The 469965-nt window shown below is 40.6% G+C and overlaps 1 protein-coding gene across 1 annotated transcript; it reads left to right on the forward strand.

The window, feature by feature from the left end:
* Positions 1–144380: 144380 nt before the first annotated feature.
* On the forward strand, positions 144381–410393 carry cdh13 (cadherin 13, H-cadherin (heart)). The gene is made up of 13 exons (XM_080475644.1): positions 144381–144495; positions 175121–175332; positions 192196–192309; positions 206358–206510; positions 232408–232552; positions 277558–277736; positions 319713–319853; positions 339088–339270; positions 339359–339612; positions 366092–366234; positions 391200–391433; positions 394461–394679; positions 409335–410393. Exons 1-13 carry the CDS (start codon positions 144489–144491, stop codon positions 409340–409342), a joined length of 1992 nt encoding a protein of 663 aa, XP_080331770.1. The 5' UTR covers positions 144381–144488; the 3' UTR covers positions 409343–410393.
* Positions 410394–469965: the final 59572 nt, after the last annotated feature.

Consider the following 469965-nt stretch of genomic DNA (forward strand, 5'->3'; position numbering starts at 1 on the left):
GAGCCACTAGTGGGTGCTGTTTGTTTTTGTACAGAAACCACTTGCGTGCAGAGAACAATATGCTGTAAACTATGGTAAGTACATGGACATTCATGTACAGGTGATAAAGATGGATTGCTATTCCTATAACTGTATAACTGTCAACTATAAAACCACCAAGTCTCATGAGAATATAGACTGGGAGTCATAACCCTGTGGTGGCCGCCATTGATGTTATTGCCCACCTTGTTAATGTCTAGAGTTTCAGAAAAGTTGTGTTTTCCTCCATTAAGAGAGAGACGGCGCCAAAAAGTAGCATATCCCCCCATTTCCACGGAGAGGAATTCTGAGTATTTTAAGTAAATTCTACCTTGGGAGCTGTTTTCAAAAAGTCGCATTTTTGTTCTGTTTTTACTTGTGTAAACGGTGCCTAAAAGTAGAACATGAATTACAGGAACACCAGCAACCACAAGCAAAAAAAAAAAGAAAAAGCAGAGAAATCCATAAAAGAATGAACCGAACACTGAAAACCTTGGTGAAGACAGAAACTCGGTAAGATTTTGCCAATAATTTCTACTTCTAAGTTTGTGAAAAAGGCAATGAAATAAAAAATTTTTTTTTTTAATGACTATTCAAACTTTTCACTCAACAACAACAAACTACACTGTTCCACATATGGCGATATTTCTATTTTTGAAGGTAGATACTCTATGTGGATCACAAACTGGCTCAATGTTTGTGGTAATAAGGGCACACAACCCCCCCCCCCCAAAAAAAAAAAAACCTCAGACATTGAGAGAGAAAGTGTTTGGACCTGCTTTTCCTGGAAGGAGGACCAGGTGGAGGTAAACGAGGTAACAACCCACAGGCTCACTTCAGGTTGGGTCTTCAATACAGTTTAAGGCTGATTTTATTACAGTTTCAATATTAGGAATACCAGAAGCTAGGTGAACAATGTTGTGTCGAGCCATGTTTGCACAATACATATTTATTTTTCCCTCTCAGAATTAGCAACAAAAACACACACAGGGAGTGGGAAATTAAAAAGACACAGGTGGCAACAATCAAGGATCTCACACGAGGGGATTTAGAGACGAGAGAGGAAACGTTGACTCAAACAAAAAAGATGGCGAATGGAGGGTAAAAAGTAAATGCTTTCTCTAATGTGCTTTGCAGGTGTTTTGATCAGAGCAGTTTGTAAACAAGAGGCGTAGAACTCTGTTGTGATAATAATAGTTTCTTTTGCGGAGGTGGTGACAGTGATTCTTTTCATCATGGAGGCAACATGAAGCATCGACAGAATTTTCTGAAGCATATCTTTAATGGCTCAGTATGTACAAACAATTAAATGCACCTGTTGTGTATAGAAGCAGCAAACACAATTTACTTCACAGACTCAACCTTTTATCCACGGTAGAAAAGATTTATTACCAGCTTTGACAGTCCGGCAGTAGTTGAAATCACTGGTTTATAAAATTGCAGTTAGTTCCAACAAACATCCTTTCATCCATTTTTTCTATTTCTACAAGTTTTCTTGGGTTTAAACTGAACTTCTCAATCATAAATGTGAATTGGTTTAAAAACATGGGCCATCTCAAACTGCAGGAAGTGACACCACATTACAGAAGGTGTTTTAAAACTCTTCTAACCTTCATGTGTTCAAGGAGTAAACAATTTATGCAGTATTGTTTGGACTGGTTGTCTTACAAAGAGATGCACTTCAAGAAGTTTGTCTCACCTTGACTTCACTGTACTCGGCTCTGACTCACCTTGTTAAGCCTGTGTACTGGATGCGCCATCGTCTTCGAGGACAAACCTTTGTATTTTGATACCAACAGAAATCATCAGTTCTCTCCATGCGGTGGAAAAAGGTTGTCCACATTCCAGTTTCACCAACAAATGCAAATGTGTGGCATCCCAGGATTTCTGGGGGGAGGGATCACAGCATTAAACCATAGCCTTTGGTCGTGAAGCATCATTTTGTGATTACCTCCAGATGCTTGCAGATGGAGCCGGTGACGGACGATGCATATTTCTCTGTCTGTACATCCTGTACTCGTGCAGCCTCCATGAACTTGTTCCAGTTGGTCTGATCAAAGCAGCCGGAGAGCATTAAAAGGACACCATTGGTCAGGCTTGAATCAGAACATTTAATGAACAAAAATGTAAAATATTTCCACTCCAAACACTTTATGTATGGGACCTCGAAGCACTCTTTGTTCCACCTTTCATAGTAATTGCTGTAAATACAATATGACCCACCCAGGTGCACGAGGATCACTCAGTCTGAAGTGCAGATGCTTCACTAAAATGTTGTCTTTTCATACAAGAATAATCCTATTTGTAAAATCCGTTTAAAAAAACAACAACATTATAATAGACGTATTCTGATGTAATTTCGAAGACATTTTAGATGACATGCTTTGTAGCTCCTATTTTCAAACGTTCAGTTTGTAGTAAGCTGTACTGTATGTAACTATTTGTTTAGTAGTGAGAAGACAATGTCTCTACTACTCACCTGCAAAAGTCAGGAAAAAGTTGAAATGTTGTACAACCACAATCTGATTCACCGAGATGTGTTAACTTATCAATAAAGTCATCAAAATCACATTTTAGGCACCAGATGATTTTTTAGTAAATTAAAAATATGCTTGTCCACAGATATAGGTTCAAATGGTCATGTTTGGTCAGGTTAAATTGAATGATGCCGCCCAAAACCTGATGTCCTCAAAACACTCCGTGCAGTTAGATATAAATTTGATTGGAGTCAGAGAGCTGTGAGAAAAATCTATATTACAGACTGTCACTTTTCATTTCAATCATGCGAAAATGAGTAATTCTTGCTTCTCTCTCGGGGAGGGGGGGGGTTCCACCACAATTATCAGTCATACATTGTTTTGCATTTGGTGCTGCACACTGCTTGGCTATGGAAGCTTTGTTCATCACAACAGCAGTCCAGAATGTAGACGTTAGTGTGGACATGAAGCAGGCCAGAAGTCAGCGCTGATTTTTATTCTATTAGTTTTAACTCTGCTCCAGACCACAGACACTCGTCTCCTGTGTAAACGCGACCTCGGTCTACCTGGACGTGCACCAGCAGACCTACTGTGATTTTGGCATTGCTGAAGCTATGCTGGTAGAATAGATCCAACTCCCAAAGAAATACTCTGGTCTGGTAACAGTGCTGCATAGAAAATGGAAGAAAAAAAAAAAGTCACTTACCAGTTGACTTTATTAAAAATGGTAAGAGATATTCAACAAAATTATTATGTGGCCATGTACCCACTGTGTCTATTAAGTTTGGAAATACAAGTTTGATTAACTGTAATCTTAATTAAGTTTGGACTGACACACAAACTAATGTGATCTCTGTGACATTAAATGTGGACACTACAGGGAAAAATTTCCACAATTGTATTCAGCACAATGCCCAATCAACGAACAAAGGGAAAATGGGGGAAAAGAAACTCTAATTAGAGAATGTTTAACATCCGAGCCGGCCTGCTGTTTGGAGAGAAGGTATGTTTTGTGGAGGAAGACCGCTGTGAGCGGAAACGCATTGTGCAGCCATTGTCTCTGCTTGGCAGTGGCCCCACACCACAGAGGGATGATAAGATTGTTGAAAAAATGTGTTGGTCTTTTTTCTTTGTGCCATTCTCATGCATACTTAACAGTATGTATTCAAGTTTTGATTACTTCAGCAGGTTTGCTGGGTACTAGAAGCAAAAACACACACACGCACAAAAACAAAACGTCAGGTATGCATTTGTTTGCGCCGGTCGCTGTCATTGCTGTGATCACATACTGTAGATACCCCAGCACGCTGCCTGTTCATTTAACTTTCTCTTCTACATGAAAACAAAGAACAAAGCAAGCAGGGGCATGTACGCAAATTCAGCGGGGATAGAAAATACATGCAAACACTCTTTGTAATGCTCTACTTTTGAGACCTTTCACTGATTCATTGAGCTTCTATCCCACCGGTATCTCATTTTGCACTTCACCCTAAATCTTAATCCTGAACTGAGCAGAGGGACTCTAATTAATAAGGTCCAGACAATTTACGGTTGAGCACAAAATTGTTATGTAAATGAAAATAAACAAGTGGAGTGCTAACTTAATTGACGTCTGGCCTGGCTCTTTTCCACAATATAATGAATGACCTTGCACAATTTAAATTGGAGAAGCTTACCCTCTAACACTTTTTCTCAGTGAAGATATTAATCTATCGAGCAAGAAATACAGTGCAGAGATGAAACTTCTTCCAAAGTAGCTCTTAAAACACCTTTATCTGCAGTGTATTCTTGTTTTAATCAGTGCCATCAAATACTTTGTGACTTTAATATTTATTCCCTGTTTTAATCTTGCCTGGTCAAAATGCTAATGTACAGAGTTTATTGTATATTTGGTTCCAGCATTGTTTGTTTTATTGTCACTTGGTTCCCGAGGAACAGCCTGAGCTGACCTAATGATTACTCTTAACTATTTGAATAAATCCAAAGTTTGACAGTAACAACAAATATTGCCCTGAAAAGCGACCCCATGAAAAAGGGGAAGCTTTTGTGGGGATTTGGCAAATGACCTCAACACAGACAATTGGGAAAGAATACGAGACACACACAAAAACTTGCAGTGCCGTCTTTAATGTGTGGGACGCACACGACCCCATTCTGTCCTCTATGTGAACCTTGAGTTGAATTCCTTGAATGGCGACGCAACAAATAAGGTGTACTAACAACGTTTGAACTCCATACCAACGGCAATTATTCCCTAAATATTATGAAACTCGGGGCCTGTTTACACAACGTCTCAAGTGAAAATGCCTCGTTATTATGTTTTCGTTTCAGAAAAGTTTCACGTTTACATTGCAAAGTTCTGAAAACCATGTCCGTCTACACAGTAATGGCACAAATGCTGAAAAAGATGTAGTTTCCATGTTGGGCCACTAGTGGGTGGTGTTGGTTTGTTTTTGTAATGAAACCACACGCACATGCAAGAAAAATACCCTATAAACATCAACACAGGGAGCACACCGGCATTTGTATGGACAGACCAGACATACACATGCAGCAGCAGCATTTCCGCCTTCTCCAAGGTGACAGGCCCCGAGTGTGTCGTTATCAATCCATCTGCGTAGAAACGGAGTCAGAGCATTTTCATAAAGTTCCACCATGGGAACCGTTTCCAAAAACGGACGTATTCCGTGGCTCTGAGCACCGCTGTCGTGTAAACAGACACCCGGAACACAATGAATGTTTCGCCTTTTCACTTGAAATGGTTTCCGTGTAAACAGGCCCTTACTGCATATTAGGATAGAAATGATCAAACGCAGCCAATTTGATTCACTAGTTATCTACGTAGTCAACCCGTTACATGATATTAATAGGTTTTTTTGGGGTTTCTTTTTCGGAGTCTTTTACAATGGCTTCTGCAAAACTTTTCTTCCCATTAAGAGTTTCTCCGTTCCGCATCGCCTGTGTTTGTAGAACTGTTGGGTTTTTCTCTCTAAAAGTACCTTGAGACGACTGTGTCATATTTGATGACAAAAAAAAAAAATTAAATCAGTAGTCAAGATGTAATTCTAGTGGTCCACATCATGATCAAAGTTCCAACATTGCTCTACTATTAATTATTTCTACTAAAAGCCCACACGCAGCTCCAGAGTATCTTCACCCATAGAATACATTTTTCCTCTGTTTTGGACTTTGGCTATTATACTGTAAAAAACACATCTTCAACATAGGTCAGTCATTTCAGGACACCAAGACTTCACCTCAGTCTGGATGCCGTGCCAACCATACCAATAGCATGGCATTGTCATGGAGTAAAAGAAAAACAGATTGGAATTCTCCTAGTTAAATCCTCTGGTCTTTGGTGAACAGTTGATAAATCAGGAACGATATGAAGTTTTGATGTCCCTAATTGTACTGACCTGAGTTGGAGAACAGTCTATATAACTTACCTGCTGTGTCATTACTTGGCATGTTGTGCTTCAGCCTGTGACATCTGAGGGTAAACAGCAGTTTACTGTGTATGATGATCCAATCAAAAGACGTTTGTTATGCCAGGGTGAAGATGATGCTTTGGTGAGGACATCCAGGGCTGCGATTTGCGTGGATAGTGTCTTGCTTTAATCGAACTGGAACCCAAATCTTAATCCCACATCTTCATCTTCAAAAACATGGATGGTGTATTGTTGATGTCACAAAGAGGGAAATACCACACACGCAGAGACATAAAGCACCAAGGCTTCTCTTCCTCATAGCCACGGTCCATTTGGCTGCTGGAGAGGCCTGAACTTGAGGAATTGATGTGGGAGTCGGAGCTGTTGGTTGCTGCCTGCCTCTGCCATTATAAGCTGCCAGATTAACACGCTGCTGGACAGCTCCGCGGACACCTACAGTCCATATGGCCCCCTACATCTTCTCCCTTTCACACACACAGTCACACGCCCCCATAGACACAAGCACACACACTCACTCATTTTTTTATTAATTGCCCAGTTTTCTTCCATCCCGCCTCTCGTAATTACCGTGTATTTTGTTGTCAACAATAAGTAGCCTTTTAACCACTTTTGTGTACCTGAAGCCAAAGCCTGCCGGGTCCAGCGCAACCGTTTACCCGTTGCTGGGAAACATACTGTTCAAATTGGATTCTGTGAATTCATTATGGTGATTATTGAATATGGTGGATCCCAGAATTTAATCCCTGCTTGTATTGTGCAGCTGTTAAATGGGTGCCCATTTGGACAATGGCAAAGGTGGTACGATGGCTAAGAGGGAAGCCGAGAGAGCGAATGAGGAAAATGGGAGTTGGAATTTGTCCCAGAAATACTTGTGCCACCATGTCAGCATGTGACAGTGCAACGTATGGCAGTAGTTAACGTTTCATTTAGGTCCAAATTCAACACATGTATCCTTAGCCTTATGAGCTACGAGTCTCTCCATCTTCCTCTCCCTCTTCACTGAATCCATTGCATCCATTAGAGACACAGTACATGGATATCAGTGAGCGAACACAGTGCTGAGAGCAAAGGTAGACGAGGCCATTCAGGGATGGAGATGTGCGGTGAATACTTATCCAATCATCCTGCCTCCTGGATTTGAAAAACAGGCAGAGTGCTGAGCTGCTTTCAATATATTCCCCCTGCCTTCTAAAGAGGAAGAAAACCACAGAGAACCTGCAGCTTTTTTTTCCCCTAATAGGTCCTGATAGAGATGAAAACAAACATTGTCAGAGAGTCTCAAGCAGAGCACATAAATCAGTCAATATTTTTGGTTGATCCAGCGTGAGCAGAATGCCTAAAGAAATCAACTGCATGTGGGTATTTTCGCTTAAGTTTGACAGTCTGTGTATCAATGAGTCAAGCCTCTCGGAAATTGTGAGCGTGTGTGTGATTTTTTTTTTTTATGGATTGTAAAAATGTGGGTGGTGGTGGAGTCATGATAACGCCCCACCCTCCAGCCCCCGGGAAAAAAAAATGGACAGAAATGGAATTTCGATTCAAGATGCGGCACTGATGATAGAAAGTTGGCCTTTGTGCAGCTTCTGCTTCGCTGATTCATGTCCAGGATGAAAATAAGTTGGGAGCTAACGTGTAGCACTTGTGTAATATTCATAAAGATTAAGAGCTGCATTTGAGTCAATGTCCAGAAATGCAATAAAACAACATTTTCACCATGACGTAGAGGAAATTAATAAGTATATTTAAAACAACTGGAACTTTCAAGCAGAATGTGAAAATCACAAAATGTTGACATTACTACTTATTTTTCTTACGAGCCAGTTTTTATGTCATTCTACACTCACTGCACATATTTCTTTAAAGACACTTTTTCAATGCTTTGTAATCCTACTCAAGCACATTTGCTTCCGAAGGAAGAACTGAAAATGTTTCACAGTGGCTGTGCAGAACGAGATTGCCTGATCAACAAAACACTGTCATGTTGAAATCAATTAATCAACCAATCCATCAATAAATCAATCAGTCAAAGTTTATTTGTATAGCCCTTTCAACAACACAGTAACTTAAAAAGTAGACAGCAATAAAGGATACAGGGGGGGTGTTTTTAAAAAAAAAAAAAAAAAAGAAGAGGGATAGACCTTAATTGGTGTATTCTAATGCATTCTGGACTACTAAATACTACGTAGTGACATGTAGAGTTTGCTTCTTTACTGTAATATATTTCCTTTTCTCTTTGACATGTTTGCTGATGCAGCCAATATATTTTCCTGCTTTGTAAAAAAGTTGTCTTTTTTCTTTTAAGGTTAAGGGGTTTTCATTGGTGATGGTTTTCACTTGTACCTGTACTTGTACCTGTTCCTGTACCTGAACCTGTACCCGACTCACTTCACTCCAAACTTCACTACATGTACTTGTTTATTCGCCCTGTAGTTGACACATTGCTTCTATTTGCACCCCTAAACTGAGCACATGTAGAGTCTGAACTTTGAAATAGTTTCTATTATCCTCTTATTTATTTATTTATTTATTTATTTATTTAGCCAAATTCTGATTTCTATGTTTGATACCATCTTCCACCAACTAGTCTGTCCTCATGGTATCACATTTCCTATTGGCCTTGGACACAGTACTTTCTATCAGATCTTCTTGCACGTGATGTCATTCTTCATAACTTGATGCATTCAAAACATGTGATGATATTCTTTTCAACTCATCCGCAAAACGCACACAAACTCAACGTGTAACTTTTTTGAATGAGGCCGCAATTTAGCACACTTTATGGAGGGTCTTGGTAAACCACCCCTCAAGTTTTTATGACGACTGCAGTTTTCAGATTTTCCACAATGACATTATTAGTCCTTGCCGATGATGGTTAAATGTATACGTCGTCCAAAAATCTCTTCCGCCGCTGAGTTTTCGAGAGATCATGTGGAGGTTTCCACTGCTTGTCTACAATCTTACTGGCTGCCGTCCGACCTGCCAACCAGGTTTTTCATGAATCAAATGGTTCTTCCAATTCGACCTGAAACGGTACAGACTACGGTCCAGATGTCTGATATTCTAGGACATTCCCATACTACATGCATTAGTGGGGCCAAGACTTTCATGGGGGCAAAAAGAACAATACGTGTGTGGGACCAGTTCTATTTCATGTCTAATATATTGATGATTTGGGTTTTTTGCGGCACCAAACCACATCCCATTCCAGTTTTTGTCCCTCCTCAGCTCTGTCTATCACCCACGCCCTCATACCTGCTGGTTGCATGTTTTTTTTTATTGAGTTGAATATATTAGAGATGTATGATGCCATTTGTCTTGGAGCACATTTCCTGTGCCATCTTGAATTCTATGTGATCCTACGGGATAATTTTTATCTCAAACTTGCAATTGTGCACCTTGGTTGTGTTCACAGTTCACCATATCTGAGTCCTACTGGAGTCATACTGAGGCGACATCTTCAGGCCAGTCTTGATGCTGCTGTTTAGATTCATTCCAGGTTCCCAGGAGCTTGTTCATACATTCCATGTTCCAAACCTAACTAATTCGACTTAAAAAAAAAGGTGTGGAAGCATCCTAAGACTTCAAGCTTTCCTAGTTAGCTCATCTGGAACATATACTACACGTAAAGAAGCATTAATAGTTCAATATATTTTACAAGTATGAAAGACATGCCATGTCCTATGTAGTAATACTCAGCAATACATATTTCAAGTTTAGTGGTGCCCTCTTCAAAAAATCCTACCTTCTTTACTTTGATTATGTCTTGAGTTATAAAAACTGTTTATTTAGTGGACATTTTTACTGGAAAATGATGTGTTTTGATTGTTATGTGAAATATATAGTCATGAAATGAAGCACGATTGAAACAGCGTGCCTTTAATCAAAATGAAAGCAAATGGCTAACAGTATGGATCACGTCGATTTCATAGTGGTTTTGTAATTAAACACTTAAAACTGCACTTCACACTGAGCCTATCACTTCCCTGCAGCGGTCTGATGCCGGATTGTCTTTTCTGTTTCACCCCCACACTCATGTGAGTACACGCGGACACTGGCTTAAAAGTCCTCAACACTGGTCCTCTTAATTAGGTGTGAAATGTAACTTGCCCCCTGCTGCGAATGTGGATTAGCTGGGCTGAAAAACAAGCGCGTGTGTGGGCACTTGCTCTCTTACCGCGCGGACATTTTGTGTGAATGTACTAAATGTGCAGTTTACTTTTTGTGTGTTAAACGTTAATGTCGACATCTCTATTTCTTAACACCCACTGACCTCTAAATGTACTCTCATTGATATATTTTTTTTCTCAAAACTCATTAACCCCACGGTGAAGCCAATGAGGCAATTGGAATATTCTTCTTCTTTTTTTTCCCCCCCATCCTCTCTCAGATCCACATGCAAACACAGCTTCACTCAAAAGACAAAAGCTGTGTGTAAAGTGAACCAAATCTAAACACTGTGTCACGGATTGCATTGCAGTCATCTGTTATAAAATGTGAGTCAGGACAGTAATGAATGTAAACTAAAGATTGCATGTCATGTTCTTTTCAAGTGTTCTACTGGCTTGAATTAAGATGGGGGGGATATTAAACTTGACGAATGGAATGCGGCTTTCTTACTTTTACAGAGTTTTCGAGAACCTATGGCTCTAACCTTCACTCCGAGGTGAGGACGACCTAGGTAGATACTTTAACTGTGTCACACGGACACACGTGATATCAAACGTTTCACTTCGATGTGCAGAGTTTGCACAAGATGCTCTTATACATATGCATTGATGCTCTGTTATTGTTGTAATATGAGCAGTGATAGGGAGCGAGCGAGAGCAAAGGCTTATGGGAAAAATTACAGTTTATAGAACAGGTGGCTTGTCCAATACCTTACAGTAAATAGAAATCAGTTATGGGAGATTTCTACAGTCAAAAAGTACATGTGCAGATATTTTAATTTCGAGCAAAGTGGCCAACTTCTTCTTCACAGTTTCACAGTTTCATTTTTATCTTCTAAAAAACAAATGTCTGAACTCACTTTGGACAAATTAGAATATCGCTTTAATTAATTTTATGGATCTAGTATTGTTTGGATATTTTTTGCTATAACGTGTTGCTTGTCTTTGTTGAGAGTAGTGACACACAGAGAGGCAGCAGCCACTTTAAACAAGATTTGCTGCTCCTGCAGTGATTATCTGATCTCAGTGAAGTCTAATGCACTTTCCACCTCCAGGGACAATTACAGCTTTTCTGATGCTACACTGCATTGGATATTGCAAAACCCTCTTTTCCTTGCCTATATCCTCTATTTTCTTTTTTTCATTCTAATTTGAGTGACATATTTTGTCTACTGCCTTTTGGTTCAGTTGCACTGATTACTTTGACATGTTTTTTTTTATTTTTTTACCATCTGATTTCTCCATCTATCCTCATTGACAAAAAGCAGGTTAGGATCTCCATCTCAGACAAAATAACTATTTTTGTTTGAATGCTTTTTTTTAAGTGTCTGTGGGAAAAACAAGAACCTCAAACATCTTTTTGTAATGATTTTTATTCAAAATATCGAGTAATTATTTACATACTGTCTGTAGCAGTTGAGTTTTTACACTCATGGAATTGTGCTAAAGATCAGCTTGAAATAGTTTTACATTCCATTTTATTATTTAAAGTATTTTATGAAGGAAAAAAGGAATCCAGTGAAAATCAGTTCCTGTGACCCAGGGATCTGATGCTGCATGACATAATCACACTTGTAACAGATCTCCGATATAACCCGAGTGTTTACGTCACGTCATCCGTCAGCAATGTCAGCAGCAGGTTGACCAGAGAGGAAGAGCAATGTCGGCCGTTTGGAGATTCTTTACTATTACGGAGAATGACGGAAGTAAGAGAGACTGTAAATCAAGTTCTGCCAAAATATCAAGAAGAGGCGAAAGATAGTTCATACATAGTTTAACAGCGAGCTCGGCCCCTCGGTCTACAGTCTACAGTAGAGCAGTGAGTACACGCTACGCACTGCTCTAAGTGTACCGTAGACGCAGTAATATACTGGAGCTTTGAAGGCTGATGAGCTGCGCTTAGCATCGACGCAGAGGTGATCCGTTCCAACGCAGCCCCTTCGCATATCTTTTCCATATGTAGTATGAATAACATCTAATAAATACTCATATTGGTACTCGGTATCAGCAAGTAGCTGAAGGTTATTACCCATACTTATCCACACATTTCTCCTGTTCTTTATTGTCATGGAGTGGTGAGCACGCTCATCTCAGAGTGGGAGAGTTAATCCGCTCGCTTCTTTTCTGTTTGGAATTGGCATGTTTTCCCTGAGCATGCAGTTTTCCTTCCAAAGTGTTCTAAAAAAAACAACAACGTGGATTGACGGCCCATCTATAAATTGCAGGTCGAATGCGTGTTTCATTGTGTCTCTGAGTTTGACCTGTGATGTACTTACAACCTCTCCGGTGTGTCCCGGGCTTTCTACCATCTAGCTGGAATTTGCTCCAGGACCCAACGACCCTGAAATGGATAAAATGATATAAGATGGATGGAAAGACTGTAAGCCAGGGTGGGATCAGTCAGTGGTGACTTCACACATGCAGAATTAATTTGCAGTCTGGACCTGGAGACTTGAACTTCTCCTCCTCTGACTGCTGGGAGGGAGTGATGTAAAAGTCTGAGCTGCATGTTAGTGCTTTGGAACCAGGAGGGGCCCACTGCAACCTGGGCTTTCTGATTGAAAACGGTTAAGAACAAGAGTCTGCTCACAAACACACACATACACACAAGTCAGTTTTGAAAGAGATTTGCTGGAGGTGTCCGAAAACTTATTCAGCGACAGTGTGGATCTTTGCCCACTACCTACATTAAACACACCCAGTCCTTTACATTTCTATCCAACACCATCACACCTGATTCCCCTGATATGAACTTGCTGCAGGTACAAGAGGGAAATCTCTGTCAATATTTATTCTGGTTTATCTTTGCATGCTGCCACGACCCTGGTACTACCAGCCTGTGTGCCTGGCTGCTGCTGGTGGTGGTGGTGGTTAATTTATTAAGCACATTGACAAAAAAAAAAAAATACAATAAAACACATCTGTTTGACATTAAACTTAAGTTCTCCAGGCTGACGAACGAGGGGTCCTGAGAGCCCGCCGAGTTCAGAGAAGTGTGTGATTCACTTCCTCGACAGTCACCTGCGTGTCCCAGATTTTGACATTTCTCGTCATCGCACAGGCAAGTCTCCCCACACGTCGGCTTTTTGCAGCACCTGCTATAATTCCTCCAGGTACCGACAATAAAAGTGGCTTTCTCAACTGATGAATTTATTGAACCCATTTTGGAATAAAAGTACTTCTATAAGATAAACGCAGACAAAAGTAATACCTCGTTGACTGAGTACCGAGAGAGGAATTAGCCTTGGTTTCCTTCTTTCTCCTTACTTGTCAGATTTTTTTTTCTTAAAACATTTGCTTGGTGACCAAGCTTTTAATCATACTTCCTACTCAATTCAGATCGCTTCTTCATGTGATTAACCTCTACTCTGCATGCAAAAGCCTACTTCTACGCCACTGCGCCCTCTGGTGGCGCAACAAAAAAGAAAAACAACAAAAAAATACACAGAAAATAGATGGAAATGAAAATGTGGCAGTTACACCTGCACTGCTTGTTTTGGAAAACCAGTGTGGCATCTGTTAAGTAAAGTTTATATGGGTTAACAGAATTTCATAATAAGTAAATTAGAAATAAAAACATGTTTTGCATTTCATACAGATTCCATCTATTGTATACATATGTTTACTGCTAGTGTCTTGTGTTTCAAGACGTATTTCACACATAGGATGGCTTTGCTTTCAGAAATAGACTTGCTGGAGACAGGTGTCGAAGGAATGCACTGGTAAGGGGTTAGAAACAGACTGGATTTAGCCATCTTGTCTTAAAGGTTGTGGTTATTTACAGAAAGTCCAAAAGCTTTTATTTTGAACATGAGACAAGCGCCATCTCACCGCGTATGGAATGTCAGGAGAACATAGAACACGTTTGTCTGTCTGTATCATGATCTGACTTGGGCTTATGTGTGATGTGTGAGAATAAACTGTTTTGCATCAGGCTCTGCATATCTCTTGAGTATCTGTTTTCCAACTCTACTGTCTGTTGACCTTTTGGAGAAATAAAAGGGAAAATTATGGTCCAGTGATACTATTTTGTCCAGGTCAGGACTCCCAGTTTTTGACACAACACATCTTATGGCAATAACGACCCGCACCAAGCTGAGAATCTTTGGGTCAAACAGGAAAACGGTGGTCCTGTACAGTTCGGAAACCTCGACGCAGACTAAGGGATTGAAGCTGAAATTGCAGGCATCCGAGAGCCTGAGGAGCATCCTGCAGAGTTGGTGGCCAAGAAGAATCTCTAATGAGGAGCTTTTAATGAGGGAGGCGTCCGAGGAGGAGGCGGAGATAAAACCACGAGTGTAGGCTTGGATTGGCCACACGCTAAGGAGGCCAGATGGACAGAGCGTGAGATAGGGAAACCCTCGAGACGCCTGTAGACACATGAGAATGTCAGAGTTGGAGGAGAGAGGTCTTACGTGGCGTGAGAAAAGATTCTACGCAAAATAGTTACCATGGTCCATCAGGATGGAGGACATGATGATAGATATCTTACCTGTCAACAATGTAAAAAGTTTGGCCCTGTTCAATGTAATAAAGCCTATATTGTAATAGTTTGCCAATATGAAATATTTGATTCATTATTGTCATAAAAATGTTTTGAAAATAATAGAAGTTATTACATGATTGAAATAGTGTTAAAAAATCACTTACAAATGTAATAACTGCAGCCAATAATGTAACATATGAATAGGGCTGCTTTCCTTTGAAATAAAAGATTCTTTGGGAGGATTTTTAATAGTCATAAAATAGTCATCATATAGTCAATGATTCAGTCATTGAGGATGTATACAATTCTAACCACGGTTGTGAATGATTTTAATATTTTATTACATAATTGGCAAATTATAATGATATTGACTCTATTAGAGAATGTAAGATATTCTCATTGTTATATGTTTTTTTTTTATTATTGCTAATGTTATTGTTTTTAATACATATTATAGTTCATAATCTTTTGCCTCTCCTTTTCCACTTGCTGCTGCAACATTGTACATTCCCCCATTGTCGGACAAATAAAACCTCAGCTCAGCTCATCGCATCTGAATTAACATAATTAATGTTATTGGAAGTCATTGCATTATTGGCCAATATTACATCAATGGGTGTTACATATGTGAATTATACATTGGCAATAGAATTACTGAATGAACAAAATAAAGATCATTTAATAGGTTCATGCACAGTTTAAAAAAGTTGATTAAAATAACGCTCTTGAGGGGAATTTGACTTTTCAGATCACACTGAGAATCAGCTCCAGTGGTAATAATTCACCTGTGAAAAAAAAGCAATAATTAAAGAGTATTTTCTCCAGCATATACAGTTGTGCTGGGATTTTCACTTTGTGCCAGCTCGGCTTATCCAAGCGATGTTGTTTGCTGCGCGGATTGCGCTGTCTCATAGCGCTGGTGCATATTTTTGGTTGCCGTGGCCTGAGGGCAGCTGTTCAGCTGAAAATAGTTCAGCACCATGGAGAGATCCGGCTCAGCTCATTCTTTCCATCTTGAGAGAGATCAAAAGGCAACAGAACGCCTGTAAGTGGACGAAGCCAAGGAAAAGCATCCAGCTGTAGCAAGCAGAGCATATTATATAAGTCACACTTTGTGGTATTGGATGTCTTGTCTCCAAAAGTGTTGTGGTACTCATGTGTCAGAAAGAGAATTTTATTTTTATTTTTTTATTTTTTTTAAAGCTCAGAATCTTAAACTATAATATTCTTGTCTTCAGCCTTGAGGAGACCTAGGAGTCTCTTGATTGCCACAAGGTGTTTAAAGATGGCCATCTTTTTCTCCAACTCTTCAAAACCACTTCCATACAACTTTATCTCATCAGACGACATGTCGATGCAATGTGGTTCAAATAAAATGCAGATATTCAAATATTGGCGGAAATGAGACCGGTTACTACGAAATGTTCAGACGTTGCTACCTGTAAGTCCTGAGATTGTCTTCACAGGGAATGGGTGCAAATGAAACGGCTGATTTTCAGTTTCAGAGCATGATAATCAGGCTGTTAGTTGCGATCTTCACATTAGAATTGAATAGGATCGTTCTCATCTCCGACCGGGGAAATCCTGTGTTCTGAGCCTGTGTGAGCACTTACGGACGGAACGGCCGTGGAGGCTCGTGACTGTGTGCGTTATCCACAAATGAAACCATATTAAGATGCCCTTCAATCAGCACAATGCGAGCTGCAGGTTCACTTGGTCCCTTCATTTCACATCCTGAAAAGAAGCTTTTGTGAGTTGATTCTTCCTGCATCTGATTACCCACTGGCTTAATTGATCTAATTATTGAACTCTGCTTGTGGGTGCTTTGTGTTTATCCAGTCAGCCGAAGTCTTTAAGATAAGGATATTCCTCTTATCGTTTACTTCCTTTTATTTTTTTTACCGTGAACTGTTAAGTCGTTGCATCCTATTATCGGTTTAATTGTACTATTCTAAAGATACTGCAGTGGCTGTACTGTACTGCCAGTGTGAAGTAAGTTAATTGCAACCTTACTAATCTGCACCGAATGGCATGATTACTGTTCAAACACCGCCATACTGACATTCTCAAAGACGCTTGCAGCAAAAGGTGTTCTGCAACATATTTTCCAAACAACAGGACAGCTGCTGAAGAATATGTGGGAAGTGTGAATGTGCAAAGGGAATTCACAATACTGTAGGTGAGCGCTGTAGTGCGACAAGTTAGATTCCTCCTGGATTACATTTTCTACACGAGCCAGAATGCAGTATTTTACCGAAGGCATTCACACTATTGTGCGAATTCGTAAAGAAAAGAAAAGAAAAGAAGAATCCCTCTTTCTTGTGTGCATATATTTATCCCCAATGCAACTCCTGGATCCTTTGTGTGTAATACCTGTACATCGACTCCCCTTCTATGTTCTCTGCAGTGCATTTTCAAGCAGCCCTTTGCTGTAAAGGATCTGAGGAACACAGTGAAGAACAAAATCTCAGCGGGCGATGTGCAGTGCTGCTCATCTCACTAATATTGTAAATCCAGAATAAAGATCAGAAAACAAATGAAACAACTTGAATTTCAATGGAAGGAAGAAATGAAGCCGGTGCTATCCTTGTATTTTGATAGGATTTGAGTAAACAAACTAAAGACAATACCTTTACCAAAGATTTTCCATCCGTCTGGTTCTGATTATTAGTGTGAACGCCTGGTATCACATCAGGTGCCTGATCGCACTCTCAACTACCACTTTATAAAAATTCATCTTCTATCCATTATTTTGCAGTGGGGTGATAATGACTCAAAGGGTATGATTCATAAACCCATTTATAACCTTTAAGTACAGCATTAGTGCACATTTTTGATCAATCTCCTCTCTTCCTTTTTTTGTCCCTCGCTATTGATTTGTGCCGGCTTTTATTTCTCGCTGTCAATCATTTCTATATCTCCCAGGAGAAGTCATTTCTATTAGTGCCGCCGTCCATTCATCACCACTTCTCTCATCTTAAGTATGACTTCATTGTATCGTCGTTATCTCAGACTGGATTATTGCGCTGCATTGTTTTCCACTTCACGTGGATTTTGACCAACTTGAAGATGTGTGTGTGTGTGTGTGTGGGTGTGTGTGTTTAGTTGGGGTGGAGGTGGGGGGTGGGGTTGGGGGTGTGTGTGTGTGTGGGGGGGGGGTTAACAGTCCTCCTCCCTGCATCAGCAATCGTACTGAAAATAGACTGTAGTGATGGATAACTCGTATATGGGAAAATTTTGTAATGTAGTTCAATCTACATACAGAATAACATGTTACTATGACAACCAATTGGCATAGCCAAAAAACCCCATTAGGCTCTATTTCCATTAATGATATAGTGACAAAAAGATCATGTATTTACAGGGATGTCTTATCAGAACACATTGTAACATTTTTATACCCAGTGCAAATGAGAAAACAAAACTTTATATCCTGATTCAAAAAGACAATATTGCAACTACGACTGTAAAAGGAGAACTTTTCCATACAATTCATGTTCTTGCACGAGAGCACGGGTCTGCAACCTGCGGCTCTGGAGCCACATGTGGCTCTTTAGCTCCCTGAACCTTTCACAAAATTACACCGAAAATCAACATTTTGTCTTGTTTTAGTGTGACTTATGCACACAAAATCATTTTCAAAAGGACCTTCAACGCTGTGTTAAAAAGGGCTTTGCAGAAAATGGCTAAAATAAAGAAAAACGAAAGAAATTGTTGCTAAAAAATCCAAAATGTTTGTAACAGCTAATAATTAAAAAGAATGTCTGAAACATGCCATAAAAAGAAGGTTGAAACTTCAACAATAAGGTGCAAAAACAGCTGAAAATGTTTTTAAATGTTTACCATCCCAAATCAGAATTGAAACTTCAAAAATGCAACATAAGACACAATTTAGGTTCACATATCAAAACAAAGCCCACCCCTGCACTCTTGGATCTGACTCGACATCAGCCAGTGTGACCCCTCACATCCTCAGGTATGACTCTGATCACAGTCCCACCATGAATAATTGAGTTCTTTGGTGATGCTTCCAAAATTTAAACCAGAACTTAAAGCCTCCCTCTTCAGCTTTCATCCATATTAAAACATCATACCAGCTGAGCATTGTGCAAAAGCAGAAGTTAACACAGTCACCTTCACATCTACAGTCAACTTAGACGTAGTAATCCACCTTAAATGAATTCCTCTGTGGGAGCAAATCAGAGTAAATGGAATAAAACGATGCAGGCACACAGGAAGTACACGCAAACATTAAAAGTGACACCAAGCCCAGAATTAAACAAGGGATGGTTTCCACCCTGGTTTACATGGTTTCTCATCAAACAGTTTCCATCCATATTTTCTTATGAAATATATTTCTAATCTAGTTGTATTTTAAATCATGTAAACTTCCTGTTTTGTCTTTCTTCCCTTGTATTTGCTGTTTTCTTGTCTTTTCCAGTCAATCATCTGTGAAACAATTTGAATTCTACCAGCCAACATCAGACGTGCCCTACGCAATACAGTTTAATTGGTCGGTTAATTGATTAATGGGCCATTAAGCGCGCTGTAAAGAAGTATTTGTCTTTGCTTCATTCACCGCTTTTCAACCACACTGGAAAACGATACGGTGGAGGATGAGAAGGACACGCTTCAAGCTCCATATCCCATTCAGACAGCTGAAATCAAAGAAGCAGAGACAGTGAGGACAGACATGAAATGGGATAAAAGCATAATGTTGGCTTTTGAGGCTATTATTTCAGGGCTGTGTGGAGCTCGGTTCTCTGTGTTCCCTCCTCGTTGTATTGCGGCCATCTTTGAACATCCACCTGTCGCTGTGGAATCAATGGAAACAGAAGTGTCTATACCTACAGAAGATGTAGTAAGGGTGGAGAAGAATGACGGAAATTAGATTAAAAAAAGCAAGAAAAAGAAAAGACATTGTAGTCAGACGGAGTGTGAGCTGTTGTTTTTCTTTTTTTTCTTTTTGATCCAGCAGTCTCGTCACAATAGATGAACAGCAGCCGAGGCGGGATGACAGCTGGGTATATTAGTTCCCAAAGCTTCGCCCTCTCCTCTCAACCTCACTGCATCTGTATACACCCCGACTTCACACACATGTGCACAAAATAGATGTACTTGCAGTATACACACATACATTAATTTAGAGAGGCCCTGCATCAAAGTGAAAGGCCATTTAGGAAAAAGGTGTTTCAATCGATTAGTCCCAGTATATCCCTCTACATCTCTATATTCGTTCCCCTTCATGTCACTGACTATTGGATTGCAGGAATCTTTACCGTGTAGCCCACCTATGGTAGAAAAAATCCTTCTGTCTCTTCAGTGTGTTCTGCCAAATGTCACCTTTGATTGACACTGCTGGAAATAATGCATTAACAGCTTTTTTGAATGTCTGGTGTCACCATGTAACTGCTCTGACTCACTTTATTCTGCTCTGGTGGATGGATGTTTCCTCGCAGTAAGAATTTTTATAAACGTAATCCTTTTTTCCTCTCTTATGTAATGAAGGAGCTTTGATAACAACATATGATTGTGTTTACCTTTAAAATTATTTAGATTTTACCTCCATGTTTGCAGGATAGAGCTCCATATAACCCCGGGGGGATTGTAAACACCTTAGTTCAGGGGTGGGCCGGAATGGAGCGTCTTGTGGGCCGGTTTTGGCGAAATATTCTGTTCTGAGCCACTTTGGCTGACCAAGTCGCCCCTTTATTTGAACACAACTCCTTCTTCGCCGTGGCCGTAGTGTAACGGCTTGAAGAAAAGCTTTTACTGGAATTCCAGATCACCCAGATCTCACTGAGTCAAGCTGAAAGTGTGATTGGCAGTGGCTCCATTTTGGAGTTTACAGACCTTTACAATATCTGCCGCAGTCATCGTGGTAATCCGTCGGGGATCTTCCCCCCCCATACCTTTGTGGGTCCTAGATATTTTGGAGGCATGTGGGATATTAGCTGAGTAATCATAGCGTGCATTATCTCAGACTGAAATGCTGCCGTGCTTGATGTTTTTTACTGGAATGTCATTTCTTTTAGTTTCGGAGAGCAGCACACAGAGGTGGGCACATGGAGCAAATGAAGCCCTCAGATGAAGCCTGTTGATCCACTACATCATAATACCCACTTACCCACAAATGTTTCACACGTGAAAACATTTCCTCCTCAGATGCTTCAGATAGATTTGAGCATTGAAGCGTTTCCGGGAATTTCACGCATGTACAAAATCAATCTCAGTGCATAGAAAATCGGATCAGGCACTGACCTCACCATCGTCTGATGAAATAGACGGCACCAGATGTAGCGAAGCTGTTGTGTCTGTTTTTTTTTTTGTTTTTTTTTTAAATAAATCAAATCAGAGGCAAAATGACCACGGATGAGGTCATTTGTGTTCAGTTTGTGTTGGTTATTTGAAATGATACTGTTCGTAAGTTGATTGTTAGATGTCAGGCCTTCAAATGACTGACTTTATAACATGGATGCTTTCATTTCTCTTTACTTGTATTCCAATGATGTCATGAGAAAAGCCGAGCAGGACCATGGGAAAACCCATGCATAAGGAGAACATGCAAACTCCACTCTAAAAGGCCTGAAAGCCCCAAAGCCCAGACTTAATCCGGGGATATAATCACTAAAGTGAGAGTGATAGCAACCACTGAATCACCAAAAGGATTCGACAAAAGGTTATGCATGAGGGATTCGAACCTCAGTCACCATGATGGATGAGGTAATTCCCACCATACTAATGAAAAAAAGATATGATATTTACAGGCTGTGACTTTCAAGATTTTATTTCTGTGCTTGTATGATCTTCTTTCTTTGTTGTAATCTTTGTCACATGTTACATTTAGAGTATTTGTCTGGGTGCATTAAAGGTTACATGATGATGGTTTATTACATAAATATTTACTGAAAGTCTTTACCTACATGCACGGAATATTGTTCTCATCCTTGGGTTTCTCACTCAAACATTTCCCTTCATCAGACATGACTGCGTTGCAATAAGTTGTTGGACGAAGGAGACAAATGTGCTTCTTACGAGAAACATTTCTAACTGAATTGTTTAAGTAATGTTCACTTACAGAGTGCTGGATAGAATTTCTGAGATATTAAAGACGACATGAAAGACATGTTTGATATGAATCGGTAGAAACAGGGTAGAAATAGGTTTTTGCTATACTGGATTGCCTGTTCAGTGTTAAATTACAATGCAATATTGCATATATGTTGTCTGGATTTAGTTTTTATCCAGAGAAAGTTTGTGTCTGTGTGTTTCTCACTTGACCATTTCACTTTTATGTTCCCTTCTCTGGGCTTTTTTTTTTTTTTTTTACAATGGCAGCCTTTCTATCTAATAAAATCTTTTAGGAGAGGCTTTACTTGATTTTATCTCATCTCTCAGCAGAGGTGTATGTGAAGGGGAAAAAACAAAACCCCACAAGGCAGCATGGCACAACACCAAGTCTCACATTTTCCGATTTGACACCCCTGTTTAATAACAAGACCAAGAGATCTTTATTAATTTCTTGGTTAGGACAATTGATCTTTCTACCCCGCTGCTCTCAATGACAATCCACTCAGTAAATGAGCAGCCTTCTCCCCACAGACTTCGGGGTTGATGGAGGCAAACATGTCACACCCAGGATGCCATTACATTTTGGATAATTTGTCAATCACATCGGAGGTCACTTTCAACTTTGCTACTTCATAGCGGAGAGAAGAAGGGCCGAGGAGGGCTGTCACACAATTCGTTCTGTTATTTAATTGAATGAAAATCACATTTCACCTGAATTCCAATGTGCTCATTAGTTTTGGGTCGGTGTCATATTTTACTTGGAAATGAGGGCAAGAAAGAATTTCAAAATGTCACAAGCTGAAGCCACTGAATGGTTTTAGACAAAAACACCCTGATATTATGAGAGCATTTCACATCTCTGAACCATCATTTAACTGCAGTTGCGAATACGTAAGCATGATAACGTTCCTATAATTATTGGGTGGGCAGAAACACCTTATAGCAGAGGTGTGAAATCAGCGAAACCACCAAGCGAATTGTCAAAATTGTTGATGGATCTTTTACGAGTATGCCGTGCAGTATTAATATTGGTATTGATATCGGTGCATCCCTCATCTAGGCAGGTCCTCTTTGATAGAAGAAGATATTCCAAAGCTTGGGGGCAGCAACAGTGAAAAATCAACCCCCACATATTTTCTCTAACTTGTACCTTGACTCGTATCGGCGCAGCTTCACTGACTGACCCATTAAGAGCTCAGTAAAATGGTGCATCACCCTTTAAACATTTGAAGTAAACTCTTGATCTGAAATCTTAAACGGACCAGAATGCAGATAAATAAAAAGGCCACTCGTGTTGCTTCAGGTAGCTACATGCATATGACTGAGTGAGGAATGGAAGGGCCATCTAGTTTATGTAGGACTATATGTATATATATATATATATATATATTTTTTTTTTATATTTAATTTTATTCATTTTATATATCTAATTTTTATATATTTTACCCATTTGCACCACGAAAACACAATGAACTGAACGTAAAGACTGAAAAAAGAAAAGAAAAAAGTCTCTTAATGCTCTAATCACTTATGGAACGGCATATATTTATACCTCGAATACATATTTCAGGGAGACAACAAAGAAATTAGAAAATATGTGATTAACGGTTGCTACATTTCAGCTCATTAGATCCTCTTAAGTGTGAATGTGATTATGCCCAAGTGCAGAAATGGCTTTATATCTTCCAGCCAGGCAGAAAATAGAGGAGGTGTTGGTGATTTCATATTTAAGTCATTGAACTGTCAAATATATATGGGAACAAGTAACTGCATCTAAAAAAAAAAACATTTGAAAAGTGGTGCTGGCATGTTCAGTTTAGCTGCTTGTCTGTCAAATTACAGATCTGGCTGTCTAATGTCTGCACCAGAAAATCCCATATTAACATCATACACATCACATATTTCTCTCTTGTTTCGCGTTTCTGTTTCATATAATATTTTCTCGATGAATGTTAAGTGCCTGGGATGTGAGAAAGAAAAAAAATAATAAAAATCTTGGCGAGCAGACATCGTTAGAAACGTTGTTTCTTGCAGACTTTCTGTCTCGTTTCTGAGGATTGACAGAGTAATCCTCTGCGTTCACGTCCATCAATTGCTATAGCTGAAGTGCCTGCAGGAAAACTGCACCGGCGTACGGCAGCATGAGCATCCAGCAGGTGTGGTTCATGTGTAGGACTGGACTTCTCAAGCTAAAAAGACAAAGATAAATAAATAAATTGCCTCGACACTTCACAATAGTCACGAAGCAGTGTGCAAGGATCAAGTTTAAAAAAACATGCCGCAACTCGACTCATTTCATCTCATCATTTTTTCATCTGGGACTGCAGCTCAGAGTGCTTATTCAGGCACTTGAAAATGAATACAAAATTATCTGACTGGAGTGTTGTTGATTGTGGAGTCACTGATGTTTGTAACTGTGAGATCTGTTACGGGAAAGCGCGGGAGTAAACAAAGAGTTGTGTCCATGCATGTAAAAATCCACAAGTGACAATTTATGAATGGTTGTCCAATCATCCCGTGCACTGATTTATTCCACCTATTCGCGATGCTTTATGGTAATAAACCTAATTTATCTGAGACTATAACAATAGTTTATTGCAATGAGGCTATGCTCAGTCACTCGTTGGCTACTTACCATCTGCTCCGACTCCCCTAGCCAGCTCGGGATCAATGGTAGTAAATATCTTCAGGCGAGTGAAGGGAGTAGTTTTTATTCCAGGTTGCGGTTTAGGAATATAAAAGCTAAATCTGTCCGAGCGAACACAGTCTTCCCAAATAAGATGTTTACAACACTTGGCTTCTTCAACACTATGCTGGTACCAATCTTTGGGATGCAAAGCAATAAATTGATTGACACCAAGGTTGATTTTATTTAAAGAAGCCATCAACTGAAAATAAATGAGTGTACTTTGCAATTTATCATCATTATTGGAGCAGCCGAAAAACAAAGAAGATAGTGAGAAAGTATTGGCTTCACATATCAGCTAACACTGGATCCATAATAAATGAAACAGATTTTACTAGCGTTTTTTTTTTCCACACAGCAAGGTGCGAAAGTTTATTGGACAAACGCAAAGTAAATGTGCATGTGCATTAAACTCCTTCCATAACAGCCTGCACTCTTCTGGATGAAACATCACAGAGCAGACCTGAGGTCGACCAGGGATGCTGAGTTATTGCACCGGCTCGCAGCTGAGTTTCCATTCATCGTCCAGGGGTCGAGCGGGGTTGATATCAGAAGCTCGTCCAAGCCTGTCTTGCAGATATATAGATTATATGCCAGTGATTTGTTTGGCCAGACATGTTTTTAACAAAATGGAATTGCTGCTCGCAAATATGTTCAACTTACCAGGCAATAATGTGGGACGTTTTTGAATTAGACATAAGGGCAGCTGAGGTTGATGGTGATCTTATAAATTGCAGGACTCTTTTTACATCATGATGACTACATCTCCATTTAGAAAGCAATGCTTTGGGAGTAATATTCATCAATCTACTGACATTTCTAATGAAACTGAATCTTTGTCTACACAAAACAGAAAGCGTTCCTCACAGCAGCAAGGCATGTCACTGAAGAATGTGTGAATAATGAATAATAATCAACATGAAAATATGCTGAGCTGTGCTTGTCGGCACAGCTTCATCCAACTTAGGGTGAAGGAGTCTGTCCCATCCCATATATATATATATATATATATATATATATATATATATATTTCCAAGTGGAAACGCAAAACCTTTTGTTGCGTTTTGGGTGTTTGTTCATTTATCAGACAACGGTGCTTAGAGCCACTGAAAATGCAACCTTTTGAGAACTGCTGTCAAGGTAGAACTTTTTGAAAACACACAGACTCAGTCACATTGGAAAGACTTTCCTGAAATGCTGCTACTGCACATGTGCATCACAGCCGTAGTAAATAGTTCTTGCGTGAGTTTCCAGAGTGTCTGACTCCCAGTCCATATTCTCCTGGAACTTGGTCGTTTTATAGTTGAGAGTCACCATTATAATAAACCAACTTGGTCGTCTGTCCATATGAGTGTCAATGTTTATAGTGTAATGTCCTCTGCAAGTATGTGTATGTGTATGTGTATTCATTACAAAAAGAAAACCAACAGCGCCAACCTCTGGCTTGGCATGCTGACTGCATTGTTTTCTGCAGTTTGTTTGTACATGGAGGTTTTCAAAATGTTGCTGAGTAAACGCAAAGCAGTCTTGAAAAGGAAAATGCAAAATCGATGCATTTTCACTTGACGTGTCAAAGGGGTCGGAATTAGAAAGGTTTAGTCAAGGTTGTTCCTCATGCCTCCACACTAATTCCTATTCCTGGTTTGAGTTTGACTTGTGAGTTTTTCATTGAGGAGTCTGTGTGTTCACTCAAAAATCGCCCATTGCTGGTGCTGGTATGTTTGCCCTGTGACGGAGTGGTGACCTTCCCAGGATATATACCCTGCCTTTGTCAATAAACCGCTGGGATCCATCCTTCCATCCATCCATCCATCCATCCATCCATCCATCCATCTTTAAGCTGAATAAAGCAATATAGAAGCTGGATGAGTGAACTAAAGTGTAAAATAAAAGAGGCTTCTTAAAGAGACCCGTTTCCCGTCGCTGCCATTTTCGTTTCTTCAACTCCTGTGTACCCGAAACCGATTCAATCAGCTGTACGTGTAGGTGGACCTGATGCACCAATCAGAGAGCCAGGCTGACGCACACCTTGAGAAAAAACACTTCCAATCAGATTGTGTGAACACATGAAGACTGATATTCTTATTTGTGATTAATTTATTTCTGGATGTAACAAAATACACACGATTTCTTGGGTTGTAAAAGACTTGGAGCGTGTGGTTTCAAACCCTGTTTTTTTACAGACAAAAGGAAAAAAAAAACTTTTTGCTGTGTTGCATCCAAATGTCATTTTTGGTGTTTCCAGCTGTGTTCCTCTCAGAACGACACAGTGTCGAACTCACAGTCTTTTGTGAGTCTCGTCTGTTGCATGTGGAGGGAGACAGAAAGTGAATGAAAAGGGGGAAAGATGCACAATGAATATCCTCTGATCTGTGGTTTGATCTTCAGGGAAGTTGTTGGGTTCCTGGCGTGGGCCTCTGGAGAGAGAAAAGAGCTCAGGCCTGAGGCTCTTTACTGAGGTTTCCCACTTGAGGAAGTTGTTTGTATGAGAAGAAGACCCACTTCTTTAACACTGAAATCAAAGAGGCAATGGGGCCTGCTCAAGCCCACAAGCAAAGGTTTTTTCCGCACCGTTCAAGTCACCTGATATTTGCATATGCAGGATACATACCAGTATGAACATAAGTTTATTTCAAGTTACAGTAAAGTATACGTCGTATTTTGACCTACCCTGAATTCAGATTCTCCAGATAGAAAAATTATCACTCTGGTCTGCACACTTCTACCCCATCTAGTGGCAATATTTCCTGGAGTGTCAGGTCATTAAAACAGAAATGAAATAAAAAATAAATAAATAAATTGAATAACATACATACATTGGCTCGAACAGAAATACAGAAACCATTTTAGAGAGAGAGAGAGAGAGAGAGAGAGAGAGAGAGAGAGAGAGAGAGAATCCAGGGAGGGGGAGACCCTGCTTTGTGGCTTAAATCAGATAAATGGAGCTAATTGCTTCTCTGTGTCCCCTGTGTGTTCATGTTGTTGTTACGGATGATTAGCCCAATGAATCTGAATAATTGGAAACGTGTATACATGGTTATACTGCAGTACAGTTCAAGGTTTCAGTACCACTGAGGATTTGTATTGTGTAGGGGATGTAGTGGGAATGTCTAGTAATCAATATGTTTTGGGCAGTTCATTATATATTACAGAAATGGCCATTATTGTTCCCCTTTGTTATCGTTTAACCCAAATATATGTTTGATATTGGATTTTTTTATTTATTTTTTTAACATACATATAGCCACAGATCAGCCATCTCCTCTGTGTATTTGCAGTTCAGTTTGTTTTGCATTGGTAAATTAGGTTAAGCTCAGTCAAATGAAAGCCAAGAATATGCATCATATCTGTTTACTTTCTACTATTGCTTAATAGGTTCATATGTACACCGACGCCCCCAAAAAAGAAAAAAAAAACCAACAGATTTTCCAAACCTAATGAAAAGCACATCTAGTGGAGTCATAGCCTATGCAACAAGTCTGGGGAAGGTCAAAGAGTTTTGTGTGTCCTGCAAGGTTAAAGCCGGGGATGTACAAACCCACCCAACATTCATAGGAATTCACTTTGAAATGTTCCTGGAATCACTGTACAACTTCATTTTATTGTGCCTCAGCTACATTTAAAGAACCACAGGATGGTACGGACCTTGCTATCGCTCATATTTGTTTGAATTCTGAGGTCGTCTGTGTCTCTGTTTGACAGGGTGAACTCTGTTTTTGCTTTTACTTCCCTCCATGGAATCACCTCCATTAACCCTCTGAACTGCATATACAAGGTCAATGAATGGATGTGTTCTAGATTTTCCCTGAGCTCATTCCTTTTATTATCATTTTTATTAAAAAAAAACCCAAAAAAACATACCATTCTGCATAATAGAAAAAATAAAGCAGTCTAAAATGAAGATGTATCAGCTGGACTCTGAACCAATTCATCATCATAATAGAGGTTGAGAAACCTAATTATTTTATACGGAAAACGTTATATGTTTATCAGACTGGTTAGTTTCAATGGATCACATTATGTTGTTGTTAATGCTTTCTAACGTCACAGAAAGGAAATGATACGGACAGATAGCAGTGACAGAGCTCAATGCTGGCCGGTAATACTGCTGGATCATAATATTTATTTTTATCAAACTTCCATTTCAGTGGAAAACAAAAAAATATGAGGCCACTTGCTTTATGATTTGATCATTTTCTTGCTGCCATACATAATTAGTCACCATTTTTCTTCCAATATTGCTACACAGCCATGAAAAAAACCCCAAAACAGCAGTGACTGAGAGCCAAACTTTACGTGCTACCAAATATATTTTCTTTTAATAAGTCAGTGATTTGGCAGCTCGGTGTGTGAATGGCAGAAATATCTCAGAGGGAATCGAAACAAGCCGGTTTTTATAAAAATGAACAAAGACATACTATCAAGTTCAATTCAGAGAGGTTTTTTTTTTTTTTGTGTGTGTGTGTGTGGACGTCCATAGATATCTAAAATATAGCACTTTGAATTCCCTCTGTTTCTGTGTTTACAAAACTGAGTCATGAGCATTTTAGATTAATGAAGTTGAGTCTGAAAGCTGTCAGGCTGATTGAGTTAAATCCTCACTTTCTCTGCCACCGAACAGACGTTTCAGTCATGATCTGTTGATTCCTCTCAGCCGTGGCTCACAAACCGAACATGACTTCCCTTCTGTAACCCCCCCCCCCCCCCCGAAAAAAAATCTAAATTATCTGGAGCTGATTTGGATATGTCTGACAGGGGGAGTTAAGACGCTGTTTGACATTTTATTCTGAGTCCAGTCATTTGAATTGATTATTTCAATCATCTCCCTTCGTTAGGAACGTGCGCCGGTTTGCTTTGGACCAGCCAGTCACAGCTGATATGTCCTGAATGCCGTTTCTTTACTGATAAATGTATATGGCAGAAAAACTGTCTCGGGAAACCAATTCCTCAGGCGTCACAACAATTCCTGCCCTCATTTTTCACATCCATTGAAAAAGGAGAGGAGAAATTTTGACTGCTATTTTTTTTTTCTTCTCTTATTTTTTTTTTTTGCACAGAGAGATAGCGAGACCCTCACCTTGCTTTCCCGCGATGCTAACCTTTCTCCTTCTGCATCGTCAAGATGGATATACATAGAAATCTGTCATCACATTATATGCAGCCCTACGAAAGTGTTTGTTGGCGCGAGAAACAGACAGACGGTGCCGAGAGGGAGGAAAACAGCTTTTGAGTGTTTCCATTATCTGAGGGTTCAGTTGCTTCTTTGAACAGCGGACTCGTCTGTCTGTTTCGCTCGCGATGATTCGTCTGTGTGCTGGAGGTTAAGGGTACTTTGCATGAAGATTAAGTGTGCTCCATGACAGCTCTGCCCCTTAGCAAAGACTGATGGGCTACTTTTATAGACGTCTGACCTTTGGGCCCAGAACGAGGGGAGAAAAAAAAAAAAAAAAAAAAAGTTTGGTGCTTACTGAATGAAAAACACATTTGGCTAATCTGTAAATCACAACACATCTATATCAGCTCAAAATATTTCAAGTTAAAGAGGAAAAACATGCAAAAGCTGTTATTACCCAGCTTCCAGCACTTTTTTTTGTGACAACTTGTCCATCACCTGCGAAAACTTTGCAAAGACTAAAGGCAATCTGCACGACAGTATGCTTTATGCTATTAGGACTAATCGGTTACAGTGCTGAATCCAAATGAGCCATCCCCCACTTTAATAATTACGTGGTAGTTAATTGATTATTCCCAGCCGGAAACTCAGATGACACAGTCAGTTACACAACAGCGTTACTCAAGGACACCTGAGCGAGGGGGCTTGTCTTTGAAACTAAAAGAAAGGTGTTGAAGTCTGTCTGACTTCCTATCACATCTTTTTTTTTTTCAAAGGTTCCCAATTGGTTGAAATGTAACTGATGATCTATAATATTCCTATTCTACTCTCTTGATCCACTGACAGCCTTCCTGGAGAATACTGATAATGAAGTCTCTTTGGCTACTCTTTTTTTATTTCTTTTTTTAATGGCGGTCGCTATAGGAAATCGTTGCAACCTGCATTACAGACTTGACTGGTTTTTACATCAGAGGATTCAAATGAGGGGTGACCCAAGCTCAAAAATTAACCCGATGTACCCCGGATGATACTGCAAATATTGAATGCAGTACCAATGTTCACATTTGACCTAAAAAATAAAACAATTTTTTTGAAAAAGGTAAAATATTGATTTATTGAAATTCTAGTCGGGCATGATTTTGATCTTGTTCTATTGTGTTCAGCACAACAAAGGATATCTTTAGAGTATTACAGCATTAAGTCACTGGCTTTTACAGTGCAGCTGACAATCAAGGCAAGGTCATATAATCTATGTACACTCTGGATGAGCCTAACTGGTCGTTTGACACAGGTTCTCTGCATGATGCCTTCAGACATCTGAAAAAGTCATTGTTTACATTTTTGCCATCTCACTCTGGTCACTTAATTCTAAATCGTTGCAGAGACCACTGATGTTGGTGAGGAACGTGCCTTTGTCTTGCCAGTTCTATTTGTAATATGCACTTAATTGTAACCTTTTTTCACTCTTACCAACCAGAGAGAGAAAACATCTGGCTGCGTAGAATCACCCATGAGACCGGTGCATTTGTCAGAATAACACAAGATTTCTCCTGAATAAGAATAGAATGAAAATCTGTTGCATACTCACACTGACAATGCCTCAATGGCTTTACAAAACCAAGAAACATAAAAACATATCCAACTCCAGTGTGTTAAGACTGAGATATTTAACTTCAAATCTTAACATTTAGGATGAACACAATAGAGATAATGTGACATGGACCCCCCCCCCCCCCCCCCCCCCCCCCCCCCCCCCCCATTAGGCAGAGCTGCGTGCTCACTGCCTCTTCCTCTGACAAACAACCAAAGAAAAACAAGTGAGAGAACAAAAAACAAAAACAAAAATCCCCACTCAAATTAAGAATTCATTAAGAGGAAGAACTGTATGACAGTGAAAAATGGGGGCTGTAAAATATTAAACTCAGGGCAACTTCAGAATCTTGTGCTCGTCATGTTTAAACGGCAATTTCATTTAGACAGAACTTATACAAAGTTATACTTTCACCGGAATATTAAAGAACCTGAAACGTATCATTTACTGGAGGATCTTTCTCTCAGGGTGCCCTGCAGGCATCTCTGCAAATGTGCGCGCTCACAGGAGGGACGCGCTGGCGATAATAGAGTCTTCCCGAGCGCCCTCTCACTTTGATTGAATATAAGATAACTGTAACAGTAAATCATCTTCAAAATGGCACAGATCAGACGGTGGAGGGTTGAGAATTGAAAAAAAAAAAAAAAAACCGGCTAAATTCGTGTGGCGGGGATGAAACCAGGTGCACCTGCAAAAATCATTCACAATTCCCAGCAATTAACCGTGCGTTAAAAAAAATCCAGACCTGGAACCAAAGTGGGAACGCCGACCCTCCACTCCACCAGCCTCCTCTCCCCCATCACCACTCCCCTCACACATCTCTCTCTCTCTCTGGTCGTGGTCTCGCCTTCACTATCCAGCGCTTTGCTGATCCGACTGCAGTTGTATTTGGAGGAAGTTGGCAGCTGGAGGCTCACGGAGAAAAGCTTTCCTCTCTCTCCCCGGCGGTTGGACAGTGGAATTATGAGCAGAGCTGACCCAGCCTCTATCACCCTGTCTTGAATCCGTTTGTGTTTCATCCCACAGAGAAGAAAAGAAAAAAAAATACCCCCCCCCCCTAAAAAAAAAGAAAGGAAAAAAAAAAAGAATTGAACCGACCATGGAGATTGGAGCCCGCATCCTCTTGGCTTTCCTCTTCCACCAGGTAAGACACCGAGGATGTGTGACAAGAGTGAGTGTGACAAGGGATTTCATCCTGATGCGATCCGACTCTCTCTTTGGACCTCGCTAGAGCTTGTCAAGTTTGTCCGGACTCAGTGTGCACCACCACCACCACCACACACAGAACGCGCAGCCCGGATCAGTCCGCGCCGCCTCGGAGCAAGTTTCCGCCGCTGCGTCCGTCCCTCGGCGCGCACGGCTGCCTCTCATTTATGGCACCGAGTTCGGGGAAGAGGGTGTCGGGTCTGGGAATCTGCAGTGCTCGTTCACTTTGGGAATGCCTTTCACAATGTTGTTTGTGGGGTAAAGAAGGCAGGGGGAGGAATGAAAAAAAAGAAAAAAGAGAGAGAATGGATGGAGGAGACGAGAGGAGCTGATTTGGAATGAGAGGGTGTGTGTGTGTGTGTGTGTGTGTGTGTGTGTGTGTGTGTGTGTGTGTGTGTGTGTGTGTGTGTGTGTGTGTGTGTGTGTGTGTGTGTGTGTGTGTGTGTGTGTGTGTGTGTGTGTGTGTGTGTGTGCGTGCGCGTCCCGATGTCTATGTGCAAATCACGGCACCGGCTCTTGTCTCCAGTCGCATCTATATTCCGCTCAGCCACCAACTTGAGCGTTTCTTTGGGCTCGTGCGTGCGGTCGCGCGCGTGCGTCTGTGTGGGAAGCACACATGAGCACGGAGGAGTGGAGGAGAGGAGAGGAGAGGAGGACAAGTCGGCGGGGGTGTCACAAGGACGGAAAGAAATAAAGAAAGAGTGAGAGGAGAGTAAGGGAAGGAGAGAAGTAAGTTGGCCACTCCGCTGTGTGATCTGTGGCGTCTTTGTGGATATTTTACTCAGTTTATTGACCTCCGTAGACGTGGACTCTCTTGAGATATTTAATAAAAGGCTTAATTCCCTCTGTGACAGAGCCACTCGCCCGTTTGATTTGACTTTAATATGTGGAGAGAGTGAGGTAACTGGGAACAGCTGTTTCTGCCAATCAAGACTTTGGAGGACTCTTTAAATTACGCTCAGCAGCAAGGCTGTGGAAATCTATGCCATCTCTTCACAGGCTTTTGTGTCTTAAATCACAGTGTGTGTGTGTGTGTGTGTGTGTGTGTGTGTGTGTGTGTGTGTGTGTGTGTGTGTGTGTGTGTGTGTGTGTGTGTGTGTGTGTGTGTGTGTGTGTGTGTGTGTGTGTGTGTGTGTGTGTGTGTGTGTGTGTGTGTGTGTGTGTGTGAGAGAGAAGTTCCACCTGCCCTCCCCTCAGTGGCTCTTCAGACTGGAGGAATCCAGCTGCAGGGGTGAATCCAGCTGCAGGGATGCTTGTTCTGGCTTATAGCCTCTGACCGCCTCACACTGACTAGATAACCCCACGCCCCCCATGAACATCATCACAAATTACCACTGAAGTATTCACTGTGTATAGTTACAGTAATGACTGTCTCTTCGGGTGGCACGCGGCAAAGCTAATTTTAAAACAACCTAGCTGAGACTATTTCTAAACAGAGCAACAATGGGAGAGCCCCGAAGCGTGGCAGGCAAACAGCTCATTTGGGAAAGTCTGTGTTGTTGTGCTGCTCCTCACTCCTCTCATCCTCCCGCTCTCTTCCTCTCTCATCCGCTTGTATTGGGAGGCGGCAGACAGCAGAGCTCATTTGGTATTTTCCTCTTTCTTTCTTTTGTTTAACCTGTGTGGGTTTTTTCGGTGCACCCTCCCCGCTGTACATTAGTCAATTTTAATTGGAGAAGCCATTAGGTCCTTTTCACACTGTAGCTCCATCCTCTGATTCACAGCAGCGATCATGATTCAGGCTAATAGAGCCTGCGAAGAAATTATTTAACTGCTCTTTCATTGATTAGCACCTGTCTTCTCCTGTATTACACACATACCCACACACTCTCCATTGACTAGACTGGGGGATTTAAAGAAAAAGACTTCTAAAATATATTTAAAGCAAAGTGATTGAAAAAAAAAGTTTCATCGAGGTTCACCGAGTACACACCTGCTAACTCACAATGCCGTTTTCTGGAAGGTTAGACATGATTCTGTGTGTCCTTTGGCATGTTGCCTGAGTTACAGGCGGCTGACTGTGCACCGTGGGGGAGTCCATATCCTTTCGCTATCACGTCATAATCGGCAGTCTATTCAAAAAATGGGAATCAACTCTGACTTTTTGAAATCACTGACACAAAACAAAGCGTTGCTGTTCTTCTCATTTGATCTGCTTTGCAGCCTGATCAGAAACGCACTCATTTTCCCATGCACCCATGGTACGCAGGGTGCGACGCATGCTTATTCTCCCTGACTCATCATCGACAAAACACCCTGCAAACCTGCCGTTTCCTCCTCCAGAATCACGAGAACCTCCATTCTCCTCCACCGCATCACGGTGTGTGTGGGCTTAAAGGAGGTGCTCTGGTTTCTACATGTTCGGGTGGGGAGCCAAGTTCCTCTCCATACCTACCTCCCTCTCACCACCTACACTACACTACACTACACACACACACACACACACACACACACACACACACACACACACACACACACACACACACACACACACACACACACACACACACACACACACACACACACACACACACACACACACACACACACACACACACACACACACACACACACACACACACACCTCTAGCAGGCCCCTCCTTGGTAATAAATCCCTGTTTTCCAAATGGAACGCTAAGCAGCCTCTCCAGGTGGAGCAATGATTCAGAATAAGCACAGCTGGGAGCTGCAGGTGCAAAGATGTTTCTTCCCCCCATTCTTCTTCTCCCTTTCCCTACTTTGAGTCGTCCTACCTGTCGTTGTCCTTCTTTGTGTTTGTGTCTCCTTTTCGGTTTTCTTTTTGGGGGGGGGGGGTTCTTTTTGTCCCTTTTCATTATGGTGCCTGTCCTCCCCACCCTGCGAAACCCCTTTGTTTACCAGAATTAACGTGACTCCCCAAACTTAATCCACCATTTATTCTCTCAAAATGCTTTGCCCTGGTGTCTCTCTGTCGCCGCGGGAGGATGACAGTTTGCGCCCACAGTTTAAATTCTGGGCTGGTACATGGGCGTTCCTGCGGGAAGATTTGCTGTCATGGACGTTTATAGGTGCGGTGACCAACGAGCTGCTAAAGTTCCTATTTAAGGCGGCGCAGGTACATGGAGAGACAGACGGGGAGAAGGAGGAGGTCACCGTCTCTGAGAGGAAAAATGTTTGACATGTGGCACTGAAAGACAAACTGTTACCATGGTGTCCTGTTACTCACAGACAGTACTGACCTTCGCTGTAACACACACACACACACACACAAACACACACACACACACACACCTGATTTGGGCAGCCACATTTTATCCTTTTTTCCTTCTCTTTGACTCGCCCTCTGTTCTCTCTCTTACACACACACACACACACACTTCCAGTCCTGGAGGCAGTTCATTGATCTTGTATTATCAAAAAGAGGGGACATGGCCATTCCTGGTATAACTGGCAATATATTATTTAGGAGTGCAGCGACAGGTGTGAGATCTGAGGCCACACAAACACACACTATAGCTGCACACACTGTGTTCACCCGTAACCTTTATCACATCCCTCTTTTTTTGTTTTGTTCGTAAAGTCCTCATGTTTCCACATGCAGATTGAACATTCCTCATTATTCCCCGAACGAGATGTTTGCCACACTCTTTCCTGTGCTTTCCTCTTCATGATCTGTGAAGATGAGGCCTTGTCAGGTCCAGAAGTAGCGACAATCAGTCACCCTTTCAATCACAGGCCACCAGCAAACCTCTTGTTTTTCCCCCGTCAAGAAGGTTTGTGGGTGCAGAGCGTCCTTTCAGACCTGCCATCCCTCCCGCAACCCAGCACTGCCTCGATCATGGACTTTTTTTTTTTTTAGAGGTGTCTAGTTAAAGAGTGACAGCATGACAAGCCACAAAGTCTAATGATGACACTAATGCAGAATGCCAGTCATTAAGATAGGGGTCTTCTTCCGCCCCCCACCCCCCCGTTTCCACTCTTCACTTCCCTCTTCGTTCTAACTTCATCTCTTCTCTGTGCAAGCTGTGCTTTTTCATCTCCTACAGTCTAGCTGCCAAAATAAAGGTTTAGAGTTTAAAGAAATTGCAGAGAAGTTTGCAATTTTAACAGCCTGCAGAGGCACACAAACACCGAGAATAAAAGAAGCATGAAATGGCTCAAGTAAAAGCAGCCCAATTCCAATCTAGACTGCTGTCTAAATGTACCCGGGTGTTACTGTGGTTCTAACAATCGGCTGGCAAATAGGCTTTCTTGTATGGAGCTTTAAGGTTTCAGTCTCATTCACATCCTCTGTGCTATTTCCTGTGAGAAGCACACAGCCAACATCAGTCTCTGGCGGTAGAGTGCTCTTTGGACCCCCTTTTTTTTTTCTTCCCTTTTTTCTTGGGAAGTGTGTGCACTTTTTCTGATGTTGCCATCTAAACTTCAGAAGCTTCCTTCAGCTGAAAAACACACATGTGATTGCCCACCTGACCAGAACACACAAGGGCAAAAGTTTTAACTGAGGCGGACGCATACACCTGTGCACTGTTTCTTCGCCTGTAACCCCCCCCCCCCCCCCTTGTTCCCTGGTGACCGTGGTAGAGCAGCACTGCGCTGTAATGGGCAATAAGGTCAAACGCTATCTTAACTCCACTGAGAGAGGCTGTGACCTTTGAGGGAAACACAGTCTTCTTCAATCTTCTTTCCCTTGACGTCGCCAATACACTCTCCAGAGGAAGGGAGTGGATGAGAGGAGGATGAAGTGAAGAAGGATGAGGTATAGAGATAGCGAGAGTAGTAATTAAAGTAAATATGTCCCCTTAGCGCTCCATTAGAATCTGGCTGCATTTGATATAAGTGGCCTAATTATGCAAAACGCCAATGGACATTGCGTGGTTTAATCATGAAATGTGCCAAGTGGAAAAAAAAAAAAAGAAAAGAAAAAGCCTTCGTCCTAGGAGAGTGGATTAATGGCTTATTTGTGAGTGACGAGACAAACACACACACACACATGCACGCACACAAACACACACACAAAAGGCCTCAGTACCCATGTGTGAAGGACACAGCGGTACAATACGATGCTGTCCCTCCAGTTGATCACACTTTCATCTCAGTTGGTGCGGTTCTCGTCAGTTTTGTGGTCATAGAAGCAGATCAACAAGCCTGCACACGAAATAAGTGCCAGACAAAGAGTCGTGTTGATGTTCTGGTTGAGAAAAGCTGCCGCCACATACAGGATCTAAAGCAAGCGAGATGTGCTTCACACCTTTACTGTGTGTGTGTGTGTGTGTGTGTGTGTGTGTGTGTGTGTGTGTGTGTGTGTGTGTGTGTGTGTGTGTGTGTGTGTGTGTGTGTGTGTGTGTGTGTGTGTGTGTGTGTGTGTGTGTGTGTGTGTGTGTGTGTGTGTGTGTGTGTGTGTGTGTGTGTGTGTGTCATTTTCCCCGGCCCTCTGCCCATGCATGCATCCACCACCAGCTCAACAAACACATTCCAGATATTCATGAGGCATTCACCTACTCAGTTTGTCTGTCTCTTTCCCACTCTTGCACAAAACCCCCCCAAAAAAACAAACCCAGACGTGTCTTCCCATCTCTTTTTCCGTCACACATAAACACACACTCAGTAACATGAGACTGTGAGGCAGAGGCGAAGGAGTTTCTTTTTCAGCACGATTGCAATGACTCTTCTCGATTGCCACGGAGTATGTGAAGCCGCCAGCAACACAGTGGGAGTATTCATGTAAAAGGCTGGTACTGCAGGGTCCCGTTTCTTCCACAAGAGTAGTTTCACTGACATAGTTGAAGGCGATAATACTCTCAGTTGCATTAATCTGTCAGCGAGTAGTGCTCAGCTGGTGGTGGAACGCACCTTTTTTTTTTGTAACATAGTTAAGGTAATGGATGTGTTGCAGACCATTCTTGAATCATGAATAAGAACCGCTCAGCACCGATCACTAAATAGCCAGCTCTTCATCACCGACTGCATTGTTAATTGTAGCCGCGGGGTCAAAATTGTTGATGGAGATTTCTGCCAGCTGTGCTTGATGTATTTTTTATGAGAGTATTGGTGGGTAAGTCGGTCCCCGGTGGTGTTTCTGCCGATAGACGGGCCCTGCCATGCATCACTGGCCACTACGGGTGAGACATTGCGATGAAACAGATACAAATCAAACATGCCGACTTGGTATTCTTTCTGCATATTCTGGAGGAGGAGAATAACCTGAACACAAGCATGCTCCGTGTCCTGCCCTGATATTTACTTGTACCTATCAAACTAAGTGGAGCAGTGGGGAGGAAAATTCACAATCGTAACTTTTATCCACAGTGCTGCAATAAGCACCGTGGGGTGGGAATACATCATTAGATTTTAAGCTGATCTAGTCCCCTTTAGGCTTTACTCCAAAATTTAGATGAACACCTAAGAGAACACTTGTCTGTCTTAAGAAGTCTTACTTTCAATAAGATTTTGAGAGGTGGGATTACAGTTTAATGGGGTCTAAAAAAAATCTCTGAGGGACTGTCTGAATACTCAACTGTGTGTATTTGATTCATGGCCTGCTGTGTGCTTACGTTGCACTGTTCGCTATGGATGAGCCTACTTCTGGCACAGCGATGTAGAGTGTTCCCTTGTTCAATATGAGCAGGTTAGAAAACGCACCTCGGCTTGCTTTAACCTCTGAGGTGCTTTAAAAACATTTTTAAAGCTTGGTTGTGCTCAGATTGGTGGAGCAGGTTTCCATGGCAAAATCGCAATCGAGAAAGACCATGCACGCCAAGTTCTGAGTGTTTGTGAACAGGTATTCGCCGCCACCATTATTGTCTGAGTATAGGTGTGTGGAAGAGAGGGCAATATTGTAAAGCACTTTGTCGAGTGCTATGGTAAAAAGCACTACATGTAAGCGCCCTTCTTTTACAGTAAACAGCGAGTCATACAGTGAGCCTGATAATCACCTGCCATTCCCCCTAAAGCAGTTATTGGAGCTTGTGTATTGAAATACCAGTCATTAGTTTGAATGCAATGCTGTTTATAAATACAGTTATAAATGAATAAATGAATAAAAAAATATATATAGAATGTTGGTGTGCAAGAGAAAAAGACAGTTGCAAGGGTCGCAAACTGATTAGAAGATTAGATGGTGGCAAAGAATTGCATCATGCTAATTAATCATGAATGTTGTTTGAGCTGTGTTCTTTAAACGCACGCACGCACGCACTTCGGGCACCTTTACATTGACTTACATTAATTTTCTACAAAGCTTAACTAATGACCTGCCCAACCAAATTAGTAACCCAAACATTACTCTCACATTAACTTAAGCTGCCGTCACCTGAAACATTTCACATAAACACGCAGTGACCGTGTTTCTCTGATTCCCAATATCTCCCTTTTTATTCCAGTGACTGAGTCTTTTCACCATTATATTCTGATGATGACACTTGTTTTGAATGAGTCATTTACTGCTCGATTTGGAACTAATCTCAAGGTTAGTTTAGAAAAATCCATCCAAAGACAAACACACCTGTGCCTGAGCTGCGAATATCAAGGCAGGCGAGAACGTTACACACGCTCTCAAATCTGGATAATCATACAAGATACAGCATCACCTTGACTTTCTTAACACTCTGCTGGAAACGGATTCTCTGATGTGCCACTTTACTTTCGAAGCATGTGATGTGATTGTTTGAAGGCATCAGCCCTACTTTTTCCTGATTTCCCAACATGACTCCAGGGTTTTCGCCCTCACTCAGTGTTTAGCACGAGTCTTTGAAGTAATCAAATCCCTTTCTGGTGTAAAATGGAACTGATAGCTGAGAAGGTCTTCTTGACTTTTACCAGCTCACTCACTTTATCCTCCTTTTTCTTTTTTTTTTTTGGTCTTCACTGCTCCACAGCATTTCCTTACCTAATTTTCTTCTCATCAGCCCCACTTCCCTTTCTTCTCCTTCCCTGTTCATATTCTTCTCTTTATACAGAGGGTATGGTAGATGAGGCAGCACGATGCTTTCTGAATGTAATTCTGTTCTGTACTTTTCCCTTATGCTCTATTGTCCCCGTTTTACTGTACTGAGGGACATGTAGAGGAAGGTGGGGTTCTTGGCGGCCCCTGTACATGCAGTACCACCCCAGCTGCCTAGATGGCGACAAACTGCCAGATATCCTTTTGAGGGCTGTCAGTGATAATTGCCACTCATATCCACTCTGTTTTAAATCTGTGGGCGTGCGTGCGTGTTTGTGTGTGTGTGTGTGTGTGTGTGTGTGTAGGCGTGTAAGTATGTACATGGGGTTTTGCTTGTGTGAGCATGCCAGTATGGTTTCTGATTGGAGTGTTTTTGTAAAGGTGCTTTGTAACGTGAGAGTGGCCATTTAAACTCCTGAACTGGACTGTCAAGAAATACACAGGGATTGGAGGACTTATTTGAAGTGAGCAGACAAAGCAGTATATTGGAGCCTATGCAGGCAGGTCGCTTCAAGGCAATTAGAATAGCTCTTTCCACTTATTGCTTTTGATGTCAGCATGTGGGGGGATGAGCAAGCCAACATTTGCCCGCCACTGACAGAGGGGGCTGCCACTTCAGTGGAATTCCTTTAGACGCAATTAATGCCGCTCTCCATTCAGAGGGTTATCCCATATCAATGCAAGCAGGTCTAATGCTTTGAGCTTACAAATGAATTATAGGACAGGGCAAAAGAATTAAATGGAATGAAAAGGCAGGGGTGAAATGCGACTGGACTGTAATGACCTGGGCCTTGACAGCTTGATGTTTTGCTTTAGCTGTGTTTGGGTGAGGTTTGAACTCTCTTTGAGTCATGTCCTTCTGATTCTCACTTTGATGTTAAACTTATGCAATATTTATGGGAGGAAACAATGTGGTGCTGGAATAATTGACACTCTCAATGCATTTCCTTTATACACAGTGCTTTCTCCATTTCAAAGCATTGTCTTCTCGAAAGCCACGTTTCCTCGCTGCTTGGATCCTGTAGACAAAAGGCCTACTTGAACAGCATCTTAGTCATTAAAAGGCCATTTGCGGTTTCTTGAGGAAAATGGAATATTGTTGGAGCTTGAAAGGCAAACGTGAAGGTTTCTGAGTCAAGAAGTCTCTTTGATCGCTCTGTTCTTTCACTTTTTATCTTTCATTAATCTTATTGACACAAGCAGCACTGCATCTACAAGTACTGTACCTTACATGTCTAAGTAAAGCTGGGTTAACAATACACAAGACAAAGTTTTGTGTCAAAGTGAGACTGAATTGCTGGTTCATTGTTTGCCATGTTTACCGTTTGCATGTGTAGAGAGCAAGGAACAATCAACTGCTCAACTCCAATGAACTGTATTCTCGCCCAGGTAAAGAAGAGTTTGAGGCTGAATCCTTAATCTTTGAATTATTTGAGTTATGGACCTGCATACTGTGGTAAACACATTCAAAGTAGGCAGAAAATCAAGCCCCCGTTTACACGTTTCAAGTACAAATGCAGTTTTTGCATGTTTGTTTCAGAAAAGCGTTGTGCTTATACAGCAACGTTTTGAAGATGATGTCCATTTACACGGAATTGCCAGAAACACCGACAACGATATAGTTTTCCTGTGGCGCCACTAGTAGGTGCTGTAAGCCATTGCAAGCTGGGATTGGCTCCAGTGACCTGCGAACCCAAACTTGGATGAAGCTGTATAGAAAATGGATGAATGGGTGTCTGAGTGCATAGAATTTCAATAATATTAGTTTAATACATTTCTGCATTGTTGGCAATGCGAAGCCTTTCCTCGTTAAATCCATCTCCCAAAATGAAAATTGTGCTTTCCTGATGATTTTTTAGTAAGTGCTGAAATTGTTTTAAGAGAAGTGGAAGGGGCTAGTTCAACCAACAAGAGATATAAACGGGGAAGTGAAATTTGCTCATTACGACCAGTACGTTACCAATGAACAGAGTTGTTCAAATGCAGACAAGTAATCTCTGGAAGTTAATCAAGAAAGGAACCTCTGTTTCCAATATTCCTGTATCAAATCTTAATCCAGCCCTGTTGCTCTGACTTGATCTTCGTTCATCAAAGAGCTCGTGCAGCCCTGAGGTCAGAGAAGCGAGTTCAGAGTTGAGTTTGGAGGTTCACAGGGTTGCATCGCACCACCAACCGGGGTGCCTGAGCAAGAGCCTTGGTCTCTTGCAACTCTCGAGAGTGCAGCATAGTAGCCGATCAATGATCCCTGTTTGTGCAGTTAAGTATGAATGAACTATGAATCGGATGTTCTGTTATAGTTAAAATACTTCTTCACTTAATTTTCAGCTGCCAAACAGATCTGCCTCCTCCTGAACTGGCGTCTCAGTGGTTATAAATCCTGACATTTTTTCAATGAGTTTCTTTCCCTCCAAAAGTGTAGATTGCCCTGTATCCGACATGTTCTGCGAGTAATTCAGGACCTTTCTTTGTTTCATGCACTCATGACACTGGAGTATTCCCTCTGGACCATAGTACTCATACCAGCCTGATGGATGTTTGCCAAATATCTTTATCAATGCTATTCAGTCCAGTGTGTGTATTATATTTTTTGAAATGGTCTTAAGTTGTACTTGTTTGCCTCATTTCTCCAATGATGAAACACGTTTTTACTGTTTTTATTGTGGTTTGCAAACAACTTTGGCCAGCGTCACTAACACCCACTGGTTTACTCAATAGTAACGGCCAGCTTAAATTTCTTGTGGTGCGAGGCCTGTTTCTTTGCTGCAAACATAGTCAATACTCAATGTCTCCCACCATTTCTGCATCTACAGCCTCGCTGATACAGGACAGAAGCTACCTAAATAAGTTTTGCTTTGAGTCACCCGCGCAAGAATTTGTCCTGCAGACCTGAAGTAATTAAAACAAAGAGTTGGGACACTTGGCAATCCATCCGCATAAGTGCATGCTTGGCAATTTGCAAGTACACTTAAGGGCTTTTGGTGAAGTTGGTAATGCTGTGATTCTCCTGGGAAGGCTGAGGCAGCAGTAATGACGGTAAAGATGAGACTCTGGATGAACTCTTGCAAGGTGAATGCAGAGATTTTCTATATAGATGCAGCGTCCACCCCTTCAAACATATGCTGTGGCTAATTCAGGCGGGTTAAAAAAAAAAAAAAAAAATACATTGTCGTGATTAGAGACAAGGCCACAGGGGAGAAAAAAAGAAGATGCTGAGGTTTCCCTTGACATCAGTGTCATTCACCCACGTTATGGAGGTGCCCTCCTCCCCTCTCATTATTTCAGCCTCACCTTGGTTATCAACTCTACGGGGGAGATGCAGCTGGGCTTCAGGCTTCCTGCTGCAAAGATTGTGCGAGAAGCAAGCTGACTGGATTTGATTTTCATTAGGATTGCATGTCTTCACTGTCACATCCTCTCCCCACCTTGCACGCTTTACTGGACACAATTTTCCGCTGCGGTGGTCCCCATACTGACGGCTTGGTTTTTCACGCGGCAGTAGAGTCACACCGGGTGGCCGGTTATCAGTGCATTCACCATTCCAGTCCCCCCCCCCCCCCCCCCGTGGTTGACCTGCTCAAAGAGGGCTTCTCTCCCTTTCCCAGAGTCCCGCTGGAGGACACGCTCTGCTGCCACCCCGGGACAAGCCACATACAGAATTACAAGAACTGTAGCAGGCTGTCACAAGTTGAGTGGTGTCTTCCACAGACCTGGGATGTGCAGGTCACACACATTAGCACACACACACACATTCACTTTTGAAAGACAATTGAAGGCTGACACAGCATAGACGAGTTACTGCACCGCGGAACCAAGGAACTGGAAGATCAATTGGAGATAATTATTTCTAATGGAGCCAGAAGAGGAGGGTGCATGTCCTTTTCAGCGAGTTAGAGTGTGTGTACACATGACACCTAGAGTATTTAGTGAAGAGGTTTTTTTGGGTTTTTTTTGGTCTTTGTCATTAAATTAACCACGAATGAATAAACTGGCCACTTCTGCTGTTGAGCACTTCTACATTATCAGGTCCCAAAGTGGCCCCTTGGAATCTTAAGAGCTCAGAGACTAAATTGCATGTTTTGCAAACAATATGCAAAACACTGTGATTGCGGGACATTTCTCATTTCAATTTTCAGAAACAGATTATTTTTTTTACTTTTATATCTGGTGTTAGTGACTGCAGTATTTGATAAATGCATGAAGTGTTGGGGTTGAACTTGCAAATCAAAAATATATCAACTGGAAAGCTTTAAAATTCATGAAAGATTGTTAAAAAATTTAAAGGGAAAAAAGAAAAGACAGTGGACGATATTTGGATTTTTAGTTGGTGCTGTGCTGTGCTTTGCTTTCCGTGGCAGCGTCTCCAGAGATTCACACTGTCTCAAAGTATATTTGGGTTTTCAGGACAAGAACATTCACTACAGGTGCTGTGTGTTCCCACCAACAGAGCACATGGGCTTAAATTAACACGGTCCCATCGTGTGATTTATGACAGTCTGCCTTTATATAGTCTGGCTCATCTGATGAAACCCAAGCTTGCAGATACTGTGAAACACAGATCATCATGTTCTTTCGTCAGAAACATCACCTTCATTGCATACAAGCTGTTTTCGACATTTCTAGCGAAATTGTTTTGATGGCCCCTGATAAAGCGGCATTCAAGCTCGAACAACAGTCACTGCATAATTGGATAAAACAAAACACTTCAGTGGAGGAAGAGTGGGCACAGTGCATTGTTCAGAGCTGTGTGTACAAATAGACACCATATTATATCGCATGGGAGAACCCAAAATGTTAGACATTGATGTTATGAATTGCAATTCAGATATTTCAGAGGAAAACGAGATATTTTGTGAATTATTTTTCTTCCCTCTCACTTGCAGATCCGCTGGTTTAATCTTTACTATAAAAATCTGAACCTATCTGTTAAAAATAGCCATCCATCTATCTTCTATCCTGCTTGATCCCACTTCGGGTTGCAGGGGGTTGGACCTGATCAAATCTGACTATAGGCAAACAACAGTCATACTCCACCAGTGATACAATAACCTCAAATTAATGTTTGTAGATTTTGAGAGGAAAATGCGAGTACCGCAACCCCCCCCCCCCCCCGAAAAAAAACCCCCATATCTCTACAAGAAGAACAAGAAAACTTTGCATCGAAAATCCACCAAAGCCCCTGAACCAATAATCTTCACACTGTGAAGAGCATGAACCACGACTGCATTGCTCTGCTTCTTTTGTTTGTGCTAAGATAGGCTAATGATCACATGTCAGCAGTCACAGCCTCGTCCCTGTTAACACACTCCACTATACAAATACTAAGTAGATTTCAATAATTGTTAGTGTTTCTGTATAAACATTTTGGAAAGTGTCAGAAGGCGCCGTGATCTAAACATACGTCAAGTTATAGTCAGTTTAAAGGCACATAATAAAAGACCAAGGCAAAAGAGTTTGTGCTTGTTAAGATGTGACTACTCGTCATTCAGGGCGGCTCGCAGTGGCAATGATCAACTCATTTAGCCTTGATCCAAATTGCCAACTTAGGGCCTGCTTACGCAACAACATGTCAAGCGACAAGCGATGTCCGTTTAGACAGCAATAGCATGGGAATTTATGTTGGGCCACTAGTGGATGAAATCACAATGAAATCACACATGCATGCAGAAAACAATGTGCTATAAACAATAGCAAGTACGCGGTCATTCATACGGACAGACGATGAACAATGATTGCTATTATGGTGACTCTCAACTATAAAACTACCAAGTCCCGGGAGAATATGGACTGTGAGTCATGCCACTCTAGAGGCAAACATTGTTGTTATTGTAAATCTACTTGTGCATGTGCATAGGTACAATATACTACGCCCGTGGTTCAAATAGTTGCATTTACCCCCCGTTTACATGGAAACGGAGTCGAGGCGTTTTTTTAAAATGTCCATTTTCAGTGACTCCGAGCACCGTTGTCGTTTAAAACAGACACCCCAAACGCAACAAAAGTTCTGTTTTCAGTGTAAACAAGGCCTTACACTGGACTGCCCATATGCTATTGCTGACATAAGGGAAGGGTACACCAGCAACTAAATTAGCCATATTTTTATATTGTTTTTGCAAAAGCTTTCACGGCGCTTCATTTCAAGGAATACTATCTCTCACACTGACAACAGCCCATCATACAAGTGAGGACTTAAACCAATCATATGTTGGGATATATTGATGACTGGATACATCTACTTGCTGCTAAAACCAAAAACTGCTTGCAAAAGTAAAGGTCTTGTGAGCAGGATGCAGTGACAGCAGCTGTGTGCGTGCTCGGAGCAGGACTTTCTCCCCCGCAGGCCACATTATTTCTCGTGCGAGCACAGAGATATCCTGCACGTATCTGCAGTGTAAGCTCTCGTAAAAATAATATGCACATGCATTACGGCTCCCTGATACCCATGTGTGGGCCTCTGTGCCTCCTGATTTTGGCACCAATAGGTGAAAGGCAGGGAATCTTCCTGAACATCCAGAGTTGCTAATCACTAAAACTTTCTTTAGGTTGTGTGAAGAAGCTGGACAAAACCCAAGTGAATGCAGGGAGAATGTGCAATGTGTCCCACTTCTCACCGTGAGGCGACAGTGCTAACCACTACCCCACTGTGTCACCCTGAGTCACGTCAGACATTTTATTCTCTTTCTTACTGGGAAAAGCCACGACGCAACACAAACCAAACATTGTCCTTCGACTCCACTCTCAGAGACAGCGGAGTCAGTCATGTTTGTCCTGAAAGCTTGTTTTTTTTCCATTTTCTTTATAATTGGACTCCAGTACTCACCACTAATACAAACTTTTATTGTCAACGTTCATAAACCAAAACACTTTGCAAAACAAATGCAGATGTCAAGTATTTGACTCTGCCGCAGGTGTTCCTTGATAACTATCTACATCAAAAGCACTGAGAATTTATTCTCTGCCAGTCTGAATGTGAAGAGGCTCGAGCACTTAACTTTGCAGTGGGTGGGTGAAAGCTGCTTCAGCTGTAATATGCTCAAGTTACAAAGTAACATTACTTAGGCAAGAAGCGAGAACTGTTGTGTAGGAGAGCAGGGTTTTAAATTATGAAGTGAAACAGCATGTATAATGTAAGCTGTGGCCTCTGTTCATGTCGGTGTGTTTTAGAATATTTTGGTACAATTAGAAACTCTTGAATTAGAATTTGTTTTTTAGTGTGTTTTTTTTATTTTTTTTTATGTTTTCGCTTTAGACAATGTATACACAGCGGTGTAGTGGTTAGCGGACTCGCCAAATAGTGAGAACATCGGGTCGAGTTCAGACTTGAGGGCCTCTCCAGGTGGAATATGCATGTTTGTGCTTGGGATTACTTTTTTTTTGTTGTTGTTGATTGCCTGCGTGTGCGTGTGCGTGTGCGTGTGCGTGTGCGTGTACGTGTGCGTGTGCGTGTGCGTGTGTGTGTGTGTGTGTGTGTTTGGACTGGTGACCCCTCAGGGACCCTCCCTGACTTTGCCAGTATAGCTGGGATCAGCTTCACCCCACTTGACCCTACATTGGCTCAAGCTACATAGAAGACGGATAAATGATTGGCAGTTGTTAAATTGCGCTTGCAAAGGCGACAAGAAAAATAACTTTACTGCATATGTTTTTCTTGTATTTCCCTTCCTTCTGTTTCACTATTTAGAAATAATTGGACATATGAATCGGAATCTGTGACGCAGTCCATTGGAAATGGTAATTTCCATCAAAGCATCCCTGTGAAGTAGTGTATTTATAATTAACAGTTGATTTTTTTTTGAGAGTATTTCCAATTTAGATATCGTCAATTATTTTTTAACAAGTGTTCTAAGCTTCTACTTGTAACCAGACAAGTTTTTACAGAATTGCGGATTTTAAGACGTTTCCATTTTTTAAATAGTTGATCACACTATTCACTATTTTGATAATAAAAAAAAAAAATAAAAATTCTGGACCCAAAATGGTAACGGGGAGTTTTTTGCAGTCGCTGGAGTATTTTGCAGCACAGTAGATGAATTTATTGAAGCAAAGTAAAATGAATATCACACCACAATAAAGCCCTTCATGCATGTCATCATGTTCTATTTTTATTATTGCTCATGTGAAGCAGATTATCCAAAGTTTTCATTTACAGATCTGACATTCAAAAGGTGAAAAGAAAATGACATATTATCGATGATGAGAAAGTATTATTAGTTTGTGGAAGAAAACTGTGAAGTTTAAGGGAGCTACAGACTTAGGAGGTGACCCGGATGTGAATCAGCATCAAAGAATACTGTTTTAAAATCGAATTAATGCCTGTGACGGCCAGTAATTCAAATATACAATATGTGGGTAATTTTGAAGTGTGAATGTCGATAATTTCAGGTTGTTTTCAGGTAGTCGATACAGTGCAAAAGTGCTTTTAAGTGTTTGGAGTATTTACAATCTCATCATGTTGTTAGAAATTCATGCGGCCGGGAATTTAAAAGAGACCAGATGGGAAATTCCTACTTCCAAAGGTTGGGGAATATTGATGGGTCAACAACAAACAGCTCCCAGTTCGTCTTCCCACATGACGTGAAATGTGTGGACCTGTCAGAAAAAGTCAACAAATAACCAATTTTGTCCTTGCCCCGATAAGCTGAAACATGGATGGAGGTGTATATTATTTATGGTATTATTTGTAAATATTCTTGTTTTTATGGGTTAACAAACAAATCCCGTTCTGATGAAGTCTGTCAACTCAAGAAAGCTGGGCTTATGGAAAAATACTGGTATTTTCTCAAGTAGATGTACAACTATGGAAGTGTGATGTGACGTCAGAGCTTTCTAAAACGTGTCACTTTTCCAGTTCAGGTGTATTTTGTTCCATTTGGAATTTGGAATATTCCCACTTCCCAGTTAGTCATGAATGAGCCGTGAGTTGGACTGCTGTACTTCGTCATGGTGGGATCTTGGAAGACACTCTCCTCAGCAGAGAGCAAGTCGACTTTTTAAACATGCAGGGCAGCATCTCCCTATGGGATCAGAGTCTTTTTTATCTGCAGTGACTCCTCTAAGTACTGCTATGCAGCTTTTGCAAATACAAATCTTTGTCCACCTGCGTGTGGCTCTCCTTGTAATCCACTGTGACTTGGGCTTTGACATTGATACAGAGGCTTTAATGCAGAGATTTGAGCCTTTAATACTCGTGAACATTGTTAATTGAACACACTGAAATATTACATTTGGGATTTATGTGTCATCCTGGATGTGTATTTGTTTGAGTGTGTCCATCTGGATCCATCATCATGTTTAATTGCCCCCACAGAGGCCTAACAGGATTTACAGGATTCTGTAACTTCTACATTTGGGTCACAGACACGCGCAGATATTTTTTTTTTCCCTCATTTGTTCTCATTCCACTCTCGCCAACGTGAGAACATGTACACACTTAACATATGCAGCCGCTCGCCTGGTCTGTCTGCGATGCACACGCACATGCTCACCTCTGTAGAAAGTGCTAATGAGTGTCTCAGGATGAATGCTGTCCTTCTGTGATGTTCTCCTGCTCCATTCTGGGAACTGACAGCTGGTGGAAACTTGTGTTTCAGCTGCGCAGCTCGAGATAATAATTCAAGCACTTTTATATACGTTTTACTATGTTGTATCGGTCAGTCTCCCCTTTTTAAATACCCCATGGCTCATATTTGGAGAAAGGATTTTATAAATCTTTTCTAATATAGGCATAATTAAACCCATGGAATTAAACAGCTTTTGTTTTAAATACCGGTAACAGAACAAAATCATGAATGTGCTGTGTGCTTCCCAGTGCCAGTTTTCAGATGTTTTCTGGTTTCATAATGCTAAATATAGTCTACAGCATTGGTGTCAAACACATTTTACTTCAGGGACCCAATTACATCTTGAATGGGCCGGAGCGGTGAAATAGTGCCATAATAACCTTTAAATTTGAACTTTAGTTAAGTTACGTTTGTCTTTGTTGTGGCACAGATTATACATGATGGAAATGTCTAGATTTTCTCAAAAGCCGAATAATTACTATAGAAAATGTCTACAATCTCAACATAAAACCAATTTTGAATGAAACCTTCTGCTGCAACATTCAGTGAAATTTCCTAAAAATAAAAAGCCTTCTCCTCTAGCTGTTGCATTATGCTGACAGCGTGACTGAGGCTTGTTTAATAACAATGAGGTAGCGATCTCTCGTGACTGCATCACTGATCTCTCAACTCGGGTCTCAGTTTCATCGAATATAATCGCTAAGTACCCGATGGCCGCACGGTGGCGCAGTGGTTAGTGCTCTCGCCTCACAGCAAGAAGGCTGTGGGTTTAAATATGGCCCGGGTTTCCTCTGGGTACTGCGGTAAAAGATTGAATGTCAAGTGTCAGATCCAGTATGTCTCTTGTTTCTGACGCCTCCATGCTGTTCTTAAGCAGAACACCCAACCCCACTTTTTGCAAGAAACCCCCCCAAAACTTAGTCCTGCATTTGAAATAGAACATTCATACATATGTTCTTTTGAATCTTTTACTTTCTCCATCAAAGTTTAATTAGATTCCAGGAGTTAATGCTTTATCATGAGTCCTTGTTGGATTAATGTGTGACAAAGTCCCAGAAAAACCTCACGTAGGTACAGTCACATGTGAAGCGTCACAAAAATACAATATTTTAAACCAATTAAGTACAAAACCTTGGGGGGGAAAAAGCACTGAACAATTGTTGTCTATACAAGAACTTTTCAAAAGTTTGGCCTCCTGTTTAGAGTCACACTGGCTCTTAACCCCAAACAATTCTAACCTAATGTGAAACTGAGTTGAAAACATTAAAACAGTTTAGAAGCTACGAAATGGATTTAAAAATAAATAAAACAACAAAAAAAAACAATGTTTTTTTTTTTATCTTTCATATTCCATTATTTAGAAACGTTAAAAAAGATAAAATAAATAATTAAATTCCGTCCTTCCTTCCCATGGTCAAATAATGTGGTCACATGACATTGAATCATCCACAGCCAAGCTGCAGCACCATTTAAACAGGTGATTTCAAGCTGCCTCAGGTTGGTTGAGAAAGACCATGAACAGACGTCGACGCAGGTAAGAGAAAAACATGCACATTAAAATTCCTTGGGCCACATCCAGACACGAGGCGCGGTGAAGGTGGTGGAGCCCTGTGTGTGAACGTAAGTGAATGAGCAGAGTAGGCATGTGCATGCTGGTTTGCTCTCTGTTTTCTGCAGCAGTCCAATAAGTATAATGACATCTTGAGTATTAGGGATGTCCCGATCCGATCGGTAGATATCGGATCGGAGCCGATATTAGTGATTTGTGAGTGATCGGGGATCGGCAAATCCAGCCGATCACCCCGCCGATCTAAAAAAATAAAATAAGAATGCGGTCCGCAACGTCACCTGATAACCACAACAATCACGGAAACAAGCTCCGGTCGAGCTGCAGAAGCTAGAAGCAGGCGGAGCGGGGCCATAGACCTATAAAACTAGATTTACATTTAGTGGTTTATGTGTTTGGGTGTAGAAGTCTACTTCTAAACTTCTATGTGGTCTGTCTTCTTCTGCTTTTTTATTGTGTTTGTTGAGTCACAGCGCCCCTAAAGGCCTGGCATGTGTACTACATGCCCTGAAGCCTCGTGTTGAGCCGTGTTCAGTGAGGCGTGGACGGTTTGTTGGGAGAAGGCCAGGGAGGAAAAATATCGTTTTTTCATCGTGTGGATGTACCCTCAGTTTACAACAACAACTAAAGAGAAAGAGAAGAATTTTGATTCAACAAGTGAGTTTTACAATAAAAAAAAACAGTGTGATCGGGACATCCCTATTGAGTATATTTAGTCTTTGCTATTTGGTGTTTTGCTTACAGGGGAGGACTTTGATTTCATGAGAAATGTCAATAGCTCCATTTGTTTTTGTCAAGTTTGGTGAGTTTGTGTGTGTTAGTTCCTTTCATTATTTTAAAAGCGGTTGGATCTGTGCAAATAGAAGTTTTGGATGACTTTAGATATGTTTGGTTATTGCCACCTGCTCCTTATCCTGAATCAGCCAATCAGAGACCTGATCTGTACTTCGATCCTGCAAGACTGTCCTGGTTACTCGTTCATGTGAGACCTCCGAGTTGGGAGTGTGTATAAAATATTTGAAAGTTGAATCTTCTCCTTTGTCACATCTGATTGGAAAAACTGCGGTGACGTTGTCATATTGCCCCGACAACCTGCAAATACGGACTTTAATTTGGCAGTGATTAAGGATGATTTGATGGCTTCCTTGCAAAAAGACACACGCATAAAAAAAAAATGTTCGTCATAAAGTGTTCAGATAAACAGCTGACAGTGAAAACAAGAAATCAACTGGACAGGAGGAAATTATATTGCGCAAGTGGGAGGAAAATGTTCATCTGGCAGTACACAACAAGCATTATCACATTGATGTTAAGCTAAGCAGCATTATTTTTATCCTTCGCCAGTTTAATGTCTACGATGGCATATGATATCAGCTACATAAGGTATCCCTGCAGAAAGTCCTAATGTCTCTAATCAGGAATCAGCCGTAACCTGCGGGCTGAATCTTTACAGCTCTCGACTGAATAAATATATCTACTTCATTAGGATTAGACTCACCAGTATGTCTCGACAACTCGGCATCAAAAATCAGAAAGAAAATACAATTCTGCAAAACTCTTATTGTCATATAGACACAGAACTTCTTCCTCAGATACGACTGTTCTGTAGCTAAATTAAAATACTGTACATTTCAGTAGAAACCCATCCCTATGGTTCGAAGCCCATAAGTTAATTTCTCATTTCTCATTAGCTGCTCTAATTCTTGCAGTAGAGCAGGGGTGTCAAATAAAAGGCCCGTGGGCAGAAAACTGGCCTGCAAGAAGAAGAATGGATAGAAAACTTGGTTTCTTGGACATTTCACTGTATTTTGACCAGAAGGTATTGATTAAAAATTGGCTTTACATTGCAATTGTAGTCATTTTAATTGTTGTCTTTTGTGAAAATGTAGACATTTTCATCACAGGTACTCTGCACCGCAACAAAGAAAAGTTTCAATTGAAATGTTTTTGACACCGCTGCATTTAGAGCAACCATCTCAATATTGGCTGCAACCGTTTAACATGGGGACGTACAGGGATGTTGCAGCCGAATTCTGTGCACGTTAACAAAGTGAAATATGCACCATCACATAGTTTGTTCAACACGTTAAGAATGCCTTTTAGTCAATGAGTCAATGTCACAATTTTGTCACAATAATTGGGATGTCAAACGGTTATTATTCCACATAAAAACTGTCACTCATGCCATGTCGATATCAAAGTGATGGAAGTGAAACTATGACAGTCTGGAGGCTGTAACTATTATTTAAATGTGACAGATACAAAGAAACTGAGGATCTTCCATTGATTGGGGGTTTAGCATGAGCCAAAAGTTTGTGTTTATTTGTATTTCTGGATAACCATTCAAGAAATAATATAATTTCAAGACGTTGTTTTCTTTTGATTCCTGATTCCTTTGTGGGTTCGGAGTTTATTTTCAACATTTGTAACTTTGGCACAGACGTTGACTCTAACCGACTGACTCTAACCTCTGACTGATCCCCCTACAGTCATCTCAGTCTTTTCTTTTTTCCCCGTCTGTCTCCGACAGCTGTTCTTTTTGCTCCACTCATCTTTGTCTTATTTCCTCTTTCGTTCTTTTTTTTTTTTTTTTTTTTTTCCTCTCCGCCTTCTTTAGCCTCTAATCCCATCTGTGCAACAGACGTAAGGAATGATGGCGCTCGACATTCAGCTCTCGAGTCTGTCCAGCGGCTTCTAGTCTGACTGCGGTTGTAGATGCAGAGTGGTAAAGAGAACGAGGCTGAGGGAGACTGCTTCGTGGAGGTAATGATGGTGGAATGGGAGCCCGTGTGAGGCGGGTGGAGAATGCACAAGAAGGGAACTTATGGTTTGGAGAAAGAGAAGAGATTGAGGAATTTGCAGAAGATGGAGCGCCGCTGCTCGTGCCTGTGTGCGGACCGTGGGTGGACAGGGTCGCCGAGGCTCTGAAATGGGTCCTGACAGAGTCATTCCTCACGTGGAGATTTAGCCGGGGCTTTTTCGGTGGTGGGAGGACGATACCGAACGACCCTTTCCACTTGTCATGAATATTTATTCAGTGAGAGCATTCGCCGGCTGTGGCGAAGAATGACAAATTGTAGCTTCTGCAGCAACTACCTGTTTTCTGTTCCCATCTATTGCTTCACCCTTTCCCCACCTGCGAGTGTCTCTCGCCTAATCCGTGCTCCTGTTTTCACCTGCCTGCTTAATGTGTGCGCTCCATCAGCTGGAGCATGTGGACGGAGGATGCACTCAGAACAGCTGCTTTAAATGCATATTTCAGAACCAAAACTCTCGTAAGTGCATGAGGGGTTATGATCTTACTGAGACAACGCGCTACTTCGCACACTTTGCATACTTTGTCTCATCTGCATGAAATTCTTCAGTGAGTTGTTTTCTGTATGCAAATCACCACATTTCCACTTTCACGATTTAAAAAAACAATCTGGATTGAAACCTTACCAGGAGAAGTTGTTTGTTTATTCCTATCAAACGGGAGGGATATCAAGTCAAATGCAGAAATGATAAATATAATGGATCACTGATGACAGAAATTACTTAAAAACATCTGTAAATCTATACATATTTAGAATGTTGAACATTAACAGACTGATGTAAAGGTACTGGAAGGCAACTGAGGGGCAGATATTATAAGAGTGATCTTCTCTTCTGCTCCTTTTCATTCAAAAATGTGTTGAATGACAAGTTTTGTTGCTGAGACTTTGTTTTTATTATATTTTTTACTTTAGAATGAAATTAAGAACTACAAACAAACAAAGTATACTTCAGTGTGTATGCAAGGCACAGAAAATCTCAACGATTTTACTTAATCAACCATCACAATCATTGAAAATGGTATCAGTCTGACACATTGGGGAAAAAGGCTTTCCTTTTCATCAGATATTGGCCTTTTCCAATGATGTGAATGTCATGAAGTTGTGGATAAATCTGAGTCTACTGCAGTCATTAGCACTTTTTGTCAGACGATGGTGGTTCAGAAACTGTGAAGAGTCAAAACAAAAACAGTCCAAAGACACATTTGTTGGGTTTGTTAATGGCTCTAAATTGCTTTAGGTGTATGGTAGTGTATGTAATTGTTGGTGTTTGCTCTGTGATGGACTGGCATCAGGTCCGTTGGGATTAGTTCCAGCTTTCTGTAATTAACGACAGAAATAATGAGATCAATTATCTGAGTTCTTCTCCCCTTTGGCAGTATAACTCCTCAGGAAATATTGTCGCTTTTTAGCAGATAGATGCTCTACTTTGTCCAGAAGATCTTTATTTATTAAGTCTGTTTGCTGTTTGGTGCTCGGGAGGAATCGTACGAGTGCTTTTTGGCTAAAGACGCCAGTTGCAGCTTTAACAAGGCTGATTAGTCAAAAACAGTAAAGGCGCCAGCAGTAAAGCACAAAATGCTTGTTCAATCCACACTGGTACCACTGGTTTGCAGCTTTTAACTTTGCTTTAATCTCATCTGTTCTCTTATATGCAAGCCCTCACTGATAATATCCTGGTTCTCGTAACACAATGGCTTTTAATATGCGAGTAAACTCCATCCCAAAATGAAATTGTCTCGTTTGCAAGTTGTGGCTTTTCCTCTACGACCCGTCCAAAACTGTAAATGTCGTAATAAAAATCTCTCGTGCGTGACTTTGGTGTACTAATGTGGCTCTGTTGCAGAAGTTCAAACATTTCCCTCCGTCATTAGCCCCGTCTCAGTTGTGTTCTTCAAGCTACCATTCAGTCCCCTAAACAGCCCCTTTATTATCGTATTATCAGCTGCGGCTGAAACGATATGAAGAGACACTTGGATTTGGGCTGGATCAATCTGTCTCGATACAAGCAATAACCAGGGCGTTGCCAGCTTAGTGAACACAAGCTGAAGTGTCGCGGGCAAAACTTCCAGCGAGTAATCAAAAAAGAAGCCAGTTTGACTCATTATTTCGATACTCTCACTGGCTCAGATTTATTTGTTTCTTTATAGTTTAATTTCTTTACATTCATCTTTGGCATTGATACGCCCATTCGTCTTCTACTATCCATAGTGCGTACGGGTATATGGACCCCTATAAAAGCCATTAGTGTGAGCTTGATGGGGGGAAAAAAAGAATACATTGATGATATTTTGGCAAAGGAAACACTTGAAGGATAATATGTCTGTCAAACCAAACGCCATTAGCCACAATGATTCACTCATTAGGGGAGACACTTGAAGTGTTATTAAGTGGTTGTCGTCAGCGGACCTGAAGAAGAGTTAATGTATTCTTCTCATGCAAGTCTCTGTTGCACGTCCTCCACAGGAGCTACCTGATGTCTTCCTCTATTATTCCCAAGGGGGGAAGTAAAAGGTAAAATGGATTTGCAAGAGAGGCGCGTGGATGCTATTTTAGTTTTAAGCGGGTGGTAAACAACGGTGGCAAGATCTCAATAACTTTAAAAGAGAAGGGAGAAATAAATACCACACAAAGTCCCATAATTTAATTTTCACTTTTTTGTCTTTTCCCAACAGGGTAAACAAGGAATAGTATGAATACTGACAAACAATGAAGTAGCGCTTGTATGTGTCTTTAAGGGTGTTTGTGGGCTCTGACTGCTCTCTTTTTACAGATGGCTGTGTGTGTGTTGCTGCGAGTGTGGAGAGAGAATGTTTTCGGGCAATCTTTTTTCTTTCTTCTTTTTTTTTATTTTTTTTATCCTGCTGAATCTCTCTGGGTGGAGAGATTGGGCTTTGTAGTTGTGATTGGAGGGAATTAGGGCCTGGCTTTGGTGGCTGGCAATAGCAGACATCTGGGAAACAGGTTTAGTCTGCAAGTGTGTTTTTTGTGGCTGTGTATATCTGTGCGTGAGTTTGTGGAAAAAAAGAGTGGGAGATTAAGTCGTTAAAAAAAAAAAAAAAGAAACATAATTCTGTAGCTCTAGAGTCATCTCATATGTACTTGTCAATTACATTAGGATGTTTTTGTAATATGAAATACTGAGTACCTGCCATACACCATGATAAAGGCATTTGTTATGTTGAATGCATATTGCATAATGCAGCTGTGTTATCATAGCATTGATGCTGAGTGTAACAGCTGAGTCGTCTCAGCAAGGAATTAACAGAAATATTTGCAAAAACTCGTTCCTCTTTTCAATAATTATTAAGCCATTCTTATCTTGCCTCGTTTAGCAGAAATAATTTTTTTTAATAGTAATGAAACACTTAAAAAAATTACAGCCTTTACAAACACCAGTACGGATTCCGTCAAACACATTCAACATACAGTATATGGCTCTTTTGTTGGTGTTTTTCCAGATTTATTGAAAGTATTTTGTACTGTTTACCATAAAAGGCTCCAACTCAAATGTGGTTTTCAGGATGTTATGAAATGACCCAATGACTTCCTAAGAAATATGGAGCACTATGTAGCTATAAATGGTTTTAATTCTCACAGATCAAAGATCAAATATGGTGTGCCACAAGGATCAATATTAGGGCCTCTAATCTTTGTCATTTTAATAAATGATTTGGCCATGCACTCTGATTCAACCTCCCCTATCTTATTTGCAGACGTCACCAATTCTGTCACAGACACACTCTGACTTTGCTTCCCTTATAAGAAGTGCCAATAACACTCTGGCATATGCAACAAAATGGTTTCACATTGAATATCAATAAATCTAATTTTTTTATATATATATATGAATAAATAATGTATTTTAAACTGACCAAAAACTGCTAATCAGTGATTTTGAATCAGCGATATCAAATTCAGTGTTTTTGTTGATGAGAAACCTTCATGAGAAAACCCCTATCCATTATGTACTCGTTGGGACACAAACAGTCATGATCTTGGCTTTGACTGTATTTCCAGCTAAAAATAGTCCGACATGTTCCTGTAGGATTCTGCACCAAACACTGTTTAATAAGTTTGTTAAAAGTGAATTATGAGGCTGCAGTAGCTTCATAACTCACAGATAACAGAAACAGACAAAGGACAAAGAGCAAACATTGACTGAAATTAAACTATGTCTGACATCTGACCTTGTATGAACAAAGACCTTGGAATTTGAATGTGAATCAGAATGTGAACACTTTACAAAGTAACCCATAGATAACGCCGGTTATTGGCAGTATTTAATAAACTCTGCACACTTCTTTCTTTGGGGAGAATTGCGAGACTATTATGGATAGGAAAGCTCGCACACTATTTCATTTGCATGCATCACAGTGGAGCTCTTCAAGGACTAACACAATTAACAAAGATGTAAACTTGCTGTTTTTCATATGCCATGAGATTGTAAATACAATTGCATTTTTGACAACATTGATTGAAAATGTGATTGTGGGCTTTTTGGACTTACTTTTTTTACATTATTCAGTTGCGTTGGAACAATAATGAGGAGCAGAGCTAAAATAAGAAGCTATGACACTGACAGAAAACTGGGGGTTTGTACCGGGTCCATGAGGTGGCTGTGGCTCAGATGGTCGAGTGGATTTCACTCCAATCACATGATCAGTAGTTTGTTCCCAGTGTCTTTCTGACCATGTGTCAAAAGTGTCCCTGGACGAGACATCAGCAAATTGCACCCAGGCCCACCTCTGTCACGCGGTTCCACCACAGAAAGTCCGGATAAAATGTAGGCGGGGTTGTGAACGACGCAGGGACGTGTCGGGCTTCACCTGACCGCAGCCCCGCGGCCGTCTGAGTAAAAGCCTTGAGCCTCGTTCTCTGTAACGCAGCATCAACTTTCTCATCGTAAACAGCAGCGTCCAACTCCTGCCGACTCTCCTCCTCTCCTGTCAGAGGAGCGTCTGCACCTCGTTGAAAGACTGCGATGTTGTGTCACGTGCCAACGTTTCAATAAACCCAGTTCACGAAACAACCGGTGAGCGCAAAGCGACGTATGTCAACAACAGTGGGAGGGTTTATGGTCGATGAAATATTTAAAACCGAGAGTGGCGATCGTCACTACCAATCAGCAGACGGCTGCGTTGTAGCTCCACCTTATGAGACCTGTTCCTCAGTGCGAGGCACTTCAACAAAGGTGTGAGGGAAAATTGTATTCGGTGGTCGCGTTTTACCATCCACAACTTTTTCAATGTGACCATGCGGAAACACGTCCCGCCCCGCCCCGGCACAAAAAGTGTGGTGGGACCGCATCTTCTCACAGGGTTTTAAACTCTCACTCTGGGGTGTCAAACACATTTTAGTTCAGCGGCCACATTCAGCTCAATATGCTGTTAAATGTGCCGGCCTGGTCAAATAATACCTAAATAACTTTTCAATTTAAAGTTTTTAAAGTCTTTGTTGTGGCACAGAGTATACGTGATGAACATGTCTATATTTTTGGTAAATCAAAAAGTTCCAATCAAATATTACTACAATCTCAACATAAAGCCAATTTTAACGATGCTTTCTGATCCAAAATACAGTGAAATGGCCCCCCAAAAAAAATTTCCTACAGCGTTCAGAAAGACTGAAGTACCTTTTTGCTTCCAATATGATCCAGGTTGAGAGAAATGTGAACTGGGCTTTGCTTCACTGTAGGTCTGTTTGGACGATGCACGGTCGGTTGATAGTCCAGACCAGCCCATCCCTACATATTGTTCTTCTTACTTCTTATTTTGTCACAACAACTCTGACTGTCTGATAACAGGCTATGCCACTGGGAATAACAAATCACACTTGGTTTAAAACCACATCCACAAAAACAAGAAGGAGCAAGAAGGAAAAAGGCTTGATGGTGCATTCAAAGAGTGGGAAATAATGGGTTGCATTTGGGAATGTGGCAGGAAACCAGAACGAAGCTTTGGTTCACCGTGCCATGTATCTTCATTCTCTTGTTTGTGTCTTTCCGTTGCCACAGACAACTCTCATTGACTGAAGAAAGTGTCCCCTCGCCCCTATGTCCCCCTTTTTCCAGCCTTTTCTGAAGATAAAAAAGCACGTTTTGATTTTTATTTTTTTTTGCTGGATAAGACTGAGGTAGACTGAGTCTCAAGGCCTTTTTCAGACTGCACACTGCCATAATGAAGTGCATGCTAGTCGAAAGAAAAAAATGTTGTCTTTGACTATTCAGACCAAATACCAGGAACCGAGACAAAGATGAGCATGAGGCACTGATTCTCCCAGGAGCGGAGGTATTCGTGCATCTGTGACTGCGTGCGTGCGTGCGTGCGTGTGTATTGCAAGATTGTACGTCTACATTTAAGTTTGTGCGGACCCTGTTAAGCAGACAGCCGAGGGAGGAGGACGCAAGCGCTACTCATCACTGGCCTCCAGGCCAGCAACTCGAGACTGACTCTCAACCAACAGACATTACACAAACATGCACACACTTGTCCTCAGATGGGTGAGGCGATTTAATGCACAGGAGCGGATTGCTGAAAAATAAAGACCGGCACAGAGGGACTGTGCAATGATGGTGCGTGATGCGTCTGTATTTCTCTGGGGTGTCTTCTTCAGTCTCCCACGGCGTCTTTGAGAAGGTCTTCTGAGGTGAGGGAAGCGGCTAAGTGCTGGCGATGATGGGAAAAGTAAGTTTAGGAGCATGAAGCAATGGGTAAAGTTAAGATGTGATGATTAAAAAAAAAAAAGCTCATGAAATTGGAGAGAGGCTAGAGAACATTAAATAATGCTTGAAACTTAAGGCGGCTGCAGCTGCTCGACTGGTGGGGTCTGAGACAGAGAAATAAAACGAGATGGATGCTGTCAGAAAATCGCATAAGAGGAAGGAAGAGATGAAAAGCAGAAAGGCAAGGGGGGAAAGTGAAAAGTGACTCCATGAAAGCAAATACTTTGGGTTATTTTCGGGGACACAACTCATTATATTAGGGATGTAATATCACCTTCAAGTAGCAAATAACAAAGAATCAACACTCATGCAGGTAAGATGAGAGCATTGCAATAATGGAACGTCTATAACGAAGTAAAGCAAGAACAGCAGTAGGACAGCTTCTTGTAGGAGAATTAAAAAAAAAAACCCCAATGATTATACTGCATCAGGAAAGATGACAGGAAAACATGAAATGACAAATAACTCTTATCCATGTTTTACCCAATGATAAAAAAAAACCCTTTCATTCCCGACCCTGTTCATTAACTCTGGTCCTGGCTTTCGTTTCTTTCCTCCCCATTTCATCAGCGCCCCTCTATTATAATCATTACTTTCCTCTTGTGGAACTGCAGCCACAGAGCTGGTAAACATTTCCTTCCTTCACAAAGGTCTTCTGGGATGATGAGACTATATGATGCTGCTGAAGGTTTTTTTTTTTTCTGAGCACAGAGGAAGGCAGAAAATTACAGCAGGGTTGAAATGAACCTCTCAAACCAGGATGGATTTTGAAGCCTCGTCATCACACCTCTCCCTGTGTAGCTCACATTCATTACTCCTTTTTTTTTTTATTTCTGGCCAGTAAAACCAATCCCAGCTGGCACCTCTAACGGCTTCAGCAGTGCTGTTTCTGCAGACCGTCTTCCATGTATTTCTTTTTTGGCATTAGCACATGCCATTATTGAGGCACCGCAGCTTCGACCCTCCCAGCGCCATGGTAGTACATGTAATACCATGGCGCTGGGAGGGTCGAAGCGCCATGGTATTACATGTACTACCATGGCGCTGGGAGGGTCGAAGCTGCGGTGCCATGGTAGTACATGTAATACACCTAGCAACCCACTAGATTACTATTTAAATCTGAAAAAGGTTAAGGTTACTCTACAGGTATCTTTGCCCGCTGAAGTTTAAACACATAAAGCAATGAGATGATTTGTATTAGTTAGGGTGGTAAATATCAATATCACAATGAGTTTGCCCCAATGAACTGAAAAGAAAAAATAACCTCTCTTTCTCCATGTATATGGATAGAAAAGTGTAGATTGACACCCAAACAAACTATAAATAGGGCCACGTGACTCAGGAAGTTCGGTCCAACTCTTTACTATTGTGATATTTTGAAAAAGAAGTGAAAGTTAGAATGAAAAGAAAAACTAATCTAATGCATTATTGTCATAAATACAAGCAACAGTTTGAACTGAAGTAAGACAATCTAATAATAATATAACACCTGGCACTGCATACAAATACATACACTTTAGTATAGAGTTGAGCCTCTTATGCTGCTCTAACAACTTTCAGTCTTTGTGTCCGTCCATTCTGTGGCACGTTTATGTGGTCAAACCCTGAAGTTGGTGACAGTGTTGAGGCTCCTGTGAGCCCACTTCACTTCTTCCACTCATTAAACCATGCTTTTATGCACTTTGGGTTGTGCCTATGTCTTTCAGGCTAATGCTCGTTTGCTATCTTTCGAGGCCGCATCACCAATATCTCAGTTTGGGTCTCATTTTTGTATTGCGTCAATAACAAATCAACGTTTTATTTTGAAGTTTTTACAATTTGCTTGGTGGTTTGGCCAGATTGGAGCCTCTTGCAGGCCAGTTTTGGCCCAAGGGGCTTTTGTTTGACAGCCTTGGGCTAATGCATTTAAGCATATGACATCCATCCATTCTCTATACTGCCTCATCCAGCCTTTAGGTACACGTAATTGAGTCACAAAGATCAAATTTATGTTTATGGCCAGTGGGAGGAAGTGTGGAATGCCTACATGCAGATAAGGAGAACTCTACACAGAAAACGCCTCGAATCGAACCAGAAGTTCTTGCTATGAGCAGGAAGTTCTGTGACATAAAAATCTAACCTTTTTTTGATGTATCTTTTTTTGTTTTTGCACACAGTGCCCGAAACGGAGCATTTATACATTTATAGTCCCTGGAGTACGATCAATGGGCTGAGCCAAAGTTTCTACTTCAGAGACTTTAATGAGTGAAGCACTGGCTCAATACCAAAAATTCGCCACAGTGAGGGTGTATTTGCAGTTTATTTTGCATGAACAAGATCAGGACGGCGAGTTATCTTTTCTATCATGTGTTTTTAAATAGTTACTGTGCAACTCAATATTCCTAACATTCATAACGAGCTGAACAAATGTAAAGAAGTTCACTGGGTTTTCCATCCAAGACACGTTGTATTTGACATATGTTGACATGGCATTCTTTATATGTCATGACATGCATACTTTATAATAGAATCCAACAATTACTTTTTATTTTTGCTCTTGCTCATTAGTTCTTTCGATGGGGAAAAATACACCCCTTCTTTACTGTATGTGCCATTTGCCATAAAAATAGTGTTAATTACCCTTTTTTTAAGTTTTATATGTGTAGTGCTATTGATGAAACTGTTTTTCACTAATTTTCTCAGATTGGCTTGTTTCAATCATATATCATAAAATATAGTAATAATGTAGAATAATAGAGAACACAAGAACCATCTATTAGCAGATTAAGGGGAATGGTTTAACTGTGTTTTCAGTATCTATCATCCATTTATGATGGTTAATTTGGAAGAAAGGTTTGGCTGATATAGAGGCTTTGGCCAACAGAGTGGGTCATCTTCCAAACCAGAGGACGGCGGTTCGATTCCACCATCTTCTTAGACAAAGCAATGAATCTAAATCTGCTCTCAAATAGGGTCCCAGGGAAAGCACATCGCATGGCAGTCATAGCTGTTGGTGTGTGATTGCATATATGTATGAATGAATGTACATAATTTAGCATAAATGCATGGATGAGACCGACTATATCAAGTGTTTTGAGCCTGCTGGATAAGTAAAGTCCCTTTACTATTTGTCTGATGAAGGGTTGAATATCCTGTTTACCAAACTAATTAGGTTAGACTGTTTACAGTACACGAGCCTCAGCCCATGTTCAATATTGTATCTATCCCCCCCCCCCGGCCTCAGCTTACACTTTCCCCACACGACAATAAAACACTAATTACCATGCTTGCTCGTTGGCACAGCATTTGTATCTGTGATGACATAGCCTCCCGTCCTTCCCTTCTCGCATTCTGTAGCCTCGCGTCGTGCTTCTTGCTCCGCACCAAGCCGGTCCCTCTCTTAAATGGATTAACGCTCTGATGGAAGTGGCTGGGCCTGGGTGAGGGTGTATGGGAGGCTTGTGACTGATGGAATTAACCATCACAGCGACGGGGTGAGAGGGGGTTGAATGTGGGTGTTGAGCAGTGACGGATGGAGCAGTCCTTTGCTTGAGGGAAAGAATAGATGTGAAAATGTGATTGATAAGGCAAACACTTGGCATCAAGGCTGCAAATAACGGTGATGTAAGAGGTGGATGGCGCAAGCGTTGGCTGTGGTCAGAGGAGCGAGTGAAACAAGGTGGTGAGAAAACAGCAACTAAGAAATCTGAGAAAAAGTTAGAGAACAGGCAGGGAAAAAGTTGATAGAAGAAATAATTGATATGGAAAAAAGAACAGCATACAGTCAGTGAGAGGCCAGTCATTGTTAACGGGGGAGAGGGGAGTCGCTGGAGGCTGTCAGATTTTTCACGCCGTGCTATGATTTGCAGTGGAAGGCCACAGCAGCGCTGTGATGAATGGCGTCATTGTAAGGGTCCAGGGCACATTCGCGCAGATGAGTTTGACTATGCACCGGATAGATAGATGGGTGCAAAATTCTTTTATCCATTCAAACGGAGTGACAAAAGTACAAACATACCCTCCTTCAGTGGAATTACACATACTGGCAACTAAAACTGTGGTGATGAATGGGAGAAATGTATCTATACTGGTAGAAGTATGATTTGTTAAACTTTGTTTAGCCTAATATCTAAACAATAGGAGTAACACACATCACTGAACATGTCTGACAGAAGAGTAAAGATATATATTTTGATGAAGGCCACTATTTTAAACCATTCCATATTTTAAACCAAGTATTTAAGCGGAATGAAGGCAAGTTAAAAGCTATAAAGAAAAACCTATAATGTCAATTTGCAAGTACATATGAAAGCCTTTAGATTAGCCATGATGAAGTTCCCTCTAATGTGTTGAGATTTTCACACAGTTTATATCAATATCTTTTAGTCCACTATATTCAGGATTTTTACGCTGTATCACAAACTGTACACTTATCCAGTGGTGTAGTCCAGTCAGTCAGTATTGCGTACACCCACTTCCAAATCCCCCATGATGCACCATTCGCAGTATCTATGAGCCAGATTGCCTTGCAGATGTCTCTTCATTAAGATGACAAAGCCATGACCCGCCCCACTCTGCCTCTGATTGGCTAGTACTCACTGCATTCACTGATTTGATTGGTTAATGTCTATGTTTACTGTACAGCATGAGGGCTAAAGAGCCAATGGGGGTGGGTCATGATCAGGCAACGAAACAATAAACTAATAACCGATACTTTCTAACCGATAGATGACACCAAAGTTATGTGACACTGAGCATATATGGACAGATATACAGTAGTCTTACATGCCACAGTTCCCCCCCAAAAAGGGAAAAGAATCTGTATTTTGATGCATACAAATTCCATCTGTCTTATGAACAGCAGAAAGACGTGTTTGGTTAAATTCCCTCCTAAGAGAAGCATCAGAAGCATTCAGCAGCATGCTGCCATCAATTTCTATGGTTCTCTCCAGCCAAACACCAAATCAGCAGGTAGAGCCTAATGAGCTGGAGTGAAACAATCCTCTATCTAATTCATTAAGTTTGGTATTGTTAGTATTCTTATATAGATTTGCTGCTGCTTCATTGAGTTTTCCATTTTCCAACACCTTGAGGGTTCCACATTTGTGCAGGCATGTAGCTAGGGCTGAGTGAAACAGACAAGATGAATTGAAGAAACGGGGTGCATTAGCTGTGACTGACAGATGAATACTCTGCTTGTTTATGACGGAAAAATGCAAGCCAGCACTGTGTGTTATCGTTTCTCTCCATGTTTGTATTTTTCTCACCAGAAGAGCCTGAGATTTTGTGTTTTAGGCAATATAAGCTGCAACAGGAATGAGATTAAGGCTTCTGTCGGGAAATTCTCTTCAGATAGCTTGCGTATCACTCGACTGACTTTATTGTCCCTGTGGTGATATAATCCCAGTGCACATCAGCAAACATGTGCACACTTGAACGCTCACTTGCACACATGCATGCGCACCCACCCACATACAAACATAAACCTTCTTATTGCCCTAACTGAGTGAGCTCAAGCTGTCCCTTATCTTTATTTCTGTTGCTTGTTTAGAATTCAGCTTGCAGACAAAGCTTGATCCAGCTCTGTTCTGTTGGGGTGTTTAAATCCTGCATCTCACACGTCTAACCTCGGGGTACACTTCAACTCAATTTCACACTTGCCAGCTGGTGAAACGTCCTAATTCAATTTGCCCTGTTTAAGGAAGCGGAGGCATGCTCTCTAAGGAAAGTTTAGAACGCAACAAGAGCAATGGCCTTGTCAGCCCTGGTCAGAGGAGCTCCAGCTGCAGTGCTCCCTGAACAGATAGTGCACCCCTTTGGGTTTAAGGACATGCACTCGAATGCACCTTGTGATTTCTTGATTGCAACCACAGCAGGCATACTTGAGGTCGATATATGGGTTTATGTATGAATGGGAACAATTCAAACAACACTTGAGCTGCTCTTGACTATTGTATAATGTAAGGTAGTGGTGCACAGGAGCAGGTAGGTTCTTATTCATAGTGACCTACCTGACCTACCTTACTTGATATTCGTCTACTATTCATCTTTTATGCCTTATTTTTTAGGACACCAGGTAGCTGGATCTCATCCTTGCAGACATCAGGCGGATGGGAGGGAACATAATGGACGAGTTGCCAGTCGATCACCATGCTAACTTAAAGAGACACACAAACCCACCCAGCAAGAAAAGGTCACCTCTTGGCCTAATACGCATGTCTTTGGCTTCAATTCCCAATCCAGAGTATCAGGAACAAACTCATTCATGTACAAATATATCACTAAAAGCACAAGTGCTAAACCGAACCAGAGTCTCCCTGGTGTTGAGGAAGGCAGACAAACACAACCCCAAAAAACTGAAACAGCAGATTTTGGCAAGAAATTTAAAAAAAGTATTAAGTTGTTCCTTCTCTCTTGTATACTTTACTTATGAATGACTGCCTTTGAATAGTTGTTGCAAGAAAGAGTTCACCCAGCTTTGATAGCATTTGCACTATGAGCTGAAATACTGTAGGTCAACATAAATAGTTTATATTTATCCTCTTCCAGAAATTGAGGCCACCCTGCTAGTATGACCACTCATGAACAGATTCACGAGGATGGACAATTCGCTCTGAATGTTAAAATGTTCTTAAACTTTAAAGGGGAAATGACCTGAAATAAGATTTTATAATTACATATACCAGAATCAATGCTTGTTTTGAAATCTTTTATGGCAGACTTATCAGCTCTCCTTCATAGTTATCTCCAGTTTGAGTCTGGACTTGGGTGCTTTTTTGTGCAGAGCGTTGTTTTTCAGTTTTTTTTCTGGGTACTCGGGTTTCCTCCCACAGTCCAAGAACATTTGTTTGAGGTTGGTGATTTCAAATTACCAGTGTGTGTGAAAGTCAGTGTGTGTGATCGTCTCTGTGTGTTTGCATTGTGATGGACTGGCAACCTACACATGGTGAACCCTCCTTTCTGCCATTTTCAGCTGCAATTCTCACCCACAGTCCAGTTAGATAAACCAATAGGGAAGATGAATGGATGGATGGACTGACTTATGCTCCTGATGGCTGCTTTTGGGGTTTTTGCAAAGCAGGAATAACGTCTCCGTTCTTCTCCCTGTTCATTTTGGAAATGTTGTTTCGGAAATTAGATTTCCTCCGTCTTGCAAAGTTAATTTCATTTGAATCACGAAAAGCGTCTACAAAAAAAAAATTAGCTTTCATAGTAACAGGGTGTTTCCCCCAAGCTTTCTGTTAGACCAAACATCGTCAATGAATATGAACTTATTCTGCCCACTAACCAGCACACTGCCGACTGGCGAGCCTCGCATAACCTTTACTGTCATCCACCCAGAACACTGTGGACTGTGAAAGCAGAGGCAACATGGAGAGTTTGTCTGGCCTTGCTGAACGTCTGAAGTCTGTTAAGTGCTTTGCTGAAGGTTCATTGCAGCTTCCTGCATTAGTATTCCTTCTCTGCAACCCTGAAGAATCTGAGGCAACTTTGTAAATAGGAACTCTCTTGCTGGATTCGATGCAATGACAAAGTGCACTCACAGAATCAAGCCGGTGAGTCTCGCACACCATAGGAACAGAGATGTAAACAAACACCTTCAGTATCTTCACCACAATAACAAAGTTTATAGTTTATGACTGAAACCAAAATAGATTATTTGAATGAGGTGAAGGCTTGCTGGATGCTGCGTTTTGAGGGCAAGGGGGTTCGTGGGATTCTGTGCCGAGGGCAAGAGAGCCATATTACTAGATGGGAAGGCTATAAAACATGCAATAAAAAAACCAACTACCAAATGGAAATGACAGTGTGGAATGGATTATCCATAGACATCACTAGTTGAGTGCCCTGGGGCATCAGGCAATGGGAGTTGGCAAATGATTAAGAAAAGGACGAGATGTGTCATGTTTGTCATATATTCTATATGTGGTATTTACTGGAAGAGACCCAGACTTGTTCAAAGTTAATTGTTGAGAATGAGAGCGACACATAAATCTGAAAATGGAGGAACGAGGAAGACAGACATTTCTCTGCTAATTATGTTTCCTATTCACCAAACATTTTTTTTATGCAAGTTTTTTCGAGTGAATTTGAAACTTGTGTGACAGTTTTGAAGCCATTGATCAGTTGTTGTGGTCTGAAGAGTCCATGCGTCTGTCTTTTGTCATGGCTCCGGGCACAGTGTGACCGGTGGCATTAATGACAGCTCGCTCTGCGTGTGCAAAGAGCAGCACTCGTGTTAAATACATCAGGAGACTGGAACTGAAAAGTGAATTGGGTTCAGCAATATTAATGAAACGCACCCGTTTCAAGCTCATTTTTAAGATTTGACGGATCGATCACATTTGTTAAAACTTCTTTTAACTTCCAATTCAGAACTTTACCCAGCGATGTTTTGTGAGTGGCTTTGTTGTTTTTCCTTTTGTTGACAGAGTTCTCCATATCCTACAGTATGTTCCTATACCTGATAAACCTTTTGGGGTTTTTAGCATTGAATTAATGCAACTTATACATGGTGTGAAAACTCTTTGTACCACAATGAGGTAATGTTCTGTATCGAGAATTTTAGATGTCCCACAGAAATAGGAATAAGGACATTTTCTGAAGCAGGAAAAATAATTATGCTTGAAGCAGTTCAAATTAATAATTGTTGTGGCTTTGTTGATTTTGGTAAATTAGATGAAATTCTCTTCCCAGTCTCACAAGCATAACTGCAGGTCTTATTCTTGATTAGGCTTTGGAGCAGTGGCGGAAAAAAAACAACATTTTGACTCTGTTGAAATGTTTGAAACGTGTTTTAATTTGAGGATTGTTTCAGCCTTGGCCTTCAAGCATTTCACCACAATAGAAATTACAGTCTTAGGCTTGGCTTACAGGCTCACAGATGCAAGGTGAGCAAACCATCCAAACGTTCATCGAATGCCCCTGCCAAAGAGACATTTGCCTAACTGTGGAGCGGTGGTGTGCTCTGCTGACATTTCCTCGGTGATGGCGAGCCAAACCAACATGTCACTGGCTCTGGATGTCTCGTCGCTCCTCCTTCACCTCCATTGTGAATGTGTCCATTGCCTCACTCAGGATGGCAGGTGTTGGCAGGATGGGGACAGGTTCTCAAATATTTGTGCTCTTTCAGTGAAAGCAGATGTTCTCACTGCGCCGGTTTCGTGGACGCGCACTCACACATGCATGCACTGTGGAAATCCAGAGTCTGGGGAGTTTGCCCGTGGCTCTGTTGTCGGTCGTTTGTTATCAGCTGAAAACAGGGAGGGCGAAATATTTAGTTTGGAATGTCTTCAAGGGTTTAGAGTCGGCGGTTTTGTAAACAGGTTTGCCTCAACCTTTGAGTCACGTTAATAGTTGATACTGTATATACAGTTGGTTCAAAGCCAGATCGCATGTTGGTTCATTTGCATTGCTTTAAGGCTGCTCCCGGCCCTGCCCTCCATCAAACAATGGATTGTGAAGTGTTGACCCTTAGCTGTTGCCAGAGTTGATTATTCAAATTGTCTTTAAGCCATGGCTTTCAACTCATTGATTTACTTTCTTATGAAACTGCCCCATATTAATCAATGAGTAAAATCAAAGTGAGCTTTATTTTCCATTCTGCTGCACATACAAGACACACAGTGGAATTGAAATTTTGTCTCGCTGGCCCTCCTAAGGTGTATACATATATCACCCAAAATAAAAATAGAAATGGGAAATCTGCTACTCAAAATACCGTAATTTCCGGACTGTAAGCCGCTACTTTTTTCACAAGCTTTGAACCCTGCGGCTTAAACAATTACATGGCAAATTTCTGGGTTTTTACGGGTTGAAGAGCTTCATGCCGCCGACACAAGGGTAAAGCGTTCAAGTGCGTCATGTAACGCAGACCTTTCTTTTTCTTTTCTGTTTTTTATTTAGTGGGTGCGTCTTATATTCCGGAAGTCCAGAAATAACGGTAAAATAAAGATAAGAAAATATGGACCAGAGATACAGTGCAACTTGATTTTAAAATACGAATTGAAAAAAGGAGAAATGTGCAATGTCCAAAATCAGATACCCCTGAATGTGAAATATATAATACAATAGATACCCTGAAACATGTGCAATGTACAATACAGATATGCAATATACAATACAGGTAGCCTCAGAATGAGCTGGAATTGGAAATGAAATGTATATGAAATGTACGGACAACCTCACTGAGGTCAGACCAGTGGGACTTGAAACTGTGTCTATTGTAGTAGTAGAAGATATTCTGTTGTCTTATCCTATTTTACATTTTAAAATATATACTATATGTTCATTCAGCTGATTTTTGTATAAGGTTCAGTCGCAAAAAAAAAGAAGCTGATTAATGCTCTGTAAATTAAGCCGGTAATGTATAATTTAAAGCACACATGCTATGTGAGTCCACAGCAAGGGAAAAAAAAAAGATTTTAATTAAATTCAAGGTTAGAATACCACAACACGGAAAGTGGTCAGGAGCTCTGACCCTCTCATAATTCTTTGTCTGTAGTTCAATTACTCTAGTGAATTTATTTTATTTTTGCTTGGATTAGCCTTCTACATCAGACAGCAGCTCATCACACATCCGTTACTATTATAACACTTAGAAATGTGAGATATGACCCCTCATGAGTATGTGATTGTGTGTGTGTGTGTGTGTGTGTGTGTGTAACAGAGTTTGTGAGAGAGAGGGAAAAAAAAAACCCCTCTGTGTGTGTGTGTTGTGTGTTGTGTGCGTGTGTGTGTGTGCGTGTGTATTTGTGGGTCCGCCTGATGGATTTTCAATTTCATTTCCTATGTACACGCTCCGTCCACCAGGGCAGTAGATGAGATTGAGCTTTTACCGCAGGTTCTGAAATTGGGCCGGTCCTGCTGGACTCACAGCTCCATTTAAATGCATTAAAGCACCGGGAAAGTGGCTCGTACATCAAGGTGTTTTGACGTGTGTCGGTGAGACAGCCCGTGGCTCTGAGGACGATTGACGTTTGACACACTGGGATCTAAGGAACATCCATTACCAGCCGTTACATATAAGCTAAATGACTAGGTCAGGCCTTAGATTAACAATATGAAAAGGGTACGTTGCTGTGGCCAAGGGCTTGTTTGATTCTTAACGAGCAACTGTCATTCTCCGCCGTTATGCGAGCTGAAACTGTGACAGGTAGTTATCGATCTTTATCGCTTGACAAGTGCCTTAGGCCTGAATTTAGCTGTTGCTATCTCCTGCCATGGGTGATGTCAAAAAAGGGTCTTGAAGTTGATAATGCGTGATGGGTAGCTGGATTGATTGCACGGCATGTTGTGGTGGTAATGGCAGTACAGAAATATATTTTGGGGGGAAAAAAAAGTCTATGCCTAATACACTCTGTGACGCATGAGCAAGAGGTATGTTGCAGAAAGGGCAAAAATTTGATCCGCAGGTTTTTTGCAAAGGTTAGAATACTTGATTTGAACGCAGTACAAACCCCAAAAATGCCAACGCGGAGCAAACCAGTTCTTCTTGTGTCTTGCAAGATGTATCTCAAACAATATTTTATGACTTCATGAATAGTTGATTATGCATGTGGAGGAAAGAATGTCTATTCACACTTGGATTTCTTGGCCTTTAGTGCAGTGGTCTTTAGTATTTATTTCCCCTGAGTCCCCCCCCCCCCCCCCCCAGATTCCATTTTCAACAGACTGCGGACCCCATTTCTGATTTCTGTGAAGCTGAAGACTGGCTGGCACCCCCACTCTAACAAACTCTAGTAGTTTTGTCATCGAGCCCCCCCACCCCCTGTGAACTCCACCCCCAAAGAGAATCCTGGACCCCAGTTTAGGCATTGGTGCGCTATTGGAGGGACCCAAACTTTTACCATCGTAAACCCAGGCAACCCCCCACCATACTCTGTACAATTACAAAAAAAGTAGAAGAATCCTCATTGCACACAATATATGAAATACAGTTTCTCTGTTATACAACAATGAGTTCCTTTTCTGTGAGGATAAACTCTCGGTGTTTGGTGGACTGGTGTTGCTTCAGCTTGCGCCGTTTCAAACTGTGCCATTCGCCAGTTTGTCAGGACAAAAGATGCATTCAGCTCTAATTGTGTTCATTGCTTCTATGAAGCCATATTCTGTGTAACGTTCTTGGTCCACTCTTTTTTTTTCTTCTATTTTTTCTTTTTTTGGACTGATTCTTAAAAATGACACTACTCCTGCTTACACTTGTAATGTAACTGCTTAAACTTTGTAGTTTTCGGACATATATTAATTAAATGATGACTCACCTATTTTTAAGTCGCTTAAATAAAAAATAAAAAAAAAGGGTCAGCGCCAGGGGTGCCTGATCTGATTCACTGTTCCCTGCTCAAACACAATGTGAAACCCATCCACCTCAATAAAAACCAGCCCAGATCTCAATCTCCATAGGAATCATGTTCAAATCGTAAAACTATTATATGTGTAATAAAGAACACGTCGTAGACACACAACTGCACAAACTAAACAAAGAAAAATGGTACGAGAATTTTACTCGCCAATTGGGGAAAGTCCTGCCCAATCTGGCAACTCAAGTCAGCATTTTGAAGTGGTTGTGCAATCGGAGCCGACAAAATCGAGACAGATTGTGGGAAAAAAGAAAAAGAAATAGAGCACAGCTTTTAACATTTTGGCAATGCCGCTTCCTCTGGTACATATTTGTCACGTCAGTCACATGTCAATGACGTGGAAGTCGCATAGTTGCAACTGGATCATTCAGACGGCGGTCGCATTGAAGGATATCGGATACCGTGGCAGACCTGGCTGGTTTTCCGCCCTGGGCGAGCTTTGTGAAACTCATCCTGAAAGCTTGCTCGCAAAAGTCACAAGAATCAGTGTGAACATTGTGGCAAACTCGTATCTTGTGCATTTCAACACCAGTGGAAGAGAAACTAAATTGCTCGACTGAAGTACGATTTCTCAGTGAATGTGGCAGTGCATGAAAACTGTGTGCCAAGAAATGACATGGTGACACGTTGCAGAAACAACGGGATTGAGAGAAGGTGACTGTGTGTGTGTGAGTGTGTGAGAGAGACAGGGAGAAATGAGCTGGGATTCAAGTTGGAATTTGCCTTTAGGCAGAAAAACAGGGTTATTCATCACATGAAGAGCAGGAAAAAAAAGAGGCACTGTCTTTGGCACTTTGGAAAATTTTGACCAACTGTCGCTGGAAACAGGAAGTTAATGTTTTTTTATATATTTTTTTTTAATTCGTCGAATAACTGCTGATGTGTGACCTCACACATGAATGTTTGTCATTGTCTCGATGGTAATCCCCAGGGCAGAATAAAACAATCTTTGGAGTTATGAGTGTTTTTCAGGGTTTCGACTATGAGTAAGGCTTTTTTTTTTTTTTTTTTTTTGAAACACTGAACTTCATGTAGCACAGTTGGGTTCTTGTTGCTGATATTCTGACAATAAGTTTCTGTCTTAGCTTTTTTTTCTTTTCTTCAGAATGTCAAAAAAACAACAACAACAAAGCAGTGCAGTATTGAAATCGGATATAAAGAAAACATGTGGATACAAACAGAAGAACCGCGGGATGCGACAATTCAACACAACAAATAACATGTTTACTCTGTTATTCCAATTTTGCACATCACTCCACATGCAAAGAAACAAACCTCAGTGAGACAAGCTCGAACATCTGCCAATGTAGCTATTATCTAGTGTATTTCTCTCCGTACTTACTTTTCTGCAATACACATCTCAATTCCTTCAAATGTCATGCATTTTGTATTTCGCCACATAAAATGGCTTGTGTAGTATAAAGCTTTGTGCGAATGATCACCAGCATATTTGAACTATGACGAGGGAAAATGTCGTTATTTCAACTCTTGAAGCTGGCTTTGATCATGGTGCCATTTCTTTTTCCACTTCCATATATTTCCCCGTGTGTGTACTGTTCATTGTTTGCAGCAGGCAGCGTGTAGACTGAAGACAACTCAATTTTTGTAGCCACTCAGTTGTAAAAGCATAATAGCATTTGATGAGGCAACATTTCATTCCTCCTAGAATGTTTTTGTGGGTCGCACACATTTTCTAGCTCCGAAACGTCGCTGCTTTTGGTGACCCTACATCAGCTATATGTTGTGCGTTTGTGATTCAATATACACTGATTAACACCAACATTTAAACAACGTATCTGATACTGTTGCAGCCTCCCAATTTTTTCTTCTAGAACAACCCTAAACCATCAAGACATCGCCTTGATAAGACCCCTAAAGAGACCCCTTCTTTGGATTCTGGCACCAAAACGTTGACAGCAAATCCTTTAATACCACGTGAAGCCCAATGTCATCTTGAGTGGATTTGACCGGTACAATATTGCCATGATAACCTATAGATTTAAACTTTAAAGGTTTTCTTTGTTGTGGCGCAGAGTATACATGATGATAATGTCTATATTTTTTGACAAAAATGAAACAATCACTACCCACAATTACTACAATCTGAACATAAAGCCAATTTTAATGAAACCTTCTGGTGCAAAATCAAGTGAAATGTCCAAAAAAGCTGTTGCATGCACTATGTTTTTACAAACTCACATTGATAGCATTGTTTTTGAGGCTAATGCTAGTTCACTGGCAATGTTCTCAGATTCTCAGTGTTGTTTTTTATCCAATACATGCTTTTTTAAAATTATTATTACAATCTGGCTTAGTCATTTCCTGGGCCAGATTTGAGCCTCTTGCGGGCCAGTTATTACCCACGGGCCTTATGTTTGACAGTCCTGGCTTCGAGGGGAGTGGGGGCCTAGAGGTGAGAGAAACAGATTCCAATGGGAAGTTTGCATTTCCCAGTGCTGACAGGTTATCACTGTGGGTCCTTGTGCAGGACCCTTTACCCCAGCTGCTCCCCAGGGGGTGGTCCTGTGACAGCTCATTGCTCCAAGCACATACTGTATAGTTAAGGTTAACTGTGAGTAGGATGGGTTAAATGGAAATAAGTAATTCCCCCAAGGGGATCAAACTGTGTTTCCTTTCTTAAATCTTGAAAGTTGCTGTGTGGGACACACACATCCATAATAACATCAATAACCATGGCCACCCGTTAGCCTCTTGCATGTTCACTTACCTTTCTTGGGCCACATCATATATATTTTAGTAAATTCAATCAGATCGTTGGCATTTTATTTTTAGATTGCTCCGCGATCATTGTTTCCGTTTACTCAGTAAACTGAGCATGATTTGCGACAGGCCGTCCGCCAAACCCACTGTAGCAGCACTGGCAACAAAGCGGCTAACATGTCAGCTGTGTGGGAAAGAAAAAAACAGTCCAATGGCCACTTGTAATATCTGCAATACCTGTGTAAAAAATAAACATGCAGTGGTGTACGAAGGATTCACGAATTATACATTTGCAGCGGCGTGTATGCCACAAGTTTGAGCTGCAAAGGCTCCTTGACCAACAACGCAGATAACTTTATCAACGCACAGCTGTTGACAACACATAAAAAATGATGATGTTAATCTGTGTTCCGTAAATGGTGAGGGGCTTTAATCACTCGATATAAAAATCCACATAAAGGAGGGTGCTTTTAATGGTATTGAATCCTTGGTAGGTGCTGCCGTCTTTACGTTGTATTTCAGGCCCCGCCATACCGGGAATGCACAGGAAAGTACGTGACAACATACAAGGTCATTTAAAACAGGATGTGACCAATGTTGGTTTTACTACAAACATCTGGAGCTTCAGCGTTCGGCCCGTGACATGGAGCGAACGCATATCTTGTGGCTTACTTGTTTTTTGGGTTGAAATTTTGGTGTTTCTCGCTATTAAAAGCACGTAGAAATGCCTGTGTTGTATGTGGTGCTATATCAATAAAGTTGAAATAAATTGAAATTGCTACTCGCTACTTAATGTATCCTACTCAGTAACTGGTGAAGTATATATTACCGATAGTTTTTCTCCAATATGGTTGTCATGTTATGTTCTGGCCGATTGTTTGCCCTCCATTGTTACAAAGCTGATTATAGAGGGACATCTCTGGGTAAAAAAAAAATAAAAATAAACAATGTCACTGGCTTCTGAACAGGTGCTGTTGTTTTGTTCTGTGGAACAAAATGCTTGGCTTCCTGGGCTGAATGTCTGTGGAGAATATGAGCAACCTGTAGGGACCGTGCACGAGGAAAATGCCATGAATGTGGGCGGACTTCACAGCCAAGACAAAACCCAGCCTCACATGAGCAGAACAGTGGAATATTGAACCATTACACACTCGTTTAATGTTGCCTCCTTCTCAATCTCTCCGCTTGTCTCCTTGCCCATTCGGCCAGATGGTGCGTCTACCACCTCACGGCAGAGGGTCTCTCTCTGTCTCTCTGTCCGTCTCTGTGTTGCGGAGAGAAACAGTGGAGGTCAGACGAAAAGTGCAGAGTGGAGAGCCCTTGCAGTCTCCTAATCTCTTGAGTTGCCCGTGGCGTCTTCTGGGAGAATACCAAATTGTTCTCTTTAGAGTTCATTCAGCGAACGTCCCAGAGCGATTCATGTCCCGGCACTGCCATTTACAAACAGGTCTGCTGGTACAATTGGCACTGATATCCTCAACCAATATGCAATTTTTCTTTTCATCCCTGGTGAATAATGCCTGAGACCTGCTAGGCAAAGTAAAGATTTATTTTGAGTGTTACTTCTCTTTCTTTATATATATATTTTTTCACTTTTAACCGAGCCACCTGGAGACAAATCTTTTATTCGTACACAGGTGTGCATTTCATTTGATGTCTCAAGCACACAAAGCCAATTAATTAGCCTTAAGACAAAAGAGCAAATTTCTGTGTATAAAATAAATTGGTGCAGCTTGAAGCAACCACTTAGTTTTGTTTTTAGCTCAATGAATTGGCTCCCAAGGTTAACGCTCAGGGCTCTGATCTTAGATCCACATTAATGCCATTGTCACTGAATACAGGGGGCGGTTAGTGATGCCTTCTTAGTGCAGGAAATGTTGATACGAGCTCAACTGCACTGAAATTAGATCTTCGTAAGATGTCGTTCACGTCAATGTCGCAGCAGATGTTTTAATTTTAGCGGTTTTCCATTACAAAAAGGTTGGGGCGCCGTAAAATGTAATTTAAAAACAACAGTTAATGATACTCTCATCTAACCAACCCAAATTTTCAAATTTGTTTGCCACAATGTGTCTAAAAAAAAAAAAAACGGCCATGATTCCCATTGTTACCATAGCTGTTGAATAGTCATTGGCATGAATTTCACATTTATAATTTATATTGGTAAAAAAAAATGCACATAAGACATTAAATCTGTGTTCCTTGTGATCTGCTGCATTAGGATTACAATACATTCTATATAATTGCACCTGTAAATTCATCTCATCCTATTATAAAACATTAAGCTTGTGAATAGTTGTTTCTGAGCTCCCTGACACATGAACATCAGTTGTCCTAAAAACTGGGCTCCTCGATTCCCGTTCAGCTCGGATTGAATCGTGCTATAAATACAGTATACTGTAGCAAACTGTTACTGATGCTGGGTCTTGTTGGATTCCTCAGCTAATCTTTTTCCCCACAAAGTGCACTCGCTGTATGCAAAAGCTATGCCAGGTAATAAACATTTTCTAACAAGGCCATTGCAGCTCTGGTAATACTTCACCTGCAGCATTATATGCTTAAGGAAGGTCAGGCGATCGCTGATATTATGTCGTTTGTTAAGTGGATTAGCTGCTTACTGTCCAGCCAGAGGCAGGCAAGGTTAGAGCATCACTTTGTCAGACCGTCTTGCGCTGCAGTGTTTTGCATGAAGACATGCAGGATTGTTGGTAAGACAGAGAAAAGGAGTATCCGTCATGCGGACGTAGAACCGCCTGGTGCTATTGGAAAACTGCTTGTGTCCCGAGCCGGGGTGGGGTGGGGGGGCTAGCTCGCACGGCGACACGCGTGTTGGGTCACCCGCATGTCCACGAACCTCTGCGTCACCGTCTACCGCTGGTCTTGTGGGTGTTGCTCCGTCAGTCTGCATGAAGGGCAGACCTGAGCGTGCTTGGATCAATCATTCCTCAGGACACGCTGCCAGTGTAAACCTTTGATAAAGAGTGTCGTTTACGGCGAAACCCCGTCAAGGACTTATTAAAGGCCTGACACCGTGTGATTAACGAGAGCACTGGCGCCGCCAAGCTGGGCCGCTGCGGGGCTCAGATGCAAGGGGGTAAAAAGATGAGAGAGGAGCACAATACTGTACAGGAGACAGATGGAGATATCGTCCTCGCTTAAACCAGCGTATATGCAACACGGTCAAAAAATATGGATTGACACATATGTAAAAAAAATTTAAGTCAGACAATCCTGGCAATAAAATGTGACAAAGTGCATCCGGCTTCCTCGAGTGTCCCCTTGTCACTGCAGATGTTAAAAACCTCGGCAGAATCCGTTGCTGTCCTGGTGAACGTCGTTTAACCGCATTCCCATTAAAGTTTGAAGTATCGCAGTATCGTTTGTCTTATTTTAACATCAGCTGCTACTAACGGCTGGTGGCAGAAGTCACCAGTTAACTGGGGCACCAGTGAAACCGAAACACCCGACAGTGACGCAGGATTGTAACAATCCTCATTTTGTAATATTATTGCTAAATATATAAAAAATATATACTATTTAATTTATTATTTGAGCTGATATCTAATTGACGTTCGCTCCGCATCCTATCGGGCGTGATTACTTGTGCACAACGGGGAAAACTCCACCCACGTATGATTGTACTATATTGTAATGGAAAACGAGCGAGGCTGAGTCAAGTAGAGGCAAGGCAAATCAAGTTGAGTAAGGCTGAGTAGGAGCTCGAGGAAAAGCGCCATTAGCTACAAGAAGTCATTAAAGGAGCGAGGCTGCTCGCTTTCCTTGCTCTCAAAAGTTGACTGTTTAATCTATGTTAACACTGCGGCAGTACAACACATAGTACAGTACCAACTGACATTCTTGGCCAAAGTTCCGCAAGTAGCAAGGACCCGTTCAAGGCTGCTCGCAGCTTTAATTGTGATATTATTTTTAATTAAATTTTTATTTTTAAAGAATCGGTTAGAGAACACGATAGAATGTATCTCAAATAGAAATTAAACACACACAAAAAGAAGATGGGACAAAATAAACAGACACAGATCCATTCATGAAAGGACAAGATCACAACATACAATGTTGAGATGAGTTTAAAGTCACAGTGGTCACATTTTGCAGCCCAGTTCAGATCTTCTGAACGTTGGATTAAGCTTGGAGGTTTGAAACAGCATCACCAAATGTTTTTATTCTGCTTTAAGGGAACAGCGAGAAGCGAAGAGCCGGAGCATCTGTGGAGCCATCAAGGTTCAATAAGCCAAAACATTTCGGTCTAGTGTGGTGCAAGACCATGCAGTGCTTCACGATCTCATAAAATTGGCTTAATATCAATACAGCCATTGTAGAGAGAGAGAAACAATATGGTATTATTCAAACCAAACAAGTCATCACACTCAGAATTCAAAGGATAATATCCAAACTCACCTTTTACCTTACATAAAATTTGTCCTCCCAGTAAAAAGTAATGATGCAATCGACTCAGTCTCTTTTGATTCAGGATGAATTATTAAAGACGCCTCAGTCTGAATCATCTCGCTGGGCTCAGTAGAGTCCTGTAGGTTAGCTGAGCGGCAAATTCTGTCTGCTCCAGAGAGTTTTGATGCTTGAAACTTACAAAAAAAGTAAATAAATAAAAAGCAACGTATAACGCTCTGCCAGCAGTACAAAAAGAAAGAGCCACTTAACCAGCAAGCAGACAAGTCAGAGAGGGTCCTAAGGACACCAGAAACGTAGTGACAGACACACAAACACTGCTGTAGCGCACTTAAGTATAATAACTGTGTCCTCTGTAGCGCCGGGTACTGATGACAAGCAGGAGCAGAGAGAGAGAAAAAAAATAAACCATCCATGAAGGAGGCAAGCCAGGACTTGATCTCTCACTTTGTGCTCGGTGAAATTTAAAAATAGTGTAAAGGAATCCGAGAGATGAGATGATTGAGAGAGATGGGAGCCAAATCAGGAGAGAAATTAGAAATGTGACGGCGAGGAGGGATTAGCCGTAGGAAAGAGTGGTTGGGTGTGAAAGGAAAGAGATAGGAAAGCTTGAAACAGATGGACGGATTGATGGTTCAGTGAGCTCCATTACTGAGCGAATCTGTCAGAGTGAGGATGCTCGCATATAATTTACACCCACCTATTAGCCAGAATACTGGCTGACGACATGTACGTACGGCCGGCGCTGGGAAAGTGATGGGAAATTACACTTTGTGTAATTGTTTGTGACAAATAATGGACTTGCCTTGAAATGAGCCATTCAGTTGACTAATTACTTCTTGCTGCAAGTAGTTCTGTTACTTTTAACTTTAATTAGTATAATGAAACTGAAATAATACGTAAAATAATAAAACGTTTTAATTGAAATTGTTAATGGGAAAATCCTACTTTTTTAAACCTTTTCCCCTTTTTTTTTATTGTCATTTTTGAATACCTGAAACAAAGCAACAGTGCACTTTTCTGAGAGTATGAAATATTCAATATGCTTACAGACTCTCTGACACTAAAACTGAACTTTAGTCATATTCAGTGAATCAATACATCATTTCCAATATATGAATAACAACTGAGGCTTGTTACATTAACTTATCCCAGCATCACTCAATTCAAAAGCTAGATAATGTGATGATCTTCTAACGATGGGAGAAGAAATTATAAAGTGAATTCCACCTTGTTTTGCATGGGACTTCTGACGTTTTGCATCACATGTTATTGGACGACTGGCCTTGTCCCCAAGCCCTCTAGATTCATCACTGTAGACAGTAATGAATAGATGTAATTTTGTTTTGGCCCAAAACAGGAAAGGTTAACGGTCAGTACACAGCTTGAGAAATCTGCATGTAATTACAGACTCAGAACTGAAATTCAACAACCACAATAAGACAATAATAAAATCAGCTTAATATCGTATGAAGAATATTGCTGATCAGAGAAACTTGTTCCTGCATTTATTTTCAGTAGGTTGCATTATTGCAATGGTGCATGTATGGGTCTCATTAAAAAAAAAAAAAAATCCAGATATCCAGAGTGCTCACCAGCACAAAGAGGGTGGGACACATTATGCCGGAGCTTCAATCTCTGCACTGGCTACCTGTGTGTCAAATGATCATCTTCAAAAGTCAAACTAAAACTAAATACATCTCAGATTTACTTAAAATAGGAAACATCCAGACCCCTCAGGTCCTCAGGAAAAGGTGTTCCCAGAGTCAGAAGAAACCAGGTGAACCAGCTTTTAATTCCTACGCTCTTCACCTGAGGAACAAACGTCCTGAACACCTGAGGACTGCTGACACACTCACTTCCTTTAAATCAGGCCTTAAGACATTTTGCTCAAGGCCTTCCATTAAACAATAGATTCTACTTTATTGACAGCTCTCATTTCAGTTTTTGACAAATATTGTTTCATTTGAGTTACATTAACCACACCCACTAAAGTGTCTGCTCAATTTACGTACTATTGTATTTATTTGTTGAGAGTAATTATAATGCCGCTTCTGAAAAGTAAAACGTAGCAAATTATATCACTTATTGCCAAAAATGAGTAATGCCGTTCTTCCCAACACTGTATACAGCTGCATTCTATGTTAAAGTTAAGGTATGCACAACACAAGAAGTCCTTTGACAGGAAAGTGTTCCTCTTGGCTTTCTTTTTCCCCTTCAGGAAAAACTCCCATACAGACAAGACATCTTAAAAAAGAAAGAATCTGAGCTCCAGAAACCCAGCTGCATCTGTGTCATCCACCTTCCAAAAGTTTCAGGGGTCTGATCAGTGCTGCTACATTAGGAGCTGTGAGCTGCTCCGGGCTGCTGTGAGCGCGTGTTGGCGGAAGCCTGTGTACCAACATGGCTTCTGGTCGTCGCAGCCTGTCATCCCTGTCGGCCTCTCGGCGAGTTCGTGGCTTTTTCCTCCCTCCTCTGAACGTATGAGACGTGACAGGACCGGCATCGTTATCCGCACTCTTCTCTTCGGTATTATGATGTAAAGCAGGTGGCGTGGACTGAATTTGTGGCGAGGAGCCAGAGTACCAATGAATTTGTACGTTTTTTTTTTTTTTTTCCCCCACACACTCTTGCATGCATGCAAACATACATTCATGAACACGCATGCTTATTTATTCTGTTTTGAGGTCTCTGTGTGTGTGTGTGTGTAGATTATGTATTTTTAACAAGTCCTCCGCAGGGCTGTATTGTTTCATGCAGACGGAGCCAGAAGGTTTGTTTGCAAGTCGGGTGAAATGAGCGGCTTTATGTGTTATTGATGAAGCAGCCTTTGCATGAAGGTGCCATTCAGTGCAAGAAAGGCTGAAGGGCTGACCGCTCACTGCAAATGCAGCAACGCCAGGAATGATGTCAACACTGCCGGGTGTTGTGTGTAAAACATTCAAGACAAGCTACGAGTGCATCTCAAATGTGTTTTGATTTTATGTTGTATGTCACAAATACTTTCTTCACCGAGATAACTTCTGAACTATACAGAGACCCATTAAAATTCCACAAATTGTTTCATTACAAATTAGATTAATTGCAGAAATCATGGAACTCTAAATATGGAGAGCAGTCCAGAGGTGCTGCGTCTCAAAAAAGCCAATTATTAAAATTGTGCAATGTAACTACCGTGTTAATTTTCTGCTTGATCTACTCAAAGAGGATTTTGACAATGATCTACTTCTCATCTGAGCTGTACAGGAGTGATTTCATACTTTATTCTTTGTTGCTCAGCATTAAACCCCAATGCTTTTGTGAGTGCAGTGTATTCATTAGCTAATAAAAAAGAAATAAAAAGCAGTTTCTTCTAGAGTTACATTTGCAAGTCTGAGACTGCACAATTACACAGTAGAGCGGTTTTGAATTATTAGAATGAAAGGGGATAAACAGGTCAAGTAAACAGATCGTGTAGATTTTGGGAGCTTGTATTATGTACACAAACTTCCCCGCTTCACTCTTTTTTTTGTTTAATTCTTGAAAGTATTTCCATTCCTACATTAGAAAGCGCACGAACAGTGACTTACTTTTACATTTTCTTAATTTTATGTGAAAATATTGATCTTGAGATCATTTTGTGGCGTGTGGAACTTTTTCATGGATTCATAGCGGCTTGTTAACGTCGACATACATATCGTTGGAGTAACTCGGTCGTTTTTCTTCATCTTTCTCTGCAACAAATAAGACGTCGAGGGTCCTTGTCGTTCTGATTGATCCAAACAACGACTCAAATATCCTCGCGTAGTTTTCATCTTGACACCTGAAGCCGCTTTTGAAAAGAGACGATTGTATCCTGTTTTTACGTTCGTCTGAGCGGCTTCTCGTACGGAGTGTTCTGGTGATTGACTGACGGCTGCTTTGTCTGGGCGTGTGTGTGTGTGCGCGTGCCGTTAGGTGAATGTTTTGAAGCAGCCTGGCCGAATGCTCGGATGCAGTGATCCAGGAAGGCAGAAAATTTGCAACAGCACACTGAGCTCTCGGTGTCTGGGATTTTCTTTTGCTCGTTTGTACTCTGTTCTGCAGCTCTGGTTTTTGCCGTTATTGAGTTCAATGTTCTGGGAGAAACCGGGATGGAAAGTCTTGCGTTCTGTAGAGGTTGTCAGAGAGTGTCCCAGACATAAGTGATCACAGCGGATCTATCGTCGCCGTCGAGTGGTAGAACTCTGCAGGTAGGAAAGTGTAGAGAGCGAATGACTGAGCACAGGTCAGGCTGAGAGGATTATTGGATCAGGCAGTGATTCTGTTGCAGCGTATCAAAGAAAAAGAAAAATATTTCTCCACACAAAACAGACCAGCCAAATGAGAAGAGGAACTTTGCCTCGGCAATTATGTAGAATAAAAAAATCTCACTGTTTGAGTCCTGATTTTCCTTCATACATCCATCAGAAGATAAAACACAGAGATGGGCAATTACACACATTTAGTACGTGAAACAGAAATCAACTTTTTAGTCTACAACAAGTTTGGCTGATTTTGAAAGTGGATATTCTCCATTCAACACAAGCTGAAACTGAATAGAAAAGTCTCTAAAGACTTTTAAGAGCCAAGACAGCAACCCCACTGCAATTGTCAGCCTTTCCATGTGTGAGCCGTTGATTCAGCCCCAACGATGATGATGTCCTTGACTTGTGAAAATTCTCTCGCCATTCTTCAGCAACAATACGCTTGATTTTTAAAGTTGTCCCACTGGCCAGATGTCAACGTGGGTCTCGTCCTAAACGTGTGGCAGTACTGTGAAGGTTTTTGCGTTGGCAGTGTTGGTGGTACACACAAACTAATATATCTGGAGGTAATTTGGACCACTCTATTCATCGGTGTTGTGAGTAAAAAAACAAACAACAGACTTTTTGAAGAAAGTTTCAGTTAGTGATGTTTAAGCCTTTATATTTTTACCAAATACATAATCTTGCAAAATCTCGAGCAGGGGTGTCAAACGCATTTTAGTTCAGGGGTCACATAAAGCCCAATTTCACCTTGAATGAGCCGGATCAGTAAAATGGTGGCTTGATAACCTTTAAATTCAAACTTTAAAGTTTTTCTTTGTTGTGGAGCAGAGTATATGTGTTGAAAATGTCTCTATTTTCATAAAACCAAACAATTATTATCCAGAATGACTACATTCTCAGCATGAAGTCAATTTTAATTAATGATTTCTTGGAAATGTTTACAACTTCCTTTGTGGTGTGGCGGGACAGATGGGAGCCTCTTGCAGGTTGTAAGCACCGTTTTTCAATGTGCATCCAAACCCGGTAACCACATAATTTTCAAAAGGAATTCCACTCAGAAATTTGCATTTTCAACGATGCAAAATGCTGCTTGCATTATTGCACCACTGTTGGCCTCCACAAAGAAGCTATTATTATCTGCTGGTTTTGGGGAATTCAGTTTTGTTTGCGAATTTTGAGTGAAAGACTGCACCTCATAACTCTGGGATATATGCAGAGAACAAAAGGGCTGAGAGATGAGAGGATGCTTGTTTCTCACAGTGCGTACTGTACGTGTTGCAAAGGAGATCGCCCTACTGTATGCATGCTTACAGCTTCTGTTGTATGTTTGTGTTCTTTTCAAGTTTGGTGCCGAAAGGCTCTCGGTCCTCATCTCTACAATTCCTCTCTTTGTACATGTCAGTGTCTGTTCAGTCAGTCCGTCAGCTGTCTTAGCTTTGTATCGCATTCTGTTAAGACAGTACAGACAGCACTTGTCATGCCTCTCAATTGCTCTGACAAAATAATTGTCTCCCTTCTGCTCAAGCTCAATATTCTCACACAGTCGCATTGTTATCCACTGATATTCAGTTAACTTGGCAGGGAATAATTACCTGCCATTTCCCGGCCTATTTGTGTTGGATATCGGATACCTTGTTTAAAAATGCCTATAGCAATTTTGTTAATTAAGCCGTGCATTATTACATTAATTGGTTCTGATTAAGTAGTTAATTAATGGATGCCACACTAGTCAAGCGCATCCACACAAGAGGGAGGAGTCATTGTGAGAGCGTGCAGATGCAAATGGAGACATCAAGAAAATTCGAATAAATGAGTTTGTTTGCAAGACTGAGGAAGAAAACACAAGGGCGGCCAAGCATTAAATTCAATTGAGTAGAGCCTGTCGATAGCAGGGCAGGGGGCTATTTATTCCAGTACCCTCATATAGGATCTTTGTCACACTGAACGTGATGAATGAGAGGCTGAGAGATGAAGACAGAGGGAACATGAGAAAACAAAGATTACAGGAAGAGAAAAAGAGTTTGAGAAGAGAGAAAAAGTGATTTCAAGATACATTTCATCAGTTGTCTCTCAAGACTTTGCACAATGGGCTTTGAGTCATTTTTATCCTGTCGGCTACAAAAACCTGATATGTACAAATGTGGGAGTGGTGGCATTTATTCAAGCATCTTGTATGTGGAAGGTTCCTGGTTTGACTCCCATTTTTGGGGGTTCTTCAGCAAAGCCATCACTCCACAACTGGATATATTTTGAACCCAGAAACAAACATGTGATGACGACATCGGTCAGATTTGGATATCTATTTGGGTTAGAAATGTGAGGATGACCTTGATAGTGAACTCCTATCTTCTATATTGATTCATAGATGGATGGCCAGTCCATCACGGGGCATACACAGACAGTCACACACACACTCATCAATAATTATGGACAATTCTATCGTCACCGATTAGCTTCAATGCATGGTTTTGGGCTGTGGGAGGCAGAAACTCCCCGACACAAAGGAAGAATATGCAAACAATCTGATGAAACGAGATTGCTGACCACTGCAACTCAGCAGCCAAGCCCTTTTCCCAACATTTTCCATATGAACGAGCATAGGAAAAGAAAGAAACTTGTATTTTCTTGTAAAGGAGAGAAGGGTTTCAGCCCTCTAAACCTATCGCAGCTTATTTAGAAAATGGTCAAGGGATGCCGCATGCTTGTGACGGTTTTATCCTTGCGTAATCACGTTGAGTCGGCGCCGATTCGGCTCGTACAGTCTGCAAAAACAATTATTTATATTCGTACAGGCGTGAACGGCTTTGACGACCCCCGACAGCAGAAAACCACGCTGGTTGTGGGAGCCTTTAGCCTCCCTTACTGAGTCTGAACCTCTTTCAATTTTAATTTTAAGAAACTCTAGGAACCTCCCGTAAGCCAGCAGCCCGAGAACAAATTGTTCTGGTGAGATAATATGGGACTTATAGCTCTTTAAGATACAATGGTGCCTGGTTGTTCAAAGCTTTATACGTTACATACTTCATAGGTTTTGTTTCCCATAATGCTGCATGGACAGATTTCGGCGTCATGTGGGGTTGTTTTCACTTGTATGTCACATAAATCGCTGTGTACAAACCAACACCCTCGCAGTATCTGCTGCAACATTTGAAGCCTGCTTGTCTGCACGGTTGGCAGAGCAATACATGCCATCGTAAGCCTTCATCTTCATAGTTATGTGGCAGCATTCAGATGGTTTACCACACCAACTATAATCCGTCTTAATCTTCTGCTACTTAGCACGTTTTATTCCCTGTTGTCTGATTGACTGCAGGGCAGCTGAGACTGCTATCGAGGAGCAGAGTGTAGCTCAGCTACATAGTATGACACTCCTGCATAGGGATTATATCCTCCTCGGGCCTATTGAAATGTCAAATAACATGATCAGTGATTTCAATGTAATGAAATCAGCTTTTGATAAAGCGTCATTCTACTCAAACCACTGAAGCAAGCATTTCCATTCAGCAGACGGATGTCTGTATACAGTATGAAATGCACCATTTTAATCCGGTGCCTGTGAACGAATAAGCCATGTATTGTCACTTCCTAGCAGGGATCTCCGGGAAGCTGGCAGCTGCGGAAAAGTTATCTTTTGTCTCAACCAAACCAAACTTATCAGTATTTTATCTTTCAGTTGTCCCTCACACTCCATGAGTTATTCTGTTCCTTTTCAGTCAAATTTGTTGCCTTCGCCAAATTTGTTTTGTGCTTTCCTTGTTTTCCACATTTTTATTTTGACTACTTTCATGTTTAAACTTGTCTTTCAGAGTCCCCGAGCCACACTGTGGATAACACTACTTAAAATAATCAAACACAATAAATCATGACAACATTTTTCTCAAGAAACGTTATTCACACATTGGGAAGATCATTAAATTGAAAATTGTCCTTTTTTGCAAATAATTGTTTTTTTCTAGACATGATGCACAATGGTAGAGAATGAACTGATTATAAAGAATACGGGATACAAGAATCTGATGATACGAACATGATGATGAGGCAGCTTTATTGTCCGAATGCCATTAGTACACGTCCGCTGTCTTGACTTTGCCTCTGTGGTTCAAAGACGGTGAGAGCCTGAGACGCAGTGATATCTGACCGAAGTCGGAGACGATGCAGAGACGGAGAGAAACAAGGATGAAGTAGCAAAGCTGAGACGGAGACCCAACTGCAGATTCTTAGATTTGTCTACCGAAAAGAAGAATGTCTCATAACTACGGCGTTACTCATACTAGGAGTGTGAGACGGTGCAGAAAAAGGTAGCGATTTAGGTGAGCGATGAGGAGATATGACGAGAACAAGCTGGAGAGGTTTGTTGAAATGACAACAGCAATAATATTTTGTTCGACAAAAAACCCAGACTCTTTGATAAACCATTTTTATATAACGCTTCTCGCTCTTCCCATAATTTGCTCATTTTTGAGTTTCTCCATCTTGTTGCTGCGCAAAGCTTTATCACCAAGTACTTCATTTGACCTGACACTATCACAAGATGTGGAGCGATTCACAGTATCTCCCTAAAAAAAAAAATAAAGCTTCAATACAGGCACCATCTGGGAGACTATTGTGCTGCAACAAGAAGCAATATTGCCCACTGGCTTTCCAATAACAAATATTCACAGGTATGATCAGTTGTGGCATTTTAAGGGAGTGTCACCCTGTTTGATGTGTGAAAAAGTTGTTGTAGCCTGTAAAAATTGCCTGCAATGTGAAGCTGAAGTCCATGATGGATGCACTTGTACGATGCGGCCGGATTGACAACCCATGTATGTGTTAAAATGTAGGATCCTCTGAGGCGGACAAAAGTTGAGTCGTGCGAGTCACGCAGGTATGTGCTGCTTTGATCGTTGTGCCACGCTGAGCACCAGAAAGTCTGCAAAAAGAAAAAGTATGACGGGTAAAATAGGCACGTTTGCTGTTGCTCAGACTTGACCGGTCCAGCCTCCGCGCTTTCTGTTACCAACAGGCACCGTGTAGCCACGCTCCCTCTGTTTACCACTTCACATAGGTCCAGGGAGAAAACAGCAGAGGAGTTTCGGGTAATTGAGTTGTGGCACTGCTTCAACTATGTGAGAGCGGCGCGACAGCCGACCAAAATAATCAGGCATGTTGATCAGCTGCCGCGAAGCTCCCCACCGTATGCCCAGGGCAGTGAATCAGACTTTCACTCAACCCTGTACAATGAACGGCTAATGATGCCTGACCAAACTAAAATCTGGGTGGAAAAAAAAAAACGTACAGCAAATGTCGGATTTAGCTATACTATGAGGAGTAGTTGAGCTCGGGTTTGATCGGGAAGCAATTTGCTGCTCCTGCTAATCATTTATGTTTCACTAGCAGATTGATTGAAATATGTCTGCTGCGTCCAAACTCCTTATTCTAACTCTAATCCAGGGATATCAAACACATTTTAGTTCTTTATGTAATTTCATCTTGAGTGTGGTAAAATTGTGCTAAAATAGTGCCATAACGACCTTCAAATTTAAACTTTACATTTTTTCCTTGTGGTGCAGAGTGAATGATGGTGCATGATGAAAATCTCTATTTTCACACAAAACTACCTCTACATATACTACATTTATTTTCACTAAAACAAGATATTATCAACAGGTTGTGAAGCCTTGAGTTTTGACATTTGATGTGATTGCTCAGTTATCTTTCCTATGAAAACTCCTAACATGTAAAATTTGTCACCTTTGGCTTTTAAATTGTATTTCCATGTTATAAATAAAATAAAAAAGTAGTATTTAGTCCCCTTCTCAAAAAAGTTTATTTTTCTTTGCATTAGGAGATGTTGAGCTTAAAGAGAAAATACTATCCGTCTATTGCTTTGTAAAAGTACAAACCTGAAGACTTGTCAGGAAATTCTCTAAACTTTAAGTGTACCTTCTGCTTTCAATATGGGGTCCCCGAATGAACCAGCAATCTGAAACCCCGGTTCCGGAGAGTGTAATGTGAAGGTCCCACCCAGATGTCGCTGCTCTGTTATTTCCCTCTCTTCCACCATCTGCTTGCCTCTCCCAACTTCATTTGTTTACTTTTAACTGGAGGAGCATCCTCACAACGCAAACTCTGCATTCTCTTTTAAGTTTCAGCCGCCACTGTTTTCCGCTCCCAATAGACCTTCAACAGGCTTCATTATACGGCATTATTGATGGCAAGTTTGCTCATCTACGCAATGCCATTAAACTGTCGTCTTTTTTTTGTAACACAATGTATTAACGGCTTAATGTCCCCCCATAAATTACCTGACAAAGACTGTGACACAAATAACCATGCGGCAGGGTTCTGGAGGAAAAGACATTCTCAAGTACAGATGGATCCATCAGCAGTGCAGTAATAGGCTAAAAGTCATTAACATAACATTAATTCCTTTATTAGGGATACTGGAAACAAATAGCTTTTCAGAAAGATTCTGACTCGGAGCCAATCCAGTGCGATACGTGAGAAAGAAAATCAGCTTACACCCAAGTATAATGCTTGTCGAAGGCTTAGGAGTAATGAAGCCTCCACTGTCACTTCTTCTCCTGTTTTACTTTGTTTTTCGTGTTCATCTTTCCCTTTAAATGTGTCCTCCGAGCCGTTTCTTGCCAGTTGCTGCCTTTTGCACAAATTCATACCGTCCTCTGTCTGTCTGTCTGTCAGGACACGATGGATCTGTGAAGGTCTGAAACTATGTCTGTGTAATTAGGTGTCTGAATGAAGGGCAAGTTAATGAGAATAACTTCGGCTGGCAGAAAGTAGAATTGTTTGGATGTATATGTCTGTGTGTGTCACGTTAACCCAATGCTTCCCCCACACTTGCAGGCTTTTACTGTATATGAAGCTACTTTTAAAAGTAGTCTCCCGTAAATGCAGCAACTGACTTTGTGCCTTATTTGCGGCATACTTTCCAGGTTAAGTTGACCTGCAAACACGCAAATATATTTAAATTTACCTCGCTATATATATGGTCATCTGTAAGGCCATCTGTGTAAAGTTTCCTCTGGCTATCGCTTTCTCTGCTGGTTAGAAAATCTATATTAATTTGGAAAGCTATTGCGTTTTCACATTTTGGATTGATGCCCATTCATAATTCATAATTCATTTACCCATATCTATATTCAATTCAGTCAGCCTGATGTGCTCCGGAGCTTCACAGGTGAGAGACCTTGATCAGAGGGTAAACCCTCCCAGCGGCTTGTTTAGACGGATGGCTCGTGCATGGCTGCCTGCAGTCAGATAGATAATTTGATGAAATGCAGAGTCTTCACATATGGCAGTTTGATACCAGGTTCAAATCTCATCAGGCTCAAATGCAAGCTATATTTTGAGGGCTTTTATGAGCTTTATAAGCTCCAAAATTCCATTAAAGCATTTAGTTTTGTTTGAGTTTTTCTCTGTTCCGTATTGATTTTGGCACACCATCACCCCTACGTCTGCCAAATCTTTCAAGTAGTTTGTACAGCACTTAAATTAAATTCTGAATCTTCACCTTCATATCTGTTCATTCATTTCTATTATCTCCATATGAATATTAAAGCACTATAAGTTGCAGCATAGATTGTTGCATTGATAGCAATTTTATCTTTAGGAATATTCAACTTTATCATACAAGGAAATATTCAGTACAGCCTGTATCTGAATTTAGAAGTGTAGACATTTTTACTGAACACAATATAACAAAGAAAGACAAAAAAAGAACCCTTTTTATCCTTGTTAGGATGGTTGTTTTAATGCAAAATTATTTGTACTTTCTGGTCTTTTCCAGTCTACAATATAATTCTTTTTGTGTTTCATCTTTTGAATTATAGAAAGTGGTTGTTCATATGTTTATTGTGTTATCATTTCACGCCACTTTGAACTCCTGTTGTTTTTGAATGTCTTACATGGAAAATAATCACCTCTGTAAAATCAGATTTATACAGAGTCATCACTGAAAACAACAGGACTCTTTCTCTTCTCGCTAATTTCTATCTGTTGTGACTGAGCCGTGGTTTTTATTTTCTTGTTATTTTCTGTCACATGTGTGTTTCTGCTGCTTCAGAGGAACAGTTTATTGACTTTGTTGTTTCTGGTCATTTTTCCTTATTTACTTGTGCTTTGAGCTTCTTGTCCATATATCATATAATGAGTGCTGTCAATCGCTTAGAAATCGCACCGTCTTTTGTCAAATTCTTCTTTGATATTTAATATCTTGTCACTTTGAATTTGCAGAACATGGATGCACAGTAGGATGAAAACAACAGTCAATCTCTTGCTATATATGCATATTGCTATTATACGCAGTATCGCGTTTCCCTTCACTGAAGGTGTCTGCTCAGTGTGCAGACCACACACACTTAGCCAGAGTTTGACGGCTGTTGCGACTTGTACTGTTTGGAGGACGGTTCTTTTCCACTGCGCTTCATGAACTGGCACACCGTTGATGCATGTCTCCCTGTCAGAGAGGTCGCTAATCATCATTGTCACGGCGGCGTCGAGCTGCGGAGAGTCCTGCTGTGTGGCTGATGTTGTGGGAATGACTTGAAGGTGTGATTGAATGAGACGCACAGGACTGTGACTGTCCTACTTTCTGCTTGTGTGTATTCAGTGGATCTTTTTTTATCAAACAGCAGGTCTTGATTTTTTCTTTTCTTTTTGTCCCCCCTCAGTGTTTCTCTTCTTTACTGGGGAAAATAGCTCTGTGGTTTAACATCGGGAGAGGAAAAATCAAACTGCCCCTCCTGACAAAAGCGTTATTGTCATGAATCTGTGTGCATGAGTGTGTGTTGCTTGACTTTATTATGCCTAGATGAATAGATTACTCATGTTGTTCAGATGGTGCAGCCTGTCCAGACTGATGCCACGGGGTGCTGCCATACTCCAGTTGGAATGGACACCATGGCAGAAGCTGGACATCAGTATACCCTCTCGCAGCACTGAGGGTCTTTAAACACCATCTGTCTTCAGTGCAGCATCCTCCCCATTCTCCACCCTCCAATGTCCCCTACTCCACAAATCCACTTTATTGATTTCAAGCGTCCTCCTGTTTTCCTCACACCCTCACCTCCAGGCCGGCGTTTTTTCCCCCCACAAACTATCAAGTCTAGTTGATATCCTCCTCGCCTGGCCAACGCCACTACAAGCTGCTTCCTACGACCTTCACTAAATGTCAACCCATCCAAATGATTGCTTCCAAGTCATCATCACACACCCACTCCTCTCTCAACGTAACTCTGCCACTTCACTGTGCCTACTTCTTGCGAGAAAGCCTCACTTTCTTGATCAATTTCACCCCACTAAAGGAGGTCAATTAAAAGACTCGGCCTTGAATTTTAATGTTTCGCATCCCACTGGAAATATGTGAAAACATGCTGAAAACATGGCCTAATTTGCTGTAATATATTGAACTATGGCCACACACAGAACTCTTTTGTAAATATTGTATTTACTTGCAGTCCTTTCATGCAGATGTACTCTTCCCGCACAAATTTCTTCCTGCATAACTCAAGACTAAACTTTAAATCCAAATAAAACAATGTTTAAGAGGATTGTCATGCAGCTCGTGGTATATCCATGTTTTGGACTTAAGGTTTTCAAAATGTTTCATTTTTCTGACAAACATAACAAATGAATATATACAACAGCCCCCAATAATCGTCCCCATACCTGGGAATGACGCCCCAGAAGTGAAGAAAGTCTGTCCTCTCTCTCCCTGGCTCGTTTCAACCTTAAAAAGTGTGTTGCTCCAACGAACGAATCAGAAATCAAACCCTAAATGGGGTCATCGGGAGTTTAGCCAATCACAATCAAGGTACGCCCTCCCTTCGACCCTCCCACAATTAGGCAGCTTTGCTTTGGCACATGACATCACGTGAGGAAGTACTTCCTCGTCTTCCCAAGATGGGCATGTGTGGGCAGAGCCAGTCCAGCTCACACAGGCACAGGAATGGAGGAAAATCAAGAAATAGCTGGATTTGGGGCAATAAAGTTTGAAGACAACGTTTTTCGATCAACGAGACCCATATGAAAGTGTATATAACCTGTATAATATGACCCCTTTAAGCCAACATCTGCAGCTGCTGTTAATACACAGAGATGCATTTGCAGTACTATTGAATATCGAATTAGTGAACACTTTTCAGTTCTGTTTTACAAGAAAAGCCAAGCAGGAAGTTTGATCAATAATGTTTTTGGGGTAATTTTCACTGCAGCTAAACAGATAAATGACCAATAACCTTCTAGACTCAAGCTAAAAATGTAGAACAATGTCACAGGGGACCAATAAAACATGGATTTATCTCAAGATGTAGTGATTCTTCTACAGGCTAGGCTTAATTTCTGTCCCTACAATGTGAAAGTGTGAGCAGATTTCAGCTTCTGCTAATTTTATCAATGTTATAGGGATTTCCAAAATAGTAAAAATGCCTGCCAATAGAATGCAATCCAGCTCATCACCACTGAAAACTACAAATCAACAAAGCATTTGGTATTTAAACATAAAACAATTTTTACAGAGCAGAACTACACTCTGTTACATTTACAAGGGCATTATCCATGACAAAACCAGTGTTCTGAAACACATTAGATTGGCTGTAGTGTCTCCAATGAAGTGTTGGGTGAGTGTATATCTCTCTGCACATTCCTTCTCACTTTCCTATACTCGTTTTCGGTTCTTGATGTCCTCCCCCTGTTCTCTTCCCGCCGTCCTCGTACTTTCCTCCCCCCTCGACTCACCCATCTTTTTGAACACAAACGTTTCCCGGAAACTCGCGGCAGCGGCTTTGAAGGAGTGGAGCCATTAGTGGACGCTCTACCACCATGAGGCACCTGGGATGAGCCTGCTGCAGAGAGCTAGATAACAACTTAAAGCACCCAGCGCATCAAACTTTGAAGTGTGTGTGTGATTGTGTGTGTCTGCATCTGAATATGGATGGTTCTCCTGGTTGCTGAAACAGATTAACACTGTTGTGGATTGTTTGGACCTTTGATGTTATAAGACCCTCTGAAAACTTTTGTTTCCTGGAGAGTTACTTTGTTGAAACTCTTTTTCGAAAATTCAAGGGTGTGTGAACACATTTTTTTGTGTGTTTTGAATGCTTGTGATTTCCCACTTGCAGCAAGTTAGATTGTTGATCCACGAACCCTCCTGAATTGAAGTGATCCAATTAATGAAATTAGAAATGTTAAGCCTCTTGCTTTTTCACTTGGCTAGTGCTGATTGTCCCTCACCTGAGTGAACTCTACTCTCCCATCATCATCTTTTCCCTTGGTTCACCTGCTTTTTGCATTACTCAAGATAGTGTGCTTTTTGATCTGCAGGCCTCCTCTCTGACTGTAATTTTTGCACTCTTGCCATTTTCATCCTCTTAACACCTGCACTGCAGATTCAACTCGTCCCCCTGTGTGTGGATGTGGATGATGGCAGTCACACTTCATATTCCTAACACTGAATTTGAAAAAAAATGGGCCTGCTTGAGCTCGCTCATTCGTTTTCTGCGCTCGTTTAATCCTTGTCAGGGTCAAATGGGAGTTCGGTGCTTATAACGGCACACAATAGGAATCAGGCAAGTAGGCAAACAGCTTGGCCCTTCATAGCATGGCACACTTCAAATTATATGGACGTTTCATACTCTTCAGTTCACCTCATTTCTGTGTGGTAAACTGGAAAAGCTGTTCAAGTAGTGCAAAAGTATGTCTCAAGACCTTTGGAAACACAAGACTAACTTTATTGTTTGGATTCCTGTTTGCTGATGTATCTGTGATGATAATCTAAAATACAGCATGATTCAATCACAGCGTTTCCTGTTGAGACGAATGCTTTTCACTAATTGAAATGTTAGAAATGGGTTTTTTTTCCATGGTAATTCAGCATTAGCGTAACAATAACCACTTTTTCCAAAGCACTTGACAGTGGTGTACCATAATGGCAAAAGTGGCAGTTCATAGAATAACTATCCATGCAGAAATAAAAGTCACACAGGACAATTGATATTGAGCTCACGGCTTCCTTGTTGAGGGCAGCTTTATGGCTCGTGGTGAGCTGGAGACAGGGACGTACCTGTCTGCCGCCAGCCGCTGGTAAATTTGAACAAATTGCCCTGTGTGGACTGATATAAACGGAGAAGTAGCAGTGGTCTGAGTCATAGCTTGTGGACTGTGTCACAGTCCCACAGCAGAGCAAACAGAGCAGCGCTGTGTTTTCCAAGGAAGTGCATATGGAGGGAGATTCACTTTGTCTGCCAGCAGCTGTGGCTCTATTAAGAGTTTGGCTGAATGGATGTGTGGCCATCTGCTCTGGACCAAGATAGAGGGAGCGGAACTCTGCAGCGCCAATATCTGTAATGTCTGTCTGGATCTGACTTTACATGCTCTTCACGCTGACAACAAATGCTGTTTTCAGCACACACACACACACACACACACACACACACACACACACACACACACACACACACACACACACACACACACACACACACACACACACACACACACACACACACACACACACACACACACACACACACACACACACACACACACACACACACACACACACACACACACACACACACACACACACACACACAGTTATGGGCAGGTACATAGGGCCCTGTGCTGCTCAGGCACATGCGTTTTAGATGACTTGATCATATGGATAGGTCTCAATGCTCTTAATTCACACATATTCATTCTTCTTCTCAAATAAATAAATATTATATTTCTGTCAAGCAGGTGGCAGGACATCACTCCGACTTTTTTGTGCAGACGGCTTGTTGTGTAGATAAAAACTGCAGTCGTTCCATCATCATGATTGTAATTCCTGGCTCGGATGTTGTTAATAGTGAAGAATATAATTTGTTGTCTGTGCTGGTCCTGTTTTTCCTCCTCTACATTTACATTCAGCGTGTTTATCTTCCCATTGATTTATCATTAGGCACCATCACTGTGAGGAAAACGAAAAAAGAATGTAAAAGAGCCCTACTCATGCAAACATCAGTAGATTAATGATCAGTCACCAATCGGTTCGGCTGGAATTTTTCCACATCAGAACATTTTTAGGCAAGACTTGTTTAATTCAAGCTCAAAATCCTGTGAACCACCGTGTGATCAGACAATACAAGATGGCTTGTGAGTAGTTGAATTTAAATTTTTCATACCACACTAACAGCTATTGGTCCAAAAAAACCTTTGGCGAGAAAGAAATAGGAAGATAGGATGCCAGCAAAAGCAGGCCGTAAAAAAACAAAACAACAAGTCAACTCTACCCTGAGGTATAGAACAGTTATTTTTTTTTAACAGGCCCTTGTATTTCCTTACATTATGAGCAAGTTCTGTCAATGCATGGCGCAAGCCAGCTTGGATTAACATACTGTAGCACACAGTGGCACTGAGGTGCTTTCCTGAGCAAGAGGACAGTCTGCCCCGTCTGTCTGTGGAGCTCCTGCGGCAGTCTGTTCCTTCTCTCCTCATGGGGCTTTTCAACACGTAAAATATAGTTTGGAGGGTGCAAACAGATGCACATTTGCTACATGCTGAGGTTGGATCACCAGCATGCTCTGCCCTTATTGAATATGCTTTTATCATAGCTCGTAATGATACTTATTTGATTTGAGATGGAGACCGTGGATACATGGGGCATGCATACACACCATATGGCCAATCAGATGAGGCACCAGATAATCATGACTGGTGTCAGTCTGAGGGTGACTGAGAGTTAAGCCAGTTTGCTGATTGAGAAAAATGAACTCCTGGAATGTAAAAATAACACAGCATCGGTATCATTAAATCTACATTTGCAAATGTCTTGACTAAGAACTTGAAATGCAATAGGGCGCACTGAATCTAGATAGACTGCAGCCTGTTATTGGATTGTGGAAAACGGACATTGTGAGCAGGGACGCACCAATACCAGTATCACGTATTAGGTCGGAGTGTTACGAGATGCCATGCGTCAGCAACGTTGCACCAGAGAGCATGGGCGATGTCTGCAGTTTGGCGATTCTATTTTCTGCGAGAATCAAGAGGGGGCGAAATATTGTTCATATAGAACCAGCAGCTAAATCACCAGAGACATTTGTACCAGTAGAGTTAGCCCGATGTCGCTCATTAGTGTAACCGTGCTACATGCTACATGCTAAAGGGTTTTGGGGCTCACACACCAACGATGCTACATGATTATAGCATGACTGATAAGCTCATTGACATTGAGCTCGAACATATGCGCAGCATGTGGCGAGCTCCGTCCCTCGGTCTACAGTAGGACAGTTCGTAGATTAAGACTCACTGCCGTAAGCGTACTGTAGACTGTAAGGCTGTTGGAGGTGTGCGTAGCATCGACGCAGTGGCTGTTTGGAGGAGCTTCACGGCAACGCACAGCAATCGCTTATTGTTTGTGTGTTGAGTTGGGATTATGCTTAATGGCATTTAATTCAAGCACTTGTATTGGTTCTCTGCATCGGCAAGTAGCTAAAGGTTAGTAGTTGTTTTTGTACTCGCAGTTTTTCAAAAAAACTGGTGCATCCCTAATTGTGACCTTTTTTGATCATTTTTGGTGTGATTCTTCTATACACATGAAAAAAAGTTTGAAAAAAATTTAGACGAAAGAAATGTTAGAAGAGAAGGGAACTACATACAGTATCTGTGTACTCCAAAGGTGTTTTCAGAGCCACAAGCCTGAACTGAGCAGACAGATTTACTCCACATCATATTTTTTTTTATTCTGCTATAAAAAGTCACAGAAGATGGTACGTTTTATGTGAATTGACACTCAAAGTGTCATTCAATTAAAAACCCAATTACAGCTGAAGTGGAAATGAAGCATGTATGTCGCTGTGTGTGCTTCCGCGTGTCAGGCTCTCTGACGGAGTGCTGTCCTGTGTGACTTTACATGCAAAACCCCCATTTTTGCATGTAGCAGAAGATGTGCTCCCCCATTAGCGTGAGGCAGTCGGTCTAAATGAATTAAATTTCCCTCGGCTTGACTCGGTATGTGCTGCACCATTTCGGAGGACAGAATGAATATTTGACCCAGTCAAATGAGCAGAGAATTGACCTGAATACTTTTTTTTCCTACCGTATTCATTTCTTTTTCATTTGAAAACACTGTCCACTTGCAGCTGAGATTTTCTCTGTGTGTGTGTGTGTGTGTGTGTGTGTGTGTGTGTGTGTGTGTGTGTGTGTGTGTGTGTGTGTGTGTGTGTGTGTGTGTGTGTGTGTGTGTGTGTGTGTGTGTGTGTGTGTGTGTGTGTGTGTGTGTGTGTGTGTGTGTGTGTGTGTGTGTGTGTGTACATGAATGTCTTTTCAGCTGTCTTTCCATGCTTAAATGCCAATGTGTGTAATTACAAGGATTTTGAGTGATTTCTGTATTATAATTTCAATCCTACTCCATTGAGAGGATGACCGATCCAATTCTCACTGCCACAGAGGACAGTTTGTGTTTTATGCCAATTTCCTGTATAAAATGCCTCGTTGGTACAGTACCAGCCACAACGCTACACGTTATCCCTTTCTCTCCTTGTAAATTGTCCACAAAGTATACTAGTTCATCATCTTGTCATAATTTTGCATAAATGCTGCCGCAAAATTGGCTTTCAATGCAAATTAACGTTACACTTCAGACTGTTTTGCTCGTATAACTTCTGCTTAAAAACGTCAGTCATCATCATAGAATGTGAAGGAGAGACAATCGGGGGTTAGTCCAAAGGGTAAATTGGATCAAAAGGAGCATCACTGAAAATGAGAGACAAAAAATTGTAACGAATCTCTCACCTGTAATTTCACAGTTGAAAAATGGTGCCTCATGTCACATCTCAAAATTAGAATTAGGCTTTACTAAAAAAACAGGAATTATAACCCCCCCCCCCCTTTACTTTGAAACTTGGGCCAACAAGCCAAGTGAAAACACAACGTATAGCCTCTTCAGCGGTGTCTGCGCTTCCGAGTTTGATGGATGAATGAACAAACACACCGCCAGACTCATGATGGATTCATCCGTGGCGTCTCCATAACTTTGGTTTTTTGGTAAAGAACAAAACAAGCAAATGTAGCGTAGCCTCAATTGCACTCCACAGACTGAGTAAAAGGTCTCAATCACGGGCTTACGACATACAGCAGCCTCACAAAGCCTTACACAGATGAAGGAAAAGTGTAGTGTTGACTGTGTATACACGCACTCTGCATGCATTGTGGGCACAGCTTGGCAGCACTATTGTGCATGCTGTGTGTGTTTTGGGTACAGTCCATTCTGTCTGTGTGTGTGTGTGTGTGTGTGTGTGTGTGTGTGTGTGTGTGTGTGTGTGTATACACGGCTCAGTGATCGTCGGTGCTTTCCAGACCTTCTGGGCCCGTTACTCCCCTGCCACCGTGCCAACCTGTCAGCTCCATGTCCCTCCGCCACCTCCTCGGCCCCTCTCACCGGCTCTTTTTCTCACTGTGAGCTGATGAATGGTCCCCAGGTGACGAGGTGACAGTGGCTGGAACCACTCAGTCTCTATTTCTCTCTCTAGGAATTTGAAAAGTGCTTTATTTTACCAAAACAAAGGTGCAACCCTTCAGAGGATATCTCTTTAGGTCAAGGCTGGTAAATCTTTTATCCTAATTTAACACGGACAACACTCCTAAATTTCAATTACACCTTGCCGGCTTGTGGAAAGCGGCGAGAGGCAGACTGCTCTGCTTTAAGTGATTTATGGGCACTGATGCAAAGACTTGGTTAACGTTTACAATCTGTTAGCAGGCTACCTTTGTAGGATATTTTGCCTCCCTCTGATTCCCTGAAAGATTCAAGATCAGATAATTTTTCTCTGCATCTCAGTACATAACAAGAATATTATGGAGGATAAAACCTTGTATTCCAGCTTGTAGTGATGCCATGCAATGGATTAATTGGGTAATTAATTTGATCACATAATACTTGAATAAAATGGCACGTCTACTACGAATACTGAATAAAAGTTGTGATTCATAGATACACACAATGCCACAGAGAAGATCAAATTTTGAGAAAAAAAAATCACTAATGATAAAAGAGGAATATGATTTACACATATTTCTACAATCAAAAGAGTGAAATCTGTGTGGAGTGTAACACTCTAAAGCATTGCAACATTTTCTGCTAAGAAGAAGGAAAACCGTCAAGTCCCATTACGTTACCATTTTGGCCTCTAGGTGGCATTGCTGCAGCCATTTCTTCTAAGGATAAAGTAAATGAGGAGAATTCGAGCCAGGCTGTGCTTCTAGACTCAGGGAAACGAAACTTTCAGTGCGTTTTGGGTGTTTGGAGCCACTGAAAATACAACTTTTTGGAAATGGCTTACAAGGTGGATTTTTAGAAACATTTTTTGGGGAAACCCTCTGACGACATCTTTTTGGAAATTGGGGAAGATTACATTTACATTACAAAACCGTTATAGTTGAGAATCACCGTAGCAAGCCAACTTGACCGTTTGTCCGTACCAATGTCCGGGAACTCGCCAATGTTTATGTTTGCAGCGTATTGTTCTCTGCCAGCATGTGTGTGGTTCCATTATTCCGACTACAGCACCCACTCGTGACCCAACATGAAAACTACAATGTTTTCAGCGTTTCTGCCATTCCATCTGAACAGACATCGTTTTCAAAAAGTTCCTGTGTAAACGCAAAACTTCTGAAATGAAAATGCAAAAACTATTCACTTGAAACGTTGTTGTGTAAATGGGATAATGCTCAACGGCTAATTGAATATGAATATGAACGATAAATTACAATTTTCAATTCGAAGTTGTTCATCCATTTCATATTTAATTATTAATGCCATATGTGCACTCTCACCTCACAGTCGGGCCTTTCGGTGTGGAGTTTGCTCCGGCTACTTGTTATTCTTCCCACGGTCCAAAAACATGCATTCGAGGTTAAATAGTGACTCTAAATTTACCCGAGGTGTTTGCTCTTTGATGGACGCTTGACCTGTCCTGGTGTGTTCTGCCCTCGACTATAAGTGAGCTGGGATCACCATCCCACGACATAGAACAGGATTAAGCAGTATAGAAGATGGATGGATCTGTGTCACCACGACATGTCATCAAAATCTCACCAGAGCACACCAAAAACGGACTATTGTGACAGCAGCAGACCAGACACTTTGTGTTCTGCTTTGTGAAATCCTCATTTCTATCCAAGAGGTCCACTGTCCTTGAGGACAGAAGAGTCGTATAACTGCATAAGTTTCCGGTTGGAAAATGCTGTCTGACAGAAGATAAGGCAGTGAAAATATTCCAAAAAACCCCCCAGCAAACACTCAAATGGTTATTGATTTTTAAAGTGAGCCTGTTTTTAGGTGAATAAAAAAAGGTTTTGCCGCTGACCCTGTCCGCAGTATAACGATGGAGTCACCTTCAAACGGAAGAAGTGCCGAAACCTACCTCATGCAACCCCTCTTAGAATAAATGCACACCCTATCATTTTGCAGTTTTTCTTTTTTTATTCTCATAGAATGAAAACAAATTGTCCACTCATAAATTTGGCTGTTAAGGTGAAAGCATTTCAAAGCACAGACTCGTGAACTTTTAAGCTCTGTTGAATGAAAACAAGCCTGTCATGCAATTTAAGTGCAGGAATGTAAAAAGTGTATATATATATATTCTTTGCTAAATGGTAAATTTGAATGACATAAAATGAGCAGAGCTCAGTCTGAACTTTATATGTGAACCAATAACATGCGAGTAGAGAATTAGGCTCTTGGAAAGTAAAATAAAACAAACTACAAAAGATTATTCATTAGATCAATCAATCCATCTTGTATTCCTGCTTTTTTATAATTTAGGCCCTGTTCATGAAATGTTTTCTTATGATAACGCAAAAATCGCATTTTGGCAATTCGTTTTATACGAAAACAGAAACTGCTCCTAAGGTGGAACTTTTCAAAACCACTTTGTCTCCGTGGAATCGTGGGAAATGCAACTTTTCTTAAACCCTGCTACTGCGCATGCTCACCACTGCCGTAGTGAACAGTAGATGGATTTCACTTATACAACACTTTTCTACTGCTTTACATTGTTAATCACGTTCACCCATTCACACATGCATTCACACACCAATGGAGTTGGCTGCTGTGCAAGGCGCTCAATCCTTCCATCGGGAGCAATTTGGGGTTCAGTTTCTTGCTCAAGGACCCTTTGTCATGTGGACAAGTGGAGGTGGGGAATCGTGCCTGCAACCTTCCGCACAATACCCAACAATAGTAGAGTTTCATGACTCCATATTCTCCTGGGACTTGGTGGTCTGTCCATATGAATGTCCGTGTTCTCCCATTGTTAATGTTTATGGCGTATTGTTCTCGGTGCACATGTATGTGTGGTGTCATTACAAAAATGAATGAAACCACCAACTCGCCTGGCCTGGCGCGGTAACGTTTTCAGCGTCTCTGCTGTTTCTGTGTTGCTGCGTAAAAGCGGAACCCGTTGTCACTGAGAACTGCTAATGGGGGAGTCACCAGTTCACCACAGTGCCAACAGAGAGGCACTTTTACACCTACAGGCACCCTAAACCGGATAAAGTGGTATTGAAGATGGATGGATTGTAATTTTGTCTTTGGCTCATTCAAGGAAGCCAGAATATCCATGCACACACGGACAGAACACATATTCCACCAACAGCTCTTCGGTGCAACAGGCTTGTTCTTCAGCTCTGTCGATAATATTTTTGCATCCCATTATGTAATGACCCCAAGAAGTCACAGTGCAAACCAAACCTTTGGTACAGAAGTACTACTAATTGCTATGTATAAATAATTAGCACATATCTTTGCCTTTCTCAAACAGTAAATGTCAGCCCTGAAAAGAACACGGTGCCTGTTATCGATCATGCCAATACGCTTCGCAGTCCTTTGTCCCACTGATTCTCACCGAGGGAGCCATTATGTTATTTATAGCCCCGTTAAGTCCGTTTCACACACATAGGAAGGAGTGAAGAAGACACACTGGAAAGAAGAATCAAAAAACTGTTTTTCCATTAACAAATATCATCACACGCAAAAAAAATGACTTCACGGGCCTTAAAAATGAGCCGCTCGGTTTGACGTCAGTTATAACCTGTGATTACACAGTAATTCATCTCAGCAGTGCACGTTTAATTTTCTGTATTGCCGCCGCTCTTATCGGGAATAGCAGTGTAAGGCTGCAGTATAATTATGATTTATGTCAACAATGAGGCTGTTTTTTTTACCTTTTGATTGCTTGTTCACTGAAGTGCTCACACCTAAATTTGCCCTCACCAGAATAAACAAATAGCTGCTCCACCGTTAGTCTTTCTTTGCTACCACAGTATATCATTACATTTTTTTAGCTCTTGAATCATTGGCAATTCTCATCTCTGCCATCCAGTTTATCTAATTGAGCCGGTTTATTGTCGATGACTTGCAGCAGCATCATCAGAGGGATTCCCACTTCCTCTTCCCGTGCCTCCGTGAGAGGTTGATACTTTCATCCTGAGTGAAAACACAGCAGCGTGACATGATATTCCACTTTTTCAACCGATAGCTAAATGTTCATTGCCTCGGATTGATGACCGCACGCACAGTGAGAGTTAATGTGTTTTAGTAGCTCTAAATGTGCGCGCATGTGTATACTCTGCTCGGAAGAAGCTTGTGCTAATCAACAAATATCCATCAATAACAGGAGTCCGGTCGAAATGTTGGCATCAGATCAGACTGGCGTCTCCCGGACGTTGCCCAGTTGAGTGTTTGATTGAGCTTGCCAGCAGAACCAGATTAATGAAATCTATATGCGTGCCAAGTAAGACCAATGAATCACGGGAATAACTGATAACAGAATAACTGACTTAAAAGCCTTCCAGACAGTAATTTGACCCATGTCTCCTCCACTTATTTGAGTATGTATTTACGTCCATTCGTCCCATGGGTGATTGACTTTCACAGAGGCTCGATCATCTCTGGTAAGGCTTTTCAGATGATGTCATGGGTCTCCAGGTGGTGGATTTTTCATTATAAAACCATCACTCATCATTTTTGTCATGATAGTGGAGTTTTTAATGTGGGCACCTTCATGCAGGAAATCTGTCTCTTGATTTGCAACCCCACCCCACCCCCCACACAACCTTTCCTAAAAAATAAAAATTGATATACGAGCCATTTCTATGAAGTCAGTGAGAGCCTTCAAGCTCGCTGTGGGCCTGGGAAAGATGATTCAAAGACGACGAAGGTGTGTCTTGTCCATGAATTGTCAGTCAGCTTTGTTTTAGTGGCTGTGTGTATTTATCACCACCCTTAAGTGCTCTCCCAGAGTGCCTTAGCGGCAATAACTCTGACTAATGGAAAACAAAGACCTGGCCAAGTCGAGCAGGACACTGCATCTCTCCTTGTAGCACATCAATCTACATCGTTTTCACTTGAATCTTCATGTCGGGCTTAAAAATTTCCCATACAGTGTTAAATTTTTATTTTTATTTTTTATTTGGAGCCGTAAACGCACCTAAAAGCTCTTGGCATGGTTTTAAGAGACTCACTTGCGGCATCGCATTAACGGTGCCATATTAGGTTAGAGCCCCTCAAACGGAGACGTGCCAGCAGGGTTTGCTGTTTATGTAAAAGATGCCAGGTTGAGCTTATCAGAAAGTGTATCGATTGTCTTGTCCACGGAACGTCTCGCATTGGACGCGACGTTTAATAGATTAGTGTAACGCAAAGAGACGGTGGGTAAGATGATGGGTTTGTTAGATGGAGTGATTGAAGGACAGTGCGGATGAGGGAGGTGGAGGAAACAGTGATTCATGAATAAACGCGTATCCCAGTACTCTTGGCCTTCATTGTCGAGATAAACTCATTTGACCTTCGAGTCGACTCAGGAAAGTGAAAGTAGATATAAAAACAGAAAAATAGCACAAAGAGCTGCTGAAGCACCAGTCAATCAGCCGCGGGGCGCGGCTGTCCAGATATGATTTTTAAACTTTCCATCTCTCTCCCCTCGTCTGCGATGTCGCCTGCTCTTAAAAACGAAATGGGCAGAATGACACAATACGTTACAATATCTGTCAGCTGGTGATGCTATCTGATTGCATTTTGTCAGCCTTCATGTACTGGCTCTCATTGAAATGCATTTAATATTTATTTCACTTTTTCCAGGGTTATTTCAAAGTACAAATGGATACATTGTTCCTTCTTTTTATCCTTTAAAAAATAAAACTACAGAAAAGATTTGAACGAAAGTTGGAATTGTGACGAGGTTTTCAGGTATGTGTACCGACAGATTACAGAAAGTTGCAGTGAAATAATCAAAGTAGCCGGGAACTGAATCCGATTACATCAATAATTGCTGATGACAACACTTCCTGTTTCAAAAGATTAGAAAGTCCTGACAAATTTAAGTTTTTTAAGTGGAATCCATAATGTTTCATGTAAAATCCAAGGAAGGTTATATATTGTTTAATTATAAATGAACTAAATTCATCATTGAATCAAAAGTACTTTGATATGTATGTAATAATAATTAACATTAATATGACTAAAGGCTTATAAACTCACTATGTATTTATAAAGTTGCGGCTTGGATTATATCATGTCACTGTTGATTTTGAGAAAAAGCTCTGCTGAAGAAAGACCGTGACAGATGGAATAATCGTTGATTGATTTTCTTTAGGAAATTTTGAATATGAACATTTTCACAATATACTATTACTCTTAATTTTTAGGTTATAATGCTATTTTATTGTAATTTTTCTCTCTTTTTTTTAGTTTTTGTTTATTGCTTTTTTTTTTTTTTTTTTACGTGGTCCTTAATGACCTTATTTCCTGTGTTTAATTGAGTGTTTCCTCTTCGTTCTGCCTCACTTTTTGCCCAAATTCACATTTTCAAACCAGAGTACACATCAGCGTGTAAAATATGAAAGGATGGAGCAACTTTATGCATAGTCACTTGTGAGTGAATGTATGGTTAAGTGGAGGGAATGACTTTTTCAGTCTCTGCCCTCGTGCACAGGTTTCTAGATTATTACATTTTAGTATTTTCTTCAAAGTGAGCAATTTTTCTCTTGTTCAGGCTTACTGTCTTTTACCCTTCTGGTGCTGACAATCAACTATTTCAGTCTCACGGTGTATCAATTGTTTTCTGTTTGTTTCCTGTCTGGTATTTATGGCAGCTGCATTTTAACTGAACAATACTGAGGAAAAAAATGCTAATAGTTTGCTTTAAGCTTTCTTTTCAATTTAAAGATTTTACAAAAAAAAAAATACATAAACAAAAATGAACCAGCTATTATGAGATCTGCACATAGCTAAAAGCATTATTGCTCCACTTTTCTATATTTGTGGGCAGTTGCAAGAATTCTCTCCCTAAATCCTCTCATGTCCTGTTTTCAGTTTATAAAAATATCTTCAGTCTGTGCTGTGATCAGACATAAATTGACTCACACCAGTTTGTTTGGAAGTGAACCTCTTTTTGAAACGGCTCTGCTCGTTTGCTGGAGTAAAAGCATCAAATGTACTGCAGTCGCAGCTCAATCATGGCTTATTTTCAAACGGAATAAACTTTGACAAATGTGAACACATGAACAAAACTGGGAAGAAAAACTTTTATTGAAGTGAGTCGATCATTGATTATAAAAAAGAAAGAAAAAAAGAAACAGCGGCATCATTAAATCCTAAAATGATGATATAGCTTGTTTCTTTCTCCTGGGAAAATGAGACATGCTCCACTGAAAGTGCTCAGAATAAAACTGAAAGTAATATTCACGGCCAGTTCAAAAGCTTGAATGAGATGAGGGAACTGCTATTTAAGTTTGAAATATACGCAAACACAATATAAATAAAAGCAAATCCTATAGTGATTCCAGGGCAAATACTGCTGACCAAAGTGTGATGAAACAATATCACGACTAATATTCACAACGCTGATGCAAGTTAGAAAAACTACCTTTTGTGAAGTAATCACTACAGAAGTCTGTATAGATCAGGGGTGTCAAACATAAGGCCCACGGGCCAAAACCGGCCCACAGGAGGCTTCAATCCGGCCCGCTGGATATTTGTCTCTCGGGTTAGAGTTCGATAGTAATTGTTAGATTTTTGTGAAAATATAGACATTTTCATCATGTAGACTCTGCGTCGCCACAAAGAAAAACTTTAAAGTTTGAATTTAAAGGTTATTCTGGCACTATGACAAACCCCCTCTGGCGATGACTTTTTTTTTTTTGTTTGTTTGTTTGTTTGAAGTGATCTCAGAAACAGAAAAGTTGCTCTTCAACTTTGTGTGGTTTTTGCGAGAAACGCACCGCACACACTCCACCATCAATACCTGCCAAATGACTTTTGGGTGTCTGGTGGCAGAATGCGCAGTTTGATGGTTGTTGTGATTTATTTGGCCGTGCAGGTAAATAAATCAATCCCCCCCCCCCCCCCCCCCGCCCCCCTTCTGAAAGCTGTGCTAATGGACTTGGAGTCGGCTGTAGGACTTTGATGTCACCGGGTGACACGGGATTATCTATTTGTGTGTCCTGCTATTATGCAGCCGGGCCGTCTTTGTGTGTTTATGTCTGTCGCGCTGGTCGAAGGATCGGAGGTTCAGACGGCGCGGTGTCCATATATATATATGGACAGCGATTTTCTGCCATTTATTTGTCAGAGGACAGAAAAGGTCTTTTGAAAAGGCCAAAACTTTGGGCTCCCATCACACACGCTCTGAGAAGAGCACGTAGTACATGCGCTGACTCTTGCTCAGTCACAGAGAGAAATCTTGTCGAGGAGCGTGACTATTTTTCTAACTATGCTGCCGGAGAATGAAGCGTTCACAGCACCCGTTCCTGCCTCCCTGCTGTATTTGCACTGCTGCTCATACACGTGTAGAGTTTTAAAGGTCATCAGGGGAAAGATCGCCAAGATCAGTCCATGAAATTAAGCAGTATTGTATACGATGGACCTAATCCAGTGTTTTTGACATACAAATCCAGAACCAAGAGGTCTGTATTTTGTTTCAGGTTTGGTTTTGTAGGAGTAGTAGAGAAGTATTTAGAAATGTGTGTATTATCAGGAATCCATACACTAATGATGTTGGAATACAAAGGTCATTGGTCAGACAGTGCGGATGTGTTAGTGGTTTTCAAAGAGAAGCACATTTAAAAATATATATATATGTGTATATATATATCCATTTTAGATAGCATCACAGGAGGTGTGATGGAGTTACATCCAACAGGATATGTATTTTAAAACATTGCATGATTTGTTGTTAAATGCTGGAAAACCCATGAAAGAGTTTAAAAACAGGGTTTTGGCATCAATTTAAGAGGCTTGTTTATTAGTCCTGAGAATAATCTGTCACTGGGGTTTTAACCATCATGTTGATATCACTGATGTCATCATTTTGTGTTGTGGTTAATCCCCTTGTTTCACATATGTATATCCATTTTGTCCATATTTCTGTTCATTTCCTGGAAGCTTACCGATGAGGACCAAGAGATGACTCTCATCTTTAGCTATCGGAGAAGTGCTGATTTTTGTAGAAAATAACACATGTCAGAAGAGTTTGAAAAGCAGATGTCTGTGTTTGATGGCCTCACTGTCACAATGCTGCCTCCACTGGCTCAAAGTCAACATTGTTGTTTATCACCATCATAGTTATCGTTAACTTTGTAATATTTGTCATGGTAGTGGGCCAATACATCACAATGTTTCAACTGAAAACGCATCATTTTTGCATTTTCATTTCAGAAAAAGTTTACAAGGCAATGTTTCAGTATTTACCGTGGTGCGCATGCATAGCGTTACAGAAAGTTAGCATTTTCTGCCTTTTACACATAAATAGTCAGAGCGTTTTCCAAAAGTTCCACCATGGGAGCTGTTTTCAAAAAGTTGTGTTTTCAGTGGCTCCGGGCACCATTTGCATGTAAACGGACACCTAAAATGCAACTCAAGTTTTACATTTTTCATGTGAAAACTTTGTTGCGTAAACGTGGCCTAAGTGGTTCCCCTTGGTGCACTGAATGTCAAATGTTCATTCCAGCGGCCTCATTGCAGTATAAAGGCAGTGGCAGTGGCACATTTCTGTTTTTGTACATACATAAAGCATAAATGAGCCTTTGCTGAGAAAATACAGGCTTTTTTCTTTATAGAGTTCTCATCATCTTCCTGTAGCAAAGTAGGTCCCCAACATGAACTCTGATCATGATCTCCTTGGATCTCCTTCATGAGCTGCCTCTCCCATTCCCTTTGTATGGGACGGTTTTTTTTGCAGTTTTTGGGGGATTTATTCGGAAACGGTTAGCCGTTAACATCACAGAATCTAATCAATTTCATGCAATTTTACCAAACAGTTTTTGCAGAGGTTGGTAAAATACATACATACAAACTGATAAATAAGTAAATAAATACACGCAGACAAAAACACAACCTTCTCGGCCAACTTTCGTTGGCAAAGATAATAATTGATGCCTCTTGGCAGTCTGTGGCTGCGTGTGCATGAACTGTTTTTTCTGTATTCGTAAATAAATGGTTTGGTGATCCGTCTAGTTTGATGGAGCAACCTTTTCTTTTTATTGTTAAACTTTAATTTTTTATTTTATTTTTTTTCATTTTGTGCAATGAATGGAAGCAAAATGACACAGACGTTCTAGGCTGCTACTACTTCAACTGAAATTCTTATGAATTCCTGATATTTTTTGTCATGAGAACTACCGCATAAGAACACTTAACAATCGCGTTTATGTCTGTCTGAAATACCTTTGATTGATTTGCTCTTCTCAGCTGTACAGGGTTGGTAACAACCGCAGCCAGACATCCAGAACTCGAGCCCTGGCCCTGGAGATTTACCGGGTGACTCATCATGTTGTTCTGGCTCTTCTGAGTGATGGGTCAAGTTTCCAAGACAGAGATTTCAGACTCTTCTCCCAAAATATCTGACTATGTCTGGACAACTGAGCGACTGCTCGAATGAAGAAATCAAGTTCACACACGCTCATCTTACAAGTTTAAATTGTTCCAGAGGAAGTATGGTAAATCACCTTGTATGCATTCAATAGTTACAAAACAGTCCTCGAGGGACAGGGGATGATTCACAATTAGGCATTGTGCTCTTTTCCTGGCCCTCGGGGACTTGTATGCAACTTTCTTTTTTACCCTTTTATTGGACATTTTCTCCTCTGACCTTTTTCTTTACAGAGAACAGTGAATAGGCTGTTCCATCACTGATCCTCTTGTTCCCTCTCTCTTCGGTTAAATAATGTCATAGCTTGCAGGTTTTTAATATCTAATTGACCCCTTTATGATTTTTCATTTTTCCTCCAGTCAAAACACATGTGTACAGTTTCAGCTCACGCACTCACAGCAACATATGCACGTCATTTTTAACCGTTCTCCGCCGTCAATCGCTGTGAAGGTCACTACAGTCACTGGTGATAGATGAGCAAAATCACTTTGTCCCTCCACTCCTCCACTCCTCCAATCAAAGTCCCCTCCCATTGCTGTGGAAACCCTTTAATTACAGTCCCCACTTCAACAATGTGAGCTTGTTAATGATGTTCCACATTTTGTACTCACTGGCGCGCCCTCTAATTACGTCCCCACCCTTCAATAACATGGTTATCAGTGGAGCAAGTGCCAGAGGTTCCCCCGTGAATCACTGCACACCCCCACTGGAGCTATCTGAGGGCCGGGTTATGGTCTGTCAGAACTAGTTCTTAAGATGTACTGTCTGACCATATCGGAAATCAAATGCGTTTATAGTCATTCTGTACCAGCACACTGGAAGGCAGTGTAAAAAAAAAAAAAAAGAAATCTGCCATCAAGGGAAAAGTAGGAGCATTCAGTATAATTAAAAAAAAGAAAAGAAAAAAAGAACAGTAGATAATGGTTAATATTTTCAGACAGTCTCTTCAGGCACACATTGACGTGTTTTACTGGCTTGTACATATGAGAAACGCCTCAAGCGAGTCAAGGCTCGGATCTTGTGCGACGCCCAATCCAGTCACACATGATCATCAACAGGGAGAGCCTATGAAGTTTTACAAAGTCGTAGTTATTGGGTCAGTGGGATTCTGGTGCTTTGTGGCCATCAGACATGCAGTTTGGATAGAACGTACATTGGACAGTGTCTGTCATGACTACAGCCTTTGCAATGTACGAATGATGGTATCTGGGGATTTAGCACTGCCCGCCGCGCCCCTAGGCAGAAAAGCAATTGTTTATAAGATGCAAGGCTGATATGGTAGTTGTGTTCTAGTGTTGTTCTTCCCTGCTATAACGTATCCCAGGACCATGACCCCCTCAGCTGCAAGGATTGGTATCAATACATCTGTTGTTATCTCTGGTTTGACCGTATTAACCTTTTGGACAAAACTCACTTCGAACCTGTTTTGAGTTAATGCTATCATTTTTTTGTTGCAAAAAGAAACAACAAAAAAACATTTCATATTCACATTTCCTAAATGTATGACTTTATTTATATATTTATTGGTCGAGCTGGTTCACGTCGTGCATGCTCATGCTCCCATCTGCATAAACAACTGTGATGACGTTTTTCTTCATGGATTCGGTAAATGGATGTCACTTATATAATGCTTTTGCACTAATTTGGCAGCCCGTGAAGCACTCCCCGACTCGTGATGTGATAAGCCTGGAGGTGGTTAGGAGGATGTGAGGTTCGAAGTTCAAAGAATTTATTTGTATCGTGCAATTTCCATAAATAGTACCAAATATTCAAAAAAGCATTCACTCCCAGCTTAACAGCCAGCCAGCCGACACGATTCCATCCTCACTTTTTCAGATGTGTCAGAATGAGGCACTCTTTAAAAAAGCTCAGCCCGAAACCTAAATTGGTCCAGTCAGGACAGAACAGGCTGAACCAAACACTCAAGGGTTCTAAATACATTAAATTAACGTTCATCAAATGTTACAAAAATAAATGCACACAACCAAAAAGAAAATGATCTCTAAATCCTAAAGAAATATACAATATATTTCCCGAAATATTAATGCAACCGAATATTGACTCGGCGCACCTGTACAGACGACAGGGATAATAATAGTGTACCGGATGTTTTTTAATTTTTTCATAACTGCTGCGTGATAAAACGTGCAGAGATGGGCTCTGTAACTCCCGACACAAACTCCCATTCTCCATAAGCACAATCCCCCCTGACACCATATATTCCCATGAAGTATCAACTTCTCACATACTAACAAGTGAGTGTGTTGCTCAAGGACACGTTGGCCGCCTTTACACAGTCAGTGTAATGTGACCCAATTCCGATTTGTTTTGCTCTTATGTGGCACAGATCGGCTCTGTAAGCAGGAAAAAGTTTCACGCTGTCAAATATTTTGTGATCGTATACAGGCTTCATTTGTATGGGGAGATAAATCTGGTGTGGATTGGATTATTAACATTGCGTCTAAATGTCATGAAATGTGCGACCATCCAGCATATTTTGACGCATAAATGGTTAGGAAATGGGAAGCATGAAGCAAGGAGGTCAGAAAATCCAACATAGTGGTCAGTTGAGGAGAGAATTGCAGCATACTGTAGCTTCGGCTGTGGGACGCCGGGGACGAGGCAATGGTGATGTGTTTGGGTTCACGTTAATAAAGTCTGAATTCTATGTTCCAATCCTGGTGGTGTTTGGCGAACCTTTTAGGCACTGTGACATTATCATCAACTTATGTCCTCAACCATGGCTTCGCAGTTGGCGCTTAGTTCTGAAGTGAGCCTGAAGTTTGTAAACGCTACAAGTATGCGTGCACGTTGTAGTCATGTGTTATCACGAGAATCGGATAAACTTGTTAAAATACGTGGAACCGCACAGTGAAAACAAAATCGAATTTAGGCAGGAAATCCGATCCCAGTATCAAGACTTGCAGTGTAAATGCAGCCTTTGTCATGTGGAGAGTGGAAGATGGGGAATCAAACCCACAGCCTTCCAATAGAACAATGACCCACTTTATCAACCAAGCATCAGCTGCCCACTTCATTCATCCATCATTTTTAATCCTTTTAACATTTCTCCTCCTCCACACTTTAACCCTCCATCTCAGCACTGCAGCTCGCTCTCTGCTTCTGCTCTCCCTCCCTGCTGACTTTTCCTCCCCACCTATTTTCCTTCTTTGTGTCCGATCTCTCTTACTTCGCTTCTTCAGGGGTATCTGTGTTATGGCAGGCGGTGCAGTCTCCTGAGACGTCTGGCGGAATGGTGCTTGACCCCGCTTCAACCTCCGCCGCTGTCCCGCTCGCTAAGCGTTTATCTTCAGCCGGGCAGCGCCGAGCCATTTCTTGTTAGATTAGGCTACACTGATTTCAGAATCAAACAACATCGTAGCATGTTAGCGTGCGAGAGTGAGCACAGTAATGGTTTCTCTACCTCTCGTGCACACACACACACACACACACACACACACACACACACACACACACACACACACACACACACACACACACACACACACACACACACACACACACACACACACACACACACACACACACACACACACACACACACACACACACAGCTGGTTCAGCAATGAAGCTCAAACCTGATAATCTTCCTCACAGTGTTGTAACCTGAACTACATGACTGACCAGAATCAATTTGACATATCGGCTGTAATTATTGCCGGGACGTCCGAGATTTAGTGGGAAGTGTCGTAACCTTGCCTACAAAGAAGCATCAAGCACCTTGCAGGAGGTGCAGTGGCAGCGGGAAGAATAAACGGTGTGGGCTATTTTGGGACGCTTTGAAAATGCAAAGTGGAATAATATATATATATATATATATATATATATATATATATATATATATGTGAAGAGTGGAGAGATAATGTGCATGTACTGGCAAAGTCTTATTAAATGTAAAACTGACTGTGTGATTATTCTTTCCAAAAAGTGCAGCACGATTTGAATAATGAGACACGCTCCTCACGAAATAACACGGTAAAACTTTATCATTTTTTCATCCAACAGATTAAAAGATAGCTTTTTATTTAGAAATAATGATTTGCTCTGAGAGAAAAAAGAAACAGCATCTATGCTTATGTAATTTTTTTTAATATCACGTTTTTTCTCAAACCAAGGGCGTTTGTAAAACTCTGCCTCTAAAATGTTTGTGACATCATGTATGCAGCTGAAATTGTATATCATTATATTTTTGCTTTCATTTATAAATACAGAATCTTCAAGCATGTCAATACGATTAATTACACTTCACTTCATTAACATGTTTTATGCCTCTTCTCACATATACACAATTTATTATTTTGAATCACCTACAAAAAACCCCCCACATAATTACTATTTTTAACCCCTTTAACGAACAAATAACATATTTGGTAATTAAGGCATTTCGTCCTGTTTCCTCCAAACTAATTATGTTGATATTGATAGGATACATGATTAAAAGCTTTGAGATTCTTTTTGCAGGCGTTCTAGAGTTTGAAAGTTAAGTCCTCAATGATAACTTCACTTCTGCTTTTCAAATTGCCAGGATACCACAAATGCAGCTGCTTCGGCTCATAGTTTAATGACGACCAGTCAGCTCTCACCACACATTGGAACACCATGGTTAATCAATTCCCATGCAAACATTGTCCAAGTGCTCATGAAAGGATGTCAGTTTATGTTGTAATGCCAGGTCATCTAATCAGTCACATTTTTGGCATCCTCACATTATATTATACGATGGTACTACTCAAAGCAAGAGTACATAACATTTACGATGAGACGTTTATACCATTTAAACAAAATCTGAGAATAAATAGTGAGAAATGTTTGCTTTTCCAATACTTCGCTTTCATACAATAAAATTGTGTTTATTCATACTTTGTTTAATAAGTAAAAAAAAAAGTGAAAAGGAAATTAGTTTGTCAATTTTTTTAAAAGGCGTTCAGTAACACAATTTGGTTGAAAATTTAAGTTTTTCATTGAAAGCACTGAGAGCCCTGTGAACAGTTGAACTGTACCAAGGGTGTCAAATACAACTTAGTTCAAAAGTCGCATAAAACCCAATTTCATCTTGAGTGGGCCAGATCCATAAAAAAGTACCATAATAACCTCTAAATGTAAAAAGTTTTTTAATACATTTTTTTGGCACAGGGTATACGTGATGAAAATGTCTGATTTCACAAGTCCATACGATTACTGCCGAAAATGTCTACAATCTCAACATAAAGCTGATTTCAATGAAACCTTCTGCTCCATAATACAGTGAAATGTCAAAAAAATATATAAAAATTTCTATAGCTGTTGCACTGTGCATGGTTTTACAAACTGGCCCTGACGCCATGGCTTTGAGGCTACTTTGTGAGCAACAAGGTAACGATCTTTCATGTTGGTATCAACGGTTTCTCAGCTCAGGCTGTTCTCGACTTGTAAGAAATTAGTTTCTTAAAAAATCAATTGTTTTCCTTAAAATTTTGACCATTTCCTTGGTGCTTTGGCTGGATTGGAGCCTCTTGCGGGCCGGTTTTGTTCCATGTTTGATTCCCCTGCTGTCCTCTGACCTTTTATCTGGAACATAATGTTTCCTGCTTTGAGTTTACTTCTCCTCTTATGTCGACATAGGGCGCACGTGTGATTGACGTGTTTTGAAGCAGACTTGAAGAAGTTGAGTCGATGTTTCCCACATGTGAATCTGATTAAACTGTGGTTGAACCAAGTCCAAGGTGCCTTTGTTACGGTGCATAATGTAAGAAGGACCAGGCCTGTGAAGCTTTAACAAACTTCTGAGCCTTTGTCCTGTGATTAAGGATGTATTCTTCTCAGGTCTGTTTTTATTTTTTGTTTCACACGATACAAACTATATGTATATTCCACTCCCCTTTTAACAACTGTCTACATTAACCTTTTTATACCCAGATTTACAAATTTTCGCTTCTCTAATTTCTGATCCATCTTAATCCAGTTCTGTTTGGCATTTCTGTGAAAAAGACAAATCTGGCAGTGTTCTTGAATGGTGTTTCGCATGATTGGTCACAGATTTTGGTAGATGTTGGGAGCTAAGTTAGAGATGAGAATTTTTAATTCAACGAGAAGAACAAAATTTAATGAAAGTGAATTGGATAAAAACAGCTACACCCGCTCATCTTTCTTTACATTTTCTTTCTTTTATGCATTCAGCCGGCACAGAACCAGAATCAGGCTTCTACTTCACCATATTTGACTTTATAGGGCTCATCATCTGGCTGAGTTCTCAACAATTTAAAAGGTTTTCATACCATTCCTTCATCCACATTAAGCTTATGAAGTGACCCAAACCCAAGGGACATCAAGTGAGTCACACCTAACTACGCACCCATTGACCTGTGTATAGTGTCGTACATTGACAAGTGGCGGCCGCCTCGAGGCACGCTGACCTCACATCTGCAATGTGTCATATCATCAAAAATAGAGCTGACGAGCTGGACGCTAGCCAGCCGATGTAACTCTGTCTGAGTGGCCATAATGAGGAAGGGACATGCGGTCAAGCACAGACACTCTGCTGTCATGGAACAGGGGGTGAGGTTTGTGAACAAGCCACATTTTTTTTATCCGTAATGACAAGGACTGGCAAATGTACAGGGCCGATGTGAGTGAACATAATGAGCAAAGGCAGACGAGTGATTAGGCACCGCTGGTGAACTGCAGAGAAATACTAAAGAGATGGCCTTGGACATTTTTTTTTTCCCCAACTATTGATTAGGGCTTTTTGATGTACAGCAACTGTCTGGACGGGTATAATGTGAATGGTGAAACATTCATACTGGACCGATAAGATGTAAAAGGACTCGATCAATATTGGAATTTAGGCTTTCTAGACTGGTAAAGTAATACACCATTTTGCATACTTTTGACAGAATGGATTGAATCTCATCGATTATATGTACTCTCATGTAATCATATGGATGTAAAAACTTAGTTCAACAATTGTTTCACAGTTGGCTGTGGCTCATTTGGAGGACCAACAGGAATTACCCACGAGTTCTGTATTGTGCCTCACTTGTATGGGAAGGATGATGTTTACTTTCAGTTCAAACGCGGGGAACGATGAAACACTTTTATCCGACTTTCACTTTTCAGATTTCCACAATGAGTCTTTTGCAGTGATGACATGCCGATCAACATAAACATTATAACCCCCGTCTCATCACAAGAGTCCATTGGAGCCACTGAAAACGCAACTTTTTGAAAACAGCTCCCAAAGTTTAACTTTCTGACAACGCTCCAACTCCGTCTCCATGGAAACGGGGGGGAAAATACCCTTTTTAAAAATGCGTGGACTGCTTTCCCTTTTCGACGGCAGAGGCGCTGCTACTGGCGAAGGCGCACCTTGGCTGTAGAAAATATTTTTTCTTCACATGCGCGAGCAGATGGACAGTAATAACATTGTTCGCCTCCGAGTGTCATGACTCCCAGTCCATTCTCCCGGGACTTGGTGGATTTAAAGTTGAGTCACTTGCAATAGCAATCCAATTCGGTCATCCGTCCATACGGATGTCCGTCTACTTGTCATCGTGTTAGTAGTGTGTATTGTTCTCTGTACGTATGTGTGTGTGTGTGTGGTTTCATTACAAAATGAAACGAAACCCACTTGTGGCCCAACATGAAAAGTGCAGTGTAAACGCCAAAACTCTTTTGAGACGAAAATGCAAAAACAAAGTCGTTCACTTCACCTGTCCGTGTTCATAATGTAATGGCTCACTGGTATCTATTAAATACTTTTATCCGAGATTTTAGTGCTGCTGTGAGCCCACGCTTTAAGTAAATCTGTTTTCAGTGATGGGAGTTAATAACAGTTGTTTATGTCTATCCTCCTCTCTCCAAAACACGGCGAGCCGCTCATTCTGCATCACCTACGAGTAAATCTTCCAAGCACGTAATGTATTATGAAGCTCTGGATTTTAAGCAGCGGCGTAAAACTCTCACGAGTGTTTTTCCGATGGCAGCGATTAGCAGTGGTCGCATCCCAGCTGCGTACGACTCTTTGACAAGCTGGCTGCAGGGAGTTCGACACTGGTACTACGAGTTACAACACACTTTAAACCAGTGGTGGAGCTCGTTATTTCACAGGCCTTTAAGCTTCTGGACCTGCCGAAGCAGAGCGGCTTTTTACAGTATAAGCTACTTTACCCTCCGAGTGGGTGTTGCATTGCTATGTGTTGATTAAAACTGGCTGCAGCAGCTGTGTCCTTGTGCTGGCACCACTGTGGACTGCCGATACCGGTCGGCGGATAGCTGTGGCTCCCCGGCTCCCAAACGTCTCTATTAGGTACTGTTTGTGCATGTACAGCTTTATTATTCTGATTTAATACAACAATGCCCCCAATATCCCATTCCGCTTCCTCTCCTTTCACTTTTTATTTATCCCCCTCCGCCTTGCCTGCCTCCCTCACGCGATTTCTTCTCCGTTTCGCTCTCCGCACCCATGCACGACCTGCAGCACAATGGATATTAAATCAGATTTATTGTGAAGCAATAGAATAGCGTATGACCCACAGAAATGTTGCCAAACTACACCCCCCCCCGGAGCTATGCCCCATCATCTCCTACACTTGCCCTCACTCTGTCCGTCACTCTGACGTGACCGCCTGGACAACCCCTCCCCCTTGGCGACAATTGATAGCCCCCGAATTTGCACCCTGGAATTGGTTATATTCAGTTTGGAAATGAGACCGGAGCAATGTGGGAAAAGGTCACTGCGATGGAATAACTATAGAATGGGCAGGACACTTACAGTATAGTGGCGAAAGCTCAGCATGGCTATTTGGCCATTCTTCACCCTTCGCCTTGTCATTGGGATATGAATTTTAAGAGGAAATTTGAGGCAATTGCTAGACTGAAATACGGGATGCAGATGGTGACTAAAGGCATTAAACCATAAACCGAGCCATAAACCACTGGCAGGAGAAATGATATAAGAAAGAGAAATAATAGGGTGCTGTGGAGGTTTATTTCTTGAGCTGCTACAAAATAGATTATAGTTGACAGAAAATGCCAGACAGAGACATATCTTTTCCATTTTCAATAAAATATAGACCTCTCACCAAATAATCTTTCTTATATTATTGATGTTAGGACTGTTGAGAGGACAATCTTCTTAAGATGTTTGAGATACTCTGAAGTGGTGGAGAGAAGAAAAAAAAAGCCACTTGCTCCTTAATGAGACATTTGGCATGGATGAAAAGTACCAATGTGGATCTATTGTCACCGAAATGCAACATAATACCTTCAAGGTTTTTGAAAGTTTTGCTTACTTAAAGACTGACTGTATTTTCCAGATTGCTTTCTGACTCGTGTGATTGTGTGCTTCTCATGTTCTAAAGTCCTGGCAGATCTCTTTCATAGACTTTTCACAGCAGTTTGTTCAGATTTATATATAATGCATTATGTGGGAATTGCTTTCCTGGACTTTGATAATGAAGGAATCAGTCATTTATAGTTGTAGCACCTTCAGTTATGATCTAACAATTGGGGTTGGATGGCCTTTCTGGTCGTATCCCCCATTTCTGCGAAATTAAGTTTATTTCCATTGCAGAGTGAAAAAAGCTTCTTGACCAGCAGACTGCAGCAGAAAATTAAATAAAAAGCAGAATAAATTCCATTTAAAATGTAATACCAGAGCTGCCACCACTGAGTGCCAAACAAATCCTCAAACTCGTACAAGTCCCATAGTACAGAGTAAATTTTCATTGAAGTCAAGGTGTCTGGTGTTTTTGAATAAAATAATATTTTTAACCACTGACCCATGAGCAATACATATTTGATGACTGGTTTTCATTCTGAAAGCAGACACTTTAGGAAGTCTCTGCAAATTTACTATTGTAATACCATTACATTTATTATATCTTTTTTTTTTTTTTTTTTTACTAAAATTTGAAGTTGTAAAGCAAAATATGACTTGTACTGGTAATATTCTTATTGCTCTTATGTCAGATTTCTATAGCTTCTATCGCAGGGGTGTCAAACATAAGGCCTGTGGGACAAAACCAACATGTAAGATGTTCTAATCTGGCCAAACCACGATTTAAAGGGTGGAAATTTCACAGAAAAATATAGATTGTTTTTTGGGACAAATTTCTTAAGAGTAGCAGACACAACAAAGCATTGAGACCCAGAGAGATTGGTGATGCTGCCATGAAATCTAGTTACTTATTTGCTATAAAATTATCCTCAAAGCCATGTTATCAGGGTGAGTTTTTAAAAACGGGTATATTGCAACAGCTATAGGATCATTTTTTATTACATTTTTTTTGCACCAGAAAGTATGAATAATATTGGCTTCATGTTGAGATGATCATTTTCCATAGTAATTGTTTTTTAATATTGACATTTTCATCACATATACTGTAGTTTTTCCCCCCACACTGTCCAAAAAACAAGCCCCACAGGTGTAAACATGAGTGTGTGTGAGTGTCTTTGTGTGTTTGCCGTGTGACGCACAGCTATGAAACGGTGTAGAAGTGTGGATAAAAGGATTTACAACAGTGGTAAGGCAGAGGAACGTCCACCTGTCATTTGCAATAACTTTAAATAGTTGCAAGCCGAACTCGGAGGGAAAATCTAACAAATAATTAGACTTGAGGAACCTGTTGTGCGAACCCCCGCCTGATGTCCATCACCTGATATCATGATATCATCCTGGACTCCTAACGCGTCGCAGAAGGTGGGTAACGACTGCCGTCTGACTGTCAGACAGCAAATTGCTGAAGATTAGGTGCATTAGGGTAGAGGAACTTTCCTTAGAGTTTAACAAGCTTCACTCCAGGTTTATATCATGATTGATTCTGTGCTCAGAGCTTTTTTATCAATCCATTAGAGCACAGGCTGCAGCATGGCAGCCATCCAGGCACAGACATTAACATCCCATCTCAGGGCCAGAGACACTGGGAAGGTCAGCAGGGTAGGAGGGGGCAGGGGAAACATTTACTACACTCTTACAATTATTTCCATACACCAGCACTGCAGTATACCCAGCATATTCAATATTTAGTGTGATATAAGTGGACAGCGAATGGCTGTGCTATTTATTGCTTTGTTGTTTTTCTTTTAAAAATAGAGTAGGAATGTTGTAAAAACGTTGCTATTTTCGTTTGAATGTTCCCGGTATCGCTGTATTAACACAGCGGCGTTGGGACGGAAATAACATTTACTATTTGCTTGGTGAGTGAGGCCGTAATGATTATCCAGTACATTACACAGAAGCCAAAGAATTATCGGAAAAGAAAACTCCTCGTTGCTTTTGTGGGATTTTTATGGAAATGTGTTATGAGCGATTGAGAATGAGTAGAAGTCAGACTACCTGCCTTGTCACGCTAATTTGGGCCTGCAAAGCGCACATACCAGAACACACCTGGTTGCGAGATGGCGATGTTACTCTCCTTAAAAGATGGAGCAACGTGTACAATTTCTCTGTTTGGTTTCCATTAGTTGTGGCTCATTACGAAGTTTTCTCTTTGCAAAAAAGGACAAAGTAGCACATCGCATTATGCAGGACACACATTTTTAATTAGTTGCGCATTCATCATACTTAAATGCAACATATTTGGTCGCAAATTATAGGATAAGTGGGTGACACTCCACGAACTCTTCAATAATAAACTACAGTATTCATGAATGCGCAGTCATATTTATTGGCATCACTCAGCCATCAGCAAAGTCTGAAAAGCTCATGAGTTGTCATTAAATCAGACACTTGCAGATTATTCATTAAAACGTAGCAAATGGAGGATGTTTAGGAAGTGCTACATTTTTGCAAGTCAATTTCAACACAACTTTGTGGGCACTCATGAAGCTCTGGGAGTGAATGGAACTTGAGGTAGGTTTATTTTATTGATGGTAATATCGTGACGGTGCAACTGATGGCAAATTTCTTAAAGCAAATGCCCTCGCCTCAAGTTTTGTCCCAATCAATTATGGATATATTGAATTGAAGATTTGATGGGTGAAATATCTTTGTTTGGTTTGTGTGCGCTGTTGATTGTGATATTTGAATTTGAGCATGTTCGAAATAGAAAAAAAATGTAAATAAAAAAGAAAGATGCATAACAAATCTGGAGATACAACTAGACTGCACTCAACCTCAAGTGGAAGTTCAAGTAGACAAAGTCTGTGAAGACAACACGTTATCTTCATTTTACATCCACATACGCTAACGAAATTTCACATGTGAAAATTTTCATTGTTTTGCTTCAAGGATGATTACATAATCTAGTCATCTGTATATCCGTGTCTGCTGCGACATCTAATTGGCTTTGAGTGCTTTTGAAATCAAAAGAGAACATAATAGAAAAAGATGTTGTAGCAGACTCCCTCCTGTGTGCTGAGGATATTTCTGTTCAATACGCTGTCTGATTAAAGACGGTCATCACACCAGAGAGGACGAACTAACAAGCAATTATTGCAGCCTAATGACACAGAGAACGGATTCTAAAATACATCAGTCTGAAATATATCGTCACCGTGACATTAACACCCGTCAAAAAAACAAGTTTAGATTATTATATGTATATGCACACATGGTGGAGTGATCCAATCCGTCCTTCCTTCCCTCCCCATCCATCCATCTTTCCATCTAAGGCTTAGAGAAAGACCCCAATAGAGATGAATTTATGGAGAAGCAGAAGTAACTAACCACTGTCCGGCAGAAAGGACGTCCGAAAAGTGACAGTGCGTAAAAGGGATGAATGTTTTGAATTAACTTTCTTGACTTCAAGACATCTGCTGTTGTCACTGAGGTGAGATCAATGGCTGCAGGTTGTGACGATACCGGTCAGCTGTGTGATGAAAACCCGGGACGAGGCTGGAGACTAGCGCTCCTCTCATCTCTTCAGAAGGAAAGCAAAGCTAAAAACAAAAACAAACAAACCTGCTGTATAACACTCTTGGCACAATATATCTCCCTTGATTGAGAAGGGCATGAGTCTGTGCTTCAATGCTCACGCAGCATATGCACCCTACAGATGGGATGCTATTGGGAATGTTTACAATGCAATATAAAAGTTTTCAAACTTTGTTATATAACGCTGTGATATGCAACACATAAGAAAATAGATTTTGCGTACATATAAAAATCACACAACAATAAAGTGTTTTGTTTTGTTTTTTTCACTGAATTGAGTCAAATCTGTCTCAATTCTTAAGTGTAATAGGAATCAGGTGGTATTGATGGAGACATTAAACCCAATAATACATATTTGATCAGGTTTATTCAATGTCTCCAAGAGCAATAGGCTGTTGCATGCTTGAGAATAATTCATCCACTTCGTCATTGAGCCCACAGCTGGGAAACAGGCTGGAATACCATTCCCAATTTCGAGTGTCCTTTTGTCAAGATCAAATAGGATCGGATGTACATTTGAATTTGAAAATGTATTTTTCTATGCCTCTTCAAATCCGGTTAGGATTTCCTCTTTGACGTTCCATCAAATGAATCAAATTCCACCTCTGGGAAACATTTTAAATTAACTTTCTGAAAGCAGAATGTCCGTTGTTGTAGCGCTTAAGAGTCCTGAAACCTCACAATGTATTGTTTTTAAAAGGAAATAGATTATAGGGCAATTTTCTGTTTTACAGGTGCAGCTTTGCAGTCGTGCTGTATTTTTTTATTTATTTTTTTGTTGCCGAGGCTCAAAATAGGAAGATGTACACAAATCCCATCTGGATGTGTCTGCACTTTAACTTAAATGGTCTGTGTTTTTCCATTTGGGCTCTGTGAAGCGTGCTGTGTAGCGCCGCTGCTGGAGTTTTCTTGTTTTTTGTGCTGATAATTAAACCAGATTGTGTCTTACCTTTTTTTTTTTTTTTTTGGTGTGCAAGCAAAGAGAATATTATTTAGATCATATAATTAAATTGCTTTTGGAAACTAGGAAAAAGTGTGGGTTTTTTTGTTGTTTTTTTGTAAATGTACCCATTGACTTTTTGGACCGTTATCAGGTGATGTGTTTTAAAGGTTTGAGCAAAGAAATCACAGAGCCTTTTTATCTACAGCCTTAATTTGAATGATTATGTAACCTAGAGAATATGCAGGTAATGTTTTTTTTTTGTTTTTTTTTAGGTCATTCCAAACTTTTAAAACAACTGTCAGCATTTTGTTCTTTCTTCTTCTTTCTGCATCTCCCTGCACAGCGAATTATCCACCCAATCCACTCTTTCGTTTGCATGCATGAACCTCCTCACTGCCCCTTTTTTTCCCCTGGCAGCTTCATCTTAGGCCCTGTTTGACACGAGATCACATTTGCAAGTGAAAACACCAAACTTTGGATGCTTTTCGGATGCCAGGTTGCACAACGAAAATTGCTCGGGGTCACTGAAAACGCAACGTTTTTTTTGAAAGCGGCTCCCAAAGAGGATTTAATGGGCGCTGCCATTACGAACAATGCCAGTAGTCGGTAATTCCTTTGCACATGCACAAGTAAATCGACAAAAAGAACGATGTTTCCTCCAGAGTGTCATGACTCCGAGGTGTGGATTGCCTGCTGCATGTCCCACCTTCCAGACGTCCGTGGAAAAAAACAACAACACACATTTGTTTGTTTATTTGTTTATTTTTCAGGGACGTTGTACAAAAAACATAAATCTTAAAGAAAATATGTTTTTTACCAGATTTAGCCATGGTCACATCATGACATTAGGCAAATTAACGTCACAGACATGCACACAAAGCTCCCGACTTCAGAAAATAACAAGATGAAGTTTTTAAACGGATCAATATCCGGACTACACCACCTCCTCCGATCCAATCAAACTTTCAATTGGATGGCGCAAATACAATTAGATTGAAGAATTTATATGGTGCAAATCGAGTTAATTTGGGTCCATGTAACCAAGAACAATGTTTGTTTAGTCCATATTCTCCTGGGACTTGGTAGTTTTATAGCTGAGAGGCACCAATTCGACTTTGTATTTTCTCTGTGCATTTTTGCTTGTGTCATTTCTGAAATATTTCACGTTCACACAGCAAAGTTTTGAAGACAATCTGATCCTTCAATCTGAAAGAATTCAATCCGATTGACTAAAAGGCGTCCATCTACTTGCCGTATGTTCGGAAGAACTATTTACGATGGCCACGGCGCGCATGCTCAGTAGCAGCACTAATGCTCTTCTCAAAAGTTGCGTTTTCACTTGAAATCATCGCTATGTAAATGGCCCTAAACCATAAAACCCAGTTGGTTTCCTCAGTATTCCTCTATCCCTCTCCTCACTGCTTTTAAAAGTTAATCCAACGTCATGACACTTTTCAACATGCATCTTATCTGCATTCTCCTTTTCACCATCCTCCCTCGCATTCACACAACTTAACTCTGTTTTTAACAAACCCTAAACTTTTCTAATGCAAAACTGACCCTGTAATCCGTTTGGAATGAGGTTATTGACATTACATTCCACGCATCCATTTTTTTTTTTTCGTTTTATAACAATCAATTCATCCAAACTTTTTCAATTACTTAATCACAAAAACTTTTCTGCTGTTTTCCCTATTCTCAGTTTATACAATTTAAATGGGACTACCGAAAACATGATCAAGATACCTTTGGGCTTGTCGAGTGTAATTTGTTTCGGTGAAATAAGTGAAGCAGAAATATATGTACAAACACCTAAATTCTCAATTTATGCAATCCCTGAAGACTTTCTTCTGAGTGAGAAAATGAGGCTGCAACGCAGGAGAGGAACTGATTTTCAAGACGGATAGAAAAGAAAAATCTTAGGAGTGTAATGGTACGGTACAACTATGAAAGAGATCATAGAGAAGCAAAGGAAAGGCATGTTATGGAGCAGGAATCAAGTAAACAGATAAATGTGATTCATAATAAATGTCTCTTATCATCGTGCGACACAATGTTTGTGTTCTTTCCTATTGGCTTTGAGTTTGCAGCATTCATACTGGTTATAATCGGAGTACTTTGCTGCTTCCATCAGTGTTGACGGAAGGTCAAGAATACGGTCCAATAACAATATCACATGGACATCATAAAGACATGCAGCCGAGACGACGTCTTTCAAATAGAGTTGAGTCTCAGCAGCTCCTCTTTTGCAATCAAAAACAGTTTTCATTGGAGGTTCTGATGAACCTGGTTGGTCTCTTGTTTGCAGGTGTGATCTGGAAGCTGTGGAGATCAAATGCATGTTATATAAGATTTTCCTCTGATTTCAGTGCTTGGCTATGTGGAGACTGTCAATCCTCCTGGCCTTTTTTTTTTTTTTTTTTGATATTTCACTGTATTTTCCATCAGGTTTCATCATTTTTGATAGTGATTTAGTTTTATGAACATATCAATATTTTCATCACTTATACTCTGCGCCACAACAACACAAAAAAAGGAAAAGTTCAAATTTAAAGGATATTATTTGACTTTAGTTTACCGGTCCAACCAACTAAAGATGACATTGGGCTGCATGTGGCCCCTGTTCATTTCCATGCATGTTATTTTTCTTAGTTTTGAATTAATTATCTAAAAAATGCATACATACTGACAATTGCAATATATTTGGATGTGCATGTATTTTAAGACACATTAGAAAGCAGTGTAATAAATCACTATTGGTGGAAGATGGGGGTGAAACTTTAAAGCAGGTAATATCAGAGACAAATTTCAGGAGAAGAAGAAAAAAACAACAACAATGCTTGGTCTGTGAGAAAAGGGAGGGGGGAACGCTTAGGTCAGTTCAAGGTGTCGCCGGGGAAGTTCAAAGAAGGAGTATCAGGATCTCCTTGTTACTTTTGATGAATGGAGGTCAGCTTGCGAGGAGAAAGGTAAGCTGATAACGACAGATAAACCAGAAGAGGAAACAAACACAAATCTCAGCTCTTTACTTCTAATGACCACCCCGACAAAAACCTGAGTGCAGCCCACCGGCTGCCCAATAAAAGCTTTAAACACAGGCCGAGTGATAACACAGGATTCGTAAATCTGCATCTGTACACTTTCCCATTCGTTATCTCTGCTTCTTCACCCCGGTGCATCACAGACTGATGCCGCCCCCTGATAAGATTGTACTGAAAGGTGAGTTCCTGATTGGAGACGCCTCAAACTTGAATTGTATTGCAATTTGCAGTGTTTGAGAACAAAGTGCGATAGCATCAGCATTCTCAACCGGGCTCTTCCTGACAACACCTGAAAAGGTGTAACTCCCCCCCCCCCCCCCCCCCCCCCCCCCCCCCCCCCCCAGGTCAATGTGGCGCCATTTTATTTTCGGCGGCGTCTGTACTGCATTGGGTTTCCATCTGTCACTGCCGTGGCCTGGAGGTGTATCGGACAAACTTCGCTGACTGTTGTTAAAGCGCAACAAACTCAAACAAAGAGGAGAGAAAGTCACTTGTATATTTATGAAACTCCTCTTTGAAGTTTACATGTGGAGGCGATTAGACAAAACGCCTCTTTCAAGGTGAATGAACGTGCCATTGAGATGAAGCTGGAAGTGCTCAGATTGACATGGCAAATCCCAACAGGGGGAGAAAAAAAAAAATATAAAGTGCATTCAAATGAATTCTGCTGGATAGCAGCTGGTGCCTGCAGCTGACGCTCTTGTTGTTTTTCAGTCTCACTTCACACCTCTCTCCCTGATGCTGTGCGGTGAAGTGTGCGTGTGTGCGTGTGTGTGTGTGTGCGAGGTGAAAGTATTGACAAGCTTGCCAACTAGAAAAGGGATTTGAGCAGACTGACTGTGAGGAAATGATACTGTCGGGGTTACGCCAGCTCACTTACCACGCACCTCTAACCCCCCCCCCCCCCCCCCCCCCAATCCCCCCACCCCCCGGGGATGTTGGATTTGCATCGCAATGGGACCCGCCTGCCTGAATAAGGCGAAACACTAAAAGTTTCAAAGTCGAATCACTTTCACGGCGGTGCAGGAAAAAGGTCCTCATTACACGATGTGATGACCAGTGCCAAGAAGCTCTTTTGGACACTTTGAATGAGTCATCAGGACAATTCCACCATTGTCCTCTGCTTTTCATGAGGCCCAGCTTCTGATGTGCCGGGGAAATGTGCTCTCTCCATGTCGGCCATCTATGAATAGATGGAGTTTGACAAATACGCACTTGGCTTTTATGCTTTTATTTCTCACAACCACAGTTTTCAAGATATTTTTACTCGTGTTTTTTTTTTTTCCCTTTTTTTTTTTTTTTTCATATATACTTTTTATTTCCTTTTTGAGCAAAAACATTGGTAAATTTCTCTTGGCTAGTAATGGTAAAAAGTTTCTTTTACACATGAGGCTTGGAAATGGGTTTATTATTTGGTAAAAAGCCATATCAGTGGAGTCATACTGCTCTGTCACAGCCACAAAGTTCAGCGTCTGTGATTCGACCCAAAATGAAGCAAAAGGCAATTTAAGAAATCGTTTTATGTGAGTAGGTTGATATCAGGGTGGCATGGCACTGTGATGGGTGACTCATCCTGCAGCAGCGGTCCTGAACTACTTCAGTTCCAAATTCATCCACCTTTTTCTAGAGATGTAGCTGAGTTAAACTTCTTATCCATTTCAGTGATTGTTTTAACTTGTTTAGTTGTTTTAGCTCTTTTATGTAGCCTCAAGAGCCATTTTGTCACATGTGCAGTTATTTTATTCTTTATCTTTTTTAAGGTTTAGGCCCTGTTTGCACGTTCTCAAGTGAAAAAAGAAAAGTTTTGTTGTGTTTTGGTGTCCATTTACAAAACAACGGTGCTCGGAGCCACTGAACATGCTAATTTTTTCAACATGGCTTCTGAGGTGTAACTTTTGTGAAATGCTTGGACTATGAAAGTCACATTTTTCGAAAACAATCCGACTCCGGCTCCGTGCAGACGTTGGAACTTTTCTGAAATGCTGCTACTGCACATGACGGCCATAGTAAATAATTCCTCCGCACATCCGCCGATAGTTCGACAATAACCAAAATGGTGCGTTCCAGTGTGTCGTGACCCCCAGTCTATATTCCCCTAATACTCGTCAGTTTTATGGTTTAGAGTCGCCAGCAATCCCACTTCATCGTCTCTCCTTAAAAATGTCTGTATTCTTGGCCATTGTTAATGTTGTAGCATACTGTTCTCTGTGTGTATGTGGTTTCCTTCCCGGAACAATCAATAGCACTCACTAGCACTCACTTTACACGCAAAGGGCAGAAAAGCTGAAAACTGACATTGCTCTCAACACATTGCGATGTAAATGCAAAACTTCCCTGAAAGGAAAATGCAGAAATGGTGCGTTCCCACTTTGCCATCGCCATTTCTAGAAATTTTAGCTGCTTTTATTTTTCAGTATTCTGTGTGATTTCTTTGGGATGCATTAACGAATGTTAAGCTTCTTTAAAGCTGTTTTAGCTATTTTATCAATTTAATCTGTTTCTAGTCTTTTGTCCTGTTTTAGCCGGGTAACAAGAGTCCTTTTCCAAATGAGTCTGTCGAGCAAATAGAATGAAATAAGATGTCTATTTGAATCCCAAGCTTTAGGGAGCCAATATAGGTGGACTAAATAGCCACAGATTGCAGAACCATACAATCAACAAAGATTGTGGTCTTTGTAAAGAGCTTGTCCATGAGTGGGTCTCCATTTGGATACTTGGCTGTGTATTTGACTGCAATACTTAAGTTTTTCTTAGCTGTCAATATAACTGCCAGAGGTTTTTAGCCCAACGGTATTATTGAATGTTCTGTTATTTCCTTCAACATTTAGATGCTATTTCTCTCTTTCTCCGCCTTCACTCTGGTTTTCAGCTTGTGAAAGGTTGTTCACTTGAATTAAAATCAAGTAATTCATCAGTCAATCATCTGAAAAACCTCTTGGCTCTCTTTGTCCAGATTGCTGTCCTGTTGAATGACAATGATGAAGTTGTTAAATGAATTTGGCTGAATCTGAGCAGGCACAATGCTCCTGTATGCCTCAGCATTTAGCCCGTCGCTTTTGTCAGCAGTACACTCATCGATGAACACCAGTGATCCAGTTCCAATGGCAGCCATATATATATATATATATATATATATATATCGCCTATAAAAACATAAAAACTCAGTTTTTTGTTTTGATTGTAGATTGCGTCTATTGTCCAGACCACTGTCAGTTTCATATTTATATTTTGTGTGTGATTTTTTTTTTACCAGGATGTGGCATGTTGATGGTGAATCCATCAAGGTAATTTTATCTATTGTCCCCGTGTGCTCCCTAAAGTCCTGTTCAATCAGAAAAAAACATTTCTCCTCATAATGTACAGATGCTTATTTACAAAATATTTTTTCCAATCTGTATATTTACTCCTTCAACCCTTCTAATATCATTATATCACCATATTCTGGCTCTGCTTCTCTGCTTTCTCCTTTATATCTACCTGTTCATCATAAACAATCAACCAGTAGCAAAGATTTTCTTCTTCTTTTTTTCTTTCCCCTCTTGTGTGTCTCTTCGGTTGGCTGCTCCTCGTCCGCGGCGTGCCTGTGTGTTTACTGCTCCAGTGCTGTTTTACAGGCCCAGCAGGTGTGGCCAAGGTTCGGCAGCCTGGGCCGGGAACCAGATGGTTTCATGACTCAGGTACTCCATGCCCGGCTAACCTGCCAGCTGCAGGTGTCTAAAGCCCATTCTGATTGATTCTCCCTCTTGCACAAGCTTTTTTGGCTTCTTCTTGGGCTCCGGGTGTAGTCAGACCTGGATGGGTCAGCCAGACCCGTACTGAGGTGTGTGCACTGACATTTACCTTGATGGAGAGAGAGGCCTTGCAAGATTGAGGGGGGGAAAAAGTGAAATGTAGGGTGGAGAAGATGAGACGGTGGCTGGATGAAATGTCAGGGTACTGGCAGGCTTTCTGGGTGTAATGTTGGCAAACGGTCCACCGTGAACCCAGAGAAACAAGCGACACGCTAACACACATTTGTTTTCATGCTTTTTAGGAACAGTGCGATGCCTTGCATTCAATTAGAAGCCGACTTACTATGAACTCTGACTTGTTATTGATGCATTCAGTGTAAAATGCTAGTTTAAATGGGTTTTTGGGACTATTTCAATGACTTGTACACACCGTTCTTTTATAGCGTTGATGTGAGCATAACATTATATATTTTTACTTGGAAAGAGTTGAAACAAGAATGCATTTGTCATGTTTTCTGAATTATATAATAGTGGTTTTTACATGGTAACTTTGTCCGTCTATCAATCATCAATTGAGGGATCAGATTGTCCCATTTACCTGAGCTTTGAATAAAGTGATCAGACTTTTGCTGCTTTATATGAATATCATCCCAATCGATGGATTAATTCCATAATGCTTTTTATGTTAATGTTTATAGCATATTGTTTTCTGCACATGTGCGTGAACAAACAGTGCCCACTAGTGGCCCTACATGGTAACTTCATTGTTTTCAGCATTTGTGCTGTAAACGGACATTGTTTTCAAAACTTTGCCGTGTCAACACGAAACGCAAAAATTATTGATCTTGTAAATGAGGCATTCGTTCGCATCATAAACATGGTGACACCACCTTCCCTGATCTGATTGGATAGAAGGGTTTTCATGTTTCTATTGTTAACTAAATTGGCGAATGGCGATTATTTTACAGATGAGTAGATGTGAGATGGTCGAGAGGTATCTTCAGCTGTAAATGGCAAGTTTTCAAACTAACGTTGTGTTTACTGTATAAAATGATAGCAGATTAACTAGACAACACCAGTCTTTAGTTACAAAAGGAAGCCAAATAGTTGATCCATCAGTGTGTGTATTAAAATCCTCAGGCATTTCACTCCCTGCTACGAACAAACAATCTCACAGACATCACTCTGAAAAGGCAAAGTAAGCAAGTGGAAACATTTCTGTTGAGCCTGTGTCTTTGTAATTCAATCAGCTTTTTTTTTCTTCTTTCCGTCTTAATAGTATTTATACACATGTGTACTACACATTCACATACACTATCACCTCTCCAAGGACCCCCCCCCGCCCGATATCATCTTCAGCAAATATCAGGCATCGTGGCCCTCTCCATCTCTATCTATTGATGCACTGTGGGTTCTTGAGGCAGTATTGATTTCCACCCGAGGTGACATTTACTGTGTGCTCTCCCAAGCCATTGCCTTAATCACCTGACTGGTCCTTCACACTTGAACTGAATCACATGTCAAGCTCTCAAGCAATTCGCTGACCTGCCGTTGCTCCTCCCACATGAATACGATCCGACCCCCGCATCATGACTCCAACAGAGACAAGACGACCCTCAGACACTAGACCTCTCGTCATTCTTCTTTCTCGTTTTAATCAATATCACTACATCCTCACTTCTGTACAGCCAGTTGTTCAACTTTTTTCTTCATTTGCAAAACACTGACCTTGTGTTAGTAGTGTACATTTGATTTCTGAAAGTCTTTGCACTTTTCAACCTATTTGGACTGGACCTCATAGACGGCATGATCTAAATGCCGGAGAGGAAGCAGATGGATCTCTTTTTCCGATTGAGCTTTCTTTGGCTGTGCTGTAGCGTTAACATAAACCTAGAGACTTGCACTCCAAGTATTTGTCAATCGATAGACTTATTTATTCCTCCCCAATGAACTTGAGCTATGTATAACAATCTAGGCCCCCCCTTTTTTTTTTAGTCTCTTGCCTTCAGCGGTTCTTTCAATTCTCAGGCCTTTTGTTGACTTTTGCACATTGCAGAGGTATCTAAAGTTAATACTTGCTTAGTTTTGCTTAACTCCAGAGTGCGATCGTGATCAATACTGATGTTCACATCACTTCCCACTAAATGATTTAGATGAAGATGTTGCATTTCAGTGTTTTACTCAGAAATATTCCCAGTGACTCATGTGAATTGTACACATATCTACTGTATGTATTCACATTGCTTCTTTTTGATTGATCTTGTATTATTGTTCCTTCCAGAGGTCATGGAGTGGTCAGATGTTTGGCTTGCTCCAAAGAAATAAAACTTAGATTTGCACATGTCAAATAAAAGTATGTAGATATTTTGTAGAATTAGTAGCACATTTTGGTTTTATTTGAAAGGTTTTTGAGCTTCAGGGACTGTAAGAACACTTAAAAAAAATGCCACCAAAATGGCAAAAGAAATGCCTTCATTTATTATTCATAACACCACACTTCTTGAGAGTTTGAACAAGCAATTTTTTTTTATCAGCATAGACAAACTCACATTACCAAGTTATTTGCTCTCAAACAACCTCAAATCGGTTCACTCTCACCTTCGGTTGACGTGGTCTGTCAGTCCTGGTCAGATCTTTTTTTTTTTTTTTTTTGTCTTTTTGTTTACTGACAAAGCTTAATCCTTAAGTGGTTTCAGTTTTGTTGAATACAATGTTCTCTTCATAGTCTTTGGAAACACTATCACAAATGTTCAAGTGAACTTGTACTGTCTGTCCGTTTTTCAATGCAATGATGTATAATGCAGTTCCCTTTTGTTCAGGAGGGCTTCAGTGCTTTCTGTACCTGGTACTTTAGTTCTATCTTTAACGTCTAACCACTTCTGTTCAGCACTTTGACAATGTGGAGTAGTGCATTAAACAAAAAGGAAGCTTTGATGTTTTTCGGTTTTCTTATGTGTTTAGAGATGTTTTCCATTTTCTATCATCTATAGGGGCTTCAGTAGACACACGAAAGTTGATATCTGTGTGAGATAAATGTCCAGTTTTTTTCAGCTGGTTAGAATTAAAATATGACAGACGACAAGGGTATTGGTTGAAAAAACAAACAAAAAAAAACAACACATTATGTTGTCAGCATCTTTTCCCTGGATTATAGCAAACTGAAAGTAGCTGAAAATGAAAGCAAAGAAAGGACCCTTATTTGTATTTATGAAGTTATATATTCAAAGATGACAAGACTCCAAACTCCCTCGATCATCATGTGAAGGGATGCTACATTCAATATGAAGAGAGGTGTGAGGTTTTCCAGGATATTTTTCATTCTGTTGCTACGCTTTTTGTTTTTCATCGCTAAGACATCACATTTAAAAAAAAAAAAAAAATATATATATATATATATATATATATATATATATATATATATATCGTCTTCAGACGCTACACTACATCTCCCTCACGATTCAACGTCTGCTCAGGAGATTTTTTCTGCATCTGCTTCTTTGGATTCACGCTGTTAGCTTGTGACTACCCATTAGCCGCGAGCTAATTAGCCCCTTTTAGCCACCACCCGGCTACAGAGACGGGGTTTTTGCGTTTGTTCCGGACCAATCAATGAGCCGTGTTTCTTCTTTGTCATGCTGTATTTCCTCTCTGGTCAGTGTTTGTTCCGGGGGATAGCGCCCTCAAACGTTCTCAAAAGAGCAGTGTGAAAGCAAAGGAGCATCACAATATCTCAGCTCGTGTCTCGTTGTTGTGTTGTGCCTGCCACTGTTAAGAAATGTTTTCCCATTCACAGGTTTTTTTTGAAATTCTTACCATATGCTTGGTTATGTGGCAGGCCTGACTGAAGCTATTTGTGAGATGGTTTTGGCCCACGAGGCTTATGTGTGAATAATGAAGTGACATTTCTTAATATTGCACACATTTGTTTTGAACAGGAACCTAAAGCAGTTTTTAAAACTACACGAATGAGCCATACAGCCCTTTTTGTTTTTGTCCGTCAACTTTAAAGGTGTTGATTAGTTGAATACAATACTTCTGATCTGATCCAAATTGTTGAAATGTTACCACCTTCTCAAATATTCTTTGTTATAGAGCTGTTTACGGCTTACATAACCGCTATCTCTCTCCAACTTGGCCCATGCGTCTCACTCAATGCCTGCGGATGTGTTTATCTCCTTGGGTCTGTGTCGATCTTCTCGTTAAACCGATACATAATGCAGGGTGTTTTGCGGGGTCCAGTCTTGCTTAGGCATTATAATTGGTCCTGTAGGATGCAATGTTATTTTCATACACCCAAGACTCTTTGTTTATTCGATGCCCGACCATGGCACAACCCCTCTGTGTAAGCGCTCGTACTGAGGCAATGACTGCCCAATGTCTTCACCAGCACATCAAACGGACGAGATACTGGCGATGAGAATTTCAAAAATCCATTATTTTCCAGCAGTGGACTTCTCAGGAGAAGACGTATATCATAGTGTGCTTCAATCTTGATGCATGTATGTGTTTTTGACATCAACTTTGTCTTTTATATAATCTCTCTAGAATATTAGACCTGTCTTTTTTGTTTCTGCAGTAGTATCTTGAAATGACTAAGGACATTTATTTCTGAAGAACTTGGAGGCCTTTCATCTCAAAGATTACAGCTTGTATGAAGTGATTTAAAAAAAATAAAAAAAAATAAAATGATATTCTCTGCAAGAAGTGAGTTTCATTGGACAATTCATTACTCCTGAACTCAAAGATATTATGGGACCAAACAATCTTATTACCATGACTCACAATGCTTTGTAATTTATGACTTTTGTCAGTAACCCTGGAAATGATAATAGGACTAAAAGCAGAGTGAAAAGAAAGGTCACGTGGAGAAAATCCTCATAAGGGAGAGATCACTTCATGGGCCAAAGGAACAATGAGCAAAATGAAAGGTTTTTCCTTTTTCAAATTGATCAGAATCATTTTAAATTCGTAGTTGTTACGAACCACGATTGCATTGTTGTTGTAGTAACCATGACAACAACTGCTAAACTAAGTCCATCATTTATCTCAAACATACATTTCCATCATCCAGATCAGTAGTTCTTTTTGCATAAATCACAAAACCACAATTCATGCTTTTTTGTTTAGAAATCTTTAATGTTTTGTTTTTTTCCTCTTTTAAACTGAGTCAAGCACTTAGTCCTGCAACCTTCATTTGATTACTCTTTACATTATTTTTGAGAGCCAAATTTTTGTCATCTATATTCAACAACATCTTCAACAAACGTTTTTGATGTTGTTTTAAACTGTATCTAAACTTGGATCCTCTTCCTTAAAACCTCATCATCAATCTCAGCATCATTCATGATATGTGCCTGGATAATAGAAACTGTACCACCTAATCAATAAAACTTATAATAGAAATTTGGAGTTAAAGGTCCTACAATTGTTTTGAAATGTAGGATGAATTTACACCACAAAGTAAATTTAGAATTATAGGAATTCAATAGATAACAAAATATGCTCAAGTGGTTTTAATTTACCAGCTAATTTTTTAGAAGTAAACGTAGATATTTGAATTGTTGCATTTTTATGAGATGTTTTGCAAGTACTTCTGTTATTTCATATACCTCCTGCATGCGAGAGAGAACTTCTGGCTTTCACCTGTTTCACCAGCCATTAAAATAACCAGAGAGCGTAAGCACACAGGAGATCAGATTGTTTCACGTGCTTGACAAACGCCTCAGACATGAAAGCAACATGTGCGTAAAACGACACACGTGCGGACATTAAAACTCATTAAAACAATCTTCAAAACATCCCCGTTATGCTGTGGATGCCTTTGAGTATATTGATGTCCTTCGCTTTCACTGCATCCTTTCACATGTTTGTTTAAGCATTTATCTTTTTCAAAAAGCATCTTGCCATGAAAACAAATGGACACTAATGGTAGAAAGCTTCAATCCATCCTGCTACGATTGAATAATATAACCTTCGCATGTGGAGTACATTCTTAAATGGTTTCCTGATGGAGAATATTGCACACAATAATAGTCCCCTTTGCTAACCACATTCCCATTAACATTGCATTGCTTTTAATGCTTTTTCTGTCCTACTGTGAGTTGCTGGATTGGGGCTGGATTGTAATATTTCCCCCTTAATGGACATTAGAATGTGTGTGAGTCCTGCTGAGAGATGGGTGTACTGTGTGGTGACTTTTCAGGTATTCACTTACTGTGGATGTCAACGTGAGGTAGTGCATATGGTAATGTCTGCATTTGCATGTGTATCCCATGTAACCTTGCTGTGCAGGCAGGCCTTAGGCCCTTTAGTCAACCTCACTGAGTTTATGGACCAACAAGCGTCGTATCCCAGCTTGTCAGGAAGCCTTGTGACAGGAGCAAATTAACATTTTGAACCATGCAGGGAAAGCACCAAGTCCCCTGGGTGCAGTGATTACTTTCCTGGGACATTACGTGTAATGACCTCCATGGCTGAATGTCTGCCAAAGCTTGTTCATCATGCAGGCAGATCTCCATAGACGGCTTCAAGTGATAACTTACATGATGCTTCATCCACTAAAATACTTTACACTGTCTGAGTTTATTCCACTTAAGTTGCTGCTCAGTTCATAATTTGAGTTCAAACAAAAAGGCCTTGTTAAATTGCCAGAACTGGTTAAGATGAAGTGAACTGAAAGGAAGGACTTCTATGTCTTACTTTGCAGATTATGGCAATCGCAGACTACGGCAGCTCAGGTGGATTGGCAAGAATATACTCATGTCATTGTTCTCTATAAATGTCTCCTTAAGGCTTTTTCAGAGTGAGAAGTATATAAATAAGGCCCTGTTTACCCCTTCGTCATGAAAACTTACAATTAATTGTCAGTATGACAACAAAACATTCAAATTGTTGTGATAACTCGAGGTGTCATGTTTATGTTGCATTTCCACATGGAAAGTTTTCAAGCTTAGAAAAACAATTCCTTTAAAATTAGGAACGGCAGTCAAAACATACAAATGAAAGTACAACTTAACTATCGTCAAGTTCTGAAAACTTATAAATGACAATCCAACTGAACTACTAAAATGTATTTGTTTTGAATAGTTCTGAAGTTGCTTCAAATTATTTTCTCAAATTAAGTCAAATTGAAATTTGAAGGCAGCCTGGACACTAATCTTATTTAAGTTACAGTGTGTTTGAGTGACAATGAAAAAACTTTTGTTGCGCTTTGGGTGTCTGTTTAAATGACAACATTGCTCGGAGCCACTGAAAATGTAACTTTCGGTTGGGTTTTCTCTGTAAACTTGCACTCAAATGACTTTGTTGTATTTGGTGCTATATAAATAAAGTTGAATACAATAATATATTCTTCTGCAAATGTGCAGTAGATGGACAATAACACCGATGGTGGCCTCCAGAGTGTCATGACTCCGAGTCCATATTCCCCCCAGACTTGGTAGTTTTATAGACAGTCGCCGTAATGAGTATCCAAATTCGTCATCCGTCCATACGAATGTCCGTGTACTTGCCAATGTTAATGTTTATAGCATATTTTTCTCTGCTGGTATGTGTGTGTGGTTTCATTACAAAAAACAACCAACAGCTCCAACTTGTGGCCTGACATGCGAACTACATCGTTTTCATCAGTTCTGTGTAAGCAGAAATTGCTTTCAAAACTTTGTCATGTAAGCGTAAAACTTTTATGAAGCAAAAATGCAAAAATGAGGTAAATTCACATGAAGCCTAAACTACAATTTCAGTAACGGACCAAAATGTTGGGTGGGAAAATTACATCTGAACGCTGTTATACTGGTAACTTCCCACAAGGAAAATGGGAAACTTCGAGAGAGGATGAGTCATGTTTACTTGAAAATGCTCAAATGCTGTTATCTAGACTAATGTTGCATGAGCTTCCCTAAGCTCTATGGCTGCTCTATGAAGTTTGGGTTTCATTTCCATGTGTGTGAAAGTAACACTTTTTGATTATATTGATCGTATAAGAAGTGGGAATATTCCACCTTTTGGTGTGTTTGAATGCGCCATACCATGCAGCAGTGCTGCTTCCATTTACATGTTTTGAAGTGCAGTTAAACACTCTACATGCAGTCTAAACCTCATTTAAATCCAACATACGAATCACACTCCCGTACATATATGCATGCCACTACACACAGCAACGGAGTATCCAAAGATATGATGACACTTTTCATGGGATTCAGAAGGGATGGAGCACTGCGGCTTTCCTTGAACTGAAAACAACTTATACTTCAAGAAAAATGGTACTGATAGACTGACTCCCTCACAAAGTCAGGTGACTAGGAATAAAACCACATTTTGAACAGAAGTTATTACCCGTCCCCATTTGTCATGCGTCTTTTAATCACGATGAGAATCATTTGTTACTGATATGCAGCAGACTAGTGGTCTCGGTAAGATGGAAAAAATGCTATTCTCTTATCTGGAAATGGTTTCTGCTGCTCTTTCACTTTATTTCTTATTCAAGAAATGTCAGCAACAGTCCACTTGTATGATGAAATCTAAAGTTATGTTATAGCTCTGCTATGAGCTGCGTCCAATCCATCATTTCTTGGTTGAAGTACTCTTAATGGATGCTTTCCTCCTTCAGTCTAAAGCCATGCGTGGTTAAGTTAATCGACGACTCTTCATTTAGGTGGGAATATGAAGATGATTTGTTGTCTTTGGTTCATCAGTGATCCTTCCAGGTTGTACCTAACTTCTTATATAGCAGGTTTGGAGTGGGTTTAACCATTCATGAGGGAAAGAAAAAGGTAATGATTGGTGAATATCTCGAGGAAGAGGCAAGCAGTATGGGGATAATCCGGGAGGATGTCACCGGGACACAATAGTGACAGATGCCTTTGTTAGGTAGATGTGTACAGTGGTTGCTGTGCTATAAACTGTGTCTAATTACCACCCACTGTGAGGATAATCCAGTGGTATTCAGATCGTATTGTGTATTTTGCAAAAATAGTGTCTTTTTTTTTCTTTCTTTTTAATCCTTTCATCAAAATATGGTATTTTTTTCTCAAGAAAATTACATTTTATACCGAGATCTCGAGAGGTAGGAGGGAAAAAACTAAATGATTATGACTTCAGGTATATATCCTTCATCCTCTCTATTATCAAAGCATGTATGAAAACCACCTTCCCGTGGGCTCACCACCTGCAGGAAGGTTCTTAATCGGTGCATTGTGACCTGGGTGGCTGTTCTCAGACTGTCACCCCCGCGACCCGGAAACGGATAAGCGGAAGAAAATGAATGAATGAATGAATGAATGAATGAATGTATGAAAACCTTGGTATGAGATTGGCTGGCTCTATTACTGACCGATGCATGTCCTTTTCTTTCTCTCCGACTCTCTACAGTGTGCCACCAAGCATTTCTCAGCATACAATGCTAAGCTGACCTACATCCTGTAGGGATGGGAAAATGATTACAGTAAATCATTTCAAGTAGTTTTGTTTGCTACAATAATCAAGCGTCCCTGTTTCCACGGCACAACATCTCTACTTTCTTTGTACCTGACAGGCAATTCCATCACTTGTGTGGTTCTTTGAATTATATGATTAATAGAAAAAGGAGCCAATACAGAAAGTGCTTGTGTTTGCTTATCTCTTGACCTCTTTCCTCTGACAACGCGCATAGAGCTTCTTAGTATGGGCAGCTGCCTTCTCGGATACCTCTTCATCATTACTTCAGCCAGAATTGGCTGGCAGTTATGAAGCATGTGTTAAAGCTATGGCTACTCACCTCACTATAAACAGGATTGATGTTGTGCTTCTCATTATGCGAGATAAGGCCGTGTGTCCTTTGCTTTATGCAAGAAGCTTTCTTCCAAACATTCACTGCAGTGAGTTATACAATGACTAAAGTGTTGTTAGGACAGTAGGTGTCAACCTGAGAGGTCCAGCTTTTCACAAGAGGCACGCTTCACGTCCGTTTTCAGCAGGGCAATAACAGCCCTGATATAAAACTTAATGATAGTGTGGCTTAATTACACACGTCTATTCATTCATCCATTGCGATGCTATTTCTGCTTTTAGCTGTCTTCACGCTGGACAGTTTCAGTTTAACAAAGAGTTCTGAAAGACATGTCTGAAGAAAACACATGTACAGAGAAGGGAAAACATGCAAACGGAAAGGCCTTGAGCCGAAGACCCTGTTTACGCGACAAGTGAAAGTGAAAACGCATTGCCTTGCGTTTTCGTTTCGGAAAAGCTTCGTCTTTACACGTTTACACGGCAACAGCAGAAATGCTGAAAAACGGTGTAGTTCTCGTTTTGGGTCATTAGTGGGTGCTGTTGGTTGTTTTTGTAATGGAACAACAATGGACAACAATACGCAGTAATTGTCAACAATTGCGTGTACACCGACATTCGTATGGCTGGATGATTAATTTGAATTGCTATTACAGGTGACCCACAACTGCAATTCTACCAAGTCCCAGGAGAAGATGTACTGGGAGTTGTGACACTCTGGAGGCCGCAATTATTGTTATTGTCAATCTACTCACCTGAGCATTTTTGAGAAAGTTGAGTTTTCGTCCATTTCCATGGAGACGGAGCGTTTTCAAAAAGAGGCACCCTGGGAGCCGTTTAAAAAAAAAAAAAGATTGCATTTTCAGTCATTCCTGGCACTGTTGTCGTGTAATTTCTGTATTTTAAGCGGGGCCTAAAATGTAACTGAGACAAGCACTAACCACTCCATCACTATCCAGCCCATAATTTCACTCCCCTAAACAATTTATCCCAGCAGGTAAAGTCAGCCATTTTAAACTTTCTTGCCTTTCTTTCTGTGTGTATGAATGTATATTGATCACTCTTATTGACCTACATCCGTTTTCTTGAGCTATAGAGACATTAAGTGGACGATTTAAGGTCCATGGTTATGGTTTGGCATGTAGTAGACATATCGCTCTAATACATAGAAATTCTGAATGAAACAAATGCAATGTAACGAAAAGGTATAAAAAAACGAACAAAACAACAACAAAAAACTCAATGTGTGTAGATGGGAATGGGTGCATTCATGAGAGGTAATATCTACATACTGACATAATTCAATTTGTCAAATGCATCAGACTAATAACTGTGCACTTTCTTTCTATTGCACACATTTTTGTCTTTTTTTTTTTTTAAACTTCAATTTCTACGTCAGTTTAGGAATGCAACTTCTGACCTGTAATTAATCGGACTTTGTAAGTTTTCCATCGCAACACATTTTACAATGTGCTTGGAATTTTCCACAGTGAATGGAGTCATTCTTTGTGTCTGTACAAGGTGAACCTCGAACTTTGTATTTTGAAGGAACAACCTATAAACATTTATTTTCACTCGCTCATGCATTGGATGTGACTCGTTAAAGCCGAGTTTTGAAGGTATCGTTGTTGCAAATGGGTCAATGCAGAAGCTAATTCAATGTGAAATGGTAACTAAAAACATAATCAGGGAAGAACAGCATGAGGCCCGTGTTTGAAATTATGCCTCACATACCTTCGTGCAACTCTCAGATATTTATACTCCGATGTGTATCTGTTGCTACCTAAAGGATGTTTTTGATCTTTAACTGAAAATCTGCTGAAGCGCACCACTTAACGGTCTGTTTCCATGGGAACCCCTACCCTTTTTAAAGGAGAGTTGTTTTGCAAAAAATAAGTTTTATATATATATATACATATATATATATATATATATATATTTTTTTTTTTACCTCTGCATAACTTTGATAATAACGAATAAATGGGATTTTTAGAGAAAATTGGAGAATAAAAAGTCAAGACCGTGTTGTAGACTTTTTAGTGCGCTCACATTTGAATTGCAAAATTTGAAATAACAAGAAAATGACATGTTGACCTTCAAAATGAAGAAAAATGTTAGCTTCGTCAAACCGCTGCCTGACGAATGAATAAAGCCCGGGGAATACGTTTAGTGACTTTGTGGCTTCCTGTGATTTGAATGCAGGAGCCTGGTTTTGCTGTAAAGGAATGAAAAGAGCATTTGATATTTCAGTTTTATTGCATGGATCATCATCCTCATTGAAGAGACTTTGGTTAAAATCCTTGCAGTCTTACAAGTCTGAGAAAGTCCTCGCAAGGAATGAGGATAGGTTATTTGCTTTGTTTGCCATCATCCCGCCATCCGTCTGTTTCCTATCCATCCGTAATGAAGACAACTTATTCACCGACATGTTTTTCCTGCCTTTGCCTGTCAGGTTTACCTGCACATCTGTTAATGTTTGCCGTTCTGACCGTTGCTTTGTTTTCTGTGTTGCAGATTGCACATGTTGGTGGCCAAGAGGATGGAGGTTATGAGGGCTGTGTGCCCGGCTTCCAGGTCAAAAACTACCAGGTGGCGTACAACGGACCTTTCAGGAAAGGCCAGCCGCTTATGCAAGGTCAGTGCCACAATATTGGCCAGGTTGGGGGGGGGTCTTAAACTGCTTTCAAGTTCATTCTGTTTCGCCGTCTATCTGCATTTGCTCATGTACGCCCACATACACATTGAGACTGTTTGTCCCCTGAGGATTAGAACAACGTCATTGTTATGTAATCTGAGCCCAGCAAGGAGATTCTCCGCAGGTCAAGGTGATTGCGTATGAGCACTGTTTTGTTTTTCCATGAGTATTAGATATGATGTGAATCCTTGCTATAAACAAGGTATTTGGTTGTATCTCTGCTCCACCACGACAACAACAACAACAATATAATTTGTGTCTGCAAATAAATTATTCTCCTTGATTGGATGATATTTACAAAAACTATTTTTTTCCCCCTTTTCATCGCCCCCCCCCGCCACCCCCTTTCCTTCCCCTGAAGACAGCTTCAGGCTGCATAGTTAACGCTGTATTTGTTAACTCTGTATTATAAGCCTTTGCCTTGTAACTATCTTGCTCAGTCCCACTACACCAGTTACCATGCTCGAGTCAGCTTGGCATTCTGCAAAACTGAAGACTCCAACAGCCTCTTGAGTTGTATTTTCCCATGTACACAGCAGCGTGTGCTTGATCTCAGCAGGTTCATAATCAAAACATTTAAGATTTCAGAGGAAGTTGGGAGATCGGTTGCGAAGTTCAAAGCAGAGAAGGCAATGTCATGGAGGCTCAGTTCCATCAGTTCCCAGCCAAGAGTCGGCCTCTTCATGTCGCTGCAGTGACTCGTCAGCCTCCCCACAGCCTCCCGTGATTGTCAAACTTCTTATTGCTGCCACCACTTACCAGTCCAGTCTGCTCCTCTGGGTTACTCTGGCAGTGCCTATCTGTGCCGCTCCAGTTTGCTTCCACAGAAATCTGAGAAAAAACTGCCAGTTTTCTCCTCTGAGCCGCTGGCACGACTTTCCACTAAACTCTACAAGGTGCTGTCAGCTACCAATAGTGTTACAACAGCGCTGAGGGAGTTTTAACTAATTCATTCGGTGAATAATTTATTCACTTTTCCACTCGGTTGTTGTTTTATTTGCACAATGTGATGAAATATAATAGAAATGCGTTCATTTAAATGGGAATAATTTATAGGCTTTTAAATGCATTCTGTCATTTATTGGGGAACATGTTTTCATTCCTGTTTCATTATTCAGCCTCTTCTTTGTTAATTTCACAATTACTTCACACCTTTCACCAATTGTTCCCGACATTGCGAGGCTGTACTGTTTACACAACAGAAGTTTCAGGTCAAAAGGCATTGTTTTTGATTCAGAAAAGCTTTGCGTTTACACGGCAACATTTAAGGCAGTCTCTGTTTACATGGCAACAGAAATGCTAGAAAGAAAAATGTCGTTTTCCGGTATGGCCACTCGTGTGTGCTTTTGTTGGTTTTTTGTAACGAAACCACACATGTGCAGAGAACAACACGCCATAAACATTAACAAAGGCAAGTACACAGACTGTTTAGCACCAATCCTACCAGAACAAATTCCTTGTATTGTGAAAACTATACCTGGCAATAAATCAATTTTTGATTCTGATTTGTATGGCTAGACAATAAAGTTGGATTACTATTGTGGGTGGCTCTCAACTACAAAGCGACCAAAAAAAACGGAGATGGAGCAGTTCCAGAACGTTACGTTTATTGTCGACAGAGAAAGAGCATTTTCACAAAGTTGCATTTTCAAAAATTTCCAGGGAGACAAAAAGTTCCACATTCAGAGCCATTTTCCAAATGTAGCAATTTCAGTGGCTCCAAGCACTGTTGTCTTGTAAACAAACAATCAAAATGCAACAATAGCTTTCAGTTTTCACTTGTAAACGGGGCCTTGGGATGTTCCCATGCATCAGTCACATGCACATGATGTGCTGGATCTATATACACATAGGACCCACACACTCCTGTCTCTTTGTGGTTGAAGTATCCTGCAGTGCTTTTCGAGGGGTTCCCTCACAGAGGAAACTTTTATCATGTGGGGACTCAATTGATTGACAGCTTTTCCAATTGAAAATACATACTTTCCTACCAAGACAGCAAAATATGACGCATCTTGAGAATTTGGCCTTCAATCTTCCGTCTTCTATTTCAGCTTTATTGTGTTTGATTTGGTCAGCCACTGAGGCATTTTGCCATCTGGAGGTTCAGTGGTGCGTGTAGTAGGAGACAGAACTCAGTTCTGCTTTAGTACCCTGCACTGGGACAACAGAGTGGTTCCATTACCTTGAATATGCTTGTGTCAGCAGAAAACACCTTTCACTGTGGGGGGTCCCCACTGCTTACTGCTGCTCACGGACGGAACGTAAAGGCATGGTAGTGGCCACACGCATGCCTCCGTGTTCAGAGCACATAGGAAATTGTAGCCTATAGTGGATCTTTAGGAAGAAAAAAAAAAACCTAAACACAGGACGGATGCTTACTTTGCTTTCTGATTACATCTGATTTCTTACAGCTCCACTCTATATGGTGGTTTTCATCATTTCAAGTGTTTCTAAAATGTTCAAAGCACTTACACAAACAGTGCTTGTGCAGGTACTGGAGCTGAACAGCTTACAGAAAAAGAAACAACAATAAGACCATGATGAAAATACGTGAAACATAGGAAACTACAAAGGAAACAAATAGCGATTTGATTTCAGTATTCAGCTTTTCCCCTCCCCAAAAGAAATGTGTAATTGGTATCGACTGTATGATTATGCTAATGACTCCTCTGTAATACTTGGATGAATCAACCTGCTTCAAGAATATTGTCTTTATGACTGCGATCAAAGCAAAACAACAGAATGCAGCGTGTGTGTGTCTCATGTGGAAGCAGAATGAAAGAGAAAGCACCAATAATTAGACGTATTCACCAGTATGTATGGATCTCAGTGAGCGCTGCTACCTTCCCACTGCCCATTTTTCTTTCTGCTAAATTTGAAGGAATCATCTGCTGAGTGTGAGTGGGATTCACAGAGTGCCAGAGGCTGCAGCCAGGCCCAGTGACACATGCAGATTTATGCTAATTCTGCTCAGCCTGGTGCCACCTGCTGTAGACCTCCCTGTGTAATTACCAGCAGAGGGGCGGTCTGTTAGTGAGAGATACCTGTTGGCGCAGACCCGGGTTCAAGGACATCCATCTCGGCTAATGGCCATATCTGAGAAACAAATGCAGTGACATACAGAGTGCGAACAGTCAGTATTTTCTCTGTCTCCCGTGTTCTCGGCAACCTTGCTGTTTTTGTGTTTGTGTGTGTTTTTCCGCTGACTTCATTACCTCAGCAGTACAGTTCCCGCTCACATTATCTGCCTGCTTCTTTTTGGGCCTGATGCAATTTGACTTCATTCCTTTCTTTTTACCTATTTAGTCATAACTAATGCAAGTGAAAATGAAAGTTTATGAGAAAAATATTTTTTTTTTCTCCCCGTTTGCTTGACCTTATCCACTTCTGATTCTAGTCTCCTTGTTTTTATGAAATCTGTTCATTTGCTTAGCTGCTCTAAGAGCAATCACATAGACTGCACACCAAATGTCCTATGTATGTCACAAGTTGGAGCTCCATTAACTTCATGAGCAATGCAGATCCACATCATTCAAGAATGGTAATGTATGCCTTGTTCAGTGTGCTGCTATGTCTAACTACGAAGCATGAATGCAAAAGCAAACAATCAGTCGTGATGGAAGCTTAACGTTTGACACGAGTAGGGCCGTGTATATTTATAATTAAACCAGTGCAGAAAATGAAAAAACTGATTGTAGGACTAAAACAGTATGCCATGATGTATGGGTTAAAACATGTTAATTGTCTGAGTAGGATTTATTTCCCAGAGAATTTCTTGTTGACACGTCTCATACGCTCACTTTCAGCACTGCTGTGCTAAAATTAAATACAAGCCCTCCATGTGTCTACTGCCACCTGTTTTATGGGTGCTGTGATTAACCCTATTATCAGTGTTTCTCACGTATTATCACCTTTTATCACTCAGACTAGCTTGTGCAACAACAGGGCAAAAGATGCTCCTTTGTGCCAAAGGGGCGCAGCATGTCTGTGTTTCCATGTGACTTATTAGAAATGTGAAGTAGGAATGTCATGCTCTATTTTTAACACAGATATTCAAATTCATTCATTTCATAACCACCTCACACTTTGACCAGTTGTTTCCAACATTGCAAGGCTGTGCTGTTAAGCCCCGTTTACACAACGTTTCAATTGAAAATACATCAGTTTTATTGCATTCTCCATGTGCAGAAGAACCATTTACTACAGCTGTGAAGCTTGTGCAGGAGACGGGGTTGGAGCATTTTGAAAAAGTTGCATTACCAGTGGCTCCAAGCACCATTGTCGTGTGAACAAATTCCAAAAACGGCACTTAAGTTTTCTGTTTTCGCTTTGAAAACGTTGTCGTGTAAACAGGATCTAATTTTCCATGTTTCCCCAACAAACTTATTTTCTCTCCTGTAGGTTTGATGAAACAGAATGAAAATAGTGAGCAAGAGCAATACGGTTGATTCCTTAATAAAGAGTAAATACATATTTAGATTCAGCAGTTTGACAGAAAGGTTATTTTAGCAAAGAATTAGGGCTTTCCGATACAGCAGTAGGTTGAGTGAAATGAATCACTTTACAAGTCCATTGGATAATGACCCCTGGCTTCACATTTAAGCCACATCATTATTTCTCTGAAAAGAAGTGCCACGTGTCTTTAGAGTGTTTACCAACTAACTCTCTCTGCAGATGCATTAAGCAGACTCGGCAGCGAATGACATTTACTGATGGATAAATTAGGTTCTGAGTTGTGAGAAGTTGCTTTGATAGTTTTATTTCTTTATTTTTTTCCTCACCCGTCAGTTCTGCCACAATGTGGAGAAATACAGCAATGAGATTTATTGATTTTAAGACGATGTTATAGCCCACCTTAGTTTTCCGAGCTTGTTTGTTTCTTGCCTTCTCGCCACCCTCCCAGAGATGGCATTGAAACTGATGGAGTTTGCTGTCACTAAGCTGGCAGGCTGTCAGAAATAATGGAGCTTCATAGTCGCAGTAATGTTATTACTGTGCAAAAAAAAATTGGACTTCATAACATTTAAAGGTAGGAGTCTGTTTTTTTTGTTTTGTTTTGTTTTTTTTGTCTCTGTGCAGGAGGCCTTCATAAGATGTCAATGCGTCGTGGTAATTTATGTAAACGCTTGAAAGAAATAGAGTTTGGATTTTATGGTGTGCTGGGAAGCTATAGGGCATTCCGCGTTGACGGCTGATAAAATGTGGAGAAGAAATGAGGAGAGCCACCTTATCTGGTTCCTGCAGAGCAAGACCATGGCTCTGTAAAGGCTTTCTACAATCCCTCCACCAAATATGATTACTCCCCAAAACATGACAGCCCTTAGCATTTCTCCATAGCATCACTCACATTCTTTAATTAAGCATTTCCTAAGACTTGACTTTAAGAAGAAGAAGAAAAAAAAAAAAAAGATTACCTTGAGGAGATGGTCTTCTCCAGGCTTTGGCGTTACTTGTGGTAAACCCTCCACTTTATGTTCGGCAGCAGCCTGCGGACACGGAGCTCTCCTGGCTGGCACAAGGCCCACGGCGTATTAACTGCACTGAGCTTCACAGATCTCTTCACTGGCACGATTCTTGTCTCTCGCTTGTATTCCTTCCGACTGTATCAATGAGGCAATTTAAAAGTACTTGAATTCTGACATAGCCTAGTGGTTTTAGATGAATTGGACACATGCAACCGCTCTCCCATCCATTTATTTTATTTTTTTCCCCCCGTCCTCCTTGACTCTGTTTTGGAGGTTTGGGTGATTAAGTTTTTCGTCCTTTTTATGTTTGGCTATATTGTGTGAATTATTTGTTTCCCAGCAAACATTGCACATATAAAGAGACGGACCTTCGTGGATTTATCTCGCCTCATGCAGTCCATCATGCTGCATATCAAAGATGAGTTTTGTGATCTATTTGCGACGTTGACGGTTGCTTCCTTTCTCAGCTGTGATTCATTCAAATGTCTCTCTGCTCATCCAGGACATCGCCGTAGCATATTCGCTTTTCCTTGATAGAAAGAACACGGAATCCATTCCAAAGTGACTTATGCTGCACGACGCAGCACATCCATTCACATTATATACGTGGAGTTATTGAAAAACTCCTTGCTCCTCTCATAATTTAGACAAATGACAGTTACATTTTTCTCTGTCAATTAGAGAGCCGGGATTGTAAGTTATCTGCTTACCACGTTGTATTGTGTCGCCGTATTCATCCACCCATCTTCTAGGGCACTTTATCCAATTCAAGGCTTTAGAAAAAAAAAAAAAAAAAGGAGCCCAACAAAAACATTTGAGCACAGGGAGAACGGGCAATCTCCAAACAGAAAGCCCCCTGAAATAGACTCAAACCAGAGATCTATTCATTGATAAGGCAGTGCATTACCCACTCCAGCCTAACCATATTCATATTATGTTGATTGGAGTTCTTCATTGCCCGCAACCAAATGCTCCATTCTGGGTTCATGAAGTCAGTTCTAAAAAAAGATCAACTGCTTGGATACAGTATGACTGAAACAGTCTTCATCTTTACAATTGATTTAAATAAGGGGTGTCAAAGATACAACCCGTCTGCCAAAACCGGCTCGCCAAACCACCAAGGAAATTGGGAAAAAAAAATTAAAAAGAATCTGTTTTCAAACACATTCCTTATGTGCAGAGAACTGAGACCTGAGCTCAGATTTCAGTGACACTGACATGAAAGCAAGCAAACTTGCATTAGCCTCAAAGCCATGCTGTTAAAGTGAGTTTGTAAAAAGATGCAGAATGCAACAACTTTAAGATATTTATAAAAAAATTTTTTTATGACATTTCACTGTATTTTACACAATAAGGTATCCTTAAGATTGGCTATATGTTGCGGTTGTCATAATTTTTTGTTAGTAATTGTTTGTTTTTGTGAAAATATACATATTTTCATCATGTATTCTCGACACCACAACAAAGACAATTTTCCCAGTTTAAATTCAAAGGTTGTTATGGCACTATTTTACCAGTCCGACCCACTCAAGATAAAATGAGACTGTTTGTGGCACCTGAACTAAAATGTGTTTGACACCCTTGATTTGAATGTCTGTTATTTTTGCTTTAAGTTCTAATTTTAGATGAGCTCATGTTATTCTCCTTTCGACCTGCATGGATTGATGTTCGCACTCATTTCACCCCGCGTGGCAGGTTTCATATCCGGATCATGCCACTCTCATGCCCGTAATGGAACAGCATTAATCACCTCCTGTAGCCAGAGTTACCAGGACCAGCAGCTTCTTTTCCGGTGTATTTTTAATTTAACCATAAATCAAGGTGGGCTTTTGACAAATGACTGTAATTACAGAAAAGGCCATTACAAGCATGGGTATGCAAGTGTGTGTACCGGTGTGAGAGTGTGTGCGAGGGGGTGTTTCTTTATACAATATGTTTGTAAATTTAGTTTTTGTATGTACACTATGTGTATCTCGGGCTTGCCGCGTTTCTAAATATTGATTCTGTGTGTAAGGACTGAAAGAAATTCATGCAGCTCCCTGGAGTTCTTCCCTAACCCTTCAGTTAAATTCATCCATAAATGGGTCAGCTTGTGACTTGAGGCTGCTTGTAGATGGTAGTTAGAAAGAATGGGGCAGAACGGGGGGGGCGCAGGGAGTGGTGGAAAGTAAATGGTGGAGGCTGCAGAGAGGAGATCGAGTGGAATGTAAAGCTAAAGTGGCAGCAGGTCTTTTTATGGTATATCGCAAATCATCAGTGACAATGTAAAACGCCATGAGAATTCCTGACTTCATCCTACTTAATAGACACTATATGATCTGTTAAGACATGAATTATGGTGGCGTGCAGCAGAATTGAATAATTAGCGATGTTATGACACAAATATAGATGGAGAGCAATTGTGAAAATGTGTTTGCTAAAATGCAATCAATCAATAAATCCATTTTGTGTACATACAAGTTCACTGTTGATAGATATGCATGTTAAAAACGCGTTATATACTAATTTTGGCGTTGGGATTTAAAGTGGAGCTACAGCTAGTCCATTAAAGAGTGTTCTGGCTTACTCGTGTTTATTGCGAACATAAGGGAACGTTTGCTTACATGAATAAAAATAAATAAAAGGTTGCATAGAAAAGAAGCGGAGAGACAATTCTAAAGTACTGTGAAGACGTTTCAGGCAGAAATATTTAATGTACTTCAGATTTATAGTAAAGGTTTGCTCACTTTGGAATTTAAAGATGCCAAACAAATGTGATCAATAGACATACAATGCAGTAAAATACAATAAATAAACAATCTTTTGTACTCTTTTATAATTTATAATAAAAAAGGAAAAAAACAAGTTCTTGAAGCGATTTAAACATGCTAAATACATTTTTCCTGGGAAGTACCCTGTGGCACAGTTATTGACACAATTTGCCAATTCATTTCAGTGTGTGTGTGTGTGCTTATTAACTGAAGCCTACGACGTTGTGTACTTCTGGTTGCGATAATCCCGCATATTAACCTTCATCATCTAAGGGGCAGTGGAAACAAGCTGTGAACATTTCCCTGACACACATTTTGTGACGTGGCCCACTTGTTCGTCAGTCATCTAATTACACATCCGGGAGACAACGTAATATTAGCATTCAATTTAAAAACATGTTTGGCTTTTTGATGGATACAAATCGTACATTCAATTACCCTTTAGCTCTTGAGGTGAGCCATATATAGACTCTTGATGATAGATGGTCGTAATAATATTTCACATGCAGACGATGGTATTACCTGTTGTTACGCTCTTTGTGATAAAGTGAGAAGTTCAAACATCTGGGTGAGAAGTCGCTCCTTCATATTGAGGGGCCGTTTGAGGTCATTTGAGTCTTTCATTAGGATGGCCTCTGATCACCTCCTTTTGGAGATCAACCAGACAAGTCCAACTTGGAAGCCCCCGGCTTGGCCCAACACCTCATTATATGTCTGGATCAGTCGTGGAGCAGTGTGTGGTCCACCCAGAAGAGCTTGAGATGATAGTGCGGGAGACGGATGTCTGGGTTTATTTGCTCTCCATTCTCCTAATGTGACCTCATGTGCAGCGCATGGAGAGAGATCGGTGAAGTGGTGGGTCTAGATCCTCTTGGAGGGGGCCAGGTGTGGCTGAGGCTCGGTCTTCTCTGAGGACTTTAGAAATTAGATCTGCTCCTGCCAAGGAAAATCATAATGAGATGCTTCCTATAATTGGAAAACTGCTTTCATTTTGAAAGCTCCTACTTAAGTACGTCGATGAGAGGAGGTTTATTCACCTGCATTTGACGTCTCTGCGATATTATCGTGAATCAGAAACTCGAGAGACCATGAGGCAGGGCTCAAAGGAAAGAATAACACGATACCCAAGAAAAATCACAATTGTTTCAGTTTCAATAGTTTTTCCATTATTTGTGCTAAAATGTTTTTGATTGGATTATCTTGGCAGTGTTAATTCTCATCTTGTGTGACATTCAGATAGATATCTCACCTTTCTGTCATCACACCTGCTCCTGGCACACAGATTGGCCTCACCAGCCCTGAGAGGCAGCCTGTAGAGGCTGCTATCACGGGGCATCGGGGGCAAAGGGACAGCAGTGCCAAGACCTGATCTGCAATAATAGTGCAGCTGGCAACCAAATGATATACTATCAGTCTAAGCCTGTCCTCGGTCTCTCTCACTTTTGCTTTTCCTTCCTACACCCTGAGGAGGATCTCGCTTCCTTCCTATACTCATGTGTCAACTGCCTAACCTATATATCAGAAAGGAAATTTACATTTCTGATGCAAATAGCAGTTCATCCTCTTGTAGGTCAAACAAACATTCATGGCACTCCTGGAATGGGGGAAAAAAAAAAAATCAACCCTGCATGTTTAATTCAATACAAGCTGTTCACTAAGAGGCTGTTCATCAATTAGTAACATGATGTCTTTAATTGCAGCTTGGAGGGAATTTAGGGAGCCGATTTTGGCAAGCAAATATAAACTGTCAAGATTAATTTTACATTTGTCTGACCAGAGTCGGTCCATCTTGAATCTGATAGGAAGGCGATGGCCTGAAATGTTCAGAGATTGCAGTCAGTCTGAAGGATTTGCAGCAGCTGCTTGAAACCATCCTGTAGGTGCCTTGTTTACAATTGGAGCTTCTTTTGAAGATGCATTGTAGCGTGAATTCTCTTATTTATACAAAAAATAAAAGACTATCAAGTTGGAAGTATGGAAGGATGTTTCCTCCCTACTTAAATATATGATTTGCAATCAGCTTAACTGGCATATATGGGATGGTAAAGATCTAACATCACAGGCGTTGGAGAAAAAGTCTATATGTACAGTAGTACAGCATGCCAGAGGAGTGTGGCAGCTATTGTGCTCTTGCACACGGTTTAGTTTATATCCGCAGTTATGGATTTGAAAGTGTGCTATACTACAGCTAATGGAATCCAATGGACTTTGTTCTCATACTTGAAATATTTGACTTTGTGGACGATCTGGCAGTCATATCGGCCACCCATCGCCATCTCCAGGAGAAATGTGATCGGCTAAGCAATTTTCCAAAGCAAACTGGCCTGTATATTAACCAGTAAAAGACCTGGGCAATGTACATCAATGCCCCAAGAGCACCCCCAATTACCATCGATGGAGAGGAACTAGAGTGCGTTGAAGATTTCACATACATTGGAAGCCTTATACAGTAAGTAGTGACAACACTGCAAATAAAGACATCAAGGCACGCCTTAATAAAGCTCAGGACCAGGTTGGGTGGCAAAGTATTATTTCAGCCTTATGTCATAATCATTCGCTTGGGTACAATTTGGCTGGAAGCATTCAATCTTTCACTGGCTATGCTCTCCATTACCCAATTAAAATGCTTTTGACATCATCTTCCTTTTATTTTCTGAATACATAGATGGCCTCTGTTACTTAAATTATAGTCGATTTTATTTCCGAGCTGGTTCTCCACTCGCATTATATCCACAGAGAGCAGAAAGATTCCCACTAACAGCTTCACCTGAGACTGTCAGTTCACTGATATCGCGCTCATATTTTTAGTGCTCCATTCCAACTTCTGTCTCAATATTGGCCTTATCCATTGTAAGCCGGCAGACAGGCAGCTTTGCACAGTCTGACCGATATTGATTTCTTAAGTGGAACATACTTCGAAGTGTCCCATGTTTCTTCTCCTTTCTTTTTAACATTTTTCAACCACTTCAGCGTGTGGTCAAATGGAAAAAGACAAGAAGCAATGAAAGTCACTGATACGTCAGACAGGTCTGATATTTCTGTTAACTGTCTCAGATAAAAATGATGTTTTTTTTTTTTTTATGAAATGAAAGAAATTGGAATAACAAGGTTCAGAAACCAAAGTCCTTACAGACGGGCACGGTACCTTTATGATTCCTCCATAAGTACATACACGATCACCAAGGGAATTATAACCACTGACAGATGAAGTGAATAACGGTAATTATCTTAGAGAAACTAGAATAATAAGAGATTTGTTCAAGGAAGAAACTGTGCAGGTTAGTAACTGGTGCGAGCATCACTAAAACGGCAGCCCCTGTAGGGTTTGTCAGTTTCTATTCAGTATCTAAAATGGTGAATGGAAGGAAGTTTGATGAACTGCAGACGGTATCATGGGCTGCTAAGTCTTGTCTCACATTTCCAACATTTTTCTTGACTGACTCTGATTTTTATCATCGCAAACCTGAGTGACCCCACCCCTCCCACACTCTGTACAATCACAAAAAAAGTTCAAGGAACCTCATAACCCACTATACGTGAAACAGTTTCTTTGTTGAATTCTGTAACGATGCGTATCTTAACTTCCTTTTAGCTCTTTGGGTTTTCTTACCGTCTCAGAATGTTTGGTGGACTGATGCTGATTCAGCTTGCTGTTTCAAACTTTCATTCAACAGTTTTTCCATTACGAAAGAAGAACTTCCTCTCGTGGTGCCATGTGCCAGAGCAGAGTTGCCTAATTGCGGGAGGGTCAAAGGGAGGGCCTACCTTGACTGGGATTGGCTAAACCCTGATGACCCTATATAGGGTTTGATTCCTTATTGGCTCGTTGGAGCAAAACAAGCCAGAGAGAGAGAAGACAGACATTCTTCAATTCTGGGGCATCATTCCAGGTATGGAGATGCGTATTACTGTGAGAACATGACCCCTTTAAAAAAAGAAAATAGATACATGATACACTTTTAATGTAAACACATAATCTGAGTAGTTTTCTGACCTAAATGGATTAAATGTTGCCTCACCAATTTTAAGACAAAAAATGTTACACCCCTTAAAATGACCAGGGCTTCGCAACACCCCAAGATTAGTCTAGTGGGTATTGATGGCCTACAGGTTGGGGAAGCGGATTTGGTATCAAAAGTTTGCAGGTTTGAATCCCACAGCATTTAAGTCACGACTGTGGGTCTCTGGACCAGAACGTTGACCCCCATTGTTCTCCAGCAATGCACCAAGTATTTACAGTTCTGGTTAACTATGAATAAGATGAGTTAAACGTAGGGATCGAATTTTCTCAAGGGGATCAATAAAGTACTTTCATGCGCAATTGCGTGTTGTCCAAAACATGACAAGTGACGGCTGTTTTGGCATTGAAGCATAGGGATTGGACTGTTGATCACAATGTCGCCGGATGGGGATGCATTGTATACATCACCATAAGAGGTTGGCTGTAATCTGAGCTCACAGCAGGGGAAAAAAGCAGAGTAGACCATGGACAGGTCTCAAGTACATCACAGATCCAACACAAAGACACAATCATACACTTCCATCTTATTCACTGATTCATCAACACACAGGACAATACTTCTCACACAAAGGCCCCAAGCTCAGATTAGAACAGGGCTATTCTCAATTTGAGAACACTTTCAAGAGTGCCGACTAACACACCACCACTTTCCGTATTCAGTTAAATGTAATGTTTTCTGTCCTTGACCTAAACAAGTGGAGAACTGAGCATTTCGGAGCGGAATGCTATTTGGAGACAAACAAACATAAGCCGCAGAAGCAGAAAACAAGGTTAATGTGTGTCAGATTTGCCTGGAGGAAACTGAACTTGATTTTGATCATATGCTGAACATCCTAAAGCTTTATGTGTTAAACAAACTCAAAACAACATGAACAAAAACAAAGTGACTTTTTAGAGTAAAACTTTTAAGTCTGTTTCCTTGGATTTACAGTCTGCTGTGGATTTGTGTGTCATTGCAGTTATAAAGCTAAATATGTGTGTGTGTGTTTGTGTCTTTGCATACATTTGTTCCCTCCATTGCAATTCATCTCTTGTTCTTATACTCAGCCATCAAACGAACCCCGGATTTCTCAACTTGTTACTGTCGCAAACAAACCTTCCACACAAGTATATCTGCTCCTCATTATTTTATAACCTCCTCTCGGCGCAGTGCTTACGTACCTATTTATATTCATGCACATTACAGAAAGGATTACGCTAATTATGAGGAGAAAAGTTCCTCTTTAGCAACAAGACATGGGCACCTGTTTGATGTTATTTTAGAAAAACCTGGTCCTTCATGATAAAAACCACCAGCATTTAAAGCCAGCCCATTACTCCAGCATTTAGTTTTCAAAGAGAATGAAGGTGTCAGTCAGAATTGAAACGGCTGTCTGGGCTTCTTTATATTTTCACACCTCATGTTCGGGTCAAACCTAAAATTAACTGCTTAATATTCCTACATAAGAGCGAAAGACGGCATAATAAGTTTCACATGCTTTCGGGGTGTTTACTTTCTCCTTGTAAACTGGTGGGTGTACACACCAATGGTGCCTCCGATGGTGACACTTTTTTCCATATATATATATATCTTGTGTGTTACTATTGACTTTTATGTATATATTGATTATAAGAATTTTAAAAAAAAGCAGCGGTTGTTTGTAGTTGGAGAAAATAGCGTCAATGAAGAGGCTGTGCGGAGGTGGTTCGTGGCAACGCATTGCCTTTCTGTGTCGTCTGTGCTTAGAGTGTGAATTAGGCTTTATGATATATATTAAGTACTCATATCCATACTCGTCAAGTAGCTCAAGGAAAGTTCTCGTAGTTTTACACTTGTCCTTTAAAAAGTGGTATCGGTGCATCTCTAGAAAATATTGTATCTAATACCATAAAATCCATGGATTTCCCCCTTCTTTTTGTAATTAGACTGGCTTCCGTCGTACTGACATTAGATTAGACTATTGTCTCACAACATGTGATGTGTGTTGTTTTCCAGTTGAAAAGACTTGCTTGAGTATTAACTTTCCAGTACATAGTTCATAGCCTTTCAGTTGTTCCGTTTACTTGCGCTGAAATTAAAAAAAAAACCTCTTCCCGCGAGCAGTAAAATAAGTTTCCAGTCCTTCCGTGTCTTTTCTCTTTCAGTCTCTCCTTCAAGTACAACACAATTGGCATCGATTTACTGGAAATTTCGCTGTGGTGTTTTTCACTTAAAAAAGATCAAAATAATAAATGTTCATTAGAATGTATTCTGAAAATGTATTGCTTTTCAATTCGGGTTTGGTTTGTTTTCTTCTAATGAGACATTTGTTTATAAGAACTCAAATGATCATTTATTCTGTTTGGAGTCATAACCACAGAGATCTGTATCATATTAAAACAAGATAACAAACAAAACATGAAACTGTGCAGGAAACAGCTTCACTGTGCAGCAAACAATGCAGCCAATCCAGATGGACGACATGAAAAAGAGACTTTGCTCGCCCCCCGAAGACCTTGACTGTACACTTCTGACTCAACCAACAAAAGCTCCTCATCAACAAGACCTTCAGCCAGACATTTCAAATGAACTATGCACTCACTAAAGAGGTAATGATGCCCGCTGCCACTTTCAGAATTATTGTCGAAAGTTTTGTTCTCGCCTGTATGCTACTTTCCTATCTTTGGCTGTTGGCCCGCAGCCCGGTAAGGCTTCTCTTGAGTGGCCAGGGAAAGTGCTGAGTAACTTGGCCGGCGCCTCGGGGGGCTCAACCTGGGTGTTACTGGCCTCGTGAAAGCCCATCGATCTGCCTGACTGCGTTGCTGGGTGCTCGTGCATTGAACTCGTGCGGAGTAATGCCCGCTCGTGGTTTTGCCTGTGTGGGATTCAGTGTGAGCTTCTGTGCTTCCATCCATGGTTGCTTCTCAGGCAGTTTGTATCCTGGGAGTGAGGTGAAGCAAAATCAAACACATTGGTGCCATCTGCCATTTCTTATGTACGTGAAAATGCACAAACATATGCACACTTAGAAATGTTCTTTTTTCTTTTTACTCTTTATGTAAGAAGTAACTGAGAAAAAAAAATCATTATTCTCTTTTGTTTTTTCTTCCATTGACTTGTATGTCACCTTTACCCTTTGCTTTTCTGAGCAAGTCACAAAAACAAACCCAACTTACTGGGTGTACTCACTTCTCAAAAAAGTTCTCATTGTGTATTGTACAATATATTTTTTTATGTTGTTTTTCTTTATTTTGACTTCATAGTTTTGACATCAAAACTATGAAATGTTGGTAAATCCCTCCAGCAAAATGTAGACTTGAGGAAAGTGTGCATAAAAGGCTGTAAATGTCCACGAGGCACCCCTCAAGCTCTTTCATTGCACCAGTCAAAGTCTCAGAGGCAAGCTGGAATCTTTAAGTGTGGCAGCTGTGGCTCAGCTGGCAGAGAAGAGCGGGTTGTTGAAACATGATGTGTTGGTGGTTCGATCCCTGAATGCTCCTGTCCGGTGTCAGAGCCTTGCATGGCAGCTCTGTCACCAACAAATCGGTAAAGTAGAAACTATTGAAATGCATCAGCCATGCACATGACCATCAGCTTTAAGCCCTGTTTTCATGACAATTTTTTCCAATGAAAATTGAAAGCTTTTGTTGCATTTTGGGAGTCTGTCTACAGGGGAACAGTCCTCTGAGCCACTGAAAGTACAACTTTTTGAAAACAGCTCCGAAGGTGGAACTTTTTGAAAACTCAGCCTCCATGGAAACGTGGGAAAACGCAACTTTCTGAAATACTACTATTGCGCACCACAGCCATCGTGAATAGTTCTTCTGCACATGCACACGTAGATGGACAACAACGTTTATGCTTTGTTCTATTTTATAGATTTCTTTTTCTTTTCTTTTCTTTTTTTTTTCTTTTTACAATGAATGGAATAAATAAGGTAAACTAAAACTAAACGTGAGATGAAAAAGCAAAGACGGTCCGTTTTCACTTGAAATGTTTTCCTGTAAATGGGGACTTAGTCCAGGTATGACCTTCTGACATGATTGTATCTGTTACCAGTCAGGAAGGCAAAACAATCCATCCATAGCTTAAAAGAAATCCACAGAAACTTCCTTTTTCAGAACCGTATACCGCTGGACACTATTTTCATCTCCTGTTGCTCTTGTAAGAGCAGATGGTCAGTCAGTTGGAATCACATGTTTCACAGCACATGGGAGGACTTTTGAGAATTCAATTTGGCATTGGGTTCAAAGTAATTATCTTTGGGTTGATTATCACAGTGTGACAAGTAGCTCCCCTTTCTTTAACTTCAAACTGCTGTCACAATGAGCATTTCACTTTACGTGAAACAGGTCACGAGAGCTATTGTCCAATATACAGTATTTACAATCCTTTCATGTCCACCATTGACTGCTAGTTTGACGATACATTAAGTTTGAGTCACTTTGAGAAGACTGGTAGCCTGACATTGTACTTTGTGCTATCTGCTCAGTAGTGCAGAGTAATGACTGGCACAATCCTTTATTTTCAGATTTGCTGACATGCTAATGTGGTACCAGCTGCACTGAATATCTTTTAATGTCAGGTTTGGCCAAGGTGCTGGTCTGTTAATGATGCAGAGATGTACTGCTACCACTGTGTGCTGGAACTGATTGACCATTTGATGTGTCTGTATATGATGTGATATATGACTCTCGCAATGATTCTGTGCGCCTCGCTCTGCCAGGCTTATCTGACTATGATCACCTGGCATCCAGCCCTGCTGCATCCCTCTTTGATGAAATGCTTTGCCCTGCCACAGACAAACAAACACGGGCTGATTGAAGTTTGTTATGGTGCTGGAATAAACCTCACTTACTCCCCTCAGATCTGTGGCTGTGGTTAACCTTGTCAAGCTCGGCTTCAGGGCATCTCAATCGCTTAGATACGCCGGTACATTTTCATTTATATTTTCACATAAAAACCGAGTGAGGGGAGCAATTATGGGTTTTGAAATAGGAATTTAAATGAATTCATATTTAAGCAGGTGTGACCTTGAAACAGGCAACTTCAAAGCCCGAGCCTGTAGGCCTAAACATTCCCAGCTTGTGCGCAGACACCAAGATGTTTACTCCCGCTGTCATGGGTACATACTGCACGTACTGTGGGAATAAAACCTTAAGGAGTGTACATATTTTCACTCATGGGCAGACATGCTCACAGTTCAGCATAATTGAATGCATTCAAGTGAATGGTGTTTGCTCATGTTCACCTTCCTCTTGGTTTTACACCAGTCACTAAGATACACTAACAGCGTTCGCTTATGTAAATTGCACATAGGAAGAGATGCAACAAATTTAATAAAAAAAGATATAAGACATATGCTTCTCCATTCAGTCATTAGAGAGAGGTGATCTGCTTCTCCTATGTGTATCTGAACCTTCTATGAAGTACCAGTGCTAATAATTAAAGCCGGGCTTTGTGGGTTTTCCTTCCGTTCAAGTGTGTGACTCTCAGAGAACAACCGAGAGGAGAGTGTGTGACTTTGTTTGCATCCTGATGAAGGCGAGTGATTATAAACAAAAGTGCTGCAGCCCGTTGGGAGAAATACACACTGCAATTATGGCAGAGAAAAGATGCTCACAAAACCTTGTTAAAATCAAATAAGCCTAAGGTCCTTTGTTGTTTTGCTTGTTTTGCCAAGAAGGCTGAATTCTGCAAATATACAAATTAAATAAAACTGGAAAGACAATAGACAGATTGATGGACAGATGTTAACGAGAATTTTCTGTTGCCCTCATTTGGGGCTATGATTTACACTGCTGTAATTTGATGCAGTTTAAAGTTAAAGAACACTTATCTCTGGAGCCTGTAAAATGTTTAATGTTCAGAAATGACTAACAACAGTGAAGCATGACCCGGCTCTGGCAGGGGAGCTGCAGCATTTGGAACTACAATGTTCCAGCAGCCCTGCTGTTGTGTCACAGCTGCAAATTCATCCGTGCTGCTCAGGCGTCAGACGATGAGCCAAAACTACGACGCAGATCGGAATCATATAAAAGACATTGGTGACTACTGTCCACTTGGATATTTCTATTTGTTGGGATTATGGAGTCGTCTGGATATCTATAAATGTTTTTCTAGTGCGTGGCCTCAGGAAGAGGAATGCCAATCAGTTCAATGCTTTTATCATGTGTGAAACATCTCCATTGATTATCAGATGTATTTAGAGACATTTATGTCCACAGAGGATTAATCCGTCTGCCCTTCCTTTTCCTTTGATCACAGTGAAGTTGACTTTTTTCCTTTTGGCCGTGAAATGTCTCAATCGTGGGCATGGCAGTTGGCCCTGATGTTCAGCCCACGTATGTCTGATCAAGCCAAAGATTCCCCTGCAAGAGCGTGCTATAGACTTATCAGATACAGGTGTATCTGATGTGAGAGTATTGGAATGTAATGGAAGTTGATTTTCTCTCTCTCCACATGCACACACCTCTCCCTTTCCATAGGTCGAAGTGCCCTTGAGCTGAACCCCCATTTTGCCCAATAGATGGATTGAGCATTTTCATGTCAGCCATCATCATTGGTGTGTGTTTCTGAATGTGACTAAGATGTTGTTAACATGTAAAGTATGAAGAAGTTTGCTTTAGGGCTTCGGTGTCAAACACATTATAGTTCAGGGGCTATGTACAGCCCCATTCTATCTTGAGTGAGCCGGACCGGTGAACTAGTGCCATAATAACCTTCAAATGTAAACTCTAAAGTTTTCCTTTGTTATGGCGCAGAGTATATGTGGTAAAAATGTCTATATGTTTTCAAAACCAAACCATTACTATAGAAAATGACTCCAATCTGAACATAAAGTAAATTTTAAGTTCAAAATACATTGAAATGTCCCCAAAACGTTTCCTATAGCTGTTGCATTATGCATGTCTTTACAGCCTCACCCTGACAGCACGGCTTCGAGGCTCGTTTTCTAGCAACAAATTAGCTATCTTTTATGGCAGCATCACCGATCTCTCAGCCCGGGTCTCAGGATTGGGTTGTGTTTGCAATTCTTAAGAGATTTGTTAGAAAAATAAAAACAAAAAATAAAAAAATCAATGTTTTCCATGAAATTTTTCAGATTTAATTGGTGGTTTGGCAGGCTGGACCGGAGCCTCTTGCAGGCCAGTTGGACACCCTTGGATTAAAGACTTCTGAAGCAGTGAAAATGTGCCATATGAGTGAAATCTTTTTACCATTTGCATTCATGGTTGTGTACTCAGCTGCCATTAGCCTGATTTACATGTCGTATTGCAGATGGTTGAATGGACTACCATTCAATGTTTTACTTGACAAAACTTCTCTTTGGGACTATAAAGATTTGGTCTGTTTTAGGGTATAGCTGATCATCTTCGCATAAAAAGTCTGTTGTTTTGAATACCATCTCTGCCTGTCTCTCTGTCGGTTGTCTTTGGACAGTACACAGAACCTAAAGTTTCCGAAAGTCCAAATTGTCCCTGAAATTTGTACGTGACGATACTTGTCTGTGACAGCCATGTGAACTGCAGTGAGCAGTAAAATGAACGGTATAAGTAATGTTCATCTGCGGCGTTAGGAGGGATGCCGTTTCAGCACTGGAACAGCAATAACTGGACTAACTGTTGCACCGTGTTGTTGCCATCACTCAATTTACGTTGTGCTGACTGAGCATGGATGGCGCCAAGTAGGACCTCTGGTTCACTTTAAATTAGACTCAAATGAATTAGTATAAGACCGGAATGAAGTTCATTACTCTGTACAAATTGCGTGGCTCTGTGTGTGTTTGCCTGCCGACAGCATCCTGGAATCCCTGGTCTTGTAAGGTGTACGGGTTGTAACTCAGGCCGATAACAAGCAGAGGATCACCCTCAGCCCCCAGCCAGAGTGCACAGACCTGGACCTTGTTATCGCGCCATAATTACTCTTTCTTTCTCAGTCTTGATTCCACTGATTTGCACTATAGTATCAGACAAATGTTTGATTCTGTATATTCAAAGTGTTTTTGGGTGAAGACGCACACAACAAATGGTTGTGTGTGGGTGTGGGTTCAATATTTGATTGATAGTTTGAGTAGTCAATTGTGCAACATAAGCGTGACATGCACAGGAATCTGAAGCTGCTGTTGACGCAGTAGACACAAGCACATGCTTTTTTTTTATTTGTTGTAGAATAACAAACCACCCTCAAGTTCAGGATGGAAAATGAATTTTACCCGTATAACAGTTTTTCATAGCTTCAATAGTCCCTTAAGCACATTGAATTATTAGACACATTTGCTTATTCTCACACACACTCGCACTCTGTCTCACACAGTGCAGACACACAGCAGGAATATGTCATGAAATTAAGAATCGCAGGTTGCAATGGCTTGTTCATCCCCTAAGAATGCCCTGTGATAGAATACCCAAAGGTTGCCATGAGCTGGACTCCAACTGAAGGGAGAAAAAGAGGCCCCCAACCACCCGGTGAATGACTGTAATGAAAGAGCTCGAGAAGATGGGTCTACCATGGGGCGAAGCTCAGGACAGGGTTGGGTGGAAAAGTATTATTCCAGCCCCGTGCCCCCGACGGGATGAAGAGGATGAGGGAGAGCGAAAGTCACAACCACCCGACAATGAGTAATCAGACATTTGACACTTTTTCACAAGCAGAGAAGAAGGGATTTCGACCTAAAATTACTTAATGATTTTGTTTGACCATTATTTGGTACAGACCACGAGATGAATGAAAATTAGCAATCAACATTTGGAGAAATCGTCTGTATTCTTTATAGTTTATTATTTAATAGTCTTATTTGAAAGGTTTGTAAATCAGTTCATGGATAGTAATGAGTGCAGATATATATAGACAACTGTTATAACTGCAATAAGGCACCATGTCTTGGGTTCATGATATTAAAAACAAGCATCTGTGGTTGCATTAACAACAGAACTCATGACCTTGTACAGTGGCAGACACCGAGCATGAAAAAAAGCTTCCCGTACATGGTGAAAGACTGCAATCCTGAACCAAACGAGGTTGCTGTGGCCTCAGATAGCTTCGGCTCGGCACAGCTTGTAGAATGACTTTAACTTCCCTCCTAAGCTGTTTGTGACTGATCTATTTTGTAAGTGCCAGCTTATCATAATCAGCTTTCGCACATTTTCTAAGCTCGTGATTCAACATCTCTGAAACTCAAGTAAATAATTTTAAGAATGTCATTCCTGCACAGCACAACTCCTTCACTGTTTTGACAGATGTTTTTGTAGCTTAAACTATTAAAAAAATAAATAAAACACTGACAAAGAAGTGTTTTACAAATGCTGACAGTGACCCCCCCCCCTGTTATTTGGAACAATATATTGTATTAATGTTCCAAGTCATTTGACTTATGTGTGTTAAGTGTTTGCAGAACATTAGAGAAAGCAGTGACACTAAAAATAAGTTTTTGTCCTTACATCAAAGGTTGAATGTGCAAATTATCCTTAAAAGCTTTCTTTCATAAATTCTGAAATGAAAGAATTGGCCTTTGCATAGACAATACCATCAGAGGTGATTTAAAAAAAGCTCCTATTCTGCAAAGCAAACAAGAGCGATTTGAGTGTGGCACTGTAATTAACCCTCTCTCCAATAGCTTATTGGGTGAGAACAATACAAGTGTCCGTCTGCTTTTTGTGAGATCCAACGTGCCCTCATGCCGGAGGCTTTTGTGTTGGATGAACAGGGTGAAGCGACATTGTCTCCTGGAAATTATGCCTATTTATGTTGTGCTTAATTGTTCTGCCATTTAAGTTTTGTTGGGAAAGTGTAATAGCCTTTTTGTTTTTTTTCTGTTAAAGAAGGAGATGTCAGCTTTTTTCTTTATTGTCCAATTGTCGTCATTTGTGTCGCTTCATTAAGTGAATGAGTTACACAAAGTTGAAAAGATTGTCAACGACTTCTCTCAAAGTTTGAGTTTTGGGCTCCATTCAAGTTTGTCCTGATTTCAGTATACTGCTATTTAAGCAGCCGAGCCGAAGAAACTACAATATTTTTTAGATTGTGCTTTTCACTACATCTGTGTCGGGGAAGTTTACGTGAATTGTACTTTTTCCTCTTCATTTGCATTTAGTGGTGAAGTTTACGTGATCAGCACTACTGTTAAGGGCCAAGTCATAGGTTGACTTGAGTTTTGCTCAATAAGTTTTATAAATAAGTTTCTTTATAAAAAGTAATTTTTAACCCAATTTTATGAGGTATCGTTGCTCTTTGTCACATCTTCTGAGTCCCACTCTTTGATAACTATATTTTGTCATTAACCATCTAATCTTTTTTTTTTCCCCATGGGGAAACACTAATTTTACGAGGTAACAATTGCTCGCCCTGTTCGCCAAGGTGCGAGACACAGCCAATAATGTATTAGTGGCCAATTACGAGAACAGTGTCACCATTTTTAGATGTGATAGAGCCATTAATAACAGTAATTTTCAATTGATTCAAGATTTCTCAATGACACCCTGAGGGGCCGGTCAAGCAGAGCTAAAGGTCAACATATGGCCCCTGGGCCTTATGGCTCCCAGGTCCGGGTTAGATGTCATTCTGTACAACTATTATTAATGAAAATATGCCAGACAGCAAGTACTCATGAGCCAAGAACTGAAAGTAAACTTGGATTTCTGTATAAGTCCACCATTGTTCAACTTGCTGTTTGCTTGAAGAATGCTTCTTCTTCTGATAGTCATATTTAATAATGTTACTGTAAATTCAGTTGGTACATAGTTGTTTTGCAGGATTTACCATTTTCCTGTGTTGTCCTACTGTCAGTTTCTTCCTGTCTCCTCTCCTTCCCACCACTGGCAAGATGTAAGAGTCGCGTCAACGCTAATATTGAGTCATTGTGTAAATAAAAGGGAGGCAACATGGAAGGAAGTTTCATCGACCAGACCATTAAAAAAAAGTTGTTCTGCATAATTATATATGTGGGTTCCTGTATTTCTATCTTTTGCACGGTCTGATCTACCTGGCGGGGCATATATGCAAGGCCTCGTCCAGGTTTACCTGGGGTTGGGGTTAAAAATGTTCAGGTCAGTGGTCAAAGGAAAGCATCGCATCAGTGGGAAGACTAGATCCACGTAAGGACATGTATCATGAGTCTACATTCGATTCACACAGACACACATTCAGGACTTGGCTCACTTAATTCGATAAAAGTGGATTCCCCTAAAAAAATTAATTTTTAATTAAAAGGGTTTGCGTCAGGCAAGTGATAGTCACACCTAAGTGAAGATTGAGTCTGCAAGAAATAAGTGTCAAGGCAAAATCCTTGTAAGATAAAAAAAAATGTGTGTGGGTTCCTGAGTGTGTAAATGGTTGTCAGTCCACTTGATTGCCAGTTGTGTGTCCAAACTCTAAAGTTCACACACATCACCCTTGCATATCATCTCACCTGTTCAGTCAGAATCATCGGTTTTATAATCCTTTTTAATTAAAACATGCCGCATGCCGGGAAGAATTTGCTCTTATGAATGTCAATACATGTTTTTTTTTTTTTTTATCTGGTGTACTGTATATATACAATCTCTTACACTTCTAACAAAAATGATACTTACACATAAGCTGCAGCGTGTACGTAGATCATCCACGATTGCAAAAAGGAATCAGAGGTAGGGTTATATCTGCTGTGGGGGATAAAAACCCTTAACCAGGTAGTTGGTATGCTTGGCTGACCTTTAACAGTCCACATGAGAACTCTTTGATGCTGCTTCAGAACAGAAAGCAACTGTACTTTAATTGGCTTTAGTTACTATTGCATTGGACAGGGCCATACATCAAAGTAGGATCAAGGGCCTGAGAACAAGTTTATATACATAAAGCACACACACACACACACACACACACACACACACACACACACACACACACACACACACACACACACACACACACACACACACACACACACGCGCACTATGCCTATGTTAAGGAGTGTGATGGATATGTTTACCCTACTGTGAGGGATGTGGTGGGGGGGACGTAGTTTGTGGAACACTCTGTTCAACCGTACCTGATGAGTAGCAGTCCTGGATCTGACATGATGGGAACAGTCGGAGTGGCAGAAAAGGTGGTAGTGGGGGGTCTTAATCATCCGCTAAACCCAAGATGAAAGATTTTTGTCATCAGGACCCCCCAGGTTGGCGAAATCCTTTCTTGATGAAAAGCTCAGGTCTTGTTAAGATTGAATCCCAGTAATGGGTCTTTCCACAATACTCTCCGATAAGAAACTCTGGGGTAAAATGCAATTCAAGGTGTAAATACATTTTCAAAAGCAGCCCCTTCTCTAATGCCGGGTGATTATTTGAGAATGGTGTTCTCCAGAGGCTTTTCATAAGGCCGTGTGTCGTCTGTCTGGTTGGACACGGTAGCTATCAGCTCAAACACACCCATGCTGCCACCTTTGAGATTACTCCTCTGATTCTCATCTTTCACATCATGGAGACTTGACATTTAGTTACAAGACAGAAAATTGTCTTCAAAACACCTCAAAGGGAAACTTTAGTGCCTGACACGAGAGTAGAGGAAAAAAAAAAAATCCAATTTATATGGCTGACAAAAGAGTGGCGCCAATGTAAATGTTTGATGTCAACATTATCCCAAGTTCATTTTCCTTCTGTCATCACAGAGAGAACAGATGATTAAATGTTTTGTCTGCATTATTTGAGAAATCATGTGCAAGTATGTCAAAATACAAATTTTCTTAAGGTAGATAATTATTCATCACTTTACTGATGATATTTTATTTCCACCCTTCATTTGAATAAGTAGCAAACTTCTATCATCGTTGAATTTTAATTCCTTGTTTCTTGAAAAATCTCTCTTCATATGATACTTTGTGGACTGTTCTGACTGCTGGAAATTAAACGTTGAGGCAGCACATCATATAAACTGCAGTGCTATTTGCAATATAAACAGATACACGTCAGATAAAAGAGCTACAGAAATTATATGAAGATGATGAAAACACTAGGCTTTTCAACTTTATTACAACTGCATGTTTCTAGTAAAACAACAACTGACAAATAAGTAATGCATATAAATCAACCCATAATACCATTTTAAATTTAATACCATTGTAAATGTTGTTTGCTGTATTTTTGAGAAATACCACCTTCTTAATATTATTTTGGATTTAATGGCAGTTGGTGAAATACCACCATAATAACTTAATAACGAGATTTTACTTTCAAAGTATAGGGCTTTAGTTAGTAAACACATGTCATTTATTGAATCGGTAAACCTGCCGTTTGTCATAAATCTTTTGATTTTAAATCACAGCAAGTCAATGATTCAACCAAACTTTAGAATAGTGCGTGCTCGGCCGTTCATTTGAACAGACAACAAAGTTGGATTGCTATTGTGATGACTCTCAAGTATTAAACTACCAAGTCCCAGGATAATGTGGACTGGGAGTCATGACAATCAGATCGCTTTCAGTGATTTCGAGCACCTTTGCCCATGTAAACGGGTCTTGTGCGTGAGTTTCAGGTTATTCATGTGCGTTTCACTCTCAGTGCAGGAGAAGTGTTTGCTCAGCTTTACTGAGGTGGTAAAATCTTTTTTTTTTTTTTATGTGTGTTTTGATTGTGAAGTAGTTTTAATCACATTGCGGGGGTGGTGTGTTTTATCCAATTAAAAAGATAAATCGGAAGCGGCGCACAGAAAATGACACCCTGGCTTCAGGTCAACTACAAATTTCCACACTTTTCTATTGTTAGAACGTATGGTTTCCTGTGGTTTTTCAAAGTGTTATCACACTGATTTACAGTTGACCAAAGACTTTGCGAAATTACATGGAATACATTTATTAGGGGTTTTGACTTCAGTTCAGTTATATCTTCCCTCAAGAGGTGCAGTATATTTAATTTTCTTACCAAACGCCTGCTTCATGACTTAAAAGTGGTGCTTCTGTTGCCAAAAAAAAGTTGATGGAATAGATGATCAAGCCTTAAGTAACCCCGGCTCTCGGCGACTGAGCCCTTGGAACATTTGCCATTCACGGGCTCCACAGGAGGTTTCGCCTTGAAAGAAACTTGAATGTCAAACTCGAGGAAAAAAGTAGAAACCTCACCCCCACACCCTGCTTCTCCTCTTGAGTCATCACTGAGGGATTTTGGTGACCCTAATCCATGTTGTGCACAGTTATTTCAACCCTGAGCCAGGAAGAAAGTGGTGTGTGGTTGTGGTGGTAGTGCTGAGCAGGGTAAGTTGCGTTCTGTCATTGTTGCCCGACTTCAAAGCCGGCAGCTCACCATGCTCTCTTCTGAAATCCCCCAAAACCTGACAATATTAGAATACCATCAAACACTCTCTGGCTGCCTTTGAAATGCCACTGACACTGTTTGGCGCTGCAATTTGCAGGCTCTAAAGAGCGCGCCCATGTTATTGAAATAAATCTGAGGCTTGTAATGGGAATGGAAATGAACACATCTTTCATGCTTTGGCTTAGAAGTGAGAGTTGAATGTTGAGACGGGGCCTTGTTTCCCTGGAGAGTAGGTTGGTGACTTTCTAGCTCTCCCTCATTGTCCATTGTAGCCTCTCCACTTCCATCACTTTTTTTTTCTCTTTCATTTCACTTTTCCATTCTTCCTCTGTCTTCTCCTTTCCTTCACTCCGGCACTCTCGTCCTCCGCTCACCCAGATGGCGGAAAATGATTCTGTCCAGAGGGAAGACTTTAAAATGTCTGCAGTGCAAGAGATAAAGGAAGCCAGACTAAACAGTCACTAAGGTTAAGTGTATGAAATAAATTGCTTTGATGGACTTCAGTCTATCGATTTTATAGTCAGACAGTATTAAACATGGCTCCTTCCAATCTCAGTTGGTGCTTGAAATATGAGATCAAATTTCATGAGTTAGAATTTTATGCAGTTTCCGTATGCTGAATGGTTAAATGATGCAATAGTATGGGGAGGAAAGATGAAAACCTCAAAATACATGTACTGTAATCTTTTTATCGGTTGTTTCAATTTCCAACGGCATTGTGTTTCAGTATATTAATAAATATGATTAGTAGAAATTGCAGATCTGTCCATGGTTGAACAAGATGCAAGTGTTTCCATACTGTCTCCTAATCGGTGTGCATTAGGTTTGTCAATAAAGGCTGCCTGATTCCTGAAAGTGAGGGGTTCGATACAGGAATAAATATCCCTATCTCTATGTAAGGGCGGCTTTTCATATAGCTGGGTATATGAATGACATTCAGAAGATAATAGAGAACAAGTCATTGGCTTTGAGCGAGGAGGTATACAGCTTTCATTAACACATCCACAGTTTGAGTTTCAGTGATGTGTTGTGTTCAGTATTCGATTTTAAAAGTAAAAACTTGGCAACAAGTCAATGTTTTCTTTGTCATTTTTTCAAATTGCTGTCATTTCCTGGCCCATATTGTGGCCTCTTGCGGGCCAGTTTTGGCCCACAGACCATATGTTTAACCACCCTGCTTTAGCCTCTACTAGTATAAGGTGACTGTTTGGCATGTGTGTGTGTGTTTCACCCATTGTTAGCTGGGATTAACTTCAGCCCCCCAACAACCCTAACTTCGTCCTGAAGGTGGATCATAAAATTAGGAACGTTGCATCCACTCTGGGTTTTTTTCCCTATTCGATTTCATGAATGAAGCAAACACACAAAAACTTTGATTGGATATGATATTCATCTAATAAATATCGGTTATTATTTTCTGACTCTAATCATTAAGAATTCAGCCACTTCCTTCAGATTCTGTAGGCGGCAAACCCTGATGAGCTGTCAGAAATACTACTGATTCTATTTATCGGTATAGAAAGCATCCATCTCAAATTATGTTTTGTGAAAGAACTCAGCGAAAGTTTATTTTTTATTTTCATTTTTTCCAAGGGTCTCTTCCTCTACAACTCACTTCTCGAGCTCTTTTCTACACGATGGCACGGAGTGAAGTTTGTTACCTTGACGGAGAGTTGTCGCCTGTAGCCCTTTATCTTAAAGCTCACTGTGGCTGCACCGTCTTGTTTTTCTGCTCCATGCACTACTAAAATCTTCTGTCAAAAATGCTTTAATGCCTTGTTTTAGAGATCTATTTCTGATGAATGATCCCTGTCAGTGATGCCCTCCATGAAAAAAATCCTTCATATTTCATGTGGCTCCTTTTTGAAAAAGAAGCAGCTTCCCGGTGCCGTTCCAATTAAAGCAGCAGGGAGTATTCAGTTTGCGTTAAAAATAACTTCGCATAGCCTCCGTACTGTAGAAATAGGTAAACAATAAACAAAGAACCTGATGCTGGTGAGGATGCTCGACAATGCTTCTCATCAGCATGCAGGGACTCTGGTATTCACATCTGCCATATTTCTATGTTTCTATGTTTCTACGTGGAAATGGGTTCAACATCATGTTAGAAAAGTTCCACCTTGGGAGCCGTTTTCAAAAAGTTGCATTTTCGGTGACTCCGAGCACCGTGGCCGTGTGAACGGACACCGAAACCAAAAGCCTCTATGTGAAACCAAAAGCTCAACAGTACATTTCTTTCTTTTAATTTGAAAAGTTTTTGGTTTTGTTGCCTCAGTCAGTGACTGATCCACAAGAATTGAATTACATGTTTGATACTCCTTCATACCCATCTCATTGTTGTAGCATGTTTAGTTTGTTATAGCAGTTACTGTGTCTGGATGCTGGCGCTCTAAGCTGCTACTTGTTTAGATCTGGATGTCAGAATACCCATAAGATCTTCATCCTCTGTACAAAGTCCTCTTCCCCCGGAGTTATTTGGATCGTAGATTTCCACCAATTCCTTATTACGCTCCGTTATATATGAATGGCCATTAACGATGCCAAACTTGTCACTAAGCATCAAGGCCTTGTAGCATATTAGTGACAACTTTTAATGAGCTGGCTCAGCGGAGGAGTCTTGGAACCGCAAGGTTTTTGCACTGAGCACCCGAAAGCCCTGCTTTATCTTCAGAGAGATGCTACTGATCCACAAGCTGCTCTGAGAAACCCAATAAATATGGGCCTAAATCTAAACCCATTTCTATCTCAGAAAGACAGCCTCAGCGTCCCCAGTGTGAGCAGATCTTAGACGAGAGAAAACAGAGAAGAGAGACTCAGATCTTTTGTGAAGGACTTCCTTCTGCTCGTCACAAGCTACTGCCGTTGTTTTTGTGACTTGTGAAGCTAAACATTGCATTCATAATTGATGAATCATGGAGGACGTCGTCTTGACAGCCAAGCATCGGCTCTCTGTCCCTGGTTTATTTGATGGGGCAAAAAAATAACAAAAAACATCTCCGTACTTTATCATTAACATTTTTCCAAGTGCTTTTTTTTGGGGTGGGTGGGGGGCTATTGTGATAAACATCAGACTTGTACATGTGGTTTTATTAAAAATGATAATCATATGGAATATCTGGTGTTTCTAATTGTGGCCGACTCCAGATCTCAAACGGAATCGCAAAGAAAGAGATAATGAAGGTTTATATAAGCCACCATATGTGGGGAAACTTGAAAACTTGAAATGTTCTCGCTGAGAGTTGCACCGTGCCGCACAATTCCTGTTGTGCCCGCCTCTCTTTAATCAACACGTGTACACATCCGCACATGCAGACTTCCTGTGGGACTCTTTATTTCCTCCCCGCTTCACAACAGGAATCACCACGGGAGGCCAAGGTAAAGAGGAGGTGAAGGATGAGGGAGGGGAGGACTGTCAGGGCTGAGGGTGGGGGAGGACATGGGGATCATGTCGCAACACCGGGGGGAGTGTGTGAGGCAGATAAAGAGAGGATGAACATGATCAGAAGGGATAAAGCTCGGTAGAGTCCTTGGCGGTATCTCCCTCAGTCAGACAAGACAAGCCCATATGTGCACGCGACACGTGGACATAACTCAGAGGTGACACTTCTCTTCTCCCCGACCTTAAATCCTTCTTGTTGTTTTTTTTTTCTCTCTCTCCCTCAGCTTCGCTAGACGCCACCACATTTTCAAGAGAAATAAATAACAGCCCCGCAAAAGCAAGGCAGACGCATTAATAAGTTTACAATGCATACCACGTTACGCAATGGCTCTTAAATATTGCAACAGCATTACGATCACTGATGTTTATTGTAGCCTCGCTCGCGAAGCTTTTCTGAACATCCCACTCTTTCTTCAGGTTATTTGTTTATCTTCAGGGCATCTGTTTGTTTCTGAGAAATACTTCTTTTTTGTGTTTCTGTTTTATGAATACTTTGACAGCCCTTCGTGTTTGATTTTTCCAATGCTCGGGATTATCTCGGTTGCTGTACTTTCATGGGGCGGATCTTCTTTCACATTTCTTGTCATTTGTTTTGAGTGATGTCAAAATGTGTCATTTTTTTTTCAAAATGTTTTCTTCTTTCCCCCAGTTGAGTTTGACGACTGTGCGGGGAATGAGGACGTGACATTTGACGTGTCGGATCCCAGTTTCCATGTGGACGGGGATCTGAATCTGGTTCCTCGGCGCGATGTTGCGTACACCGGGCCGGTGGTGTACATCCACGGGTCGAGCGCACATGCAGACGACGTGGCACAGGTGGACGTCACTGGACTGCCGCTCCAGTCGGCTCGTACTCTCAGGGTGAGTTCAACTTGCAGTCTGTATGTATCTAGTTCTCTAGTGTTCCTAAATTAGAACTGAAAAGGTTGCGCCTCATTAAATTTTGAAAAGGTTACCGTAATGCAGCGAAACTGGCACTATCTAACAGTGATTAAACATCAATGTCCCTGGGAAAGTAAGATGAGTTGGAACTTATAAATAATGTTTATTTATGTTTTGTCACAGTCTCGCAAAAATATTGAAAGAAGAAGGTTGCTACAACTATAACCTGAATTACTTGGATTATTATTTACACGGGATCCCAGAAACATCTATCCTGGCTGTTTGAGATATACTGAAATACACATAACTGCACTTTTAAAGCGAACCACAAATGAATACTGTTTGTCTGTTTTCCCAGAGCGTAAGTTAAAGTACAAACAGGACATGACTGCACTGTTCGGGCAACTTATCATCAATTCACCTTATATGGTTAATGAGTGACCTTTAGATGTACTCATAGGTCTGGACTTTGTGTTTCTTTGGTAAAACAAAGCAGGAAACAAGTCTCGAGTCTTTTGTTGTAACTGAACTAACTGCTGGCTCTAGAAAATATTATAGTAGTTGTGAACGTGGCGGTTATTCACAGATTTCTGCACCATGATGTCGTTTATTACTAATTCTGATGTAAACTATGCTTATTTCGAGCATGAATGATATGAAAAAAAGGCATGCTGGAGTTAGGAAAAACAGCTTTGAATTCCATCAAATCACTTGTCATAATATTTAACTTTTCCAAGTTTAAACAGCACATAATATGTGAAAGAAACTTTGTCAAATTTTTAATGGGAGGAACCCAAATACGAGGCTCTGCTGCTCATCCCCCAAATGCAAGTTCCTTACAATTTAGATAGTACGGCTTCACATCAGTGTTTAAACCATCACCGGTGCCATCAAAGAGATAATCTACCAAAGACAAATGTTGTAATTGTTATGCTATGTTCAGCAATATACAATAGTTCATTCTCGACAATGGACGAAGCAGAGAGCAAAGTTTTCACAAAGCTATAAACCCAAGCTGCCTTTCACAAACTCATTCACCCATCAGTGATCGTAATTGAAAATTAGAAACATTAAAAACAGAATCCATCATTTGTTACGAGGCGTCTGTTGTCAGTCACTTTCATGCCTTTTGCTTTGGAATACAAATGACTTCATGTAAATATGAAGCACGCGAACATGACTTAAAGGAGACATATCATGCTTTTAAATCCTTCCTTTTTACATATAAATCATACAGTTGTGGTCTATATAAAGCGGAACTGCAATGCTTGGGTCTGAATTCCTCATTATTATAGCTCCACAGGCCCCTTTTCAACCCCTTTTCTGATGTGCTTCTGAGAGCAACTCGTTTTGGGGCGGTCTCTTCAAATGCAAATGACACACTTCATACCCCGCCTCCTCTCCAGGTTGCAGAGGTCACACTCGGTTCAACGTCACCCTGTTCGGCCATCTTTGTAGTTTGATAGAACAGATACAATTATCTAGCGGCGCAGAAACTTTATATTCACACATTATTTACAAAATGTCAACAACAGAAGATTTGTCCATCCAGCCATACATGTTGGAGCCAGAGTCGGACCCGGCGGAGCGAGATGAAAATGACGATGATGCACCTACAGAACAACGTCTTCATATGGATGTAACGCAATGGTGTGTTACTATATTTACACTAACTTCTCCATCCATGCCCACTACTACAATACTGCCTGTATTACAACGACTATTTAACACAGAAGTTACATTATAATCTAAAACGAGCACACAGCGCTAACATATGAAGACGGTGCAACTGCTAATGCTAACAAAACAATGACAGGGACGTCTTATCATCACACTTTTTAGCGTTATATACAGCTTACCGAAGTGCTCTGTTCGTCGTCTCCATAGATAGAAGGAACTGACCGCTCAATCAGACCAAGTCTTTCGGCAAATCCTTCTTTATACTGGCGGAGGTTGCTGAAGCAGTCGTCCTTAAAGTGCTTCGCGCACACAAAAATGACTTTACCCACAGATGTGGGTACATTTCTGTGAAAAATAAAACTCAACCAGGCACTTCGAAAAGGTTCTGATGCTGGGAGACGGTGTAACGAAGCTTGTGGGTTACTACATCCAACAACCGAACATTTCGACTTATCCTCTCGTAACTTCGGCACCCTTAGGTTGGACTACAAAATCGCAGCGAGAAACAAAAATGGCGGATTGCTCGAAGTGTCGATGTCCTAATTTGGCAGTTCCGCCGGGAATACTGTGACGTAATAGTTCAAAAAACGTAATAGAGAATAGAAAAATCGAAACGGATCGCAAAATATGACCAAAACAGAATATAAAGATATCAACGGAGCACCTGAAGAGACTACTTTGAACTTTTCTGTACTTCTAAACACTCTAAATATACAACAACATGCATTTAAGGGCTAAAAAAGTGGATTTAGCATGATATGTCCCCTTTAATGCCACATTAGGCCATCAGGTTACACCCACTTATACAGTTTTCAAAACATATAGAATTTTATCCAAGTAGAAAGTGTCTGAAGTAACACAACTTTTCTGAAATAGCCTTCTGTTCTCAAACCAGAAACGAGGACATACAAAGGCAAAAGGCTGAGATGGTGACTGCTGTTACATCTGGAAAGGAAATCGTGCAAACGGCTAACGGAGAAAAGAAAATCGACTAGAGACACGTGCATGTTGTTAGATGTCGCTGGAGAGGCTCTATTACATTTAGAAACGCTGTTTCAACCAGAGGGGTTTCAGTTTCTTCTATTCTTGCATACTGCAGCAATACCCCAACTACTCTGATAAACTTCACGTAGGACGACAATTAAGGTTATTTATGTTGTTTATACAAACCTTTCCCTCTTGTGAAAATGATAAACACATTGGAGTGAGCAGCCAACTGGAGGTTTCGCATATGCTTTGCACATGCTGCTCCTGCAAAGAAAATCCTGCATTTATGAATATATCTGAACCGTAAAAGTTTGATGAAAACCCATGTGTACTCATTCCTCTCTGCCCGTGCCTTGTAATCATTAGATGTGCTAGAGGTCAAATAGTGAGGAAAGTAAAAGGAGGCCCTTTTCTACATGGCAAAGCAGCAGTAATATTTTTGCACCAACATTCACTGCTTGAAAAATGACAGTGGCCATTCCCAATTATATGAGGATTTGTCCAGTCAGACTGGTGCGCATTGTTTCTCTGCAAATGTGTCCCTTTGTTTGTTTAATCTACACAAATTTGCAGCCTGCAAATCGACTGCTCACTAAAAACTCATCGCACCTGAAAAACCACCATTGTCAGTCATTCTGCCCGTCCTCAACCCCCCCAACAACCCCCCCCCCCCCCCCCCCCCAGGTTTCCCTATGTTTTGCCAAAATACACAAAGTTCATTAGGAAAAGTTTCCAGAAACTGCAGGTACAGTTGGTGTTCCCTACCCCTCTCAGAGATCATCTGTCTTTCTGGTGCAGTGCTCGGTGTCCCGCTGCTAAGATTCCCTCCAGCACTGCGCTTAATGAATGTCTCTATTCCTTTCAGCATGATGAGGCTCTCATTTGTTTGTGTCAGACACCATCGTTTATTTGGTTAGGTAGTTCATGGGTGTTACCTTGGCAAGTCATTGAGAATATAAGTGAATTAGTCTCTGGCAAGTTATTTGTGGGAAGGAAGGTTCCTTGTGACTAATGTGACCATATGGTCTGTCCTCTGCATCACTGAATGTGTGCAACGCATTTGCTTCCAGTGAAGCATTTTGTTTGTTAAATCTCCTCAACAGGAAATTTCATTTTTTATCATTTGGGTAATTTTAGCAGAACTGAAGTTTATTCAAGATATTACTGTTAATGGCGTGTTTATCTAGTTTAGATCAGTGGTGTCAAACACATTTTAATTTAGGGGCCATATACAGCCCAGTTTTGTCTCGTGTGAGCCAAGCTGGTAATATTATCATCATATTATCATATTATTGTCATAATATCCTTTAAATTTAAATTCTGACATTTAAAGTCTTTGTTGTGGTGCTGAGTATATACATGTGATACAAATGTCTACCGTATGTTTTCACAATTACTGTGGACGATTACTATAATCTCAACATAAAGCCATTTGTAATGATGCATTCTGGTATAAAATGCAGTGAATTGTTAATTGAGAATATGTGGAGTGAGGTTGTGGAATGGATTGGAGGTGAAGCAAAGGCAGTGCCCAATCATGACCCAATTCAAAAAACAATACAAAAAAAAAGTTTTTTTACTAAGTACAGGGAGAAGGATGAGCTGTGACACAGGTGTGAAAATAATTAATTCATTTATTTTTATTATTTAAACATTACTCATTTACAATTTTTCTTGTTTTTATTTTAAAAAAAATCTCTCTCTCTCTCTCTCTCTCTCTCTCTCTCTCTATATATATATACCGTATATATATAGATTTTTATTTTTTTTTTTCCTGTAAATATTAACACAACCAAAGAGAAATAACATGATTAATTGTCGAGCTGGAGAATGGGTAGGAGTAAATAAGCTTAGGCTTCATCCTACTCCTTTTCGGATATGTTTGGACATTATTTATTTAATTATTTACTTAATTACTTATTTTTGGCTTTGCTTTGCTCTGGTATGTTTCTTTGTTTTGTGTGCTTTTATTTAATGTTGTTGCTATTGTTTTGATTAATCTCATTTGTTGCCCACATGTCCGAAAAAAACCCCCAACAAAAAAAAAACTTTTAATGCATTCATTCATTCACACAAATCCTCTGCTATAGCTGTTGCATTATGCATGTTTTTACAAACTCACCCTGACAGCATGGCTTTGAGGATAGTTATCTAGTAACAAGTTAAACAGCTTTCTTGCCACTGTCTTTGTTGTTAAGATAGTGGCCAAGCTAAGATAACAGTTTGTCTTGGCTTTAGACTTTGTGATGTGTTGTGTCCTCTACTCTTAAGAAATGTGTCTAAAAAAATGTTCTTTGAACTTTTTGTAATTTGCTTAGTGATTTTATGGGCTGCTTTGGAGTCTCCCGTGGGCTACTTTTGGCCCACAAGCCTTATGTTTGGCACCCCTGCTTTATATGGATACTCTTGTTTTCAAATGAGTCTTGAACATGTGCAGATACATTCTAATACAACATAGGACACACAGTGTTCAAAAAGGATTTCGTATTGTGTCCTGTCCACCTCGCCAACCAACCAAGCCTCAACTCCAGAATGATAACCACTGAAAAGTCCTTCCGTCCATCCATCCATCCATCCATCCATCCATCCATCCATCCATCCATCCATCCATCCATCCATCTTTGCACAGTGCACGGAAACCCATTTAAACACAGGTTGAACACAAACTCCTAGACTATGGAACAAATAGTACCTAACTACTACACCACTATGTCGCACACAAAAAAGGTAAATATGACTTCTGTATACAAGACATACTGTACCTAAACTTCAAGGGATTGAAAGGAATTAATGTAATAGTTAAAAACAATCGCACAATGTCTGTAGCACCATTAATGAAATCCTGAAGAAATGCATATAATCGACTTGACAGAAATTGGCAAGTCGTTCTAATCTGAACAAGCAACAGTACTTTCTGTGGGAATGGAGACATGATGGTCTTTAAGATGCTAAACATTATTTTAGAACTGAAGCTTCATTTGGAAACACTTGGAAAACAATATCTTCTGATGTTAAGTGGTAACTAAATTAGCTTTAAGTGTTGCGTTAATTAGACCTTAATAAAACACTACACATACGATTTTAAGCAACATTAAGATAATGAAGATATTTTTCAGATCAGATTTGATAGCCTATATTGGCATAAATAATTACGGGTAACGTCAGTTGTGGAGCAATTATTTTCTGTAATTTATCAAACAATATAATTCACTTAGATTAAAATTATTATTTGTGATGGCCTCAGTGTGAGGTTTGAATATAAGCATGAAGACAATCCATTGGTTAGCACAGTCCCATGCTTCAAAACACTTTTCTTTAGATTTATATTGCTGCATTTATTTGAACCAAGATGATAGATTTAAGTCTTTAAGAAGAAGGAGACACTAATTTGAAAGGCTCATCATAATGCTTGTTATGTGCATATCCTCCTCGGGATCATTTGTAATTAACACAAACAAAAGTATCTTAAATTCTAAACTAAGTCCTTCTATAACTTCTAGTTTTATAGTAAATAACTACTTTTATAGTTGAGATTCTCCTCTGAAATTCCATTTATCATCTGTCCATTTGAATTTCAAGTTCTCTCGATTTTGTTAACGTTTATAGTCAATTGTTCTCTACACACCTGTCTGTGTGGTTTCATTACAAAAACCAAAAAAACAACAGCGCCTCTTCGTGACCCGGCATCCTAACTCCAGCTTTGTCATGCGTGTTAACAGACGAGGTGTTGTCACTTGAAGCGGTGTCGTGTCAACGGGGCATAACTCACTATGCTCCCACTGTGGTAGAAAAGTTAAAACAACCTGGGATGGTTGGAGGATCAGACCAGTGTTAACAAGAAAATGTTTTTGTATTACCGATGAAGGATGGATCACAAAACTAAGGTAGAACTCAGGTTTGTATTTAACCAGATGAGTCTTCTGAGAGGTGATAGAAAAAAACATTGCTTTGAGAAAACACAGAAAAGAAAAGAAAAAATTATCAGATGGAACAAACTGTACAATACTGCACAGTTCTTATCATTCAGTTCCTCTGTTTTTGTCTTTCTTCTACATTTCTACTCAATCGTATCAGGGAGGCTTGATATATCCAATTAAGTATTTTATCTTTCCTGTGGGTAAATGCTTTAATGTCTCTGTCTATCATAAAGTCGACTTTCTCAGCTGCTAATTGCAGAGCACACATCATCGAGAAGTGCGGTATTTGGCAGAGGATGGGGAAACAAAGATAGGGAGGAAAAAAAGAAAAAAAAACTAGTGGAGAGAGAGTTCTTTGGTGAGACAGAGTGGTTAAAAGCTCTCATTATTTCACTATCAATTAATCTGCTGAAGCTCCTCGAGCTCCGGGACTCATATCATCCGAAAATCTATTGTTCCTCTCTCTGTCCATATCCACACTCCCCGCCTCGTACCTCGGTATAGTCTCAAGTGGCCCATCAAACACGTGTGCAGTGCATCAGCAGCTTCTAAAGAATCTGTAACTAACTTATAACATATTTAAAAGCTTGTTTCAATAAGCCGGGGGTTTGACTTGTAGAATGACTCGAACGACAAAACCGAATGTGGATGGTCGGCTTTAAATCTCCAATCAAAAGCCATACTCTGATTCCTGCTACATGTTTCAGTTATTTTACGACACTGTCGTCTCACATTGTTATAATGAAATATCCCATAATGCTACTCTCTGAGTTGAATTGTGCATGCTCCCAAACCCTTTGTTTCCCGCGTAAGGCAGAGTAGAAACATACCAAGGTGAATTTATTGGCATAACCAATGGCATCGTGGCATAAAAATATTGCGTGATGATAACTGATAAGTGCTCAGGGCGAAGGTGGAGAGAATCACTTTTTAATTCCTCTGCGAGAGCTGCAAGTGCGCTGTAACACGGGCCCAGAGGGAGAGAAGAGGCTGATGAATGATTCCTATTATGAGCCAAAGTCTGAATTCAATGAGTAATTTATTCCCTTTTTTTGCAAACCGATCAATATGTGAATTAATGGAAGAATGCATTTCAATTTAACAAATGCGTGCTCCAAGACAGGGACTTTTTGTGTGTGTTATTTCTTGTTGTTTTGGTGGTGTTGTGCAGAGCAACAATTATGCAGAACATTTTCTTGCCTTCAGGGGCCATAAACAGGCACCATTCAAATGTAACAACTGATAAGAAGCAAAATAATCCAGTCCAAAAGCCTATTTATTTCGCTTTTGTTATGTTTCATCCATTTCCGTGCACCGAATGAAATGTAATATTGCATCCTGGGCAAAATCCTCATCCTGCAACAGCAAATAGATTTTCTCTAACCAAGCTTTCACTGTTCCATACGGCTTTCTGAGGATGACTAAGATGTGACATCTTGCAACCACAGCAGATCAGCTCACATTATACAGCACAACACAAATACTCTTCCTCTTTCTGTCTGCATCCCACTCATGCTGTCTTCTTTGCCTGTTCGGTAGCTGTCATTTGTTAATTCTGTTTACTGCCTTTGTCTGTTGTCGGTCTCTTCAAAAAGCTCAAAACCGTTCCAATCATAAGTATTTAGTAAGCCTTAACTTTTAGACTTATACTAATACTAATAGGACTTTCTGGATAAGACAGCCGCTTTCAACCAACGATGTAAATAAGTGAAATATTTCAGAATAATTTGCAAGCAAGCCCACCCATAATGCCGCGCTTGTGAAAGGGCCATTTATTCAAATCCACTTCTATGAAGGCAACTGATAGGTGATGGCAAATCCATCCATCCATCCATCCATCCATCCATCCATCCATGCATCCATCCATCCATGCAGACTAATTGAGAGATGTCGGGCCTAATTTACTCAGATCCTCTATGAAGCATGCTATCTTGCAAACTCACACAAATAGACTGTGTTTTTGGTTTGCAGGCCTTTTCTAGGTGATCAGCTCTCAACAGTATGATTAGTGACATCACAAGCAAATAGTTTTTGCTTGAATCCACCCTGAAGGGATTGGCTAAAATGCTGTTGCCCAGAAGGCCAACATGAAATACCGTTGAGCCTGAGTGGGAACGTTGATCTGGAATGATCTGTCATAAAGTCAAAGCTATAAAAAATTTTTTAAAAAAAAGCAATGGAAGAGTTTTATAAGCGATTATATCACAGACGAAGAAAATAAAACATAATTAAGTCCGTAAATGAACGTCATCCTGGGCCAGTTAAGGAAATTCCTCTCTGCACTATAACACAACATATCTGCTGAGTTGATTTGCACCTCATTTGTAAACATGTTAAACACAGATACAAAGACAAATTGCACAATGTTTCACAATGTGCGTTGTACAGTACTTTGTTGGTATAAACTCCATTTTTTTGCACATTTGGTTTCAAGGTAAACAAACTAAACTCATTATTATGCGTTATTTCACACACGAGTGAGCTGCGATCCTCCCTCCAGCAGATCGGCTTCCACATTCATGTGCATAGTGTCAAGTTTGTGCCTGTTTTCATAGAAACCCACCTCCAGTAGATCCAAACTCTAATCTCTCCAGCATAATCTCTCTAATCTTATCCATGTCCGTACACCCCTTCCGGGAGCCGACCTGCTGGCATCTTCATCAGATGCCCAAACCACCTCAACTGGCTTCTCTCGGTGAGGAGGAGTAGCAGCTGTAATCTCAATCCCTCCCGGATTGTCGAGCTCCTCACTCAAAGGGAGGTTGAGAAGACTTATTTCAGCTGCTTGCGTCTGCAGTCTCATTCTTTCGGTCACGACCCAACGTTCCGGTACATTGACCGAGCTGAAACCTATGGCCGATTTCACAGTGATGCAAATGACCTATGTGTGTTTGCCTTTAGCGATCTATTTGTTGTTGTTGTATGAATCCAAGGATGCTAAATGAGATTTAAGATAATGGGTCTCATAGGAGAGAGGCAAATGAGATAAAAACAACTCTTTTAAAAATTGTGCCTGGAAAGGTGTGTGCAGGTGGAAAGGTTCCAAACTACAATATAGCAGTCCCGAAGGTCAGGGACATCATTTGGTAATTGTTAAATTCCTGGAATAAATCCTAAAATTAGGTGACAGCTTGAGTAGAGAAGCAGAAATTGTATTATGGAAATGGCAGACAGGTCTCTTAGATTTAGTTAAAAGCCTTCTTCCAGGGTTCTGCAGCAAGTGCAGATGACAGAAATCTGACTGTGACAGATGTTTGGAGAAACAGATCATCGCACAAATTACTTTTTTTCCTGGTCAAAGTCTGAGTTTTCAGAAGGATAACAAAGACACTATTTAAGAAATAAGCTTTCATGAAGACAAAATGAGAAAAGGTTGCTAATTGAAACAGACAATACTTTGTTTGTTTTTTAGTGAGGGCGAAAAAATCAAGGTTAATAAATGGAGAAAAGAAGGTTAATTAAACTACGTTGATGTTCAATGCACATTTGATCTCACTACATTTAAAAATAAAACTGAAAGTATTGGACTTTGCTCACAGCATGTAGAAATTTTGTGTCATTGATTTCACCTTCTCTTTAAATCGAGAAGCTATTTGCATATTTCTTTGAAGCATCTCTGCGTAATTCCTAATGTACGCTGTTTGTCGATGACACACACATCCACTCTCTCACAGCAATAATGTAGTTGGCTAATTAACTGGTGAAACAGACATCTATCAACATACAACTACATTCTGCCTGGCCAAGGTGAAAAGTGTCTGCTGTATTGATTATGCTGATATGGAATATTAAATGTTTGACTGTCAACAGTCAAGAGGAGGAACATGCTATCAGGCAATGTGTATATACATTTCTGCTGACACCGGCATAAGTGAGCTCAACTGCCCATTAGGGTGACTGACTGATTGCCTGACCCGCCTGCATATCCAAGAGTTTATTCCACATTGAATAGCTGTACAGTCCTGTCACCACTGGCCGATGCTGGCCTTGATATTATCCATTTCTCACCAGGCCTGCAACACATTGTCAAAAATGAGTAATGACACTTCTCAATATAGCATTGAGAGTGAAAATGGCAGAATGGACAAGGACGTGACTTTCCTGCCACAGTAACTCCCAGCTGAAATGACAGTGACAAAGTCTCTCTCTCTCTCTCTCTCTCTCTCTCTCTCTCTCTCTCTCTCTCTCTCTCTCTCTCTCTCTCTCTCTCTCTCTCTCTCTCTCTCGCTCTCTCACACACACACTCACTTGCACTGTACATCCCTGTAAACACTGCAGGCATGTCCCAGGTTTTACGACAGGCAGATTGACAGTCTTGGTAATTATACAAGCTGAAATAGGTAAAAGTAGATTATGGCGTGCCATGTCTTGAATATTTTATGTCAATAACCCATTTTGGTATCCTACCAAGAGACTTACTTTAATTTAAGAATTATCAATACACCACTTTCATTGTTGTTTTAACAACATTTCCAAGGAAACAATGCTCGACTGCATCCAAAGCTGAGGTGCAAATTGGCTGTGCTTGAGGCTGTGTTATCATTGTTTGCTTTGATTGTTTGCAATGGAAATCGCTCATGTGCTACAGTATGTCTCCAACCGAGCTGCCTTATTGTAAGTGTAATGAGAAAAAAAAAAAGAGAGAGAAAGAAATATTGATGATACATAAATCCCAGGTGGTTTGAGCTGACTGGTTAGTGAGTTTTGTGCTTGTGTGCATTCTTACTCTAAGTAAAGAAAATAAAAATCAATACTGCACAATATTGCAATGTTTTACGTGTCAATATTGCCGCACATTAGATGTGAAATGTCAATATGCTGTAATGTGACTTGCAAATAAAAAACAACGTTTTTAATGTGACAATGACATTAAAATCAATTAACAAGATGACGCTGCTGATTTGTTTGAGATGACAATCAGTGATATACGTTGGTCTTGAAAGGAGGCTTTCAAGGAAGAAAATGCAACCGTTTAACTTGCATGTAATATAAACTTATTTTGGAGTGCTCAGATGGAAACCATAATGTTAAAAAAAATAATGGATCAAAACAATTGACGATGACTGCAAAGCCCGTGCTTAAATCTGCCCAGCCTGCAAAAAAGGCCGCCAGCTCCAGACACTCTTTACTTGGCAAAGCTACCAGCCTATTCAGCGTGAGCAAGGAACACTTCACGATCCATCACCGACTTGATTTTCAAAGAACATTTGGGAAGAACAAAGGCTTTTGTTCCTTGCACAAAACACTGGTATTTCTTGTGCAGTTAAACTTCAGAGTGAAGTGAAGCCGAAAGTCGAAGAACTTAGTTGGCACGTTAAGAGTTGTATTAAATGTTGAAGCATAAATTTCCATTGTATTAGATTCCTCAGGGTTTTTTTGTTTTATGTGAACTGAAGATTGGGACATCTGTGGCAATGAGAAGGTACTGCTCTTAAGTTTTTGTTAAAGTGCTTTCATTATTCAAATAGCACATGGTATTTTGGCCGGGTCCTTTCTCTATGGAGTTTGCATGTTGTCACTCACCTTTGCCCGGGTTTGCTGCTATTCCTCAGACCTCCTCTCATAATCCAGAAGCATGGACCAACTGGACCATGTTTGAATACATTTCTGTATATGAATTCCTTGACTTTATGTTGGACTGGTTACCTGTTCAGGATCTTTCCTTGCCGTTCAATCAACATTATCTTGGTTTGACTCCAGTGCCTGGAAATTGAAATGGTAAATTAGTGCATTTTCTCGCTTGAGCAGTCTCAACGTGAACTTTCAAATCACACACACCCACACACACACACACACACACACACACACACACACACACACACACACACACACACACACACACACACACCAAATGATGACAGCTGCTACGCAAGGTGGCCGCAACTGGGAGCAACTTTGGAGCTCAGTGTATTGTGCCAGGAGACTTTAACACATGGACAGGACGACATGGAGGGCTTTGAACCTCCAACACTGGGACTGGAAGACAGCCTGTCCTACCAACTGATCCACAGCGCACCCCTGTGAACCTAAGTCGGAGAAATCTTTGCAACTTTGCATCGTTATCAGTTGCTGGAATTATCTATGTTGCTCTTTTTGGCACCATTCACAGGAAGGATAGAAAAATTGTGTTTATTGCGTACAACATATCTATTCCATATACATTTTGTACTTCTAATAGTATCTGCGTGTGTCACCAAAACAGAGGCAGTTTACTGTTTTGTAAGCGACAGAGGTATCATCAATATTAACCAAATCGCAGCATGGTGAGAATTTGGGAAAATATCTGACCAAATATGTTGTCGGGTGTTTGTTTTTCATTCCAGACAGGAGATCGATCGCGTTTGTTACACAACTATCACCAACAACTATCTAAATTTGTATCTGTATAATAAAGCATCTTAAACCATCACACTTATTAAAGATTGGAACTCCTATAAAATCTAAAAAAAAAAAATTAAATTTGGAAATATTTCAATGAGCAAAGGTTTAAAACTTTCCCTTTTTACTAAACTGGTCTATGTATCTTGGTCTATTTTGAGGCTGTGAAAGAAGCATGCAAGCTGGAAAAAAGGATTCCTGTGAAAGTAATTTTTCTTTTCCAACAATAAAATCACCTTTAACCGTACAGGATAACTCACTGCAAGTTAATTGAAACGTGTGAACTGTAATGCAAACAGTTAAATTTGTCAGGTGCATGCAACATTTACAACAAAGTTTTATGGTGCTGGACAGCCGGTCTGGTCGAGACACATTACACGACAATAAAAGTGATTGAAGTGGCATGAAAACAATATCTCACTCCATAAAACAAATGTGGGGATTTTTATTTAATTTTTTTCATTATTCATAGATTTAAAAAAGCCACCAAACTGTTGTAATATTGCAATGGTGCAGTATTGTGACAGACGTGTTGTCATAATATTGCATATTGGATTACTGGTGATTTTCCCCCTTGTTGCCCTTAGCTGATAAAGTGTATTTTACTTTTACTTTTTTTTTTTTGTGATGGCACAGTGAAAGGTCTCAATGATCATTAATCATTTAGAAGACAGAGACACAGAGAGAAGCAAATGTTTTAAGGCTGGATCGTGGCTGATGGTGCAGCAGTAATTTATGAACAGAACACATTAAAGATTCATGTCTCTCCTCTCTTATGGTGTCACCAAACTGTAAGAACATTATTCATCACGCATGCAAACTGCAAAGAAAGTGAGAAGAGAGGCTGTTCCTAAGTGAAATAAGAAAATGATTCAGAGCTGCAAAGGTGGCAGAGGGGTAATAGGGCTACAAGAATACCCTGTGGTGGGCCAGTCTGTACCCAGGTAAACATACTTTAGTCCGTGCGGTCCACCATCTTGATCCGCCGGCGGAACGCCGAGAGGTTTCCCAGCGCTGTCACCCCCCTCTCCATATCCACTCTATCTCAGACAAGGGAAGATGTGGATTTGACAGAACGATTCATCTTACCCCCCCAACTCCTCTCACTACCCTCTAAAAATACCTCATGGAGCCTGTTTGCCTCCCATTTCCACTTACCCCCTTTACTAATACCATACAGCTGAGACCGCTGTATGATGGGATTGATGTGCTCATCCCTGGGCTTTACACTCAGGCCAGATTTTTACAGGCAGTGCCTCAAAGTCCATAAACTTGCTTACGGACTGGTCACATAAATATACACACATCGCTGCCTGTGCTCTTTAGACACAAAATAGGTCTCATAATCTTTCATAGTATTGTGCGCACAGCTTCAGGTCCAGTTCTGGATTTCTGTTTTTGACATTTCAAAGGTCATCCCCCAGTGGCTTTGATAAGAGTGGCCATTTCAGACACCGCTTGGTGTGTCTTTGCTTGGTTCTGGTCGGGTTGTGTTTGTGATTACTGTTTCATTGTGTTCCCTCTGAACTTTGTAGCTGGGGTGGGGGTAGGGGTTCGTGGGGGGGTGGGGGGTTGTTCAGTTGTTATTGGTGCGAGTGTTTCGGAGGACAAACCTCCAGATGACAAATGGCTCAGTTATTCCCTCTTACCTGTTCTCTGTCTGTCACGCTGACAGGGGTGAGAGCGGTGCCAGAGTCCTTGTCAGGCAAGAACAGCAGTGTGAACGGTAAACATGCAAACAGCCCGCTGCATTCGCACGGCCACATCAGTGTGTGCCACACACTGTCAATAAAGCGTCGCACAGTAGGCTCTAAAAGATGAAGGACAAAAGAGGCTATTTGCATTGCAAATGAAACCACAGAAAAGAACCAAAAAAAACTCGGCTTGGTATTTTCCCTTTTGCGCTGAAAATCATGTTGTCATTGTCAGCGGAGCTCAATGGCTTTACTTGTTGGCTTATTGTTTCTGTCGTTGTCATTTTGCGTAACATTTTGCCCAAGCAGAATGCCCACTGTCATCCTCACAATAGGCTGTGGGAGACTGGCATTGGGGAGGTTAAATTACGTTTTGTTTTGTTTTTTTATCACAATTTTAGAGGTCAGAATAGTATTAAAGCAAGTAATGTATGTTTTTGAAAAAAAGGTGTCGGGATGTTTGATTGACAGCTGCTTGCCTGCTGACCCATGGCACAAGAAGAAAAAAAGACATAAAATAACAAAACATAAGCCAAAGGTGGAGACAGACAGTTTTCTTCACTGTGGCACATTAGCATTTGAAAAGGACTTGAATATTGTTCTGGGAGTGTCTATTGAACGTCAGTTGTTCAAATTAATTAATATGCGAGTTGCTGATCAAACCAATAAGCCAACGAGCATGCAAAACGAAGGTAAGAAATACAATTTGGTTGATGTTTGTCCTGAGACAGCAAGCTATGGCAATGAAAAGATATTCTGAAAAGTTAATTTCACATGTAAGGAAGCTATGGTGTGAAAACATGAAACCGCGTGGAGTTGTTGCTGTCCTTGGGTTGCCAAGAAGCAGGTGGGAGATTAGCTCTCGCGACAGGTAATTGCTTTCCCTCTGACCTGACTTATGATTATTTTGGGGGGGGGTTGCAGCATGGCTCATTGAACCGTGCTCCTCTGCTTGGAAATAATTGTAAAGTCCAGGATCTGCTTTCCAAATAAACAAATGCATGAATAAGGAGACATAACACCCTCCCAGATATATAAATGATCAAATGAGGATGGAAAAGAAGCAAACATCAGTTAACAGTTTGATATTTGAGGAGGTTTGGGTGTCCGTTTGAATGACAACAACTGTTGCTGAGCATGAGGACCACGACCATAGTAAACAATTCTTCTGCACATGCTGGAGTCCATTGAGAAGAACGCCAACGTTTGCCTCAGAAAACCCTGATACAGTAGTCCTCTTCGCCGTGGCTTTCATAGACATTTAATTTGGATAAAGTATTTTGCACACGCTTAGGGTGTATTTCTGGGTGTGAATGCTCTTCGGCTTCTGTCCATGTAGGTGGACTATCAACAGATTGTGTTTCCCTCGATGTCGGCAGCCTCGATTTTCATCCTTGACGTTCACGGCGTTAGTGACGGGCATTCATTTTGTGAACATCCAAGCAGAAAGAGCCAAACTGGGATTTCAGTGGACGGCCGGAGGGGGGGGGGGTATTTTTCACTGTATTACACTGTGAAATAAAACATTTTTGTTCACAACAGCAATAGGGAGGAAGATGAAATTAGATTATGCTTTTGTGTTCTCAAGAGCAAAAACTGCATCACAGAATGGGTCCTTCGGCCTGAAAAATGCAATTGCTTCGCCAAAACCTTGTCATCTCTCGTTTCTTCATTTTTGCCATTTCTTTTGTTTGCCTTTGTTTTGTTTTTTTTTCTTCACTTCTATATCCTCCCTTTATTTAACAGCCTGGGTAAAGAAAAAGAAAAAATAGAAAAGAAAAGAAAATACATTAAATTGCAGGAACAGCAGCCCAGACACTTATTTCTTGTTTGCCGGGAGAATTTTCCCTTTGCCCTCCTCATCTACACAAGCGTGTGAAGCATATGGTGTTTCTTGCCCGCTTGCAGGTGTTCTGCCAATTTGCATTATATTGTTTATATGGATCACTCCTCTTTGAAAGAAAAAAGATAAAATGGGAATCTTTCCAAGAGTTTGTGTCAACACTTTTACACTGACTTTCAATGCATACTTGACAGCTCAGTGTGTGTGCGTGCTTGTGTGTATTGCTCTGTGGTTGGTAGGCTTAACGATAATTGCTGGAAGTAGAAAAGTGCTAACAAGTAATTTAGGAATAGTTAGAATTGTACGCTTCCTTGTCAAACTTTTTTTCACCTTTGTGTTTCAGCATATCCTCAGTGTTGGCCAGAAGTCGTCACACAGAGCCAAGAGATCTCTGCTGGTCCCGCCAATGATTGTAACTGAGAACCTGAGACGTCCCTTCCCCAGGGTCATTGGCAAGGTAAGAAATACATTGTCTGACTATACAATGCAGTTTTATTTCTTTTCTTTTATTTATTTATTTATTTTTAACGAACTTTATGTCTCGAAGCAGGCCATAAAAATTGATTTGGATGGTTGTAAATTTAAGGCAGAAGGAAACCACCCAGGTTCCAGAACCAAATATTGATTCTCAATATTGCATTATTTAATAAATCTTTAGGACTTTTAATGTGACCCCCTTGGTTTGATTTGGATATTTATGATTTTAGTCACACTAAAAAAAGTAAATAAAGAACATAATCTGGATATATACATACTTTTCTATTAGCACAGAGAAGCAACAACACACAATTAATACACCATTTGAGGAAAACATTGCAAGTAATAACTACAATCTATGATGCTGAAACTCACTCAGTTGGTGTTTTTTATTTCAATATGTCATTGGTCATGAAATGTTTTATACATGAAGCTATTTTAATCAAAAACGACTTTCTTATCTTATATATCCTGCATGATAATCAGGATCTTTCCAGGTTTCCATATACAGTATAACCTTGAGTCATTAAACATTTCCGTGAGTATTTCAAGGCAATTTTTCCACATTTAAGGTTTGATTTTCCCTCTTCCATCGATATAATATGCCCCGTTCTTCATTCATGGCTTAATTGCAATGAGTAGAGAATTAGCACTACCAGCTGTTTACCCCGAGGCGATCAACTCCTAATATTTAATCAACCACATTTCAGAGACCATACACATATGGCAGAAAATCAACATGGAGACATTCCTCAGAGATCTCAGTCCATATAGACATGATAACTACATGCGATTGCCGCAGATTCGTCAGCTGCGCATTCGAGATTTGATCTCCTGTTCCCCTACAGCCCAAAGGGCCTCTGCTGGATTTAGATCTGGAACTGGCGGAGACCGTTTGAGTGCAGTGAACTCAATCTCGTGTTCAAGAAACCACTCTTGAGATGATTGTGGCACGGCGCGTTATCCCGCTGAAAGTAGCTATAAGAAGATGGGCACACTGCAGCGTTTAAATGTCAATTTCTGCCAACAGAATATCCCAACCCTCCCACCCTCTCACCACCAGCAGTAGCCTGAACTATCGATATGAGGATTGATTCGTGCTTTCATGTTGTTTATGTCAAATACTGACCACATGAGCCAAATGTTGCAGGAGATATTTTGAGTTGGCACACCAGCCAATGTTTTCCCACCACTCGATTATCCATGTGTGTAAGGCTGTGTGAGTTGGAGCCTGACTTTCCAGCTCCTCGCTGCCTTCTGCACCAAATTTACCTCAGAGTTCACGTGCTGTCTTTTCTGATGTCTTTTTGTTTTTTTGTGTGTGTTCTCTGTGATTGCAAACGTGTGGTTAATTAAGTTACCTTTACTTTCCATTTCATCATTTCAAACCTGCTTGTCTGTCCTCTACTGACATTGCATGTTCCTTCAAAGAACAGACACTTCGTGGGTATTTTTCTTTTTTCGACCCTCCTCTCTGAACCTGAGAGAAGGTTGTGTACATGGAAATCTTAGTAGATCAGCAGTTTATGAAACACTCTGCAGAGCCTCTCTATAGCAACGGAGCTCGGATCCACTGAAAATTCTACTTTTTGAAAACGGCTTCAAAGGTTTAGCTTTTCGTAAACAGTCCTGCTCTATCCTATTATCAGTGGGTCTAAATGTTCTAATTCATAGGGGTTTATTGCATGAACCTAGTTCAAAAGCCAAACTTAACTGCAGTGTCTTTTACAGCAAATAATCAATCACACTTTTTGGTATCACATTGAACTTCCAACTGAAATCTTGTCTCTGTCTCAGTCTTGTACTAAAGAAGTTCCAAACTTGGGGTTTAAAACTCATTGGGGGTGTCAGAGATAATGATGGGAAGCCAACACTTTTCCTGATCTCGAGTTATCAAAGTTACATTTGCATAATTTATATAAAAGCATAAAGATCTTTCCATAATTTAAATTAATCCAAGAAAACTGCAACATTTTTTGTAATATTTTATTTGGCGCGTTCGGAATTTGATATGTTTATTAGAGTGGGTGTTTCTGCCGGCATTTGGCTGATGTTTTGGAAAATTTGAGATTGGAGATGGGGTCCTTAGCCATTCTTAGGCTACGTTCACACCGCAGGTCTTGATGCTCAATTCCGATTTTTTTTTGCGTGATCATTTCAAACGCGGCCTTCCGTGTGAACGTGATTGGATCGGATGTTTTCGGGCCCCAGAGTGCAGAAGACGACGTGAAGTCACTCCAAGCACGCAATTTACGCATGGCATGCCGGTCAGCGCCAGGGTTGCCAGATGTGACTCACTGTTTCCAGGCCAAACAATGTAAAACCCACACGCCTCAATAAAAACCGGCCCAAATCTCAGCCTGTGTAGGAATCATGTTAAAACCATAAAACTATTATATGTGTAATAAAGAACACACAAATGCACGAAATACACACAGTTCAAAGGTAAGAGAGTTTGGCTCCCCTATTGGGGGATACCCGTCATATCTGGCAACACCGATCAACCCGTGTAGGTTCATTTTCCAGTGGTTGTTAAATACGAGCCGACAAAATTTTGACAATGTGACGAGTGAAAGAAGGAGAGTAAGGTGAAAAGAGAGCACAGCTTTAACAGTGTTTGAAATTTTGTCAGAGCTGCTTCCTCCGGTGCTTCTCCGTGACGTCAGACACACGTCGAGTGACGAAGCAGTCGCATGTAGAAAAATATCCAAATTGGTACCACATAAGAAAGAGGCCTGGGTCTGGTGTGAAAAAAAAAAATTGGAATGGCGCTTTCCCACAGCCACAAACAGGTCAGATATGGGTCACTTGTGAACCAAAAATCAGAATTGGGTCACATTTCCCTGCAATGTGAACAAGACCCTAGAGTTTAACTCAGGAAAACATTGGCAGCCGTTCTGTTGTAGTGGACATTTTCCCTTATAGCTACCCGAGTTTTCATCGAAGATTTAATTTTGTTGAATTCATCCATTCTCAACTTATGCACCTATTACAGACCACCATACACCGTGTTTAATTGAAACTAATTGGTAGTTATAAGGTTCTGTCATGAACTCGCAGGATCAATCAACCACAGCTGTCCGTGCTTTCCATTTTTCATTTCCGCCCTTGTTAGCAGCACAGGTCTTCTGTGACGCAGCATTTATACTCATGTCAAAACATCCGGAGCAAACTCCTGAGGCGCTCTCCCTTCAAGAAAAGTTCATCGCTTGTAGCTGCTGGTCAAATTATTTGGAAAATACTGTTCTGAGCCACATTGAGGTTGTTCAAGTGAGCTCTTTCTGTGTAATGTCATCTGACTAAAGAAAGGTGTTTAAATGAATGTAAGACTTTGTCATCACAGCATCACAGCTTGGTCGAGAAAACCCTGATATATGCTGATGAAGGCTGAGTGTTCATGTAAAGAAAACAGTGACTCGCTTGCTCTGGCACATCTAAGTGTGAATATTAATCCTATCTTTTCTGTTTGTTTCTTACTTGTGTTATATTGCATCCACGGTTTAAAGCGTTTTTGACTGATCTCTGTGCAATGTCTTTCCAGCTCGTGAAGTTCAGCAGCCTTTGTCTGATAATCTCAGCTTATTAACGCTGTTGAGCTAACATTCCACGACTTCACTGCCTTTCATGATCTCACAACATAAGGAGCATTTTTTATTTATTTATTTTTTGTTTTACGTTTTTACAGTTTAATCAATGGAAAAACAACTCCTAAAATTGATTTCTCTCATAGTGATAAATCAGTTATAACCATGCCCACCAACCCTGCTGCTTCTTTTTTTTTTTCAAATTCTTTTTTATGCTATGTAATTTTGTTTTATAGGCAGCAATAATAAAGTCTGTTTCAGTCTCTCCTCTTCTAAAAGCCCTAAAGCTGTCTTTGGGTCTGACAGATTTCAATGATAAGTGTATCATTCTCAAATCATATATCAGACCAACACACGTTCAGCTTCAACGCAGTTATTGCTTTCTTGAAATGGATAAGTAAAGTTATTGATTTGTTCATTTTTGATCAAAAAAAGACTGCCATGTTATTCAACAACATTCCTCCTTTTTGAATTATTATTATTATTATTATTATTATTATTATTTAGAACACACTTTACATTCAAACAATCTCAAAATGCTAGTTTTTTGTTTTTCTTTGCAGATTTCTGCTCTTCAGAAACAGTTTTACTTCTAGTTTCTATTACATCTACTATCGATACTCTGCCTTTGATACTATTGATTACAGTATCATGATTAATAGGCTTAAGGATTTGTTTGGGATTATTGTTTTCTTTTCATGGTTTACAGCCTTCAGTGTTTATCTGAATGGAGCAACGTCTGATACAGCAAGCCACCATGGATCTATTCTGGATGTCTTATTGCTGTAAATATTTCTTCTTGGCCAAAATATTAGACACTACAATGCTATTTGTTATCATCTTTATGCTGATGACATCCAGGTATATTATTCTTTCAAACCATATGAATTTTATAATGCCTATTTAAAAACAAATGCCTGACAGAAATCAAGCAAGTAATAGTTAAACAACAATTTCAGTCAGTTAAACAATGAAATCACCTCATGACGACACCCCTGATGTATGCCAGTCCTGACTGACGACAAGTAGTTGTTCTGGTGATTTATTGTGACAAGCAGAAAGCTGACTGTGATAACTGCAGTTTGAATTAAAGTTTAAATCAAGCAATATTTGTGTGGCAATATATTACATAGACTGCCAAATAAGTAAGCTGTATTTCATAATTATTTCCTCCCGGATTAGGGATTTAATTTGACCAGTTACACCCAATTGAAAAGGCCAACAAAGATAAATCAAGCCGGATTATTTTCCTGGCAGATTATAAATTGTGTGTCATTGCATATCACTTGGGACTCCTCCTGTTTTTCTTTCATTTATTTTCTTTTGAAACATCCTATACCAAACAGTTGGTCAAAATACTCACCTCGTAAGGCCTTTGGAAGACTTTACTGTCTTTCCCTTCATTATAACAGCTTGATCTGTCTCTGCATGTCGGTCAGCTTTGTTCTTGCAAATATTGGACACTGAGAGATCATCCACATCTCTTAATGCCTGCTGAGACTAACATGAATAGATATTCCAGACTGAGCAGTGCGTCTAATAGATAATTGTACCCCAGAGAGCATGACCACGGCACAAAGCCCGTGCCTCCAGCTCACACTATAACTATACCCAGTGTGGTTCCTGTAAAGCTGCTTGAAGAACTGGAGATACCAAGGTAGTGGTAGTGGAGGAGAGGAGAGTAAATATGGTGACTGTGCAATTGTCAGACTTTCCGCTGATATGTTTGGCGGACAACTAATGAACAGGAGGTTATGCTCACGTACAGCTTGGCGAGCTATACGTGTCACCATTAATCCAACTCTTGTCTTCTGTCCATAAGAATGTCTGTGTACTCGACCTCGTTAATGTTTATAACGCCGTTTCATTACAGAAACATCCAGCAACTCGTGGCTTGTCATGCTAACTACTTCGTTTTCAGCATTTCTGCCGTTTCTGTTGCTGTGTAAACGTAAAACTTTTCTCATACAAAAATGATCCGTTTTCACTTGAGATGTCGTTTAAACGGGGACAAAGAGAAGTGCAAGTCAGCTGACTGTGTTGATATACAATATAAAGGAAACTACTGGTTTCTGCAGTATTCTATAAGACCGGGAGTGGGATGGCACCTCTGGCAACAGCTGTGGTTCCTGCCCGATACATGAGTGTTTGGCCATGGGCGCATGGTGTTTAAGTTATGACATACAATTACTTCTTTTCCTTCCTCTTATTCCCTTAAGGAATTCATTTTATCCCCAATTCCCATGTCTCATCGCTCTCCTTTGCAAATTGTCTCCATCGTTCTTTTATCCCTCCCTTCTGTCAAGTCCGCTTGTCTTCTCCAACATTGAGCTTTGCCTGAGAACTCATGCTAATATGGACTATTATACCAAAGGGAAGCTATATATTGGTGATGTAGCGAAATTGATTTTCCACACCAATAGTTTTTCCTCTTCCTATACAACCTACCACCTCCATATGGCAGCCATCCATTTTTCATACGCCCTTCTTCTCCCAGAGAGATAAGCAGTCAGGAGCTGTGGAGAGTTGAGATTGCAACGGGCTATAATTTGACATGTATGACTGTATGTGTGTGTGTGTGTGTGTGTGTGTGTGTGTGTGTGTGTGTGTGTGTGTGTGTGTGTGTGTGTGTGTGTGTGTGTGTGTGTGTGTGTGTGTGTGTGTGTGTGTGTGTGTGTGTGTGTGTGTGTGTGTGTGTGTGTGTGTGTGTGTGTGTGTGTGTGTGTGTGTGTGTGTGTGTGTGTGTGTGTGTGTGTGTGTGTGTGTGTGTGTGTCTTGGAGAGAGAGAGCAAGAGAGGGTGGGTCGGCTGTCAGTGGGACTCACGGGGGAAGGGTAAGAACCTTGTTGTTTATGTCACACCTCCTGCTAGCTGTGGAATTGTTTTGATACAGAGGTCTCTCCCCTGCCCTCCCCTGGAGGCCCATAAACAGCTCACAACAACTCTCACAGCAGCTGGAGCATGCAATGAAACTGATATGCTTAAATGTTTCTCTTAGTACATGCCACTTCGTTTGATGCTGGTGGGATGAATTGTAAGACTTCCCAAATACTCTGGGGACGTGAAAAAAAAGCCTGCCAGGCTCAAGTAGTTTGGGTAGTTTTTTTTTTCTTTTTCCTGATAGTCGTTTGGCAAAGGAAGGGTTGGTAACCTCAGAGTTCAAGTAAAATAATTAGTTTCATACACTTCCACTGATTCCAGCAATATAGTGTTCTCTGCCTGCCTTTTTTAAATCTGTTTCCATGGATCCACATTATGAATGACACATTTTTTGCCAAAATGTCAACTGATGACCAACCAGGAACCTTTAAACAGTGTCTTTTTTCTGAAGGTACCAATTCCAAATTCCAGGAATTATGGTAAGAAAATAAACCAGAAATCCATCTTTTATACTGTTTTTTTCAGCCAGGGCATTGTTTAAATGATTTTAAGTGAAAGCACTGAACTTTTGAACTGTTCAAATTTCCATTTTATTAGAGACACATTCAAGCAGCATTTTCAGGGATCATTATCAAAAAACGCTGCTGACTTTTGTAACATTGCTGAAACAAAAACAATACCGTTCCCAGCAGATCGTTCTTGTATAAATAGGGCATAGGGTTCATTAAGTGCTGAGCCAATCATAGCTGTCTATTGGCGATATCGTGCCAACCATTGACTGGTTCCCAGGCCATCACAAGGCAAAGAGAGAGAGACACCACCAGAAACTGCACAGATTAAGCTCAAGTGCAAGTTTTTGAACTGAAGTAAGAAAACATGGTCCCATGTTCACTCACTCATGAAATAAAAAGTCAAACGGGCGCATTTTAGGCCCCGTTTACACAATGTTTCAGTGAAAATGCATTATTTTTAGCGTTTTAACTTTATACGTTTTGAAAACGATGTCTGTTTACACGGAGACGACAGAAACGCAGAAAAAAAATGTAGTTAGGATTTAGGGCCACTACTACTACTACTACTACTACTGTTACTACTGACAATTGACATTGTTTATAGTTTTTGTGTTGTTGTTTTAAGTTGTTTTTTTTCAACTAGTATTAAATGGTTGTTCAAACAAACTTCAGCAGGAAATGCCACTGTTAGTATATTGGGGCTCATTTCCTCAGCTGGCTCCACGCAACTATTGTTTGTGTCAAATTCATATTTATTTGCTTTAATCCTCCGTTATGTTCGATATCTTACCCCACCAACACGTGCTCCATCCCATCACCCAAAAAATTGCGGACATGATATCATTTCCAGCAGATCCTCCTCAGGTAAACTGGGGCTGAAGCTTTTCAGAACCTTTTATTTTTTTTTAAACCACTCCTCTTTGTGTTTGATGTCCGTGATGGTATTTTGTCTCCTGCGAAGAGCATGCAGACCAAAAGTGCGCTTCATGAACGATCTCAGTAAATCAGATCCTCAGTCCCCTGTACCTCCTTTTAGGGAAAAAAACAAACAAAAAAGACATATGAGTTCAGTGTCTCGACTGATTGGAAAAAAAAAACTTAAAACAACCTTTTTGTGTGTGTGTGTGTGTGTGTGTGTGTGTGTGTGTGTGTGTGTGTGTGTGTGTGTGTGTGTGTGTGTGTGTGTGTGTGTGTGTGTGTGTGTGTGTGTGTGTGTGTGTGTGTGTGTGTGTGTGTGTGTGTGTGTGTGTGTGTGTGTGTGTGTGTGTGTGTGTGTGTGTGTGTGTGTGTGTCTTTTGGGTTTCTGTTCAGATGCACACTGTAGCAACAAAGCACTCCGAGGGAGCTTCATTAAACAGAACAAAAGTTTCTGATGTGTCAACAGAAAGTCTCAAATGTTTTAATCTGTGAAGCTATCTTCGCTTTCTGTGCCGCGTCGACGCTGTCAGTTATTCAACCTGTGCTTGTACTTCCTTACCTCGGGGTCCAGCTCACAAATCAATGCAACTTGTCTGACTTGAGGTGACAGCTCCAATAAAGCATGCGCGGTGAGAGGAATGAGGGCCTGGCTTGGTTTGTAGCCTCAGCTAATATTGTACGGAGAATAGATGTGTCTCGCACCTCCGTTTCGTTGGTTCAGTGCACAGTGCATCCTGATTTGCTGTCTGTCAGTCTGAATGCTTTGTGTGTTTGCCCTCTATGTAGCGGCTCTCATCTTAAAACGTGTTTTTCCTTTCCTCTCTTTCATGTACTGCTTTGTGGTTTTATTTTACATATTCCCTCCCACTTGCTCTGTCTTTGTCTTTTTATTTTCTACTCTCGTAATGGAAAGCCATTCAATACCAGCACTCCGTCTGAGCTTCCAAGTAGTTAGTGAGTAAGATCTGTTGTGACATGTTACAACATTAGCAAAAGCAGGCAGCCTCCGGGCCTTGTCATTTAGTCTAATTGATTCCCTTAATTGTCTTAGGAAGACCAGAAAGTTCCTGCCTTTTTCTTCCGGTGTGTCTTTCAGCATGTTAATCATGCCCGTTTGTGGTGGATACACGCTGGCGGTGAGCTAAAGCCGCCTGATGCAAATTTCAAATCAAGCTTGGACCCCAAGACACACCGGGCAGATGTGAAATCCATTTTGATGAGAGCAGCTTAAAAAAAAGGGAGGAAAAGCAATAAAAAACAGATTTGTCGGGTGTGAACTGCCGAAAAGATGTTGTCCTTGTGTGAGCTTAAGCAAGACTTGAGTGATGGCTCATCCGCCTGGTCACAAACACAAGTCAGCCGAAACTGTTCTCAACCAATGCGAGCATTCAATTTAAATTGAACTCTGCTTTAGATATATTGCAGCTTCCATTCAACTGTGTGTGTGTCATCTTTAAAGGTTTCTCTGATCGACTCTTGAAATATAGAGCTTCAATAGTGACTGCATGGATGTTTTTCAGTCAAACCACGCCTGTTGCCAATAAACAAGCTCACATATAGGATCACAAGGACACACTGCACTGTTTTCAAGTGCAGAATTTCCTGTTGTAGCGTCTCCAGCTGACTCTCTTAACGCAGTCTCGACGCTTGATAACGCTCTCGTCGAGCTTTTTTTTTTATTTTTTCACCCTAAAAGAGTCCCCCTTGATTGTTGCTCTTCGCTGGCTTGTTTTGATTGGCCCAGCATGTGGGGGCTGATGGGTAATGATTAGCAGGGCCCTGGCTAACCAATCAAAGGGCATTAATTAGTCCCATTGTTTTCCCATTGCCCTGCATCGAGGACTCGCACGCCACTACCCATGCGTGTCTTCACTGGGCTATCCACCTCATCCCGTCCCTCTCATTAACAGACAAGAGTGGCAAGCCAATCAGGCCGAGCACTGGTTCTCGTCTGGCATGCTTATATACACACACACACGCATGCAAGCAAGCAGGCATGAGTACACACTCTCTGGCCTGATCCCAGGAGTCCTTTCATGGCCAGTGATTGTCATTCGCATCTGGCTATATGACCTTGATAGGGAGAACAGAAGCACCACCGAGAGATGTTCCCACATATTCTCTCTCAGAAACGCACAATGCAGACATGCTGCTTTTGAAATCCGGCCTCATTCGCCGTCGAGTGTGTTTGCATCCATACAGGCGATGCATTTGCATGAGACCTATTACATTTTTTGAGGGGGATTGACTCTTACAATTTCTTTGCCGCACTTTGCTTTGCACACCAGATTTTCTCGAGAGTTTTTATGAGTTTTATTGTGTGCCCTCGTGACACTTGATCGACACACAAACAATGGGAGGCACTATTAAGGTTTTAATACACACAAACACTGTTGCGTAAAACACACACACACACACACACACACACACACACACACACACACACACACACACACACACACACACACACACACACACACACACACACACACACTCTGCTGCCGATCCATTCTTTTGGCACTCGACCTCTCTCTCTCTCTCTCGCTCTCGCTCTTTCTCTCTCTCTCTCTGAGCTCCGAGGAGGTTTGGCGTTATAGAGCAGCACCACACCTCCTGTCATCTTCTTGCAATATCACGAGCCCCCAAGTCTTTCATATCTGTACAGCTGGTAATGAGAGCTGATAGAAAGAGGTGAGATTCTCCCATCAGTCCTCCCACACACACACGCAGAGGGAGACAGACTCAGTAGAGACAAAACCACTGGGTGCACATTTCTCCACGATGGATGTACATCAGTGTGTGTGTGTGTGTGTGTGTGTGTGTGTGTGTGTGTGTGTGTGTGTGTGTGTGTGTGTGTGTGTGTGTGTGTGTGTGTGTGTGTGTGTGTGTGTGTGTGTGTGTGTGTGTGTGTGTGTGTGTGTGTGTGTGTGTGTGTGTGTGTGTGTGTGTGTGTGTGTGTGTGTGTGTGTGTGTGTGTGTGTGTGTGTGTGTGTGTGTGTGTGTGTAATCACACTTCTACCCCACAGAGGGTTTTTCTAATCAGTCTAAACTTCTCCTGACACTTCGGTTACTCTTCAGCTGGAGTTACCGTGTCTTTATCAGTGTCTCTCTTTCTCTCTCGCTCACATTCTTTGCTTCCTCCTCTCTCACTCCCCCATCCATCCTTCTCGTGCGTCCATTTCTGTTCCTCCGCTACCCCCGCATCTATGAAAGTTTGATGCTGAGCCATCTGTGAATCCAACTGGTGCAGCACCTCATTGTATTTCATTTTGTTTTTTGTTTTCTTTATGTGACCCAGTTTGCCAGTCTCTGCAGGTGCTTTCTGAAAGTCTGATGAAAGATGAAAAATATCTCTGAACCTCATGACAACAGTGCCACCTGTGTGAGTGTGGGCAGAGATGACTGTTCTTAGCATTTAGGTGCTGACAGGAGTGGAAAGACTAGGAACATGCACTATGATGAACTAAATGTTTGATGTTGGTTTCACACACAAACGAGATGTGGAACAACGACTCCAGCTCTTTTCTGCAACAAATGTAGTAAAGCTTGTGTATTAAAAGACCTTGGAAACAAAAGTATAGCAGATTTAAAAAAAAATGTACATAGGTGTTCAGTGTGTGGGTATGCCCACAGTTATGCACACAAGTAAACATATGAATAACGACTATTATTTAGATTTCAGTCATATCATGCTTTTTTTCCACTGCGTCAACAATCCTGAAATGCTTTACATGGTCTGTTATATTCACCCATCTGCTCACAAACCTATGGTTAGGTTACCTCCATTGGGAACAAAGTGACGCTCAGGCCTCATGAACAAGTGAAAACACATTGTTTTTTCCATTTTCACTTTAGAAAAGTTTTGTTTTGAAAACGATGTCCGTTTACCCGGAAATAGCAGAAACGCTGAAAACAATGTAGTTAGGGGCAAAGGAAGCTTCGCTCAATTTGGAAACAAGGAATGAAGTAAAGAGCAGGAAGGATCAGATCTATTTTATTGTGTGCGTGCGTGCGTGCGTGCGTGCGTGCGTGCGTGCGTGCGTGCGTGCGTGCGTGCGTGCGTGCGTGCGTGCGTGCGTGCGTGCGTGCGTGTTTATTGATGTCTACTGCTGTGGTTTTTATTTTTCAACTTTCAGGTTTTACCTGCAGTCATCACTTTGTATAGCAAACAAGACGCACAGAGTGAGTAAGCACAAAACCTTTGCTGAAGAGTAGAGAGTGGTGAATGGAAGCGTCTCCAAAAAAGCAAGTCTGGACATTTTCTAGAGTGACAAGGAACAAGGAAAAGACGAAGCGAGATATCCATAAAAATGGTGGAGAGTTCCAGAGAGGCCATACGCATTCGTGCTTTGTCTATCATGGCCTTATGTCCAATGCTCTTTCAAGTAGGAAGTGGAAAGGCTTTCATTTTAACTGGCGACCCATTGAAGGGCTTTCTCATTAAAAGGAACCTCATAGCACCTCTCTGATCACTCGAGGAATCACAAGGGAGCCGTTTACTTTCATGACTTTCAGGGACAGTGCAGATGCCCAGTGGGGTGTTGACCCAGGTACAACACTGTGTGTTCTTGCAGATGTCACGGATACTGGCGTAACAATGGGAATGATGAAAACCCAACGTTCTCATTTAACAATTTATCACGTTCTCTTTAAAGCTCATTAGCATACTCCAAAGATTCCAAGAGTGAAACAGAGTCATCGTAATTGGAAAGCACAACTTTTTTTTTTCTCCTGAACCTACAAAACCATGATCAAATAAAAGAGAACAAAGTCATTTCTTGGAGGCTCCAACTTCATCCAGTCACTTGGTGTTGAATGCAGACAAACATTTATGGTAACAGTACAATTTCAAGAAGATTAAAATGGGGCCTGATGCATGAGCGCTGGGAACCAACGCACAGGAAGGGAGAACATGCAAACTCCCACGAGAAAGGCCATAAAGCTTGGATTCCAACATGAGATATGTGTCCCACCTTTATCTTAAGCTGTTAGAATCTTGTTATTATGTATTTGGTAGATGAAAGATATGAGAATTATACTTTTTGTGTTATGTACATGATTAAAATGGAAATGTTCACTTTGAAAAGTGACCAGTAGAAAAGCATATTTTCAGGTCTCTTTGGAAGATATTTGTCTTCTGGCTTAGGTTATGTCCTGGACATGAGCCTTCCTGTCAAACTTTCAATATCAAATACAAGCTGACCTGAGGGGGGGGGGGGGGGGGCGAGTCTTGCTTTTCTCTTAAATAATACATATTTTGTCGTTGATCAATCTAATTTTCTACTAATATTCTGGCACATTGTGCATCCTCTGTTTTTCTTTGTGCTTGTGTACAAACCTTTGAAGTTCTTCTCTGCTCCAAATATTGGCAAATGTGTCTCATTTTATCATATTTCTCTCTCAACCATCTGCCCTGATCTCGAGGTCATTGGCTTCGGTTTCAGTTTCAGCTGCGATACGAGACTCTAACATGCTTTGTTTTCTGTTTTCTTTTCAAAACCTGCCTGTTCCTGTTGCTGGGGTGCCCGTGGACGCCGCTGCCTCCGGCAGTCTCATGTGAGTGCATCTATCCAAAAAGTCCCTGGGTCAGATCAGTCCTGCCTGAGAGATTACAATTTTCAGCCAAGTTACTTGGCAGCGTGCTACTTCATCACGACTGTATGAAGCCATGTTTGGTTTAAAGTCTTTTTACCCTGGCCTAACAACAAAAATCATAATCAACATAACATTAGCATTTAGTTATTGAAAGTTGTTGTTTTTTTGGTTTTTTTTCTTTATAAATATTTACTTAACTGCTCCACTTTCTTCATTTAAGACATAATCCTACGCCGCATGAGCGAGTAGTCACAGCAGGCATCCACTGCTGAGGGAGATGATACCAACGTTCATGTTTTACATGTGTTACTTTTACCAACTGCTGAAATCAAATCAAAGTCTTTTCTCATCCAACATTTTTAATTGGATGTTATCAAGCATTTGCATCACCATTCAAGGCACAGTGTGTTCCTTTTCCTCAAATGTCAACTTATTTTAATAGGGAGTATTTGTTGTTGGTATGCTATACTTTAATAGGTCAAATAATTTTTTATTATGTTAAATCTGAAATGCTGGTGATTTCTGTGTGTGCGTGTCCAGGTGATTTCAATGGAGAGGTCTCGGATGCATATCTTCCGACTGACAGGTCCCGGTGCTGATCAGGATCCCATCGGTCTCTTCACCATCAACACAGAGACGGGAGACGTGTCAGTCAGCCGCTCGCTGGACCGGGAGGACATTGACAGCTACCAGGTCAGCATATGTGACACATACCAGTGCACGCCCTTGTGCTCATTGTGATTGTGTTTCTTTTTTTTCCCCCGTCTACCCACCTGGGGACACTTTGTCCCTTTGAGTTGTTGACACATTTTCAGTTTTCCTCGGCAGTGTTCTGATCAGAGGTTTCCTGTATTGTCCAAAAAAAAATAACAGTTGAAATAAAGACCTCTGAAGTTATTGGAACACACGATGTAATTAAGGATGCACTGATAACTACTTTTAGGAGTACAAGTACTAACCTTGAGCTGCTTGTTGATACTGAGTACCAATACAAGGACTGAGCAAATGTTGTTATAGAATGTCTAAACCACTGACATTGCCCATCCTCTATTGTCTACCTGCGGCCAGCGTTGCTGACAGATGACATCACATTACAATTGCCGGGTACCACCAGGAGTATCAGACCCAGTACAGTGCTATCAGTGCATCCCTAATTATGAGAACTTTATCGACTCGCTATAAATTTCACTTTTTGTCAAAAAAGCTTTTAACTCGCCCCCGTCAACAAATATCATTTACTTCTTTTGGATCTGTGGTTGACACTTTTTTTCTGAGTATAGAACATTTCCAATTGAACCAAAATATACAGTTTGATGGGTGGTAGGAGGTGTGTGGCATCCGCGTGAGTTTCGAGTTAATCCTATTAGTTTGACTTAAGAGGTGAGAGGTTAACGCTATGCTTTACTTTACTTTACACAGTGGGGATATGACTCCCCTCACCCCCACTATGGCTTTATGTAGAACAAATGTGCCATGTTGAGGAATCTATTTTTAGTGGGTGTATGCCTTAGTATTAAAAGTGGCGTTGAAATTAGTTGAGAAAAAGATTGCTTCGATCTTTGAAACAGCTTGACTGTTATTGATTGTGTATTTAAGCAAAGATTGCATCTTTTTTTAGAAGTGAGTGGTCTCCTCAGCGTTCTAGGATTTTTAATGCCGTCAGGAGTGTCTCACTATATAAACCATTTTCCCCAAAAAAGACCGAAAGAAAGGGGTGCTCAGTTAGTCCTTTGATCTCATCCTTTTTTGCTGAAATCAAACTACTTGAGAGTGCAAGCTGTTGATAAGCTTGCTGGATTTTGTAAAAATTGAGAAATAAATCACTCTGTAAATAACAACAGATGTGAGAGAGCAAGCAAGGGAAGCGCGGAGAGACAGAATGACATGCAAAAACATATTCATCTAATTTCTTTTGTCTCCTAAAGCGGAGGCAGAGCAACAAGGACGACGCCTTTCAGGGGTTACAGCCTGATTCAGGTTGTTTACAAGCCGCTTTGACACCAAGTAACTGAGCTGCAACAAGAAATATGACACAATATCAGGCACATGAACAATGTAGTGACTCAAATATGGAAAGAAGTGATCTTGCGGTGAAAGCGGTTTCATATTATTTTCTGGCACTCTTCAGGGACTCTACAAGACAGACAGTAAGTTAACTCCAGAGCTTCTGCTTGTGACTGGGTGATCAGGGCAATTCTAACATATGGTTCTGGAATAGCAGGACTTGCAGTGAGTTAACAGTCTGGCTTACATACAGATATTTTCAGCTTCATGAGCTCTCCACCTCAAATCTGTAAAAAGCTTTGCTCTCATGTACAGTGAACACTCCTGCCATTTACCCTTCAGGCCCTGGAATTATCCATTAAAGAAAGTGTAGGAGTTATTTATAAAACGCGTTTGAATTACCATTCTAAAAGCTCTGTTATAACCCAACAAATGCACAAAACTGTATATGATGATATAGTGAAAGTCTGACATGACTCCAGAGACATATGTCCACCCCCCATTCGTCGTCCTGCCATGAGGGCTATGCCTGAGAGCACAAACTGCAAGTAATGGAAGACAGGGCTTAATGGTCTATACAGTGAAAACAGTTGTACTGCTGAAGGCCCTGCACACCCACACAGCTGTTTTCAATTTTGCTGGCTGATTAAACCCAGAGGTGGGTAAAGTAGTCACAAAACTGTACTCATGGAAAAGTGCTGTTCATAAAAAACAATGAGCAACGGTGATGATCATCATATTTTGAATAAGTAATCATCCCCACATAAACCGTGATGCTATTCCCAGTTTGAAACTCCATGGTGTCATAAAAGAAAAGGGGTGGGGGAGTGGGGGGGGGGGGGGGGGGTCCCACACTTAAATTAGAGCGATGTTCAAAGGGGAATCCTGAAAGACTTTTTATCACTCTAGTTGCTGCTTCAATTTGACATAAATACAACTACCAACACCCGTCTTGAGACATGGTGGCCTGGAGGTTAGAGAAGCAGGCTTTGGGATCGGAAGTTCACAGGCTGTGACTCCCTGAGCAAGACTTTTGACCCCAACTGCTACCCGAGCATCGCACCATGGTCGCATGTGTAGTTAAAGCTACAATATAAAGAAGTAATTTCCATGAAGGGGATCAATACAGCATGCTTTCTCTCTTTATTCAAGCTTGGGTTTGATGATTAAAATTCCAGCCGACTCACAGGTAACGAAAGAGAACACAGAGGGTGTGGAAGCATTAGTATCCATACAAAACCCATGCATCTACAAGGAGACTATCTCAAAACAATTGAGGCTGCGTTGGGTTGAATCCTACCAGGGCGAATGATATTATGCATAGACACAAGGTAAACAGGTATGAGCTGAGACGACCAACAGATGCACACCCACAATGCTGCACTCTGTATTAAATGTGACATTATTGCCATGGTCGGCTGGAGCTCTGTTGTTGTTCTTTTTGTTTTCTCTGACATGGTTGAAAAATAAATTATCCTCTCTCACTTAGCTTTCTATCTCAAGAGCTGCCTTCAGTTGGTGCATGTCCTCTCTCGGGGAGTTCTTATAGAGTGTCTTTGAATTGGAGAAGTGTCAACCAACCCTCAAGGGTCCTTCCAGGGTCAGTACTTGGTCCCCTGTGTGTGTCAGGAGAAGCAGTCCAGCTCGGTGCAGCCATCCGCTCCCATGATTCCTTCTTGCACTGCTTAGATGATGGCACCTGCCTCTTGCTATCTTTTCCACCAGATGAGCTGTCACTCTTGGTATGGATCCATTTGTAATTCGTATTTTGCCACGTTCAGCTCATCCTACCTGTGACTGAGCTTCTAGTCATCCAAGCCAAATCCAGCATACAAACACAGATAAATATCTAGCGCGTGTCAAGCCGAATCACTCCCACAAGACCTGTTCGGAATTTGGATGCTGTGATGGATGACCAGCTCACCTTCAAGGTTCACATGGCATTAGATACCTGGCCTTGTCATGCCAATTTGTGCTGTACAACGGCACCAAAATCAAACTCTGTCTTTCTGAGCATGCAGCACAGCTCTTGTTGCACTCTCTCATCACACATCACATACTGCAGCTCCCTTCATGCAGGTTTTCCTACCTGCTTAGTCAGAGCTCTGGCAATGATCCAGAACACAGCCAGACATTTAGTCTTCCAGCAGTCAAAAAGAGCACATGTCGTCCCCAAATCCAAAGCCGTGGTGTTGACGTTCACAGAAGCAAAAACTAATGCCCCATTTACACGACATTTCATGCGAAAGCACATTGGTTTTTGTGTTTTCGTTTCATAAAACAAGTGTGCTTACAAGGTATTTAGAAAACGATGTCCACTTCACTGTAGTTACTCAGCGTGAGAAGGAGCTACCAAACTCTTCAATATTTCGACTCTGAAAAATCTATAGATGCTCCTCTTGTTGTTTAACATCAAACTGTACGAATAATTACAAGAAATACTTTGATTGTCTCTAAGCACTGTCCATCAAGACATACGGCATGCCATAGCCTTGCAGTTTTTGTGTATTATGACATTACAGTCTGATAATGCTGAAGACAACGGATGACATGTTAGACACTGAAAACTTATGCAAAACTCCTCCACTAAATTCATAATAATGATGTTATCAGCTCATCACAGCCACAGCAAGTGACATATTACTTCATATCACCACTGAAAAGAACACTCATGACATTGGAATCAGCAGACTCGACAGCTGTAGTCAGCAGAAGTTCATTTAGTATCGTTTTATAAATTCATTCTATTGTTTTTTTGCTTTTTATGGTACAAGAACTGAATATCCAATTTTAAGGACCGTGATTGTGGCCATCTGCAAATTTTAATTATTTTCTTGTTTCTTCCTTTTCCTTTGTCATCATCATCATTCGACTTCCATCGTTGTAGAGATACTTCTTAAATCCAATGAGACACAAGAGGCTCCCAATTACTTAAAAATGACAATGTATTTAATTCAATTTGTTGTTCATTTTGCCACCCAGAAACAAAGTGAAAACTTAGATTTTTTTTTTCATGTTTGATTTAAACTCACCCACAATTAAACTTATGGAGTCTGTCAGACAGGAGACAAGTGAGCTATGTGCAGAGTAGGGCTGCCACGATTAGTCGACTAGTCACGATTATGTCGACTATTAAAATCGTCGACAACTAATTTAATAGTCGACACGTCGATTTTCTATTTTTTTTTTATCTTTGTTTTTCTCTCAAAACTGCTGCAGCACCTTCCACTGCCGCGTCTGCCTTTCTGTCCTTGACACACATGCGCAATAGTGGTAATCGGGGTCAGCCGTGATGTCACCGGAAGTTATACCAGACCCGGGTGAGTCAGTGAGACCGAAACTTTAATAACTCCTTAGTTACAGGTGCCTACCTCATTGTTGCTGTTTGATGCCAAAGGCAAATTAAGGAAAGTAAAAACCTAAAAAATAAACCTGAAGTATTTATTTTTGTGTTGTTTAGGCAAGTGCCTTTTCCTTATTTTACTCCGCTGTTTGCACTTTGTGCTACATGGTTAAACTAGTTGTTACAAGCATATATAAGAGCAGCTTCATGCTGGTGCGATGAGCTGTATGTTTTACATTCAATTTATATATGATCCGATCCGTCGACTAATCGAAAAAATAATCGGTGATTAGTCGACTAGGAAAATAATCGTTTGTGGCAGCCCTAGTGCAGAGAGCTTGATTTAATTTAGCTTGTCTCAACATCTAACAGCAATCCACTATGTTAATAAAATGACATTAAATCAGTGAAAACAAGCTGTGGATTCAGCTTCTCCCACTCTTAATGCCTTTAACTTGATTATGCATCTGACAGCCGACCCTCAATGGGAATTATTCTGCTAAGGCAAAAAAAAAAAAAAAAGAATTCACTATCTGATCGTTAAAGCAAGATATTCCGTGGCTAAATATTTCCATTACAATGAGAAAAAAAAACAGAACAAGCCTACAATGCCATTATTTCAAAAGCATCGAATGAATTAACTTCTAACGTCAATTATGCCATTCAGTGTATCTGGGCCATCACTAATGATGATTGTTATTTCCAACCTGATGGCTGTTATCCCAGAAGGCAGAGCTGTTATGTCTGGCTGTGCACATACTGTACATGTACTTGTGTGCTTGCCTTACACTCTGGCTGCATGCCTGCTGTGTTTTTCTTTCCTTCATCTTATCGCAAAAAGGTATGAGCCGGAAAGTCTTTTCAGAGTTCTTTTTTTTTTTTTTTCCTTCAGTGATTGAACTCTGTTATGGACTGTATCGCTTTTAATGTACCCAGTGGTCCTCACACATTTATCCCGACGTTCCACTGTCCAATCTTCAAACACGTTTTTGGCAACAGCAAATTCATCGCCAGTTTAAGTGTCAGTCTTTGCCTCATTGCGTTGATCCAACCAGGCATTAACATCTTGTACCTCTGCTTCCAGTCGGGTACAGTGGCAATGCTATTGTCAGTTTTCGTAATATGCAGGTTGTACGGGAGCGGGTTATTAGCCCCATCCGGAGGACCAGAGAATCACTCTTCATCTGTTCGCTACCAGTCGACCTGTTTCAGTATGGGCGGCCCGACCAGGAGTATACTACTACTACTCAAGCTGACGTGGCTCGAGAGGTCCTAGAGACACACAAAACTATCCCACCATGGTAAGGCAGGGATCCCATCGGAATAGCCTCAAACACTGTCCCAGTAACATTTATTATTAGAGTCTGATTTAGTGTTGGGATGAAACATGAACTCTTCAGATGTAGAATCAAATCATTGCTACTTGAAATATATTTCACAAGCCTTTTTTTTTTTTTTTTTTTTTTTTTAGACGTCACATGAACACGCCAGATAAGTTTGTTTCATATTTACATTGCTTCTCATGACTAATTTTATGTGAAAGGGGTTGCTTGTAAAAGCAAAGTCTTTTGTGCTACTCACAGCACTATAGAGCTTTTCAGCATCTTTCAGCTTTGGTTGTTCAGCTCACACCTGTCATTTTGGTTCAGTTTCTCCACTTTCATCAGACTTGTTTTCAGCTGCGGCCGACAATTGTTTTCAGCTCCAAGAACCATTTCAGTTCAAACCGCAGACAGACAAATTTAACATTAAACTGGTGAATGTAGTGGCCCATTTAGCAAGACTAAATGGGAAGGAATTATCAAGTGGAGGCACACAATTTCAAGCAGTGTTGTTCTGTGTCTGCCGGTCGTCTTAATAGGTGAATGTCTGCTCACTTGAACAATTGTGATAATATGTCACTCTTTTGTTTACACTTTGTTTCTGTTCCTGCCGGATGGTTAAACAACCTGTTATTAGTTTGAAAATCCAGCTTTTATCTTTTGTTCCTGCCTTTTCTGGTCTTTGTGTTTCATCATTCGAATAGAAAATGACTAATTCTTCAAATTATATGCATTGATATCTGAACCAGCCTTCTCAGTTAGTCAACAATTGCCCTGATTAGTCACATTGAGACGCAATCATGTTTCATTATCTTGATACATATATCTACTTTAAGTGATATTTAAAGGCAAATGTCAGTTAAGGCCAAGTCTATTATCCATCAAGAAACATAAAACAACACCATCCTGCTCCTTCTTCAAGCATCCCTTTATTTATATAGTATACAGTGGATATTCTACTGAATATTGAACTCATCTTCCACTCATTTGAGAGCAGCTCCTGTCAATTCCATGTGAATTGTCAATATAGAGACTTCGGTAGTTTGCTGAATGTCTTTACCTAACTTGCCTGATATATTTGAGAGAGGACTGTTGCACCATGGGTACTATCCATCCACCCATCCACCTTGACAGGGTCAATTGAAGGAAATATCAAAATACAGGAAACGTAATTTTTTAGTAAGGGCATAGGTTCTTATTATTGTAGTGTTTCTCAATATTGGCATAAATACCACAGTGTTCAGCAAAGCATCTCCTATTCCCAGCTCGTGCTCTTGATCGATGTATTTACATTAGACACACAAAGAAAATGTTCTTGAATATCAGCACTCTACACAGAAAACAAGTGGCAATTGTCTAAATCCTGTAAGTCATGTTTATTTTAATAATAGGAGACACTTAAAAAAGGCTAAAGTTAGAGAATGTCTTCTGATTTTATGATTGACATATAATGGTTCATCCCTGTACCGATTATAAGGTGTTGACGTTTGTAAATACTATTTATCGAACTCCAATAGTCAATTTTTTTCAGATTACACATATTTCAGTGACTTTCTTACAAAATGTTCTACAGAGAGAAATGACTTTGTAGAAATTCAAATGTAGATGTACAATAAAATTAAACTCGAAAATACAATTTCCTCATTTTCTTTTCCTTCGTCCTTACTGCTTCCTATATTACAATATGATGATGATTGATTACAGCTGGCAGGAGACCCACTACTTGCCCCACAAGGTCATTGTACATCAAAATAATATTGCCACTGGCTTAAGAAAAATTAAATAGCTCAAGCTGACTGGCTCAGTATCTAAATGCAGCATTCAGAGATTTAGAGGTTGAGCTCAGAATTTGTGGACGCCGACATCACTGCGAAGGAAAACCACAAACCAAGCAAAACTTGTGAAACACATTGAAGGGAAGCGCAGCTCCAACTTCAGCAGAACAACAGCAAGGGGTCAGATTTAAACAGATGGGAACTGGGAATTCTAAGTGGGCTATTACGGGAACCACAGAACCAAGCAAGGCAAACAAACAAAGCCCTGACGAAGTAAAACATTTGCTGTGGAAGAACAAACAGACGCAGCGATCAGCTGGGCCACATGTTCACAAGGATTTAATGTCAAACATTATTTTCTTATTAAGCTCAATTAGGGGGAAAATGAATGTTAATGAGATGGAAAACGGAGGGGAAGTAAAGAAGGGTGCAGGGAGGAGTGTGGGGCTTCTGACAAGCCTGGGTCGGGTTAAGGGCTGGCGCAGGGAAGAACTGTAATTGGCTTAGAACAGAGGAAGGATAGAACGTGGAGCGATAAATAACAGTCTTGTTTACACAGACAGAAGGATGACCCTCAGCAATGCAGGTCATCGCAATCATGACTGTGTTGAGTCTTTAGTACGTGCTTGCCTTGAAGATAGTGAAATTTGAGGTAGGCAACAAACCTACAGCTTAATGCAATGCTCTAGCCATTTTGTTATGTACACACGATGAAAATCGTCAGCAATTTCATAGATGATGACCGACATTATACCTTATATAATTTAATTATGTCTCCAGCCAGACTCATAACAACAGCAGAAAATTGTCTCTTCAAGATATATACCAGCATAAAATGAAGAAACCCATTAATGAATAAGATTTGTTCATGTCTGGTGAGGTTTCAGCTTCACCTGCTTTAGACTGTGTTCCTCAGACTTGCAGCCTTTTCTACCTTGTAGAAAAAATGCCATCCATTCCTATGATGTGCTTTGACAGCAGATCTGAAAGGCACCATACTCTGCCTGCTCCCTATATTCTGTCTGTCAGGCCACAGCACACTTCGACAAAGGAAGGTCCAAGTTAAAAAAAAAAAAAAAAAAGCCTATATAGATCTATCTTTAGACAGTGAAAGGCAGAGCTCTGAATTGACAGCTGTTTTGAAATTTAGATTTTCAAATATCTCAGCTTTCTAAAACTGTTCAAAGCGGTCCTCAAAACGGTTTTGTTTGGTTGTCAAACTGTATATATAAAGCAAGACACTTTTTAAAAACTCATATTTACCTATATTGGAATATTACACCGTCAAATAGAGGCATTTTTTTGACAGATTCTTTCAGTGAAAATGATTCCATTTGAAATCCTCAAAACTCTTCATCCAAACCATTCTTTTTATACAACACTTTAAACAATCACATAGACAAAAAGGGCTGTACATAAATAACACACACACACACACACACACACACACAAAAAATAAATAAAACTTGAACAGACAAAAATAAAATACCTTCTAACCCCAACATAAAGTGCAGTAATCCAGCGGAGTGGTAACAAAAGCATGGATTACTGCTACAAAGTGCTGCCTATCAAGAATGGGCTTTATTTTGGCCAACTGCCTGAGCTGAAAAAAGCTCGTTGATGTGACTGTCAAGCTTAATGCTCGAATCAAGTTTGACATCTAGGTTTTTTATGGTGGGCTTGACATATTGAGCCAGAGAACAAAGTTCTACCGGGTAGTCACAGTGGTACCACCAAAAACCATTACCTCTGTCTTGTTGCCATTTAGATTTGAACAGTTTCAAGCCATCCAGGTCTGAATATCATCAAGACAGTGAAGCAGTGGCTTTGTAATATACCAACAGACATTTTAAGAGGCACATATATCTGGTTTTCATCTGCATAGCAGTAGAAATAAATACTGTGTTTTCTAAGTATGGATCCAAGGTGTAATAAATAGAGAGAACAAGAGAGGACCCAAAAATGAACCTTGTGGAACACCACAAGAGATGAAAGCAGTGACAGATGCACATTTGCCAACATAGAAGTCTTGATCTGGTAGATAGAATAGAATATAAATATTTTAATATCACAGAGGGAAATTCATTTCAGCATTACTCCACACAGAATATAACAAGATTTGAACAATCCCAGGGCCTTACAAATGACCCTGACCCACGTCTCCAAACCAGAGATGAGGATGTCTTGTTCCACAGTATTAAAGGCAGCAGTTAACTCTAATAGCACCAAGACAACACAGTTGCCAGAGTTGGTATCCAAAGGAATATAATTAAAACCCTTACAAATGCTGATTAGGTGCTGGACAGAGTTTTAAAACTGGATAGTAAAACCTCAAGATTGTTCATTTACAAATTCCATTAGTTGCCTCGAGCTTTTGGCTCGAGGATTAAAATAAGAGTTTTGAAATAAGTCTAATATTTGCTAAAACTGTAAGGTTTTAATTAAAAGCTGAACAACTGCATGTTTCAGAATTAGACAGACCACACCTGTGGACAACTGCTGTTGATTATGTTCAGTGCCACGGGCCCGACTGTGAGAGAAACATCTTTAAATAATCGTGGAGGGACAACATCATTTTGAGAACCCGAAGCATTATCTAATGAAATAGGAAGAGTCACAGGCTCAAAAAGCATGATGTACATTTGAGGAGGAACAGAGAGGGAGGGGTCAGAATCACCCGATGAAATGAGTGCCCTAGTAGGGATAACTTTATAAAAAAAAAAAAATGAAGAAAGCCGTCACAGACAGCAGGGAGTCTGTGGTAGATTTAAGGCCCTGTTTACACGACAATGTTTCAAGTGAAAATGCATCTTTTTTTTCTCCATGTCAGACAAGTTTCACACTCATTTGGCAACGTTTTGGAAACGATGTCTGTTTACACAGAAATAGCAGAAATGCTGAAACTTGAAGTAGATTTCATGGAGGCCCACTTGTGGATGCGTTCGGTTGTTTTTGTAATGAAACCACACACGCACAGCACACAATAGTGAACAATAGACTATAAACATTAACTATGGCTAGAGAACACGGACATTCGGAGATAGACGAAGAAGTTGGATTACTATTCCGGGTGACTCGACGAGAAAACTACCAAGTTCCAGGAGAATATGAACTGGGAATCATGACACTCTAGAGGTCGCCGTTATTGTTTTTGTCCATCTTCTCACGCGTGTGTAGAAGAACTATTTATAACGGCTGCTGTGCACTGTAGCCCCGTTTCAGTGAATTTGCATTTTCTGCTGTTTCAACGGAAGCAGAGAGGGAGAGTTTTCCATTTTGACTAAGATAGCATTAATTGTTTTAAAAATTGACAACACTTGTGAGCGCTTGCTAACACAACCTGGGAGAAATATGTCCTTCTGGCATCTCTCACAGTGGACTGATATTCACACCGACTGTCCCTCGGTATTTGAAGAGACTTGACAGTTTCAGTACCGAATTGGTTTCTGTTCATTAGCAGGAACACAACATATAAAGGATTATTCTACAGTTTATTTAGGTGCTTTTTATTTCTGATATGTAATGTCCCGTCCTGGAGGTGAAGTGTGAAGGACGTACGTTTGAATCCCGGTTGTGCCATGATTCAGCTCAGAAAAATGGTGCAACTTGCAATGACTTTCTGCAGCAACCTGTGTGCAAAAGAGAGCAGGCAGCTACACTAGTAGTGAACAGGTAGTGCCACAAAGTAGTCAAGTGCACGGGAGTGTGTAGCCTGTCTTGGCCCATATTCAACAGGGATTGGACTCCAGCGCCCCGTGACCCGAGGTTCAGTAAAGCAGTATTGAAGATGTGAATAAATTGTTTTGCATTGGAGGCATGGGAATTCCACCATCTGACCCATACACAACATAGTGCTTGACAAGAAAATAGTTTATCTATTCTGTCCATGGGAAAGTGGAATATTTTCACCACACTGCTGTGCGTATACACATGTGTATACAGTTTGAAATGGGGGTGAGGGAGATGTTGACAGCTTGTGGTTTTTTCACTTCCATCCCTAAAGTTCCTGCCTTTTATTTGCTCACTTCCTGTAATTCCCACTAGTGCTTCAGTTCAGTTTACAATCACTCTACAAAATATAGAAAACAGATGATGTATAGTAATCCCCTCTTTAGACACAAACGCACGCTGTACAAAAATGCCAGTTACAGCATTTCAAGGCAGGTTCTCGCAGTTCTATATTAAAATTCCAAACAGTGTAAGCAATAAAAAGCTTTAGGCTTTTCATTTTTGCAGACTTACTGAACGCATAATTCCCTGCAATTTGCTAATTTGGTGACTTTGCAGAATGTGATCCTTATACCTTGCAGCAAAGGTGCAGCTCTCATTGATGTCGACATGGTTTTGTTGTTTAATCAAATTTTACAGTCACTGCCTCCCTTTCTATCTGGCCTTCTGGCTTATAGCAGCACCGCTGTGCCTGTTTTCTTCTGCAAACGTTTTGGAGAGAGAGGATTTCTGATTAATCCCTCGTGTTGCTGAGGTGGAAGAACTGTGATGAAGTGAAAGAACAGATATTTGACATGGGCACCATGCTGTTTGTTTATTTTTTGTTTTTTCTGTATGCCTGCTGGTGGTGTATCTCTCTATATATTTGAATATTTTCCGCTGTCTTTATGTGGATACTTTTTGGATACTTAAACCCATTTGTGCTACTTTATTTCAGAGGATTATCCAATCTTGCAAAAAAAATATTTTAAATTGATGTTAAGTCTTTTACAAAAATTATAATAGATTCTGAATATATGCTAAGACATTGATGGAATTGTGTGGGATCTGTGTCTAAAGGCACAAAAACAAACAAACACAAGGTTCCATCTACTGCAATACAAATGGTTGGTGAGAATATACATGAGTGCTGTTAAAAGCTACCATATGTCTGCCAACACCGGGGATGTATGTAATAAATATACAAAGGAGACGGGTAACTCATTGAATTTTCGTGTGAAATGTGATGAAGTCCAACTCTTTTGAGTAATGGACCTAAATGTTTGTCAGACATGTTTCGTGCCAAAATACCCTGAAATGCCAAACTGTGTGCTCTGAATATTTCCCAATTTTTTTTACAAAGCTCTAAACAATGTAAAGTTCTGGACTTCGGATTCCTCCAGGCTAGGAAAGCTGTTGCATTTTGTTGATAGAGTATGTGCACTCCCACGTGCACTGCCAAGGGCAAGCGGAAGGAACTTTCTGAACTTCGGGAACCATACCCGAACATTGTAGATGAAATCATGATGCATATGTTGTAATCATAAGCATCTCTGAGACCAATACATTTTTTTATTTTTTTGTCTTTATTTTCTATACTGTAACCTGAACGCATTACTCTTTACTGAATGCCCTTGTCCAAATAGAATTATGAGTGGTGCAGGTGAATGTAGATGAATGTTTGTAAATGTTGTTGTTGGCGACCATTCGCCTCACAATTCCCTGACCTAAACTTGCAGGTCAACAAGTATCTGGACTTTGCAGAGTCTCCCTGTGCCTAGATTGTTTTTTGTTTTTATTTAGTTTTCTTTTTCCTCTGTGTAATCTTGTTAATTGTTATCTCAAATTTGACTTTATGCGTCAGTGATAATCTGGCCCTGTGATGTAGACCTGATGAATGCACCCTGCCAGAGTCAGCTATACTGTAAGTATCTCTAACCCGGGATAAAGTTTATCTTAAGAATGGATAGAAAGGATGATTTCTTCAATTGGCAACCGTTTGAAAATACTACCTCAAATTACAATATAGAACAATCCTACCATCTATAATCTTATATTCCTGGAGGCTAGTTTGGATAATTGTTATAACAGATGCCTTTTAAATGAATAAATAATAAATGTAGCTCTAATTAAAACCGTGTTTCATTTTGTGGATACATTACGAACAATATTTAGCGCTACTGGTCCCATAAATTTGCCTATTTAAACACATTTTGTTGAATAAACAATGCTCGGCTGGTTATATAGACCGTTGTGGCAAGGATGAGAACTGAGAAGGTATTTCACACTTTCATCTTAGCAAAGCAGTAACAAATTTCCATTTTGCCTTCCACTCCACCTAAAAATGTTTGTCCCAGGCAAACTCAAATTTTTTTTTAATTTTAGATATATATTTGTTTTATTTTTCTTTTCCGTCACATGTTTTGGATGTATAGACATGTGCAACACAGAGTAAATGCACAGTCAGCCAACAGATATGAGGTAAAATGTTGGTGCTAATATGGACATTTCACAATGCAAAGATGTTTTATATACAAAACAAATTTCCACACATAAAAACTAAACCGGTCGTAGTTGTGACATCTGCTCAGACCCATCTGCTACTGTTCCATGTACCTAACTAACGTGTCCCTCATTTACAGTAGGGCTACCTTCATGAGCTTGCGGCCGGACACAGGTGAAGCCTGTTGTCCAAATCCCACTCCTGTTTTCTGCTTGGCTGGACTGTAATTTCCTGAGCTTTGGAGAGCAGGATACGCTGCCCTGCACACAGGAAAACAGACCTGATGTGCACTTAGTCTCTGTATGTGGGCTACAGATAAAGGACACACACAGACATGCGCGCACACACACACACACACACACACACACACACACACACACACACACACACACACACACACACACACACACACACACACACACACACACACACACACACACACACACACACACACACACACACACACACACACACACACACACACACACACACTCTACAGCTCCCTCGTCTTGGAGCAAACAAACCTCTCGCTGCTATAATAGCTCTTACCTTCAAGATATATAGCCACATTGCTTTCAAGCCAGAGGGTCACACACCATTGCACCTTGCTGATAATGCCTGTGATTCGTAATTTGTTATTACACACGCATAATTGTCTAGTTAATAATGTTTGGTACCCGCTTTCCCTTTGTGATACATACAGTAATAAACAGTGGTTTTGTTTTGCATCTGTTGTTTCTATCACCGAACAACCGCTTAGAATGTCCGACAGTTTTATAATTCTTTCCTTTTTCTTTTTTATAATTATTTCTATTGAGCTTTGAATGTGACCAAACTTTCTTTGAAATCTTTTGACGCCAATTCACAGAGAGTGTCTTCAGTGGTTTTGACATCTTTTTCCCTCTCTTAAAGCCTTCTTTCAGGTCACAATCATTCAACGCCGAGGGTTGTGTCACTACCCTGCTGTCCTCCCCAAAACCCCCATAAACCCCTGCAGACACTCTGCCGAGCCCTGACTCCCAGATAACCTGATTAAACAGTGAGTGCCCTGTTGCTGAGCCTCAGGCATTACAGCCGCTAATTCAGCTTGTCCACCGCCTGCTGAGGCGTGTGGCATAACCTCTAATGCACTCTGCCTGGGTACCAGGGCAACTCCACTTTTCGCTTTATAGAAAGGAGACAGAAAAACTCCCACTGTATATACTAACATGGCTGACACTGACCCCAAAATACTGGAAATGTCCAGAAATGGGACATTAGGTCATTAGAATATGTACTTAAGGAGGTGCAAACTGTGAGACAGAAGTCATTTTTAACTTGTGTAGGCCAATTTAAAATAAGTTTTTTTTTCCCAATGTTTCCCAGTGACACCAACAAGTTATTTGGGACACTGACTTTGACACTCAGGAGGTCACAACTATAGTTTTAGTCCCGTCTCTGCTCAAACTGTCAAGATGTAATTTTACTATTCTAACTGTTAATGTCACAGGATCCTGCGGTGAAAAGACAACCTTGAAAAAAATTATCTTCAGCACAGAAATTCTCTGGTTTTTTCCTGCACTTCAATGAAATGTTTAATCTTTTACTCACCAAGGTTGATTTGTAATTTGACTACACTGTTTGGATTCATATATCGTGTTACATTTGTAACGTTTGTTCTCTGACTATATACACTAATCGGTCAGAAAATAATCAACACTGAAAGGCAAAGTAAAAGTCTGCTATCTTTTTATCTGCTACTAGATGGGCTATATTAGGCCACAAGTGAACATTCTGCCCTGAAGTTTGACGCATCAGAAATAAATGGGCAAGTGTAAGAAAATTGCTACTCTTGTGGGGTTTTCACAGTCTGCTGTGGTCATTATCTATCAAAAGCAGTTCAAGAAAGGAAAAGCAGTGCAGTGGTGCCTGATTCGTAGGTAGGAAATGCTCATCAATGCGCATCAGCAGTGAAAGCTTTGCAAAGCAGTCTCTGAAGATCTTCTTCTTCTTGGTCTGCACCAGCATTTACTTGGCATGTCGCTGCTCTGACAGGCACCCACAAAATATATAGAATCCGCTGTCTGCTTAGACGTTGTGTCTCGAACCATCTCTGGTAAGTGGCAGAAGTTCTATTGAGTTGGGGCGTTGAAATCCTCGGGTATAAGGTTCTCTGCCAGCCTTCAACAGGACACCCTAACGATGTGCTTGGGTCTGCAGTGTCGAGCCCACAGTCATATCTGCCATCTGATCCGACTCAGCCGTATAGGTTAATACATTTACAGTTCTGCTCCTCTCTTCACTCGGGTATCAAGAATGTACTTTCTGTGATCAGGGGGAAATGCTTGGTCAACGTCTTGTATTCAAATATCTTGTGCTGGACAATCTGTGACTCGCAGAAAAATCCAGCAACAACTCAACTGGCAGGATCAGATCAGGTGGTGTTTGCCAATATGAGCATTGACATTGCCCAGCAAGATTAGAGTCCATATATAGGCCTTCACCCACTCACTCCAAGAATACGGAATACTCTGCACTGCCACTTGCTGCATAAGTACAAAAACTGCATTTCCTCAGTGATTTCAAGTGACAAGGAGGCTATTTCCTTGTGTGTGTATCCCCACATTTGCCTGGCACCTCTCACCCTGTAAACACTTGTATAGGAAAGAGACTACAATTTATTAAGACGTTTGTATGCCAGAGCTGGCGCTGTGCATGGGGGCTGTCTAACCCAGTGGGTCCCAGTGACCCTCATCAAGGTTAGGTAGACATTGTGTGTTCCACTTTTGAAGGGCTATTTTTTAGAAGCGATTGTCTGGGTCTTCACTCCAGACATTCCCATATTTGATGACTTGAACATATTGGTCCCACCATCAGAGCTCCGGCGATCACAAAGCCAGTCAAGCCATCAATAGTCTGGTGGGCATCGGTACTAAACCACAGAGGAAACCAGGAGTATTATCATTCATAGGAATACTATAACATGTACCACCAACCCGGCCATTGTTATAGACAGTGTTGCAAATCATGTTCACCTTTTCATAGAAGCAGTTTGAAACACATTTTATCACAAAGATAAGGCTGCTTCTATTTTATAAGAGGTACATGAAATTCCTCAGTTGTAATTGAACAGAGCTATCGTGCTGACACCATAGTTCAGGTCTGAGTGCACTTCATGCAGGTGTTCTGTATGAACAAATATAAAACATTATAGAACCGGTGCCAGAAATAGTAGCAGACAGGTAAGCCAGCTCTCCAAACCGTACCTTGAGTGTCAGACAAAGGGAGATTGAATTATCCCTTATGGTAGAGAGGGGGAGTGTTTTGTACCACGATACACCAGGGAGAGCCTTTGTGACTCTTTCAGCGCCTTTCAGAAGCAGGATTATTTTTTTTTATCTTGCCAGACGGCCAGCTGAATGAAAGATCTTTCTATCATTCTCTATCTTCTCTATGCTTTTAACTCCCTCACACTTTTCCACCTTCCATCTTTCATTCAATCTCTTTTGGTCCAAAGACTGTCTATTTATATCTTCTTTCAGAATCCAAGGACATCTTTTCTTTTTGATGTAATGAGGATCGTTCCAGATCAGCGACTCTGGGATTAGAAATAGTAAAAAAGAAATCTGCACTTAACACAATCCAATATTCCAGGATAGTGCGTTTGCTGAAGAGCACATTCGCAATTTTTGAATAATTTACGATATCTAGGACATTCACACCAATAAAGAGTGGTAACAAGGGTTTAAAAACCATTAACATTGGGTTTATAATTACAAATTACACCACCCAAGCATACAGATTTTCGTTTAAAAATTTAGAGGTGGCTGCTCAGCCATCGCCTACGTTAACAATGATGCTGAGAATCAGAATCTCCATTATTGCAAAGTGCAGAAGGACATCATTTATATCTTCACACACAGCAGAGCTACTTAAGACGATTGAATCGGAGGAGATTACGCGAGGTGATACCAGTTTTCTGGCTCATGAGATTTCCTGATTTGAAACATGTTCACCTAAGTAAAAAAGCATATCCCAAATAACTTGGTACAGATATATATACACAATAGCTGCCTTGATTGGAAGGTCTGATTCGGTGAGATGTTGATTTATTATTTTGTTTTGTAACCCTTTTATATACCTTCTGTTTTCTCCTCATTGTGCCTTCATCATGTCATTAACCCTCTCAACTATAAAACCAGCAAGTCCAAGGAGAATATTGACAGAGAGTCATGACAGTCTGGAGGCACACATGGTTGCTGTTGTTCATCTACTTTCACATATGCAGAAGAACTAGTTACTACCGTGGTGATGCATGTGCTCAGGAGCATCATTTTTGGAAAGTTGAGTTTTCTCCCGTTTCCATGGAGAGGGTGTCAAGAGCATTTTTGAAATGGTCCACCGAGCTGTTTTCAAAAAGTTGCCTTTTTAGTGGCTCTAAGCACTGCTGCCATGTAAATGGACACCCTAAATGCAACAAAAGTTGTCATTTTCTATTGGAAAATACTTTATTTGAGCTCTTTGATAACATGAAATTGTGGTTTCACTTTGCAGAATGTGCTGCTTCGCAGAAAAGTTTCCCTGTTGGTCTTTCAGGATTTCTCAGCGAGATATCGTTAGAGCATTAAACAGACTTGGCAGGTGTGTTTCTTTTTGACAGCCTGCTTCCTTGGCTTAATTTCAGGGGTACAGAATTATTCGGGTTTTTGAAGCTGGTTGGAGCAGATGTGTACAGGGCCAGCGGATTAACAGCCTCTTTTCCCAGTGGGTGTTTCTGGGAGGAGCTGATGCCTCAAGGTCTGAGCTCAGAGAGGAATAGGGAAAAAAAAATGTTAACATCTTTTTAGAAAGAGGAGGGGAAAAAATAACATCCCTTTGTTGTTTTTACAGCTTACTGGCTTGGGAAGTGCTGTAAAAATTCTGAAGGACACAGACTTTTCTTAACAAAGGTACAGACTGAGATTGCAATACTGCATAGTGCATTAAATATCCATTTTAATCGTATTCATTATAATTATTCACGTGTTTCTTTAAAATATAACTATGTAGATTTGCTAATTTTTGGTTCGATTGCTGAGATCTGCTGGTTAGCCAGACACCTCCGATGCCTGTGCTTCACCTTAAGTTTCCCCTCTTTGTGGATTCTCTGGAGTGACTTGGCCAATTACTTTTATTGTGTTGGAGCTGCACGTTAATGTGTTTCAGCGAGGTTGGGAAGCTCCTCCACCAGCAGACAGTCTGAGCTGTGTTAGGGCAGGACCAGGGCTCCTCTGGGTGGACCACTGCTTGTTGATAAAGACTGATCCACAGGAGTCTCTGGGAGGTGCTCGGTACTTTTCACCTTGAAGGTAACGCAGAGCAGTTTCTCCGGGATCTTAAGAAAGCGGCAGGCAGGCAAAGCCCCTTTGAATTCACCTTCCCAGCAAAGGGAGGGCTACTTGAATGGCTCAGGAGGAGATGAATTTGGAGTGAATGTGAAATGAGGTGATGGCAGTGGAAGGCTACGGAGATGCTCCATATGCATGACGGGGCTTCTTTCACCACTTTTCCCTTTCACTCCATCTATTCTTGTCTGTGTTTAAGGCTGTGATAAAATTGCCCTAGCTCAGCCACCTCTCCCTCTGCTTCTGCCACAATAAGCCAAGTGGCCAATTGAGTGGGGCTCCAGCTCCTACTTCTGCCTATATCCCCCCTCTGTTATCAGCCCAGCGTCTCATCGAGCATAGGTGCCTTTTAAGAGGAGGTAATCTCAGAGCCCGACAAGAAGAGAGAAGAGAAGTGGATAGGAGAGCAATATTTAGTGTTAGTGAAAATTTAAACAAGGAGGATACTTTCAAAATGAAGTGGAGTTACAATTATGCTTTTGTTTGTGTGTGAACTACATGATAATGCCTTCCTTTATCCCTTATTTCACTTTATGCTGAAGCTCTGAATCCTTTCCTCGCTTCGGTTCACACCAAAGCTGTTCTATTTCTGTTCTTCCCCGCAAGGCCATGGTATGCATGATATCCGATGCTATAGAGTTGAAATGTACCCATCATTTAGGACCCATGGACAAGGGTGTTGGGCAATACTGCACAGCATACTCGTGAAAGATCCCAGATAAAGCCTGGTTAGGATTACATGACGTCATCCATCAGTGATGTCAGCAGCAGGTAGTCAATAGAGGGCGAGTGATTAACATGAATGAGAATGATAAAACTAAGGCAGACTGTGAATATCGTTCTTCCAAAATATCAAGAGGAGAAAGATAGTTCGTACAACACAAGCAGCTTAATTAGCTGTGACAATTGGACGAGCAGACCCAATGGCGATCATTAGTTTCACTGCTCCTTCGAGCTGTGCTACATGATGAAGAGTTTCAGGGCTCACACACCAGCGACACTACATGCTAAACATGATTAAAGTATGACCGTTGAATAGAGTGTACATCCCTCAAGCGAGCTTGAGCATGTTTCGGCACACGGCAAGCTTGGTCCCTTGGCCTACAGTACGTAAAGGGCAGCGCTCGACATCCATCTACGCACTGCCCTCTGCATTCTGTAGACGCAGTAGTATGCTGGAGGCTCCAAGGCTGAGTGGAGGTGGTTCGCGGCAGCCCATAGCCTTCTCATATCGTTTGCAGTATAAATTAGGCTTAATGGCATTTAATGTGTAGTCATATCGATACCCGGCATCGGCAAGTAGGTAAAGGTTAATACTTGTACTCGTCTTTTAAAAAAGTGGTATCGGTGCATCACTACAGTAGGTATAATGGCTTCGGGGCAATTAGTGTGTGAGGAATAAAAGGAAATTGTAGGTAATGGCTGGGTGGATCTTTACCGATGGGCAGAATCAAAGTCCAATCTTTTTTTTTTCCCCTTAATAAGCTGTTTTCCTTGTAATTGAAATTGCTGTTCCTTCTTGGTGGCTCAGATGCAAATTTTCAAGTCTGAGGAAAAGATTTCTTTGTGTCTTGTAATAGGGGCAAAATAGACATCTTATTTTGCTAAGAGGCGTGTGATGAGCTGTGTGAGAAATGGAATGCCTCCAGTCTGACTTAAAATTCTCCGTCGAGTCTGCGACACAATGATCGGGTGCTCTTTAGAAATGTACAGGGTGATTTTCCCTCCACATTGATCACTGATAGAAGCGATATCTTTGAGTTTATTAAATATTAACCATAATCTAAATTACCACATGTAAAAAAAAATATATATATTTTACACATTTTCTATTTTATTCATTCATTTCCACTATCATTCTTCTGAGTTGACAGTTCCCTTGAGGCAGGTCTGACTGATAGCAGCATGTTTAATATGTGCAGTATAACTTACACATCCTATATCCTGGAAGCTCTTAAGGTCTCAAAAGACCTCCTTCTACATTTTCTACATGATAATAGACAAAGCTGAAATCTACTGAATATCAGGCATTGTCTTCCGCCTTTTTTATGTCTGTTGGGCACAAAGAAACGAATCTGCAAGGTTGTTTTTTTTTTCAGGCTTTTGTAACTCTGAGATCTTTGATGGGGAGAAGAAGAATTGAAAGGTGAAGATTTGTGCACACATGCCTGCAACGTGGACCGAAGAGAGCAGTTAGATGAGAACCAGCATCCAAGCATCAGGGCTGGAAAGACTGTGCAGCTTTTTACTGAATTCTGTTTGATGACTATTGCCATTGTTGCAAGTACAGCCAACTCACTATTCCACACAAATCCTGGAGGATAAAAAAGGAATTGTGCTCTGTAGAAAATTGTGCTTTTGAGACAATGCGTTGGAAATATCCATTATAGCGTTTTAGCAGTATTTACGTATGGGTAAGGCAGTACTTTTGTTTTGTGTCTGTTTGATTTTTCTGCATGAGACTACAGAGCTTCACAAAGAAGACCTTTGTTCATCTTCACAATATAAGGAATTCTGACCTACTTTTTCAGCACATTCACGCGACACACCATTTCCATGGTATACAGCTTTTGCAGTTATCCGTGAAAATGTTTCTTGCGAAAAACCAGAATTTGTAAAGAGGTTGCCACATAAGTGCTACCTTCTGCTAAATTATTTGGAATTGAATTTTAAGATGTTATCAAATTCAATAGTTCAACACTTTTACGTGAGGGTGTGCAAGGACAAATACGTCTGTGCACACCAATAGCTGTGATTCTCTTATATTCAGCATGAAAAAGGTGCAACCATGTGTCAAATTCCTCACTTTTGTTCATGTCAGAAAAAGCCAGATTCCATCACCTTATCAAATAACAAGCATACTGTGTGTGTGTGTGTGTGTGTGTGTGTGTGTGTGTGTGTGTGTGTGTGTGTGTGTGTGTGTGTGTGTGTGTGTGTGTGTGTGTGTGTGTGTGTGTGTGTGTGTGTGTGTGTGTGTGTGTGTGTGTGTGTGTGTGTGTGTGTGTGTGTGTGTGTGTGTGTGTGTGTGTATACATACATACCGTATTTTTTATTTTTTTTGTAATTATTTTATGAAGGATCTCAAGGCAATTTGGTTGAGACAGCCCAATATTAGAAATGGCTAATTAGCCATAAGGATTATTGTAAACTGCACAACATATTGCACCATATGTCTAATACATCCAGCGTACTAAAGCCATAGACATTTTAAGCTTTAGTGTTAAATCAACGCCAGGTTATGGCTAAAAAGTAAAAGAAACAAAGTACAGGTTTTTCTTCTGTTAGATAAAAAACAAAACTTTCTTGATCCAGGTGTGTGCGTGATGTTAGAGTTCCTTACGTGATCAAAGAAAGTTAAATCAGTCTGCAGCTCACGTCTTGCCATGTTTCAAAATCCACACTTTATTTTCCCCCTATGTGACAACAATATGTGTTTGATTATTCATTCCGTCCTTGTGTGAAGCAGTTTACCGCTGAGTTGTTGGCGTGATCCTCCATTGAAATGATCCGACACAGGACACCTCACAGCTAATGTTCTCATTACCACACAGACATGCTGAGAAGAAAAGCTTCCCTTGTGCAAAAGTGTTATTGTGTGTGTGTGAGTCTCGGTGTGCGTGGGTGTCTAAATGACGGCGCAAAGTCATACGTACATGCTCGTTTGGAAAACATGGCACATCTTTTATGGAGTGACGATCCCCAAATTCACGGTTCGGCTCTGTTGCGTGCCTCTTTGCATGTATGAGCGTCTCTATAAGCTGTTCAGCAGAGGGGATGATAATGCACGTTGGGCTGAGAACGCAGAACAAAGTTGAGAGTCAGCAGTTCCGCCGTACTTGAAAGAGGGGAAATGGCCCCTCTCATGGAAAGCCTCCGTTGGTATATTCTTAGGGCACAGCGAGAGGAGGAGCATGAGATGATGTATGAAACCATTAGGCTCCTAACACCTAAAACACTTAGTTCTGCTGCATGTCTGCCATTACAACCATTATAATATGTGCTCCAGGCGGGGTGGTGATGGAGAGATTGGAGGACAAAGTAAGATGAAGTCACAGGAGTGAGGTATACGGAGAGTAGTTGGATGACCCCTGCGATAGCGAGGTTATGTGATGCCATGCATTACAGATAGGAGGAAGAAAGAGTGGTAATGTGATGCTATCGATAGACGGGAGCTCTCTCACTGGCTCCCTCTTTCTCTGATGAATCCCTAATGCCCTGCATCAGTGCTAATAAAGGAAGTTAAGTGATCTCTTTAGCGAGAGATTACGAGTCAAATGAAATCATCACATATGGTGTCTTTATAGGATGAAAATGACCTCATGGGTACAGCCTCATTTGCAAATAGGATTTATAAAAACTACATGCATTGATTGATTACAACATGTAATCATTGCTCAGTCACAAGCACTTTGGAGGGCTGTTTTAGATGCTGCACAGTCTGGATACGTCCAAAACCACCTTTTTACCTGAGTCAAAGCAATTGGAAGGGCTGAAGAAATGATAATCGGACTAAAGAAGTGCAGCCAAGTTCTGAGAAAAAAATCAATACTATTGATATTCAGTCATACACAGTAACTTAGTGAGCTACAGTAACAGAAGAAACCTCCACTGAGAAAAGCCTCTATACAAAGCAGTAATTTAAATAATGTTGAAGATATACTGTATATTTCTTTAAAGCATTGCCGATGCTTTTACTTCTTGGGTTATGGCAGTACAATTGGTAAGGCCCCATGTGGCGTGTTGAAGGACATACTTTGCTGTCCTTGTAAAGGCTCCGCCAGAATCAGAGTGAATCATCTTGGGCACAACAGTCGATGCTTGTGGGTTCAAGTCCATTCCAAGCATTCCAGTGTGGAATTTGTATGTTTTCCCTGAGTGCGCATGGACTTTTCAGGGGTTCCAACAGCCTAAAGACATGTCTTTGAGGTGAATCGGTGACCCTAAATTGCCCGTGGCTGTGAAGGTTGATGTGTGTCGCTCTGTTCTTTAACTTGCGATAGACTTGTGATCGGTCCATTATGCACCCTGCCCACATCCATTGTCTGGAATCAGATGTGGTTTCCCATGGTCTTGGATTGGATGGATGGATGGATGTTCAGGAGCAAGGATTCCCAGCCAGAGGGGCCCGACCCCCATGGGTAGACACCAAAGATCCATGCTGCCTGTATGAATGAACACAGGCAATCGACTATATCGCGAGCATAGTAAAAACAATTTTAATCTTCTGCATGAAGAAAAGTTGTAACTTTTTTAATTAAGATTATTTGCAGTGAATACTTTGTTATGACATTATGGTAGTAATCTAACACAATTGACACATCGTAGTGTCACTTCAAAGATAATTAAAACTTATGAAATGTTTGTAATGTTGTGTTTGATTTTAACTGAAAAATAACAAGAACCAAGCAAAACATGAATCTTCAGAAAGTTTGTTGTGAACGTTCAAGTTCGTAGCACCAGATGCATGGGCTAATTGAAATGATTATGTTTTTTGTTGCCTCAGTGGTTGTATATTTTCTATAGTCAAATGAGCCATCATTCACGGCAGTCTTTTTAAATTCTGTATGAAAAAATTCATTTAAAGAGCTTATCACGCCGTGTTTGAGTGGAGTAAGCATCAGAGAGTTCACTCAGCTTATTGCTGATACAGCAGGTGCACGGCGGGCAACAACACATTTCACGGAAAGTGGTTGGCTGACTAAACAGGACAGTGTTGTTTCACTGTGGATTAATAGGGGCTTGTTGGTTCGAAGGGATATTGTGCTCACGTTAACTGTGCATTTGCACGGTCCCCCAGGTGAACTGGGGGAATGACGGGAAATTCCACCGAGTCAGGAAAACTGGATGCATTAATAAGTGATGTTGGCAGATTGAGGATCCCTCAGTCGAGGAGGAGAATATGAGTGGGCAGGCGAAAAGACCAGACCAAAGACAGACTATATATTAGATCTTATATCTGGTATGATAGTTAATCTTAAGCCCCATTTACACAATACTCTTTTTCAGTGAAAAGGCAAAACATATGTTTCGACTTATGACTCCCTGTCCATATTCTCCGGGGACATGGTAGTTTTATCGTTGAGAGTCAACTGGAATAACAATCCAGCTTCATTGTCTAAGCATACGAATGTCCTTGTACTCGCCATATTTAATGTTTATAGTGTTTTGTTCTCTGAGCCCATGTCTGTGTGGTTTCATTACAGAAACAACCAACAGCACCCAACATGACAACTTCATTGTTTTTCAGCATTTCTGCCATCTTGTTTTCAAAAGGTTGCCATATCAATGCGAAACTTTTCTGAAATAAAAAAAGTAAAAACAATGCGTTTTCACCTGAAATGATGATGTGAACTGCTCAATTAGCTCAGCTAAGCTAAACCGTATAAAGCAATGATGCTCGTAGCCGAAGTCATCAAGTATTCCAGAAAAATGTTTTGACTTGTCTTTTCTTTAGGGCACACAAGAATATGGGAACCAGCTTTCAATTCCGTGGAGGCTTTTGTGAATTAAAGCTCAATCAAGAACACATTGTCAACTGTGGAAAATGAACTCCCGTCTTTTCATCCGCACAGCTGGAAGTGTCAACCACAGACTTCACTGGAAACACCATTGAGGGGCCGGCCATACTCATCATCACCGTCATAGACCAAAACGACAACCGGCCCATCTTCAAAGAGACACGTTACACAGGAGAAGTGCTTGAGGGATCCCCTACGGGTAGGTTCCTCTTTCATACTGAAGAGCTCTGGAGAGGCCCGAGCTCCTATTCGGTTAACCCAGAACGTAACATCACACATGATATGACGACTCCAATGGAGACGTCCTCAGATCTAAAGGGAGGTGAAGTATTAGTGACGACACCGTGTGGATGTGGGTGTGTGTGGGTGTGTGTGTGGGGGGGGGTTGTTTACTGCCAGTCAGGGTTAGATTGCAAGTCTTAATATAAACTCACCAGCATTTGCAGTATAATGATTATGCTACTTTTACACATGCAGTTATCAACTCGGATATGAGAATAATATAAAGAGTTTATTGAATATTTGAAAATCCTTTTTTTCCTTTTTTTTATTGGCGCAAATGAAAGGTAACATTTAAAAAATACTTTTACATACAAAGGTCATTAAACATAAAGCATATTATTGCAGGAACGTGAGCAACTTTATTTTCCCAAAGGGTAGGCACATTATGGACACCTGGACTTATTTATATTTTTTTGCTGTAGATTTGTCAAAAAAAGTGTTTCTTTCACTTTTTTTCCGAGAAGGATTTATCGAACGTTAGTGTTTTTGACAAATGTTTCAAGTGCGCTTGAACTTTTTCTTTCCTCTGTGCCACTGTGATCTAGTAGTAGAGCTCTATTCCTCTGCTTTCAGGTAGTTTTTGCATTTTCTCAATATCATGTCTAGGAATTAAGATCAGGACAATTCACATGGCGAATGATTAGGGTTCTGTTTTTTCGTATTATACCAGGTTGATATAATCCTTGCCCTTCCCCATACATATCACTACAGAACAAGTCAAGCAACAGGAACAAGACGAAACACGTTTGAAATGGTGTTCCGGTAACTATTTATAGACGATTTTATCTTCCATTGCATTAACAAGAGGTTTCATAAATCAAACACAAGGAGGTGATTTAAAACTGAAAAAAGAAAAAGAAAAAAAGACCCAAGTATTTGTGTGCTAATTTGTATGAGGGAATATTCCGTTCTGAGAGTCTCATCTGAGTCCAGTGCAGATTTAACGGCACCAATTAGCACTTTAATTCTGATTCCCCGTAGTAACACCGGGGTAATTTCAGCATTCAGGAAGACATCTTAGGCATGCTTAGAAATCCCAGCACACTTCCAATATTGCTGTAATGCAATCCTGGGGGCGTTGTTAACTTGTAGAAAATTAATTTTAGGTGTTAAATGTGATTTCAAAACATACACATTTACATACGAGAATCTCCGGGGAGCCGCACTCTCATAACACACTCGCAGAGATGAGTCAAAAACGTCCAATATAAAGCATCTCATCGGCACCCTTTAGTGGGATTTATTCAGTCGGTGAATAAGTCAAACCTTGATAAGATGGGCAACAATTCATGTTGGACTCTGTCTTGCATAAAAAACATGACTTGTGGCAGAAATGCTTTGCTGGGATTGGGACAAATTACAGTGAAAGTGAAAATGCTGTGTTCAGGCTGGCCTGTTGTCTTCAGAGTTTATACGTCGGTGGAGTCTGTTGGGTTCTTTCTTTTTTTCTTTGAAATTTGCATTAACACTATATAACAACAGCTGCTACTTTCTAAAGTAGGTAACGGTGAACTCTGCACGTCTCCTTTTCCATCGCTCTCCACTCATGGTGAGTGTTTCGTGACACTCTTCTAGATCTATGCGACACTTTTGTCACAGAAGCTTCCCTTTTCCTTCTCTGAGCCGTTGTCACTCCTGTAGCTGTTCCTGTTGTGACCCTGCTGTGCCAGAATATAAATAAAGCTCAACGAAAATCAACGGCACTTCTATTTCGGGAGATCTCTACTTTGCTCACCTTGAAACAAGCTGATTATATGTCTGCTTGTTTGTGTGTTTCTGAGGGAGAATAAGTCATTTGAATGAGTCTTTAAAGCTGTGAAAATTAAATGTATTAATTATTTTATTATGTCAGTGCACAGCTGTGGCGAGGATAGCTGTCATCCACTATGCAATTGTTATATGATGCTTTGGTGTGAATTGTGGAGGTGGTTTTCTTCTTGGACAAACTGTAACTGTTCACTGTTGAACAGCTTCGTGAAATGAATTGGCTTCTTTCATATCTTTTTGGCAGACATGTACTTGAACTTATAATATTGCCATTATTTCCTTACTTCTTGCCACATCTGAGTAAATGTATTCTTCTTAGACATTCAGTGTTTTCTGCTGTCATCGTTGCACCACATGGTGCTGATGATGAAATTAGCAAAAATCAGTTGCTTCACCCGATGCCGCACTCCGGCTGTTCACAGAGATCTTACTCTTGTAAAAGACAACCTGTCATTTCTCCTCAGGGCAAACATGTATGTAAAGGCTCTTTGAAGAAATACCGAACGTGCTGTCATTTGATCACACACAGAACTCGGAAGAACGGGGTGAAATAATAACACATGGACGCGGTGGACTCCATGATGCGTCTCAGTCTGTTTGTTCTCACATCATTAACGCAAAAAGCCAACAGACAAAACCTTAATCACCAGCGGTGCTTCACAGATAAGAGAGATCAGTCAACAGGCAGAGGACACCCACACACACACACACACACACACACACACACACACACACACACACACACACACACACACACACACACACACACACACACACACACACTAAATCACTTAGATGGGTTTTCATCACTTCTAGGGACTTTACATTGACTTACATTCATTTCCTGCAGATCTATTCAAAGCTGAACCATAAATGTTACTGACATAAACTTTGTGTGATTTTAAAACATGCGCTCACCTTTTAGTTATTTTCTTTGTCCCACCTGCAATGCGAGTTTGGTAGCAGATCCAGACACCTGCAACGTATCGAAACAAGACACACAAGCACGTGTTCATACAAAGCCTCTGTTGATTCTGAGAATATCACACTGACAACATTCAAGCCCTGTTTACACGACGGCGTTACATCGTTTTTTCGTTACCAATCAGATTAAAGCTGACCACATTATGACAAAAATATGTTTTTGACCTCTCCGTAACCTTGAATTTTAACCCAATCGTTCTCAAAATTTAATGAAACCTTCCTTGAATAGAGACGAATCATGTCTGTAAAATTTCATGTAATTGGGGTCAGTGGTTTTTGCAAAAGGCTGGTCACATACATACATACATACATACATACATACATACATGCATGCTTACAAAACATAGCCTTTGCCCAAACTTGCGTTGGCGAAGGTGACCCTGGAGTATATGAACTGAGAGTCATGTCACTCTGGAGTCTGCTATTGTTGTATTTGTTCATCTATTTGCGCATTTGCTAAAAAAAAGATAAAGAATTAGGCGAGCCATGTCGTGCATGCGCAGTAGCATCGTTTCAGAAAAGTAGCAATATCCCCTGTTTCCACGGAGACGGAATGTCCACCATGTGAAGTGTTTTCAAAAAGTTGCATTCTATTCACATAAATAAAAGCCAATTTCACCATGAGAGCATATGTTTTTGTCCCAATAAGTCATGTTATTGTGAGTGTGTAGGTCTCAAAATGTAGATAAATTACATATACATATCTGTCATCATTCCCTTCAAATAGCAAAGGTCCTGATCTACTAAAGGTTTGTTTGTGTATAGAAACAGACACAAACCTCATATTACACAAGGATACCAACAGAATGTGCTGCGGATTTAGTTTGAGGGACAAGTAAAAAAACATTCACAAACAATGAAGCTCATTTGCCCTAATGAGTATGGACTGTTTGATGTATGTGCCAGATTGTGCAACAATAGTATAACATAACAATAGTATGATGAGTATAATTTACACTGTGCAATGCGATTTACAGTGTGTAATAAACTTTATTTTGCATCTGTGAACCTTAAACAGAAATGCTGCTGTTATTGTGGCAAGAGGCATTATCTCACCAAACTTTATTATAACATCTTTTGTGTATTTTATCTGAATCTCTTCTGTCCCCCTTGTTTTTCCGACAGCTTTGACTGGGTGACAGATCTTTTTTTTTTTTTTTTTTTTCCTTCAAAATTATTTACTGTCACGATTAACGATCCAATATGTTGGACAACTTCCTCCACCAACACGTCCAACTGTGGCGTCACACTTCATTTTGTGCTTCCATAAAAAAAGATGGCTAGAACAAACTGCAGTGGCTCAGCTTTCCATCCACATGCACTGAAACCCTCATTTGAATACTCCTTGTTTGCACATGTTATTTTTAGTTGATCACCTGCAATAAGCACCCATGACAAAAGGGCGAGCATGCAATTTAGCATGTTCTTTATAGAATTCGAATAAACCTTGCCCATGGTATTGACTTGCTTTACTTCAGAATTACTGAACCACAATGACTACTCTCCTAACAATAACCTTATTTTAAAATGCATCTCCACTTCAAAATGTAATGCTTTAACCCCATATTGTAAGTGTGTTCATCGATTTTGGTCCCCCGCTACAGTAATACGCACAAACACTTCACATATATACATACATCGAGCCCCCCATAGAATCACTCTGTGTGGATGATAACTTCGATCTGATCCAGTGCTTTGAATTGCTAATGCAGGCATTGTTTATGCACTGATGTGCATTAGGTAAGCAACAGCATGTGGCGATACAGAATCGGATAATAGGCTGACAAATGTGCACAGTGCAGTGCTGTTTGAATAAAGCAACAAACTAAAAGTGCCTTTTGATGTTCTGATCTTCCTGTAACTGGGGTGAAACGATAGACCCCAGTCGTCAGAGGTTTCACCGTAAAGCAGTGATGCCATGCAAACTACCCGGTAATTGCCTGTTTATTCCATGCTTACAGGCATGATTCTCATAATGCAGATTCCAGACTTAATGTGGGATTGTGGCGTTTACGGTGCTTGTGGCTTTTTCTGCACTCTCAGAATCACATGAAACCTCACAATCTTACACAAGCTTTACAAACCGGTTCTTTCTATTTCCTTTTTTTTTTTTTTCAATCTGAACGTAGCCATGCTAGATAATATAAAACCACCGAGAGGAACTCTGAAACATTACTCATCCCAAAGGACACGTGGCTCTTATTGGTTCGACCCCAGTGAGTGACAGATCTCGTTAAAAAAAAATAAAAATCTGCCTCATCATATTGGCAGGAGCTTTTTAACCTGAACTCTGTTTAGAAGGCAGGTTAACTCCCGACTTCTGCAGGCTCAGCACCAATAAAGATTTAAAAAATGAATTTCATCTTACTGTGTTGGATTTGATGCAAGCTGCCAGGGAGCCCTTCCCGCAACTTAGCCCACATTGAACTTAGTTCAGTTCTTTTGCAATTATGTCAAAGTCTATCTTTTCTCTCAGTCAATGCTTTTATAACTCTGAAAAGTAATACAATAATGTACAGTAGCCTCCTTTGCGAAGCCAGCTTGAGCACAACCAGATATTTTATTGTTTGATTTATTTTATGGTGAACTGACAGCTCCTTTTGAACTTGCCAGACCGAATTAAGCTCACAGATATGATGATGAGTGCAGCTTCAACTTTATATTTCTCCTTATTTGCATGTGCCAGAAAATCTGCCCCCCCCCCCCCCCAAAAAAAAGAAAACCCACCTGCTTTCTAAATAGTCTACTTCATCAACACGTCAGTTTACGTCAGTGACTGATCTTGTAATAAATCATCTGTAATGTGTTTAACAGGCTCTTTTATTTCTCCAGAGGTTTCTCGGTCAGTTGTATTGCCTTGCAGAAAAGACTAAGATAAATATTCTTTTGTAGTCTTTCATGACTTTAGTAAACTTCTGTCAGTGTGAAGCTTGACATCAGTATTTACTGGTGTGTAGCAAGTATTTAAGAGTAGTATAGTAGAGTGGTTGTTAACACTGAGGCCTCACAGCAAGAAAGCTTCAGGTTTGAACCTGCTGCCTGGCAGGGATGAGACCTTTTCTCTGTTTTCTGGCTTTTCTATGATCTAAAAACATACAGCTCAGGTTACTTGCGTTTTTTTAAAATACCCATAGTGCCTGTGTGTCTGCCTGGCTGAGCTCTGATGGCCTGTCCAGGGTCTACCTCGACTTTCACCCTGTGTTAGCTGTGACAGGCTGCAACCCCATGGTCCCCATGATGGGGTTTCTCCAAGCAATGTGTGTGTGTGTGTGAGAGAGAGAGTATGGACAAGTTAAAGTTTTAGATGAACAAAGTGAGATAATTTGGGGAATTAAGAGCATTTTCGTCAGTCCTCAATATAATTCCCGGGACGGGATTCGCTGCAGAGTTTGTGTTATTTTCCTGTAATTTTATCAGAAATCTCTCTTTATATAAGCAAGAAAATGATCATTTATCATTGGAAAGTATTGTTGATTGTAGGGCTCATATAGAAACCATCAATAAATTGATTATCCCCAACAAAATGTATTTTTGAGTTTAGTTTTCTGAATGCATCTTTTGTCTTTAAGCTTTAAGTTATTTATGATAGAACAGTGCGTTTTGTCTCTTGTTGACCTACCGCTTCTTTTTTTTTTTTTGTTAAAATGAACAACAGCACATTTTAGAGAAGGGACTTTCTCCCCTCAATATTGTAATACTTTCCACAAGAAAGCTGCTCTAACTCCAAGGAAGTATATAAAACTATTTAGTGTAGATTTCATGTTGTATTGCAATTTTTATGTCGTGTGTATAAATGTGTGTGTGCGTGTGTGTGTATGTGTGTAATCTATCCCAGCATGGTTTGTGTGTGTTATCCAGTGGTGACTGGGCAGTAGGGGAAGCTGTAGGGGGGAATGTCACAGTGCTCTGACATTTCTGTGTGAACCGATAACAAATGCAGCCAAAGCCTGAGTCTCCTGGCAAGCCCTCTTCTCACTCTCTGTTTACTCATCCACTCACCACTCTTCTTTTTCTTCTCGGTCTCTCTTTATCTCGCTTATTCTCTTTTGACTAAATGCTCTACGTTCCCTTGAGCATTGTGCACACACCAACATGCTCTCCCACATTTAAAGGTTTTCTCGTCTCTACCTATTGTTTCTGACCTCACGGCTTTTTTGCAGCTCCTGATGTTGACTTTCAATTGTTGTTTTCTTGCTTGTTTCTGAGAGTTTTTTTTGGATACAATTTTTTTATTTTCATATCAATTTGCTTCAGGTTTGGATTAAAGCAGTGCACGGTTTTCTGTGATGGAGGAAGGATGATTTCACCCCCTATTTATTTATATTCATCCCCCACATAGTGATCAATGCAAGTTAAACAGAAACACCATATGTGAAACTGTGAGGAAAAAAAAAAAACTGTGGGAGGTCGGGGGGGTTATCAGTGACCCCCCCCCCCAGTTGACACCCCTCCGCCAACCAACACATCATTTTATGAGTCACTTTTCTTTTTTTTTGTGTTTTGCACCTCACACGATAATAAAATCCTTGTACTGTGGAAATGTGTATTTTTAGAATACCCTGGCAATAAAATCGTTTCTGATTCTGATTCAAACCGTGGCATCAAGAACTAGCTTTGTTGTACAGAAAAACACTGGATCCAGGGTGTGATGATGAAACTTCCACACAGCGTCCATCTGAAATCAGTGAAGGCTATCTGAGAGTCGGAGAGTTTTCGTGAGGCCTACGTCTCCAAAAGATCCCTGGTTTCTTCAAGATGTTTGTGAAGAACTACCCCAAATTTGGAAGGCAAATACTCATCAAATCTTCCTTCTGTTCATTCACTTTATTTGATAAGCAAGAATACAAAATCATTACTGCCTCAAGTTTTGAGAGCATAATTGCCTTGATGTAATTTGTTTCACAAATACAAAGAAATTTGGTGCAGCGTTGAATATCAAGACCGTTTTTCACAACTGATTTCTCCGTCAACTGAATATAAATGAAAATTAAGACTATTTGACTAATTCTAATGTGAAAGACACAAATAAAATCGTCAAATTGTTGAATTTTCCGACACTAAAAGAAACTGGCATTATCTTCCTGAAGCAGCCTGCAAGGTTTACTTCAGGCTCTCTTGTTTTCTCAGTCCAAGAGTGATCAAAGTGTCTCTGGATAAATGCTACGGAATGGCTTTTTTTTTATGGCGTTATTCGCCGTATTTTGTTAATAAAAACCTGATGGCTCACTCTGACCTTGTGGATAGACATCTGGTCATGTTGAAAAAATAATGTGTTTCTTACACAGGATTTGAATTTCTAATCATTTATCTAATTGCTTATTGATCGGAAGTATGTCCACAGTTTTAACACAGCCAGGCTCTTTCAGAGAAATATTATCTACCCAAAGAAAACGTCTGCTTTTAAGCACTTTGGAAGTTGATCTTGGCCCAGTATTGAACGTTCACACCCATGACGTGCAAACTCATATCTTCAAGTGCGCATAAACTGAGAATCATTGTAACAGTGAAGCGTGAGCCACCTTGTATCCAGCGTTGAACGTCTGGAGAAAGATTTATCAGCATATTTCTGGACTTTTTATGGAGACAAATGGGCCACATGCCATTTTAATCCACCCAGTGAGACAATTTATCTATTTTGTGGAAACACTACATCAGGCGCACATCATTGCACGAGGCAGATATGTGTTAAAATAACTCTCGGGGGGCGGGGGATTTTATTGTTTTTATTTTAGCCCGTTCACTTGTCATGTGTTTTTTGTTTGTTTTTACGTATAAAAAAACAATAATGTTTCAGTTCTGAGGTTGGGTTACATTCGCAGACATTTCCCACAATGTTACTTTTTTCTTTTCCAATGGAGATTCTCCCTATTTGTTCTTGAAATCACACGAGAGTCATTGGCAAACAAAGCAAAACATAACTGAAAGGCAAGGATATTGTCAACAGATAATCACAGAGTGAAAGTCATCACTGTGGAATTTCAAACATCACTGTCTTGTTTTTTTCATGATTTACGTCTATCTCCGTCCTACCGACAGCATGCCGACAAGTTAAGTCCCGCATGTAGGTGATATATCTTTTCTAATTGGACATGATGGGGTATAAATGGAGATATTACTCATAGCCGAATCTCTGTTTGTGTTCCAGACTAATTTGTTTTTATATCAGAAGTAATTAAGGCCTGAGCTCACACTGTGATGGGAGATTGGTATGGATCTGGTCCACTGTGCTGCTCTGTGCGGCTCTCATCTCTTATACACCAACATACAGACACAAACAAAGGGCTCAATGGATGGACATCCAGATCAAAACCCTCTTATATGTATGATCTTATTGTAACTCATCATAATTTTCACAATTTTCACTAATTGGAAAACGCGTATGATGTATGACACACGGTTCAGTGTTCCTGTTGCGGTTCTTTGATTTTGGCACCTTCTGGCTCACTGCAGTATTTAAATGGCAGAAAGCCATCATTGTTTTCACAATATTAGTTACACATATGCTTTTCCTGCTGTGATAAGTTCCAATGTCTCCTGCAGAGAAAGCCTATTGAGAGCCCAAAAAAAAAAAAGTTATTCGCCGACATTATCATGTTACATGTGGAATACAAACTTCTGCACCACACACACACGAAAGAGTTCTGTCAAGCAGACTTCTCTCGTCAACACACCCTATTTCTCTACAGATGCTTGCATTTTCCACTCAAGGGATCCTGCTTTTATGAGCCTGTGATGCAGAGCACAGTGCAGGTACACAGGATATCTCATCTATGTTTGCTGTGTCTCGCAGATACAGTAGATTTATGTCAACATGGCACTGCTGGAGGGAGAGATCTGGGAAAACACGGTCAGCGGGAATTTGAAGGGAGAATTGCCACTGATCGGCAAAGAAAAATATTTGCCGTTCAATTAAAAAGAAAGCGTGATTGCTTGTCTGAAGCTTCACCAAAGAACAATTCTGACAGCTAATTCTCACTTAGAATGCTATTTCGGTAATATGGAATTATTGAATAGTTTAATCATTCTTAATTTTCATTTGTAAGTAGACAGACTGACATTAATTACTGTGTACTGCAAAGCTTTGTTGAGACGTTCATTACTTTTGCAGGTGGGTCGTGATCCAAAATGACAAGCCCATGTAGTATATCTCGGATTGTTAATTAGCAGATTTTAAAGTGAGCTTTGTTTTATTCATAAAGAAATACATGACTCCACTACTTGCAGCTCTTGTACTGCAACAAATAATATTAATAATAGTGATTTGGAAGACTACCAATAACTTTCATTCACAAACCAAATATTTTCCTTTTTAATTTTAAGATGCAGTATAGAGACACAAACAGTATTTTGTTTTTTTGGGAGTGTAGTGGTTAGCATTCACGCTTCACCCTGATTTATTTAGTGTTTTTGACACCCTCAAGTGTGAATTCTGTATTTTCCCCTTGTGCATGCAGGTGTGGTTTTTCCTTTAACATACAAATTTCTCGAAATTGCTCATCGGTGTGAATGTGCGTACTGGGTGTAAAACATTGGTAATTGGATGGAGAGTACTTTTGCCGGCCTGGGCTCTTCATTGATTTAACAGCAAAGGCACAGTTCACTCTTATCCTGACTTTCTATGTGAAAATAGGATTTTGCGCTCCTTGCATAAAGGCATCTTTGAAATAGAGATGTCTACACATTGGTCGCCACGTTGTTCTCGACTCATAGCCTCGTAGTTCATCTTTGATTGACATCTGTCAAAAAAAGACTGGAGATCCTGTGAGCTTGCGAATGTAAGTAACTTTTGGAAGTTCTGAGAAGTTCAGGAGTAGTTGAAGTCGATGATTGGGTGGCGGGTTCGCGACAGTACTTACTGGGTGGGGAAAGCTACAAAGTGATTGATTCGTGAGTCGGATAATTCAGCTGAGAGATTACACTAAACTGGCAGGTAATTTGTAGCATGATAGTGCCCGTTTGTACCATTATGGTCCCTGACTCTACCTCTCACTCTCGCTTGCGTCCTTTGTTAGCTGGGAAGCAGTCTGTCCAACACTAACAGGTGACACCCCCCTCTTCCCACAATGCCTCATTACCAGCTTGTCAGATCGAGGAAGCCCAGCAAATTAATGTCCAAGGTATCTTCAGAAGCCACCGCCCAATTAACTTTGGGGTATTGTTGTGCTAGGATAAATTACTTTCCCTCCCACCCCTTCCATTTTATGAACGTTTGTGCACATGACGGCATTCAGCTCATTAGAGTGATATTTTTACATTTCCTTGACCTGGTGACTCAGAAACACTTCTCAAATCCAAAATTATAAAATGAATTTGCTGTTAAGGCTTTCAAACGAATGCTGGTGGATGTGAAAATGTGCATTCAAAGCATTGTGATGTAAGTCTGTATGGTCAGCGGATTGATTTGCACGGTTCAATCCAGTGAGAAACTCTCTCCCTGAGTATTCACTCATTTATATGCATCTGTTCTCCTTTCACCAGTGAGGCATCATTGATTTTCCTGAGCCTTCTTAACTGAGCTATCTTCTTTTGAATTACCATAGGCAGTTTTATGCATTACACCACTGAGAGGGAAAAAATGCACTTTAAATGGCCTTTATTTTCAATAGTGATTTGATCTGAATATACGTGAATGGGCCTTTATTTGAATACATTTCTGTGGTTTGGAGTAAATTATTTTGCTCCCTCGTGGGCTTTATATGTCCCCTGCATCATTCCCAGGCTAAAAGGCATCAACTTTCTCTCTCAGCTCTCTGTCTCTCTATCGCTCTCTTCTCCTTGTCATGCATGAGTGTTATGCAGATGAGAATTTATTCCTAATTTTATAGAGAGAGGCTTGCCAAAGAGCAGAATGATCCCCAAAAGTATCTGTATGAAGGTGTACGGAGGATTGGGAATTCAAGGTGTGACAATACCTCAACTCTTGGTCTCCCCGGTGGCCATTCCACTACTTGAGCGCTGCTAATCTATTAAAGAGTTTCTACTCTCCTTTGCCCCTCGACAAAGTCCCACTTCAACTCAGGCTTGATTATCTGTCCTTCTTTTGGATCCAGCGGGGAACTGCGGCGCTCACTCACACGGTCTCAAAATCCTCAGAGTTCACTCAGACAAACCAATCTCTCCCCATCGGACCATTTCCGTTTCCCGCTGCGTGACAAGAAAAGACCGCCATTGCCCTCTTCGCAACCCCCATTGCACTCTAGGTTCTCCAATTTAGATGGTCTCCACTCTTTGTTTCACAAGACTGATCTGAGCCATCATCGCCATTTTGGATTGAGAACTAAAAGTTAAGCCGTAGTAGTCTTCGAAATTAAAAAAAAAAAAGGGCTTAATAAGCAGATGTTGTCAAAGATGTGTTGAAGGTGCTTTTGTAGTGGAGTAAGTGGAAATGGACAGAACAATGGTGTGAAAAAAAACACCATGAAATTTATTACATTTTCAGGTCACATAAATAAGTAAAACAAAAGAGCAAAACAGTAAAAAAAAAGAAAAATATAAAGAGATTCCAGATTTTGCAACAGTGGGACTAAAGGTCATGTGAGTTGGAAAACCAGTGAGGAAGATATAGAGGAGCTATACGTCAGCTATGCTCTGTCTTGAGCTGAGTACAGTTGTTATGTTCACTTTGGGAAATTATGAACTCGACAGAATAAAGCTTTGTCGAGAGCATATACTGAACCCATCCTGCAGCAAATATTTTATTTAAAGGTGAATTCAAAATACTCTCATGATCAATACAAATCCTTGTTTTTCTATATTTTCTGCACTACAGCTCTGTCATCAAAATGGCAAAAGCAAACTTGGATAACTTACTTTGACGTCCACAAACCGAGGCTCTGAGTTATATCTAAATTACAGCAAGCGACCTCTCTAATAAAACCTCTCATTTGGTCTATTTCAAGTCTTTGTCTACACACCTAAATGACTTATGATCGCTATATATAGCATGTGTGAAGATGAAAAAAGAAAAAAAAAAGAAATCGACATGTAGGGAGAGACTGGGCAGATGATATCATTTCTGTTTTCTCAGTAATTTGCTTTGCTTGAATCCGATCCTCCGTAAGTGCTCCAAAGCCGCACTATATCAATACGATCAGATATCTGATTTACATCCTTATGTTCTCAATTTTCTGTTTATTGCTGATAATTATCACAGGAGTCGAGTGTCAGCAAGTGGAAAGAGAGGAAAGCGTTTGTATTTATGGCTTGTTTACTCAAAGTACATTAAGTTTATTTTCTTTTCCGTTGCTCCGCTGGATTTAGAAACGTCAAAAGGATTCATTATGGCTCAACCTCATTGTCACTCTGGGTGCCAAACTGGAATGATGAATGAATTTTTAGTGTCTGAACTCGGGTGGAAGTTAGCCAAATAATATCTTAACAAAAAGCTTTGTTCCTGAAGGGAAGAGAAAATCACCTCAGTGCAGCCGTCACATCTGCCTGCCACCACTGCCTTCCTTCTTGGTTCAAATACATCTCCATCCCACTGTGTTCCGAGTAAGCTGTACTCTGCAAGGTGACTGAGAATCTGCTTTGACGACTCCCGCTCCCCTTGTTTTATTTTTTTTCTGCTACAATCCTGTTTTTCTCAGATGACTGCCAGTAGTCCACTGCTTGGCTTTTTTTTTTTTTTTGGGGTGGGGGGGGGGGGGTGGTAGTGGAAAAATCGCTCAAGGCAAAAAAAACAAAAAAAACCTCTTTGATTGAGTATTGATCTGGGATTGTCACACAAGCAGAGATGACAAAGTTCACACATGAGAACAAGGCAGCGGCCTACTGTGCATTTTCTGCTGTAATCAACCCTGCAGGGCGCAGAGATGTACCCATCAGTCAGGAGTTTTGTGGTCTTGTCATCACTGTGGTGAGCTGTGATCATGTGGCCGCCAATCTTGTCAAAACACACGCGGCCCAGTGGCGGCAGTAATGGCATTGCCACATCGCTGATATCATAGCACACGCTGCACATCACTATTGGAGCCAGACGTTTTTTTTTTTTGTTTTTTTTGGTTTGTTTTACCGTCCACTAATGAAATTGTGGACACAAATTGGACAATGTTAAAAAGAAGTGCGAGATAGAAGCTCACGTAGAAGTGACTCCCCGCTAAAGCTGGACAGTTGTATCCATGAGAGTTTGAAATGGGCACAGGAACATGCAGTCATGACAAGATGGATTTGGCGGTTCTTTTTCTCCTCCATTTATTTTTATTTTTCTTTCTGACAGAAAGAAAAATGGTTCAGTGATGAAAATAAAACATATAGCGCTTGATAAAAATAGATTGCTGTCAGAGTCATATTTCCCTGAAGCTTCATAAAAAATAGCTTTTTCTGCATCCATTTATTGAGAAAAGCACTGCTTTGCTTGTTCCCATGAAGACAGATTGGGAGAGTATTTATGTCTTAGGCACACAACAGAGAACCTTCTAATTGCCTCCATGAATGCCTTTATCGTTCCGAATAGTCGAGGTAATTCGGCATTGGAATCGATTCCCTGAACACTTAGACAGTAATTGGTTGAAAAGGCAACTCCAGTGAGAACAGGATATTTTATTTATGATTATTGACAAGTGAGAATCACAGATGATATTTTCTTTCTTTCGTTCTTTAGTAATATCTCATATCCAACTATAGTCACTGTGAAATGAGAATGTCATTTTATCCATTCCTAGATAGACTTGTGCGACTTTATTTTTTTCTAAATATCAGATTTTATTGAAAGCAAGCGACAACAACAAAATTATATCACATACCGAATTGTCACTTGTGAGCAAAGAGTGAGAAGTGGGTCGCATTTCCCTGCAGTGTGAACGAGGCCTGTGGCTTAAAGCAGGGAGAGGGTGTGTGTCCTGGTGCTAGAGGGACAAATTCCTGCACGGTTTCAATGTGCCATCAACACACCTGGTGGTAATGATTGGCTCGTTATCAGGCTTTGTGCAAAGCTTCATCATGATGCACTTATTACATTCAGGTGTGTTGGAGCAGGGGAAGATTAAAAACATGCAGGACTGCAGCCCTCGAGGACCAGGATTCCCCACTATGGTTTAAAGCATTGGCTTGGCCTCTGCAGGTAATTCAGTTTTCTTCCAATGTAATCCATAATGTCTTTAATAGCCAATAAGGGTTTTTTTGCTTTTTGTTTTCTCAAATGCAACAAGTTGAGATGGAAATTTTGTGAATTTAAATATACCAACTATAGACTGTGTTTATCCATCTTCCACACTGGTATTCGTTTATTCAGGGTGAACTTATCTTACACATTTCACCTTTTGTAGCTGTAAAACATTGGATTCAAACATATTCAAATGGAACTATATACATGAAATTTCAATTAAAAACATTCTTCTCTGATTATTTTAGGCTGAGACATTTATGAAGAGATTGTGTTATTTAATTGAGATGTGGAGGGACACTGTTTTAGCTTGTAAAGTCAGAACTGGATTAAATAGTTTTTGCTTCATCCTGTCCCCTTGAACAATATATTAATATTTTGTAGTGCACATTTACAAACATATAAACTGTGTAAGTGTGTGTACAAGTGTTCTATCAGTGTATGATTATTAGTATTAAATAGACTGAAAGCAATGCAGTGCAGATGTGACCGTATATTAAACGGTTAAACGAAGCAAGGAAATGTGGTAAACATCAGGAAACGTATTATCAGAAAGTCACAATTCTCTTTGTGACAGCATCAGAACACTCTCATTGGCATTGACTTCAAGAGTTGTTCTTTTCATTTAATATTTACAACTTACTTGCAGATATCCTATTCTTATTGGTTGGTTAGTGTAGACCACAGTCAGCTGTCTTTTCTCTAGAATATTCTTTTCAGAAAAAGCCTCTCCCATGTATTCACCAAACATAGGTTTTTGAACTTCTGCAGTGACACACTCCTCACGGCAAGGTTTTGCTTTAACGACACCTCTTGACTGAACCACTATTATTACCGTACTTCAAAGAGCTGATATTGGACCATCACTGTTTGCTGTTATCTGTTGTTCATATCCCCTGTTATCACTTGGCTTTGTATGTTCTTCTTGTAGCGTAACACTTACAAAACCCCTGAGCGTGTAACATATCATAATCTCACCATGGTTGAATTTAGTGTGAGTAATTAGTCACATTAGTCACGCTCACACAGATTGCTTTTGCCTTAAAAGCCAGGCACATTCTTCTAATCGTCAAGAAATTCAAGTTAGAGATTCCCTCGGTCAGTTCAATACTTATTTACTTTTGGAAGAAGTAGTAGGAAAATAATGTTGATGTCCGTCATGGGCTTGTGTTAATTTCAGACATTACATTTGGGCCTTAGATTCTAATTGAAACTGCTCTTTCAAGCTTTTCAAAAACGGAACTATAAACAAAAGTAAGGACTAATTCCACAGTGCGCGTACTGTTGGAGTGAGTCTGACAGAGATCTCTTCAGCAACTCCTCTGACATCTTTTTCCTTTTTCTAAGGAGGCACATCGTAATTGTGTCCTCAAGGACGAGTCTCCTTGCTGAACTCCGCCTACTATACTTTTATCAGGGCCTCCTGACAGATACAGAAAAGAGCAAAGAAAATTCCTCAACATTCCATCCCACATAGTGTCTAAGTGCTTATATTGTGATGCAACATCTGCTTCTAGACTCCCTCTTGCAACATTTGCCAAAGCACAGTGAAGGAATACCTTGTACATGGATACATTCGGTACAATCGCACAACACTTATGGAAGGAAGGCAGTCGTGTCCAAGAGTTTCAAACATTTATTTTTTAAAAGCTTTTGTTTTGCACAAATTTGGCTGTTCACGCATCTTTCAAGTCAGTCAACTTGCGGCAAGCTTTGTCCACCAATGGAAAATCAACTCAATCTCAAATACAGTACGTCGTCACCAAGGCTGCCTGGCAGTGGTCACAGAGGACAAGGAGAAACACTAAACCATTTCGCAGGAAGGGAAATGCAAAACACTTGCGGCGAGCTAAGACTTACGAGCATTTCACAGTAGATGACAAAGCGCTGTTTGGTGATGAAAGCAGGTTTGAGATTACAGTCACAGAAGGAGACAAGCATGGTAGAGAATGATACTGTTGCAAGTAAAAGCCACTGTAGAAGCATGGCACATTATTCAAGTCTGGCGGTATTCACTTCCTCCAGAGTTAGATGCCTATTCCAAGCTGACTGCACCCTCACAAAGGAGAAGTATCACTTCTTTATCAGAGACATAACACTTTCTCTTGTTTGCATTTTTGTATGGAAGGAGTTTTAGATAGCAGCCGGAACACGAGGTGATAGCACACCAAAAAACCTTCAAAGTACCATTTGAAAACCAAGAAGACCATCATGAATTTTTTCTCGAGTGACCTTAAGTTACTGTGTGGGAACACTTGGAGGCAAAGTAATACAGGTGTTCTTGATTAAATTTTTACTAAACATAATTTATATTTTGTCATTTACAGCACTATTTCCTCAATTATAGTGGAATATGTAGAAAAACATAGAACCAAAAATGTTGCACTCCAAACCTGCAGCAGTCAGACTAAGAAAGCACAATTGAATCATCTGAGAGAACAAAAAACTTTATTAGTGTTATCCTCACGCAGTGATGTCATAATTTGGTTGCACAAGACATTTAGTCGTCCAACAGACCTGATGTGAGCCAGAGACCGAGCTGTTCTGCTGGTATAATGTGGGACTTTGAATATATCTTTGATTTAGTTTCTTATATGGTTATGAGGAACTGTGTGCGTTATGAAAATAATTTCAAATCCTACTTTTGACCTGAGTGGAAGGTCATTCAGAACATCGGTAGCCATGTCAAGACAGTATATGTTTTCCAGACGCTGTACAAACTGGTTGATACTAATGTTGAGAAATGCTACTGCTGAAACTGAGAGGTCTGAGTCAGCCTTTCACACAGAAGGATAAACTGATCTTGGTTGCAGCGTTTTCATCCAGGTGAAAATTGAAGTGTATTCAGTAATGATCTCTGGTCATTCCTTCACAAAAATTGGTCATGAAAACAATATAAAAAAAAAAAAACACTTTGCGCCATGCAAAGTATACATTATTCAGCTGTGAATTTGACAGATGGCTCCTGAGTAGTCTCTTTCCCGACATTCCTACCAGACTTGATGTATTCAGTGTCTACAGTGTGCCGGTCTGGCAGCACACAGTTCTATGTGTTAATAGACTGATGTGAGGAAAACCTCCTCGTCTCTCCAGGTTTGACATTCCGGTCCCACTAATCACAACACTGACTGTCCTTCTTGGAGAAGTAGATTACACAGAGTTGCCTCATTCACTTTCATCTCAACCCGCAGGAACAATGACCTCGCACATGTAATGCAATTATGGTAATGACAGCATCCTTGTCCGACTCTATCCTGTGGTACTGCACTCTTGCCATCATGATTTTTCCACTCGCACATTTCTTTTTTACCCTTTACCCCCACATGTAGTGTACAATCTCATGCCCACACACTGGCAATTCCAAGAAGTACCTTTTGGTCTCTTTTTGATATCAAGGGTTGTTACCATCTGTTGATCGAGTCTTTTTGATTCTGATTATGGACTGTCTATGTGCAGTATGCAGATAAAGTATCCTGTACACACAGTTTAAGGTTGTTGTTTTTTATTTATGTGATGGACCCGTAGGCTCGGCCAAGTCTGATATATGTTTGAGTGACATTGTAATCCTGCAATCTTGCAGATCTTAATGAGATTTTTGTCCTTTGTGTGTGTGTGTGTGTGTGTGTGTGTGTGTGTGTGTGTGTGTGTGTGTGTGTGTGTGTGTGTGTGTGTGTGTGTGTGTGTGTGTGTGTGTGTGTGTGTGTGTGTGTGTGTGTGTGTGTGTGTGTGTGTGTGTGTGTAACTGCACTTCAAAAACAAGAACTTCAAATCCACTTTCAAGACTTTGTATGCTAAAGACATTAAGCTAAAAAAAAAAAGAAAAACATTTTTCAACAGATCATTAAGATCATCAATTTGATTAGTGACTGTTTACAAATTCACAGGCTGAATATATTGCCTCCTTTGAGGAAACCAAATAAATAGCATTTGTTTTCAATGATAGCAATTTATATGCAAATACAAGATTTGCACATTTAAAACCTGTTTTATGATTTGTGATTATTTATTTATTTATTTTGTCAGGATTGATGCAAGATAATCAATAAAATCTGGTACTAAGTAGACAGTTCATTTGGAAAATGGATTGAGAAATTTGAAAAGTTGAGTGCAGTTAAGGAGATTATAAAAACTTGTGACAAGTTTATCCAGTTTGAATTCTTTGTATGAGTTTTCTTTTCTTTTTTTTTTCATATAAGTGAAGGGTACAGCAATTACTACAACAGTTCATGTTAGGAACGGCCAATATGGAACATTTCAACGCCATTATATTTGTATTGTGAAACAGTCATCTCACCACCCTTTTACAGAGAAAACCCAACAATTCAACAGTGGGAAGGAAAAACTCCCCTTTTACTGGAAGAAACTTGCAGAACCAGACTCAGAGGTGGCAGCTTTCTGCTGTTCTGGTTGGTATTTGGTGATAGGAGAGAAAATGATAAGACAGACATAATATAGAGACAAGTTAAAATCCTGGTTTGGATATTAGGGGGGGGCGGTGATACAAGCAAAAACCAGGAAACAGATTGTCATAACAAAGTCATAAATCCTCTCGCTGCAGGTGTGACGGGGACGGGAGCCTCGGATCACCAACTTTCAGTTTCATGTGTCTGTTTCCCCAGGTCTCAAGCAGCCAGCGTTTATCGCAAACACTTGGTATTTACAATATTTACCGATTGAAATAAACTGTCGGGAGGATCTAACAGAAATCTACTTTAGAGTGTCAGTTCACCATTACTTTAACTAAAACTCAAAGAAAGTAAAGGATACAAAGAATGCAAAAACAAGGTGCGTGGCCAGTTGAAATATGGAATAGGATGCAATAATTCCCCCTCCTTCTCTATTGCAATTTATTTAATTTAAGCACATTCTTAGACTAACTGCCATTCTAAATCATATTCTAGTGTGTAAACATTACCCCAGATGTGCAAGATATTTTAAATTAGAACCATCTATAGTCATCAATGACTCTCAATTGCCAATATTACTAAGGCTTTCTTATATGAGAAACATAGAAAAATGATATATCTTTAAAAGGCATTCACGCAAAGATAATTGTGGTGATGGGTGGTGTGTATCACCTTCTCACATTTCAGATCTAAACACCAAACATCTGTGCGGTAACATGCATAATTTCTGGATGTGCACAGAGATCACAGCACAGTTTTTGTCAAGTTTTGAAAAGAAAAGACAAAACATGTCCTGTGCAAGCAAATATTTGAATCCGGGAGCTGTCGCAGCTGTGGATTTATTGTTGTTTACTGTGACTTTCCACCTAACCTGTGTTTCAGCATGGGAATAATGAGGTAGTTTATTCATTCACTGCTTTACACTGAAGTAGCCGACACGTTCGGGAGACGACTTTGCCTTGGTGATGTGGTGTGTGGTTGTGGAGCGAGCCATCAAGAAGATGTAAATCGTGACGATCACTCGTGCAGCAGCATGGTGGATCGTTGAAACATGGATGTTTGGGTTCATTCCGCTGACACCTATACGTGACCCCTACCATCTGCATACTTCTGCAGAAAACAAAAACCGTTGCAGCATGCTGCATTTTTTTTTTCTTCAGGCTCCAGCTGTCCAAGTTTGCTGAGCCGGTCGGTACTGACTGCGGCCTCAGATTTCTGCTTCCGGCTGACAGGAGTAGAACCCGGCCACGGGCTTCACGAGAGTATCCTCTTCAGTTGGTGGCACGTTGTGCATTCTGAAATGCTTCTCCGAGCACCGCAGTTGCAAAATGTGGTAATCTGAGTCCCGGCAGCCTCTCTGTCAGTTGGAACCACATCCATGTGCAGGCCCATCGGAACTTTCTCATTAATAAGTAATCCATTTCATTTCATTCCAACAGCTGTCCCCCAAAGGGTTTCTTTTGTCTCTGTCCTCTTCTCAATAAACTCTGTACTCTCACTGATCTCCTGGGAACAGTCTCCAGACTCTTGAAACTCCCTGGAGATGAGCTGGTACAACCCTGTCATACTCCGGTCAAAGTCACTGGAATCGAATTTTCTCTGTTCTGGTGTTGGTAGTGAACAATGCTCGGATCTGTATGATTTTATGCATTGAACTGGTGCCACAGGATTGTCTAATTAGATAATTGTGTGATTGAGCAGGTGTACAGGTGCTGCTAATTAAGTGTTTAGTGCGCGTGTGTGATATGACAGATGTGTGAAGATTCATGTAAAATATTTAAATCGATTTTTGAAGCAGTGAAATGTGTTTTACTCTCATGCTGGCAATCACACTCAACTCTTCTAATTGTGTATAACAAGGCTGAGTGATGCAAATTTCACTTTTAATTCCCTTGTGTGAAATAGAAACCGGTGTTGAAATGTCCAAATTTCCAGAATTGTCATGTGTCCGGTTACAAACTGGAAAAATAGTAAAAAAAAAAATAACACGTTGACTTATATTGAAATATTTGGGAATTAAAAAAAACTGAAAATGCAACTTTTTGAAAGCAGAACCCAAGGTGGTACTTTTTGAAAACACTAAATATTTGGATGTGTCTCTGTGTAAACGGGGGAAATGCTGTTTCTTGCCATGCACACCATGACTGTAGTAAATAATTCTTCTGCTCATGTGCAAGTGGACGGATAATAACAGTTTTCATTCCAGAGTGTCACAGTGTCCTGAGACTTGGTAGTTTTGTATTTACTGTCACTCTGTTAAACAACCCAGCAAATACGAATGTATGTGTACTCCCATTGTCGATGATTATAGTCTATTGTTTGCACACGTGTGTGTGATTTAATTAGAATCAAGCAAGAGTACCCATTAGTGGCCTGGTATGCTAACTACATTGTTTTCAGTGTTTCTGCCGTTTCCGTGTCAACGAGCATTTTTTTTTTTTCCCCAAAAGGTTGCAGTGCAAAAGCAAAACAAGGCATTTTTACGAGAAACATTGTGTAAACAGTGCTTTAGATTAGTATAAACAAGCAGCATCATGTGCTATATAGTGCATATGTAATAAAATGAATGACTTTATTTTTGATATAGTTTTTGTCAATGTATTAATTTAAGAAAACTGACAAAGAAATGTTCTAGAAAGTTACACAAATGTGTAACTGGCTTGAAATCTGTAGATAGGCTCATTTTGAGAAGAGAGCAATAATCACCACACCCTTGTGTATCTCATAAAACGGTAAGCAACTGCAAAAAGTATGCAACACTAAACTAACTGGACGTGTTTGGAAACCAAAACATGCAAAATGTCAAAGACATTGACTGTTTTTGAACGGTTATCATTTTTTTTTCTTTTTCTTGATTCCCACAATATGTGTCTTTCTTTTACCCCTAAAATAAAGCCAAGCTTGGTGCAGATCATGGGGAAAGTAACTGGCAAACCGTGAAAAGACAGACCCTGCTGTTAAAGTGCTCTGTGTGTGGTCGTAATGAGATTACTGCCCATGTCATATTAGTGAAATGCACTGTGTACTTTATCATCAAACCTCACGGTAATGCCTCCTTTATGTTTCCGACACAGCTAGAGACAGACAATTGTGTGCACTGGCCGCCGTATTAAGCCTGCACTTTTAGGCTCTTGCTTATAGTTGCATCAGAAGTGAAAGCAAAAAGTGGGGAGGGCAAATGGAGTGGCATGGATTATTACAATTCACAGAACAAGTTATTGTGTTTGTAGACTCAGCCAGCTTTGATGGCACATTTGCTTTTATGCAGCAGGTGTTCTCGGATGATTTTATTTTTGATAGAGATCTGTATTGTCAAAATGGACTGTTATCGTTTCCACATCAACTCTTACAACACAAGCTTTTCATAAAGAACTGTTTAAATTGTTTTGCCGGGTGAAGGAAGACACCCGGGGCCATGAAAAACGATTCGGTCAAAAACGTGAAAAGTACGTTCACAAATGGAGACAAGGTCGAGCGTGCGATGAGTCATAAAACCAAGTTGTTGTTTTTTTTCTCCAGAGAAGAATGGAACAAAAACAGTTTGGGGAAAAAAAAATTGGTTATTTCATCCGTCCAAATACCTTCCTCCCACCTACAGTATTGCATCAGTGCAGCATGTGTCACCTCCCATATCCAAAGAAGTGTCAAGTAAGGAGCAACAGAAAAAGCAAGTTTGCCGAGTTGCCGAGAACAAGTTAAAAGCAGATACAGGTAGACAGAATAATTAATAGGTAAGTTTGTGCAAGGAAGGCCCTGTTCGCACTGGATTTCAAGTGAAAACACATCATTTTTACATTTTTGTTCCAGAAAAGTTAAGCTTTTTCACAGCATGTTTTGAAAATGTAGTTTTATTTTGGACCACTGGTGGGCGCTGTTGTTTGTTTTTTGTAGTCAAAACCTCACACACGAGCAGAGAACAATACCGAAAACATTAACAATGGTGAGTACACAGACATTCGTATGGACAGACGACGAAGTTGGATTGTTATTACGATGACTCGGTAAAACTGCCAAATCCCGGAACAATATGGACTGGGAGTCACGACACTCTGGAGGCCCCCATTGTTGCTATTGTCCACCTGCTTGTGCATGTGCAGAACTATGTACTAAGGCTGTAGTGCACACATGCAGCACTTCCTCCGTTTAGACGGCGATGGAGCGTTTTCGAAAGGATCCACCTTGGGATCCGTGTTCAAAAAGTTGCATTTTTAATGGCTCCGAGCACCACTGTTGTGTAAATGTACAGAAAGAGTATTAGGGCCACTGAACAAAATAAAAATCGGAGGTCAAAAAAAAAGAAAACCTCATGTGCTTCAGAAAAAGTCGAAAATCAAAGTCGAGATTTTATTTTTCCGAAGTAAAATAAAAATAACCTTCATGCACTTCACTTTTTTTTTGGGGGGGGGGATACAAAGTGGAGATGTCTGTCCATCCCTCATCATTTGCCCATGAATTTAAAATCACAATAAATCACTTAATTCTGACCATATAGGGTCGCTTACTGCTTATGGACGTGTGATCTTACACTGGATTTCCTTGTTTAATAATAATAAACATTTTATAAGCCACCGAGATCCGTGCCTTTGTCCTTCGTATGCGACGAACGTCCGCGACGGAGAGCAGCGTGCTGCAGTGTCTCTGCAAAGTCCTAATACTGATGATAACGGCGCCGTGTTTATGAGCTAAAGCCTGTTCTGAAGCATCATTCCACCACTTCATTAAACTGCCTGCGATGCATTTTGTAGAAGCAGTCACACGCGCTGGCATGTGGATGGATAGATTTTGTAAAAAAAAAAAAAAAGAAAGAAAAGGAGGGGGGGCTTTCCTCGATTTAAAAAAAAAAAAAAAAAAAAAAAAAAAAAAAAAAAAAAACTCTGATTTTCACCTTTTTCTGAAGTTCATGCAGGTTTGTTTTTGTTTTTTTACCTCAGGATTTTTTTGTTTTTTTTCTCGAGGGCAGGATAGACCCTGGGCAGGTCACCAGTCCACCACTGGGCAAACTCACAGACAGACGACCACAGAAAATCACATTCACACTTAGGGCCAGTTTCGAGTCACAAAATGAACCTCACACAGATGTTTTTGGACTGTAGGAGGAAACCAGAGTACCCGGGGGAAATCCAAACTCTACACAGAAAATTCCCAGCGGGTATTTGAACCCAGGACACTAACCACAGTGCCACTGTGCGGCCCTTATTGATACCCCGCCCCAGTGGCATCTGTGTCTCTGCATTCAACCCGTCCTATTTCTTAGAGCACTTGGGGAGCTGCTGGGGGTTATAAGGTCAGGACCCACAGTGGTAACCTGTCAGCGGTGAATGTTGAACCTCCACAGTAAGTCCTTGCAACTTGCAGCGTACACCTTGCTTGATTTTAAACTAGATGCCCTCCCTGCTGCAACTAAGACTTGAACATGGTGCCCACAAACTAGGTCAAGATTAATCTGGACAATATTCTAAAGTATTATTATTAGTACCACTGTGTGCTTCCCAAGGCAAAGCATAATTAATATTCAACTACAATCTTGAAAATATTAGTTCACTGGCATGCAGTCTTTAGATTCTTCATAACTGAAGTAGCTTTGAAGCCCATCATTGCTCCTGTCTTTTGGGTTTGAGAATGACTCGGCTTCTCAGTTTCTTGGCTTTCGTTTTTATACAGTCCCTCCTTTTGAGTGGACGACAGTTTCCAAAGCCCAGCTGCCCACGTGCTCGTCAAAACTTTGATTTTCAGAAGCACAATGAGTCCTGCTCCTCAGCTGCGGTTTTGGATTACAGTAGAAAATGTGCACAATCCCATTTGTTGCAGGAAATGCTTCCAATCTCTTTGGGCTCTGTGGCTGTGCAGCATCCATCACCCATCACTGTCAACCCAAGCCTCTTTAGCCAGTCTGTCCATCGCTGCAACTCTTCCACAGTGCGCTTTTTAACTCCAGGCAGCAGTTCTTTATTGCCTCCACAGCCAAATCTGTTCAGCAGGGTGTTGTTGCTCTCATGACTCAAGGATAGACAGAGCAAATGTTATGTTATCCATTACATTGCCAGCAATGCTTCCTCCTCAGCTACAATCGTCCTATATAACGATTTACAGTGACCTTGTAATGCTTTTGGCGTCAACCTTTTGTATCTCTACAACCAGAAAGCCATACATGGCTGTCAGGGCTATCTAATACCAGTTTTCTGTATCAAGGGGAAAAAAAATGCATTTTCCAATATGGAAGTTAAAACGTATTTCTTCAATATTGTGAATTTTTCTGGAAATTCCATCCTCTACACAATAAAATGCAAATATGTGTTGTTTTGTATCGTCATTCAAGTTGAATACTTTTCATATCAGCCCCTAGGCAAGGTAAATACAAGGATACTGACCTACACTTTACATAACACTTTCCATGACTGTGCAGGCACCATTCTGAAGAGTCTGTGAAATAAAGGTTAGTTGTTTTCCTTCCAGACAGCGTTTGTACTTCTTGTGGATCCACACCAACGTCAGAAAAACACCAAACAAATAAGGGTGCAGTTGCCCTGTTCAATCTGTGCTCACACAGACATTCTTTTGATGCTCAATAGCTGTTTTGATATACCATGCCTGGCATGGCAATACTTTTTAATGGGCTAAATGTGACTGTCAGAATTCACGAGCACTTTATAACATGTGTGAATATGTTATAACAGTGGGAGGAATTCCTTCGTTGTTTGCATGCAACCACAATACAGCATGTTGTTTATTTTAGTGGTCTTTGCGTGAGTGAGACCTGCGTTTCAAACAGAATTTGTATGAGTGGTTTGTCTTTTGATGATGGTTTGGATGTTTTGGGGGGGGGGTTTCTATGGTTGCGTGGGTTTTCTGTTTTTTCTGCTCACAACCCACTGGCATAGCTGATAGACATTCACTGTACTAGCTATATCTACTTAAACTTGCATGGCTTAGTCTTTAAGATAAGTGTGACACATTAGTTGTGGCGCAGAGTATACGTGATAAAAATGTTTATATGTTTGCCAAACCAAACAATTAGTACTGAAAATGATTGAGAATGCCTCCGGGTCTTATGTTTGACTTAAGTTCTGACTTCACAAAGGCATGTTAAATGTTGCTCGAGATCGTCTTTTCCTTTCTGTTAAATTGTTTACTGTTGTTTGCCGTCGGGTTAAACTTGAGTACACTGTAATGAGAGATGACAACTACCTGGTCTACAGAGTCAACCGCTTCCTTATTTCAGTGTTTATATTCGGACAGTTCTTACTCTCAAGAACCGTCACTGTTCTTGACACAGGGTGTGTTCTGGTGATCGTCTGTGATTTAGCGTGTTGATGCCGAGTGTCCTCTGCCTCTTTCTCTGTGTTGTTCGGGCTTCGTTCCAGTTCCCCGTGACCCTAAATCAGATTGAGCATTTATGGATAGTGCAACACACCATTGCCGATAAATATCTGCAGCACAGGTCAACTACTGATACTTTGCAAATGTCGAGGATCCACAAAGGCATAGATGAAGAAGTTTTGAGAACGGCCTGACACACAGTCGAAGCTGCTGAGGGTGCAGAAGGGGCCATGAGGGAGCAAGTAATCATAAGTTATATCGGTAACTGCCACAGCATTGTCACTGTTTCTAGATGATACTGATTACCAATATGTGCTAAGAAGCTAAAAGTACACATTACAAGATGGGTAAGTTGTTGTTGCAAAGTGACTCACATGATCAGCAATGGAGCTTAGTTAGGCTCCGTTTACACGACAACATTATCAGGTGAAAATGGAAAACTTTCTGAAACATTTTGAAAAGACTCTGACTCTGTCTCCATGGAAACAAAGGAAAACACAACATTTTGAAAATGCTTCTACTGTGCAGCCCGCCATGCTTAGTTAATCGTTTTCAGCGTTTCTGCCATTTCCATGTAAATGGACATCGTTTACAAAATGTTGTCATGGAAAGCAGAAGCTTTTCTGAAACAAAATGCAAAAACGATGCGTTTTCACTTGAAACATTGTTGTCTAAACGGGTCCTTACATAGTCTGGTGCATTTAAACTACGACTGATTATTATCAACGGTCCCAAAATGTGCCAAAAAACCAGGGCCCACACCATCACACCTCCCTCTTTTGACCCGACCATCTGTTTGTCTCAGCGGAAATCAGGATTCATTGGACAAGGCTGCATTATTCCAGCTGCTCAGTTTTGGTGAGCCTGTCTGCGCTGCCGCCTCAAATTGCTGTTTTTGACTGACAGAGGTGGGACCTGACGTGGTCCTCTACTGTTGTTGCCAATCTACCTCAAGGTTTCGGTGCGTCGTGCATTTTCAGAACGCTTTTCTTGCAGAAGCGCAGTTGTAAAGAATAGTTATCTGAATCACCTTCACCTTTCTGCCAGCTCAAATCAGACTAGTCGTTCTCCTCTGATGCGTCCCGTCACCAAGGCATTTTCTGTCCACAAAGCAGTCAGTGTTTTCCGTGTTTTGCAACGTTCAGAGTAAACAACGTCAGACTGCTGATCAGCACTTTCAGAAATACTCAAGGCTGTCTGAAACCAATGGAAACCATTGAGATCACATTTATTGCTTTTCTTCTACTCATGTTGGGATCAATACCCAAAACTTGTATGATTTTATGTGAAGCATCATTATAGGACATTGATGATCAGATTCTGGAAAAAGAGCTTTGTACGGTGGAGTGGTGGAGGAGTTTGGGTCAATACTTGGCTCGGGGTCTTTCTGTCCGGTTTGCCTGCATGGCTCCCTTCCGGCACTTTGGCTGACTCCGTCCTGCTTGTGAGGATAAATGATGACTCCTAATAGCCTCTAGGTGTGAATGTGGGTCTGATTCGCTGTCTCCCTGTGTTTGCCCTGTGATGGACTTGTGACCTGTCCAGGGTGTGCCCCGGTCCTGGCCGACAGTCAGCTTGGATTGGCTCCAGCTTCAGCTCCCGGCAGGCCCAAGTTGGATAAAATCAGCAGGAAAGTGGGATTGACGGATTCCTAAAGCTCCTGAAAGCTGCTTTGTATCATCTTTGTCATTTCCGAAATATATTATCAGTTTCTTCCAATGATAATAAAACACTTTGTTTCTTCCTTTTCTTGGTTCGAGTGTTGCTCTAAATAAATATGTTCAAATAAAAACTGATTCCACTCGGTTCTGCACACTTCAAAGGCTCCTTTCCATCACATTATTGTAGTGGGGTTTTTTTTTGTTAGTTTTTTTCAGAGTGTCGTGGGGATTCATAAACTGTTGTGCATCACACACCACTCTGTAGCTCTAAGCAAAAGCTCTGTTTGAAGAGAGCAGAGCATCCATCAAAGTAATATGGTATGTCTCTGACAAGTTAAAGGTCAGATTGAAAGATTTTTGCCCCTTCACACACACCTAAAAGTCACATTTTCAAACATGTGTCGGGGTTATATAGTTATATTTTCTGAAGAAAATAACTCAAAAGGATCACAGTACGAAAGAATCCAATCCTCCCTGGTCTGATATTTAACGTAATCGTTGAGCCTCTTTCATGTTGCTCTTCACCTCTTTCTTGTCTTTTCACACCTGCTTGTGTTAGAAATCATCACCATGCAGTTTTATAATTGCAGTTAATGCCAAAAGGCAGAGAATGATGTGCTTTGTAATAAACAAAGAAGAAACAACAGCCAACTTGAAATAATAATTGTGCTTTGAGCTTCAACAAGCCTTTTTGTCATTTGATTTTTGCACATTGAATAAAGTGGAAGTGGTTTGCAATCAAACTACAAACTTGCTTTATTATGTCATTGCATGGGACATTTCAGAATCTGATTAAGTTCAATGTCGTTTTTGTGAGTCATAGTCCAAAATCTCAATCCCAAACATCTGAGTACGCAGGTTGAAAAAAGAAAAAGGAAGATACAGATGAAACCCTTGTGAGAAAGAACATGTTCAAAGCAGCTGACAGCAACAGTTCCGGCTGCTGAGCAAAGCAGAGGAGTCATGAGCGAGGAAGTAATCAAAGTTATATTAGTCACTGCCACTGCAACGCTGCGTGTCCATTCTATTTGAAATTCTACAGTCCTGTATTATAAATTTAGAGTTTGAAAGAAGTGTCACATAACATGCTAAATTGAAAGCATCAGCTCCACAGTCCAAGATTTCTTTGTAGTTTTTCTTGTCAAGTTTGTTACTATGATAAAGCCAGGACATAAATTAAAATAATCACATACAATAAATCCTGTTTGCTTCACACGGTGCAGGATTCGTAAGGGAACATGCATCTGTGAGATGAGCATGTGGTTTTTCGCCCAAGGAAAAGAACCCAGAAATACAAGATTTATTGCCATGAGACAGTGTTACAACAATTGTGCCGATATCCATTTGGGTCTTATTTTATTTCCGGTTCCACTACCCAAGCTTTCTGTGTGTAAAAAGGGTGTATAACAAGTTTTGACACCCTGCTATAAAATCCTTACTGTCACTGTTGTCCTTCAGCATTGTGTACTGTTGCAAGCTGAGTGAATTTTCTCAGCGGTCCTGGTCATAATCCTCTGGGTCAAGGACAAACAACTGGCACAGGCAATCTATTACTTTCTCCCCCGAAAACTACAGCAGTGGTGAAAATGAGGGTAACAAATACATCAATGTGAGGTGATCAAAAAAAATAATGTGTGTTTTTTTGGAATACACTCAATATGAAGGGCATCATCAATGTCGATTGTTTTGATGGCATTGATTGTGCTGCGGCAGTGTATAAATCACAAACAATGGAGGAGCAGAACCGTGTTCAAACAGCCACTTGATTAATGACTTCCCTCTTCTCCAGCCACACCGTGCCACTCTTTTATTGTATTTAGTTTCCCGGTATTGAGTTAATATGTTGATCCATCTCCAGCTTGCCTGTCTGCGTGTTTTCTTCTTTTGCAGCATAATTTTGCTCGAGCACTTCTGTTTCCCTTCCTTTTTTTCATGAGCCCTCGCTGGTTGTTGAAAACTCTTAAAGGTTTAATCAATACGGAGATCTCTGAGGGTATACATTCTCAACTTTTCTTTTAAGTTGTATGTTTTTCTTTACGACACTTATTAAATGCTGAATTATTTGTTTGTTGCAATTATTTCAAATGACTTTCTGAAAAACAGCAAATTGCCTAGAGGAAACTGTTCATTTGTATGGAAAACAGCAGTGTTAGTTCGGTGCTTGTGCCACTTATATTGTCCACCATGTACTGTATAGTTCATCTATTGGACCTGGTGGTGCCATTATCTTATTGCTCTGCTTATGTTTTTGTTTGTCTCCTTTGCCTCCTTATCATTCCCCGCAGAGCTGTAACACTCTAGTAGAATATGTGGTACGGCTGATCGTATTATTAGCTCCATGCATACTCTGTCCCCCATTTTCTTTCTTTTTCTCTCTTTCGGAGAGCATTAAGTTGATTTACCTTCAACACGAAGAATAACAACGTGTGCAAATCGAAACGCTCACCTTTACTATGACGTCAACATTCCTGTTCTTTATGCCTCGGTTGCATTTTTGATGAGATTTAATGATTTTTGTAAATTCAAGGTGAGAATTTGAAGCAAATTCTCACAACTAGTGCACTGTAGTTCTGGTGTTGTAGTGGTTAGCACTCTTGCCTCGAAGCAAGGAGGTTGTGGGTTTTAAGCCCTGTTTACACGACAATGTTTTCAAGTTAAAACAGAAAACTTTCCTTGCATTTTAACGCAATGAAACTGTACTCGGAGCCACTAAAAACACAACTTTTTGTAATCTGCTTGTGAGATGTAACTTTTTGAAAATGCTCCAACTTCCAGTTTTAATACTTGAGTCTCCCGTAATATCAATCCAACTTTGTCATCTCTCCATACAAATGTCTGTGTACTCGTTGTTGTTAATAGCGCCATAGCGTATTATTCTCTGCACGCATTTATATGTGGCTTCATTACAAAAACAAACAGCGCCCGAAACAAAATCGCTAAAAACGATGCGTTTTCACTTGAAACGCTGTGAAAACGGGTCCCTTACCTGGCGTTTTGGTTTTCTCCCACAGTGTGTAAGCGTCCATTCAAAAGCTAATTGGTGCTAAATTGAGTGCAAGTGTGAGTGTGTGTGTGTGAGACCGTCTTTCTCTGTGATTTCATTGGTGATTGTAAAATTTCTTCACAACTTAAAGAAAGCCATGCACACATGGGAAGAACCTCCAGCACTCCATGACCCTGAAATAGATGAAGTGCTGTAGAAGATGGATGGAAGGTCACAAACCAGAACAAATTCAGTGACAAGGAGGGGGTTAACACAAGGGCAGAAAAGAAGTCTGCTGTTAATACCTTATTTTCCAAGTGAGCTGGAGCTGATCCCAGCTGAAGGCAGTGAGCAGATCGTCAGTCCAACACACATAGAGAGACATTCAAGCAGACACAATTTCACCTATAGCAAATTCAGCAAACATAGAAACCAGAGAATCAAAACACGTAGTATCTTCTCACTGTTGCTCGGGAAAGCAAACCACCTCATCAGAGGTTTAAGTTTTTTGATGCATTTTTTTCTTTTTCTTTTTTATCAAAACTGCTACAAACCTGAGACGTTACAACAACAAAATAATTGATACTTGCTGATCCAGAAATTCACCACACAAAAAACACGGACCACCTTTTATTCAGCATGAAAAGGGCCTTGCGCGCTGTATTTCCACCCTCCTAAATGAGACAGTTTATCTCTCTCTCTCGCTCTTCCTTGCGAGGATTGCCGTCAGCACAGTCTAAAACATTGCATCGGATGAGAATGTAGTGGTCTATTGAAAAGTTTTCAATACTGGCCCAAAGTAATAAAACAGCAATAAGCCTTGCCAAGTGCCATTCCAAGCCTGCCGACTTGAGCTGCTCCTGATGTATTTATACCTTTGTCTTCATGCTGGATTATAACAAAAACAACACTGTTAGGAAGCTGATACAGATCATTTTGCACGGAGGGTGATGGCCACAGGCAGTTTTGTTCCGAATCCACCTCGTCTTGCTTCTCCCTGCTACAGTGTGTCTACAGCCGTAATGAGACGAGTTCATCAAAAGAGTTCTTCAATAAGCAATACTTTAAGTATGTGCTTCACAAACGTTTAGGGAGTACAGTGTGGTCACTTCTCTTAAAATGCTTTGTCTGTCAACAAGGATGTCTTGGTAATGTCCACATTGTTGTAGCATTGCAGAGCTGCTGAGGTAAATTAAATTTGGTGGTAGCTAGTTTGATGTCTGATTAGGACTTCTACTCATCTGAGATCCTTTTTTTTTTTGTTTTGTTGGAGGAAAATGCTATATAGCAGTGGTGTCAAACAATAAGGCCCGTGGGCCTAAACTGCCCAATCCAGCCCACCAAACCACCGAGCAAATTGTGAGAATTTGAAACAAAACACTTGTTTGTTTTAAACACATTTCTTAAGCGTAGCGCACACGGCACAACACTGAGACCCAAATTGAGATATTGACATGACAGCGAGTTAACGTATTGCTCAAAGTCAATCTGTCAGGGTGAGCTTCAAGCAACATGCACTATTGTAAAAGCTATAGGAGAAGTTTGTCGGACATTTGTACTAATTTTCATTAGTACGTTTTTGGTTTTTGAAAAAAAGAAAACCCAACATTTAAATCACATATGCTATGCCACGACACATAAAATCTTCATGGTTTAAATTGAAGGGTTATTATGGCACTATTGTACCTGTCCGACCCACTCCAGATTAAAATGGGCTGCATGTGGCCCCTGAAATAAAATGTGTGTGACACACTGGCTTTTTCGTCTGGTTATCAGTGGTTTTTGAAAGGAACAGACATCAGCCGGGGGGTTTTATAAGGCTAAGCTAATGTTTCTGGAATGTTTCTAGTATTCCACGGCTACTGTAGTTACAGTGTAATACTAGAAACAGTTGGACACTTTTTCACATTACTATCAAGAAGACGCTATTTCTTAACACCTTTGGGAACATATGTAATGATTACAGGGTATACAGATCGTTTGAACATGGGCCATACAGTATTTGCAACATTTCAATGTGGAGAAGTGCATTAAAATTCCAGAAAGCATCTTGAACTGATCACTTTCTTCATTTCCTTTCATGTCCTTCTCTTCAAAAATTCATAGCTGTTAACTTCACCAAAATGGTTTTCACCTGCAGGAATCAATTCAAAATGCAGCAAACGATCATTTTATAAACAAGAAGTTTTCTGTACCTCTAACTTTGATCTACATTAATTCTGAGTTCGGCCTCTCTCTCGCTCTCTCTCTCGCTCTCTTGCTCTCTCTCTCTCTGTGTCTCTCTCTCGCTGTGTGTCTCTCTCTCTCTCTCTCTCTCTCTCTCTCTCTCTCTCTCTCTCTCTGTGTCTCTCTCTCTCTCTCTCTCTGTGTCTCTCTCGCTCTCGCTCTCTCGCTCTCTCTCTCCATCTCTCCCTCCCTCTCCCCTCCTTGTCCGTCTGCTCTGCTGTACAGTAGCAGCTCCACTCTGATTGCCTTTTTTTTTTTTTTTTTCCTGAGTGAGATCAGATGAATGCCCACTAATAGGTTTTCAGTTTTATTCACTGAGCCCCCGGTACAGAATTAAAGGGGATTTTCCGGGGGTAATTAATTGAAGTGTCCTTTTAAAGGGGAAGTATCTTTTGTCTTGATTTAGTGAGGGAAGTCATTAGTTGGAACCTCTGTGCGAAGGAGCAGAGCGATCGAGGATTTGTGAATCGCATATTCCCCTCAGAGTCATTGAGCCACTTTGAGAACGGTCCTGGATGCTATTGTTTCAAGGGTCAAATTACTTCATGGAGATTCATTTGGCAGTTGTGTATGTCTTATGATTTATCTACTGCAGTGTCTTACTGATTCCCAACACAATACCCCATTATGCCTTCCATTTTCCAAAGCTGAGCGCCGCACAAAGAAACGAGCTTCAGCTTCTGTGTTGTATTTTCATGTGACATGCAAATAAGACATCATACAGCAAGTTCAATATATATTAACACAGAAAATAAGTTGCCGTTTCGTGTAAGAATTCTTCATGGCAATGCTTTTTATTAAAGCCTGATAAATTCACATTAAAAAAAAAAAGAATCTCCCTCTGGGAGTATTAAAGTAATTGTATTGTATTCTGTTCTATTCTATTGTGTTCAACTCTGTTCTGTGCCACATTTTGTAAGCAGTGCATTTGTAGGATTAGCAGCAGAGATGACTCTTTCAAGGGCGAAACAAGAGCCAATAGCACCTGCAGAGAAATGCTGTTTTGCATTGGTGGGAAAAAAAACAAAAACTATTTTAAATATTTACATGGACTCACGCTATGTACATTTATTCTCTAAATTGCAAAAGTACTACAATAGTACAATGAAAGTCTCCCAAACACGAGCGTTCTCACATTCTTTGTTCAGTTTATTCACTAATGTGATGCTGCCGCCTGCGTGCGTGCAGGTATGGGGGTTTTATTTGGCTCGTGGATTTGGCACAGATGTGTCACTGTGGGAAGGATGAGTAGTGGTGCACATGTGCTCCTGCCCTGCAGCTACAATCCCTGTTCAAACTGCTCCGTCAGCTGGGAGCCAGGAGTGTCCTCTCCTCGCCACCGGCCAGCGACTGCTGTGCTCATTGCTCAGCTCTCAGCCAAACAGACATCTGTCTTACACTCCCCACCCAAACCCTCACCCACTCACACACGCTTCAAATAGCAAAATTGCACAACACAACTTTGCCTGCGAGGGACTTTAAAAAAAGAAAAAAAAATATGAATACATACATTTGGTCACGCATATTGTTGCCTAATTTAAATTCAGATCCATAAGAGAAAGAAAAATGAAAAAAAATAAATAAATACCAAACCTTGCAGCCCTTGAGGGACATATTTTTTTTGTTTTGAATATGGAATGTACTTCAAGAAGCTCTTATTTTTAAACCTTTAACTATAACTTACATTAATGATTATATTACTCAGAATGAAATTAATTGCTTTTCAATTCATCATCGACTAATTTAAGTCACTTTAAGGTCGCCTTGAAAAGCTTTTACATTGGTTTAATCATTTGAACATGTGTCCTTTTTTTTTTTGTTTTTTAATAATGAACGGATGTTTTGTTTCAGCCAGATACTATTGGTTCGGTTGAAGCCCGGTACCTGTTAAAGCTAAAGCATGATTCATACTTTATCAAATGGGTAGAAGATCAGAAATGTAGCTTTGCATGGAAGACACCGCTTCATGACGTTTTGCTGAGCTCTCTGAAATACTGCATACTTATTCTGGAGGTCTGCTAATGTCAGCTTATTTTATGTATTTTGTCTCCTAATAGTTTGCATACTTTTCTGCATAAAATCGTGTGCAGGAGGTTGCGATCTCTCATTGTAATGGCTCTCCCGGGGTCTTGCATTTTAATGAGTTGCCTTGAGCCTTCAGTCCACAGTCTTTAGTCTAGTTAAGATGGAAGTCTCACCTTCTGCTTCAACCTTGGCTCAGGGTCTCATCATTAACGCAGAGGTGTAGATTCACACAGACAGCGACACAACAAGACGTAGAGTTTTGTGTACCCCGCCTCTGATTCATGTGAGATAAGCAGGTTTAGCAGATATACAAGTGACAAATAACTGCATTTTTCACAACACTAAATTTTGTCTTTCCACCCTTGTCCTGAATGTGATTAAAACTTTAATTTTCCTCACGTCTCCCAAAGGAAATGCCTCCTGATTTTCTGTTAGCCTCTGCAGAAGTGGCCTTTGTGGATCTGGCCCCTCCTTTAGGTTCAAGAGGATAACCCACCTGAGTAGCATCAGACATTAAGCACAAAGAGGGATTTATAATTAAGTTTAAAAAAGATAAAGCAAATAATATTGTGACATTCCGTTGCCTCTTCAGATTAATGTCTTGTTGCTACTCTGATTGTTTGGGGGAACATTAAACAGCACGGAACATTGAGACAGGTCTGGTGGCTGTGAAGCTGATTGCCTCGGAGGAGGATGGGATCATGCTGAGTTTCTTCTCAAATTTCTCTCAATCAATACAAATAAGTTGTCAATGAGTGTGGAGAATACTGTTGTCCGTATTTGTGGAAAAATAACATTCTTGCTTCGTGTCTTTGTTTCTTAATCAGCGTGTTACTTTCTCATTTCAATCCGTCCTTTTCCACTCAGTGTTGCTCAGCACTCTGCACTGTTTGAGTTGCCTCTTTATTACAACCTCTTCTCATTTCCACATCCCTCTTTTATCTTGCTGCTATATTCACTTGGCGTTGACCAGTTTCCCCCGTCACTAATAAAGTTCTCGAATGCATATTCTGTCCCCGTCTTAGATGATTTCCTTTATCCGTCTTCTAACTCCTATTTGACTTTTCTCTGCCTCTCCACTCTGTTCGGTGTCATGAGAGTTGGTGGTTCATCTGGTCATTACGCCCGGTGGACTGTCTTCCAGCCTCAGGACCTGACATTTGACTCCTTCCTGGAACCTGTAGCATTCATTATGCCATGAGGAAAGGATGGAATATATAATATATATATATATGCAAATACAGAAGTGCAGCCTGCCACAAAGAGGTTGGCCTGATTAAAATCCCCAAATGAAAGAAGCTGTGTGGACAGGAGGATGGATGCATATCACTAAAACACAAACTACATCTTGAAGCATGAAAACATGAAAGATTTGTTTATATTTTTATGTCATCTAAAGTTTCTGTGTATTTTCCTGATAGAAAACAGTGCCCCTTTTTATTAAGACTGAATGTGTGTGTGTGTGTGTTTCTCCTCTGAGTATTCACAGACCCGCGACTCAGGTGGTATGATTGACACAAAATTGCCAAAAGCATTGTCTGTATAAACGATGTTTACTTCCATTCATTTGTAACTATGACTTGGAGAAGGGTGGTTAGAGGAATAAACACAGTCATAAGTGATTGTTTAGCTTCAATGAGCAGAATTTGACTCACTGGAGGCATTACTGGAGGCAAGGTGAAAACTGAAAATACAAAAGATTTTGTTCTGGGGAGCAGTTCATTCAACATTGGTGGAGGCTTTTTGTGGACTTTCTCCATCAGGAATAAAGAAGAGAACTTTACATACATCTGGAATTGGACCTAGAATCAGCAAGTGTGTAGAACAGGGGTGTCAAACTGAAGGGCCGTGCGCCAAAATCCTCCTGCAGAGGGTTCCAACCCAGACAAACCACCATGCAAATTATAAAGAATTCAAGGAAAACATTGATAAAAAAAAAAAAAAAAAAAGATTAAGAGAAGTGGACACAACACAACACTGAGCTAAGAGATGAGATATTGGTGATGCTGCCATGAATGCTACATAACTAGCATTAGCCTCAAAGCCATATTGTCTAAGTGAGTTTTTAAAAACATACATAATGCAACAGCTATAAGATAAGTTTTGTTTTTTATTTTTTTTTGACATTTCACTGTATTTTCCACCAGGCCCTTGCATGAGGGTGATTCTAGTTCTGATACCAAAGTGCTAACACCTAAACCATTGTGCAGTACTTATAGCTGTTTCTTGAGGCAAAAACTGTAGATATAACATCAGACTGAAAGATAATCTGTAATTAGTGAAGAAACAACAGGAGCGGAACTTTCTTCTATTGCAGAACAGATCAAGTAGACCTGAAAAATGTCAGTCTGAAGACGTTGGCGGCTGTGTCGCAATGTAAATGTCAGGCACTTCTGATATGAACAATTTAAAGTGATATTATAGGGAAACTATCATTTGTAAAGTGCTTTTGTGACGTTTAATGCCAATGAAAGTGCTGAGCTTCATGTAACACATATAACCCCTGAGTTCCAGTGTCCTGATTCATATAATGTTGGACCTCATGTGTAAGGTATTCCATGTCTGAATGAAAAATGATTAAGGTTTTGTTTGTGCATTTCTGCATGCTTGTCGTCTTTTTTCTCATCCTAAATGGCTTAATGCACTTCATTTATTTTTCAATTATCAAGTTACGAGGTGATTTCATTAGCAAGCTTTGATTGCCATTGTGCTGAGTGGAGATGTACGGCAGACTCCCAGTCTCATTAGCTCGGTGTTATTAATATTGTCATTAGTGAATGTGTCACCAGTATGTTGTGATAGAAGAAGAAAAAAAAAAAAAAAAGTGGCTTTGTCATATCTGCCAATCACTCAAAACTGTGCATTGCTACCGGTAGAGATATTTTATTGTAACCTTTTTAACTACTCTCTGTTTTCATGTTTGTGCGTTCCCACTTCTATGCGATGCTAAATATCTCCATTTTGTTTCCCTTGTTTTGATTGGATTGCTGGGGGTTATATCCTCCATAAACTGTTTATAATCTAGCATTTGCCAGTGGTCCAGCTGTGGCCTTAGCAGACTGGTGGAAAAGCTAGAAGGAAGAAAGTGCATTGTGAAGGAGGCAGGGAAGGGCAGCTGGACTGTATTTCACTCCATTTACTTGGCTGTCAGCTTGGGGCTCATTATCTCATATTTAGTTTCCGTGCTGCAGAGCTCCACAACAGCTTTCTACATCCCCGGCTTCAGCCGCTGCTCTTATTGCATCTAAATTCATTCATTTGGAGAAGTTTTCTGACCGACTGAGTCATCACAACTTCAGGGAAACAACTTTTTCTTCAATTCATTGCTATAAATATTGATTCCTATCAAAATTTTATACTTGCAAAAAAAAAAAATAAAATGTAATGCAATCAATTTCTAGTTACAAATCATGTACAGTGTGGGGGAAAAAAAGCACGGGCGTTTTTTTTTTTTTGTTGGTTTTTTTTTTCGAGGGGCTTTCATCACATTTTTTTTTCTCTCCCGCCCGGCAAGCCGATTGATACATGATATGTTGTGAGTTTCCAGCTTTGACAGAAAATACCCCCTCCAGGAGATGCTTTTGGTACGGTTTTAGTGCAAAAAGACGGCAGCGGGCCAGATAGCAGACTGGTAAACAGGTGAAATCTAATGTAATAAATGAGGTGCAAAACAGGTGGTGCACTGCTGATGGTTCCCAAAGAGGTAGCCACAAACAAGTCAGTTTAATGAGACAGAGAAATTTAACAAATATGTGTTCAGTCAGGACCGGCAGTGGGTGAGGAAGCAGGTGTGCTTTCTGCTCTGGCCTACAATATGAACAAGTTCACCAGACTGAAACACATTTATAGAAGTGACATAACATGAGCTACTCCCTAAAACAGCGTCTCTTTCCAAAACACTATTAAATCCTCAACCTCACTTGAGAATGCGGTCGGTTCCACCCCGTGACCGAAGCATTTGTACAATCGCTCTATCGCTCCATCGCTTGTTTTCCAGGAAAATAAAAAGTCACAAAGTCTTGAAGAAAACTACTGCAAAAAGAGCACTTCAATAGAGTTCAAATGAGTTAATTTAGGGGGGAAAAAATCTGATATTTGCAATCGTCTTTTTTGGAAATAGTTCTTTTAACAAAAGACAAAGAGAAGCAGACGCCCCGGCATCCTCACACTGCTGGGTGGTGTGGCACGAACAAAAGGCAGGCAGATTGCACGGACAGGTAGAGAACAACGTACAATCCAGCGAAAAAGATCTGCTGATTGCCGCTTCACCAATTACTTGCACTATTTGTGCAACTGTCGCTTTGATCCTTAAAAGACACAAGTGCAGCTCAATAGGATGCCGTCTTTGGTTCCAAGAAAGGAAAATAAATTTCATGCACATGGAGGCACAACACTGATGCTCGGAGCCACGGAAAACACAACTTTTAGAAAATGGCTCCCAAGGTGGAACTTTTTCAAAATACTCAGCCGTCGCAGTGTAAAAAAGAAAAAAAAAAAAAACATTTCTGAAACAAGAAGACAAAAACGATGCGTTTGCACTTGAAACATGGGCGAAAGTGTCTCACAAAGTCTGACTTGTTCTGTCCCGAAGTGACTTAGAGCTTCCACCTGCTATGTTGAGAAACACAAACTATATTCTCTGTTCCTGCTCTGTATGTAATCAACAGCAGAGTAACAATCTGTTCTTTTTGGGGGGTATTTCATGGGCAAAAGCAGTTGCCAGAATTCTCTCCTGAGAGTCCCCCTGTTTTCTTTTAAGCCCCCTTACCTCATCGCAGTAAGGTTTTGATTCCCAGCCTATCTGTGTGGAGTTTGCATGTGTTAGTTTACTCTCACAATTCCAAACTACATGCGATTGAGGGTAATTGGTGATTTTAAATCACTGGTAGGTGTGGATGTGGGAGTGCCAAACACAAATTGGATAAAGCAGCATAAAATATGAATGAAGCGTTTCTTTCCTCCTCGTCTCTCCTTCTCTCTCTCTCACCTTGCAATTTTCTTTCCCAAATTCCCGTGCATGCATTTCAATCTTCTCTTCATTTTGCTTTTGAGTTTGCTTATAATTAAACAACAGCTTAGTTTTGGTATTAGACAAAGAGGATTCATCTCGATTTCTTTGATCTCATTCACACCTGAGAAGACGAAGGGTCAGCTCTTTCTTCTTCTTCTTCTTCTTTTTTTTGTTTTTGCTCTCACTTGATTCAAATTAATTAAAATCTTATTCCTGGTTTTGGAATCACCATTGTACATGTTGAACAATTGAAAGTGAAATTTCAATCACTCACATTCATGCAGAGACGGTGTCAGTCACAGTGTGTTCACACTCAGTCGACGCAAAGATATACCGGTGTCACGTTTATCAGGTTTTTTTTTTCTCTCTTTTCTATGTTCTCTTGCTTCATCTTAGCTTTTCACACAATGTCAGTTCCCCGGTGGCACCTACAGATCCGCCGGCCCCCTCTGATTTCCCTCGATGTTTGAAAGAGATATAGAAGGGAGCTGTAGGCAACCGCACCGTGTCCCACCAGTCTATCTGATGACATTAATCCACAACATTTGTATCCGCACTTGCTTTTTCTTCCAGTCAGTTGTTGAGTCTTTTCATGTGTGAATCGGTGATGTTTTACCGCAGATGTCTGCTGTTTCTTCTCACTCCTTTTTTTTTGGGGGGGGGGAGATCATTATGCAGTAACTTGATAGACATGCATCACACAGTGTTGGCTGGCTTTCCAGTCAGAGCTGGTGTCATCCAGCATCTCGGCAGATGGGCACAGGTGATAGAGAGGTAATGGCAGTCCTGTGCATCCGTACCACCATATACACATCTAATATAGTTAGGATTGATTGAGCCCTGGCTCCTGCCAGAGGATGAAGCCGATAAGACAGGGCAATGACTCTTCACTGAGACCACCGACATGATATCATTGTATGATTAAACACTCCAGACATCGGAGGACGGAGTCATACCCTCTCCGATTGTCCACTTACAAAACACTAGATGAATATCATGAGTGGCTTGATGCCGATAATTCTGTTGTATCTTGGCGGTTTACTGGTTACATGATGCAGATTTGTGAGTAAAGTGATCGTATCTGATGTAGACAGGAAGCGCTGGGCAGGTCAGCTTGCTTCTGATATCACATCCAATATGTAATATGATTGGGCTCCGTTCAAGAGACCCCCCCCCCCCCCCAACCCTCGCTTTCCAACAAAATGAGAACATAATTCACTGAGATCTGTTCAAGATAACCAATTTAGTCATCGTTTTTAACAGTCTAATTCGCCGCTGGTCGGTGTGTGTTTGTGCGCACGATTGCTGAATTATCTCTTAACAGTGCGGCTTTCGAGGTGTGAAGTGGAACAGAGTATAGGTAATGAAGGAGATGGGACTGTGTAATTAGACTGCAAAGGAAGGATTACCAGTTTACTTAAACATTAATGGTTCACCTTCAAGTGCAAATGCCAAGGGGATAAAGCCCACACCTCTCTGCCCCTCATTACCTTCAGCTGGACTCAAGGCATTCACTACTAAGCCACTATTATTTTTATGTAGACTGTGCATATTTTCGCTTAGCCTTTTTGTGTCTTATTTGAGTAGTTTGGCTAATGCGCTGTGTCAAAGCACTGTTGGGTATTAGGGAGAAACATGAAACGATGTTAATGAGCCATGCTGTCTAATTTTACTGTTTGGTATTGAAGGATTCTTTCGATAGTGTATAGTATATATATATATATATATATATATATAAGTATATATGGGTCAGATCAGGGCTCACACCCTGCTACTGTTACTATGTAACCCAGTACAACCTGCCAGGCAGATAAGGAAGAAGTGCACATACAGGTCTTCATCAGCTGCCTCAATTCCCTGTCCACACTGCACAAGAACCTTCAGAGCACAGAATGGCCTCACAAACCATCTGCATCGTATCGACGGACAAATATGCGTCCTAAAAATGTTATTGCAGAAAATGTCTCATACTTTGTTGAAACCTGATTGATGAATCCAGAAAGAGAAAAACCAAAAATCACATCATTATTATCCATATTCGTTACCTGTGGCAGTTTAGAAATATGAATTGTTGCAGGTAAGATGCGTTGATTGAAGTCATTTACTGAAATACTTTTTACATTATTTAGGTCATCTCATGTTTCACGCTCAACATGATCAGTTCTGCACGCCGTCTCATTAGAAAGCAGTAAGATATATTTCTTAGTCAAAGTCTCTAAGTCAAACTTAAAACGAATAAAACAAGAAAGTATTTAGCGAGCAGTCGCTTCACCAGAGGGAGTCTGAGTGCACGCTGGCAGAACATGTGGCACCAAATGGTGATGCAGTATATATTCCCTTCTGCCCTCACAGGAGAAATGGAGGCCACTGCTTAAAAGACGAAGCGCGTAGTATTCTACATGTCTTATTGAAATTAAATCTCTTTCAGAAATCTCATTACATTTTAGGTAAAGAACTTTAACTTTAGTGAGAATTGGAGTAGACAAGTGGTGTCAAACATAAGGACCAAAACCAGCTTGCAAGTGGCCAATTGTAAAATTGTCAAAAAAAACTGCTTTTTTAACTGACAGGTAGCGGACACAACACTGAGACCCAGGCTGAACTTTCAGTGATGCTGCCATGCAAGATCGGTGCTGCATTGGTGCTATGGAACTAGCCTAAAAGTCATGCTGTCATGGTGCTTTTCTAAAAACATGTGTAATGCAACTGCTATAGGAGCCGTTTTCTGCATATTTCACTGTATTTTGCACCAGGAAGTGTAATTAAAATTGGCTTTATGTTGAGACTGTTGTCATTTTTAGTAGTGAATATTTGGTTTACTGAAAATATGGAGGTTTCCATCACATATACTCTGTGCCACAACAAATACAAAACGTTAGTTTAAATGCAAAGGTCATTATGGCACTACTGTATTTCAACAGTCCGGCCCACTCAAGCTGATATTTGGCTGCATGTGGCCCCTGATGTATTTGACATGTCGAGTAAATCTTCAGGAATAAAATCTGCATCAATTCTATATTTTTGAAAAAGTATGAACAAACAACCAGGAATAAATGTGTGCTTACATACAAGACCTTGTCCTTTATTACTGAGGGGAAATCAGTCTGATTGAATCCTTGGGGATTAATGTGGCTGTACAGACAGAATTGTTCCACATAGAAAAATTGTTGTATTCCATGTAAAGACATGTTTTAAGGTTAAAGTGTAGGATTATGCCGAGTTAAGTGCAAATCCACACGTTGTGAATATACGTTGTTATATATTTTGTCCTGCAAGGTGTGTGTGTGTGTGTGTGTGTGTGTGTGTGTGTGTGTGTGTGTGTGTGTGTGTGTGTGTGTGTGTGTGTGTGTGTGTGTGTGTGTGTGTGTGTGTGTGTGTGTGTGTGTGTGTGTGTGTGTGTGTGTGTGTGTGTGTGTGTGTGTGTGTGTGTGTGTGTGTGTGTGTGTGTGTGTGTGCGCGCGCATGTGAAAGTTGTCACTTATGTTGTAACAAGCTAAATCTCTTAACACCGCCATATTTCAGCAAAATCCCTTTCCTTACAAGGACTAAAGCCAAGTTCCCATGACATAAATTATGTCATTCAACTCGCCTCGGTGTGTGCATAAACAGATTTACTGTCTGTCCGGCGGAATTGTTGTGAGTGTATCTCATCACACTCGAGACACACAGATTGAGGGGCTGAGGCTGTATCAAGGATTGCCTCCTATTTCAGCTCAGCTGCACAGGGCGCGATTTCCATTTTTCTTCCCATTATCAAATAAAGTGCACCCTGCTGTTAGAGCTGACATGAGGGAGAAAAACACATTAATAGAAAAAGGGCAACTTTTTAAGCAGCTGTCTGAAGTGTAGCAGTTTGAAATGTTGTCTTTCATGCATCTCGCTTCCACAATTGCTCTAATTTTAGACCTAAAATCGACAGTGGGAAATAGAATCGAATCGAATAGAATAGAATAGAATACAATTACTTTATCTCAGAGGGAAATTCTCTGGAGCTCTTTGAGCGCCACACAGAATAGAACACAGAACAAATAGAAGTTAAAATTAAATATCATTAAAACAAAATTTATAAAAGTAATATTAAATATTAATATATACAGTGCTAAGCAGTGACCAGTATAAGCCTAGAAAGAATGAAAATAACAGGAAAACATAACAAACACTATTTGAAGGGGAATCCACTGGCCTTCTGTTTGATACCCTTGCATTGGAGATTTACCAGACACATCCGACCGGTAGGAGGCCCCGAGTTGGAAATGATCTCTCTGGTTTGGTCTTGGAGCGACTCGGGTTTCCCCCAGAAGAGCTGGAGGAAGTTATTTTGAACGGAGATGTTCGGCTTCCTGTTCTCTCGAGACGAAGCAGGAACAAAGATGGATGCATGATCTTATCGTCCAAGCTCATTTGAAGTTCTCAACCTTGCCTTTTACCGTTTTGTCCAGGAACCACCGTGATGACGATGACGGCGCTCGACGCAGACGACCCTCTGACAGACAACGCGGCACTGCGCTACAACATTGTCAAACAGTCTCCTGACAAACCTTCACCCAACATGTTCTACATTGACGCGGAAAGAGGCGACATTGTCACCGTCATCTCCCCAATGCTGCTTGACAGAGAGGTGGGTGAGCTTGGCAAGACGTCTCTATGCGCCTGTGAGGCGAATACCGGCTCTCTGAAGTGAGTGTGTGTTTTCGCTGGACAGGATGTTGTCACATATCTCACACTTGTCAGTGGCATTTCCAAAATGAAGCTTCTGTGTCTTCTCCCTCAAAATGTGTCACTATTGCTGCCAGAGAGCTGACTGAGGAAAGCGTGAACGTGAAGATGTATGTGTGCGTGGGCAGTATATGCATCCTGCGTGAGTGTGTGTGTGTGTGTGAGAGAGGGAGTGCGGTTGCGTGCCAACGAGCAGACGCTAGATGAGCATCTTTCCATTCCTCCCGTCCCACCAGAGCGAGACAACGGGATGATTGCTTTTCCAGCAGGGTGACGAATGCCAGAACATCGATTGGGTTCGCCGCTGGAAGAGGAATATTAGCTGTTGTCAGACACTTAGCGAATAGTTTAATTGAGGTGATACACGCACATCCGCCAGCTCTGGTGGTGTCCAACAAGCCCGGTTGAAAAACCTTCCATCCGGAACTGCTGGAACCATGGCGGCTAACTGGCCTGATGAGCCAATCCACCAGCTACAGTAAACTATTTATTGCGGGCGTAATTGATAAAAGTCCGATAAAATGAGAAGCAATCAATGGAGCGAGCACTGGGGGCTATACCAAGCTATTTGAGCGTCTTTTCTTCTATGTGAAGAGCTGATAGTTGCTTTATCATCTTCCTTTTCTTCTTCTTCTTCTTTGATTTTATATCTTGTTTTTTTGTTTTTTTTGCTTGATTTTCATCTAGTTCTTGTTGTTCTTCTGTTTGACAACAACTGTCAGCCTGTTTTTTCCCCCGATGAATCTTAGTATAGTTCTTCATCTTCTTGGACTTCTTATGCTTATCCTTGTCTTCTTCCCCTCCTTTTTTTTTATCAAATATATGGGAAGTTTTGTTTACTCTGTAGAATTAATCTCTGAAAAGAACAGCTTTTGCATTTAAGTGCTTTCAAGATTGTAACATAAAGAAAACTCTATTAATCCCACTGTGAAATTATTTCATTTTACCCAATAAGTTCGTTTTACATCTGTAGAATCTGAGGTCCAAAGCACAAACACCATTTTTGTTTTCCTCCCCATCGAATTGCTTTAATGAAGAAGAGAAGTGGAATCAAATTCCTATTTATTTTTACTACCAAGCAGCTAAACAGCCCTGACTAATCCATGCATGTGATATGCTGACTTATGTGGTGTTAATATAAATGCAGAATAGGCCACCTACAAGCACTATGAGCCTGAAGCGCTGTTCATCATTATCTTCATGTTGTATCTGCATGCATCTATCCCCTCATCCCCACACCTCCATCATTTATAAATGAGCCTGGCTTTTAGTACATGCATCGTTTTAGTAGGAGTCTGGCTGTGGATACCAGTAAAAATGTCTTTTCAAAAAAAAAAAAGCCCAATGGAGGTACAGCGGGCATTCGTTTTAAACTACTCTCGCAGCTTTAAACAAGATGGGTGAACACAGCCACTTAAGTGCCCTCTCATAAATAAGATTCGAACATCGCGCCCACTGTATCCATACAGGACACAGTTCTTTAAGGCACAACACATCCAGCCTATGTGTGCAATGTGAAGTGTTTGACAGGAAAACAGACAGGAAAAACACAAAGCAAGGGAGGAAAGGATAACTTCTGTTCTCCAGATTCCACAGACATGATTTAGACGGGCCTCTGAGTGTATTTAGATACACTCCTTACCTGCCCCGGGGAAACAGAAAGCAATCCGGAGAAAATTGGAAAATCAATTTTGTCACATCGAAATCAGTTTGATTTTCCTGTTAGTGCTTTCTCTGAGGCATAAAATCCAGTCTTGATATGCACATTTATTCCACCACTGTTTGTGCCCCCACTCCGATTTAATATCATTCTGACACACGACATTGTTCGATCAATGGCAGGTAGTAATTTTTGACAGCTAATATTGCTGAAGGGTGAGGCCATTTTCATCCTTTTGAAAAGATAAAGGAGTGCGTCTGTCTTTCGCTCGGTGGAAATTTCTCTTAATCAATCTACTCAGGCAAACATCTCAACCTGTTGCGAGAGCTGGAAATTTGTCCTTTTGAGCTTGAGGCTTTGCAATGTGTGCATCTACCTTATGCAAGTACTTATTCATGCCGGAATCTTAAACCATTTAACTTAACCATTTTTTTTTTTTTGCAGGTGTCAGTGAATGTTAATTTGAAGCAGAAAAGTCAATATCGAGAGGCAAAGGGTTTCCAGTCTTTAACTTATTGTTTATGATGAGATTTGACAGGGAATAAATTTGACTGGTAATGAGAAAGAGGACATGAGGGGTTGAAAGCGCTCGCCAATATTAATAAGCGCGGTCCACCCTCCTGGCCTCCGTGAGAGAAAGAGTACGGCAGCCTGACAGAAGCAGTACGCAAGGTGTTAGGTTATCTCTCTGAAATATGTAGATGGTTTATATTTCTATCCTGTTGCATGATTAGGCGCGAGTATTTGCATGTTACAATCTATGAATAGGTGATGGAATCCTCTTGAGACACAGTCACGAGAACAAAAACAGTAATATTGGTTTCATCAACTCACAAGGTTCCACGAGCAAAGAAGGAAGTGAACATTAAATTAAATTAATGTAGGATAAAAATTATAAATGTAGCTGGTATGACGGTTTACATCCACACACAGAAACTTGCTATATATCTTTTACCCGTCAAGAAAATGTATTGCCTTTTAGATGAGGGGTGTCAAACATAATCAGATTAACATATAACGTTCGCATTCTGACTCTGTCTACTCTTAGTATATGTCAGTGAAGTTAACATGGCTATATTTGAGGGAATACATCAATTGTGCAGACACAACAACAACAAAAATAAATAAATAAATCAAACCTTTAGAGATGTTAGATGGACAGGCTTAATGCTGAGCACATCCTCGAGCATCCCGCCAAAAAAAAAAAAAAAAAGTTCCAATATCTCAGGCTGGCTGATTTATCAATCTAACCTTCGTTTCCCCGGTCAACTGTGCTTCCATGCACCACCTCCGATTGTCACATCGTGGCTGCAGTTTATCCTTTTTAGAGGCCTGTGAATTGGAGCAATGGAGATTGGAATCAGAAAAGAAGTGAGGAGAGCGGAGAAGGAGGAGGGTGGCACAAAAGACGAGTAGGAGGAGGAGGAGGAGGTCAGCGCTGAAATCTCCTTTTGTCTTCAAACTAAGGGCTTCTCCGAATTCCAACAGGCCTATGCTTTTGATTCATTTGGTTTTCTTCTGTATGTACAGCTGCGTGTAACAAGCGCGGATCCTTGCATGAATACATGTAGATACAAAGCTCGCTGTTATTTTCTTTCTTATTCATGGCGTCCTTTGAGACATGCCATGTTCAGTTTGTGACGTTCAAACAGAGTACTACGCAAAGGAAGTTTACTCTGATGCAGGTAGAAGGAAAATGTCTTCTGAATGGTAATGTTATATAATAAATAAGACTAATGAAACACACTGATAATGTTATTGACTTGAACCACAGAATACATTTGAACTAACAGTATAGCAGTGATAGAATGATCACTTTATCTTGGCATGCACTCTCTTGGCACACACACACACACACACACACACACACACACACACACACACACACACACACACACACACACACACACACACACACACACACACACACACACACACACACACACACCAATCATTGTAATCTATTTTAGTCTATCGGGTGTCCGTATGCTGGCAGGCTGTAACCAGAGAGGACAGACTGCTAATGGCAGTGTGACTTTCTGACTCCCTAATGCTCTCTGGCCAATCTGGGAGCTGTCACTGCTCAGGATAGCCAATCGATGGAGTCGACCGACCCCTCCGTCCCCCTCCGTGTTCTACAAAGGTGAATTACACGGGGATAAAGTGGATGCGTTTGTGTGCCTTGTGTGTGTGCGTGCGTGCGTGCGTTTTTGTTTGTGGTGGAACTGTGATGTGTACCTTTAAATAGCTGCATCTGACAGAAAAAAAATGCAAGTATTAACAACTAAAGTACAAGAGAAAAGGACTTCATGATCACTGTTGGGATGAAAAAACAAACAAAGCGAAAGTCAAAGAAAAATAATTATACTTCACTTTGAGAATGCTGAGTGGTCTGCAGCCTTTGTAAATAAATAAGATGCCTCTGTTGACATAATGAGGAACAAGCTTCATTGAGGCTCACGCATCGTCTGCTGGCAAATTGTCTTTGATTGTGTTTTGTGTGTATAAAAGACTTGGTTTCCAGTTGCCTGCACTTTAAACGTATTTACTTTACATTATCCGCTCTGCGATGGTACAAATCTGGAATGACGGGATAATGGATGTACACAATTAGCCACGATCAACAGTTTTGTATGAACTGGTGGCTGCAAGTAAAGTGACCTGCTGTTTGTTTGGTGTGACCTTGGCGGCACGCTTCCTGACAGCGCCTGGCTGATAAGGAAGCTTATCCTGTCTAATGGCTTATTTGGCTCAGCGGCCAGGGTGGCAACATGTGTGCTCTGTGATGAATGACAACTGGAACTTTGGCAGCTTACACTCTTTGGGAAAAACCCGCATTCATTTTCTGCCTTTTTGTTGTCGGGATCCCTGCATTCCCCACAAACCAAAGCTCATTTTTCTTTCCACTATGCCTGTTCATCACATTGTTTCTTTGCTTATTTTTATTTTGTGTGTGTTTTTTTCTGACTCTGTCTCCCTGCCTCGCTCCCTTTTTTTTTTTTTTTCTTCTTCTTTTTTTTTCATTATTATTATTATTTCTGTCAGCCTCTCCTCCCGTTCTCTGTCAACACTTCACTGTGGACATCCAATTACTCGCAGGTCATAGCATAGTGATTCCATTCAGAACAGCACCATTCAGCAGGGGCCTCAAACGGCCATTCAAATTACTTCCTCGACTGCTTTCAGAGTTGCCGCTCTGCAAAATGTTGTTTTCAAACATTTCTGGGGCCACCACCTAATCTGATCCCACAAACATAATTGAATGTCAGTCGTAACATAAAGATGCGTTCCTCTCTTCAATTAGCATCTCGTTTCCTCGTGTCACAGCAACGAGACAAAGCAGACAGAGAAATATTTACTCCTCCCAGGTAGAGGCCGAAGAGTTATTATATTATGTCATTTATATGCAAATAATACAGCGCGGGGAACACGGTGATAAGATTTCATTACAGCAGATTTGATGTACACTTCAGTTTATAAACTCCCTTTCATTCCCCCTATTATGATCTGGAGATTGGAAGGGTGTGAGTAGATGAGGTGGGTGGAGAGAGACACAAGGCCAGTCTGGACAAAGTGTAGGTCTTCAAGCTGGATAACTAGAAGGCATAGAGACACCTGTCAGTGTGAAGAGGCTCAGTTCCTGCCTGGACCTGAGATCAAAAAGTTCTGGTTGAGGATCGTTGGAGAAATAAGAATTGCAAACATCTTTTTTCTTGAAAACGTTGTACCGTAAATGCAGCCGAAGACACAGAAGATCCTGAGAAAATCGATAACTATCGTTATCTCTTTACAATTTGATCTGAAATACTTCCAAAGGCATTTTAAAGCAGCACATTTGGAGTAGTTTTTCTTCCATTTGTTGAATTTGGCCGGACGTAGTACGAGAAAGTCATTATATGGAAAGCATTGGTCATTTCTTTCACCCTGTCTGATATGTTGAATTTATTCATGTTTATTCTTGCAGTGAACAGTATATTCAGTGTACGTCTGTGGCATGTGGCTGGATGGGCTGTGCTGTGCTTTCATGTTAGATGGTACAACCATTGAGTGTCAGAATATGTGTCAAAATGTTCTCAATGGTGGGCGAATCACTTCCAAAAGAGTGAGTGAGTCAGTGTGAATGAATACAGTATGTGAATGCTAAACCATTACAGTGTAAAGTTGTAGTTTTACCACATGTCCAATGTTCATTTTGATGATTGTAGATTGTTACATGCGACTACAGTGCAAGTTGTAATGACTTGTTGTGTTGACGACAGTAAGTAATAGAATAGACGATCATCAGTGTGTGCTACAATGAGAAGACCAGTACTTCTATATTAATAGTGCACTTTTCTTTCAAATATGTGCTTGTCAATTTTTTTTGGTTTGTTTTTTTACATTTTCAAACTGAAGCCTCAATAAAACTGATGTCACCTGATAGAGTACAATTATGTGGCTCCACCAAATAATATAAGGCAGACAAACAGTATTGAAAGTGAAATATGGTTATGAATGGGATAGTAAATTTAAATAAAAACAATCTCACAATCAATATCCACATATACTTGTATTTGTGATTCATCCTAATATCCTCGAAATAAACTTCAGTTTTGTTGTTTTTTTCCAGAATTTTTTATGTTAATTTTGAAATATGTTTGTGTTATTGGATTTAAGAGTGCATTTGTTCCTGGAATGCCCAGTTGGATTAAATACCAACATGTTCTTGCAGATTGTGGCTTTCACCTTACTGGCAGCCATGGGAGAAGAAAGTGACAGGAAATATTAATCATGTCCTCCTGTCGGCCTGTCACCGGTTCCGTGGCATGGGAGCCGTGGATGAATCTATGCAGCCGAGTGGAAACAAACTGGTTACAGCAGTCACGTTGTTGTATGAACTGGACAGATGTGTAGAGAATTGCTAGATTAAAAGTAAAAAAAAAAAAAAAAAAAAAAGTTCTTTCTGAGAAGTTCCATGCTGTTATCAGTGCCGTTGTTTAGGTTTCGGGCAAGTGAGCTGTGGGAAACAAAAATGGACAAAATGTACAAAGCAAATAGAATAGAATAGAAATACAGTTACACTAAGCCTGTTTGAACACATCAGCTTTGAAATCTTTAAGTTTCAGTTTTTATTGGCATGCATAACTAACACACTGGAAAACAAGCTGCGTTCACAATTGTCTTCTTTATCCGTCCAGAGGCCCTTTTCTGTTTAATAGTGTCTGTTTCCATAATGGTGGATCAGGTGGCACCTCTTTCTCAGACTCGTCACAGGAAATGTGTTAGAAATTGCAAATGCATTCCCATCACCCGAAACTGTAAAATTCTTCAACACTGATGATCAAATGCTGATTTTTAGCAGCGCCTTCTAAGCTTTTCTAAATGCTGTTATAAATAAGTAAGTTCCCATAAATTGCATTTGAAGTGTATGAACCTTGGGCAAAGAGGAATTTGCGGCTTACTTTCATGGAAACAACACATCTTTTGCATTTGAAGATTTATAATAAAAAGTTTAACACATTCATTTCACTCTATTGAACAGTGTGCAGAGGCTCAGGTCAGTGAGAAGGTTTAGCAAGGAGCGATGATGTCGGGAAAAGGATGCAGCGGATGGAGGGGATGAAGGTCAGTGAGGGAGGACATGCTGGCCATTGTTGGACTTAGGATTCAGGAGACCGAGGGTGTAGGAAGATTATCTTATGTGGCAGCCCACTAATAGTAAAAGGCTGGAAGAAGATGGTCAGGAAACACTCCTTGATTTGATCCAGTTTGTTCTTTTATAAAGGAAGGCTGGGTTTTTTACCACACAAATTGATACTCTTGCTCACGATTAACTTGCTGATCCGGTGAAAGAAAGTGACTTTTGTTCCTTGTGGATGGAGGTACTGTATATTATGTGTGTGTGTGCATGTATGTGTGCGCGTGCCTATATCTGTGTTGCTGACCTTCAATATCTCCAATTAATTCCGATGGGAGATATATTTATAATGGAAATCACCCAGAGGACTCAAATGTTTCAAATAATGAATCATGCACATGAGTGTGACTTATTGCTAACCCGCATTTAGATGATTGCAATATGAAAAATAACAGATGAATGCAAATTACAGTTCAGACGTTTGAGGATGTTTTGACAGTGACATTTCCAACAGCAAATAACAAGTTCAGGTTTGATTGTTAAACAGAAGGTTTTGTGAAATCAGCTCATTAATGGAACTTCACAGCTTTCAATCCGTGTGTTTTATTTGCATACACTTAGTGTGAATGGCTGAACAAAGGAGACCTATTTTGGTAGACAACACCAAAACAGCCCATGTATCACTTACCGCTCCCCCGTTCACAGATGATGGCTTTAGCCCCGAAAGGGAAGTCCAGAAAAGAAAGTAAAACACTTGAGTACATTACCGAGAGATTCCATTATAAAGACTGTTACTGCAGTGTCTCCTTATGTGATGGCCGGTAGCCAGAGCTCTGGCAGCCGTAATCAATACAGTGTAGCTGGTGTGAACCCAACCACCTCACACTCTCTTGTTCTTCCCTGAAATGAACAAGGTGGACACCATTCACGGGCATTGATGAAATGCAGCACCCCTCCTTTCCCCCTTCATCTCAGTCCCTCCTTCTTCTCTCTTCCTTCTCTCCCTCCTCTATCATGCCTCTGTCCAGTTGCATTAGTGAGGAAATGAGATTCCTCCTAATTAATTAGATCTCTGAGTGCTAAAGATGAAGATTACACCCCAATGAAGGTTAGAGGTGTCAATCACAGTTTTTTTTTTGAGGGGGGGGGCTGAGCATTCCTCGAGATAAATTGAGCCCCAAGGGCATTGTGGGTAAAAGTGCACGTTGTAAGTCTTTTTTTTTTTTTTTTTTCTCTTTCCTTTTTCTCCCTCCCCTCTTTAATTGAGTCTCACCGACAGTAGTCAATGAAAATCTGGGACTACAGAACAACAAGATGGAGCATTATACTCACGAGAAGAGCAGACATGAGAGGCATAGTTTGAACAAGGAAAGAAATAGAAATAAGGGTGATGGAGTGAGAAATCGGATCGTTAGGAAAGGAGAACATGGTGAAAACACAAGTGGATAAAACTGAGCCAAGGTGGAGATAAAATGCATTATATTACATGAAAATGAGTGGGATTTCTGTGGAATCTTGATTTTACAATAGCGCGCTTAGTAGAACATCTACGGTTTCAGTCATTGTACAATCTCCACACATCTATTTAATAAATACTACGTTATTTTGTTTACTGGATGGTTAAATGTACACCGCTATCATTTATAATTAGAAATATAAATATTATTTCTGTTTTTCTATTTCTTTAGTGACAAATTATTGAATTTCAAGGTAAAAGAAAATGATCATCTATTTTGTTCATGCATTAGAGGAGAGCAATGAGTTTACACTTTGTGCATCCAGTAACCTGCTTGGCATCACGGAGTGCTGTAATGACTCTTCAAATATCCATTATTTATGTCCATGTGGCATGGTGGCAGAGGAACTGCAACAACACAATCTGTTCAAATTATAAAACATTAGAGGACGGCAAATTACTGCCAGAAAACACACTTACAAGTCACATCATAATTGTAAATGTGCAACAAGTGGGTTCAAATGCATTAGTTTATAGATTCTGGAGCATTATTAAAGTCTGTGTGAAGGCTTGTCTGTCAGTTTCTAAACATGCACGCGTAACCTGGTTGGTTTCATCAGGGACTGTGCAGTGGTGAGCTCTCACCTCACAGCAGGAAATTCACTGGTTCGAGTCCAGGCTTTGTGGCTTTTCTGTGTGGTTTGCACTGTGCCCTATGTAGTAGAGTAGGTTGACTTCAAGTCGTTTGTATCTGTGCCACTCTGCATTTGCACATTGTCATTTGGGATCAGCCCCATACCATTTCTACTTTAAATTACCCAAAGAAAGATCTGGAAATGTACTGGTTTTTACTCCATAACAGGAACTAATATTGAGTCTATATTGATGATTCAAATCCTTCCTTGTAAATCATTTTAAATTAATGGAATATAAGGGCAGTCATTTCCTCTCTCACACATTCAAACATCCACTCTACCAACAGCTTGTAAATGAAAAGCTCAAATATTGGCTCATTTAAATTATTATGCATGCAGAAGGAAACCACAAGACCTTTTTAAAATTCAAAAGTAATCTATGGGAGTGGAGAGTTGTGACTTTTCCCATGTCCTAAGGAGGTATTGAAAGGGCAGCGGAGAGGAGGGAGGAAAGGACAGTAGGGTGTAGGACCTGAGAGGAGTGACAAGGAGAGTGAGGCATGCAGGTGGAGGGAGGAATAATTAGGGTGAGACAACTGCTTGCCGCTTGGAGGGAAATGTCCGTGGTAAGTGGAAGTGAGGGCTTCAGTAATGTCAGGGAGGTCCTGGTGACACTGCACTGTCATTATACTGAGCGAGAGAATCGGCCCTCTTACCCCCCTCTTCATGCCTCCTCCTTTATCTCCCTCTCTTGCTCTCTCTGCTCTTATACTTTCTCATCCGGTTGCCTCATCAGCTTTGTACCTTCGCTTCTTTCTTCTTCTTTTCACCCCTTATTTTCACATTCTCATTGACCTGATAACGAATATTAGTCAACAGCTCTTACTCTCCAGTGTACCTACTTTCTCTAACAATAACACTTCAGGCAGGAATTAATTTTACCCTGTCGCCATGAGAAAGTACAATAGTTGGAAAAAAGAATGTTGCTGTGAAACAACTTTCTTTTATTTAGTTATTATTATTATTATTATTATTATTGTTGTTGTTGTTCCCCTTTCGCTGCCGTTTCCTGGGTCCAGGGTCGTGCGGCTCCCAGGGTGTTCTCTTTGAGTGTTGAAGGTTGCTGACCCCTGGTATAGGAGTACGATTCTCGCTTTGGGACAAACCCAAATTTTGGCTGCACAGTGGTTAGCGCTATGGCTACTGATGAAGAAATGCCCCCAATGGGATTAATACAGTATGATGAAAATAAATAGCAATGAGGTAACTATCTCTTAAGGCAGCACGGCCAATATCTCACCTCGGGTCTCAGAGTTTTGCTACTGTTAAAAAAATTGTTGAAACATCAATGGTTTCTTCAGAATGTCTGCAAATTCCGTTGTGGTTTTTCAGGACAGATTGGAGCCTTTTGTGGGCCTGATTTGCTCCGTGGGTCACTTATTTGACACTTCTGTTATAGATCCCTGGATTTCCACTTTCTGTCCTGTAGCATAAGCCATATATCAGCTGTTTGAAGCTCAGATTTGATGGTTTTATCACCGTGAGAGGGGAAATGAGGAGAGGAAGTTGGCATTAGCATAAATTGTGGCATATGTGCTGCAGTCATGTGGTAATTCTCCTTGCAGAGCAGTGGGATTCTGTAGATTGTCCTTCCACTTTTCAATTAATATAGATTCATCTATTTGTCATTTGTTTCCAGCCAGTGTTGGACTGAACACACTCACTGCTGTTTACTCTCCCTCCCTACCCCGAGCTTCACAACAACAAATCTCCTTGGACACAAATGCAAAAGAAAAGAAAAAAAGGCTTGGATTTTTTTTTCTTTCTGTCTCTTACATGTTTTCTTCTTTTCAGAAAAATCCCACAGGAAGCTGCAGATGACTGGGAAATAAAACCACAATAATAGTTTGCAGCAGCATAAACGGATGACTAAAGAAAATCAATATTGACTGTTTCAGGATTTTTTTGCTTGTTTGTTTGTTTTTGTAGTGCATGAAAGTGCCTGAATAATATGTCTTTCCACCTGTTGTCATATAGATGTGGCTATTACATGAAAGTTGCATGGATTAGGGGAAGTTAAATTTGCTTTGCCTACTGAATCCACATAGACTAGGGCTGTCAAACATAAGGCCCGTGGACCTAGATGCTCCAATCTAGCCCACCAAACCTCCCAGAAAATTGTAAAAATTTCAAAGAAAACAGTGATTTTCAAATAATTTTCTTAAGAGTAATGGACACAACACACCACTGAGACCAGAGCTGACATGTCAGGCATGCTGCCATTAAATCCACCTTATTGATCAAACTAGCCTTGACACCATGTTGTCAGGGTGAATTTGGAAAAGCATACATAAGCAACAGCTTTGGGGGAAGTTTTTAGGACATTTAACTGTATTTTGCAGTAGAAGGTTTCATTAAAACTAGTTTTATGTTGAGATTCTGTGAAATTATTGACATTTTCATCATGTATACTCTGTGCCACAACAAACGGAAACTTTAAAGTTTACATTTAAAGGTTATTGGGGCACTATTTTACCAGTCCAGCCGACGTCTGTGGCCCCTGAACTGAAATGTGTTTAACACTCCCGCCACAGACTATATGGGTGATACTGATGAGCATCTATATGGGTTCCTCGCACAGGAAAATAAACTGATATTAAACTTTTAAACTAGTTTTGATGTCTCATTTTTAAAACCGTATATCAGACCATCATATAGCAATACTTTCATGTAATCAAAGTTTATACTCGGTGAATTGAAGTTAGTGTTTGGGAATGCAGGATACACCCTGGACACATCGCCGGTCCTTCGCAGAGCTGACACAGGACAAGACACACAAACCAATTCGCACGTCACAACATTTGGCAAATGTTCAACTACCAATTATTTTCCCATCGTACCCGTGTCCGCAGGCAGAACAAATCAAACTGTTCATAAACCATTTGAATGTTTGCTTTATTTAAAAAATTTTAATTTAAATTTTTTTTTCTCTTTTTCCTTTATTTTCTTTTTTTTTTTCTTTTTTTCCATTTCTTTTTTGTTTTAATGTTTGCTTTATGACTGCATAAAGTAATCAACCCACTCTACATAAAAGATAGTCAACAAAGACATGAATGCAATATTGTCTGCCAATTAAGAAATATTGCCATCCTCAGTTTTAAACCCTATCTATTGATATGCTACAGTTTCCCAGTGAGATTATTATAAAATATTTACACTCTGGCCTCACATGGAGATGTTCAAAATACTGAATATAATAACATCTGTTCAAAAGGCAAATGAGACCAAAGACACACGCAGAGTAAAAGAAAGTCTCCTCGGTCTGTGAAAGCTGGAGATACAGTCGTCCATGTCTCTGTAGTGCCACACAGAAGCCACGCTGCGAGACAGTCACCACAGAAACAACCTCAGAAGTTTGTTCAGTGGGATAGAGTCAATATTTGATGCTTATAAAAAAAAAAGAAATTCAAACTCTGAGATGGAGGTTTGTGTGGAAGCCGTGGCCCAGCGGTCAGGTCGTGGCTCTGGGTACAGGCAGTGTCCTGGATGAGCGAACGTGTGCCCGATAAAGCCCATGGCCCCTGGGCAGCAAAGATAAGAGCAGCACCCTGGCTGGGGAAAAATGCAATGCAAGTCACTCACAAACTCCCTGTTTACAAATTCATCATCAGTCCACAGACACGGAGAGTCCGACGCACACGTCAAATGACCTGCGGCCACCTTTTCTTTTCCCGCTGAGCTCATTCGAAAACCGATCCGCTGCTCGATCACTGACTACAACTTAAATTCCAGGAGGAAAGAAGGTGAAGTAATTCTCTGTGGAGGGTCAAACTTAAACTATGACAGACACACAGCCTAAACATGGTCCAGGACAATGATCGCACAGTCATAGAGGAGCAGATCAACTCATTTTTCTGCGTACTGCTACACGCAATGCGTTTAAACTTTTTGTTTCTCATACAAATGGCTCTAAATATTGTCAAAACAACTTTGAATCAAAAAAATGTCTTCAGTGTTCACAGATAATTGTTAATAATTTACAACATCACAGAAGACCTTGCATATCAGTGACCCTGTTTCCATGAGAACTATAGATGCTCACATTTAGACATTAGAATCATTGCAGAAGCTGTAGTTTGACTGCCAGGACACAAGCTGCTGGTGCGCTCTGATAGTTAATGATGCATCTTATTGGAGAAGGACCTTTGTATTCCAAAGAATAAGCAGCACAAGCATTACTTTGCTTATTATCTACTTGCACATGTGCAGAAGAAATATTGACTGTAATCATAGCACACGTGCAAGTACAACACAATTCAGTTCCAATTAAGTTTTTTGAAAGATGGATAAGAATACTTGTATGAAGGTCTGATTTGGGGGGTTTTGGATTCGGTTTGTGCAGTTTTGGCTCCTGGTGTTACCTCAATAAGGGTCATTCTTGTCACACTGACCGCTCTAAGACAGTGAAGAAACATCTCTTTGCTATTTTTCCCCAATATCATGTACAACCTGATGGTCTTCCACTTTCAGCTTATTTTTTCTCCCTCCTTGTCTTCCTGTCTCCCGTGCTGTCACTTTTTCTTCCCGCACTGTGTTCAGCACCAGGGATTCAATGCACTTACTGATGGTTATGTTGACGAACATGTTTTTGAAACCAATTGCATGTGTTGACAGGTAGAGCTCTCACCATCAGGTTAAAAGCAGCGAAGGGGGGGCGTCTGAGGGTCCACATTTATGAGTGACAAGTTGCCCTTGTCTTTCATTTCATACTTATAACACCAGCTCTGGGATTTGTCCCGGTGCCCTGGAGGACCATTCCTGTTTCTTGCAATGGACACGTACACAACTCTCTCGGGCCCCGTTTACACAACACGTTGTTCATGCATGTCATTGCAGAGTAGTTTTGCATTCACATGGCCACTTTCTAAAAACAATGTCAATTTACATAGAAACAGCAGGAAGGCTGAAGGCTTTCCCTGTAGAGCCACTAGTGGGTGCTGTTTGTTTTTTTGTAATGAAACCACATACACCTGCACACAGAGATCAATACGCTACAAACATTAGCAATGGCGAATACGTGGACATTCGTATGGACAGACCACCAATTTGCATTGCTATTCCAGTTGACTCTGCACTATGAAACTACCAAGTCCCAGGAGAATATGGACTGGGAGTCATGACACTATGGAGGCCGCCAGTGTTGTTATTGTCCATGTACTCCTGCATGCGCAGAAGAACTATTTACTACAGCTGTGGTGCACATGGGCAGTAACAGTGATTCAAAAGAGACGTGTAGTTCCCCCTTGGACAACGTTTTCGAAAAGTTGCGTTTTCAGTGGGTCCCAGCACAGTTGTCATATAAACAGAGACCCAAATCACAACGAAAGTTTTTAGTTTGAATTCATTGTCGTGTAAACGGGGCCTGATTCTTGGCCTTAACTGCTTGTTCAGATGTGATCATAACTGGAAGTGGCACATCGCAAACATTTGGTATTAAAACTCAGTGTATTGTGCTCCTCTTTGTGTAAGGTTGTATTGTATCCACATTTAGCAGCGTGTGAATGACCTTGACGAGACGTCGCAGTCTGTCACGTCGTAGGACGGAATGAGACTTTTCTAACAAATCTTCTTAGTTTCATATTTTACTCATAGAACAAATGGCACTTGATATTTTTTAGTTGATTGTGTTACTTTGGAAGTAAATCTACCGGTGAGAAAACATTCTTATAAGATTGGAGACTGGAGAAAAGATGACGGCACTTAGAAGAAATATTTGAGTCGTATGAGTGATCCACAACTCACTGAATCCATGCTAAATGAGTAGGCCAGTCCAACCTGAATCAAGAATGAGAAATGCACCGATTAGCCATAACATTATGACCACAGACGTGTGACGTGAAAAGCAGGAAAGTAAAGTTGACTCACTGATGAATGTGTCCCGTGGAGGTTGAATACCACAATTTACAGTACTTTAAGTTGGTCCTTTATACCATAGTCCACCTTTAGATGATGTCCATGAGATCAAGCAGCAAAATAAGTGGTCGATACAATATTAAACATGCAGTCTTTCATGTAAGGGAAATTTGTGTAGATTAATTCTGCAAGCTGCACAAATTCACTTATCTGTATACATGCTTTCCTCAACGAGCATAAGAAAGGTAGTGTAATCTGGCCTGTGAGGCCAATTTAGCAACGGACGTTTTGAGTAGTGTCATGAACAAAATCACTTGAACTCATGAAAGAAATAAACTTACATTTCCGGTGAAGTATCAAATGGCAAAAAGATAAGCGCAGTTTTATAGCTGTATTTGTAAAGACCAGCGGATTGAGGTTTTGTGCCGAAGCAAAATAAATTTGCATCTGTTAGAAATTATACTCATGACAACAAAAGGTATAATTTTAGGAATGACTTAAAATCAAAAGCATTTTGTCTTTTCACGATGTGGGTGAATTTAAATGGGTTCTTGAGCTCTGCATTGAATAGATTAGATTACCTACGTGTGTTTCACTCATTTTCTGTACAATGTGATCAGCATATGAGGCGGCTGTTAAACTCACTGAAATTGTGAATTTCCAATGAAAACTAGGCCACAGAAAAGAAAAGAAAAGAAAAAGAAGGTTTTCTGAGTAGGCATGATGTACCATCCTCCCTGGGAAATGACATACATACAATGCAGCTCTGAGATTTTTTTTTTTTTTTATAATTCAAGTAGGGCTGTCCATTAAGGGAGAAGTCACCCTGTGAAGAAAGAGACGCGTGGTATTATGTGTTTCAGCCTGCTTCACAATGCCGTAAAGGTAGGGTAGAGAAAAACAAGACTATGAATGTTTGTACAAGGATGAAGTCTTTATACCGAGTTGAATATGTGACAATAACAGGTATTCCTAACCATTTTAATGTGACTTTTGCCAATGTATGTAGTGCTGTAAGTATGGAGAAAGAACAACGTGTGACAAAGACAGATCTCTGCAAAGAGAAGCAAACGCCAATGCAAAACCTGGCCAATCATATTGTTACACGGTTCTGAGATAGCGAGTGCGTGTGCTTGAAAACACTGGGTCTTCAATGATCAAACATGGCAGTTAAAGTTTGGTGTCAAGGATTATGGAGATTTGAACAGATCCTATTCAAAAGCTTACACACTCTTTGGGGATGAAGCGCTGCCCAATTTGACTTTGACATAAATCCCTCAAAGAGAGAGAGATGGAAAAAAAACAAAAAAACTAACTGCAACAGTTTGTAGTTGAACTATATAGTGTGAGCAGCTGTTGTGCAAGTAACTGTCATTCAGCATTGAGGTGTCAACCAGCTTTGCAAGCAGTCATCAGAAGGCAGGTATATTGCAGACGTCCCACTTCCAAAGTCTGACAAATCCTTTGACATGGTATCAATGGTAGAAAGCCATTCTCTCACCAATGTTCTGCACTAAAGGCATTAATGCAGGTAAATAAGACAATTAACCCAGATCTACTGAAGTTTTCTTCTGTTAAAAAGAAGTAACACTCGACAGTGTTCAACTCCACGTGTGGAAATATTTCTAATTATTGGAGGGACTTAGGATAGCGTCTGACATACTCTGTCCATTTAACGCTTCAAGCACAGCACCGTGTATATCAGCACAGTTTTCGATAACCTCCCTGTTGCCTTTACCTTCAACAGTGTCAATACGTCTTGCATATCTTGCATGATTGTTATCATTCTCTAGATCGGGGGGGGTCAAACACGTTTCAGTTCATGGGTCACATGCAGCACAGTTGCATTTTTTAGCGGGCCAAACCAGTAAAATAGTACCATAATAGCCTTTGAATTAAAATGTTGAAGTTTTTTGGGTTTTTTTTGTATACGTGAGGAAAATATCTATATTTTCCAAAAACCAAACAATTACGGCTAAAAAGTCATACAATCAACAATTTGATTAAACCTTCTGGTGAAAAATACTGTGAAATGCTCCCCAAAAAAACGTTATCGTTTATCCCCACCGGGAAGCGATTTGCCGGGTAACAGAGAGAGAATTATAGTTTATTAATCATTTATATACATACCAATACAATTCCTTATTTTAAATGCACCCAATATTATTCTTGATTATTGTTTTGTTTTTTTTGTACCAAGCAATTAGGCCCGGTATTACAACGTGAATGGTCAATTCCAACCTTCAGCAGTTTGAAAAAAAAAAAATGGACAGTCCCCATTGTTTCTGATGAACCTGAACTCACAGGGATGTTATTATTTTACACTTTGCCTGCTCTGCCGGGAGACTTATTGTGCATCGTTTAGCTCTAAATGTCACCACAGTTGAGTGGAGGTTGGGGACTCAAAAGGGTATTCTTTGGCAAGTTAGTCATTTTGTCTTCACAATGGCTTGGGGCTGAACTGAGGCGGGAAGAGAAATGTCTGTACGAAAGGAAAACAACAACTCTGGAGCTTGGTTTGGCATTAATTTGCAAGCTTATTGTCGGACCAGTTCAGCATGTTGAAGCAAATAAGTTAGGTTTGGTTGCCATAATATTTTGGCTTCTTGTTTTCAGTTTTCTATGATAATGATTAAAATGGCCACATAATGTTCAGAAATGCTTTTTCAATGTGATAAAAGTATAGATGAACTGACAGACAAAATCAAAAACTGCATTTATTGCAGTCTGAGAAGTGAAAGTACCACTTTGAACAAGCTCCAAATAAACTTTTAGCTCGGTTCACGTCAGACGGTTACCACTGCTCTGATGTGATCTCAGTTTGCTGAGCCGCCTCTTTTTTCAATACTCAGACAGGAACTTTAGGGAATACAGACGTTGTTTCAGCTCATTTGCTGTTTCAACCCATCAGCGTCAGCCTGGCATCGGCCTGCTCTCTCTGGACTCTCCCCGGCAGCAGCAGCAGCCCCGCTCAGCAACCAAGGACTCCTCATTTTAGAAAAAAAGAAATATTGTGCAATTAGTCAAACAGATTTTAGTGGAACAAAAATGTTACAGATACGAGAGGACCTACCTCTAACCACATCGCAGACAGTAGATCTAGTTTCCTCTTGCCTGATTGTAATCGCGGCACTTCACTCACAGGGTTAAAATCCTGAGGGGCGAGGCTATTTTAGGGCAGTGTGATTCTGAATATTGATGAGTCAGATTGCCAGCGGTTGGAGAGAATCAATCCAGTTGAAGGATGGTAGTGTCGGCGCTGCTCTGGCTGTGGCCAAGTTGTTGTGCCGCTCCTCAGTAGGCAGACGTGAGAAGCCTTCCTAAAGACTTATCTGCCTGCATCTGTATTCCCCGCCTGGCAGCCAGCAGATGCTGATGGACCCTCAGAGTTGGGCAGATTTACATGTTGGAGAATCCCAAACAGGTGCATGTGAAATAAAGCATGGCGGGTCAACAGCTTGTTGTAGACAATGTTGTGCTTAGAGGGTGCCACTACCAAGGAAATGGACTTCCAACTTGTGCTCTCAACATCAAATTACAGCTTTAAGTGTGTTTGTCCTATAATGTTATAATTCTGGAAGCAATGCAGGGGCCATAACGTTGATTACCATCCTGCTTGGCTTTGTGAGTCAGTGTGTGGGTGTGGGTGTGTGTGTGTGTCTCCTAAAGCATTGTGCATGCTGCAAGTGAAATGTTTTATGTGTCTCTCGCAGGTGACATTGTGTGCATTCCTCACAATGCAATCCAGATTGGAGCATAGCATGCTCTTGAATGGATGCGTGTGTTGGATGAATTTGAGCAGCTCATTCAGAACAGCTCGCCTTGCGTGAATGCTGGCGACCAAATCAAACCTAATATTTGTCCCCTCTTTTTGAAACCATTAATCTTCTCATCATTCACTTGTTTCATTACCAGGATGCTTGAGCACTGCTCTCCAAGGAGTGGAGTGCCCTTCTGGGTTTTGTTTTTAATCATTTCCAAATAATTAACGAATGGGAAAATTATTGTTTAAAGCAGGAAGGTCAAACATGTTTTAGTTGAGGGGTCACATACAGCCCAATTTCATCTTGAGTGGACTGAACTGGTAGATTAGTGTCATTATTACCTTTAAATGTATTTATTAATTAATTAATTTATATATTTATTTATGTATTGTGGCACACTGTATACATGATGGAAATGTATAATTAATTTAAAAAAAAAAATCTTCTAGTGCAAAATACAGTGAAATGTCAAAAAAAACAACCTTCTCCTATACTTGTTATACTTATTTTACAAACTTGGGTCTCAGTCTTCTGTTGTGTTGTGTCTGATAGTTTTTTAGTTGTTTTTTTTTAAATCGATGTTTTCTTTGGCATTTTAAGAAGTTGCTTGGTGGTTTGGTGGGCCAAATTACAGCCTCTTGTGTTCTTTTTTCTTGACATTAATGTTTTTAATGTAGATAGTTTATTACCCCCCCCCCCCCCCCCCCCCCCTCCATGGTAAACCTCTAGATCTATATTGTGTGCAAAATTTCAAGGTTTGTTCAATTTGTCCAAATGTTGATTTTCAAGCCACCGTCTTTCTGCCGTTCGGCCCATTTGACGGCAAAAACCCACAGAGCACAATTCAACATTGACCACTTAGCTGAGATAACGACAACTTATTTCATTTATTAGCATTGCTTCTTCGGATTTCATCGACTTGTCCCATGAATTTGCATGTGTTTATGCAAGGAAGTAAAGTGGAATGACTTTTTTTTTTGTTTTTTTTTTTGCATTAGTATGCATGAGTCTCATTAAACATGCACTCATCAAGAGTCTATTTTTTTATTTTTTTTTATTTGGATTCCCTTTGCAGTAGTACAAATCACTGGTAATCAACTGTGGTGACATTTTCCAGCAATTATAAGCAAGCTGTCCCCATTTCAGAGCGGAGCTGGAGACGGATCACTCCATTTGCCCCACAGTGCCTCTGTGACAACATCCCTCCCAGGAGAGATGAGGACATTTCGTGGGAGAAAAGACGGGATGAAAAATGTTTACAGTGTGGAAAAGTTTTTTTTTTTTTTTTTTGGTTTGTTTGTATATTTTTTGTCTTTCAGAATTTCTTATAAAACGAGTTTTGCACATTTCTGCTGTTTCTCAAGGGAAACGCGTCACATTACTGTTGCAAAAATAGATGAAGGGTTCAGAAGGTGAAATTGATTTTAAAACAGTTAATTTCAACCGTTCCACAGAAACAACTGCAGAAATCAATTTGTTTATAAAGTAGGGGCCGTGGGTCACTTGAATAACCAAAGTAATGAAGCACCTTTAAGTAATTAAATTCAATGAGAGTCATTTTTGGTGTCTTATGTTTTGTGTGTGTGTGTGTATGTGTGTGTGTGTGTGCGTGTGTGTGTACACACATTTGATCGTTTCTGTCTGTGCTGCTGTTTTGTTTCACCATTGAAACTACAACAATCTGTAATGGCAGCATTTTTTAACCTTAGTTGGATTGACCATGTTGTAAAATTTCCTTTGTGGTTTTTGCTGTTTTATGAACAAGGTGTTGGATTTTTGGGATTTCACCGGCTTCTCTTCCATGTTCCTGTGTCTGACTTTGCGTCTCAATCTTCACTGCGCAGCTTGACACAATTCGATGTGGCTTCGGTCCAAAACAGACCCGAGGCGCATCTTTAGCGCGCTGTGCAGTGCCAACCCACGTATGAAACATGGTGCGCCGCGTTCGGTGAAAGCTTTGACAAAAGTCTTCCTGCAGTAAGTTTAAACGTGCACGTCAGTGTGTATGTGATGCAGGCGGACACGTTCCTGTTCAGGGGTTATTGAGGAGCGACCCAATAACCCGCGGTGAAGAGAAGACCTCAGATAATGGGGGGGAACGCAAGTTAGGAATCAATATTAAACTCATTGTTACATTTCCAAATACAGAGTATTGTGCAGTAATTTACCATTGTGTTTTATTGCCGAGTATTGTTCCTTGTATGGCACCTTGTTTAAGCCTGTATTGTATGTGTTTGACCAACAATATGCGACCAGTGAAGGGATCCATAAAAGGTTATCTTAAGTAAAGTTCTGTATTTGTTGATGTATTTACTTTAAAAAGCATCTTGAATATATCCACCTTCAAATGTCATACCATAGACTTTTATCTATTTTCATAACCTTTATGATTATAGACTTGCTGGGCGTTTCATATATTTTAGGTAATGACTGTAAAAGACACATTTTCGTTTAGGAGCCACAAACATCTTTATTTCATCTTGACTGTGCTGCACTGGTAAAACAGTGCCATAATAACCTTTAAGTTAAAAATGGCAAGTTTTTCTATGATGTGAGCAGAGTATATGTGAAAAACTAAATATATATGTATATATTTTATCACAGAAACCAAACAATCACTACCAAAAATGACTTCAATCTCAACATAAAGTAAATTTTAATGAAACCTTCTAATGCAAAACAGTGAAATGTCCAAAAACCTTCTCCTGTCGCTGTTGCATCATGACTGTTTTTACAAACTCACTCAGATTTAAAAAAAATTTTTTTAATCTTCTTGGCGGTTTGGTGGGCCAGATTGTAGTCTCTTAGGGGTGCCGGGTTTGGCCCACAGGCCTTGTGTTTGGCACCCTGTTTATTGTATTAATTACTAATCATGCAGAGGCCTTGCTGGTCCTTCCGTGCCAAGTTTTCATGTTCTCCCTGTTTACACGTAGGTTTTCTGAAGGTATTCTGGAATAAATTCCCAACACAGTGGAAAACATGCCTTTCAAGTAAATTGGTGATTATTAATTAACCGTAGAATGTTAGTGTTTCTGGTTGTCTTGTGACATTGGTGTACCGTGTTTGAAGTGTGTCATATGCACAACAGAAAACACATCAGTTTCCCTGCACAATGGAATTATTGCTCTGCTCTCCACAGAGAATGGCAACAGTAAAAAGGGATTTAAAAGAAAAGATTGGTTAAAAACTGTACAATATGAAAACAAAAACTAGTGCAAAATTAGATAAAGATAAGTGTTTATATACAAATAAGAAAATAGGAGAAGCAATAGATGCACATAATATGTCCATTTAGAATTTGCAGATATGAATTTTTGTGCACAGAAGTACTTTTCCCCCCTTGCTGAAATTCTTTTTTTTTATATATATATTCTCTCCCATTGGCAGTGGCCTACTTAGAGAGATGTGGAAAAACTAACTTTAGACAACAACCATAGTTAAGCTCTCGGTAGGCAGTCCTGCCACTGTATCTCTTTTCCCTTAATGAAAGAGCACTTTGATAAGAGGAAGACAAAAAGAAAATGTAACAGCAAGCCCCCTCGCTGCTTAGCTTGACATTAAAAGCAACCCCCCCATTGTGAAGTACACTGTGTATGGTTCCAGTGTTATAGATTATTCCTGTGGTGGTTCTGTAAGCGTTTACCAGAACGTACTCTGCGACTTCGGGTTACACGGGTGGTGAGTTTTGTTGGTAACTGCAGGTTATTATGTGCACTCAGTTTATGAACAGATGAAAAGAAGATTCCAGGCCTTTCTGTGTGTCTGTGTGGAGTTTGCATGTTTCCACTTTTCTTTTGTGGGTTTTCTTCAGCTACTAGTTTCCTTTGTTCTCTCCAAAGACATGCTTTTTTGGAGGGGGGAGGGTGGGTGGATTGTGGTTCTTATGCCTGTGATGGACTGGAAATCTGTGCCCGGGTGGATTGTGCCTCTCGGTCCCTGCAAGCCGAAGTCAGATGGAGCGGAGAGGGGATGGATTGATGAATGGCCAAGTGCAATGGTGGCATTTCTGAGTTTTTGTGCGTTCAGACAGAATTTGAGGTAATGGAGGCTCACAAGAAGACATGACCTCATGTGAAAGCACATTTCGACTTCTGCCACTCAGCAGTTCAAGTGCAATGGGAAATTCCACAGTTCACATCACAGAGGTCTCCATGAGCATATTGTGTATCGGAACGGCCGGCTCCACATTCCGCCGCTCTCACACAGATCTAACAGTGCCACATTGCGTTTGGACATGAATTTTAACACAACTTTCTCTTTTCTCTCCATTCAGCATGTTTAATTCAGCCCAAACTTCTGCTTTTTTCAGCACTTTCAACTCAGCCCTCCTCTCGGTGCTTTCATTTCATCATCCCGCTTCACTTCATGTCTTTTTCACATGCTCCTTCCCCACTTCAAAATCAGCTTCAACTAAAGTATATTTATCTGTAAAAATTATATTTCAAAGCCCTTCTGGAAATTAATCCAATGCTGTTTTTAAGATGCTTTTTTTTTTTTTTTGGAGAATAAGCAATATAATATAAAAAAATATTCCTCATCAAAACTCAACAACTCAACCTTTTTTTTCTCAATGATGAGCAGAAACTCCTGCACTAAAGTGCTGTATTGTTTAAGTAAAGCAGTTTTTTCCATGTGCAAGATCTTTTTACTGTGCATTGTATGTGACTGTCATTTGTTATCGATACATATAATGCAAGTGAATCATTATTACTGTTATTAGTTTGTCTTATTTGACAGCTCAACATGGCACATAAAAGAGCAGCTTGATATGAAGAGCAGTTAAATAAAACCCCAAGGTGTCAGTCTGTTAATATAATGCCAAATAGGCTAAATTCATGAGGTGTAACTGTTTAATCTTGGTCAGTTGTGTTAGTTTGTGAAGGACGGGTATATCACAGATCTGTTTGACATAAATTGTACTTTATCCGTCATATGTGCTATTAACATGTCAAAATATGTAGACTTTGTGATTTAATAGCTTAGAATTAAACAAACTATAGTGTATAACAACCAATATCGTCATAATGGCATACAGTGTAATACCTGCCAATAATATAGTGATTTTGACCTTTTTCAATGTAATAAAGCCAATAACTTAATAACTTGCTAATAGTGGAATAAAACATTTGATCCATCATCGTAATAACATTTTGTCAATGTTTGTTAATGGATCTTTTAAATTCGGCCAATAATGTAATTATACATACATAGGGTTGCATTAAATAGAATTACAGGCTTATTTTGCAGGCTTTGTGGAGAAAAATATGGCCAAAATGATTATTATGTCATTTGAGCATTATTACATTATTGTTTGCTAGATGGTCTTTGATGTTTTTTTCAGCTTGATACTCTAAAGTGTTTTGACACTTTGAAGGTCCCGATCTATGTGCTGGGTTGTCAGTTCAAGTAATTGGGCAAAGGCAATTTGTAATTTAAGAGATTGGCCTTGTAATGAAATAAGTAATGTCAGTTTCCAGCTTGGAGTTCCCCTTTGTAAACACCAGCATGTTGAATTTCCATTGTGCCTTTGAGACATTTTTTGTTTTTTTCCCCCAGAGATGGTCATATTCCCAAAATGCTCCATGAGCAAAGCCACCACACGGCTGTGAGAGAGCTTCTTCTCCACAGAGCCACGGCACCATGTTGAGTAATCACCAAGTGGGGAAGGAAGAACATACAAACATTGAAAGAGTTTGAGAAAACATCTGTTGTCGTTCCCTGCTGTGCACTCCAGCAAAAAAAAGAAAATCCACATTAGGAGGTGCTACTTGATGTGGAATTGATGTGTGCCACCACTGATCTGTGTCGTCCTTATTCCTGGTCTGCAGTCCCAAAGCTCTGCAGGAACACAGCCACACTTGGCTAAGTTTGTTTGTGAAATGTTTCTGGACTTCGATAAAGGCAAAGGCAACCCACTGAGACTGTGTGTGTGTGTTTGTGTGTGTACAAGGCTTATCCTCAGGCTTTAAGCTCACTTAAGATATGTCCGAGCTCAAGTTTTTTTGGCAAGGCGATTATAAATCCAAACCATATTTTTAAACACATTGGCTCCATCTGAAAGGAAGATAATATTGAGGTACAGCAAAAAAAATTAAATATGTACTGAGATCAATGTCTTGTCTCGATATTGTTCCTGAGATAATGAGCATAAACTGTATGATCAAACTAACAACAATCTGGTGTCTTTAAACCAAAATCAACTCATTTAATTGGAAGACTACTTTCCCTTTATCTGCGTTGGTTTTATCACAAAAATAACAAAGAATTTGGTTTGGATGCAGGTGATTCGATTAGGCACTTGTGCATGATACAGAGCTTTATTTAAGCTGAGAATATGTCTTCAAACCTCCTGAATGATTTTTTTTGTCTTTGTAGTGAAATATTGAGGAGGTGAAATACTTTAGTGTCCATTTGTTTAATTTGTTTTGATGAATCTGCTGTATGTGTATAAAGACCAAATAGAAACATAATGCATTTTCATTTTATCACCTCAGCCCAAACGTTTTGGATTTCATTTGCTGTAGAAAATGATCTGTATTGATATGTTGATTTATAGAGACAAGGTTAATGTCATGTGACCAGACTGGGTTCGAGATGATCACACTATACATGATGGTTAGCAAATGGAAGATGATATCCAAGTCCAGATTTCCAATATAGCTGCAATGAAACTCTAAAAATCTTGACCATTTTCCCACAAACAGCCAAGGATCGCTTATTCTCCCAATGTATGAAACCCATTCCACCCCTGAACTGAATCGGTACACTTGGCGTATTCAAAGCGGTTCAGGAGAATCAATCAAATAAAGTCCAGTAAATGATTAATTAATTCTAATTGACGGGTGACTAGAGATATTTGGAGCTGGCGCCCCGTCGGGATGGCCCTGCCACCTCTGCTCCCCAGCGAATGGCACCCCTGTTTGATCTGCACTAATCTAATTAACACTCTAACGGAAACACCTGGGCTCTTCACTCGAGGATCCACACACACACACACACACACACACACACACACACACACACACACACACACAAGCGCGACCAGCCATGCACACACAAACATGCAAACATGTGCATGCATGCGTCCCAGATGGGCCTTTGATAGCTCTGACGGTGGCAGGCACTGGGTGATGATTGCACTTAACTCAGAGACACACACACACACACACACACACACTTCTGTATCCACACACATGTACATAATCCATGTTCCACTCTTAGTGCAAGGGTATGGGGTAATAGGGTACTATTTCAGTCTCTAATATACATCTAACTGCTCAGTAAATGACGCGATTAGACTGTGGTCTGATGGTGCACCTGATTAGATTAGCCCCGGCTCTCGCTTTCTGCTCCAGCCCCGTGCAGCCTTAAACCCAACCTTGACCCCAATTAGCCCCTCACTCATCAAAGAGCGCTAAGGGACACCGGTGCTGCTGCAGCTTATCATCCTGCTACTAATTGGCCTGATGAGGAGGGATAAATATGGTCAATGCCGCAATATAAGGCTCCCAATCAATATGTACACAGTATGAGTTGTGGAAATTTTTTTTATTAAAGGAGAACCAGAACAGATGTGAATATTGCAGTTTCATTTTGATACAAGTTTTATTATTGTCAGAAGAATATTTATTAACTTTGTCAGACTGATATAGATGATGTTTGAGTCTGATTTGCAGTTACTAAAAATGGGTCAAGATATGTTCAGCCATCTGGTTGCACTCGTCACAATTCTGGGTTGAGAGGGGATCAGTTGCAATCTCAATAAATATGGATGTTCTATTTTACGGTAGGCAATCAACCTGAAACTCGTATACACAAAAGGGTGCATTTGATATGGCAGTACTTCAGCTCAAGACTCAAACTCAAATCCTACAGTTTTTATAACAATGGTGAAAGAGATCAGAGATCCAATGTATTCAATACAATTATTATTATTATTATAATTATAATACATATTATTATACAATGTATTGTGCAGCATGTTGGAGTAGTGGTTTTTCACTCTCACATTACATCAAGACAATTCAATTGTCTTCCGGGTTTGGTGGTCTGCAACGTGTGGAATTCTGGGCGGACTTGGCATGTTCCCTGAATCAGGGATCCCCAAACATCGGGTCAGGAACCAGTTCCAGTCCGTGGATCATTTGGCACTGAGCTGAAATTGTACATTTAAATGTGTTAGTCTACATTTACTTTTATTTTTGGAAAAAAATGTTTAACTTCCGTACGTTTATTTCATATATCATTAAGCACTCGTTAGGGCCTTCTCATACAACTTCCTGCCGGTCCGCTGAAGAATTATGTTCCTTAAATCCGGTCCGGGGTGAAAAAACGGTTGGGGACCACTGTTCTGGATTGGTTGGTTTCCATTTCTCCATTGAAACATGGGTTTGGTGAATCTCCTGTTGACTGTAAATTACCATTTAGTGTGAGGGTTTTTTTTGTCCGCGTTGTTAGTCTCTCTGCATTATCCCCTTTAATAGGCTGGCATCTCGTCCACTATGTATCTTGTTTTTGTTGTTGTTTTAGCATGTATTACCTTAGAAAGGAATTAATTTTGATATAACTTGGATTTAAAAATGGATAAAAGATGTCCATCCATCCATCCATGCACCCACCTATCCATCCAGCCTCTACCTACCCACTTTGACTTTGTAAGGGTCCCAAAGGACGAGAATTCCCCTCAGCATTAATTTAGCTGAGGGTAAGAAAATAGGGATTGCCTCTATATCTCAGGGCATTACTGTACATTGTGGAGTACTAATACAATCACGTTTAATCCTGCTTAGATATGTGTCTTGTACATGGGATTAGTATGTCAGCATTTTCTGGGTTGCCAATTACAGGGATTGCTGGGAAGCTGCAGCATGTGTGACAACCTTTATGACCCTGCTTGTATTCTTAACACCATCAGAGGTGCTGGCAGCATACAATGTGGAGTTTAAAAATCTACAGTGAATGGTTAACATTACGAGTGGATTAACGCAGGTCATAATCCCCATGGTGTGCTTTACAGGCTGCATACCTCAAATACCTCATGACAGGAAATGTAAAAAAGAGAATGCAAACAAATGCCTGGAAAATTAACGAAAAACAAAGACGCGAGAGGAAGGTAATACTCAATCTGACAAACACAAAATCTTGCAGCTGTAGTCATTAAAGATTACTTTGGAAGGATGTGCACGAAAAAAAGGGGAGCAGATGAATTCAGTGGATAGCAGAAAGAAATATAGAACTACAGAACCCACTCGACAGTCCTTTGAGCATCAGCCGTGGGGGGAAATTGGGAGTTGTTTCACTTGAATGCATGTTGAATTGCTCTCTGTTTTGTAGAGATTCTTTCCAGCTGAATTATTTGAACTATTCATCTTGTTCTCTGCAGTGAAGAGGAGAGATTATAGTCGACTGACACTTGTACACTTCAAGTCCATATTTTGAAAACGCTATTTACTGTCTGCATGGATTCTTCATCGTAGTAAAGCAGCATAATCCTGTTACACTGGCTCATTGAATTTATTTTTAAATTTTTTCGGTGTGATGCAGTGAGTGTCGACTTTGTTCAATCTTGATTAGCTCTCAGAAACACTGCCACACACTAGTCTTTGACCCATTGGAATAATAAGACGGTTGGCATAAATAATGATCCTTTGAGTAAACAGTTCATGGAAGAATGCAAAAGTTATTAAAGTCAACATTGTTGATATCCTATAACTCTGATGGTTGAATCCCCTTCAAAAGGGCATTATGCAATATTGTAATGGTAATTTTTACTTCAAATGGGTTTGAACGAAACAAAACTGCAGTCGTCATGCCATTGGTGTGCTGCTGGTATACTAAAATCAAAACAATGTGCAGCAAAGGATATTGTGTTGAGTCATTTAAGCCACAGAGGCATGAGTTAAAATCTACAAAATGCTCATTTTAAAGTAATGTGAAACATCCATTTCAGTGCCTTAAAAACAATGTTATCAGTTGCAAAGATCATCAATTTCCAGTGTTATTTGAATATGTAAAGTTGTCCCATTTATTGTATTAAGAACATTTTGATGACATTATATATAATTAAAGGTTCTTCCGGACAAATATAGCCTGGCTTCGAAGTCTAGTGTATATATAATGATTGTTTTACACACTTATTGCAAACCAGCTCGTCTAAAACTGCCCAGTTAAATTTCAAAATTCAAAATATGAAGACTGATTGTTATTCTGTATCAGATTTCCTTTTCAAAATACTGAATGGCTTTTATCAACACTGGCCTCATACAGAAAGGGATTTTCACCATTTTTGCATATAAATGTCTTTATTATAAAATATGAGTTCAGATTGAGCTAACCGATCACCAAACTTACCCACAGTGTTATTTTCAAACGGCAGCCAGAGTGTGCAATGTTTTTTTGGGTGTATTTTTAAGCTTCCTACACAAGAGTTCAAGGAGGTCATTTTTATAAATCAAGCTTCACTACATGGCCAGAGAAAGGGAATAATCCTTGGAAGAAGGCAGATATTTTTTGTTTCTTCTTTTAAGCAGAAACAATGGCTGCATCCTCTGTTGTCACCATAAAACAAGATAATAGAAAAGGACATTCTTCCAGAGTGAATGGCAGACACTTTAAATTCAGTACAAACATATTTTAAAACGCACAATAGCTGAAGAGTCACGACGAAGGGACAGTGCCAGAAAACAGAGAAAGGAGCGGCAAGACAGGTATCTCTCCTGTGGGGGATGGAGAATTAAGAACTCTGACAGCCGGTGCCTGCAGCAGAGGTTGGTTTTCCTATAGAAACAGTCCCCACATGACATATTTATATTTTTTTCACGAGGCTCCATCATTGTGTCCAAATATCACTTTTTCCCCCCGTAAATAACCCTTTTATCAAACAAGTGATTATTTTGACAAATTCATTATGGAGGACAGAAGACTATAAATCACTTGGGCAACCGCAACAGCACATTGATACCATAAACTGTATATAGATGTACGTATAAAACGAATAGTCCAACCTTTTCTCAGTAGTATTCAAATTGAAGCAGGTCAAGTTCAAGTCCAAACCATAAATCATTGACTCATTTCATGATGTAAAACAATTATAACTCTATTAGGGCAAACATATTTTGCCTGCCCTATAATGTATTATTGGAAAGTTTTTTTTTTTAAGTTTTGAGCTCAGTGTCTTGTTACATTATCGACCAGTTATTACATTTCAGGTTTTATTAAATTTTTTTAACAACTCAGGTCATTCTTTTTGGGTCGTTGTTACATGTCGGGTTCTAACACGCCCCATTAGTAGATCAACTTTCAAATTTGTGTGCACACAATATCAAGTTTCATAAGGGCAAATCCATTAAAAAATGTTTTTACTTGTTTGAGAAGTAGGTGCAAATCCTTTCTTCTGAGAAGCATTTCCTCAACTGGCTCCCCACAACGTTTTTAACCCCTTCTTAGGTCCTACAGTCTTTTCACTTGCCTTTTCTCTTTCTCAAAGCTTTGACTTTGTGACAGATTATGTCCCACGCTACACTTTTCTCTTTTATTTCATATTCATTTGCTTTGGCCTCATATCTCAATCTATTTGGGACCTTTATCCAATCATTCCAAATTAATACATAATCAATAACAGTAAATAATTTCTCGTGTAAACATGGCCTAATACATGAAAAACCTTAATTTGAAGACTGCTATTTGTAGATCGTGCCAATTAATATTATTCGTTGTTGGTCACCCGTAAACCACAAGGGCAATCTATTTGCATGAGCTTGCAATTTACACAGTCTTTGTAAATCCAGCCCATAGACTAAATTAAAAACAATGAATATGATTATGCTACAACTGATAAGTGGCAAGAAGATTTGTGGGATTTGGTCGTTTTACAGCAGAGTTCAGCAAAGTCCAGAAACCACTTGAGATGATTAACTTGGGTCTTAATGCCTTGGGCTTGCCTCCTAAAAGAATATTAAAAATTGCACTTTTGTCAAATCTATAAAAATACATTTCAGTCAGTTTGGTTCTTTGCCAATTTACATATTTAATCTTCTACTTTAGAACTTTTATGCATAAAATCTATTATGGTACTTTACAACCAATTGAATGAATGAACTGTAACTGACCATGCCTTTCCTTTAATTCTACGTTACTTTACACTTTTCTAACTGCAAGAGATCGTTGAAATGTTCCAGATATGTGTCTCCTGTGTATTAGAGATCATCCCAGACTCTGGAATTCATGAACCAAATGTGAAATATGGATTTGTAAAGCCGAAAAAACCGACTCAAGTGGCTGGGGTTTGGTGCTTGTAATGAGCTGCTGCTTTTATATCAGTGCAGCTCATTTCTATGTTCATTTAGCAGTTCTCTGATTTATATGCAGTCCGGTGAGTTATATAAATGATGGTGGGTGAAGTGAAGATAATAGCCTGTGAAGTCTGCCTGAGACGTCAAATCCATTGCAGTTAATGACAGAGCGGTAAAAATCTGTATTCTACGTACAGGCGTAAAATTAAATAACTCAATATCTTCAAATATAAAGTCATATTGTTGGTAGTACGGTCAGTTTGGAGGGATGTGCCTCGGGCTACTTGTAAGCTGGATGTTTGAAATGCAAATCATAGAGAAAGTCAATATAGTTTTAAAATCTGTCTGAAAACGGTTCGCAAGCGAACATGAATGGAAGGATTTTTTTTGCGTTTTGCAAATGTAAAGTTGATCAAACGCTTCCAAAATATAAATGTGTACATGTGTGCAGATAAATTGGGTCACTCAGAATAGTTTTTACCAAGCTAACGCAAAGGGAACTCTGGTCAACATATTTATTCCTTGAAAAAGATTATTGACGTGTCATTATTTTACATGAGCTTTGCCTTGAGTTAAGTTTGGTAAGTTTGACATTTTCCCAATTGGGTAATATTAAATCCACTAATAGTATGAATATTTAACACATTTCACTGTCTGATATCTGCTTAATGTCAAACGTGAACCATTGCAAATTCTCTCTTTCTGCCTTTCAGTCGGACAAGCTCACTGAGGTGTTTTCAAGAACAGTGCAGCACATGTCAAAAAAAAAAAAAACATGTGAGGAGCTGAATATAAGAAATGAAAGGCAGAAAAAAAATATTAAACACTGTTATCAGTATGTCACACTGCTGCTGCCACCCCCTTATTTCTCCTGCCTTTTCCTTCTGGATGAATGCTTACCATGTTTAAGAGGCGGACTAAAGGAGTAGATCACTTGTGCAGATTGCAGTGGCCCAGATAAGCACCTCATATGATTCGGCTGTAATTAACCATTGTGAAAGTGATTAATCATATGTCTATAGAGGAGTGGAGTGCAGGAAGCTGCCAGCGACCTGTGAGGTGAAATCCACCAAGTGGAGTTTTTAAAAAAAAAAAAATGTATTGCTCACTTGGATTTGAGCGCAAGCACTGGAGTGATGAAAGTGTAGAACTTCTTCCTATGAACTGTTTTGATTCCAGTGAAGCTGCATTCTTTCACAACATGCCCTGTTTCCCACTGTGCAAAGTACTGCAACCAGCTGCAGACACCACAACTTCACAACTAATAACCAATCAATTCTACTGCCCAACCAAACCCAAATATATATAATATCAATAAAAAGTTGTATTTCCTAACTTACACTTGTCAACAGGTCCTCAGAATTAAGGGTTTCCATCTCTGGTGTTGATCTGCTTTCAGTTGTCCAACAATAAGGAGCTACTTGAAAATGTACTTGCCATTCACTAATTGCATTGAAATAAACATTTGTCAATTTAATGTGGTGAAAGTAGCCTGTTTATATGTTTCATATGAATATTCTGCATCTTTAAATGAACCTTGCTGGTCACAAACTAACACAAACATTCAAGTACTGGACAGTTGTAATATTCCAACATTTCTAATCATAGCACTTCATGAGTCATGCGTGTCATTGCTTCCTATTTGCTTTTCTGACCAAATTGTATTGCTTATACTTCAAATTAATCTCACAGCAAACACGCTTGTGTCCTATTTTCTGTTATAACAACCTTTCATGATGAGATACAGTCACAATCTGAAATAACGTTAAGCTAATGCTGCTTATAAATGAGTCCATCAGAATTTTTATAGTTTGTTTTTGTCATTGTCATTTTTTTCATGGAGTATACAGCTCAGTATTTGGCAGCACTGTTTGGTTGCCATGTGTTCATGACATGCTGTTCGGCACCATTCAAACGGAAACATAATTTATATGGGGCTTTTAGTCTTGTCTGCAGTTGTCACTGCTCCTACTTAAGTGATGCTGACAGAAATCAGGTCGGTTAATGTTCTCACTCTTAAAGCTTCATAAATATCAGTGCTGATGGAGCTCCCACAAATAACAAGGGTACAGAAGCAATGAAGACGAATGAGCTTTGACATTGATGGATCGAAATGCTAAAGATGCCAATTTCAAGAGAATCATAAATCCAAGCAAAGTTCCCGATTTCTGAAGGATTTTTAATCAATATATTGTACACCCAGGTCTTTAAACATTTTCTTTTTAATGTCAGGGACAACTAAAAATGATCATTTTGCAAAAATATGCAGTCTCATGTGGAAATGCTGTCACTAGTAGGTGTTCATATAACTCCTGTTGGATTTTTTTTCTCCCTCTAAGCCTTTTTATGTCTGTCATCATTTCTCGGGACTTTTGAAAAGAGACTTCAAGAATAGCCAGTGGTTTGGTGCTGTGAGCGAGTGCTACTGAAGGGCCAACAGAGAACAAAGAGCCCACTGCCAATTTGATTATAATATCACACCTATTCAGAGAGTTAATGTGGTGTCTCCGATGTCAGGCTGCTCTGCCTCTCTCTCATTCTGCTCTCCTCCCTTCCTCACGTATCCCTCTCCATTTCCCCCTCCTATTCTTATCCCATCCTTTCCCCTTGCTTTGTGCGGGCGGATCAGTCCTTACTTCTTTGGCTTTGACGAAATCCTTTCAAGGCACAATGTGATGGCCTGAAATGTCATCCCCAGATCAGATGTCGCTGAAACAAGGCCTGTCATATCATTTGGTGAACTCGACTTCATTAGCTCTTTGTTAAGTCTCACGTCAGCCTTCACAAACACAATCGCTCAATGGAATCACTTGTGGCTTCTGAAATTTTCCTCCACTTAGATTTTACAAAGAAAATTATAATGTACACTCGGATGAATGCGGGGCTATTCTTCGAGTAGACAATGTAATTGCTTTCATTCACACCGGCTTCACAATTCTTCTGTCGGATCAAAAACTCATCAAAGATCACACTGGACCTTGATGAAGTAAACTTGCTTTTGACTCGTTATAAGTGTATCTCGAACTGTGAAAAGAATGACACTCGGGCGGCTGTGCTCTGGTAGAGACACTTTATATCCTCGGTAGCTGCTCAAAAGCTCTTGAAGATGGCCGCTATCGATGGTGCATAGACCAGGTCATGAGGACCGTTGCTGAAAACATAACTTCTGTCATCAACACCAGCAAATTCTCGGCAGTATCAGCTTTCCCCCAACATACCGAGCCTCCTTGGGCAGACAGGCACCTCAACAATTAACATTTTGTTCTAAATTAGTGGTATTTTGTTTCTTAAAAAGTTCTGCATTGATTCCCAAATGGTAAAGGGGCTTCACTTGTAGGATTTGGGAGGTGGATCTAATGGTCTAAAAGAAGGAGGCTCTGCCTCTTCCATGTTACCTCACCCCTCACACAAACACCACCATGTGCTGAGCGCAACCGAGACCAAGCACATGTCTCCTTCAACCAGCCACTGACTGGCAGCGAGCTGCGGGCCGACCTGGGTAAGCAATTGAGGTTCCCTCAGCACTTTGCAGATGCTTTAGTTTCCTCAGATGTAATCGGCACATTGCATGCTGGGAGGTCTCGGGAGGAGAGTACTAATGATAGGAAGCATGTCACGTACCAGATGCTGTTAGAAAAGTGTTTAGGCAGAGGTTGAGGTACTTTCTATGAGGCCATAGCAGTCGGCTCATGGAACACTCATTCTACAAAGCCCTCAGCCAACTGAGGGCCTTGTGAGTTGCCAAGAAGATGGCCGGCAATCCAGTTTGTGGGCAAAGTCAGAGAGAAACAAGTATTTGGCTTCAGATGTCGGCTGCTGCCGGGACGCATAATGTGGTCTGATCAACCGTGGCTGGGTGCCTCCCCGAGGGTGTCTGATGTGAAGTGTGCCAGCGTATTGATGAACTTTTTCTTGAAAAGTGTTCACTTCTTACGGTGAAGACATTGCAAAACCTTTAATCCTACTCACAAGTAAAAACTCTCAATGGAATAGTAGACTGTACACAATAACAAAGAGCTTTTGGGAAACAATCTATTTCTGACAGTGTTTTACATTCAAACCATATCAAAGCCAAACTTTGCCCAACATATTTTAAAATATATATATATATTTTGTACCATATTCAACTAATTTATGAAATAGATTTTCATGATCATTTCTTCAGCTGAAGGGTTTCAAATGTTGAGATTTATTTATATAACTATGAGGATTGTCATACTTCTATTGTCAGTAAATACAGTACTTCTCTTTACACATGAACACAACAGATCATTAACATCTTGACCACCACAGACAGGTAGTTTGAAAGATAAGTGAAAGAAGCCGTCGGGGCCGGAGACACCACTTGTCCCCTCTTTACAAGGCTTTGTTCTCTCACAAGACATTACATTCATGTCAATGAAACACAGTAATACTCAGCATAACAAAGAGGCACAGTTTCGACCCTAAAGATTAAGGATTCAGATGTAATTAATCCTTTCTGAAACTGATTCAATACACTATTACCTGAATGACTGAGATCTTTACATGCATTATGAGTGGGATGTTTTAAAAAGAGGTCTTTAAACTATTTACCTACACCCGGAGTGTCCAGCTCATTTTATTGCATGGGCCACATACAGCCCAATTCTATTTTTAGTGGGCTGGCCTGGCAAAATATTGCAATAATAACCTTTAAATTAAATTCCCACTTTGAAGTTTTTCGTTGTTTTGGCACAGACTATACATGATGATCTCACAAAACCAAATAATTACTACTGGAAATGACTACAATCTCAACATAACGCCAATTGTAATGAAACCTTCTGGTACAAAATACAGTGAAATGTCAAAAAAATAAATAAAAAATAAAGCATCTGGTTTCGCTGTTGCATTATGCATGTTTTTTACAAACTCGCCTCAGCAGCATGGCTGTGAGGATAGTTCGATAGTAATGAGGTATCCAGCTTTTATGCCAGTATCATTGTTATCTCAGCTCAGGTCTCAGTGTTGTGTTATGTCCGCTACACTTAAGTGTTTTCTTTGAAATTTCCACAATTTGATTGGTGGTTTGGCAGGACAGATTTGAGCCCCTTTCAGGCCCTTATGCTTTCCTGTACTGACCGACACTCATCACTTGTGAAAACTGGGATACCTTGAAGTTCAGCTTCAAACTACCCCAGCTTGTTGTCTTAAATAATTGTGAGCAGATGAAAAATCTTATTGACTGAGAGGCTCCAACAGCCTTGCATGACTAGTCTGGGAGGCTAATTAAACACACATTGTTCAAGCATTTTCACAATCTTATCCAAGTCCAGTAATCCAGGATACCACAACCAGACTTTTTATTTTATTTTAATAAATGAATAACCAATGTGTTGCTAATCTTTTTGTGACTGTTCAAACCAAATTGGTCTCAAGAGGAATTACTGTCAGTCAGGTAGCAGGAACACAGGCAACTCCAACAATGTGAAAAGATTTACTCAAGAATGTTCCCACATCTATTTAATTTTCTCCACCGAAACACCAAGGCTGAAAGTCAAAAAAGTAACTTTTATTTCCCCCTGTACTCTCCCTGCACTGTTGCTCACAAGTTTAATCAGGTGTTGCCACACAAATTAACAAGGGGATGAAAAATGAAGGGGGCTGACTGAGAGGAGTATCTCAATCAACACTCTGCCAGGAGAAGTTTTCTGACACCTGCAGGGAAAATTCCCTCTTGCTATAACTCTAGCCCAGAGTGAATGTGAACATCTTTTCTTGGCCAGGCACTGCCAGGGAGTTTATAATTGAGTCGAGACTCAGGAAATACTCATTAAGACGTTGTCAGTCGCCAGAGGAGGCCAAGCTCAATGTGTTTAGACACCACTGAGACTGCAGGTATCCCACAGCCTTGCTCTCCTCCAGCTGGAGGGCAGAAGTATACGGCCATGCTCAGGTGTTCATGTGTGTCTTTTAAACACGGCATGTGTGTATTCATGTGTGATTGTGCATGGGTTTAATAAACTCGCCGGTCCGTGGAGCACCATCTGTCTGCGCGCTGTTTGATTGAGCAGGAGCTGGTACTTTGGGGCACCCATGTCACCCACTATGTGTGACAAACTATTGATAGAAACACCTGTTTATTGTCTTGCTCTTTCCACAATCTCCCCCGGAGCAGCTGTTTGGATGGATGGAGTTTACGACAGGTGCCAGTACTTGCCTCCTGGCTGGACCTTTCTTCTGGATATACAGCTGTATATATATATATATATATATATATATATATATATAAGAAAATAATACAATTGTAAAATCATACAATTTTTGGCTCATTTAAGATATTGCCCAAAAATCCCAAACTTTTTCATTTTTAAAATCAAATTTAAAACAGTCGATTCCAAGTCTTCACACAGTACCACAATGACATTGTCATTTGCTGATGCGTCGTTCTGGTTGATGTGATAATTAAAATGGGCCTGGAGGTGTCCTGTCATTGATCATTTGACGCTTCTCCGTCTGCCTCCGATGAAATTGATTAGGGCAATATCTGTAGTGAACAGGCTGCTCGCACACGCATCGTCACTGCCGCTCACAGGATTTGTTTATGTCGTCGTGAGGTGAAGCTGGGTCGCTGGTCTTTGTCAGTGAACAATGTCTTCAACAATAATCAAGCAGACTATCCCAGAGTGTAAACGTCATGGACATGATGAGGGGATGTATGCGTGCGGTTAGTTCAAGGTCCCGTTCACACATTTTTTTGCATTTCCCTTTCAGAAAAGTGTCTCGTTCACACAGCAACTTTTTAAAAATGTCTGTTTACATAGAAAAGCTGCTGAAAAATATGTTGTTTTCATGTCGTGCCACGAGTTAGTGCTGTTGTTTGTTTTTGTATTAAAACCACACACAAAAATGCATGCAGTGAACGATACTCTATAAACATGAACAATAAAACAATCTGATAGTTTTTTCACTGCTTCCAAGCGCTTCATTAGTCACGTTCACCCATTCACACGCACATTGTCATGACAGAGGGTAAACACTGTTATTATTGCCCATCTACTCGCTGATATGCAGAAGTATTTACTTCGACCCTGGTGGGCATGTTCAGTAACAGCATTTTCAAAAGGTTGTGTTTTCAGTGGCTCGGAACACCGTTGTCGTGTAAACGAAAACCCAAAATGCAACAACGGTCTTGCGTTTTCACTTGAAAAAGTCGTGTAAATGGAGCCTAAGAGGTGGTGTGCTAGTGAGATAGAGTGAAAGAAAGACAGATTAACTGTTTAAGAAGTTTGTTTTGTTTTTTTATTTTGAGTGCGTTACCCTGTTGAATCAGATGCCTCTTTTCCTCACTTTTTCCAAACTGTTTTTCTGAAGACCTTTATTGAGGAACACAGTTGTTTTTTTTTTATATTATTTGCTTGGATCAGCATACTACGCTCTCAAAAACAGTAACTCTCAAAATAAGCCCATCGGTCAATCTCCTGGAAACGTTAGTGTCTAATGCAGTTTTCTTCAACATGTGTAAATTTGATTTAGGAAACCTCAGAGCAGGCAGACCCTCTCTGGTACAGAAATGTGGTGAGATGCTGAGAAGAACAGGCAGAGATGTCCTTCATATGTCCTTCAGACAGAGTTAAAGCATCAAGATATGATGCCACACCAATTCTGAGTGAACAGTGGGGCTCATAGACTTTTGCAATAATCCTTGACACACATGTGCACGTGTGTGGTAAACAATCATACACTTAGATTATACCCACTTAATCTCAAGTTTTGATTTGCTTTGTTTATTTCTTATGTGTGCTTATTACATTCTACATCCATGACCTTCTCTGCTTGTTTTCGGTTTCTTGGAGCATGTGAGACAATGTCATCTAATTTGTGGTAATTATCTCTGGAAGTGGTTCCAGACTGGTGATTGTACTGCTGCTTTCAAGCCTCTAAGTTAAGGAGTAGAGGAGGATATTGCTACTTGTCCCCCTCATGCTCTTGTCCCCAGGACCCACGTTGGGAACCATCACTGACATTTCTGAAGCATTCAAGGCAAATCCAGACAACTCAATATGTGTCAGGTCACAGTGGATTAAGCTGAAAAGGTTGTTTACTACTTTGGCAACAGTGCATTATGAACTAATCCTCGTTGGAATCAATGGGCTTTTTAAATGTTACCTTTTTATGGAACGCGAGTTTACGTATCTTTCCCTTGTTGTCTATTTAATTATTTCATGAGTCTGATTCATCGTAACTCGATTGTGTCGTATCTTCCTCAAACCAATCTGCATGAATTCATGTCAACGTAATGAGGGACTCAGTCATTAATCTTACAAAAAAAAAGCCCCTAAAGTTTAGTTTATTCATCACAACAACATGCCAGTAACCAGTAGAATCACACGTTATACAAAAGAAGCCTTTGTGAGATTTCCTTTTTTTTTTGTTTTTGTTTTTTTTAATGTGGAAACTTATGAAAGTAACTTGTCACTGTAACCGAATAGCAATTTTCATGTCAAGGTGATTCTTCTTCATTACAAATAGTTTTTTGTTACTGTCAAATATAACTTTATTTTAATGAGTGCATAAAAGTATCTCTGCAAACCATGAAGATAATTACATTTTTTAATTGATTTGTAACTATAGAGAGCTCGAAAAACAATGTAGAATTTATAACAATCTTTCAGTGGCCAGCGAAACACTCGCAACAAGCGTGGTCAGAATTTTACTACACTGTAAAACAGGTTCATTTAGACAGTTTTACAGTGGCCATTCAGCTCAGATTGTCAAATGAGCGCCTCATGAAAACCCTGCCCTCTCTTTATGGTCCAATACAGAAGTAAACGGATGCGGGGAATTATTAATTTTGATGGATTTATTGATAATCTGTGATGCGTATGTATGTGTGTATGTGCGTCAGTATGAGGGCATGATGAGAGGAGTACTGTGTTTGCACACTGCGGTGAATCTACAATGCAGGAGAGAGAGGTCTCCAGCAGCATTTCTGGTGAGACAGATGGATGAAGTTTATTAAGCCTTTGACAGTTAACACCCCCAGTAGGGCGAAAACACTGCAGCAGATAAATAAATGTTGTCTTACCAGCCCCCCCCCCCCCCTTATTTATGCACTGGAGCTAACATTTCTATTAGGCTTGAATTATGGCAACAAATGATTATTACTGCTATGATCATTATGAATGCCATCTTCTCGCTGGATGTACCAGCTATATTTCTCCTACTGTTATATAGATTGGAGACACTGGCAGTGCTGCAAATGAATCAGATATCCAATTTGGCTCCTTGTACTCCAGCTTCAGGAAAGCCATTTTATAATCAAGGCCGGATCGTTCTTCCGGCTTATTAAAAAAAAAAAGAAAAGCTTTGCAAGTGAACTGACGTACAGTTTCTCTCTCCAACTGCTCACCGACAAACAAAATATCTAAAAATCTGAAGATTATAAAGATTTCACAATCACAGAAAATGTCCCCATTTGAAATATAATTTCACAGATTATATTGAGGAAAATAGTGTGTTTTTTCAAGGAGGGTCACGTAACCTTGATCTCCGATGCCCCTGAGCATTGTGGAGGATGTGTGTGAAATCAGCTCTAAGCTTTGAGGAATCTTTAAAATGGATGAGTATGCTCACACTTTGATCCCATACTGCACAGCTTCAGGTATTATACTCCCTGTCTTTTCCTCGCATTATGCGTTCATGCATGCATGAGTAACGAAATGTGTGTTTCTGACCTTTTCCACTGAGATAAAACAAGTGTTTACTGAAGGTTTTGACACTGGTGTTTGAACAGGAGGATGAATATTTCCAGTCTGCTTTTTTTTTTTTTTTCTTTTCCTTTTCAGGTGCAGTGTTTAACAATATTACCTCACTGAAACAGTCGTCCAACTCTATTCCCGCTGGCCAGCAGAGTCTTTGTGTGTGGTTTGCATGTGGGCCTGGTTGGGTTTGTCTAGGTATAATGTCAAGATGTATTCATTGAGTATATCAAGGTCTAAACCCATGTTTTCAAATGAAAACAAAAAACTTTTGTTTTGGATGTCCGTTAGATTGACAACAGCAATAATGTTTGCCTTCAGAGTGTCATTACTCGCCATTACTCTGTTAGACTTGGTAGTTTTATAGTCGAGAGTCACCCGGAATAGCAGTTCAACTTTGTCGTCTTTTCCTACGAATGTGTGTGTACTCGCCGTCGCTCGTGTCTATAGCGTAGTGTTTTCTGTTTTTGTAATGAAACCACACACACACGCATGCAAACAGCAGTTCCAACTCCTGGCGCAACATGAAACCTACATAGTTATCAGCATTTCTACAGTTTCCGTGTAAATGGACATCGTTTTCAAAATGTTGCTGTGTAAACTTGAAACCTTTCAGAAACAAAAACGCAAAACTGATGTGTTTTTACTTGTGTTTTGTTGTTGTCCTTCCTGTAAACTAGAGAAGCCGAATAAGATTTGTTGTCTTTGTATCTATCTTTAACAGATTGAGCCACAGTATGTGAATAAATACCATTTGCATTTACCATAAACATGTGTGTCACACCTTAATAACGCTCCACCTCTGTGTATTTACTCTCCAGACGCTGCCAACCACGAAGTACGAGTTAGAGATTGTGGCTAAGGACATGGCAGGAAGTGAGGTGGGGCTAACAGGAACAGCCACGGCTACCATCACCATCACAGACAGGAACGACCATGCCCCCGAGTTCAGATATCCACTGGTAAGAAACATTTCTTCTACTTCTTTCCTCTCCTCCTGAATCCTGTCACTCTTTTTTTTTTTCTACTTTCTTCCATTCATTCTAAAGCTATTCTGAGGAAAAGTCTGTTGGTTGACCCTGGGAGGGAAGTGAAAGGTCACGCACTCAGGGAATTATATGCTGTATTTTTCAAGAAGTCGGGATGCATCAACAGAATAGACACTTAACCATGACTTCCTGATGATAGAAATAATCTCTCACCAATAAATTTAAATTACTAATGCATATAGTGAGCATGCTGTTTTTATAGTATAAACAATATATTCAGTGCTCCTTTGATTTGACAAGTGAATTTATCAATATCAACATTGACAGTGTTGATATTGTTCAGTTTCTGAGGATTCATCAGTAAAATATAATTACCTTCAACACACACTACAAGGTTATATGTACAACATGATGGCAGCCCTGGGATGAAAAGAACAGTTGAATATTACAGCTCAAGTGACTTGCATGTTTCAAAATAGAGGTGAAATTACAATAATCACCATTTCAATCATCTTTAACACTATTAAGAGTCAACAGAACAAGCGGAAGTCTGGCACTTTTTCCAGAACAAGTCTGTTTTACTGCGTTTGGAAAGTATTGATAGCGCCTAACTTCTGCCAACTTCTTCTAAAATAATTTAGATTCTGTTTTTTTTTTTTCTTCAAATTTCTACACACAATACCCTGTAATCGCAACATGCACTAATATAACTTAAGAAATATATCAAACTAACTCAAGACTGACACAGATGTTTGTCTTTCAAAGGACAGAATTGTCAAAGCATGAATTAGTGCTGTGGAAATGTTTCTTGAATGCCATTCATCAAGACAACTATTGAACATAGAGAAGATTTAAAGTTGTCAACATCATCACTTTGTGCGTCAATGTTTACCCTCTGCTTGACAATGCTTCATATTTACGACATATCTATAGGAAGAGGCTCTTTAAATCATCACACTACTGTTGATTTGAAACCTCTGTGTTGGATACCTTCCTTCAATAATAACAAATCAAGTAACTGCCATGAATGATCCATGAATACTGATGCCTTTGGGAGAAAGTGTTTGTTCAAGAGCATGGTGATCTTAATCAATACTTTAATTATTTTTACATGGAAACTTGATCACTATCAATCTATATAATGCAGCGGCAAAATAATAATAATAATACAATTAATTTACCCATAATTTCAAACCTAGGTTTGCCTATAATTGCCAATGAATAAAAATAAAGTCCATTATTTGACAGTTCATAGTAAGACCTTAAGAAGGTGTGTTAAACATGAGGCCTGTGGGCCAAAACGGGCCTGCAAAAGGCTCCAATCCGGCCAAACCATCCAGCAGATTGTAAGGTTTTTGAAGAGTAGTGGACACAAAACAATACCGAGACCTTAGCTGAGATATCGGTGATGCTGCCATGAAAGATAGTTACCTCATTGCTATCAAACGAGCCTCAAAGCCATGCTGACAGAGTGAGTTTGTAAAAACAGCAAAATGCAACAGTTAACGGAGACGTTTCTCGGACATTTCACTGCATTTTACAGCAAAAACCTTCTTTAAAATTGGTTTTATGTTGCGATTACAGTCAACTTCAGTAGTAATTGTTTGGTTTTGTGGAGAAAAAAAAAAATCTACATTTTCATCACATATTCAATACTCGTGTGCCACAACGAAGTTTTTATATTTAATCTTTAACATAACACTATTCTGATTACCAGTTTGGCCTTCTCAAGATTAAATAGAGCCGTGCCATAAAGGATTGGATATACTCCCTTTGTCCTCCCAATCAAGTGTTACTCCTTCTCCTACGGTGGTCTTTAATAATTGGGATGGGTTTTCTTGACAAAGTCCCTTATCCCACACTCACTTTGTGCCATCCCAGTTTATGCAAACCTTTGTCATCACCCAACACAAACGCCTGCGGAAGTCAGCGTGACCTTTGCTTTTCATATGTAGCCTAATGATATCCCTGCCCTTGACGGCTCATGGGTAAATCTCAGGACACAAGCACTTTGAAATAGATCACAGGGCGTTCAAGGAACATATGAGACATGTAATAAGTTGTTAGTGTAACTGGGTGATACGAGTGCAGGAGCGAGATAAGGAAGTCTCTGAGCCTGAGTGGGAGTCGATGTGTTGGGGTTCAGTGATGGTTTGTTTAGTCAGCAAAGACTTTAGGCATTAGCGAAGGCTAACAGACGGAAACAGCATCAGTCTGTTTCTACAAAAAAATAAAATGTTTTGTGTGGAAAGAAAAAATAATAATCAGAAAGTAGCACATACTGTATTGCATCTATTGCCCATTTGTGCCACCTCAGGATATACTGTATATATAGAGAGATTTTTATTTTTTTTATTTATTTTTTTCCCCAAAAGTGCTACAACTGGCATTTTATTTTCCCTCGCTCTCACCTCCGCAGATGAAAAAAAACAGGAAGAAAGAATTAAGTCCGCCAGAAAAAGAGATCCTCCCTCCACCTGAAGGTGCAGTTGTAACACTGAGTTGTGTGTTTTTTTAATGAAACTGCTCACAGCTGTTGTCAGGTTTTGAGACACATCACGCTCCCATACCAACCCCCCCTCCAACTAAACTTCCCCTGCAGCCCTCCCATGATGCATTGGGGTGTCAGGGGAGCTTGTAAGGAGCGCAACTCAGATGTGAAATGTTACAGCTCAGAGGGCTCGGCAGGGCCTTGCAGAGTGCAGCACGTCTGTGTCCCAGTTAATGTTCTCATTTCTCACTGGGAGGGGGATCCGTTTAACGGCGTGGAGAAATGGAGCTTTTATAAAACAAGTGTTTGAAGACGCTAAGCTGCCCGTATAAATCCTCCGCTCTCGCCGGCAAGATCCCAACCTGCCCGTGAATCATCTCTGACCCCACAAATGGCCGCTATGATATTGTGAGGGTGCTTGTGAGTTCACGGTAGCCAGCCGGAGCCTTTGTCAGCAGAAGCTCTCCAGCTTTCCACCGTATAAATTATTCAACTAAATGTTCATGTCTTTTCGTAGAACTTTTCCCAAAATCCCTTCCCTCAGATGAATCCCGAGTTGTCTTTTTTTCTAAAGACATCACCACCTGCAGACCAGATGCAAGCTTTAAAAGCTCATCTTCCAGCTTGTGAGCAGAGCTCATGCCGAGAAAAATGGAGAGAAGGCTGAATAGCAGAGTAGAAATGGAACGTCAGACACAGAAAGGCACACAAGGAGAGCAAAAGGAAAAAAACAAAAAAAAAAAACCCAGGAGTGATCGAGGGCGACGATGTGTTGCTCTCTGTTCATATTCATCAAATGCTTTGTTGCCAGGGTTTCATGAGTTGACGTTTAGTTTGAATTCAGAAAGCATAATCCCTAGGTCCGGCAGGGTGCCTCAGACCTGCCCACCACCGCTCCGTGCTCAGCGGGGCTTTCAGACCGGCACTGTTTCTCAGACCAATCAGCAAAAGCTTCTCTTTTACTTTTCTGATTAATATTTGAGCTTCTAAAGTTAATTCATAGAAAAAATCCTGGATGAGGACTACAACGCCTTTGCTGTCATTAGTCCTTATTTTTGTTTCGTTGTGATCAAATACAATAAAAAATTTTTTTTAAATAATGGTAATATGGAGATACTTCATAGAGTGTGGCGTTTTGATTTTATGTTTCATGTTACACTCATGTAGTTCAGTTGGGAAGGAAAACACATTTTCACAAGTTAAAATCTGTTTTAGTTCTTAAGTTCTCCGTTATTTGATCTATTTTTGTAATAAATGGCAAATAATCTGTGATGCGATGGTGCGAATATTACAAAGCAATATTTACACCTTTAATCCGTATCTCACGTCATCAATTTCAAAACGACCAAACTCTCATTCATTTTCAGGATTTTAACACTTTGAATGCCACTTTTTGGTATTTGACCATTTCTGTAAACACTCTAAAAAGCAAATATTTTCCTCGAAGTATGGTGTAGAAACATAGTTCTATAACCAACAATGCCCCATTGACTTCAATTAAAACTTTAACGTCTGCGTTCACTGTAATGCCATTACAGTATATTAATATGCACTTTGCACTGTCCAAACCTCAAATAGCCATTACTATCAACATCCTCTTCATTACTTCATGGAAAATACTTCATATGTTTTTGATTTGAGGGGGAAAGAATATCAAACACTTGAACCAAAATGGTTGTAGGCTCGTTTTTTTGAAGAAATTATTGAATGTTAATTGACATGTAAGAGTTAAAAGTAGTAGATTTGAAAAAATTTACAGAAATTAAAGAGCCTTCATTTTTTTTTTAAATATAACCTTCTGGAAATCACTTATTTTGTTTTCAATCCTATTCCTTTAGGATTCCCAGTAGAGGTTGAAGCGTTTATTGTGAGATAAAATAGGATCCAACCTGCGGCTCAGAGTGACAAATGCATGTGTTGGTTTAGAGGACTCAATCAAGCAGAAGGCAAATACATGAGTTTCACTTCAGTGTAAATTCCTGTGCAGATAAAGAGACAAACAGTCATACAATTAAAGATATTTACACGTCAAGACAGCAGAGATGTATTTAGATTGTGGGAGCAAGCTTGCGAACACAGAGAAAACCCAGATACACCCACAGGAAGAACAACTTTGCTGTGAGCCTGTTATATAATATTATATACTGTATATCACAATAACAACTCTGAGATTCAAACACATACAAGAAAGTTGGCATGAATGGTTGAGCAGCAAGGCAAACTGACATTTTGTGCCCCTTAATAGTTTTTTGTTTTTTTTTGCAAGGATGGATGAGTCAGTAATCTACTTTTCATATGCTGAGAAGTCCTTTGTTACTGGAGAAATTATTTCATTTGAAGCTCTTTTTCTGCAAAGCGGTGGACTCGAGTCTGATTAATTTTGATAGCGAGGATCTCATTTTATATTTATGTGAAGGGCTAACGGAAAGAAAAAGAAAATGTAATAACAACCCTTAGTGAAGTCCCATCATCTGTAAGGAAGATGAATATTTCTCCTGATGAATTTTATCTGTCAATTGCAGCTGGATCCTTATTATTTCTCAGGGTGTTTACTCTTAGGTACAGCCAATGTGGTATTTTGTGTGGACATTGGTATTACGCAGTCTTGCCCGCAATGTAACGGGGGGGGACTTGCGGCTGTTGTTAAACTTTGGTACCGGCTGATGCTGCATCTGAGCCGACGCCGGTGTGCTCTTGTCTCCTCTCATGCCGAGCACCTTTTGCCCTTCACGTCTCTTGCCTTCTTAGTTATTTCATGCTTGCCCGTCCACCGATACCCTGATTTCCCCCTTCGTTCTCTTCCTCTGCACCTCTAGCGCTCGTCTCACCTCCGCCCGTCTCCGGCTCTGTTAATTCTGTGCCATGTCTGACTGCCCCCCTCCCCCTCCCACCTCCCCCTCCCCCACTGCTCCTCATAACAAAACCATGATGGACCTTATCACTCCTGTCACTCAAACTCACTGACAGCCAGTTCCTGTTTTTCTTTTTTTTTTTCTTCTTCTTCTTCTTCTCTCCTTATTTTTCTGACGTGTGTCTGTCTGCTTCGTCTCTCTCTACCTTTTTTTTTTTTTTGTCCCCCCCCCATGCTTTCTCCCCTATGATGACCAGGAGAATATGCTTGCCTGCAATCCATCTGTCCTGCTGATAAAGACGTTAGTGGTGATGGGTGTAGCACCAGGCATAGGGCAGCAGGGCCCTGTCAGTGCCGGTCTGTCTTGGGGGATGGCTAACGGGTGTCACGGATTAGTCCGGGCTTTGCATGATTGCTTCACTAGCTTTGAGATACACACGGCGTGTTACCCTGGGTGATACCGTGGCATAGCCGGCCAGAAATCTCTGTCACAAAGAGGAAGGAATGGAAAGGATTTGTCCGCTGTGTCGGGGAGAGGCATGTCACAAACCACGGCTGTGTGTGTGTGTGTGTGTGTGTGTGTGTGTGTGTGTGTGTGTGTGTGTGTGTGTGTGTGTGTGTGTGTGTGTGTGTGTGTGTGTGTGTGTGTGTGTGTGTGTGTGTGTGTGTGTGTGTGTGTGTGTGTGTGTGTGTGTGTGTGTGTGTGTGTGTGTGTGTGCGGCATTGTGCTATATGGTATACACAGATATAGAAAAATAATCCGGGTAGAAGGAAAGAGTTTGTCCTTGATACCTTGGAATATTTAATCTGTCCTGAATTCTACATTTAACGATGAATAATTTTAGCAAATTTGCAGTATATATTTTTTTTTAAATTTGCTCAACAATCATGTTGCATCGAATGTAAGCCGCAAAGGGTACTAACGGGTAATTTCATTCAGATGTGGGATATGATGTGATAACTCTTGACACCTTGAGCTTTCAATAAAGACTGAAGCCGAGCCGGAGAGACGTTTGAGGAAAAATAAATAAATAAAAAACACTTGAAATAGCAGCAGTCATATTGTCCCTCAAGTATGAAGTTTGCTCAGAAGAATGTTAATGTGTTAGAAATCACAAGGCCAGCTGCCAGTCACCACACACACACACGCACACACACACACAATGGGATTATTTGAAAAGGCTGCAAGCTTTTTGTCGTTTTCATTCTTTTAAAAGGCTTTTCTTTATTCCTGATTTTTTATTTCACTCTCTAGGATACAGTTAGACAAGCAAATAATTTATAAAATTGCATTATTCAATTTATCAATAATTTGTTAGCATGAATGGTTTCAGATCAACTATCTCAAACTAAACTTAACTATTTATAGATTATTTGAAACGAGACTGTTTTCTCACATTAGCCATTCTAATGTAATGACAATAAAAACATTATATTACATAAATTCCTTGAAGATGATTCAGTTACGAGGTCAAGGTATTTAAACATGCTGTTATCTTTATTTCCTACAGATAGGTATCTCAACATTATGACAATTTTAATGATACCTTCTGGTGCAAAATACAGTGACGACGTCTATAACTGCTGCATTATGCATGTTTTTTTCAACTTCACCCCGACAGCATGGTTCTGAAGCTAATGCGAGTATCATAGCAACGAGGTAGCTATCTTTCATGGCAGCATCACCAAAATCTCAGCCGCTGGGGCGGCGGCACGTCTCGATTAGTAGAGCGGTGGGCTCCCAATCGCAAGGTTGCAGGTTTGATTCCCAACCCCACCTGTCTTCATGGCGAAGTGTCCATTGGGCAAGACACTGAACCCCAAACTGCTCCCAGTGGAGTGACAGCGCCTTGCATGGCTGCAGCCTCTATTGGTGTGTGAATGTGTGAGGGAATGGGTGAATGTGATGAAATATGTAAAGCACTTTGCTCATGCAGCTGAAAGACGCTATATAAGTGAAGTCCAGTTACCATTTGTGTCTGTGCTGTGTCCACTGCTCTTACACAATATCAATTTTCTTTTAAATCTTTATAATTTTCTTGGTGGTTTGGCCAGATTGGAGCCTCCGGTGGGCTAGTTTTGGCCCACGGGCCTTATGTTTGACATCCCTGGTATAACGAGAAATAATTATAGAATATTTAGGATAAACTGTAGATTATCTCTGACAAATGGACTAAAAAGTGAAATTTAAGAATTTAACCCCACAAAGGAAATATTGATGCTGTGTTGCCTATCACATGTTTCCTGAGGTTTCTGCACCAGCCGTTTAGGTTTGCGTTTTCAAAACGGGGAGAGTTAGAAAGGTGAATATTTTCAAGGACTTTCAGCTCAGAGCTAGTTTAGCAATCCGGTGGTAGTTACAAATTGCTGAAGCGAATAGTGAGAACCTTCACTTTGATTAAGAAGCAGAGGGTGAACTTGGAATGTTAGAATTGTTTGGGTTTCTTTTTTTTTGGGGGGGGGGGGGGGGGTACAAACATTTTCAATATGCTGTATGCCCATATTCCTTGAGTATTTTATTCAGTCTTTTTTTCCTTTTTTCAACAAGTCTCATTGATAAATATGAGATCTGCCATGTTCCAAAAAGGTAGAAAAGCAGCTTTGCTGAATGTCAGATTCATCAAAAATCTATCTTTGGACACAGCCTGTGCAGGAGCTGTTGAAATTTAATAAAGACACAGGTAAGCTCATTAACTCTCCAGGCGCACTTACAGTATGCAGGATTAAAGCTTGGGGGGGAGGGTATAAAAAAAAGCAATAGGGGGTGATACAGAGAGGTAAGCTGCCTATACGCTGTGTCTGTGCATACGGCTGCATGTGGGCAGATGTGATCACAGTGACGTGCTTTTTACATATCCTGAGATTTTCTCCACCTCATTCTGCTTCGAGCTAAACTGGTTTTGAAAGCAGATCAAGGACAAGCAAGTCGCTGCTTCAAAATGTACACGATTCCTGTTAACCGCTGGGATTTTTTAAAAAAAATGTTCACAAAATTTTAATTTCATCTGGCAACATCTACTCTTTCTTTTTTTATGTTGCACTAGAAAGGCAGACTCTGTGCAATACTCCATCATTCAGAGTGTAAGCATTTGTAAATCTTTTTGGAGATATTCCTCCTACGATGAATTGAATTTTTATTATTTAATTTCCAGTTTAGAGGGTACGATTCATAGCCATGGTGCACTTCTGGCCCAGGGTGCTTTGGGGATACACTGCTACCGTGAATATGTGTTTGGACTGCACTTTTGGCCTTCTAAATAAAGCTACACACTGCTGAGACGATGGACAATTGTGATGATATCTGGCATTCAGTCAGATAGGTTCGCAGATGGCCAACGTCAAAGTCGTGCAAAGCGGGCATTGTCAGAAATTCCACGATGATTGACACAGCTACTCACCAACCAATAGAAATGAAGCCTAATATGAGTCAGCAACCAATGTGACCCCCAGCGCAACAACCCAACAAGTTGAGAGATTATAAGATGAACTATTACAACGTAAGCCTTTTTCATGCATGCATGATATACGATAACATGATAACATTTAAATTGTGCGTGTATGTGGAAGCCAAAGTGACACACTCAGGATTTTGTCTAATAGACATACAAAATAATACACACTGTCGATTTTCCACGTTCGCCTTCACCTATATGGAATAACACATGTTTACCAGATTGTACAAAACATTTCCATTTATTTATTCACTCATGCATAAGAAGTTTCAGTTTTGGCCTTATTGAGATTCAGTTCCTGTAACGCACTGATACGTTTGACAACTTCCTCCACCAGTGTGTCCAACTGGCTTGTGTGCTTGTGTATGTTGTTCACACACGTGGAAGCATTAAACAGTTGTCCTCAGCGCAGAGTTCAATCAGTCACTTTCAATACAGTTTGGTAATTATCCTAGTCCCAATAATTCCATACCTGCTTGATCAAAGTTAGAATGACTGCTTGAAGCCCTTTTGAACTTTGTACAAACACACAATACATTCATCTTACAACTCTGACCTTCAAGGCCTAGAAAAAAAAGTAGTTGAACATTTTTCAATAACTACATCATGACAGAAAACATTGCTGTAATTTACCAGGATGTAAAACATCTAGCATTTTAAATCTACCAGTATTTGGTTATCTTACCTGAAATATGCCTATGAAATTTTCAGATACATGTTTCCTTAAAAATAGTTTTTCAAAATATTGCACACAAACTTTCTGCTGGCAAAATAGCAAATGTAAGGTTTGGAGATGCACTTTTTTTTTTTTAACAATATTAAACTGTTGAAAGCTTTTGAGATGAAAAAGTCCCCCTGAAGCGTTTAGTGCATTCAACAGGTTTTGTGATGGATGTTGGTCAACACAAGGCTGATATGCGCCTCGTAAATTTTAAAAGACCAAAGGAAATTGTACAAGGAAGCCAAAACAATGGCAAGAATTCTTTCATCAACCAACCCAATGAAGATGCGCTGTAAGGAAACGGTAGTACTGATTGATGCCTGTTCCATCCCGTGTTTGGTTTATTTAGAAATCGTTGGCCCATGCTGTGTTCATGCTTCTATTGAACTACACCGGGATTTGTTTGGTAACAGTCCAAGCCTTGTTGTTCAGGGAAGTCTCTGTCCGCTTGTTTGCTGTGTGCCAAGGCTTTGATAGCAGAGTTTATGCTTGTTCTAATGAACCACAAACAAAGAGATGGCACCAGAGTTTGTTTCAATCGAGCCAAACCTGCCAAGTGTGAAGACGTCCTGAGTTCCACCCCGGGAGGATACACATCAAGAAGGCTGAGATGAACCAACACAGATTGGGGAAAAGTGGTAAAGATAGTTGGATGCAAAGTGGAAAAAGAAACCATAGTGCGCAGGATGACAAACTTTAAATGTGTCTGTTGTAGTGCCTCCCTGCTGTGACGCTGCAATGGAGCAAAATGCTTCTGGGAGGGAAAAATAGTCACGTCTCAGGGGGTTTAATCTGATGGGCCATGGTTACGCGTGTTCCCTGTCAGAGGAAATCTTTGGGGCAGTAGGGACGTGTCTCAAAGTACTTTCCATTAGGACAAATGAACAGCTGCTCGACTGTCTGCCGAGTCGCCTGTCACTGCAGCCACAACTGCCATCTGTATTCATAACACATTCTGACTGACATCCACCGATAGAATGAGTTTGATCTCCATTTGTTCCTCTCTGCGCATGGCGTGCATGGGTAAGCAGTAATCACGTGCATATGTTTATTGGTATACAGGGCGCCAAGATAGGATAGTCAGATTGAAACACTTGATAATTTACAGTATGCATAACTTCAATTAATATCATCATAAGTGATTATTATCTTATGAATGTGGCATTACAGAAATGCACTAAGGGAATTTCTGCTTAGTTCAGAGATGTCAAACATGAGGCCTGTGGGCCAAAACCGGCCCACAAAAAGCTCCAATCCAAGAGTAGTGGACACAACACGACACGGACACCCGAGCTGAGATATCATTGCTTGAGCCTCAAAGCCATGCCGTCAGTGGGGGTTTGTAAAAACACCCAAAATGCAACAGCTTTAGGAGAAGGCCTGATAATAGTGTGATAATAAAAGGTCAGGGTCAGTTTATCCTTTGGTGAATGTCATGTTTTTGGTGAGCTTTTTGATTTCAGGAACACTATGAGAAGATTTACCGACATGTGATACAAATGTTGTGTCACGGTGATTCAGCGGTGAGCACTCTCCCATTGTATTGGGGAGACCCTTATTCACTTTCTAGCCGGGGTCTTTTTCATGTCAGTTACTTTTTTCTTCTTGTGTGTACTTGGATTTTCCTACAGTACTCCGATTCCTCCCACCATGCAAAGACATTTTCTCAGTTTAACTGGCTCGGAATTCATTGTCCATGCTGTGATTAGTCCTGCGATGAACTGTTGACTGGTCCAGAGTGTGACTTGTCCTTCACCTGAGGTTTGTTGAATGAGCCTCAGCTCTAAATAAAGAGTTATTGAAGCAAGAGATTTCATGTCGGATGAACACCTACTCAGAGTCTATCATCATATAATCATTACTATTTCATGGTCAAAGGTCTTTTTTTCCTTTCCAAGTTTATGACCAACGCTTGGCAATTTGTACACCACGTATGAACACATTTAAACGGGACTATCTCACACGTTAAGACTCAAGATCTCAGCGCATCGTTGACGCTGTGTTCTCTTTCAAATCTTGACTTGCTCATTGCCAATACAGAGCAACACAACATGAAACTGTGATCACATTTCAAGTTCAGCAGAATATGTATTTGCTCAGTCTAGTTCTCACCACCCGCCGTCTGTGCAGTCGGGCTAAAATGTGTCTAAAGTATCCACACTTCAGAATTCATTGCTTCTTCGTCACATCAATGTTTAAAGCAATACTTGCTACATCTGACACGGCCATAAAGAATATGTTTACCCTTCGGTGAAGGCTTCTAACTGTGAGGCTGTAACTTTGGTTTTACTCTGGTTCCTTTTCCACCTTCTTGTTATATTGAGGCAATTGTTCTCTGCACAACAGCCATCTTAGGTTAGTGGTTTGTAACAGCCAGGTGGCAATGAAAGCCAAAATAAACACCTTTATAAGAAAGGAAGGCTGTAGTGTTAATGAGGCAGCACACATTCAATGTTGCTTGCTAAAGCTTACAGATGTGTGTCCTCCTTCAAGGCTTTACATCTCTCTTTTCAGGCTTTTTGTGAAAACTTGGGGCTCTCTAGTTTGCAGATGTTTTCAAAACTGTAGTTTTGGACTGATCTTAAGAGGGGGTTGAGTAACATCTGCTTTCAGCTTTAACTGTGAACCAGCAGATATCACTGTAAAAAGCATGTCAATGGCAGACTCGTCAGATAACAGTAGTAATTTCTTTGTTCTTCATGAATGCAATAATCTATTATTGGATTTCCTGAGTAAATATGCACATCAGGGATGTTAAACGTATGGCTTGTGGTCCAGAATTGGCCCATCAGAGAACCTATTCAGCCCGCAAGATGGCATTAGCCAACTGACAAATTATGACATTGACTGTAATATATGTATTTAACTACCAGGGGCGCACAGCACATCTACTTTAGTTTGATTTATGTGTTGAGTCAGTTCGGGTGATCAGGATTACTACACAGATGTAGAAATGTGTCTATATTAAAGAGCATTTTAAGATTATTCTGATTATAATATGAATTAACAAACTATATTTTTGAGTTCCAACTACATGTGGCCAAATGTTTTTTTGCCTTTGAAGTTGTAAATAGTGGAATAAAAATGTGCTTTGATCTGTAAGTTTTGCAGCCCATGGTATTGGCATGATATTGTATAAATCGCAGTTCTTTTATTCAAATTTCAGGTTTGTCATATGTCGAATAAAACACATTAACACATGCCAACAAAATGTTAGTATTGGTATTAATATTAATATTTGGTGAAGCAATGTTGGAGTTGTGGTGTGCTCTTGAGGGAGGTTCTCTCAAGCAGAATGAAGTGGGTGTGTCGGTGACGGGGGGGTGTTAGTGACGGGGAGGTGTCAAAAGAGGAAGTGCGGTGACGCACAGGAAAAAATGTTTGACAGGTGAACTGTCATGTGGCTGGAGGCAATAAAGAAAGCCGACTCCACTCCTCCGTCCGTCTCGTCTTTCCCAGCCTCCACAGAGTTTAGATTCGTGGGGGAAAAAAAGCGTATTCTACCTCAGATGGGTTTTTCTATGCTACCACACAAAGGCATAAACATATTCAACCATGCATATTAAAAGTGCATGCATAACAATGTGTGTGTTTTGTTTTATAATAAGCCATTTTGAATTGTGCCAAACTTCTATTAATTTCTATTCCCAGTTGCACTGAAGGTCCCATGTATGCCGATAGAAGTGTCATCAACATTAATTACTCAATCAAGTTAATAAATGAATTCAAATAAATGGAGAGTTCAAATAACGGCAGCAGGGAAATGAAGAGCGCACTCTGGTCCACAATAAACGCAACCGAACATCTCAATTATGAGTGAAACTGTTGACTGAAACATGACGTTATCGATTTATTTATCCTTTCTTTTCTTAAGCTGCTCTGCGTCAAATGATTATTGTCCAACCATCTTTCGACAGCGTGGCATTACCTTAAAGGATTTATGGGGCAGATTATTGAAAAGTCAGATAGGAAAGAGAAAATCAATGAAACTCTGTTTTTTTTTTTTTTCCCTCTTTCAAACCTAGAAGTTAAATGTCTGGAGTGTGGGGCTCTGTGATTTATCGCCACTGCCAACACAGTCTGATGATCGGTCAGTTGCTTTGTCCATTAATACGTCTGTCCATCTCACCACCTGTCCTATCCTCGTTCTATCTCTCTATCTCTCTCTCTCTCATATTACTCTAGTTATCAGTATGTGTTGTTGTGTCCTCATCGTTTGCCTCCGTCTTCTTCATGTCAATACGTGTCCTGACTGTGAGGTCCACATTCTCTGAGAGCCTTTATTGTAATTGGCTCTCAGTTGTTTCCAGTCTGAAAATACAAAACAACACAGACACACAGATTAAAGCAGGGTTTTTGTATATTTTCCCACTTCTCTTTCTCGCCATCCTATCTATGGGGGCATTATTGTATCAAAACTATTGGTCAATGCGTGTGGAGAGTTGTCTGTCTGTGTTTCAGTCTGTCTGTCCAAAGTCAGAGTTGCCAATGTGTAAAAGAATTAGAATTTGTCAATGTGAATCTGAATCTGCAAAACTTGTATTATAATTTGTCTGTCTGTAATTAGGGATTCAAATGTGTAAAAAAAAAAAAATCTGCTCATCTGTATTAGAATTTGTACATGTAACAGGGTTTGTCAATACGTACAAAGATATTTGTAGTTCAAAAGTTTGTTTTCAGCTTCAAACGCTGAAAATACAGACAACTCACCAGTTAGGAGTCGAGCAGTTCTACAATTGACTGTTTGTTTTTTAACATGTGACTTTTGCTACAGTTCTGCCATCGCAGGATTCTAAGCTGTAATGCCTGGGTTTTGCTGCCCTGAGTGCAGGCTCACAGGCTCATTCATTCAGACTGTCCACCAACGCTGAGACGGTTCCCGTGAAAGTTACAGTATGCATACATTCATTGTGACTTACATTGAAAGCAAAGCATTTGGGTATTAAATACATTTAATCAGCTCTGAGGCTACAGCATTCCTTTAACTGCAGCACGATAATAGAATAGAAAGTCCAGTGAGCTGTAATAACAGAGACAAGTTTACCCAAAGACCTGTTTGTTACCACTGCATTAGGGCTAGAATAATTATTCGTAAAAGTGGTGTAATTCTTAAAAAGATGCATTACTTATCACTCATGATACACATTGACATATACGGTCACTGGTACAGTTTATCAAACACAGTATATTTTAAGATATGTGCTTTCTCAAGGCTAAACTTGTCTACAACCTTCCTCACAATGTGGTGCATGCTCAAAAATTCACGCAGATCGGTACGCAGCCAGAATGGAGGAGCCTGTGAGCCTGAGCCAAGGGCAGGTAAACCCAAGCTTTACAGCTTCGCATCCTATTTCAGCAGAACTGCAGCAAAAGTCGTGTGTCAAAAAAAAAAAAGTGTGTGCGTGTGCGTGCGCGTGTGCGTGCGCGTGCGCGTGCGCCTGCGCCTGCGCCAGGGGTAGGTGTCGGTGGGGGGTGGGTCAGGGGTTGGGTTCTTCCAGGAAGATCGGGGGGGAGGACCATGGGGCGGGTGGGATATGAGGCTCCTGGGGGTGTAGAGTTGACTGTCCTCCGACCGGTGCCTGCGCCGGCCTTCGCTTTCCTGGGTCTGGGGGCGGGGCTGGTCCGGGGTGCGGCGGCTGGGGCCGTCTCTGCCTTGCCGGGTTGGGGGGGGGGCGGTGGGTGGGCCTGTTCCCGGGGGTGCGGCGGGACTCGCCGCCGGGGTTGGGGGGGCTCTCGGCCCGCTCGGCCCGGGGGCCCTGCTCCGGCCTTTTCTCGGCTTGGCGGCTTGGGTCGGGGCCTGGGGCCCTGTGCCCTTTATCCTTCTCTTGTGGGCCCCTCTTGCCTGGGGGGGATTCCTCTCTGCATTCTCCGCCTGGTGCTTTTTGGGCGGGGGCGTGGCTCTCTGGGGTGGTTCGCTGGGGTCTCCCCGGGCCTGGGGGGCTTCCGTCTGCCGGGGTGGCGGTGTCCGGGCCCGATGGCCTCGGACCCCGGGGTGTCGCCATGGGTCCCCCCACAACAGTTCCGGTCACACCCAGTGGACAAGCCACACACACACACACACACACACACACACACACACACACACACACACACACACACACACACTTCCACTCCTCACGAAAGGTGCTTCTGAAGTTGCTTGTTCTCTGTCATCATTTGCTCAAACTTTACAAATCATGTTCCTCTTTTGTTGTCACCTCTTTGTTAATTCATGTTCCTGCTTCACGTTACTGTCTAGATAGAGCTGCTCAGGCTGGTTAATCTAAGAAATCATTTTACTGTCTAGATAGAGCTGCTCAGGCTGGTTTAATCAAAAAACAGTTGGAAAGTATTTGGATCAGTGTGATAACTGCAAATAATATATGTAGCACAACAAGGATATTGTATGTTATCCCCCTCCCCCTCCCCCTCCCCCTCCCCCCTCAAACTTTCTTCTCTCTTTTCTCTTCTCTCTCTCTTTGTGCGTTCCCCCCCGGTCGTGTACGGCAGCCATGCCAACTTCTGACGGAGAAGGCAACAGGAGGAGACTCAAAAACTGTTCTGACTCCGAAGGCTCTCAATCACATCATATTGTTGGCCCAAGCTGCCGAACCGGACAAGGGCAAAAAAAAAAAAAAGAAAAAAAAAAAAAAAACTGCCAATTTTGAAACTGCCCGACTAGTAACTGGAGGGTTGTGTGTATTTTCAGGATTTGAAGCTGAAGACAGACTTTTTGTACCTTATTACAGACAGACATATCACGAGACGACTTTTGCAGATTCAGGTTCACATTGACTAATTCTTTTACACTTTGACAACTCTGACTGTGGACAGATGGATTGAAATGCAGACAGACAAATCTCCATATGCATTGACAAATAGTTTTTACTACAATAATGCCCCCATACTTATCCTCCTCTCTCTTATTGTGTTAAGTCATTTCAGGGCAGGTGCCATGTCTAGTAGTTAGTCGTCTCCTAGTCTGTCAGGTGACGGGTTTGCTTTGTGCTCAGGGTGTAATTGGGATCTTCATCAGTGACAGGGTGGGAGCCCAGTGGCCACATCCTATAGAATACGACTTTTTGCGACCGCATGACTGCACCACATGATTAAACCTTTTCTGACCAGCTGCTGCCCACTGTACAGTCTCTGTCCACCTAAATCACCGAGAGAAGTGGGACTCTGAAGTTTGGTTTTAACTGTATCTTGTAGTTTGACGCCCTAATGATGAGGATGAGGATGATGAGGAGGATTCGTTTGTTTCTGATCCCACTGCTTGAGCCCTTTTATTGCTAAGATTTGTAAAATGCCTCTTGTTGCTCTGGGGTTTGTTTACTCCAGCGAAACCAATTGCTGCGTAAATTTCAACTCTATTGCACCTCAGTTGTTTGAAAATGAGAATTGGTCATTTTCATACTTTCCAAACTTGTCTTTGTACCAGGTTGCCTCAGGCCTACAGGACAAAAAAAAAAGGCCCACAATGCACATGTGAAGAGCAAACATAACCTTCTTCTTTTAAGAACATCTTGCTTCGATCCTGTGTGTCCCAAATGAGTCTGAATGGACCAAAGTGGGTTTTTTTTTTTTCTTTCTTTTTCTTTTTTTCCTACAAGCTTTCGATGAATAAAAAGGGAGAAAGGGAAAGAGAAATCAATGTTTGTCTCTCTTCAGATAAATGCACAGAGCCTGGCAGTGCAAGGCAGTAAAAGGGTAATCTGAGAAACAACAATACCGTGGGCTGACAGGAGATGCGGTAATCTAGGCTGGACCAGCGCTATCCTTAAACAGAGTGTTCTGTGTCTAAAAGATTACACTGTAAGCTCTGACACAATAATGGCCCTCACACACACACACACACACACACACACACACACACACACACACACACACACACACACACACACACACACACACACACACACACACACACACACACACACACACACACACACACACACACACACACACACACACACACACATATACTGACAGAAGAGGTTCTGCCTGGCCTGAGCTTCAGCAAGGCCACCGCTGATCACAGTCCTGTTTTAACTTGAAGTTTTCTGAGCGGAACGTATTGATACAAGTCTGATCGAAGGTCTGCAGCCAACAGTGAGTGGTGAAGTGGGCAGTGATTGACACTGAACTCGAAATGAGAGTAATGATAAGAGGACATGGGTAGTATTTATCCCGTTGTGTTTGTTGTTTGTCCGAGTATTGTGTCTATGGTGCACCCTCAAAGTGAGCCACAAGACAACACACCAATCTTTGCTTTAATAAAGAATCTTCTCAGGTCCAAGCCAAGCATACAGTACGTTAGTTTTTTTCCATCTTCATCCGCAAGCACGTTCTTTTTTCCTCTGTCTCTCTTAAAGCGGCAGAACTAATTTTGAAACAGGTCATTTCAAGAATTTCTTTCTTTAGAGAGACGACTGTTTCTAACAAATTTAATTACAAACAACAAAAGGCAAATGTATTCTTCTCGCTGGAAAGTACGAATACTGATTCAATAGGAAATACAGCAATTAAATGTGTTGATTCTGGGTGCTTCAAATGAATCTGTGGGTTTTAGGTAAAAATTAAAAAGTTTCACTTCATATCTTCAACATTTGTAATGATGACAGTGATGTCTCTGTTCGTTTGCATCATAATTTGAGTATAAAAGAGCATAAAAATGTCTTTCAGGCTCTGTGTGTGTGTGTGTGTGTGTGTGTGTGTGTGTGTGTGTGTGTGTGTGTGTGTGTGTGTGTGTGTGTGTGTGTGTGTGTGTGTGTGTGTGTGTGTGTGTGTGTGTGTGTGTGTGTGTGTGTGTGTGTGTGTGTGTGTGTGTGTGTGTGTGTGTGTGTGTGCGCACAACAGAAACAAAATGTGCATTAGAGGTGAAAAACTCCACAGGGTACCGTTAACGTTTTTTTCATCTTTGTCCACATAAATTTGCCCACGGGATGGCTTCTGCAAAACAATTACAGTCGACACAGTCAAGCTTTTTCTACTCGCTGTACACATACTTGCTGACAAGTACACCAGTGTGTGTTAGCAGGGAAATGAAAAGACACCCATCATAAAAGTCAAGAACAAGCAAGAACATCACACACACACACACCCCCTCCCCCTTGTTGTTATACCTTCTTGTGATGTTGTAAGTTCAACACAAACCCTACTGTTTAGGTTGTTAGCTCAGGCAGAAGCAATACCTTTAATTAACTCCACATGAAGAATATTATCAGAGAGCAGCTCACATTAATATGACTTAGCGTGTAGGAGTGCTGCCCCTTAAATCCACTTTACATCCTGTCGTTGAGGTCTTTAAAGTTATCGCACCTCTTTTTCCCACAAGGAAAATTTACTTTATATTATATATTATTTAACGTCTTGACAATGCAACTCCAAAATCTGAAAGATCTGAAACACTACAACACTGCTTGCGTTAGAAAAATAAGACTTTTTGTGACTTTTTTGTTTCCTTTTAGTTTTACAATAATTGATATTTTATTTCATGTACTATTACCATGTGACAGCTTTTTTTTTTTTTTTTGTAAAGGAACTTACATTTTGAATTAAAGTATTAATATTATTATGATTTAAAAAAAAAAAAATCCATAAAGAAATGTGCATGACATTTAATAGATTTGTGTCCACATTGCGTCCTGCTCTGCCCAGTTCCGGGTATCTCGATGATTTCTGTTCATTTGTTCGTCTGTTTCCTGTGACAGTTTGAGGCCCACGTGTTCGAGGGCTCGACGGGCGTTGTGGTCAACCTGACAGTGGATGACAGAGATGACCCGGCCACAGGAGCATGGAGAGCGATCTACTCTATAATCAGTGGAGATCCTACGCACAGTTTCGAGATCCAGACCAACCCTGACAACAACGAGGGAATGTTATCAGTTGTTAAGGTGCAGTCGTGTAATTGCCGGCTTTTCCCGTGCGTGTATATTTGACAGTAATAAGAACCTTACCTTTCCAATCACTATCCCGTCACAGCCCCTCGACTACGAAGCCACTACACTCCACACGCTACTCATCAGAGTGGAGAACGAGGACCCCCTGGTTCCCGACGCCATCTACGGCCCCAGCTCCACAGCCACGGTCCACGTCACAGTAGAGGACATCAACGAGGGCCCCGTCTTCTTCCCAGACCCCTTGATAGTCAGCAGGATGGAGAACATCCCCGTGGGCAGCTTCGTGGCCTCACTCAATGCCACAGATCCAGACACGCTAGAGATACAAAGTATCAGGTAAGACGATTGAGATCTAACAAAGTGGCACATAGACAACAGCGTCAAAACAAAGGGTAATGGAAATCGAACAGCAAAAAAAGAAAGAAGCTTTTTTTGTGTGTGTGTGAGAAAATTGAACAATACAGAGACTGGGAGCGCTTGTTTGGGTTTATCTGATTGAATGTAATTTTCTGTATCGCACTGCTCAGTATTTAGAGATTTTCATTCACGTTCACTGTGATCAGTTTGGGAACATAAAGATGCAACATTTGCTAATTGGACTCTTCAAGTGTCTTCGCTCTCATATGAGATCAATCTTATTACGCTACTCAGCTTTAAGATGAAGCGAGAGTGATCATTGTTTTCTATCTGCCTTTACATAATTGCAGTCTGTCAAATCCGAGCCATCGCCACATCATATTTTCACCCTCTGAAACAGTGCACACGTCCTCCATGCCCGCATCCCTTCTCCTCATCTTTCTGCCGTAAGCACACACAATCTGCAATTTACTGACGTGGGTCAGAGCTTCCACCTCACGCAGCTGAAAAGTCACGCGCACAGGCAGCTCATTAACTTTAACTCTGTCACAGAGGAAGCCCCCTCTCAAATAGTACCGTCATCATAACGGAAAGGCTATTAGTTGCTGTACGTGCTACAATGAAAATTATTTCTCTTTTCTGCCAAAGGGGCCTCATAGTGTGTGCTACACTTACACTTTACAAGATGGAAAACTCGTCATTGCATTTATTGGCTTTCAGGCCTAATTTATACTCCATTTAGATTACTCTTTTTCTGCACCCTTGGAGTTTGGTGTCATGCAAAAAATTGTGTTAAGTAAACACTTGGGAATAATGTGGACTGAAGGGGGAAATAAAACTCACCGGATCGTGACTTTATTGCCCAAATTATTGATGCTACTTTATGTGCTGTAAAATGTAGTCACTGTGTCAGTATCAAACTCTGCACAACATGAATTGATTCCGAATGAATGGCGTGTAGGAGTGAGGACCTCAGGCCATAAAACTTTGATAACTTGTGAGTGTGTGGTGTGGCCAGCAAGGTCACATGGCTCTGAAATGTCTGAATGCACAACGTGGTCCTTACATACATACTGTTCTTTACAGTATTTGTACGCTGCACAGCCCCCTGGTGGCACGTTTCAACTTTGAGTGTGTGAGAAACAGATTTCTGTCTCGTTTGCAGGAAGCCTTTGACATAAAAACTAGCCAAGTCTACGTTGCAATGACTTGCTGTGGTGACCCACATAAATTTTGATAAAAGGCGAGCAGCCAAACAGTCAGCATGCGACACGTGAGGGCATCTCTTCTTCTGAATTTACCTTCTGTGACTAAAATGATGAAGAGAGTTTACTTTGGTCCCATTGAAAAGACGTTTTCAAGTCAAAGCACAAAACTTTCCTTTCCTTCTGGAGCTACTGAAAACAAGTTTCCTCAACACTCCCCAGGTGGACATTTTTTAAAAATGCTTCAACTTTGTGTAAATGGGGAAACGTACCTTTGCTGATATGCAGCTCCTGCACTAAGCACTAAGACTGAAGTAAATAGTTCTGGAGAGTAGATGGACAATAATAACATTGGCAGCCTCCCGAGTATCATATTGCCAGTTCATAGTCTCCTGGGACTTGGGAGAGAGAGACGACCATCACTACCAATCAACAGGCGGCTGCGTTGTTGCTCCTCTTTATGGGACACATACCGATGTTATAAGTACCCCAACGGAGGGGTTACGTAAACGCGTAAGCACCAGTTACAGTTCTTTCGGTACCATCCAAAACTTTTGTCAGTGGAGACGCAAGAAAACTTGTCCCGTCACATACTGCACGGCTTTATTGAGAAACAATCTGTTGTAGGAAGTGAGCCACAGCCGCCCTAAAATGTTGATCGATCTGCCTTCGCATGGTTGATTGATGTCTTTTTTATCTTGGCTGGATAATGCCACTGTGGGTTCAACCTTATAAACATGTCCCCCGTGGTGTTTTATACACCTTCTGAAGCCAACAAAGCACAGTGATCACAAAACTACCTAACAAATCTAAAACTCTGAGCATGTCACGTCACTTGTATTTCAAAAATTATTTTATTCATGTGAGAAACTGATTTTGGTTCTAACTGCTTTTTTCTGAGGTCCTTCAGTCTGTAACTCTTCCAATGATTTCAACTCCAAAGTTTGCTTTACCAGTTCAGTAAAAACTCGAGGAACAACTAATTGCAATCTGCCCCAAGATCAAAGATCGTGTTGTTCTCGTTCAAAAGAGAAGAGCAGTAGAAGAGAATTAAGCCGACATGGTTTTACAGATACACATACCAATGAAGCAGATGGTGAGCACCTAAATAAGACCAAGTCAGCATGAGTAAGATACACAGTGATGAGTGAGAGAATGAATCATCGCCCTTGGGCAAAAACAAATACTTTGATCAGAGGCCTCCTTGTGTATCACATCTCAACAGTCAACAACATTCAGACGGAAAACAGTTCAACACAATGAGACAAACAAAAGTTGTTTTGGTCTCGACAAATACTCTTACTTACTGCGCTCAACCACTTTTAAAAGTTTTCACTGCTCATCACAGCTGTGACTGTAAACTTAAAAAGATAAAACAAATTTTAAGGCAGAAATAATATTAGTTGACGGAAATGATTAAACAAACAAATTAAACGTAATAAAGGTCCTCTATAAGAATATTATTAATTTGTTATTTTGTTTTGTTTTTTATCTTCAGGAGAGCCTCAATGAGTTGAACAAACTGACTGGTAAATTATCCATTAGTTATTAGGTTATATCGCTCTAAACCTCAACATGGTGTTGGAGAAAAATACGTCATGTTTAAAAGTTCATAAAAACTGGTGCAAACTTAATAATGTGCAGTGAGGACCACGTCTGATAGAGATGAGTATTGCGCATTTTAGGGAATATAGGCTAGTGCATATGATGTCTGAAAATGTTTGCACTATTTATGATAGCATCTGCTTTTAATGAATTTGTGGTGCAAATTGGCTCAGTCTCTTGTGATTACTGTGGTCAGAAGCAACTTTTGTTCAGTTGGGGTCTCAGTGTTGTGTTTTGTCCGCTAATCTTAAGAAATTAGTTTAAAAGAAAATCTATGTTTCCTAAAAAAAAAAAATCACAATTTACTTGGTGGTGACCACATTTTGAGCCTGTTTCAGGCCGGTTTTGGTCCATGGGCCTTATCTTTGACACCCCTGCGCCGTTCCTATCGCCACTAACTATCATAGCAGTGTGTCCAATAGTGTGTAACATTTGCTTGACCAGAGCTGTGAAGCCATTGCTCATCCTCAAACAGCCACTGTGCTTAAGTGACTACAAATATAGTTAAATTGATATCAAGGAGAGCGGAAATATAGAGCCCGGGTTACAAACACTAAAAGCCACACTCTGATTTCATGCATCTGACTGCCTCAGAGTGAGGGCGGCTTCAATTTAAAAGGTTTTCGTCAAAACAAATATGAGGTAGAAAGCAGATTCATTTTCTTCCTCTTTATTCTACACTCAAGCTTTGTATGCATTTTATCTGATTGCTCTTCAGCAGATATTGGTCTTTAGGAACCCACTTACTTGAGTCTCTGCTTTTGAATAGCACTCCAATAGAAAACTGGTCCATTGATGCACGAGTCAAGTTTCAGTGGTTTGTTGTCATTGAATTACAGATTAATAGAGTTAATTTCTATAGGGTACACTGAGGTTAGAGGATAAAAAGTTTGTTTACTTACATCTTACCTATGAGTTCCTCTCTGGCCTTGTTATTTCTTCACAGAAGAAGCCTCCTGTGGTTATTTATTTATTTAGATATATATTTGAATATTTTCTTCACCACTCCTCTGTCACAGATCTGCATCTTTTTTTTTTTCTAATTTTATCCTTTCCATGTGGCACCTCTCATCCTCCGGCATACATTTTTGGATTCACTCGATGGCCTCTGTGTTTGTTGTCCTTTGATCCTCTTGACATTTTGCCAGTAACAGTGACTTTGAAGTGTCATCGCTGTGACCTGCAGACAGGATGAGGACATTGTCAAAAGGCAGACACTCAGAGAGGTAGAAGTAGAGGGGGGAGTGTGCGCAGAATAAAATAGTGTGAAAAATATACGAAATGTGTTTACTTCCATCTTTCCTCTCTCTGCCTGCATCTGCTGTGTGTGTGTGTGTGTGTGTGCGTGCGTGCGTGCGTGCGTGCGTGCGTGCGTGCGTGCGTGCGTGCGTGCGTGCGTGCGTGCGCGCGTGCGTGAAAATGCAGGACTTGTATTTGCAAAATAAAAAATCTTTTTTAACCACAAATTCAATTAATCGATTAAATCGATGTTTTGCTCAGCCCTAGATTCTGGGTTAACATGTGGTTCTAGGGCTGATTTGATGCTTAGATTATGATGAGACTTGAGGGTATGGTCGATCGCAGTGTGTGTGTGTGTGGGAGTGTTTTACTAACACAAAGCCTGATTTGCTGGTTTACATGCATAAAAACTAAATATTGTGTGCAAATCAAGCGAACAGACACAATATTGTTTTTCGCAGCTTTCGTAGCCTGAAATCCTCAGTTGCATTCTCCCGTCCGCACATGATTTCCCACCAAGTGTTATTCAGAGTTGATCACTTGCAAAAAGCACCCAAACCAAAAGTGCAAATCCATCTGTGTGACCATGCCGTTTGGCATGCTTTATGCAGGATCCTTGTAAATCAGGCCCATAGTGTGGAGCTAAATCTACCATCACGCACTACAAGGACTGAAATACAATGAAACCCTCATTACAGAAATCATTAAATCGTTGGGTATACGCATGCTTTCCGGTTGAACTAAGTTTAAGGTCGTGTTAAGGGTGATGTATTGTTGTTTTAAGCCAATAGTTACATTGTAGATTCGAGTATGTCTGCAGAACGTCATTGTAAGTCAATCGAAGCTCCCTGGAAGTGAGCTGCTTTTCTTTTCTCGACTGTAAAATGTGCACGTGTGGGGATAGCAGGTCAAAAGCATTTACAAGGGGTGTTCTCCGAATCTGTGGTAGTAATCCCCAATCAGCACATGTATGCAGGCGTGGCTGGATGTGTATCTTTATATAAAAATATTGAGAGGCCAGTTTCTTAATATGAGGACGAGTGGTATGCAAGCCAACTAATATTTTCCATTGGAGCCATGTGTGCGTCCACAATTATGAAACATTTGTGTTGCGTTGGAACAGCTCAGCCTTCATTGCCCAGGACTATTGTTACCTGCAGGTCCACTGTGATTTGGAATAATTGCAGTTTGCATTTGAAAACCTCTGCAAGTCGGCCATGTGTGACATTTGTGCACCGCAGCTCGACCTTAAAGTGAACTCAAGCCTCATTCAGACGGAATTAAAAGCCCAGTGAGACACAGGGAATAAAGGGTTTTACATGCTGCTTCAACCGGGTTTCCTCACTGCGGTATATTGCATATACTGTATACAGCTAATTGTGTTGGTATTACAGCTCATAAAAAGAAAACAAAAATTACAAATGTTTTGTTTCATATCAAAGCAGTCAAAGTGAACCTCTCAAACTATTTTAAACGACCTTTAGACGTCACTTTTTTTTTTTATTACCTTGAAAGCTGACATTTATTTTCCGCCGCCATCCACAATCAGTGCAATAATAGTTTTAAACAATCATTTCCAGCTGTGAGCGGCGCCATCACTTTCTGCTGTGCAGTGTTGAAGAAACCTGTCCATCAAAAATCAAGCGTGTTTTAGTATGCATGCTGACTTTGTTTTTTTATTTTGGGGTTTTTTTCCCCCAGAGTGAATGCTCCACGTATTGAAAGATCTGCTTAGGACATGCTGACTCATACAGGACCTCCACTTATTTACCTGATCAGACCTCCACTCAGGAGTGTTTGGGAGCGTACAGCAGCGCTTGATTGACATCTTCTTCACATTGTTAAGCTGTCAGAAACTTGCAACTGCAATTTGTGCCGTGACAAAGAAATCACAGCATTAAAAAAGCCCAAATATATCCGCACAATTCTACCATGTGAACTATTGTTTTAGCTGGTTTTCTGGTATATATCAGGAGTCGAATGAGATGCTACTCATTTTGTTGAGTCATGTGTTCAGCAACAACAGCTAAATTTGGATTGGCAAGTTGATATTGAGCAACAAAGTCAGTATGATTTCTCAAACGAGTGATGAAAGAAGGAGGACATTCTATTTTATCACAACTTCTTTTAGATATATGTCCAGATTAGACGGAAAATTCCCGGTGTGGAACTTTCCTCTGTTCACTTAATGTTTACAACATGTCATAAAACTGTTCATCGCTGGAAGCCTGTCGCCATCGTCTTTGGCAAATAGCGACGTATCTGTAATAAGCGCCGGCATCTGCTGGAACAGCGCTACAGAATTAACAAAGGCCAACGGCCTCTTGTTTAGTCTAATGTGGCGAATCGTTCATTAAATGAGCTCAGGTGCTTCTCGTGATGTTAGTGTCGCCGTTCACCGTATGTCAAGTTAATATCGTATGCATTTGTGCCCTTCAACATTTGGTGTGTGCAGAAAGTGTACGTACAAACTGTTTCCAATCTGGAAAAAAAAAAGCATGTTCACAAAGCTTGAATTCTTCTCATTCCTTTATTTCTAATCAGAGTTGTAGAGAGCAGTACAGTGGTGAACTCTCTTAATGCTTGCTGTTTCCGTTTAAAAGTTCTCCTTGTACTGCGGTGGCTGGGAAGTTTGCAGGTTTGATACTCCATCTGTCCCTATTGCCCAAGTGTTCAGTTAAAAATACACTATTTTCCATTACCAAGTGCAACAGAACCTGTTAACCCTTCATTAAAAAAACGTGGGAATTTCCACCGTGGAGTATTAATAGGGGCTGTTTTTTCAAAGATCTTTTCACTTTTGAGACGCAATCAACACATGTAAATCGACTTTCAAGATTGTTAGATGACTCGGGAAGTGTAAGACACACACACACACACACACACACACACACACACACACACACAGAACTACAAACTTCTCACGAGCTTTCTGTAAATTGTAAACAGACGACACATTACATATAATTTAATCTAAAAAACACCACTGCATTTTCAGCTTTCATACATGTGCACGGAGTCTAAATTGAGATCATATCTGAAGACAACTTACAACTCTGCATGAATGGACATGGATAGAAAGAGTTAATTGAAGGTTTAATCACTCAAATTGGGATTTTTGATTCTATTTGAACTTGTAGACTGCATGAATATGCTTCAAAGAGCCGCAGTGAGTAAAAAGAACAAGAAGTGCTGTGAAACTCCTTATTAGCCTGTCTGCCTATAAGGAAATAAGCAGGGTTAATCAAGGTTATCTCATTATCCAGGGTATTGGACAGTGTTCCTTTACCTTTGATTTCAGTTTTTTTTTTTTTTTTTTTAATGTTTTGCACTGACAGGTTGCCTGCCCATGGGGGTGTAACAGAAATAATTGAAATCTGCTACTCTTTGACCGCACGCTATGTGAAGATTCCCAGACTCTGATGAGCCCCAAATGGTTTTCACAGTGCTTAATGATCTTATCTCCGTCTTCATCCCCTTTATGCTGCGGACGATGTAAAGGAAAAGATTTTCTGTGATGTATTAAAATTCCTTTGATAAAAAAAAACCCAACTTTCATTCAAACATCTAGAACATACATTAATTTCATAATGGACCTAGTAAAATGTATTTAAATTAGTTATTGAATTTATGTAATTGTAATGGTGCTCAGGGTAAAAAGGGAGTTATTAATTTACAGTATTTAGTACAGCAGGGGAAAAAAAAAAGATAATTAGTAACAACAGAGTAGTTTTCCACTTTTCCAAAGTGCCACTACACGTAGTACTGTACCTCAAACTGCCTTAAATGTGGACCTACTGTCAGAGTTTCATAATTATTATAAATATAAGTGGTTCTAATCCAAAAGAGAATTTAGGGCCATGCCAATAGTCTGAAAGGATTTGTCTCGTGTTTCTGCTCAGGAAGTTTTCCAGCCCCCTTGACTGGTTTAGGGCTTAGTAGTTTTACCACCAAAGTGCTGAAGACTAAAGCCACGTCAGACAGTCAAAGTGACAGCCGGGATTTGAGAAAGTTTGACTTATTTGTAACAAAAGTTTACACTCAGTTAACCTTGCGGAACAAGTTTTGCTCGGCTCGTGGCCACCCGACGTCGAGGAGATGCGTTTGCGCTTCCAGGTGAAGTTTCAGTGTCGGTTCATTCAGAAAGGTTTACTCAGATATTCTGCAAATCCCATTTTAAACTTGACTCCCCACGCCGCCGTGCTGCCAATCCGGTGGGCTGTGAAGAGGGGAGCAAATAATTTAAAGTGTCATTAAGAAAGTTTGGCTAATTTAATTAGGTCTCATTTCCAGTGACAAGACTCCCATCAGTTGTCAAGTAATTATTTACACTGAAGTAATTGATGCCTGATAGGAAAGGCAGACGGAGAGTAAAGGACTTTATCCGAGCTCACAGCCGCAGCTTGAGCTGGTGTGTGACTAATATGAGAAGTGAAATTAATATGAGTGAGACATAAAATGTGCATTGTCTCTTTTTCCTCTTGTGTAGCATGCGCGGTTGGTATTAAATATGCCAGCAGCACAGCAGAAAACATAGAGTCCAACGTTTAGGACAACAAAACCACAGTCTGCTGTCAACCTGCACCATGTGTCCTGGCTCAGCCAGTTCTCAGAGGTGTGCAGATGTACTTGCTACCTCTGTACTATAAGTTCCCGATCTCCTCCAAAATATACCCAAGTTGTTTGCTTCTTCTCGCTTATGAAAATAGGCAGAATTTCAAACAGTTGGATCATCCATTATTCAGCAGCTACCTGTCTGCTTTTACTTTTCACTCTGGTCCTGTTCAAGTTAAAAGGGCTGGGACTTAAAAGAAGAAGGATGGGGTGCTGGAATGTCAGGCATGAAAACTCGCAGGGAGCTTTGAGGAACTGAGGCTGGAGAGGAGATGAGGTAAAAAAGATAGCGAGACAGATCAATGGACGGAGAGACGGATGGACCACAGAGGCGACGGAGCGTACGTGAAGGAGTTAGGCGTCAAGTACTGCAAAGGCTCACCTGCCAGGGGTCGGGCACTGCTGTGATCGCCATCGCCGACGAATCCGAACTGGTCTGAACCGGGATTACGAGCTCAACAAACAAAAGAGTAATCGCAAGATGCTGGACAGAAGAAAAAGACGAAAACTAGAAATGTTAACCGAGACACCGCTGTAGTGTTGGCATCTAAATATTATTTGTCAAGGGAAATATCTCTAGAGTTTGAGTGCCCAGCAAATATCTGATGGATGGATGGATGGATGGAATAAAAGACTACACTATATGTTCACTATACCTGCCACCAAAGCCCACTTGAACATAACGTACAAACGCTGCTTTAACTTAAAAGTGGTACAATCCAGTTATGTTATTTTCACATCCTACATTTGATATTCCACAGATATTTATCATATAAATGAATTTTACTGTACGTCATTTTGACATAAAGAAGCCAGTAGAACTAATTAATACGAGTAGAAATTCAATTGACGACACATGTGCCCAATATTGTAATCTTGGCATAGAGACGGAGATTATACACACAGATCTGGTGATGTTAAAGCTATGCTTGTTTTATTTTGGGGTCTATTTAGGTGAAAGTCACCTTATAAAACATAAGTGCTTATCAGGTTGAATATTCAGGTTCCAATAAATTACAGAGAGTACAAGGTCAAGCAAATAAAAAGTGTAATTGAAGTACAAATCATAAGAAAATCAATAAAGGTCTTGCTAAATGTCTGTCTGTTATCACAAAGGGAGTGAATTACCACAAAATAGATTTTGCCTCGCACTCTATTTCAGCTCTGTAAAAAATAATATTAAATATTGTCCTGAGAAAGGGAGTGAAAATCACAGAACCAGTGGCTGGGTCTCCCCACACGACTTAAGTCGTACATATTTCCTGAATAATCTTTGGTCAGTATAAATAATAAACAGAATTGCATGTTCTTCCAGCCAGATAGTGAATAATTGTGTTGTTCTCAGAGTTCAAAGACAAATACTAATCATGACTAACCTGTTTGCAGGCTACACATTTATTTCCTCATGCTGGTCAGTACAGATAAATACATTGTGTGATAGAAAAATATAGAGATGTCCTTTTTTAAATTCACTCCCTTTCAAACTGCAATTTAATATAGATAGGGTTTCAGTCCCCAGTGTGATCGACCATCTACAGCAGGGCTGTCAAACTCATTTTAGCTCATTGGCCGCATACAGCGCAATATCATCTTGAGTGAGCCAGACGGCTAAAAAAGTGACATAACAAAATTTACATTTTAACTTTTAAAGTTGTTTTTTTTGCAGTGGTGCAGAGTATAAGTTTTGAAAAAGTCAGTGTTTTCACGAAAGAGTTTTTACAATTAGTACCAAAAATTGCACTAATCTCAACATGAAATCCAATTTTGATGATGCTTTCTGTTGCAAAATACAGTGATTTGTCTACAAATCTTTTCCAATAACTGTTGTATTATGCATGTTTTTACAAACTCACCCTGACAACATGGTTTGTATCTCGCATGGCAGCCTCATTGATTTCTCACCTTAAGTGTCATTGTTGTATTATGTCTACTTCGTCTCAGAAAACTGCATCAGAAAGTTGATGATTCTTTAAAATTCTCACCATTTTCTTGGCGGTTCGGCCGGATTGGAGCCTCTTGTGAGCCGGTTTTGGCCCACGGGCTTTACGTTTGACACCCCTGATCTACAGTTTTAATACAGGATGATCGTGAACTGTTTCACAGTTTCAATGTCGTTTTGTGAATAACAAATGAAATGTTGCTTTGCATATCAAAAGTAAATGGAATCCTAAAAAAGATACATAATAGTCAACAACAAAAATATATTAACATAAGATGGTTTGTTTTTTTATTCTCTGTGCACATTATCCTTGACAGGTGTTTATCCAATACAAGATTTATAAAGATAAAATGAGCCTTCCATGTGACTTGCTTTAAAATTCATCTTGCCCTTGTTTGGTTTTGCAAAACAAACCCACACAAAGTGATAATATATTCCTGAAAATGAGACGGGGAGTCATTTGTAATGCATAGACATCAGATGGGGAGATCAATGGTGTCATAGCAAAGCAGTTTTCTGAAAGAGAACTTTTTTTTTGATTATTATTATATTCTCGGCACTCTTTGTCTGAGTGTGCAGAGCCTTAATATGTACTTAAATCAGTTGTTAAAAAAAAAAAAGAGCAATATGAATCTCAATAATAAGCTTTTGTTTGTTGTTGCTGTGAAATACAATCAAAATGGCATTTGCCACAGAGTGTGTTTACTATTAATGTCCATGCAGTCTTGATTTAGTTGCTCAGTTAATAATAATAATACCTGTCTGATGTCAAATCGTCCTGCACACTCGACAAAAACACACGTTTGTGAGGTCCTGTCAGGATGTTTCCTCCCCTCGTAAACCAACACGGACAATCATGTGGCAAAACTATGAAATAATGATGGTGTATTATATGAACCGCACACAAGGTTCTTGCAAGGTAACTACAGTATGAAATTTCAACTTATTTCCCTGTGTCGTTTGTCTGAATTGCGTCATTCTCTGTAATAAGCATTTGTGGCAGCTTTTGCTGTTTTCACTGTGAAATAGCATTTGCCGCCGTGTATGTGTACTGATGGATGATCAGGAACGTTCACGTGGTGTTTATTCAAATTGGACTTCAGCTCAGTCCACAGACAATCCTAGATTGCGTCTATCAAGGCAAATCGCCAAAACACACATTTCTAAAGCCCTGTTCTCCCACATCTACCAGTGATCTCATGGTTGTTAAGATATGTACTGTGTAGCACAAACAACGGGCATTTTAATTGAAATTCACTGCACCACTCGTGGACGGGCTGGAATGTGAATCCCTTTATAAACTTGATTTTGACGTCTCTGCTGTGAAATGGCATCAAAATGGCATATGCCACGGCGTATGTTAACTGATAATGATCACACAGTCTTTATGTGGTGGCTCAGTTCAGCACATAGAATAGCAATAGGCAAAAGATGAGATGTACAATCCCAAATGTTCTCCAGATGGGACACAAAGACTCATTTCTGCAGTTTTGTAGTAAAATATTCCACCCTAATATATTATCCAATGATCTCATTGTTGATATCAGACTTTCCTTTCAATCGTTGTTCAGCATGGACATTCATGTGACACAACTGCAACATAATGAATTTTTTTTTATTTGCACTTCATGCAAAGTTCTTGCAAAGTAGCGACAGTTTGAAATCGCAACTCATTTCCAGCATTTATGAAATATGCAGAGCCAAAATATGCACCCAGATCATTTGTGCAATGGGAAACACGTCAGTTCCAGTAATAGGCATTTGAGAAGGATTATTTTGCTGTTTCTCCATGAAATTGAATTTTTCAAAAAAAAAAAAAAAGAAGAAAAGAAAAAGCAGTGTATGTTTATTGAGGCGTCATGGTGATGTTCGGTTCAGTTAGTGGACGAATTGTAATCAGAGATTACTTCTTTGGAGTCGAATCGGCTGCAGAATGGTCTTATGTCTACCAGTGATTTTCAGGGTCGATATAAGAAACATCAGCACAGATGAATATCAGGCCAAATGTATATCATAGTGTTTTACATGTGATCAAATGCCGGCATGTTTTTTTTTTTTTATTTCCAAGCTGTTGTGGTCGTAGAGGAGGAATGTAAATCTCAGTCATTTAAGAGAGATTGCACTGTCTCCATGGTGAAATAGAATCAAAGTTACATTTGCCCCAGGGGTGCGATTACCTTTCCCTCCCTTCCACTCTACAAAGGTGCCATCCAGTATCTGACTGATGTAGATGCTGGTTGAAAACGCATTGCATCACCTGGAAGCAGAAAATGAGCCGTCTTGGAGGCAGTTTCGAGGATACAAGTTGAAGGTTTACACGCTGAGGTTTGCGATGCTCAGCCAAGCAGGCTGAGTCATACCGTCTCCTCCAACGCCCCCACCCCCACCCCCACCACGTCTCTTCCCCGTGTCCTTCTGGGATGTGAAGGAACTGATTACTGGCTAATCAGATGTTTAGATTTGTTTCTCATTTCGAGCAGCTGAGTAAAGTCGTGCCAAACGCGTGGTGGGGAAAAAAGGAAGCGAGAGCAAGTGAGTGGGTGAGAGCGACATAGATGGAAGAGTGGGGGCTGGGAGAGGCTTTGGTCGCACAGCCAGTTTGCCAGCAAATAATTAAAACAATCCGAAATGATGCCAAGAGGAACAGGGAGAGAGGAATGCTGTGCAATGAAGCAGGAGTAAATTGCTTTCCTTGCTGTTAATTACAGGGTTATGGTTTTCAACCAATGCAAAGGGTTGCTACTTTGCACCTTATTATGATAATAACTTTTTTTTGTTCTGTGTTGTGTTACTCAAGCTTGGTAATTTATGAAAATGATGTTGCACTCAATGGTGTCACTCCATGTGTATGCGCAGATACACTCCGGTACAAAGCCGGTGTGCCGTCCTCTGTGCACTCATGTGTCAAAGAAGTGTCTCCACACACTCTCTGACACACTCCATGTTCCTGCCAAATATTGACAGTGCAAACCATTCATTTTCATCTTTGAATTTCAGGCCCTCCGTCTCCCTGTGCGCCCCGCTCAATCGACAGTGGCTCTTTGTTTAGCGCACTCCGAGGAGCGTCTGCAGTTGTTGCGCGGAGCTGGCAGAGAGCCTCTTCTAGACTTTACCTGGCTCGCTGCAAACAATCAACAGACTGAAAAGAGGATTTGAGGCTTTTTCTTTTCATTTTTTGTTGTTTTTGAGGCATCTCAGATGTTGGTTTTGGTTGAATATCTGTATTTAGTCACGATTCTATCGTGGTCCGATGCTAAGATGGGGACACGGGCGGAGACAGTCAGAGCAGAAAGGGCCTGCCCAGGAAGTGATGGTCAAAAGGCAAAGAATTTCACTCCTTTCTTTCCGTGATTCATCACTCAGTTTGGTTGCATACGGGTAGCCACTTTCTCCATGTTGGCTACCCACATGCTAACAGCAGGCGTTGACAAAAGACACATTTCTAAGTAGTTGTAAGTGTCCATGATTGCCACTTTACTTACTACTTAGTACTTTGACTATCACTCCTATGTGAATGCAGCATTGTATACGCTGTGATGGAGAAAAAGGTTACACGCCGAATACCGAGTTCTTATGCTTTACCCAAAAATGTCTTGTGAATCTGTTTGACAGATGATTGACGCCACGTGTGCTGGCATTGGCATTTTTTATTTTTTTTTCCTTTCTCTCTGCTGCCACATTTATTTGAGCTGTGTAGACCTGCTGCACTGTGCTGATACAGAGCAGAAATATGAACAGGTGTGACATGGGTAATTTGTCTACCTGGCCCTGAGCAATGGTTGGCCTCAAAGTGGGCGGCTCAGCGGAGTTTAAAGTTGAAATCCAGCCCGGAGAGGCCGACTGAAGTCCTTGTAGGCCATACTTAAGAAGTCACTTATGGCTCAAACGCAGTATACTTCAGAACCACTTTGTCACTTCTTTTTTTTTCTTCCTTTCTATGTGTTGAAGAGGGAGAAAGAAAAACATAAACGCTTACTTAAATGTGATCAGAACAAATGTACCAAAAGTGTGCGTGCGTCTGTGTGCGTGTGGTATATATAAGAGTATTATGAGGAGATGGAATTAATTGTTCACCATGAATACATAAAGACACAGTCTACTCTGTAATTAATCATCTTCTTCAGTTAGTTTCTACTGGCAACAAACGTTTGAAGTAATCATACAAGCTGTTATTTATGTGGCCCTAAAACCAATTATGATGACATCCATTGCAATTCTGGGCGGAACCACCAGTTACTGCAACTACTTTTCCCCAAACAATCATACTTCTCATCTTCAAGTAGTCAATGTTCAATCCTTTTGGAGTACATCCATTAATGTTACTACACCTTCATCATTTATATATTTTTTATGTTTGCTTTGTTAACATATAAGAAAAACTAAATGATTGGATAGAAAGAAATTTTGTTCTGACTACATTGTTTTTTTTTCACACTTCTGCAAAGTTTTACTTTATATGCACATCAGTGTAAAACGTAGTTGTAGATGCACAATGATAAAGTCAATGGAGAACTTTATTGAAGCACCGGTGTCGTGGCTTGTCAAACTCAAAAGGTCAATTACTGTTAGATCTCAGTGGTGTCTGATGAAGTAAGGGCAGTCATGCTGGGCAAGCTGTTCTTGCATGCCTGGAGGGCAGAAAATGTAAATAAAGCTAATTCATTTAAAATACGAAAACTTTTAACTTCCTAATCTGCATATACCTGTGTGTTGCTGCTGCAGAGGCGTGCAAAGAGCCAAGATGAAACGAATCAGCCCGTAGTCTGATGAAACACCTGCTGGTCTTGACCAGTGTTTTCATTGAGGCATATTGTTATCTTTTATTCTTTAACTTGTTTGGGTCTGAGTTATTCCATTGGGGAAGTAACATTTCCGCATTCAACCCAACTCTTTCATAGTTCACATGCGAGAGGTCAAATTTCAGGTACCTATGGTAGTGATCTGACAGTGGTGGGAATCGTGAAAGCTTCTGAAGACAAGCTTGTCTCTCTAATATCCTCAAATAATAGAATTGCGCTTGGATCCCTCACACCCAGGGTAAGAACCAAAACTTTATGTACCAAGTGCAAACGGAAAGCTTTTCGTTGTGTCTTGGGTGCTCGGAGCCACTGAAAACGCAATTTTTTGAAAAATGCTCCTTCCGTGGAAATGGGGGAACGCGGAACATTTTGAAAGGGCTGCTACTGCACATGCCCACCACAACTATAGTAAATGGTTCTACTGCAGATAGATAGATAGATAGATAGATAGATAGATAGATAGATAGATAGATAGATAGATAGATAGATAGATAGATAGATAGATAGATAGATAGATAGGAATTATCCCGCGACTTCGTACTTTTATAGTTGACAGTCACCTGTAATAGTAATCCAAAATTGTTGATAAGTGTGGTTTCATTACAAAAACAGCGCCAACTCATGACCTGGCATGCTAATGACATTGTTTTCAGCATTTCTTCTGTTTTTGTTTAAAGGTGCATAGTTTTCAAAACGTTGCCGTGTAAGCACAGAATGTTTCTGAAACACACACAAAAAAATGTCTGTTTCTGAAGTCTGCATGCTTGTGTGTCTCAGTTGTTTTCTTGCTACTCAGCTCATTAATATTTATTTAAAAACTGCTGTCATTTTTCACAAAATTTTCACTTGTCGTTTAGTATTTTCCTCCCTCTTACTATTTTAACTTCAGCCTTATGAGTGAATCCATCATTTAACTCAGTTCAGCCAATGTGTCACAGCAATCAAAAGTAACCCTTTGGTTACTTTACCAGATAAGTTACTCCACAGTCGTAATCATTTCACAGCATGAATCGCATTGACTTGACAAATACTGCTTCTGAAATAGTTTTTGTCTGGTTGGTACCGATTGGCCAAGCTTGCGCCAATATGGGACTCTGACTGGTCTCAGATCACCGGCAGAGAAGTAAAGCCAGCACAGGGGACAAGTCAGCGAGAGAGCAGGCCAAAGCTTTATTTTCATTAAACGCTTATTCACAGTTCCACTCTCATGCATCTCTGTCTTATCGCCAGTCTTCATCCACCTCCTTATCTCACTCTCTCTCCTTCTTTGCTGCTTCTTCGCACTTTGCCAGCCACAAATTTGGATGAAGTGTACCGCTGTTACAGCCAAACACAAGTCGGCACGACCCCTGCACTTTCGCTGCGTCTCCTGACTGATGTTCTCATATCAGTTGCTCACACACAGTCAGCAGTGCCGAGATAGAAACAGACTGTTAAATTTGGCTCTGCGCCGTTTCCTTTCTCTTAGTAAGTCAGACCCCAATCAGTTAAAGATCTTGCTGGCAGGAGAGAGAGAGAGAAGAAAGTGATGGAGGGACTGATAAAGACAGTCAGATAAAGTATGATCCAGCCAAGCGTCGGGACAGACGGTGAGAAAGTCAAAGAAACGTCGAGATTGAGAGTTAGAGAAAGGAATATTATCTTTTTTGTTTTCTTTTCTGTAATATTGCCCATCAAGAGTGTGAGTCTGCACTTGTCTGAGTTGCAAGGAGCACTGACACTTAAAATAACCAGACGCAACCTCGTGTGACACTTCTGATTCATATCTATAAAGGTGGATTCCGGCGAGTGAAAATAATTAGAATCAAATTGTATTCAGTGACGAGTGCCCACCGGTCATCTCATCATGTGATCAGAGTGACTGGAGGCACATGCCCTTTCCCGCTCTTCATATATGCCCAAGCCTCGACCCATTTACATATTCAAATTAGCTTTGTCAGATTATTTTTAACTTAAATTCTTCCATGCAGTCTGCCATTTTAGCTTCACTGTTACAGAAACGAAAGCTTTGCATTCGACCATGTATTTTCCTCCATTTTGTACCATGTGATTTCGCTGATACTCAGACAACAGCCTGTTTGATGTGTAAACAAGGAAGTGACTGCAAACTTGAGCCCGCCTCAAGAACAGAGTCCGTTGTGATTGGCGGAGAGTGTAAAACAGGAAGTGGTCACAGGAGGCGGTTCACAGAGACAGAAGGAGAACCGCCTCTCTGATTCAAAAGTCAATGTTTGGGAAGAATCTCTCTTTCCCATCCTTAAGCTGGGGCGGGGCGGGGGGGGGCACAGCCGTGACCTGTGCAGCTGACCATGTGGTGAGATTGTCTTTGTTTAATAAATGATTCTGTTAATTCTTAACTATCTCAGATCTGTTGTTTCCATAGTCAGAACATGCAGAATCTCGAGAAGTTAAATATAAAAAATAAATTCAACAGCTTTATGTCCACTTTGAAGTAGTGTTTCAAATCATTATGTTTTAGCCACATCTGGGAATCACAGGAGCTGTTTTATATTTCTTTTTGTTTTTTTTGATACTGATCTTTTTTGTCATTTTTGCATCACTATCTCGTCCTTATTGCTGGATGTTTTCATCACACAAACAGTAGTTTAGCTTCCAGGCTTTCCAGTGCTCCTACCTACAATATATTCATTATATACCTGTGAGGAACATACACACTACTGAATATGCAGTGATGCCTGCAGCACCCGGATATAGGCGTGTAGGTAATCAACTATGTTACTCAAGATAAAGGATGTTTTCCACACAATTGTATTTGAATACTGAGGTCACACCCAAAGTGAAGTAGAAAATCTAAGGATTACTACTAATTAGCACAGTAATATAAATACATAAGCGGAAGCTCACTGTTTGCATGTATCTTTATATTCAGTATGTGTTTCTTTGACCCCTTAAATCTCGCTGAGGTCAGCAGTGAGTGCCTCGCAACTCCAAAACAATTTACTTCTTGAAGCGAGAGTGTTTACGACCTAAACAGTTGCTCTATTGTTATGGATGCTTAGAGAACATTAATTATGCACATTCCTTTAGGGAGGAGAGAGCGTGAATATATATCACACCTTAATAAATCCCACACAGGTCCGGCTGGAAAACAGCTTTAGGAGAGAGACAGATGAGTTTTGGTGTTTGCTTGCCTCGGGAGTTTCCTGTGGACTCTGACCCGATGTTTCAGGCCTGATACGGTAGGCCGTGGATTTGACAAAACAATCTCCGATAAACATGTGTTCCCTACAGTTATTTAATTAGCTTGTGGGATTGAAAGTTGGTAAAGAACTAAATGGTATGCACAAACAAGGTTGGGCGTCAAAATGTTGAAGATCAACAACTTGGCCAACAGATGGATCAGAGCAGTGGTTTGCAACCTGCGGCTCTGGAGCCACGCGAGGTTCCTCAGCCCCTCTGTAGTGGCTCCCTGAAACAGTTTGTATTCATATATATTTTATATACATACCGCACTGTTTTTCAAAGTAAAGGTCTCATCTCCTGGCTAAAAACGGCTAAAGACGACAAAAAAGAGAAAACAGCCGAAATTACGAAAAATGGCCAAAATAGCTAAAGCTACTCAGAAATTCCCTCCAAAATAGGAAAAACATCTAAAATGACAGAATCATTGAAAAGAGAAAGAAAAATATAGCTACAATTATAAATAAAAATTGCTAAACTAGTCAAGATGCATAAACATGAACAGCAAAAAAGAAGAAAGTTTGCAAAAATGATCCCAAAAGCAAAAAAAAAAAAAAAAAAGTAAGATAAAGTATATCTAAAATGGAACTCCAATGGAATTTCATGAATGCTTTTTTTTTCATTTCAGATCATTAGCATGTTTCGCGGCTCCAGACAAATTGTATCTGTTGGATAATCACATAAAAAAACCAAAAAGAAATATAGGTTGCAGACTCGTGGATTAGACAATTCAAGCTTTATTAGGAAAAGGTCAGACTCATGTAAAATGAGATACTACACAGATGTTACACCTACACTAAAAGCTTGTACGATGTCCTCAGGGGACATGGCGGGACCTTCATATTGGATGTTTTTTAGGTTTTACAATCTGAAACTAAACTGCCCTTTCAGAAACAGGGAGAGTCAAGTGAAAGACACTTCTGTAGTTACAATATGGGAAATGTGAGCTTCAGGGCAAAACTTGACTTACAGTCTCCGTCTCAACAGCTTTTGACCAGTTTTGAGTCTGTCTGAGTTTTGGAGGCGCAATAATGAATCTCTGGAGTGGATTAGTCATTTGGGAAAGGTTTTGTCATCTTTGAGGGAACAATAGTGTTGAATGATGATAGGGTGCAAGTATAGACTGCGATCTCTTGTATTATAATAATTCACTTTGAACACTTAACCCTGCTTCATGTACTTCATCATTAACAACACGTGAGATCCTAAAAAGAAAATTGTGACATTTTTTAAGGTGAGTAAATTTGGTGCCGCTGGCTGTTTTTATGTTGTTGAAGCTTAAAGAATTAGGAATTCCTAAAATGAAAACAATCTTCTGTGTTGTGACTAGATGTTTTCCTAAATGGATTTTCCCTGCTTTTCTCACAAATGTTTGACTGTTACAATCATTGGTGTTCGGAAACTTTTCATGGTTTAAAAATGGACGCTCACACGTGGGGAAGCTTATCTACTCATTGGGCGCACTGAGGTTTGTGTCTCGTGTTTGTACGTGATGCCCTTTGTGGTATTATTCTTACTCACATGTAAAACACGTGCGAACTGAAAGTGCAATCGATTTTCACCTGAACATTAGGATGCTTTATACAGCATCCCAGTCAATCATGGTGCATGTGCAGGTGTTTGTCTATGTGCAGCAGGTCGTTGGTGTCGCCTGCCCTGTGATTGACTGAAGATTGACTGAAGACCTGCCTGAGGTACACTGCAAGATGGATGTTTAAAAAAAAAAAAAAAAGTTTATGAAAATGTTGTAAAATAAACCTACTTTAGCGATGTGAAACGGTTTCAAGCAATGAGCCAAATTATGGTCGGAGACCTCTGTAATCCGGACGGCAGTGGTGATAAAGCGATGTGGTCCTGGCTGATGGGAAAGTTGGAGAGTCTCCCTCAGAATGACAATTTCACAATGATATCCAAAGGACGGGGCTGCAGTGACTGACTGGCTTGAGAAACATTTGAGTGGAAAGATAATTGGACGTGGGCGGCTGCGGCTTGTTTGATAAAATGCGTCGTCTTCCAAATCCAAGGTTAGCTGTTCGAACCCCATCTCCTTCTGCTCGCCTGTCAGAGTGTCCTTGGGCAAAACACTGAAACTGGAGTTGCTCTTGCTGTGCCAGCGACTCACAGGTCAGGACGGAAGTGACCGATCATGTTTGTTCAAACAAGTGAAATGGTAACAAATACATGATGCAGAATCAGCAGGACGTTGACCTTTTAAAAGACTCACCTTTTTAACCAGGCTTTGTGTTATATTACCATTATCTAGTTTAATTAAATTTAATGGATGTACTGAGAAGAATGTCCCATTTAAGGTTGTGTTTGTCCAGAACTTGTTTTGTTCACCAAACTATGTGTAGACACATTATTAACTCTATATAAAAATATAAAACTTATATATAAAATATTATTATTTTATTATACTAATGTGTGTTGGGGGGTGGGAAAGGAAGAAATAATTTGTATTTTTTGGTGATTTCTATTATTTGTATGAAAAGTACTGTGGTATTGATTGATTGATTGATTGATTCATTCATTCATTCATTCATTCATTCACAAAATCATTTGATATTGGCACATGAAGGTAAAAGTTAATTGAATGAATGAATGAACGAATGGTTTATTTCTTTTCATAGTTCATCACATAAAATGCAAACATGTATAGATACTGTTCACTTTCAATGACCCAGAAAAGGAGGAGGCTGGCGCCAGTGGCTGTTTCATTCTTATGATAAAAGTTCTCCGGCATAACCGAGAAGACTTACAAACAAAAACCCAAAAACGACAACAAAAGAAGAAAGACAAAAACAAAGGAAAGGTTTAAATAACATAACAGTTACCATAATTAATGATTTTTCCTTTCTCTCATCATCAGTCTGAACTGTAACTTTGAATTAATTCCACAGCTTCACGGCGAATACTACAACAGTGTACACGTTTAATATTGTGTACATGTCGAAGCCGAAACACATTCTTACATATTCCCAAATACTGTAAATAGTTTATTTACCTTTCTTTACCATACGCCACTGTATACGTTCAAGTCAGAAGTATTGGATTATTGATGATGTTTTGGGGAAGCCAAATGGTTCAACCTCCCTTTCATGAAGACACTGTGCTGCACACAAGGAATTCTGTGAAACGAGAGGCTTCTGCAAATAGTTTGCATCCAGATACATTGTTGGCTTTGTAAAGTACACTTAACGTGTTGTTCTAAATAGGAGTTAATGATATTTGTGTTTGTAATACAACATCACCCTGGTAATCGACTGGGCTTTATGTGACTACAAATAAACTTTTATTCAACATGTCCCTTACCTCCTGTGGACTTGAAAGCCTCCCCAAGAAAAGTGTATTTAATTCAGCGGAACAAGAGTCAAAAATAAGATACTCTGCTGATTAAGTGCCCTGGAAACTTCAAACATGGTGAAAACAACCACTACACAATGTGCATTTAGAACAAGGCTGCACAAACAACAATTTACATACATAAAGTACCGCTCCAATGAGGTGCCGGGAACATCTTACTTAAGTGAACCCAAACAAGAGCAATCATCAGCGTATATGCAAAAGCGCGTTCCTTTGCAGCGCTCGCGACTCAATCTCGATCTTCCCGTCTAAATCAGCTTTTACTGCAAATTGTCTCCTCTGGTCTCTGCGCCCCACCCACACCTGCTTATTGACACACAAACACAATCGCAGCTGCGCACAGCGTGTGCCAGCATTTTTGCTCCTGATGTAACTGGATTACAAGTGGGCGGCAAAGCCTCTTTCTCCCTCCTGCTCCCAGATCCCTTTGAGTTGTCTGGAAAACAAAAGGAACAAGGCTGCGATCAGAGTTGGAAAGAACGCATCTGTCTCACACATTCACCAGGCCGACAGTCAGATTAAAACTTCAGGATTAACTGTCAACATAGATTAGTTACTTTGCGCAGCATGTGTCGGATAACATTCTCGCTTTAGTTTCACTAAGCTGCATGTTGGACTTTGGTCTTCTGCTCTTGGAATTGTATTTCTTTTGGTTTTTACCTCCAAAGTTTTGACATTGCAAAACAGGATTTGAAGGAAGTCCAATTTTTTTTTATAGATTCAGTTTTTTCGGTTTATAAGCAGCAAATCTGAGAACCGCTTTGTTTTTAACAACACGTAAAGGATGGCTGCCTTACAAAGAAAAGTTTTAAAACTCGCATTGCTTCATATTGTGGTACGTGTCAGGCCCTGGATCACCTTTAATAAGACACTTTGACAGTCAGACAGTTGCAGCAGATGTCTGCCATCCCAGATCAGCCTCCTCTGTGTCCTCTTACAGCTAAAGTCAATCCCTTACGTACACACACACACACACACACACACACACACTAACCGGGTGCTGATACCAGCTATGCAGGCACACAGTAAGGTCCCCTAAGGGTGCGACTCTGCAGTCCAGCGGAAACTGCAATATTATAGTCACCTCGCTGTAACACTGGGGTCACAGGCTGAGCCTCAGAATGCTGCATTTACAAAACGTGAGCAAAAAAAGAAAATGTCAGCGCTCTATTAAGACTCATTTCACTATGAAAGCAGATCATATATGCAGGATATGTTGACTTTACGTTGTGTGTTTTGACTTTCTGTGTGCTTAACGTGAGTCTGTCTGTGGCTAAATAAAGACATGCGTGCACGTTGTGTTTGTGCTCTGTCTCATTTGTTGACTGATTTGTTTGGGCCCCTTTCTGGTTTTGGAGATAAACACATTGAGCCAGATATGAATATTCCTAATGGCTTTTTAATGTCTTCCTAATTTGCCCTTTAAAGGGCTCTAATGGACTGTCCCTATGTTTTCACAGAGAGGAGAAACAGTAGATCCGACTCATTTAGCGGTTACCTTTGAGCCTGCGCCAAAGTAGGCAGAAATGTTACGCTCCTTCAGATCTTTTATCGTAGGAAAAATAACATAATAGCCTCTTTTGTTAACAGTCATGTCTCAAATAGTTAAAGGGAAAAATGTGCATGTGCATGGTTCAAGATTTCAACCATCATCCACGTGGGGTAGATTACTTCACTCTACATAGCATGTCGAAATGTATACAGGAAGTGTCCATTCTTTTAAATAGTGTTTACTGTCAATACTTGAATTTGTATAAACTATAGGAAGAATCACATGACATGGAGCAAAAATTCCCAAAACCAGGAGTGTCAAACACACTTTAGTTCAGGGGCCACACAAATTTCAACGCTTCCTTTACCCATTTTATGATTTGCTTGCTTTCCCGCTCACGGGACAGTTTTGGCCCACGGGCCTTATGTTTGACACCCCTGGCCTAAACCCTTGGATATTCCTTTAGTTTATAGAACTGTTTAGTTCCCTGTCCTTAGCCTTTTCTTTCTGTCATTTCCCATTTATCTTATTTCGCCCCGTTTATTAGTTAGTATACAGAAGTCAAGTCTTGCAATGACACCGACTTGGGATTTTGGCAGCACAGCTTAAACCAAACTTTTCCTATACCAAACAATATCTAAAAACATATAATTGTTTAGGCAGCCTTTTCTGAATTACATTTACTTGTGGCATGTGGTGCAGATAACCAAATAACTTGAATAATTCACATAGTAAATTTCAAAAAGTTCTTACACTGATACTTGTCAAGGTATGTTGGTGAATTTATATGTAAAGAAAGGTAAATACAAGCCTTAATTAAAGTGACTTAAAAAAAAAAAAAAACAATTTGGGGCCTAATGGGAATTGGTTTAGTAGTTGTAATGGTTTATCTATTTAGTAATAATGGTTTCATTATCACTTTGAAACAAGTACATGTCCTAACAGTGACGAATAATCCCAAAAAGCTTTTATAATATTTGCGCTGCTGTTTCTGCCTATCAGTTGGCATGGTTTCAAATATCAAAACATTATCCAGTAGTTTTGTTGATGTCATCACACTGGACAGGCTTATATGCAAAGTTGCACACTGGAATACTTGAGGGCTGATGCTCTAAAAATAACTTTCTCCATGATTATGTACGTGTGGATTTTCCGGCACAGTGTGTAGATGATGAAACAGTGATGTAACGCTGAGACCACGGAGTGTGTCTGATAGTGTCGTCAGTGACAGGAGGTGTGAGGCATATAGAAGTTAATAACCTGCGAGTCCGGTTCAGTTGCACTGGAGCAGTTGGCCTCATGAATCCCGCCGATCCCCAACGTGTGCATGAATTAGCATGTATCTGTGCGCGCGTTGACGGATGTGTCATTAATAATAATGCGTTCGGCCTCCCGGCATTGTCTCTCCTGTCACCGTAAAACATATGTGTTGGTTAACAGTAGTGATCGCTCGCAGGGAAAGTGTAAAGTACGTGGGTGAGAGAGCGAGAGTGGGAGGGGAAAGGTGTGAGCAGAGGTTGATTGCAAAGCCATTTCCCAAGGCTTTGTCGCGCTCTGTTAGCTGAAGAGCTCCATTTCAAAGACAATTTGTCTACTACGGAGCACTTTGGAAAAGAGTGGCCTTGTGCTGGCGAAAGTCTGTAGTGCGTGTGTGTGTGCGTCTGCGTGCGCGTGCGTGTGCTTGAGATACTCGACTCCTTGCGCCTGCTTTCTGCACATGTATGAGCACTGTTTCGCTTGACGTGAGCGCACGTATCTACAACACACGCTTGTGTGTGCATGCCGATGTGTGTATATAAAAAAAAAATTTAAAATGTGATGTGAGCACAGATGCAAGACCCTTCCAATCACCGTCCAGCAGCCATCAGTGGCCGACTGAGTGGCCACATTAGCAAGGTCGCGATCTCCTCTTCAGTTTTCAGAGCAACGCCGGCTTGGCAGCTTGCCTACACAATATTTGGAGAGGTCCTCACTGTCTTTAGACCTCAGCTCTTCAGGTGGTGATATCTAATCAAATTGCAATCTACTTGTTTTAGAATTTTGATTCCAATACTCCAGTGTCTTACATTTTATTTATTTATTTTATTTAACTCGAAAGAAACAAAAAATAAAACCTCGGCGAGAGTAAAGATCTCCTTTTCAAGAGTGTCCTGGCCAAAGACAGGCAGCATAAAACGTTTCAGACAAAACAGGCACATAAGATATATAAGAAAATGATGAAAAGATGGTTAGCAGTCTAACCAGTAAAACTCAAACATCTGCCTCTTCCTATCCTCTCCAAATAACAGACATGTTCAGACTCATCAGAAAATCACACCTTTATGATCACAATATTTATTACTCCAGGAATTTTAGAGGCTTTTTCAGCTTTCCCCCCCAAAAATTTTTTTAATCAAAGGCTGATTCCAAGTCGTTGCACCTGCAGTATAATTTGCCGGTGTCATGGTATCGCGCTATAAAAAGAAGCGCTCAGTTCCAGAAACAACAATAACCACCGTGCAATGTTTGACACGTGCAGCATTGCTGTTGAATAGAAGCAGAACTGTTCTCTAAATATCCAATTTTCTACTTTGAAGCACAATAAAATGGTGTCATTGCCTTAACTTTGAAAAACGACAAACAACCTTCACCAAAAATGTGCTATATTTCCAGAGAATGTCACTTTCATGTTCTTTCTGTAGACCTAAAATAATCCCTCAGGATTGTTTGCAAGGCTACTGGAGCAATTTCACAGTTACCTGTGAAGTTCCCCAAGAAAATACATGAAAGTCCGGAAAATTGCATGGAATATATCAGAGAACAGCGTGCAAATTTTGTATCACTGTAATATTAAGACATTTCAGCAAGATTTGTATTTTTGAACAATAGTTTATGTCCAGTGTCATTGATGTTTCTGAGAGGATTAAAAAGTGACGAGGAAATTTCAAACAAGTTTTTTTTTTTTGCCTTTATGACATTGATGATTAAATTTATTAATTTTTTATTTTTTTTTAAATTGCAGGTATGCTGTTCTGAGAGACCCAGCAGGCTGGCTGAGTGTGAACCCTGTCAGAGGAACTGTCAACACTTCAGCCTCGCTGGACCGCGAGTCTCCGTATGTCCACGACAACAAATACACAGCCGTCTTCATCGCCACGGACAACGGTAAGCTGCCATTTCCCCACTGTTACATAGTTATAGATGGTAGTTAAATACAAATATCTAGTAAGGGATTTAAGTTCATCTCTGAAACTGTCAGTTTAATTAGGCGGCAGTTTATTTCTGGTTGGTTTAAACAGCTGCTCGCCATTTCATGGATCTGAAGAAGTGATTCAAGTATGTTCACACAGCATCACCATCATTTTACCATCCTCTTTATGCAAGTGGCAACGTGACAACTTTGTCTCTGCCAGTCGGGTTATTCTCATTTTCATGTTGCAAAGAATCCCCCCTGGGTGAGGAGTGTCGGTGCAGACGCAGAGCGCTCTTGGAAAAGGCTCACCCCTGTCTGTGGACTTCACCTCGTCACTCTGAAACTGTCATTATCCCATAGCGACAATGGGATGGCCTTAAGTGGCACGGTGTCTGTCGGACCATATGGTGGCTGGTTGGCAGTGTCACTGGAGCCCAAGCTTTGAGACTTTCCAAGGTGCAGATAAAAGTGTTGAGAGCCCTAATGCTTCTATCCCCCCTCTCCCCCCTTTGGTTCTCTCGCTGTCTCATCATCATCTCTGTGTCTCTCCCGCTCTTTGTCCCTTTTTCTCCGTCTCTTTCTCTCCCTCTCCCTCCTCCTATCAATCCATCTGGTCTCCTGCGCTCTGGAGATTCTGACAGATCCATTAGAGGAACTGAGGGATTTCTATTAGTAGGCAGCAGAATAGCACTGTTGTGCTGGGGAATTCGGCAGCCTTAGAAGGATGAGCGCTGAAAGAGGAGTAATGATGGGGCAGGAGGAGAAGGTGGGAGGAGGTGGAAGGGTCAGGCAAAGTAGAGAAAGGAAGGGACATAAGAGATGATAACAAGAAAAAGATATAGAGCCGGGCAAGTGGGTGAGGAATCAGTGTAAAGGAAGAGGAATGGAGAGAAGCGGGAGCAAGATTTGTATTGGGGACGGAATAAGAAGGACTCCATTGAATAATACCTCTCAAAAGGTTTTTAGAATAGCGGGACCAGGCAATTTATTACATAATCTCAGAGTTTTGACGTGACATACTTTTTTATTTTGATTAGTGAAAGTTAATGCTTCATTTCAGCCGTGAGTATGTGTTCATAACTGAACCCCCTCTGACATTATGTGTTAGAGTTGTCTCGCCCCTCCACCCCACGGTAAATACAATCTCCGTTGATTCTCTGCAAAGTGGATTTGCTCTGACAGAAGCAGCATACAACATCTAGGGTGAATTTCCTAAATAAAACACTTTCAGCTGACTTCCTGTCATGTACCCAGTCAATCCAAGAATTTGAGAGTTTTAGATTAAAATCATAAATGTCACTTTCAAGCTGGAACGACAGGAAAAAAATCAGTCATTGATTCAGCAGAGTTGAAGCAAAGTTGTGCTAAGATAAAATACAATATATCTGCAGATAAAAAAATAAATAAAAGTTTGACCTCCGGGAGCAATGGCAAAAAAAATCATTGCTGTTCTTCCTGTGGGCCATCATGAATGTCACATTTATGGTCATCCATTCTGTAGATGTTGAGAGATTTCAGTCTGAATCAGCAGTGAACAGTGCTCTCCCTGAGCCAAAATATAACACAGCAAGATATAAAATTTAAATCTAAGATGCAACTGGAATCAGATTGCAAGTGTCCCTGCAGCTTCTCTAGCACCTCGTCAGATAAAGGCGAGGGGAACCATACAAATCTCAGCTCCCAGCCCTTAAGCAACTTATCGTCAATGTTTGAGTTTGTACATGTGCTTAAAAATATGAGCAGAATACTAATGCCTGCTTGACCTGGGTCTCAACTCTTCTTTTTTTCTTTTCCTTGCATGCATTGGCAATGACAGGACAAATTTGCTCTTTCCCCATTGTGATTTGAGCAACGATGGTATGATAACTTCCTCTTGTGTGCACAACCAACAGGATATCGATTGACCCTTACATCTTCATCATTATATGTATGTGGAGCCCTCCGATGAATTCTTATACCCTCTGCTCGACAGAAGAAGTGTGGGAGAGAGAATGGAAACTGTAAACCTATGTTACACAATCAAAAACAGGTTAAAGGAGAATTCAACTTGTATTGTAGATGCAAAAGTTTGCAAAAACGACTGAGGCAACATTTTAGAATATGCGAAAAATAAACCGGACAAACATCAGGCAAAGAAAACAGATTTCATAACAAATTTCTTAAGAGTAGCAGAAACAACAAAACACTGAAACCCGAACTGAGATATCAGTGATGCTGTCATGAAAGACAGCGAACGAGCATTAGCCTCAAAGCCATGCTATCAGGGTGAGTTTGTAAAAACATGCATAATGCACCGGCTGGAGGAGAAGCTTTCTCTGGACATTTCACTGTATTTGCGTGAGAATGTTTCATTAAAATGTTGAGATTGTAGTCATTTCTGTACTAATCGTTTGGTTTTGTAGAAAATATCAACATTTTGGGCTGTTTGTGGCCCTGAACTAAAATGTGTTTGACACCCCTGGGTTAGACACCACACTGTTTTATATCACAGCTAATGCATAAACCCTGAACTGATAATCTTACTTAAAAGCTTCTCCTTGAAAGTGTTAAGACCGGGTCTGAATTGAGAATTTTCTCCTTGTTTTTGCTGCAGGCCAGTCTCATAGCCAGTTCAAGCTTGTATGATGCCGTGTGTTAATTTGAAGTATACTCTGGGTGAGTGTTTTTGTACAGTTAGCACCAGAACGACCTGAGCTCCCGGATAACAGCATGGGAGCACATCAACCCCAGACAGCAACTAAGGATGAATGATAGAGTGAACATACAACAGTAAAGAATTAATGCACCCATCAATAAAAGGATGTGACAGTGGGCCAATATATTAGGCATCACGAGGACATTTTGTCCTTTAAGTTCACGTCTTAATGCAGAAAAGGTGGGCAGGTGTCAGGATTTAGGTTTCTTCAATACGCCAACGATTGAGGGTATTCTCAGTGGTCTGCAGTGATCAGTACCTGTCAAAGGAAATCTAAGGAAGGGAAACTGGTGAATTGGCGACAGAGCCCAGGCTTACTGACGCATGTAGGGAGTGAAAACTGGCTTGTGTGGCGAGAGCCAACAGACTGTTGAAGCAGAAGCTAAAAATGTTTCTGGTAGCAAAGCATCCGGATTACACAGTGCATCACAGTTTGTTGAATGGGAGGGGGGGGTTGTAAAACAACAAGATGTCCTTGACCGATTATGTTTTATTTTGCATCATACGCATGGTGTGTTCTGCTGAGAAATCTTGGGTGCTGCCACTCATGTGTTTGTTCCCATGACATGGGAACCACTTATCGCAGCAGTAAGGTAGAGAGATTTAGGAAAAGAAAACATAATTGTGGTTTTTGTGACAGATAGTGTGATTGCAGTTGTTGTTGTTTTTGTTTTTTGTTTTTTCAAAGACATCAATATTGTATTGTACCCCTTTCTGGAACATTACAAGTGTCCTGCTGCGAAGAACCACAAAGAGTAATGCTTGCATGCTATTCCCCAATGAGAAAATGAGAAATTAAGTATTTATTATACGTTTTCTAAATTCTTTCAATTGATATTCAATGCAGATATCATCACCTTTAGGTAAAATACTCCTGTTTTTATAAGCCCTCAAACCTAACAAATGAGTGAACACTCAAAAAGCTACATTATATATTCAATTCCATGTTTACATTCCACATTAGGGAATGAGGGTGCTTTCACGCGTTAACGCTGACTGGAGAGCTCAGGGCTTAAGTGTAATTGAGCCGCAGTAGTTTGATGCTGCTGCACTCGGAGCCCTAGAATTTTCAAAAAGTTGCATTTTCGGTGGAACCATTGTCGTGCAAACGGACACTAAAAATGCAACGAAGTGTTTCCATTTTTACTTGAAAACATTGTCATGCAAACATGGCCTAAGTTTATTAAATTGCCAACTAAAACCCAGATGAGTCAAGAACCTGTGAGATGTGCTGAACAGACAAGTCCAATTCAGGAAGTCCTTTGTCTCGCATGTTAAGGGACTCAAAGAATCTGCTGTCTCCATCTTGATGCCTGATACCAAAGCCCGCCTTCAAGGCTCTGAAGGAGTCCGCGCCTCTGTGGGTGGTTGCGGCTGTTTTAGCAGTGAAATACAAAAAGCATCGCGCGCCTGGTCATAATGTTTTGGCCCATCGATTTATAACAAAGTGGCAATAATGTTGATGTCAAAGTCAGAGGTCGTGCCTTGCGGAGAACTCGCTGTGTAGTCTGGGGGCTACACTCGGTTGCCACAGTAATCAATTGCACTCGCAGGAGAATCAGACAGAGCCATTTGTCAGTCTTCCATGTGTGAACTCGCACACGTGAATGAATATGTGATTGTCACTCGGCGCACACACGCTTGCACCTTCATACACATGCATGAGTGTAAATCTGTTTATTTACATGTACTGGTCATAGCAATCCCTGCATCTATATTTGTGCACATTTTATTCCTTCAGCCGTGTGATATGTTTCTGTTCCTGAGTTAATGGCTGAGAAGTCACCAAGGGGGAGGGGGTGGAAGCGGTTTGCCTGTGCGGGGGCACCCGCCAGGCAGATGAAGCAGCAGAATATTGTTTGAGGGGACGTCGTCCCTACCTGAGCAGAGGGCCCGATAGGCTGTTTATATAAACTTTCATCAGTAGCTGCTGGTTTTGCACGCCAACAATTTCTCTTCTGCTCTCCGATTCCCCGCTGGGACGCCAGCTGTTCCTGTATCATGCGCCGATCTCTTTCCTTCGCGTCGGCATTCGTCTTTAGTGTTGGTGGATCCTCGCGTTTCCATGTGGGTGGATTGAAGTCGTGTGTTCATTGTTTTTTTTCTTTTTATAATGTCTTGTCCTACTACATGCAGAGACTCTCTGGCCTGCCCCTGCGCATCCACTCACTGCTGTGTGTTGTGGTTCAGTGTTTTTTCCTGCTCCTCATTTAAATGTTAAACTGCCTCCTGGTGGGAGCCATTTGTCATTTGGAGGCATGAATACATTATCAAAGACCCAGTGATCTGAAACATGGCAACGCGCACACACACACACACACACACACACACACACACACACACACACACACACACACACACACACACACACACACACACACACACACTCACACACATACACACGTCGTCTTCTGTGTCTGTTGCCATCAGACCTGTTCTTTAAAACTCTAAAGTTATGCACTAAAGAGAAGAGCCGTCTATACTTTGAACACGTACAGAGGAGAGAGGGTCTGCCTATCTGTATCACAGTGAGACGCCCTCCACAACGTGAAAGGGCTTTGTTAATTACGGGAATATCAGGCATTACACACATATATAAATGCAGTCAAACTGAGCGGTGTGATAAGTCTCGGCGTTGATCACAGTCACATCACATATCCTCTGGTTTAAATCAAAAGCCGGAGGCAAAAGTGGAGAAGGGATGCTGAATTCTAATGGGTCACTGAACAAAACTCTTTGGTGCTCAGATGGATGTAGAATTAAATGAGACGTAAGGTATGTGTGTGTGCGCGTACGTGTGCGTGTGCGTGCGTGTGCGTGCGTGTGCGTGCGTGTGCGTGCGTGTGCGTGCGTGTGCGTGCGTGTGCGTGCGTGTGCGTGCGTGTGCGTGCGTGTGCGTGCGTGCGTGTGTGTGTGTGTGTGTGTGTGTGTGTGTGTGTGTGTGTGTGTGTGTGTGTGTGGATATCTATGACAGAGCCACAGAATAAGTTCATCATCCTCAAAAGAGAGAAAAAAGACGGAGTAGCGGCTGGCTGTCAGCGGCTGTGTGTGTGCGGTGCACACCTTTGTGTGCCGCTACCCACTACACGTGTCCATTTTTGTGTGTGATAGCTGGCCGCTGTGCTGCCTCATTGCCATCCTAAGTGCTGGGAACCAGTGTGTAGCTCATTGCCATAATGGGCTCAGTAATTTTCCTGTTTCAGGCCAGGCCCAGATGTAGTGGTTTCACTGCTGTGTCTGTCACGTCACGAGCACTCACCGAGACAGCCTGCCAGGCTTAACGCAGATAGATAGACTCATGTTGTGTCTTTAGCCAGCTGTGATCAGGCTGCCTGAAACTACAGTGGAGAAATAATAAAGCATGATGAGCCAGTGTGTCAGCCCAGTGCGCTGGGCCCCGTGTCCTCGGATCACACAGGGAACCGAGTAGAATAAAGCAGGACGGATCAGAAGTCTCCTACTTTAGCTGTCGGTGCTTACAGAAACGAGTGTTTCACTTTCCTGCCTCCAGCTTGTTAACAGATAATGAAACTCTATTTAACCATGATTTTGCTATTGACGGATCTATGTTTGATTAACAGGGTATTCAGCAACGAGATGTTAGCTCATACAGGCATAGTGAATTCTTAAAATCAGCCTTGACTCCCTGCTGTAACTCTGCAAAGGATCCATTATGCTGCAGCCAAGAGAGCAAAGCCAAAGAGCCGACTGTGTCTGATAGAATGGTAAATATAGTACAAAAAAAAAAAAGGGAATCTGCGAGTGGAGGAGAGTGTGAAGGGAAATTAGAAGACTGTGGGAGGTAAAAAAAAAGTGATTGGTGAAAATTAAAAAACTTGACAGGACAAAGAAATGAATTTAGTCAAGACGCTGACGGGAGGCTTCACGAGTTAGCACTCGATCAAAACAAGGTTTTATAAATTCTGGGATGGTTTGCCGATCACATCCCTTTCTGGCTCACTTCATCTCTAAATCTTTCTGTTGTCAGTCCCTTCACGGAGACCAGCACACAGAGACAGGCACTGAAGTGTGTTTTCGCCCAGCCAATCAATTATGACCCTGCGTGACACCATGCAACAGTGACGCGCGCATGAGGGACAAGTGTAGGTTAAAGTGTCAAGACATCTTGACCTAATATAATGGGTATGCAGTGGAAAACACAGCTCAACGGTGTCTTGCCGTATTGTTGCCTGGCCTGTCTCACGGTGCTGCCTCATTAACCCCGAATACTGGCTGTGTCTGTCTCACTTTGGCGCCACTTCCCCGACCCGTGTCTGTCTTTCAATGTCCCTCCCTCACTGCCTCTGACTTTTATTTCACGGCTTTGTAGGGAAACCTCGAGAGGAAGTCACCACCTTGTAAACGGACTCACATTGTGTCTGTGATTAAAGAAAACCATTGTTCGCCTTTGCCAGGGAAGACGGGTCGTTCTCTGTGGTTGGCTGTTATTAAAAGCACTACTCATTAAGTGTCCTTGGAATACTGACTGATTCATCCACAGATCAGAGGTTTTCTTTGAATATTTTTTTTCCTGGCCAAAAATTTAAAAAAAAAAAGCTCTACCTCAACAATGGTTTCTGTTGGAGTGTGATGATTCCAGCTCACTTATTTAATAAGAACACAGAAACTACAGTTGAAACGTATATAGTCACTTTGATTAAGCTTTGGGAAAATGACCCACACCTCCTTACACAGCACGTTGCCATCGGGATATTTTGGTGTAGTTTTAATGACAGGGATCCAAATGAAATGAGATGAGTGGGTAGTGGAGATGGAGAGGGACGGATAATGAAAGATGAAGTCAGATGATGGAATGAGGCAAACACGCCTGACGGAGACTATCTTAGAGTTTATGCCGCAAAGTATGTCATTAGACCAACACGGGAAATCTGTCAGAGGCTTAGTTTTTGATGAGGAGTCGAAGGCACCATCTGTGTACTGTATGTCAGTGTGTTGTAGAGTGTGTGTGTCTATCTGAGCCAGGTGGGTGTGTGTGGGCTGGGGGTGAGAGGGTTGTATTAATTACGCATCCTTGCCGTTTCTCGGTTGCTTAAAAAGGCCAGTCCTCTTAATAAGTGAGAATCTGCCTGAAACTGCTCAGTTTTATTTGTGATATTTCCATCCTTCTGTGCGTCGTAACAAGATCCCCACCGAGACCCCGCGTTTATGAACGCAGACTCTGACACTGATAATACGTGACTGTTACTCCAGACCCATGTTTTGCATGAATAAATCTAAATTGGTCTGAATAGAAAATCTGTTTTTATTGGGAAAGTGAAACACACATTTTAAGGAAACATGGTTTGTGAAACTCGTGTTTTTCTCCATGTCACAAACACTGGTTAACTTTGCTTCTCTGCATTGTTATGTCATGTTCCTTAAAGTTTAAAACAATTAACCAGCAAGTTTTGATCATATAAGTTGTTAAACTAAAAGTACAGATTTTTTTTTTTTTTTTTTTTTACAGTTCAAAAGAGTAAAATTTTGATTTTTCAGAAAAATAAATTAGTCATATGTTACAGAAACATGCAACATCTCCAGTAATAATGTCATTTCTGTTTTACTTCCAACCTCTGGAAGTATATAATCCCTTTTATACAACACAATCACATGACGAAAAGGCAGTGTAATAAAAAAAATTTAAAATTAGGTATATTATGGGATGGAGTGTGGTGCAGTGGTTGGCATTCTTGCTTCATGACAGGACTTTTGCAGGTTTTTCATGAGTTTCATTCCACAACCCCCCCAAATTTGCATTTGATGGGTAGCTGGCACCTCTAAGGATTTGTTTACAGGATAATGTTTCACAAGTAAAAGCATCATTACTGCGTTATACACGACAACGTTTAGAAAATGATGTCCGTTTACACCAAAAAGGCAGAAGAAGTCAAAAAGTGGCATTTTCACTGGCTCCTAAACACCATTTTCTTGTAAAACAGACACCCAAAAGGCAAGAAAAGTTTTGCGTTGTCTCTTGAAAAGGCCTGATTTACCCCAGAGTTGTCAATGTGAGTGTGTATTGTTGTGTCTCTCTGTGTTTGTTCTGTGATACACTGGCGACCTGTCCAGGGTGCATCTGCCTTTACTTATTGTTAGCCGGGATCTATTCCAGTGCCCTGCGGTAAAGTTATGAAGCAGTAAAGAAGACGGATGAATGGATGGTGACAGCAGTGGCTGTACAGGACGGACGAGAATAAACATAACAATCTTAGTCTGGATCAAACTTTTGTCAAAACAAAAAAACAAAACTACTTGTTTTATGTGAGCAGCTTGCTCACTAAAAAAAACAACTTTTGCTTAAGTGTTTAATCAATCTAGGTCCTTCATCCTTCCCAGACTTTTGCCATCCTGCCTCAAAGCAGCAAACATCCTACAATAAATCACTCTTATTTTGTTGTTCTCTAACATCTATCGTCACTTAATCTTGCAATATACGTGCAGAGTGGTCCATCTTGCAGCTTTTTAACTCACTATTCACATTTTCGTCATGCAGATGGCCTGGATTCGTGGACATTTGCGTTTACACCTGGTTGTAGAGTTTCCTCAGAGGCTTATTCAGTTCATATTACGCAGATATATTCTATTTAGCTTGCAACCATTGAATGGTTTTTCATTAGATTTATGTGCATTAATTGTTCTCTCACAATCAATTCTAATGACTTAGCACCCCACCCTCCCACCCCCGACTTTTCATTTAGCACTCATCAAAAGTACATAAAAAGAAACTATTATAGCACATCTCGCTTCTCAGCAACTAAATTGCCAGTGACTTCAGCTGACTGGATGTGTGATTAGAGGAATGCATCAAATCTAACATCCATACCTATGATTTTGAGAAGTGACGATAACATTCTGCAATGAGAAGAGTCTGCCCACCGTCTGCTTCTGTTTTATAGAACTTACCTGACTCCTCTGGAAAAAGAAAAGCTGAGGTCGATTAAATCCGAGCTCGCCGGGCATAATTTCAATTCATGCGGTTCCCTTCCCGTGATGCAATCATTGTGCAAACCCGACAACCAACAGATGTAGTCTGGCTATTTCAATGTCTCGCATTCATATATCGAACACGGATATCTGGAAACTGACAGAATCCAGGCACACCTTGGTTAAATAGTAATTGTTTCTAACAAACAGGATGTCAAGATGCCGCGGGTGGGGGGGTGACTATCAGAGCACAGGTGTTACAGGGAACAATGGGGATCGCACAATTCACCGCGAGGACGCCAGAAAACAATGGCAGTGTGACAGTCCGCTAGAATACCGGGACTGAAGCTGAAGCCGCTAAGTGACATTCACCCGTCATTGATTGACTGCGAGCTCAAACCGAGTTGAAGACCAACAATCTGTCCCATATTTTAGGAATGAGGTTCACGTACAGTATATTGGCCGCGGGAGAGCAGGTGCTCGGGCAGGGACTTTAATGATTTTTGAATGTGTCCCTAATTTGTTTCATAGCTGCTTATACTCACAGAACACATCAAAACGTGACGCAGACGCTGTGTTTCCAAAGAGCTGTGTTTTTCAAAATTGCAGCTCGGCCCGTGCATAGTGTGAGCTGAATAACCCGACTAATTAAAGTTTTGGTAGAACGCTGTTACGTTTTGATCTGGCAGCTTATCACAGAAATAAATCTTTATCAGTGTTCTTTTTTTTGGGGGGGGAGGGCAGGGGAACCAAAACAAGAAACCTCCCAAGGAGGGTAATTTTTGTGTTTAATTAGCACAAAAAGAGCTTGCAGTGTAAGCCCACTTTAAGCTCCATCAATACCCTTCTTGTATAATCACCCAGTATAATACCCAGGAAGTGATAACCTAAACTCTATTCTGGAAGTAATTTGCCAGACTAGAAGCGATGCACCTGTCCCCAGCATCACTTCTCTCCCCAAAGTCATCTCTCTTAATGACTTGTGCCTATTGTAATTGGTTCTGGCTGGTTTCATTTACAGTTCTGATCAGCCAATCAGATTAGCGCGGTGTCATGCGATAGTGTTTGCTGAAGCCCCGAGGAGAGCGATGAGTGAAGGGACAGAATGAAGTGGGTTATCTGAAGGGAGTTTTAACAAGGTCTGGGACTTATACTGTTACAAGACCGATAGAGAAGAGCAGTGAGAAATACAACGACAGATAGGGTAATGCATCCTTCAGCTTTACACTGAGAGCAAAAATAGAAAATATTGAAAAACATCACAAGCACCTGCTGTTTCCAAAGAAATGCACTGGCCAAAGGAAATTGAGAGAATGTACAGTTCAACGCTCCTTTTTGATCCACAGCGTATGGTTTATTGAAGAAGAGTAACATTCTAGTTTACCTTCTGCCATTTTCTGTCTGTTTTCTCTGAGGAAAGGACTGTGAGGCGATAAGGAATTTCTTTGTATGCAAAGTGGGAGGAAATTGAATTCTTTATTTTGTTCAGTACAAGTCTCTCCGAGCTAAACGGAGTCTCAGGTGTACTTTTGGTAGAAACCTCAAGTTGTGTAAAATCGATGATGTTCTCTCAGCTGGAGAGGCCCAAGGCCAGGACAATGGCTGGACATTGTTGAGGAAATACAGAACATTTAAAAAAGAGAATTTTCGCTTGAGAGTTAGAGAAGGAGATTTTGAATAAAAACTGGAGAAGTTTACTGGATTTAAGGTCAAATTTCAACGGACTTAAATAAAAAGAAATAACACGAAACACTTCCCCCAGTAAGTTATGTATTTTTCTTTTTTTTTTTTCTTTCTTATACTTATTGTACATTAGTATGAAACAGAAAGGAGATGTTTGGCAGTGTTTCCTGTTTTTGTTAAATGGGATTGATATTTTGTGATCCGATTTTTTTATTTAATTTTTTGCTTTGTTTGACTTTCCTGTAAGACTAATAGAGTTGTGAAAAGTCATTTGAAAATGTTCATGTTTTATTTGCACATTTGTTCTAGAATAACACTCAAATTGTTTAGGGATGCATAACGCTGGGACTGCATAAACTTTTAAAAAGCGAAATGATTCAGCATTATGAGGGAGCAATAAAAAAACTTTTATTTTACTAAAATAAAAGTAAAATTTAAAAAACAGATGTGTTTGGTTAATTAGGCAAAAGTTGTTTATTTTTAAAAAATAAAATGACAAAGATGGAGCAAAAGGAGGGCCGGAGGTTGCTGATAAACCACAGGAATTATTTATCTAATAAAGCTTATGTATAACGAAAAAATACAATACTGCGCTCCTTAATAAAACTTCATAACACTGCAGCAGCATTGTACTTAGTGTACTAACATTGAGAATCTTGGTGTGTGTGTGTGTGTGTGTGTGTGTGTGTGTGTGTGTGTGTGTGTGTGTGTGTGTGTGTGTGTGTGTGTGTGTGTGTGTGTGTGTGTGTGTGTGTGTGTGTGTGTGTGTGTGTGTGTGTGTGTGTGTGTGTGTGTGTGTGTGTGTGTGTGTGTGTGTGTGTGTGTGTGTGTGTGTGTGTGTGTGTGTGTGTGTGTGTGTGTGTGGGCTGCAGGAAGGATTCAGAATGTCCTCAAAGCAAACCAAGCCTTGGCCCGTTTCACAGGCTTCAGCAGCTGAACACCCAGATAAGCATATTTTGTCACACTTTATTGATTGCTCTTGGGGATTTTCTCTGCATTGAACCCATCTTATTTCGGATAACGATTCGCTGAGCGGCGGGCAGCTGCTGGGGGTCAAGGGCCTTGTTCAGGGACCTACAGTGGTAATCTGTCAGCTATGGGACTCGAACCTGAGAACGTCAAAGTCTCCAGCCTCTCAGCCAGTGATCACCAACCAGGAGGATCCGCCCATTATGACGCCGCCAAAGATGCATGTGGGGGTTCCAGACCCCTCTGGTTTTAAGGGGTATATGTTTTTTTTAATGTTTTAACAAAAGGTCAGTAAGAATTTAGCTAATGTGTCATGAATCAAGTAAATTTAATTAAAGACCTTAATACACCAAAACATTTTTATTTTATTTTTAAAAAAGCAAATAAAGAAATAAAAGCATTTTCATAATAAAACGTTTTTACCACATTGCCGCCATCTACTAGTGAACAACTATTAAAAACAAGTGAAATTAAGTTACGATTCTCGAGCTTTCTCAACCCTAATGCGAACACGAACACTCTCATACTTTTTCTTTAAAGAAAGTCTTCAGCTCCCGCTAAACACTGTGAAATGTCAGAAAACAGTTTCTTCTCTTTTCTGTGCATCCATCGCTGTGTTTTGATCCTGGCTGCCTGCACCCGTTACTCCTGTGACGCCACGGCCAAGACGGATCCATAGGATATTGCTTGATAGAAGTTACTGACAAAATTAGAGCCGAATGCATCTTTTGCTGCGGAAAAACTGTCAAATGAAAGTTTGAAACTTCAAGCTGAAGTAGCAGCAGTCCACCAAACACCTCGGGACAGAGTGTAAACCCAAAAAGTTTAATCCTCAGAGGAAAGGAACTCATCATTGCAGAATATAACGGAGGAACATGGGTAAAAACTTTGGATCCCTCAAGAAAAAGGTTGGGAATCACGTGTGGCAAACAAAACTGTACAGGAAAAACCAGAGAATGAAAAGGCAAAAACAAGTCATGCAGAGGGAGGAACACCATATAATACATGATAATGTGTTATTGATCTGGATTTTGTTGTTGTTGTTGTTGTTGTTGTTCTCGGTGGCAAGTAACACTCAGCATAAATTCAGTTAATTTCACCTTTTCTTGATAGATTTATCAATGCAGAATCTGTCCTCAGTGATTTGATCTGTCTAAATGATGCACTGCCTTCCAGTTTTTATCTCCTCAATGAAGCACTTTGGTAAATACTGACAAGTATTTGATTAATACAACTATTAAGTAAACACATAAAAAAAAAAAAGCGGATATTTTTGCCTGACGCCATACGGCTTTCAAAGCAGTGTAGATTAATGATGAAACATACAGCACTTTGGCTGGACGTGTTTGAAAGCCACAAGAGAGGCACAAAATTCACTTTCAATGCAATAGAGGAAGAGCTACAGCCTCGTGTGTAGATTACGGTTCAGTGTTGCTCAGGTGGTAATAAAAACGGAGCTTTATTTCTTTTTTCCTTTGCTGGAAGACACTGTGAAGCAAAGTGCAAAATGTTTAATCAGATTTTGGTGCAATATTTCACTACTTCATATAATCACATAATTTCCCCCCTCCAAAGCCACCGGGCCCGGTTTCATCTCCATCCCTTCTCATTTTAGATTTTACCTTTACGTTGCCTCATTTTCCTCTTATTACCCCGCTGGAATCCACCTGTGAATTAGTCGCTCTGACTGCTTAGCTGCTGCATGATATATTGTGACATTTCCCAATGAGCCCTGTTCCTCGTGCACACAATCCACGCTGCTGGCTTCCTCCGGTCCCTGCTTGTTGTGATTTCATTTCCTTCATCTGCTTTGGGTGGCTGGGGAAAATAATAATAATTGCAATAACAATGCTGAATATTTCCAGCCAAGGGCATCCTCTTCTGTGTGTGTGTGTGTGTGTGTGTGTGTGTGTGTGTGTGTGTGTGTGTGTGTGTGTGTGTGTGTGTGTGTGTGTGTGTGTGTGTGTGTGTGTGTGTGTGTGTGTGTGTGTGTGTGTGTGTGTGTGTGTGTGTGTGTGTGTGTGTGTGTGTGTGTGTGTGTGTAAGCTACCCTGCATGTAATGGTTGTTCTAATGAGAACAGGAAATGTATCCACATAAGAGTAGTCTTGTGGTCAGCTCTGTTTTATTTTGCCCAAAAATGAAAATGGTACTAGCTCGACCCCATATGCCATACCCCCCCACCCTCCACCCCCCGCTTTTCAAATTCCATGTGCTTCCCGTTCCCACCTTCTCTCACAAAAACTCCATTGCTGCAACACATATCCCCCCCCCCCCCCCAAGAGGAGAGACCAAGTGCAAACAGACCATGCCTTTTTACACCCTCCACGCCATGCAGGGGTAGAAATTGGTATATTTCAAACCACTGCTGGTCACAACCCCGTCTTTCATTCCTCTTCTACAACAGTGAGTAGAAACAGTCTGGCAACAAAAAGAAGAGAGAGAGAGAGCGAAAAAAAAAATAAAGTGATAACAACAGAGAGTGACAGTCAGACAGAAAGAGAGCATTAGCCTACAGCCAAAGTGTTGGGAGCAAAAGAGTGTTTCGCGGTGGGGGGGGGGGGGGGGGTAGATGGAGAGATTTGAGGAGAAAGGGAGGGAAGAGAGAGAGAAAGGAAGCCGAGTTTGTTGCCTGTAGCTGTGGATTAGCCTCGACGGCCCCAGGAGTCAATCAGTCTGCTTGCTCCTCTCATCTCTGGGCAGACTGGAGAATAACAGGGCTGTCTAACTGCCAGCCGGGGGCAGGTGGAGGTGTCAGGAGGAGTAGTGGTGGACGATGGAGGTGGAGCAAAAGAGCAAAGCCTGAAGGAAGAGTTTCAGTCGAGAATTCTTTCCGGCTTACCACCGTTCCGGTATCCATCCTGTAGCCGTGCACTGCTCCCGCTGTGACTGCCCAACCCGGCATTTCCATAATATTTCTCAATCTAGAAATACTATTCCAATAAGAAAACAATGCTGATACAATAAATAATGCAGTAAACATGATTTATGTGTTGGACCGTGGTGGCGAACGGAAAGCTGAGCTCTGAAATGACACAAGTTTATTGGTTGAGATTCCTACCCTCCCAGGAGGACATGAACTCTGGGTAATTACCCGAAGGAGCAGAGTGTGGATACAAGCAGTTGGAATGGGTTTTCTTCACAGGGTGGTGGATTTCACTCTTTCAGGTGTGGCGGGGAGCTCAGCCATCAAGGGACGCATGACTCCTTTTGAAAGGAGCCAACTAAGGCGGTTTGGGCACCGGATTAGAATGTCCTCCGGTCAGCTTCTGTGGGAAATGTAACAGGCAGATTCTACCGGGACGACGACCTCGGGTTGTCCTCTGAAGGAGCTGGAGAGAGCTGAAGAGAACAGAGATGTTTGGTAAAGAGGGATGTGGATAGATGAAGTCTTTACATTCACATTTACTCCGGATCTTGCAGAGTTCATCGCTTACTCATCCAATTCATCAGCTATGCTGAAGCAACATTTACTGACAATGTTTTCAAGTGAAAATGGAACACTGTGCTTGGGTTTTTGGGTTCCCAAGGTGGAACTTTTGAAAACGCTCAGTGGACATGGGGAAAAACACAACTTTTCTGAAATGCTGCTACAACGCTGTAGTAAACTGTTCTTCTGCTCACGTCTATATTCTCCTGGGACTTGGTAGTTTCATAATCAAACTTGGACGTCTGTTCATAGGAATGTCTGTGTACTCACCATTGTTGATATTTATAGTGGTGGTTTCATTACAAAAACCAACAACAGCACCCACTGGTGGCCCAACAAGTAAACTACATTATTTTCCAATGCTTCTCACGTCTGAAAACGCTAACAACGATGAATTTTCACTTGAAACGTCGTCGTGTAAACGGGGCCTTATTCTAACTCAAGGTTGCTGGTATTTAGAGCAAACTGGTCGAAAGGCAGAGTATACTCTGGTCGGGGCGCCGACGCCAAGAAATACACAATCACATCTCCTATGTAAACTCACTGATCGGCCTAATTAGTGTCTTTTGTTGTGGGCGTTCGAGCCCCCATGAGGGAAAACCTTCACACACAGAAAATAGACAAACTGCAGTTTATTATCTCGCCCAGTGAGACATGATTTCATTATCTCAGCGTATATTCTGCATTCATTTGTTTTTTTTAACTCAATTCAATAATGGATCATTAAATTCAGGATATTCGGTGATCCCCTCTGAAATTCTATTGTAGTTTATGATTGAGCATTCATCATTTATTTTTCACTTCTCACTACTAAAAACATTAATTCATTCATTCATTCATTTTCTTCCGCTTATCCGGGGCCGGGTCGCGGGGGCAGCAGTCTAAGCAAGGAAGCCCAGACTTCCCTCGCCCCAGACACTTCCTCCAGCTCTTCCGGTGGGACCCCAAGGCGTTCCCAGGCCAGCCGAAAGACATAGTCTCTCCAGCGTGTCCTAGGTCTGCCCCGAGGCCTCCTACCGGAGGGACATGCCCGGAACACCTCCCGAGGGAGGCGTCCATGGGGCATCCGAAACAGATGCCCGAGCCACCTCAGCTGGCTCCTCTCGATGCGGAGGAGCAGCGGCTCTACTCCGAGCTCCTCCCTGGTGACTGAGCTCCTCACCCTATCTCTAAGGGTGCGCCCAGCCACTCTACGGAGGAAACTCATTTCAGCCGCTTGTATCCGGGATCTCGTTCTTTAGGTCATGACCCAAAGCTCATGACCATAGGTGAGGGTAGGAACGAAGATCGACTGGTAAATCGAGAGCCTCGCCTTTTGGCTTAGCTCCTTCTTCACCACGACGGACCGATACAGCGACCGCATAACTGCAGACGCTGCACCGATCCGCCTGTCGATCTCACGCTCCATGTTCCCCCCACTCGTGAACAAGACCCCGAGATACTTGAACTCCTCCACTTGGGACAAGGGCTCTCCACCGACCTGAAGGGGGCAAGCCACCTTTTTCCGGTCGAGAACCATGGCCTCGGATTTAGAGGTGCTGATCCTCATCCCAGTTGCGTCACACTCGGCTGCGAACCGCGCCAGTGCACGCTGAAGGTCCAGGTTTGATGAAGCCACCAGGACCACATCGTCTGCAAAAAGCAGAGACGAGATCCTGTAAAAACAAAGGAACAAAATCATTGGGTGGAATTCAAGCTCTGCACAAATCCTGTAAAGGCAGCAGAGCATTAGAAGCAGGGTTTAACATAACTTGTTCCAACGGATGGTGATTTGAAAAGATTGGCATACTTTTCCCCGAATCCTCCCAAATTGACCACTGAACTGAAAAGCGTTTGCTTTATTGTGGAGTTTGTCTCCTGCGAGCGCCGCTCTGATGCTGGAGTTTCCTGACTGAACGGGCTCCCAGGCATTGCTCTTTTTAACACAGGAGGGCTGCTTTGAGAGGGACAATTAAGCCTAATCTCCTTTGCTAATTAGTGTAATTTCTGCTCTGAAACCAATATATTAGGATCGATCCCCACTTGAGTAAAGTTAATTTTAGCTTTAGCTTGTTAAAAAATGTTTCTGTGAAAATAGTACATCATTCATTATCTCATTTGTACTGAAACTGCTCATCGTTTGAATAAAGAAGTCACTTAGCTTCCCCTGGTTTCACAACTTTCTGACTTTATCCCTGCAACCTAATTAAAGCCTAAACAATGAAGATAAATAAGGGCTGCGGAGCAAAAATGTGCAGGGATTTCCATCAACAATTATGCCATTTTACCCTCTCGCTAAGTTGCTAAAGCCATGGGGCCTCAGGGGTGACTGGATTACATGGATTTTACGATTCTTAAACTTCTTAAAACATGCTGAGGGGAAGTTACCTGATGCAAAGCAACGCCCGGGATTGTGGAGAAATGGGACTGTAATGAAAACAAGTCGGCATGTCCTGCTCTTAATAAACACCAACTCTGTAGAATTGTTCATCTAGCATGATCTAAATTGGTTTAGGGATTTGATGAACTTTTCACACATTTTGTATTTTTTCTTCCAGAGGGTGGATCATATAGTCTTCAGTTTTTTTCTTTTGCGTTGGATATTATTTTTTTTATTATATTTTTTTTTGTTGAGGTTATATTTCTTCTGATTTTACATTGATTGTTATAGAACATGGGCGTCAAACACATTTCATTTCATAGGCCACATGCAGCCCAATTTCATCTTGAGTGGGCCGGATAAATGTGAACTTTAAAGTTTGTCTTTGTTGTGACGCAGCGCATACATGATGAAAACGTCTATATTTTCACAAAGCCAAACAATTACTGCTGAAAATTAACACAAGCTCAATGTAAAAAAAAAAAAAAAGAAAAAAAAAGAAAGAAACCGTCTGGTGAATACAGTGAAATGCCCAAAATAACTTGTTCTTTAGCTGTTCCATTATGCTTGTTTATACAAACTTTGGCTTTACGTCAAATGCTCGTTTGCCAGTAATGATGGCAGCCTCACTGATATCTCAGCTTTGTTCTCAGTGTTGTGTCTGACACTTTTAGAAAAGTTGTTAAAAAGTAAATGTTTTCTTTGGAATTTTCCCAGTTTGGTTTGGTTTTCTGTTGAGTTTCTCTCTCTTTAAAAAGCATCTAGAAAGGACTGTGTTGAGGCGGTGCTATATAAATAAAGTTCAATTGAATTGAATTGAATTGATGGCTTGGCGGGCTGGATTGGAGCCTATTGCCAGTTTTGGCCCACAGGTCTTGTATTTGCCACCCCTGGTGTAGAATTCATCAGGCACGGGAGTGTTCAGGAGACGTTGTTACAGATCAAATGAAAACAGAGGAGTGTAATTGTGAATAATAGTTCAGATGTATGTTAAGTTTTGACTCAACCAAGGTTTAGAGCAGTTCTTTGACTGAGGGGGTTATAATGTCCTATAACTTTTTATTGTTGTTGTAATTTTCATCAAGAAAGACAGAAAGAAACCAACTCGGAGTGGTTTAATTAAATATTTCCCATTAAATCTGTTGCCTGCTAAATAAAATATCCACTGATAACAAAAAGGATGCAAAGTAAACGACTCCATCTTTAATCACAACCACTAGAGAGCCGAGTGATAATATATTTATTGACTTGCAGCTCTGCATATTAAGGGAACAGTAGCTGGTGATGGAATGTATGTTAACGGGCCTGAAACAACTGCTAAACTGCCATGAACACCAGCTCTCTGCTTTGTCTGTTGTTTCATTCTCCACCGAGGACCCCATAAAGACTGACAGCAATACAGCATTTGCTAAAACAACAAAATAATTCAGTAAGTCACTCTAAAGAGCAATACTTAGAGGGAAAGACTTTTAAATTATACACACACACACACACACACACACAGCTCTCAGGATTATACACAGCCCCCGAGAGGCAATGCTCACTCCTGTCCTCATTTTAATCTTGTTTTACATTGACGTTGCTTGCCTGTGCCGTTTTTCCCTTTTCTTTTTTTTTTTTTTGGTCTCTCAATCTATTTTTTTTTCCAACCGCATCTGCATGTAGATTGAAACCTCTTAATTACACAAGAACTCTTTCTTACCATTGTGCAGGGAGACAATTGGAGGACAGACTTCTATGCTCAGAGGTTTCTTCCCCCCCGAAAAACCTCATCTCCTCCTGCCGCCACAGCAAATCCCTCTTCATTGAATATCACCTACTTTACACTTGACGTTCTTTGTTGCTCCTAACGCGCAGGGGCGGGGTGTACCACCGTGTAGCTGTGGACGTCCATAAATTGCCTGTCTCCTTCGGAAACCTGCAACGTGTTAAATCCGAACTTTTGTGACGAAGCGGTGTGAAGCCGAGGCCAGCAGACAAGCTCCATTGATGCCGGAGCGGGCCGTCGACGATACTGCCGCGATGCAACGGCGATAATGAGGAGTGGGAGCAGAGAAATCGAGTGATTAGGTGTGAGGAGGATTCATTTAGGAAGACAAACAGCTTCATTTAAAGTTAGCCAAGCACACAGGAAGCCTTCTCTTACTTGAAATGGGTTGGAATTTGCATCCTTCCCCTGACGGGAGGGGATCCGAGCCCCGATCCGCACTCTCTCACTTCTCCAGCGATAATACATTATCTGGGGTATCGCCTGAAGAGCGACTGTCTTTGATTTGCTTTTTGAGCACAATTCTGTCTGCGTTTGCTGAAATAATTTCTCTTCGCCATTGATCTGCTGCCGATATTGTCACAGCCGTACTTATCCACAGTATGTAAAGGGGCTGTTTGCTGTTGTTTCATTGCTCGACTGCATACAGGGAATGAGCGATGAGATTACAGTCATTTCACGTTTATTAAACGGCAGAAATGCCAAACTGGCGACCATTGTATTTGATTCCTCCCTATCGCTCACGATCACAACGCGCCGATTTAGATTTTTACAGCCCGCAATGAAATTAAAGTTTTGAGGTTAGTGAAGCAGATCGTGATGATTATCTCCTAAACACTCTTCAGTCGTTGAAGATATGATCTCTCTGCCGCCTGCCATACAGGAACCTGAAGCAGCCCCGCTGAATAGAAGTCGGTCTTGCTGCGGCCATCCATCCGTCACATCTTCGTTTTACAGTTATTAAACTTCTATTTCTGTTGGAAGGTCAAAGCATATTTAATTACTGTTGTGATCACTAATTTAGCTGTGGTGCGGCGAGAACATGTCGGGTTTGTAAATGACCCGAGTGCAGTCTTTGTGAGCATAAAAAAGTTTTGGGACGCAATTTACAATTTTTTACAGTGAGAGTAAAAAAAACAAAACAAGAAGAGCACCTGCTGTTTCCAATTAATTGCACTGGCCAAAGAAAATTGAGAGAATACACTGTACCGTACCTTTCTGCCTGTTGATGCACAGTGTATGGTTTATTGGAACCATAGACTTGTTTTTTTTCCCCAAAAGAGTGTGTGGCTTGGACTCGCATGTACTGAACAAAGAGTTCCAAAGAAAGTTCATATCATTTGACAGTCCTTTCTATTCTCCTCAGGGAAAACAAAGAAAACGTGGCAGGAGGTAAAGTAAAAAAAAAAAAAAAGTCACAAGAGTTTGGAAATGTTCTCTCAGCATTTTTTTTTTTTTTATTCAATTAACCATTTCAGTATGAGTAGAAGGCTCTACCACAAACAGCCTAAAACAGTGCACTGATATATATATATAAATATATAGTGATGTTGTTCATCGAATTAACCTGAGAACTACACCGACAAAGTGTTAAAGTGAACTTTATTGTCATTTCTGCTGTACGTAACAAGACACATGGTTGGAATTGAAATTTGGCCTCGCTTGTCCTCCTGCGGTGCAGACATACAGTATGAGTTTGGAAGGCTGCCAGTTTCTGAGAGATTCAGCACTTACACACGCTTTCAGGGTTTCACTGCAGTTTGACATACGGTACAGTCATGCAATTGCACAAATGAGGAAACATTTATCACTCGGAAACTCGCCTCTTATTTCCCTTCCCTGAAGGGTTTAGCAGCCTGTGCAGCGTTCGTGTTGCCTCTGGTTAAGATGTTCTGTTTCGGGGTTCAATGGAGATTCTGGGATATTTTTCAGGTGTTTTTGACATTTTCTGTTATTTAGCCGCTTCTTCTTTTTTTTTTTTCCCCCCTCTTCCAATATAAGCAGTTATTGTTCATGAGCATCAACAGAGAACTTGCAGAAAGAGGGACGGGTCTTGTGCGGTTCATGTTTACACCCACGGGCTACTTTATGTGTATGACATTTAAATAAAACACATTATGCTAATCTGACACCTGCCCTTGGCTCTGAATGCAAAGTCAAGGAGGCGAAAAACACATCCAAAGATTTCTTTGTTTATTTTTTCTTGTTTTCTCATCAATGGTTTCTAAATATACAGTACAGCGTTTATTATTATTGCATCTTGATGAGCATTCGCTGGATCTTGGCAAAAAAAAAAAAAAGTACAGAAATTGTAAATTATAAGTAGCCACAGATTATAAACCAAGAGAGGCAGACTTGGGGGTTACAGGTTTGAATCCCACTGCTGACAGGTTGACCTTTGACCCCCACCGGCTCCCCGGGTAGCGCTCTTTGACAGCTCACTGCTCCTGGTATGCGTAGGTAAGGTTAACTCACTGGTTTTATGGTAAAATAATACACGTTCTTGCTTTATCCCTAAGAGATTATTATCATGGTGGGGGGTCAAAGGTCAACCTGGGTGGTCTTTTTTTTTTTTTTTTTTTGAAACATGCTCTGCTGTACATAACCAGAGAAAGTGGCAGTAGATTCATGCAACACAGCCTGATTTAACTGAAAAATGTCCGACTCAATCCAGTGAGGCTCAGCAGTGACGAACGTCGAAGCTCTCGATGTCTGTAGTGAAAATAACCTCGGCCACTTATTGAATTAAAGGAGCTTTTATGTTGTCACGTACTTGTCTGGGACATACAGTACATACAAAAGCTTTAAAAATGTTCACATGCAAGTGGTTGTTGCCTACATGGCCATTTGCCTGAGCTCATCAGCTCCATTTAACAGTTTGAGAATCGGCCCCGATCCGAATCTCCTAATCGAATCATGACATCCCAAATTGTAGCTGAAACAAATACAACCACAGATTCAACTACAAATACATGGATGCAAGTTAAATAACAGTGACTCTACCCATTGAAACCTCTCGTTGTTTTTAGAGGTTTGAACCAGCAACTTTCTAGAAGTTTACCAAACAGACAAACAAAATGAAAAAGAAAATCTACTCCAAACTTTGCCGAGCGCAAATTGTTGTTTTTGTCTGCAGCTGGTAGAGTTCAGCTTTTCTCAACCCGGCAAACTTTTGCACAGCAGAGATTTTTTTTATTTCTTTTTTATTGTCCAGAATAAAGCACAGGTGGAGCTAATGGTGGCTAAGTGTCACAGTACGCCCTGACAATGAAGCAACGTGAACAAAAACAAAAGTCATTAATACACATGCTTCATCTGCTGTGACAACTTGCGAACTGGCTGGAAACAGGAAGCCATCGTTTGTCTCCTGCTTTCTTTCTCTAAAGCCAAGGAGGCCATTGTTCAAATACAACTTGAGGTTCCTGAAGGCAGATCTGGATCCACAAGCTGCACCGAATGCTTGTTTCACACATTCCTGATAGCAAAATATCCTTCAAAAGTGACGGACAGAAATACTGTAAGTAAATAGATTTTCATACAAACATGTATTAAAGTTATAAAATAAAATATAAGTGTGTTCATGTATATGCACATACTGACATATGGTACTGTGCAAAGGTTTTAGTCATATCTGAAATTATGAGACAAAATTCTAACATTTGCAGGCGTCACTAAAGTCTTTGCAGATCGTACGGTACTCGGCTCGTTTCCACGCAGGATCCTCTTCCTGGTGCAATTCAAGTCAACAACGATGAAGATCAAGACCATCAGATGTTTGATCATGCCGTGCCAACGTTGACAAACGCGTGATTGATCATGCCAATCACAAAGCACATTTAATTAAGTGCGGTATTTTCTCAAGGTAGACCGATTAGGTATTAACGGTTTGGCTTCCAGCGCTCAACTTCATTACATCATTGGTTTTACATGAAGTGAGAGAAGAGTCAGTCTACATCTAAAGACAAAATGTGCTTCAGTCCGTTCAGTTTTCAACCGTCTGCACAATTCAATTCATTTTTTCCCACTGCAAACGGTGGTCAGACTAAATGCAGATTTGTATTCTGTTTATTCACTTTGCATTGTGTTATGAGATAACATTCATGGCGAAGAGCTTTATAGCATTGTGTCTCTTTTGCCTGAGACAAACCCATGAAATTGAAAGGAGAAACCAATAATTCAAATGATTTCTAACTGAGCAAATTATGAGCCTGTGGAAGATTTACCTCTTTGTTCTGCTTTCACATGCAAACTATCCCACCGTATTTCTTTGAATCTTTATGTTTATTTCAAAAAGTGAAGTTTCACCTAATCAGCATTTCATGAGGGGCAGCGATCCTTCCTTCGTGTGTGCAGTTTTCTTTAACAGCACTGTAAAAAACCCCAGACTGAATTTCATCCCAGCATCACTTGACATTTATTGCACATAAATCTAAACTTGTTTTTCTCCCCTCTCTGCCCTAAATTGTCTGCAAATACTTTTTTTTTTTTTACCTTGAAAAGGTGGAGAAGACCCATTTTCCAATTACAGATCTTGTCTTTCGGTGTTAATTGCTGACTGACCTCTAGAGCTGTTATTGGATGCCATGTGGGTTTTTTAATAACCTCTAATCGCAGTGAAACAGAGAGCCATAATAGAGAAGAGCCAAGCTGCTTTTTAACCCGGCATCCTTCAATAAGGTGTAATCTCATCCAAACATAGAAGTCGGCCGAATGCCAAATCAAAATGCTCTTTTGCTAAACACGACTCCGTGATTCATGCGCTCAAGGCACGGATGTGACACGCAGTTTTGAGTTGTTTGTGGTAAATTAGGTCAGCCGAGCAGCATGAATCTTATTAATTTTCGTGGCGTTTTGGTTTCTTTAAAAGCACAGGGTCTTGATTCGCTCTTCAAATTTAGCTTAAGAACACCGAAAGGTGAATTTCCTTGGAAGTAATGAGGAATAAATCTTGTTTTACTGCAGCAACGGTGTGTTATTACTCTCCTCACATCTGTCCAGAGCATTGCAGCTCGCCATTCTCCACACACTTATTATGATCGAGGCCCGCATCAGGGCCACAGCCCCTTATGTTCCCTGTCCTAACGTGTAAATTCTGTGTGTCTGTTTTCAGGAACCCCTCGAGCCACAGGCACCGGCACGTTGATCATTTACCTGGATGACTACAATGACAATGCCCCTTACGTGGTGCCGTCGGAGGCACGCGTATGCGAGGACGCCCACGACATGAACGTCGCCATCGTCGGGGGATGGGACAAAGACCTGCCGCCTAATGCTGCACCCTTTAAGATAGAACTGGGAAAACAGCCCGGCCTCGACAAAACATGGAGGGTTACCAGGGTTAACTGTAAGTATTTCGTCTTGAAATACCATGAAAGGTTGCACAAAATAACAGAGAAAATGGTTCGTCCCTTCAGAGAATTCAATATATCTTCCCAACATTGAGATATTGACATTCACATTGCATTCTCCGAAAAGTAACCTCGCTAACACACAACCCAGAACATATGAGGTTTTCTTCTTACAGTTGCCTTCTCACCCTGTATACTGGTCTCACCAGCTTTACTGAACCACCGTGTGAAACTGTAACAAAACATAGCAGAATATACATGTCGCAGTTTAAGTATGAACGGTGGTAAAACAGGTGAGTAGAGCATACTGTACTGTACACGCCAACAGGTCATTAAATAGTCTTGAGTACATGAGTACTTACAGACATTGCGTCTTAATATACTTTTGAAGAGGATGGGGGGGTGAGGAAAGCACACACACAAAAACGTTCTCTCCACAGCACATGTAATTCACTTCCTGTCTGGACCGGATGTGACGTAAACCTTGAGGTAACTAAGGATTTTACCGTGAAACAGCAACTAGGGGACTCCAAACAAAGAACACACAGCAGCCTATGGTTCCTTAACACCTTGAGCTTTAAGCCTGTTCTCTCAGAGTTGGCAGAAAACACCCAAGAGACTTTAAGGACTGAAAATAAACAAAGACTCGAATGTGTGGGGTGAGAAGAGAACTGCCAAAACACTAAAATCTGTTTCACACCAAGAATATTTGAGGGTCAAGTCTTCTGTAGACAGTGTTGACATGATTCCATGCAGAATGCACAGTGGGGTCTTCATAATCGCGGCAGTTACACAAAATTAAAGGATTCGGATGAGAAATAAGAAAGAGAAGAAAAAACAACAACATACAATGTGGAAAGTGGAGAGAAGCACAGTCAGATAACGAAGACATTGAATCAAGGTTTCATGGCCGACAGCGCTGTCTGTGTGTGTTTGAATGACAGACCAGAGCTAAAACCTGCCCAGAGGTATTAGGTGTGACTGACAGCAGGAGAGGGAGGTACAGACACTTCTCAATCACCACCGCTGGAAGAGTCTGATAGGGCCAGATGAAACTGCTCCCACTCCCAGTGAAATGGACTTGCACTGTGCTCGCCCCAGCTGTGTGTGTGTGTGTGTGTGTGTGTGTGTGGGGGGGGGGGGGGGGGGGGGGGGGGGGGGGGGAATCCTGAATTTAAACGGGGTACAAATTTTTCTTATACAACAGCTAAGTTCTGCCTCAATACAACTGGTAAGGAACACATCATTGATCCCCTTGCAATTGTGATGTTAATTTGTGTAGTGAGAGTCGTGCCACTGCAGACAGTCTTATTACCTTCTGACAGTGTCAGAATCGTCACAACCACTGAGTCACTCCACTGTGACTGCTGCTACGAGCTGCAGCCAATAACAACCGGTAGAAACGCAGCACAGAATGACGAGAGAAAGGAGTTGACCTCAGCGATACACCAAAACAATTAGTTGGAAATGTGCAAAGAAGTAAAATTATGGACCATGCCTTCATTGTCTCTGTAATTCAATTTATTTCTCCCCTGCACATAAACGATACCACACCAACTGCTTGATTCTTGGTTCACTTCATTTATTTATTTCCTGAAGGCACTTGTGGTGTTTGGAGATAATATACAGAATAATGGGGCTTTTTGCATATTGAAGTTTAGTGTTGCAGTCGTCACCTCTGATTCAGTTTATGAAATTCACACAGCACAGTAAATAATAAATGTGCAGGACTGCTGCGTATAGCTGGAGCTCATCCCAGCTGACTGTGGACAATTGTCGGGGGAACACCCCGGACCAGTTTACAGTCCATCGCTTGGTTAACATAACCATCTCCAGACTTTATAAACACATTTCAATCTGAGTCAGAACACACTCGATATGTGAAAGAAAATGAAGGAAACTTTGATATTTCAGAGGAGAGAAGGGAGAGAATATGTGAAATTTAATGGAATTCAGCCTGTTCAAACATCCGGAGTGAATTTATTCAATTTTTTTTATTTCACCTTTACAAAAAGACGTCAGCCTGGAGGTAGCCGCTGTTGAAAGCTTTGTAGTGGGAAAAGGAAGCCAACCATTATTCCTTATTGGCAGGAAATCCACTAACATATCAACAACATATGGGGAGTTACGTACCTTTCTATTTAGATGTGACAACATTTAATTAGGTAATAATCATTTGTTTTGGGCTGGGGTTGGATTAAAGGTTAGTAAGACATGATCCGTGCCACTAATGCTAAAAATCATGTAATTTTTCCTGCAGCAAGTTTCATCAAAGTTCACAGAGAGTGAGAATGGAGATTATGGTGTAGTGTCTGCAGGCCAATACGCACAAAGACTAAGTTTTAAAAGAACGAGTTGGCAATTCATTGCCATTTTCTTTGGCACCGAACTTATTGTGAAAAGTTTAAGGGCAACGTGCTGTGAGTTTGACCGATATGTTAGTATTTTAATGTTTTTACCGAAGCGACTTGCCTCTGTTTTTGTATTTAAAAAAAAAAAGGGGGCACATTTTTCAATGATTATTTCTCTAAAATCAGTCAGTTGATCACACTATCACACCGTGCTCATGCATAATTGAATTAAACCCATTGAAGCGCATTTATTTTCATCTATAACACGTTTATTACACTTCGCCGTTTCACTTTGGCATACAAAGTTGGACAATAAGCTCAAAGTTACCCAACCTGAAGGTAACAGCCCTTGCAGACAAATAAAATATGAAGCTTTGCATATTGTGACACATTCCCGCCCGGCTCTAGCACTCGTATTTGCGTTTGTGTCTCTTAAGGAATTTTTAAGTGTGATGCAATAAACTGCAACAGTCTCATGAAACTTAAGTAGTGCCATTTTTTTTATTTATTTTTTTTTTATCTGTAGTTGTGCCTTCGCAGCCAGTTATTTCAAGCATGCAAGTTTTGAGCTATAAAGCACATAATAAGGTTTGCCTCGCAGAATCCGGCGCCTCTAACGTGGAATGTGTGCGCTCCCCTTTTCTTTCCTCCCCATCCCGTGTGTCCCCGCAGCCACGCACTCCCAGATCATGCTCCTGCACAGTCTGAAGAAAGCCAACTACCAGCTCCCGCTGCTGATCACTGACTCAGGCGTGCCCCCCTTGTCCAATAACACGGAGGTCAAAGTTCAGGTGTGCATCTGTAAGAAGAACAAGATGCACTGCAGCTCTGCCCACTCTCGCCGCAGCAGCCTCCTGGTGCTGCTGGCGACACTCCTGCTCGTCCTACTCTGTGAGTAGCATCCCGCACGCACACACACACACGCACGCACGCGCACACACACACACACACACACACACACACACACACACACACACACACACACACACACACACACACACACGGTGATGTTCAAATGTGGATTGATTTTTTATTTTTTTACTTCCAATTAATATTCTTCTGACAAATCAATACAGATAAATACTCAATTCTTTCATTCAGGTATGTCTTTTGCATCGATCTGCCTCTTCTTTCTTTTATTATTATTATTTATTTTGTTTTCTGATTTGCCTTGGGCTCTCCCCAGGAAGTCAAACTTGCATTTTCTCTGAATAACTCATTTAAGCCATTAGAGGCGGCATGAATAATTCAGCCCTCCCAAATACGTAACGGAGTACGTCCAACAGCCGGTTTGGTGGGAAGAAAAATCATTTGCAACTCCGAAGCGCTCCGATCCCGCTCCCCCTGCCTGGGCTTGTTCTCTGTAGTTTATCGTCTGGCTCGTTGTAAGCCGTAGGCTGCGTGCAGCAGGAGGGAGCGGGGAAGGAGAGAATGAGAAAGTGAGGAAAGAGGAGAGAAGACGTGGTGATGGATTGACGCAAAAGTGCAAGAACAAGAGTTTTTTTATTTCAAGGCCCTGAAAGACCGCGTGGTCCTAATTATTTCATCTTTGTTCTGCTAATTTGTGTTTGACTGTCAAATGATTCACTGAAGATCATCAGACAAAATTACAGACATGTTTTCCCTGCGTCTTCCAGCCTTCTGTCGGCTTTTTTCTACTGATCTCAACATCTCTTCTCTCCCTTCTTCATCAATCCCACTTTGTATATTCGGTTTCTCGTCCTTCAGCCCTCTCTCTTCCCCCCCCCCCCCCGCTTCATCCTTCACAGTACCACTTATTGTGCTTCTCTGCCTTTTTTTTCCTTTTTTTCTTTTTTTTTTGCAATCAGCCGCACTCCCCCCATAATCCTTGTGCTTACAGGCAGAATCTCTCCTTCTCATTTTCTTCTTTTCTCATATTTTCAACCTCTGGAATGACCCATTGATCTCCCCCACGGTGTGGATCAATCTGTCTATCGATGCATATCATTTCTGAGCCTGCGTGGGGGAGGACCGCACCTATAATGATTCTGTTTTAAGCTCTTAAACGTCTGTTACACAGTCACGATGCACAGCTTTACATGTTACAAGATAATTGATCACATGGAGTTTTATTGGAATGCTCTGACGAGGTTTATGCCATGTCAGCATTTTTTTCAGATGAGGACTTCTCAGAATGATCCCTGCTGGATAAGTGACTTCACCATTTTCATTTTGGCAAAACTTTCCGGTTTCTATGGCAGCGGTGGCACAAGTCTCAACAAGAAGGCACGATAATTGGTTGACATACCAAGATGACATTAGCAGAGTCCTCTCTGGAGATGTCCTTTATCTCCTGAACGACAGTAGCATTCATTACGATACTGTAAATAGTGCCTTGATAGACGGTGGCATTCATTAGCCAAATGGCTGCGCCAACATAACAGATTTTTGGGGCTGACTGTTCCGGTGAAACATTGTCCATTCATTTGGACTGAGGCGTGTTTGCATAGTCAGAAAGAGACAAAAAAAAAAAAAGCAGGGGATTATGAAACAAGGGCAGTGTGCATGTGCTTCTGTGTAGATGTCCAATGAGAAACTGAGACCGTATTACAGCTGGGAAGTGGAGGTTTCCACAGATTCAGATGTAGGACAGCTCCCCACACACACACACACACACACACGACAGGTGCCGAGAGGGATGTCTCCTGCTTGAGCTCATCACAGAGACCTGTGCTGTGGGACAGATAGAGGGGACTGATCACACTTGCAGTGTATCGTCAGATAGTCTGACAGTGAGGCAGAGAGGATCCCGTTTCAATTCCCTTATCTCCACGCTGAACTCTGACCCCACGGGAGAGAGATGAAGAGAGGAAAAATGAACAGAGCCAAAAGGGAACGATGGGGAGAGGAAGCGGGAGAATAGAGGTTTGGAGATTAAACTCCTCACTTTTGTTCTGTTTTGGTGATCGCCCGGCTCGGGGTATGCAGCACACATGGCCAGTAATACAGTCTCAACGTGTCCATTGTGTTGTATGTTTCTTCATCCATCACCGGATTGTAACTCGTATTTTCAAGACCTATCTATAAGAAATGTTCTCAGCATAAAAATGATAAAAATGCAGCTCAATTTCATCTTGAAATAGTGCCAGGATACCCTTTGAATAAAAACTTTCAAGTTTTACTTTTTTCTATGCCCAAACTACGGTAATGTCCGGACTGTTGAGCGCACCTGAATATCAGCCGCACCCACTAATTTTAAAAAGAATAAAAAAGAAAGTTCAGACTTACGTGATGCACCTGAACGCATCACCCATGAATGGTACGAAGCTAGTTAACCCGCACACACACAAAATGTTTGTAAATATTGTTTCGACTGTCTTTTCCGCATCTTACACTTTCTGTATGTTGCAAAGTAAAATAATTTTAAAAAATAATCTTAAAAAATGCCCCCCCCAAAAATCCATAAATTAGCCGCATTGTTGTTAACAGCTGCAGAGTTTGACGTGTGTGGGGAATAAAATAGCGGCTTATAATCCAGAAATTACATTTGGAAAAAGTCAATAAAAAAAGTCAAAAATGACTCTAATCTCAACACAAAGCCAATTTTAATGGCTTTTTAATGACTTTGAGGCTAATGCTAGTTGGCTAGCTTTCATGGCAGCATCACAGTATCTCGGCTTGAGACGCAGTGTTCCATTATGTTCACTCTACTCTTAAAAAATGTGTTAAAAACTCAATGCTTTCTTTGAATTTTTTTTTTTTTTTTTTTTACAATTTGCTTGGTGGTTTTGTGGGTTGGATTGGAGCCTCTTGCAGGCCGGTTCTAGGTTTGGCACCACTGAAATGGACCATCCATTCTCAGGCACACTTAAAAATCATAAGATGTTCCACAGCCCCCCCAATACTACAAGATTAAGCCTTATTGAAATACGTGACTAAGATGAATTTCCCTGAAACATTTATTCCAAAAACAGAATAATTCAATATGAACATCCATCATCACAGCTGGTCTGATGACATGATTTTTTATTTATTTTTTTAATCTAACAGCAAAATGCAGAAAGCTGAAGGCAATACATGTCCATGATATCTCATCCATGTTTATGCAGCAGTAATTCAAGCAACATGTGCATTAAATATTGTGCAAACTGTTCATTGCTAATTAGAAAACACTCATCATGCGTTTTCACAGTTTCAGACAACCAAACATCGAGGAAAAAGTAGGCAAAATATATGAATTCCTCGTGTTTCTCCCTGCGATTTTATCCCCTTCATTGAATATGATCAGAGGCTGTCATTTAGTGTTGAAGTCCGGTTCTCACTCATTGCAAAGTGGAGTTAAAGATGGCATCCTCCAATGGAAAACCCACTTTAAGACAACATTAAGTCAATACAGCTCAAATAAATGAACAATGACACAGAAGTTTAATCATTTTTGACAGAAATAAGTATATGTAAATATGTTTGTAGTAATGGCAAACTCAGTTACTAAATTCAAAACTGAAAAAAATAAAGAATTTTACTTATTATAAATGACCGAGCGCAACTCACCTGCAATACCTCCACAGACCACAAGGAGGCTGTGAACAACACTTAGAGTATAAATGTCTTAGACAAAGAGTGTCAAATACTTTTAAGCTCAGGGGTCAAACAGCCCAAAGTCATCTTGAGTGGGCCGGGCCAGTAAAATAAAGCCATAATAACCTTTAAATTTAAACTTTTCTCTGTTTGTGTATGTGATGAAAATATCTATATTTTTTGTAAAAACCAAACAATTACCAATTAACAATCCAATTTTAATGGTAAATTCTGGTGCAAAATATAGTGAAATGTGAAAAAAACTAAATCCAAAGTCCAATAGTCATTGTTTTCTTTTAGATTTTTCCAATTTGCTTGTGGTTTCGCTGGACATACTGGAGCCTCTTCCAGACCGGCTTTGGCCCGTGGGCCTTATGTTTGACACCCCTGGTCTACATATTCAACATTGAGCAAAACTTGGGCGTTAGGATGGGTTAAAATCCATCCAATACTGATAATATAATCTATTATTACCAAAACAAAAAGAGATATTGTAAACACAACAGAAAAAACAAAACACACTCATACATACTCAACATATTACAACCAAACAGAAATCTATCTTGTTCAGAGGAGAGAGAACAAATAATTGATGCATCAAACCATTAAGTCAGGTCAGAGTGGGCAGTGAGCGGAGCGTGGTTCAGGTTCATCTCGTCCATCAGCCACTCCGTGAGTCTGAGAATGTGTTGCAACTTAATTTCTCTGCATATTGTGTTGTATATGCCATTTTTTGCTTGTTCTTGTTGAAAAACCTGCAGTTTGTATTCCCTTTTGGCAGAGTCGGAAACGACGGGCTTTCATATTATACTTTTTTCCATTGTAAAAAAAAATAATATATATATATATATATATATATTTATATATGTGTGTGTATTTCAGTTGCTGAACATCTTTCAAAACACAAATTCATAAAAGTTTTGTTTTGGAACAGAAACAAGAAGTCTTCTCTTTTCGTGGTGAAGAACATAACTTGATCACTCTTCAATTCATCAACTTCTGCAGCTTCAGTAGGAATAAATGTTCGTCTCAGCAGCTTTGAACTTTTCACTTTAACTGTGTACCTCAAGCTGAAGTACAAATATTTACTTCATTTCCACCTGTTGGACAACTTTCTCATGTGTCTTCCCAACATCAACTTCTAACCAAACGATTTCTCCTTTTGTGGGAAATTAGAAAAAAGGCAAATGAAGTACACCAGAAACTAAGTGAAATTAATTTCTGTGACTGTGAGATCTAAGAGCCACATGGTTGAAAACTAAAATGACAGCAGTGGCGACGCAGATGAAGGCGCGGCAACGCGCTCCCCATTTGTAGACTTCTGTAAGAGAAAGTTTTGGAACGGAAACTGTGGGGACGAATTTTAATTGAAGGGGCTACTTTGTGCTTTTATACACTGGATCAATCTCCGAGTCGGCACATTTCTACTTATGCGGGGGGGGGGGTCCCCTTAGCACTCTGCCAAACATGAAATCACAAGCACAAATAAATGGTGGAATTGCCAATCAAATGCCAGTTACGACAGTAGCCCAGCGTGTTTCTTTGTGACTTTTTTTGTGAGTTTTCCAGGTGCACAGCAGTTAAACCGTGCTCCTGTCAGATGGATCAATGGAGAGATTTGCCACTGTAAGTGGGGATCAAGAGAATGCCGTTACGCCGAGGCATTAACAGTCTGGCCAAAAGCACTTAAAACAGGCTGTAATGTGAATGCTGCAATATTGACAATTAGTACTGTAATGAGGCCTCATTTTCCAAACGTCACACTTGTGCAAATTGCTGGGATTTAAGGTGACCGCGGAAGCTTTTCCCCATTAAGCAGATTAATGTTAAAGTGCATACAGATGTCATTCTGCACGGCGAACCTCAAACGCTTAGGTGAAATTAAATTAAAGCGGTGTTTATCTGTTTTTGATGAGGGTCTTAAGCGAAGTTGAATTCATTCCCTCGGTTTTCGCTGTGTCAAAACATTTATTAAATTCCCCAAATGAGGTAAAAATAGCTCTGTTTGTATAAGCTGCTTTTTAAAAGTAGCCATATTCCTTTATCAGACTTTTTTTTGTACATTATACCTGTTGTGTTGAATGTATTGGGAGTAACGCCACAGGGAGAAGAAACAAAAAAAGGGTCAGACTGTGGGGGCCTGTGGGAGTGTTTGTGTGCTTCCGAGGCTCCGGAGAAGAAAAAAGAAATAGACTAAAAACAGAAAAGGCTGTCTCAAGCAGTACGTCAGGTCTTCACGCTCTACCTGAGAAATCAAGAGATGAATAGAATCAATACAGGGGGAAGAAAAGAAAAGCCCTGCATCATCTCTCCCTGGCTGACAGATCGTCTCTTGTGAGCGTCTCGTCGAAGATAAACTAATATAAATGATGTGTGGGTTGCGAGGCCCGCCTATTAATATGGCGGGGAGATGTGCCGTTAATATCAGCTGATCACGCCTTTCCATCCATCCACCTAATTCTCTGCAACTTTCCCTCTCCGACTCCTTCAGCATCACTCAACTCAGCAGCGGGAGCACACCCACTTGCTTTCTGTCTTCACTCTAAAATGTTTGACCGCGGTTACTTTTCAAAACCCTAAATAATGTATGTGACCCCGCGGTGCAATAGGAAGGAGAGTGAGCTTGTGGCTGTGTGTGTGTGCAGAGTGCTATAACATACACTGTGTCCTTTAATACTTAAGAGACCTTCATTGGCAGTTTCAGCATTGGCAGACAAATCCCAAGGCTTTGCAGTGTTCCTCTGTCTCTTCATCCCCCCCGTTCTCATTCGTTTGAGATCATTATGCCATGGACTCCTACAAACAGGCGCCACGCTCAGTCCAGTACACACGCGTGGACCGAGGTTACCTTAAAGTAGAGAACGAGGAACGCTTCTAGACTCGCAAAACAAACACATGCACACCTCAGATGTGAGTCATCTGTGGAGGTAACACCTCCTGATTGGACACAGTAAGTGCAAGGCGGATCATGTTTAAAAAAAAATTTTAAATAAAAAAAAAAAACTCATGCACATGCAAAAATGCAGCTTTGCATAAGAAGGATTTCTGACTTTTCAAGTAATTACAAGGAGCAATTCTTTGGTTGCCGCAACTCACAGGTGGCACACAGATGACCACACTGCCCCCTATCAGTGCTCGAGTGAACTGCGTTGGTCTGCACAGAACTTCCACTATCTCCCTGCTGCAGCCTCAGAGTGAAATTTGCAAACGTTGATGATGTGAGGCTGGAGGAAATAGGTTGGCCAAAGCCGGAAGTGTGTTTTAAAATGTGCACATTTTGCATTTATAGGTGGCATTGGGATTGGTGGATGGAGATTAACATGCTTATGAGAAATAAAGTGATAAATAGGAAATCTCTCAGGGGGCTGGATGTTGACGCTCTTACCTGCACGCACACACCCTTGTCATGCCACGCTGGAGCAATTTCACCCCATATGTGCTCAGTTTAAGACGATCCTTATGCTCCAGCCGCATGGAAAAGTCTGTTCCTTCCAGGATTACAGGCTTCGGCTGCAGATTTGTGTGTTGTTAATGTATTACGGGGAGGCGCTGCGCCTCTTTGGGCTCCTCTGTATTTTCTAACCAAGAGTAATAGTGTAATTCCAACAGTAGAGAAGTGCGAGTGAATGGGAAGGCGGGGTAAAAACAAAGCATTTACCATTAAACACAACAAGCAACTCCCAGCCCAGATGCCACTAATTTACCTCCATCCTCCTGGGGTTTTAGTCCACACTATTCCTCTTCTCTGATCCCTCGCTTTGCTCTGACAGCCACTTTTCCTCTTCCTTCTCCAGCTCTACACTAATCCCCTCCCAGCTAGAGAGACAGGATGTTTAGGGGCTTATTTACTCTTGTACAAATATGACTTTTTCACAGCTTTCTTTGAAGAGACTGCATGCCAGAGTGATGTGTACAGTGGATGAGTTGTTTCTGCCTTTGGATCACGCTGAGAAGGGGGTTTTGATCTTTGAGCTGAGATGTGAAGAGACACTCTCGAGCATTTAAAGAGGTGCACTGTGCTGTAAGACAAAAGGCTGTAACCAACTAAGTATTCCAATGAATATTTAGGGGCCCTCATTATTTATTCACTAAATACATAATGAAGAGTTAGTTATTCTGTTAGAAAGCACTGAGTGACGACTCTTTAATGAATGGGATTTCATTGCTTCTGCATAATTCGTACCAGCAACGGAATAGTATACCAGCATATTTTACCTTTACACATGAACTACATGTCATAACATGGTTACACATGCAGAAAGTTTTCAATGGCGAGGTATAGTTGTCTTTGTGATCATCACCAAGTTTTGCCTTAAGGCTTCATGAATTGTTCATGAATGTAAAGTTGTTGCAATGAGGCTGCACTCGTGTTTTACTCGTGTATTATGAGTGATTTGTTGCTGCGTTTCGGTGGTACATCTATTAGGCAGTCATTTTGGGAACACCAGGACAGATATGGAAATTGCAAAACAGCCTAAAAATAAGAGTCTGGCCGGATGACGTAATGCACATTTGTACAGCTTCAATCTGATTTTCCACAGTCTGGCGCTCTCATGTATCAATAAGGGATCATACGCAGACCTTTCTCACAGCTGAATAATGTAAGAGGATCACAATAATAGAGAAAATGTAACATTGAAATGCTTCAGTTCCCAGACTGCCGATTTTCTAAGAGCATCTCAATAATGTATTGGAGGATTTGAAGGAGTTGAGTAAAAAAAAAAATTAAATGTGAAAGAGATTGACTGATGTTGGAAAAAAAGCTAAGAAAACTTTACTTCCATAAATCCGGGCTGTCAAACTCATTTTAATTCAGGGGCCACAGACAGCTCAATTGGATCTCAACTGGGCTGGACAAGAAAAAGATAACCCATAAAAACCTCTGAATAACAAATCCAGAAAATGTCGGTGCAAAGAAGGATGACGATGTGCTGAAGATGTCCACATTTAATGCACGGTTAACAAAATCTGTTTGCACAACCGGAGATTTCTTTCTATCAGACACACTTCTATCAAGGCGCTTGTGTGAAATGTCCTTCCGGCTGGTTTTGGTCTCCAGGCTCTATGATTGACACCTTTTTTCCATACATTGCCATGCCACAACGTACAACAAAATTCACTGGGACCTAAACTTCACAGCGATAAATAATTGAAACTTACAGGCAAACATTATCCAGGCAGGCGTAGTCATGTCCAGCCTAGGAAACGTCCCGACAGAAAGATTCAGAGCCTATAATGATGGAATTGGCTAGATACTACTGCAAACTTGCATTTCCTACACTGGATTCAATTTGCATGACTATTAAACAGACACTTTATCCTGTCAAAGTTTATATAGAAACTCTGGACACTCACGACTCGGTGGAAGCACACCACAATTGCTATTTGAAAAAGAGGGCGAAAAGGTTTGTCTCATGAAACTGATGTTCTGGCACTGAGTGGGTGGAGGAGTCTTTCGCTCTGGAATCCAGTCTAGCCATTTCTCGTCTCTCAGTTCCCTTCTGGGATTGTTTTGATCCACAAGTTCTACACCAGATGATCTTCCCTGAGCGGTTGGCGTTGCGGGCCTTGCTCAAAGGCCTTTAAGTTGAAAAACGTGGTCACAAACTCATCTCTGTACTCCTCAAATCTAAATCTTAGTAAATCTACTCCAATGCGAGGTGGTAAATAAACAAAATAGAAAACATCTTCTGGGGGTTTTTTTGACACAAAGAGGGGAAAAAAATGACCTTTTTTTCAACATTGATTTTCACTCATGACAAATGTAATCCTATTTAATCATTACAACTCTTATACCTTGTCACACCCATAGTTTCAATTTCAAATTGTTCCTGTCCTTTTACCTCGTGACGGAACTGTATGTTGCACCATGTCCCTGAAACTGATTTACCTTGATTTCATTTAAAAGATTAAACGGAGGAAGACATGCTGGGAAATACTGTTTCTCCAATAAATGTCTCCTTTCCTTCTCTGTGCAATTCTTTCTCTTTCCGATGTAACTCAAACACACCTTCAGTCAATGTCTCATTATACTTTTGGCAAGAAGAGTTCTTCTTAAAAAAAACACACCATTGACCGTGATCTGGTTGGTAATAAATACATTGTGTGTATGTCTGCACACATACAAACACACACCCCGATTTTAAAGTCAGTAGTGGTATGAAGAACATTAACAATAAAGCTTATTACAAAAGACATGAAACGTATGAATAGAATGACCTTGTTTGACCTTGAGGGGTAATTTGAGGCAGTATTAAAAAACATGTAATATATCAACATACTACATGTAAAATTACAATAAGACCACTATGTAAAAGAAAAAGTATGTCAATATAAAAAGATTTATAAATAGAACACATTTTATTCTAAAAATGAATAAATAAATAATAACTCTGTGCAGCAAAGTGAGAAACAGGTTTCAGGATTTTAGAATATAGTGTATGATCCACATGTAAACGAGTCCCCCTCTCATTAAAAGGCCAGCCTGGAACCTAAAACTGAGATTATTAAATATTAAGTTGAAGCCTTATATTTTCTGACACTGGGATCTCTCCTTATGAATAATTGCCCTGGAGTCTTTGAATGCATTTTCATTCAGCGTGCATCTGCTTGTCAATGCCGGTTTGTGATTGTACACACTGTACGCGGGACTTCATGAGCAGACCGTCGTTCTCCTTGGACTGAAATTCACCTTAAAGTGCTCATTTAATTACAAATCCTTGTGATTTAAGAAATAATTTATACTGTTATTTCATTCCTCATTAAATCCCGGGGTTAGTTTGGCTTATTAACTTTCATTATAGTCAGGGTTACCCTGACAGATCCTCTGTCTTCCTCTGTAATGTCTCATCTTCATGCTGCAATGCCTCTGTTTTTGTTGAGCAGCCGTGACATACCTGAGCTAATCAACTGTCACCCTCCTCTCCTCTCGGCAATTAGAAAGGCTGGGAAACGGTAACTGCTCCCTCCAGTGTCCCAATTCCTCCTCGCCTCCCACAGTGTCAAATTTACATTTTATGCATTAAGCCGACGCTTTTACCCGCCGCGACTTACAATAAGCGGAGTAGGAGAGATAAGTCAACATCGGTGGATGGCTGTGATACGCCATTAGGTCATTTTAATACATGGTGAACGGAGAGGAGCTATTCCTGGTGTTTTGAAAGAGAAATAGAGTTTCCCTCCCGGCTCAGGTAGTGCTTTGTGCCAGTGAGTGACACCGATTGTTTATATATACATACGCTGGAGCTTATACTGCATGTAAGGCACCTTCTGCAAGCAGCAAAACAGATGGGAGAACACGATGCCGGGGTGTGATGAATGTGACGTTTAGACTTTCTGTTTACAAGTACGCATCTGTGCGTGTACATCCGGCGCGTCCGTAACGTTTCTACTTGATACATGTCCGGCGTGCATCCAGTGGCAGCGTAATGCGATGCGGCGACCCTCCGAGCAGCGCCATGTGGCATCGCGCTCGACTCTGCCCGCCGTAACGTGAAGCGACTCCTTCATTACCGGGCCAATCTCAGGTGTTGTGATTATGTGCTGCTATTTCTCCCTCCTCTCTCCCTCCTATCTAATGCTCCTCTTTCCTCTGCTCCTGACCCCATGAGTTCATAGTGTGCGCTTGTGTTGGAGGTGAGGGGAAATTGATTCAGCAAAGTATTTTCATGTCAAGGCTGTGGCTTCTCTTGCCAGAAGGGAGCGTTGCCTCTTTTATATCCAGTTCCCCATGTGAGGTGAAACAGGGCTGCCAGGGTCTCATAAGATAGGCAAAACCCAGTATCAAAGTCTAAAGTCTCTTTGACTTTTTTTTTCTCCGTTTTTATTTCTCTTTTATTTTTTTTCCTTTGGAGGGGGACATTTAGGTTTGGACATTTCGAAAGGAGGCATCGGAAGAAAAACTACAAAGAAAGAAAAAGCAATCAGCCCCACCCGCTTCATACCCTCCCCCTCATTAGGCATTCACCTCCATTCAGGCACACTTCGATCGCGCCACAATTTTTTGAAGTGTACAGTCCATTTCATTTCACAATGTCTGGGAAAATTACAGTTTACATTCCTCAAGACTGCTCCCTGATCTCATAGAGAGAAAGAAAGGAGGGGGGGGGAGGGGGGGGAGGCAGATATTAGAACAGATAGAGACGGGGGAGAGAAAAGAAAAAGAAAAGCCTGAAAGACGTATCGACGTGTCAACAGTCAAAACTCTGATCAGTTCGCCTGATGGAGACTGACTGCCAACTCTTTAAAGAATGCACTCAAGAGCTGAGACCATAATATTGTGAGACCCACTCATGCACAAACAATGGGAACGCATAAAGCGTAGTGCGACAGTGAAAGCTTAAGAAACAAACACGAGCTATGACAAATTACCTCCCCCAATTTAGTTGTTTTACGCCACATTTTGTTGAATGCATCCGGCTAGATTAGCTGTAAAAAGGCAAGGCTTAAAGGTAAGCCTGTTATGTACGACAAAATGCTTATGATACACCCGATCCTTTCCTCTCGGCAACCACTGTGAGGTGTTCTACTTTCAATGTACTTAGGCACTGTCTGCACCTCGCCTATTAATATGCAATGTCAATATTAGGCTCCAAGTCTTCTATAGCAGGGATGTCAAACATAAGGACTTTGGGCCAAAACCGGCCTGTAAGAGGCTCCAATCTGGCCCCGTCGAACCACCAAGCAAATTGTAAAGATTTCAAATCCCAAGCGATACGTGAGTCGACTTGAATGCGCAAGAATAAAACGTCATAAACGAGTGACTTAGCCGCGGAGTGCAGAAGGCCGAGTTACGTGATGCACCTGAAGGCATCACTCACGGCCGTCAGCTGCTGGAAAGCAGCACAAGACGAGGTCAAGAACAGCAGAAATGTCACTTTTAGGGCAAGTTTTGGAGAAGCAGAGGCTCAAAACAGCATGTATCTACACGCGGAAGTAGAATCTGCCGTCATGAACCCCGTTAACCCGGAAAAATAAAATTAGCCGCGTCATTGTATAAGTCGCAGGGTTCAAAGCGTGTGAAAAAAGTAGGGGCTTGTAGTCTGGAAATTACGGTAGTTGACGTCGATCGCAGCAGCAGTTACACTGTGAGATGATCACCGCTGTCACACTGTCAGAAAGTTGTCTTCGGTCGTAAGACCATGTCAACAGCCGTCTTTGAGCCTGTCTCCCAGTGCGACGTGTGATCAGTGAGATTGTAAAAACATGTCAAATGCAACAGCTACAGGAGGTTTTTTTGACATTTCACTGCATTTTCCACCAAATAAACCATACAAACTGTGACTGAGTTCTTCTGTGAGTTTCTGTCCACGTTGCTTTAAAGTTTGCCCCACTGCCTGATCTGTAACACGATCTCTGTCGAGGCAGCTGGAACTGGTTCATCTTCAAATTCTTCATTTCAACACGTTGAAGAGATTTTAGGTTGGGTTTTTTGGGGTTTACACACAGCATCAGATTTACAGTATAAACTTTCAAGAACACAAAGAAGGTGTATTCGGTGAGAGTACTGTTTTAATTTCCTTATTTTTGTCAATTTAATGTGATTGAGTTCATTCACTACTGAGTACACTCATATGTACCACATATCTTCCCTGAGCCACAAGAAGAAGCGAGATGACATTTACCTGAACTCCCTGAGCACTTGAGGGTATTAGCAGCAATTCTGCAGTAGTTTTCAATTTTTTTGTGACCGCATGACGCCCGATTGGCACCGAAATATAGTTTGAGGACATGGTGGGAGCTGAATATGTACAGCGTTCAATACGACAATCAAGTCACATCAGAGCACAGATAACAAAAGAGGAGATATGGAGAGAAAAAGAGGAGAGAAAGCTGAGCAAAATGGCAAGCTGGAGTGAGGGTTTCTGTTGAATGCTCAGCCGTCTCCAAACATGTCAGAAATAGAGAGCAGACTGGAAGGAGATGGCTGGCAGAGGTGCAATCAATAAACTCTCACATTTCATGCTGAAGTGTGTGTGTGTGTGTGTGTGTGTGTGTGTGTGTGTGTGTGTGTGTGTGTGTGTGTGTGTGTGTGTGTGTGTGTGTGTGTGTGTGTGTGTGTGTGTGTGTGTGTGTGTGTGTGTGTGTGTGTGTGTGTGTGTGTGTGTGTGTGTGTGTGTGTGTGTGTGTGTGTGTGTGTGTGTGTGTGTTTTTTCCCCCGGTATCACATTTCACCCAAGTTTATTGAAAGCAATTGCAGCCAATTGATGAGACAAACTGTCACATTACAAGGCAGACACACCCGACCACCAGTCTTTTAGCAGACTCTCCTTAGACTGTATCACAGTGAAAGAAAGAAACAGTCTGACCTCACACAATCTGTAGTGTCCATAAGTTCCCTTAAAGACGATGCTGTGAAGTGAAACAGATTCTACTCTTAAGGAAGAAGTCTTTTAGTTCAGTCCGGGCTAATTTGTTGAACAATGATAAAGGTTATGCTGTTTTGTTTTGTTTTCTGCCTGTGGGTTGTCCTCAGTGCCATACGCCGAACTCGTGCTGGAGTAAAGTTTAAGCATTACACAAGTACACATCAGAACGTATTTAATCTCGACTGCAGCCTCTGCAGAAAGTGCATCTTAATAGCATGGTAAATCAAAAGCTTAGTGCCCTCGTCTGCATACTAATTTCAAGAGAAAGTTGCTTTTAATCAGCCGTATCGATTGAACTTGTCAAGAGCGCTGAAGGAGGTGCACGGCCGACACAGCTCGGGCGTGGATTTTCATATTGAAGCCAACAACAAAGTTGCAACTGTCCAAGTTTATGAGTGAACAATGACGACTCCTCCGTTGTGTCCTTGCTGAATCTTTAATGATGCGATACCATCACCTGTCCTGTGTAACTGATTGCAGTGGATGTGGTTCGGGGGATTGACCTTGACTTTACAGTTTTTCTTATCTTCTCTTCTCTTTGTCCCACACATTTTTCCTCTCTCCTCTCTCTCTCCCCCCCCTTCATTACTTCCCTTTCCTTTTCCCCGTCTTCTCTTTCATCTCCTCCACCACCAACCAGGCCTGTAGATTCTGCTGAAACCTCCTGTAGTCCTTTTTTGCAACACTGAAAAGCAACGACGTATCTCCCCCACGCAACCCAGGCTTAGGAGGGAAGAGAAAGAAGAGGAAGGGAAAAGAAGCGAGAGGAAGCCTTCTCACCACGACAAATCAAACAAGAAAATACTCCGCGGCTGGAACCACTCTGTTTTGTTTCAAACTCCCCGTTTATCCCGCTGTCGCTCTTTTTTCCGCTTCATCTTTCCGTGCCGTGTTGCATCCGTCCATACCCGCTCAAGTCTTCTCACGTGTCAGCTCATCTCGTCCCGACTCTCTGTGGCATTTCCCTCTATGTGCACGCTCCCCCCCTGTGCTTTCATCCCTCCATTGATTACCCCATTACTTTTTACAGTTTTCCATTGTATTCCATTTTTGGCGCCTCACCGTTGCGCTGGCAGGTAAATACTGGGTGTTAGCAGTGTCCGTGGCAGCATGCCAACCCTGTAGGAGATACTTGAAACACCATGTATATTGATATTGTAACAAAACAAAAGCTAGGAATATAATTCATATTGAACCGAGTGTAAACCTCTAGTCATTTCCCCCCCAAAACCTCTGGCTTCCTCTTCCATTTGTCTCATTTTTATGAATGTAGTTTCCCATCCCTCCTCCCTTTACCCTCTTCATGCATAGACCCCCATGCTTTGACACACACACACACACACATACACACACACACACAAACCCTATCTATCGACCTCTCTCCGTCCCTCACCGGCCAGGGAACACTGCAAAGGCTGAGCTACCGTCCTGGTTGAGGAAGAGCATTGACTTTTCGACGTGTTCCTTTCTTTTCTCGTCACAGACTGTGTTTGATCTCGTTTCCTTCTTTAAGTGGAGAGAACAAAGCCCGTTTTCCTTTATCTGCAGTGGTTGTGGTCTTTTAGGACAAGGTGGTAGCCATAAGCCTTCAAAAGTCAGAAACTCTCTGGAGTCGTTTTTTCGATTTGCTTCTGTTTTTATTGCATTAGTTGTCATGGAGTGGAAAACAGTATATCTTTATAGTAACGGTGTAAACCTTAAAAAAAAAAAAAAAAAAAAAAAAAAAAGTACTATTATATAAATATTTTATTTTTTACCATTGTATAAATATACAGTATTGATTAACTTATGTACTTTGATTGCAAGTTTTTTGGTCACCCACACAGTGAGTAAATAAGATAAAGGAACTTTTTTTTTTTTTTTTTTTCCTGTGAATTTTAGACACTATTTCTAATGCTATTGATGTGTTGACTATGTTATTGTAACATCTCCTGTTTTGTTTACAATTATGTTTTGTTATGATATTTTTTATTTTTAATCTGTGATTAGTTTGAGAGTCAGGAGTCTCATTTTGATGACTGCCTTTGTGTTTCAGTTCGATTTTTGCCTCCTGTCAGTTCCTCCCTCTCCCGTTCTCTTCCCATCTCCCATTACGAGTCACAAGAACATGTCGAAGAAGAAAAACAAAAAGGCTGTGGTTTTGGTGGATAGTTTCGCTTTTTTTCCTCTTGCCGCTCATTAAAGAACTTAGCGTGTGTGGGTTTGTTTGGAAGATCACCTTCAAGAAAAAGATGACATTCTGAATGAGTTACGTCTGTCTTTTGCACTAATTTAATAAAGCCGTTACTGAAAATTCCCACAAGGCTGTGTGGCCCATTCTGTGTTGACTGAAAGGCCTTTTCATCTCATGAGAGAAAGAGTTACACGACCACGCATCATGGATGTCAGCATGTGTGGCGTGCACGTTAAGTATGTCTTCATTTTTCAATCAAATTGCATGTTTGACATTTCTGAAAGACTCTTCTTTCTTTCCATATGTATATAAGAAAAACATCTTTGAATATGTCAAGATATGGATTTCATAGCTTTGCATTGATGGAAATGACATGTTATTAACTAATATGTCGTGTTGAGCACATCACAAATTTAACACTAAGTTATGGTGCTCTTTGATTACTAATTAGTAAAATACTTCATGTCAGTTTATAAGAAAATAAAATTGTAAAATAATGAGCTTAAGTTTGCTGGTATTTGATAGAAACATATGGAAGTTGGAAAGTTATGAGACGCAAATGTTTACGACGCTTCCAAGGGATGTACCGATACCAGGATTGGGTCCAATACTGCACGGTATATCCGTACTCGTAAAAAGATTGCTGATGCAACCCAGCGAGTATTACGTGACGTCATCCGTCGGTAACGTAAGCAACAGGTAGACAAGGGAGGACGAGTCATGTCAGCGGTTTGGAGGGTCAAATTATGTTCTGCCAAAATATCAAGAGGAGGTGAAAGATAGTTTGTACAACGCCACCGACATTCAGAGCAGTAGAGTTGGCCTGATGTCGCTCATTAGTATAACGGCTCAATGGATCAAGAGGATTTTACTCTGAGCCATGCTACATGCTTAAATGTTTCAAGGCTCACACACCCGCGATGCTGCATGCTAAACGTGATTAAAGAATGACTGATACACTCATTAACAGCGAGCTGGAGAGGCACATCGCAACCTCGGTTTACAGGCTAAGGTATGCACAGGGCAGTGGATAGATGCTACACAGTCGTACACCAGAGCCTTCAAGGCTGTTGGACGTCCACAGAGGCTGCCTACCCTTCATGTATCATTTGCATATGGAGTTTGAATTCGGCTCAATGGAATTTAATAAGTACTCATATCGGTACTCGGTATCGGCAAGGAGCTAAAGGTCAGTACTCGTACTTGTACTTTCGCTAAAAAAAATATTGGTTCATCCAGAGTTTGAGAGAACATTCCAAAAATAGATAGAAATAGTTGATATGCTATCCAATGATTCAGTTTATCTTCATTAGTTGATCCCAGCTCTTTGGTTTGTGCTTCCTCTCGCTGTAATTCGCTCATAAACTCCATGTTTCTTTCAAGAAGCATCAACATTCCTCCTTAACTTAACGACTCACACGTTAAACTGACCCACTTGTTACGAGCAACTCAGCAACACTGATTATGCAGCATCGTGCACATTGTTAAGACCCTCTTATTTTTACTTACCGTAAACTTCTTTTCAGAGACGTGACTAGTACCCCAGAACTTGAACGGCACTAATCATAACCAACTAACGCCGTTCCCCTTTTGTGAGTAAAAGTTTTCTTCAACAGAGAACCATCACATCCTCGAACGTCACAGCGATATCCGCTGTGAATACAGACGTAAGCTTCACAGTCAGGAGCTGCAGCTACAAAGAATATGTTAATAACTTTGCTCTGCCACACAGACAAGTGTGACTGATACGACCCATTAAAAGGCTTTGCCATTGTGGGGCATGCTGAGTATTGGGTATGAATGAGCATGACTCACCAGATATCGCATCTGAGCTCATGGTACAGTTCAGCCTCTCAACCCTTCTAATTTTATCCTGAAGAGGAGAGAAGACTGAAAAAAGTAAACAAGAAAGAGTGACAGGAAAGGGGGTCAATAAAGGAAGAGAGTGAAAACAGCATGAAAGGCTCTACTGCTTTTCTATTCTTTTATTGACAGGTGCTGGACATTGAATCAACAAAAGGACTTTTTTTTTCTCTCCTAGAAAGGGCAACAACGTTTTCCACTGATGTCTCCTGACACCAGCAGGAGTGATGTTGCAGCGATAACAACGAGCAATTCATTTTAGCTACAATAAAACCCATTTTCATTTGGATGTGAAACACTAAAATCTATTTTTTTTTTTTTTTATTTACGATGCTTTTAACTCTTTCTGGAATGTGGAGGTGCCTTCCGCTATGTGATATCTGGATTGCTTTTTCATGTCTGCTTCCCACGTAAGAAGCTGTCGTCTCTAATGACGGCAATGAGCTTTCATCCAAAACTCCATTTACTTTGCGAGCTCCTTTAACGAGCAGCAGCAAGTCTTAACACCCTCGGTGTCTGCCTTTATTATTTCTGAGTGACTATGCCACTGACATTAGTTCGCATCTGCCGAAAATTCTGTTATTGCAATAAAACCTGTGATCTCTGACTTTGACACGTATGGATGTGAACACTTCAGACGGGCTGTCTCGGCTGATCACTGCTTATTTTGCTCAGAACCTTTTATTTGCGCTGCACTGTTGATGTTACTTGTAGACATTTCTTTGGATCACATGGGAATATATTGATAGCACCAGTGAAAGGTGAGTCGCTGGGCATGTTTTTGAAAAGCTGTTTGTTCCTAATATAGTGTTGCTATAGATTATGGCTTTTCAAAGTTTTTGAGCGACGGAACACCTTCATTCATCTTCTCCGCTCGCTTTATCCTCAGTGGGGTCATGAGGGCGTGCCAGACACCTTTCATTAGCGGAATATAGCGAAAGGGAGCCCGTCTGAAAACCGTAATGAAGGAACTCAGAGAGGCAGTCGCTGCACTTTTAAAGAGGTGTCAGAGTTTTGAAAATTGATGTGGACAGCGGCTGGGCACCAGTGGAGCGATATGAGCGGCGGGGTGATGTGCTCTTTTGAGCTGATTGAAAACCAGATGTGCCGCTGTGCTCTTGATCACCTGCAGCGGTCTAAATGTGCATGCGGGGAGAGCTGTCAGAAGGGGGCTGCCGTAGTCGATGGAGAATGCCAGGAGAGCAGCTGCCAGGAAGAAGACAGATAGTGCCTCATCCTTTAGGGCATGTTGGCATGACTGGTCAGCCTGAAAGACTGACTGCGCATTGATAATGACGCCCAATGTTTGGGTAGGTCTTAATGGCATAAAAAAAAAAAAAATGCAAAAGCCAAGATTCAAACATATGGCTGGGAGTGATCAATATCATCAATTATGCAACTTTTACCGCATGCTTAACTATGTATGCAAGTTCAATTTGATTTCTTCAAAAGCATTCAGGTCCTCAGCAAGTGGATCCACTTTATCTAACTTCGGGTCGTATTGAGCTCGAGGTTTTCCTAGCTCACTACAGACGACTAGAAACATCACCAGTCCATCGCATTGCAAACACAGAGCGACAGACAATCATATAAATTCACAACCACACGCAAACTAACGCAGTCACCAATTAACCCAAACAGCAAGCTCGAGGACAACAGCATGCAAACACGGCAAGGAAAGACCCCCAACTGGAGCAAATCTCATTGTCAGTCAAGAGTGCAAAGCACGACAGCACTTTGCAATAAATTGATTTTTCATAGTCACCTAATCTATAGCTTGAGAGTGGACCATTCCTCCACGCACATTGTGCAAAAGGCAATCCATACTTCGAGGCTCAGTCAGTCCATAACAGAGCTCACACGTAGAGACCCATGACACATTCTCATCCATGTGCCGCTTGATAATTAACTTATGCCAGTCTGGGTCTTCATGTTTGCCGTTTTCTCCCTTTTGTCTATAACACACTAGTAAACCTAAACTGAAATAGCAATGGATGCACAAAAAGACTTTTCACTCAGTAAATCTGAAGATTAGTGACTTCATTCATCTTTGAGACCTATTTCATCCAGACTGGGGTCGTGGGGATCAAAAGCTTTTCCGGCCCGACACCGACACAAACACCCTGGAACATCTTACAGTCTATCATAGGCTGAACACAGAGAGATAGACGATCACACTGCAAGCCAATTCAAGATCACTTGTTAAGAGTGGTGCAGTGGAAATACAGCCCAAATACTCAAATTTTCTAGAAACATTGGTGTGTAAGACTGTTTTATTTAGTGAAACTCCATCCATAGTATTTGCTCATTGTCATAGAACTCGCCTCATCATGACCCACCATACTCTACCTCTGTTTGGCTCGTCAGCTCTCATGCGCATGGCAGAAATAGACATTAGCCAATCAAATCAGTGAATGCTGTGAGTACCAGCCAATCGGAGGCAGAATACGGTGGCTTCATCAACAAAAATAGACAATGTGGCTCGTCGTTACTGCTAAGTGGTGCATCATGGGAGATTTTGAAGTGGGTGTACGCAATGCAGACTCATAAACCAAGTGAGTATCAGCTGTATACCTGCGTATAGTTGTGACTGCACCACGGCTTGTTAATCTCCCTTGCGTATCATGGATTGTGGACAAAAAACAAAGTCCATGGAACAAAACCCTCCCTGGTCCACGAAGAACATGCATTAAAAAAGGTCCATCGGCCAGCAGGGACCCTCTGACTGTGAGACAACAGTGTTATCCACTGCACCTATAATGAGCCACTTTATGCAATTTAATCAAGATATAGAGTAATATTACTTCTTTAAAAAAGAAAAAAAGTTCATAAGAAGTATGTGTTTTTTTTTTTTTTCTTTATCTGCCTGCTGAGGCTTTGTGATTAGGACTAAAAAAGTGTTCAGTTGCCTGCCAGACGATTCAAAGTATTGACCGTGTCACAGCCACAGCGGCAGCTCCATTAGATGACTGTGTTTCTAAGAAGGTCAAATCAACAGGTCATACTAGAATTACACGCTTCCTGTTGTGCAGGGCGCCAACATGCACCTGCTCCTTTTTTACTTGACAGCGTCTTTGCCTGACATCGTTTCATCTGTGGCCCCATTCTACTCCTGCACAGCACTTTAAAAATCCTCTGCTTTAGGCACGTGAGTTCGACAGATGCGTGATGCTGCAAATATCTGCACGTGCAAGCAGTGATCACGATGAAAGGATGGGCACAATTTCCATTATAGCTCTAACAACCGAAAACATTACAATAGTTCATGTATGGCCTTTGATTTTCTCCTTTGTGTGAATTTAATATGAGAGACTCAGCAGGTAGAGAAATAATCTTCATGAACTGCGGATTTGCCAAAGTGGGACAAATAAAGGACAAATGGGAAGTTTGATGGCTGCAGAGTTGAAAAACTCCGTTTTTTAATGGCAGGAAAATGTTAGGAGGAGGAGGACGGGGTGTTTTTCCACTGCCTCTTTGTGGTTTCAAAACAAAACTATCCAGTGGTTGCACATTTCAATTTTGTTTCCTAATTCGAAGTGGCTGCTTTATAGCTTTCTAACTCAGAGGGTATTGAGCTTCAGGACAGACCCTCGCAAGTTTAATTCAGGAAATGCCAATGGCGACCATACAATCCAGTAATAATGATAGTAATATCCTCCATCCACTGTCTCCCACTCAGCAATTCAGACTCATTTATTCCCTCCTAGATGATCATTTAGCACCTATTAACACAAGATCTTCATCTGTAATGACTACTCGATTACCATTTTCCCTGTCATTCTACTTATTCGTCGCAAGGTTAAGTAACGCCCTAGCCCCGTGGCAATCGTTGAATGAGCCATCGACAGATATTGGCGGTAATTACAGTTGCAGTATATCCAACCAGGCACAAAGGCTCTTTTTATTCTCACTTCCATCGATCAACTGTTATTTTGTCACTCATCACTCTGATAATGTCATAGCAGGAGCTCCGTCCTGGTTGGCCGTGTCACCCTGACCCTCGCCAGCTGCCACATACAGGCGAGCTTAAAACCTTGCGCTCGCAGCATAATTATTGTGTGTGGTCTACAGCAACACTTCATCCCTCACAGTCATTATGTCTGAAATGCATTTTTAAAACAAATCTTTAAAGTCAAAGGTTAAGATCTAATGTCCTCAGAAATGCATTTAGGCGTTGTGTATAGCTGCACTGCTGGACTCTGAAGATGGTATGTTTCCCATTGGTGCATACTCAATTATCTCTGAAATGATGGGAAGTATTGTTGTGGATTCCACACAGATAGCCATGGTTCCTCAAAACAAAGAGTCACATAACTCCCATCCCAATTCTAATAAGATTTTAACATCCTAACTTATCTCCTTGGAGCAGGGGTCTGCATCCCCGTAGCTTTTGTGCTTCTTTGCAGTGACGTCCTGCGGCTTTCACAAAATTACATGTAAATGAACCGATATGTTTATTTTATCTTTCGAAGGGCACTCATGTTTTGCAGTTTGAGGTGACAAACGTGACACAAATTCGATAATGTTTCAGTATTCTGTTGAATAATACAGGTCAGCCGTACAGCTCTCTTTCCCAACCCCAGCTGTCTCTAGGCTAACCATGAATAAATCCTCAGGTGGACAGTCACACACATTTTCAGTCATGATCGCTAGATACTTTAATGACAGCAAAGGAAATTTTACATTTTCACAACTTTTATAACGATCATTTGCATTTGTAACAATAAAAAAAACAAACATTTATAGACAGAAAGCAAACATTAATATACAAATAACATGTGAACAAATATGCTGTTGTAGTTAAATTCACTCAAAATGGCTTCATCTTGTAAATAATAAAACTATGTACATGTAAGACAATTTTCCTTTTTTATGGGTGTAGTATATCTGCAAATCTATTGAGTTTGCTACTACTGTTGTAGATATTAAGAAAATAACCTCAACAGATGCATTTATGCAAAATAATAGTGTGCAAGTCAACTGTTGCCCCCAAAATACAGCATTTAAGAAGAATTTATATATTGTGAAATTTAAAAAATGAAATGCATTAAAATATTGCCATCCAAGATACATTTATTTGCTATAATGATGGAAAATCAGATCTTTAGTCCATAAAGGCAGCAAGCCAGTGGTTTTATATGTGTTTTTTGTTTGTTTGTTTTTTTAGAACTCCTCAATTTCCCTATTACAGCTTATGTAAAATCACATTCAATGAAATGAAAACACAGTTAAAAATTGACCCGGCGCTACAATCACCAATGCATCAGCCTGATTCATTGGACATTGACGCAGCGGGGACGCCTTCATCAGGGACATGGATAATCATGTCAAGCTGTCCTACTCACAGATGAAAGAGGCGCAAAGAGGGAGAGAGCCAACATCGACCTTGATCTGCACTGAGATGAGGGTCCCTTCCTCCAGCTTGTATCTGCAAAGTGTTTTGATTAACGGTTTGCGAGAAGGAGCTGGTTTTTCCTGGGGATTTTTTTATTTATTTTTTGTTCTCAAGGTCATCCCTTCCTCAGAGTGTCACTGACACGTTTTCTCGGCTGTTTCATTTCATTACATCTCAGATGGACTTCGGGGTTATTCCTCAACTTAAAATTGAACTTTGTGTGGCGAATGGCCGAGAGTCATTGACCGTGGGACCATTAGGGGCTGCACTTTGGAGATGACTTTAGTGATGAACGGTGTCGTACTCCGGCTCCTCTGCAAAATCATCGCCACAGTGTCTTGTCTGAGCCGAGCCGAGACATTTTAAAAAGCGACCGCTTATATTGTGAATAAAAAGTAAACATCACAGGGATTAAAAATAAATAAATAAACGGGAAGATGATTTTCTACAGTTGAACTATTTACCAGCTTTTGCACAGCTGGTAGCATGCAGACATGAAAGGAGTATCAATCCTCTTATCTAAAACGAGACCAGATACATTTGCACATATCAGTGAATTTCGAGCTATTTTCCTACTCTTTTTGATTTACAGTATTTTCTACTGCGTTAAACCCCCCGTCCAGTATTTTAAAAAAAGAAATCGTTGTTTAGATTACATAATAATCAGATATCTTCCTTCCCCGCCGGTAACTTCAGAGAGTAAATGCAGTTAATGTAGAACCAAAAAGGGTTTCTGGCATTATTGTACAGGAAAGAGCTTGTTATGAAGGTAGATGGACATCTGAGGACCTGAAAACTCTTTTTTGATTGTGGCTCTGGAGTCGCTTTGATGTTGTTTTCTGCTGGATTGCTATTGGTTGTTACCAGCTGGTAGTCGTCAAATTTACGACACTCAGAAACTAACTAAAGATCTGAAGCCACAAGAAATATCATCATATTGCTTATCTTTATTTATTTATTTTATCTTCTAAAACACCTCAGTTTCACATTTCCATCTCGCCAAGTTCTCGGAGAATCAGTGATCATCACAGGAGTTTGTTTTTTGTTTTTTACTTATCTTACTTATGGAAGCGCCAGAATTTCATCATGTGTACAACTGTAGTTATGCCATTCAAGAGGCTCTATTCACGCGTGTAGAAGCAGTAGTTAGTGCGACACATGCACAGCAGCAACATTACTTAGCGGAGGTGGAGCCTCAGCATTTTCAAGAAAGTTGCATTTTCAAAAAGTTCCACCTTGAGAGCCATTGTCCGAAAGCTGAATTTTCAGCGGCTCCGAGCGCCATTGTTGTGTAAATGGAGCCCAAATCAGCCTCAATTAATCTACGTGCTTATTCGTAATGATCATGCAAGTAATTATCATTTAATACATTTATTTTTTTAGAAAACTGGAGCAGTAGACTGGAATGTTGATTCAGATTGCTGCAGCAAGAGGACTGACTGGAACTGACAGGAGAGATCATATTTCTCCAGTATCAGCTTTTCTTCATTTGCTTCCTATGAAACCCAGACTAGACTTTATCCCTCCCAACCGATAAAGTTTCTAATGGTCAAGCTCGATCGCATCTTGAAGCGCATCGCTCTGAGTGCAGGCCTAATTTAGAAGCTCACAACTTCACGACTTTTAGAAGTGGGTTTAAAATGTTCTTGTTTGATAAGGTTTATATTGTAGCTTGACTAAAAACATTAAAAACTTCTGTAGGTCTACACTGCTGTGCTTTTCACTCTGCTCTTTTGTAGTCTGTGCTCTCTCCTTTGTTTTTTCTCTGTCTGTCCCTTGCTGCCGGCCGAGGAGGTAAAAGATCCTGATCTGTGTTTCCTGGGAAGATTAACCAGCACTATGTTCAATATTAGTTTTTCTCATTCCTCAGCCTCACAGTGCTTCTGACTCTGGTGAAGGCGCTAAAGGCGGTACGTTCTCTTCCTATTTTTTTCTTTTTTACTTGCACATTTGTTATTTTACGCCTTTGTGTTGATGAGCCTGATCAATTGATTTCCTGCCACAAAGAATTTGACTTCATCTCAAACAAAGTTACTGTAAAACGGCCTTTGTGCTGTTTATTTGGCTGAAACATCTTTTTTTTTTTCTTTGCACAAAATACAATATACAGAATTACAAGAAGATGAAACCTAACTGTGCAGGAGAGTAAAAGATATGAAATCCTCCCCATCAATACATGTTACAGTAATCAAAATAAATACACAAAAGGATCTAGGGACAACAAATACAGAAAGCTAACAAAGGAGTTAATAAAAACGGAGGAAAAAAGAGGGAAACAATTTAAACTGGAAAATTTCAGATCAAACTTTGTATGTTCCGGCTCACTGCTGACTAGTATTATTTTCATTTTGTGTTTTACACCAAAATCCCATCTGCTTTACTGGCCTTTTTTTTTCTTCAGGTTTTTCTTTTTCTTTTTTTCTTTCCCTTGCGATTTTTGTGGAAATGGTTTGCAAACAAAAGTCATAGCACACTATTCCAGACTTTTCTGCATATTTTGATGTGCTTTTAGGTGCTCCCAATGTTACATGTCAAGGGGTCGAGAAGTAATATTGGTGCCTTGCTTCTTAAAGAGGCAGGCACACAGAATGAGTTCCAGAGTTTGTGAAAAGTTGATGCTTGGAGGTACAACAAAGTGATAAATGAAAGTATTATGGGTTCCTTTTATTATACATAGATTAAACAGAAATATGCACATTTATGGAGCACTGATGGCATTGGTGAAGGTTTAAACGTTCTAAACATAGATGCAGTAGACTCTTGGAATATGAAATCATTTTTAAAAAGCTTTCTTTCATGAGGGGTATTTGATCAAGTGGCGGTTGACGTGAGGCAGCCCAGACAATATTACAATGACTTCGGACATGATTTATTTACTAAATGAGCCTAAATTTGCCTTGTAAACAAATAATGTGACATCTCATATGACTGGGCTGCCTAGCATTGTTTCAGGATTCAGGAAGCTTTGGTGCCATGTCACATGAGTTATCACGCATGTTCGTCTGCGATCCAGCTCAGATTTGGAGGCTTTTTGAAAATTACATTTCTAAATTTGTGCTGCTCAAGGTTAAAAAAAAAAAAAAAAAAAAAAAAGCTTATGCAGGTTGGTGAACTTCACTGAAACCTGTCAGATGCTCTGCTGTGCAAACAAAACAAAAGTAGGAAAAATAAGTTGTTATTCTGGATGGGAAAGCCTGAACACAGCACATCTGTCTGTGTATTTTAAAACACCACGCACTGTATAATACCATTCAATGTCCCCTGGGGGAAATGAGCACAAGTAGACAAAAGCCCAAGAAATCACCGGGGGAAAACAACAATAGGCTGTACGTGCACATTGTCAACATGAGGATTTATATTTGTAACGCACGTTCCCGACCTTTCCGCGCTTCAACCACACAATCTCAGACATACGTAACTGCGCGTGAAGACATCATGCCGAGTTGCTCAAAGTAAACAGGCGTGGTTACTCCTTTGTTTATATTTCCAAGGCACGTACAGCCGCACACACTTACACACACAAACACACGCTAACCTCCATCGTTGTCACACAAGTATTATATTATGTAGCCCGCCAAACCGGGGCGCAAAGTGGAGGCATCAGCTCCCCGGAGAACCAATTTGTTTTCACTGTTGGGCTCATTGTGGTTGGAAACCTGTGATGTTCCTTCAGATAACTACAAGAAGCAACGGATAAGTCCAACGCATTCACACGCTGGATAGATTTACACTGATGTGACATTTTGTGTGGCTGTGGGAACACAGAGACTAATTTCTTTGTAGATATATGGCCCATGGACATTGATTATTACTGCTGTAGTAAGAATCATTTGACAAAGAAACCAAGAGAACTTAAATGGAAAAAAAATGAAATAAACTTCCCCCGTCTGTCCATTACAGCCTTGCATCTTTCTGTGTGTCAATCACATTAATTAATTACTCTGAACTGTCATATATTCTCATCTGAAATCTGCAATCTCCCTCAGTTGTGTTTTATGTAGGCCTGCCTTTACATTTCACAATAATCTGCAGTTTTAGACTGAATGAGAAACTTTTTGTTTTGGGTGCTCTCACCAGCCAACTTCTGGTTATAAGATCCAGTTTGTGAGTACTTTGGGAAAAGGAGAGAGAAAAATGTACTTGGAACCTTTGAATTTGTGTCTGGAAAATCTCAGTCGTTGCATTTCTGACAAGGCCATCCTAATATAAAATGATGGATTCTCATTGGAGTGCACCACAACTTGTATAATTATGGGTCATCTAAGACAAAGCGTGCAATTTATCTAAGTTTTACAGTGATTCGGCTAAAATATAACCACATCAATAAAGCTTTCTTGTCAAATCTTTGTTTCAAACTGCAAAATCTATGTGTCGGGACGTTTCAATGTAAAAGCCCACTGTATTGTAGATTATCAGCCATGACAGAAGTACAGTCTCATAGAAAATTTCACAGTTGCTTTGCAAAAAATATCTTGCTCTCTGGTTGCTGTGTCGACAAAGTCAATTACAAAACTGTTTTTCACAATCTCAGGATAACTATTAGGAAATGGTTCAGTTAGGTTCATCAATCTGCATGTTGATTGGTTACATTTAAATCAGCTGAACCCACTGAAGGCTGGTCATTGTTGAATCATGTCAGTTTGGAATGTACTCTGAAACTAACCATGAAACACATTTCCCATCTGCTTAATGGTCTGTTTACAAAAGAAAAAAAAAAGGGGAGTTTAATTACAGTTGTGGACATTATCTTATAGGAGATAATGGTCTGCTGGTCTGGATCATCACTATTTTATGTGTGTGCACTTATCTGACAGCGGATGTCAGAGTTCTTTGCATTGTGTGATTGTATATCGACTAAATATTGATGCACTAAATAAGAGATAATAGGGAAGGCCTGAGGAGTGTCTGCTTCTCTGCAGACCTCCTTTTACATTGACCAACGAATGCCCGGGTAAAAATAAATCTTATGTCTGCAATCTACAGTAGACTCTTACCTCACAGTAAACAAGCCAGAACAAATGGTTTGAGTCTGGACTTGTGGCCTTTCTGCATAAAGCTTGCATGTTGTCCCTGTGTGTATGTGTGTCCTCACTGTGTGGCAGTGTCCTCCCACAATCCAAAGAGGCTTATCAGGTTAAATTGAGTCCAAAATACATTTTTTTTCTATTTTGAGTACATCTCTAAATCTGGTTTGCATCGCATATTGACATAATTTTATTACAACATACATACAACATTAAGCCCCGTTAAATCATATTCTACATACTAATTGGTGATGGCGAACATCAATACAACCTCTTTTGTTTGCTTTAAGTCTCACTACTACAGTGAAAGTTAACAACAATAACAACAACAACAAAAAAAGTCACCCCTGGAAGTTTGCAATTATATGTCATATTAATTAGAACTATTATTTCTTATAGTGCTCCATACTCCCCGTTCACACTACAATTGTTCATAAATGAATTATCCACATGGTGTGGTCATGGTCTGATTCAGGCAATTTACTTCCTCCAGAAGCCACTGAACTCTGTGGTGATTGGGCCACTGCGGCACTCACATTTTGTCCTTTGCCTCGCACTTTGCTCCAGTCCAATCAGTGCCTGTCGACTTCATGGACCACTGCATTGGTGCCCGCCGAGGAAATGAATGCTCATATTGTGGCAGCAATTTAGAAATGAGCCACGGTGCTTCAATCAAATCAGTAAATTCAAAAGCAGCAGGGTTGAGAATCACAGCATTTTGTATACCATTATCATAATGACAGCTTTGGCGTGTGAAAGCCGGGTGGCAATTCTTAAGATGATTTCCTTGTTTTGTTTTGTTTTAAATTAGGTGCAATCATAACCTCTCTAGTCGTGTCCAGGTTCATCTTTTAATTTTGTTTTTTATTCCGAATTTCAATTTATAGCACATCATACTAACAATTAACCTTGCATAACACTTAGTATAGCGGAGTAAATGCATGAGAGAATTGCCGTCTTGGTCTCACTATTGTGTTGATGAGGAGTGAAATTGAAAGGAGCATGAAATTGGCAGTTGCAAAATTAAAATCATAGGGTAAAAATGACACCCCCCCCCACCACCACCCCACCCCCTGCAGATGAGGAGAATACAGAAGCAGGTGATGAATAAGTGTGTTATTCACAATAATCAAGTCAATCAACAGTTAAATGCCAACTAACCTGGTGTGACTGAACACTTCCAATTGAGTCTACATATCAATCATGTTTTCATTCTTTGTCGTAATAACAATTAGGTCGGTTTAATGTCTTCCTTCAGGAGGCTCGGCTGAAAAGAAACTTCTCATTTCAATGAATATGTGCTTCTTTGCATTACAAAATAAATAATAATAAAGATATTTTCAACTTGAATATTGATATATTTGTATTGTTTTTTTCCAGTAATACAAGTGAAACATGTAAAAATTCTAACATTACTTTCCACATTTTCTTATGCACAATTTGAAATTAAGTTCATACATCTGACATTATACATTTATTAGATTAATGTGTCCTTCATTCTTTGATAAACTATGTTTGTTGGGTGACACACTGGTGCAGTAGTAACTCCTCCTGCTGAACAGTAAAGTGACCCACATTTACTTCTGGACATGGCCGCGTTTCTTACAAGTTCTGCATCGTCTTACTCTTATTGTATGGTTTTTTTCCCAAGTACTCCAGCAGCTTCATTCTTTGCGAGTTTTAAATGTAATTTTATCCCTTTTGGCGGCTTGTCCAAGAGTGTACTGAACCTTTCTCCTTTGAACAACCATCCATCCATCTTCTATATAACTGTATCCTGTTCAGTGTTTCAGATGGCAGAGTGCATCCTGGACATGTCACCAGTTCATCACAGAGAGACAGATAATCTAACACACTTACAGTTATATACAAGTTAGTGTCACCAGGTAATGTCACATACATGTTAATGGTCTGTTAAAGAAAACCTGAATACCAATAAAAAAAAAACCACATTTAATGCAGCATTAAAAGTTTGTAACAAGGCATGGACAATTCTGACTTTATATACACAAGTTAAAGCCTATTTTCAGACAAACTTCACTATGTTCAAGTAGGGTGGCTCAGGGTCAGTGTGGCTGCTGGCGCTCATTTAGCAGTGAGGATCATCTTCTAATTCCATTGTTGGCATTTCGTTTTATCATCTCGTGCGGCCCATGTGTTAAAGTGTGACTGGGCAAGACACTATGCCCACAGTTCTCCCCAACGGTGTACGATCAACTCGCATGACACCCAGTTCGTTTGTGAACAGATGTGTGTGTCGGTGTGAAGCACATGTTAAAGTTCACTTACTTTAGGCCATTTATAATTTGAATTGTTCTGTCGAAATCTGCACAGCAATGCAAAAAAAAAAAACATGACTCATGGAGTGCAGAAACAGAAGTTTATCAAACCATGTGTCATACTTTTTATTACAAGGACTAATGATACAGAATTGAGTAGGGTTTCAAAGTTTTTTTTTTTGTGTGTTTCTGTTGGGAGAATTGTTCCTCCATCGACTGCAGACAAGTTATAGTTAAATCTGTAGATGATTTTCACCATGGTAGTCAATTAGGCACCGCTCTGAATTACAAGACTAACTCTGATCGGAAAAGTTGGTACCACACACATTTTTCAAGTTCAATCATGTATCACCTCAGAGCTTAAATATCAAATCTCCACTTGTTAATGCCGGAATATGATTTGATACAAGAAGCACTAGATTGGAAGCTCTGGATTGGATGTTTAGAGGTTATGTGTCAGCAAAGTGGTTGGCTAAGCTACTTATCGTATTATACAGAGTTATTGTCATGTTTTTCTTGGTCCTGTTTGAGAAGCCCTCGTTGCATGGACTTTGCTGGCCTCCCTCGAGGAATGTGGCGGATAAATCGGGAGGGGAAAAAAAAATCCCACAGAAACAAGAGAAAGAGAGGAGATAATTCCTTGATTCCTTGGCAGAGTGGCAAAAGCAAATTGCAAAAAAAGCTGAAAGAAAAGATTAGGCTTGTCCTCTTTTCTTTTTTTTTTAAATTTTAAACGGTCTGCAGTAACAAACAGCGCAGGACGTGCCAGCGCCAGCACAGCCTCCATGGAGGTCACGCCGACAGAGTTCTACAAGTTGCGTTTCCATTTTTAATTGCTATCGTAAGTCATTAAGCATTTTTCAGTTTCAGAGTTTTCAACAACTTTGTGTTTACTCCAAATTATTGGCAGGCATCATATTTATTTTCTGGACTGTGTCAAGTACAAATAAGATTGGGATATTTTTTTTTTTTTCTTTTTGGGGCTGATAATAAGCTATAAACTACCAGTGCTGCTCAACAATGGAAAACAAATGGTTCCCATATGGCAGGAAGAAATAAACTTTGCAGACAACTTTTGCTACCCTGCCTAAAGCAAAGCCAGTTTCTGCACTCCGTATGGTCAATAAGTAATAATTACTTAGATGAACATAATGGAATATGAACATAAAGCGTCTACACATAAGTAGATTATCCTTGGAAGGACGATTTCCCGTTGACCCCACTTAAATATATCCAATTAATGACTTTAGACCATTATTGTTTGTTGTCTTCTGGGCTGTTTTATCATCTCTCTGTGGAGTCCCCAAACCCCAACTGGCCGAGGCAGATGGCTGCCCACACTTCTATTAAGTTTTTTGTTTTTTTTCCTTCTTGTTTTTACTGTTTTGCAGGAGGTAATTGTAAGATATTTAGTTTGTTTTTGTTCTTTCAGTAATGTCCTGGCTATACTATGTTCACTGCCCCGAGATGACTTTTAGCAAATGGACTTCAAACTGTGTGGGCTTCCCCGCCAGCATTCACTCCAGCATGTAATAAGTTGATATTATTCAGGTCAGTCCCCCGAAAGGATACTGAGGTAAGTGTTCAGCCCAGTACCCAGAAGCTGAATAAAGCATAAAAAACACATGCAAACAACTAATAATCTAAGTAATATCAACTCAAGTATATTCAGAGGAACATTATTATTTGGAGAGTGCAAAACTACAAAAGCAGTTGTCTTATTATTGCTGGCTTAACAAGCAACTTCCTACCATCCGTGGCCATTTCATCCAGGCTGCAGTCGCGGCAGTACGCAAATATAGGTTTTTTGGCCTATTTGGGTCTGCATTCATCTCCACAATTATTCATATAGATATATTTGTGATATATTTCTATACTCCCTAACCACTGTACACACATACATTAGTCAGGTGAGGATGTAGCAATCTGCATCCTACTTCTGATTGGCTCTCATTGTGATGGAAACAAGTACCAGTGAATCAGAGGAAATGGACCAATGTATTTTTTAGGTCAGATGGAAAACATGTATACTTTCTACTGAAATAAGTGGGCGATAAAGGAAGAAAATCATATTACCACATCATTTCAGTTTCCTTGATAATTAAGAAATAGACAAATTTTCTGAACTTGAAAGAGAAGCCGGAGTACCTACGGAAAACCCCTGCAGGCACGGGAAGAACATGAAGCTCCACAACAGGAATTTCTCAGCCCAGATTCAAACCTCACCTATACTGCTGGGCGACAACAGAGCAAATCACTCAACCCAAACAATATTCAGCAAATTATTATAGCTCACTTCAAAAAGCTGTTCACGTGCACTGGGAGTACACTCTGGCGGCTGCCATTGTTGTTATTGTCCATCTAATCGCACAAGTGAAGAATAACTATTTACCACGGCCGTGGTAAAAGGTGCGCTTTCCTCCGTCCACACAGAGACAGGGATGGGAACATTTTCGAAAAGTTGCATGTTCTCCGAGCACCGTTGTCATGTAAACAGACAACCAAAATGCAGCGAAAGCGTTTTCCCCTTAAAAATGTTCTTCTGTCAATGGGGCCTACATTTCAGGGAGAACATGAAAACTCCACACAGAAAAATAATTAAACCAAGCCCAGATCTTTTTTCTTTTGCACCGCTGAACTTTGCAAAACATATCTGCTCTAATTATCTGTGCACACATTGTGGGGAAAAAAAAAAAAAGAAAAAAAAAGTAGGTGTAGTATCCACCTAATGAGGTGTTGATAGTCAGCCCTGCTCTTCGAGTTAAAGCCCACAGAGATCAGGAACAGGAGCCAGCAGGTGCTGAGTACTGAAGTTCCTGGTCGAGAGAGGAATTCCAGCTATGGAGACATACGTTCTGAGGAAAGGTACACTCTGGAGGAAAACAATGCAGATAACACAAACTTTTAAAAGTTTTTTTTGGGCCTTTTATGAAAACAGAAGCTGTGCAAGGGAAAATCTTTATAGAATATGGTCCGATCGGCTGGCCAGGAGATTATTTTACCAATTGTTATGGGACCTGGTGCAAATTGCTGCAAGCCTGGAAATTTGATCCCAGAGGCAATGCTCCTCTTTAAAGACTGGCAACACAATCCAGGAAATTGTTTATGAGCTTTGGAGCATCCACATACTCTGTTCAGCGCCGCGAATTGTTTAGTCGAAGCAGTTAATCATTAAATACCTCATTGTTTTCCCAGATCCTTGATATAAATCTGAACATGGCCATCAAATGTTAGTTTGGAATAAAAGCTGTGGTAATTCTCTCTCAACACAATTGGTGAAATAATTCAGCATAGTGTTATGAACTCTGTGTAATCAAGTAGCCTCATTAAGATGGAGATCTCCGTCCAGGAGAGAGCCGGGAACATGAAGCCGGCGAGCTCACAACCAAAACACACAGCGGAGCTAAGGTCAGATAAACAGAACGACGGTCACAACAAATTAACAAAACCACTTACACAAGTCATTAAAAAATATCAGATAACGACGCTTTGGAATTCTCCGAGGGGGCGAGGAGGCAAAGTGTGTGCGAACACAGTTCTGGCAAGGTTACTGCAGATATCTGGAGTTAAGGAGCCGCACTGACGTGTACCTTAGTAGTTTCAAGTGTCAGCAGACGTGTGAGATGGTTTCTCACGCGCGATAACAACACAGCGGAATACAACGAAATTCAGATTTCTTCTCACGTGTAACCGCAAGACAACTGATAAAAGTTTATTTGTTCTAGTTTTTGATTTTGTCGCTCAATTTTGATCTTGAATAGTAACAATTGCATGTTAAGAAAGTAAACAGAATAGCAAACGTATGAAGAAATCATCATAAACACCAACCAACAGAGAATTACAACCAAACTCTGCTGCCCTCCTCATCTCCTGGGAGCCTTTTGCTGTGTTTTATCTCTCCGTTTGAGTTTAATGGTGCATAAATTTGCCGTGTTTGTTCAGTTTTGCTCCTCTCGTTTCTATCTCTGAACAGGTTTCTGCCCGAACAACACGCTGCGACCTCAGTCCAGATCGGACACAGATAGTGGCTCGCTAATGAAGACAGAACTGTATTTTAATAGTATTTTAGATGGAAATATTTTCACTAATTGATGATTAAATCGAGAGTTACATCAGATCTGTTATATAGCCGGAGGCAGGACTCCGGCTAATGACAAGTTGGTGTGTAAACAAATCATAGCTTGCAAACATTTACCTTTATGAGGCTATTATGTGTCAATGTGAATGATTTAATGCAGTTCCCCCATTGCCCTTGTAATTATGAAATGCCAGACAAACCCACACAGGTGTTTTCTGTTGTTGGTTGTAATTATACCCATCGCTTAGGCTGAATTTGGCGGAGCCATTCAGCAATTACGTAAGGTCAGCAGACGAGACGAACCAGTGAGAAAAGTGTAAAGTCTCACATTTCCTGCCTCAACAAGTGCAACAACACCGACAGAGTCGCAGAGATGTTAATCAAGCACACCCACGTGGTCCTCGGAGGAGGCCATGATAATTGAAAAACAGTCTTTAAACGCAATTATAATAATATGGGTAAATAATTTGCATTCTCCAAATCAGCGAGCACAACACTGTGTTACAGTATCTTCCACATTGTTCAAATTGACCCAGAGTTTCCGATTGAATGCCGCAAAAAGGAGCGTAAAACCCCCCCAGGATCATTAGTCGTAGGCCATGTATTTTACTGAGCCGAGTGTGTAACACGAGGGAATAGGAAAATCTAAAGCAGAGGGAGCTTTGATTGCCAGGCTGTGATTATCAACGCACAGCAGAGCAGGCGGTTCAACAGGTGAAATGATGGACATATATTTTTAGCACTCGGCTGACAGGAGCTGCTAATCGCGACACACAAGCTGTGACTGGGGATCAAACACACTGTGTACCTCCGTCACAGGAGCTGAACCGTCAATGTCGCAGGAATAAAAAGATTTTTAAATTACTTTTTTTTTTTTTTTTTTTTTTTTAACCCCTTCCATGTTAAGTGCTAATAAAGGTGTTCACACTTAACACATTACTGGTGGGTTAAAGCTGGTTCTCTATGAGTAAATGTAATGTGCTCTCACTCATTCCTGCCCAATTCTGCTGACAAATTAGCTCTGATGCCAGTGTGTAAAAATGTAAATCTACTTAATTCTGTGTGTAATTCTACCATTTGTTTTAAACCAGACTTGTGTGTCTGAGGCCTCATTTACACAATAATGTTTTTAAGTGAAATTGGAAAACTTTTGTTGCTTTTTGTGTGTCTGTTCACATGACAACTCCGTAGAAAAGGGATGAAAAGACAAGTTGGTGAAAACCCACTGAAGCGGGGGAAAACGATTGTTTTGTATTCCCTCATATTTGCTGATGTCATGTTTTTCTGGTTTTAGTTATTAGTTATAGGCCCTGTTTAGATTACATCACATAAAAATGGAAAACCTCTGTTGCATGTTGGTAGACCGTTTACAGAACAACGGTGCTCGGAGCCACTGAAAACCTTGAAAACTCCTCCCAGTAGAACATTACAAAAAACAACCAATAGCACCCACTAATGGCTCACCATGACAACTACATCATTTTCAGAACATTGCGGTGTAAACGCAAAACGGAAACGGAAAAACTATGTGTTTTCACTTTAAACGTTGCGTAAATGGATGTATGTATGTGCTGTGTGAGTGTGTCATTACTTTATATATTAAGAGCCTCATAATCCAAACATAGATTACTTCCTGCTTTTCTTTGGAACAATGCTTCTGTGCCCGTCCGTGACTATTGTGGTGCACGCGAAGCTTTGAGGATATCACCAACAGGCTTTAGAAATCATTTTGAATTGGTGGGCGTGTACAATGTACAATTACAATATTTGTATATTTTATATGTCAATCAAATCTAGAATACATTCAATCGACTCTGAAGTGTTTGCACTGGAAAACAAACACAAATTAAGTACTGCTCTGACATCTGTTTCACAAGGCCGTAAAGCCAAAAGCAGTGATGCAAGTAGTGATTAGAGTTAACATTATGGTATGCCTTTAGAAAATGAATGTACTCGTAGTAATAATTGCTGCTTAACCTAAAAGTTATGGGTGTTGTTTTCTCCATTTGAGTTGGACACTAATCATCTATCGCAGTCCTTAATTGCCTTTAGTGGTTTTAAAAGGGAGAATATGTGGAAAGGAGGCAGGGACTGTCAAATACAACTAATTAGTCCACCTTTTTGAAGTTGTTTATTCAACTGATGGCATTTTCTCTCACAGACATACAACTGTTAAAGAGAAACCGGGTAAATCGGCTCATTCTTTTAAACTGTGGAAATTCACTTAATGGTCAATGGTATTTAGAGTAATTACTAAATGCAGACTGCTAAATGGCTCCCTTACACAGTAAGTGATTGCTGAACTTTTTCCTCCACAATTGTGTTTTGTTGTTTTTTTTAGTTTTTTTTTAATTTGCTGTTATTTCAGCCTGCACTTCCGTGATGTTTGAAAGGACTGTCATTTGTGAGAACAGAGCCGTCCCCCAAACTGATTCCAACACTGACACTTTAAAAGCAGAGAATTGCCCTAAAATACGCAGTGGTAATAAGGGTAGTTTGATTCGAGCAGACTTCAGTTTGGCTGACTATAGATGGAGTTAAAGCTCTAAATTAAACTACTGAGCTGGGACTTTCTGAAAGGACAAAAGGAGAAAATAAAAAAGGATAACACTTCATAGTTTGTGACTTGTGTACCAATATAGATTGGATGGGTGGATTGATGGATGGATGAATGATGGAAAATACTTGAAAAAGGTAAAACACATAAAAGAAGAAATCGTGTGCACAGATAAAAGTCGTAGCGAGCCAGCTAAGGAATGTCTCTCTCCACAAGTTAAAGTCCGAGATTAGTCTCCTGATATTCTCATGTTAAAAACAGACCCGATCAGAAACAACGCAAACTTTTTCAAATGTTAACACACTGAATATTCTACATTGGCCCGTGAGCACAAACTCCACCCAAATCTGAACAATCTGGTAAAAATGCCCAATATTCTCGAAACATGAATGTAAAGACACTCAAATGTGTGTTATTCTGCTCATCTGCCAGACATTGTCCTCAGTTATGTCCTTCATAGACAAATTGCCACATACAGTATACGTGTATATGCAATTTCAAAGTTGCACCCCTTTATTCCAGGTGTAAACTTTTCATCAGGCGCTATGACTCTTGCTTCTCCAGATTTCTTTGGTTATGATTATTTGTTATTTTCCATTTAATGTCAACGCAGATTTTATTGACGGTAAATTCCCATTTCCTAAAATGGAGCACTTCATGCACCATATATGTTGATACCACCATAGTTTTGTATGGATTCGTCACAGCAGCTGCACCATCCATCTTTCATGTTTTGGCCTCGCTCAGCATTTACATGTTTTACTGTTCTGAGAGAAAATTAAATAAGGAAGGATAATCTGCAGTAAAGGAGGGGAAAGGGCATGCTTATGAGGTTTCCCCAGTGGATTATGTCATCCTTGTGGGTTTTTCTTTTCTCTCTCTTTTTTTTCTTTTTTCTTGTCACAGGTTTTACACCGGATACCCTTGCAGAGCAGTTCGGGCTCAGGTTGAGTTTCTTTGAGATCCACAGTTATGGGCTGTTTGCAACAGGATTTGATTCAGTGAGCATCTGGTGTTCCAATTTTTTTTTTAAATACAAAATAGCCAACATAAATGCTGTATATGAGTAACCCACCACAAATGTTTAAAAAAAAAAAAAAAAAAAAGGCTTTAGAAGGAACTTACCGAATAAAATGCAGAGTAAATGTGAATATCATATAAGACAATGATCCATATGAAGGTAGGAGAGGACAGGACCTGTTGGAGTCTGGAGCAAAGTGGTGGAAAGTGGAAAACCTTTCCTCACCAGGGTGAAGAATGAGGAGTGGATGGGGAGACATTTGAAAAGCAGAATGACTATTATCCAATTTTTTTTTTGAAGAAGAAGAAGAATGGGGAGCCTGATCTTGCCCTAGAAATAACAAAAACTGACTTCACAACAAAAATCTAGTTAATTTTGATGAATTTGAACAGCTGCGTGGCGGTCTGTGGTTACAGTGAGAAGTCTTTTGGTTTGTAGCTGCTGGCTAACAAGACCTTTCTGCGTGACATTTCAAGCCTCTTTACTTAAAGTTAACTAACCTATCCAAGTTGCCTTAATAGACAATCATTAATAACTCCACATTCAGCAGGTACATAATCACAATCTTGGTCTCTGTGTAAAGGTAAGACATCAGAGAATTTATTTTCAGTGTCGGTAACATTGTAAATATGAATATGAGTAAATTGTGAGAACGCAAAATTAAATCATTTTCTTTTTTTTTTTCATCATTTTTATCCACGCCAAAACTAAATTCGGATTTTGACAGTGTATGACACTACAAGAAGAATGTTCACATGCAAGGAAATACGACTAAAGGCATTCATTACCTTCTTGTCGACCACTGTGCCAAAGTTAATTGGAAATATCTCAAACTTATAGATTTTAGAAGTAAGGAATTCTACCTTATTTTATACTTTATTTAGTACTGCTGTCATACAGTATTATTTTTTTGCTAAAACGTAGCCTGAACATGGCTTGCTTGATGCATTGTTCTGAGGTCCCATTTACACAACGTTTCAAGTAAAAACACTGCTTTGTTTTTTTTTTGCCTTTTTGCTTCAAGAAAAGTTTGGCAGTTCCACAACAAAGTTTTGAAAATGATGTTATCCATGTTAGATCATGCCTTTCGTTACTGTCTACAATTTTCCCCTCGGTTTGCCCACCCGCCTTTCGTATGTGTATGACTGGCACATGCTGACCCCGTCGAATGAGAAATGGCGATAGAAGACGGATGAAAGGTGATTTTGACGGCATGGGAACGCAGATGCAAAAAGACATTATGTTGACACAAGTGTCTATGCTTGCTTTAAATGATTATTGACAAGACCTGAATGTCCAGATCCTCTTCATTAAACATTTGCATAGGCATTAGAACAATATGAAATGAAAAGCTCCCACAGTCCATGACGCAGGTGTTCCTCTGCTACCCTGCAGAAACTCATGTACTGTAGAACTGCTCAAAAACAATCCACAAGCAACAGTTTATGAAAATGTCTGAGCAGCAGAGAAGCATATGAAGAAAGCAAAATGACAAATAAGTCTTTGGTGGCCCTTAATGTAGCTGCAGGGCAGCTTGTGGCGCTTGGGAGATACAAGAAGTCAAGTGGCTAAATGATTCAACTAATGAGAATGAATGTTTGCCTTTACGGCCTCTCTAAGTCACTCTTCCAGCTGGTCCAAGCTGATAGCGTTTACTACATTTATCAACTCATACTGACGTAAAGCAATGTGGTAGAATACAGAAGCGGGTGGAAAAAAAACCCAAAAACCTATCAACAAATACAAAGTACACAAGTTCTCACCTCAAATGCTCTTTTGAGCGCAAAGTGTCTCTGCAGTGAGAAAATGAAGAGAAAAATGTGCTTGTTGAAGTGATTACATCCGAGCTATTTTGTGGACTTGGTGAAAGGGGACACTTTTGATAATGCTTTTAAAATGCTGATCTATGAGGAGATGCTGACACCCTAAGCATGCTTTTATCTCTCATGAATAAAAAGACTGACCCGGACTTTTTCCATTAACTCCATTCAAAACAGAATACCTTGACATGGAAAAGAAAAACCAAAACACTTAACAGAATAAAGGATTCCAACTCGACAGTGCAGCTTGTGAAAGTAGCACTAGAGCAGTTGTTGCCATGACCTTGTGTGTTTTGTGCAGTATTTGTTATTCCTTGTCCCAAGTATGCTGACCTATGACACAACAGAGTCATTGTTCTCAGTTCACAAAATGTCAAATACACCTATACCTCTGAAATTATGGTTCAAAGAGAAAGAAAGCAAAAAATAACTGAGCTGAGTTGATAAGAACACTCAAACTCAGTCAGTGTGGAAGTGAAACGGGTTGTTTGTAATTACACCAGAAATTACTCAATAATGGCCGAGTTTGATGTATTTATTAACAATGCATGTTGCCAGATAATGAAAATACCTGAATCTCATGAAAAGGAAGAAAAAAATACAGCCTTGTCTCAGCGTCCCAGGCCATATAAAAAGCTCAACACACACACTTGTATTTTTCAGTCAGCATTGAGTACAGCCACTTCTAAATCCCCCCCGTGAGGATTTTCCCTAGGATGATGAAAGCATGACCTTCCCTACTCTAATTGGCTGGTATCCGCTGCATTCACTGCTCTTTGCGGATGATGTTGTCTTTTAGGTAGTGTCACATGAGGGAGAAGCCATTGGGATGGGTGTCAGCACCTCAAGATCTGCCCCCATGACTTTCACAAACAAAAAGGTGGAGGGCCCCCACCTTGCCTAAGGAGAGGAGAGGAAGTATTTTAAGGTCTCTCACCAGTTCATTGTAATGCTCAGGTAGAATAGATGAGTTCGTCATTCAATTAGCACCAAACCAGGTGTGCACAATATCAGCTCCCAAGACATTTAAAAGAGTTCAAGCATAATTAATATTGATTATCCATTGAGTAAGATCCTCCAATTCAATGTGGACCCTTTCTGGTGTATGTGCCTGACTGTTACATTCGAGGTCAGACAATTCATTATGGGTGAAGAGAGCACAAGTGTTTTATCTATAATTAGAGTCTGCTCACACCAGAGAAGTCACACAGGAAATCCTTTTCCATACACTTCTAAAATTAAGCAATAAATTTGTCGACATTATGGCCCAGATGATGTGCTAGATTCTCTTTGCTCTCAAAAGTCGGCTCTTCAATAACAGTTAGGCGTTAAACGAGACAAACTGTTTGGTCCGATGCAGAAATACCACATGTATTTACAATTAAACTGAACTGGTACTTTCTCAGGTTTCTGCTGATGTCAATGACTAACGGCAGTCTTAGGGTTGCAATTTTTTGAACAGAATGTTTCTTCCATTGAACCTGCCGAAGCTCAGCACACAACGCCCCCAAAAAAGTATTTGAAGCAGTATTAGATGTCTTTGCTTGTGGAGTTGCAGGTAGTAACAGAAATACTAAACACTGAGAAGATGTATGAGGGCAGATTATAATGTTTCCACCGTGAGGCTGAGAAATGTTCTGCTCTGGAGATGGAGCATAATTTCAGACATTGCCCCCCCAGACCTTCTATGAAACTAAATTAAACTTGAGGTAAAACAACACTGGCGAGGCAGTGGGCCTCTGGTTGGGAAATTAATACAGTGGGCTTCCCTCATGAGGATGAAATATCTCATTTGGCAATCGTTGTCAAGACAGGGGCCAATCAATAGCAACTATGATGCATCAGCGCTGCGATTCTGAGACTGGGGCAAGTAATATGTAATATATGGATTAACATCTTTCTGTCCCACCAGACCTACAAGACTTGGCATTTATCTCACTGTGTGAAGGACCAGAGACACATTGTAAGGAGTTCCTACTGCCCTATTACCACTTTTATTAAAATCAGCTTTGGGATATACAGCAAGCGACGCTGGAGAAATCCTTGCTCATCTATCTATCTGTACGATTGTGTGTCTCTCTCTTCCTCCGCCTCTGTCTGTGCTTGTGGCATCAGCAGGGTGATGGATGACATCGCCCGGCAGGAATTCGGCAGGCAGTATTACCATGGAGCAGGTATTAGCATGGAGACGCACAGTCCCTGCTCGGCCCATCGATTTGGGCTGCTGCCTGACCCAAACCACCTTAAGGGGCCTTCAGACAGGAGGAACAGAGCCACAGTACAAGCCCTGGGGATGGAGTTTGCCTGGGCTCTGGTCCTTCATCATCTTTATTCATCCCTTGCTACCCCCCCCAGCTCCTCCCTCCCCTCTTCTCCGGCTTAACTTTCTTGCTACCTGAGTGTTTCTGCTCCTGTCCCTTTTTACAGTTTAACGGCTATTGTCTCATATTAATGCCATCAAAAGTAATTAAAATAATCTTTAAAAAAAATAATGAGACGTTCTCCTGTATGCTATGAAAAATAAAAACTAAAAACCTGACAGCTTATTTCTAAACGTGTTTATCCGTGAAAAGCATTTTGTTCTGTTGTCCCAAATTTAAATGAATGGCAAGAAGTCGTGTTGATAAAACAGCTTTTCGATTTTCTGTATACGCTTCTCTGTGAAATGTACAATGCCCCCATCCTGAATTCCTCCCAATCTCTGGCACGTAGCTGAATATGCCTTTTGATATGCACACACAGACACAATCAGAAGCGCGACTGCAGCGTTATTTTCAGAGCCACTGTACTGGTGCCGCTCCTGTTTCTAAGGTGATTAGAGAGTTATGAATCCCCAACATCATTTGCAAGCAGTGTGGTTCCATTCAGTGTTGACAAGCATGACCCTGTAATCCATTAATTGTTTAGGTTGGGAGTGAAAAGAACTAAACTGCATGTGGCGAAGACGGAAAGCTTGGGGGGGGGTAATATGTTTTATCAAAAAGAGAACTTTTTCACGTTTCCTGTGCTTCTTTTACCAAACAAATTGTCTGGCTCCAGGCACTTCCCTCAAACTACTTTCACCAATACACTTTCTTCGTGGCTCCCTTTGTTGTCTCTTCTGTCTTTAATCTTATGTGCTCAACAGTTAAAGTAATAATTTATTGCATAGTTTCTCGATTCTGTTTAGCCCTACATGCATAAACACACACACACACACACACACACACACACACACACACACACACACACACACACACACACACACACACACACACACACACACACACACACACACACACACACACACACACACAACGGCAAGAGCAGAGAAAATAGCAGTGATTTATGTTCACAATATGCAAGTTGGAATCCAAGTCGTGGTAATAGTGTTGTGTTTAGCAGATATTGGAAGGATTTTCAGGCTGTAACAGTGGTTAAGGACTGCACAAATTGGATAAATCAGTGGGAAAAACAACAACTGAAAACCTAATTTCCAACAACACCAAGAATGAATTTACCTTAATGTCTATAAAAAATGAAGAAATAAGAGAGGTTGATAATCTGTCTTCATAGAAATGTATAAACCTCTTTGATAATGATTTATGATTTGGAATATAAGCTTAATATGAATTTGCGGGGAAGGTAGTAACTCTCGGTAGGAATAAACCAGAAGAGCAGCATTTCGCACAGTGATAGATCCACCTTTGCATTTAGACCACAAAAAGCCAATAATGTAGATATGACAGCCGTACAATATGAAGTAAATGATCAAATAATCACCTGTCATAAAGCTTTCATTGATCAGGCCTTTCGCTGTCAGAACACCGTAGCTGTTAGCGATGTGAAATTAAAATGTAAATTCTGAAATGGTTTCAGGTGTGAACAATTGATTGTGTATCATGCTGTGTGGCTGCGGGCTTTCATGAAACAGAGATTTTTGCACGGCAAGTTCATTTCATGTCTCGACCATGGCGGTAAACATAAGCCTCCATAAAGCAGTGGTGTCTCTGAACACATATTCATTTATCTAACTTGAATACTAACTTTGTATAATTACGGCTGACGGGGGCTGGTGTCTATCTCAGCGGACAATGAACAGGACATTTAGGACAATTTTATTATTGTGCCAACTCAGAGAGACACTCAAATCAAAAAAATGCCAATTTACCTAAAAAGCTGATCTTTGGATTGTGGGAATAAGCGTGCCTACAAAGAACCAAGGTTGTTGTTTTGTTTTTTAAAAATATATTTCATTGTATTCCGCGTACTCTGCACCACAGCAAAGAAAACTTTGAAATTTAAATTTAAACGTCATTATGACATTATTCTACCAGTCCAGTTAACATTCAGCGACATCATGTGCTAAACGTTTTTACACAAGTTTTTGAAAAAAACATGTAAGGTCACTGAAATTGTTTGAGGAAATAACAAAGCAACATTCTGCTACTAATGTAATCATTAGTCTGATTGTGTTGTCATATTTATGTATTATTACATTATTGGCTTCAGTTATTACATTTTCAAAGTATTTTCTTTTTCCTTTTTCTTTTATTTTTTGCTTTGTCAAAAATGTAATAAACCAATAATGAAGTAACTCTTTGCATATTTGAATAAAGCATTATTGGGATATTGGGTGAAATATTTTATTGTATTTTCGGTTTTGTTACGTTTAATGTCCAAAATAATTGTGTTATTGTCAGGTATTACGTCAGTAGCCATTATTACAATATTGGTGACCAATCTTTATGCATAAAACTGCAAGGCAATGTTTCTGTTGTTCCCTAATTTAATGAGACATCCTGATACCAATCAGTCTCCAAAATAAAAAAAATATATAAAGTGTTTATGTAACTGCTACCAAAGCTGCTCAAAAGCATCCACAGACACTATTCAAAGGTTTCAGTTCAATTTGCAGATTCAGCAGCTTCTGATAAAGACGAGGCAGCACACTACAGTCAATCCACACAGTGTCTTAGTTTACGGTGCTTTATGGAGAAAACACTTAAATTTGAAGATTATACGAAAGATTTTATCATCTCAACATGCTTTGGGGAGGCATAGCTCAGTCGTCATAAAATGAGCATTATTGTATGTTTCTATGGGTATTGTCAATGTCAAATGTCCTTTATTCTGGCGGCGTTTTAAAGGCTTCTCATCAGAGCAGCAGATACGCTTGTCTGACTGGTTTTCCAGTCGCGCTCGTTGCATGTTTAACCCAGCAAGTGGTCGTGTAAAGGTTTGAATCCCGTTCAGTGTAGTTAGTATTCTTAGTGAAAGCTGAAAGCTTCAATTGTGCAGCCACATCACCCCAAGATGTTCTGAATTGCTGTGAAATATGTAGCCTGGTACCAATTATTGCTATTATGGGGAGGGGGAAACCTGCTGTATGGCAGTTAAAACAAAGGTTTGTGTGGAAGGCATGTGGGTTTTTGGCTTTAAGGTTGTTTTTTTTTCCCAGCGCAGCAAGTGAAAGCTGAAATATTTTCTCGAGATCTCAGTGGGTTTTCTCTTCAACTGATGTGATTCGAACTCAGGGTGCATCATCTCGTCTCATCACCTTGTTTTGCCGCTAATGACATACGCCACGCTGCGAGAGGACACACATACACAATGATCTCTCGCTTTCAGACAGTAATGACAGGCATGAATGGAAACAAGCTGCATTCTCCCGTTTTTAAAATAACACAATCCATTCCCTTTTGTTGTTGTTTAACACGAGAACATGCAGCATGCGGCCACCGCCATGCAAACACTGATGCCTATATGACACCCAAACATGAATCTATACCTCCACGGAAGCTGTGATAGTAAATGTGACAATCCTTACACAGTGAAGGACAAAAGGGGGAGTGGAGAGAAATCGAGTATTAATTCATTTGGACCCAACACGTCAATAAAATGAAAACAATGTGGGTGTCAAGCTGGAAATTTGTAACATGGAGAAATGAGTGAAGATAAGGCTTCAGAGCCACCAACCGTCTCTAATTGTATTTTTTTTTTCCCCTTTTTCGTCTAATTCATTTGAAATGGAGAAAGAACACAATTATGAAAAGACAATGCTATTTTTTTTTTCTTCTGGAAATTGAACACTTCTCAATTCCAACTTTCATTTTACGGGACTGATTTTTTTCTCAGAACAACCATGTAATTGGAAGCATGAAGTGTCGCCTCGGTTTGTTCTTCTCAAACCACTCTGGGTGATAACTACTCACACCCACAACACATCTTCTTCACAAACTTAAGTTTAGACATCATCAAAGCAATAGGGGAATTGTCGCACCTTTCAAACACCTGCTGTTTAGAAGATGTAGTGAGAGTGGTGATATCTCTGAAATAAAATCACAAAGACAAAAATGAGATGCTGAATATAAAATTATAAAATTCTTCTTATCTGTGCAAAATTTGGTGGATATATACAGTATACTGTGTTTTCATTTCACCGAGATAACACTCAGTTAACTCGCATGGCAGCCACCTCCGTTGATATGTGAATTTGTGTGTGAATGTGACAAGCAATGTAAAACGCTTTGCTCCTGCTGAAGCGATTAAAAAGCATAATATAATTGAAACCCATTTACCACTACAGGTTACCCCTAATCATAAAACCACCCGGGAGCATATGGACGAGGAGTCATGACACTCTGGAAGCCATTATTGTTATTGTCCACTTATTCACACATTTGCACAAGAACTATTTACTGCGACCGTGGTGCACATACGTTTGAGAAAAGCTGCGCTTTTGTCCATCTGTGGTGTGTTTACGAAAAGTTGCATTTTCGAATGTTTCCACAGAGTTGCAGTGTTTAAGAAAATTCCCAACTTGAGAGCCGTTATCAAAAAGTTGAGTTTTCAGTGGCTCCGAGCACCATTGTCGTGTAAACAGACAAATCAAATCAAATCAAACTTTAATTATAGAGCACTTTTCATACAATTGTAGCACAAAGTGCTTCACATAATTTAAAAAGAGAAATAAAACACACACGCATGCACATGAGCACACACAATTTATATCTTCAAAGGTATAAAATATTTGCCCACATGTAGCTGGAACTCGATAATATAGTCAGCTAGTTCATATTATGATTTATAACATGGACACAGTTCTACATCTGTGTAGTAAATCCTGAACTGATTCACGATATACTTCCGACTAAAGTGCGCCCCTGGTGGTCAAATAAATATATTGGACGCTGGCGGGCCAGTTTTTGCCCATGGTCTGTACATTTGACCCCCCCTGTTCCAAGCCAATACAAAAATAGTCCATACTGAATAAAAAAACAACGTAAGACACATAAAATGAGCCACATTGCTTGAGATGTGTGTTTACTTTTTATAGATATGTTTGATTTTCACAAATCCAATAAACAGAGCGACTCGTAGGAACCAATTCACGTTTTGATAGTTTCTTGTTTAATTCTTTCTTCCCAGTGTCATTTCTGCTTTGTGTTGAAGTTTCTTTTGTCGTGTCAGGGTTGTTTTTACTTCAAGTTTATATCATTTTCCATTGCGTAATTGTTGTTTCTGTTCTGAAGTGTGGCTCCTCTGTCTCCAACTTCTTGATGCTACTTTTTTAACTCTGTGTGTCCATCTCTGTTCAGCATGGTTTTCCTGTATTCTCTTGCTTGTATACACTCAGTGACATAACATTGCTACAGATCTTTTGCACCGTTTTATTCATTCATCGTTCGAGTTGTTTGGTTACAAGTGTGAGCAGAGATGTTAGCCTAAATTGTTTGTCTTGTGTTTTGAAGCCACTTCTCGCCTAAATCCTCCGTAAAGCTAAGTCAAGCATGCAAGTGGAAGTACAGCTGCTACATTAAGTCCTTGCTCTTGATTTTTGAATATTTGACAGCACTGTTAAAATACCCCAAAGTTTATCTACTCCTCAACAACTTAAGACTTTCGAGAAATATCTCATGTGATGTCACAGATACCACCCCCCCCCCCCCAACTCATCCAAAAGTGAGATTAGAATTTAGTTTTCTTTTCAAAGGTTTTTTTCCACATGTCTGCTCGTATAAATTAGCAGTCCAGCATGCTTCAGCCCGGCCTTCATCAGGGAGCATCTGTGCATATCCATGTGCCGTAATAACCTCACCAATCTTAATCAATAATACGACAACCACCCTCTGATGATCTTTAGCTGTATTGAAATGCTCGCCCTGGTGTCCAGGTTTTTGTGTCTCTCCCAGTATGCGGGCGGACCGGCAGAGAGGAGGGGGTGTTACAGGGAAATGGGGTGGGGGCGCGACAGATGCTGTGGGATCCTTTACAATACAAGCGAAAAGGCGGCAACGCTCCTGTGGTCTGATTAGAGCAGCCACAGGGGAACACGGCGAGGAGACTTAATTAAAACTCATCTAGATGGAAAAATGTGGAGCAAAAAAATGGTATTTTGTTCAGCCTGCTGGCAGCTCCTGGGTTATAGAAGATATGTGTACCTAATCACAGTTTTGTCAGGGTGGGGAGGAGATATAAAGATGAGCTCGCGAGCCAACTGACTAATGTCGATTGAAAAATGATCACAATTAGGGTTTGTTTCGGCCTCTCGGGTTAAAGCCACAAGAAAACACAGTTGCTGCTTCAGTGGACGAAAGACGGGTTCATTGTATTTTTCAAATTTTTTTTTTTCTTCCTCTCTTTCCCTGCCTCTATGCTACTTCTGTGCAAGTCTGATCAAAGTAAATACATATTAATAGATTCTCGTAGCTGTAGCAATAGTTACAATGCGCCACCACCACAATGGAGATGACACTTCCCCACCTCATCCTTTTTCCCTTTTCATCCCACTTGCTGCCCAGGCATCTAAATGACAGTGCACCACTGCAATGGAATCCATCTCAAACACCCATTAAAAATAATGAGATGGCCATTTTCACCGCCTGTAACTTGAAAACAATCCATATCACACAGGGGGCCCCTGGCAGAGACTGAAGGGGAGCAGAGCGGAAGGCAACAATTGCTGAGAGTAGATTTACTTAATAACCTCTTGTTGTCCTTGATCGGACTGCTGAGCTGGTCTCCTGTAGTAAACCTATCCGAAAGACAGAGGGCTGCTGGGTACAGTAAATTTCTGACATGCCGAGAGCTACTTTAACAACGCGTCTGAAGCGGTCCCACGGCAGTATCTGGCACTTCTGTTTTCATGACTTTTCACTGATAGATCCTGAATAGCACAACACTTCTGGTGGTTTGTCCTAGATGCACATTTGTGTAATAAATTCATGTGTGAACATATGGCGCTTAAAATGGCTAAAGAACACAGTTTGGCGTTAATGCTGCAGCGTGAAACTTTGTTTTCGGGGGTGTTTTTATGATAAGTGAAGCCATGTGTCTTTGTCAAACTGATATTGCAGTGGCTGTCTGCAAGGACAGGACAGCATCACAATAATGAGAAGCTTTACTAATCACCAGCTGGTTCTTGGAAAAATAAGTTTCTTTTTATAATGAAAATTAAATAGATCACCTGTGAATTCCTTCATGCTGAAAATCAAGGAGCGCAGTGATTAGCATATGTGTGTTTTTGTGTGAGTGTGCCTTAGTCTATTCATAAAGCAACATCTTAGATGGAAAATCAATAACTCTTTACGGTTTAAAGCAAATCTTAGATTGAGGCCCCATTTACACAACGGATCGAGTAAAATCCCATAGTTTTTGTTTGAGAAAAGTTGTGCATTTACACTGCAACGTTTTGAAAACAATGTCCGTTTACACGGAAATGGCAGAAACGCTGAAAACGACACAATTTCATCGAGGTAATAACACTATACATTGACTTGTCAGTAGCCCGCTCCTCCAAAACTGTTCTGTTCTGTCCGGGGCGCACTGCGTTTTAAGATTTTTTCCACCGTCCTCGAAGTTGAGATTGCGTCCCGTCTCGTGATGTTGGAGTATGAAATTGAACAAATCATTCCAACCCCCTCCAAAAAGTTTTCAAAAAGTTGCATTTTCATGGAGATGGAGTCAGAGCATTCTCAACTAGAAAGGGCACGCGGTAGAGCACACACCTTCGTCAATGCTGCGTTTGCTTGCCGAACTGAGTTAGTAGCACTAGCATGTTAGCCATTAGCTCATAACGTCAGGTAGCAACATCACTGTGCGAAACACCAAGTGGGGGCACACAGATAAACCACAGCCTGAGTCAATGCGCTCACACCGGTGTTTCTGGACCGAGATATTAGCTGCGAGCTCCGGGGCAGATTTAGCAGTGTGCTAGCAGGTGGCTAACGGCAGCTTCCATGCTGCAGCCAGGACTGACGGCTCACAGCAGACCTCCAGTGTCCATGACGAGGGAAACATCTTACCTCTCCAGGAGCTGATTGATCCTAAAATCTAATGGATTGGGCCTTGGATGATGACAAATCATCCCTGAAGGTTTCATGCAATGCAGGTCAGTAGTTTCTGTGAAAAGTTGGTCAATTCCATAAGCAAAAGACAAAAACATTCCCACCTTGGGAGCTGTTTTCAAAAAGTTCAGTGGCTTCAAGCGCCGTTGTCGAGTGAACAGAAACCCAAACGCTACCAAAGTTTTCAGTTTTCATCTGAAAAGGTTTATTTCTGACTTAAGTTGGAAGTATTTGGTTTTGAAATACAACCAAGAATGTGTGTGGTTTTTTTTTTTTGGGGGGGAGGGAGGGTTACTCCTACTCATTTAATATATGTTCAAAGCAAATAATCTTTTGTCAGTCTTTTGTTTTTAATCGAGAGAAAGTCTGTGATTGACGTTGACAGTGAGAAGCACTTAAAGCAGACCAGTCACCGTCCTGAATGCTGGTGTAGTTTCGTTTTTAATGTGCATTCGTTAAACTCACACATAACATGTTCAGTGTACTGGAAACTAGTTTGTGCAACAGATCAGCTAATTATGTCTAACGGCAGAAGTGTCTTTAGTTACTCTTATGTGCTTGCAGAAATCCTCCATCATCCCTCATGCCTCATCGCAGTGCCTCCCTGACCTGTTTTCATGAACTCCTGTCGGTTTATCGTGTCTTTGCTGTCTCAGCTGTCAACGAGTCTTTGCTCTGCCGTGAAGCTGTTTCAGGATAAAGCAAGTGCAATGAAGTACCCCTAATAAGGAATGATAGCTTCTTCCATTTTGGACTCGCCATTAAATCAGAGGTCAGTGCTGAAAAGACGGTTTTCTTTTTCTAGGTCAAAGTTCCACAAAGTTCAAAACTGTTCACCCATGTGGAAAATGTAAGTCTGCAGGCTTGCTAACATGCTCATCATAGGATAGTTGGAGAAGTTTGGGAGAGGTCAGGTTATAATTACTGACTCTGGCAAAGTGAAGGAATCTGCTGATTTGGATTAATTAACAAAAAGAGGTTTTTTTTTTAATACTCTGGTGAGATAATTTAGGTATATATATATTTTTTTCTTTCAATGTGACCAGAAAGGGATCGTCTCCTATCTACTCAAAGGTTTTCATTTATAACCAGTAGTGCTATCTACAGAAAGTAGTGCTATCTAAGTAGTGCTGAAAAAAACCACAGGTCAGCAAAGAGAAAACTCCCAGTGTGTGTTAATGCTCTCTTTCCGTGTGCATGCTGTGTCCCCAAAGGCTTCATACGCTTGGTTTCTGTTTGTGCAAATTAAACAAATCAGACACAATTAATTAGAGAGATTTAGATGTGCCAGTAGGTGAAACTGGTTTATCTTTGGACAGAGGCAAGCTCGCTGTTATCCCTTACATACAATCTTTATTTTTAGGCGAAACTAATCATGTTTTATAGAGGCAGGGGTTTTATGCAAAGTACTTTTTTTTCCATGCTGCTTTGAGACACAGATCACATGGCTCTTACCTTTGCACAACTTCATAACTGGGTGAAAACAGATGTAAGTGGGAATAGCAATGTGATTTTTCATCTCTCTGGTGCCTCTTGTAACAGCCTTTGAAGTCTCTCTGATTGGAGCAAGGCAGATGGCAGGTGTTTGACTCCAGTCAGGCCAGAGAAGGCTTTCACTAAGGAGCAACAAGGATGACCTGACGAGCACACACCAACACCAAACTTGTAATCACTGAGGAGATTGACAAGCTGATGGTCTGAGGAAAAGCAGGGATCCCGCCAAATTAGCCAGACTGTCAATCCATGCATGCAGGGGCGAGGTGCACCTGCTTTTACTGTGTGGAAGCTGAGAGGAAACCAGCAGTGACAGAGCAGCCAATTTAGAATACCCAGCAAAGGATGTGCACAGCTATTTTCATACAGATTTTGAAGAAGGGGAAAGACTTTCTGACTCATGAATGTCTCTATCATGTATGCCTTCCTCTTTTATCAAACTCGGGGGGTCAGCTGACGACGGCTGGTATCAGCAGGCGAGAGGCCAGGCAGGTCACCACCAGTGTTGTCACAGTTACCTTGCGGATGGCCTTCCTGCTAAAATATCTTTCTATTGAGCAGTTGTGTTATTGTTATTGTTATTGTTAATGCCTCAATGATGGTGTAATGTTGGTTGGTTGAGTGAGTTGGGCTGTGATTGGCTGAGAGTGGAGAAGGGTGGAGTGGCTCAGGTTGGAGGCAAAAGAATGGAGAAGCAGCCTGATTAATTTATGTCTGTTCTGCTGAGTAATACAGCCGCCTTACAGGCAAGAGATAGTAACGCACAGTGACTTGGATTGGTAACTTCAGGCTGAATACTGATTTGGAAATAGTAACACTTTAGATTACTCGTTACAGAAAAAGTGGTCATATTACTGTCACATACTGGCATCACTGGCCACCACAGGGCAAATACAGAGAAACAGACCAACGCCCATATTCACACCTACAAGGCCATTTCGTCCCTGTTTACATGACAATGCTTCCAGAGGAAACGCATTGTATTTGCGGTTTTGTCACAAAAAAAGTTTTGCGTTTACACGGCAGCATTTTGAAAACGATGTACGTTTTCGTGGAAACGGCAAATACAGTGAAAACTATGTAGTTGAGCCACCATTGCTGTTATTGTCCATCTAGATTAGAAGAACTACAGTATTTACCACGGCCGTGGTGCGCATGCACAGTTGCAGTGTTTCAGCGTCTACACGGAGGAACACCCCGAGCGTTTTCAAAAAGTTGTATTTTCCCCATTTATACAACCACAGATGTGGAGCATTGTCAAAACGTTCCACCTTGGGAGACGTTTTCATAAACTTTTGTTTTCGGTGATTCCCAGCACTGTTGTCATGTAAACAGACACCCTAAAATGCAACAAAGGTTCAGGATTTTCACTTGTAAACAGGGTGAGCAATTGCAGCATCACCTAAAATGCATGTTTTTGGACAATGTTAAGAAACAAGAGAACCTGGAGCCAGGCACAGGGAGAAAATATAGATAAACCCAATATATGGTTCGTATAGTCAAGTCAAAATATGTGTCTCACTTAATGCATGCCAAAGTCTTAAAGTCGGAAACTTGCCAATCAGACAAACTTGTGCATTGTGCCATCTCACCGTGTTTTACACAAAGGGACACATTTGCAAGGCCAGACGCTGACATGAGCAAACCTCAGGCAGGTTTTTAGCAGTTCTGAGGATGTCAGAATGAGATTTACACATGTCAAAAAGACACTTCCCAGAATACTGACATGACCTGTTTTTGTTCATGAGAGTGTGTGTCCGCCACTGTTTGGCTTCATTGTAATACCTTTGGTAAATAAGTTTTGTGACCGATGACATGACATCATCGTGCTGCTGGATCGAAGTTTAAAGTGGTTTTCAAACCAAAAAAATCTCAAAGGTCCAAGAAGAGGAAAATCAATGCTGAGAGAAGGCCATTACTGCTGCGGCAGAGGTCTGTCCATATTTCATAATCTGCACACAATAATTATAGTTGCAGCAATACTAATTCAAAGACAAAGGGAGTTACATGTTTGTAAGGAAGCATTTACACTCTTCAGACTCTTACAGATACAAACTGTCCGTTAAGTGTAGCCGTGAAAGAATAAAATTGAATAGAAATACTTTATCCATCCAATTCTTTAACCAATGGAGTGGCCCCTGCTCATAACAGTGTGATGATATTTTGACCCTCTAAATTTATTGATAGTCCTGTATTTTCAAAGCTGGACGCTCAAAATAAGCTTTCATTTTTAAAAGAAATATATGTGTATGCAATATGTTAATCCTTACTGCACACGAGGAATCCAATATGTGAACAATGTATGAAATCATCACAAGGCCAATTATCACTGAGTGATTATTATCACCACAGGCTTTCTGATTAATATCCTCCACACTGAATTCCTTTAACTCGCACTATCATGTTAGATATCTGGTGCTGGAAGTGGAAGCAAACTTTCATTTATTTTCCATTTTCTTCCCCAGAACCCTCACATGCAATACAGTTTTACTCCAGTGCAGTTTTTCTTGGACTGCACACCAGTTGGTTAAAAAAAAACTCCAAACAGCAGCAAAAAAAAACCCTGCTGTTGTTGAAACAGCCGTTTTCCCCACATAAACAGCCCGCTGACTGCTGCTGTGACCTCCCTCTCTTCTGTTAGGGTACACTAACCTGGATCCCCCGTGCTCTCAATTACAGAACTGTCTCCGTGCTGCCATGTTTAGCCAGGGTGTTACCTTGATGAATATTTCATTCAGGTTTTAGATGTATCCACAGAGAAAGAGAGGGCGGCTACAAACACTGACAAACATGAGTGCTCTGTATGGTATCTGCTTGACCTTTTGGTCAAGGTCATCTGAAAATAATCTCAATACACTGTTATTGTTATGATTAATTCTGGGCAGTGTCAGATTTACTCTAGATTTCTGCAGAATGAAATAACATTAATCAGAGTGAAATCTCCCTTTTTAACGCTTCCATTCCATTTTTTATTTTTTGTTTTTTTTTGTCTGATAAGCGAGAGCTAAGAAATTACAAGTGGGCACATAGTCCCAACGAAGCTGTAAAGGAAGGAAAAAAAACAGAGGAGGAAAATCCATTTGTAAGGCAGTTGGTATTGAATTGAGCAAACAGCTGTGCCTGGTCGTGCTGAACACAAAGGAAAAGAATAGCCCCGTCTTTAACAAAATGAAAGCAATTCCCACCACATTTCCCCTGGGTTTTCATCAAGAGACACCGCTGTTCTGAACAACTTGACTTTGCGTGTGTGTACTTTGTCTGAGGGGGAAAGACGGAGGGATGAGGATGGCGAGAGGAACGTGAAGGAGCAGAGGTGGGAAGGCTAACAAAGTCCACCGGCTAAACCAAAAACAGGTCTAGTCAGCTAAATGAGCACCGGAGGGGAAGGAAGCTGTTCGCCGATGATGGCAGCATGTTGAAGTGAGACATTTCTCAGACAACATGGGAAAGGATGGGAATTGGAAAGACATGAGCTCTATTGATTTTTATGCGTATTTATCCAATCCTTCACTGATTCCTATATCAATTCTTCATCAATGTGAAACCTTCCTGTTTCGGGAAGTGAAAAGGGCATCACGATGTGGTGCAAATGACCAACGATTTAAATAATTATATCCAATAATTTTTTTATCTTAATATATGTTTTAAGAATATATTATTATTATTATTATTATTATTATTATTATTATTATTATTATTATTATTATTATTATTATTGTTGTTGTTGTTGTTGTTGTTGTTGTTGTTTTTATTGTTATTGTTTTCATCTTCATATACTGTAAAGATTTTTTGGGAAAAGTAATCATTTAAAACATGCCATCATTCTACTGCTGTGACAAAAGAGGCAAAAGTGTCTGTTGGCTTTGGACCTCTCTTAGTACATTAAGCACTACAACTGGACACACACACACACACACACACACACACACACACACACACACACACACACACACACACACACACACACACACACACACACACACACACACACACACACACACACACACACACACACAGCCTTTAAGAATCTCTGGATTCCTACTGAAAATACAAACTGCTCCTTTAATGGAGGAGCATGCAGCGAGATGAATGGTTGATCACAGTGACCACTCTGCCGAGGCTATTATCGTCCCGCAGACTCGTTGTCACGGCATGACTTCATGGGGGAAAATTGTCATGCCGCAATGTACTTCTCATTTATTTTATTTTGATGGGCGCCGAGACACCCGGTTGAAAATGATGGAAACAGTGTGAAATCGCAGATTAAGCGCAAGTCAAAACGCCGGTGGATGAAAATGATAGAAATCCCCGCTGCCAAAGGGAACAAAGGCACAGAGAAGATGACAACAGTCACTTTATATGCTACGCCGACAGCTGGGGGACTGTAAGGTGGAAACATTTTCCTGTTCACTAAGCTGTTAATAGTAATGAATTAATGAGGAAATTGGTTTTTATGCTGTACTGATCTGCGCTTTTCTGTTTTCAACTTTTTGGTGAATCACAAGAGACTGCAGAGACACATGAATACCTTTAACCTTCACATTTTCTCTTTATAAACAGTACGGTTACAATATATTTGACTAATTTGGGGCTTTTTCTTTAAACTAATGTGTGGTATAGTTTGATATTGTGCACGATTAGTTGAATCAGTGGCTAGTTTTAAGTAAAAAAAAATAACAACTGACAGATTTGTTTTATTTCTTTATATATATTAAGCTATGACACAAGAAATTGAATGAAAGAACACATTTTTTTTAGCTCACAATTAAACAGGGGATATAATTTTTTATCCAGCTACTGATTAATACAGAACTTTGCAAGGCTTTTCACAACAGCAGAAACGTTTTTGGACATTAGGAAAATAAATGTTTTTCTTGTAAATTTCTGCTGCATAAGCTGTGTCCTTGGCAGTGCAATGCCTGTTTTGTGTTTCATGCCGAAAAACAAAGCAAACTCCTGAATGGAACGCATCCAGCATAGAAAACTTAAATAGTTTCTCCATGAAACACCATGGTTTACTCTCACTGCGTCATTCCAGCTTCAAATATCTTATATATTACAATGCCTGTTGATTAAGTTACAGACCATATAGAAATATTCCTGCTTGATGAAGTCCAAACTTTAAAAATATCTATATATCTATAGAATGATTTTTACTATTTTGGATCAACTTCCCCAGCAGTATAGAAGAACCAACACACACACACAGGGATGTCATGCAAACCCCCCCAAGTCCAGACTCGAAGCAGTGATTTTCTCGCTGTGAGGGGAAAGTGCTAATGACGAGTCGACCTTGGAGCCCCTGCCGTCATTACTAGTCTTAAAAAAAAAAAAAAAAAAATCAAAGTCCCCACTTGGCATGTAGAGAGGAACACTGGTACCCGGAGGGAGCTCAGAGTTGAAGTGCGGTAAAGTTGGTTGGGTTGTCTGATCGGGAAGGAAGCCTGCTGGTCTCCTCGTTGTGGAGATATTCGGAACATGCCCAGCTCAGAGGAGTCCCTCAGGGGGACCCAGACCATGCTGGAGGGATTATATATCCCATCTTGCCTGAGGATTCTCTGGCCTTCTCCCCCAGAGGAGCTGAAGAACGTGATGGGAAAGAAGGACGCCTTAGTTTGAGTGACCTACTACCAGAAAAAGTCCAAAATTGCCATGAGATAAAGAAAAGTGTGACTGGCTGAGCAATGCAGTGATCATTTGCAGGTTCCTGCGATTCAAACGTGAACAATACACATGAATTTAAGTGTGTTGACTCAGAAGTGTTCAGTCACGTCTACTCAGATACTATTATTTCATTTATTATCATGCATGTGACATAACGTCTTAGCTGATGGTAAATTATTTAAATTAATAAAAAATCTGTATGATTGTGACTAAACCAAATGAAAATAAAACAGGAAGTCCAAACATAGAAATTCATCGGGTTCTTTTTTGTTGATTTTCTTTCTGTGCTTGTGTTACAAGCAATCATGTTTTTCCTTTGCAATTGATTGCAAATTTTGCTTCAAAACTATGCAGCAGCACTTTTCTGGGTTTCCCTTGGGTTGTTTCTTCTGCATTCCCGACTGCCCTGGTATTTCTTTCTCTTTACTCCAAAATTGCTTTTTCTGACGAAAAACACAAATCAACAAAGAGCTCTCTCAGCGAAGGACGACCTTGCTGTTTACAGCATGTTGGATGTTTCCTGGTATCCTGCATGTTCCAAAACTGTGGCGGGCTAAGAACAACAGATCTGAGACCGTTATAGTTTGTATAAGTAGTTATTGACAAGAAACATCATATTCACCAGGCAGATTTGTACAGGCTCAGGTCGTGCTACTCTCCTCACTTGTGGTTATGGAAAGACGACGAGTCAGCATGTACAGTGAAGGCTTAAGCCTCAGTCCTCCGTCTGGATACTTCCTGTGACCACGCTTCCTGTCCTCTCGGGGCCAATCACAGTGGAGGCCTCCTGACCCACAGCCATCCTCCTTTCCCGAAGGTGGAAAGCCATTAGGTTGAAGTCATTTCCTGGGTCTTCGTTTACATTACAAAAGCTATTGTCTCTGTGAGTCGCTGAGGCCAAGATGGCAGAGCAGCACATGAGAGAATGTTCATCTCAGAATATTATAACAAGCAGCAGAATCACACCATTCAATTTTCATAATGCACAGTATATATCTTTAATTACACTAAAATGGTTATTTGATTTAGCAAATTGTGTTGTACATTTTTAATTCATTCACCACCAGTGGGTAAGGATGAAATGAGAGTCCAAAATATTTGTCTTTTTGGCAAAAATCCAAAACATAAAAAAAAAAAAAGTGACATATTTTTTATCCTCACTGTCTTTGAATGAATCACTGGATATTTGATTGACAATCCCAAACAAATCACTACAATCGAAAACATAAGAAGACATAATGCAGCTCTGAACATAATTTGAATTCTACGACACAGCAAACCGACGGGAGAAGAATTTATTCACCTTGAATAATTGATGTTTGGGTTTTTGGGTAAGCTCTCAAATAACTGCTGTTTCAGCTTCCTTTTTTTAAACTTCACCACCAGCGAAATCTTTACCTTTACAACTCAAATCCGACTCACTCACAAATCCCTGCATGTGCAAGACCACTTATATATATATATATATATTTTTTTTTTTAATTTATCAAGTTGTATCGACTTGTTGACTGTCGCCTAAATCATCTCAAACAGAGATGACGAGTAGTTGGATAAACTGATTTTGTTCAGTGTGTGTAGGGGAGATGATGGTTATGTCAGGAAGATGATGCTGAGGATGGATCTGTCGGGGGAGAGGAGGTGAGGAGTCTCATGGATAAAGTGAGGGAGGACGTGCAGGCGATTGGCTGCGGAAGGAGGATGCAGAAGACAGATGTTACTGGAAATAGATAGAGGTAGAAGATTCCACTCTTTTTTTTTTAAACTCCTTCAGGTGATCAGCTGCTCCAAGGTGCTCCGCATTGTTAGTCAGATTCACCAATTCACACACACACACACACACACACACACACACACACACACACACACACACACACACACACACACACACACACACACACACACACACACACACACACACACACACACACACACACACACACACACACACACACAGTACACACATATATATAATAGTCTCATTTCAATGGTAACTGCTATTTGAGGTTCGGTGTCTTGCTCAAGGCACTTCAACATGTGGACAGAGCGATATGGGAGATTAAACCCAAAACCTCACGAAAAAGAGATGATTTGTCAGTAAGTGGGCACGCTGCTTTTCTGTATAGTTTGCATGTTCTCCCTCTATCCCTTTGCCTAAGTTGGTTTTCTCCAGATTTTCCCGTTTCCAGGTCCCGTTAACATGCATTCAAGGCTCATTTGTAGCTCCAGATGTGAGCGTATGTGTGAGATTGCCCGTCTGTCTTTGTTTGCACTTTGACATCGGTTTTGTAGAAGACATGAGTTTTTTTGACCGAAAATGCTGATTTGAAGTGTCTTGAGGTGTTAATGATCTTTGACATGAGCCTTGAATTCAGCTAAGCATTGGGCAGGTTGAGGAGAGCTGCTCTCAGGGGCCTAGTGTTTATTTGTTTTTGTTTTTTTCCTGGCGATACAGATTAATGGTGCATTGAACGCCTCTCTGTGACAGTGGCTCAGCACCGTTGTCAAAATGAGTCATTCTCGGTTACTGAACTGTGCAATTAATGTTTCCGGTCTGATTGACCAAACTATGAAATGAGGAGAGCTGAGACTTAACTCCCTTCAGGAGTTTTGTTGTGGTCCCCGGTTGTGTCCATCATTTTTGATTCAGGCGGTTGGAACCATTAGTTTTCCTTGTATGCAAAGTGCTTCAAAGATGAAACAGAGGTGACAATATATCCTTTATTGAATAGTAACAGCCCATATATTAATTCAAGATGTCGGCTAAGAGGCGATTATGTTCGCCGTGAGCTCTCCACCTTCTTTTAGAGGAGTCATTCCTTTGTTTTAGTATCATAAACCGTGAGACAACAGACCAGTGCGAGAGTCCCACAGGACTGCTCCACTTAATGGATTTATTGATTGATTGTGTTGTTTATTTGTTTGCTAATTTGCGTGTAATTTTTATTTTATTTTTTTTAATGGTCAGCACTTGTTGTGACACTTAATCTTAACACCGCCACCACAACAATTTGCAGTGGCAGAGCATTAAACAGAACAATTTAACGTCTGTTATCTGTCATGACTCGTCACGATATTTAAAAGGCAACTCAGCCATAATTTGAACGCACAATCGAATCCATCAGATAATTAAACTATGAGCACAGTCACTTTGTGGGCTAATGGGTCAAACTTGTGTTAACGAGGTAAAACAGTGGTATACACACGTGCAAAAATGATATTTGCGTGCTGATGTAATGAGAGAGAGAGGTTAATGCATTCTGACGTCTCTGGAGTGCAATCTCAGCTCTGTAGGAAATGAGTGTTAAGGTGCCAACTTGGAGAAACTCTTTTTATTCCCAGCATGTCATTGAAGGTGATTATAACCTGGGAAGTAAACCGTACTTTGCTGCTTGTCAGTGTGTAATATTGTGTGTTTTAAGAGCTACTTTTGGCCAATATAGCCATTAAAGTAGATGCCTGAATCCATCAATTAATGAGAACTTTCAGCTTGAACTTCTATATATGTTCAGCAGCTGGTCCATTTATCACTTCCGTTCATTGCACAGAAAAAGGGTGTTAATAGTTCATCTAACGACGGCGAATTGCAGCGGCTAGAAATAACTGAATATCCCGGCTGAAACAGGTTACAGTGGCGAGTCATTTTATACTGAAATGTACAGTATATATGGTAAAGCTTTCATCAGATTCAGTATGTTTCCTCTCATTTGTTAACGTGAGATTCAAATTCTTTTGAGGTCTGTCATTGTTGGAGGGCTGATTTTGATTATCATCCGAAATGAAACCAAAACGCCATTATTTTAGTTTTTCTTGAATATTGAATATGAAAAGGGCTTCAAAGACAAAACAGAGGGGACAATAAATGTTTTACTGAATCGTGTGTGTCCTGAGATCACACTGAAGATAAGTGGGAAGTTTCTAAAAGTTCTTCTCCGAGCTCATTACTCACATAAAACCTATATGTGCTTTACTTTAGACCTACATTAACAAATTCTTTTTACCTCTCAGAAGCATTTGGGTTGGTGGGTGGGGGGATGGGGGGGGGGGGGGGGGGGGGGGGGGGGGTTATTGCTGTCCAAATTGGCAAACCAGCATTTGCACATAGAGAAGCAACATTAGCACATCGAGCTGAGGTGAACTCCGTACTGATATTCTCTATGGGTTCGTCCCGACTAGCACCTCCTTTCAAAGACAGGTCCTCATGTGAATCATTAAAACTAGTGATCAAAGCAGCTGCAGTGAAAGTCTGATTTTATTCCACATATCGAGTCTGTCTGCACAGAGTTCAGCCGGATTAATGTCGACCTCGCAAGTTCTCTTTTATGGTTGATTGTTTGATTACTTCACCACTTAATGTCACAAAGAGGAATGAAGAACATATTACAAGCAAGAATGGATCATTTACAATAAAGTTTTGGTAATTCCAACTGCTGTGAATCAGAGCTGTTCTGTACTGCTGATCTGGCCTTAAATCCACGTGCTCTTGTTACTGTTTAGTGGGAAGCAAAAGAGTTCAACTTGAGGGTGGATGCACTCTAAAGTAATACAACTAAATCCTGCTAGTTCAACTGGGATTTTTTTTTTGTTAAATCTAACTTTTTCTACAGAGAAGATGTATTTGATGCATTCATTTCTCTCTCTCCGTATTAGCAGCTTAGCAACTGTTTCAAATAGAAACTCAACATTTCTCACCTGAAGTGAAAGGCAGGCGGCATAGCATTTTAGTTTAAAACTATTAAACCATACTTTCATTCAAATGTCGGTTTGTGGACTCTTCAGGGAGCCAGCTACCGTATATACGTAGATCAGGGTTGTCAAACATACAGTTCAATTTCATCTTGAATGGGCCGGACCTGTAAAATATCCCTATAATAACCTTTAAATTTAAACTTTAAAGTTTTTCTTTGTTGTGGTGCAGAGTATGAGAATGTCAATATTTTCACAAAAGCAATTACTACCGAAAATGACAATGCAATCTCAACAAAAGAGCCAATTTTTATGAAAACGTCTGGTGCAAAATACATTAAAATGTCATAAAAACGTCTCCTGTAACTGATTGCATTGTGCATGTTTTATAAACTCACCTTGAGAACATGGCTGTGAGGCTCATGTGATAGCTGTGAGTTAGTTAGTTTTCATGACACCGTCAAGGATATCTCATCTCGAGTCTCAGTTTTCAATATTTGCTTGGTGGTTTGGCTGAACTGGAGCCTATTGCAGGGCAGTTTAACCTGACATTTTATTCTCTGTTTGTAAGATGCTGACGGGGTCAACACAAGACAATGATTGTCACTGAAACTGATAACAGGAGACACAGCGCCTCTCTATGTCACAGATTAAGCTCCACCCCTGCCTATATCAGCAATATGTTTCAGCTCTCCTTGATGCATATGCAATTGCAATTTTTTTTTTTGTGGTTGCAGGAAAGACACAGCCCCCCCCCCCCCCCTCTCTGTCGTTACACAAGATCTCCTATATTTCGCTCCGAAGGGGCGCGAATGCACAGTGTGACTATGTAATAAATGCGCAAAATCCTCCAGCAGAATTTCAGATCAAACATGAATTCAAACTCTATCCCGAGTAAAGGCTGTCCGTCACATCCACTCACGCGTTTCCTTTGACTGTGAATTGCAGCCCCGCCACCTCTGAAATTTGCTTTGTGCTCAGTGAGCACACCTTCAGGCTCATCTGAGCGTGTCCCCGCTTTGAATGTCTCTGCACAAGTTGTGATTCTTTTCACTTTTCTTCTTCTCCTTTGCCAATCAGTCTCAAGTGGGCACAATCTGATGAATAGAAGAAGAAAAAAAAACCACAATTCAATAAGAACAAGTGGATGATTTGAGATTTGTTGAAACTTTAGGTTGAAGTTTTAATTTAGTTTTTTTGTTTAAGCTTCGTTGAAGGGGTGGAGATAATCAAAGCCGACTATAAAGATGCATCTACCGTTTCAAGTGTGTGTGAAGGCTGTTTCTGTCTATAATGCATGTGTGTATAGAGACTGCTATTCTCTCCCTTGACTGTGTCTCATTCGCAGATCAAATAGAATACATGAAACAGCAAGTGCCTCCAGACATTATGCTGATCGGTCCTATATGATGCAGTTTACTTGTAAGTCGACTTCACTTATCACGGCGAGAGAACGTTCAGGTGTTCAATTCTGGAGGGTCACTGTTCCACGTGTCTTCAGTGTCTACTGCTCTAAAACACCGGGATCAAATAAATGTGTCACAGCGCAGCTCTGCAGAAAGCCTGATAATGAGCCACTCCTTGCCTCCACTCTTTGAGCTGTGCAACAAATTACAAGTGCTTTGTTGCTGCTCTGAGGTTCATATTCCCCAAGTCTGTAAATCAAAATTTACATTTTACAAATACATTTCCTTGCACGTCCTACATTTACAGCAAAGGTTTTAATTTGCTGTTCGATGGTGGTTTCTCTTTGCATCCAGGCATGTCCCTGCAACATTTAGCCTGATTTCAACCAAAAGGGAAGGCACGGCGACAGAGAGACGCAGAAAAGCCATCAATGGATTTCATGCACGAGGGAGTTAAAGAGATGAAACCAACTTGTATGAGGCATAGGTGGATGACAAAGAAAAGAGAGTGGTGTCTGTGAAGCCTCGTGGGTGAAAGTAACCCCGTTCACAATTACTACGGCAGAGATGACGGAAAGCTACAATCACGTTGTCTTATTGAGCTCAGGCTTGTAGAAAGGAAACAGTCAGTAGAAATATCCTTGATTGTTTTTGTTTTAAGATATTAAGCCATCGAATCTCCCTTCATCATCTGTGTAATTGAAGAATTTGAGCACTTTTGGTTTAAAGGGGTTCAGTAGCTCACTTTAAAGTCCCCAATCTTCCAATATGGTGAACTTTCTGAAGTTACAATGATCGAAGTTTGAAATAAATGTGCAACCCTTTACTGATGGCTGCATCATGTCAGATCGTCTTCCGATCCAAAACTGACTGACTTGAAGAGCTAATCTCAAGTTGACATAAACAGTGGAACGACAGATTGTGCTTCGCAATAATTGACCCAAGGGGCAGCATACGTATAGAGGGAAAACAGGGCAGGGCCAAGTATAGAACCTTGTGGCACCCCACAAGAGAGACACACAGGAGGAGGACAGGTCAACAATCATGACTGAAAAACTCCAACCAATAAGGTATGAGGTAAACCGCTGAGGTGCCGTGCCACTGATGGCAACATGCTGGCTCAGATGGGACAGGAGGAGTGTCTGGTCCACCGTCTCGATGGGCGCCGCCATTGCCATCATTTTCTATTCAGCATGGCTGGATCAAAAAATACATTTGATGATTATGAATAAGGTGACTGTCACAGTGATTACAACTGTAGTGACAATGCTTACAGAAGTAGGAGCAAATGTCAGCCACCCACACGGTGTATGCATTTTTATAAATAACTGATAATATATTTGCGAATAATTATAAGCTTGCATATGGTGGTGAACAGCTTTGACACGATTGTTATTCTGCTTCAAGAGTATGGAAGAAAAGAAAAAAAACCCTGAGGGAGGAGAGTCGTAACAGAACTGCAAAGCATCTCATCACAAAGGATAAAAGAGTAAAACTGAATGCAAATAAGCCGTTGTAGAGAACAGTGGCGAGAGAGCTGTTTACAGCTAAAACAGATGCCAAAAAACGAGGCAAACAAAGAACGCAAACAAGACCAATTTGACATCAAACACAGGAAAGAGGAGAAAGAGACTATGACAGACAGAGATACTCTGCCTTCCGGGAACTCTCCTTGCTCAGTTGGCGATAAATGACAGGCTTAGCTACCCGGGAAGAGGACAACGGCGAGATCAGAACTGTCTCAGCAGAAAGACTTAACGGTGATCACAGCAGAGTGGAAAAGTGGAGTTCATGAGAGGAGGCCGATCACCAAACCCAGCACAAGTGGAGGAAAACTGGCATAAGATACAAGGAAGCAGGGTCACATGTAAAAGAAGTAGACCTTTACAAAAGCCGACGAGACATTGTTAAGAAGATATAAAAAAGGAAAACTCTGGAGGAAAACGTTGTTGTTAAGGTCTATATATGCATGCATGTGCACAAGAAATATGTATCCCGCCGCATTGTGCTGTAGCATCATTTCAAAAAAGATGTGCTTTCCTCCATTTACAAGCAGTCAGAGGGTTTTCAAAAGGTTCCACTTTGGGCGTCGTTTTCAGAAAGTTGCATTTTCAGTGGGTCTTAGCGCTATTGTTGTGTAAACAGAGACCCAAAATGCAACAGAAGTTTTGCTTTTTCCCTTGCATGTGCAGAAATACACGCTGCATATAAACACATATGCACACATCACATATATTCATTTCTGTATTATTTGTAATTCGAAAAGAAAACCACCCGTCTTTTGTGAAAATTTCAAGCTTCATCCAACTTCCCCATGAACCCACTTGAATTGAAGTCAGCGATGTGTAAACTGGGAAAGCGGGACTTCCAACTGGTAGCTGTCCCAGTTCACATGTGTGTGACTACAACTAAGATAAAGTCACCAAAATTTTTTTTTAAATAAAATCGATGTTCAGGCAAAGAAAGGACTGAGATAAGTCAGTCAATGAAAACTACTAACAAACGCAAGCTTTGGCTTCATCCCAATGCAGGTAGCAAACAATAAGACGTGAGCTTCAATGTGATTTGTACCACTGTGAGAACAGAGTGCATCTTTGTGATACAAGGTTTTTAACATTCCCGTCCAATCCTCATCAAGAATGTGAGGTTCCGTGACCCCGAGTCGTGGCTCATTATTGAAGCACGCAATGTACACACTAGCTGCATAGTCATTTGAATGCATATTGGACACTGAATATTTTCACATTCCTTGCTCCCCAGATAGAAGCATATCACTTTGACAGAAAGATGGATGAACTGTCTCATTTTCATTTAAATGAAAACAGATGGAGAGAATCAGTAGCAGCACAAACATTATATTCCAGGCCCCGTGTTGGGACCTGTTCCTCTATGATTTTGTCATTTCGCAGCCACTCATCAGTTAGCTAATAGCTTTGCTAGTGTTGAGAGCGGAAGGCGAGTGTTATTGAGGAACGTGAGCCATTGGTGTGTTTTGCCCTCCCCCTCTCTTTTTTAATTCTGACATGCAAACATACACACGCTCCCAATTTCCTTCACCTCAAGGGCATCCCAGCTCCGCCATGATTTGATATGCTAATGTCGCATGTCATGCGTGGACATCATAATGAGTCATTTAGCGCCTGACTTCTTCCATTTCTATTGACACTACTGGTACATCCAGAGGACAAGGATTTTTCCTGTCCCCCTTAACTCCTCATACGTGGACTTATTATTGACTAACTGAATCTGTCTTACACTTTGGGGAAGAGGGCTGCTTAATGACTGCCCAAAATATCTTCCTTGTTTGTTTGGCGGATTTCACCTGAAGAGAGATTGATTGATAAAGTCCTGCGGCTCATCCGACCAAACTGGGTGACTGAATCGCACGCACCATTTGCTTTCTATTAAGGTATCTTTGTACCCGTAGCATGCCGCGTTTTTATGAATTATCTCGATTAAATGGGACACTATTCATGCTGTCTGGTGCACAGATGTGAAGGCACCAGAAGGTCTCAGCGTGGAAAACTTTTTGAAAAGCACTTAAACATGGGAGAAAGAAACTTTCTATTAAATAATACAAGAGTCCAGTTATATATTATTCCATTTCATTTGGATGAATATAGCCCATTGTAATGTGTTAAGAGGATACGTACAAATGAAAATCCCTGTAAGGTAGCACTTCAAACTTTAAGAAGTACGATTGAACGCAATAATCACACATTATGTAACACTGTACCAGGGGTGCACATGTGTGTCTGGATGAGTTTAACCGCAGGAAGTAGAACAGAATCATTACTTAGAATTGACAGGTGGGTCTACAAAGGCCCTAAGCTTAGAAATTACTGCTCCTTTGTGATTGTCTGTGAATGAACAATTTTGCAGGAGCTGGCCGCCTTGTCCCCTTGTTGTTGAAAAAAAAAAAAAAGAAAAGAAAAGTGGTAGCTGTGTCCAAGTGCTATAATTTCAAGCGAGAGCCGGAGCAGACAAATGCAAAAAAGAAAAGAAAAAAAACGTGCATTCAGCCTACTTTACCTTCATAACTTTCTAGCTTATATCAGAAAATCAATGTCGCAAATCGCTCTCTGCTTCAAAGTTACTTGTTAAAGTTACGTGTGTCGGCAAGATGCTGCAGCTGGATGTTGAAATCAGAAGTCATGGGGTCGTCTTGTTTGCGGCTACATAAATAGCTCTTAAATGAAATTATGGCTCAGTTATTATTAACTGTTAACTTTGATCAGAAAAAGTGAGTAATTCTTAATTGTACTTGATACTAGTGGCATATACTGTAACTTTATAAGCTGTGTTATGTCATGTTCACCTTTCCAGTCAATGATACATAGAAGATGTTTTATTGGTTTATTTATATTTATACAAATACAAGAAACTGTTAATACAAAATGAAGCGACAAGTCTTCTGTATGCTTCTGCTGAAACAAAGGAAAACATGCTGACAGATACGGATGTTAATTAAAACCAACGCACTGATATTAACCTAATTCATAGTGACAGTACAATGTTATTTGATATGATAATCACAGAGGATGTACAGTCCAGTTATGCTGGATGTATGATTTAAGTTATATTTAAACCTGTTATGATGAGGAATACCTTGGATTTTATTTGCATGACACCTTTGACCACATGAAACATTTTCATCAGGATATAAAAAGAATGCCATAAATATACATATACTTAGGTTTCACAGAATAAAACTTGTCTATGAATGAACTTGAATATGAAATTGATAGTATCGTGCCAGGCAGAAGTTGAGTGCCATGCTTTAAATCTAATTAATCTGAGCAAATCCGACTATAATTATAACTAAATTGGCAGATAAAATATATATATATATATATATATATATATATCTTGATCACAAGCAGGAAGAGGTAAACTCTGTGAAAATGAAAACCATTGTTGTTTTGTAATAAAGACAATAAACAAATTGCATGTTTCTAGTGCAGAAGACGATTCTATTCGTCCGACTTCTTTTGCTCTGCAGCACAACACAAGGTTAAGATTGGACGACAGCCGGCTCTGCTAGTCTCCCTCTTCCTTCAATGCAGGTCTTAAAATGGCTTACAGAGTGCAACGTTTTCGAAACACGTCATTCTCTGTCTGTGTGTAAACAGACAAAACGAATCTAAAGCTCTGAGTACTGCACATGCGCAATAAGCGGTGCTTCTGCACACTCTTGAATTTAACAGCAGCTCTTCAACAAAGTGCATAATTGTCACTGCGGCATCATTATAAGTCACGTGCCGTCCCTTTTTTTTTTTTTTTTTTTACACAAGTGTGCAAAGTAGAAAGGAGTTTGAATGTTCACGTGGTATTCTTCCCTACATGCATGCATTTGGGTATTATATAAACACAGCAACTAGTGGCCTGGCATGCAAACCACCATTAACAAAACAGAAAAACGTTGCAGCTCAGAGTCAATCATTCTCGTGTAACAAGGCCTCTGTGTTTGTGTTTGTGGAGTCTTTGTTTGCCCGCTCATCAATTCTCAAGCATCAATCTGCTTAACAACAAACAACAACAGACAGACAACAAGACAGTGTGGTCATGCTGCATATGTCTTTAGCTGCTGTGACTACTTTGAGATGTTGTTTTACAAGATACATTATCTTCATTGCCATTGCACTTTTACAATACATTTCTGACAGGGCAGTCTTCAGATGCACAAGTGGAGGAGAAAGTTGTTGTTTTTTTTAGGCACAGCTTCATTGAATCTGAATTTAAAAAAGGAAAAACTGTCTATACAAGTGTAAGCAAAACAAACACACATGGTGATGTGTCGATGCGATGTGCATCAGATGAGGCTGTTCTACTGTCCAGTGGCTTAAGTTGACTTTAATCACTGGTTGACCTGAGGGTCGTGAAGGACGGTGGACGCAGTGATGTGGATGTCATTAATAAAGAACATTTCAAGCCATAATTCACGATGCCATCTCATGTTATGAATTACACGCTTTTGGGATTGAGTGTATACGCATGGGACGTAATATGCCAACAGTAGTGAACAGTATAAAATCTTGCACGCCTGCTTGAGCTCACAACTTGCAGTCATTATTTCTTAATGCAGCAGTTTTGTATGTGCTCGGTGCACCAACGTAACATGTGCTTGTTGGATATGAAAGTGAATATCAGAGCGATGGCGCTGCAGATTACAGGAGATTTGCTTGATGACTAATGTACAAGCATTAGCTGCAGACTTTGCCCTTTGGGTTTTGTTAGCGATATCTATCTAATGCCAGTGCAATCTACGTTTAATAGAAGTGGAATGTGATGCAAAGCCATTGGAGCACAGTGGGCATGAAGAGAGGCGATAAACACAGGAGAAGGTGAGTTGAGGTGCGGGCGAAAGGATGTGAGACGTGAACCAGGTGAAACATGGAGAAGCAGCAGCATAAGAGGGTCTGAGTGAGACAGAGCATGGAGACACAAAAGGTGAGTTTGAGATTCAAAACATCACTTTTTTTTCTGATCTCGACTCTTTGCCTGGTGTCACAGCTTGTCCGACTAAGAGAGGCAGCGGCAGCAGTCATCTCGCTGCCTCTTTACATTTGGAAATAAGGTTGCAACCTCTTGTTCAAAGGCTCATTGCTGTTTTCATCTCCCACTTTGTCGCTTTCTGACTTTCTTGTTTTCTCTTCATCCATTATTTGCTCTTGAATTAATTTCGCTCCCGAGCAGCGAGGGTACCTTCAAAGCACCTCTCCATATCTCAGGGCGAGCAAGAGAAAGCTGCTCATAGTTACGCTCAATGAATCACAGGAGTAAGTGGAAGAGAGGCCAGCCAGGTCATGGTGACGCGACTTCAGCTCGCCATACCTATCTATCTCTGCATTTAACAAAAAAATAACTCATGGTATGCCATCCTACGATGGCTCCTTTGTTCATCTATGTCTTGAATAAAAAAAATTAAAATGAGGAAGGCTTGATTTCTGGATTTCAATAAAAAATTTACTTCACTGTCACCATTTTTATCCCTTTCATTACATACAGAGATGTATAAGAGATGTATAATTCATGCCGGTTTCGTGCAATTCTAACTAAATTAATAATGATTACAGACTCACATCTTCTGCTGTCTTCAAACCGCTTCAATATAATTCAAGTTAAGTTCTATTTGAGTTTGTAACCGTAGCTGATGATAAGGGGTGTCTTGTCACGGCAAACCCAAAATAAGACTCACAGCAGAGTTCAGAATGAAACTGAGTCTATTACCTGCAAAGTTGGCCGATAAGGTTATGTTTTCGTTTGCGTGTATTTATTTATTGGTATGTACGTATTTATTTTACCAGATTTGTGCAAAATCTTTAGGGATGATTTGTTATCATCCAAGGACTAATCGATTAGATTTTGGGATGTTAACGGCTAACCATTTCCGAATAAATCCTGAGAAATTAAAATTTCCTATGCAAAGCGGATGAGAGAAGCACCTCATGGAGGAAATCAAAGGAGATCAGCGTCTGTTGCCATGGCGATTTTAGGATTTTAGGGTTTTAGGGCCTTAGGAAATTTCTTTGTAAAATTCTAAATATCTATTACACTCAGTGTTTCACAGGGATGTGGCCTGTCCTACCCAGTTAGCATCAATATGACAAGAGGTCAAGCTCATATTTCAGATCAGACACCGGGCGAGAAACAACCGGACAAGTGAACGAATACACAGACCAGACAGGGGAGCAAAATATAACATGTAAGATGCTGCTACTTCACAGTGACTTCAAAGTTGTATTAAAAGTCACTTTTAGAATTGGATGCTCCGAAAAGTTATTTTGAAGCTATACTTTAAGTTATTGCACACTGCTCACCCGCTGTGAGGTTAAGTTGAATTAGATCATATCACGGATGCTTGACTTGTTTAAAATAGAAGTGAATAAATAGTCAGTATGGCGCTAGCTTCATATTAAAGCAGACAAAACTTTATTTATTATCAAAAGTCTTTTTATTGAACTTTTCGATTTCATAAGTTCACAGTAATACAAATTAATAATGCACCTTAAGCATGACACACATAGATTAAAAATATATATATATGTATATATGTGTGTGTGTGTGTGTGTGTGTGTGGGCTTAAGTTCAGTGAACCTAAACTTCATAGTTAATGTTGAGATTTATAATTGTATTCATATAAGGCTTCCAGACATGATGAAGCAGACAAATACAAACTTGAATTCATTCATTGCACAAACACACTTCTCTTCTTTTTCTTTTTTTTCATTATTGAATTGTAAAAGAAAACAGCACTTTCTAAGGTCTTTCTGCAGAGTCAACTTTAACATGCATAATCAAAGTTACAAGAGATTTTCTACAGCAAAAAAAACTATAATAACGGCAAGTGTTGTTTTGTCAGAGTGGCTTACCAAAGACAATTAAATGCAGATTGGATCATTATGACTTGCTGCACAACCGTGCGATTGAAGAGCTGAACTGAATAGAAATTTTCTGGGTCACATGAGGTGGAAAAGAAATCCTGTATAATTTTTGCATATGTGCGGGCTAAAATCTTAACATTCTCTTTATTTATAGATCTTATTTCTTTCATGTTTTTTCTCTCGCCTTTTCCTCCTTCTCCCCGCTGCTCCTTTCTCATCTCCTCCCCTCCACAGACTTGTTTATTCCCCTGCTTTCCCTCAGATTGGTTAAGCTGTCCGTGGCAGAGTAGCAACAAGGTTGTTTGTGATGTCTGTATGGTTGGAAGGAGGACAGCGAGAGGCTTGATAGCTCCATTAATGTTCCTTTGGTCTTCCATTTCAAGGCTGCACAAGCACTCTAATACGCATGTGTGTATGTGTGTGTGTGTGTTTTGTCTTCCAAGGAAAAAAAAAAAACAGTATTCAAAAGCTACAGTGATGGTGTGTGTGCATTTTGTGAGCGAGGCCATATGTACTGTATGTATTTAGTCTTTTTACAGAGGCCCTTTTTGGGGACACCGGTAAGTATTCCACCATGAAAAGTAATGCCATGTTTACGGATACCGGAAGTATAATAGACTAAATGAATATAATGGAGACGCTTCGGTGGAGTTTTTTTTACTGTTATTCAGAGCAAACTCTGTTCCCATAGCCACCATATGGGGACTTATTAGGAAGATTATGACATTTGTAGACAAAAAGAGTTTTTAAGGTTGTGCTAAGGCGGCAAGTAGTTGTTGGCGATCGATATATGTCAGTGTCCACAGTAGTGTGAGTGGGCGTACCTGTATATATCACTACTGCAGGAGACGGAAATGTGTTTAAACACTCACAGTATGGTGACATGTCATCTCTGTGGGGATAAAAAATTGTGGTCTCCATATGGAAAGTCCTAAAAATTTTAAGATGCAAACATAAGTCAAGGTGAAGTTGGGAAAGTAGTAGTTATGGCTGTGGTGTGCGTGTGCACGTGCGTGTGTTTGTGTGTGTGTGTGTGTGTGTGTTCATGGCAGACTGTCAGGTTTTGGCGGCCGAACTGCTTCACAACAGGCCTAAATTTCCAACTACCGTGGTTGCCAACACCAAAACACCAAACCAGAATCAAATGAAAAAATGCCTGTCAGTTTCCCAGCTCCATTGGATCCTCCAACACTCCTCGACGTTACTGCCAATTTCTTCCCGCTCTGCTGGTGACCGCACACAGTAACGAGAGGGCTTAACACAGATATTCTTCACTTCTGTCGTCAGTCAAAAACAAAACTAACTATACATTCAGACTCTTGTCAGTTAGTTTGAGCGCTATGATTGTGTTTTGTTGTAGGTATGGAGCAGCGATCACACTATTGGAATACAAGATAGTTTGGTTTTAGTCTACACTCATTGGCAATTTATTAAAAGAGCAGTTGGAAGAATCGATCACTCTCTATAGTACAATTATGTTCATTGTGCCTTTAGTTTGTTCACAAGTATTCTTTTTTCCCCTCATTTCAGGCAAGAAGGCTTCTTCAACATACCTTCTTGACATGTTTCAATGGTGTTCTCCCGTCTTCCAGTAGTTGTGTATGGCATGTCTTTATATCAACTGGTTGTACCTCTATTAGGTTAAGAAAACCAGAAATCTTAGAATTTCACACACATGCATGTAAAACTCAATATGTTTATAAGATTCAAAATTCTAGATGAGTGTTTATGAAGGGTAAAAAATTGGACATAAGTAACAGACCATGAAATTCCAATGTCTCTCTCCACAAAATGTCTAATTTAGTTGGTTTTTGTGTTCACCTGACCTCTCTGGTTGCTCCTATTGGTCATTTTCCACTTTTTACAAGAAATCAAATGGCTTATAAATGCTGTGTTTAGTCATCATTTATCGCTGACACTCCGTTGCATTTCGACCCTTTTCCTGCGACGCTATTTGACCATCCGTGGAAGCATTTAGAACTAATCTAACATGATAAGATGCTCCATCAGTCCCTCACCACTGCATTTGCCACTCCATACAAAGACATCCTCTATTCCTTGTACCGCTTTCATTAATATCTTTTAAACAAATTAGTCTTGTAATTTTTTCTTTTCTTTTATCCTCTCTTACCACTCACCTCATAAGTAACCATCAAGGCACAGCTCCACCTGACCTGTCACAATATGACTCCAGACGCCTCGCTGAGATTCGCTCATACGACCTCCTGCAGAGCATTTTGTCAGGAGCAGCTCCAGTCTTGGCTTGATTTATGATTGGCAAAGTCTGTTTTAGTTCAAGTAGCTTTTAATGCCGCAATAAAGCATGACATCATCAGATATGGATTTTAACTACTGCAAGTAGAAGTTACATACTGTGTGTAAAGGCGAACATGTATGACTTGTTTTTCAGTTAAGTGAATTTCAGCAATTCATTTGAGCATGTTTCATGTTTTGTTTTGGGCTTTTTGGGGGGTATTTACTCCACTCGTAGTTATTTTACAGTAACTAGTCTTTGCTGCTGTAAGGAAAGCATAAAGGGCTTTGCTCAGGATTACACAGTGGTAATCAACCAGTAATAAGATCTAAACCAGAGAACATCGGTCACAAGCCGGGGCAGCGCACCAAATCTAAAGGCCCCTCTCTCTCTCTTTTTTTCTTTTTCTAACATTCTTTTCGTAAATTGTGAAAATTCAACTATTCTGTTGACCCACATTGTGCAGTTTATCAAGTATAGATGTTTAGAAGCAGTTTTGTTTAAGACTTTAAATAAACTACAGTTGTTGTCTTGATAATAGATAATCCAGGCACTGTCCAAGGGGCAGCCAGTTGGTAGTGGCCTCGTCCTTAGTTATTTGCCCCTAAAATCCATGAGTGCAGACTACATGTTCACATATAACACTATTTCAAGTCTGTATTGAAGGCATGCGGGGATTTCTTAGCTGCATTTGGAAGTGAAAGAGAAGGAGTTGTAGTGCACGGCACTACGGAAACGTCTCAGGCATGTTGTGGACTCGCTGTGGATATTTGTGGTATTCACAGGGTGGAAAGGCCAAAGTTAGTTCTGGCAAGGACATTTCATACTTCACAAAAACACTCAAGTGC

Source organism: Lipophrys pholis (assembly GCF_963383615.2).
Source record: "Lipophrys pholis genome assembly, chromosome: 11".
In the NCBI taxonomy this organism is placed as follows: Eukaryota; Metazoa; Chordata; class Actinopteri; order Blenniiformes; family Blenniidae; genus Lipophrys; species Lipophrys pholis.

What these genes read in the sequence shown, in the direction of transcription:
- cdh13 (XM_080475644.1), top strand. An exon ending in AGGACATTGACAGCTACCAG is followed by an intron (nt 206,511 to 232,407) that starts GTCAGCATATGT and finishes TCATCCGCACAG; the next exon opens with CTGGAAGTGTCAACCACAGA. An exon ending in GAATGTTATCAGTTGTTAAG is followed by an intron (nt 339,271 to 339,358) that starts GTGCAGTCGTGT and finishes ATCCCGTCACAG; the next exon opens with CCCCTCGACTACGAAGCCAC.